At 40.3% G+C, this 492,886-nt stretch overlaps 16 protein-coding genes and 2 long non-coding RNA genes across 29 annotated transcripts; 9 read left to right on the top strand and 9 right to left on the bottom strand.

Moving 5' to 3' along the window:
- Positions 1-210,572: 210,572 nt before the first annotated feature.
- Positions 210,573-221,505, bottom strand: kras (v-Ki-ras2 Kirsten rat sarcoma viral oncogene homolog). Its single transcript, XM_063479932.1, has 5 exons — positions 221,264-221,505; positions 218,985-219,102; positions 218,080-218,258; positions 217,345-217,504; positions 210,573-213,060 (listed from the first exon to the last, which is right to left on the bottom strand). Exons 2-5 carry the CDS (start codon positions 219,093-219,095, stop codon positions 212,944-212,946), a joined length of 567 nt encoding a protein of 188 aa, XP_063336002.1. The 5' UTR covers positions 219,096-219,102; positions 221,264-221,505; the 3' UTR covers positions 210,573-212,943.
- A 3,266-nt stretch (positions 221,506-224,771) lies between these two features.
- Positions 224,772-237,022, top strand: LOC134631521 (ras association domain-containing protein 8). Of its 2 annotated transcripts, none has more exons than XM_063479930.1 (6): positions 224,772-224,945; positions 229,887-230,086; positions 231,588-232,387; positions 232,560-232,757; positions 233,131-233,275; positions 235,129-237,022. In XM_063479930.1, exons 2-6 carry the CDS (start codon positions 229,984-229,986, stop codon positions 235,248-235,250), a joined length of 1,368 nt encoding a protein of 455 aa, XP_063336000.1. In that variant the 5' UTR covers positions 224,772-224,945; positions 229,887-229,983; the 3' UTR covers positions 235,251-237,022. The 2 variants fall into 2 exon arrangements, with proteins under 2 accessions (XP_063336000.1, XP_063335999.1); XM_063479929.1 differs by having other exon boundaries at positions 224,772-225,129.
- Positions 237,023-237,925: 903 nt separating this feature from the next.
- Positions 237,926-242,243, bottom strand: bhlhe41 (basic helix-loop-helix family, member e41). 2 transcript variants are annotated; one of them, XM_063479926.1, is made up of 5 exons: positions 241,583-242,243; positions 241,422-241,488; positions 241,151-241,261; positions 240,935-241,046; positions 237,926-240,596 (listed from the first exon to the last, which is right to left on the bottom strand). In XM_063479926.1, the coding sequence occupies exons 1-5, from the start codon at positions 241,642-241,644 to the stop codon at positions 239,653-239,655; spliced, it is 1,296 nt and encodes a 431-aa protein (XP_063335996.1). In that variant the 5' UTR covers positions 241,645-242,243; the 3' UTR covers positions 237,926-239,652. The 2 variants fall into 2 exon arrangements, with proteins under 2 accessions (XP_063335996.1, XP_063335997.1); XM_063479927.1 differs by having other exon boundaries at positions 241,151-241,258; positions 241,583-242,238.
- A 444-nt stretch (positions 242,244-242,687) lies between these two features.
- On the top strand, positions 242,688-249,026 carry sspn (sarcospan (Kras oncogene-associated gene)). Its single transcript, XM_063479928.1, has 3 exons — positions 242,688-243,519; positions 245,034-245,120; positions 248,124-249,026. Exons 1-3 carry the CDS (start codon positions 243,292-243,294, stop codon positions 248,481-248,483), a joined length of 675 nt encoding a protein of 224 aa, XP_063335998.1. The 5' UTR covers positions 242,688-243,291; the 3' UTR covers positions 248,484-249,026.
- Positions 249,027-255,035: 6,009 nt separating this feature from the next.
- Positions 255,036-315,636, bottom strand: itpr2 (inositol 1,4,5-trisphosphate receptor, type 2). The gene is made up of 57 exons (XM_063479925.1): positions 315,330-315,636; positions 310,931-311,001; positions 310,575-310,693; positions 309,522-309,608; positions 308,332-308,490; positions 307,468-307,566; positions 307,235-307,318; positions 306,923-307,069; positions 305,997-306,092; positions 305,642-305,695; positions 302,516-302,667; positions 301,916-302,015; positions 301,676-301,836; positions 301,443-301,584; positions 301,130-301,288; positions 300,324-300,496; positions 299,980-300,099; positions 299,569-299,754; positions 299,234-299,485; positions 299,004-299,151; positions 298,744-298,894; positions 295,950-296,137; positions 295,731-295,854; positions 295,565-295,622; positions 295,229-295,406; positions 294,785-294,952; positions 294,257-294,343; positions 294,037-294,162; positions 293,791-293,913; positions 293,432-293,632; positions 292,821-293,072; positions 292,530-292,655; positions 292,287-292,415; positions 291,927-292,047; positions 291,142-291,323; positions 290,690-290,832; positions 290,060-290,168; positions 279,183-279,303; positions 278,586-278,773; positions 278,320-278,500; positions 277,293-277,546; positions 277,003-277,203; positions 275,905-276,015; positions 275,497-275,592; positions 275,294-275,413; positions 273,021-273,155; positions 272,731-272,923; positions 272,390-272,515; positions 270,364-270,539; positions 270,100-270,264; positions 269,837-270,020; positions 267,972-268,058; positions 267,024-267,145; positions 266,744-266,909; positions 266,491-266,651; positions 257,636-257,797; positions 255,036-255,968 (listed from the first exon to the last, which is right to left on the bottom strand). The coding sequence occupies exons 1-57, from the start codon at positions 315,419-315,421 to the stop codon at positions 255,888-255,890; spliced, it is 8,097 nt and encodes a 2,698-aa protein (XP_063335995.1). The 5' UTR covers positions 315,422-315,636; the 3' UTR covers positions 255,036-255,887.
- Positions 315,637-318,229: 2,593 nt separating this feature from the next.
- Positions 318,230-332,293, top strand: plekhg7 (pleckstrin homology domain containing, family G (with RhoGef domain) member 7). Of its 5 annotated transcripts, none has more exons than XM_063479922.1 (17): positions 318,230-318,475; positions 319,013-319,795; positions 320,483-320,505; positions 322,758-322,876; positions 324,058-324,098; positions 324,466-324,567; positions 324,968-325,117; positions 325,380-325,475; positions 325,791-325,889; positions 327,183-327,296; positions 327,696-327,870; positions 328,870-328,985; positions 330,703-330,790; positions 330,885-330,964; positions 331,085-331,229; positions 331,431-331,528; positions 332,004-332,293. In XM_063479922.1, the coding sequence occupies exons 2-17, from the start codon at positions 319,124-319,126 to the stop codon at positions 332,112-332,114; spliced, it is 2,229 nt and encodes a 742-aa protein (XP_063335992.1). In that variant the 5' UTR covers positions 318,230-318,475; positions 319,013-319,123; the 3' UTR covers positions 332,115-332,293. The 5 variants fall into 5 exon arrangements, with proteins under 5 accessions (XP_063335992.1, XP_063335991.1, XP_065327464.1 ...); XM_063479921.1 differs by having other exon boundaries at positions 319,010-319,795; XM_065471392.1 differs by having other exon boundaries at positions 318,230-318,484.
- Positions 332,294-333,711: 1,418 nt separating this feature from the next.
- On the bottom strand, positions 333,712-352,021 carry eea1 (early endosome antigen 1). 2 transcript variants are annotated; one of them, XM_063479919.1, is made up of 30 exons: positions 351,846-352,021; positions 348,830-348,907; positions 348,594-348,706; positions 348,423-348,477; positions 348,271-348,336; positions 348,130-348,160; positions 347,951-348,055; positions 347,626-347,747; positions 346,050-346,205; positions 345,383-345,397; positions 345,017-345,133; positions 343,505-343,843; positions 342,935-343,084; positions 342,457-342,576; positions 341,975-342,178; positions 341,575-341,775; positions 341,320-341,433; positions 340,951-341,106; positions 340,697-340,836; positions 340,273-340,603; positions 340,098-340,199; positions 339,816-340,010; positions 339,460-339,642; positions 339,129-339,314; positions 338,923-339,054; positions 338,503-338,688; positions 338,178-338,416; positions 336,530-336,650; positions 336,315-336,413; positions 333,712-336,225 (listed from the first exon to the last, which is right to left on the bottom strand). In XM_063479919.1, the coding sequence occupies exons 1-30, from the start codon at positions 351,867-351,869 to the stop codon at positions 336,103-336,105; spliced, it is 4,203 nt and encodes a 1,400-aa protein (XP_063335989.1). In that variant the 5' UTR covers positions 351,870-352,021; the 3' UTR covers positions 333,712-336,102. The 2 variants fall into 2 exon arrangements, with proteins under 2 accessions (XP_063335989.1, XP_063335990.1); XM_063479920.1 differs by lacking the exon at positions 345,383-345,397.
- Positions 352,022-352,139: 118 nt separating this feature from the next.
- Positions 352,140-365,064, bottom strand: nudt4a (nudix (nucleoside diphosphate linked moiety X)-type motif 4a). The gene is made up of 5 exons (XM_063481184.1): positions 364,720-365,064; positions 361,050-361,160; positions 359,211-359,255; positions 358,868-358,955; positions 352,140-353,901 (listed from the first exon to the last, which is right to left on the bottom strand). The coding sequence occupies exons 1-5, from the start codon at positions 364,816-364,818 to the stop codon at positions 353,675-353,677; spliced, it is 570 nt and encodes a 189-aa protein (XP_063337254.1). The 5' UTR covers positions 364,819-365,064; the 3' UTR covers positions 352,140-353,674.
- A 2,875-nt stretch (positions 365,065-367,939) lies between these two features.
- Positions 367,940-375,140, bottom strand: ube2na (ubiquitin-conjugating enzyme E2Na). The gene is made up of 4 exons (XM_063479917.1): positions 375,028-375,140; positions 370,249-370,495; positions 369,902-370,042; positions 367,940-369,199 (listed from the first exon to the last, which is right to left on the bottom strand). The coding sequence occupies exons 1-4, from the start codon at positions 375,055-375,057 to the stop codon at positions 369,153-369,155; spliced, it is 465 nt and encodes a 154-aa protein (XP_063335987.1). The 5' UTR covers positions 375,058-375,140; the 3' UTR covers positions 367,940-369,152.
- Positions 375,141-377,132: 1,992 nt separating this feature from the next.
- On the top strand, positions 377,133-379,623 carry c1qtnf13 (C1q and TNF related 13). The gene is made up of 2 exons (XM_063480406.1): positions 377,133-377,163; positions 378,572-379,623. Exons 1-2 carry the CDS (start codon positions 377,133-377,135, stop codon positions 379,621-379,623), a joined length of 1,083 nt encoding a protein of 360 aa, XP_063336476.1.
- A 1,400-nt stretch (positions 379,624-381,023) lies between these two features.
- Positions 381,024-391,909, bottom strand: nr1h4 (nuclear receptor subfamily 1, group H, member 4). Of its 2 annotated transcripts, none has more exons than XM_063481182.1 (9): positions 391,813-391,909; positions 388,838-389,215; positions 385,267-385,407; positions 384,210-384,352; positions 384,001-384,099; positions 383,651-383,750; positions 383,353-383,499; positions 381,393-381,506; positions 381,024-381,262 (listed from the first exon to the last, which is right to left on the bottom strand). In XM_063481182.1, exons 1-9 carry the CDS (start codon positions 391,907-391,909, stop codon positions 381,024-381,026), a joined length of 1,458 nt encoding a protein of 485 aa, XP_063337252.1. The 2 variants fall into 2 exon arrangements, with proteins under 2 accessions (XP_063337252.1, XP_063337253.1); XM_063481183.1 differs by lacking the exon at positions 391,813-391,909 and adding an exon at positions 390,339-390,369.
- Positions 391,910-395,444: 3,535 nt separating this feature from the next.
- On the bottom strand, positions 395,445-406,801 carry slc17a8 (solute carrier family 17 member 8). The gene is made up of 12 exons (XM_063481181.1): positions 406,292-406,801; positions 404,206-404,461; positions 403,764-403,882; positions 402,173-402,287; positions 401,106-401,193; positions 400,361-400,447; positions 399,166-399,308; positions 398,791-398,940; positions 398,564-398,696; positions 397,620-397,730; positions 397,115-397,242; positions 395,445-396,735 (listed from the first exon to the last, which is right to left on the bottom strand). Exons 1-12 carry the CDS (start codon positions 406,387-406,389, stop codon positions 396,406-396,408), a joined length of 1,758 nt encoding a protein of 585 aa, XP_063337251.1. The 5' UTR covers positions 406,390-406,801; the 3' UTR covers positions 395,445-396,405.
- Positions 406,802-411,672: 4,871 nt separating this feature from the next.
- bmal2 (basic helix-loop-helix ARNT like 2) lies at positions 411,673-430,943 on the top strand. Of its 2 annotated transcripts, XM_063479914.1 has the most exons (17): positions 411,673-411,974; positions 420,282-420,411; positions 420,506-420,559; positions 421,396-421,437; positions 421,600-421,757; positions 422,074-422,153; positions 422,584-422,676; positions 423,979-424,096; positions 424,168-424,317; positions 424,421-424,664; positions 425,084-425,190; positions 426,227-426,377; positions 426,485-426,555; positions 426,661-426,772; positions 426,898-426,988; positions 427,456-427,555; positions 427,678-430,943. In XM_063479914.1, the coding sequence occupies exons 1-17, from the start codon at positions 411,917-411,919 to the stop codon at positions 427,833-427,835; spliced, it is 1,917 nt and encodes a 638-aa protein (XP_063335984.1). In that variant the 5' UTR covers positions 411,673-411,916; the 3' UTR covers positions 427,836-430,943. The 2 variants fall into 2 exon arrangements, with proteins under 2 accessions (XP_063335984.1, XP_063335985.1); XM_063479915.1 differs by lacking the exon at positions 422,584-422,676.
- Positions 430,944-430,956: 13 nt separating this feature from the next.
- On the top strand, positions 430,957-436,216 carry si:ch211-245j22.3 (uncharacterized protein LOC563798 homolog). Its single transcript, XM_063479916.1, has 5 exons — positions 430,957-431,283; positions 432,437-432,569; positions 434,283-434,432; positions 434,520-434,625; positions 435,150-436,216. Exons 1-5 carry the CDS (start codon positions 431,033-431,035, stop codon positions 435,290-435,292), a joined length of 783 nt encoding a protein of 260 aa, XP_063335986.1. The 5' UTR covers positions 430,957-431,032; the 3' UTR covers positions 435,293-436,216.
- Positions 436,217-436,405: 189 nt separating this feature from the next.
- On the top strand, positions 436,406-460,716 carry ppfibp1b (PPFIA binding protein 1b). Its single transcript, XM_063479913.1, has 26 exons — positions 436,406-436,594; positions 442,326-442,407; positions 443,848-444,053; positions 444,826-444,915; positions 445,827-445,940; positions 446,292-446,423; positions 447,209-447,301; positions 449,874-449,966; positions 450,633-450,750; positions 452,301-452,362; positions 452,455-452,539; positions 452,817-452,956; positions 453,393-453,490; positions 454,335-454,395; positions 454,608-454,782; positions 455,853-455,994; positions 456,073-456,204; positions 456,401-456,551; positions 456,680-456,791; positions 456,912-457,000; positions 458,149-458,271; positions 458,378-458,503; positions 458,586-458,774; positions 459,356-459,520; positions 459,618-459,683; positions 459,768-460,716. Exons 2-26 carry the CDS (start codon positions 442,344-442,346, stop codon positions 459,849-459,851), a joined length of 2,910 nt encoding a protein of 969 aa, XP_063335983.1. The 5' UTR covers positions 436,406-436,594; positions 442,326-442,343; the 3' UTR covers positions 459,852-460,716.
- A 1,315-nt stretch (positions 460,717-462,031) lies between these two features.
- Positions 462,032-466,545, top strand: endouc (endonuclease, polyU-specific C). The gene is made up of 8 exons (XM_063479912.1): positions 462,032-462,134; positions 462,261-462,317; positions 462,416-462,515; positions 462,598-462,709; positions 462,800-462,921; positions 465,602-465,714; positions 465,859-466,009; positions 466,093-466,545. The coding sequence occupies exons 1-8, from the start codon at positions 462,124-462,126 to the stop codon at positions 466,366-466,368; spliced, it is 942 nt and encodes a 313-aa protein (XP_063335982.1). The 5' UTR covers positions 462,032-462,123; the 3' UTR covers positions 466,369-466,545.
- Positions 466,546-480,071: 13,526 nt separating this feature from the next.
- Positions 480,072-483,726, top strand: LOC134631508 (uncharacterized). The gene is made up of 3 exons (XR_010094409.1): positions 480,072-480,243; positions 482,976-483,442; positions 483,537-483,726. It is a non-coding gene; the product is annotated as an uncharacterized LOC134631508 (long non-coding RNA).
- LOC134631509 (uncharacterized) lies at positions 483,374-487,140 on the bottom strand. Of its 3 annotated transcripts, XR_010573717.1 has the most exons (4): positions 486,807-487,140; positions 486,319-486,434; positions 485,693-485,809; positions 483,374-483,477 (listed from the first exon to the last, which is right to left on the bottom strand). It is a non-coding gene; the product is annotated as an uncharacterized LOC134631509 (long non-coding RNA). The 3 variants fall into 3 exon arrangements; XR_010573716.1 differs by lacking the exon at positions 483,374-483,477 and having other exon boundaries at positions 483,893-485,809; XR_010094410.1 differs by lacking the exon at positions 483,374-483,477 and having other exon boundaries at positions 483,893-485,809; positions 486,851-487,140.
- Positions 487,141-492,886: the final 5,746 nt, after the last annotated feature.

Below are 492,886 nucleotides of genomic sequence, written 5' to 3'. Positions count from 1 at the left end.
AATGGTTACCATAACTATGGGCTCTCTCGTGGGCTGCCTCTAAGATAACCTGCTGACAACTGAAGCAAATGATAGATGGAGAGATGAGATTGTCTGGAAAGGGAATGCGTGTTTAGAGAGGAGGAGAGGAGTGATAGGCAGAGACCTTCTTTCTCAGCAGCTCTGTGTTCTCCTGCAGAGACAGTGGGTCTGCTGGCATCTGCAAGTGCCAGCTTCTGCTCTTCGTCTACGTCATCCACAGGAAGGCGTCCCTTAGGATGTTCAGCGATGAGTGAAGCTCCTTTTTGGATCAAAAATTTCTAAACCTTGTGTGTTAATGACAAATGCAGATGTAAATCTGTCTCACATTCACTCTACTCCAAAAGGTCACAGGTAAGGCTTTTAGAAACATCTCAGTCCTTTGAATTAGTTTCTGTTACACATAAACAGAGAAAAAATATTTTTATAGATGAAATTCTGGGGATTCTGGGTGGATGTATCACTGTGTTGGACCAGAGTCAGGAGCATGGCTGCTGTTATATGCATCATAAAACAGCACGTGCTGCTAAATGTCAGTTTTTATTGGTTGAAGGTCTGAAAATTGAAGCTTTATTCATTATTTAAACACACTATATAAAAAGAGAAGTTGCAACTTCTAAATACCACATCTGAATGTTACAGCAGAAATTAAGACTCATCAAATCAGGCTATATTTTTTTAATCTTCTGTTGTTTAATTTTGATGGGGCAATCCAAATTGGAGCATTAGTTTCCTGTTCTTAGCGGACAGGTGTGCCATCCAGGATGATCTTCTGCTGGAGCCCATCTGCTTCAAGGTTCAACATATTGTGCGTTCAGAGATGCACTTGTGCATATTTTGATTGTAACTATTTAAGTTACCTTCCCATCAGCTCAATGTGTTGTGACCTGAAATTTTCCCACACAACATATTTAAAGAGGTTGTTCCAAAAACATTGATGTCAGAGGGCAGAGGAGAATGGAGTCAGCAATTTCTGAAATGCTCCGACCAGACCATCTGATACCAAAAACCATGAGATGGTCAACATCACTTTTTTCATTTTTTAAAATCTCCACTCTGTTGCTTAGCTTGAACTTCAGCAGATCATCTCGATCATGTCTACAAGCATAAATGCATTGTTTTGTTGCATTCGTTTAGAATATGTAAACAGTATACAGAAAGTAATTTAGAAAGAAATACACAAAAATAAAGCAAAATACACAACAATATAGCTTCACATTTGCTGATTTAGTTTACATATACAAAGTGGGAAGAAGTGCAAACTTATCAGTTATTATTTATCCAGCTTTCTTATTGATATAAACCTCAATAACAACAACATAAATATTTATTAGTGCAAAGAATTTAGACACTATGTGAAATACAAAATACAGTTGTGTATAGTTTTCACAATTCCATAACTTTACATCCATATATCAAAGACAAATACCTCCAATTTTGGAATGCTGATTGCAAAATCTGAGTAAACACAGAATTACAACTAAATAAACCTTGTGAAGTGACAGCAATGCTAACCACCTATATAGTCACCCTATATCTCCTCAAAGCACCCTCTGACTTCTATATGGTGTCTGTTCCTCATGTGTATCATATATGATCAGTCCTATACGCTATTTTACTGTTTCACTCTCTCGAGATCCCCATGATCATTCAAAGACCAGTATGTAGAGTTTGAGACACCAGAACTTCCAAAAGTCTGACTTCTGTCACCACTGTCTCATAAAGATACACACAGATACAGCATGTACAGTTTCACACTTTCAAGATTGCACAAAAAGTGTTTTTTTGTTTTTTACCAAATTTCCCCTTGTGGGACAATTAAAGGATTATTCTATTCTATTCTAAAACCACAATTTTCCTTGACTCAAGTAACCCACACAGGTGCGTCTAAAATTAATATTTTTGGGTCACTCAAGAACAATCAATCAAATTTCAGGCACCAGAATGACATTTCTGATGTTGTCAAAAGCCAAAAAGAGTCAAATCTGACCAGAACAGTTTGTAAGGGTTAAAATGGCCACGAGAAGTTCACGTGCCGTTGGTAAATCACACACAGAGAGAGAAAAGAAAAGAATAGAAAAAAGCCCGCAAGGATTAAGAACCATGTAAAGATTGTTCAGTTTCAAAGAGTGGATGGTATTTTATTGAGACAGCATAGGGAACTCCCTGAATCGTGAAAAATAGTCAAACCTTTCAGGAGAAGTGGGTGCCGCAGAGTCCAGCCGAAGCTGCCTGAATGGGAGGTCCTCCTTTAGTTTGGGGACCAGATGTGTGAGAGAGGAGGGGTACAGAGGCAACCAGACAATAGCTACAAAATACTTCCTAGTTTCTCTAAACAAACTGCATAAGTTGGCAGCTCAGACCTTCGACTGAATGCACGCATCTGATATCAGCTTCAGAGGTAAGTTAGATAATTCCTCGGCCGTTTGTATTGATTACTGAAATGCGCATTACGTCGTTGCCCTGAAGGTGAACCGAGGACGTGATGACGTGAGGGGGTAACTGCTTTTGACAGACCCAGGGTGTATGATGTCTGAGCTGCTTTTCTGCTGTTCTCTTTATGGTAATTGCTTCTACTTGACCGCCTACATTCACTCAAAAGCAGTCATTCCAAAAACGAGCGCAAATGTTGTGGCGCGTCATAGCACTTTCGCAGTGTCTAGTCATCAGATACAGACTATTAACGTCTAGGAGTGCGCAGCAGGTGCGCCATGTCACCTAAAAACAGACAAACAAAGCTGTAATGAGCTTTAAGAGCAGTGATTTAAAAGCGTTAAAGTGGAGGCAGTTTCGTTGTACTGTCAGTAATCAACTACATATACACAACTGATAAGTTTTTTTGTTTTGTTTTTAAATACTCGCATAAAAGAGATCATATTTAAAGTGATATTAGCATTGTTTTATGTGTATTTTTGTGCTGTTAGTATGGGTGAGCTGGTTGTTAGAAATCATCAGAGTTGACTCAGAAGCTTTGCCTATTTTATGAGCTACAGTGCCATAACCATCAAACCTTTCTTGCATATATTAAACGTCTCAGCCGAATTAATTTATTCTGTAAGGTCTGTGGTTCGTTTGAGCAAGTTACTTTAACATTTTTATTAGCATTGAATGCCATCATAGTAAAATTTCATTATGTTAGTTATGGAGGGCCTACTGTTTAACTTAAGCTGAGGGGAACTTAATAAGATCAACATTGCCTCACTCCACGTAACAAGATTTATGGAAAGACTTTCATTCAGCAAACTATTTTTATGGATTAATATGAATAGCCTAGGCTGTTTTATTATATTTGCAGCCAGTACAGTGAAAAATCTGGAACGCTGAATCTAATGCTGTGACTCTGGCAGATTGTGTAAATATGCATCAGGATAAGAAAATTTACACTTTGTGAGTTTTAACATGCCAGAATAATCATCTGTTTCCAGAGACATTAGGGACTGAGAGAGGTTGTCTAGTTTGGAAAAAGCCCAACTCTGATTCCATGGGAGAACGACTGCTTGTTTGTTAACACCAGAAAGCCCTCTCATGTGATGAAAGGGAAAACTGAATGTACGCTTTTCATTGAACACAAATGTAAGTACTCTGAGATGACCCGTTTGATTTCCCTTCTCTTCTCTTTGTTATGGTTACAAATATGATTATGCCAGAGATGGCATGCAGTACATGGATTTGTCTGGAGCCATAATTGGCTGATGTCTCAGAGCATGATTTTCTTGGGTTCGACTGATTCAAAAGGTCAGGCCAGGAAAACAGGGACTCAGAGGTTTCGGGGACAGTTGAACACCCATCTCTGATCCTTCATCCCACCATCTCTGGTTAAAATCACCCATCAACCCACCACAAGTCCTATAATGTCACTCTGTATGTGTGAGTGTATGTGGCAGGCTCGCATGAATTTACAGTGTGTTAGTGTGTATCCAGGGGTGAAAGTGTTTATGAGGCTTAATAAATTGAGCTACTTGCCTCCTATCCGAGCATTAACGTCGACCAGAAACGTTCCTTTTGTTATTCTGGGGACGTGCTACAAGCTTCAAGTCCAAGGCCAAGTCATTTGTTAGCTTACTTGATCTCAGTTTGCACAAAACAGCTTGCCACCAAAGTCACTAAAAGTTGAGATAAAGGAAAGCCTTGTTCAGTATTTGAACATATTCCAAGCTAGACTGCGCATAGAGATTTCACATTCAAAGATAATGCAGAAATGGAGCGATCAACAGAATCTGCATGTGCAATTCAGCATGTGTTACTTAAGTGTGAGGGGGAGACGAGACAGAGAGGATCTTGGGATAAAAGATTAAGACAGATATGAGTTTTGGGAAAGAGTTTCACAAGCAGACAGGGAAAAGGAAGAGAACAGCTACACTACAGCATGTTTTCTATATAAGAAAAATAGTACAATAAGGCATCTTACCATAAAAAAGCCTACATGTTTACAAGTAATGGCAGATGTTTTCAAAACAGCTGGCAGATGTTTAGTATAGACATCATCTTGTAATAACTAATGAGCATTACAATTTACGAAGTTCTTACAAGAAGTTATGGTCAGCTACTTAATAGGGGGAGAAAGGGGGAGTAAGAGTTTTAACTTAGACGTAATTATATTTTTCAGATTGGGCTCACCGTAAAAATGTGTCTGTGTTTTAGGTGGAAATAGAGTGTCTGTGTGGGTTCTTCAGACCATCCAGGTCACGTTAGTCTAGAGCTCGAAGAGAGGACAACTGGATTTATTTAGGAGATTATTTGAGAGTGTTCTAAGGAGTGAGATATTTATTAACGGAGAGAGGCCTGGCCCTCATTTTACAAGTGATCGTGTTTCTTTAAAAGGCTGTTGCATCATGGGCTGTTACTGCATCATGTGTCCATGATGTAAGTGACCCAACAGGCACAATACCAGGGCCCTTGAATTACTTCACTTAGGTGGAATGCATGTTATTAGTTTAATGAAAAATAAATATTTTTGACAATATCTAGTTAATATACCATTACAGCTGTGGACAATATTCAAAAATATTCAATATTCAAAATATTCTGTCTTGGCAAGAAAAGCTTTGAAGTTTGGTTAATTTCCATGAGAATTATATTAGCTATCCTACTATTATAAAGTAGCCAAATGTTGTGTATTCACTAACAGAGACTTGTGAGTTCTGCGGTATCTTAACTATTCCTAGGACTGCACTCTTTGCGACATAGACCTCAGATGTTATTTCTGCAATCTGCTGGAACCATTCTCTCAACTCTCTCAACAGTCTAGACTTCACTTTTCACATATTTTCCAGTTGTTCTTTCATCCTCTTGTACTTGTCCGTCGTCTTGTGCTGCTTCTTTTTGATGGTACTATGAGGTACAATTGTCATATATTCGGCTTCTTGTCAACCACCACTATATTTAGATGGCTAGCCAACAGCTGTTTTTTCCCACACGCTCTTAGCTCTGCTGCTCTTGGTCACTTCTGCATGGGTCTGTTTCCCAGTGGGACTTTGAAGATCCTTATGCATTCACGGCAAGGATGTTTCTGTACTCTATCTGTTATGGTCCATCTAAGGGTGGCCAGACCACAACATGATCCATCCTCGTCAGACCTCAAGCAGCCACATCACACAACTGGTACAATTCTACAATGATTTATTTACAATATGTTATTTCGTTAGCTGGTTATAACTTCAGGGTACCAAAACAACAAACAAAATGAGCCTATCTCAAGGATTTATCAAACTTACCTAATCAAAATACACAAAGAAAAGAAAGCTATAATGAAAATAAAAGGCAGTCCACCCCTACGAACTCTTTGTTGGGATGAGCCGAGGATGAATGAATGACAGTCCATGGCAGCTTCAACATATATGTCATCTCCAGCTAGATAACCAATCCATCTTCTGGATCCACCAATCACAGAGAGGCACCTGCACACTGAGATTTACATGCTAAACAATAACCCTATGACATCAGTCGTAGCACCTCCTTTCACAAGAATTAACATTCCTCTAAATGTGTAATTCAAAGAGAAAGTTCCAAAGATCTAGACGAGGCATCAGCCAACACATTATCCTTACTATTTTTGTAGTTGATCTACAAGTTAAAATCACACAGCAATAAAGGCCAGCGCATAAGTCTTTGGTTAGAGTTGCGCATTTGGAAAAGAAACACTAATGGATTCTGATCGGTAAATGCTTGTACAGGCAGCACACTCAATCCAACGTGAACTTCAAAGTTCTGTAAAGCAAATAACAAGGCAAGAGCTTTGTGATCTATACCTTGTTTATTTTCTTGCAAGAGAACAGCTCCTGCACCAAACGAACTGGCATCAACTTCCAGTTCAAAGAGGTGCTAAACGTTTCTCACGGAGAGGCACCTGCACACTGAGATTTGCATACTAAACAATAACCCTACAACTTCAGTCATAACACAGGCATAGACATGCATCTCAGAATGTTTTCTCACATTACTTTGGTCCATATCCCCTGATAAGTTTGTAAACTTGTAGCTTTTCACAAAGTATGATTTGTTTACCACCAAAGATCTAAAACGCATCACTACAAATCATGTGAGAATGTTCAGTTTGCCTATTGGCCAAAGTTGTCTTGGGTGAGGGCAAGGTTTTGTGTTCTGGATTAGTGGATAACACTGGAGAATTTACTTCCAATATTCGTATTTATCTGGGCAATTTTGTTCTTTTTATGTCTAATTGCTACAGTTTGTGTCTTACTTTCCTGCATGCCAAAGCATGCCTGGCTTGCAAACTTGCAAACCTCTTTCGATTGGAACTGGATTGAGACTGCCTTCTCCAACGGGTTCCAAAGGGTGTATTTACGGTGTTTTACATCTGCATAAATGAACTGCATCAAGTGGGAAATTGAAGCAGAGTTTAATTTAAATGTACTAAACAACTCAGGTGTGAAAACACCCTGAGTGTTCATGGCTTTGGTTGGTTTACAGTTGGGAACCTTTTCACACCAAGTGACTGTTCCTCAGAAAGACCTACTAAATTTGATGTTTTTTCAGCTTTTATTAATTTTTTTCTCAAGATTTATTCTTATAACATTGTTTATTGGGAAAATTTTTAACTCTAAGTCATTTCCAAAATCTGGTTTTCTTCACTTATTGGTCATGATTAGTACACACTGTTCATCTCTAATCAACCTCTGCTCTGCTTCCTGTCAGATTACGTTGCTCTATTAATTTTCCCTAACAACCTCCAGAAGGTGTGTGGCAAAATTGAAAAGAAAACTAGAAACAGATCCTTATTAAATCACTCACAGTCAAGTATATCACATGCTCGGTTTTATCTGAGGAACAGTGGAAAGCGGATGTGATGTGAACTTCTTTGCTCAGACTGTTTGTTGGCTAAAGTGTTGGTGTTCAGGTCCAATCGGGGGGTTTGTGCATTCTTGATGATTATGATGGAAGTGGAGGGGCAGGGCAGAGGGGGGTAGCTTTCCAACTCTGACAGTTATGTATGCAATCAGTGCTGAACAAGAACCTTTTCATTTTAGGGATGCGCCCTGCCTGAATAGCTCAGCACAGCCGAAGAGAATTAGGTGAATGCTGTTGCACCCAGCTGTGCCTTGGATCAGCAATAGTTTAGTGCAATTACAAAGTAAGAGACAAGATCAGGAAACACCCAAAGGCTGTGCTGTCACTGCTGAGCAACGTGATGAAGTGAGTGTGGATGGTAGTGGACCCCAGAAGACTGAGGGATGAATCAAATGTTAACAAGGAGGATTAAAAAAAGAAAACCAAAAACTTCTGATCTTGCTTTAAAGAACACTTCACATTACATCAGTCATTTCTTGCAAGGACAAAAGGTGGCACGAGGTCAGTGCACAATGACATGCATAATAATGTTTGATCTTCACTGATAATGTTATGATCATCAAAGATTAATGTAGTAACAATAACATTTTGCAGTGTATGATACAATTAGCACTGAAGTTGTTGGTTTGTGTGTTGGATGGTCATTTGTTATGAAAGTGATTCTCCAGCATCTGGTTCAGCTCTTCATGATCATGTGATCTGTGGGTAAAATAGTTTGGTGCAAGCACACGCACCGACACATCTGTTTTATTCATGTTGCGGGACATTACATTGACTTATATTCATTTCCTGGCGTCTTCCCCTATCCACAGCCCAAATGACTAGTTGCCTGACTTTAACCTAAACCTAACTTTACTCCAAGTTTGTCTACCATAATTTAATGATTATTGGGACTAGCTAGACTCTTATGAGAAAAACACAATTGCACATTCTCACAGGTTATGTGCTTCCTCCCCCCCCCCCCCCCGACCTTTCTAACTTCCAGTAAGGGTTCATCTAAGATAATCAGTCATCAATATGTAGGTCCTCTAAGCTAATCTTCATATGCTAAATCAGTATTAAATTAGCCAAATTTAATGCACCACATAGAGCCTAGTGTATTTGTAGATCCTTATCCTGCCTTCTTCATCTCTACTTCCCAATAATGCTTTGCACACATGCACAAAAACCTCAGTGATTAACAGCTTGCTGTTAAAGTTATGATAGATACACCCTGCGGTGAAATCAGGAGGGGATAAATTACACTTTCAGGATGTAATTGCTGAAGTCGTTCATTACAATTAGGTCACAAAGCGGTTATTGATGTTGTGTTGAGATCAATTTGCTGTCAGAGATAGCAGATGTGAATTAGAGGAATGAATGAGAAGTGAGCATTAGTGAACTGGCTCTCTCTTTGTCTTTGAAACATTCCAGCGACAATGCAGCGAGTGCTACCTGAAGAAATATTGACAGAAACATGACAGTGGATTCCTGAGAATGTGTGCTAGCTGTACTGTCTGTGTATTGAGTGCCTGACAGGGGTGCCAGTTTATATTACTCTCCTGTGTCTTTTTACATTATGTTTTATTTTAATATAAAATAATTGCATTATTTGTGAGCTATGTCTTTTGGCTTTCTGTTAGTCAAGTGTGGGATATTGATCTGGGCGGTTAAATAGCACAGGGAGTTGTTAATCAGTTTCAGCTGCTTTGGTGTTATTGAAATTAACAACAGGTACACTTCAGGGACAACAATGAGACAATTGTCAGTGCAGCCTTTCAGCTTTAACGAAACTGTTGCAATAAATATTTTGGAATTACAGTCATTTTTCTGCACAACCTCCCAATGTTAGAGGCTCAAAAGTAATAATGTAATATAATTTTAAATAAATAAAAACCTGAAGCCTAAAAAACCACCAGCATTTGAGGATTATGCTTTTCTAGCGCTTTACTGCATTCAACTTCAGTTGCTGCTCATTTGTGGATCTCTTTGTCTTCAGTTCTGTCCTCAGTACCTGAAAAGCTCTTTTCTTCTGAGATGAGGTGACTGACTTGGCATTGAAGAACATCTAGTTTCTTTGACTTGAGAAACTAGTATGCTTTAAGTCATTATTCATTTGCATTCTTTTAACAGCATTTGTTTAAATCTGACTAAAGAGTATAGCCTGATCTTGATGCTTCTATTAGCAGTCACATCACCAAAGGACATTACTGCCCAATCCCCACTGGTATCCCTAACACTTCGCCCACCGTGTTTGACAGAAAATGTGATATGCGTTGGATCATGAGCTCTTTCTTTCCTTCCCCGTACATTCTACATACAAGTTAATTTTCAGTCCAAATACATTTGGTTTGTTTTGCACATTTTTGTAAATCCTCTGTGTTTGTATTCATGAATGCTTCTCTTAGTTGTACAATTTGACAGTGATATGCCTACCTCCTTAAATGTCTTCTTGGCTTAGTTAGATTGTGATGTTAATTTTCTTAACCAAGGAAAGAATTCTGTGGCTTCTGTGGAGTCCCAGGCATTTTGGTGTTGCTGAGCTGGCCAGTGCAGTCCTTCATGTTCAATATCTCTATGGACCACATATTGAGATTTCCAGAGAACAGCTACCGGGTACAAGTTAAGTGCCTGAATCAAATCCAAATATTTTCCCTGGTAAATTTCTCCTGAAATGCCTTGAAACTGACAGTTCATTGTCCAGTTAATTTTGAGCCTCTTGAAAATTTGATACTATGTAAAATCATTTCTGTAATGAAAACATTTGCTACACCCCTTGAATCAAAGGTGAAAATCTGCTCTTCCACCACTTCTTTATTATTGATTATTGAAACACCCAAAACACATCTGTTTTTTGTACACAGGAAAATTTGAAAACTTTGTGTCATTGCTCAGCAAATTATGGACCTAACAGTAATTATGTGATATAAATGAAGTAAATTGAACGGAGAGTCAGTGACTGTTTTTCTAAACTCTTACACTGTGTCCTGCACCCAAATTTAATATGCTGTTTTGCATACTTGCTTCTAAAACTGTGGGCTTAAGGATTTCTGATGATTGTTTCTATTTTATTGTTTATTATTTGAAGTTGGCAGGTTTGGTTTGGTTGGTTTGGAAGCACATGCATTATGTATTTTATTAGACATTTTGCAGTTTTGCGGAAAATGCAGTAACCGACAGTAATATCAAACAGATTATAGTGCAAACAATGGTGTCATTCTAAAACGAAATCAAAAAATGGGTCTGCTGGATTCTTCACATAGACTCAGAGCAGTCCATGTGATCATAATGGTTTATTAGATTCTAAAAAGCAGCATTTTATATTTGTTCGTCTTATTCATTAATCTATATTTTGTTTATAAATTTAGCCACATTACATCATTGTAGAACTGAATTACTGTGTAAACAGTAGTTCTGGATTATATTTAATATTACTGTACAACAGAGGTATTCCAATATATATGTTATGATAAGACATTTGATCTAGGTCATTATTGACTAGGACCTCCACTCTGGGGCTTAAAACCAGAAGTCACTGCTTGTGCTGAGTGATTGCATTTTGGTTAGACATCAGATCTTGGTCATTATTGTTTCAGTTCTGACAGAACTGTTACTGTGTGTGTGTGTGTGTGTGTGTGTGTGTGTGTGTGTGTGTGTGTGTGTGTGTGTGTGTGTGTGTGTGTGTGTGTTAGTTCACTATATCAATTCTGCTCTCTCTGCTATGCATGCTTTCACATTTTAGGCCCACACAGGGCTATAGCATCTGCTGTTGTGTTAGGGGCTCAGATGTCTCGAGGAGCTTAGATGGCCTTAGAGTTCCCTGGAATCAGATGAAGATGATGAGGAAGATGATGAGGGGGTTGGGACTGTGAAGGGGGAATAGAGGAACATGCTGGGCAGATTTAGGAGATTTTCGAAGACACATCCATGGGCTTGTTCAGTACTGCTGACAGAAATTTGGACCATGTATGTATAGATCTACCGTAAAAACTGAAACTGAACAAAGAAAAAAAAACATATATGAAAAGCCAACCAGCTGCAGAGGATTTTTTAAACTAAGGGATGTTTTGTGTCAACTTAGGTTAGCAACATTAAGTTTGTCCAATTTGGTACTCAGATCTGCTCATGTTCTCATACGAGTGAGCGTGCTGGGACAGAAATTCAAGTTTGGATCTGGTGATCCCAGGGTGCATAACTGACCATCATTACCACATGTAAGGACAGTGGATCCATATTTTAACACACAAATGCAAAATATAACTTTATAAAATTAGTGCAGTGCAATGGCTCACCATCGTTTCTGACATAAAATAGGTGATTTTTACACTTGCCCTGTGTATAAGTGAGCAAATACATTTAGTTCCCTCACTAAAATGTGATTTGTTCCTAATTACTCCAAGCACCATGGTGCAGGGCCATGTCAGCTTACATTCTTTACACCGAATTGTTGCTTTAATTTCTTGGATCATTTCATCAACATCTTGGCAAGACTGGTGCACTTGGCAGTTCTCAGCAGAGTTGGAATGAGTACTTCCAATCCTTGAGAACTAACACCTACGCATACACAGTGGCCTTAGTTACCTTGGATAATTTACGAACGGTTATCTGAAGTGTTTTCAACTTAAGATTTTTGGTTGATTGCACTACATTTTCATAAATGTTGTTCTGAAATATTTCAAATGTAAAACAATTGTTAGATTAACATGTTTGATGTTAGGCTTTCTATAGCGCTTCCAGCCAAAGTACATACATCTCTATGCACGCATTTTCTATGTTCTCTGAAGGCATTGCAGGTCTGTACTTTCTTCTGCATTTGTGTTTAGCTTCTGGGAAGAATGGATTATTCATTGGTTAGGATCTATTTAATGGCAAGAAGCTCAGGGTCAATTCAGAAAAGCGATTCATTGATAATTCTTTAAGACAGGATATGCTTCATATCCATAATAAACACGGGAGTTTTGGCTGTTCCCAACCAAACTCCCAGGTGGAGTGTACATCTGCCTAAATGATCTGTGTCAGGAAAAGCACAGAAGAAGTGGCAAAAACAGCTGTGGGTGTTCTTGAACACACGAAAACCACAAGTTTCCACTGAAAAAGGGGTTGCAGTGTGATCAAATGACAGACAAACAGTTTATTTAGCTCATCTTTCTGGCTAGCTCTCGTGATGATGGTGGGAAGCCAGAGGCGTCAGCGGTGAAGGAAATCCGTAACTTTAGAGAGAAAAAGGAAGATGAGACCTCGGCCTGCCTAAGCCAACTGGGCATTTGACTTTATCTTTTCGTAGTTATTTCTACTCTGAGTGATAGTAAACAACAAAAAAAGTTAGTATTTTGGCAGGTTAAACAGTTAATCCTGGGAAAATCCTACGTTTTTGACTGGGATCTTGAAGGAGCTGCTGAGAGAATGACTCCATTCCCAGATAACAATGCTTAGCAACCATCTAGCCAGCTAAGATGAGCATGTGAACACTATCACCAAAGTATGAAGCCAATATGTGATTTCTAGGGCGTGAAACAAACACGCTAGAGCGCTGTCTTTCTGCCTCTATGATTCATTGTAACCTGAGAGACATGTTTGCAACGATTTGATAAGAACAGATTACATCCTCATGTGTAACCAGTGTTTGTGCCAGTCATTTCTGTCTGTTACTGATACATCTCAGTGTTTGGCCTAGAAAAGTTACACTGTGTACTTCGTGGTCCTTGAAAAACACGTGGGCTTATAGTTAACAGCTTTCCAGTATTACACACTAAGCACAGTCAGCCCACCTTGATTCAATTCTTGTGCATAAAACAGCATAATCCTTTTTTTCCCCAGTGTAATATCAAAACTATACTGTGGCAGTACAGTTGTCTTGTCATTATGAATTTTGTCATAATGACAGTAAGTGTGACTCGAGGGCCTGTCTGGGAAACTCATATTTGCGGAGAAGAACCCATTTACTTCAGCCACTATTTAGATGGAAAAAACACAGAAAGACCACAGAAACATGTTTATGCATGGAAACAAACAGAGACTGATTGTTTCTGTGCACAAACATGTTGTGAGCAGTCAAGCTAATGATCATACATGACTCTGAACGTACAAAACACTGCCGACGCTTTCTATCTGTCACACACTGTTCCCAGTAAATTTTATCAGCAGCCATTGTTCTTTGGTATTGGTTGTAAGGTCAGTAAACTTCTGAAACCCCGCAACAAACACTCTGTTTAGCATGCCTTTGTTGTTTCCTCTTCATCACCTGTTAGTGATCTGCTTTATGTATCTCACGTGTCTCTGAGGCTAATCAGCCCTGGCTATTAGCCCAGAGAACCATATGGTGCTCTAACCAATGTTTGCTAGCCTGCATACAAACCCCTTGTACATTAGACCTAGATGCACGCTGTGGCTTTTTTCTGTGTACATATTGCATAGATTGTATAAGTGTCTCAACTACTGTACTCTAATTGATCTCAATGACTTCCACATGCAACTGTGCTCTACAAGTCTAACTTTCGCCACAGGGTTGAGAAACGGATATACCCGTGACTTCTGTCATGAAAAAGAGAATCACGACTGGGTAGTGTTGTTGTTACTAAGTGGCTAGTCCACAGAGAGGATCCATCTCCATAACTAGCACGTGATATTGCTTAGGAGGAAATTATATGTTTACAGTACTCGGTAGTGGTATGGTCTGTGCCATATAGACTTCTGGCTTTATCCTTGACTTTTCAACCATAAAATTTGTCGTATTTATTTCTGAAAAAAAGTGCAGGTCATGCTCGTGTTGCACTTTAACAAAACAGTGCTTAATATGGTTTAAGTCCCTCTCGAAAGTGGGGTACAGTGATCATAGTTCCAGTCTGGCAACAAGCTTTGAAAATCAAGTTTTGAAAGTAAAAGTTTTTGGGGTGTTTTTTTTTTTCTAGTTCTTGTTTTGCATCTTTTTTCAAACACCACCAGATATAAATTACAGATTGTCACTATCCAGCTGGGCTGAGTTCAGCTGGAAATAGGACCGCGTGCCAAGCTGTTCTCTAAAATGACTCATTGTCAGCATTTCCACTTTGTGCTGGAGGCTACCAGGAAAACATACTTTCAATGTTCCTCAACCCTAAGCTGATTTTAAATTAGCTAGCATGTTCTCACAAGCAACTGTGTCTGTGCTGTTCTGGCAGGCCTCTATATCTCAGACTCGTGTTTTATTTAGTTAAGTTTTGCCGAATATTTATTTATTTATTTAAAGCAAGCTGTAAAATGCCGGCATCCATTGTCGTACATCTTTTTATTGCTCTGCTGGGTATGTTATTGTCCTGAAGTAAATTTGTGAATAAATGAAAACAGTAATTGGAGACGTTTATAAAAACACATGTTCCTGTGGGCACAGACTCAGGATAAACAGTAAAGCCACTGTGTTTTCACTGACTCCTTGAACGTTTTGTGGAGCTGTTGTGCTTGATTGACAGAGTACCATTGTTACCATTGCTTTATGCGCCATTCCAAAATCATTCCTATCTTTTGCTTTTATGTTGCTGTTGAACCTAGAGAAATCATATTCCATTAGCTGTTGCTGTGCATGCAGCACACATGAACCTCTTTTGTGTCTTACCAAAAAATATGTGATCCCAGTGTTTGACATTCCGTTTTTACCGCTGCACTGTTTGGGCTGGGCCGCTCTGTTGTCATTCTTCTGATTGATTAGTATTGTTTGCACTGTTTAGTTTGCCAGGGCTGTTTTTTTCCTTTTCAACAGCTGAAGCAATCCTACTGTTTCATTGTTGGCTTTCTAAGAGAGTTGGAAAACAATGTTGTGACTCTGAAGAGTCACCTTTATTTGGCTCCAGTAAGCATGAGGCTGGCAGGTCAAACATATGGCCCGTGGACAAAAGCTGGCCTGCCAAGTGTCCAATTAGGGCTGCTGGATAGCTTTGAAATCTTTTCTTGTATTTTGAATTGAAAGGCATTGTGTTGCAAATTAAGAATGGATCACAACATGAGAATGGTTGTTCAGATTGGTAATTTCAACTTTGCCAGAGGTTTGAATCATTGTCGGTTTTATAGCAGTGTTACTGACTAAGACATTAGCCATGGCCTGTCTTAGCAAACTCAAGGAAGGTGGCTATGCCAACAGGCTATGCCAACACATTTCTTTGATTTACGACTGCTGTATTTCTTTGTAATGTCAGTCGACTGATTGAATGTGGAAAAAGTGAGACACATTGTTGAAAACACACTAATTCCTCTTCAACATATGTTTTGTAAATGTTTGGCTCATCAAAAGTGAATGTCTTAAACATTTACTTTTACTTCTGTATGTTGAAAGACAGAGTGGGAAATTTGCAGGTGTTTTTTATTTGTTTGCTTGTTTGTTTGTTTCTTAATTACTTTTTTTAATGGCTTTACTTATGCAGCCCACATGTGCTCGGAGAGTTTACATGTACTAAAAGGAGTCTGACTTCTGTGCACTAAGCATTTATTTTTCCTGATTTTGTTGGCAACATCCTGTTGTGCGTATTTGTCTTTCATCAAGATCGATGTGTGCCTTTGCTCTTTTGCATGTTCTTTGTGATATATCAGACTTTTTTGGTTCTGATCTGAATCTTATTTTACATAACTCTGTGTATGTAACACACTGTTCCTCTGGTCTCTCACAGGAGGGTGTGACCAAGCAACAGAGAGCTCAAAGAGGTACATCTCCAACAGGAACTCAAACAGTTAAGTGAGAAATTACTTTTGCTGCTGCACGGTGGAACGGTGGTTAGCACTGTTACTGCACAGCAAAAATGAGTTCAATTCCCCATCAGGCCGGGGCCTTTCTGTGTGGAGTTTGCATGTTCTCCCTGTGTTTGCATGGGTTCTACCCGGGTACTCCGGCTTCCTCCCACAGTCCAAAGACATGCAGTTAGTGAGGATAGGTGAATTGATCAGTCTAAATTGGCCATAGGTGTGAATGTGAGCGTGAATGGCTGTCTGTCTCTGTGTGTTAGCCCTGCGACAGACTGGCGACCTGTCCAGGGTGTACCCCGCCTCTCGCCCTATGGCAGCTGGGATAGGCTCCAGTGACCCTGAAAAGGATAAGCGGAAGTGAATGGATGGATGGATGAATTAATAGCCAATTACTGTTTTGTAATGCATGTATACCAACTGTATGTGATTGTATGTATCTTTAGTGCCAAATGCCATGTATGTGACCTTCTAATGTTACACAGTATAACATACAGATTCAATTAATGTAAGTATTGTATAATGTATTCAATTTGTCTGTCTTTCATGATCATCTGTGGTAAAAAAAAAAAAAAGCAAACAAACACATTAATATCCTTATGTAAAGGTAAACATTTAATTGCAAAAAGTTTTAGGCCTTTTACCAGAAATACAAGGTCACAATTTTCAGTGTAGCAGATTTATTTTATAAGTGTGGAAAAAAAGCATTCACATAGCATAATATTAAAGGGTGACAAATTTTGCAAATGTTTGTTCTACTTTGTGGAAGATTGTGGCTGTCTTTGACTTAACCCCACTGGATTCCTTCATTGTCAGGCTAAAAATGCCTGATCAAAACTGCTGGATGTACTGTAAGAACTGTCAGTGCTAGCAACACACAGTGTTGACAATTGTATGAAACAGGCTTATTTTTAAAGCTTAGTTTTGCATAACATGATCCAGAACATTCCAGCTGCTTCAAAATGCAACATACATCTACAATGGGAAGGTGTTAAGACTATTATCAGCTCTTTCCCTGAAGTGTCAGTGAGTTCAAACATTGTATATCTTAAGGTTCAGTAGTTAAAAGTCCAGATTTAAGCTACAGTTGTGCTATATATAAGTTCTTTGAGTTGAGGGGTATTAGAAGAGTTAGTACATGCTGAAAAATACTGTGTTCTGCATTTTTTGGTTGCGCTCTTGTCTTGAATGCAGTTCGTGAATGCAAGTCTACTTTTCCAGTGTCACTGGAAAATTATTCGGTTTTGTCAGCAGGAAGCTTCACACAGTGTCGGCGCACATGTTCTCCAGCTCTCCTGAGCACTCTGTGGAGCAGAGAGTGGTGAAATGTGGAACCACTGGAGCAGAGCATTCCTGGTCATGCACTGGCCTGTGAAGCCAGCTCCAGCCACTAGGAGGCAGTGATATAATAGTGATGATTGCTGAAGTTGTTCATATATATATATATATATATTGTCTTAGTAAATTTCTAGGTTCTTAGCTCTCAAATATGATGACATACTGATGGTATATTGCTTATTTTGGTAAGTATCTGAAATGTGGTATTGGTGACTGATCTTTTGTTGAACTTACCTTTGAATGTGATTACCCCAATCAGTCTAATCACCCCAAGCAATCTGATTCTATACTGTAAATTTCTAGCAAGGAGCAGTTGGGTAATCCAGAGGATGTACCACTGAATACATAACTGATCTAATTAAAATGGAAGAAATCCAACAAAGAGGAACACTTGGTGTGAGATGTGCTTTGTCATTAACCACCTCTGGGCCTCAACACAGTTTATAGAACACATTATTAACAACAGCCCCCAGCTCAGTATAAAGCATCTTGAGAAAATATTTTCCTCACAAGTTATCAAGATTTAGAAAAAAAGATGTGTGTGCAAAAGCATGAACTGTTCTTCCCTGAAGCGAATTAAGGAATTGCTTAATGTCTGTAATTCAGTGCAGAAATCTTTTTAACAGTGATGCAAAAACACAGAAAATACCTTCCATTATGTATTGTACTTTCCCTCCCAGTCAACAGGGCAACTTTTTAAGACAAGAAAAACCCCACAGATGCTTATTTGAATAACTCAACCATACTTTTTCAATTAAAAAAAGACTTTATTCCTCTCTTAAAAATTAAAGGGAATGGTGATAAATAGGAGCAGTCTGAAGGTGTTTTAAAAAATACACAATTTTTTAAAATTTAATTTCTCTTGCTGTGTTCATCACGTGTCTGTGCTCCAAGCTTTTTGCAGTACCTTTGTACCCCCGAGCCAACAGAATTGCATCTAATTTAGGGCATTACTCTATAAAACATAGTGAATCATAAAAAGCTGCAGGTTGGGTGCAGGATGTAGTTCAGCTGCATTCAGAAAACCCCACAATATGGCACTAAAACACTACTCATGTGAAACAATAAGAAAATAATGTTTCACTTTTTTGACTTGTGTCTTTGCTTTTTGCTAATGCACACCCTGACTCATTTACTCTACCTCACCTGATCACAACCGCTCACAAAGCTTCTGATGTTACAACTTTTGTCCAGTAAATTTTTACTTTGATTCTGTGTGCTGAGGTTTAGTTAAAGCTGTGCACATTGCTAAGCATGTTAGTGACAGCATTATCAGCCAGGAGATGGACCTTTTAAAGGCTGCAGGGTGGCATCTGAAGGGACTTTGGAGGTGAGTTTCACCTCTTTTTCAGTGGATCAAAATCACGATTTAAACACCATATTACAAATGCTGGAGGCTGTTCCTTTCTCGCACTTGACATCCACTGACTGATTGTCTCTATTTGTCTGAGTGTACATGTAATTTTTGTGTGTTAGGTGAGCATGACAGAGCTGTTGCAAAGGTTTGTTAAAGCCGGCAAGAGCATATCTTTTTGAGTCTGTCTGAAGGTGGCTGTTTGACCTGCGCCCTGCCAGGTCTCAGGCTCCTTTCCTGGTAAGAGGATACAGTAATGTTTCTCTCTGCTGGGTGCTGATGAAATGTATTATATGTAATGTATAATGCGATCGTGGCTCAAGAGTTGGGAGTTCACCTTGTAATCGGAAGGTTGCCGGTTCGAGCCCTGGCTTGGACAGTCTCGGTCGTTGTGTCCTTGGGCAAGACACTTCACCCATTGCCTACTGGTGGTGGTCAGAGGGCCCGGTGGCGCCAGTGTCCGGCAGCCTCGCCTCTGTCAGTGCGCCCCAGGGCGGCTGTGGCTACAATGTAGCTTGCCATCACCAGTGTGTGAATGGGTGGATGACTGGATGTGTAAAGCGCTTTGGGGTCCTTAGGGACTAGTAAAGCGCTATACAAATACAGGCCATTTACCATTTACCATTTTAAACAGATTGATGTGACCTCTAAATCCAAACAGGTTCAAATGTTCATCAGGAGAAAAGCACACCGCGCACACGTTACCTTACGTTAGGCTGTTAGCGGACCTAATTTTAGATCCAATGTGCGAAAAGAAAATAACTAACCAATGGATGAGTAAAGCCCTGCTTGGCATAACACCTTGGTATTTTCTCAGATTTGTCGTGCTAATGCGTTCAGCATCGTGTCTTTTGTGTGGAGATTAGCTCTGCCCTGCTTATTTTGGGCGAGGCTGAACATGTTGTTTGGACAGGTCTGCGTTGTACTTTAGCCACGATGAACCTCTGCCAGTATCAGCTCTCATTCACTGACAGACTGTGGAAACTATATTACGCTGTGACTGATGCATATCTCTTTCCATGTGCGCGTGTGTGCATTTGTTTATAGATATATTGTTAAGTTCAAATACTGTTTGTAATATTATGATTCATCACTGGATGAGCTTGTCTGTGCAGATGTGTTATTGTAAACAGTTTGCATTAGTTACACAGAAAAATATCCTTCCAGAGATTAAATACCATCTGTGGTGAATGCACTGCATGCCCTTGTAGGTCAGTGGAACGGTGCACAGAAATGGCAGGTGTTTGGAGAGCTTGTATCAAAATATTTCCCCATAGCTGTGTTTGCGTGTGCCTGCTGTCTGTTGTCTTTCTCTGGTTGTCTCTTTGTGCATGTGTGGACCACCCAAAGCCTTTGAGGTCATAACAATAACAGGTCCACTTCCTTCCAATGATATTGCGGGGCTCGTACAAGGGCTAGACACTATCAGTTCACATCGCAGCACCAGCAGCCCGACTGTTTGGTGGTCTTGTCAAAGCTGTGTAGAAGTTATTCCCACTGTCAGTGTTTTTTTTTATCTACATTTGCAGATTCCTGAATATACAGTCACAGACTTGTATTTAGTTCGAGGAAGTCTGGGGATCTTGAAAAGCACCAACATAGCTCAGTGTGCTAATTGCCTCAGCGTGAGATGTGTCAGCCTGATGTTGCAATTAGCTTCTTTTTTTTTTAAGCCTCTTTTGCAAGTCTTCTCTTACTGTTTACGAATGTTTCTCTACTTTTCTTTTTTTGCCCCTTGACTTCCGTGTAAACAAATTCCTCTGGTTAGACAGCATTTTCATTTTTGCGATTCTTCATTCTGTCATTCTTTCTCCTCCCGGTGAGCGAAAATACACTGTGGTAATTAATATGATAATATGAGCAGCGGTTTAATTTTTTCCAGCCATCACTGCAAGCCATGTTAAATTGAGGGCTATGTGAGGTTTCAGCTGGAAACACTGAGGAAAGGCCTAGTACAGTATGTCTCTGTCAGTCTTTGGCCAGTTAAAGAGGGGAAATAATATTTGTTTTTTTGGCAAGAAGAAAACTTTGCCCAGAGTCTCAGCTATTCTTATTTGCCCAGATAACTGTGTGAAATTTTAGACTTGCACACCTCAGTGCGGTGTTGCTTACTGTGGATCGGCACGCATTTTAAACAGTGTTTCAGTTCAGTCTCAAAGACAATTGTGCTTTGTCTCACTTTTTCTCACCGAGCTGCAAAATCAACCCAGACACGTGCGGCGCACATTGTTTTGGAACCTCAGAATCTATATGGTAGCTTTACTGTGATTTATTATACCGCCGTGTTTAGCTTCATAATCAAGTCTGCTAATGTGTTTAATCAAAAGGAAATTCCTTCACTGAGCTTTTAAAAGTATAAAACACTTATAGGCTGTTTATATGCAAGAAGATGATTTATGGTGTTATATGACAGTGGAGCGATCGTTGTGGTTAAACAAGGGTGCAGCGTACTGCTCAGATGCCCAGGGCTGCCAGTCCCCCAGTCTGTCTAGACGGTTTAAACACTAGGCTTTATAGACCTGCTGCCTGGCAATCACTGATGATTCTTTTTGTGGGATATGAGAGACTGGGTCAGTTAAAATGATTGACAGCTAGTGGCTTTCTTTGTGTGTATTTGATGGGAGAATGCTGTGCATGATCTGAAGCAGTGGCTTCATCATTTGGTGGGTGACATAAAGCCTTTGAGGAGAATAGGAGGGCTCCACCTGCACGAGCTGTTATGAAATGATCAACACAAATACTCCTCATAAATGTCATGTGGATGCCATTTATCCCTGCTGAGAAGAAGTACCTTTCCCACAGCCAACAATAATATCCATAATACAGCTGGGGAGTCACGTTGGTTTCAAGGCAGATGGCAAAGGCCCTGCCTCTCTCTCTGTGCTGTAAACTCGCCTCTGTCAGTGCGCCCCAGGGTGGCTGTGGCTACAATGTAGCTTGCCATCACCAGTGTGTGAATGTGTGTGTGAATGGGTGGATGACTGGATATGTAAAGCGCTTTGGGGTCCTTAGGGACTAGTAAAGCGCTATACAAATACAGGCCATTTACCATAAACTGTGGATGGTGATGGTAATTATTCTTGTTGTTATCAATGCTTTTGGAGTTGCTGTAACCTCAGATTGGGGCCAGTTTCCCTAGAGTGTATTAAAACCCCTTCACAACACTGGCGCTGGATAACATGTATCCATGTTGTGATTATTACACAGCCTGAATTACTCACACAAATGCTGATTTCACTATCAGTGTTAATTTCCCTCAAAGGTTCTGAACAAACCTGTAGTTTGTGAATACAGTTGTATTGTACTTGGAAGCTCATTTTTATGTGGCTCAAGTTGATATTAATTATCATTAAAATGATCTCTTATCCCACGCAAGATCATATTTTCTGTGTGCTTGTGCATTTTTTGACTGTTGTACATTGGTTGTTTCTCTGTCTGGATTAACTAAGGTTGTAAAAGCAGCTCAATGTACAACCTGTTCTTTGGATCCTCTACCAGCCTGGGCTATAAAGGAACTGTGGTCAGTATTAGGACCCTACATTCTGTTTCTTTTAAATACTTCATTGATGACCGGAGTCTTCCCTGAATGTTTTAAATCCGCTGTGGTAGTTCCAATCTTGAAAAAGCCTGGACTGGATGTTGACATGGTCGCAAACTATAGACCCATCTCACATCTGTCTTTTTTATCTAAAGTCTTTGAAAAAGTGGTTTTTAAGCAGCTCACTGAGCATTTGTCAACAAGCAATCTGTTTGAACCATTTCAGTCTGCTTTTAGACCAAATCACTCCACAGAAACAGGTTTAGTCAAAGTGGTAAATGATCTGCTGGTAAATGCAGACAACGATCGCACTTCAGTCTTATTACTGCTGGATCTGAGTGCTGCGTTTGACACTGTGGATCACTGCATTTTATTGGATAGGCTTGAACATTTTATTGGAATTACAGGAAATGTTTTATCATGGCTGAGATCATACCTGTCTGGGAGGTCTCAGACTGTTAGTTTTAAAAATGATCTCTCTGAGACTTGTGCAGTGAGGCATGGGGTACCTCAGGGCTCCGTACTTGGACCATTGCTGTTTTCTATGTACCTGCTGCCTCTTGGTGTTCTTTTACGTTCTTTTAATGTAACCTTTCATTGTTACGCTGATGACCTGCAGCTTTATGTTCCTTTAACCATTGGAAATTGTGCTGTAGTCTACAAACTAGAATCTTGTTTATCTGCAATTAAGGGCTGGTTATCGGATAATTTCTTGCTTCTAAATACTGATAAGACAGAGTTGATGGTCATTGGGCCACACAAATTTCAGCACTTGTCCCAAAATTTCATCTTGAAAATTGATGACAGTGTCATAAAGTGCAGGGACAAGGTAAAAAACTTGGTCGTGTGGTTTGACATGGTGCTCTCCTTCGAGTCTCATGTAAAAGAGATAACAAAGAACATTGCCAGAATCAGACAAGTATTGTCAAGCGACACTGCAGAGGTTCTTGTCCATGCATTTGTGTCTTCACGTATTGATTATTGTAATGCTCTTCTTTCTGGGCTACCAAAGAAAAGTTTTAGAGGTCTACAGATGGTGCAAAATGCAGCTGCTCGCATTTTACCAAGAACTGGGAAATTTGAGCACATTTGCCCTGTACTGAGATCTCTTCATTGGCTACCTTGTCAGGTTCGAGCAGATTTTAAGGTCCTGCTGCTCACCTACAAGGCTTTAAACGCACTGGCACCTTCATACCTTTCCAACCTTTTACACCTTTATGTTCCATCCCGTGCTTTACGATCTCAGGACTCTGGCCTTCTAAAAGTTCCTAGAGCCAGAAAAAAGACAATTGGAGAGCGTGCTTTTTCTTTTCGTGCCCCGTTTCTGTGGAACAACCTCCCTCAAGATATTAGGCAGGCATGCTCTGTGGAGGTTTTTAAAACTAAGTTGAAGACACATTTGTTCAACCTATCCTACAGATCTTAATTCTATGGCTTTTAGTTTTTTAATTTTTACTGTTTTTAACTTGTATTGTGTCTTTTACCTGTTTTGCTATGTATCACTTTTATTTTATTTATCTTTTAAGTTTCAAATAGTTGTACAGCACTTTGTTTGAAAGCGCTTTATAAATAAAGTTATTATTATTATTATTATTATTATTGGCTTGTTGCATACGGGGAAGATAATGATTGACAAAAAATTGCTTTAGACAGACTTAGGAAGTGAAATACAAAAGAGTTTGCCCAGTTTGTGATGAACGGCACTATTTGTATCCGTCTTGAGAGAGGGTTTTAATTGCCAGTGAATGGAATCTGTCTGTGTCTGATTAAAGCAAGATGCTGAAGCACAAGATGGCTGTTTGCAATGTGGTGTCTATTTTGAATTATCTTTATGCACAGCTACTTCTGTTGAATACTCAAACTGCTCTTTGTCCCAGCTGTTGGCATAAAGCGATACATCTTTAAAATACAGCAACTTTTATCGACTCCACTGGATGCGTTCGTGTGCTGTTTGAAAAACATGCAATAATGCATTTCAGTGTTTAGATAGGGGAAAAAAGATCAATCAGTTTTAAAGTATTAGTAAGCAAATTAAACAAATCATGGCTAGAGGGTTTATATGCCAAGAAAATTCTTTGATTAATCAACAGCACAAAGCCAAGACTGTGCCATATTGAATGACTGTCTGAGCAATAGTTCTGAGATCAGTGCCAGAGATTAGCCACGCTGCCAGAAGGCACCCAAAACAGTTCTGCAACTGCTAGGATGTAAACTGCCTATGTCTCTCTGCAGTCATGCCTCCAAGAAACCGAGTCATTCACCGTCTGTGCGGAAAGACCTATCAGAGTTCAGGATCAGTTTCAGAAAAATCTCCTTTCCTGTATCCTTTTCCCGGGTGCTTTGAGTGCCAACCTCACTCTCAGTTAGACAGATGGGAAGAGGAAGTGAGAGCTGAATGAGCAAAGCAGTGTGTGTAAAGAGGATGCGGGCCATTGCTGTATTTTGGTTTATTAGTGTAAAGCTGGAACAGATGAGACAATAGTGTGATTTTTCATCAGCTTGCAGGTTAATTGCACACTGCTTTGCTTTCATTAAAAGGCTGTAGGGCTCAGAGTTGGCAGCCTCTACAGGTTTTCGACGTTGCTTGGCATAAATAGTAAAACCACATGTTTGTCTCAAGTTAATGGAGATTAACCTGACAGTTGTATTCACAAGGACAGTGAACACTTGAGGATTCACATACCTCCACAATAACAGCTGTGCTAATCCAACTGCACCCAGTCTGCCAGTTTTTATTTGTTTGGGGTTTTAAAATATTTTTTCTTATGTTAGATTGTCCTGATGAAACTCAAGGAAAAAAAGACTGAGTAATATGTCTTGCGTCCACAAGGGGGTAGACAATCGGCACACATGGTGTTTTCTTCCTTGCCATAGACTTGCTTGGATCAATTTTAACCAAGTGACCGGGGACACACAAAATCTTATCTGACGGTATTTAAGCTGGCTCTTGTTGTGTTCTGCTTTCATTCCCGCCTCAGCTCTGACAGAAAAGCAAGATTCACACACAAAATGTACCCATTTTCATTCCAAACTGCACTTCATCTTAACACAGTGTGAAAGAAAAGACTTAAAACTCATGAGGATCCAGCAGTTAACTGTAAGGACCTCGTTATTACCTCATCACCGCCAAGTTGTTGTTTGTTGTTCCCTCAGTAGCTTCACTTCTAAGCTGTTATGTTATGGACAGACAGGCTGTGATTCATATATCTGGAAAAAGAAAAGAGAGTGACAAATGTGCCAGAATAACATTGGAAAATTAAATTCCAGTGAAAAAAGGTCAAGCTTGCAGCGCCACAATCAACAGAAGAAAGTGCAGTTAGGATTATGCTGGAATTTCACAATGTCATACATCAAGAGTTGTGACTTTTTTTTCTTGATCTAATTACTTTTGTCTGTGCATGCACAGTGTTTTCATCAGTCATCATGGCCATCATCAAAAACTTTAACATCTTTTTTTGTTAGTTTAAACCCATAAATTGTGTTCTGCTTCGGCTGGTTACCGCATTATATGAGCACAAACTGTGGAGTGATTTGGTGATACTGATAAATAATGTGAAGTAAACATCCTAAGCTGATGAATGAGCTTTAATAGCGGGGGATATTTATGTAATTTTGCAATAAGATTTATGCTTGTATACTGCCAGGATGCGTTTTCTAATCAGTTTGTGTTTAATGTCCCACTTAATGGAAACATGTGCACACAGATGCATGCACACAAAAGTGGAAAAGATTTAATGGGCCCCATTTATAAACTGTTGCAAAAGCTGAGAACAGATGTTAAAAAACCTTGGATTATCTTGTCTGACTCGCTGTTTTCACATTAGCATGATGGTGCATTTTCCAAGAAATTAGCAAAACAAACTGTGCTTCAAACACCTTCACATGTTATATTTAATGTCACATATCATGTGCTATTGCTCAAGGCAGCATTGTGTCAAACACTATTTAGCTAAAGGTATTTGGTAGTTCTGATTGGTGACAAAATATACTGAAAAGTCACCATATTTGTAGTCAGGAGCCCTTTTTTTCCCCTGGAATGCTGTTAAGGGGGTGTCAGCTGTTGCTAAATTTAGTGACAGTGTTGCTAAGTTAATAACAATGAGGTGAAGTGAAAGAGGAATGGCCTATAAAAATACTTAAGACTGGGATTTTGACTCCATCTCAGGCCACACTATTCACGTAAACCACCAGACTGCCAATTTTGTAACCCTATTTGTTAGTATGTGGCAGACAAGTTATAAATTTGGCCCCTGTGTTCATCTGGAAGGGAAGTTATCCAGATCCTGATCCCGTACTTGTGTCTCTTGGGTTTTTTGCAGCATTTAGCAAAGGGCATTTAAATTTTTCATTCTTTCCCACACTCCACCTTTCCTTTTTTTTCAGAACATTAATTTTTCTGGATGATGAATAGAGAAGATTGCTGTGGACACCAAAGAAATACACACATAGGTATGGGAGATTGGACATGGGAATCAGATTACTACTGTGAGCAGGAAAGATGTTGAGAGTCTGAGTTGAGATTTAAGCATTTGAAAAGAACAATATCAAAATAATTGAATATTCAGGTTCAGCTCTGATCAGTGCAATCAAACATTCATATATCCTATTAATTTCTCTCCTGCCAACCAGTGTCACTCAAAAAAGAGGTGATCTTCTTTGACCTGTTTCTCATGACATCATGGTATTAGGTTTCATATGAATCAGGTGCTCACTTTTAAATACAGACTGTGGACTTTTTGGTACCAGACCACTAGATTTGGTGATTTCATATTCTCAAGGAAAATGTTGTAGCTGTTGAAAGATACATACCAGTGCATCATACTTGTCTGAGTTTGCATTATCACAGAAAAGATATGCTGGTATGTTTGTAATAGGCCCAATCCATCTTCATCTGTGTTTGAACTTGCTGAACTCCGTTTTCAGATTCAAGCTCCACTGATTCACACGTCAGAAGCCCTGGACGTGTGCCATTTCTAATTCAGTCAGGTTTTCCATTCATGGTCCCCATTATAAGCTGCTTTTATAACGAGATCTCAGTTAGGTAGAAAAACAATCATTTTTCGTGTTCTTTCTTGGACCTCCTATGACCTGTTAAAAACCATGAGTCGTGGGATGTATATTTTTAGAGATTGAGGCTGTGACGCACTCATTTGTCCATCACTATCTTTTGTTTCTCTGTCTGTCCCAGATAAACACAAATTATTTGACATGTCGATTTCTATGCATAAGCGTATATATAAGCAATGTGTAAATGTATTCGTTTTTCAGCGATAGCTGAGGTTAAACAGTCAGCACATTTGCAACAGCTGCGAAGGTTACCAGTGAATAGTGGGTGTTGGTTGACCTTGACCGGGTGTGTAAAACTCTGATGTTATTTGAGAGCCAAAGGCAAGCAGAGATATGAGGGAGTGGAGTTTAAAAGAAGACAGAAAGAGACTGACAGGGCAGACGTGACCATTGGTGATCACTGACCATCTGCAGACAAAATCTTGCAGAGAATGCAAGTTACCTACTGTGTTTGTTTTGGAGTGGTAAAGGAACAATCACTTCTCTATTCTCCTACAGATGGAATTTGGAGTCAGGCTGGTGGCTCAGGAAGATCCAGTCATTCCATTGTTATCTAGAAGAAGGTTGGTGATTTAGTTGTCCTTGAAGACACAAGGGGGACTGAGTGCACCTGGACAAAAGTGAGTGAGTCCTTAGCTACAGTGGCCGGCTGCCTTTTTCAAATATTCCTGGACCAATATGACAGTGAGTTACGTAAGAGGTAGAGTTAGCCACAAGGGATCAATATCTACCAGTGTGAAAATATTCATGCCATAATGCTGAGACTGGTTGGGTGAGTGAGTGCAGTATGTTTGTCATCTGTCAGAATTTGGAATAATAATCGACTTCACTGGAGCAAATATGTGGAGCACTTTCATGCCAAAAGGGCCTTTTTACATTGAGCAGAGTTAGGAGAGTGGAAAGAAGGGGATTGGGGGGGGGACCAAAACAGATGGAGGAGAATTCACGTGTTTTCATGTGTAACCATTTAGAATTAGGAGTGGAGTTTAAAGGAGTGGAGTCTAAAGACTTGGGCAGCCTCTCCTGTCTCTGCTGCAGTCCCGTCGAGTGAGTTTGGGGTAAATATCTCCGCGCACGGGTGTTAAGTAATGAAGCAATGGAAAATGTCATTTAACTCAGCATCGCTTGCCTTCATTCTCCAGCTGGCGTAAATGCTGATGCATATAAATGTCCGTGTATGCAATTAAACTGAAATGCCATTTCACTTTGATTTATCCGTTTTGTCCTTTCCTTTAGTCTGGGGCACGACTTGTGCTCAGACTGACTGTCAGTTTGACTGCAGAGCGACAGGGTTGGTAAGGAAAGTGTGTTTTGGGAAAAACAGAGGAGGGAAGTGATGAGGGAAACGTCTAAACTGGAAGTGGGTCCCCTATTCTGTCACAGATGTGGGTTTGGCTGGACAGTGAAATCTAGTCTTACACTCTGACATCATCTGTTCAGGAAAATAAATGACAACAACCACAGAATGTCTTTTTATTATAATTGAATCAGATACACAGACCATCAATAATTTTGACTTACTCTCTATTGATCACAGAGTTGTGTCAGTAATATCCCCCCCACCCCCCACCCCTTTTTTTTTTACATGGATGAGGAGGTTTAACATATGTGTACATTAGTGGGGTAATATGTAATGTCCACCTGTAAGAGGAAGTAGTGAACACAACTCAAGAACTCCACCCAGAAACCTTGGTATATATGTGACTGAGCCAATGTGATCTGGATTACTGTCAGCATAGGCTTTGTCACTGTGGTCTGGTGAAATTCAGGCTTCTTGGCTATTTCAAGTGTGAATAAATCATACTGAACAGAGAGGTGTTCTTAGGGCCCATTCACTGAGAAAGCAGTGATTTTTGTTAAAGCACACATACAAATACATATTTATAGTTGTTTTCTTGCCCTCTTGAAGTGATTGTGACCAGTGATCCAAAGTCGCAAGCCCGAGCTAGTTCAATTTCATCTAATTTCTCATTGGTGAATCTTTTTCTCTCTATATTTGCACAGCTGCTACCCCATGGATACAATTACTATATCCATATATTCATGAAAGTCTGTTTTATCTCTGGTATCCATAGTTGGTTAAGCTGACATCTACTACACTAACAGCCTGTGGCAAAATCATTGGTTGAGTGGAAAATAAGGACTTGTAGTATCAAAGTAAGGGTGTGTTTTCATTTATTTTGGATGCTTTTCAATTCCATCTGTCACAAATTAAACACGTATCTGTTAGAGAGCTGCTGCATCCATTCCAGCTTTTATTAAGAAGTAGTGTTTTGACACAGAGGGAAGAAAATCAGTCCAAAATTCAAATAGGGATGATATTAGTAATGTGGTAAGAGGTAACAGTAAAATTGGATACAATGGAAAAAAGAGATTAATTAATTAGTTATTTTGCAGAAATCTTGAATTGGCCTCATTTCTTTATATTTTGCTAGGTAAATAGGGAATAGGTGTAGTGATTTATTGAAACATGTGCAATGGAAATACAGTATATAAGGCAAAACAAAACTCCCCAAAAACCCCAGAGCTCAAACAGTTCTAACACACTTGATTTTCCACATTTAGTTTGACCACCTTTATTCTTCAACACAGCCTGAACTCTCTTGGGCAGTTTTCTTGTAATTTCTTTAAGTAGTCTTCATAATGCTGAGGTCCGAGCTTTGGGGAGGCCAATCCATGACTGATAGTGCTCCACTTGTGTGTTTTTCTTTCCAGGTAGGCTTTAACTGCATTGGTTGTGGGCTTGGGATCATTGTTGCACCAAAAATGAAGCCGTTGTCAGTCAGGTGCTTTCCTGATAGTGGATCGATATCTTTTTCTGTGTTCATAAATCATCCATTTTGATAAGACCCCCTCCCCTAACACCATTGGCTGAAATGCTGCCCCAAACCATGACAGAGCCTCTGCCATGTTTTACAGATGGCTGTAGACTCACAGTGTTGTGCTGCTCTCCTGATCTCCTAACATATTAATGACAACTTGAACTGAAAATCATTTCACTCCATAAGACATTTGTCCAGTTCTTGAGTAATCTGGCATATATCAACCTTTTCTCCCCATTTCCCTTTGTCTTAAAAGTGGCTCCTTGACAGCCGTCCTTCCGCTGAGACCATTTCTGCTGAGGTTTCAACTGAATTTAAAGGATCAAGGGCCAAATGCGTCTCTCAGGTCCTGTGTCAGGTCTTTGCTAGACTCCCCCCCTGTTTCTTAAGGACACGACTTTCCCATACTGTTTATCTGCTGTAAAGACTTCTTAGGCCTGAAACTTCTTTTGTCCACTGCACATCATGCCAAGATATGTTTCCAGCTAATAACTCTGGGAATCATCTTGTTGATTCAGAAATACCTTTTTATGCAAGTAAAGCAATGTCTCTTTGGCTTTTTGCGTATTGATCTCAATAACTGGGATCAAATTTTGTGTCTATATGGCAGACATAAAGATACAATTTATAATTGATTCTGTTTGTTAAAAGCAAGTGAAAAAAAACATTCTCCTTAAAATGGTCAGATACAAGAACTGGATCAGAAACGGGTGGAAAAATATGCCCAAAGAAAAAAGTTGAAAAATCTTTAGAAAAGTTGGAGAACTAGTCAACAAGAGCAGTTTAAAAAATTACAAGAAAGTCTGGCTCCTTGGAAGAAAAATATAAAGAAATGAGTGGCTTGAGACGTTTGCACAGTGTTTTATTTTTACTGAAGTCATTTGATTCTGCAAATCTGCAAAAAGACACATTATAGTTGGACAGAACAGTAGCCTGTTAATGCCATAAACAACACTCTTAGAAAGGTTTGAAGTGTCTCCTCCTTTTGTTTGAAATTGTCACTGAAACTGTTTCTGTAACCTGTCTCTAATCCTCCGGATCAAATGCAGTGTATGTTTATTGGATATACTTTATCATACATGCCGGTAAAATGTTTTCATGGCTTCAAATATACTATACATCCTCTTTGGAGTGTGTTACTCATAAGTGTGTGAGACATATGTGCTTATGTGTATGTAGTTAGGTGTCTGCACGCAAGAGTGATGATGGGCTTTCGGTGACATATCTAACCAGACCTTACATTAGGGCCTCAGGTGTCATCAGAGGTACATCTTTCAGTCAAGCTGAAGTGTCATTCTTTGAAGACTATGACAAGCAGTGCAGTAACGTAGATCTTTTTCCGTGTTGTTATTACAGTTTTGTTTGGAGTATAGAAGCTCAGCACATGGAAGCTATTACCCTGAGGGCTTAGGAGTGCTTTTCCATAGAGAAAAGCGGGGGGATGGAGACCATCTACGCATTATGCCCAGGGCTCATTTTTCCCCGAAGCCCCCCGTCTTCTCCGTAGCAGAGGGGAAGGCCTAGTTTCCTTTCGAGGCTTACCATAATCAGTGTGAAACCTGCCCACAAGAAATTCTCTTAAAAGAAAATGGCACTATAGGATCTATGACAAGATGTGGTGTAGAATTATTTGACAAATGCCGTGTATCAGAAGGTAGTCCGTTGTATTATTACCACTAAAGTAATTTCATTCCTAAGAGTGAAGTCAGTTGGTGTCTGTCACTTCCTGTTCACACCACCTTTCCATCCCTTGAAGGACATAGCAGTTAAATCAATTTCCAGCTTTGCCATGATGAAACATCAGCCATCTCTTGCCTCCCAATTAAGAACCAGCTGTCCAGCTGTCCTGCTGGAATTGCTGGTCCAGAATGAGCAAGACTGTGAAGGAGCGGCGAGTAATAGGAAGCCCATCTGGACTCCATCAGCACTAGGTAAACAGAGCCAGATCCAACATGGAGCAGTAGAGCCAGGCCTTGGCTCCCACCCACTATCACAAAAGACTCGAGCAATGCCTCAAGATACAAATGATACACACATTGTCATTAACTCGAACCGTGTGCAAAAATGCAAATGTGTTCAAAACTGATTGCACACACTCTTGGCCTTGTGACATGTTGGTGTTGGTCCTTTACTTCTGTGGTGGAGAGCAGAGACTTCATAAATCTTTTCCAAGGCTGCGTCTAGCGTTCTTTTGTGTTTCATTAAAATACCTTTGCTACCCCCCATACGGTAGCAGGTGCATTTTCTAGTCTACCAAAAAAAGTCATTTTCAGTACTTAAAACAGGAGAAATAGACACAAATTGAAGGATAGAGCTTATATTTCTTTCAAAGTTTATTTTCATAAACTTACTAAAGTTTATAAAAAAAAATATGAGGCTTGAGTAAGGAAGGGATTTATTATTTGGATTTTTTTAAACTCTGGGCTATCATAAAAGAGAAGGATTCTCTCACATGAACTCTGAATACCCTGTGCATACGTACATCTTGACAGGTGATTTAATGCCGCTATCTTGGAATTTCTGTGTTGGGTGTCTCCACCTGGAACTGTATGCAGCTTGCATTAAGCTGCCCGCTTATGTAAAAAAGGACGCTGCAGAAGAATGAAGTAAAACAGCAAGTTTCCACATGTGTTTGGATTTTAGCTCTCTTTTTCTTCAAGACTGTCGTCACAAAAACAACAGTGTTTTAACTCCAGTACTCCTCACTCATCTCCCAGCAGCCAGTAAGCACTCTGTATTTTTATTTCTGCATACATATATTAAGAGTCATCCAGGGTTACTTCATGCTCCAGCATCAACATTATTACTGTTGTGGGCCTAACCTGGCCTTGTTGTCACACACTGTTAGTGCAGATTGTTCCACTTGCAGTCTGTGAACTCTACACTTCAGTCCTTTACTATTTTATGGACTTGAGATGTGTTTCTGTCTTTCAAATAGAGAGATTAACTGTCCCGTCCTTGCGCTTGCTGCACATTTGATCTTTCGTTTCTATGTGTTGATCAGCATTGGAAAGAGTATTTGTGGCCATAAAGAAACGAACTGCTCTGTGTCCTTTTTTCTGGAGAGATTTATTGTAATAATCAGATTGTATGCGGTCATGGCCGGGGCAGCTACATATGGAAGTGCGCAATGGTAATAATGATAATAGGCCTCCTTTATAAACACTGACATTTGGCATGGTCTCCCATTAAAATGAATAGGAACCCCAGCGGCCCATGTTGCAGACATCATCAGCACCCCACAGTTGCAGAGGGAGGATGGTTTTTGAAATGTAGACTTTTTTTTTTGTGGGGGGGGACGCATTTCCATTGAGAGTCTACTTCAGCAATTGGAAACAGTTTGTTCTTAGTGGCAGCCTGAAGCCTGGCTGCCCTCTGTTTGTTCTTCTGCTATATATAAACCTTGGTTAGCCTGTTACTCCTTCATATTAATATGTACCTACATAGCTCAACACTAGCTTTATACTGCTTGGCTGTATTGTACTGCACAACTGTCTTTGTGTTTGTTTCTGACTGGGTTCAGTGTTTACACTACACAGTTCTGCAAAACTCCAGCTAATGTTCAATGACAACTGTTTTTCTCATTTTTGTTATCTTTGTTTTTGTTTGTTTTTTACATAAAACTTGGTTTTAAGACTTATTCTCTGACCTACACCCTTTCACCCTTTCGCCCCACTATATAAAGGGTTCACACTGGTGTATAAGTGATTTATAAGATTTGTAGGGTTCCTGTTGCTGATTGTCCCTGCTTGTTTTGTCTTAACCACAGAAGGAGAGATGGACAGTGTGCTAAGTAAAAGCTATATTCCAGACCTGCGTCATCTTTAATTTGAATACAGGTTTTCAGATTATGGATGGAATTCCAAAAGAGTGCTGACAATTTAGATTAGGACAAGATGAAAGGTGAAAAGTGGAACAGACAAGGAAACGGAGACGGTGAGTGTGAGACAGATGCTCTCTATATGTGTATATGTGTGCATCTATCCTTTGGTGTGTTTTTAATTTTTCACCGCTGTGAGGATTTCATTACATTTTAGCAGGGAGAGCATTATGTCCGTTATGAACACCATGTGTCTGTCTTCCCTGTGTACATGGGAAACTTTTATTAGATCTTGCCTGTAGAAAACGAAGACTACATCACACATAGACCTAGCTTTGCTTGAAATTGACCTGAACAGAGTCCACCGCTATAACTGCTCACAAGCATGTGAAATGTCTCTCCTGTGGTGGGCCAGTCTATAGAAGCCTATACCTGCTGCAAACTATACATGCACCACTTGATGTTTTTGGTTTGGTGGGGTTGATTATTGTTTTTTATTAAGAGCAGATGCACTGGCTGAGATTTGGTTTGGCTGAGCTTAAAGGGAGCTTCAGAAGGAAGCATTTTGGACACAGCACAGTATGTTTCACATGAGGTTTGCACCTTCATTTAACCCTACCTTAAAATGAGCAATTTTATGCTCCTTTAGTCCAACAGTACCTAAAAGATGTCAGCGCAAAAAAACACATGGAAAAAGGATAATGTTTTGCTGATGATTTCACCAGTTTTAAAAGAATTAATCTTAGAAGCAGGTTCCTCCTTGTGCATGTATAATGCGATAAGTGTTTGAATCCCAGCCCATAATTTGAGCATGTTAGTAATCTTAAATGCCCCACAAGTCTCCGTCCCTCACCACATTCCTGTGCCACCCAGACTCCAAATTACTGTAAACTAAACCAGAGCCACACCGTAGCAACAGAAGGGTGTCAATTTGGACAGGAAAGAATTTATTTTAACGTGACTAGAGTTTCTCTGGCTCGGCTTCCTGGTGGGGATGTGGAGAGGGTCTGTCTCTGGTTACTCTGTCCCTTGACATAAATGCCACATGCTCCCTAAACAATAGTCAATTCATCCATCTCACTGTCTGTCTGTGAATACAGCCAGACCACGCTGCCAGGAATGAAAAACACCTCAACTGTCCCCTAAGTGAGAATAATTTTGGAGAATCACAGTTGTCTAAACTGCAAGAAAAAAAGGTAGTTTAGACCAGATTCATGACAAATACTTTATAAAATATACTGACTTCCAGTAAGTTGCATGCATAAACCAAAAACAGTGGTACTGGATTGCTAATAAGTATTGGTTAATATCCCGAGTTGAGGTACTGGAACTGAGGTGAAAAAAAAAGTTCTGTTTCTGTGTACGCGGTGTGACCTTGGTGGACTGATTCTTATCAGTCTCACGTTTCTGTGTAGCAGAAATATCTATGAAGCCAAGCAATGGAGCTCTGGCGCGAAATGTCATGGCCTTCAAACGGGGAAAGAAGCGAGGTTTGTTGTTTCTTTTCCACAGTCCACCAGCATGAAACACGTAAGCAGACTGTGAAGTTGTTTTTTTCTTTGGTAGCATAGAGAAGTAATTGATTCACAGCATCTTGCTTGCACGCATACTGTAGGACCTGTAGATTCTGGGGCAGCTGGCTCAGGTCACACTCTAGAATAATAAACCTACAGTGGTTTGATGTGCGTGTGCATGTGGACCCTACTGGACAGTTACCCTTTTTCTCCATTCTTGCCTCCCCCACTTTCTTCTACTTAGCACAGGCCAAAGAGTGGAGGTGATGATGGGCCCCCAAGTTACTCAGTAGGCCTCTCTTATTGGTCCCACTCTCAATGCGTGTCTGTTCCCTGACATCTTCATCTTTCATCACCACCCCATCAATCCTGTGCCTATGTGACCATCCCCGCAGAGACAGGGCTACACTTTGTCCCAAAATCCACCCCATTTCCCCTCTAGTCCCCCTGCCCCATAGCTCCTCCTGCTGTGCATGGGGCGTGACAGCTACCTGACAGTAGAGGCCCCTAAATGACAGAAATTGCAGTCACAGCCCCCTTCTATACCCCAGTGCATCAAAACAGCAGTGCTAGAAACATCAGCATGCCGATATACCCAAATACCACATGTGTGTCCAAGAGTGAGAGACCAGCCCCCACTCTGTATATTCATAAAGGAGTCCTTCTGTCTTGCTTTTATCCACATGTTAATGTTCCCCTTAGCCAGTAAACGCCTACAGGATCAAGGCTCCCTCAGGGAATAGAGGTGGATGTTATCATAGCATTCCAGCCCATGTGAAAGTATGCCAATTAGCAGAGCTGGAGAATGTTATTCTGCTAATCTATTGCAGTATCCCCCTTTCCAAACAGCAGGTGGGGCCTAAATAAGTTCCTATCTATCACTGAAATTGCCCACTGATGCTGAAAATTGATATTTTATGTTTCAGTTTCTCCTAGATTTATGAGACACTAAGAAAAAGCACAAGTTCTTCAGTAGGTGGCCTGTAACCAATCCTGTTGGAGTCGTATAAAAAGTATAACTCAACAACATTTCCAGTCCTGCCGTAACTTTTGCCAGTGTTCCTCAGTGATATTGGTTCTTGCAATGAAATGATGCCAGTCAGCAGATACTATGCTCTGATATAGTTATATAGTTATATAGTATGTAGTATATAGATATAGTTAGAACAGTTAATTTCTCTAGTCGGCCACGCTGCTCTCATTTTCAGCCTATAGTGTATGCGTGTTAACTTTATCTATTGTCCAGCACTCTCTCGTACATTGCAACACATTTCTTTGGCGTTTGCACCAAAGAGTAAACTGAAACGCTCAATCTTGTTGTATATTTCACGCTTAAGTACATTTTAAAAGCTGTGATTTTTCTTATCTGACACTCTTCTATGATAACAACACATTCATAAGTCTTAAATACTTGAATTGAAGGCAGCTCAGATGAGAGGTTAAACGAGAACTTAAAACAAATAATCTTGAAAAGAAACCCATTTGTCTTCAGCGGAAGTGATTAAGACGACTGAGATCTGGATGGCTGAGAATCTGCACATCCCTAGTAACTTTCACCAAATGGCCTAAAAGGCTGAAAATCATCCAGGAAAATACAGTAAAACAAATGCTACATCAGCGCTAGTTGATTTTTATATTTTCCATACTATTTCATGCAATCATATCTATATTTTATACCTACATATCCTTTTTCGGTGGTCAGGATTCTCTGAAGCATATGCTAGTTAACTTGAGTTGATTGGTGAGGTTCTGAAGTTAACCCTTACATGCATGTCTACATCTTTGGTCTGTGCATGAGAGGAAATCATGATAGACATGATAAAAACACACAAGTGCACATTATCACCAGAAGACACAAGGTAAAGCCCATTCAATGCTTGTCTTCAAAGCAACTATGTGTTTTTTTTCCTCCACAGACAGTTCAGTTCAGTATGTGCTCTGGACCAATCCTCAACCACATGTCCTAACCTCAAACACTGTGCTGTAACTCAAAAGCATTGTTTGAGACACGAGGCACACTCTTAAGATTGGCTCGTGATCCAGCCTGACCACTACACCGAATGCCTTAAACTCCCTCGGAGATACAGAACACGACTCTGTCCAATTCCAGCACACACTCTTGCTACAGTAAATAACCACTTGAGTACTTTTGCAGTGTACTTTGACTCTTACCGGAGCTATTCTCCTCCTCCACTTTCCATTGAAAACTCCTACTGTAGGCAGAATAAAAACATGCATTCCCCTCTCATAGGGTTTTAATGTGTTATTGTGGACAAACCTTCTAATAAATTTAACTTCTTGGCAGAACCAATTGCATCTAAAAATGAACCTCCACTTTTAGTGTGCTTGTTTTTCATTTTTTAGTGCCTGACAAACAGTCCTGACTTGGTGGGGGTTAGTCATTATGTCCAGTAGCCAAGGGAAGGCTGGAAAGTGTTAGAGGCAGATGATGGGTGCTTGCACCTTTGGGTTTAAGTAGTGATCAGTGATGATAGAAAGTGCTGTTGACAAACATGAATATGATGCTGCTTTGCTCTAGCAGTTTGGACTGCAAAAGGACTCATTTTGTGAGATCAAATATTAATTATTTTAGTAATGAATAAATATTAGAATGATCTCATACACTTTTATGCCTACAACTTAGTCAAAACACATCCAGTAGTACTGATTTTACATATGTGTGCTTCAGTCTTATGTAGGCAAACAGTAGTGTTGGACGTGTCTGGTTTTTCATTCATTCTGCCCCCAGATCCTATGGGACCTGTGGTTTAGTGTAGGTTCCTGGACGTGCTAGTTCTGCTAGTGGAGGGATATATGATAGGATGGGTTGTGGTGTCGCTGTTGATGGTGTTTGTGTTTCCAAGCTGACTGCTGTGATGTTTTTGTTCCTGCATAAGTGTGACTTGACCTCAGGCTGTCAAGGCTAGTGGTTTCAAGTGGCATGTCGGTTTGGATTACAGTACGGTTTTGATTTAAGACATTGACGTATCCTGTATTCACTGTAAACATAAACAGTACAACATCAAACTGGATTTCACTACCCTTGCACCCTGTAGGAGTGAAGCTGCTATTTATTAACTGTAGATTAGATTAGTAATTTGTTCTGACTCACGTCTTTGACTTATCATCTGGATTGCAGTTGAATGATGGAAGCTCGAATAATTGAATCTAGAAGCATGCTGTTGGAAAAACACAGTTAAAAACATGTCAGAAACTCACTTGTTGCTTGTATCCTTATGTGAACTTCATGGCGTAAATCCACAGTCATGATCATCATCCAGAGACAGATGCTGATCTCATTTTCCCATAAACCTTCTGTCAAGATTGTAGTCTGTAGAGAGATTGTTTAATGAGCTATGTCAAAGGCAAAATAACATTTGTAAAAAAAATTATTTTAGCCTGAGAGTGAATAATAAGCTCTTTATCGTGATTAACATGAATTACTTGGTGAAACAACTAAAATGTGGTCTTTCTACAAAACACGTAGTTTTTATAAAGATTTTCTTATCTACCAGAAACTTTTTTTTCAATGTGTTTGCAATTATATTTCTATGCTTTAAAGAAATACTTGAACTATTGCTGTGCAATGAAGCAGTGTTAAACATTTGCGGGTCACCACTAGGTCTTGGAACGGTGTTTTTAATGCAGGTGGAACTGCAGGATCTGATGAATAATAACAATAAAAAGCTGGAATCTAACCTAATTAGAAACAGGAATAACAATAATTCATACTGATTTAGTCATTATTGCAGCAAGTTACAGAACTGGATTTATCCAGTTGGATTTTTTTTTCCGACTTAGAGCTAACTTAAAGAGCATTTGGTTGTTACCTTGGCTTTTTTCCCCTTCAGGCTGATACACTTCACAGGTATTTGTGACAATGATCTAAAAGGGACAATATTTATGTCCTGAGCTATAAAGTCTAGGTAATATTTCAGGCTATGCGCACACAGTAATACCTTAAGTAAAACCTTAGCTTATTGAGTTAACATTGATGGCATTTCTCCTGCTTTTGTTGTTACTTTTGTAACACAAAGTCCTAAAACTGTTGCTAGGATGACACTTCTGGGCTTTGAGTGTAAAGAGAGAATAGATGGATAGCATTAAAAGCAAAGAGCATCTGGGTGTGCCAGAAAAAAATGTGGAGTTAATTAAAAAACTTTCTCAGTGAACTACGGTCTGCTTTTCATTTTCAGTTTAAATCCACTATCTGTCACCTTACTGTCTTGATATAAACCTGTTAGTAAAACCAACTGTCACAGTTGTGCCCTGGATGTACAGACAACTACCACTCATTACCTTTGGATCCTAAGCAAGAACCATTTGCTTCTCTCCATAAAAGCTGGTAAACACCGCCATCATTTCCTTCCCTGTAAATATTAATTCTCTACATGTGTGGTCTAAGGCTGGGAAACACATCAATAATCTTTTGTTTGTAGCTATGTCTAAGTAGCAGAAGGCTCGTGTCACGTGACTCTCGGCTGCAGAGACAGTTGATAAGAAAATGAACATGATGTGAGATCTGCTAACTTGTTGATATGAATTTTTGTGAAAATGCATTTGTCTCCGTTCTGCAGCTTAGAGACAGAAATTCTCTCATTGTTTAGAAAAGTCATCAACCAACTCTTGTGTTTCAGCTCTGTAGTCGTATAGAGAGCACAGACATCTGAAAAGATCCTTGATACTGAGATTTTCACCACGTGCAGAAATGTGGTATACTCACACAATGCCAGAAGAGTTGGAATTTGAGATAGACTGGAAACCTCCTTCCATATAAACAGCGCATGGCTCCACTAGATGTGTGAAAACATTCAGTTGACCATCCAAGGCAGTATTTGATCTATAAAAAGCCTGGCAATAACTACAGACAAATGAGAGAAGAAAGGCAGTGATTGAGTAGAAAGATTGCAAAAGGGTCTGAAAATACCAGAATTAGAATTTACAAAGAAGCCCGCAGCCAAGAAACCAAGAACTACTATTACCTTCTCAACACTCGTGAGTTCGGGTCTCATGTCAGCACTGCAAAATTGGTCTACACCAACAACCAAATCGAAGAAATGCCTTGGTGTTTGTGGTTCTCACTGTTTGTAATGGAAGATGACATCACAGAAAATGTAACCTTATGTAACCTTGATTCTTGTTTTTTGTTAACCCCAGTCCCCACTTGAAACATTTTCTGCCATTATCGTTCTGGTAAAGATTAACATTAACCAAGATAGTGAATCTATGTTGACTGAAATAACATTAATGCAGCTTTTGTTGACATATTATATACTTTTGACAGAGAACTGAATGACAAGATGTAAAAAGATGCCATGTTTTCCATAAAAAAATTGGGAGCGATATAACTTTGAAAGGGTTACTGTGTATTTCAGTTACGATATTACATTCCACGTACACATAACATACACATAACATTAATATTACTTGTCTTTGCACTTCTTAGTCAGTGTTTCTGCATGATGTGATTACCCTGATATTCACTCATATTCACCCACAATTTTCATCTTCAGTCTGACATTGTGCCAACTCTGTTTCCACTAAGGAGCGGATTCACTTTTTCTTATGAATCACTGAAGACCAGACTGCATTATGTTCATGTAAACATACTGATTGTGCTGGGGTTTTAAAAGTAGAGCAGAGTGAAGGGAAACCAGCCCAGCATTTAGTGGCAAAAACTTCAGTGAATCAAAAACAAACAAGCACCTTGGACTGTTTTGAGGCCTCAGCATTAGTGTTTTGGCCACCACAGTTTTGGTGTCTTTGGAGCCAGAGGTGACCATATTTAGATGGGAGGTATAAAAGCAGGTAGGAGTGTCATGAGCCAAAGTTGGTGAGTAAGGTTTTGGACTCTAAAGCACAATCTAACAGCTGACAGTGTACCTTTCAACCTATCCACAGTATTCTCAAAGAAGCTATTTTGTTGGGAGCGTAGAGGCCAGTAGAAACCAGAGCTATTGTGAGGTTGCATGGCAGGAGGGGAATTGACTGAGCAGACTTCCTCGGAGAGATCGGACTGGTGGAGGGTTTTATGGCAGATAAAAGCTTCCTCATATTCCTTCACAGAGAATGTAGAACAGCTTGGAATCCCGGGGAAGACTTTCATAGGAGGCAGGTAGGACTCCAGTTTAGAAGAAACTTCAAAGACAGAAAAGAAGAAGTATTATGCATATTTATTAGCATAAACAGTTAAACACACTTTGAGCTAAAGTGAGCCTGATTACCACACTCAGTGAAGACAGTCTGGCATAGAGTTGTGGCTCATGATGGTCCTGAGAAGGCTCCACTACCAGGCAGAGCTGCCCAAACCAGTTGGAAGGCAACAGTTATCAGCCAAGTTATCAGCCATGAAAGGCAACTTTGGTTAACATATACTATACATTTGCTAACTATGTAGAACTATGTTATTAGTATAAAATCCTAGAAATTCTCTCACCAAAACTGAAGCACAGATGACTTGGCTGGTCAGAAAATCCCACGGCAGTTTTAATGGGAGTCTGTGGGGTGTGAATTGGAGCCAGAAGCATGTGGATAATGCACTTTCTGGCAGTGGCCACATGATTCACCACTCATTTTCATCCCTTCAAGGCTGTTTCTGTTTATCGGAATCGAAATGTTAGTACATGGTGTGTGTTTTAAATCTTCTCACAATATGACGCCTCTGAAACTGTCTAGGGAATTTCATGATCATACGTTACATACCATGTAAACAAAGAAGTTAGAGGGAAGTTTTCTCCTTCATGTTACGTCAGTCCCACACAAATGATGATTGTATTGGAAAATTATTATTTGTTTCACAAAAAATAAGCCGCAGTGCAAAAGCAGTCTGTGAAAAAGTCAATCCTTACTGTTTCCGTAGGAATCAAGAACATAAATTGATAATCAAGTGTACTTGATTAACTGATCATCAGCACATTTGACCACCTCTATAAAAGCACAGGTTTTTGCAATTCAGGTGCCTGTTAACTCAATGCCAAGGAGGAAAGACATCGTCAGCGAACATAAAAAAGCAGTTGTTTTCTCCTCATCTGTTTGGGAAAGGTTTTAAGGTCATTTCCAAACAATTTGATATCCATCATCGTGCAGAGAGAAAGATTATTCACAAGTGGAATATATTCAAGTCAACCATGAACTCCAAAATATTTTAGAGTCCAATGTAAGGCCATCTGTCTGACAGCTAAAGCTCGGCTGAAACTGGGTCATGAAACAGGACAATGATCACAGCAGCAAATCTGCAACGGAAAGGCTGAAAGAAAAGAATCTAAAGGTGATTCTGCGAGCTAATGGGACCGAGGTGTGCTTAGTTTTTAATAGGACTACTTTTTGTTAAAGAAATAATGGTGCTCAGTAATATGTCATGTATTTGTCAATGATCCTCTTTGGTTTCATTTACATAATTTTAAGACTAGATCATTTTTACCCCTCAGCAATAAAAGGCTGATTTTGACATTTTGGTCACCCCACTGTGGGGGTGGCCAGGTGGGTGGGCAGGTGGCGTGGATACCCAAGTTTGTGAACTTGATAAGTCAAGAAAGATATCGCCTATGATTTTCAAACTAATACCATAAGTATATCAATTAAAAATCTCAGAGTTTGAATTTCAGTGACCTTAACCTCAAGGTAAAGGTCAGAGGTCAAGTTTTATGGAAATTTTATGAATGAGAAGAATTCAAGAAGGAAGTTACATAGGATTTTCACATTTATATGATAGGTGCATCTACTAGGAGGCTGAAGGGTAGCACTGGTTGCCCCCAGTATTTTTTAATCACATCCTAAAAACATGAGAATTAACAGAGGGTATCCTTTATTTTTACCATAATATAGGCCATTATTTTGGTTCCTTTCAGAGATCTTTAAAACCTTCCCAGAGTGCCAGTGAAATGAGAAATGTGCTGTTGATGGTGGCAGCCAGTTGCATGTAGAGCTAAAAGCTTGTTGACACATATGGTTTATTTCTCTGTGGCGATGGATTGTAAATCAATTTGCCCGTGTCATGCTTGTGTGGTATGCTCATTATCATTTACTTTTGTTTGCATCCAACTGCTGCACATATCATGGAGATGCTTATCAGTGTGACACTGACTCATTCCTCTTAGCAACCTGTGGTTTATGTTAGTGAGAATGGCAGCACTGGTGTCAGGGTGTGGGTTGAGAAGTCAAGCAGAGAAGACTGGCTGGTGTGTGGATGTATGGTTGTGATAAAATTCTGAAACCGGGAGCACAACACTTGTCCATTTTGGCAGGAGAAATGTGACACTGGAGAGGGAGAGTAGCAACAGCAGCGCAACAGCCAACCATTCTGCCAATCACGATGTCTCACTCACTCCTGGAAACAAGTCTTTTCCATTCTTTATTAGATTTGATTTATAGTTCTTGCAACGTATTGAACAACACAGGTTCATGACATTGTACATGCTTTGGCACCGGGAGGAAAGAGACAGAGCACTTAAGGGGGCTAACCAAATAAAAGTGCTGCAAACAGGATGAAGGCAGCAAAAAGGCTGTACCGACCTCATGCTTTTATTACTGTGCCAGAAAACTGTCTCGATCCAACGAGAGACCATTTCTCATTCAATTACGTGTTCCATGTGTGCGTTCCAAAGCTTCATCCACAGCGGGCTGCGAGCAAGCCCAGTCTTTCACACACATCCTCATCTCCAACACTCAGTCCTGTTGCCTGTCAAAACAGGATTGCAAAGGGTTTGTCCGGCACGTGTGTGCATCCATGTTCTGCTGCATCTGTACAATGTACGTGTGATCAGTGTATTGAAAGTGTGTTTCTCAAAACATACAGTTAAGCACGTGCCCGTTCTTTGGCCTCTCTACATCTGACTGCTCTGACTATTAACTACAGATTTCCCGACGCCGTAAATCAGTGGAATGTGTGCAGGTGTTTGTGGCACATGTCCCAATGCAATTGTAAAAAAAAAAGTATAAAGTTTGTCTGGAATAAGCAAAAATCAAGCACAGAAGTTTATTAACAGCTAGCTTTAAAGTTCAGAATCATAGTAAATCTGGAATAAAAGGGTTTCACAGGTTTTGTGGCTCTAATTTACTTTATTTTTCTTAAGGGCATATGTAAGTGCAGGTAAACACATGTACCGTTGTGATCTGGAAAGCCAATTTGATTGTCATGGCATGCCTGCACCAAACAGCAATGTGTTTGGATACAGATGTCTGCCTGTAGACAGATTTACTATTGCAGTGGATTAACCAAATTGCAGTGGTGGAAATATATTCAGCCTTCTTTAGGCAATTTAATAACTAAGAATCATGGTAATGTCAAACACAACTGTGAGGTTATAACACTTTTGACATTTGTTTTCCAAATAGTAAAAATCAGCTCAAGTCCATTTAGGTCTATAGCACACACCCAGGATCATACAAGATAAGAGTCCTGGAGCAGAGGGACATCTCTGACATCGATATTACACGGTCATTCTTGGATTAAATAAAGAGTAAACAGTAACTGAGACAGCCTGAATTCACAGGAGAACTGTAGCAAGTTCTCCAGGATGGTTGGAATGACCTACTTGCTAACGATACTGTGCAAGTGCACTTAGGGAAACTAGAGATGATGCAAAGCAGTCACATCAAGTATTACTTTGATTTTGCATTGGGGGGTTTTTCTGTTCACTACAATTTGTTTGCCATTAATCGCTAAATCAGAGCTAAAATTGTTTTTGACTGCATCACTTTACTAACGGGCCATAAATCTCTTGCACTGGAGGAGTCAAAACTTGCTCTGAGGTGTTTGAAATTGTTGATGCTGCTGATTTGTTTGTACGGCTACTGACTGTAAAGTAGATTGGCTCACAGGAGCAAGAGAGATTTACCCCGCTGATGCTTTTATTGCCAGACCTCTTCTGAGTCTCTATAATTTACACATTAATATTGCACTTGGAAAAAAACATATGAATCTTTGTTGCAAAGTACTTTCTATGCACTTTGCACAGGTTAACACCATTTGTCCTCATGCACATGAAACTCCTTTTGAGACAAGATATATGACATAGTTTGATCTGGGCAGGAAAATGAGCCCAGGAGGACTGAAGCTTTATCACTCACAAATGATACCACTGATTTTAACAGTCTTGTGTGTAGACCAGTATTCACAGTATTCTTCACAGTAAATCTCAGCTCATTGTGCATGTGTATCAGTAATGGATGAGGTTAATCGTACTTTATAGCTGCTGAAATCGCTGCAGAGTTCTGTGAATGGCCCGAGGTTGACCTACTGTATTTTATTGGTAGTCGATGTCTACATCTGCATAACATATTTTCTTTTTGTGTTCCCCAGGTTGCAGTTTTGATCTTTGTTGAAGACTCAAGACCACACAGGTAAATGAAATAAAGCAGATATAGGCTTATACATCTATATTCAACCTCTGTCATGATGTAGTTATCATTTCTTCAATCTTCTCCTGTCCACTAACACAATGTGTTCATTCAAACCTGTGATTTTAAGCTCTTATTTATTATTTACTTACATACATGCAAGGTGGCTTCACTTTGTTAGCTATGACACATGTTTTGCTTTCAAGAGCTAGCACTATATATTTATGCATGGATATAAGCTTTTCTTGTCTGTGTGGTGCACAAATGATAAGTGAGCAGTCAGTGGTCTGGTTTTAGTGCAGCTCAATCAGGCCTGTAAACAGAGCAGGGCGTGCTGCAGCAGGCTAATAAAACAGAGACTATCCCACTTTCTGACACTTTGATCCACATTGCAGGCCCTGCTGGACTTCAGCTTGCTTCAGTGTCTCAGACTTCTTCACTGACCGCACCTATCCACTTCACCCTCAAAGCTAATTATGGTTATGCTCTACAAACTTTATTCCTGCTTTCTGCAAGACAGAGCGAGACATTAACCAGAATAATATTGAGGTTTAATCTACTACTCAAGGCTTGTGTGTTTTGATATGTGGCTGTTTGTGAGCATGCATACACAGTGTGACTCAGGGCAGGCGTGCTTGCCTAAGCGAGCGTGTATAGTGAAAGGGTCTTGTTTAGAAAAGTGAGTGAGCCCTGGAGGCTTGTCAGTTCCCATGTCTTTGTATTAGAGCAGTTCGTAAGGCCTTTCTGCTTTCCTAGGAAAACGGGCATGTGTGCAGGCAGGCCGGGTGAGGTGAGGTGCAGGCAGCTGGTACTTCTGGACCTCTCTGTCTTGTAATGAGTCAGAAGAGATATCTGCAGAATAGGATAAATCAAAATGAGAAGTTGTTTTTGGTTTGGTCTCCACTTTAACTGTGTGCAGTGTGATATCTTCTCAAAGTTAAGTCAAGTTACATCTAGCAGAGAATATCAGGCGCAGCCATGGTATAATGTAATGATGGGAAGTAGAGAAGGAGAAACGGAGAAAAGAGGAAGAGAGAACAGAACAGACAGATAGAGAGAGGCTTAAGCACCTACTGATATGGAAGTTGCACTAAATCTGGCATGAAAGTTTTAGGCATTTGGACTGAGCCTGAGGAGAAGGATGTGAGGAGGATGTGAGGAGGGAGGGTAGGTGTGGGAGCAAGAGAGATGAGAAAGAGGTGTGGAGACAAGTCTGGGTCTGAGTGGAAACTTGAATGGAGGGGAAACTGGGCTGGAGGCCACTCAGCAGATCCACCTGAACCCTGCCAGAGCAATCAGCTATCAGAAGTTTAGAGAGGGAACCATTTACCCCCCTAAGTAAATTCACTAGGGGTTTTTAGGGATTTGGCTTGCTTTTTGGGCTCTAATGCAGGGATATTTTGGTAAGTGAAGTCCTCTTGTTTTGAAGAGATGGTTCCAGAGCCTGTCTGCTTTTTAATGGGATCACAGCAGACACCCCAGGAACCACCGCCAGGTGAAGCGATTCCGCTATCTACTTCCAGCTGTGTAAACACACACACAAACATACACACAGACAGACACACACACACGCAAACTCTCCCACCCAGGCACAGTCAGAGACATGTCCTGTCAGTTCTAATAAAATGCTTGCTGGCTCCCATAGAGGGAAACGCTCATAATCCCATTTTCTTTCAATGAAAAACAAAGCAGATTCTTTTGCTTTTGAGAAAGTGTTTGGCCTTGTTAAAAACAATGAGTTGCTTGAAAGATGCAAACAAATTTAACAAGAGCTAGTGGTGTCTGTTCTCAAGCTGGGAATGTTCAAGGGAGCGTGACATTGTCCTTCCCCTCTCTCTTTTTCTCTCTTTCTTCGATATATAATTTTATTTAGTGTTTCCTGTAAACGTTAATTTGTTTTCTGGGCTGTTTTCCTTCCCTCTAGGCTTTCAACCTTGTTTGCGGTTGATGAGGTGATATAGAAAACTCGCATCTTTCTTGTTTTTTTTTTCTTTCTTGAAATAATGGCACCAATGTGTATCCCTGGGAAGTGTATGCATCTGTTTGGGATGTTCGCTCTTGGTGATTGTAGGATTCTGTTTTACTTGGTCAGTATGACCTTTTGCACAGGTTTGTGCAATGAGGGAAGGAGGAAGCAGTGGCCAGGCAGTAGCTTTGCTGTTAAAGGCATTTAGACTTTAGAGCTCCATTGTTTATGTAACTAAGAGAAAGTCAAGACTCCCTTATGGCCCTTTTGAAAAGCAGATGCCGGAGATTTTTGCTGCTACATTTTATGGCTTATTTGCTACCAAGGAGATTCTGAGATATCTTAGGGGAGCACGTCTTTTCTCACATTTCTTCTGTCAGGCAAGAGCTGTGGAAGTCCTGAGTCTAAGGAGGGGTTTTAGCTGTTAGTCTGGCAATACTTATGCACACTTTATTTTGTTATATTCTTTTAATATCTTATTCTGTCCAGCAACTCCACCTTTTGTGAAATGTTTTTACCCTTTATCACCCTCACCTCTAAGATGGTTGATGCATAAAGGCCCTTTCGTCAGATTCAAACCTCCAACCGATTAAACACTAAAACATTCTCCAAACAGATTTTCCAGGACCGATGGTGATTGCTTCAATAAGTCATTTAGTTTCCTATTCAGCCTTGAGGATTTATTTTTCATTAAACAAGGAAAATATTCTTCTTGGTTGAGATAGTTCCATGGGCTAGAACCAATCACCACTCTAATATTAGTGGTACACCTACAAACATACACGCACGCACAATCCATCACTGACAGCACTCTTGGTCTCTCAGCTGCCATGTTGATCCTCTGGAGCACAGCAGAAATGGTCATAAGCTCAGAGGAGCCATTGTATTGACAGAACTTTCATAACCACATAGTGTTACATAAGGCCCATGTCACAGATCTTGCACAGTGTGTGAGCATATTTTGTGTGTTATGTGCTCAGCCATGTGTTACATTTTAGCTGGAAGGTGCGATGTTTTAAATTATGACTAATCCACCATGCCTTGGAGCTACATAAAGAAGGTCCAACTGAAGATGTCTAACAGAATCCTATGCCAGAAAAGGCAAACTAGTCTGAATAAGACCACAGTTTTTCCTGATGTGTTTTTCCTGATGTGTGCCTAAAGTGTGACTAACCCTGTGGTGTTAAGGTTTGTTTTCTGCAGCATGGGTAAGCTTTCATTAATAAGGAGACAGACATTTTTGCATTTGTGGAGAATTTATTCCTAAGAGAAACTGGTTTGCACAATGGCATAATCTTTGGAAAACAAAGCAATTTTCTTGAATACCATCACGTCTAAATGCACAAACAATTACAAACGCTATGCACTGGAGAGGTCACGGGAACACATTTGTCTCCACAACATGGTCTAAAAGAATTTGATTTAGTTTTCCCTCTAGATGCTGCGTATTATGTGGTGGAAAATGACATTTCGTTTTCTAGAAAACTTCATCGCTATTCAGTGTTGATGAATTCTGACTTCAGTGTTATTGTGGTACCCACAATCCTTTGTCAGGAGTGTGCATTTTGGACTGCAAAAGTCCACGTGTTTGCTGAGAGCCCAGCGTTATTGAAACTCCTGCCTCATCTGTTTGCTCAGCTGGATGACTCAGAGGTCTGCTGGGGGTCAGTCAGCTGCTGCCCCTCTGGATGTGCCACCAAGCTTTCAAACTTTCACTACTGTTGTGGCGTCTGCTCGGTCCACATATGTGAATTACTGTTGAGGTTTGTGTGAATATAAACGGGTTACGTCATACATAGATCACTTTCATCTGTTTTATGTATGGCAGCAGAGAGACCTAATATGTTGCACAGCACATGATATAGCTTAGTGTTAATGTGGTGTTGATACGTATGTGCATATTTATAGACTAGTGTTCTGACTTGTAGGGTTTTATGTTGGGCAGGGTACGTATTGGTGTTGAGCCAAATGTTTCTGTAACACTACTGAAAGCTGGCATTTGTCTGATGTTTTCCTTGTATAGTTTGAGTTTGTGCTCCAGATTTATATAAAAAGTTTGAGAGTATTCTGTTGGATTTGCATTCAACATTCAATCAAAGTCAAATATTAAAATAAACAGCTGATGCTGATACGTTACAAAAGTAGTTCAACAAATCAATTGGCTGACAGATACATGATTTGTTAACCAGACTTAATGAGAATAAATAATTTCTTCAAATCTCTTCAAAGACTAACTGTTTATTCTAAATATTCTGGTAAATGTCAAAGAATACTAATCCATAGTTTTATGAACTTATTAGTTGTGCACTGTATGCATAAGGCACAGATGTTTCTGTTTAAATATGCTTCACACACGATGTATGCACATGATTTTAAAAGTGAACAAGTTATGTGTGATTTTTCCCTATTGTCATCCAAAAGTCTGTTTGATCTAACTGCTTACACCTCCTCCGGTGGCATTCGGGACTTCCACGATTGGGTGATTGGTGATCGATTGGCTAAGTGGCCCACTAGATTAGGATTGTTAGAGGCAGCTGAGTGATATATTGTGTGTGTAAAAGTAAAGGGCGTTAAGTGGAACACAAGCCAACAGCAGTAAAGACCGCAGTATATCTGGCAAGACGTGTCTTTTCTGCAGCATATCCATCCTTAGTCTAAGTTGAAGTATGTGTGTGTTTGCATGAGTGTGCATAGTCCCAATTCCCCAAGCGGGGTCTTACCTTACAGGGCAACCCCATGACCTGATTTATGTTTAGATTTTATTCCTTCTGTTATGCTGGATGCTTTTAACAGGAACTGTAAACCATTAAATCACCCAGTGAAATGCATGTCATATGAGGCTTTTATTATAGGTCATACATTGAAAGCTATACATTATTGGCTATTCAAAGTCCCCATGCTTTGAATGGCTTAAGGAGGGATTCTCAAAGAGAGAACCAAGCATGAACCGATGCATGTGCTTATTTATTTAAGTTTGTTTGTTTTAGAGCACACATATCCAACTATAAGAGTGTGAAAGAGGGAAAAAGTGGTAGCTTAATTTGGAGAGATAGTCCGTTGCCTCGGTAATAGAGACTAATGTGGAATTAGGCAAGCATGCATTCATCTGGAATGCTTCAGCAGCAGCAATCAGCATGGAAAACACAATGATATGGAATTTCCCTGTCAAGCTTTCATTCATGTTCTTTTACACTGATTCTAATGTGGAAAAATGTGGAAGGGAAGCTTACTTGGGGAATATGAGGATTTAGACCTGGAAAATTATCTAACTTATCAAATATGATTGTTCTATAATGAGTTCACATTAACCTTAATATCCTCAGCAGTTTTAGGACATGCTAAATGCTTTCCATTGCATGCACAAAATAACCCACACACTGTTTCCCAACAAAATTCAGTAGAAGCCTCCAAACTTTCATAAAACAACAATGAAAGTGTAATGTATGTGTAATGTTTCCAGTGTGCTTTCCTGTGTTGATGCACACTTGCACTTTATGTACTCCTGTGTTGAAAGTTCACGAAAAGAAACCTTGTTATGGCATTCACTTCCTCTAGTTCAGTGGTCCTCAAAGTAGGATCCAGGTACACCTATGGATGTCTCAGTTCTTGCTTGTAGTTCTTGTGTTCCTTAACCTGCACAGCTACTGCAGCTTTCTTTAGCATTAAGATATAAAACTGTAGCCAGAGTTCCCTAAACGCCACCATGGCCTCAGTCACGATGGGCTGCTGCTAGCTAAACTGGAAATCATATCACACATGAACAAAAGTTAAGTACTAAGACAACATAAGACTATAAAATTAACACCTTATACTTGAATATGAAGAGCCCCATGAGTTTTTGCTCTTGCCGCCCCCTGCCTTTTTTGCTACATTATCTGTGTGACATGAATTGTGGCACAATGATCGTTTCATGTTGAGTTTTTCGTTTCCAGTATTGACTAGAGCCAAAATTTTTGTTGGAAAATAAAATTTGATTAATTGACCAGCCCTGTGCTGTATAGTCAAATGAGTATGTGTACAAGATGGGGATTGCCTCTGCTTTCACTTAAACAGCAGTCACTGATCATTTCCTTGGCTAAGTGAGTGAAGGCTGAAGCATTGGGAGAAGAAGAAAAATGAAAGGTCTATTTGTGTTTTTCTAGGAATCAGAGTTCTGGAAGGAACTTGTACACGTCCATTTACCCCTCCTGGACTGACCCTTCTGACTCTGAACTGTACCCCCCTTCATTGGGGCACTTTCACTGGTCAACCACTATGTGGCCCCATGCTGGAACTTACTGGACGGCTTTATAAATGGACGTCTCTTCTCCAGCTTTCCATAACTTTGATGATTTTCATATCTGCTTCCTCTTCTTTCTGTCATTTTGCTTCCTCTGCTTTATTCCAGTTTCTTACTACCCATTGCTTCATCACCCTCTTCTCCACCCTCTACCTCTTTGTGGGAAATACTCATACAGTATTGGGCCATCTATCAAACGGGCCATTAAAAAGACATACAGAGACAGAGTGCACCTCTAACAGTAAAGCAATGAATCACTTAGTTTCTCATTACCGTGGGTTATTGTCAATAGAACTGTGGAAAAAGAAAATGTTATATGGACAACAGTCCAATGCTGTGAACGAACTCTTTATGCATACATTATTAAAGCAGCTCATAAATGCCTATGTGTTTTATTACTTTATTTTCCTAGGGTGTTTTCAATTTAGTTTGATCAAACTGTAACATGTCTGATTGATATTTGGATGTAGATTATACTTTTAGACAGCAAAAATGCTGCCAGGTACACATGCAGTAAAACATTTAACATGTAAATCATACACCTTGAGCAATAAAAAGACCCATGTACTATAGTAAAAATTACCATTATATTATTTAGTTTTACACAGCTTACATAAAACAGCTACACCACCCAAAAGCCTTTGACAGCTGAGCAGAACTCAGGCACAAGCCATTTATAAATCTATAGTGATGAATCTTTGATTGATAAATTTGGGAAACACCTTTGCCACAGCTATAGTATTATTATTATTATTATTATTATTAGTTGTAGTAGTAGTAGTAGTAGTAGTAGTATTACAGAAGACCACAGGTTCGAATTCCCTATCTGGCCACCTTTAGAGTTTGCATGTTCTCTCCGGGTACTCCAGTTTTCCCCGAATGGATGTCTGTCTACGACAAATTAGCAACCTGTCCAGTGAGCCCTGCTTCTCGGCTCATGACAGCTCAAGATGGATAACAGTTTGTTCAATGACCTCTCCACCACGGCTTCAGATGTGTCCACTTTGCAGCCAATCAGAGACCCAGACTTCCTGATAAATGTATTCATTCCGTTGGTGTCATCAGCTATGCTGCTCTCCCAGGAGACCACAACAAAGGTCACTGCACTTGCACAACAGAGTGATAAAACAGATCTCCAAAACACAAAACACAGCCTGCTCAACTCCATGTGTTCCAGTTCAGCCTGTTGTTGATGGGGATGCCCAGGTACTTGCATTCCTCCATCATATCAACATACCCTGTCCCAAGAAAGACTTAGTCCATGCAGCTATCCTCAGTGGTCATCAACCATCTCACTGCTCTTATTCATATACAGAAGCAGATGATTTTTCCCAGACCACTGCACAAATCATCCAATAAGACAGAGTCGTAGCAAATCTCACATACTCTGGACAGACAGACAGACTGATAAAAACAGAATATAAAACACAATAAACAGTAGGCAATCAAAAGAAAAAGGGGCAAACAAAACAAGATCCATTCACAGTGCAAGAGTTGTTACTACATTTAACTAAACTGAAATAAGCTGTTACTAGAAACTAGGTTAAGGAGAAGAAAGTAAATGTAGATGTGCATGTGCATTGAGCTAATAAAGGCTGTATCAAGAGTCTTGATTGTGGTTTGCAGAGAGTTATGCTTAAAACTCAGTGTCTCTCCTGCTTTCTGTGATGCATTGAAGGGCCTTATAGCCTAGGGTACAATAGAGTTCCTCAGTCAGTGGTCCAGGACAATGACAGTAGTCTGTTGCTAAACATGCTCTTCTGCCTCAGGAATACTTTGTGCATAGGGGGTCTTGTTGTTATCCATGATTGAAAGCATTTTATCGAGGGTTCTTTTCTCTGCCACTGATGTAAGGGGGTCCAGCTCCATGCCAACCACAGAGCATGCTCTCTTAACTAGTCAGTCCATCCCTTTTCTTAATGCCGCCTCACCAGCAAACCACTGTGTAGAAGAGAACACTGGCAGCAACTGACTGGTAGAACATCAGCAGGCATTTACTGCAGATTTAAATGAACTCAGTCTTCTTGTGAAGTACATCCTGCTCTGTCCCTTCCTATAAAGTACACCTGTATTAGCTGACCGGTCCAGTTTGTTTTTCCTGACATTTCTCCTTCAATAGCAGTGGCTGAATTGCCTTAAACACACAAAAGAAATCAAAGAAGGTGCACATCACCATGCAGCCTACTGTCTACATGGGAATAGACAGCTATAATCATCTACATGCTGTCTGCAGCATGTAGATGATTATATCACCTGCTCCCAGTTTTTGTTGATATGTGGATTCCAGGAGTTCAAGATATTTTTTTTAACCTACGGCCTCTAATGGGCCAAGATTCAGTTCTTTAGCAACCTTATCATAAGTAATGTGAAGGCAACTAGTCATTAGCTGTTAAGCTCTGATGGTGTCAACTTCTTTTATACAGGAAACCGACAGGATGTTTTCCTCAACGCCGATATCTCCTCAACGCCAAGTTGTAGATGTGACACAGGCATAGACACAGACAATTAACTAGTCTGTGTCTTGCAGAATTTCCATACAGCAGGCCAAGACAATTAGAATACTGTTCAAAAGGTGGTAATGTTCTGTAAAATCACCAGTCATAACCTTAAAAGCACTAAAATGTTGGATTAGCAGGCATGCTACAGTGGAGTGCGTGATGTCACGCAGTCCCTCTGCATCAGCTGATGGTCGAATGCAAACCGTAACAACAATAACAGAGCAGAATTCCCTTGGAAAGTGACCTGGACACAGTACAACAGTTATTCGACATGTCCAGGATTGCGCTACTTTTGGTTCAAAGCAGTCTGTGCAGCGTGAGTGCAGTCATGTTTCCAAAAAGCACATAACACTCTACCACCATACTCACATTATTTTTTCAATTCAGTTCAATTTATATAGCGCCAAATCACAACAACAGTCGCCTCAAGGCGCTTTATATTGTACAGTAGATCGTGCAATAATAGATACAGAGAAAAACCCAGCAATCATATGACCCCCTTTTGTGACCATAGTATTTATTTTGTTTTGATCTTATTCAGTGCTCTAAGCCTGTACATCCTAATGTTCTAAAATCTTGTGTTCTACGTCCTGATAGCTGGAAAGGACAGTTTATATTTCCTCATTTTAGCTCTTTCCCTCGCTCCAGCTCTGCAGCTCCATCAGCTCCATAGGTTTTCCGAGGATAACAGGAGTCGTTCCATTCTGTAGCACTGGTGTATTTAGCGGCATCAGTTGGTCCTGTGTGTAAACAATGCATTGGCAAAAAGAAAAGGGTGTATAGAGTAAAAAAGTTATTAGTGATTTGCAATATTTGAGTATTGTAAGTGATGAGGACAGGAGTAAAAAACAATAAATCACTGCCAGTTTTATCCCTATCCATTTCCTGCACTAGATCTTGCTTATGACATTGGTATGACTTGAACTGTTATGTCAATATAATAATACACCAAAAGAGATTTATTTTTGAAGCTATTTCCTACCTTCCTTTCACTTTTTACTCATCTCTTCTGCCATGTTGACTGAAATTGAATAGCAATGGAAAACAAACAGTGTTGGTGCGGGTGGGAATCTGTCTTTGGGGATTAAAGTGTTACGTTTTTGCTCCAAGTGTCACTACACTGACTGCTTCAGTGCATAATGCCTTTATTTATTTTATTTTATTTTATTTTTTATGTATCCTATATTTAAAGTGACAGTAATTTCTTTATAACCCCATACTGGACTCAGACCTTCCAGGATATAGCTGTTTGCACCCATACTCATCTGTGTCATAACTGAATGCACATGGTTTTAAGATTTGTAGCTTGGACTTCCCAATATAATTATCTGTGATGTTCCTTACAAAAACCTTTCTAAATTTGATTAGAAGTACATGCTTACATTTCCATGGGTACATTTCTAATTTGGAATTATTTCAGACAAATAGAAGTTTAAACAAACAGGGCTTGAATTGTTGCCACAGCTAACTAGCATCATACTTTTATACTCAGAATTACAGAAAGTTGAAAAAAACAAAACAAAAGAAAGAATAATTTCTGCAACAAGTGCAATCACCTTTAACCATTCCTGACATTTTAGCTAGGTCTCAGATGCTTATGCTTTACTTGAAACTGGGTGACCTCAAGCACTGCTTCGCTTGTGGATCACTGTAGATTATGCTTTTTGCTTCGAGATTTAAACACAAGCACCAGCCAATCACATGGAATTTACACAACTGTTCCAGGGCAGTTACTAGCCAATCAGATTGCATGAAAACTGTCACTGCTGTGATCCTAACTAGTGAAATTCCACAATGCAGTTGGTTAGTGTTGCTATGGCGATAACCCCTATGAATGATAACTTCCCCAGAATATCATTCAGTCAGTATTTGTGATGTTTGTCGCCACGTGTTTGATATCACATCACATGATTTGTGCTTTATGCTTTAACTGTGAATATTACATACATACTTTTCTGGGTGCCACTACTGGGAGGTGTGTAGCGCTTTGTTTTTGTTCTCACTAATGGTTGGATTCACAGACCTAATGAATGAGGTGCAAGTTTTTTTACATGGTATTTGATTGTATTAAGCTACTAGAAATTGTGGCTACTACCGTGTTTGCCAAGGTTAGAGCAATAAGGATTATGACATTATGTCTTAATGTAATGACGTCATTACTCAGTGGTCACAAGGGATCTGTTTTCTTGGAGTACTAAGGTGGGTGGAACACTTTGTAAATAGTACATCTCTGCCCTGTTTCATTGCAGTACTGTTTGGGGAAAGTCCAACTATTGAGCTGATAAGAAGTGGTCAAGGTTCCCTCTAATTTTTCATGTGTCTGAGCGAACACACAAACTCCCTGAGCGGTCCCTTGGACCACTGTGAGCAACAGCAGACGTGTGCACTGTGGTCATGCCAGCATCGAATCCATCCAAGTTACATGGTTTATTAAAATAATCAAATTACAGCATTTACATTTATGTTAGACTACTTTTAATTAACTGCTTTAGCCCACTTACAATGAAAATTTACAAAAATCTTGTTCATGACCTGTGTAGTATGTTAACACTATTGGAAGTAAAAATAACTTGAACTCCAATTTTGAAAACACAACTTTCTTTTCTTTTTTTTTTAAATAAAGCTCTGACTTGTATTATGAGTATGAGTCTGTGGTCTGGGAGAGAGTCCTGTAACTCTCTGTCTGCAAAATACAGTAAATAATGACCAATGTTGGGCAATTAATTATATAGTTACTTCTTCAAAAAAGTAACTGAATTATGCAAACAGCAAAGTTTTTTGCAGCTGTTTACCTAAAAATGCAGCCAAGGCGTTTTTTTAAATAAACATTTCAAACTATTTACAGAACAATCAGCTGTTCTGCATCAAATTTGATGCCACACAAATTATTTGTGCCACTCCAAAAAAGAATTTCTGTCCACTATGAGATAAAGGAGAACATCACAAGCCTGATACCTGCAGGCCTGACAACAGGAGATGTATCACTCCTGTAACACCTCATTGTTCTGACACACACAACAAAACTATTGACTACACTACACACTAACTACACAAGATTTGCACTAAATGTCGCAAATCTCTCACATCTCAAAACACCGCCGTCACTCCTAAAACTTCCCCCTTTCCTGAACAACTAAATGCCATGTTGCCATACCATTTTTTCATTGGTCGACATGGTACTTTTTTCGACGAATAGGAAAGGGTGGGTTTTTTTGGTTTTGTTTTTGCTCACAGGCGGAGAGTGCTTTCGAGCGTTTTCCTTATAAAACGCTGTTTTTACCGTTTCTTCCCGCAGTAAATATAAACAACGATAGTATTCAGGAAGAAAACCAAACATTGCATATATTTTTATCATAACTCTGGTTTTACGTGGCCTATCAACACAATTTAAAAACTGGTATAAAGTCCACACTTTTTCTGTCAATTGTTCCATCTGTCCTGCTCACATCTCCAATGGTTGTACACGTTGTCATTAACGTGGCTTCACTCCACATCAGCCACGCCGCTTTGCTAGCTAAAACACCGGTGTCGGCACATAAGGACGCTGTCATAGCCTGTCAACGACGTTGATTAGCTGCGTATATACGAATGTGAATCGCATCATTGGCTGGACTATGGGATAAGGTGGCATCGTTCTAATCCCATATGGGAGCAGCCAGTCACTTACTGACTAACACTGCAAAACAGAATCAGAGCTTAACAGAATTAAAGTTTTAATTTTAATTTTAATTCAGGTTGGATTTTTTTTGTGCGCAACACAGATTTTCTGTGAGCAGAGACCGTGCCAGCAGTGCGCAATTGAGCACGCGCGCAGCTTAGAGGGAACATTGGAAGTGGTATATCTTTGATTGTATTATCTTGTTTGGGCTCTTGCGTGGGACCTGAAGTCTTTGTTAACTTGAGCTGTTTTTAAGTTTCCACTTCCATGCTTTGTTGGCCAGTTAGTCTTTTGCATGCGCATTGTCAAAAACAGACATCTAGATGTTTATGTGACATTTTGTCTGGATCCCATTGGCACATTTCAGTGTTTTCGGTTTCTCTGCCACAGTAAAACCACCCAGTGTCCTTCTACAGCTCTTCCTCTACTGTAGGTATGGAAGGACTGATGTTAGTAATTTAATTGCTGGATCCTGTCCTGTAAGCCCATATGGTTTCACTGGGATGGATGATGACTATTAATCGTGCTCTGTTGCCTGTGAAAAATGAATGTGAAACTATTGTGTTACAACAGGGTTTGGTGGGCAAAATGTCTTAAACACTTTGTTTGAATGACAGTGTCAACAGGTGATATTCTGGATGTTTTTGTGGAGAAATACTAACAGAATTTCTTCACAGTCCTAGCAAAGCAAAGTTTGAATTGCACTTGTTTTACTTGCAAACAGCCAAATTAACAGATGAATTAACTATTTAAAGTAAGTGCGGTCATCATTTTAATCGCAACTAACATCATCTGTGCCTGATTCCAGTATGCCTCTCAGACTTTCTGTGAACAAAACTGGAATTCTGTTATAGATTCTTGGTTCTGGCGCTATGGTATTTCATTGGCTTAGATGACCCATTTGCTTTACTGTGATTGGTCCACAGTCTAAGAAGCATGACTTAAAGCTTCCCAAGAGCCATTACCCATTCCTCTGCTTGGTTGTTAGGGCCCTGTGCATGTTCTGTGTGACTGTATTAGTTTAAAGACATGCCATCAACCTCACCCCTTTCCTTCACATGTGAATTTTGTTACTGCTTCTGCTTCCTGACTAAAAGCATTGGCTTTTGGCACTTTTGGGAACAACTGGCAAATCAGTTTCAGGATTTAAGTTGCCCATTTGAGACTATCTCATCTATTTCGTGACCAAAGAAGTTTGTAATAAGCCAAAGTAAAGCCACATCAATGATGTCTTGTTACCTCATTTCTCCTCAACAGCTCTTTACGTCCAACCTGCCACATTTTCCTCCCAACATTGTGTGTTTAGATAACTTGACCGTTTTTTTTGTGCTTCTCTTTAGTAGTTTCACAGGACAAACACGTGATTAAAAACAGCAGGAAGAAACAGTTTGGTTTCTGCGATTTGATTGGATGTTAGTACATAATCGAAGGCTTAATCACTCACCCGTACAGACTACCTGTTTTCCTTTACATGCTCACAAGTGTTTCACTTTTAACACATTTACTGCTCATCGTTTGCCTCCTGCAGACATTCTTATTGCAGGGCTTGCTGACTACTGTATAGAGGTTGGAAAGGTCTTTAAAGTCTCTTTCCCCTGAGGTCATGCTTTTAGGTTGTGAGAAGTAGCAGTCCCTCTTCCCAGCAGAGCCGTAGTACACGCTAACTGTAGTGAGGTCACCACAGTAAAACAACACAGAAAGTTTCCTAAGGTCGTAAAGGCTGGCCGCTGAGTGTTTGGAGCTGTAGGGGAATACGTCCTGGATAATTGGTGGGATAATTTCCATAGCGGCAGCTGAGGTCAGGCATGGGCCTCCTTCCCCACTGTCCACAAAGCGCACATACAGTCAGAGCCCCTCATTTGTCCTTCCTCCCATCATCATAAAATTCTCTTTAATATAGTTTTTTCTTTGCTTTCTCGGTTTGCCTCAGCTTTTGGCCATACGTACTGTCCTCTGTCCCCTTGTCCTAAAAAGACTCTTAACCATAACCTAATGACCGCTATATACACAGAAGGTAAACATACCAATACAGAAAGCAATTTTAAAAAAGCTAAATGCAGGAAGACCAGAAGACAGATGTAGAGATGATGTGATAATGTACTATAAATCATCGTTGTACCTTTAAGTATGCCTAAACACTGATCAGAAAGAATAGCCAATGATTGGATAGTCAAAATTTGCAAAAGAAGCTTTGATGTTATCATGTGGTTACACAACTAATGGCGTTATGCTTTTCTGTGAGGCTGCACAATGCACTTTCCAGGATGACAAGTTTCTTTAAGTAGAGAAGAAGAGTCATTTGTGCTGATTAACAGTAATCTTCGCTATTGTTCTGAATATCAGTCGGGTAAAAGGAATCAGTGATTGTTTTCTCAGTTAGAAATAACTGATGTGATCACACTAGGCTTAATATTCACTTGATTTTTTGTTTCTGTTTTTCTTTTACCATCAGTGTCTGAGGGAAATACTTGGCGCTCTGTTGTTTTTGTCATTTATCTTTATTTCCTCTTAATAGAAACTTTTCCTTGGCATTTTCCTGTCTTCTTCACCTTCCTTTGTTCTTAAATCAGCAGCCCCGATCTCTGCTGTCCACCTGTGTTATGCACTGCTGGGTGGACCTCTGTTATCATCATCTCTTTTTATTTATCACCTTTCTAGTTGTGCTAGTCATTCAGTGTGCGCTCCAACTTTCTCCGTCTGGGCCAGCCAGCACAGCGTGTTGGAGACTTGCTCAGTGGGTGGGAGGCAGTTGCATGCGAGGCACACTCTGGGCCGCGTGCTGTGGGCTTTGCTCCCCTTTAAACCTCTGTAGCGTCTCTCTTCACTCACTCCATTTTTCTTTTTTCCTCCCCTTTTTCTCCAAGTTCCTGCAGTGAGGGAAAATCTTACGGTGTGGTTTATTTATTCTGGTTTGGTGTTGGTTCTCACATGTCCTTGGCAGGATTTCATACCTCCATGACAGTAGCCTGGGTTGTGAGAGATTATCATGTGCACATGGGTGTCCCTCTAGCTGTTTGCATTAATGCCTCTGCAATAGTACTTGCCTAGAGGATAGAAAACTTATGGGTATTCATTTATGTGTGCAATACAACCTTTCATTGTTAATGTTGGAGCCAAGTGTTTGACTGCCAGTGCATTTCCTTGCCACGGTGCTTTGGTCTCCAGCATCTAGAGACTCATCTTTCCTCCCTCTCCCTCATGTGTCTGTCTGTCTTGTTTATGTTCCTCCTCAGAGAGAAACCACGATGACCTTGTAGGAACGAGTGCAAGGTCTACAATTCAACTGGTGATTTGAGGGAATGAATGAGGGGGTTTAAAATAAGGGGAGGGCTTGGGGAAAGGAGGTGGTTAAGTGAAAGGCGGATTGGGAGCTAAGCTCTTTCCATTTGACTCTTTCCACTAATCCCAAATTGCAGCCACTGGAAGATGGTGACCTCTTCCTAACATATGTTTACAATTAATCTAGCTGTGGTGAGAGCCTGTTTTCACCAGGAGAGAATGATAAGACTAAGGAGCAACTGGTCCTTATTTGCGTAACCAATTAGCTGGAAACACATCATCTGATTTTTATCACGCTTTTTTCTGGTGAGCAACATATCATTTGAGACTATTATTTAATATAGAATATTTATTGTCGTGATTGTAGATGTACTGGAGGCCTCTGAGGACAAACCAAGATGAAGAACAGTTTTCAGTTGAGATAAACTTAAATGTATTATTGGTAAATAGAAGTGGTTGAGTCTTTACTCTTCTTTCCAGCCACAGCTGCAGATTAGATATCCCATTTCATGTCCACAAATATGCACTGTTGTTAATTAAAGGCCAAGCAATTTGTTGCTAGGGTCAGCAAAAGCTTTGGCATGTTGGGCCCGTTCTGAAGCTGATGGCGTTCTCGTTGCCCTTTGCTCCTATTGTTGCTAACAAGGAATAAATCCAAGGATTTATGCTATTCTCTAACATTTTCCTTTCCCCTATATTGTTTTTTTTCCTTCTGTTTCTGCTTCTTTGCTGCCTCTTTGAGCTCTGTGACTTTTGCTGCGAGCAGGAGAAAGTTGCAGGGGACCCAGGGCGCGTTGACATCCAGCTTCCATTGTGATGTACGAGATGGATAGAGAGGGGGAGAGAGATGCGAACTCCCTTCCAGTGTTTGGGAGGCACATAAAACATACTACAGAAGGGCCATAAAAAGAGCCAACATTAGTGTCCAAATTTAAAACATGTCCCAGGTCTCAGCTGTCGCTCGCAATAGGATTTCTTGCCCCCCTACCCCCACCCAACACCCCTTCTCTTCTCCAGAGCTTTGGCAGGGAGAAAGAATAGCACAACAAAGGAGAGGGGAACTGGCAGGCTGCACGTTCCCAACATACAGACTTTATTAGTCTGAAACATCAGCGTTGTTTTTTTCCCCCACGACGGTTAAAGATTGAACAGCATAATGAATAAGTGCAGAGAATATAAGATTCAGGGGGTGACAGACAATGAAAAAGCAGAGAGGGGAATGTGATTACTTTATTGCATAAATCTGGTATCTTATAAAGGGTTGGCTTTTGCAAATTGCAAATACACAAATGCTGCATTCAAACTCAGCTCAGCTATTATGTATTCATGCTGATGTTTTTGGTTAAACCAATTGGGTTTTTGAGGCATTTATCTCTGAGATTTCAGCTGCCCCCAAGCACCACTGAATTTGAATTTCATTTGTGGCTCTCAGACTTTCACAAAATGACTTTGAAAACCTCAACAGCAACTCTCATTTCGCTTCTCTTGTTTCTGAAACAAAACCACATTTTTTTTTATCTAATTTAACGTGATCGATTGATCGCAGATGTTCTAAACGGCGGACGAAGATCAACATTATTCGGTCGTCTTTTAATTTGACTTTCGACATGGTAAACCTGCATTAGGTGTTCCACGGGACACACAGGCGTGAAGATTAGTGAAAATAGGCCTCTGTACACCTAGAGGCCCATTTTATCCATTAAAAGTAAAGCTATGTTAATAATTGACAAGTCTAATCAAAAATAGTCTTTTACAGCGTGTCTGATTGTCGCAGATTAAAAAAAACCCACTTGCTAGCTTTAGTGTATATGGCCAGACACTAGGTGAACTGGCCTTTTATTGGCCAGTTCACCCATGGCTAAAACTATACTGTAGGCATGACATGAGTAAGGTGACACTCTTATTTTCACATGCTTTTAATCTGTGGTGGTTTCCTGCATCCCCAGGTTTATATATGTTGCGTGTTCCTGTAAATGAAAGCACGTGTTAATAGAGGACCTTTGTAGCATTGCCACCATTAACATTAATGATGCATAATGATGTTGAGAACATATTAAAGCTATATTTTCACAAGCTCAACATTCAACACCTCAAGCGTGGTACATTTAAATCGCATTCCTGATCATCAAACCCCACATTCAGTCTTGCTCTATGCTGTGAAAGAGCCATATAGACACTCAAAGGCCAGCAGTGCAGGGAGCTTCAAGTAGCAATCCAAATACACAGTAGTATTCTCAAACACCATGGGACTGCCAAATACAACACTCGTATTTATTTATGTATTTATCTGGATTTCCTGTATACTTGTGGAGATGCTGGACGTAGTGGGATTTGCTATCTGAAGCCCATTTGACAAACTTTGGCAAACACTGGCCAGGCTCTGCCATGTTGCATAATAGCACTGGGTTATTTTTCCTTGGGGCTCATATAATGATGCCGCTGTCCCCGTCCCTGAGACATCTATATCCTCACACTCCTACAAGGTTGCTGTGCCTGACAGGTTCCCTGTGCTACTTCCACCAGAAATGTTGCATAAAGTGTGTGAATATATAGTTACTTCATGCACAACTGTCTAGTAACCCTACATTCCTGGTGTGGAGTGGTTAATTTTCCTTCATGGTATTCCTCTTCACAGAGGAAATATAATTGGGTAATCAATTTGTTTACTGTAGTTCATCAAACCGAGAACTTTAAAGACACAGTTCTTGACTGAAGGACAAAACAATATTAGCAGTGTAACGATGTAAAACTGCAACACAGATTTTGATTATAATTAAAAAAAACTTAGGCGCCACGTTCTTGGCAAGGCTCCGGGTCAGCATTTTCTGTGTCTGAGTTCTTCTATCACAAGTACTCCAGTACTCAGTAATCTTAACAACTGTTGCATGTGTGCCATAGTCACTACACATTTGATTGAAGTGGCATGAGAATTATTAAGAAGATGAATGAAATTTAAAATAGTCATGTCAGTGATTGATGCTTGCTTTCAGGATCCTCTGCCAGAAAGGTTCCTTTTATATTTTTTTTTTCAGTTTTCGTTTGTACTCGTTTGGCGAGGGTTAGCCAACAGATTTAGGAAAATATCATGGATTGTCTGGCATAAAGCCTTGCAGCCAGACTTCTCCCATGTCCTTCGGCCATTCATACGGTGAACTCTAATCTCATTGGTGATTGAAAGTAATAGCATAACTCATCTTTTTAAACTTGCTTTTGCTTGATTTTTGTTTTTATGTTTTTAGCTTCTGTGAAGCACTTTATGATTTTATCTTGAAAGGTGCTATATAAATAAAATTTTACTTTTAATTTTTAGCATTTCTTTGAGGTATGTTTGGCTGATTAGGAAATCTTTGTAATGCACCTATATAAGATGCGCGTAGTAGATATTGTAACTGCAAAATTTTCATTTTCAGCATATTAGTTTGCTAAAGTTAATGCTTATGTCAAAGCACTATTGCACCAAAGTACAGCATCGCAGTGTTAGCACTTGCTGGCTTTGCTGTATCCGTGGATACAACGCAGCAGACTTTCTGAGTAATCACAACTGTGAAACCAAACACATTAATTATTCCTCCATCTAGTACCGGTAAGCTATGCCAAATAACAAAGCACAATAATACAGCCCTGAAACTGGCACAGCTGAATAGACAGACTGCCAGTACAAATATTATTCTCACCTGTGCTTTTTCTGTGATGATATGTTTAAATGTTTCCTGTCAGAAAAACCTCAAAATAAACATGGAGCAGCGATACTAATATGCAAATTCTTCTTCTATTAAACACGTATACTCGTTGTCACATGCTCTCATAATTTTTATTTGGCAGTTAGATATGGATTAAATTGAGCAATAAATGATTTTTGTTTATGTTTTTCTTTTTTTTTAATAAAATTTTTGAATTGAGTTTTAAACATGTGAAAGCTTTTCGCTTTCATTTATACACAGAGCTGTTTAATGAACTTTCAGAGGTCACTGTCGTCCCTCTTGGTTTGAAATTCCCAGTATATAATCACTTGATTGGCACACATGCTCTCTTTAAAAGTTAAGCTTTGACAGGCTTCAGGCTTGACAGACTTAATATTTATTGGGATCTACTGAAGATTTAAACTGGGATGTCTAAATGAAGAAGGTCTGGTGACTGTCATCTAGCATAGGAAGCCAAAAGTATTTGTTAGTACTACTTTGTTAATATGTTTTCTTTCCTTGTGTGCATTGAAGATGATGGGAATAGAGTACATTTTCACTTAAATTAGCTATATTTGTAACATTCAGACCTTTAAATGCTGTTATTCTGACAGTGCTTTCTCAGTGACCTTGCGACAGCTTTGTCAGTACAGACCCATGCTGTCTTTTTGGATCTTTGTCTTGCATATCTCAACCAAGTATTGTCTCACTGATGCTGGCAGAACGCTCTGGAGTGTTGGACAGATGCTTGGAGGGTAAAAAAATACCATTTTATTTTCATAGAAATGAAAATCTGATTTTTATAATATTAACAAAAGTCAGATTTTGTCAAAAAGCTCTTTCAAACCAACATTTTTCAAAACTGGAAAGTAAACACTGACCAACTAAAAAGCTGGAACTGGAAGTGCATTTGCCCATGGTTGCAGCTTCTGTGCCAGGTGTGTTTTACTACAGCAAATATGCTGCTGGAGTAATTTTGACATCATTAGCTGAGTAACCTTCTGCACAGCCAAAACAGACAGCAAGATGGAATGCACAAAGCAACAGTGTGGTAGCAAAACCTTGTGCCGAAAATCCTCCTAAGCCTGCAGTTGCTTTCAGGTATTTAACACAGCTGAGTCTAAATATCTAAATAAACATTTTGACACATCCAAGATTCTGCTGTGGCTTAAATAGAGTCATTATTATAGATTCATAAAGTCCTTATGCCAAAATCCACTTCATACCATGCTGCTTTTTTGTTTTCAGTTCATCCAGTTGAGGAGTCTGGGGGAGCAAGAAGCTATCCCAGCTGTGAGTCCCTTGCTAAGAGACAGGTTACTGGTTTGATTCTAGCCGAAAACGCAAATCCCCTTCGGGGTTCGATGAGCAAGAGCATCCAGTGTAATACTCTACCAAATCAAACATGCACAGTTACGTGCTGTGACAACTCCTTATGAAAAGGGAGTAGCTGAAAGTAGCTTTCACTAGTACTGTAACTCAAAGTGTCAATCCTGTGTGAACAGATTTAGAAACATTACAAACTGCACAGTATATTTAGCCTTCAGCAGCTTTCTTGGAATTTTTTATTTTTCCTATTAATTAAATCTGATTCTGCAACTGGACAAACTGTAGGCTACTTACTCAAACAGTTTCTGAGACACTGCTGCCTGGCAAAATTTAGTCTGCATTTAATGTAACTACACAATCATTCTCACTCTTCATACACTATTTGTCAGTAGCAAACATAACTAACTGTAACTCTTTCTCCACTCACAATTAATGATCGGTCACGGCTCGGTTTATTTTTTTTCCTCTGGGTGGTGCCTTCATGCAGTGATTTGTGTTTTTTTTACACAGCCTCAGCTGAAACACTGTTTGGGACGTTTATACACTACTACCACATCATAGCAATGCATCTAATGAATAGCACAAAATTTGAATTGAATTTGGACCGCTGCCTCTTCGCTCTTCTGGGGACTCTTGACGTGATTCGAGCATGCATCAAGTTTTTAAAATGTTCATTTTCAGGTCTTTGCTGTGAAGAAACTGCTTTTTATTTTTCAGTTGGTGTCTGTATATCTCTTTAAAGTTGATGTAAAATGTTACTGTTTTTGTTTTGTTAGCTTTATCGGTTATTCTGATAAAATTTGCCCAAACTACTCTTTGACTGTATATGTAAGCCTTGTATATCTACATTGTACAGTAACATTTAGCCAAACTGCCTATTGCTTTCAATGGCTTTAGAGCATAATCGTTTGGCATTACTTATGCCAGCAAGTAGAAAGAAATATAGAGTTTTTAAATGTTGGAAATCCTCTGATCCACTGCTTATATAGACATAAGCATTACATATTTACAGTGTTACCTTTTTTTCTCTTTGTTCACAGGACATTTTCCCTCCACATTTCTTTGTACTCTAAGAATCTGGCCAGTGTGCTTCACGTGTGCACACATGGCTGAACAGTAGCTTGTTTGTGTTGCTGAATAATCCTTAATCAACAATCCAAACCAAACCATAGTCTCTCATTATCCCAGGGAGCATGCCAGCTTGGCATACTGTGAGCCCTGTCTGTCTGTTTTTAACAGGAACCTAGTGAGACAGTAGAGGCCCTGACGGCAACTGTACAGTACATGTGTGTGTGTGTGCCTATACTGACACAAACATGCAGTGTGCACATGGACAAACACAGAGATAAATCTGCATGAACAGGATGCACGTGGGTTGAACTACACAACAGCGCAGGCCAGAACATGCGCATGTGCTTGTGCTGTCATAGCAAGTAAAAGTCTTCAAGAGCAAACAAATACTACAGTGCACATGGACATACACACACATGCATACATATGCACTCCATGGACCATTTGAATATAATAGTGGGGTATTGTGACAGAGATGAATAATGTACAGAGGGATTATTAGCCGCAGACTTAATACTGCAAAAAGCCATCTTTCTTTCATTAGGCAGTAAAGGAGCTGCAACATGGCCCCTAAAGGCATTAATTAGACTGAAAGCAGGGTCTGTGTGGGCCCTACAGTAGGCACCACACATGGCATTGAGTACCACACGGCTGCATGTCCTCATTATCGGGGCTTTCCTCTTCAGAGCTTTCATCACTCCCCATCATTCAATCCAAAGAGGTAATCCTCAGCTTGGTTAAGCCACTAACCAATAAAAATTTGTTTTTATAAAGTAGTCTCAGTTAAAGACGTCTCAGTTTTTCTGTGGGTCTTTTCTCATGTCTCTCCTTGTCATTCTTGCTGCAATGCCCTGGACATTTTCTTCTATTATACACACACACACACACACACACACACACACACACACACACACACACACACACACACACACACACACACACACACACAAACACCCACCACCCACACAGACGAATTACTTGAGTGACACGCTTCACAGCTCTGACTTCCTGCCACCCAGTGGGAGGAGCTGTCCATTACTGTGACAGACTTGACTTTTTAAAAATATTATTTCATATCAGGCCAGAGAGGTTAGAGAGAGACAGATGCTGTCAGGGAGTGATGGATGAGCCTCTTTTAAAAGGCCATCAGGGAAATAATAGACAACCCAGTGAGCCTTGAAAGCAGCGAGCTAAGCCAGAACAATCTACACTCCCCCTCTCATCTCCGCAACTGTCAGATTGAAAAATGTCAGCAATTAGAAAGTATGGTAATGTAAAGGTAGTTTCACGTTAGATCTGCTGCATACTGAAGTAGCTGTGGCAGTTGAAGTGGTCAGAGAGAGCAGCGGCAGGAGGGAAGGTTAGAGTATGGACAGATGGCCTCGGGGTTGAGTCCAAATGGGAGAAGACGGATTATGTAAACTGCCTTCCCCGTGTCACAGAAAGGTTAAGCAAGCTGTTAGCTTTTGTTTACATCCTTAATATTAATATATCTCTTTGTCGAGTATTGGGAAAGTAAGAATTCTGCCAGTATTGTTTTTACAGCCGGCACGAAGACGATTGTTGATAACAGATTAGGAGTGTCTGCTTCCAATGCAATATTTATAATTTGTGTTTTTCTCTCTGGCATCACTCAAAGGAAGAGGGAAAGGCTTTGGATGGGTAATACGATGTCATGGTTCAGTCCATGATGTCATTATGGATATATCTCCTGATTGTGTGTTTGTGCACTCTAATTGACTCTATGCTTCTTCATTTGGTTTTTCATAAACAATGAATTTAACACACATGCTCTTTTCTTATTTATACAAAACTAAATATGAGATAATGCTTTTTTCCCCCCCACTGTAAGATTAAAACCATGTATGCATAAACATAACAATACTGTGCACAACCCACATTGTTAAAGACTTGTATTCCAGTGGTTAACTTTCCAGTGGAGGCAACCATGGTGAAAGTCCAACAGAATAGGAGACCACGGAGACTAAGAGGCAGGACTTTAAATTACTTATTTGATTAAGGAACTTTGACTTGGTGTTTCGTCTGACGCCAGACCTGGGACTTGTAATGGAGAATGAGTCAGAGCTGAAGAGAAAGAACATGAAGAAGAAATGGATGGAGTGAGACTGAGGGAGAGATCGGGGGTTTCTTAGTCAACACAAACCCTGTCAGACAGACAGGCCATATAGTTCTGCTTTTTATGTACTCATAGTTCATAGTTTTAGGTCTGAGGCTATAATTTCTTTTAGTTCATTTTCATGAATAAAAATGGCTGAGTGTGCGTGTGTCTGGTTGAGGTTAGTGTTTCTCAACACAAACACAGTGACAGAAAAACCATAGACCAACCATACATCTCTGGTTTGTATTTACTCATTACCCACGGTCGAAGTTCTGGCCCACAAGTTAATTTCGATAAATGGCCTGTTGATTGTGTAGAAAGCAGAAGGCCAGCGAGGAACAGCAAGTACGATCTGTCCTCATTTTTGGTTTTGATGAGATGATTCAAGCACTTAAGGAAAGTCCAGAATTCAGCACAACCATTGCTATTAAAGAGTGACATCAGTGTGGTAAAACCATAACTCAATGGTTTCGAAAACATCTAGCTGAATCTGCGGGTGCTTTTCTAGTGGTTATAAAAGAGAGACAAATAGCAGAGCTCCGTCATCCACACACTCTCAGAGGAAAGCACCATTACAGAGGTTCAGTAGCACTCGATGTTTATTTTCAATCTTTCTGAAAGTTGCTCCAAAGTGGAAACTGTGCTGCTCAAACAGGGTACAGAAAATATACTGCACTGGTAAAGATGCAGAAATGCCAGAGGACACAGATCCTTGTCTGTAAAGATAATCACTAATGGATCTGCATTAACTGTGTACGCGGGGACGGGGTATAATTTAGCATGTGCTCTCTTGCCAAGGATGTGTCGCGGACTGTGTTAGTGGTTGGGATTGTGTCTGTTTGTGGGCGTAAGAGTGTTTTTTAACAGTAGTGTGATCTTTGATCTAAATGCTGGCAGATTTGATTTAAAGTGCCCATAAGTCACACTTTTCTCACTTGCTAAAGGTTTTCAACACTCTAACTTAAAACCTCGTTACCATAGGTTTTGGGGCAGTATAGTAGGCAAATTTGTGATGACGTTTAAACATAAATTGCTGTAAAAGCAGTTCTATTTCTCACCGTGGGCATTTGTGGCATATATAGCTCAAGGGGTAGCAGTGTTTATGTCCACAGGCAGCAGTAGAAAGTAATCAGATCTCTTCTCTGGGTTTAGAAGGAGAAACAGAAGGAAAGGTTTCAGATGGATGCTGTGGTGTCTCGTGCCTTGCCAGTTGCCTCGACCACTGGCATGTCTGTCTTTGTCCCTTTGCCCGGAACAACCATGTTAGTTTTATTCATCTCTCCAAATGAACAGTTGGCACCACTGATTCGGGGGAATTAGAAGGGGAAAACATAGGGGCGCCTGGTGTGGGGTGCTGGGTTTTTTCCCCTTCATCTTAATTTTCCTCCAGGACCACAGCTGATTGCACTCTCACTGATGATGGTTAGTAAGAGGGAAAGAACTATATCCTCTAGAGCCTGTTGGCCAGGTTGGATTCCTTCCCTGTGGCATCAAGACTCACTGAGCTCTGTCCTTTAGCATCCCATATTCATCTTACATCCTTTCTTGGGTCCTAATCCATGTCTCCACAAGGGGCTTGGAAAAGACTTCAGTAGTTTTTATTGATCTGCAATTGTGTTTTCAACTGTCCACAAAGCCAGTAGTTGACAGTTAAGGAATGCAACTAATATTCTTTTGGAAAGATTTATAGAGGCTCTTTTGTTACGTATGCGAATGAGCCAAATCAGTTGTTTTCTTTTTTCTATCCCCAAATCCCTCCTCTTCCCCCAAGGCTGTCTTTTGACTCTTGCTTGTCTCATCTCCTTGTATAATATGAACTGCTTGATATCGACTTTCAGCAATAACTTTGACTCGTCTTCCAAGTTTCTCAACTGTGTGCGTCTGTGTTTTATAAGAGCACCAACATCATACTTCTGTCTCCTGCAATTTAATCCAGAAATTAGAACCTGTTCAATTTTGGTACTGGGGTCCAGCTTCACAGTGGAACTAATTTTAAAAGTGTGCAGTAAACCAAACCAGATTCAGCATTGCCCCTTTTTTTTATCCCCTTTATGCTTATACTTGTCTGGCTTTTTTTCCTCTCACGAAAACTGCTTTTCGTATATGTAAACTCTGTGACAACAGTACAACGCTCACTCGACAGTTTCACACAACTCGAACAGCCACGTGGAAGTCTAAACACGGCCACAAGTGGCTGGCCTACATCTGTATTTGCGTTCATATTTTATTCTGTTCTAACACACATGGCCTGTCGATGTGTTTTGTCCCCGGCCTCCTACAGTTGCATATCAAGAGCTGTAATAAACGTGACTGTTTCATATAGAAAGAAAATTCAGAACTTGCCCATTGAGGGTTTCTGCTTGCCACTTTGAGGTGTTGTACTTGTGTATGCAGATATATACCATTCTGCTGTGTGGCATTTATGAGAAAGTTTACTACAACAACAATCAAGGAACGTTGTTAGCACCCACTTAGTTTGGTAAAAGCACTTGGACCTGCTCTTTTTCCTCTCAGCACTTCCAAAGATCTTTTTATGAAAGAAGGAAGGGCTTTTATTGCCTTTTTTCAAATAAACTTTCATCATACACAAGCACATGGAATAATTCCTTATACAGTTGTGGTAAAAAGAAAGTACAACCTATTTAAATTAAGGTTTTCTGTATCAGCAAGTAATAAAAGTAACCTGGTCCTCAGCAGGCCTTAAAATGAGGTCTGTAGAGCCTGACATGAACTATACCTGCAAGGACCAGATTAGTTTTATTATGTCTGGATATGTAAAACCTTAGAAATTAAGGACGTTGTGCTTTCTTTTTGTCGTAATTGTATGCAATGTAGTGCTGCAGTAATCGATAACTTGCCAGGTGGATTTATATTTTTGCAAGAATATTTTGTGCCTAACACATTTTTATAGACAACGTGACAAGAAAACAGAAATATTTTAGAAATCTGTCAAGAACTTGTGGCAAAAACAAACTAAATTCCTGTTTTTACAAAGTGGATTTCTCTGAGAAGTCAGAAATTAATTAAGCATAGCATTCAACCAGTAAAAGTTTTTTATTCAGGAATGCAAGTAAACAACTGTTGGCATCTTAATCAAAAAATACTAATGTGCTTTATTATTTTTTCTGCTTCTGATTCATGCACTGTCAATCAATAAATATTATATGTTAATATTAAAAATATCATTTTATGCATACTAGAGGATTACCCTTGACCAATACAAACCTTGTAACCTTGTACTAGTTATATATGTAAACGTATATATAGTGGAATATTTTAGTAACCCTTTGACCATGTCTGTCAAAGATGCCAAACGTCTGCTAAAAACTGCTTTTCCTGTCGGAAATGAAAACACAGGAAAATGTTTATGGGTCTTGGTTGAAGAACAGAATAATGGATTTTGGCTCGAGAGCACCATACTGCCAGCGACCGCGCTCTCCCAGCCTACGCGTTCGCGTCTCTTTAGTCATAGTTCACTTATATTAAAAACAATCGTGGCGATGAGTAGTGTAAAGAGAATAGTGATGAAATCAGTCAATGTATTATAAACATAAATGTTTGCCAGGACTAGATGTAATACAGAGTGCTTGTTTGAAGAGGAGAATTTCAAGTTTAATCGGGAGATCTACCATAAATCTAGCCAACCCTGAAGTAATATATCTATGATAAACCAGCTTGTCTTACAATATATTTTGTCGCGGTTATGAATGTAAAGCTTCTCTTAAGTTTCTGGGAGGTCATCCAGCTCATGCTGAGAAGCTGTAGCACTAAAGAGGGCACTGTGGTGGACGCTGTAAAGTATAATAGAGGGTGGCTCGCTACTTCAGCTGCTACATTTGTTCTCTTTAACCAGAGAACCGAAGTAATGGACAATATTTATCTTTGCTCTTGGCCTCATAGTCAGAGTTATTATTAAAAGTGAGGAACTCCGGTTACTAGTTCTTCTGGGACATTGAAGGAAGGAAATTATGATGAAAGTAGTCCAGAGCTGGCCGCAGATTGTACACTTTAATAAGTGGACAAGTCCAGTGGATGTATCAAAATGAATTGCTGTAAGGAGGTATTTCCTTGAAATGGACAGACTGGTTAGCGTGAGTGATGTGGGGGCCTTAAAGGGCCCAACAAGCTTCTCCACTCTGCTGTATCTTAGGATTGTTAAATCCTGCAGTTATCTTGCTTTTTTCCATGTACTCAACAGGCTCAGTTGGCTGCAAGTTGAAACCACAGCTGTACAGTCCTCATTAAGAAGCAGGGGTTTATTCCCACATTAATATTTTGAAATCCCCTCCAGTTCTTTCCTGTTTTCTCTTTCAGCTCTTTTACGAAAAGGCTGAAAATAGAGATTATTATCAAATTCAGCAAAACTGTTACTTAAACTATGCCAAAAATAGGCAACAGAGCTCTGCAGTTTTCTTCTGTGTTCATATAGATGGATAAATAATACATGACCTTAACAGTAAACACTAAGCTGTCTTTTACTTTGTCCTCCTCCATTTCCTCCTTTTTCTTTTTTTTGCTAAGTATGTATTGCTGCCTGTCTCTTCTTCTTCAAGCCTTGGTAGAAAGTGATTAGACAGCGTCAGGCATCACTGGTTATTTTTGTCTCTAAGGCTCCTTATTTCTCAGCAGATGACTGTGCATGGCACTCTAGAGCCTGCGGCACAAAGGAAAAGCTTTATCACTGTTTTTGTTTAAACCCATTTGGCTTGACTGATTAAAGCATGTTGCCTCACAGATGTGTGCACGGGTTCGTGTGCGTGTGTGTCTGTGCGTGTATGAGGAAAAAAAGGTGGGTAAGGGTGATATAGAGAATGGCTGAATCTACAGTGCTTCTAAATGAGTATTTGTGCCCTTGAGTGTACACATATGTCTCAGTGGATGTTTGTGTGTGTAGCTGTATCCGCATATTGGCCCCTGGGCAGCCTGAGTGCGGACATGATTGATGACTTGTGCGCTGTAGTGAAAGTCTTTTCAATGAAAGCAAAATGGGGTTTGGACTTTATGACTTCATCAGATCTGCTCAGTTCAATGTGAGGTTAATGAAATGTGGCAAGCTCTTCTCTTACAGCTTAGACCATGCATTTTATTCTACAATGAGGCCTCTGCTCAACCGTGTCAGCGCACTTAGCTGCCATCATTGTGACTGAACAGACACTGGGTGATCTGCTGTAAATCAGCTCATTGTAGTGACATTAGGAGTGTGTGCTCATGAATGATGTACATGCAGAACATTTTGGAGCTGTCAGCTTTGTGTTAGATCTGTTTGCACTGAATACCACAGTGCTTCCAGATAGTGATGGAATAGGTATGTAGTAATTTTACTATTAAATGAGTCATTGGGAGTTTTTAAAATATTTTTTTGAAAGAAACTTTTTAAAACTTTTTAAAGTTTGTCTGCAGTGAAACTGTATCTCTTGGACACACTTTCTCATTTGATGTTTTTTCTTTATTTTTACTACTTTCTACATTGCAGATACGTACTGAAGACATCAAATATATGAAGCAAGATATATGGAATTATGTAGAAAGAAAAGATGATAAATAACTCTAAATATGTTTAATATTTTAGCTGCCCTTTGCTTTGTTGAGAGTGCTGCAAGCCCTTGGCCTTATCTCAATGATTTTCATGATGTAGTCACCTAAAATGGTTTTCACTTCACAGGTGTGCCTTGTCAGGGCTCATTTGTGGAATTTCTTGCCTTCTTAATGGAGTTAATGTCCATTCCTTGGAAAACCAAGGAAGTTTTTAAAACTTCCTTGGTCTAATGACCAAGGAATGGACATTAGACCAGTGGAAATCTGTGCTTTGGTCTGATGGGTCCAAATTTGAGATCTTTGTGCGACACAGAAAAGGTGAACGGATGGTCTCTACATGCATGGTTCCCGCCGTTAAGCATGGAGGAGGAGGTGTGGGGGTGATATGCTGGTGACACCATTGGAGATTCATTCAAAATTGAAGGCACACTGATACAGCATGGCTACCACAGCATCCTGCAGTGACACGCCATCCCATCAAATACACCTCTAGGGTGTGTAAGGGCCAAGAAGGAGAGTGATGGAATGCTGAGCCAGATAGCCTGGCCGCCACAGTCACCTGACGTAAACCCAATCAAAATGGTTTGGGATGAAATGGACCGCAGATTGAAGGCAAAAGGGCCAACAAGTGCTCAGCATCTGTGTGAACCATTTCAGGTGACTACCTCATGAAGCTCATTGAGAAAATACCAAGAGTGTGCAAAGCAGTAATCAAAGCAAAGGGTGGCTATTTTGAAGAATCTAAAATATAAAACATGTTTTGTGTGTTATTTCACACTGTTTTGATTACTACACAATTCCATATGTGTTCATTTATAGTTTTGATCCCTTCCCTACAATGTAAACAGTCATGAAGAGTGTGTGTGTGTGTGTGTGTGTGTGTGTGTGTGTGTGTGTGTGTGTGTGTGTGTGTGTGTGTGTGTGTGTGTGTGTGTGTGTGTGTGCATCAGCGCAGCGTAAATGTGTTGTTTAAGTAAATGTGTTGTTTAAGTCTGCTAGCATTGGCTTTCTTTATACAAAGAATGTAAGTGTCAGAGGATAGACTTTAAAGTTCTGATGCTGGTCTATAAAGCTCTGAATGGTTTAGGACCAAAATACATCAGTGACCTCCTGACCCAGTATGAACCTTCCAGATCCCTCAGGTCATCTGGATCCGGTTTTTTATCAGTTCCCAGAGTCAGAACCAAACACGGAGAAGCTGCATTCAGCTTTTATGCTCCATATATCTGGAACAAACTCCCAGAAAGCCTCAGATCAGCTGAAACACTCAGTTTATTTAAATCCAGGTTGAAGACTCACCTGTTCTCAGCTGCTTTTGAATAAAGCACCAAATCCACACTTTTTAAGCTTAAATTTCAAAACTTACATTTTAACTACTGACTTTATCTACTGTTCTGATTTTATCTACTGTTTTGATTTTTGATTTTAAATACTGTTTTGTTTGTTTGTTTGTTTGTTTGTTTGTTTGTTTGTTTGTTTGCTTGTCTTAATCAATTTTAAATCATGCTTTTTATTTGTTTTTGCTTTTAATGTCTCTGTAAAGCACTTTGAATCACCTTGTTGTTGAATTGTGCTATATAAATAAACTTGCCTTGCCTTGCCTTGCCTAAGTAAATCCTCACATTTGGTAAACATGGAAAAATAATGAAATGCATTCATTATTTTTCCATTAAAATAACTACAACCCCAATTCCAAAAAAGTTGGGATGTGTGTAAAATGTGGGTAAAAACAAAGTGCAATAATTTGCTCATAATCTCATAAGCCCTTATTTTATTCACAACAGAAAACATATCAAGTGCGTAAAATGAGACATTTGTGTATTACATGAAAAATACTAGCTCATTTTGAATTTGAGGAAAATTAAAAAAAATGGGATGAGGCAACAAAAGGCTGGAAAAGTAAGTGGTATTAAAAAGAAACAACTGGAGGAACATTTAGCAGCTAATTAGATAACATGATTCGGCACAGTTCATGGTGACATCAACAAATGCAGATTAAAGCTCTATTATACAAATATATCTGGACTCCAGGTCATCTACTAATTGGAAGGTCTGCTTCATTCTGCATACCAAATATCTTTGAGCAAGATAGTAACCCCAAGTTGCTCGCTGATCGGGTGTATGAGCGTTTGAGCATAGAAAAAAAGTTCTGGGGTGTATGAGGAATGTTGTGTAAAGTTCTTTGAGTGCTCAGAGTAGAAAAGCACTATATAAGAACCAGTCTGGTCAGGGCCAAAGTAGAAAGCTGTTCTGGGGTCAGACGAATGAAAATGTGAATTTTGTTTTGAAAAACATGGACATTGGATCCCCCGCACTGAAGAGGAGCGGGAACCTTTGGCTTGCTATCAGCTCTTTGTTCAGAAGCCTGAATCTCTGATGGTATGGGGTAAGTGCCTATGGAATTAGCAGTATGCACATCTGTCCAATTGTTTCTGTTATCGAGACTCGATGGATAGGGCTTGCTCTGGGGCATCCTGTGGATAATGGAGCAGATTTGGATTTGGGAAGCTTAGATGACTTTGTGCCTTATTTATTATGTTTACTGAGTCATTTCTGAGCATGATCTGTTGTGTGCCAATGTGCATTGCCTGTTCAAGGCCATAGGCAAGTACTTGGTCTACAGCACTGTTTAGGCAGGTGGTAAATGTTAAAGTAACAGCCTCACACCAGTAAGGTTTCTCTGCAAAACATTGCACTCCAATGAAATGGTCAGTGTTATTTACTCTTAATGATTTTAATGTTGTGACTAAATTACGTAAGCCAAATATTGTTTCTTTTGATTTTAGTAATAGCATCTGTATCGAGCACTGACATTTTTAACTTAGTTTGAAAGCCCTGCAAAGCTATAACAGAGACATGTGTTTCTCAGTGTTTCTTGGAGAGAAACACAAGGGCACACTGCTGTCTTTTTATTCTATCAGCTTGTTGGTTCTAGTCATTGTCAGTACTGCCACGTGTAAATTAAATCCTTATTTGTTAGAATAGAATAGAATAGAATAGGAGCAGGCATAGAACGTCCTGAGGACAACCTGGAAACCAAACCTTCACTGGTCAGTAACCTCCAGTATTTCTCTGCTCTAACTTTTTCTTGCATATAATTAATCAGCCAATCATGTGGCCTTAGGTGCTACCTTTTAGCTTTTTATCTAATGCAATTCTTTCCAGCATTTTTTTCTACCATTCATATGTAAAAACTTTGTTCTCACATGGCAACTAACACTTTCCCATCCAATCGTTTTTTCCAGCAAGCAGTTTTTTCTCATGTAAAAAAGGTTAATAATAACCTGTTTGTCTCTTTTTATCTTGTAATTTTATGTGATGGAAACAATTATTATCACACATTAACAGAACCTTTTTAATCTTTAGATGTTGGTTACCAGCTGTTAAACACTATATTTCATAAATTGTGTTTACAGTGAGGTTTTAATTGTGTGCATTCATAAAATATTAGCATGCATGCACGTTTGCATGCTCTCTCAGGTGTCTTAATATGTGGTAATGCTTTTTTCACCTATCAGGATAAGAGTAAAAAAAGCCAGTCAGGTGTGAATAACATCACCCTCCCACCTGCTCCAAACCTGCTGGGACATGGGCTTGTGGAACGCACAGGAAGCCAGGTGAACCTCAGGGGTCTTCATTGCATATTTAGATCTTCCTGAATGCTCAGGTGAGCACAGTGCTCTGCTTGATGACTGTTGGCCTCATCTCAAACGGTTTCAGTTACTGAGCTCTTGGATTAGCATGATGTTGTATTTGCATTTTTGGGCAAGTCAGTGTAATTAATCAAATGCTAATGCTGGAAGAGTGAAGAAAAGGAAGCTTAATATTCTTAGACGGAGTCCAAGAAAAAAAGAAATTGGCAGTTAGCAGCTTCTCGCTTCACTGTTGAATGTACATAGTGGTATTGTGAAACTGTGGTTTTGAACGGTGTCTGTGTATTACACAGCATACATCTGTGTATGTGTGATACCAGAGCCTGGGCTTGACAGGGGATGTAGACGAAGGCTGGTCTGTGTTATTCCAAGAATTATCAATGGCTGCCGCTGTGCCGGTCTGTGCTATTCATCACAGCTGTAAGAAACATACAGCCTCAAAATGTTTGAGATGGATGTAGCCACCGCAGTGTCACTCATTGCTTTGTGGACTATGTGTTAAAACCTTCAGCGGTGCATTGCGGCCATTGCCAGTTTGTGTGGATTTTTTTAAAGGTGCATGCTTGTTATTTATTGAAATTAATTGGTTTCTGGCCAGCAGTGCCCTAAAGCACCACACAGTATAGCTAAGAAGACACTGAACATATTTAGATGTGAGAGTAAAGCTTGGAAGTTATCAGCTAACACCAGAGATGGGCAGATAAGTTTGTTACCAAGGTGCACCTGCAATTCACTGTGATATTAAGTCTGATGTTATTTTTGGCTACAACAGAGCTAAAACAGGCTTAGTGGACAAACATTTGACTCTTTTGTATGAACATTGACAAAAGAGGTGCAGTTGCTTTGAAGGGGGAAATTAGCCGTAGAGACCAAAACTGTTTTTTGAACACTTGTTTATGTCTGCTGTAAACTTGGACAGTTTAACAAGGGAGTCTGTGGAGTCAATCCATTCAGGGAACTGTAGTTTCTGGCACTTTGCTCTAAAACAGTACATCACCATATTTCATATGCTTATGTGTTGCAGTATGTGGGTGTTTGCACTTGCCCAAAGATCTTTTAGGCTCACAAAGAGAAATAAAAAGTCAGGAATGACTCCAGTGATGGAGAAGAGGGATTACAAGCTGATCTAAAACAGAGCAAAGAAGAATTCAAGATAAGTCCCTCCAGGAGACTGAGAGAAAATCACAGCCAGGCCAGCAGGCGTATCCTCTGTCACTGTCTGCAGTGGGTGACCCTGCTTCATTTACGTTTAACTGTATGTGCGTTGGCCCCAAAATAGGTTCTCTGTTTGAGATTGACCACAATGAGGAGACTGTATGTGTCTAAAGGGTGTGAAAACATTCCTGTTATCACTATGGAAAACTCTCCCTGCTGTCATCAGATGGGGGAAATATTATGAGTCTGTCTGCTGGCGAGCGTGTGTTACTCTGGGACAATCCTGTTATGTTTATTTTCTGAAACGGTAGACGTTTAGCTTCCACATCACACAGCCCAGGATCCCTTAGCCATAGCGTCGGCCTCACTACTGTTTCCACGTGTGGATTATTTTGGGGAAGGTGAAGGGCGTGTGTGTGTGTTTTTTAAGGGTGTGTATGACACGCAGGAGAAGGACTTTCAAGATCAAGTGACGATCAGAAAATTATGAATATATTTAAAATAACATGGAAACCACAATATGGAAACCACAATGTTAAAATTGACAAGTTGGCCGTTATTTATTTAGTCCTAACCAAGCGATGAATCTATCACTATAAAGACTTTATATTCTTTTCTTTGCAGGCGCCACATTAATTTTATAAAGAAGTCATTAGCAAGTCAGCTGTGTTTATCTTTTACAGCTTATAATAGACAGACAACTTTTCATTTTCCATTATGTACCTCTAGACTTTTAGCCAAAAATTCCTTTTCAGAAATCTAGGTTTTAAACTAAGCAATCAACAAGAAATTCCATAGCATACATATGGGGGATCTTTACATATGATGTAGTAATACTGATCTGGAAACATAGTGTACTGATTTTAAAGATTAGGTCTTTGATTTTAAGTAATTTATTTGCTTATCTGCTGCCTCAAAATTTTCCTTCCTTCAGTTAGGCTCAATTTGCAAGATCAAAGCGAAAGTTTTTGGAGTTTGTCCAGCCTCCAGTATTTAGAAGATTAATCGTAGACAGAAGGGGAATATACTTTGCAAGCATTTTCCTGAAGAAAAGGAAAGATAGTGGAAAATCAAATGTCAAAAACACAACTTCTTTTGGTTACTGTCCCTGCTTTGTTGATGTTGGGCTTTGTGGGAAGGGATGGCGTCATCACCAGGCAGTGGTGCTGCTCTCTGGCCCTAACATATGGGTGATCTATCTGGTCCCATCAAAACAAAATGACAGTTGCCTTTCCTGTGCACACATGGAAAGCATTGGGTCACACTCAAAGGCAACATGCACACACTTGCAGGAACGTGCATGTAGAACAGAGAGAAAAAGGTAAACGGAGCTTCCAGATGACTATCCACCTCGGAATCTCAGGTTACAGCACAGGAACAAATTTTCCAAAGCAGTATTTTCATCTTAGTTTTTCCTCTTTATGACTTCTTTGCTATTTGGCAAAATATCACGTGTTTCCATTAGGCTACAGAGTTACTATAGGTCAGTTTTCTTTTCTAAGAAGAGAGGCTTTCAAACTTTGAGTGGAGCTTTTGCGCCTCAGATATTACTGAGACCTTTAAAAGGCCTTAAGCACATATACCCAACTCCTTTAGACTCTAAGTTTACCATAGTGTACAACACGTTTTTTTTATAAGCATGCATCACAGTTCATATATGGAAATTAAAATAGTTTCACACTTGATACTTTTCTGTACTTTGAGAAAAATGCAGATGGATATGAAAGTCCAATGTCGTACCTCACAAGATTCTTAGGAGACATGAGCTTTATTAAACAGTCACATTTACCCTAAAAGTACTTTCTATTTCTCTCTCTGTCATGTGGGCTCTGATGCAGACTTTGCAGTGTGCACAGCTATTGTAAGAAAAGTCAAAACAACTAATGATTTGAGAATTTATCAACATGTTTCTGAATATTTAGTTAAATTTAAGAAAAAAAAAACAGGTCAGAGAGGGTTACGTTTGATTGGATGTGGAGACCTTTGTCTTTCGTGGTGTTGGTGCTGTAGATCCTGAACCTTTATGACTGTGCTGAAAGGTCTGCTGGTGAGAGGGTGTGCAGATGGATGGTGGTCAACAGAGGCTACTGGGCAGATGACAGCAGGCCCTCCTGTGGGAAGCAAAGACTAATAATAAGCGCTACAGATCAGAAGGCCTTTGAAGAGATGGAGCATGACCCAGCTATGTAAGCTGTTGGCAGTGGGTGACAAATCCCACGAAAAGCACTATAGGCAGTGGTGGTAATGGAGAACAGTATATATGCTCATATTTAATTTAAATTCCATTTTCCTTCTATATACAGCATATTTAAGGGATTTTTTTTGTCTTGGTATGTTCAAACTTTGCTTCCACTTGCAGACATTCTGTTCATCTGAGCTTTTCTTTCCTGCTATGACTTGCTGTGTGAAGCTATGTGTGTGTGTAGCACTCACAATTTCTCAAGCATGCACTCACCATAACCCCGACAAATAAACACACATATCATCCCTGTTACCTCAAGCCTCAAGCCATGGCTTCATCACACTCAAATTCACTTGGACTGTCCTTTGAAGCAGAAGAAAAACTTTTGCTTTTTCTCCTCTTAATGTGACACTCCGGGGACAAAGAATTGAATCACTGGAACTTCTGGAAGGTGCAGGTAGCCAAAGAGTGGGTGTGGTAGGTTATTATTTCAGTCCAAACTCCAGTTGTCATTCCTCTTCGCCCTTTGTTAAGCTTTCTGTTCTTTATTTTCTTTAAATATAAGTCCTGCAAAACACCTGATTGCAAAGAAATTCTGAATTTTAGTAGCCAGGAGTCTGGCAATGCATCCAACCCCATCTGCATGTAATTGTTCCACTATCCAGAGTTGGTTCAGTTGCCTGTCTCCAAACCAAGCACCCATCCATGTGATCACAGCCAGCATCTTAACAGTAGCCATGTGTCCTTAAGTGCACTCTGTGGTTGTCGAATTGCACTCAAACTGTATATGCACACTCTGTGAAAGCCTTGAGTCATTATTCTAGATTCATCAGAAGTCGTTAACAAGCTGGCTATTGGCCATTGGCCATAAAAATGCTAAGGGTGCTCAAGAGGACCACTTGTATTAAAATTCATTTGCAGTGCAACCATTTTGCCTTGTTTACACTGGTGCAACAAATCCATAATGGATTTATATCAACTTTTAATATTTCTCTTTTATTATCAGGGAGGTTTTACTCCTAAGATGATCTTTTTATTATTTTGCTTATCATTGTGTAGTTGCCTTACAGCAGTAGTAGGACATGAAGAATGTTATCTTTGTGAAAATGTTTCAGTCTTACAATCTAGTTGATGCACGGATCTCTCAATTGAAGGTTTTTTTGATACTGGGGTCCACAAAAAAGGAAGACTTTAGTTCTAATCTTATGCAATTTCTTAAAATCAGAAAGCACCACAATTAATGGATGAAAATAATAGGTTTGAGTGTTGTCTTTCCCCAGTCTCTGGCAGTCGTTATGTACAGATGTAACAGATTAGAAGGTTGACACCAGATGATCATTTCCCTGACTTTTAACAGCCTCCTTTACATGCCTGCCTTAAGAAATTGTTTGTTTATCTATTGTAATTGGCTTTAACTTTTGCTGCCAAGTGTGAGAAAAGACTCTGTAAGTTGGAAACTTATAGCTTCGTCTGTCAAACTGCGACTTGTGCTTTAGAGTTTTTTGGATGTTTTGCCTGTGGCTGAACTATTTAAAAGGTCCAGTTCCTTTTAGAGGGGAAACAATGAAGCTATAAAATTCTGCAAACGCAAAGTATTGAAAAAAAAAAAAACAGCAAAAATAAACCTTGAGGTGGAATGAATATTAAAACAAATATGCTTTTCACCACATGCTTTTGCTTTACAAAATTTTGGTTTACTTTTTTCAGAATCATTGTAATCATTTGAAGCGATTTCCATATCTAATTTGTGTTTGAAAACAAAATTCCAAGTGTTCCTGAAACGAGAGTTAAGAAATTTTAAATAAAAGTGTAAATAGGCTGGAAAAATGATAATAATAATAATAAGATTAAAGGTACCAGAATCTGAAAGCCATCTTTCTCTAAGATGGGAAAACTGCCCATGCCACCAGCTCACAAAGCATGTGCTTCATTTCTGCTAAATGATTCCTGACTTTTTGCCTTTAACTCCGAGGTAAAGGTCCTCTCTTTAACACCAAACAACCTACTGAGTACCCAAGCCTTTTCTCTGTTTAAAAATGCTCTATGAATCTGACCTGTGATTGGCCAAAGCCTCTCATCACAGGGCCCAGATAAGGTGTAGGAGCCTCATTTCCTCCCACACAAAAAAGCAGATTTGCACAAAGCAACCTTTAGATATGTAAGATATATTTATTTTTCCAACTGATCCCTGTTCAAGAACCTTCACATTCTTCTTTTTGATACTGTGCATGTACTATGTAGTGTGCTATACTCTCTCTGTACATGCACGCACACACACACTTTCTGCTGTGTAAATATTCATGTTCATTCCCGTAAATTCACATGTTATTTATGCTTTCTCTTTCCATTAATTTCACTTCAACTTCTGGCAATTAGCACCTTATAATGTCAATGCAATTTTATCACCTAGTAGAAAATATCCAGGGCTCAGAATTCAGAACCATATAGGAACCTAACCAATTGGAAAATAACCATGCCAAAAAAGAAAAGAAAAGAAAGAAAGCACTGGATATCAAATGGAAATACAGACTGTCTTGTTTTCCCTTTTCGTGGCTCTCTTTTCTTGTATTTCTCTTTTACTCCATTGGTTTTAAGTTATTTCATTTTTGAACATGCTTCTGGCAGTGGCTTGCTTTCTGTCTGGAACAGATGTTGGGCTTGGATTGGAGAGACATTGCAGCAGTATGAATATTTTCACTGGTCCTACCTCAACTGACTCTTCATCCAGTGGTTTCCCGTTATGTGATATGGGCTAAAAGGACAAAAGTGCTTTTAAGCCCATCTTGTGCGGAATTGCAGATAAGGCAATGTCTGGATAGAACTGTGTGTAAATCCGGTCTAAATCACAGTGCATAGTATGGTCAGAAGGCAATGGTCAGTTGATTCCAGATAATCACTGCATTATTTGGAGAGCAGATGTTCCTGTTCTAACAAGTAAATCTCATCTGTTCCCTTAAAACAACACATATGCAAAATATAAAAAACTCTTAAACTAGCAGTTACATAAATTTGTTCAAAATCACTGCGCAATTAAGAAATGACAATTTGAACTCTTCCTTAACTGGTAAGAGTTTGAGTTTTTGCACACAGCCAAAAATTAGTCTAGTGAGGTTTTGTACATGTTATAACTTAACAAGTCCTTTAAATATTTTTGTTTATGTATGGATTATGGAATGAACACATCTATAAGCTGCACATGGGCACAGTTTTATGCCAGTTTATCTCTGCAGCACTATTTTTTGAAAATCCATTTAACTCTACACTGGCAACAGTTAAATCAGTCAGACAACTTGCATGAAACACACGACATGGAAGCTCCTTCGCATTATGCCCTAATGAGACTGTTACCCATAACACCCATCTCTGAAAATGTCTGTGAAGGCATCTCCACGTTTTCAGACAATAAACATGTGAATTTACTTGAAGAGCATCATTGTTTCCTTATAATAAAACAGGCTAATTAATATACATAAAATATATCATATAGCTAAGACTTGTGGATGCTGACATGTGATTTCTGAGCTCCATCAATCTTCTGAACTAATGCCAAGCATATTAAACGCTCTCTGAAACTATAACAGTAAAATGACTGTAGACTATATGATCGACCGTTCTCTATTTTTGTCTTTGTAATTTTTCTATACTCACTATACCGTTTGTATAAGTTATCAAGCAGCATCCACCACACTTTGACTGCACTCAGAAAGACCACAGACTATACAGTGTACTATATGTGGTTTACAGAGTTATGATTGTTGCCTTTTTACTGTAAACTGCAGACTGAAAATCAAAACTTCTGAGGCCCCTCTTGACAAGATGAGCATTAGAGAGTGCGCTAATCAGCTTTGATCTTAATGAAAAATACCAGTCTTCGTAGGAGAAAACTGGGTAGTCTGGGTTGCTGGGGGAGTGGTTAATGTGCTGAGTGATGGATAGATGGTTAGGCACTGAGTTTAGTCTAGCTATAAGAGCCTTGAACTTCCTTTTGGAGATTAATAAGCACCAGATAAGGCTGATAGTCATCTGCAGCCACGCTCACATCACTTAGCCAGGCAGGCCTGATCAGCTGCCAAAGCATACAGAGTGATACATTCCTTAATCTGAATGCATCTGGCAGGAAAGAATGAGAGCAAGTGAGAGAGAGAGAGAGAGAGACATTTGCAGGGGACATATTATTGATTTTTTTTTTGAACAACAACTCTTTTCTTCCTCCTCCACATCCCTTTTTTTTAGACTAAAAGGTTTAAAAGTAGAGACATATACTGTTATATATTGACTGTGTATTTGTTTTTTTCCACATACAGATAAATAAACCAAATAATTATCCCAGAAACCTGAAATGTGTGTGGGAGGAAAGATTGGATTTTAATCACTGGTATTAGTGTGGCTATTAATGAAACTGAGTTGATCAAAGTTACCCTCTGAGATCACAAGCATGCTTATACACTGTACATTCTGCACTAATCATTAATCCAATTATGTGACAAGTAAACACCTGTCAGTATGTGTACACACTCTGCACAACTTACATTCATTTTATTGCTCCAAGCCTAACTGCTACCAGTTGCACAGCCTTGACCTGTACTCTTTAAACTAAACCAGACCTTACCTCACCCTCATCAAACAAAAATTCTTCACCGTATCACCGTGAAGACTGTGTAAAGAGATTTAGGTCCCCACAACATGAGAAATGCCTGTACCTCACACACAGACACACAATGCTGAAATAGTTAGGGATGGTCTGTGGTGCTGCCCGTGATGTGGCTCGCAGTGAGTCTGCTCTCTGCTGGACAGATCTGCTATGAAGTGTAGTGCATGGAGCAGGTAGTGGCTCTCTCTGCTGTCTCCCTCTTTTTTTTCCTCTCTAAGAGACTGGAAAAAGTCAAATAAAGAAACAGTCAAGGCTTTTCCTTCCAAGTTTCACTGGGGATTTCTGAGTCCAAAGCACTTTTTGTTCATGGAGAACATGTGATGTGGGGTGCTGTTGATATCAAACAGCAGAATGAACTTTTTGCCTCAGTACATTTTATTCTGAACGCAGAGTGTATATTTACATTTTTTCCAACATCTGTGTTGCATGTTGTCTTTTCAGTTCTAAAAATTACATTGCAGTTAATTTCATGTGATATTAAGTCGTACAGCAGCTACAAGAACTTATCGTATACTTAATCCCCTCTATCTTGGATGTCTTTTTTTGCAGACAGTTGAAGCAGTATATGTAACTTAATACTGGAATAGGTCACTATTGATGCCTTGGACTATTTTTTATGCCGAACTGATCTTCCTTGTTTTGATGCATGCTCAATCATTCAGGTAAATAAATCCGAAAAGGTTGATTCTGTTCATCTGAACGTAGCGTTTTCAGTGGGAAAACGTTTCGTCGCTCATCCAAGTGACTTCTTCAGTCTCCAATCTAAATGATCTTCCTTGTTCCAGCTTTGGATTAAGAACGTATTTTAAAAATGCTCACCTAAGCAGTATTTTTAGGGCAGGCAGGCACACATGGTCATGAGAATATTGCACTTTACGTAGTTGGCTTTTGCAAACCTATAAATAAAGTATGAATAAGTAGTTGGTTTATAAACTGTGTTTCAATTTTATTGCTTTTGAACTACATCTGCTAACTCTGTCTTCAACTTTAACTCCTCACAGGGCCATGACCACACAAAGTGTCTGTCTGTCTAAAGTGTGTCTCAAAGAGTTAAACAACAAGGAGAATGGTGGGAAAGTGGATTATCACTGATTGGAATAAACCGCCACTTTCATCTGTCGTTCTTTCAGTCTGGGCCATAATAAAGTTTCCAACCACACAAGTTTTTGATGCTTTGTTCACGGTGAACTTGGAAGCTGGGGACCGTATAAGCTTAACATTGGGTATTAGATTCACATAAAACAATACAAGTTGGAACCCTAGAAGCTTTTTTTTTCTAGTGGATACGGTTGGCAGGCGGACAGTACACAGCCAGGAGGGCTTTAAAAGTGTGCGTTTAACAATACAGCCTTAGACACTCTCCAGAAAGGTTTTCATTAGTCTGCTTTGGAAAAATGTGGCAAATCGTTTTCAGCAAATTTGCTGGGGAAGAATGTCAGCGATTATGTTAAGTGCATTGGAAACTATCACATTATTACAGTCATAGATGGGCTACTATCTGTTTTTCTTTAAAATATATTTCATGGTTTTGGAAACTGGAAAGGGAAAATTGAGGAACATTGCAGGTCTTTGTTACTATACCACCGTTGCTTTTCTTTTCGAATGTGTTGCTAAATTTAGCAAAAATTACCAGTGTCATCTTAGAGATTTAAATCCTGCATCTGCAAGTAGTTTACGTGAAATAAACACAATGGTTCCTGCTTGATGAGCAACCAATAAACATACAGCACATTTACATTAGAGTACTTTTCTCCTGGAGTGTAAAAAATAATGGCAAAGTGTCTCTATCTCACACAGCAGGGGACTGAGTTTACAAGGGCAAATTGGCCTTGCTAATGGCCACATTGTATATTTTACTATTAATGTTGAGGATGTGGGCTTCTCAGGCAGAGATAAGACCACCTCAGAGGATGACACTGCTCTGAATTTCTGTGAGAGAAATTTCATCCTAAGCATGCTGAATGAATGAACTTATTGCTGTAGATTACAAGTTCCATTTTGGGTATCTTTATGCACTAAAGAGTTTTGAGACATTCAGAGCAGAAAAGGCTGCAATGAAGTTCTTGTATGTGACCAAATCTGACCAAAAGAATGAGGAAATTGATTAAAACTGATGAAAAAGTTGATTAATCTTTTTTGTCTGACTTCCAAAGTCATTTCAAAACACTATTGCAAAACTCAGGTTTATGATGCAAGTTAACGAGCAACAACAACGAGTGTTGTTGCTGCTCGTTAACTCAAATAATGGTGTGGAGAAGCCTTGCTTGGGTGTAGGCGCAAAAACGGTTAGTCAAAGTGAAAGGGTTGTGTCTGGAACCCTGGATTTCCAAAACTGTAACACGTTCTACTTCGTTACCTATTTCCTGTTAAAACTGCAGTAACATGGGCAGCTGTAAAAACAAAGAAGGATTTAAGTAGGTATAGCAGGGAGGGTAGATTTAATTTTTCCCAGTTTAAACTTTACCTTCTGATGATTCATTTAAATGTTTTCCTCTTCTGGCATGGCTGCTTCCTTGGTACTAACGTGGAGGAAAAACCTGTGTGGCTACAGATTAAGCACATTTCCTATAGGCACACATCTTTCCATGCAGTAAGGAATATCCCAGTGAGGAGTAAAAAAGACTTACACAGAAATAATCATATACTTCAAGACTCCTTAAAGTCTGAAAAGTCTGATCTAGTGTGTTCTCTACACTCACCATCCACTTCATTAGGTACACTCGTTCAACTGCCTGTTAACTCTGCACTCACGTGACAGCAACCCAGTGCATTTAGACATAGTTAAGATGATCTGCAGAAGTTCAAACTGAGAATCAGAATGGGGAAGAAAGGTGATTCAAGTTACTTTGAACATGGCTGGTCTGGGTATTTCAGAAATTGTGGCTTTATCTCTCTGATGCATTCATCAGAGTGTGGATATGTGAAGCAATCAAGCATTGAAAAGCGAATGGATGTGAATGGGTGAATGAGCCATGTTGTATGTAGTGTGCTATATAAGGATCAGGCTATTTACCATCTACAACCAGTCCAGACTGCTTCAAGCTGACAGGAAGGTATCAGTAACTCAAATAACCACTTATTGCAACCAAGGTATGCATCTCTGAATGCACATGTCAACAGATGGGCTACAGCAGCAGCAGAAGACCACACCAAGTGTTTACTACAGGCAGTTAAGCTTTAGAAACTGAGGCTGAAGAAAAAACTAGGTTCAATCCAGTATTTCCAAGGTGTACCTAATAAACTGTCTACTGAGTGTATGTGAAAAGAAATTTGAAATTAGATTCACCTTGCAGGATATCTGATTAACAATCCCAGTCTGATTGAAACATTGACGAGAACCTCTAACTGTCTAACAAATCAACAACATAATCTATTCTGAATATTTGTAATTTATTTAATAATGTCATTTCTTCTGTTTGTGAACTTCTGCCATTATTCTTTTTTTTTCTAAATAATAAACAGATGTTTATCAAACAAAAACTGATAAGGAAAACTACAAAGGAGATAGCTGCTGTTTAATTCTTTGATGAGAAAAACATTAAATAAAAAACTGCATAGGACAGAAATGCATACAAGCTGCACTTTGACTCAGAAATATTCCGTCAATTTATGGGGAAGCTCCTTTGTATCATACTCAGGAAGACTTTGAACCATTAATGTCACATTCACATCATTCATCATTTATGTCTGTGGTGCTGTGTACATTCTTCATATAACACAGGCTGGGATCCAGACATGTGGGGGGCTCAGTGGGTTCAGTGATGGGTTAGGAACAGACAAAAGATAATGAGTTTGCATCACAGTAGCAATCTACGACTTTGTTTTGGCTTATAGATACCTCAGAAAGAATCCCCCACATTTTATTTATTATCATTATGATATCTTAAAGAAAGGAATTTTGTGTACTGGGACTGGGATAACTGGGAAAGGAGTGTTTGGCGAAAAAAGGAATAAGACTTAATAAGATAAGGCAGGAAAAACAGGGCCTAAAACTTTATGGAAAAAAGAGAGAGTGAAAGAGAGAAAACAAAGAAGAAAATGGTAATTAAAGTCAATATCCACATAATGAGACACTTAATGTAGACATTCAGCAGGAGTTGTAGAAAAAAAAATGGCTAAAACCTCAATTATAATGACGCACGCACGGACAGCTGCAGCACCACAAACACACAGTTGTGCTTATTATCCGTTTGGAGTCTGCTTGGAGAACACGTTCCATACATGCGCAGTGTCTCAGAAAGAGCAGAGTACAAGTAACAAAAGTCCTCTTCAGATTCATTTACAGATTAACCTTTCTTTGGATGGGTGAGAATCCTTTACATAACCAATGCAGACTAGTTGATTTGCACATTTATGTGACTTGAAAGCTGCTTCCCATGTTGAGTATGGCCAATGAGAGCGTGTGATGCATGTGAGGGTGGGCTGGAAGCGATTTAGCTAGAAAATAAATGAGTGTATATGCCTAAAACAAACAAACAAGGGATTAATGAAGCACACCAGAGCTCAGTGACCCTCAGTGATTAGTGAGTGAATGACTTGGTGAATAAGGAATTCAGATAGGCTAGTTTAGCTTAGAGAAAAGGATTGTGTGACCCACTGGCCATGACATGACTGAAACCGCCATGTCTGAAGGACATCATTGGCTGTCCTGGGAGGTTTCATGAAAGATCATTTCAGTCTTGCAAACATATTTTCTCCGCTAAGGTTTGTGCAAGTGTAAGAATGTGGAGGCATTAGTATCGAGTGGAACAGAGTGGACAGAAGCTTGGGAGGGGCAGAGAGGAATTCAGGGCTGCAGGACAGAGCTGAGGTGCTCCACTTTGTAGACAGGTGGACAGGTGGAAACAGAGCCCTTATTGTTTATGGATTAATCAGGCATGCAGGTGTACCGCCCAGCGCTCGCCTCACCACAGCAGCACAGCTGCTTCTTGACTTCTTGCCTTCTTTCCCAGCCGTCATTCCCCTCATGCAGCCTTATTTCTGCAGTTTAGAGTGCCTGCAGTCATGGCTAGCAATATTAAGTGTACTTTAATATTGGTGGATTAAAAAGTAAAAGTCAGTGTTATTGGAAAATATGCTCCAGCATGAGGTATCAATTGAGTATGAGGTGTAGCATTGACTCATACGGTCATGGAAATTAATGGACTGGTGCTGAGTGCATAACAGTTCTCAATTTTGCACACGTTAATATGTAGTGAACTTTTTTGCAATGAAATAAAACAGTCACAAAAGGAAGGAAATGAGCACACTTTGCTTTGCTTCAAAAAGGTAAAACGTCTGGGAAAAATAAGTTTAAAAAAACTAAACCAAAGCAGTTAATGCAGAGAGAAGGCCAAGATGAGGGTGTCGTGTGCGAGTTAGATGTAGTTGTAGATATGTTTCAGTTTATGCAGCCTGGCAAGTCAGGTCCAGGTTGATAAATCTGTCAACAGTGCGGCCTGGTTGCACAGATCCAGGTTACTGTAGGACTTGACTCTGCTGCTCTACAGCTGTCTTGGATTTAATCCAGAAACTCATACTATATCCTGGATAAGCTCCAAGCCTCTGGTCCGCCGTTATCCAGCCACAGCGCACACCCCTGCCACCAGCCGGACATCCTTTTGGCACTGAGCCTCCCAGCTATAGTCTCACTCTGTGGATGGTTTGGCTTCAACGCAGTCCAGTAATCATCCTGTCTTTGCCATTTGATGATGTTAAAGTAACATTTCCATAGAATTCAAAGTAATAATAATAATTCACTGAGCTTCAGGAGCTATATCCCCCCTATTAGAAATTTTTACTAAACCTAAACCTGCTTCTGCACAATAGAGATTTTATTAAGGATGACCAAAGGAAGCCCTGTGAGTGTGAGTAGAAAAGACAATGTAATTGTAATATAATTCATCTCCCCTTCTTTTGTGGTTTTCTCAAAAACATTTTGCTGTAGTCTTTTCCATGGCCTTGACACCATCTTTAGAGCCAAGGCAAGATCGTGTCTTGGGGACTTTGGCTCTGAGTTTTGGGATCTGTCTGTTAGAGTCTGGTCACATTCTTATTTAACCTGTGGTGAGATTCTGGACCTATTACTATCCAAATGGCCACGAGGTCACTCTGTGGTCCAATTCATTGTGTTTTGGTGGTTTGCCGACCTTGGTCCTCGCGTGGAGATTTGAAGGCAGTGCTGTTTGTCTGGCTTTTGCTCCGTGCTTGCTTTCAATCTGTAGACTGTGTTTTGGAACAGTTAATGCTTTGTGGCAATTTGCATTTTATTTTGTTCCTGAGCCCAAACAACTGTAATGCAATGGAGGTTTAATGCTCACAGCCCATCAGTTTTGAGCTGTGTCTAAGTAGATGTTAGAGAGACAGACCACGGCTCATTAATAGTTTAAAAAAGGCCTCGTGTTTAGAGTATTATCTCAGAGTAGAGACAGCTCTGTAAGAGGGTGTGAAACGTAGGGCGACAGGGAACGCTTAACATGTTCAACCTAATTTAACACCAATCATTCCAACTCTCTCAACCCTCCTACACCTCACTTATTAAAGCTTTCACTGAACGTCAAACAGTATTCTCAAAATTGTTTATAATCATTCATTGTCCTCTGTTTCTTTACTAATACAATTCTAAACAGTATTATATCCTCAGTCTCCTCTTCAGTCTCAACAGTTGATGGTATTTGTCCTTACCAGCAGTTTTGTTTTTAAATGTGATGTAAAATATTACATAAATAAAATCTGTTACCTGACTAGCAAGCAAACCTACTTTGTCTACCTCAAATGCTGAAAGGAGGATATCCAGATTTAATTAACTGTATGAATTATGTTGGCATATTTCATATTTGTTTAGCATTATATGTTGTGCATTTGTAATGAGATGACATGTTTTTATATGTAGTCCAGTTGCTTTCTTGTAATCTGCGACCAAAGGTTTATTTGTATGACCGATATTGTGGTTAAAAAGTATCCAGTAACACAACTTACAGTAACAGTGTTTTCCTTTTTATTTTTTCTCTTCAATCACTACCTGATCATGTGTTCTCTCTCAGCCTTTGTATTTAGTTTCACAAAAATCTTTAAGTGATTAAGAGATGCAGAATTCTTAGTAGTTAGTGTGGTGTTGTCAGTTTCTCTGTATATATGTGCGTGTGTGTGGGTGTGTGTGTGTGTGTGTGTGTATGTGTGTATGAGTGACAGGCCAGACAGAATTATAGTGTTGTAAAATCGGTGGATTGCTTAGTCAGAACAAATCTTGTCAGAAACATCTAATCCTCTCGGTAACACCAGTTCTGTCATATGAAAGAAACCACTGTAATAAATCTTTGAAAATCAAACACACTGTTGACTTATGCATAAGACATATGCAGCCACACAGGAAATATTATCTGAGCACGCTTTTCTTGGAATATCATTTGCTGTGGACAAATTGCTTGTTATTTTAAGGATTAGCCTGCCTCAAACACAAAAATGCCGTCGCACACATCGTAGAATAACACATAAACATCCCACGTCCCTAATTACTAAATATAAAGTAATACTCAGGGATTATCTCTGAACTCTTTCACAAACCAATACCTACGGGGCTTTTCAGAGTGACTTGTTGGGTCACACTGGAATTGAATGAAATCAGTAAATAAACTTTTCTAAGCCACATTGCTTGTTTATTTATTGCTGTAAAGTATTAAGATGTCAGCATGAAATGCAGGGCAGCTGTGTAGTATTGTAGAATGTGCCTAATCATTTGTGAACGGCTGTTTGTATTAATTCACTGATTGTGAACAATATTTAAACCACACCTTTGACCACTATGCTGCCTTTAACTTGTTTTGTACATTAACTACTTTTCCAATGCCATTAACTTCAAAACAGCAGTGGCTAAGGCAAAGAGTGATGAGAGGCAGTAATTCAACGGGCGACTGAAAATGGGTTAGGAAAAGACAGAGCTGGTGAGCAAGAGAAACAAAGGCACTGGTGAGGGAAAGTAAGTGAATGTCAGCACAACCAAATCAGATGCTGGGCCCTCACCCATGACCTTGGCCCAGTTAGAGTCACAGTTCTGAAAACAGTAGTGGAGAAATGAGAGATGGTCTGTCCTAAAACCACCACAATGATATCAGTATGATTTACCTTGTTTCTCTTTCTGTTCTGCGTAAATATTCCAGAAACTGTTTAACACTCTGTTAACTGTCCTCCAGTTTAATCGGGACATAACACAAATGCACACTTTACACTTTTGTTTATCTTGCAGAAAATTAGTTTTATTTATATTTAAATGAGTAAAGCTACATGTAGCATATTTTAACACTAGCCTTTTTCTGTTAAATAACAGTACTTACTTTGGCTCTGTACTCACCCTGAGTTGGGTTATTTTTATGTGTGAGCTTTGTTGTTGCTCCCTATTTATCTCCACTGTGGTTTGGGTTGAAGTATTTATTGATGTGGTGTGTTTCTCATAGTGTGTTTTCAGATTTAAACCTGTCAGACAGTAATATGTTTCTGTTGATATTTCTAGAAAGCCTTTGTTGTTCTTTATGCATAGCTATCCAACTTGGTAAGCTTTTGTGACCATTTTAAATGTCCACCTTGTGGCTGTCAACTTGTTTTCATGCTACAGGGTTTTAAATTCACAGTGAAATATGTGCTTTTTATACATGTCTCCTAATTTTATATTCTAATGTCATTATGTTCTCAAATTTTGTAGGTGAGTCACTACAGTAGCAGATTTTGCTGACAAGCATTGTTCAAAGCAGCAGAACTTTTTCCTCACTTGTGTACATTAGGAACAAGTTACACTCAGGCCAATTACATGACAAGTCAATGAATTTAGGCATGTAGGCATGGTCAAGATGACCTGCAGAAGATCAAGTAGCAGAATAGGGAAGAAAGGGGATTTAAGTGACTTTAAACATGGTATGGTTGTTGGTGCCAGCACAATGCTGCACAAACATCTCTAGGGTTTATAGAGAATGGCTTGAAGCAAATAAAATATCCTCTGAGCAGCAGTTCGGTTGTTCTCTCAGTGAAGATGCCTCGTTGTCGTGAGCAGTCATAGAAGAATGATCAGACTGTTGAGATGATAGGAAGGTATCGATAACTCAAATAACTGTTGTTGCAACCAAGATATGCAGAAGAGCATCTCTAAATGCTCAACACATTGATCCTTGAAGCTGGTGAGCTACACCAGGAGAAGCGAGAAGCTCTCACCAGCTGCCACTCCTGTCAGCTAAGAACAGGAAACCAAGGCTGCAATTTCACAGGTCACCAGCATTATACTACAGAAGACTGGAAAAACGTTGTCTGGTCTGGTGAGTCTTGATTTTTGCTGAAACAGCCAGATAGTAGGGTCAGAATTGGTTGTCAACAATATGAAAGCTTGGACACATCCTGATAATACTCAACAGTGCAGGCTGCTGCTGCTGCTGCTGGTGTAATGGTGTTGGGGGATATTTTCTTGTCATATTTAAGCATCATTTAAACACCAAAGTCTGCCTGACTATGTCCATCTCTTCATATCCACAGTCTACCCATCTTTTGATGGCTGCTTCAAGTATGATAATTTGTCACTTTGCAAGGCTCATTTTTTCTTTGAATATGACGATGAATTCACTGTGTACTCAGATGTCCTCCAAATCAAGCTCTCGTCTTAATGCTCTTTAAAACTAGACCGTTTATTCTTACAATCCACTACAAGAGCAGCTATGGTTTAAAAATACTAACAGTAAAATGTCTTGCGTAAATCTCTTGGATGCCAGTTAAAAACTGTATCATAAGATTGCATGATATTTCTTGCAACAGCCAACAGACAGTGTTGCCAGTGGTGGCGATGTTGGGCATTAAAAATCTAGACAGTACCAGATTTTTGGCACCTTCATGCTTGAAATCAGCATCTGTATAAAATAGGTATTTATTTTTAACCCTAACCCTTTGTGCTGAGCTAACCAGATATGACTTTGCTATAATATTTCTCAGTCTCAACTATTACTTTAAGTCCATGTTGAGTTCTGACTGCTGTCATTGATGCTGCTTACAGCTGAAAAAGATACACATGCCGTCTGTTATACGTTTGTCTCCTCAGTTACTTTAAATTCTAAATGAAAATAGCTTAATTTCAGCCTCTAGGACTTTGTGGCAATTCTTCAAATTGTTCAAGCAATAACCATCTGTGCATCAATGCTTGAATGCATTTCCACCTGGATTTTAATGCTGTTACATGCTGTCTGATTCTATTCCATCAAACAATGTGACAGTACCAATTGCAAATTGTGTAAACATCTATTTTATGCATACAGTAAATATTGTAAATAACAGTAAATTGTTCAGATAAACATTTTTTTCTCCAGATTTTAATCGTAAAGGCCATTTTGCATCTTTCTAAATGTTTTGATGCTCTCCCACGTAATGTTTAAGTAAATAAAGGAATCGTTTTCACAGTGATTATTGTGATAGTATCATTCATACTAATGCAAGGAATTCATTAACAGACAAGGAGTCCTTTGAGAAACTTTGAAATGGCTTTTTTTTGGTACTGCAAAGCTGAAATAAACAGTTAAACTAAAGCACCAATACTTATTTGTTGCTTTGTCTACTTCCAAGTGCATCTCTAAAACAGAACTTTCAAAAGTCTGTTTTTAGTTGAAACTTATCACTTGTTTTCAATATTACGTACTTGAAGCGGGGTCTAGTGTTTCTAAAAATTGCTATTTTCCTTTATGCGCCACACAGAGTTCTTGATTGGAACCCTGGGGTCCAGAAACTCTTTTGAGGCTCGGGGGCAATTTTACTTGTAAATGTGCTGTTTTGGCATATTGAATGGACAGAAAAACATATTTTCCCAAAAAAGACGCTAAAACGTTTACAGGCCACAGCATAACCCTGTAGCGCTGTGCATTTTTTCAGGAGATTTAGGGCTCAATAGTATTGTGGCTGTAATAAAAAGTAAAATTCCATGCGGGGAAAAACAATGGGGGAAAATATTTTTGGTATCCATGACACTTCCCACTTACAATTATTTCAAAGCAAGGTTAATAAAATAAGATTGTCGCTGCAAAATTAGTTGAGATTGCTTAATTACAGATTCTTTCAGCCATGACATTATATTTCTTTTTTCTTTTGTTGTTGTTGTTGTTAATATAACAGATAAGTTATGCTGCCGTTATAGATTTATTTTTCACTTGAAAATGTGGTACTGTTAAATTTTAGATGGTTCATTTTGGCTTTCCTGCAAGGTGTCGAGCCTTAAAGGTTCTTAAAATTGCTTTCAGATGTTTTACATCTGCATATCATCTCCAGCCTTCATAAAGCTTTTACTTGCATGCTTGCTATAATCTATTTCTCAGCTCTTTGGAAGCTAAAGGTCATCTGTCACTCCTGGTCTTCCACACTCACTGAGCAAAAACTTCCAATTTATGGCTTGAATTTGAACTCCTTATTTGAGCCCTTGGAGAGGTATATTCTAAGTTGTGTGCAGAGATCAGGTTACAGGCTTTATTGCCTAGGTAAAGAAAACACACTGAAGAATGTTTTCGTCCTGAATGATTGTCAGCTCTTACAGCACAATGAAGACAAAACAGGAAGGCCCCTGGTGGCTTTTTATTAGCAGGAATCACTAACAGTGCTAGAAACCATCTCTTATAAAACATACTGCATAACCCTGTTTGAGCTTCTGTTCTGATTGGCTGGCGTCTTGTCATCACCATTGCCTGTGGTTTAACACTCTTATGAATAGGGCCCCATGCTTCTGTTAATCACATGGCAGCAAGATAGCTTCTGATTATCAGGGTTGTGAGAGTCTGAGGTGATCTACTGTATGCTGTTATCCATTTTCTATGCAAACCATTGCAGTGCACCAGTTGTGGCATCACTTCATGGTGTGTTGCAGTTGTTTGTTTTGGCAGAGATTTTGGCGGGTTAATTCCTCTATGCAGGATGTGGCCTGTTTATGATTGTTTGGCATTAAAATCCATTCACTCGCTTGACAGGCAAAAAAAGACAGTAAGCCTTGTTTCTGGGTGCATGTGACACATGAAAATCCTAAACAAGGCAGAATGTGGGCAGCTGTCCCACACCACTGTCGTATAGACGTGATCTATGGCACATCTTGCCACTGATGAGGAGGTAATGACAACATTACCACATACTCAGGCTCAACAATGGGATATTAGCAGATGGTTGTGTTCAAGTTGCCACTATGTCTTCCGGTTTTTCTCCATTTCATCATGGTTGAGACATCCAACCATTCATTTTCTTAACTTCTCATCCAACTCTGGGTTCTGGGGGGTTGTTACTGAGTGAGACGCATGGGGCACACTGGTGCACGCTGGACAGTTTGTAAGTCTATCGTGGCCCAAGACAATTGAGGCAAAGATAATTATTAGACTGGGAGCGATGTTTAAATGATTCTCTGCTGCGACTTCAGCTACGTTTTCATGAACTTGTGTTAATAAGTATGGTAACATCTGTTGAACACTGGCAGACCTTGTTAAATGGAAACATGGAATTAATTATGAAATATCAATCACATGATATATTTTTGCTTTAATTACCGTCAGATGTTTAAATTCGTCAGTGAGCTATAGCGCTTATACTGCTCAGCTGTCACTGGTAAATGACATGAAGATCATCATCTCTGAATAGAGAGAGATTTAAATGGCATTAGCTGCATTTAATCTAATTTGCAGTTATTTGTTGAAGTTAAACTCTGGGTATGTGGAAAGAAAATATTTGAAGTGATAACAGGTAGCCTGCTGTCTCTGCTCATTTTTCATCTCGATTTCACTGCAGGTAGAGCCAAGACACACTTGAGCCCATGTGACTAACTGAATAAGAAATCCACCCAGAGCTGAATGCACCACCAGAGTTCTTGCACTCCTGGAAAACTATGAAAAATAACCAAATTCATTTCCATTCTGTGTTTGGATGCAATTTTGAACAAACTTTTTTTTTTTTTAAATAGTCCACGCCTCTAAGATGAAAGTATTGTTTGCATGTAGTTTTTTTTTTTTTTTTTTAAATCTTGATTTCTTGTAAACAGAGGTAAAATATTACATACAACCAACACATCATCAAGGCCCTCCTACTAATGCAAACTTGCCAGAGGGCTATGCGTAGGTGGTGAAACTCCGTGTCAGGATGGAAGAGGTCGTGCTTGTTATTTTTGAGAGCAGTGGCCCCAGTGGTACTGAGACTGATGTCTTTTGTAAAGTACAGATAGGTCTTTCTGCTTTTACAATCCCAAACACCAAGAGTGCAGTTGTCAGCTCAACTTTTCCTGAGCTGAAGCTCTCTGAGGCCTTGCGAGGAAGGCCTCACAAGCTGCACAAGTTTAAAATGAGGGGATGGTTTGCTTATTCAGAAAATTACAATTATTTATCTCTCTGCATGAGGTTGTGGTGCAGGTATAATTGTGTGCAGATGCACTATTAAACAAAGAGGTCTTGCAAAAAAAACAAAAACAACCCCCCCCCCCCCCCCCCCCCCCAAAAAAAAATCAAAGTCAGACAAATAGACAAAAGTGGAAGCAATCTAAAATCATTAACATAATGATAAAGTACAAAGCATCACAACCTCTCTGCAGGAGAAGGTGGTGTTTTTCTCCGTTTGAGTAGAGTTGCAATTGATTCTTTAGGCAATGCTCGAATGAAGAAAATCTTTTAACTGTGTGCAGAGATGCACTTTTTCATATTTTAGGAAACTCTGTATGTCATTACAGAGCAACAAAGTCAGTGCGTCTTGCAAGGTAGTCAGCTGTTTAACTGCTGAGTGTCATATGATTTGGAGATAAAGAAATGTAAATCTTCCATCCATCACCCAACCACAGGGCGAGAGGCAAGTTACATCTTAGATGGGTTGCCAGTTTATCAAAGAGCTAGCACAGAGAGACAGACAACCATCCATGCTGAGCTTAATAGCTACGGCCAATTAATAACAACCAATATTTGCAATATGTATGTCTTTGAAGGCATAGTGCCCAGGAAATTTCACACAGGGAGACTACAGCTGACAAGTAACATTCAAAATGTGAAGGAACTGTGATACAGTGTTACCACTGCATCTAAATTAAAATTTTAAATGTTTTTTTTTGTTTTGTTTTTTATAGGGTTTTATTTGTATGTAACCATTATCACACCAACATACTGACTTGCTGTTGATGAAAAAGCAAAAATGTTATTAGTAGTTACCATTCACTTTTTTCTATGTGAAGGTTTAGGCCTTAAAGTGTTATAGCCTATTTGTGATTGTTTGGCATTAAAATCCATTCACTTGCTTGACAGGCCAAAAAAAAGCCAGTAAGCCTTGTTCCTGTGTGCACGTGTCACATGAAAATCCTAAACAAGGCAGAATGTGGGCAGCTGTCCAACACCACTGTTGTATAGACACGATCCATAGCACAGCTTGTCACTGATGTGGAGGTAATGGCAACATTACTATGCACTCAGCGTCAACAGTAGGATGTTAGCACATGAAACCATGTGTTATAGTGTTATAGTGAATCATCATGCACAGTAATAGGACCTGAAGCCCTGAAGTAGCTAAATGTCAAAATGACCTTGATACAGCATAATAAATTCATCACAACCTACTTCTATCTTACTTCTAGTATTTTTGCAGCAGAAAATTACATCTTGCACAAAGCATTTTGCAGCTGCAGAAATCAAATAGATATGGCACGTCTAATCTAGTACTGTCATAAAAATGTCTAAAGGTGTGACAGCTAGCAACTTGAATTGCAGATTATGTTACATAAATGTTGCAGTTTGTTTTTGATTTTTTGTTTTTTTTTATCAGGGGTGAAATGTAAAATCTGAATCTATTGAATAAAATGAAGCAGGTGCTTTACTGAAACAGTCAGACAAGTAAAGCTGTAACGCTTTTTACTTTTAGTTGCAGGAGGAAATTTGACAGTCTATCATTGTTAGTTAGTTTCCACATTACAGCCAATCAACTGTCAAGCTGTTTTCTTAAGTTTGATGTACATTGTACATTGATGACAATGGTCGAATCGCTTATAACAACAGTTAAGATACCACGGGAAATTAATCTCACCAGATTCACTATCAAAAAGACTGGCTTATCTTGTCATATGCTGGCACAGTGCTCAGTGAGAATGAATGTATTTAACAACCTATAAATCATCTCAATTATGACTTGGCATGATGCACAGTAGCAGTACACCATAAACAGCATAAAGTCTGCTCTTATTTGCTTAAACACACTGATTGATGAACTGATTCAGTGATCTTTGAGTATTTTCTCGATCTGTTCCTCATCCTTAATTTCTTACCACACATATTTACTTCAGTGCTTCATAACAAATTTGGCAGACCCTAACAACACAGATAAGATCATGCAGCTTCTGCCACAGCTCCTAAGGGAGCTTGATAGTGTAACCAGAGGCAGTGATGCTATCAGGTGCTGCGGTTAAAAAGACTCTCTGCTTTGGCAGAGGTTGACAGGATATGTGGTGCGCCTTCATGCAGCATGTCCGGTATCTCTTTTACACTCACACCTGCTTATGATCTATTTTAACACCCTTGGTTTGATAAATGAACAGGCGCACCTGCGTATGCACTCTCAGCCTTATCTGAACACACACACACACACACACACACACACACACACACACACACTCAATAATTCCCCGAGACCTGGTTGATTACAGTGCGCTGAGTGTGGCAGAGATAGTAGTTGTTGGTTTTTGTCCTGCTTTGAGGTAGCAGCTTCACTGGAATTGTGGGTGGGCTTGCAAGATTGTCATGCTTGGCAGATGGTAATTTTGGGTTGAGTCTGCGGTTAGTATTGGGGTAAGGATATAAGTTATGGCTGGTGCTGGTTTGACTAGGCGGAGTCAGCAGCAGGGAACAGTAGCTTTGTCCCTCTCTCTGACTGTAATGCCGATAAGCTTTGCCATTTCCTCCACTTGTCTTTCTTTCTGTCTCCATGTTTTAGTTTGTCTTCTGATTTTCTGTGGAGGAAAAGGGAAAATGAGGAGGAAGTAGAGCAAAAAAAAGAAGAAGATACTAAAAACAGAGAGTGAGACAGGGGGATAGACAGGAGGAAACAGGACAGGGCAGGAAAGAGGGAGGCACTGTTTGAAGTCAAACAAAATTCGTCCGTATCCTCAGGAAGTCACTGCTGCCAAAGACGGATAAACACGGGACTGTTTCTTGTGGTTATGATTACATGTGTATTGTGTATGTGTGTGTGTGTGTGTGTGTGTGTTCACATACTGTCTTTCTCTTTGATAATGCCACTATTTCTTGAAACAAAGCCCATATTTTAGCATGCAGCCGTGGTTCAGTTTGGCTTTTCCTTCCTTTCAAAGTCGCATCGTGCCCTCTGCTTAGCCCTCCCCTTAACCCTCGGGGTAATAAATTAAGCTGTCTAAAGGTCTGCATTCACTGCTTGTCTGCTCAAGGCCCAGAGGGATGTTTTTTTCCCCCTTTCCCTGGGTCCTATGAGGACTTGATTGAGTGCTAACAAGGAACACTTTTATGGATTTCAGATAACATCACAGTGCCTTACTAATAGTGGTTCGCGGTCTCCGGGGTCATATTAGCTTGAATCATTTGAGATGTGGTCTGAGGTCTTTGTGAATGTGACGGTGAGACTAGGTTAGAATAAAGGTAGTGTTAATTTAAGGCCAAGGGTAAATGCCAGGTGTATAGTTTCAGGTTAGGATTTAGAGCTACAGAGTGTGAAGAGTGTCCTCAAAAGTATAGAAATGTGTGTTGTGTGCGCTAAATGGTAAAATGGGGTCAGAAAGTTCAAATCTTTCCTGTTCTGTGCATCGTAACAAGACAGATGAGCTTAAATGAAAATGAATGCTTGCGGTTTGAGATGTGATTGCATCTGTGTATATATAAATTCTTTTGGTGGGACACCGAGGGCATGCAAAGCGGTATTAGCTCTGCTGTAATGACACAGAGTGATGGAAATACCACAGCCACCTTGACAAAACTCGCCCGGCATAACGGCTCGGGGCACAGTGCGCTCAGAGATTACACATTAGTGCGAGTGTGGTTGCGGGGTGTGTATGTACTCCCACCTTAGTCTACAATCGTCTAGACTCTCTAACAGCCCTGTTGTGGAACAGCTAATCAACGCAGCTGATGAAGCAGTGCGAATAAGAGAGAGCAGTGAGGGTAAAGATCACACGGCATATTTAAAAGAGACAAAAAGAAAATTACTGAAAGAGAGAGACGTAGGATCTTTCTTGAAATGATCTTCGACTTTCGTGTAGATATTCAAATAGGGGTTTGTGTGGTTTGGGTTTGATGTCAGTGGTGAGACCAGCAGGATGGCTGGCCAACAGGATGTGACTTTTAAACAACCAGCAAAAATATTTTCCAACTTAATTAAAGGGCTCTGGCCCTCTCAGAAGATAGCAAAATGATTATGCCCCATAGGCCAACTGCCACTCAATAGAGACTCTCCTCCCTCTTGTTCTGAAAAGTCCTTTGTTTTCTGGGAGCTGTCAGTCGTACTTTATGCAGGTTTCTGAGGGATTTCCAACCTTGGACCTCATGCCTGAGAGGCTTAATAAGAGAAAAATAATTTCTGAAACCACATCTGATATATGAATGCACATCTGTTTAATAGCACAAGTACGGATACTATATCTTTAATTTTATTTTATTTATTTGTCTCTCTGTGTCTCTGTTTGGACTATAAAAGCTATCAGTGGCTTGACCTTTCCCTGCACATGCTGTTCCAGCACTGCCCATTGTGACTCAAACCCTTGGAGTGGACGGCCGATCGTGTCCTGTGTTTTGCAATTATGCAGTCCAGCCAAATGCTCATTCATAGAAAAGGACCTTTTGTGACCCACTTGTTGGTTAGCATTTTTTAAACTTCTATTTATGGGCAGACATTTTCTTTGGCACTGGAGGGCGATAATGTTTTTGGTGTGTATATTTTTTGCTCAGGAAAGAGGTTTTCATTCTCAAGTGCCCTTTGAGATCCATCTGTTTTGTTAGTTGTCTGACAGACAGAAGATCTCTGCCTGATTCTCAGCTTAGGATAGTTCAGCTGTATTGGAGTCTGAAGCAGTCACACACATCTGTTTAGATACATGGATGTCTGCTTTTGTCTTGGGGAATGGTTAGTACAGAGATAGATGGTTAATAACATCGAGGGACTGACCAGTGAAAAAAAGACAAGATTAGTATTTCTGTTCTGGTCTGTGCCTGGCTGGAGTTGCTGTGCAGTCTGGCTTTTACTCTCTGTTTATGATTTTGGCTGTGTGGGTTGTGTGTTTGTGTCTGGATAACAGCAGGACCCAGAGGCTTGAGCGTGATAGAGAGGTTAACCAAAGTATAGCCAGAGGGATAGAGTCTGGGTTTGTGGAGTAAAGTGTTATGATGGTTTGTGTTATCTGAACTGACAACCCAAAAGCTCATGAGATGCAACCAGTGCCCTCGGGGGGCTGAGAGATGTGTGTGCCGCGAGGCCTGTTTGCCTTATGTATATGACATGGGGAAGTGTCAGGGACAGTTAAAAGGTGTTGGGGGAACATGAAAACACAGAAAACCTTAGTCAAGCACCCTCCTGGAACTTCTTAGACCCCCATCTGTTTCTGTTCTGCACACCAGCAAACAGAAACAGACATGCAGTGGCGTAAAAATGCGTAAAAGGCAACTGCATTAAATTGTCTGTGAGATGAAGCTTTCCAGAGAGAGTAATGAAAGAAATTGAGAATGGCACCAATAGCCCATGCAAATGATTCTACCGGTCTATAGTGGGTGCTAATGCAACCTACAGGTCATCATTAGGCTGTTGTGATGGGAAACCTGAAGGCAATTAAAAGTCTACAGTTCTCCAGACAGTGGTGAGTCACTGGTGATTGAGTTGAAGCTTAACAGTAACCAGTCCTTGTGACTCAAACATATTTGGCTTCGAGTGAGATTTTGTTAATAGTGTGATAGAGTTGTTTGGAAGGTCTGCACAGTTTGTGGTACTTTCTTCCTTTTGATACGTCCCTTTGTGGCATTTTTTGTGATTCAGCATTGCTCATGGTGATGACAAGTGGACATTTGTTTTTTATGCTGATTTGACTGGGAAAGGCACTGACTACACTGGGTTTGCTTTCTGCTCACAATAAGAGAACCAAGCTGGCATGGTAAATATGAAGCAGGGACATCTGTTGTGGTTGTTTATTTACATTGCAAGGAAGTGACAAACTACTTTATCCTTTCCTCTGTTGACTTTACTAGTTTATTTGTTCAATCAATACTTTTATACCATCCCTGCTTCTTTGAACCACTATTTGCTTTTTATTTTTTCCACTCTCATTTGCCATTTTATTGCCAGATGGAACTTGAATGCTGAATATATACTATATGGAAACTGTGCAGAGTCAGACAGTCTGTCGAGAGATTACAACAGCTGTATCACGCAATTAATAAAAATATCATAAGGTTTAATGAATCAGTTCTCATCGGAGATGAGTCAAACGCCTGATATCTTTTAATTAGATGAAAGCCATGTAATGTCTGAATCAGCAGCAGGTTGACTGTACAATACTGAGGTGAAGGTGTTTGAAGGTGTAGTGTTCACAGTGGGTAGTGTGTCTGTCTGCATCCTTTATGACTCTGATTCATTACCAAATCATAACAGAAAGTGAGTGAAGATTTTCCACAGGCAGTCATTACTGTGGGTACCATTATATGTTTGAGTTAAAATCTACTGGAAAATACACATCACCTTTCTTTATAAGTTATATTAGCACACTGATACCATAATCACTACTCATGAGCCACTCATGAGTACACCTTGCTAGTACTTGGTTGGACCCTGTTTTGTTTTCAGGACAAAACAGGTGAGTTCTTCATTTCATAGATTCAACAAAGTGTTGTATACATTTCTGCACATTTGCACATCCATCATGCAAGCTAAATCCCTAAGGAGCTCAATTTGATTGAGATCTGGTGTCTGTGGAGGCCATTTGAGTACTGAGAAATTACTGTCATATTCAAGAAATCTGTTTGAGATGATTTAAGCTTTGTGACATGCAACAAATGCGCTTTTGCAAACAAGGTTTGGACATAGTAAGCAAGAATATTCAGGTAGGCTATGGCATTTTAAAAAGCTCAGTTGCTACAAAGCAGCCTAAATTGTGCCTAGAAATTATACCCCACACCTGGCAGATGCCCTGTTGGTCACGGCAGATGGCGCCCCTCCCTGAGCCTGATTCTGCGGTAGTTTTCTTCCTGTTAAAAAGGAGTTTTTCCTTCCCTCTGTCACCAAAGTGCTTGCTCATAAGGGGTTGTATGATTGTTGGGTTTTTCTCTGTATGTATTATTGTAGGATCTACCTCCGAAATGTTCTCAGTTTTTGTTTAACAGTAATGCAAGAAATATGGTTCCCGTCAGCTTGGCTTTATGGGCCTTTGGGCTGCCTGAACTGCAGTTGTAGACATATGAAAAGGTATTTCTTTCCTTCATCTGAGGGCCGCACCTGCGCTTCCCTGCCTTGGGTGGCATTGTTTGGTGTTGGGAGAAAATCTGTTACGGCCTCTCTCTTTCTCATTTCCTTCTCTTTCCCTTGGGGAAACCTTTTGCTCTGTCCTGGGATGGTGAGGGGACAGGTCTGGGTGATCTTGTGCACTGAGCGTGTGCCCCGGCACCCTGGTTATGCTGGCTAGTGTCCTTCCTGTGCTTTGGATCTGTTTCTTGGCTTGTGCAGTGCTGTGGCCTCCTCTTGTTGGGTGTCTGTGCTGCCTGGATAGGACTGGGATGTGCTGTCTGTGTCTTTGGTTCTGGTGCAGACCTTCCTACTTGAAAAAAATGACAAACGAAATGTAAGAAATATGTGGATTATATATATGGATTCCTTAATTTTATTTTTAGTTACCTAAATCAGTTGTTCTTACCCTAGATGTTAGAAGTCCTAAAGAAATAGAAAAAGAAAACCTGGGGAATGAAGGATTAAAGCAAACATCAATCACAGACATGCAGTATGGTGTCACAAGTTCATAAGGAGGTCATACACCAGTAAGGTTAGCAGTCCAGTTTTTAAAGACCCTGATACACTCAGAAACAGTCATGGATGTGGACACACATGCGGTTCTGTTTATGCTACATTGTGTGCCTCCGCAGTGCACTTGTGCAGTCATAAATCGTTGGCTGCACATGGACATCTGTGCCTAACTAACATGAACATGAAATTTAGTATAATTTTACATTTACCCTGGCCCTCTTATTACAGTTGCTTTACCTACTGTAATCAAAGCTTGGTTCCAAACCTCAGATTTTCTGCCCACATACCACATATTTTCAGCAAATTCACATTACTTGATTTGACCCCGGCTAGAAAATCAGTCAACCAGTCGGTGCTTGGTTTGTGAGCATTATTGTCATTCATAACAAATACCAACAAGGAAATGGGAACAAGCCAGGGTGTGACTGGGATATATATTTGGGATATAGCCTACGTGACAAATTATGGTATGTGCAGATAATTTTGAGTTATCACAGAGGAGAAAAACATGGGTGGACAAATAACATAATGGATCCATTCTGGTGTCTCAGTTATTTATGACAGTTTGCTGGCTTACAGAGATTCAGAATCCTGACACTCCTAAATCAAGTGTGGCCATTATTAATATATTTTCTACACCTGTGCTTTTCTTGCTGTGACATGCCAGAATGTCTGATGCATTAAGTCACATAATCCTGTTGTGGCGGAAAAACATGTTTGCATAGTGTCTCTATAAAACATTATGTTTGAGTGTCATATATCATGCTCTTTTATGATGTGATTGTGTTTCCTCACAGAGTAAAAGGCAAATAGTGTGTTTCAACTCTACTTGAGAACTTAAAGTGCTTTATACAGCATGTCTCATTCACACAAGCACGTTCTACAGCAAAGTGCTTTTTATCTAACAATCACACTAGACGCGTGGATATATGCAAATTATCTTTGTGTGATATAAACTAGGTCAAAATGAAATATGTGCAGTTGTTAAAAATACAGATTTGTTTTTTAACATCTCTTTTTTAAACCATGGCCTCTAAGTCCCCTGGCTCTCACATTGACTGTTTGGATTGAATATAGCAGTATTTGGCCTTCATAATACAGCAACACTCCAGTAGAGCTTCCCCCTCCTGAATTCACTGGTAAATGTTTACCTTCACACTCCAACATGCTGGGGTGGTCCCAGAGCGCAAGGTTAATGGGCATAAATTGCAAGCGCCCAGCTGTGTGTATATTCAGATGTAAACACAAAAACACAGAAGTGCAGGGATGTGGTAGCACATTCATGTGTCCAGCACTGGTAATGTGCAGAAAACAATAATGACAATAGTAATGTGGCAGAAATCCAAAATTATATTTAAAATAGCTGAGTGCTGTGTTACCTTCTACAGTGAAGATGGTCATAATTCAAATAGAACTGCTGTTTTGTGATGCAGTATGTGGCACAGATGTTCATGAACTCCCCCTAGACGTGTTCAAATCCATTTATTATGGCTTACTGTGTATGAATGTTTGGATAGTATTTCTGAGAATGTGCCTGAGTCTAATTCTCAGAATAAATCTTTTTTTTTTATTCACTCTTTTATTGTACTTGTAAATTTATTTATTTTTACAAACTGCTCTCTTTTTTATATGATATAGTCAAGCACTTGTAAAAAGGGGTACCTTTTAAGTTTGATCACTCACTACAAGCCTTTTTAGGGTCTGCTTGGGTCGTCTTACCCAAAGACAGTTAACTGGGTCACACCTTCAATTAGTCTATGATCCTTAGTCTATATGTGGTATTTATCTAATTCAAAAAACAGCATTAATAAACTTCTGAATGTTATTACAATAGAAGAGAAACTCTAGCCTCAAATATTCCACATTGTGATCTTGCTAAGCATGCATTTTTGACACGTTTTAATAGGCAATTGATTATGAGGATCATTTCATATTTACTTTAAGCTCATCTTGCATTCATTGAATGACCAGCGAGAGCTGGTGGACCTGTTTAATTTTCAACATAAAGTAAAGGTAATTAAGTTAGTAAAATTTTTTTCATAAAATGTGCTAGCCACTGTTGCAAAACCTTTAGTCTCCTTTAGTTCTTTTCTTTTGTGCTAAGGACCCTTGACAAGGTAATATGCAACTGAATTAGCAACAGTGTTGCAGTCGCGATTAAAAGTTTAAGACCACTTGAAAAATGGCCCAAAAAAAACCCCATAATTTGCATGGTTGGATCTTAACAAGGTTCCAAGTAGAGCTTTAACATGCAACAAGAAAAAATGGGAGTGAGACAAAACATTTTTTTCAGAATCAGAATCAGAATACTTTATTGATCCCTAGGGGAAATTATTTTTTGTTACAGTGCTCCATTACAAACAAACATTAACAAAGACAGACAGTAAACTAACTAAGAATAGCACAATATATACAGGCATATATATATATACATAAAGTCACTTATTAATAAATAGCTAAAAAAGAAACATGTGTAGCTGTTGCAGTAAACAGTGTGTTAAGTGGATGAGTTGTACAGGGAGATGGCCACAGGCAGGAATGATTTCCTGTGTCGTTCAGTAGTGCTTTTCGGTACTCTCAGTCTCTCACTGAACGTGCTCCTGTGACTGACCAGCATGTCATGGAGTGGGTGGGAGGTGTTATCCAACATTGTCTTTATCTTGGACAACATCCGCCTCTCCGACACCACCTTGAGGGAGTCCAGCTCCATCCCCACAACATTACTGGCCTTACAGATCAGTTTATTACCCAGTCCGTGCGTGTAGGAGATGTGCCGCGGTCCCGTTCCTTGATAAAAGTAATAGTTCCATGGCCACCAGAAGAACAAAAACTCTCTCAATCCACATGGTTGAGTAAAGGATAATAAACGGATGAAAATACAAGTCAGAAAAAAAAGAATACGTAAGAAAACAGAGCTAAACTAAGAGAAAAAACAGGAGCGACTGTAACAGGCTGCACGCTGGTTGGCGCATGCGCACTAGATTTGAGCATGCAATTTATTGAAAACAATGCTTAAACTGCAACAGGCTGCTTTACAGCTTATCAAAAGTTTAGGACCACACCTCCAAAAAATCCTGTTCCATGAACTCAGTAATGAGTAACTCCACTGTTATTGTTCATCACTTCAAAAATTCGTTGTGGCATGCTTGATGCAAGTGCTTCCATGAGGTAAGTGGAAATGTTTCTCCAAGTGGTGAACAGGGCCACACGAAGGGCAACTTCCCTTGTTATCCATCCCCAAAGGTTCTCAATTGGATTTAGATCAGGGGAACATACAGGATGGTCCAAAAGAGTGATGCTATTCTCCTGGAAGAAGTCCCTTGTCCTTGTGTATTGTGTATTGTAGTGTTGTCCTGTTGAAAAACTTAGTCATTACCACACAGACGGGGCCCTCAGTCATGATGGATGCTCTCTGCAACACCTGGATATAGCCAGCGACCGTTTGATGCACCTGCACCTCCTGGAGCTCCATTGTTCCACTGAAGGAAAAAGCCCCCCAGACCATTATGGCGCCCCCTCCACTGTAGAGTACTGAAAACATCTCAGGTGGGATATTCTTGTCATCCCAGTAACATTGGAAACCATCAGGACCATCAAGGTTACAATTTTTTTTTATCAGAGAATAAAAATTTCTTCTACCTTTCAAATTCCTGTGTTTGGTGCTCTCTTGCAAAATCCAAACAGTCAGTTCTGTGTCAGATGAGGCCTTTGAAGACGTTTTTTGTTTTTAAAGCCCTTCAGGCTCAGATGCTGTCTGATGGTTATGCAGGTGGCACCAATCACGACCTTAATTTGGGTTGAGGATCGCCCAGTGTCTTGACAGACAGCCAATTGGATCATCTGGCTCAGTGCGGTGAATTTTTTTGGGATCTTCCACTTGACTGTTTTGTTCCGTAACCCTGAAGATCATTTAAGAAATTCCAAATGACTGTCTTACTGCGTCCCACCTCAGCAGCGATAGCACTGCGAGAGTCCCTGCTTATGCAATAACCCGATCACATTCAAAAACGGAAAGTTTTTTTGCCTTTGCCATCAGAACATCATGACAGTGTGACTACCTGACAGAAAATGACAATGAATTCACATTTTTGTACAGATTTGGCCTTTTAAAGACATGTGGTCCTAAACTTTTGATCAGCTGTAAGACAGCCTGTTTCGGTTTAAGCTTTGTTTTCAGTAAATTGCATGCTAAAAAATGTTTTGTCTCACTCCCATTTCTTTTTGTTGCATCTTAAAGCTCTACTTGGAACCTTCTTAAGATCCAACCATCAAAAATGGTTGAATAATGCATGAAAAATAAGAATTTTTTTGCCATTTTACAAGTGGCCTTAAACTTTTGATTTGGACTGTATGTGACTACTTAGAAGACTTAATCAGGAGCCTTACAGCAGCATTCTGAACAACCTGTAGAGGTCCAGCATAATCTTTGGTAAGATGAGTAAATAATGATTTAAATTTATCCAGGTGTTATGAAATAAAGGCATGAATAATAATTTCCATTTAACAGTGTGGAACTCAACTTGCAATAAAGTGATAAAAGCAAGAGTGAAGCAGAGCGCAGTTGCAGAAGAGCAAAGTGGGAGTTGAGTAAAAAATTACTTCAAGGTTAATAGAATCTACATACCTATACAAGGACTTAGTAACTTAGAAACATCTTGGGGCTTAAAAAAGATATACTATTTAATGTCATCTGCATAGCAGTGATAACAAATGTCTTTAAACTGTCTCAAAATGTGCTAAACATGGAGCAAATGTACCAGAAACAGAAATTGCAGACAGACTGAACGACATTTTTCAATAAAGATGCAGGTAACATGTCAAGAAGGCATGTGGATACTTTCATTGAGTCAACTAATTTGATCAGTTCATGTAAAGAAACTGGTTAAAAAAAAGAATAATAATTACCTTTTAAAATAACAGGCTAACTGAAGGACATTTTTTTTCTACACAGAAAATTTGCAACATTTTCTGAATCTTCTTTTGAAAAAAATGGCACAGCAAGTGAATGGTGTTAAATAACACCTTAGGATTATCTGTGCTCTTTGAAACCAGTTTTGAAAAATAGTTACTCATCTCATCTTTGGCTGAAATGGTAAAAGAAACTAAAAGGTCCTTTAAATGAAGGAGACGAACGTGTAAACGTGTTGAGCTCCACGCACACTGAACAAAATGCTTTAAACAACCAATACTTTTTATTTATCTAAGGGAAGGAATGTTTATGTGTCAGCATATTCATGTCTGCTTTTTCTCAATATGTGAGCGCCTGCTCTTTGAATGTTTGGTCTTAGTAAGCACCCTGCATTGTTGGATGATCAACTCTGTGTTTTATGGGGGGGGGGGGGGGGGGGATACAGCTTTGTGAGTCATCTTTACAAAAAAAAGCATGGTTTCCCAAACTTAGTCAGCAATCACAGACAAGAAAAAGAACATATTATTCTCTGTGGGGTTGCTGAGAGAACCCACACCCACCAATGAAATGTGAATTATATTATCTGTATAAATAGACACATACGCGCACACATAGCTGGAAAAAAAAAATACACAACAGACGTGAGTACATTACTCACAGTTGTCTCTTTGTTCTTTGAGTCTTTTTCTTTTATTCTTGTCAGGTTGATGCCACATGTGCGCTGGCGTAGCTTTGAACCTGTGTAGGATTAAGCGTGTCTGTCTGGCTGGAGTCATCTGAAAGCAGGGCATAGCGCTGCTGGGGCATCTGACTTTTTCTGCTTTTCAGTCAGAACACGGTTTTTCCATATATTAATGTAATGAACACAGTATTATCAGCTTTTCAGTAACATTTCCACATCATGAACATTTTTGTGTAAATATGTGATAACTGGTAAAGAAAATTCAACTGTGGAGTTGAGTAGATTATTCCCTATGAAGTAACCATTATTGTTAAAATATTTAGTATGCTGGATATGGATGAAAAAGGTATGTCGGTTTCATCCAGGCTTCTATATCTTATAATCTTCCTGTCTTTAACCATGTTGCCAGGTTTAGACAAACATGCTGAAAAATATAGCTCCCTCTAAGCATCTTTGTTTAATTCTTTCCAGAAGGTGAAAGAAGGCCTTCCTTGGTAAATCTTTCATGATTTTAGAAGAAATAAACAGTAAACACTGTGAAGAAGTAAACAAAACTGTAATAAAAGTGCTGTAGAGGAAGCTTTAATTAAGCACTGGTTGTTATTTTTTTTATTTCCAATTGAAAGTGGAAAGCTGCTCTGATATCAAAGGCAATCACAATGGAAAACAAAAAAATAAATAAAAATAGAAATACCCTCATTCTTTTCCAAGACCACAGATTGGCATTTTATGAACTGTATTTACACTCCACTCTCTCTTTTGTTTATAGGTGGTGGTGTCTCTTGAAGCCTGACAGCATATGATGCCAGTAAGTGCTACCACATACCTTGTTTGATGACTCAAGAAGAAAATGTGTGCTCTGGATATGCTCAGTGGTAGTAGTGTGACACAAACCCCATTTTTTTCACGAGATTCTGCAGCGTTTGATATAAAAATTTCTCCCATGGGTAAATTTTGACTTTTCGTCTTTTCGTCTACCTCTCCCACATGTTAACGCCCATCTTTGACCACAGCCAATAGGGGATAATGCATGGTTGATGCTTTGCCCCTCCCTGTGAGATGTAAATCTTGTTTTTCTCTGCTGACCACCACGATCCCAGGAAAAGACAACAGTCTTCCAAATGACACGGTTGTAGACTTCCGATTACAGCCCTGTCACTTACTCTACCAATGTGTAAACACATGATGGAGAGACACAGAGCAAAAGAGACAGAGAGAGGGACACAGGGAGACAGAGAAAGAGATGTGCTGCTGCACGTGGACTGCTTTTTGTTTGAATGTAGATGGTTAGAAGAGCTGGATGCCTTTACTTAAGCTGTCTCACTGCACGAGACTGGTTTCTCAGAGCTTGAGTGGATTATTAAACAATAGGCATAGCTCATTCATTTTAGCCAGATGCCATCAAATTTTCTTTTCATTTGTCCCCTTGGTAAAAGCAGGAACACTTCAGTCTGCACATTTTCATCCATGCAACGGGAGTTTTATGTGATAGATATATATTTCTGAATCATATCCATACAAATTATTATTACAGTAGTTTCAGCCACAAATCGTCTTTGTGATCCTGTGGCCTGTGAGAAGACAGTCCTAGCTTTGGCTTCATCTTGGCCTTCTGACCAAAAGTGTGATAATTTTAGACTCTAGTCTCTCACATGGTCTGGAGCAAGGACGACATTTGGAAATAAACTTGGAATTTAGCTTAATTGCAGTTTACAGATTTAGGAGGGGCAGCGTTCTCTTCTTTATTTTCTTGCATAAATAGAGAGTGACTGCAGGCCAAAGACATGAGGTTTCAAAGCCACAAAAAGAGGTTAAAGAACGTCAGAGGCAGTGAGGACAGCCTGGCTTCCAAACGCTCCCTATAGCCATGCTCTGCTCGTAATGTGAGATCCTTCTCACCAGTCACCAAATGCATCAGATTTAATATTCCACCCAGGCTATTATGTCCCTCTAGTAAAACTCAAATGTTAGTTTTAAAGCTCTTCATGGACAGCCAAGTTACAGTGTTTGCTTTTTTCAGATGCTAATTTTTATTGTAGGAGGTTTTAGAAGGTAAAGAAGCACAGAGAAGGGACTTTTCCCCATTTTTGCTCCATTTCATTTCCATACAGCAAATGACTCATCCGCTGAGCTCCTCAAACTTTGACAGCTTCTCTGCAAATACTGTTTGCACGTAGAGGTCTATTTGTTTATCAAAGCCTCATTACTCACATATGATATCGCTCATTATGTATTGAGTTGTTTCTTAAGTCTCTTTTTTATCTGCTTCTTTCCATTTCGCAATATTAACTCCCTTAACCAAGACATATATTTTTTGTGTTTGGTCATGTCTGTGTAATGCAGTAGAAATAAACATAATTAAACCTTTAACCCTATGCTGAATAGCATTACAGCATGCTAGAAGTTGTAGATTAAAACATAATTTATGTATTTTTTTATATTACCTGAAAAAACAGTTTCAGTCTGGTATGAATCTATTGTGCTTTGGCTTGTTTATATGAAAAGTACTAGATACACATTAATCTAACACTAAAAATGCACAGTGCAGTTATAGGTGTTTACACCATTGCATCTTTGCAGAGCAATAGCAGTCACTTCAGAGAGATGCTAGATCACCCTCAAGAACACAGAAACTGACATGGGAGATGCATCAATGGAGAAAAGTGGGTGTAGATGGACGTGGATAATGAAGAGGCTCACTGGGAAGAGTTTGTCAGAATCAACTTCTTGAAATAGGATAAGTGTGAGCTTTTGAATACTCCCTAAAGTATATACTCGTGACGGTATCTGATTTTGAGGCTGAGTAATTCAGGCAGTGAGTGTGGGCTGCCAAAGGAAAATGTGTTTAGTTTAGAGGAGCTGGAGAAAAGGGTGGAAGGATGGAAGCAGCCATTCAATAGGAATGAAAAATTATATTTCAGTATAGTCTTAGGAGCTTGGAAAGAAAAGCGTCCGGACTTCTTTAATTTTCTTGAAGACGTTTCACCTCTCATCTGAGAAGCTTCTTCAGTTCTAAGAGCAACTGGTGAAGAGTCCCAGATTTTAAGCCCTACCTAATCATACGAGCCAAGGTGTGAAAACGGGTGTGGGTCACAATCAGCCAAGGTTTCGGGTGAACCCACTGTGAACCCCCCCCCCCCCCCCTTCGGGCGACACTCCCATAGGGCTTAAACGGACCTATTTCAATATAACTTTCACTGGTGGCAGTGACATGTCAGCTGATTATGGTGTCTCGTTGTCAAAGTTCATTGGACTTGTGATTTGAGCTTAAATTAGGGACTCTGAAGTCATATTGCAAAAGTGCATTTCTAAATTAGTTCTTTCAGCTGTGCTGAAAGTACAGTACAATTTCTTACTTGTTGATGTTGGCATTTAAAAATATCTTCAGTTTGTCTTCGTCCTCTAGTTATTTTATGGATGATCTATAACAAACAAAAAAACAGAGATACATGGCATCATGGTGCAATGGTTAACACTTTCACATAACAGTAAGAGGGTCCTTGTTTGAATCTCTCCGGGCCTGTCGCTGTGCAGTTTGCATGTTTTAAATACATTTACATTAAGGTAAATTACTGATGTTATAATTTGTGTCAGTGCATGTTTTGTGAGCAATGAAGGATGGTGGAATAGAAATCAGTTTTAGCGTGGAAGCAGAGATTCACTTCCTCTCTAATATCTCAAGTAGATTTTAAACAAAGCATTGATGAAATGGTCGAAAATTGAGCATAGTAAACTTCTGTAAGCTAAATCAATGCCTAATTACAACAATAAAAAGTGTTAACCCAGTGAGGTCGTATTTTGCAAGTGTAATTCAGCCTTTAGCTGAATGCTAACATATGCTATTGCTCTCACAATGGCAGTGGAAACAGGCTGATGTTTTCCAGGTCCTAAATGAGCCTGTTAGCGTTCCAGCATTTGTCAATTGGCACTAAATACAAAGTAGAGCTGAAGCTGATGTCTTTTGTTATGTGGGTGTTTGGTCAAAGAATGCTTGTACATGACAGTTCATTTAGTAGCTGTTTGTTGGTAGCAGGCCAGTGGAGAGACATTGCCTTCCTGACAGTTTTACAGCTTTTGTGGCTAAAAATAATGTCATTAATTAACAAGGATATATGTTATAGTGTTAAAGGTGTTAACAGGGACCATTGCTGGCTCATTTAATTTGGACATTTTTCGATTGCACTCAGTGTAAATATTTTGTCAGTCTTGTGTTAAAAGTAGCTCTTAATTAAGCAGCAATCCATTCAGATTCATGCATTTGGATCACTGAGATCTACCACGACGAAAATCATTTGCTTCTCTCCATTATTATGCTTTTGTGCCACAATTTGCTTGCAAACTAATCCTCAGCTCTTCTTATTTCTGACATATGTACCTAAACTCTTAGCATGAGAAGCTGTCAATCAACTGTTTCATCTGCAGTAGTGCCATGCAGAGGGAGGCTTTTCGTGATTGGAGAACACCTTGCAAGGATTGATGTAAGCAGGTTTTGATATCTGGTCTCTTTAATCTCTAACCCTCCCCTTCTTTAAACCATGTTTGATGATTGGCAGATGAGAGGGATTTGTGGGGTCGCCTGGCGTACAGACCTGAGGCATAAAACCCAGTTTCATGTACAGGCATGTGAGCTGATACTCCAATCTAGTGTTCACTGGTGACAGACAAGCAGTTTGTTAATGTAGAAAGGGTGAGGTTTTTGACTCTGGAGAACATAAGAATTCATCAGTAATCAATGGGTTTTCCCTCAACCATGGCACCGATATGAATAATATGAATACTTAATAAAACCCTTAATCTTAGGCGTTTTAAAGACTTTTTTCTTTGTTTTGTTTAGTTTAGTTTAAAGAAGATTTCTGCTTTAAACCCTTGAAATTCAACACAGACCGATCACAAAGACCTAACTAAGTAATGACTTCACTCTGCTAACTCTGAATGTAGTGGTTTAAGGTCTTGGAAATGGTGGATGAATGTAGGTCTTTCTTAAAGGTGTCTGCTATCTAAATATTCTAAACCTGACACACATGTTCCACTCCACAAATATATTACTTTGCATTTTTAAGATTTGACAATCCGCTGACAAATGCAGGTTTCAACAGAGCACAAGTGTGTTATTCATCCCAGCTGATCTTCTTTAAGCCCTACTTAGGTAGATAACAGACAAAAAATGTTACTTCTACTTTTGCTGAGATGCAGCCTAAATGCAAACATGCAAGCTCATTACTGAGGTTTTCTGGGTGAAAAAAAACAAAGCAAAAAGAAAAAACCTTTTAAAAAGCATCAAAAATAAACTCACTGAATGTAAATATTTTAAAATCTCAAAAAGCAAAACTAATAAATCAGTTTTTGTAATTGTGTTTAAACCCAGCTATAGGCCTGCTGAAGAATTTTTATGCCTCTCCAAACCAAAGTGTTTGAAATGTTTCCACTGCATTTCTCAAGTTAACTCATGCATAGTCTTACACGAAGCGCTTAACCTTTAGCTGTAAATTTAAATATGAAAATTATGTCTGCAAAATTACAACCTTTATGCAGCTTTGATTTTATGAACTGCAAGATGACCACGGTGAGTAGTGCAACAATGAGAGCTGAGTTCTCATGAGCTGAATGTAGCTTTGAATTCAAAGTCTAGTATATTTGAAAAGGGGACATAATGACTACCTAGAAAAATGCGGCATTTTGTATAAATATTTGAGTCAAAGTCACACATCCTATGCTATATAAAGTTCTCAAGATGAAAGACCTGCTTAAAGTCACTATACATTGGAAACTGACTGTAGCTTTCTAACTATGCTCAAAGGAATTGTCACTGTAGTGAGGTTGTACAAAAATTAAATTTTGTTTTTTTTTTGTTGTTTCCACCATACAAAGCATATTAGCTCCACAATGAAAGTAAGTAACTTGGATAAGTTGAAATGCCTAGATAAACACTTTTTTCTGATCCCTGTAAAAAGTGACATGTGAGTTTGACCTAGTGTAACTTCCATCACAGTTTTAACCAGTGTTCATTCAAAGATGAAACCAGCACATTGCTGAAGTTTAAAGGTCAGCATTTCAAAACATCATGAGTCCCTATACATATATTACTTGGGAGACTACACCGGGCTTGGCTGCATTGAGTTTCAGCTCCAACGAGGTTCCCAGAGTTCATTGAACTAAAAAAAACATAAAATCTTAGTCTTGTAACTTACTTTTCTTAAAATTTACTGTGTAAATTGACCTGAAACGCATTTTCAAATAATCACCAGCTGACTATTTCAACTGAGGCAACAGGTCACAAAAACACAAGTCGCTATCCTAATGAGAACGAACATGCAATCTTTCATTTAGTTTTTACATATGAACACAAAAGTGACAAAACAAAGCAAAAATGAAAACCTGATGGGAGAGACTTCAAACTGATCCCCACAATGATTCTACTGTAGAAACATGTACAGGTAGGGCTACAGGGCTATAATGCTTCAAGCCTGACAGCTTACTTTTCTACTCACTGCTTTGCTTTTGTTACTCATTGAAGTTCAGGGTATGGCTGCAGGCCTGGAGTCTGCATGCACTCAACTTTCTTTGTTAGCTTTGTTTTACTATACAGTTGTTTCTGTCCTGGACACGGTTTGGCATTTTACCACTGGGTTCATGTCAGTTTGTGCATTAAAAATATAATTAATGTCCATATCCACTCCTCAAAAGCTGTAGACCACTACACTATTTTCCTCCTCCCAGCACAAGAATAGATATCAGCTGACTGCTGGATGAAACACACAGGAAAAAAAAACATGTTTACTATTTCTATCTGTGCAGAGAGCTGAAGAATTTTGTAGCCCAAGTAACGACATAGTTGTAACTTTAATTTAAATAATGTATTTAGTACAATATTGTGCTACTTTGTAATGTGGTCGGCTCTGTTGTAGACTATCGACCTGTCCAGACTACACCTTGCCTTTCACCCAGTGACAGCTGGGATAGGTGTCAGCCCTCCTCCCCAACCTGAATTGGGCAAACACAAGAAAGTGGGCTGATGGATGGATGGTTGTTTTTGTTCTGTGGCTTCCCAGATTACATATGCATTCATAGCAGTGTCTAAAATAGATTTATTATCTTTAGCCCTCAAGCCTAGAAGACTTTTACTGGCATCAAGTTTAAGAATTAATTTATGTTTTGTCTTTGAGAGTCAACCAAGTGACACTTTACTTGTGAGTCAGTAAGGTTTTGAGATTTTGTCATCTTAAAAATATCAGTTTTTTTCATAACCAATGCATTATGACTACATTTCTCTTGTTTCCTATGTAAACTCCATATATACCACTTGCAGTGTCAATTTTCATCGGGTTTTTTTTTTTCTGTCATCCATCTTCTTGTATGACAGGATATCAGCAATACCATCAGTGTCAAGCTAGGACTTGTTGAGGTCTTCCCTAAACTACACTTTGTCACTCCATATTCCTTAGAGAAGTGAGCTCATAACCCATTTATACATTCTCAGTAAGAGAGGTCAATTGTACTATCGACACAGTAGAATTTTAATATAGCAGAGTTTAAATTTTAATAAAGGACTCATCAGGGTCTAAACAAATAATCAGATATCATGTTCCTCCTGTGAATGAAATGAAATGAAATGAAAATGTGGTCAAACTGTTCAGTTTTGTGAGCCTGTGTAACTTGTAGTATTGGATTCTGGTTCTCTGACAGCAGGAACACCTGATGTGGTCTTCTGCTGCTGTAGCCCATCTGCTTCAAGTTTTGTTGTATTGTCTGTTCAGAGATGCTCTTCTGTATACCTTAATTGTAGCGAGTGATTATTTGAGTTATTATTTCAGCTGGAAGTAGTCTGATCATTTGCTTTAGACTTTAGGCAAAGCATTTCAGCAAGGCATAGTTATTTAGAGAACTGCAGATATTTTGTCGTTTTTAGGTGGTTTAAACTTCACCAGGTCATCGTGCCTAAAGGCATTAAATTTGTGATTGGCTAATTATATATTTGTGTTGGCAAGCAATTAAACAGGTGTGCTTAAGTGGCTGGTTTAGGTACAGTATAAACACTTGAAAAAAATGATGTTTTTTTCTAATAAAAGGCTATACAAATGAAAAAACAAACCATGATAAACTAAAATGACTGAACAACACTACAATGTGGTGTTTATGAGAATTTCTGTTGCTTCAATCTAAGGCGACTTAAGGAATTTTTTCTTAATCTTAAGCCAGTAATCTAAGTCCAACTGAAGAAAAACGTCCTTTTGGTTTTATGATGCATCAAAAAAATGTTATATAGCAACACTTACGGCAAATAAGATTATTCGCTAAAAAAAATGTACTTTTCATCTCCTATCATTATGGGACTAAAACACTGTGATGGCAGTAGGTTATGCATATTTTCTGACACCTTGTCAGTAATATGTCTGTGTAGGTTTCTCAGTCATCCAGGTCGTGGTCATCTAAGTGGCTTGGAAAAAAAGCAACTGGACTTTTTGAAGTTTCGTGAAGACGTTTCTTCTTGGATGTTTCGTCTTCATCAAACTTCAAAAAGTCCAGTTGCTTTCTTTCCAAGCCACTTAGTCCTTATATTTATATGAATGATTAAAATGACCTGTATAAAAAAAGAGCTGCTTCACACAAATAAACCCAAATTTCAATCATTTCTGTATCGTCATATGTTCACTGAATTGTGCCTTCACCAGAGCTCTTATTATATAATCCTAAATGGTTCTGCGGAACCTCTGCTCATCTGTAATATGTTCACAGTGCATGCCAATGGGCCTTTGATCTGCCTCCCCTTCTGGGCCTCCTCTAAAGGAGGACCCTCCTTAAGCTCATGCAGCCTGGATATATCTAGTTGGATATCCTCCAGGTGTGATGAAGAGTGGGCCTCGTTATGTTACTGCATCTGTATGTCAATATGTCACTTCAGGTAAGCTATGGCACTCGTATGGCCCTCTGTTGTTCAGCTGAAAGCATCCATGAGCACTGGTGCACTGCAGGTCCAGTACTATCTACCTCTGTAGGCCCCCAGTCCTAAGGAATGCCAATGACTGCCAGCTCCAGACAGCTTTTAAGATTTTAACTGATGTATTTCACTACAAAGGCAGATATCTGTGCCATATGCTAAACTGTGGAAAGTGCATGCTCAGACATCTAAGCCTACTATTATTAGGGTTTGGATATTTGCCTAAAGCATATCTTAATGATGATGACATGTGTAAGATGTATTTAGCTTTGTTGATAGATGGTTGCACAAAGTATCTGTCAAGTGATATAAGGAAGAAGATGTTTATATGGTGAGAGTTTTTGCACTGTAGCACAGATTTTAAAAATATGCAGTGACTTATCTCACATATCGCCATTTCACTATATATATGTGTGAAAATGTCTTTGGAGTGTGTGATCCAGGGGGTAAAGGACAGTAAAATATTGTGTTGACTTTACTCTGTTATGCTCTTGTCGTGCGTCTCAGTGAGAGGAGGTTGGCTTGACTCTCTTGTTTTGGATAATTGTACGCTGCCGAGGTCTGTGGTCCCCTTCTCTGTCTCCCTGTGGCCTAGGCTGCAAGAGCCATATTTAGGTTGCATGTCCTCTTCATCCTATCCTGTCTCATCCTCATCCTGTCTAACACACCCCCAGAGCGCAGCAGGGGGCAGATAAGAGACAACAAGTCATCCAAAGGCGAAACTGTAGGTACATTTGGAAACTCTCCTGGGTTATTACAAGATTTGTGCTGACATCACAGGAGTGTTCAGAATTTTTATTTTGAATGTTTTTTTGTTTTTTTTTGTGAACGTCAAGTTGTTTGGCTGCATAAATGTTTTTAGGGAATTTATGTAACCAAAAATATTTCAAACCATGCTTTACTTGTACTAGTGGTATTTTATTTTTGCAGGTTGTGCTTGGCCTTTCTTCTTTTAGATGGTGCAACTTGAGTGCAACATACGGCCTCTTCTCATATTTGCTTAAAATTACCATTAATTACACCCCTTCTTAAAGAGTTAATGTAGGTCTCACATGTCCCCAGAAAGTCTGTCAAGTTTCACTTCAAAATATAGCACAAATTGTTCATTCTAGCATGCCTGTATATCCCTGGTTTTAGCCCTTTTCCAAATGGGCTGTTTCATTTTCTGTACCTTTAAATAAAATTAGCTGCTGCTGCCAGTGTGCTTTGCCGGAAGAGCAGTGTTCCTTTTATGTTGTTGCCATGAATACGCCAGCAAAAACAAGGGGAAAAAATGACCCCAGATTATAGTATAGGAGTAACCCTTAAAGAGCTGTTGGCTAGCAACAAAACCTTTAAGTGTTATAGTTTATATTTATTATATTTATATTTATTTTTCACAAGCATACCGTGAGGAAATACTAAAAAAAAAGTATAGCTCAGGATAGCACTACAGGAGACATATAAACTCAGAAACCTAGTTTTGGTATGAAATTTGTCTTAGTTTCCACAATGTGGTAGTGACTGTTTGACATTACAAATTTATGGATGTCCTGAAGGTTCATTTAATGGCAGGTTTTCAAAATACAGGCTGTGTGAATAAACATTACTATATCAGTATCAGTGTCTACAATGTTGTAACTTTAGTGGTGATTATAAACTTTCGTGGATGTCCACAAAAGACAACAGTGGTGGATGATCGCAGAATCATTTCCATGGGGAAGAGAAACCCCTTCACAACATCCAACCATGTTAACAAAACTCTCCAGGAGGCAGGCGTATCGATATCCAAGTTTACCATAAAGAGAAGACTTCTTGAAAGGAAATACAACTGGTTCACTGCAAGCCACTCATAAGCCTCAAGAATTGAAAGGCTAGATTGGACTTTGCTAAAAAAAAAAAAAAAACAATTAAAAAAATGAAAAAGCCAGCAGAGTTTAGGAAAAAAACATTCTTTGGCCATCGTTCTACTGGAACGATGGAATGAAAAAGTATGGAGAAGGTATGGAACAGTTCATGATCTAAAGCATACCACATTATCTGTAAAACATAGCTGAGGCAGTGTGATGGGCGTGCATGGCTGCCAGTAGCACTGGGACAGTAGTGTTTATTGATGTTGTGACAAAGGACTGAAGCAGGTGAATGAATTCGGAGCTGTTCAGAGACACACTGTCTGCTCAAATCCAGCTAAACACAGTCAAATTGATTGGGCAGCATTTCATAATACAGATGGACAATGACCCAAAACATACAGCTAAAGCAACCCACAAGTTTATTAAAGAACAGAAGTAAAATTCTTGAATGGCCAAGTGAGTCACCTGATCTTCCCGATTAAGCACGTGTTTCACTTGTTGAAGACTAAACTTTGGACAGAAAGGCTCACAAACAAACAGCAACTGAAAGCTATTGCAGTAAAAGGCCTGGCAGATAAAAAGGAGGTAAACCAGCATCTGTTGATGTCCATGAATTCAAGACTTCAGGCTGTCATTGCCAGCAAAGTGTTTTCAACCAAGTATTAGAAATGAACACCTTATTTTCATTTATTTAATCACTTTTGAGACCTTGAAATGAAGGGATTGTGTTAAAAAATTCTTTACTTCCTCAAATTTTGATGCAATTCTTTTGTTCAACCAACTGAATTAAAGCTGAAAGTCTAAACTTTCAGCTTTAATTCAGTCAACTGCATCTGAGTTGTGGTAATGTAGAAATTTAGATAATTTAGAAAAAAAGTTGTCTCTCTCCAAATATTGATGCACTTAACTATATAAATTATACATTGTTTTACTAATTGTGTCTCAGCTGATAAAAGACAATAAGAATTAAATACAGAGTCTTCAGGAGAGAGTAATGATGCGCTGATTCAGTCTTTCCGGTTCCAAAACAATACTGAAAGCTTAGCTTTGAGCATCCGTTGATACCAAGTGTCAGTACCAGGTATATGATATCAGAGCACTTGGTATTGACAATAACTGCTAATCATCGAGTGCTCTATGCAATCAAAACATGCAATTATTGTTTTTATTAAATGGTCCTCCTTAGTCTTTGCAATCAGAGAACAAAGAAAATAATCATTCTAACTGACAATTATCAAGCATGTTTTACATAAAACAGTCAGTGTTCCCTTTTTAAAATAAAGGTTAGGAAAGGGGTTGGAGTTTGGGTTATTACCTGTTAGACCTCAGAGTGTTAAATTTATGAGCTTTGTTACTCATTGTGAGAAGGAGGCTTATAATTGTGATAATCTCCTTATATATGTTCACTAGTCTCCTTCTCAGAGTCATCCGGTTAATTTATTCTTTCTCTGCTTTCAGTCTCAATGTGCTCTTCGCATGTGGCATGTGCAGTGAAACTAACAAGACAAGTAAAGTGAGACAGCATTAATGTAACTGAAGGAAACATGCAATAAAAGCTTACAAATGTAGAAAGTAAAGTAAGCTTTTACACCAATCACAATGAGAGTGATAGCTGAGAAGAGAGGGAAACACCATCAGCTGATTTCAGCCATGTCAGCTCACTTGGATTCTTGCCACAGATACCTTATCATTTTTGTAGGCATAATAAAGATTCATTATCATAAACATTGTCGTATATATCCCAAATTTTAATAGCGAACATGATTAATGTATTGTCTTTCATCCGGTTGTTTCTTATTTAGCAGTGTGCGCTGAAGATTCATTGAAGCTGGATCTGTCTGTGCCTTTGATGAAAAGCTTGAGGATATGTAGTATATCTTTCCAGAAGAACAACATTTTAGCTTAAGGGGAGTGACTGCTTGGAGAAGGAGCTCGTAATATTTATTATTTATTGTTTGCATTCTTTTCTTGAATAAGTTTCCCTTTATACCAGTAGTGATGGAAAGTCAAACTGTTGTTAGTATGACTGAAAAAAAAATAAAAATAAATATATATATATATATATCTATATATATATATATATCTATATATATATATATATATATATATGTGTGTGTGTGTGTGTGTGTGTGTGTGTGTGTGTACCCTTATGGAGCTGATAGTGGGGTCATATATTTCTCTCAATCCTATACCTGCATCAGCTCGCATACCTGTGTCCTGCGGCAAATAAAAGTAGGAGCAGGTGTTATAGCACACAAAGCCACATGGAAGAACTTTTGATTTCTCTGGCTCAGTCTCTCTTTTTCTTTTCGTTCACTCACACATATGCACCCCTACGCAAACACTTCTCCACCTTCTCTTTGCCTTTCAGTTTAATCATCCAGTGAAGAATGTATGACTGCTGGGCTTGGATTCCAGTCATTATCAACTGAAGTCACCCATGTAGCCAGATGCATTTTTTTTTTTTTTTTTTGCTAGACAGCTACTTTTCAGTGTGCTCTACCTATAGACAACCTACAGGGACTTGTTGTAATTCATCATTCTGTCCAGTTCTTCTTTTCCTTTCTCTGAGCTACTGAGCCTGGTTTTACAGAGTTTTACTGGAATATGCTTATCTGATAGTGCTATAGCTTTAAGAAACTTTTATCAATAAAAGTACCTGTCTGTCATTTTTGATAATAATAAGACTTAGAAGAATAACAAAAGAGGTGTTTTTAAAAATAATGGGAGAGATCCTACCAAATAAGTACACGATCTACATACAGTGAAAAATTGAAGAGTCTGATATTATGTAGGGATTTGGTGAAAATTCCTCTGCAAATGATCCAGAAATGTTATAAAAAAAAATTTAAATCTCTGTCTCAAACTTGCCTTTTTCATTTATTAATTGATTTCACTTCACTTACACATTTAGAGGAATCTGTTGCCTTCCTGTGCTGTTATACGGTAAACCTTCACTGATGATGACTAACCATTTCTGGTCATTGTGAAGGTTTCCAAACCTCAAGTCTGTGAAATAAAAACCCTCTGTTTTCCTTGTGTTCCAATCATCCGTTATATTCCATTTTTGCCTCCTGTAGATGACCGTAAGCTCTTTTCTTAACTGGAATTGTAATGCAGAATTTCCAGTATTTGTCTCTGTGAACAGATTCTGTCATACTGTTGCGTAAATCTGGGATTCCAGTATGCAGTAAATCATAATTAAGATATTGCGATAATGCAAAATCTCAGGTTAGGGCTCAATCCTAATCTAGGATAATGTTTTTGATAGCTATAACATTACCTCATACATATGTTTCTCAAGATACTGATAACTATGTCAGACTAGCTTTTCAGGGTCAATCAAATTTTGAAAATTTGGCGAAGAGACGCATGAGAATACAAGTTGAACAGCAGCCACCCCAGGAAGTTTACTTGGCTCAGTGGATAGAAATGTAAGTTTATCTATTGGTATAATATTTCTAATATCTTGCAAAATTGATAATAGACCACTAAATTTGGAAAAGGGTAAAATATTCATACTTATGGTTTCCTGAACGAGTGCTCTAGTAATGCCATTGACATTATCAGTTATTATCAAATTTGAACAGACAATGGTTCTCCTAACTTCCTGGTAATTCCCTGACATTTAGTCAAGAGCCACCTAGAAGATGGTAATTGTGGATGACAATGTACCAGTAGTTTATTTTAAACATTTAGAAACCGTGATGACCTCTGTGCTGAATACACTAGCAGATGTTAAGATCCCAGTAACATGGCTAAACAGTGATGAAAACACTAATGCTAAATAATCCCTTAATTATCACATTTAGGTTAGACCCTGGAGAGCTGTCCAGGGTGTAACCTGGCTCTCGCCTTACGATAGCTGGGCTAGGCTCCAGCCCGCCCCTGACCCTGACAAGGATAAGCGGAAGATGATGGATGGATGGATTCATGGATGGATGGATGGATGGATGGATTTGGAGCACGTTGGCCAGAGAATCAGGAATATCACTGACGACACATACCATCCACCCTATTATTAGGTACACTTGTTTTACTGATGTTCTGGGATTTTCTCGCATAACCATCTCTAGTTTATATAGAATGGTATGAAAAAGAGAAACTATGCAGTGAGCAGCAGTTTACTTAACTAAAATCTTGTTGATGCAGGAGATCAGAGGAGAATGGGCAGACTGCTGAGAGCTGATATGGAGGCAACAGAAAGTCAAATAACCAATTGTTAGAATCAAAGGTATGCAGAAGAGATTCTCCAAATGAACAATACAGTATGTCAGCTGAGAAAAGGAAACTGAGTTTATAATTCCCACAGGCTCACCAAAACTGGACAAAAAAAAAAGATTAGAAAATTATTTCCTGGTTGGATGAGAGTCCATTTCTGCTCTAACTTTTGGATGGTACAGTCCGAATTTGGTGAAAACCCAACATGAAAGCATGGATCCATCATGGCTTGTAGGTTGCTGCTGGTGGTGTAATGGTGTGGGGGATATTTTATGGGCATACTTTGGGCCCTTCATATCAATTTACCATTGTTTAAACATCTTTACAATATAAAATAAGACATAATGATTAAAGTAGTGTACATGGTAAAAACTAGACAACAGCAATCCTGCAGAGGTGAATGTTAAGCTTCATTTAAAATGTATCAACAGTGTCCACAGATCTCAAGTGCATTAGAAGCCTGTTCCACAGCTTGGAAGCCACAGTCTCAAAACCACAATCCTCTGAGATACCGCCAGCAAACACTGATCAGCTGATGACCTATGAACTGATGACCTGTAAACATATAAACCAAATATAACAAAAAAAGATATTTATTTGTCAATAATAAAAATATTGCCCTGTAAATAAAATCTCTGCAGAATTTGTATCAGTGGCAAAGACATTTAAAACAAGACGTGCTGGTTGAACATCTGTATACAGATACAGAACAGAAACCTGTGTGTAAAAAATCAGCACACAAAGTTCCCACGCTCAGTTTGATGACAAAGTTAAACAATCACACAAAACCACAGAGAATGGCAAATGCAGGCACAAACTGTACATGCAGGCATTTGGGATAGTGACCTAAATATGTGAACAGTTGTTAGGTCTTTACACATTTTGGGCCACTGGCATAATTTGACCCTTCTGCTGAAACCGTTCAATGAGAGAAAGAGAAATGGGAATGTTGTAAAACCAGACAAACAGGAACTGGGGGAGTGAGGGATGACCAGCAGAGAAGGAAGCTGTTCCAGATTCTCAACGATTACATAGTGACTCATAGGTCAAGGCTTGTAAATAGGATTTTTTTCATGATTGGAGAGCTGACTCACACGCTACTTTGATTTTAAGTAGTGCTCCCTGGGAGTGGGGGGGAAGAGTGAAGCATGGGATCGTAAAGCAGTTATCTTTGGAGTCAGGGGAGGTTTGTGGGGATGTGGCTGATGATCATTGTGGTGTATCCCAATTGAGCAGCTGAAGCTGGAGCCAAGCTGGTATTTGGGATCATGATGATGACTCAGAATCGTAATGCGGTTGTTGAAAATCTCTCATCTGCTGCACGGCTGGGTTATATTGTGAAAGCTGTTGTCAGCACTGCTCTGGCTTATCTCTTGATCAGGTTACAAGATGACTGGAGAGCTGGAGTGAATATACGCTCCTCCTTTTGACCCTTTCACTTTAGATTGTTATGGTTACATCACAGACCACAACAAAGAGAAGAGACGGACTGCCACCGTTATAATAATTAACAAACAATATCATGAGAATAGGCTAAAATGAATGAAAAGAAGCAAAATGAGGTATGAGTGTTCGTGCATATATGTGGCACATGTTTTAGATGAAAAACAGAACGATAATACAGAGAGTAAGATGGTGCTGAGTGCATGGTGAGGAGCACGTATAGGCTCGCTGGTCCACGTGTAGACAGGCAGAGGTTAACCGGTAGATAATAACCTTGTTGGACACCAGCCAGGTGCTCTGGATTACAGCCAATCATACTTGGCTCCACCTAGAGGAAACCCTGCAGCACATACAAAACACACAGCCCCGGGTCAAAAAGGTTCTCGTGAATTTGAGACAGCCCATTAATGGATTCTTGCTGAAGTGTGTCAGTCAATTTAGATTTTAGCTACATCTCCTTTCTTTCTCCCAGTAGGTCCCAGTAATTCTGTTATTAAAGTTGCATGCCTGCCTCTCAAAAAGCACTATGCATTCCTCAAATTTTGGAAAGATGATGTTAGGGTCATTAAAGCTGTAAAGCGCATGTGCATCTGTGCGAGTGTCTTGCAGGTATAGAAGGCATATTATTCACTGTCACATGCAGTCACCAACCAATCATAAACATTTAAACATTTCCTATCAAATGCCTTCAGCCAAGCATAGATTTATACATTCAGTTTAACAGTTCTGAAACCAGATGACAGTTGAAACAGTATGGAAAGCAAACTCCAACTGGATTCCATCTTTTGACTTAGAGTAAGCTCTGTACTGCACACATATATGTACACACACACTATAGTAATAGCAGGTGTGTTTCCTTCATCACACAGCTGCACACCAGAGTAAGTGCGAGGTAAAGCACACGCTGTGAGTGTAGTGCGTGAGTGTGAGAGCAGGAGGTAGACGGAGAAAGAATTCAGACAAATTTAGATAAACAGTGACAGGCAACAGCAGGGAGAAGAAGAACTTGTGAGTGGCAGAAGTAGAAAGAGAAAGGAAGCAGGATTTTTTTTTTTGAAAGAGCAAGCGATTTGCTGATTGGCAGGACCTCAAGAGGGAAAAGTAGTTTTTAGGAAAACTTTTAAAAACTGCTAGGAAAAAGGAACGGAACAAAAAGGAGCTCAGTAAAAAGAAATCGGTGGAAACAGTGCAGTGGTGAGAAAGTTTAAAACATTTTGGTGGAGTAAAGTGTTCTGATCTTTTCTCTCCTGAGGGCGTTTTTTTTGGAAGCCTTTCTCATCAGTCTGGGCAGGACTCATTTGTCCCTCTAACCTTCCCATCCCTCCTCTTTTTTTCCCTCTGCCTTAGTTCACCGTGACTAGCGCCACGCAATGACTGCAGGTTGAGGAGTAAGTGAGGGAAAGGGAGAGCAAGATCAAGGAGAGGAGAGACTGACACACACCTCACACATTGGAGTTTGGAGTCACTGTGCAGCCCAGAAAGGTGAGTGGAGGAGAGAATGTCTTACCTAATGTTGAGCTTTCCCAGTGTGTGTCTGCATGTGTGTGCATGTGTTTTCGTGTGTCTATATGTAAACACAGGTATCATTATGGTAGAACTGGGACTGTGAAAGCCATGTCATGCAGTGGACTGGGTGGAATTTTCTTTGAATCCACCTTAGCCTCAGAGAAGACACTTATTTATATTTGAGTATGTAAACCACTCTTGTGTTCGTCATCAGACTTTGAAGTGGCTGTGACACCTTTTTCCTCCCCTAGATTAGAGTTTGGTGTGTGTGTGAATCACCAGGTGAAGCAGGTCAAAAGACAATTGAGGAAAGTCGCTGCAGCGGGGTGCACGTGTGCTGCGAGTGCCTTTGTTTTGTTTTGATTCAGTTTGAACTTTGGTTTATGAAAGATCAAACAAAAACTTGTTCTGCTTCAGCAGTGGACACCTAGTAAAAGAGTCAAGACCTCATCTGGTCACAATATGGTTTGCATGAACATTTTGCTGTCACATAATAAAAGAAATTAAGCATTTATTTTTTTAAAGTTTTGTATGTTTACAGGACATCAGCTGTTATGTTAGCAATGAGAAGCAGAAAACAGCTGCAACAGACTAATATTATAAGAGTCTGTTTAGACTTTGTAAGTGTGCGTTATCTTTTTTGAACACCAAAAAGTAGCAGAGAAGAAGCTACAGCTATACCTGTTTGCTGTAATACTGTTTACACATTGCTTCTACATGCTCCACATTTAGACTTAAGTATTTCTTTTTTCTTCTGCCTCTCATTCACCTTCTGATTGATTCATCTCTGTGTTGTGGTTATCTTGATTTGCTTTCAGCCCACCGGTGACAGCTCAGAGCTAAGAGCTTCCAGGGTGTGGCGAGGAACCTAATGGTGGGGTTAAGGTAGAGCAGAGAGAGAGGTCACAGGAATGTTTGGGATTTTTTTTTCCCGCTGCACTACTTCCACAGTGAATATACCCAGCCCCCAACTTACATGCCTCCAACCAACCTGTGTTTCCTTGGCTTGCACTGAGCCCTCCACTTCCCCTCCCTTTCATCCCCACACCCACTTTATCCTCCCCTGCTCCGCAAGTGGAACCTGCTCAGTCATGCCAGTCTACCTCCCTGTGCCAGCCTAACTACCACACTCATTTAAAAGGTGGAAAACTCATCCTCACTGCTGCCAGGTGTGGCATTCCCCCTGTAAGTGTAATGCTGTATTTTGCCAGGTGTGCCATCATGATGTCTGAGTGAAGGAGACAGTTATACTTTGGGTCCTGGCCGGCGAACGCTTTGTTTCAGCGGTGAACAACATAACTCCAACAATGCTGATCCAATATTTTGTTGCGATATGTGTACTTATTACATATTTGCTGTCCACTGCTGTCAGCGCTGTCAATTATTGCTTTAGGTTACTTTGCTCCACTTCCAAGGGAAATTGTGTGTCTATGTGTGTGTTCTGTTAGACAGACTGAGCAGCAGCAAGGCTATAAACTTTGCAATTATGAGTTCATAAAATGTGCTATGTGTTCTGTGCATGCAAGTGTGTTTTCTAATGCTTCTGAAGTCTGTTTATTTCTTGTTGCTACCTTACTCCAAAGCATCCATAAGATTTTATATACCACACAGATTTTATATACCTTTAACAGTGACTCGAAAAGAAGGTACAAATGCAGTGATCAGTAGACAATGTACCAGATTTGTCCATCAGCAATCAGAGTCATGTTCACGATATAGAGGGACAAAGCAGGTATTCCTTTAAAAGCTTTATAAGAGGATTGATTGATTTATGAGGTCGTAGGCGGGAGTGAGGTCAGGAATCCAGGTGTACGGGGATGCACATGCATAATCTGCTGAGAACAACAGAATGGACGAGTGATGTTTGACATGAAGTTGGTGTGCCCTGAAAATGTTGGCAGAGTGAAACAAGAAGATAAAGGTGTCATTGATAGTCAAGGGAATAAAACCCCAGGCAGTTAGCAAAAGGAGTGGTGCAGATGGAAGGAGGAGGGTGTGTCAGAGGTGGGAGACAGCACTGAAGAGTGACAGTCCAGCTGTATGACAGGCCTGCTGCCTTGAGCTCTTGAAAGACCCAGAAAATGCTGCAAGAATAGAAACCATATCAGTGCTGCGGACCTTTTACCTCAGATTACTTCTCCCCCTTTTGTCCCTCCCCTTAAGATACCCTTTCCATCCTTTGTCCTCTAGCATTGTTATGTTTTTCATTAGCCATTTTCAACCTCTGAAGCTGGGCATGTTTCTGAGGCAGTCTTATGTCCTTGTTTCAGATCTTTGCTGGGGTCTCTTTGACCTCTGCATATAGCACTGCCTTCTTTTTTACTTTCTTTTATCTTGTAAATTTGGCTTAGTATCAAAGCTAATCCAGTGACCGCATAATGCAGTGTGTTATTAAATCACATATAGCAGTCTCTGGAGCAGTCTTTTTTTCAAACTGCCAGTCTAAATCGGATTTGTTTTTCATTTGAAAGGCAGCTCAATTTAAAGAAAATATTTGGCATGTACCAGCCTCTTGCATTTGTATGTACATGTACAGATGTATGCACAGAGCAAGGCACACAGTGCATTCTCACTAGCTGGAAAAGCTAACACATGCAAGCCCTCACTTGCTCCCTTGCATTTATTAATTCAGGCAAGGATATCTCAATATGCCCTTAGAGATTAATTAAATAAAACCTCAACCAAAAAAAAACAAACAAGTAAAACACTTTTTTGTATTGTCACAATATTTTAACGTGATGCATGCAAGGCGCTGACAAGCTGATGCATTGTCATACACTACTTTGAAATATGAGCAGCCAAAGTCTTAGAAATATTGTATTTTTTATGACTAAATCATTCCGAATTGAACTAACATTATGTATATAGACCTATATAAGTGCGGGCTTATAAAAATACTTCTGTTTCACAGTATAAATTGCTGCGTTTTAGCTTCCATTATATGATGCTGCCATTGAATGTTCGTATATTCGTCTCTGACAGGCAGCACTGCATCAAGCCCTGGTGGACCAGTAAACCTCCAAGAAAAGAGAAACAAATGGGTTTAAAGCACACAGACATAGCTGTCATACTGCCAAATCATCAGTAAACACCACAAAGTCTCATGTAGGCAGTGCCTTAGCATTTCCTTCCAGATAAGTGTCTCATCTGCTCAGCTAGAGCAAAATACCTGGAGCTGTTTCCATTGGTCCATTCAACAAGCATTTATATAAACTGTTTACTACCTTCATTTTTTACTTGCTGTTAATGGCAACCCCAGCTTTTATCAGTTAACATTTAGTCTTAAATGAGCTATAGTTTACCAAAGTGTCTGAGGAATGTTGTTTTTTTTTCTACCCAGCATGACTTTCTTTCCATTTTCTCTCATGTGCTTTTTATCACGTTGTCATAAATCTCCCCCGGTAATCTTCGTTTGAAGGTGTTTAATGTGTATTTGCTTACATTTAGAGTATATTTCACTGGAACTATAATGATACGCAGTTTTATTTAGTCATTTTATGTGCTGGTTACTTTGCATGGAATGATTTAAGAGAGAAAGCTTTCTTTTTTTAATATATTATTTTCAGTTTTTAGCACACTTTGGTTAGATGGTTACATTTAGGCAAAAAAAAAGTAGCTGGGTAGGTTTAGGAAAAGATCATGGTTTGGGTTAAAATGCATCCTAAAATACACACTGCCTGCCTGGCAGAAAGTTGTGGGAGCAAACCTCTCCCGTTTGCTTTGCAGGGTTGGTTTATGTGTTCAGACCATGTCCATTTGAGTTTCAATCATAAATATGTTTATTTTTCTTCCAGATGCTTAGATTATGAATGATAGTACAGTTTCAACGCCACTGAATAATTCCATTTTTAACAAATACAGAAAAATGTGTCTTTAACTAAAGTGTGCTGTTATGGAAACATTTTCAGGTATGCAGGCACCTCAGCCTTTAGGCCTGAGGCACTGACATATCAGCTGTGCCCTGCAACCCAGGACTTTCTCAGAACTTTAGCAAAGAACCAAAAGCGTGGGTGTGGAGATAATAATCCCCTGACAACTGCCATGATTTTAGCTCTGTTTCCAGACACGTAACTTAATGAACCAAATTCCTGCCTAATGCCTCATCATTACAATTCCTACAGTATAGCTTTTTTGTTGTTGTGTTGTTTGTTTGAAAAAGTACAGCCCTCACCCAGTTCACTGGGAACAACAGAGTAAGATATACCATAGGATCCAGATTGTATATGTCACCTCACCTGATTGGTAAGCAAATATGCTGAGATGATAAAAAGAGGGCTGGCAAGGATGCTAACGGTGTAAATACAGAGGGAAAGGAAAGGACACACACACACATATTTATATATATATATATATAGAGAGAGAGAGAGATACACACACACACACACATTTACGCAGAACAGATTCAACATCACGTGTTATCACACTGACAGGCACATGTCCATACGTCAGAGTATGACCCTGTGTGGGAAAAATTGTTCACCACATTTGACAGGCTCAAAATTCACATGAAAAAAATCTCCCTTTCTGAGCACGTTTCATTTACATTTTTAAAAATGCTTCTACATGTGTAAGGTTTCTTCTTAGTACTGTGGTCACACTTGGAGTATGCTTACCAAGCAGAAACACAGCATGAGAGGAAAAATCAACAAATTTTAAATCCTGGACGTCACTTTCTCTTTGGAGTTATCAAAGACACACGATGATCCACATGAACACTTTGTTCTCCTCTTATGCTCCATTTCTAAAAATGACGCAGAAGACTGGGACCGAAAAAGGGCACAGAGTGGAATGACATTGGTGTCCTCGAGGATTAATATGACTCGCATTTCCTTCCATGTTTATATGAGTACATGTGTAACTGTGTGGGTGTGTGGATTTGTGGTTGCACGTTTGTGGCTGCATCTGTGTGTCTCAATAGTAAAAGTCTTTAACTCCTTGTGGTTGCAGCTCTGTGGTGTCACAGAATAGATGAAGACACAAACACAAACAGATGACTCAGAACACCTTGAGGTGATTCCCAATAGCAGGGAATCGAATGTGTCAAGAAAACCACACAGCTGTACATTCTCAGACTCTGAGAGTGGGATGTAGATTAACCGAGTGGAATACTTGAATCTGTAGACGGGGGCTGTGCGCTTGTCTGATTACTTTTGTGTGTTTATCTGTGTCTGCGCATGGATATGGGTCACCCAACTCATACTGCCTCAAGGTGTGTGGGAAGGAAGACTCATTTTGGCTACACTTTTAAAAGTCCATGTAAATATTTTCTGGAAAGCCCCCATGGTTTAGCACTTTAAGGCTGCGTGAATGGCTCTGTTTACTACATGCCCTTTATGGCTGATTGTGCCACATGTGAAAATCCACAGTATACTGTACGTCACTTGATATTTACTTCCCAGTCTGTACATGGGGCATGTGCTGTGCTTCATGGTAGCACTGCCATGGATATGTGGGTATGTAAAGGTGATCTGATTGACAGAATACTATTTGAACACACTCACAAAGACAGCAGTGTTATGTAGCTCCCCTTCCACAGATCTAGCTGCCTGGAAACCCTTCGGCAACTCCTCAGTGGTTAAAACCTCCGTTTGGGGTTCTCAAAGTTTTGGTTTTGATAGTAGTGAATTCTTCATTTAAGATTGCACTGGGCCAAAAATGCATTGCTTACACCTGTACAGTGTTAGAATAGTGTTCTGTGTCTTTTACCGTAAGATATGCATTTGTGCCTGATTTCTGTGTTTGGCATTCAGTGTGACAGCTAAAGAGCTGATGTGATGGGTTAGATAAGGGAGCAAAATAGGCAGAGTGTCATCACAGGCTGAGTGGGATTTTTTTTATGTGTGCTGTCACTGCTTGGTATCAATTTGTCTCCTAAAGTGAATGTCAAACATGGTTGGCGGTTGCTGAATACATGCTGTAAATTTAGAAATTACACCACAGTTGCACTATTATTGTGATTTTGTCTGGTATTCTAATGAGCGTTAGTATCTCCCACAGCTTAAGGCAGCTTTAGAGCAACAAGGTCCACAGTGGCCACAAAATAACTTAAAAATACAAAAAGAAAGAAAAAGAAATACTGCCTCCCAAAAAGAAGAAAGAAAAAGGGTCACAGGAATTTCTGGACAAATTAGCACAAGTTAAAGGTAAAACCCTTTGGACTTTACCTTTAACAATGCATTTTGGCATGATTTGTTAAATGGACTGGTACTGATGCAGTGCTTTTGCTTTTCTAGTTTTAATGAGCACTCAAAGCACTCAAATCATAAACGCATTTACCTGTAATACTCATGCATATTTAATGTTTAACTGTCCAAGGACAGTGAAACAGGCAGGCATTGCTCAGGGATTGAACTGATGCTCAGATCAGTAGATGATCTATTTCACCTCCTGAGCCACAGTGGTTTGGGACCCATTGTCTCTCTATTAAAATATTTCTAACTTGATGGGAATTACAAGATGACGATGGTCCATCCATAGGACACAAGGGGTCACTGATGGAAATAAGAGTTTGACACAGGAAATCCGAATTAAAAGGACTGATAGACATATTGTATGTATTGAATTCAAAAGTTAATGTTATTTTTAAAATATACTGGCTGATGGTAAGAGGAGGCTAAAATAAGTTCTGCAGGCTGGAGCTGATTAATGGATATTTATTTGAGGTATTTGAAGAGACCAGTTCTTTGTCTTAATAGAGGATAAGATAGAATAGCTTAGCATTTTAGCATCTTGGAAATTTCATTTCTAAGATACTAAAATGGAAATGATATTTCTAAAAACACAACTGCACAAGCTTCCTTGATGTACTGCTCAAAACTTTGTATCAGACCAACAGAGAAAAAGCAGATAGGGATGTGCTGGGAGACCGACTAAGCGGTGATGTGCTGAGGGAGGAAAGAGGAGCAGGATGCCACCATCTGTTAGCCACATGCACGCCCCACAGCAGTAACATAAATCTCAACCACACTCAGCAATGCAAAGCTACATTCTGCCAGGCTAAACTTGCGCTCGCTAGCTGCATCAAGAGAAGTGTGCAACTCAGGCGTCATATAGATCTAGGATGTAGATTCATTATACTGTAATAAAAGTTAAGCTGAAACACCATGGGTGGACTAAGACACTAAATTGATCTGGAAAAAGGTTTAGAAATATACTGGAAACCCTATCTCCAGTTGGGAACTAAAATATTGATGGGATGCTGTAAACCTGCTCAACGAGTTGCCAGCTTTGTAGAGAATTAAGTAAGACTTAGTAGAGCAGTTGCACATTCTTTTTGAATATGCTACTGCCGTAGTGGACCCATAAATTACAGCTCCTAACTATTGGCTAGAAATTCGTAGGAAAAATACTGTGGCTAAGAAATGGTTGATTTAAAAGTTGTTTATAAAGGAAACGTTCTTCTGTTCTTCTCGTGTGGTCCCTTGGCCCTCCACTACACTAGGAATAGTAGATGTGCAAATACACAGGGCACTCTCACACAAACACACAGTTACAGGTCACCGGGGTTAATGGCAAGCCCAAGCAGGGCAATGTGTGGATGAGTTGGGCGTTACTTTGTATTTCAAATGAGCTGGAACTCACAAAGTTGATTCTTCCCACCATCTTCGTTTATGACAGTGTGTCCTCTACTACAGTGGCAGTTTCATCTTCAGTGACACAGTTAGATCTCTGCATCAGCCATATAACAGTCTACATGTGTTGGTGTATGAAATTTGAAAGAGGTTGGATGCTGATGTCTTAGTTACAGGTGAAATAGCTAGGGTAAAAAATGGAAATAGAAGGTAAAAACACTTCACATCTGTCTACTGGTTCCTATTTTTTGATAATTGGTAGTTGGGTTTTTTTTCTAAATCACTTTTTAACCAGGAAGGAAAACCGATGGGTTTTTGTTTTGGGATTTCCCAGAGAAAACCTGCTCAACACTAGGACAACATATAAGCTGTACACAGAAGGTCTGAACACGGGAACAAATTTGCAGCCAAGGCTAGAGTAAAAAGTAAAAGGAGTAAAAAAACTCTTCTCTCTTATTCCACTCTCTTGTCTTCTACCTCATCAATTTTACTTTAAGATAATAGGGGCCAAATAATGTGCCCCTAGTGTGTCTATAACTATAAAGATCTCTCGTCATGTCTCAAATGACATTTAAGTACTACAATCACATGTCACTCAAATGAAGTTTATGGAAAAAATGGTTTCTAATTTTAAGTGGAATTTTATTCTGTAAAATATCTCATACATGTGTGTGTATTTAAGGTTTTGTACTATGTTAAATGAACTATATGAAGCGAAGGAAACCTGCTCTTAAAAACAAATAATTTCCGTCTTTCGCATAGAGACACATTCTTTTGGCTTTTTTGGTCTGATTTCATGGAACTTTAGATCGATTGAAATCATCACTGGTGAAGAAATGATATAATAACATAGTGGCCAGAGATGAGTCACCACTAATTTCACGTTCCCTTTCAAACCCACTGTTCAATTGTACTGTTCAAGAGCTGCGGGCGAGCTGAGCCCAGCCAATATGAGGGCCCAGTCCTGACATCACACTCACGCAGTGTGACAGATGGATGGGGGAGAACGCTCCAGAAAAAACATTTAAAAAACAGCAGCAGAAGCAGAAGTTTGACTCTTCTTATATCATTCGCTGAGCCGTGATCAGCAGAATCGGTAAGAAGGTGGCATTCTGTCCAGAGGTCTTGCTTACTAGGCAGGAACACAGTGACACTCTACGGTTACTTTAGGATAAGAAAACCATAACATAATCACAGTCCTACAGAGCACCATTGCTGTATGTCCTTCATCTGTCCTTCATCGGCATGCGTCTTCTATTAGGCTACAGAAGCCACAGCCAAAGTGGCAGCTTGCCTTATCCTCTGCATATGAAGCAAATGAGGCAATGTCATTCAGAAAATAATTGAAAACTATGGGGAACACTGCTCAGGGACTGTTGGTCTGATGTATTGTTCCAGTAACTTGGGGAGACTGTTGATTAATTTCCAGTATTCCAACTACATTAACAAAATAGCCAGCTGATGAAAGCGTAGCCATGCAAGGCTGCTCACCATTCAGCTGGCTATGCTCCATGTTTTATGCTTAATCCATGTTTTAGCTCTTTGCTGCTTACTTTAATCATCTTTTCTACATGTTGCACAAAAGTTATAAATAGAATTCTTTATAAATTGTGGAGAGATAAATGGTTTTCTTTGGCATCAGGATGGGCTGATGTAACCCGTCACATGCTCAGTCAGTTGATGCAGGACAGTGACAGCTGTGACTTCCTGAATCTCAACTACTGACTCTGTTGCCAAGCCAGACTAATGGCATCTGGAGCAGTGTGTTTCCAAAGCAGTGTGACGCTGATAACATTAGGTTCTTTTTAAACCAAGAGTCATTAGGTGTATTATGTTGAAAACGCTGTTTGAAGTTGTATGGAGCATCGTTAAACATGTACTGTCCAACCAATTTAATCTGCTCCAGAGTTCCTGCCTAGTAGCATCGGATTGCTACTGAGGGATTTCTTTGTTATTTAACATCACTTGGTGACATAAAAAAGATAAATAGAGTGTGTAAATGCAAAAGTGTGTAAATCTATTTGGTCTGTACATAAAATTAAACTAACCATGGGAGAATGAAAGGAACAACACAAAGCAAACTTTTCTCTCTGCCATATCAAATAAGCTGTTCATTAGGCATTTCAAAAAAATGATCAAAAGAAAGTTAATGAAAGACATACAAATGTCATAGTAGAACTGGCTATCCCTTGTGTCTGTCTCACAAAAAGCATAAAACTTGTTCATCTTCCTTCACTCTGTCTTTTTTTTTTTTCTTCTACTTCTTCCTTTCATCTTCAGCCAGACGCTTTTGGACATGTAAGATGTAAAAAAAAAATGCAGGAAGGAGAAGAAGAAAGAAAGGACAGTTCTAAAGGAATATGGCTCGTATTAATCTGGAAATATTGCTTTACCTCATCTGAACTAAATTACCGGTCTGAACTCGCTGTCCTCAGAGAGTAGGCAGATTTCCACCGGCAGCCCAGATGGGCAAGGAGTGGTCGACAGATCTGTCACCATGACCACAGTGAGCGCATGAACCCCTGGTCTGTCAAGCTCTGTTGCTGTCCTTTTATACAGCGGATCAAAAGTGTTTCTTTGTTATTGTTGGGCTTGGATTTTATACTCAGGGGCAGCATCTCTGGAGGAGAATCCAGAAGTTCTTAGACTCTTTCTCTCTCTCTTTCTTTGTCCTGTTTCCTGCTATCTTTGTGGCTTTGTGAATGCGTATTCTTAAGAAACCAAAATTCCTATAGGTAAGGACATGAAGGTCCTGACACATGATCTATTATTCTAAAACTATTAAAGACACAATGAAAGTATGGTGTTGTTCAAGCTTACCAAGGCTTGTGGTTTCTACTGGTAAGGAACAATGCCAGGTTGGAATGACCAGCAGCCTCTCTCACTGCCATTATGAGGGATATAAAGCTGTGTTTTGACACACTAGGAGTGAGTACTAGGCCATTAGCCTGCTCTTACCCATAACCGAGCATAAATTGGAGATAGAGAGGACCCTCGGAAAGGGTGACGGTCAAGTGATACCTGTATGACACATCAAAGACCAGTGGCAGTCAAGCAGCACTTGTTTCTACAATTGCACTGTGGTAAGAGAGCACTCTGTTTTTAGTGGAATGGTTTAGAATTGTGAAAAGGGGCTGAAATGATGCCCTCAAATGACAGATATTGTTGCATCACTCCACTGTTCTCACCTGTGTAAGAATACTCAAGAGAGACTTTCCTTTCATGTGTACCTGTCTGACAGACGGGGCAGCAAAGGAGGAAAATCGACCTGTTTTTGCTCCTACATCGACTCCAGTTTTCACTGTTAAAAAAAATTTACAAGACAGAAGTATGCTGTGATTTATCTCCAACGATAATTTTTCGTGAAAGAAATCATAAATTACCTTGCAGATGCCCCAGACAGCAGTTTCTAATAGAAACCAGCAGGAATGTTGCTGTCTGTGTGTGACATGCAAAAAAGGTGCTTTTAGCGTTTTGGTTACAGCTGCACAAACATAATGAGCATGATGGGGCGACTTAATGAGCAACTGATGCAGCTGATCAATTATAAAAATGAATAATATCATTGAAATGGGTAATAGAACTGTAATACTTATATTAATTATTACTGAAGTTATTATTTCTATGTCGGTTATTAGGTCTAGGTCTATGTTTCGTATTAAAAAATAAATATGAATATAGCAAATTACATTTGTTATTATTAATGTCTTCATCAAGAGTCATTAGCTCTGATTCCAACGGTGATGATGATATTTTCCCACATAAAACATGTTTTACACTACATGCATAGCCAGAGTTAAACAGAATCAAATTACAAGTGTTTGAAAGCTGTAAAGATTCTCATTATTCATTATGTTTTGTATGATCTCCAGATGTGATATGGAAATAGGAGTGTTGTTGTAGATCTGTTGAGGACGGAATGTTTGGACAGGTTTTTGACATAATCTTCAAAATACTAAAGTTGAAATGTGATTTCAGACAGAAAGCAGGGCTTGCATGACACATGAGAATTATTGCTGTTAGTGTGGTAAAACTGTTTTCAAAACCCAAATACATGTTAGGGGTACAGGAAGAGCGAAAAAAGCCAGCTTTCACAGTTCATGTACTCATGTCTATGTACTCATAGACGCAGTAACTATTTATGGATGTGGTTCATTCAGAGGGACCAGATCACAACATCGATTCATGTCTTTTAGTACAAGACTTTCACAATTATGACATATCAATTAATAGAACAGATGAATGGAGGAGTGGTATAGAAGCTAGGTTGTGACTGTCTGAAGTACTGCATTTGATGTGAGCTGATCAGAACATGGACAGTAGGACTATAAAACCCATCTGACAGTAGTTCTGTCCTCAGATGAAGTTGATAGATTTATTCGTCTCTTTGTTGAGAGGTCCCTCCACTCATCTTAGTGAAAAAATCAACACATACAAATCACTGCTAACACATGTCATTGCAGTTTGACATGTCAAAATATATCATAGCTCAAATTTACCATTGCTGCTGTTTGTCAGCTGATCTGAGAGCTTTATTTTTATTTTTTCTCATCAAATTGGCTCCTGCCACACAGAGACCGAAGATTTTTGCACACCCCTTCTTTATCCAAGTCATTGGTTCCAATCAGTAGCTCCTATGTTTGTATATTCACCTGGCTTGCCTACAGGTGACCTCTGACCTCAGGAAACACAACTCCGTGGGAGAGAGAAATGTTCCGGTGACAGGCCCACTCGTGGGCGGCAGAGTGGTTTTATACTCAGACTGGCATTATCTGCATCTCCTGCTCTGCTCAAAAGGACAGGGCCACTAAATATACCCTGTAAGGCCTTCCCAGGCTCCTCTGGGCTGGGGAGATGCAGCCACCGCTTGGGCCGAAGGCCAATGACATGGCTGCCGACCTCCACTGAAAGTATTTTTAAGGTCAATTACAGGGTACAGTGCCTTTAGATGGCCGACTGGTGCTGAGGAGGCCTCATATTAAAGGTTTATGTGGAGAAGGACCAGAGAACTTTGCCTTTGCTCACCCCAGCTCCCATTGTTACCACACACCCACTGAGACAGTGCACCCTGAAAGATTGCTATGGTGATATATGTCATATATGCAAGTGTTTTGAGTATGTTTATGTGAGTGTTTTCTCTTGCAAAGTGTTTCAAAGATGGATCGTTATTAAGTATATATTATGATGAGTCTGTCAGTGGCTCATCATTCTGGAATGTGTTTTTACTGATAATGTATTTTTGTAAAAATGTTTATTTATGCATCTGTCAGTGTTATCTGGAAATTCTTGTAAATCCCGGTGTCATTTAAGGTTATGTTGTGGTTATTGGAATTTTAACTGAAAAAGATGAAACTCTAGCCTTCTAAACTGTAAACACTTTTCTTGCATTAAAAGCTTCCTCCGTGCTAGTGTTCCTAGGTAAATGTAAAAGTAATTTTTTTAAGTCTGTATTGGCAACAACAGTCACATGTCCAAATAGCCACTAATTAAGTTATTCCACAAAGTGAAAAAAAACTTTCTGGATTAACTGAACGCTTCAGTCAAATAAAACGGAGTTTTGTTTCTCTCTTAATGGCCATTATAAAAAAAGGATGAACTATTACAACAACCATCAGTATTTAAGTATTGTTTTAACTCAGACTTGCAGCTTTTCTTTATGACCAGAGTACTGATTGTGACAGCTTATAGTGGCAATTAGAAAATCATTTGAGACAATCTTTATAATGCACATTGACAGATACAGACAGATAATAAACAGAGCTTGGTCCTCATTAGGCTTATCTTAATACTCCCTCACACATACACTCACACAAGCCCCATTCTCTTTACATAGGCCACACACGCAGACCGCCACAGCTGACCGACACTTGATATAAATGAGCATCCAGCAAGATGCATTTGGTTTTTTTCATGATTCATTCCAACACGACTACACTATGCCATAAATACAGGCCTGTCAAAATGTGTTCTACCCCACAGAGAGGGGAGTGGTGTGAGGTACAGTAGACACCATTCACTCTGTGTTTGGAAGGGGCAGAAAGACGGTTGGAGTTGGTGGCTTTGGTCTCCCTGAAGAGTAAGGTATTGATGGGACAAAAGTGAGGAGAAGGATTGAAAGGCCCATTTGTGAGGGTCGGTCATCTCTGTGTTTGCTGTGCTGTGGCTCTGGTGCAATTCAATGGGTGCTCTATCCACCCGACCTATTTCAATCCCAACTCTTTAGTCAAAAAAAATAAAGACACTGCAACTCAAAAAGGTCACACTTATATTCATTTTATCATAAAACATAATCACTTTATCATTTTAAATCAATTGCCCTTCAATTAAGTTCAATAAATTCTTTCTAGAAAGTCAAAGTATAGTTTATATCTTTGTGAACATGATCATAAAATTGTTTGGGTTTTGTTCTGAAATGTAAAAAAACTGCTTTAATTACAATTAATAAAAGACCTTTTCAAATTAAAAAAAAAGCAGTTATGTTTTTGTGCAGAACTGGACTGGAGTTCACGTGCGGTCACAGTCCCGCAGTTATGCTTATAGATTTATGAAATGCAATCAAGGCGGGTCAGCCCACTGTTTTAGTGGTCTTATCGTAAACATACCATGGGCTGTGTGAGAAGTGCTGAAATTGTCACAGCATACCACCATATCGGTTTAAATTGCAACAGCAATCAAGGCTATAAGAGACTGAATAAACACTATTCCATTCCACCCCGTACTGGGGTGTACGGATACACAGATTTTTAATTTGGGGAAAAATGGTGCTTTAACAGAGTCGTTCTTATTATTAGCAAGCGTCTGGATTTGAATTACCCATATAAAACAGAAAAGTGAATCAGTGTATTGTATAGGTTGTATAATCTGCTGTGCAGAGACTTCAGTCACATTTCAAATCTGAATATTTTGCTTTTATTGAAACATCTGCAAAAATAGATGAAAATACAGTATATAAGGCAAAACAGAGTTTGCACAGTTCTAACAAATTTGAAAGTCAGTATTTGGTATGACCACCTTTATTCTTCGACACAGCCTGAAGACTCTTAGGCAAGTTTTATTGCTTCTTCTTTTGATGTCGGCAGCCTTTTTTCGGTTCTCTGTCAAGATGATCCCATACTGCTTCAGTAATGTTGAAGTCTGGGCTCTGAGGAGGCCAATCCATGATTGAGAGTGTTCAATTATGTGTTTTTCTATCCAGGTTTGTTTTTACTGAACTGGTAGTGTGTTTGGAAGGGGCAGAAAGACGTTTGGGATCATTGTTGTGATAGAAAATAAAGCCATCACCAGTCAGATGTTTTCCAGATGGTACTAAATGGTAGATCAATCAAGAAAAATAGATATTTTTGCATTCATATTTTTCACAGATTTTCACAAAACCTCCAATACTTCTGGCTGAAATGAACCATGACAAAGCCTCCACTCTATTTTACAGACAGATACATACATACATACATTTAATGTTGTACCTCTCTCCTGAACTCCTCTGTGCATATTGACAGTGATATAAACTACAAATGTAAAATTTGGATTCATTATCCTTGTAAAATCTGTTGCCATTGATTTTCAGTTTTTGTGTAATTTGGCATACAGCCACTCAGCCTTTTCTCTCTGTTTCCCTTCCCGAAGAATGGCTTCTTTACAGTCACTCTTCCACTGAGACCATTTCTGACGAGGCTTCAATGAATAGTTGTTAGATCTGTTGAAGGGCCTGATCCTTTGTTGGATTTTTTCCTGTTTCTTAAGGACATGACTTTCAAATACATTCATCTTCTGTTGATAGTTTTAAGCCTACCACTTCTTCTTTGTCTTCTGCTTGGCCAGCTTCCTCATTTTTAAGGTCACATTGCACAGCATGCCAAGATATGCCAAGTTTTCTGCTAACAGCTCTTCGGGAATTACCTTGTTGGTGTGAAATACTATTTTATGCCTGTAAAACTACGTTTTCTTTGGCATTTTTCATAGATTAAGCGAAAGACATGGGAACTATTAACTGTTTCTTAAGAGCACTTTAAACAATTACCAGAAAGTCTGGCTTTTTGGAAACAAAATATCAAGAAATGAAGGGTGACACATGGCTTTTGCACAGTACTGTACACTGAGAGTATTTTCCATCCATCCATCTTCTTCCGCTGAGTATTAAGCAGAAGAAGAAGCAGAGTATTTTCCATGTGGTACATAAATTGAAATTGTTTTAGTTAAAAATAAATATGATTGTAATTTTTAGAATCTTCTGGTAACTAAGTTTTGAAGTAGTTTTGAAATTATTCTGTGCTGTTTCTTTCAAGGACGTATTTGACTTAGAATTAAGTTTATAAATAGTGATTATGTCTACTTTTGCTCTTTCAAGAACACACTTTCTTCAGCTTTCCCTCTTTTACCTGCGGTGCACCTTTTGACGTTGTCTTCCTGGGAACATCATCACTCCTGATCGACATGATGGGGCGAGTACACATCGCCAAACTGCTAAGTCTACGCTGGCTGGGGTGCCCCATGTTTGCCCTGGGGGAGAGCATCTGCTCTTGTCTGCTGGGCTCTCTCGGTCAGAAATGGCACACCATGGTGTGATGGACTCTACCGGTCACTGTTCATCGGCATTGTAGGTGTGAAATTCCCAGGAATCCCCAGTATGGCTGCTTCAGAGTCCAGTAGTTGAATCAGAGAGAGGATGGGAATGGATGTGTTAGACCTTTTGGTCAGACATCATCACCGTGTCTAACTTGAAACCCACAGTCTAATATTTCTGGGGCCCATTCTTGCCTCAGGACATAAACTTACAAAGCACTCATTGAACTAGTCTTGGGTTTGTAAAATATTTTCTTTCCTGGTTGTTAAGTTTTAATGTAATTGATTTTATAGGACATTTCAGGTGTCTGACAGTCAGTGACTCATGGAATATACTCACCACATGTAGTCAGCGCCTACACTCAGTGCCCTTAATTGACAGTTACAGGAGCGTTGTTGGTGGTGGTGATGGGGAGGCCTTTCATTGGGCCTCTGGGTGTGTCACCAACATGACCTGGAATAACCCTGTTACTTTAAAACCTTACTGCAACTGTGGCAAAATCGGGTTGCAGAAATAATTTTAAAACTTGGAACCAAAGCAGTGTTCTTGCTATTACTTCACTGAGATGCTGGAGTCCAGTGACGCTGTCTTAGCTTTTACAGTATACAAAGCCCTCAAGGGTTCATCTCTTCTTTAGCTGTTAAGGTACTTCGATGTCAAGTTACCACATGTTAACTGAGTACACCAAAGCAGTGGCACACAGCCAGGGAGCAAGATCTCATTCAACATTAATCTTGCCATGGTTAAACCACTCCATCCTCTAAAAGGCAGAAAAGAAAAGCTACACTGTATATTTAGGGGAGGTGAATTTACACATTTTCCCCCAATCTATGTTTAGTTTTAGGGAACTATTTTTAGTAACTTTATTACAGTCAGTCAATAAATCTGTGCATGCAGAATTACTGCTAAACGGTCAAAAGTTTTATTAGTTTTTTGACCCAGGTGTTGCTCCATTCAGGAAAGCTAGAATTTTTTGTGGTCACTGTTAAAAAACTCTAATAAGCATCAGCATTGTTTTCTCTGGGGTTTTTTTTAGTGACACACAGAAAGAAGGACCATTTAGAGACCCCAGGCAGTTGGCAGAAAGAGGATTTGTGTACTAGCGGAGAGTTTAAATTGAATTCCCCGTGTGGGCAGCTGGTGGTCTGATATGCACAGACTAGAGGGCTAGGTTTGAGCAGGCTCCACTCTTTTATATACATTCATCTTACAAAGCAGTTCTCATTGAAGTGACGTTCAATTTGGCATGGCTGTTGGTACCAGGTGGCTGATCTGAACATTTCAGAAATTGCTGATCTACTGGGATTTTCCTGCACAGCCGTCTCCAAAAATGCCTCGCTGATGTCAGTGGACAATGCCAAGCAGGGGCATAATTTCCAGGGGGGTTAGGGGGTTATGACCCCCCACCCCCCAATAATCAGACCCAGCCAATATAACCCCCCCAATAAAATTTTTGTATATCTTGCATAAATAGGCTGTTGATTTTCTTTACTCATTTCAGTTATTACCAGCAAAATAGTTGCATGTTTAATCATCTGGGAATTTACCCATATTTATTTATTTATTTAGACAGAGATCTTGACCCCCCAATGTTCAGCACAAAGCTACGCCCATGATGCCAAGACTGCTATGAGCCAACAGGATGGCAACAACAACTCAAATAATTACTTGTTAGAATCATTGTATGCAGAAGAGCAGCTCTTAATACAATTACAAGTCTCTTAATATATGCTATAGGTGGACTACAGCAGCAGAAGACAACACCAAGTGCCACTCCTGTCAGCTGGGAACAGGAAACTGATGTAACAATAGACGATTGGAAGCCTTCAGATCAGGCTTATCATTGTCTGATCTGACGAGTCTTGATTTTAACATTTTGCTGGTAGCATTGCAATTTGTCCGTTTCAATAGTGTGGTGGATATTTTCTTTGCACTTTTTGGGCTCCTTAGTACCAATTGAGAATCATTTTAACTCCAGAGTCTAACTTAACATTGTTGGCGACCATGTCCTTACTGTTTCCATCTTCTGATGGCTGCTTCCAGCAGGATAATGCACCATGTCACAAAGCTCAAATCATCTCAGTGAGTTCACTGTACTCACAGAGTTTCCACACTCACTCAATCCAAGAGAGCACCTTTGGGATGTAGTGGAACGCAAGATTCACATCATGGATGTGCAGCTGACAAATGTGCAGCAGCTATGTGATGCTATCATGTCAATATAGACCAAAATCTCTGAAGAAATGAGACAGTTCCAAAATCAAAAGAGAGTCCAGCCCAATACTAGCAAAGTATACCTAATAAACTGGCAGGTGAACATTATCATTCATTGAATTTACACAATCCTCTCTTCTTAAATTGGGCAAAAAGCAACAGAAATTATGTTGTTTATTTTTAGTCTAATGGGTTGTAGGCCATGTCTGACCTGTACTAGATTAAATAAGTGATTTAAATCAGTGAGATGGGATTTACAATTTGCTGTACCAATCATGAAAACAAAGGGCACAGAGGTTTGTCCTCTCTAAAACAAAAAAGAGGGAAGAATGTGAGAGTTGTTGTTACTGCTAAACTTTGCCGCGCTGCACTGTACTGTATTTACACCACAGCTCTGTAGAGCCCCTAGTGGCTAGGTAGGATGTTGAGTGTATTCACGTTCCTAAATACCAATTTTAGATCAATCATATCTCTTTTTTTTAACTTTCTCCCTCTTTCTTTCTATTTCTATTTCTCTATATCTTTCATTTTATTGTATGGGATTTTGGGTTTTTGTTTTGTTTTGGCTGCAAAGTCTGATGGCAGCCTGTCATGACACATCTAATTTTCCTTATCGCATGACCACTTTGTGCTATTTTTATCAATTTACCATCTTTAGGGTAATGACCATACCTGATTATATTGCAGACAGTAAACAAACAGCAGCTTTCAGATGTTGGATTAGTCTTTTCTTTATCACCAAAGCCTCCGATTAAAGACATAAAACACCACAGAAAGGCTGTCCATGTCACTGGTTTTGGAGGATTAGTGTTTCTTAGCAATGAAGTACACAAAAATGACTTTGTCTCTTCTTTCTCTGTCATTGCTCTACCAAACCATTTTCAGCTGTCTCAATCCCCAGTCTCGTGTCTGAGTTTTCACAGCCTACAATGAAGGCAGCCCATAACTTTAAGTACTGTTTTGTGGACCTGTGTAAATTTGACACCATTATGCCACTGAGAGGGTCTGTGTAGGTGTTAATGTTAGCATGGGAGATTGCCAGAGATCTGTATAATGCCTGCTTTCCTCATCATGTGCTGCCAAAAAGTTCTCCTTTACTCTTACATTATGCTGACATTTTGGTCCTTCTGCTCTGCTCCAAGATCTTTAGACTGTCTTTTTGTTGTTGTTGCAGTATTCATATTTGTCCCAGCTGCTCTTTTGCTTATCCCTCTTCCTGTTCCTGTTCAAGGAGCTAGCACTGTATCCTAGAGCGCTGTCCTCTTATTTAAACTCAATGCCTTCTTTTTCTGCAAAGGTAACTCAAACTGAGGCCCACAGATTTGCCAGTAGTGGTGGATGTAGAGATGTCCTGTGATGATGTCTTTTTCTTTTTTTTTTTAATAATTTTTGGCATCAAGGTTTAACTTTCATGCTGTGATCTTGAAGTTGGCATGCAGCAGCTGACCTTCCACAGAAACCTAACTAGAAGTGATTTAAAGTATAATGTGTTTTTTTGTTTGTTTGTTTGTTTCTGAAGTCTCTATTACCAGTTGACTTGAACCTTAATTTTAACCTTAATTTGTTTTAGTGTACTTTTCTTTCACTTTACAGCCCCCTTTTTCTGCCACTGCCCAGTTTAAACTGGCAGACTTGGCAGAGCAAGGTTTGTGTGTGGTGGCACTGGGGGCAGGGTGCAGAGCTTGCCTGGGCTGACTGTACCCAGCCCCTCATAATTACGGACAGTAAACAGCTAGTGCTTTTAGGTCTGATTTTCCCTGTCTCATGGGGAGAGAGTTCACTTTGGCATGAGAAAAAAAGGCAGAGAGGATGAGAAAAGGGGAAAAGACATTCTGAAGGTGGACAAAAACCGTCATCCTTATTCTTGGTGATAAATATGGAAGCAGTTTGCAAAGAGTTATAAACACACAGACAGGCATTGTGCCCACCCCCAGAACTTAACACACACACACACACACACATAGTCATAGTCCTTCCTGAGCAGCAGTCGTTTGATGTGATCTTATAGTAAGTCTTAATTAAAACTTCCAACACCCCCTGGTTAAATATGTGTTTGGTCTTTTTCCTTCACTCCCTGAAACTGTCAAACTGATCACCTATTTTATGTCTCTCTGTGTGTCTGTGTTTTTCTTTCCGTCTGCCTGCCTGTCTATGTCCTTCCCCTGTCTCTTTCCACTATTTCTAAAGCGAAGCCCTTCTGTCCTACACCCAATACTTGGTCTAAATTTACTTTTGGTCTTCCTTCTTTTCTTCCTTCATTTTAATTTCCTAGACATTTAACACGGTCACTGGCAAACTCTCACACTTTATCTCTCCCTATTGCATTTTGAGGTTTCACTGGCAGAAGTTGAACCGATTTTGCGACATTATATTTCATTCAAAAGGTCCAAACTAAGCAAATAACTTTCTGTGTATTCAAATCATTTGCTGTATGACATCTCTGTTTCTCCATCTTCTATCTTATTGCTCTTTTTCTCTGTCCGTGCACTGCACGGCACTAGCAGGCGGTGGGACTGGAGGTTTTCTTTGGCAGCCTGCTCCCCCTCTCTTGGCTGAGACAGGGCCTGTGCTACTGGCTGGGAGTGTGGAAGGGAAGCAGGGAGGTAGTGAAGGCAGAGGGGAGGGAGAGAACGGGCTTGGGAGGAGAGAGGCTGGAGGGGTAGAGGCGTGGTCTCAGCCTGTAATGAAGTCTTCTCTTTTCATCCTCAGAAGGCAGAGTGTGAGCGAACGGGCCCGGGGTCTGCGCAGCTCCACAGCCTTCTCTGCCTCTAAAGTGTGCTGAGCGCTGCTCCGCTCTGCGCTGCCTGTGCCTGTCTCAGTTCCCGTCTGCCACAGCTGAGAGATACAAAGATACCAAGACTGAAAGAGACCGCTACAAACATGAAGCTTTTCCTTGCATCGGCTCCACAGCGCTACTCTTGAGGTAAGACTTCCTTCTTTATGTGCTGCTCCTGACCGTGCCTCACTATGTGCTCTGCTTTACTGTCCGTCAGTCTCTGTTGATTGTTGTGGTGGGGGCTGGGAGGTGGGGGTGTAAGGGGGCCTGTCCAGGTTAAGTCACTCCCACTTTCATTATGCATGTGTACGTGTGTGCACGTGTTTGCCCATACAGTATGACCAGTTGTAGGTAGCTGTGTTTTGGCTCATGTGAGAATGCACCTCTGAATATGCAGCATGTGTGTGTTTGTGACTTTGCACAAATGAATGCAGTCAGCGTCAGCAGTGAAAGGTTTATGTTAATGGTGACAAATGGGTTGTAGCCATGCAAAGAATGTGGCTGAAGCACACATGAAGGAAACAGGATGAAGTGGCATGCATTATTAGAAAAAAAAACTTTGGAAAAGTAAGGTGAAAGTGACTATTCTGTAACAATGTTTTGGTTTTTTCAAAAATTGCTTTGTTTGTCAGATGAACTTAATATCACTCTTTTTACTGCCCTGCTGGGCTAGTGTTAATGTAATATAGAGCCATAAAGTCATTTTAAATGAGCTGCTAAATAGGGTGGTGTTACTGCACCTGAGTGTTTGGCCACATGTGGATATTTATTTATTTGCGCTGTTTATTGCTGTTGAATGCAAAAGGCTAGTGGGGCTCATCTCTGTAAATAAAAAGGACAGCAGGCACTCATCTGCAGCCCAGTGACACCAGGCTTTGAAGTGATTTCAGTGGATCTGTCCTCCTCCCCGCTGGGCATTTCAGATCCGGCCTGCAACTCTCTTACTTTCATCCACATTCCCTTGGAAATCCATCCATCTGTATTCTTTCACACACCTCCTTCCTGATCCCATTCACCCCATGAGTTCTTGCACCCTGAAACCCCTCTGCGAGGCCTTCACCTCCTATCAACACCTCCTGTATTTTCATAGACAGTATTCCTACAGTTTTTATTCTCCATCTCATCTGACGTGCTTCCAGGGAACGGGTCTTTCCGATACCTCTCCCAGAAAAGAAAAAAAACCTAAGTGACTTTCCATTAGTTTTTGCTAGGCCATGAGAATTATGGTTTCCCAAATGAATGGTGTACAGGAGCCTAGCTTAATTGAAAAAACACAAGCATGGTCTGCCATGAGGAGACGGTCCTTGTGTCACTGTTGAACTGTGCGAATGTACTTTCCAGAGCTGGCGAGGGGGAGAGAAAGAGAGAGAAAATACAAAAAAGAGCATGAGAAGGAGTACAGACAGAAGGCTGGGGCAAACAGATTTATTAAATAATAGTGTGGAGAATGAAAAGAACTGATTGAAAACATTGGTGGTGTTACACAATGCCGATCGAGCAGCAAATAAAGATGAATCAGCAGAGGGCATCAAATTATATAAAAATTCTTCTCAAGAGAGCCAGAAGAGGAAAAAAACAGTTCAGTGTGAGTGAACTTCCAGTTTGGCTTCAGAAAGGATAGTTTGGATAAAGTGAGATTTTAGTGGCAAAAAATGACATAAGACGCCCATGTTGAGGCAGTTTGCTAGCACTTTAGCCCCAAGGACAACAATAGAACACAATAGAACTGCACAGTTCTGCAAGTTTGACTTGTAAAGCACTCCAACACACACTATCAATATCTGCCTTGCCTCCTGCATTCTCTCCATCTTATTTCTCTTCTTCCCTTCCACTCCCCCACTCCCTTCACTGTGTTTGTGTGAGATACTTGTGAGGCAGCCCCATATTGTGATGATTGAGGCCCTGTCATTGGTTCAGATGGCACATTTGTCAGACACATGTTTGCCAGCAACTGCTGTTGCTAGGGTGCGCGGCGCTGCTGTGGAAAGCATCTCTTGTTGACTTCCTCACTGGGTGGTTCATGTGTTTGTCAGGTCACCGTAACCCCTGACACCATCACCACCTCCTGCTTTTCGTACTGCCTGTTAATGTAACTCTAGACTCTCAAAGAGATTACCGCCACATTCATGCATCACTGCTGACATAAGGAAACATAAAAGATCAACATTTGCAACTGCAAGAGGATAACAAAAAGTATTTGTTGTAAGAATCGTCCACAAGAATCCTCTGATGAAAACACATGCAGGCAGCCTTCACTGGAGAATGTGTAAAAAAAAAAAAAAGATAACCCCAGGACTTACTACTGATTTACTACTCCAGAGGTGGCACATACCTATTATTTGTGATAAGTGCACTTTTTTTCAATTTATCCTCACTGACAATTATTAATCAGAATCCATCAACCAGATACAGATGACTTATTGACATACCCAGTCTAAGGATTACATGTAGTTCTGTGTCTAAGGGGCATGACAATGGTTTAAAGGTTGGTTTATTATCAGCTCAGCAGGTACGTAATACAGTGGAGAATATTCCATTAATTTCTATGTTGAGTGATGTCATCATGACTTTCTGATTTTTCTGGCTCAGTGCTGGCAGGACTGAGATGACTTTCATTATGATTTGATTGTTTAATCTGCTCTGTCCTTCCTCTGTGGGATTAGAATAGAATAGAAATATAGAATAGAAATATTCCGTATTGTCAGTAATTAGGGAAATTCAAGTGTTCTCGCAGCAAAAGTGACAGGCAGATGGAGCATGGAGATTCAAAAAAACAATTTACAACATAATAAAAAAAATACTGTGTAGTTATTAAGTTATTCAAAATGTAAAAGATTATTAAAAACAGAAAATGGAAAAACTGTGCCAATAACAGTGGGGATATAAACAGCTATAATATGAACAACATTTTGCGTTTGTTGGGAGCAGTGATGCCTATAAAGTCTAGCAGTTGCTGGGAGGCAGGACCTGCGATAACGCTCCTTTCTGCACCTAGGATGCAGCAGTCTGGCACTCAAGGAGCTCTCCAGTTCTGCAACAGCTTCATGCATGGGGTGGGAAACATTGTCCAAGAGTGATGTTATTTTTGCCAAAGTTCTTCTGTTTCCTTCCACCTGCACTGGGTCGAGAGGGCATCCTAAAACAGCGCTGGCCTTCATGATGAGCTTATCTAAACGCTTTCTCTCAACTGTAGATAAGCTACTGTTCCAACAGACAACATCATAGAAGATGGCTGACATCACCGCAGAGTGAATAAAGGTCTTCAGAAGCGCCCCCTGCACTCCAAAAGATCTCCTCAGCAGGTAGAGTCTGCTCTGACCCTGTAAAGAGCATCAGTGTTGTGACTCCATTTATTGTTCAAGTGAACATCCGGGTACTTATAAGAGTCTACTATCTTAATGTCAGTTCCCTGGATGTTCACTGGTGTCGGTGTGGTGGGTCTGCACCTGCGGAAATCCTACACCAGCTCATCGGTTTCCCACATTGATCAGAAGATGGTCCCGCTGGCAGCAGTCCACAAAGTCATGAATTCACTATCTGTACTCTGAGTCATCCTCACCTGTTATGAGGCCAACTATGCCAACCAGAGCTATCAGTGAGGTAGTCCACTAACCACTGGGACAGCTCCAGCTTCTACCTCAGAAGTCCAGGTTCGATGGTGTTCAAAGCACTGGAGATCCTCACAGTGCTTCCAGGCTTCTCCAGCTGGGTCAGAGCTCGGTGCAGGACGTAGATGATGGGATCATCCACTCTGATTCTAGGCTGGTAAGCAAACTACACCAGATCCAATGAAGACTGAAGGAGGGGGCAAATATGTTTGAGGACCAGTCTCTTGAGGGTCTTAATCAGATGTGAGGTCAGGGCTACCAGCCTGTGGCTGCTGAGGTCCTCCGGATGCATGGTCTTTGGTACTGGTACCACATAGGATGTCTTCCACAGCTGTGGTACTTTCCCCAGCTTCAGACTCATGTTGAACATGTATTCCATGATGCCAAACAGTTGGTCAGCGCGGCACCTCAGGAGGCTGGAGCTGATTCCACCTGGACCATCAGCCTTTTGCATCTTGATCTCTCGCAGCTCGTTCCTCGAAGTGTTGAAAGGGACAGGATGGTGTTGGAGGAAGGGGGCGTGGGATGGAGTCTTTTGAAGCAGAGGTGGTGGATGATGGCTGAGGGCTGAGAAGTCATGGGAAGAAAGCTGGCACTGGTTGAAGAGCAGAGATGATGGGGCTGGGGGAGGGCCGAGTGTTTGGTCAAACTTGTTAAAGAACTGCTTCAGGTCATTCACCCACCCTAAATCTCCGGTTTGTGACCTGAGATTCAACATGAATCACCAACAAACACAAAGTGGTCAGAACAGTATCAGCAGGATGACTGGAAGCAGTGTATGCAGTGTATGACTGCACAAGGAGACAACCTTGAAGGGTGTAGATTTGATTGGAATTCTTTGTAAATAATGTATTTTGAGGACATAATGAGTTTATTTTGTGACCATAATCTGTGCGTTAATTACTGTTGTCAAGGACAAAATCCAGATTTTTCTCAGCATTAATTTTTAGATGTAGACTAGTTTCTACTTGCTTAAATATTCCATTTACCTTTATCTTGTTCTCACTGGTGAATGATCAAAGAAACACAGTTTTAGTAAAAGAGTATTTCTTTAATTATTACTTACTACACCCATAATAATTTTCAACCATAACTGGAATTACCATACTGTTATATGTTGAATTACCTCCCTCCATCTTTTACTGGACACTGTTGCCTCCTGAGTGTGAGCAGAAACCATCTACAGTTGGCGAAAACATAAGAAGAGAAATGATGCGCTTGCGCTTGGTAATACCTTAAAGGAAAGAGCTTTGAATTCATGATAAATTATTGCTTTCATCACAGACTTCTCATGGTGCTCCCAGTCATTAAAACTCAAAAAACCTCAAAGTTAGATGAGAGTATTTTTAAATTTCTAGGCCCATATAATTTTCAGCTAAATTTGAATATATAATTGAAGAGATGGCCTCATGATTAAAAATTGTTATGTGTTTGTCGGCTGATCGCTAACATAAATAGAGACCAGTGTGATTTAAGACACTGGCACTATAAACAGCAGACTTCATATTACAAAAATATTGTGCAGTAATTTTTACTTTTATTGTTCCTTTTCCGGCATCCTCTGTACCGCTCTCAGTTTATTTATTCCATTGTTTAAGTTGTGTAGTAAGTGACATGAATAGTATCAGGAGACTCTTAGAATTGAACTTCTTGACCTCATTCACCTCATATCCTTTCCTCAGCTTGCTTTTACTGTACCTCTCAAACTTTTCAGTCAGGCATTACTGGCTTTACTTTAAAGAGTCTTTATAATGAAGTACTTCATTTAGTAATTAGCTCATTTATGCGACCCTCTGTCAGGTGCCTTCTCCAGCTGGTGGCGTTCTTACTGGTGAACTAGTCTGTCCGTGCCTAGAATCAGGCCTGTAAATAGGATTTGGAGGCAGATGCTTTATAAATTGCAGTGCAGATGTAAAACACATGACTTTGGGGAGCAGCAAGTCCCTCAGGTTCTATCATTTTGTCTCTTTCTCCTACCTACTTCTACTCCTCTTATTCTTTGATTTCTCTGTCCTCTTATTCAACTACTGCACATTCACCATATTTTCCATCTTATTGTATGTCTGTATTTATCAGATCACACCTTCATTCTGAAGGTCTCCTTAACCTCCTACACAAATCCAAGTTAATATATAGATATGCTATGTGTTCTAAAGTGTGCATGTGCCTATATGTGTCTGTGTGTTACGGTGCGCATTTTATGCATTCTTGACTGTAAGTCCAAATTTCTGTGTCAGACTGTAGGTGGTGTACTGTGTGTCTGCTGACAAATAACCTCTGGATCAGCCGTCATGTGTTTATTAGACACTCTATCCAACAGGCAGAAAATTGGCCTGAATTTTTGCCTTGCACCTCTGCTCCTTCTGCTGCGTGAAGGCAGACCCAGCAGCTCTGATTGCTTCTGACACTGACAACAAGACCTAGCTTCCTGAGAAGACTTTCTGCAGAGCTCCTCTTGTATCTGCACAGAAAAGTCAAAGGTGATCAAATCAAATAAGATGTTTTTTCTCTAACGCTATCCGGAACTTAGAGGTCAGACAGCAAGTTACGTATGGATTGGCAGGTTTATGTTTACTTTCAGTGTGCTGAAATATGTCTTTATCCCATTTTTTTACCCTGACACTTGAACCTGCTGCATCATTCCTTTGGAGTGAAGGGCAGATGTGTCATTTGTAAATTATGCTATAGCTACCTTGGCCTGCAGCTTGATAACTTCAGGATCACTTTCCCTTTTCAATCCCCTCTCCGCTACATTCCTGTTGGTCTCTGCTTACTTCTACGTTTCGCTCCAGATGTGGCATTGTTTGGACACATTTGTTTTGGGCTGGGGCCGGTAGACCTGCTCACAGTCTGATGTCATGCTCTATTTAAAGGGAAAGCCATGAGAACTGGGTGGAAAGGCGCACGCTGTGGTTTCACTTCAAAGCTTCTTTCTTGGACTACTGATGACTGTCATCCGTGGCACAGCAATCTGTGTCATGGACAGATGACCACATTCATTTTAACTGTTGACAGATATGTGATTTTAAAAAGGTTCATAGAGGAGGCAGGATTTTGCACAAAAATCAGGAAGTTTAACTTTTACCTCATGGCCTATGAGTTTTACTGAAGTTTTCTCAGTTTCACAGTTCTTTAAAATAACCTGCCACTCCTACAAAGAAACAATACGGGGTCTTATTTAAAGATTAGGCTCAGGCTGTTTATGGTATAACTGAGAGAAACCTGATACTATAGTTGGATGAGATGAAAGGATGATGCCCTCAATTGAACCAACAAACATGACAGGTTTTTATGGGTCAGGGGAGTCACATGCTGCTTAAACTTTCATGCCTCTCTAATTAGCTCTGTCAGTCAATGAACCTGGCACCTCATGCCATTAAAGAATGGGATAATGAATCCTGTCTGTCTCTCAGTGTGTGTGTGTGTGTGTGTGTGTGTGTGTGTGTGTGTGTGTGTGTGTGTGTGTGTGTGTGTGTGTGTGTGTGTGTGTGTGTATAGGGTATTCTGTACCACATTAAATATAAAATATCTCACTGTGTTCCAGCTATATGGGGGTTAGGATAAGGGCATCTTTTCCTCGATGACTGAGCTTATTGTGTCTCTTATTTAAACTGTGAACATAGTGGAAAGCCGCTTTACTGTCAGATTCCCCATGGGAGCTCTGCCTTCAGCACTATTTGGCCTTCAAACACATATATATTTGCCAGGTCCTCTCTAGTGTTTCTGCTTCAAAGAGCCAAAAGTTCTAGCCCTGCTAAATATTTCCGGTTCAAACGGGCATGTTTGCTAGATGTTCATCCCTCTCTGTCCCTTCTCCTTTCTCTGTGGTGTTTGCTTAAGGAGTTCACAGTGGCCTTACAGGAGTTGAAATCTGAAATGACTGAGGTGAAGTGCTATTAGGCAATTTAGTAATGCTCACACACATACTTGCAGAATAAGGGAAAGTAGCACTGAGATAATATTGTCATCACACAGGCTCCCTTTGAATTTGCGTCAGTTTGGGATGCCCACATCCTGACAATGCTTAAGTGTTGTATTCACACACTCAGGCACAAATATTTAAAAGGTTAGGTTAGAAGGTGACACAGCCTGCTGAATGTTTTTAAATGCATTATTGCCCATTTGTGCATTGTGTTTTATTCCCAGATTGTTTAAAGAGAAAGATGCTGGCAACGGAAAGTGAGTTTTTCCACTTTTGCAGCGTACATATAATTCAAGAGTTGTATTTTCAGAGTAGTTATATATAAATGCAGATGTTTTTGACACCGAAATGTGTTTCTCTGTGGGTCTCGCTCGCTTTCGGCTTAAAGTTCACTACAGTGCATTGCCACTGTGGTCAACATCAAAGGCCTGGATATAGACATGTTTACACACTTTCATGCACAGACACGCAAACAGACCTTTGGATCATTTATATTTACTTACATATGAGAACATAAACAATAAAGATGAAATCAGGAAAACTCTTCAGCTCATGCATCCTTTCCAAAAGCACACTCACAAAGTCACACGCTCACACACACAAACAGTCTGCCTGGCTGCGGTCCAGTGCTGCGCCCAGTGTTTCCTCCAAACACAGAGGCCAGATATTACACATAATGAATGGATAACAGTTCAACCCTGGGGTCATGAGGTCAAGCACGTCTAAATGATCAGTGCTTCCGCTCCAGATTCTGTTTATGACTATGTGTATACACACCATACAGCCTGTCAGACAATTATATACACCCCACACCCAGCGTCAAGCTCAGACAGCTGGCACAGCCAAACATTCACCGTCTGTTTTAGGGAGGGGGAGGGTGGTGTGTGTGTGTTTGTGTGGGGGTGTGTGGAATTACTCATGTTATCAGGACATAAATCTGTTTACCCACCGCTTGCCTCCTTTTGGGGAAAAAAGCAAGAGTCCATAACATAAATCAGAACAGAATGAAGGACTGGGTTTACGGTTTGGTTAAACTTAGGTTTAGTTTCAAGTTAGAGTTAGGGTAAGGCAAGTAGTGATTATGGTGAGAGTTAGGGAAAGTTTCCAAAAAATGAATGAATGTAATATTTTCTTGTGCAATAGATACGCAAGAATCTGTGTGCCCGTTTGTGAACTCATTCAACTTATTAATCTGCTACTAACACAAAGATTAAATAGAAGGCTAAGGCTGCGAGGAAATTCTGTTAGTGCCGGAAAAAAAGTCTTCTTCATCTTAGTCAGAGACAGTCTTTATTGCTGCCCTTGACTGTCTATGTTTCCTCACATTTGTCCCATTTTCTTTCACATATTAGTCTATCCTAGTGTGCACATTGCAGGAAACACAGATAATAAATCCCAGCGTATACCGTGATAATGTGGGGAAAAGATGTAATTTGTTCACACAAAATTCACAAGTCCTACATGCTCACTTTTCAAGGATGATAAACTCACTTTTTATAGGGCTAAAGCAGGTGTTTGGGTGGGACAAATGGGAGGTACTGATGGATAAGGTGACAGGGTGGAGTAATAACAAACTTCAGTATAAATTAGAGTTAAACATTGTCATTTGATGGGAGTGTCAGACTGGTTGAAACATAGTTTCATTTTCATCCTTGTTTTTTTTTTTAAATTTACTTACTTGTGTTTCTATCCCAGATTCTCACAGTTCTTTTTATATTTGAAAAAGTTGGACATCTAAAGAGAACAAATTAGCTCATTGATGTAACTGGATTACTCTTCGCCTGCGGACAGTGTTATTTCATAAATAAATGTTTCACTGATCTTTGAAACAGGAAATTATCCAGTGGGAAAAGTCCAGTTTAAGCATGAAAGCAGCTTTGCATCCTTTCACAGCGGTTTTATTTTATGTAGTATCTTTTGCTCTGTACCCGTTTGGAAGTAGGGACAAAATCTTCATCATCACCGCTCATTGACACAGCCTGTGTGTATGTACGTATCCATTTGTTTATCTTTTTCCGTCTGTGTTTGTATATATGCAGCCATGTATACGTACACCTACACATTTTTGTTCAAATGCCCTTTTGTGGTATGTCATGCCTATCTGTGGGTTATACCTCTGCATTAGAAAGTTCATGCCTGACTCTTCAGCCTCAGCACCATAGTGTATATCTTATTTCTGTGTTTGCATGCAGCCTTAAACTGCCGAGGAGAAAAAAGGGGTTTGTTATGTGAACCATGTGTGGCTACCGATGCACATCTGAAAGGTTAAAGCAGCAGGGAACTCAAAAAGTGTGGCTACATCTGCCAACTTATTTTACTCTGTATCTGATGTCAGACATGAGACTGTCAGTCTGTGAGATGCTATCAGCTCCGAGGCATCCAGCGAGGCCTAAAATGACCATTGATACCAGAGATAGGTATGATTTTGGTCTGTGTAAGTCCTCTAGGCCCTCCTTGAGGCCAGGATAACAACTGAATCCTTGGCTGAAACAAAAACTGTGATGTACATCATTTCTTACTACAAAGTCACATTTTGCTCCATGGGGTTTTGAGGAATAACTTTCAGAAGCTTCCGTCTTTATCCAGATTTAGGAAGTGGGAACAACTGCTTCCTGTAAGACATGGTGGGATTATGAGTAAATGCAACAGACACACAAAGTGTCCTGTGGAGGAAGATGTATTAACAGACTTAATGGTGAGATTGCAATGTCAGGTTTGAGTTTGGTGTGTCTGTAGTTACAGGGAGGCTTTCTTGATATCATATGTAAGATGTGGAGCAGATCATCAGCTTTCTTCTTTACCTTACATACCTTATGCCTCTCAGCTTAAATCTCAGCGATGTTAGAATGATCATTGCTTTGTCCAGCAGGTACTTTTATTTCCAGAGCTTAAACACATCTAAGGATCTGTCTGTGTGTGCACCTTGGAGAGGGGCTAAGGTATCCCCCGTACTGTCTTACAGCACTACTACTATCTTCTTCACTGTCCCTACTTTTGAACTAATCTCTCTCTGGCTTCTTTCACCCCTGCCACTCTATGTGTCCTGGTTCTAGACACAAACTCAGACCTACAGTTTCTGGTCCTCCAGAGAAAGTTACAGATGTTTGGGAAAACCACCTCAGTCCACCTCTTCTAAATCCTCATGGCTCTGTTAGATGCTACAGTGCCACTGTTGTCTAAGCCCCTCCTACAACTTGAATGACAGACTCATAGGCGAGCAGAGCAGAGGTATTACTATCAGGTTTCCCTCTAACTACAGCAAAGACTGAGTCTGAGCCTGCTCTGCCACAGGGATCTTATATTCCCAGAGGCACTCACGTGCCTTCTGCTTATGAAATTACACGCTTGGCCTTAGCTATTCTATTTCACAGAAGAAATTCACTTTTATTGCTGACATTTTGTTTTCCATGACTTTACTAGAGAATGAAAGAGATGAAAAGAAGGATAAGAAGAAGTGGGGGTGGTAGTGTTTAGGAAAAGCCAACATCTATTTCCGTTGGGGAGCTGCTTTGCTTAGTTGAACCGCATGGTTTGGATAAGAGTAAGATATTCCGCATAAATATTTTTACGTGTGATTGACAATTAGCCCAAATGTGCTCGTAGTTGAGCTCACGATGCTTGAGAAGAAGCCATTTGAAGTACTTTGATGTAGCTCAACGCTCTGTGATCATTTTCTCTTTTGGTTCGTCTTTATTACTTTCCCTCCTCATTTCCAATCTTCCTTTGCATCAGGTAGATAACACCCTTTGCTCTTTTTTAAGCTCTGTTGTGAGAATATCAGAAAAGTTCAGAAAGTTTCAGGTGGAGAAAGCACATGCACAAAAAGAGCTCCAAACACAGCGTTCAGTTAGAAACTTTTAATCTCTGTTTATCTAGGCTGTTGATTTATAACTGAGTTCCCAGGGCTTATTGGTCAAGCTGTGATGCAGAGGATTATAAACCCTTCAACAGTACTGCTCTCTGTTAGTTATTATTCAATATCTAACACAGAGCTTCAAGTCATGATGGACCTTGAGTGAATTTTAATGAAAGATTTCCTGCTTGGTCCCTGCCAGGCCAACTACCACGCAATATCACCCGCTCCTTAAGAACTCACTTCTTCAAATTAAGGGTGAGGGAAAGGCTGCACTTCTAAAAACAGAATATTTTCAAAGGAATGAGGCCACTTTCAGGAAAGTTACAAGAGCTGTATCCGACTTTAGACCTCGGTATGGGTCAGTGAGTGTAGGAGCAGTAAAACCCAGAAGGCCGTGTCTCCCCCTTTTACTTCACCAGCTCAGGCCAGAGATGAGGTGATCCACACGGTTGGTATGTGTGTGTATGTGTTTGCTCGCAGCGACAGGAGGAAAAAGTCAGACTCTGGTCTCGGTCCAAGACAGGAAAACGCTGAAGTAAGCTCACCCGTCACCTCCCAAAGTCCACTGGCCTAATTATTCCTAATGCAGTTGTGTGATTTATTCTTTTAGCACCCTTTTAACAGGGTGTAGATGTGTGTGTGTGTGTGTGTGTGTGTGTGTGTGTGTGTGTGTGTGTGTGTGTGTGTGTGTGTGTGTGTGTGTGTGTGTGTGTGTGTGTGTGTCTAATGTGGTAGTCTCGCTGAAAAAAGGTCATGTGAGGAGAACTGCTCTAAGGATGCAATGATGTATCAGATGTGTGTTTTTTGACAGATTTCTTTTCCTGCCATTGCTTGATTTGTGTCAGGAGCTGAGACTCACTCATTTTATGCTGTACAGAGTGTTCAGAACAGCCCCCACAGAGAGCAGAGGAAAGAGTTCAGTCTGACGAATGATGTCAGTGTTTGGAGAGGATGAGTGTGATGGTGGTGGTGGTGGTGGTGTGTGTGTGTGTGTGTGGGGGGGGGGGGGGGGGGGGTTATATGGGTCTGGGAAAATAAGACTTTGTGTGGGGGAGGTAACACGAGATCCCCCACAGAGATGCTAAACTCCTTTACAGACTGAAAGAGAGAGAAGAGGACTCTTTACAAGGATGAAGAAAAACGTTCCCCTTTTAATCTGTTTGCAATCTAAAAATAACCTCCCCTCTCTGTCTACTGCCCACTGGGGCAGGCTTGTTAAAGTGTCTGTCTCCGAAGGGAAAGAGTCAAGTGCTACAGAGGACCAAACAAAAAAGAAGCTAGTAAAAGGGATGAGAAAAGAGGGAGGGTTTAAAATGGAAAATGGAGCAAAAGTAGGAGGGCAGAGGCAGGGTAACAGCAAAAATATGCAAAGAAGGAAGAGTGCTGGGAAAGATTTAGGACAGATGGATCCTCGAGAGAGTGAGAAAAGGTTCATGAAGCTTTAAAGACTGCTAAGTGAATCATCAGATTTCTATCTTGTCAACTGTTCCTTCTCACCACGCCAGTCAGCTAGCCAGACTGAGTGTAAAGCAGTTACACACCAACAGTATGTGGCCCCAAAGTTTTTCTGACTGTTGGTGCAGCAATAAAAGCACCTAATGCTTGGAAATGTGAAATAACAGAAAAACTTTTCCTTGGCCCAATGGCATGGCACTTCTCTGAGGGGTTCAGTGCACATGCACTGAATCGCACATTCCAGATAGTCACCCATTCTTCAAATGCTTCCCTAGTTTTCAGTCTGACTCACAACTTGCTACTGTACCAGTGTGGCCAGCCACCCAGCCTGATGTGTCATCCCCATCTGTTACTGTTCTTTTTCCCCTGACTTCCAGGAAAATGAATGGAACAGGACAGTATTTGTTTTCAGTGGGATTTGGTAATTTGTACCAACAACGTATTAGAAGAAACGAACAAAGAGGAAAAGAAGTTCTAAAAATGCAAGACACTGTCTCCAGGACATGCTGAGCTTCTCTCGGAAACTAAAACAATCTCTGAAAGGTGGAGAAGAGACTCAAAGAATGTGGAGAAAAGTCTACTTGGTGGATTCATCAAATTGTGACTCTGCTATACTCAGAGGCTCCTTCTTTCTGACCTGCACTACAGAGCTGGCTCTCAACTTGCTCACCTCTAACATTCCACCTTAAACAGCGGCAGATAAAAGCATCTCGTCATCTCTTCTCTGACCTCAGTTCCCTTTCATTTTATAATCACACTCACACTGTGGTTAGCAGAAATATTATTCAGATACTCTCAGATGACATAAAGAGCAGACTGTTGCCTGCCAAGTACGCAACTGATATGCTACAATTACTCAGCATAGCTGATAAACAACATATGGACGCTTCACTTTCAGACAAGATCACACAAAAATACTAAAGCTACATACCTTATCAGTGGTGCCTTTTTTACTACTGTGATGTCATTTTCCCATTTAAATCAGGGGGAACTAACCTCCCTGCCACCATTACTTTTTCCTTTTTTAACAATGGAACATCAGCTGGGCGTCTGTGGAGAGATTGCAACACTGAGGTTATTCTAGGCTGCTGGAGCTGCAGCAGTCTGGGGGAAAGAAATCAGCACAGAAATATCTGAGCCCCTGACCAAACCAGCTAAACACCATTCATAAATTCCTCCAAGATTGCAGCCAAGAGCCTAAGACCTGACGATGTGTGGACTGCCTGACCTGCTATTTGCTCTCTCTACTGGTTTGAAGCAGACTACCTTGCCATAGAAAGAAAGGTATTCTAATGTTAGATAAGAGCATGTCCTCAGACACATTTTCTGTCTACTGCTAGTTTTCCCTATCCTTCAAAACATAACAGCAGAGATTTGCGTATTTGTTTTTTGAGGTCAGTCGAAGCTTTTAACATTTCAGATCCTCTCAAAACTTTACGAGACTATATTTCATTTTAATTTCCCTGTCCTCGGTCTGCATGCACGATAGCAAGGTGGATAAGAGATGCCGGGAACCTACTCTCTAGAGAAAAATCACCAATCACATGAGACTATCTTCATTTGTTATTCTTTCCTGGAAGTGTTGCAAATGGTACTCCTCCACATAGTTTTCAGTACATGAACTCTGAAAGTGTCTTTCTGTAAAAACAAAAAAGAAGTTAAGGTACGCATTTTGCAGTAGTAAAAAAAAGGACATGAAAGGGGCTTCCTTGTATTTATGTTATGTTTGAGATGGTTGTGAATCACAGTTAACCAGATCATTTTTAATGTAACTCTTTATCCTCAGTAAGTGGATAATAAGAAAGCAGGATCAAAGTCGTCTTCTGTAATCACAGTTTACATTTGAACAACTCTTATTTATTTAGCATTTGTAGATATTTAAATATTTATACTTGCTAAATTATTTCTCCTATTTTTGACTAAATCTTTGACCAAAATCTGGGTGTGTTGTAGTGGCGAAAGGTCCTCACATGGCCCCTAAAGACCCAGTAGCCCTAGATTAATGGCTTTCCTGCTACCCAAGAGATGTAGACTGTGCCAAAACAAATGGTTGGGCACGCGATTTTGGCATGACAAATTGAAGTGAGGTCAAAAGGGCAAAAGACAGACCACAGCCCAGACCGACAGTTTTTCTAGTGGGGCTGCAATGAGACCATAATGCTAAGCTGAGAGGTCACCAGCGCAGGGTTACAGGTTGTAGCTTGTCCCTGTCTCAGCCTTTTAATGGACTGTGACAGAGCTTCCGATCCCAGCAGCCTGGGCAAATGTTATATTCATCAGAGCAGCTCCTGGGTGCAGCACTAGCACTTTTTGTGGATACAGAGTTTGACACATAAATTAGAGCGTGCTATCCTTACCTCAGCTTGTGCAACCAGAAAGGTATTCATCTGATGTGCATCATTCTGGAAGCGAAGACAAAAAGAAGTTGGCAAACTGTGCTGTAATGCTCACAGTAGTCATTTCACTTGAGTTATTTATTGTAAGTTTATAAGATGTCAGAAATGTGAAATGCTATTGTAGTATGCAGTCAACCATATAAACAGCAAAAGAAATAAACACCAGTTCTGAGTTAAAACAAACGTCATCTCTCACTTTAAGGTATGTTACTTCCTTAAGTGAGCTCATTTCAGATTTTGGAGACCATTCTTAGCACCGGCGCAGACGTTTGTCCACGATTGTTCAGTGTTTACTTAATGTTTTCCAAGTGTTGATTTGGTGACAGTCTGATATGGGATTGTGGTTTCAACTCTTGCGTTTTGAAGTAAATTGGCTAAATCAAAGTAGAAAAACATAGGCTGTAAATCATTACTCGTTCACTGATAAAATGTTTTTTTGAAATGCACGGAGCATTATGTTCACACATAACTCAGGATGTGAATGCTCACATATGGCTGAAGGTCAAGAGGGGATTGTTGGTGTTTGGGTGACTGTGAGAACCTTAGTCTTGAATACTCTGGGTTTCTTATATTTCTTTGTGACCAAAGAGTAAAGCATTCAAGCAGATCTAGTTGTGCAGCAGCTGTAAAAATAGGAAGGAGAGGCAAAGTATAATTCATGAGATAACGGGCACGACTACTGCGACTTGCATATACTATTTTGCACAGTGTTCAGATTTACGTTTTTTTCCTTTATTCATCTAGATTGTTATTGCAACTAAATTGCTCTTGCCGTTTGGTACAGAAAAGTTCAAAAATGTATTTAAAAAAACTGAGTGGAAACGTCTCTTTCAGAAAATCATTACTGAGATACTGAAAAAAAGCTCAAACCTTGTTTTGAGTGGCGCTACTTTCTCTCTTTCAGACCTTATCCATCAACCACTGCTGCTATGCAGAAAGAAGTTTTTACTCATGCCCCTGACAGCAAGACAGGATGTGACCTGTAACAATGCGCCCTATAGATAAGCTCTTAGGTTTTCAAGCTTCATGCCTTTCTTCTGGTAGACGAAAAATTACCCACAGCAATGTTTGTAGATGAACTAATTCAATATTATTTATTATGTCCAAAGCCCAGATAAAATAGCACTACTGGCCAGAGGATGACATTTGTGTACTTCTGTTTAGAGTGAACCTTCCCTTAAGCTGTGACTTAAAACATGGAAATAAAATGTTTTCATCATGAATAATCCCCTTTTAGAAATTTTGATAGTGGCATTGTGTACAAGAGTAAGTATATTCTCCATGGTACCCAAGGGTATTGTAAGTCTCACTTTCACTTTTAGCCATTTGAGGCCCCATAATCTGTCAGATTTGGAATAAGTCACACTCACTATACTCACCTATATTAAAACCCGAGAACATATAACAACGATTTTATGTAAGCCCTCTATTAATTGCTAAGACATGGGCTGAGAAAAATATTCTTAGGTACACAGAATATTCTCTGGTTTGCTCTTTGGCTTGCTCGGCCGCCAGCGTTCCACACAGGTATGTCAGACAGGTGGGGTATGGTTGATGCACAGAAGCTGCTTTCTCTATCATCCTCCTGCACTGGTCTCCAGTGAGCCTGAGCACATTTGATGGGAACAAAGTGAGTGCTGCCAGGCGCTTTGGCCTCCTTTTCAGCACTGGAAACGCATTGGGGAGTATACAAAAACATTTAGTGTGGTTTCAGTTGATTAAGTTTGTTGATCAGCAGGAGATTAATCGTGTAAAAACTGGTTTATTTCTTCATCATACACTCCTATGCTTCAGTGAGAGCTCAGCCAGAAATACCAATGTTTTTAATAGGCTCTAAGCGTACTATCTCATCTGTGAAGATGTTGAGCAATTGAGCACAATCTTCGAGTCAGTGGTGATGTTGTGCAGGATCTCTGCAGAGTGAGACCCTGCAGTGATCCTGCTGAATCAGTGGGCATATAGCCTTAGGATCACTGTGACATCCAGCACAGAAAGATCAATACTGATGCTGTGTGGTGTTGAGACAGCAGGGACTGGATCAGTGCTGGTTCTGTTCCAGCCAGCATGGGTCAGTGCTGCACACTCTCTGTGGTGGAGTTGTGGATGTATGAATGGCTTCTTGCAGTGGCTGTACAGAACGTCATTATTCTCACCCTCATCTGAGGCTGACATCCGAGGGGGAAGCCCAGGAAGCCGGCAAGTTAAATGTTTTTCTGTCCCCCTGGTAGGAATGGACGTATCGGGTGCTGTTTTAATGTGTGTAAAGTATAAACACACGGCAGTGTCCAACGACCCAAGGTAAAAACGACAAGGACATTAGAGAAAACAGACTGTGTCTCAGCAATATGCAGGGGGGAAACCAAAAACATTCAATCCAGTGACAGCCTCATCATTAATGCTGGGTTTGTTTGTCCTAAGAGTTACTTGCCCACTTTGCCATTTCCCCAAGAATCTTAAATAGCCCTACCTTATTGGCCCTCATAGGGTTGTGTAAATATTCCAACTCAGGTGAAGACTACTATTCCCAAGTTCCTGTTCTCTCCACTGCTGCCAGGTCTAGATGGGACAAAGTACGCATTCCTGGAATAGCAGCACGACTCCAGTAACCAAACTGATTTGCTCCCCCTAGCCTCAGACAGAGATTTATTTATTTATTTGTTTGTTTATTTTACCCTCCACCTTTAACTGTGACTGCCGGGTTTCCCGTGCAGTGACTCAATTACAAGGCTCATTAACCATTAAACATCTATATAACCTTTTTTTCTATGTTCAAATACATCTTTTTGTCAATGAACCTTGCGGCTTACTTTACCTTCTGATGTAACTGGATGCATGTTAGAGAGACAGACACCATACAAAGGCTTAACACCAGCGCGTTTCACCTCACCAGTCTCGGGGCAGCACTGGCACAGCTTGTCTGTCAAGCCCCAGTGAAAAAAGGGAATGAGCAGTTGGTTTATCTCAATGCCTCTGAGAGGGGAATATTTGTGAATTTTAAAATAAAGCTATCCTAAGGTTGGTTGGGGAGAGAGGGGAGGAGTCTTGGGGAGAGGATGAATAGGGTCCTGTACTCAGCCCCTGGGTGGACTGAACCCCTCTGTTTGAGCTTTTTTCGGCCTTGGCACACAGGATTCCCTGTGAGGAGTTGGTCGGAAGCAGGAAGTGGTCGTGTAAGTCGATCTGCAGATGCAGCACAGAGCTCCTTTTCAACAGCAGACCCCTTGGTCCTATTCTACACAGCGACGCATCAGGTAGTCCTCCTGCTGCACCCGCAGCAAGACACATGCCACACAAGACCACTGGACAGAGAAAGTGCAAAAGATAAGAGGAAAAGCTAGGAAAGAGGACAGAGAGACAAGGAACAAAATTGGGAATGATGCCGAAACAGTGCAGACTTCCGCTATTTAAGTCATTGATCAGATAGGAAAAGCTGTTTACCAGCTGTGGTTTAGCACTGCTGAAGTCTCTGCCAAAATCTGACACGGCTGGACAACAGTCCAAACTGTTATCCATGAAATCTTCTTTTGACAGGCAAGGAAGGGTAAAGTAGCCAGTGCTGATACTAAAGTCAGGAAAGAAAGAGTAAGCTACAGGTGCACTGCAGCTTAACATTTCCACAGCATATTGTGGTCGAACTGTTTGTTGCAGATAAGTGACTTTATTATTTTAACGGCTCTGAATTCGATTCTGAGTGCAGTTTGCAGTCCTCTCTACTTGAGATCCCTTCGTCCTCCACATATCTCTTCTCCATCCTTTTTGTGACTTTTCTGATTTCCAAGAAAGAACAACTGCTCCAATTGTGAATTTGAGAACTATGCTACTTCTTATTTCAGATCCTGTAAATGCTCCCCAGATCCCTCCCCCCACCCCAATCCATGTGGACTTTGTTTATAGATAGTTTTATCAGCAACATATAAAAAAGATCTCACTCACAAAGGTGGCACATTGACAAGTTAATTAGAATGGAATGCAGGGCACTCCAACAAGTGTGTCACGTTCTCCTTCATTTTGCCTTAATTGTCTTGGCTTTTCCAAACCATTACTATAAAGTGGTTTTGAGCAGGATGTATACCACCTTGTCTCTCAGCACTAAACAAGCAGGCGCAGTAAAAGGATAAAGTTAGAATCCTGCTAAAATTTCACTAAATGACAGCTCAAACTGAGCTTCTATTGCTATGAATGAGGCTATTGTTTAAATAGGATTCGTTGTTATTGTTTCCAAGTGCTACTTTAGGTGCAGCTGAACTGCTGTAGTGGACCAAAGTGTTGAGTCTCCAAAATAGAAACAAATTTTTAATGATGTTTGTTCGGGCAAGAGAGCTTTTGTGTGTGTGTGTGTGTGTGTGTGTGTGTGTGTGTGTGTGTGTGTGTGTGTGTGTGTGTGTGTGTGTGTGTGTGTGTGTGTGTGTGTGAGGCTGCCACAGTTCAGTAGTAGTTTGACTGCATTTTAGTGATGTAAAATGCATTACTGAAACAGAGTTTCCAGTTTGCACTATTGTGACATAGAGTAAAGGGTGATGAATTGGTCCAGTCATGTCTCTGGCAGATCGTTTAACTTCAGTAAGCCTTTGAAGAACTGCCGTGACCAAGGAAATCCTTGACATCTGAGACACAACACAAAGAAACATAGACACAAACACAATCCAGCTTATGGTCCTAACATATGTCCAATAAAACCAAACAGAAGGGAAGCAAACTTTATCACCATCAAGATCCTGCTGTTTTGTCATTGTATATTTTTGAATACCATGTCATGCATTAACACAGGCTACTTAGGAAAGTCATAATTAGGTCATTTGGACATTTCCTTGGGCTATTTAAAGAGACACAGGCAGAGTGAATTTGGAAAATGCTGGTACTGACTCACGCACACTAGACCTGGAATTCCCTCTTTGCCATTTGCCAGGGGCCTACTGATTTTGGCATTGGTGCAAATTGGACGGAAGAATAAAAAAGGGAGAGAAAAACATTAAGCTGTGTTTTTTCTTTGCTACCCTTTCCACTCATCTCCTCACATAAATGCTAGAATTCTGCTGGAGACACAAAATACTTATTGTCACCCTAATACACTCAACTCCAAACAACCTAAGCTCATGATCTTATTCTCTGAGTTAGCCATGTTGCTTTTAGCATTAAGGTCTAAGGAGCTTGGAAAGAAAAGCGTCTGGACTTCTTTAAGTTGCTTGAAGACGTTTCACTTATCATCCGAGAAGCTTCTTCACAGACATTTTAGCATTAAGCTGTGACTGTCAGTCATGCAGCCACTCCAGTAACATTCGTCCTAAATCTTCCACAAATGTTTTTGTTTCCTCTCAGGACCAACCCCCACCTGCCCCTCAGTTCCTGTAGCCTAATGCTAAACTGAAGAGATTTTCTTTCATGTGGGTGTGGGATGGAGACAGAAAGAAAGTGTTAAGACAGACAGCACAAGAGAGAATGAAGGAAAGAAGAGGCACAATGGTTCATCTGGGAATGATGTTTGAAGCAAGAAAACAGAAGTTTACTGGTCATGGTTTTTTTTTTTTTTTCTCTGTTCTTGTCTCTGTCCCAACCTAATGGTAGAATACTGAGCTCTTTCTCTCAGCATATGGCACATCAGATGCTGCCAAATCTAAAAGGAGTGAATTACTTTCCATTACAAACCCGCTCTCCTTTTGATTTAAATCTCTGTGACAAGATCAAGTCAGAATTAAATCTGACTTTGATTCAGCCGCTGGTGCCGTAAAGTAATATTACATCTACTACTCTATAAAAACCCAAACATGTGCATGTCAGTCATACAACTTATACTCACATTATACATAAACAGACTTGTCTGGATAAATACAGCACACATATACAATTTTACTCCTCTGAATGTGTGAATGCACTTTCATGCATTCACGTAAAACCTGAACCATTTTCCTAATTGCTATCATGAAGTGAGACCAAATGTTCACAAAAAGAGTTTTTGTATATCTGCCAGCTGTGAAGCCTCACAGAAAAACTGTATTTCATGAAAATGTGCTTGTTTTATGTGGCACTGACATGTATTGCATTTAAATGGCCCCCTTTCCCAAAGTTTCACAGTCACATGCCAGGACTCGACTGTCCCCTTGTCTGGAGATACGTGCACACTAACTCCTGTCTAAGCCTTACTGAGCAAAAGTTGTACCTGAAGGTGAAAGTTCATGAGTATAGCCTGCAGGTAAACAGGAGTCTAAAAGACTTTCGCCTGATTGTCTTTAATGGATTTCTGCCACTCCCAACCTCTTCTAATGAAAGCATCTGTCCACAAAAGGCTGTAGTATGCAGGCTTATCTTGCTGACTGAAAGAGAAACAAATCTAACTAGAATCTCAAAATTATTTAATATTGCCTGTTCTTCCATACTTAGTTCAACACACAACATGCTTTAAATACCCAGTGATGTTAGGTTTGCATTTACTCTTTTTACAGGGGGATATAGAATTTCTTCACTGCTTAAAACATTAGTGTGAGGCACAGACTTTATGCCAGTTGTAAAAATCATTTTAGAGCTTTTGTTACCGTGTAGAAATAGCAGCATGTGCATGGCTGAATAAGTATTTTGCCATTTAGGCATGACGTATGACGACAAAGAAGCTTGTGTCAAAATTTTGTGGCTACCGCTCGGCTTGTTTCTGCACGCTTGTGTTAGGTGAGGTTGTTCATTTGCTCATGGGAGGTAGAGTGATGGGTCACTAACAAAGGGCTGATTCCCCAGAGGCCAAAGAGGTTGTTACGCCTCTTTTGCAGGCCCAGTCTCATCTCTGGACTTTCACCTATGTGCTACTGGCCCCAGAGTCTCACTGCCTCTGGCTTCTTTAAGGCACAGGATATGCAAATAGTAATGGAGCAAAACATGTAGCTCATAAATAGATGGACACTTTTATTGTAACACGGTACCATGGATTTATGGGAATCTGATAACTAATGGCTGCAGAAATTATTTAATGAAAGAGAAACTGCAGACAAAGTTTACATAAATACCGAGTATGTACCGTATAAACCTACATGCCGTTTCAGTCCTTGAGTATGTGTGTACAATAATTTACCTCAAGGTTTGTAAAGATCAAAGTTTATTTTCATGTAGAGGATGAAAAAGACATGTATCTAATTATTAAATAAAACCTGTTTCATTTATTTAAAAAAAAAAAACTTCACATACTTTAACATCAAAGTAAAGATTAACAGATGGTCTTTTTTTATCTGGCACATCTGAATTTGTCAGGATTGTTATGATTTCTTTGTAATGTGTGACTGAAACAGCTGAAGCCAAAGCTTCTATGTTTCACCCTTCACCTTTTGCATCTAATGTATCCAGATTCAGTAATTGTTCTACCATGACCACTTTATAACGGGACTTTTCTCAGATACCTTTCAGCCAGTGTTTAATGAGTTTAGGTGGTCTTTTGTGGTATGTGGCTTGGTGAAGAAAACATGAAGTGTCTTTTACCTTATAAATACCTAGATATGTGCAGTAATTAATAGTTAGTTATTGTACTGGAGTTCTTGGTGTGTCTTATAGTATTAACTGTCATCTGGTTAAATTTCCCCCGAGTACAGCCCTGGACCTAATTGAAACAATTACAAATGAGGCTAAATGAGAATGTGAACTGATGATTTTTTTAGAGGCAACCAAATACTTTTGCCCAGGCAGAAGAAAGGACAAGCAAATATTGATACGGTAAAGAAGGAAGACTTTCTCCATTAAAAACAAGAAGGAGCCAGGAAATTTTACCTCCATCGCCCTTTTCATTAATATCCTCTTCTACTCACTCATGTTTTACATGTCTGTCACACACACCTTTTTCTGTCACAGCCACACAAGTAATATTCCACAGACAAGCAGAAATACTGGAAACTGTGTCAAAAAGAAGAAATAATAACCTTGAAATGCTCTAAAACAAAGATTCCATCATGTTGATGGAATGCTGTGGTTAGCAATATGGAAACAGACTGACTCCAGAATTCAGTGGTTAGCAAAAAAATAAATAAAAGAAAAAACTCGTCTGTGAAAGAGGAAAAACTTGGGAGGGGGTAAGGACAGCCTCTGGAATTACACACCAAAACCTCTGAGACGTGCACACGCATGCACACTAACAGGTTCACATACACACACACACCTTCTATCTTACCCACTGAGCAGTTAACCACAGTGGGTGAAGGGTGGGGTTAGGGTGGTGGCGAGCAGGGAGGCACAAATTTAACAAACCTCCTTTAGTGCTTTGCTCGCTGCTTCATTTGAAGTGCTCAGATGTGCTCCTCTTTCAGATACTCTGAAGACTTCTTGCAAAATGTCACCAGTATGGCAGAAGACAGATGACTCATTAATTATCCTCTGTAAATCGTACACTGAGAAACTAAGGTTATGAACTACTGACAGGCCACTGCTGTTCGCACACCCACATCCATTGCTTCTGTTTTAATAACTGCGGTGGCAGGATTGAGAAAGCGCATCACTGTCATATCTCTCCTCCTAGCCTGCCGTTAAATAGACATAAGTGCAGAGATCTTAAAGGCAAATTGCTTGCATAATGGATGTCTCCAGAATTACAGGGGAGGAGGCAGGCACGCTGACAGAGGTTTTGGCGGGGAGCCCCAACAAGGGCCCGGGGCCAGCCGCTCTCACCATGCATTCTCTTCACTGGACCGGTCATGCTGGGAAAGGTGTGAGGAGGGCAGTCAGACAGCCCCCCACCCCCCAGCATCCCTCTCATTACACAGCCTACTGGGCTACGCAACACACTGAACAACCCATCCCTTTTGCACACTTTTCCTTCTACTTAATGGAATTCCCCGTTACCCCATAAATGCCTCTCCATTCCATCACCTCTTACCTCTCATCATCTCTCGTCTTCATCTGTCTTCTCTCCCTCAGTAATCTTCTAGACCACTGCATGTTGATGTTTCAGTGCACAAGCATCTGGAAAAGATGAACAAGCAGCTGATGGCAGTTATTGATTTCCATTATTATAAAGGAAGCCATTCTTTGTAGGAGTGGATTACTCACCCTGCTGTTGCTTTTCTCTTGGCATTAAGGATTTTTTGTTTCTCTGGAGAGTCATTGTCTTCCTGAGCCACCTTTTTTTTGTAGTGTCTTATGCAAATGTTGAATTGCTGCATTGTTAAGATCACCCATTTTGGTAGCTCTGGTCTGCTTTTACCATTTCTGTGAGCCACCTTTGGGTACTCTCCTATTACAGAACGCACATCAACAGAGGTGTTGAGTGGCTCATAAAAAAAGAGATGCTGAGCCTGTAGTCTTTTATGTTAACTGATTTTGAGAGATACGGCGCTTAGAGGTTTTGGCCTCTAAATGGCAAAAGCAGCTATGTGAGACTGATGTGATGAGTCGACAAAGATTTTGACAGCGCTACTAGCAAATATTCACTTAAACCAACACCACATACATCCTGTACTAAAATGACAGGAAAGGGGCTTTCAGGAAATTGAGCTTTCATTCAAGCACCTTTTAACCATTCCTTCCTTCATTCCTGTGAGAAACCAGTACAGACCCTTGTGAAAGTAATGGGGGAAAACAGTGTAGCCACTTTTGTTACAGTTATGTGCACGCACACACACAAACACGCATGGACTTATACCACAAGCACACCAGTTCTTAGGCACTCAGCAGTCTCAAGCTGAGAGTCAGGGTGGTGTTGTGGTGAAGCCATATGGGGCGCCACTGCCTGAAAGACTTGGTGATTTGACAGGAGGCCTGAAGAACACACACTCACATGGACACATACACACACAGCCTTAATTGACTTATAAAACTGCACTAAAATGCACTTTTATGGAATAAATTTTAGACCAGTCACACAGGATTTGATATGAACTTGTGCCCAGCTTGCAATTCTGTCACCACCACATTGTCTTTATACACAGTCCAACAGCAATTCATGCTATTTCATGAAAAAACTGAGTAAGCAGTGCAAAAACACCACCAATTTGCCAGATTAATATGCAAGCAGTCTCTGTATGAAATAATTCTTGTTTATGAGAAGGGAAAGAAATGCTGTGCAGCCCAGGGCTGTAGGGGAAGTGTCCAAGGCATTTTTAGACTATAATTGACCCTTTACTCTTTGTAAACTGACAGCTCAGGCTTTGGTGCTACTTCTGTAAGGTTCCTGTGATCCTCATACTGCTCTTTTTGTTGTTGGAGGCGTTCATTCACAGCCACAAACCGCAACAGCCAGTCTAGGCAAATACAATTGGGGCTATGATGTATGATCGTGACTGTTGACTCAGCAGTGCTGGATCAAGCGCTGCCTGATGGAGACACGGGCAAGGCCGTTCACCCCAGTTTCCCCAACCGGTGGCAGAGATACCTGCAGACACTTTGGCTTTCAGATTCTGTGGAGCTGTAAAGGGGATGTGATTTTTCACAACCAGGTCAAAACCTAGCCAGGTCTCAGCTTCAGGTCTCCCTTCCAACCTGTTAAATACCTCTGGGAGGTTTACCACAGGATGAGACAAGGAAACGAGCAGCACAGGGAGATCTTGTCAGAAAAAATTGAGGGTCATATCTCACTGTGTGTCATGCGGTATCTGAAAGCATTGACTGCTGCTTTGTGGATGGAAACATAATGGCCTTCAAGGCTCAAAGCTGTAGGCCAACACATCTTATCTCATATCAGCTCATCTCCTCGTCTCTGTGGCTTTGAGAGGGCTTGAATTTATACAGTGAAAAAAAATTGTCCACCTTTAGGGACCTATCTGGCTGTGACCTCACTTACACTACAATACAGTCAGCATACCATGCACTTGCTAACTTATTACCATTAATAAGGCAACAAGACATACTCCTACAGAAACAGGATTGTATTTATGTTTCATCGTGATTAGATGTGGTTTGGTTCTTTTGCCAGGGTGCACAAAGAATTCATTTGTGAGCCATCTGTCATCGTCTTCCAGATAGTCAGCACTAATGTTGTGCTGTCAAACAGTCTTATCATAGGCTCGGTGCTCAGGTGATCAGATACGATCTCTATGAAAGGAATTTGGACGTTTTGCAAAAAAAAACTAAAGTAGGGTTGTTGTTGTTTTAAATCTGCCTGAATTATACCTCTAACTGAATATGGCTATAAATAAAAGAGTACATAAATCATAATTACCATACCAACATGCTAAAGGATGTTTTAGTAAAAATATTGATTCCACAGGATGGATTCAAGATGGAAACAAAATCAGGTGCTGATGACAAAATGACCCAGAGAGTTCCAAAAAAATAATCTCCTGAGAGACTGATGAGGGTGCACATACTTACTCTGTCTGTTTGTCCTTCACATCTGACAGTGTTATATACAGTTTTCTGGCTCCATTATAGTCACTGCCTAAAAGAGAGGCTCGATTCAGTGGTACTTACAGTTTTTCATTTTAGTATGCAGTTTTCACTCATTCCTCACAGGCTAAAACTTTCCTCAGTAAACCACAAGTGCTTTGCTCAAGGACACTTCAGCACAGTGGATGGTAGCCAAAACAGATGCTTTAACCAGAATGGTAGTCTCGGCAAACACAGGCTACTTCCAGCACCGGTATAGTCAGTGGAGGCAGACAGAAGGTGTGTTGGAAGTTTGGTTACTGGGCCTAGAAATTACATTTTGGTGCTAACTGCAAGTTTCATTTGGTCTGACCTCAATCAACCAGGAGCATTGCCGGGCCAAAGTAAACCAGGACCCGAGAGCACTGTCTGGGATGCCTGGAGAAAGGCAACAAACGTCAGTGTGGCCTCACTTCTCACTGTCTAAGGGCTGGCTGACTAATCCTCGATATTCCTCCATGATCTAAACCTGAAGCCCTCTGTAGCAAAAGAACACTGTGGCATTGTGTCCCTTCTCTTAAGGAGTCTGTGATTCATTTACTGGCAATGCACTTTGGATACATGTACTGAATTTTTCTCATCCTCAGAACTACGTTCAACTTCATCATTCCAAGACGAAACTGCTTTCTTTGTATGACTGTTGAATATGACACAACAACTATTTACTGCTGTCAAGTGGGAATCAAGCACTCAAAAAAACTCTATGTGGTTGTTTGAAATGTGTCTGTTGTTGAAAAAAAGGAACTTAGACTAAGTAATATCTCAAGGACTAGTATGAAATGGCAGAATTTTGGAATTCCCTATTTATCACACAGTGTATAGTGACAGTACTGCTGTTTGATGCTACAATACTGCTCTCTGCTGGCAGGAACAGGGAACAAGTATATCATATGAAGTAGCTTTGTGTGAAACTGTAGGGTTTTTTTTTTTTGTTGCTTTATTTGTTTCATTTGGAAGTTCCTGACATTTCTATTTTCAATACTAACACCTAGGCCAAAAAGTGTTTTTGGATACACAAGTTTTTTTGAATGCTGTTCAATGTTTCGCTTGCATGTTTAATTAGTATTGCTTGCTTTTATCTAACAAAAAACATTTAATTTCTAAGAGTTTTTAATTGTTTTCATCAGATAGTTTAAGGTTGCCATCTGATCCTCTTTGCTCTTTATTCCTTCCAGGTCTGATTTGCTTTGGTGCCAGATCTGCAATTGACAATGAGGGTGAAGAGATGAGCTTGCAGCGAGAAGCCCGGTCCCTGCAGTTCCTGCCACTGGACATTTAGTGATTATTACTACACACAAGACGATGTCCCTGTCTCCCAGATAGCACTTCTGAGGACCAGGCCTTCACAGCACACATCGTGCACCATGGCAGGAGAGACTCAGCGAATGCATGCAGTCAAAGAGCTGGACACTGAGTCCAAACTGCAGGATGAGGGCACGACGCTGGAGCAGACGAGTGAAAAAACCTCAAAGGAATCTTCAGAGCACTTTTCAAGCACAGGCACTGAGGCCAGAGCCAGTAGCAGAGGGCCCAAAGCTGAAAAAATAGAGAAGAAAAGGGACTGTCCTCAGCAGCGTGAGGCTGTCATACGACCACAGCAAGCAGGGAAGATTGACTTCAGATCATTGCAGAACAGATCAAAGTTCGCCACTGACAGGACTTGGTCGAGTGGCAAAGGCAGTCCCCAGTCTCCAAGTGGAAAGAGCCGCAGCCGAGAGAAAGGGAAGCGGTCAGTAAAGACAGAGCGAGGCAACCCACAGCAGCTGTACAGACCAGGCATTACAAATCCACGCACTGTTGGTATTGCATATCCACAGCAAAAGGTTTTGCCACCCAAGAAGTTGGAAACCAGTCGTGGCCCAGTTTCGGGCAGCTACAGATTCCACGTTCCCAGTATACCAGAGAGAGAGGCCGAACTGCAACAAGAAGAGCTTAGCTACAGCCGCTGTTTCCAAGAGACTTCCTCTAACCTCACCTCCCAAAGCTTTACCTCACAGACACTGGGCTCCTCAAGTGGAACATCATCTCACCCACATCCACCCCTGTCACAACAGCAGCAGCCTGCATCCATGGAGAGCAACAGTGCACAGCCTGGCGGCCAACTGATTCTGACTGACTTTCATCTGAGTGGCTCTAATGCATGGGCATCTCCTGAAAGGACTTTCAATGGTGCTAACTTTGGGGTTTCATCGCAGAAATCCACTGCCCTATCAGAAGCAAATAAGGCAAACACATTTGTGCCTGGCCCATTTCAGTATGGATATAATTTAATGGAAGAATCAACCTCTGACTCTTTTCCCTGTGAACAGGACCCACAATCCCAAGACTTCACAAACGGCTCTTTAGGTTCTGTTCATGTGACCCACAACTCGTTTTCTTTCGCACCTGCAGAAGGGCAAAATATTGCTCAGAACAACACTCAGTTCAATAATGAACAGCAACCAGAGGATCGAAGCACTTATCCTCACACTCCGCAGTCACAGTTTATGCAAGGGGTGGCATCATCCATCCAGTGTCCAAGGAACCTGAGTGAGGACTCAGCCAGCAGCGACAGCTCTGGCTCCAGCTCACAGCAGTCGGAGCAAGGAAAGACTGGGCTGGCCGAGAGCACAGATGCAATTGGACAGGCAGACAGTAGGGATGCAGCCATCACCTCGGGGAGTAAGAGAAACTGTCACCCCAAAGACACAGCTGCCAACCAAAGAACACTCATTCAAGGAAGTATGCATGCAAGAAACATTTCACAAGGCCCAGGCTCACCAATGCACTTTCCCACCAAAACATATAACAGCATTCCAGTCAATAACATTCGCTCGAGCACAATGGCTTTTGATAAAAACATCAACAGTAATGTTCTAAGTAGGATACCACACTCATGGGAGGGGCCTAATAAGGCATATTCACAAGAAGATCCAAACACAATTCAGTACACTGATATAAATGACAAGTTTCAGTTTCAGAACCAGCCAGCGATTGACCAAAGGCCAAATTCATCTAAAAATAACAGAATGCCCTGGCAGCAGATACGACCCACCCCTGCCATGCCAAACCAAAGTAGAATTGAGTTATCTAGACAAATAAGCAATCAAAAATTGGCTTACATAGTTTCCCCCTCTGACTGGCAGGATGACATAAAATCACATAAACCCAGCTCGTTGAAAACTCCTGGCTCATTTCAGAACAGCAGAACTGGTGATGGCTTTTCAAACCAAAGACAGGAGATTGTTAAAAAAAACAGTAACACAGTCTCAACTTTTAAAGTAGAAACAAGCCACTCACAAGTATGTGAGTCGAAAAATAAGGTAGTATTCTTTGGACTCAATCATTCTCTTCCAGCAGCACCATCAAGAAACTATAGCTTTCCACCATTACAGGTGCCGCCTATGGGACTGATGATGGTATCGCCTTATGAATCCCCTTTGCCATCCCCAGTTCATAATCCTGCATCTAGCAGTACCTGCTCCTCCCACTCCCCGGCATCCACGAGCCCTGTTAACATCAGCTCAGAGGACACGCAGATATCTAAGCCAGCACCCTCTCACCCATTCTATCACCAACCACAAGGCAAAACCCAGTTACCCTCAGATCACCTGAGCCCTCACTCCCACCAGTTTCATTCCGACGCTCCGCGAAACCTTCCTTTTGTACCAGACAGACCCAAAGACGACATGATGAGCTACCTGCAAAGCAGTACTCATGTAAAGACAGCTATGGATGGAAGCAAAGCTTATGTGGATAGTTTTGGCGTGGAGCACCAACAGCCTCCCCCGCCATACTCTGCACATCAGCTGTTAGCCAGCTCATTAGCCACAGCAAATCTTGACCAGTTGGATGTGCTCCTGACATGCAAACAGTGTGATCAAAATTTCAACAACCTGGCCTCGTTTTTAGGCCATAAGCAATACTGTGCTCATCACACGTTTGCACAAAATGACCTCAAAGAAACGGCAAAGATTGAGGACAGTAGAAAATACCATTCAGAACCAGCAAAAGCAGTGTCATCCGTGTCAAACGTTTCACTCTCAAGGTGTCCGTCTGATCTTCACTTGTCTTTGTTGGGCCTCAATAAAAATGGCGACCTGATATGTGACAGTGAAATGAAAGGAGACAATAAAGACGATTCAATGAAACTGTTCTCCAGTTCAGTCAACCTCCCAGAGCTGGAAATGGATGCCAAGTTAGACAGTCTAATCACAGAAGCTTTGAACGGACTGGGATATCAGTCAGACAATGCCGAAATAGACAGCAGCTTTATTGATGCATTTGCTGACGATGACCTCACCACTGTCAAAACATCGTCAAACAAACAATCTCTGAAAATGAAAGAATCCCTGGTCTTTGAGAGCAAAAATAAACAAGCAGTTGATGATGTGTCTTTCACACAGGAAAAGTATTTTTATGACTCTGATGTAGAGAACCCTGAGAAAATCTCTCTGAATCTGGAACAAGATGAGAAAATTAACATAAAAAAAGAAGTCTCTCATAAAAATTCAAGAATTGCCTCCAGGGAGAAGACGTGGGAACAAGGCAGCAAAGTGAAAGAGGCAAAAACTCTGTGCAAGAGCGAGGACGAAAACACGGGGACACAGAGGTTACTCCTATCCAGCAAGTTTTCGGAACGCTGCGGCGTTAAGAGCTTTCAGGACAACTCCGCACTTCGAGGGTCGGCACCCTCACAGGCCTCCACCTCTCCGACTTCAAGAACTGCAGTGAAAGAGAGCAAGAGGAAAAACACTGGAGGGGGCACCTGGAGCAAAGAACTGATTCACAAAATAGTTCAACAGAAAAATAAGCTCCATAAACTCCATGTCAAAGGTACTAAAAACCTTCAGTTTTCCTTGGTGATGGAGAGACTAACTCCTACGGTGCAGAACACTGCCTTTGGAGAATACGACTATGTCTCAGACTCAGATGATGAATGTGAGCCCGTAAAGATAGCAAGCCAAGGCCGACTGAATCAGAGTAGTCGCTGTAAATACACATACACTAAAGAGTGCAAGTGGCGAGCGAAGAGCGAGAGGGACCAGGCAGCATGGAGGCATGAGTCGAAGGAGTGCTTTGAGATGAAAAAAAGTGAAGAGGTTTCTCTCTCGCCCGACAAGCACGGCTCTCACCAGAGGCTCAGGAGGCGGGGTAGCAGATCGTCCACAAGCAGTGAACTCAGCACATCTGTGAGTGTTTCAAGTGATAGTATCAACAGCCCCAAAAGCACTGATCGCACTGACTCAGACTGTGAGAAGAAGACAGACAAAAACAAAGAGTCTCCAGAGCAGAAAACCCATGAAAGGTCTTCCCCTCAGAAGTTATTTAAAGAGTCCAGCACACTTGCACTGACTTTCACGAAATCTGTCAAGAAGTATAACAACAACAAAGCCATTCATTCTGATATCAAAGACAATACAGAGGATCCAAAGAAATGTCACTCAAATCCTGAAGCTGCTGATCTAGCGGCATCCTCACAAAAAGCAAAAGACACAGTAAAGCACTTGGAAAAAAGCAACACGTCTCATGCAAAATCAAGAGAGAAACCCGTGTCTCACAAAAAAGAACCCAGTACAACGGTTACTTCAGACAGAAATTCCCTACAGAGAGCAGACAATCTTTGCCCTAAAGACGAACCAACACAATGTGGCGGCACAGATAACAAGACACTACCATTTAATTCACAGTCCCCCGCTACCAAAGAAACTGATTTCAATATTGACAGAAAAACAAAGGGCAAAAGAAGAGAGGGCTCCCTGGCTGCACAGCCAGAGTTATCAGACACTCCCACGTTTGAAAAACAGAGCGACAGTGTCTGTGCGGTGAAAGAGGCTATCACTTTAGCCAATGACCTAGTCACGCACAAACCTGGGTCTCTTTGCAGCTCTTTGATGGATGAAGTGTGCCTGTCTCCAACTGAAAGCCAAAGCCCGCTGATACAAAAAGACACACTCCACCTCATGTCTTACCCCCTGGACCAGGAGCAAGGACTCATTAAATCTCCGCTTTCATTTGACACCTCATCAATGTTTGGGGACCTCACAGGCTTTGACGGTGGCCTTTACTCGGAGATGCCGATACAAAAAGAGGGTTTCCATTCAATAGAAAACGCATCGGAGAAAAAGGACGAGTTTGTGTCATCTTTCTCTCCTTTTCTGGAGCAAAGAGACTGGAATCTCATTGTTAGCCCCGTTCTACCAGATGAGATATCCCAGTACAAAAGCAACTCGGAGAAATCAAATGAAAAGAAGCCAGATTATAATCACGTTCCTTTGTCTCTGCCAGAAAAAATAACTGACTACAGTGCAAATCTCAACAGCTGTGCATCAGAGGATGAGCTGGAGATAAAGAGAATAGTGAACGAGCTCGAGAACCAGCTGCAGACAACAAAGTTGGAAAGGCCACCGATACTAGATCAGCACGTCCCCAAACAGCTGCAAATGAGCAAATTTTCACCTTTACGTCTGGGTGATGAGTCAGAGAGTGAGTGCCCCACTTTGGATGCTAAATGCTCTGTACCGACGATAGATGTACATGTTTCGATGCCTTCAGAGCCTTTCACTGAACAAGGACTCTCATGGCATGGCACATTCCAATTTGAGCTACTGGGTGAACATCACAGTCCCCACACTGCAATTCACAATGAATCAGGGGCTCTTGAAATATTTTCAGACAAAGAGGGCCATGCACCAAATTTAATCTCTGCATCCTCACGTATTGAACACCCACAGCTCCACCTTGATCAAAAAACGGAGGAAAGAAGTGCTGAAGAAGACACTCCTGTGGAAACAAAGGAAGAGATTTTGGAGCAGAAGAGATATACAGAAAATCTCATGAAAAGTCTGGAGGTGATTTCACACTCTATATTCAAGAAAGAACCCCTTATATCAGTAGACAAAACGCCAAATGTCAACTCTCCCCAAAGTCAACAACATGTAGAAACTGAATGTCAGGCAACAGATGCAGTTAAAAGAGAAGATCATGAGGAAAAGGAAGCAATTATGAAAAAAGAGAATATATTATCACCTCCAAATATCAATGAGAGGAAGGATGAAATTGAATTCATCCTGAATGAGTCAGAGTCATCTCTCTCCAGCAAGGCTGACCCCAGAGTCAATGGCAGCCAGCCAAATTCATCGCAGCCAAGTGAGCCCACAGAAAACAAGGATTACAAGGCACAGAGTAAAGTCGCATCAGAGCAGGATATCTCCAAGAGTAGCACTTTAACCGAGACTGCTCACTGCTCAAGTGTGGTGACACATGAGCCACGTGTGGATGAGGAATCTTGCGGGAACTGTAATGCAGAGGACAATGTCGATCAGCTGTTTAAAAACAGTAGTGTCAGCCGAGAGTATTCACACACGGGTGAGGAAGCGGAGGCGGTGAAGGGAATTACGGGTCACTCTGGTGTTCATCTGTTATCACCAGCTCAGGCTGAGCCCAGTCCAGATATTAGTGAGAAAATGGCAGATGTGACGAAGGCAGCAGCGGAGCGACAGCCAGCTGGTAGCCATGGTAATCGTGAAGACAACAGTTCATCGCATGCTGACGAATTAAAAGTGGAGCGCTCAGACAGTAAAACTGTTAAAATAACTGTTGAAACATCAAACCGAGATCATTTAATAGGCCTTTCGACACAGCCGTACGGTGAAACTGATATGTCCGTAGAGATTGTCACCACAGACAAGCCCTGCAGTCCGTTACTGGTGGAAACCAATACAGAAAGCTCTAGATGCTGCTCGCCCTTCCATGACACCCAATCCATAGAGGGACAAAGCAATCTGTTGATCATTTCACAGTCTGATGGCATCATTAACGGTGATTCCTGCAAAATGACTCCATTTAATGACTCATTAAAAACTGAGACAGGTCTCATCTTTGAGTCTGCTCAGAAACGAGAAGAGATTTTAAATGTTCAGGACATCAAAGAGCAGCTTCCCATTGATTTCATGGCAAGTCAGCATAACTCACCGTGCAGAGATGAAGTGGAAGAAAGTCACTGCGTCTTTTTAACAACTGCTCCATCAGTCAGTCCTCTATTATCAAGCTCTAATCAAATGCCTATGCGGAAATGTAACACAGAAGAGGATTCGTGTAAGTCAAACAATACATGCGACAATAAATTTATTGATCAAGACTCCATTCAAAACACAAAACCCCCAAGAAGCAAAGACAAAAACAAAAATTCAAACAGTGAGGAGCTAAACACAACCGTGGAGATGGAGTACTCTTTAATAAGTCCGCCTCACCTGCACTTGGGAGTGATAGAGTGTAAAATCCCCAGATCTGAAACCACCATCTCCTCTCCACTTCCAGCAACCGTTATGGCAGAACCACCAGTGGTGTCAGAGAGCCTTGGAAAAAGAGATTTAATGTACGACTTCAAGCTCAGCCCACTCAACTATAACAGCATCTCAGATGAACCTCCACAACTAAACCAGTACGATTACATACCAGTCTCACCAGCCAGTCAGCCTAAAGAGAATGCAGATACCGTGCTGAGACCCAGTGATGACTCTGAATCATGTGATCTGAGTATAAACCCTGCACTGATTTTTAGCAAAACTGAAGCAGACACAGGAGCATCACTGAATTCCAACCCTGCAGCTAAGCTATATTCATCCGATGAACCACTGGTGCTACAGCAGAGTATGAAATTCACATGTTTTTCACTGGGGCTCCCAGCTCAAAGCAAGAGAACAGACTCTACAGCTGGTAATGTAAAGACAAACCTGGAGGTTTGCCATGAGGTGCTCAAGCCTGTTGAGAATTTGCATATGCATGCAGACCTTCTGAGCAAGGCTGAAACAGAGACTTTAGATTCTCACAAAGCTTCTGTTGAGGACAGTAAACTTCTCAAAAAAACCTTTTCAGATGGTCCGCCCACTCCTAAGCCACTCATCATCTGTGAAAGTGAACAAATGCTGATTCCATCAGACCCTTCAGAGAAGCGACCAACAACAGACACTGGCCAGTGTTCAACAACGCAAATACACAAAGATGCGACACAAAAAAAGACACAGAGCAGCGCTCAGCAGGGCAAAGTGCTCTGCGAAATTTGCTTCATGTGTTTCAGGACTGTGCCAGGGTTAAAGAGGCATAAAGCAATGAAGCATTTGGTCAAAGCTGAAAAACACACTGGCCCACAGAGTGCACCATCAAGCCATCAGGGGAGTGCGCTCATTTATGAAGCATCACAAACTACAGAGAAAAAACATAAAGATGATTCACAGACCTGTTACCCAACAAAAATAGATGGCCTGCCTGAGATAAGTAGTACTCTCATATCTAAAGCAGCAGAGACCGAATCCATCCTGGAGGAAATGGCAAGTGAGACAAGTGCAGTGGCAGTAGATGAAATAGGCTATCAAAGCCCAATGCTGTCAGTAAAAGCAAAGAAGAACAACAAAGCTAGAAAGAACAAGAACAGTGAGGTAAACAGAAAGCCTAACCATCTCTCTGATGAGCTTCTGAATGTATTAAAAACAGATATACTTCAAGCTATAACTCCCGAATTCAAAAGCAGTGCAGAGCGCAGCCAATCTTCTGAGGAACAGGAGAAAATCAGTGAAAGAACTGAGGAATTCCCTCACTGTGCTGCTTCAGAGCCTGCTTTTGACAACACAGCCCGATCTCCAACAAAAGAGAAAAATGTACTTAATGAAACTGTGGAGATCAATCAAATTGCTGATGCAGAAGAAACAAAATGTACGAGTATCACAGAGATGGCAAATTTGGAAGTGTGTACGGATAATAATGTGGAAAGTACTATAACTGTAGAAAAGGAGGTTATCAGAGAATGTGATGAAACCAGAAGGACTCTGCGCCCTGTGGAAGACATGTGTGAACTGAAAGGATCAGAAGATAGCCTTGCCCAGGAGATTCTTAGAAACGTGGCAGGCGAAATAAAATGTGAGAAAAACAGTAGCCCTTCAGACAAAGTACATCCTCTCTCCTGTTTGAACTCCACAGCTCTCAGCCCTCCAAGTATAAGTCCTGATCTGAAGGCCCTATTTGACGATGACACCACATTCTCACAGCTCTTCCCCAGAGATGATGAGGCAAAAAGGAAGAAGTGCCCAAGGGTGTACAGCAAAAGAAACAAAAGGCAGAAGCTATCGCCCCATTTAAATGTGACTGCTGACTTCCTTCCTCCTGAAACATTCATGCAAAGTAAAGATCAATTCGCAGAAAACCAGGCTGAACAGACTTTTAATGACAATCACGCAAAGCACTGTGAATATGAGACAATTTCTCTTGATGATGCCATCATGTTGAATATGTGCCACAACAGCACAATAAAGGCAGATGTCACACCGCTGGCAGATGTTAAACAGAGGGATCAGGAGGATGCTGTTCATGACAATATTAAAGAGCTCTGCAGCAGCCTCTTGAAACCACTCGAAAGCACAATTGATAAATCTTCAATTGAATGGAGCGGCCCCGCTGCCTTCACCAGCTTTGATACCAGCTCATCTGTGACCTCTGACCCCAAATCTTGTAAACCAGAAGTAGCATCCACCCCGTACACTGTGGAGCCAGAGGGCGTTCAAACCTTCCACAGCATTGACATCCAAAACATGAACACCACGTTTCAGCTTCCAGAAATCCAGTTCTTTGATTCTAATAAAGATATCTCAGTAGCTCCTCCAGCAATCGCAACTGTTGATGTGGAGAATAGAGATGATGAAAAGTCCAACAAAGTGGCAGAGCGGCGAGGCAGGAAACGGCAAGATGGCGGAATGAAAGTCAAAGATAAACAATACAAGTGCAAAGTGTGTTTCACTTGGTTCCTTACCCTGGGCGAGCTGAACTTTCACAAACTCTCCCACAACCCCTCTCCACCTCCAACCTGCTACATGTGTGTCCAGCGTAAATTCAGCTCCAGGGAACAACTGAGAGACCATTTGAGGGAGAAGCATGCAAAGAACAAGACAGGTATCTGGACCTGTGGAATGTGTTTGAAGGAGATATCAGATGTGTGGATGTACAATGAACACTTACGGGAGCATGCCACACAGTTTGCCAGGAGGGGTCAGACTCAAGGATCCATGCTAGGCATTTCGGGCAGCTTCATGCAAGAGACAGCAGTGAAGAACTTTATCTCCTCAATAATGCAGCATCGCCCCAGCAAGGTGAGCAGAGAGGCCAGCAAAGTTAATAAAGAACAGGAAAAAGCTGTTTCTGCAGACAGCACAATGGGAGAGGGTGCTGAGGCAAAGCTTCACAAATCTAAAAGCGCCAGTGGAGCTGGTGGGAAGAACGCCTTAACCCCACTTGAAGTCCTCCACAAAACAGAGACACCTAAAAGCGTGGAGATGCATCCCAACTGCAAAGACCCCTCAAGAGACTGCCACCACTGCGGAAAACAATTCCCCAAACCATTCAAACTCCAGAGACATTTAGTGGTTCACAATTTGGAAAGGATTTTCCTGTGCCACAAATGCCCCGTCTCTTATCAGGAGGCCCAGGAGCTTAAAGATCATCTGAAGAGAGCTCACGAGGAGGTGGACGAGCTGGATTCGAAGCACACCACCCTCTACACCTGTGAGCTCTGCGCTGATGTCATGCATGTGATTAAAAAATCCTTCATCTGCAGCACCTGTAACTACACCTTCTCCAAGAAAGAGCAGTTTGATCGTCACATGGAAAAGCACCTGTCAGGGGGAAACAAAATTTTCAAATTCCGAGGCGTCTTGAGACCCGTCAGAGTGTCTGCATCCAAAGAAGATGAATGTGTTTCGCCTACGAGTAAAAAGAGGAGAATTCTCCCTGACAGTCTGCAAGAAAACAGCTCAGACAGTGGCATTGCTAGTGTAAGCTCACTGCACTTAAATCAGAACTCTGACACACAGTCTTCCAAACCCCCTGTGTCCATGGCAGACGACTCCACACAGACCATCACAAATGAATACCACAGTGACACAAACAATACAAGTGTGAAGACTGAGGACATTGCTGAGGACTACTCTGAACTGCTTGTAGAGTTGGAAAAATGCATTCATATGGATTCTTCTGAGTCTGCTACACCCAAGAAGGAGGAAATTGACCCGACTCCCTCGCCTCATCTTGATAAAGAGGGTAATGAAATATCAATTCCTGAAGCATGCGACGTGAAAGAGGAGAATGAGTCGGTCCACATTAGAGCAGAAACAACCTGTTGGTCAGCATCTAAAGAGAGTAGTGGTGCGGTGGAGGAGATTGTTAAAGCTAAGGAAGGTTCTGTTCAAGGTGACGCTACAGAAACGGAAGAAAAAACTGTTTCACCTCCTCCTAGTGACAACTCTGTAGTCAGCTTAATAGAAAATCAAATCAGTTTAAAGACACTTGAGTCTGCAAAGGATGAATCAGCTGTCGATGTGATGGACCAGCAGGGGGTTGAGGAGCAGTGGCATCAGATGTCCAACTCTTCTAGTAATAGCAGCAAACAACAGATCTTATCTCATGGTGCTGAGCAGGAAAATGACAGTCAGAATACAGAGAAGGCTGCCCTTGAGAAGTCAATTGACAACTCCAAAAGTAGTCCAAAGACCACAGAGTCAACACCAGGCCTTCACTCCAAGGTTTCCCCCAATGCCTCAGCTTCAAATGAGGATAAGGAACCGCTGAGACGACAGAAGAAGAGAAAGGACACGAAATCCCCTCATAGCCTGCAAAGGGTTTCCTCTCCAGTCACACAAGAAAATTTTGGCGTTGATTCTAGACCCAAGAAGAAATTTTGCCCCAGCAAGTGTGCAAATCCATCTCTGCAGAGAAAGTCAGATGGACTGAATGAGTACCCTGTGCTGTCCTCAGTACGGGATGATGTTGTTAGCAACAAAATAATTTCCAAGTGCAAGACTGTAAGTTTGGGCTTGCAGTCGAAACGAAGTCTGCTTGATAGCTGTACGCAAAAGAAGGCTGAGTTCGTGAGCCCTCAGAACGGGGACTATAAAACCAAAAAGGGACCTCTGGGGAGATCTTTGCATTCTCCCATATCGAAAGTGTCTTCAGTTCCCATGAACAATTCTTTGAAATCTCGACCAAAGATAGGGGTAAGGGCGATGGAGACCCATTCCTACCGGACAGCCGAGTCACAGAACCACCTCCTTAGCCAGCTGTTTGGCCAAAAACTCACTAGCTTTAAGATTCCTTTAAGGAAGGACACATCAGAATCTATTAACTAAGGGGGGGTGTGAGGGATCTGTGAATAATAGACTGTAAATGTTCACAGGTATAAATGTTTAAGACAATTCATTATGGTGAATGAGATTGCACAGCTCTTTTCTGTGAAATGCTATCTTTAAATACTTACATAGTCACTTTATTTCTTCTTTGTACATGTGTTTTTATTACATAAATGTGAGGATGAATGGCAGATATGAATATTGGGTCAAAAAATAAATATGCTAGTTGGAGAAATCATTGAACTTTTTTTAAGAGAATATATTTCATTTACCTAAAGGAGAGAAAAAAGAATACTTGAAAATACAGTAAAATATTTTGTTTTTAGAAATGCATGTTCATGTTGCATTCATAAAATGATTTTTTTTTAATGTTTTCTACTAAAGGACCAAATGACATCAGAACTGACATGGACTATTGTCTGTGCACCTTTCATAAATACTTCCTACATAGTCATCATTTTGTATTTTTTTGTTTTTACCTTACTGTACTGCATTGACATTCATCGTATTAGCCTTTGTATAAACATTACGTGGTGCTACATTGTGTTTTTTTATTGTAATGTGAATGCCAATGTCCTCGGAAGGGAACATGAGATCTGTAGCAGTTGCAGTTACAAACGTACATCAGACTGTTTTTACTGGCTCTCTGTATTTTATTAATACTGTGTAAACCATCCAAGTAAATCACAAGTAGGCTGACAGAAAACAAAATTAGGAAAAGCTTCCATTGTATAAACTCAGGTGCATACAAGGACATCAAAGTCCCAAGACCTGTATTTGGAGTTCTTCCCATGCACTGAAAATACCACACACAAATTACAAACTCAATCATCTGTGTCTGTAACTCCAAGTGTTTAATTCTTAATAGTATTTACTAGGACAACAAAGGTGCTTTATCTTGTTTATACTGTATGTATCTTACATTGTATTATATTGTAGGTAGATGAATGTGTGGTGTAAAAGTTTTATTTTAAAAATGTGCAAAATGAATACGAATGAGAAGAAAGGGAAATGCAGTGTCTCTTGCAAGTTGTAAAGTGGCTCACCAAGTGCCTGTTTTATAGTTGGTTATTAAAGATCTGTACAGGTGTCTCCTTGCTCTTTTCTTCTTTTGTTCATGACATGTTTTGCAAATGTTCCTACTTCCATCCCTGCGGACTGCAGCTGTCACCGCATGCTTCAAACACTAGAAGCAGTGGAAGGTGCGTGTGACTGGAGGCAAAAACAGGTGCACACACAACAAACTCTGACGCCATATTTTTGTCTTCAAATCAGCACTTCGCTGAGCTCACTTTTCATCAGAGAGACGAGCATAAATGTATCTTTACTACAGGGAAATATTCAGCAAGAAGACAGTTGCATTTATCCAACCATATGTTGTTGGTCTCCGTGAGCACTGGCAAGCAGGCAGCGAGGAGCTCCTGCTTGTGTCATGCTTCCGTCATGCTGCTCTACCACCACGTGTAAAATGGCTTCTGTTCCTACATGAACACTTTTCATCATCACATAGGAATAAAAAGCCATATTACACAGTGGCATACACACAGAGAATACAAGGAGGGGGGTCCTCGCATTTTTCCCTGTATTACCTGAGGGAAAAAAGCAAGAAGAAAAGAGGATAGTCAGAAAAATCAAGTCTTTCTTTGGTTGAAGCTCAGGATTTGGTTCTTGAGGAAAAAAATAAATAAAAGATTAAAAAACAGTATTCAATAATAACAGTTGGCTGACTGAAGTGGATGTCTGCATTACATGACAACATCATCAGCACACTGTAAAGGACGGTTTGAACTATTAGTCTGTGTTGATGATATAAGCAGATTTCTGCATATGTGGCTCCTTTTTCTTCAAAATCAAAGATCTCAATTGTGGTACGAACACACTGCTGTTTTCTGTAAACACTGTAAGCAGCCATCGGCCCATGTGTTGATTCAGAGGGAGTGTGGAGGAAACAGAGCCACCGTGTCGTTGAAATAACTTCTCCAATTATATTTGTGTGAATACTGGTTTGGCAGCAGACGCAAACACCGTATTTTTGGACTCACTGATGACAACTGAAAATAAAGCAGGCATAACTGGGAGGGAATTATAGGCCTTGGTCCCTGTCAGCCTCTCTATTCTGCTCCAGCAGAAGCAGCAATCCAGACACATGAACGTGTGCCGGCACGTGTGCTATATCCTGACCTTTGTTACAGTACTGTAAAAGTCAAAATAAGCACGTTAAAGATAGAAAATCAAGGTTGTTTCCTTGAAGCAGTCGAGGAGATGTCATGAAGGCTGAGTGCTGAAATGAAAATTCTTACAAAAGTCAAGCAGTGTTCAGAAGCATCCCAGTTATATCATCCTGCGTATAGAACCTAGAGTCTAATGCTTGTGAGGTTTTTCCAATACCCCTAAACATTTTAGATACACATTGCATAATCAGAAATGGTCTAATGTTACCAGTGATGCAAAATGAAGGATTTGGCATTTTAATTATTTCTGGACCTAGGTATTAGCAGGTTTTGGTTGTGAAGTAATGAAACCCATCATAAATGTCACTGCATCAGTGGATAGTCATTTTTTATCCTTCAGTCAATAATTAATAAGACTCTAGTTTGCCTTTTCAGTGTCAAAAAGTGAAGACTGTCTCCCCTGATGTTTAATCCTCAGCTGTCTATCTATGTATTTAAAACCCAATCGTCAATCTTTCGCTCAGCATTTGTTAAATACTTCCAGATAACCCACAGAATAACTTGCTGTTTAATATTTAATTATGTATAGCAATGACTCGGTTGGATTATTAAAGCAGCTCACTGCAGCATAAAATATTTTGTGGTTTTTGTAGAGTTGCTTTTTTCTTATTCTAAACAATAATTAAATTCCCACCCATTAGTAGATCCACAACAAAAAATAAATGAAAAACCTTCGTGGGAGGATGGATGACCATCTGTTGATGCGTGTGTGTGTGTGTGTGTGTGTGTGTGTGTGTGTGTGTGTGTGTAGTAAAAGAATGCCACTGACTCATTGGCAGACATATCAAGATTAATTAAAAAAGAAAAGAGTTGCTGAGGATCACAATGTGCTTTGTTTTAGCCTCACAGATTAATCATTTAAAATGCTTAAATATTGAAAGACCTTGTTTGTCACAATAACTATAGGGTGTGTGGTTCATGAAGACTTTTTACAGTATTCAAAAATAACACAGTTCTCAGCGTAACTGTTATGAAGTGAAATCTAGTTACAGATCTAATTAATGCATGATCTGGACTGGGAGTAAATTTATTGCACTGCAGGAATCCTTGCAACTCAGGGACTCAGGCATGAGTGTGGTGCTTGAAGGCTGCATCACTGATGACTTCAGTGACGTCTAAGCCATCAAATTGTGTCAGTGAAATGCCTGTGCGGTGATTAACATGTCAAACAGAGCAATTATAATAGAAGCCAAATTACAGTTACATGTTGCTTTGTACGTATATACAAAGTTTGCCATTTAAGTGTTTACATTTCAGATTTATTATCCTTCTGAGCTCCACTGGTAATTTATAGGCTAATTAGTGGTTGATGTTTTGTCCTTGACTGCATCTGGATTTTACCTGAATCTCATGCTGAGCTTGGTTTCTCTGCATCAGCGAGTCTCCTTCAACGCCCCCCCCCCCCCCAAACAGTCTTGTTGTTGTTGATTAAGACAGAATTAGAGACCTCAGCAGATTCTGTCACAGTTTAGCCCACAAAGTGTCACACATAGCGAGTATGAGCCCCACACACCCTACTGCCATGCATCCTTTTATCATCTGATCTATAAGTAAATTCTCCAGAGGCACAGTCATGCAGGAGCATGACAGGGACGCTTTGCACTTTGAAGTAGAGTGACATTATCAGTAAGTACGGTCTTGAAATAGCATCTCCTCTCACTCCATATCTGAGTCTCCCACCCCTGCCTCATCTGATCTCCGACTTTCTTTCCTCCATTTTTTTCTCTGCCGCCACCCTCATTTTCCTGCTCTTCCTTTTCTCTCGCTTTTCTGCTCTCTTCATCATCAATTTCCAATTCAGTGTCTCACCCCCCCCCCCTCTCTCCTTCCTCATTTTTGCCTCTGCCTCTCCCCATTTTCTCCTTTCACCCTTTATCTTAGTCATTCACCTGATTTTTCATACATTCCTCTGTTTTTTACATTTCACCCCATCTCTTTGCAGCTTCCACATTTTTTTCCATCTATCCCTGCTGCCTGCACACCTTTCCACCCACTCTTCTTCCTTGTTTTTTCCTTCCTTTCTATCTCCCTCTCATTCTATCCCACTATCTTGCCTCACCCTTTGCTCCCTCCTCCCTTAGGTTAGTGTTGGCAGCCTCGCGGGGAGGTCATGAGATCAGGGGCAGATAGAGATGGGCTACTGGTCAGCAGTAATGACACACAGGCTGAGGGGCCACTCAGGTCGCCTGTGTTGGGAATTTTCACTTTCAGCCATCACAGAGAGATAAATGGATAGATGGATAGGCAGGAATTCGCTGCATGAAAGGGAGGGAATGACTGAGTATCCCTCCCGGCACACACAGGAGGGAGATCGTGATGAATTTCCATGGGGATTGTATCCAAAATCATTTTTGTTCAGCAGGAAGAAGGTGTACAAATGACTCAATGCAGGCACTTTGCCTTGACGTAAACAAAAAGGGAAGAGAAATCTTTGAAGTCAAATGATCAGTCAGATTTTTCCTGACAGACATCAAAACAATCTCTATCCCCTTTCTTTTTTTAAACAGGAGCGAGAAATCTATGCAAGGAATCTCCCACAACACTGGAACCTGAAATAGAAGTCAAATGAACTAGGGCAGCAATAACATCAACATGAATTATGGAGCAAATGAGCAGATAAAAATATATCTCAGTGGGTAAAAGGTAATATAGGAAAATGAAACATTAAAGTGATGCCAGGCACACTTCAGATTTCCTAATTAATGGCCTCTCACCATGAAGTCCTGGCTGCTTACTGCCAACAGAGGCTTTATCAACTCAAACATTTGTCATTGCAGTCAGAGCCAGAGAGGAAACGGGCTGCACACAATAGCTAAAAGTACCTGTTTGATGTTCCAGGTTTACAGAAATAAATGGGGTTGCACTGTAGGGGCTATGCAAACAAATGAAAGCCTGTCGATGTGTGTCTGCAGCCACTGGAAAGCTGCAGCCAACAGCAGGTGTCTCCAGAGCAGCTGGCCTCAGCAAACAAACATGTTTAAAGAAAGTTTAATGCAGACAGACATCATAATGAGTTTAGTTGAATTTTATATAATTTTCTCATTTCTATTTATACCTCTTTTATACTGATTCATTCTTTAAGCTGTTGACAGACTTGAGAAAAATCCAGCAGATAATCAGTGCTGGGTCAGAGTTAAACAACAAGAAATAAATACCTGCGTCGTGATATATACACCGCACAACATTTCAAAATTGCAATTGGCTTATGAAGATGGATTTTCCGATTCTGATTATGGAGAAGCTTACAGTAAGAGCAACCCATTGTTGCATACAAGGCTGGACCTGACGGCCAGTAGGGTTTCCTCACGTACCTCCAAGACATTCTTCACCCTCGTTCCCTTTCTCCTGTGCTAAAACCTTCATCCCTTCCCCCCTCCTCTACCTCCACAGCGTGCTCTCCCAGCTTTGCCCCTGCTGTTTCTGTGGATATCACAGAGAATCTGAAGGATCTATCCTGACATTTGATGTGGCACAAAATTGGATTTCCACTGTGATTCTCTCCCCAAGCGCCTCGTGGAGTGTAATCCACGCTGTGACTAATTGAGTGACATGCCAACAGCCTGAGAGTGTAAATGGATGGTTGCTGGTGATATGTGTCTGTGACCTGTTCTTTTTTTCTTTTTTTTCCCAAAGGCCGGTGAGTTCATTAGACAGAAAACAGAAATAACAAACACAACCTCTAGTGGTGCTGAATTCTCCAACACAAAGACACATTTTGTGCTTTGTCAGTGTCATCTTGTGTCGTTGCCTATTGAATGTGACCCTGCATTGTTGTCTGGCTGCCTGTGACATTTATAACTAATATCTGCCACAAAAGATCAATTTTCCTTGAATAATAAACAACATACTCTATAAACTGGCTTAACTTGTGTGATGGGTAGCAATGACATTCGCCTTGTGGATCAGAGAAGCTGTAATCTAAAGCGGGAGACAGAGGTGTCAGTGACAGATGTTACAGGATGACTCACCACTGCTATGTCACCTGTTTGACCACCAGCATCCCAGAAGGCATTGCTTTAACCTGGCAAATCCCTGATGCAGACAGAGGAAGAGCTCTATAACAATGACGCAACAGACAAAAGAGCATTCCCCCCGCCCCGTGTAGATAAGTTATCTTTGCACAAAATCCCTACACTCTAATCTCAAATCTCTGTCATGCCCTCTGCTCTGGGGATCCTGCATCTGATTTGGATTTGAATAATTGAAGCCGCTTTTCTCCTCCGAAGACTGGATACAGCAGTTTCCTCTTCATTAAAAACTTTCCACTAATGCGCGCGGGTGCGTGTGTGTGTGTGAGTGCACCCCTTATACGAGCACTCTCCTTCCACACCCCCGCTAAAATATACACACCCACACAAATTCACACGGGATTAGACCGGGATGGAGAAGTGTACACTGAGTGCGCACACTCGTTCGCTGTGACACGTTGTGAAAACATGATAATTACTTTGAACAAGTGAGTTGCTGGCAGCAATCTAAAGCATAATGGCAGGCAGCACGCAACAAAAGACACTAATGAATGAACTCATAGATGGACGCTAATGTGGCATACGTACCTGCATGAGGATCATCCACCAGACTCTCCCTGCTTTTCTTCTCAGTTCTCACCCCCTTCCTCCCTCTTTGTGGATGTTGTTATGGCTGGTAGTCTTGTACTGGAGGACAGAGTCTTCACCCTTTCGAGTCGGGGACCGGGGCTCAGCTGCAGAGACTGACATCATCCCTTTCAGAGAGGAGGTTTTCCCCTCCCGCTATCTGCACCCTCTGTGTGTGTGTGTGTGTGTGCGTGTGTGTGTGTGTGTATGTGTGTTTCATGGCTCTCCCTATCCCTCTCTCTCTCTCTCTCTCACACACACACACACACACACCCTAACTCAGCCGCTCACTCTGTACAGTAGTATACTCCTCCTATCTCTCCCTCCCCATGCTCCTCTTTTTTTTATCTTTTCTCATCTATTTTTTACTTCCTAAAATTGCTGCTATTTTTCAAAGCCACCACAGGTGAGTAACACAAAACTGTACAGTAACATGTGCTCAAGTAAGACCATACCAGTAACAACACCTTGGACTTGTGCTGCATATTGCTCCTCGTAGGTGTGTGAATCTGCCATCACAGAAGGAACTCATCCACAAGGAGTTTTACATTAGAGATTTTATTAATAGATGTGATTGCCTGCAGGTCTTTCACAGTTAGCTTCGCCTCTTCCTCTATCACCCCCTGCATCTGCTTTCCATTCCTGTTATAGACCGAGGGCTGAAGGTGTACATCAAGGCTGAAGCTTAATGGGCAGCCCACTTTCACCTATCCAATTCTTTCACATCAGCAGAAAATGAAAATGGAAAGGAGCTAAGCACAGGAAGCCTTTTTGAGTCTATTGAGATGGATGCCTGCTGTGGTGCCTGTGATGGTGGAGATCGGTGTTGCTGTCCATGGTGCTGATTACTCCTGAAGGAGACATCACTAAGGACAGCAGTGACCCTGCAGACCCACAGAAAATAGCCTTCAACGGAGCAAGGAGGAAAAACCTCTTTCAGCCACTGCAGAAACCTTAATAAATGCACATGCACGGACTCACACACGCAGACACACACAGATAAGAGTGCATGTGTACACAGCAACAAACACACACACACACACACATAGAGACTTAAATCTACCTCCCAGCCTCCTCCTCTGTCTCCCGCGGGCATTTCTCTGCGTCTCAACTCATTTAGGCTTACATTCATCATTGTAAGGTAACTGTGGCAGGTGGGATTAAAATGGATTAGCCCTATTAAAGAAATGTGTGGTGCATATTACACCCCAAGCCACACACACATATTGTCCTCAGAGCCACATGCATTTAACTGCAGGCACAGCGCTGGGCTCAGACATGCAGAAGAGTATACTGAAAATACATGAACGTGTGGAGTATACGAACCTGCACAGTCTGGTAAAGGTAAAAAAAAAAAAACCAAGAGGGATAAAGATAAAAGGGCTGGCAAAGCAACTTGATGAGGACATTCACAGGAAGGAGAGGTATAGCTGCTGTGTATATTGTTGCTTTTCTGCCACTCACACAGTGGACTCCTTTTTGTTGTCTTAACTCTCGTCTCAAGAGGTAGCTTTTAGAATCTCGCCTCCTTGTTTCCATAGTGACACTTTCCCTCCTTTGTGCGAGAGAGTATGTGTGTGTATTTCAGAGACACACAGAGAGGAGAAAGACAGGCGTAGGGAGGGAGAGCGGAGGGGGATGACAGCAAGATAACTTGGTTCACTTACATTTATTCACAACAAAAAAGTCCACACAGCCAGTTTTGTACATCAGGGAGAGTTTCCTTTGTTGATGTTTCATCGGCCAACTTTTGACTAGTTGCTTTGCAACGGCTCAACCAAAATATAACTGTTGTTACTTTACGTGTGATACCAACAATAGCACACGCTGATTCCTCAGAATCTTTCTATGGGGATTTTTAAGGCATTACTTAATGTGCTAAATGCTCCATGTGGAGGGCTGCCAGTTCTTTTAAAAATACACCAAAAAAACTACTAAAATTAAACCAGTTTCTCTCCTATTTTCTTGCTGAAATAGCCCCCCACAGTCTTTTTGTTCTGCGTAACATTTCACCTTTCAGATATTTTAAAAACCACATTTATACTCAGATATGGTGTTCCATCAGTTCTGGAGATAAGTCTAACGATATGCTCAATCATCACAGATGCATACACAGAAAAACAGTAAACAGAATCAGAGTTCTTTTTTTTTTTTGAAAGTGTGTCTTTTATTTTCTACTCATAGTGCCATTTAGTTATATCAAAGGTAGGTTACTGAAAAGCTTCATTGAAATTAACTCAGAAGGAATAATGACAAACATTCAGAATGACCTTGAAGGATACAACTATTACCTGGATAAAATACTACCTAATCTAAATCTGTGGCGCGTTGCGTATAATAAATTATTAATTATGGATATTAAATGGCTAAATCTATCACTTTCAAAACAGCCTGGGTTGGTATGGGAGATTGATGGCAGGAAAACAGATGTGTGTATGTGTATGTGTAGATATATAGATATATAAATTTAAATCTTCTCTTGTGGCTCCAGAAATCTGCACAAAAAAAGACTTAGCCAAGGAGCAAATCCCTTCTCCCCATGCCCTCCAGCATCTCAGCCAACTGCGTTCCACATCAGTGAATCTGATTCAGGAGCGAGGACACTGGAAGCTCGGCTGAGACGCAGGGTTGACTACACATAAGGGGATTGTCTAAACTGAGACGTCTGCCATCTTGAGCTGTCATAACTCTTGTGTATAAACAAGGATACATGTGACAAACTTAATGCAATGATGGAAGAGGTAAATGGATCATATAAGCAAGGCTCAACTACTTATCAGCTTCTTAGCCATTTCCCATTCTGAGAATGCAGCACGAGGTTTGAAAGTGTGGCTGCAAACTTTTCGAGAACTGGCATTCACACAATATCTCCACAATTTTAACCACTGTAGATGCTCTCTAAAGTTTCTGAATGCTCAATGATTACTAACATGGCAGTAGAGCATCATATAAGTGCAATGGCAGGGTGGTATTACATAAACTGAAGCCGTTCCCCATGAGTGGCTGGAGGTAAGTGGTGGTTCTTGACATCCATTCTGGTTTTGTATAAGAGAGAAGGGAAAAACCAAAAGAGCGGAAAGGAAAATGCAGAAAGTGGTGCGATGACAGCGGTGTTGACTGATGCCTGAGTGGCTCTGAACTGATCCCAGCAGCAGGTTGAAGTCGTCATAAGCCCAGTATTGCTCAGCTGCTCCATCAACCCGCAGTTATCTCCATAAAAAGAAGGTCTATCACCCTGACAGCGAGGCTGAGGCGAAGGTGCACCACTCGATCCTTCACCATTTCAAATTACTGTAACCTACCTGCCAGCCACTTTCCACAGTAGGCAGAAGTGGGGCCGCGTTACCTTGTAAGGATTTGTTATCACTGAGATATTGAAGCTGTTCGTCCATGTGATTTTTAATCTGTGTGCGCAAGCAAGAGAGTGCATGTGTGTGTGACTCTCAGCAAGTGGCGCATGGCCGTAGATGACTGTGTAGTCTTCTCTTCACTTTTCTATTTTGTCTTGAATCAATCCCCAGAGTGTAACAATACCTATTTCTCTCTGTATAATTGGACTGGATGACAGGCACATCTGAAGTCAGCGGATGAAAGCCTCTCCTGACAATGAGAGAGTGTCTGGCCTGTGACATGACTTGAATGAGAAAGAGATAACACTGCCACACACACACACACATGCATGCGCACACGCACACAAACACATTGTAGCTGATAAGCAAAGCAGGTCAAAAACTTTTACTCATTTGTCACACGAACGTGATCACTGGACAGCTAGTGATCACAAAGAAAAGGCAGATAAGGGATGAAACGATATCATTTGTGTCATGATCTCTAATTTGCCTTACAATAAATCTCTCCCTGCATAAGCAAAAGATAAGTTGCAGATTGAATTTATTGCAGTGCTCTCCAAATATTTGCTAGGAGATTCTGCATTCTGCTTGCTCTGCATAACGCTACTTTGACATACTGTAAGTTTGAATAGCTGCCAGTGAAACAAATTATTATTCACTTCCCCCTGTATTCTGGCTTGCCTATTTATATCTGCGTGTGAGGGTGTGAATGTAATATCCTGCATCCTGATGCATACAAACCCACACGCATGCACACAAGGATCTCTCACACACGCACACACACACACATAGACACACACACATGCTAACAGAGTGTGAACAAAACACCGAATGCATCTCAATAAAGCACTCAAGGAGGTATTTGTAAAACCAGATCATGCCCCTAAAAAGCACAAAATGTCTCTTTCTTAGTCTATTTGCTGTTCGCTTTGTCACCACGGAAACCACCATTGCCCAAACATCCCTACGCTGATGGACACTTACATTAAGTGTCTTCCCATCTCTCCCTCTGTTAGGCCCTTTCCTTTCCTCCCCTCTCTCCCCTGCCACCACTTACCACCATGTGGTCAAGCAAGTAAACAGCTCTGAAAAACTTTGTTACCCCCAAAACCAGTTTCTTGCTCAAGTACTGGATCGTATATTAAATGAAGGGGGAAAAAAACCCTCCATCTCAAAAAGCCAAGGAAAAAAAACCATTTTTTTTCTCCCACATAAATTAAAGGTGCCAAGGTAAAGATCAATAGCCTTACAAGAAGGGAAATATTTCCCTGGACAAGAAATTTATGTATCTCGCACAGGCTGGCTATTATACTCTCTAATGATGCCATCTGTGCCACATCATACACTATTTCAACCATCTATGTATATAGATATATACGGAATAGGCACTGGAGTGTATAATAGTGGCCATAAATCAATATGTCACAGTGTACAAAAGTGATTGGTTTTCTTTGTGTCCTTTAAATCCCCTTCACAAACTGAAAACACAGTCTCATGGACTGAGCATTCCTCTCCCCAAAGTGTAAAAAGCAACACTAATTCAGCAATGATTTATTCTCATGAGAATGTTTTCCAGCAAAAGTGCAAACTGCAAACAAAACAAATTCCTAATCATGGGACATTTTAACAACATAAAGAGAGAGGAAATCTTTCTTTTTCAAGCCTAATCTTGTGCATTATCATTTTGCCAATTTGTCAATTTGTGAAGAAGCAGTGACACATCTCTCGCGCCGCATGTAGCAGACTGGCGCATTTCCATGGGCACGTGGACAATTTGATTCAACTAAAGCTTATTACGTTAAATTTATGTTGAGCCTGACTGTCACGGAAGAGTTGGTTAAACTCTTTGGAAAGTTTTGAGGCTCCAGTTTGTTTTGAACCACATTCAAGTGAACCATAGCAAAATAATATGTGCTTTTAAAAAAATTTGTGTGTGTGTTAAATGCATTTATCTTAAAAAATACATATAAATCCATTTAATTTACTTAATTGTGCACCAATCAATAACAATAACATTTGGTCAGAAACCTTGGTAAAAAGGAACTCAACTGTCTTAGGAAATTATAAAATACCTACAATCAACAGTTTACAAAAAATAAGAAGAGCTGCATAGCTCAGATTGCTCTCAACAATCTAAGCTAGTTGCCTTTTCAGCGAGGCAACTTGAAGTCCAAAAAATACTTTTTGGGGGCTTATATGCTTACCATATAACATCTAGCAAGAATTCCCAGATTTTGCTTTATTTGTTTGTTTGTTTGTGCCTATAATCCATATTTTTACCATATTTTTTTTTTTAGATGATTGTGGAATAGGAGACAAATTCCTGGCTGTGATGAATCTCAAGGAATTAGAACCTGCTCAGCAGTTCTCTTCTCGTTTTATTTGTCTTTCTGCATATTTTTAAATGTAATTTATTTTTGTTTGCTTTTCTAGGCTGCAGTGTTAATGTTCTGATTCAGTCTCACAACATTCACCGCTTTCATTAAGACTCAGCTAGAAGCCGTATTCAGCAATTCGAAAATCCCACAGTATGAGTCAAATGAAAGAGAGACAAAGTTGGTGGACATAATGGAGCATTTACCAGCTAAAAGAAGACGGATTGTTGGAGACCAGAATAAAACTGCAATGATAATCAATGGTGAACTTTCACTCATTGAATAGATACAAGCATGATTAGAGTGATGCAAGTGTAGCCATATGAATACAGCTTAATTACTTCTCACCACATGTTAATCAATTTTCTGGCCACCTGTTTTGCTGTCAACAAGTTGCCAGAGACAGTTAATATCTCCTTTAAGTCTTCAGGGTGGATGGTACTGAGATATAGGCATTGTTGATTTAGACTTTTGACTTTAAAAGTATTTAGTCCGTGTTTTATACTGCATATATGAGAAAGTTTGTACATTTTCCTTAATGGTGGGAGCAGTGGGAATGATTTAACGATTCTCCCACTGTGTAGTACATCCATTATGATATGCCTCTCTGACACTCTGGTCAGCAGCAGCAGCAGGTGGCATGATGTGGCTAAAGTGTAAGTGGCTTTCACAGTGCAAGATAGCCTGTCAGTCAGAGGCCCTAAGGGAAACAGCTTCACACCATGCAGAATGGCCTTTCCACACTCTCTGTCTTTCTGTCTAGCTCTGTGTGTGTGTGTGTGTGTGTGTGTGTGTGTGTGTGTGTGTGTGTGTGTGTGTGTGTGTGTGTGTGTGTGTGTGTGTGTACGGGTTCGTACTATCCTGGTGGGGACCAAAATCTGACTTTTACTATCCTGGTGGGGACTTTCTGCACCGTGGGGACCAAAATCCAGGTCCCCTCGGGGTTGAAAGCAATTTTCACACTCAAAATGCGGTTTTACTGTCAGGGTTACAATTAGGTTATGGTTAGGTTTAGGGTAAGGGTCAGGGTTAGGCATTCATTTTTAATGGTTAGGGTTAGGGTAAGGGGCTAGGGAAAGCATTATGTCAATGGGATGTCCCCACGAGGATAGCAAACCAGACATGTGTGTGTGTGTGTGTGTGTGTGTGTGTGAGACTGAAGTTGACATAGAAGCTCATCTCTTTTGTTTTGTGTGTCTGTGTTAAAGTCAGAGGCAGAGGATGTTAGTGGGTGGGTGTAAATCTCTGTCCAGCAGCATGTTGGGATGGGTGTTTGGGGACTAGTTGGAGAGCTGGCTCACAGGAGCTTAGATTGATGAAGTGATGGTGATGGATGGTAGTAATAAAGGCCTGGATGTCCTGTCTGTTGCCAGTGATGAAGCTGGTATGAATCACCCGTCTGGGGCTGCTGAACATGACGCTGCTCAATCCCCACGCCCTCCACCCTGCCACCCTTCTCGCCTCTGTCCTTCTATCCCTTTATCTTTCTGCCTTGTGCCTTTGCCGTCATTACATGGAGAATATGCTTTGTGCACTTCTAGCAGCAAACATTCAACATCGTGCCATTATAGCATCAATTGGTACTGATGCATACTCTAAGATATTATGAGGCTTGTTTATCCATCTTGAAACACAGCATGCCCACAGTTCAAAGCATTGTACGCTGTTCATTAATTTTGTGTCCAAACATCACTTGTTGACTGATTGCGATGCATGCAAGAAAAAAATCCAATCAACTCAGTCAGCCACTCCTCATGAATAGGGTCATTTGAATATAGAGGGGCATCTGAAATTGCAGTGTTTGTGTCAACATAACAAGTTAATGATCTCAGATGATAATTGGTAGTTGGATGCTGAAGCGCTGTGCTGTGGCCCATGAGGTTCAGTGCCAAGGACCTTCTGTGATAAAAGAAGCAGCATGAGGGCTTTCAAAGTGGCACGATGCTGTAGGCAACACAATTCATCACCGCTCCATGAATATTCATCCAGCTCTCCGCTTCCTCCTGAGCTGCTGAAAACACGTCTGTATTAAGTCTCTTCTATGTGCTGCAGTGTGAAGACACCTAAACCTTCTGGCCTCTCATTACCAAACTGTGCTCTTGCAGCCCCGCATTCAGCTGCCTACCAGGGAGGGAAGCCACGCTTCATTAAAATAAAAAAGAAAATTCTCTTACTCGCCGCACTAACAAGGCAGAGGGTTGGACGGTCAGATGATTGTGAATTCACCCTTCCTCGCACGCTCGCGGGGGTCAGGAGTAGTGATTGCCACCCAGCTTTCTCCTCCACATGGCAAGCGGGTAGATGAAATTGCCAGCTTTGGGCTGTGTGGTTTGCTCGTGGACCCAGTCTGAAGCTTGATGTTAGCAATTTAAGAACATTTGCTGTGTCTTTTTCCAGCCCAACCTTCTCGCTGACGAGAGCCGAGAGAATCGTGGATTGGTTTCTGGGGCATCTTTTCGGCACTTTATCGGACCTGCAGGCTTCTCAGTGCTGTCCCCAGATTACAGTTTAGGAAGACGGTGCTTGACTGACAGGCCTTGGCCTTGACAGTCCCTGGGGGGAAGGGGAGGGGGATTTGTGATGGCTGAACTGACTCGTACTTCTCTTACAATTTTCTCCAGGCTGGTTTCAGACTGTCAGGCTGAGAGAAAGCTCTCTCTGCATAATTCATTAGATCTCCTCTCTTTTTCACTCTTGGCTGGTATGTGGCAGGCACCGTAGCCCCATTGTTTAGGAAGACAGAGTAATGGAGCTTGTCACAATATGGTAACATAGTTTATTGTTCACAGCAACAGTTTGAAAACAACTTAACTTCCTTTGAAACAAGCTATTTGGCATATCCAATGCAGAATAATTACAAAGGAAAACCGAGCAATCAAATAGGCTATTCAAACAAAAACAGCTTAAGCCGCTTGTTTATTTTTCATTTATAATTGGTTAAGAGCATAAAAAGAATTCATAAATGATAATTACAACTTTAGTGTCACAAACAGTTTTGGCTAATAGACTGTAATACAGAGCAGGATATATCTATACAGGTTGCCTCGACACCAACCATTGTTTTGCAGCCAATTACCCCAGCATTGTCGGCATATGACACATACACAGGCCTGTCCTTTTGAAGCTTGTATACTGTCTCTGGGCATGATCTAGCTGGCATTTATTTCTTGAAAATCTGCAAGGGAAAATATCTCATCTTTGATGCTACATGACATCCCCCTTCACAGAATATGACTAAACAAGCACGTTTTCCAACACACAATCCTGCGTGTTGAAGCCAGAGGACAACTTCTGTCACTGTAGCAGTAAATAAGGGCTGGTAGGAAGGGACTTTCTATAAAACTATGCAAATGCAGCAGCATGCTGACGTCTAAAACTCCTTGCGTGGATGTGGTATGTCAAAATCACAAGGCATACACTGCCAATGACAGAAATGTTTAAACAGGGCCGTGGCTAATTTGGAAATTATGATTACAGCATTTAAGGTGGGGGTAAATAAAGCTGAATTTATCTGTACTTGATTTGTATCATTAATTTTTAAACACGTGCTCAAAACAGTACCCAGCCAGTAAGATTTAAAAACAGCTTTCTGCACTGTTTTCTACATGGAGTTAAAACCAATGGTAAGGACAAATATGAAAGGAGAGTGTCGGTCTCTGCTACAATAAGGAGGGATAATCTTTCACAATAACTAGATCAGGAAATTCTGTAACTGTCGCAGGTACATTCCATAAATCCCGGAGAAGACCAGCCCGTCTGGCACCAACAGTTATGTCACTTTTAGAGTCACTTAAATCACCTTTGCTCCCCATTCTGATGCTCAGTTTGAACTTCAGCAGATCGTCTTGGCAATGTCTTCATGCCTTTGAGTTGCTGCCATGTGTCGATTAGATATTTGCATTAACAAGCAGGTGAACAGGTGTGCCTAACAAAGCAACCAGTGAGTGATTATTACTTTCAAAGTACTGTAGTTGTCTTTCAAAGTGGACTTGAGTGCTATATAAAGCAGTGCAATGCTTGTATAAGATAAGCAAGGACAAGGAATTCCTGTGAGTCCCAAGACCAGGTTTCAGACTTCTCCAAACATGTTTCGGATCATTTTTCTCTACTTTTGGGTCTTTGTGATGTCACTGAGACAGCCAATCAGAAGATAGCTGGCTTAAAAGGAAAGGAGATAAAACAGACTGCACTAAGGTACAGTAATGAAAATACTCTAGTTAAAGAGAACAAATGTAGAGTACAAAATGACCATAACAGCCGCATGTTTTCTACATTATTATCCATTAGTCTCTGTATGTATATATTTCAATAACCCTGAGTGTTGCTTTGATTGAAAGAAAGATCAGAATGTAACTGAAAGATGTTCAGCATTTTGCTTTTGAGAGAAAAACACGCGAATTGAACAAAAACATGCCACGGGCGAAGCTCCAAAGACATGCAAAAAGTGAAAGCCAAAAATTTGCACATTAATATAAAAGAGAACAGTTTCTTTCAAGTTTAAAGCCTGGTATTAGTATTCTGATACTACACTGAAAAACACCCTTGGTTTCTCATTCAAAGTTAAGGATTACCTCTGGAGCGGTTTTCTGTGTCAGTACTGAACAGCTGTAAATAAGATTTGGATGCTTTTAAAAAATACATTTAAATCTAGTCAGAATTAGAGGGGTGGAGCATAAAAGTACAAATGAAAAAGAATAAATGAAACGCTAATGATGACTGAAAGAAACAGATCTGATGTAAGGTCACATGTGGACACAGGAAAATATTTTTAAAGTAGACCGACTGCTCTCTTTGATTAATAGCTCTGCATGTTTTAACATCACTATATCAGAGTTCATCACAACTCTCAGCTTTTCACTGTATAAAAACTTGGATCTGTATGTAACAATATGAATACTATAAACATGTAACTTAAGAACCATAAGAGACAATGGATGTTGTCCCATTCAGTAAAATAGCAAATGTATTCACCATTCAATGCTAATTCTTAATACTTAGATTTAGCAAATTTAATGAGCTAAAATTGGTTTTAACCAACTGTTTGGACTTTGCAAATGTAATTACAGTTAAAATTAGATTCCTGTCAAGGTGCCTGCACTGAACCGGTTTCATTCAGATGAAATAACATTAAGAGCTCATTATGTTAAACCTGGAGAATAAGATCAAGCTATTTCAAAGAAAGGATACAAGACAAATGTGATCGTGTGTATATTTAAAGCTGAGCTTTCTTATCAAATCAGGTCTCTGGACTGAGTCCCAAATAAAACCTCAAGTGTGGAGCTTTTGTTTTGTTAGAACTGTGCATCATGGCCTAATGAAACTGTAATGGCACGTTTTTGTTTTTTGTTTATACATATTAAAATATATCAACTTACTTCATGCACGCAATGAACCTGATGACAGGTACATGAGGTTAATTCTTGTCATAAATGCCTGTCCATGTTTTTCAAAATGAATAAGAGTAAATATTTGTGCTGTGACTTGAGTATATTTAGTGCTTTTATATTCTTCTTTCAAATGTACCAGGTAAAACACGGCTGACTCTATAACAAGTGTGAGCAGATGGAGAAATGCCCCTTCACAGAGCTGCTTCTTGTCATCTGTAATACTTTTCAAACTGAGTGAACAGTGCCATCTACTGGGAAGACTGGCGAAGTCTTCAAATATCAGAAGAACAAAATGAGAATGAACACGCATCCTATTTTTAATCACTGCAAATTTGTGTCAATACTACAATTACGTTCCCCTGTTCTCCAGCAGTTTGTTGTGCTGTGATGGAAAAAAAAAACAAAAAACGAATCAGTTCATTCAAATTGAGGAGGAAAAACGTTATGAAGGAAACAGAAAAAAATAGTTGGGTTCCTCTTTACTTTGTTCTTTATTACACATTAAATAGGAGTGGTGAGATTTATGGCAAAATAGACTCATTTGAGATTAGATCACCACTCTACACTGCCCACCACAGGTATGATGTAAAGTGGTCATTCATTCACTTCCCTAAACCTGGACCCCAGTCACACTCGCTGTTCACATACAGAGAGCGGAGCGAAACTCCGTTAAAGCAACATTCATGTAGACACAAATGAAATGAAGCACAGTTTACAAAATATGCACCTCTCATTATCACAACTATACAAAGGTTGTTAAAATACGATCCAGGTATAAATGATACATTTCAGAAATCAGCTGTTGGCACCCATTAAAAGAAAGAGGAACATTTCAAACATTACAGTAAAACTACTTGTGAAACAGTATTGTGGACAGGAGGGTTCCATAATTAAAAATTGCATCAACAGTTATCATCTACTTCATGAAAGAAAAAAAAAGAAGAGGTAATAATAAACTGGGTCAAAATCCATTAATCCTGAAAGCAAAACGTCACTTCTGGTGATGCACATCACTTTTTGTGGGAATAACAATGCTCCCCTAGAAGAGCATTTTGTGTATCTCTAGAGCACATGTGGGAGAAAAATAAATGTCGTTTCGGCTCTTCCAACCTATATATGTAGCACCTAATGCAAAGATAAAAGGCAAATTTAAAAAACCCAGATGAGCAGTTTGTAAATACAATGGAAAATGGTGAAATTGGGGTTGACCCCAGAAGGAAGCTGGACTTTTTATTATTTTTGTAATAAAGTCAGACGATTTCATCTAAGAACCAATTTTATGGCAATTATTGCCTCATTTAAAAACATCCGTTCCAGTTGCATCGCCACACTAAACACATTTTATGAGAGAAAAAAAGAAATTATTTTGCTGGACAATCATTTTTGTTGAAAGGCAGGCCAACAAACAAGTTCAACACTCCAGCAAAAGAGTCCAAGGAGGAGGAGAGAGAAGGGGGAGGGAAAAAAAAAAAAAAAAAAACCCTCTTCGAAAAGCTAAACAAAATCTGAAAATTTATTTGGACAACATTTTGAACAACCTCTGTGACTCCACACCAAGACAAATATTCTTGACAGCTTCGTAAAGGATTCGTTCTGCTTTCTAGCTGCTCACAAGCAAAGAAGTTAGTGCGCAAGACACCTCCGTGGCCTCTTATGTTCTGCTGCTGGACAAACCTTAAATTATGCAGTGAACCTAAACATTACGGTCAAATACAAAGTCCACAAGGAGGAGGACAGCTGTTAACAGCTGTTTTTGAGCATACATTGATGAAATGATTATTGTCAGGATGAATCAAAACAATCCTACAGTCAAATCTTAGCCTAAAGAAAAGCAGGAAACTTTTAACCGAAGTCAAAAAAGGCAACACAAAATGACCCACATAATGTGGCTGCTAGTCCCATCTTATTAAGACAAAAATGGGTTTAAAAAATATATATCTTGCTTAGAATTTCTGCTTTTTAAAAAATGGCAGATTTATTTCTCACAAAACCAAACAAAAGCAAAAAACTACTTTCAAAAAACCTGAAAAACTAGACTTTATGTCCAACCGAGTCAGAGTTCTTTATCGCTGGCTTCGTTTAATCCATCGACCAGAGGCAGTTTACCCATGTCTTCTAGGACATAATTCATGCAAAAAGGAAAAAAAAAAAAAAAAATCTCTCTCACCTCATGGCAAGAACACACAGTACTAAGAAAAGACAAATTACAAATTAATTAATAACTAATGAAGGTGTTAAAACATTCAGAGATGAGTAGGAGTTTGCATGCATACTTATCAGTGACATAGCTAAGTCATACCTAGAGGTCGTTAGAGACGGGGACAAAACACAGGGGCTGGGATTGGATCTCATCTGGCTGACTGTTGGTCCTTTCTTCATATCCATTTTGTCTACGTGAGCGGGATGAAAATTCATTCTTTGGCATCCCATATTTTTAAAAAGGTCATTAGAGAACATGACCTTTCAAGCAAAGAGAAAATTAACTCAAAGTTTAATGAATAATTTGTTAAACACAATTCGCAATGCAATTGGCTCCCAGCTCTGTAAAATGCTCCAAATCAGCATTATCATTTAAAAAATAAAAATTCATCAGGCTCTTGAACCCATATTGTGGGCAACTGGCACTAAACTGAAAATGAAGCTTATTGGTGTCCAAAGAAGCAAATAAGGGAAAGAAAAAAAAAAAAAAAAAAAAGGAAAAAGAAAAGGCAGAAAATTCAGTTCAGGTTTAGTATTGTGTGGGTATGGAGAAATAGGCTAATAATTTAGTGTAATGTACAAAATGTATTACTTGAACTGTTCAACATAGTTGCATTTTTTTTGTCTTAAAAGGGAATCATTATTCACATAATTGTACACTTTGTCTTGGACTTCTTTTTCTTCTTTTTGCCCTCCTTGCTCATCTTCTCCTTATGCTTCCGGATTTCTCGCACTAACGTGTAAAAGGCATCGTCAACGCCCTGGAAAACAAGCAGAGAGTGTGCACCGTTAGAGTTAAGAAGCTTTGTTCATGACTGCACTGTGTAAACTTGTCTACTAAAAGTGAATCAAAATCTCCAAATAAAAAGTCTGTCCATTTTAAATACATTGTTTTCTGATTAAGCGTACATTCTTTAAATGAGACACAATTCGGGGGATCAATCCGATTCGAACCATTTAGGACATGCTGAATAAAATGTGTGTTTCAGTATAAAAGTCAGTGGTGCTTCCACTGACATCAAAGACAGTGGCTGCAGTTACATGAGCTTCATTTCTCAATGTCATCAGCACAGTCTGGCACCAGTACAGGATTTAAAATGTATGTACCTGAAGTATTCATAAAATATAGTTCCAGTGGAAAAGATGCACCGCTGGGAAAAGTGCTCTCACAAGCAATGAATAAACAAATTTAAATTACCCCTTTAAAACTCTTTTCTTTTTTTTTTTAAATAAATGCGCCAATTTATTCTGACAGAGGTATTTAAATTAGGCTTTTATTCTCTCACAAAGATCCTATTCAGATTATTGGTGGGTAACAGGCTCCATGGAAATGCAGCAAGTGTCGTTTTAATGGCACACTGACGTAAATGTGTGAGTGGATGAACATTTTGAACGGTGTATAAATGTGACAATAATCTGTAAGGAGCAGTAGAGTAAGGAGCCTGAGGCCAATTTAAGGTTTTGACAGAGACAGCAGGAAAACAAAGAGTAAAGAAGAAGGGATTTATATCAGCAGGAAAAATTGCCTTAAAACCACACGCACACAATTTGTTGACGACACATCTCTGCCATTTTCTCAAAGCGCATCCTTCGCAGAAACACATTACAGCAAATGATTCAGTCCAATGTTTGCAGTAACATCCTCTAATCACACATGATGGCTAAACCAGCCCAAAAACCCCATTGTTCATGCTGATTTCAGCCCATTAAGACACTTTCACACTGGTAGTCTGAATCTAGGAACGGTTAGCCTGGAAATCTGACTGTGTGAACACAAGTGCAGACCCCTTTCCAGGTTGACTAAAAGGAAAAGGTCTGGCTGCCAAAGTGCAGAAAGAAGGTTTCTTTCATTATAGGAAAATGTATTTCAGTAGTAGTGTTTGGATTAAAACAGGACAGAAAACAGACTCCCAGCTTTACAGTCGGAAAACAAACCCAAACCTGGTGCCGTGTTAGTTTTTATGCTCGAGTTGAGCAATAAGGTAGGCACTTGTTTGTTTGGTTTTTTTGTAACATTTCTCACTCTATGCAGACTGTTACTTCAGTCGTGCTTTTTCTACTTACAGCGTTCAATTTTTCTGACATCTCTCAATAAGCACAGTCATCATTCATAACGGAAATAAGGGGAGAAAAAAAAAATCCCCACCCCTATGAGGAAGGCATAATGCAAATGTCCACCAGTGTGAAAGTAGACTAGCTTGCATAGATCAAAGTTCTTTAGGCTCAGTAAACCAATCCAGTGTGAAAACAAACTCAATAAAATCAACCATGATACACAGAAACACTGAAAGGAGAGGAATCATCAGCTGCCTCAGCCTCATGTTAGACTCACACCACAGCCCCAGTAGAAACCAGCAGGTTAGCTTTGAGAACATGTGAAGCACCAGCTCCTCACTGAGTGTCTTCTTCCATTTCCTTCACCACAATTCCCACTAACAACACACACGCAGAGCTGGTGGGTGTGCGGCTGCATACACTTACCCCTTCACATCACAACACACTTTTTAAGCTTGACACAGCGCGGAGTCTTTTCTTCCTTGCTGATCTTATTGACCCGGTACAGCCTGATCTCCCGTACCAGAGTGTAAAAGGCATCTTCCACTCTCTGCAGTATGAAACACAACTTTCCTCAATGTTGAGGAATACACAGGAGGAGGGGGGAGGACATACTATTTGGATGCATTTGTTACAAACTACAAATTCGAAGGAGTAAAGCAAACTGGCGGTGCAGGTCTACTTGCAAAGTTTGCCCTGCCTAATCCTCTGCATAACACTTGATTTCAAAATCTTGGGATATGGATGAGTATAAATGTTGATTTTTTTTTTCCCCCCCTCCATATCTTTAAAAAGATAATTTGAATGTTTTTAAGGAGAGGAAATAAATATTAAGTCATTCAGAAAACAAATACTTGGATTCAGTATGTTGCCTGACATGACTACTATTAAGCCATGATGCACTGTAGTCTCCTTACTTTTCCACCCAAATTGAAACTGACAAAAGCAGTGTATTCAGCTACATCAGTCCAAAACAAGTGCAACGCATTGAGCATATGTATACAGTTGTAGTCAGAAGTTTTAATTCACTTATCATGGGCATGAATGTCCTGATAATTTTGGGCCATTAATTTTTTCTTTCAACTGATTGTACAGCATACATCTTTAAGCTTGAACTTGGAGTTCATTTTAGTTTTCTCTAATCCACACAGGCTCAAATACAAAGACACACCCCCACTAACATTTGGCTAAATATCCCTTAGTGAGTTGCACCTCAACCAGACACCAGCCATCAACAAGCTTCTGGCATAGTTCTGGCTGGATTGCTGACCACCCTTCTTGGCAGAATTTGTTGAGTTTGTGTAAACTTCTGACCACAACTGTAAACAGACAGTGGAGAGGTGTAATATGGTGCAGGAGTGGTTCAGAATTTTGATTACCCGTGTGGCTGTCTTGTTTTCACCTTCTGAGTACATGTATGCAAGTGTTCTGTGATGGTAAATAAGATCCCTGAGACATCTACTGTAGTGAGGACTAAGACAAGGCGGCTCTCTTTGCTTTAGCTTGTGGTTTTATATCTGCTTGTGGAGAGATTGTTATGAATATGATACCTTTACAACTATGTAAGATGCAGTTAAACTTTACAGGTGTGACCTGGACATGAAACATAGGGGCGCGGTACAAAGGCAGGTGTGGTCAGGGAATGCATTGCTGGATGGAGGCCAGTTGAGTTTTGCCCTAATAAAAATGTCACAATATGAATATATTTGCATTACCAAAAAAAAAAAAAAAAAAAAAAGAGCAAAGCTCAAGCCACCAGATTTTAATTTATCCCCTTTGGCCTCTGCACCACAGCCAATTTTAGATGATTCAGTGAAAGTCTCATTTTTAGCAGATGCATTTGGGAATCTCAAATGGAGTTACCATTACTTCCAGCAGAACAAGCTTAAATGCTTCTCTAGAACTTTATTTTTTAAGATGAAAGGGGGGGGGGGGCAAATGCGGCAAGCAGGGTAGGTCGTGAGCGAGGACTGTGTTGGTGTGTCCAAAACCTCCTTAGTTATTCATGTAACGTGTGCAAGTTCCAAAACTGTATTACGTTTTAAAAACTGACACCTTCCAAGCTTGCAGTGGGCAAGTGGTAACACAGTATTTGTTTGGTATCATTTTAAAATTGTATATTGTGCACATTGTGCGTTTCCAGAGAAGATTAAATTATTTAAGAGTTGAGCAGCCATGAGTGGCTTCAAATAAATGTAATAGTTCCGGGTCTAATAGAATCAGCACTGTGTGGACACTGAACTTCCCTGCACCAAAAGGAACTATGATTCACCCCAGATCAGAGAACACTAAAATGCGCTTACAGATCACTCCAATAGCCAGTCTGCTACCTAAAGCCATGCCCACAACACACACCACTGATATCACAGCAAATCTTCCAAAACCCCAGACACAGCAACCAGTAAGCAGAATCATTAACCCTCTGATTAATTTCCGACACTTTGCCCTTTCATGCAGAGTCCCTGACACCGATTTGCTGATTATTTATAAAGCAGGATCCTTTGCAGTTGGGCCTAATAATGATTTAATTCACATATCCGTGACAAAGCAGCATGCAATGATTACATTGTCACCCATTAAATTTAAATTAACCAAAAAAGATTTAAAGATGCACAGCGTGTTACCTGAGACAATTTCAAGCAAGATCATCATTTAAAAAAAAAAAAAAAGGACCAACAGAGATAGCAACACAAATCAATAATCCCTCATGATTCAATCACATTCTTGTGATCCATTTCCCAAAATCATCCAGCTGTGTTACCAAAATTACCATCAGCTTACCTTTTCTGAAAAAAACAAAATTTGATACGAAAGGGACATTTATGGAAATGACAAAACGACCAATAACCCTGAGACCACATGCACCTCCACACCATTTAACATGCTCTCCAAACCTCCAGTGCAATCCCACAACAGTTTAGTGACAGAGTTGACAAATGAGCCGCTTTGAGTCTTGAGGACAACACCCAGTCTGTTGTTGGGAGTCTCACCTGTCTGGTTTTGGCTGAGGTCTCAATAAAGGGAATGCCGTAGCTACGTGCTAAGTCCTGAGCCTGCTTTGTGTCCACTGTCCGGGACGGGAGGTCACACTTGTTCCCCACCAGCACCATGGGGACGTCCTCAGAGTCCTTCACCCGCTTAATCTGTTCTCTACACATTCACAGCCAGAACAGAATTGCAGTTTTAGTTTCATTTTACTTGTGTAGTACTCCATTGGCTACGTAACACAATGTTAGAAAACACTGTACAAACAAACCACACTGAACACACATAACACTTGTAGTGTACAGAATGACTTTCTATAAACTACAAGTGTTGCTGTAGTTTTCAGAAACAAGAACATTAATGACTTAAGCTCAGCACCTTACAGAACACTGATACACACATATTCTGCTGTAGTTGTCATTCCTACAGTGTTTTTTTTCCTAAATAAATTACATTTTGGGTTTGTTTTTTGTTTTTTTATATTTTAATAGAAGATCCCATATATTTACAATATTTTAGTATATCATTAGTTAGGGTGTTTTTTTGGCTACAGTATATATATATATATATATATATATATATATATATATATATATATATATATATATATATATATAATAAAAATACATTTTTATATATACACTTTAGCGACTTCAAAATACAGCATGTTATTTCTTAGTTTTAAGTAAACTACTACATACTGGGTCCAAAGACATGAGGCCATTTCTCCCCTAGCTCACCTATAGTGGTGAATATCTTCAAAGGACTTGGTGTTGTTGATGGCAAAGACACAGAGGAAACCCTCCCCTGTCCTCATGTATTGATCCCTCATGGCGCTGTACTCCTCCTGACCTGCTGTGTCCAGGATGTCCAGTAGACATGTCTCTCCGTCAATGACTACCTGCTTTCTGTAAGAGTCCTGGAAGCAAAACACATCAGAATCCTGGAATTTAGTGGTTTTAAGAGATGTAATACAAAAGTAATACAATGAGATGATAGCTTATTTAATAATTTTTAAATAGATTTTAAGTTACTCTAAATGTGTTGGCTGAGTGTGATTTACCCATGATATCGCATTTTTAATCTAATAATTACGATACTTAAAGTTATGAGATGATTTTAATAAAAGACACCACAGGGCATCTTCTGTTCATTACACTAGTAGGGCACTTCATTTTTCAGCAGACCTCATATTACAATGAGCTCATTTCTACCGTGTCGACGTACTCCAGCTTTTTATTACGCTGATAACTACACTCAATCCCATCTAACACAAATAATTACCTTTGCTCCAGTGAACAGCCATACCTTTGGATGCTATCTTCTATTCAATCTATATCAATGGTCTAACCTCCAGCAACAAATCAATAATTGATTGAAATCATGATGGGACTTAGTTTGATCACTGGCCTTTTGAGAGCTCGGGCAGGAAGACATCCATTGAAAGTTCTAGAAAGCCTGTTTGGAGTCTCTCTTTAAAGCTTAAACCAGTAAAACCTGTTGTAACTCATTTTTTTGAATATATACATACACACACACACACATATATATAAAAAAACAGGACTTACAACTTGTGCTGCCCCCTTTCATATGTTGACATATACACAAAGACACAGGAACAGAAATATTCTATATTTTTCTTTACCTCAATGGTGGGGTCATATTCATCCACGAAGTGATTCTGGATGAGCTGAATGGTAAGTGCGCTTTTGCCAACGCCACCAGCTCCCACCACAACCAGTTTATATTCTGTCATGATTCACCTGTAAGTTAAAAAAAAAAACAAAAATACAAACTCATTATATGATTATCTTCAGTGAAAGTCAAATGGAAAGTATTAGTTTATCTGGTGCACAATCAATGCCTCGTGCATTTTCCACTTAAAACTATTTTACAATCTAATCGCATTCACACCTTGTCATTTCTGTACAACAACCCGTTTGTTTACTGGAAATCTGCACACTCAGGACTGGCAGAATGAGAAGATATTAATATATGAACACCACTTCCAGTGAGTAACTCCACTTGCCCTCAGCTATTCTTTTAATAACACACCTGAATCACTGGGAAATTAGATTTCACACCAAGTTTAGTTTGCTTTTCACAGAGAAAATGCCCATTTTAGTATTAACCAAGAGGCTTGTAGAAGAAGCTTGCCACAAACACAATAGATGGTTAATCTGCATGTGTTTGTATGCAAATGGAGGTTATAAACAGAAAAAACCCAAATGGATTCACAAAAAGCTGCTATATAATCAAATATTCTTTAAATAATCAATTGAAATTGCTGCCTCTGAAAATTGTCAGAAACATCAAACGTGAAATAAAATGCATAAAGATGAGATTATGCGTATATATAATTAAATGTCTAAATTCAGTAGTGTTTTCTGAGTGACAGCTCCACAACAGACGCCAACCCCAGGCAGAAATCCATGACATTACATTAAGGCTCCAAAATTGACAGGCAACTGGGAGGGTCTCTGCTGTCTGTCTGCTGTGTGGAGCGGAACACATCAATAGTAGTTGCTGGTCTTTTCAGAGGCTACAGCACAGACAGCTCGGCCGAGCCTGCAGTCAGGGAGGAGTGCCACTAAATATTATTGCTATGTCTAGAATGCTACGCATTTGCCCAACTACTAATAAACTGGTTTGTGCTCACAACACTTTTCTTTACAAAATTGTCCCCTATTATTTCATCTACACACTAAGTGATTTACACATGTCATTGACGCTATCTGTAAAGAAACAGCCTCATCTTTAACCTGAACAGATAAGACCAATGCCAGTGTCAATGGCGATTCCTCTGTGTGTGCCACATGGCTTTCACGTCTCTATGTTTATGCTGTCACTTTGCAGCATACTAGTCAGTGAAAGTGGAAAATGAATGAATACAGCAAGCTGTCAAGCAAAAAACAACAATTTAAAAATAAGGAATGTAGCTCTTGTACTCCAGTAAGAAAATATAATTTGCGTTTTAAGGACTGAGATTTTTTTATTTTATTTATTTTTTTAATACAGTGAAAAATATCTGCTTCAAACTGTGGCAAAGTTTTGAAGCTGTGGAAGGTCGATGGAAACCTTATTTCCTTAAGATAGGAGTGTGCCACTCGTGGCTGTAGCTTGCCTTAAACTGAACCCATTAATGGCATGCAGTGCATCCACCTTTATGTTGACATTCCTGAAATCAAGGCCATTCCCAATAGAGGAAGAAGAAAAAAAACCCACTGAACTGAATATCACTGCGGGAGAAAAAAAAAATCACCTATTACACAAGAAGACTTGTCGATATTTATTAGCAAACATATCGTTATGCTAGTTTGGAACGGTTAGCCGGCTACGTGATTTAGCTTTTCAATGAAAGACCACCTATCCTATCATGCTTCAACAGGTAGAAACAGTAGCATACTTAGAAGTCAACAGGGATTTTGATTTAAATTCACCGCTTTGCGGCTACAGGGTTACCAGAAAGGCTGTGTGAAACCGTCTGAGCACCAGGCTGCTGTGCTGCTAGCAAGCTTAGCACTGGAGCTCGCCAACAGCCTCGAAAGTAAACTCACCATGAGACCACATCAGCTAACTTAACGTATTATAAAAATGTAATTCATTAAAAGGAGCACTGGCTGCACCGCGTACCCCGACACACTCGTTATCATTCATTCAAAGGGGAAGGGTGCCAGATTTTGAAGCCGCCATTGATAAGCTAGCTCACAGGTCTGCGTTGCAGGGCCAGACGGTAGGTTAACAATTGGGCGTAGTTAAGTTCAAAAAACCGAAAACGAATAATACCACTATAGCGGTGTTGCTTAGTGTTTAGATAGCGGGCACGGTGACCGACTAACTACATTAGTGAAAACAATGTTTCGACAAGCATTTAAAATAAGAAAGGGGGGCCCAACATGTAATAATCTCCTCCATTCGTTTTACCTTTTACTGAGTGGAGTTCCGCGTCCGAAGTAGCGACCGAGTCAAGCTGATATTCCTCTCGTTTCACACGATCTCTGCATTTCCTATTTCTCACCAAAACTCCCGCATTTAAGTTGATCTGTCGTCGGTTCACAAGCAAGAGAGAACATGCGAAAAAGTGAGCAAATTAATCGATTGAACTTTCCATTTGATCCAGCGCCCCGGCCTAGCTGCTCCGTCTGGCCTGGTTTACGCGTATATGGGCGGATACCAGGCGTACTTTTACCCATAAACCATAGCAGGATTTCAACCGGTCTGGGGCATTTATCTCTCGATGTGTGTATGTGTCGCAATATGAGTTGTAATACACTGTACTTTGTCATTTGTGTGCGCATTGCGGCTCTTTTACACAGCTTTCATTTATGACTGTAGATTTATATAAGCACTGATTATTCTACTATTAGTGGAAATGTTACCTGTTTTTTTAATTCACATATGTATGTTTTTAAAATTATTATTATTATGTTTTAATCAGACTGAGAGGTTCATATCAATACTTTAATAATTGAAATGATTAATGATTTCATTGATATACCCGCAAAGGTCACAATTTGTAGGACTTGTGCTCTGACTGCTGCTGCCTGCAGTCAACAAAGCCTAGGGGGCACTCCACGAGCCTATTTATAGGCTCTAAATATAACTGGAATGTGCAGGAGGGACGTCATTCCCAGGCAGGAAAATGATTTGGCAATCCCTTGTCAGTTTTCCTACGTGTTCACAAGGGTTCCTCCTGCGCACTGCATGTGCAGGCGTTCGTAACAAAAGACGGACACAAAACCCAAACTTATGTTTAAGGATAAAAGGAAAGAACAGCATATAGCATGTTTTTGTTTGTTTCTTGTTTTGTTTTGTTTGTTTTTTTCTCTTTTAGTCATGAGGATTATTGCCCATTGTATCAGAAAGGTTGTTTTAGTGGATTCTGTCTGGGACCTTATACTAAAAACATTAAACAAATAACATGCAGCAAACATAATACGTTCTTGTACCGTAAAATAATATGACGTTGTTTTTAAAACGCAATGCATTGCTTTCACATTGTACAACAGACACGCTAGAGGGCACTATTGAGCTCTCAATTCCATGTGCTGCTGGATTTAGAGATCATCTGTGAAACAAAAGTGTAAATTGAGAATATCTGAATCACTTTTTCAATTTTGAATCACTTTTTCATTACTTTAAAAGATGACAGGTCAGAGAGGTACAGGTAAGAGGTAACTTTACAGCTGAAATAGACTATAATCAAATGCTCAAACGTATTAAGGTCGCATCATTCATTATACTGTGAGCAAATAACAGTAATTATCATAATCTGTGCCTGGAATTTTACATTAGTGTCAGAGAAAATGCTGCATTGTATCTACATCTCAAAAAAATATACAGTGTGGAAAACTAAGGAAGTAGTTAAAAGAGGGAACTTAAGAGTTCCCTCTTTTCAAAGTCGTACACGGTTCAAATGTTAATTGAACAAAGAAGAAAAAAAACCAAACCCTCCTATCTACCAACGAAACTCTAACTATAGTTAACTTTCGTATCACCATTGAACTACACATATCAAAGGCACTGTTATTTGCAGACATGAAAGCAAATTTTGGACAAAAAGTAATTTCCACAGTGACAGGCATGTTCCAGCCACATGTTCATCAGTAAAATCACGTCCATAAGTTTTTGGACAAAGATACAATTTTTTTAATTTTGGTGGACAATTGTCATATTACCTCTAAGCCTCAGAAAATGAAATGCTTTAATTCTTCAATAGTTAATGTCTTTTTTTTCTTCTTTTTTTTTTTTTTTTTTTGCTAAGCTAAAAATCTGTACTCAAGTCACATCTCGATTGTTTGATTTAGATTCTACAGTGGTGTCACACAGGGGCAAAACTACAAAAACCAATGTGTCACTCTCCAAGTATTTAACTGCACATTAAAGAAGCTTCTGTGCTATGACACATTTTACTCATTGTTTGAACATTTTGAGGAAAACTCAATTTGAGCACTCAAAGCACTTTTTACTTAAGTCTCGTTCACACCTCACTTTTATATATGACTAAGGAGTTCTTGTCTAACAGTCACACACACACAGTCCAACTGATACAAGGATATCTCAACACATGGACTAGAAGAGCCGGGGATCAACCAAGCAACCTTCTGATTGGTAGATGGTCCGCTCTACCACCTGAACTACCGCTGACCCCCACATGTAGTGTCTCATTTCTAAGAACAAAATCATCAACCCTTCCAGGACTGGATTAAAAAAAATAACAACAAAAAGTATTCCATAACTTTTTAGATCAGTATCCTATATGTTGGTCCTACAGTCAAAGTACCCTAGTACCCAAGTGCATATCAGAATTTTAGCACCTAGCCATTGATCATAGGGTTGCCTTGTGCAGCTGGTGATATATCCAATGAAGAGACAGCTAATGTAGAATAAAAAGCTTGTGTACAATAATCCAAGAATATAAGGTGACTAAATATATATTTTAAAGATCACAATATATGTTGAAAATGATCTAACAGACCTTATATATATATATATATATATATATATATATATATATATATATATATATATATACATATATATATATATCAGACATTATAGGATGTCTTAACAGGAAACCACAAGTGTAACCAGTAACACTAATGAAACTGTATTTGATTTAGGTATAACTTACTGACACACTCCACTCCGCTGTACTTTAGTTTTGAAAGCAATTTGGCGAAGATCAAATTGGTTATTACAAAAGCGATTATGCACATCAGTAAAATAAAAATGTATAGATTTATACCAAACCTCTGATGAAGTAATGTAAACCTCACCAGACGTGTTGGTTAAGAGCACTTAAACCACTGATTGCACCACTTCTCTGTCCTTAGAGTTAAGAATTTAAGAGGAAAGTCTGTTTTGTCACAAGAGGGCACTAAGCCTCCGTTTATACGTGGTCTCACTGCTGTAGGCTCATCTTCATCATTTGCATCAGTTTGAATGCATCTACATGCTGTGTATTTGCAAGAAACTGGGGGAATGTAAATGCAGCCTACAAATTCATTCACGTGATTTCTAATATGAATATTTGACAGTGTAAATGATGTTGTTTGAAAAAAAAAAGTGTTCAGAGCACCAATTTGACCTTTTTTCAGTTAGATGATACAATGTCGATTTATCAGCTCTTTATGTGAGCTTGCCTTTATGGTGTCTCAACAGTACTGGAAGTGAAACACGATGGTGTTTAAATGTCTATTTTTCACTCTTTTGGTGCAGTCTAACTGTAGTTCAAAGCTTTTTCGCTCTCTCACGGGCAGATTTTCAGTCACAGCCTGCGCGACATCCCCCCTTATCCCAGTATTTCCTTATGTAAGAAAACCCTGCATGGTATCTTTCTTCTTCTTTTAAAAAGTCTGCGGATCTGTAAAAGTTGGCTGGAAGTCATCCTCCCCCTCACAGTGTATTGCAGCTTTAAAACAGTCCACAATGCCTTGCGGTGCGTCCCAGTTCCAATGCGATGTATTTACCAGCAGGAGTAAAGAAACGGGGGAGAGGGGCTTTTTCCGCAGCTTATTGGTGAGACCGCAAAAGACTGTGTGCCTAGAGAGGACTGACACAAACTTTCGGACCGCGGATTGAAGCGTCAGTTCATCTGTTTTCGGTGGGTTTCCTTAGCCTCTGTTTTTTTTCTGTTTTCGAAACGTGACTTTGTCGCAGTTCGTTGGTAGTGATTTACTGGGCAATGCTGAAAAAGGAGGACGAATTTTGCGGAATTCTCTCCTCTACCTGTGTTTTCCCTCTAAACTTCAGTCCGGGCAGGAAGGACTAACTTTAATCCAGCAAAGGTAAGACCGTTACGCAACGTTGATTATTCGCAGATTGCGCCGCAGCTGAGCCCGCTGTAGTTGCGTGTAAGGCGGAGATAACGGAAACATTTCTGTAGTAGAATTTAGTTGGGCTGCTCGGGACCCACTACAGCCCACTATCGCCATTTCTCCGGCTTCCTCCCACTCAACACCAACTACAGCTCGAGCTACACAAGCAGCTAGAAGGTGCTTGTTTTTGTCTCATGAGGTGTTTCAGCTCACAATGCTCCTTGCGTTCTTTCATGTGAATTTTAGAAATATTGTCAGTTACAATCATGTGATGTGCTCTCAGTCTATGTTAGCCCGTGTTGTGTTGGCTTGCCACGGGTTTTTCCACAGTATCTGATAAGCTGCAGCATCTTCTGCAAATATGTCAAGCTCTTATGGTCTCAAAAGTATGTATGCATGTTTAATAATTTAATAATCTGCATATAGAGCCACTTGGCTTATTCTGTCTAAAGCTCCAGTGCTTTAACCACTTTGACACACACACACACCAAGTGCAGCAGAACCAACCTGTAGAGTTGTTGCACTTGCACAATGTCTTATTCTCTGCAGCCTTGGAGCATTACTTGGGTTTGGTAGCGGAATCGAGTCATTTGGTGGTCTTTTCTGCATTCTGTAAAGAACCATGAAGACCAGGCTGAAAACAACCACCTACAGACTGGAAAAAATATATATAATTGGCACATTTTTTCGTGGCTGCCACTTCAGTTGCTCCTGTAAAAACCATTTGAGTTCTATAAACGCATACGCAAGAGTTTGACTCACAGCTGCAGCTTTGCAAACCACAGTAACATGTAAAAGAAATTGGCCAAAGGCCTCTGGTTGCCCCGCTGAGCCGCCGCTGTGCTGCCCTGCTGCAGGAGCCTGCTGCTTGGCCCTCTGGCTCTTTAAAGCTGGCTAGTGAGCAGAGAATATGGCAAGGGAACAAAGGCGGCATTATTGCTGGCTGAACGTGCTGTCCAGATGTTCCAGATTCTGCCAGCACTGACCTCCCAAATGGGGGAGGTTGCTTCAGCGCTTAATAGTTTAATATCAACCAGACAGAAAAAAAGAGAGAGGAGTAGCTCCAGGGCAAGGGGCCACTGGAGACATCCCAAGAGCTGTGGGTGCTGGGTGTAGCCTAACTGGATGGGGGTTTAATCCCAAACTCTCCTATCTTCAGAGCGAAAACACAAATTCTGAGGAAGTGCTGGAAACATTTTTGTCCTTATTTTTGGGTTTACTTTGGTGGCTTGGGACATTTACTTAAGGCACACACATTTAAAAAGCTTCACATGTAATAAGTATGTTGAATGCAATCCATTATCTTCTGCTACATTTTCAGCGGATTTAGTATTGGTGCAGTAAATGGACAACAACCATCAATTGGGAATCCTCAGTTTGAGCCTTGCAAACGCAATTTTTCTGACCTTGTCATTATTATTATTGTAGGTTCATGTTATTTAGGTGCCATTACCTACTGTTGTATTTTCCATAACCACCAGTATCACGATGCAAAGGACCCCATAGCTTTCTTATCTCTTAGTCACGGCCTATTGGATTCTCACAGCCCAGGAATGCATACCCTGTATGTTATCAGTTTCCACTCTCTAGGATCAAGGCCTTTCTCTGGTCCTTACCATGCTCTGTGATGTTTACAGTTGCACAGGACATTGTACACACTCTAGGCTGGCATATCTGTGATCAGGAACTTCTTTATCTGGTCATCAGTGCAAGATGGATAACTTTTAGCCACAATTGTTCCATGATGTCAGCATGTCTTACATTAATTAAAAACTTTTGCCTCACAAGTGATTGAAGGCCAGGGATTATACTTGTTTATGTAGTTGTAGCACTTGACTAAAAGGGAAGCAGTAGATTACTCCAGTTTGTTCCAACCCAGTCGCCTCCACAATAAAACCATCATCTGTCTCTGGCTGCTCACAGAGATCTATTTCACAACAGGTCTGTTACCAATTACAGCAGAGTATAAATTGCTACTAATTACATGCTACTCTGCAGGGTGTGCAATTTGAATTAAAGTTTGGTAAGTAATAGGCTGGAAGGTTTAGAGAAGACTTTTGTTGCTCCAGCCTGTAAGAAGGATCCTATTGTATTTAGTTAACAGCAGTGTGGGGGAGTTTTAAATCTCAGAAGGCTTCTGCTATAAATCTTTATTAATAAAGACTCTTGAATACGAATTCCAATAATATTGCATTGCCTGAACCTCTGCTAGTAGGATTGTTTACCACCTTGTTGAACAATGGTTAGCAAATATAGACAGGAACTAGAATTTTATAAGAAAAATCTTATTTTATAGTCTTGGGTTTTGTTTTGTTTTTGCTGCTTTACAGGCCTTTTCCTTGGTGAAGCACACTGGCTTTGATGTCCCTTTGTTCAGCATACTGATAAAATGCACAATACATCTGCCAGATCGCGATGCCTGACAGATTGTAAATCCAAGACGCAGTTCCGTATTTAAGCTCTAACATTGAAACTCCTACAGTATTTCTGTATGCTGTATGTTACTGAAATGTGTTGGTTGTGCTGAAACACCCACAGGAGCATATGGTAGCTTGTTTACAACAGCAGCCAGTAGAAGCCTTTTCCCTGCCAGCTTGGTGTGCTCCTGTAGGTCTGGAGAAGTGTCATCAGCAGCCGGCCAGGCAGGCTGCTCATTTCTGCTCGTACACCTCACTACTCAAAGAAGACTTCGTCATGAGTCAGTGGTACTTAACCAATAACAGACCAAAACAAATTTGAGCAGTCGCTAAAGTCATTTGGGGTTGACGTTTTTTCTGCAGCTGATCATGGCTCAAATGCACTTAAGTAGAATTTGCAGAAATTCGAGTGTTTCTCTGTCTTGTGAAATGCTTCTCTGGCAAAACACAAGCTGCCCAAATCAGCAGGCGGGCATCTCCCCAGGCTGTGGCTTTGACTGGCCAGAGGAATGGAGCTTGCAGGGCTCAGGATGGCACTCTGCCCCGCACCGCTGTGCCTGTATCATCAGTTGGGTTTTCTGGGTTAATGGTAATGAATACAAATGTTGCAAGCCTGGACTAAACCAAGTGACATTTGTAAATTCCCCTCTGAGTCTTATAGAGCTTTTGCAAAGAAGAGGCCCTGAATCAGCCAGCAGATATTTCTAATGCCAGTGAAATTCAAAGTGTTCCATGCAGTGGTCTTTTTAAAATCCCTCTCAGCCAGATGCCATTAGTCTGGAAGTGTTGCTATAGTTTTTTTCTTTTTTTCTTCCAATCAGAATGGCTGATCACCTCTGACTGCTCCACTATGACTGCTTTGCATCAAGACCTAATCAGTGCCTGTTACTGTTTCTACACCCCCCTGGAAAAAGGTCTTTTGGGTGATGGCAGAAAAATCTAAGCGTCTGCATGTGTTGGCCGTTATTCATGTTCCTCTACGTCCTTCAAGCATTTAATCCCATTTAGGTTCCGTTTTAAAAGAAAGATAATAGCACTTTCCAAGCATAATGTGCCAAGAATAGACTGAAACTAGATGACACTAGTGCACATACATACATAACACACACTGCATGAAACTACCTAGGGTTTTTGCTTTTCTGCTTTTTGTATTGCAGATGGGTACAAAATCCTTCAGTCAGTATTATGAAAATCGGAGGATTAAAAGTTTTTTGTTGTTTTTTTTAATCCAACACTTTGGCTGTTTTAAATTTCTAAAAACAATCATTTTAAAAATGTCAACTTAAATTTCTGATAGGCTTTGTGGACCATCTTTTAAAACAGTAAATATTATTAAGAAATCTACTTCTGTTTCTCTATTCTTGCATACCGTACCTTGTAGAACTGCACAACGTCTTGACCATATTAAGAAAAGCAATTGGCGATGGTGACTTTGTGGTTGTGGACAGGGGATATGTGGGGCGTACGGGAGGTTTAACAGCGGGGCGGGGGTTGAACAAAAGAACCTTTTGACACAGTAGTGTAGGTGCATTGAAGGTTAGATTCATGGAGAGTGATACAGGTCTGCAGAGAAAGTATGCATTCATTCGGTTGCTGTGCTTGAAGTGCGTGTCGACGGATGCCTCCATGTAGATTCTTGTTTCATGTGCGGTGTTTTGTCACTGGTTATTTACATCTTTGTAAGTAACCAGCTTTCATAGGCATAGCCACATAGCTGTTGGTATAAATCAGTCAATGTTAATATTAAACAAACTTCACGAGGATACATCTTTTCTTGTATTTTGCTGTATTGTTCCACAGTGGAGAATATGGGATTCTGTCAATACGATATACATGCCACGGCCATTTTACAGAACCGTGAGCACACATCCAAAACGAATCTCTACTCCCCTGTGTTATGATTCTTTCTTTCCTTTGTTTTAAATTACATTTACATTCCTTCTCTGTTTCTGTCCACCCTGCATAACTAAGTTAATCTTTCTTTCGTCGCAGCTGTACAAAAGCAGGAACTGGCCTTGGGAATGTCTCCTGGCACTCTTTTCCTGCACCCCCAACAGACATGTACCTATTCATAGAGAAGAACAAAACAACAGCGTTATGGCCAGCTGGCCCCGGCATGCCAGCCTCTTTGAGTCACACTCACTGGATTATTTCTTACCTTAACCTACTGCGAAAATAGCGCCACTCTACCTCCACATTATTATTTTTCCCTTCTCAACTGGGTTCTTGTTAACAAGTAGGAACTATACACCTTTGGCCTTGAGTACATGCAGACTAAAGACTTCCTGTTTCCCCTTGTTCTCTCCACAGCGAATTAATCAGAGGGGCTTCCGCTGCCCTGCCATTGCCACCTTCAGTAATGTTGGGGCCAGCACGCAGCACCCGGCCCCCTTGCTTCTGACCCAGCATGGAGCTCAAGGTATGGGTGGATGGAGTCCAGAGGGTTGTCTGTGGGGTCACTGAGGCAACCACCTGCCAGGAAGTGGTGATTGCTCTGGCACAGGCCATAGGTAAATAATCCCTATTTTATGAAAGCTACAATAAGCACACCTAAAGAAGGTCATTCAAAATTCAAGAACTGCCTTGCGTCTCTTGATTCACGTAGTGTAAATGTATTAGTATTGTTATGCATCAGTAAGTAACTGATTTCTGCACAAAAATGTCATCATGAAAACATGAAAGGTTACACCTGCTGTAAAAAGACACTGATAATTGGCTAATAATAATACATTATTTTTCTTATACATGTTGGCCCAATGGTTGAATAGTTTACAATTATTTTTTTAATACCACAAACACTGAACAGACAGTAACTTTCATCAAGTGTATTTTTATGCGTTAGCCAACCCACAAAGCTTTAATCTTGGTTTAAATCCCCTAAATGCCAAGTAAGTCCTAATGAAGTGAAAAAACAGACTCTCCTGCCTACATGCTAAGTCCCTGCAGAGATGTAGTGGGTCATAGGCTTCATTGGTACTTCCTTAGATCTCAACACCCTACTCTCTCTTTCCATATGGCTCCTGCAAGAACAGGGGCACTTGAGCATACTGTATTGACATCACTTTCCACAAAGCCCAGGGTAGGAGGAGGAGGGGGAGGAGGAAGGAAAGTCTGACTCATCCCTCAGTCTCCTGCCAAACTGAGAAGCAGCACTTCTGAGCCCCCTCCTTTGCTTTTTAACGCCATGTTAAGTGATCAGACATCAGTATTGATCTGGTACTCAAACCTTTTCTGTCTGCACTCTACTACTAAGTGTTGTGTCTACGTTTTCCCTAAACACCAGAAAGCAGTTTCTTTGTTATAATCATTGAATGAAATGTACTGTGAAAGGATTGCTCATTGAGCTAAAATCGCTTAATAACACCCCAACAATGCAGATCTGTGCAGCTCACATCCTGTTTAGTCTGAATGTTCTGTATTCCAGACAGTATTTTTACAGTATGCTCAGACTGTACTCTACAGTGTGAGACTCAATGCTCTTACTGCAGTTATAAAAACCACTATAAGGTGTTTCAGAAACCATGTAAATAAGCTGGGTGAAATTGTTAACTGTTATTGTTTATGCAGCCAGAAAAATCATTCCAATGAGGTCATCATTCTAATCTGTGTGTGCTAATGGTTTAAAGGTTGGAAAGATTGTATACACCAATCAATTAAAACCACTTGCATAATATTTGTAGGTCTCCCTTGTCCTGCCAGAATATGGTGTGAAAGTGGGACTCTTGGCACTGGTTTGCTGGTGGCAGGTCTTTAGGTTCATAAGGTAGTTTTTCCAGCATTTCCCACAGATACCTGATCGGAATGGGATCTCTGGAGTTTGAATGCTAGACGCACATCATTCAGACTTTGTCGTCTCAACATCCAGTTGAATATTAGGACCCAAGTTTTCTTAGTTAATGTTTGGTGTATGTTGATCACATCACGACTGCATTTCTATGACTTTGTTTTAGAGATTTTTCCTAGCAGCAGGTGTCATGTAAATGTAAATGTGCTATACTGTGTTGTTTTCAGGTCGCACTGGAAGATACACTCTAGTAGAAAAATGGCGCGACACTGAGCGTCACTTAGCCCCTCACGAAAGCCCCGTGGCTTCCCTGAACACTTGGGGCCAGTATGCTGGTGATGTCCAGCTGATCCTGCACCGCACAGGCCCTTCACTGACTGAAAGACCCCCCTCAGAAGGGCCCCCTCTCAGGGGGCCAGAACGCGGTCTGCATCGACAAAGCCTCCCTCCGCTTGCAAAGCTTCGTCATCCCAATGATCGCTCCCTTCGCCGTCGTGAACCCCGCCGCAAGTCTCTTACATTCACTGGTGCACCCAGAAGCCTTAGGGAGATACTGAGCGGAGGCCGGATTGGTGAAGCTGAAGCCAAACGAAGGCTTCTTCTAGGAAATGGAGGAAGTCTTCACCATGCTGGACCCACTATCGGGACCACGTCCCCCAGCCTTTGGGCCTGCCGCATGGAAGATCTGGTCAGGCTGGTCGGTCTGCAGAGAGAGACTCTCAATGTGTTGGAAAAAAAGCTTGAGGCCTATGAAGCTGAACTTCAAGTCTGGGCTGAAGGACGAGGGGGGCGAGGTGAAGGGTGCGCTGGGAACCCAGGTGTAGGTGGGGGGTTAATAGAGGAGATCCTGAGGTTGGAGAAGTACCTGAGGAAGAATGAGGTGGAGATGGAGGAAGAGGAGTTTTGGGCCACTGAGCTACAAATTGAGCTTGAAAGTGAGAGACAGCTGGAGGAAAGGCTGCAGGAGCTTCGTGGGCGTCTGCAGAGCTGTGAACTAGAGATTGAGGAGAAACTGGCAATGGTGCAGGTGTGTTGTATGTGGGAGCTTTTTTTGTTAGATTGGATTTGTGGGGGGGAAATAAGTGTTTATCATTGTTTCAAAGGTTTTACAGACTTTCTAGTCATCTTTTGTGTATTGTAGCATGTGGTTCCTTCCTTTTCCTGAGTAGTTTAGTTTCTTTTTTTTCTTCCACCTTCAGGGTGTAGAGGCAGGCCTGGAAGAAGAGAAACTGCAGAGAGAGCGGCAGGAGACCCAGTGGGTCAGTGAGGCTGAGGCTCGGGCTCAGGTCCTTAGGATTAAATCAGACTTGAAGGCCCAAGAAAGACAGGCTGTCCAGCTGGAGAGCAGTTGCAAAGCTGTGGACAGGTCGCTTGGACAGAGTAGCAAGAAATTGCAGGTGAGAGATTTGAATGCAGTGTGCAAACTTTCTATGAAAACACTGCTGCAGGATGATGTAATTATAACACAACTCTATCAGCAAGCTCTTCTTTAGCACTGTTCCTCTAAGCTGTGAGGAACAGTGCTAGAGGAGTGCTGAGTATTACTTACTCAATTTAGAATCAATAGGAAACACTGATAACAAACCAAACAAGTGCTGTTGTTCTATAAGACATGTGATGGTTTTTGTTGTTGTTGTTTTTTTTAATTAGTCAAACATTTTGAGCATTTGTCTGAACTTTTCATGGAAAAAGAAGCTGTCTGAAGCTGCTGGTAATGCTTTGCAGTCTTCTGAAAAATAATTTCTCCCGCTGCTGCGTTTTTTATTGAAGGACATGCAGCACGAGCTGGAGCAGCTGACCAAGGAGCTGAGGCAGGTTAACCTGCAGCAGTTCATCAAGCAGACTGGCACCAAGGTCACTGTACTGCCAGCTGAACCTGCTGAGGAAGGAAGTACCTACAACAGCCCTGGTATAGGTAATGAAATTTTCTTCCAAACATTGAATAAGTAGCTGTTTCGGGTCTTCTGAGGAGTTTTCTTTGGAGTAAAATATGTAACTACAACTCCGTATTGCAATTGCATCCAATGTGGATGCTTTTGTAGCCGAAGTGTGGAGTCTGTAACAGTGGTTTCATAAGCAAGCGCTTTGAACTAATGGTATGTCAGATTGCAGCGTGGTTTTTCACATGCTTAACATGTGATCTTTTTTTTTCTTTCTTTTTTAATGAAGTAAGAAAGCTGAGATTGAGTTTGCCTGTGCATTAATACAGTCAGTCTGTTCCATCGAGGTGCTCATTATTCTGCTGCCTCGTGTCTTAACAGCATGCTGAGTGAAAATGACTCTGCTGTGTGTTTAAGTGTTTGTTTTCTTTGAGCTTAATCTCATTGTAAACTGTAGGGATTGTATTCACCTTGGACCAGCAGGTAGAGACTAACTGCTGAGGGCCAAGACTTGGTTTTAGGGATTCAAATTAGATTAGGTAGAAAAAAGTATGTCTCTCCCTCACCTTGTCCCATCAACTGACTCGTTAAACTGGGAAGGCAAAGGCTCAAGGCAAGGGTGCTAGGGAGCTCAGTATGCCCATGTATGTTCATAGGGAGCAAGAGTGAGTTTTCTTTATTATGTAGGATAAAAGCTTATGTGTATGTTTGTGTGAGAGAAAGAGAGAGAGATTATCCTGCTGAAAACTGTGGTAGGTAAAGGGCTCAGACCTAGTTTATTACCCCCTTCAGTGGCAGTTTTAATCTCCACATCAGTCTGGATAAAGGGAGACCTAGTATCAGTTGTTTGCTACGTTTATTTATTCTTGACTCCTTCACATCTTCAGAAGTTTCTGTGGTGGGTCATTGGACCAAAGCCATCTCATCCTACAAGAAACCGTCAGACAGGTGACACATAAATTAAGAGTACTCAGTGAGAAAGTAATGCAACAAAGGAAATGAACCATCATCCAACTAGTTGTTAAAAACTTTACAATACCAACCCAAAGTTGGATATAACTCTTAAGTTTTGCAATTCAGCCTTTGTAAAAACATTAAAAAAAACAACCTCAGAACCAAATGTATAAATGCAAAGGCATAAATATGATAATAATTAAGCCTTTATTCTCATGCATAGGAATGATTTTGGTACTCCACATTCACACCTCCTTAAAAACTGAGCATTTATTTTTAAGTAAATAAAAACCTGAATTTCCTTTTATTAAGACTGAATATTGAATCGCTTTATTTAAATGAAGTCATTCATCTGAATGAATTCCATTTACTGTGCATATAGTGAAGCTGGTTATATAGTTTGGTTATACTGATGGTGTAATAATGTATGCCACATTGGATTTGTGCTAATTGAATTGAACTGTTTACACCATTGGATCTCTTAGATGCACTTCATGGTAATAGTTTTTCATTATGAGAAGTAATAACGGAGGGTTGATGATGATCTTCTTGTAACCTTCAGTGCAGAGTGTAAATCAACAAAGGCTTTAGTTCCTGGCCATTAAAATTAACTGCACTGGCTGATTCTTTGCATGGCCCAGTCCTGCCCCCTGGTGCCCGTTTAGCAAAATTACACTGCATTACATCATCAGCATGTGTATGTTTTTAACTAATGGTTGTCATTTGGAAATCTCACCATTAAAATGTGCATTTATTCATAAGCTTTGAGGCATTAGTTGATCATAAATCAAGTTTTAAATTTAAAAAAATGCTAAATGTTAGTCTTTGATGCCACTTGCCACAGTCCAATGCTTTTATTATTAGAATTTTGAAATGCACTTGATAATTAGAGTATTGTTTCTCATTTTGGTGATATTTTTATATTTGTTGTCAGATTTAGTGCCCCTGTCTGGCTCGTTAAAGCGCCCTGTGTCGACCCACCCGATGCCCAATCATTTCCGGGCCCTTCACAGTCCTCTCAGCTCTGGTCTGAACCCAGAAGGGATCTATGTGTGAGACGGTTCTGCTGTGAAAGCAACACATCTTGCCCCCATGCCAACAGTCAGTTTCACCCCAGAACAGTTTTGTAAGTTGATATTTTAGTACAGAATGCCTCCGTAGCACACTACTATGCACTGTTTTTGTTTGTTTTTTTCTCAATTAAGGCAACCTTTACTTTGAAGATGTAATCTTTGACTAAAAGGCATGGAGCACTTGGTAGGAAGGAGAGATGGTTAGAAGCTATGGCATGAAAAAAAATGATAACAGAACCAATAAATTACCATGTAAACATCTGGCCTTTTGTTATAAACATATCCACCTGATGTACTCTCACTTCAGTACCTGCTGAATGATGTTTATTGTTTTCTGCATAGCATGGTGAATCAAAACTATTGCCTTTGGAATTTTGGGTATGTGAACCTATGAACCTTATGTCTTTAAAATCAGCTGATTCTTAAATAAGTGAAGGATCTACTTAGAGTAAAATTGTGAACAATCCATCATTTTGCATATCAGAATCTATTCCTGCGATCTTTGTTCAAATTAAAACTATGCACAAATGCTTTCCTTACTGTAGATTGTTGCATTCTGTATGCACCAAAATGATGGCTTATTGTAAATATGTTTTCTTACTTTTCATCTTTATTTAGTGGATTAGTATATTTTATCACCAAGCGGTGCATTTACAGTCATACCAATGCTGTCCCTCATTCCTGCAGTAATATCTGCACACTGAAATGGTGTTATTGATCCTTTTACACTGATTTTGTTTTTTGTTTTGTTTTTTTCTTCATTTTGTGTCCTCACACTATATTTTTGCCAAATGTGTTATGCTTGTTTTTCTTGATTATCATGTGGCCAAAGATAGGCAGGTCTTGATGCATGATTATGTTGTCCATATATGAATGTGCACAGCAACCACACTCCATTTAATCTGTTAGTTAGATTTGAAAATGGAGGCATGTAGTAATAGGGTGGATGGTTCCAGCTAAGCTAGTGTGTCTATTAGAGTTTGTTTGTAACTATGCGCATCAAAATAGCCAAGGTATGAAGCCCTTATTAAGTAGTAAATCGTGTGTGTGACTGTGTGTGACTGTGTGTGACTGTGTGTGACTGTGTGTGACTGTGTGTGACTGTGTGTGTGCACCCGAACACAAACGTGTGAACTCCTTGGGTTGTAGTCCAGCTGCTAATTACATCAAAGTGCCTTATATCAATTTCACAGTGGGTGTATTCAAATAATGTACAGTAAATCTTTAGTGGGGCCATTTAAGGAATGAGCATAGCCAGTTTAGACCAAATGTGAGTAGATATTAGTGAGAGAAGCTAAAACGGCACAGCAGCAAAGAGTATATAGTATTTTTTTCTATAGTTGTTGTTTTGTTTTGTTTTGTTTTGTTTTTTTGGGGGGGGTTTTTTGTGTCCCTGTGGAAGGAAATTACATTAGTTTTAATGCTTTTTTCCCCCTTTGGTGTATTATTGTCACCATAACAGTAGTGCTGTAAAATGAAGTAAACATTAGTTTAGATTTATTACTTGTCATGCAGCACATTTATACTGTAGTTTGGATCAGTACTGTCTCATAGTTATGGTCGTTGTTTACAGCTGCATATCTTCTAGAAAAGCATAAGATGTCGACTGTACATAACCTGTTTTTTGTTGTTGTTGTTTTTTTTTTCTTTTTCTCTGCCTTAATATACTGCAAAGTGTTAACAGATGTATGGCTGTAACAGGCTGCTGATATGACATGGATTGCATGGTTCAATAAACCATCTGACAAAATTAAATGTGTCGCTGGTGCTTGATGTAAGTGTTAAAAACAGCCCATGGGTGTAAATGAAAAGGATTCTGTACTACGTTGTATAGTGTTTCCGCTTTTCACCAGTAGGGGGAGACATTTACTTTGTAATTGAGGCAAACATGGTGGGAAATGCTCAGGAGTTGGGTATGTTTACATGCAAAAGAATGCAGTGAGGAAAAAGAATAATGTTAGAATATGAAAATGAGCTGTTTAAAAAAGTATGTTTTTGGTGAAACTTCATTTCACCAATCTAAACTTTGAATCTAAACTTTCAAGGGTTTTTCTTTTTTGTACCATAATTAAGACTTTTTTTGAATTTTGTTGTTGTTGGATTTGTAGTGTGGGTCTTATTCCATCAATAATGAAACGTGCATAATGAACTTGTTTATACCGTTACCAAGATTGCTTTAAAAAAAAAAAAAAAAAGGTGAGAAACTGGAATATCATGTTAATATTAAAATGATATTGCGACAAGCCAATTAACGGCAACCACAAAGACTGGTTTTAACCTTGTTTAAAGCTTTTGACAGGTTGGAATGAGGGCCCCTTGTTTTTCATCAGCCTGTACAGACAGACTATAATCTCACTTCATCACCCCTTTTATCACATGACTTTTGTTTAAAGCCTTGGCTTACTGTACATTCCTCTGCTGTGACCTGTCAGCTGATGTGTACCATTATATTCCACCCATTGAACTTCTTATAAAATTTTATTATTCATTAATCCCATTATACTAATGCTGTCCAATATTTTGTATTGTTTCTCGTGACCTATATGTTACACGTTGTAGGTACTTGTTGCTTATTAATAGACAATGACCGAAGCTGCATTTTATTGCACGTAAGACTGTGAAGACATGAAAAACTGGTGTAGAATAAGAAGAAATCTGCAATGTTCAGATTTTGATATTTATTTTACAACTCATCAGCAATAATTTAGAACAGCATATGTGTAAAGCATTAACGAAATGTGCAACAGTTGCTCAGTTAAGTCTTTAAAAAAAATCCATAGACTTCTACAACATTGACAAAGACATGTATACTTCTTGATATATTCACAAAAACCTATTTACAAACACACATGCCACTTTATAGAACAGCTGATAACAGATCTGAGGCAAAAACCCAGCTGAGGAAAACTACAAAAGCAATGTCATGTAGGCGAAATACAATGAGAAATCTGAAAAAGCAGAACAGCACTATACTTGCAGGAATTTTTTATAAAAAAGAGGCCAGGATAAAGTTCTTAAAATGACCAGACTTTCTTTCCCAGTTTAGTCCATTAAAAAAAAACTATGGTTTTACATGATGATAGCACAGTATCCCAGATGATGACCTGATGTGTAGTTGGGTTCAGGGTTTTCGAACTTGATTGTGATTTTAACCCCCGAAAGAGCTAGGAATCAGTGTGTTTTTTGTAAAATCTGGCAACTTTGTTAACTCCCACTTTACTGCATGGAATCATCACAAAATATCCAATATCTCTTTTCATTGATGGAACAAAATCTTTTTTTTTTTTTTAATTTCAAGACAACACAATAGAAAGGTTCAAAGAGAACTATAATGATTTACTTTAATGATGAGGTGACTTTTCAGGGTGGAGTGGGTAAAAGCAGAAAAAGTGCACTTAAAAGAGTAACTCAAAGAGCAACGTCATTCTACATACAAACTTTAACAGCTGGGAAAATACAGGTACATTCAATATCAAAGATCTTTAAGGTGCTATCCTACAATGTTTCCTGGAGGTACAGAAGGTCACTGCATCTCTGTGCAGAAATGCTTCAGTCAGGGGATGTACAATATGCTGGTCAAGCAAATCCTTATGAATGAAGGCTTTGTCTCTCCATTAATGGTTTTATTACATCTGTTTCTTTCTTCTTTTTATTTCTTTTTTTGCCACAAGGATACAGAAAGCAACGGAAACCAGAGTAACTTTAGTGGGAGTGAAATGAAGGAATTTATGCATAACACCTCTCCCGTGAATGTATTACAAATGCTTTATTAAAACATGAGACTTTTATATGTGTTGTGTATGATGGAGATGCTGTCTGTGTATGTTCTGAAAGGGGGATGCGTTTCAGTTCTCAGGAGGTACAGTAATGTGCCTCCCAGCTTACCCATGCAAAGTTGGGGATAGATGCACTTCCAGGACCACCCATTTTATAGGCCCCATTTAGTGCACATTTACATGGTAATGAATCTTTCAGGTAATAATATTTACAGTCAGAGTCAGCCAAGTTATTAATAATCTTAGCAGAGGTCAGTTGCAACTTCATACATCCAAAGAGACTCATTGACTGGAATATTGCGCACTGCTGCAGTACTCAAAGTTTTGGCACCAATGCTGCCATGTCAAAATAGTTTATCAAAGAGGATAAAAAAAACTAACTCCAGCACAACACGGCCGTGTAGTGTCAATCATTGTCGATAATCATTCAGATTGTTTAATCTAGCATAAGTGCAAAAGGCACGCGCCGTCACAACTGTCCTCTCTTTCGCCAAGATATTGTACACGAGCAACTCTCCTGTGAAACCCCGTTTAAAACTAGCCTAATTATTTAAAAAAATGAAGATACATAAACTCTTCGAGAATGCGCAGAGAGGTAACACGGACTAATTAGCTCCTCTGACACCCAGAAAACTGGTCGTGTGAGCTACTCTTGCTCTCCTGGGACGCGTCGCCTACGTCACCCTCTCCGTCGTCACTAGCGGGACTCTCCTCGCGCTCCTCAGGTGAGCCCGCGTCAGCCTCGAGTGACCCGTCGGTGTCTAGAGAGGGTGAGTCCTTGGACTGAGAAGCGGCTCCAAAGTGCGCAGACAGGCCGGGGAACGCGGCAGCAGCGGCCGCCGCCGCAGCCGCTGAGGCGTGAGCGGGATATAGCCAAGGGAAAGGGGAAGCAAGGGCGGCCGCCGCAGGGTACATGTACTTTTCAATGTTGTTCTTGTCGAAAAAAGGCATGTAAGAAGCAGCGGCTGAGGGGTTAATGAAGTAGAAAGGCATGCAAATCGGTGTCTGCTGTCCCACACTGCTTATTCCCATCAGAGAGTTCATAAACGCCACGTCGGGCCTGGTGAGGTCTGCGCCCCCTGCTCCGTTCCCAGGCCAGCTCATCTTTGGTTTTTTGGCAGCCCGCTCATCTCCGAATTCTTGCTTGATTTTCACTGCCTTTGGTCCCTGCGCCTTATTGCGCTCACATTCTTTATCTTTGCAGTCGCTCTTTTCTGCCTCGCCCCCGTATCCACTGTCCGTGTCTGTGTCATTCTCGTTGAGCTCTCCACCCTGGGTCCTCTGGATGACGGGGACACAGTTGGCTTGGCTGTCAGATTTCTGACCATCCTGTGCGTCCCCGGCGGGCAGCTGGTGTTGTAGTGGCTGCGCGCCGGGCTGGAACTGCGCCAGTACCTTGTGAAGGTGGTTGATCAGCTGCGCGCACCTCTGCTCCCGTGCCGTCCAGTTCTCAAACTGACTCAGGTACTGCAGGACCTCTTTGGCACAGGCCTGGAATCCGGAGTGGAACGCATCCAGATCAGCGTGAATGGAAGATTTCATCGATCGGTCTCCTGCGAAGTAAGGAGTTTGAAGAGTAACAGATCATTATTCTGTAAGATGTAGCTCATCATAACTAGTGACGAGACGAGGCTAGCGACTCAGACAAAGTGAACAGATGCGGTATTAATAGGAAGAATCTTGAAATACACAATAAAGCATCCAAGCTGAGTCTACTCTAGCTCCTCTTTCTTCAATTCCCGTGCTCGTTCTGCTATTTTAAACACGGAGATTAATAAAGTTTCCCAAAATCCGGTCAGTTAAATGATAAAAATCCATATCCATTTAATTATTGTCAAGAAGTGCAGTTTATGTACTTTATGTATATGAGGATTGAGTTCGTTCATCTTACCATTCTGCAAAGCAATAATCTTCTGGTGCTGCTGCTCAGTGACAGCAGTCAGCGCGTTTAAGTGTTTCAGCGTTAACTCCAGGACGACTGCCTTCTCCAAGTGCCCGAGCGTCTGTGGAGAAAATCAGAGGTTGTGTTTGGCTGTTTACGAGGTCCCTGTCATGTAAAGCCACGTCCTGAGCACGTATAAAACTTTTCATGATTTCGTGATCTCACCGACAGCTTGAGATGTTCGGGTAACAAATCCTTCAGCTGCCCTATACATTCGTTGATTCTGTCTCTCCGCTTCTTCTCTATCAACCGGTGTGGTAACTTGTATGCGTCCTGCTGACAAAATACGCGTGTTTAATTAATCAGAACAGGAACACGCTAGTAACACTATAACACTAGTTATAGTGTGTTTCATATCATTTATGGTATTTTTAAGGAACAACTGTGAAAACAAGCTACATATTAGAATAATAATATTAAAAAAAAACGCGCGCACCTTCCCACCATCCTCTCGTTTTATTCCTCTTTTGGATTTACACATGTAGAGCGAGGGGTAATCCACCCTACGGACACGGGGAAAGTGTCAGATTATTCACCAGGTCGTCATGACAGTTTATTAGGCATACTTTGACAGAGTTTGCCAAAAGCGATACTCACCCCAAGAAATCCGCGTGCTCCATGAACTGCCTGTCCTGTAAATGCGGTATTCGTTCATCCATCTCTCCTCTGCTGGTTCTTTGCTTCTTCTGAGCTTCTTTTGGGAATGTTTGTTATTCCAACGACCCACGCGCGGACGGCTGAGGCAGATAACGCACAGTGCGTGTCCTCCAGTGGAGCTGCGCGTCAGACTGATGTCTATAGTTCCCTGAGCTGCCACTTTGCAAAGCCGTCGGCTCTGTGGTTAGAGCGCACGCGCGCCTCCGGTTGGGAACAGCTTCCGACTCACGTGTAGGCTGCACCAGCACAAAGTCCGGTAATTAGACCTTGTCTGTAATATTGCAGCTATCGACGCTGCTTCTATGGCGACTTAGTCCAGGCCATTTTGACCAGGCTGCTGAAACGTGATTCGTGCGCAAAATGCAAAGGAGCAGACGCAGGCGCGTGGAGCGAGGCAGAATAATGATCCACAGAAGCAGCGGTTTTGCATCTAGTTTTATGGGCTACAAAACTTCACAGCTCGTGTTTGCTGTGCAAGAGCTGAGCTGCCGGAGCGAGACACAGATTTCTAAACTGATCACGAACAGTCGCACTTCTGGAAAGAAGCCTCCGCGAGATAAAAACAAGAACTGGTCACGTAACGTGACCGAGCCTGAACAGCAGACAGGTTATTGTGGCGTAAACACGGAGCGTAAACATGGGGGTGTGAGCTTTTTAACGTCCACAAAATGTGTGCGCTCATGCGTTTTCATGCACCCTGCACGCTCTGTGTACGTTGTTGTGCGACAGGATAACCTTAGTTGTACATCAATTCCCCAAAGCTGCGTTGTCAGTAACCATGGCACCGGCCCAGCTGTGTGCTGAAACACGTGCGTCGCAGTTCTTTTATTAGTCTCGGGATAAAGTTTTGTGACTTGTTAGCCCGACGTGCTGAAAATGATGAGTGATCACAGTCCCCCTCAAACACCTCGGTTTCTCGTAGGCCGGTTAGTTTTCTGTATTGACCGCGATAAACACGTGAAGCGTGAGGATAAAAAGGAAAAAAAAACTTTTATATATAAATGTGTTACTGCATAGTTATAGTTTAACCACATAAAGTTCATCTGTTACTGACACCTGCTCCTCCCTTGCGAACGTTAAAATGATCCAAAAACACTCAAATCTGCGCCACTGTAATGCCCTCACATGCCTTGTGATCACATTACTCGTTCCTGTAAGTCATGTGACACGTTCTGGCTGGCAGCATATGGTTGTCTTGTGTAACTGCTGACAAAGAATGAAACAGTCACTTGGCTCTTTAATGAAGTGTCACCTCCTCTGTGCTGGCTGTTCATTAACTCATACCTGCTGATCCCTCTCTGTACTTTCCCTTTCTTGTTTTTAATGTGACTACACGAGAAATCATCTTATTGTCGTAAGTTGGAATCCCCCTTTGTGTCTTCCTGCCTCCCATCCCTCCTCTTCCTTCCCTCCTCAGTATGCTGCCTGCTCTATATGTGGCACTGGAGCCGCGTTAGGATTCCAGTCCAAATGTTTTCCATATTAGTTCAGAGCCTTCTCTGATTCCAAATAGCAGCCATAGCTGTGTTTATGGTGAGAGAGGGCAGGGAGGGGAAGGGAAGAGAGGGAGACCGCAGGCGGGCTCATACACCCCAAAGAGTAAAAGTCGTGTAGAGACACAGGAAAAGAAAGTGAAGGCAGAAAGAGAAATGAGACAGGCACAGAAAGATTCCTCAGACAAGAAGGAGGGCAAGAAGAAGAGAGAAGAGAGCCCAACACCAGACGATGGCCATAAGTGCAGAGTCTGTCGTTTCCCTCTGCTCATCGCTCTGCTCCAGCTGCTGTTGGGGGTGGCTGTCACAGCCGTGGCCTTCCTTATGCTGGCTATCAGTCCCTCACTTTTGGCCAGGGAGACTCCACACTGGGCTGGGATCATTGTAAGCTGCATACTTTACGCTCTATCATCAGCCACTACACTCATTTGTTTGCATGGAACCTCCGGTTTCTGATACTTCTGCATGAGCCTCAGCAACACACCTGTGTTGTACATCTTTAGCACACTGTATGTCAACACCGGCCCCCACCAGCCTGTCTCTGCCAGACAGGCACCGTAGCCATGGGAAATCACTAATATTGTCATGTGGTAACAAATCTCCATCTGTCATATTCACCTGAATGCATACACCTGCATTTCCATTATTTCTCAGTCACATGCATCAGCCTGCACCTTCTGTTGTTCACACTGCATGTCCAAGAAATCTTAAACATCTGGACAGATGAGATGAGTCATCCAATAACAGCATGCCGCATTCCAAACTAACCCGCGAACACCCACACAGTGTCAGAAGACCTCATTATTATTTGCAAATATGATGTACATCTTTTTGAATACCTCCGCATCCTTGCCATCCGGTCTCCCCCACATATACACGCACACATCACATATAGTTTCACACAAAAGTAAACTTTTATGATGCAAACAACAAATGAAAGATAAGTTGCATGTTTCATTTAGGTTAAGACGAGAAGTGGAATTTCAAGAGAAATTAACAAAAAGATCACGAAAGCACTGAAAGTAGGTTAATGTTGAAGTGTAACTAACTGGGAGCATCAGTTAAACTGTAAACCATAAAACGCACTTTGAGGTTTCAGTTCACAAAGGTGAACTTTGTTAAGAGTAACATGTAAAAAGTGGATAAACTGTAAGTTGAAGTGTAACAAATGCACACACTTTAACTTGTATAACCAATGAGGCACAAAGTGTTCATCTTTCCTTGTGAAATGTGTAATAAAAGGGGGGGGGGGCAAATTTACTTATTATTATAGTTTGGGCTAAGACTTCAGGTCACATTTCAGTGATATATATTTTTAAAAAATGTGTTTTTTGTGTCTGGGCTCTACCCCAGCCTATCACAGATGCCATCTGCCTTCGAAAACATCCCTGGACATCAAGATCCCGAGTTAGATCCTCACGAGATTCAGCCAAGTGAAAAACACTGAGGTCATCAAGAACTTTCCAGAGAATCCTGAGTGCTTAAGAACCTGGGAAAAACATTTAAATAAGATGCCTCACGTTAGTCACAAGACTCCAATTGCACTGAAGACACAGAGATAGAGTGTGAGTGTGTTTGTGTGCAAGAAAGAGAGAGGAGGGGAGTGAAAGGGAAAGACAGAGTAATGTAATCAGATGGCAGCTTACTGCTGAATCATGTAATAACAGGAAACACCTCTGAAAACCTGGGGGAAAGTATTTCTTTTTCTTATTCATGGTCTAAACTGTATGTAAAGATACGATCTACAAGTCATTCATATATGCTATATATATGGATGAAATGGATCTTTGTGTCGCGTTAAAAAATCATGTTGTCACAAATCATGTTGATATTTTTAATGCCTTGATGACTGAGTCTATCCAAATAATGCTAAACCCTTTTTTTCTGTTGTGTTTCAGCTGTGTTTAGTTTCCATCCTGGGCTTTGTCCTGTACTGTATCACCTATGTCCCTGATGAGAGAACGTCGAAGCAATTCATTGTCAAGGTGAGCTTAGAGAAAACCTGATGACTCAAAAAAGTTTGCTTATTAATGCAAGAACAAGTGTCTGAAATTGTCCAACGATTTGTAGAATCAGTCAAACGTATGACCAGGCTTAGTGTTCAGACAGAAAACCTCTGCAGAAAACATTATTTTACTCCCTGTTAAAGTACAAAGCTGGTCTCGGGGAACTGCAACTGTCAGAAGCATAGAGAGAAAAGCATTTAACAGCATTCCTGTTTAAAAGTGCTCTGCAGGAATCCGTGTGAGCGGAGGAGTGCTTTCATTAATGCGACTTGATTGTACAGCTTAATTAGCCACACAATGTATGCAGCTGGAATTTCAAAGCAATTAAAATCAGCCGATCATTGTTTCCTGGGAAGGGGCATCCTTTTTTTTGTCTGGGTCTTCTGTGCATACCAGGTTCAAATATGTAAATGATGTAAAGACAGCATTTCAGCATACTTCAGCAGTATTTTATATTAGGAAATGCAGCTAATTTGCAGAAAGGCTTGTTAAAAAAAATCAAAAAACAATGCTAGCATGTCTATTTTGTGTAGCTTTAAATGTCATCGATGTACCTCAGTCACCAGAAAGACAGATTCTGATCATTTGCATTTTCAAGTTCACAAACTAGTGATATTAGCCGATCCCTAAATGAGACAGTATTGAACTTGTATAGTGCTGTGAAAAAGTGTTTGGCCTCTTGATACAATGAGTCTTTCACATCGCTGTGGAGGAATTTTGGTCCACTCTTCTTTGTAGAATTGTTTTAATTCAGCCACCTTGAAAGGTTTTCGTTCATGAATAGTCTTTTTAAGGTCATGCCAAAACATCTCAATTGGATTTGAGTCCAGACTTTGACTAGGACACTTCAAAACCTTCCTTTTGTTTTGAGACATTCAGAAGTGGACTTGCTGGTGGGTTTTGGATCATCGTCCTGCTGCCCAACTCAAGCATGCTCGAGCTTCAGAGCACAAATTGATGAACATTTAAAAATTTCTGCTGGAGAGAAATTTTTTTGATTCCATCAATTACAGTAAGTTACTCAGTTCATAAAGCAGCAAATAGCCCCAGACCATTAACCCACCATTGGTTATGATGTTCTTTTTCTGAATTGCTGTGTTAGTTTTATGCCTGATGTATCGTGACATAAACCTTCTAGAAAGTTCACCTTTTGTCTCGCCAGTCCACAGAATATTTTCCCAAAGGTCTTGGGGATCATTAACATGTTTTTTGGCAAATGTGAGACGAGTCTTTGTGTTCTTTTGGTCAGCTTGAACTCTCCCATGGATGCCATTTTTGCCCAGTCTCTTTCTTAGTGTTGAATCATGAACACTGACTTTAACTGAGACACATGAGGCCTGCAGGTCTTAAAATGTTGTTCTGGGTTCTTTTTTGGCCTTCTGGAAAAGTTGTGTTGGTCTCGGATGATAATGGCTCTCATTGTGGTTCACTGGACTCCCAAAGCCTGGGAAATGGTTTTGTAACCCTTTCCAGAGTGATAGATGTCAATGACTGTGTTTCTCAGCTGTTTCTTTATATCATGTGTTTTTTGATATCTTTTAGCTTACTAAACTTTGTCAGTCAGGTTCTGTTTGTGCTTCTTGATTGATTCAAAGGTCTGTTGTAATCAGGCCTGGGTGGGGCTGGTGAACACAATTCATTAATCATAGTTAATTCAAGATTTTACAATGGGGGCAATTACTTTTTCAAACAGCATCAGGTAGGTTTGGATAGCTTTTTTTCCTTAATAAGATAAGCAATCATTTAAAAACTTTGTTTTTGTTTACTCAGGTTATCTTTGTCTGATATTAAAATTTGCTTGATTATCTGAAACATGTAAGTGTGACAGTTATATAAAAAAAAAAGATCAGGAAATGGGCAAATATTTTTTCACAGCACAGTATGTCCCTATGTCATGTGTCATTTCTTGTAGGTTTTTTTTAGCCAAAAGTTGTGTTGAAGCAGAACCTCCTTTTCTGGCCTTCAAACAGCCCTCAAACCAAAACAAATGTGTTTTAATTTGTTAATTTACTTTGTCAGTGAATACGCGACTACACTGTCTCTCTTTCTGAAGAATCTGTGGCCTTGCAGTGAGCTTGTTTATTAATTCCAGTTGCCCTTGGTTCAAAGAGAGAGCAAAGGGAGAGGGAGCCGTTCTCACATTAAGTGTTACTGTGTTGTTAGATAGGGACTCATATGACCACTTTATTTCTCATTAACTGTGTAAAGACACTCGTGACTATGAGTTTTGAAGTGCTCTGCAAAAGTGGACAGCACATAGACTCTTAACAACGACGACGACAACAGCATCCTCACTTTCAACTTTGGGCTTTCCGATCACCTGTTTAGTGAAGCCCACACTGTTCAGCAGAGTGCTTGTTGATGCACTTGCTTTACATGCATCTCCCCTGTAATCATCCATACTCTCCATCTCACAGCTGTTCCAAAATTAACATAAATGCAGTTTCAAATCAAGCACCACTCATCACTTGCATAACTCTATAAGCAGCATGTAACTGAAAGCAAAATACACCAGCGAATGAGGGCTCCTTTTATATAAGCGGTGGATTAAGATGAAGGTTTAGTGTTATTGCAATCGTGCAGTTGCATAAACAGCACAAAGTCTCTGTCACATTTTGAAACTGTATTTTTAGACGCTCTCTGCAAGGATTCTCACACAGGACATGCACTAAAGGTTAGAGGTGGCTGTAGCTGCAGGGCACTGGAATATATGTGATATCTCCCCTTCGTGCTAAGAGCTGGACCAGTACTCTTAGGGTCGGAGTATTCTGGGTAATCTCTTTGAACTTAATTTGCCATAGGCACTGAGCCAGCACGTCTGTTTCTAAGCTACAGTTTTGGCACTGTGGGGTAATCATGAGACAACAGGCTAAAGCGGGAGCCGGATTAGAATATAAAAACACATTGAATAAAAGATAGAAAATGTTTTCTGATGAAAGCTTTCATAGTGTCTGGTCTCATGCTAGCTTTCTGCCCCTACAGCTCCTGTATTTTGTCCTGTGCATGATTGGCCTGGTCATCTCTGTGCTGGTCATGGCGTTTGCTGCCCACCATTACGAGCAAACCAGCAGCTTCATCTGTGAGCAGGAGGTAGAAGCCTGCGTCTGCATACTCGATAAAGAAGATCTACTAGCTCGCACCTTCACTTACGAGGGAGTCAGTGACTGCGAGGTGATCACCGGTACACTCACACTTTACTTCCTGATCCAGATCTTCCTCAATCTGGCCCAAGCGCTCATCTGTGCCGTTGGTGCCTTCATCATGTGGAAGCACCGCTATCAGGTCTTCTTTGCTGGTCTTCAGATTGGCTCTCCCTCAACCCAGCAGTGGCAGAAAGTTTAATTGATGATGGCAAAGCTCCCGAGGTGCCTCTGGTCAGTCAGCTCAAGAGGGAGGTTGACTTAACTCTGGCGGACTGGAATATTTGCCTTTTTATGTGCCTTGGCTTGTTTTCTGTCAGCATTTCTGTCAGCCAATCATGTGGCAGCAGCTCAATGTATTTATGCTGGAAGTTGTACCAGCTTTGTAACAGCTTTTTGTATTTTATATAAGTAAAGTTCTACTTCCAGTTTCCAATTTTTTTTCCAACTTGAAAAGAAATTGTAAAGTCAAAAGCAGCTTATTGTGTTTCATATTTTTGTTAGTTATGTTTTCATCTCATTCACAGAAATTTCATAACCACGACACCTAAAACACATCGAATCGCGGTGTTCTTGTGTGATGATTTTCAATTACAGAATGAAACTGCCTCAAGAATTAAAAAAGCAGTGTTCACACATTAGCAAATATTAGTAAGATGAATCTTAAACCTTAAAATGAATGCTTTATTTATTGATTACTGTAACATCATAAAATCCCCTTTTATTAAAGCCTTGTTTTATATTATGTGCATTTTGAGGTTCGTTTTCAGGTTTTAAAAATTTAAAAAAATCTTTTTTGATGAAAATCATTTAGTTTATTAATTTTGCCACTAAACATATGCAGCTCGCTAAATTCAGACTTCACTCCCCTGATAAAAAAAACGTTATCAAAGTCCTTTTCAGCTGGTACAAGTAAACGCCACACAGTTCTGAGTGCAGTAGCATAACCTGAGCAGGCTACACTTCATAAGACTGGTTTCAGACTGAACTGGGCTGTGGTGGAAGGTGGCCAGCAGCCAGCATGAGTCAAACAGCCTGTAGGAGTGGAACTGCTGCAGCCACAAAGAGAGGAGGGGTGAGACGGGGTGAGGAAAGGGGGGACTCAGACCGGCAGCTGGACTGAAGTGACCTACGGTGAATCATTTCACAGTGTTTGAGCTGTGTTAGGAATGGGGAAAAAAATAAATGGTGATTTTTATTTTTAAATGAAATACATTTCTGTGTTATTTATTACTACTCTAGCAATATTTACCTGCAATCTCAACATGCTAAGCAGGAAACGTAAGCATGAGTCAGTTTCCATATGAATTAAATGTATGCCCAGAGGAAGAGTGTAACTAGTGCTGAATCAAATACACCCTACATTGTTTTGTCAGTGATAAAAGGTTAACTGACTGAAGTCTTAAATTTTATGAATTAATTTCATGTGGATAAAAAATGCCAGTAGTTACTCTTTCAAGACTGTCTTAACATATTTGGGCACAAATAGAAACCTTTTTGTCAGCTGTATGCAGTTGCAGTTTCCTTTTTTTGTAATTACATACACAGGTACCAGGCACTTTAGGTAAAGTGTTGAGCTGCCTATTAACACAAAAGTCTAATCAGCTAATCACATGGCAACAATTCCACCGGTGTTGGTGTAATGGTGTGGGGGACATTTTTTGGCACACTTTGATTCGCTTAGTACCAGCTGAGCATCATTAAAATGCTGCAGCTTACCTGAGTATTGTTGCTGCCTATGTCCATCCCTTTATGACCACAATGTACCCATCTGCTAATGACTGCTTTTAGCAAGATAATGCACCATGTCACCATATCGTCATCTCAAACTGGTTTCTTGAACATGACAGTGAATTCACTGTACTCAAATGGCTTCCACAGTCACTAGATCTTAATCCAATAGAGCAGACAAATCTGCAGCTGTGTAACACTATCATGTCGATATGGACCAATAACTCTGAGTCATGTTCCTAGCACTTTGTTGAAGCTATGCCATGAACATTTAAGGTAGTTCTGAAGGCAAAAGGGGTCAAATCTAGTACTTGCACAGTGAACCTAATAGTGTCTAGTGAGTGTATATAGATATCAAATGGAGACTGAACATTGCATTCAGAATAATTACTTGGTCTTTACATTAAAACATGTATTATTATTGCTGAAAACAGAGTAGAGTAAGCTTTACCTATGCTACCTGCAAGTTACTAGAGATGGACCGATCCGATATTAAGTATCGGTATCGGTCCGATACTGACCTAAATTACTGGATCGGATATCGGCGAGAAATTAAAAAATGTAATCCGATCCATTAAATATCAAAAAAGCACCTCACAAAACTTGCGACACGACGTAACTCGGCTTGTAACCGTAGCACGTGGAAGCAGTGTGCTCACGTGATAGAGCGGCTGTGTTTATTTGTAGCCTCGCTAGCAATCCAGCATTTCATCTCCGAGGAAGTTATCCCAGAGAGAAGTAAAGCAAGTGTGTAAGTTCATCTCTGAATGTTTGTAAAGCATTCCCACGTTAAGCTTAACAACCGATATATGGAGCCTCTTCTCTCTCCCTCTCTTGCTGCTACTTCAATCGTGAAACTGCTTAATGATCAGCTGATCGGCTTTTCTGTCGGGAGTCCGTCTCTCTTCTTTGTTTTTGGCCCACTTTGCACCAGAAAGAGGAAACCAGCGGCTGAACAACAGCAGCACGTTTAACCTTGATAAGCTGTTGTGAGAATTTATTTAATATTACTTTCTAGACCAGGATCCTTTTCTACGTAGCTGACGGCTGGTAACTGTGCAGGGGCGGATCTAGCAAAGTTTAGCCAGGGGGGCCGATAGGGCATTAACAGGGAAAAGGGGGCACAAAGACATACTTATCTTTCTTATTCTCATTTAAAATGTCTAGCTTTTAATAAATAATTATCTGAATCTTACACCCAAAGTTTTAATCTGATGTAAAATGTATAGAAGTCCATTACTGTATATAGTAACTGTTAAGTCTAATATACCCTAGTAAGCTACAGTACTTTTTCCTTTGGGAAAGTACCATCTGTGCAGTCTGCAATTCTGTAGAAGAAAGATTTTGAATATATTTAATTATTCTTGAAAAATAATTTATTTCTGTGCATTTTTTTCACACTGCATCAAATTAAAGTTGATTACGTCGATTAAGCATCATGAGGTGGAGGGTGGGGGTGGTTCCCTTTTTTTTTTTTTGCTGGGAGTTTGCAACCCTATTAGTTAGGTTGCTTAATATTTCTGCTAAGTACTCTTTAAAATACCAGAATAGGGAGGATGGAGTAGGTTTAAGTTTATTAGATTGATCAGTACTGCTGAACTATGAAATATTTTGGGTGCAGTGTATTTTTTACATACAGGTATAACAGAATAGCTTTAGTGTTGTTGTTTATTTAAACTTGAGTATGAACTTATACAAAATGCAGCAAGATATTAAAAAAAACAGTTTTATTGATTAAAAAACACACTATATCGGATTAATATCGGTATCGGCAGATATCCAAATTTATGATATCGGTATCGGTATCGGACATAAAAAAGTGGTATCGTGCCATCTCTACAAGTTACACCAATCTATACATCCATTCACAAGCCACAGCAGATCCAGGCAGAAGGGCAGCCTATCATGATAATGTAAAACGTAAAAGCAGGCATTGAAACTTGTTGTTCGTTAACAAAATATGTAGTTCTCGAAAGTAAAGATGGACTGCAAATGCACAAATAATATCAAACTGTATGTGACCATAGTGAAGACAAAAATGTTTCTGTTAAGGTTTGGTTACAATATGCTTTGATCATAATTTACATGTGACTGCTCACAGTGACTAATTTAATTTGTGGCTTTCCTCAAAGGCTATGGTACAACTTAAAAAATATTAACTCAGTTGTGTCATTTATTGTAGGAATGATTTATTCCTTCTGTTTAATGATTTATTCACACATATTGCACGATACACCACTGTGTGTGTGTGTGTGTGTGTGTGTGTGTGTGTGTGTGTGTGTGTGTGTGTGTGACGGCAAACAATATTCTCCATGTGCTTGTTTTTTGTGATATGATGTCAATGCATCATGTGACCAGAAACAACTCAACTTCACTGCCATACAAAGGAAGTCACATGCCAGTCGTCATGAGGGCATGTTTATTTATAAAAATGAGTGCGATGAGGGACCTTCCACCCACCTCTTTGGAAGGTAACAACTTTCTGTGTGGTCAGTTTGTCTTTCCAGGCAAAACAAAACAAAAAAAGCATCGTCTGATATCTGACTCTGGTGGCCACTGACGCTGCTGTGAGTCTTTAGAGAAAACTGCAGAAGACAGAAGATCAATATGTGTATTGACACGAAGGAAAGCGATGCACACTGCATCTCTAAAATAGACTGAACAACATCAAGTGTTTTTGATCATTTTATATGCAGATGCTCTTTATATCCAGCTAAATATGGCTTGATTAATTCTGTGCATTGGTGTCAAAATGCCTTCCAGGCACAGAGGTGTCTCAGATGTTGCCTTATATTTACTGATCTGGGTGTTTTCCTACTTGCGCTAGTGAATACACAAAAGCTAAGCATGTGACTTGAAGATGATCCAAATGTGTCTGAGGTTGTGTTCATAAAGTAAACAAACCACTTCTCATGTGCATTAAAAGGGCTTTGGTAATCACCAAGGATGAAGTTAAGCAGACTGTAGAGTCTAGGCTATTAGCCATTAATAGTAAATGGACATCAAAGTTAAATGGTTTCTCTCCAGGGTCAAAGCATAAATATTAGCTGATCAAATTTAGGAAGTGATGCAAGGTGAAGCGGTGGTGTTACAATATAGCATTAAGAGTTTTGCCAGACAGCAGTGATGGTCCTGATATTAGCCTCTCTCTCCTTTCCATTTCTGAGTGCAATACATTCCAGTGAAGCTGCACTTAAACCTTCTTGTCTGCGCAGTGACAGCTGCTCGCCATTATGGCACTGCGTGAACTAATTTTAATGGCTGTCACAGGCAGCAGGAGCAAATGCAGGCCTGCCAGCGTAAACACTGAACTGAAGCCAAGAAGGATGGGCTTCTCTGCAGAGGGTAAATGGCAAGACAGGATAAGAGACCAGTTTACTTTCTGAGACTTGTTAATCATTTCAAATTTCATACACAAGCACAGACAGACGCACAGACGGGTTTGAGTTCACCACCTCCTCAAGTGATGACTGTGGAATTACCAGTGGGGATTTCCATGTGTGGAAACAAAGCTCAATGTAGCTAATGCTTCAGTTCATTAATGCCGTTAATATTTTTCTTCTTAAAACCATCACCGTTTAGCTTTTGACGGGGTTAGTTTTTACACCAACATTTTCCACATTACTTTTAACTATTTTTACATATGGATCTGTATGAACCCACCAGCTGTCTTTTTTCCACATGGTTTCAGTTGCAATATTCAAATCCAATCTCAGGTGTTACAGCTTAATTTGTTGTGAAAACTAATGAATAATTGTAGTTAATTACTGATAGTTAATTACTGCTCTAGAAATCCTGTACAATCTTTTATTTTTGTAGTTTAAAAACTCTTTTTTAAGTACTGAATTAAACTTAAATAAATCTAATTAGATGGATCTGATTATTTGAAACTATTCATTAACCGATATGATGGATTGAAATGACAAGGCTATCTAATTAAACATTTGGTATCTCTGATTGCTAGACAGCTAAGCATACAGATTCAACACCGCCCACCCATTGAATTCAGCTATTGTACATTTTGAAACTATAGACACTTAAATCCACTTTTCAGGGAAATGGTGGCAAACTTTATAAGGTCAGGCAGCCATTCATCTCACACATGAAGAGCTGCAGACTTAATAAACTACTTGATAAAAATCTGAATATGATTCTGTATTGAATGCCATTTTCCATCATATTTATTCATGGATACTTATATTATACATAGTCAATGTTTCATTTAATGTGGACAACATCTTAACTTTCCACTGACTGTCTGCGTATGGTAAACTTAAAGGCAAAGCAAGTAAAACAGCTTGATACAGACAGACGATAAACCAAGGGGCCGCACTATACTTATATATAAGCAAAATTAATAAAGACTATTTTGTAATTTGAATCACGCATAGCTACTCAAGTACAGTACAAGAATAAAAACAATGGGCTTGAAATGTACATAACTAGTCCCCTTTAAATACAAGGGGTGTGGCAAAGCTGGAAGAAGTAAATTTGTCATAACAGTCATGAAACTGAGCCGAAATATGAGCTCATCTAAAGGAAGACGTGACATCCTGCGTCCCCCTCATGGACGAGCACAAGTAAGTTAAGACTGGTGTAGAGGGGCTCACAGTGAGTACTCATCCATTCCCAACAAGAAGATTTGAACTGAACTTTACTAGAGAGTTGAAACATTTTTCTACACACTGCCTTTCAGCTAACAGTGTCTCAGGACATTGAGTGACGGAGCACGCCACAGTCTGGTGTTCATCTGTGCAACTTTAAAATAACTGCAGACTTCTCAACTGCACTTCACGAGGGACTAGTGAAAATTATTTACACTATAAGACACTTTATAAAACAGTAGGAGATGGATGTTAGAGCAGATACAATAAATTACAGTATTAGCTTACATCTCTATAAACACAAGGATGTTCATAACGTAACAAAAAACTGTGAGCTTACCATCTTCAGTCAAGATGTATCAATATATGATTTAAGACCATCAAGAAAGTTTTGCACAGGAAATAAGTTTATTCACATTTTTATATATATGACATAGAAATCTGTAAAAGGCAACTGAAGTGGTGCAGTGAATGCGTATTTAAACAGAACACAAAGCATTCAAATAATAATAATAATAATAATAACAATAATAATACCTCAAACCAACCTGTTACTGTTTGCAGTTAAAGGTTTTTACCCTTTTTTTTTTTTTTTTTAAAAGTGCACTTTCAGCAATTGCAATGTTCCATTTGTAAAAGTTAACGAGTAAGGCAGCATGAGTCTTTTTTTTTTCCCAAAATGCAAAAATACTCCTCCACAATTTTCTCATAAATACCAACAAAAATCTAAAAAGGTAAAATTCTTGATCTTAGTGTGCACACTCTTCCTCTGGAAGCCTGCAAGCCAATCATTGACCTCTGTGGGGCTGGCTGATCAGCACTATGACAGTGGTGGAGCAGAGGCCAAGACAGCTGTCCACAGGCTTGACAGCACTTAACCATTAACCTACCTTAACATTTCCCTCAGCCTCTGTCTGGCACGCTATCACTACATTGGAAGGTGTGTGCTGTGCCTGGTCAATCATTGACAGACCAGTTTTTCTGTACACAAGGGCCCGTAGAGCGTGCCCCTTATGGCTGAGTGGGCACAAAAGGCACACTGTCTCCAAATAAGGCCGTGTTTGTGTCACTTTGTGTCACAGAAAAGGCACTATGTCTAAAATTAAGCATCAACACTTGCTGGTCCCTTGCAAATTTTGACATCAGTAATTGTAGGTGTACATTTGAGTACAAATGTTGTTCTCAAGGCTGCAGTTCATGTGTCTGCGTTTCTCTCTGGCTTTATAGTGAGCCAATAGTCGAGTGACCTGCCACTGTGAACCTTGCAGCGCTCAGTGAGTTGGAATGTGATGATTGGGCTGAGGAGGACCCAGGAATCCGAGCCTCTGTTTGTTCTTCCTCTGTTCTGTCATCTGTTGAGGAGAAGGGGAGAAAAACAAAAGCTGTAAGGTTTGTATATTCTGTATGTAGCACACACAGAAACCTGGTTTCTTGCCATTAATGTACTAGTACAGTTATATATGTATATATATGTATATATATGTATATATATATATATGTATATATATGTATATATATATATATGTATATATATGTATATATATATATATATATATATATATATATATATAAACTTGCAGTACATTTAGATTTTTCCTCCAAGAGTGAACAAACTGTTTTAGTTTAGCCAAAAATCATTGAATTTGTCATTTCAGAAGTTACACAGTTATTCTACAACATTCTTCTATCAATTTTAAATCGCCTGAGATGGAATCTTCTGCACGGCTGCATGAAAATAACCTTGTTCAACACTGCCGTTATGACTGGAAACTAAAATGTCCCTTGGAAACTTAATTAGAGGACACCGTCATGTGTGGGAGTGTGCAGAACTGTGACCTGCACAGTGGATGTATAAGAGTAAGTGCGTGTGTGTAAATGAACCAGAAATGCTGGTTCACATTTACAGTGGTTTCCAGTGTTGACGTCACAAATGGGGTCCATGGGTTCTGTGAGCCGTAAGCTGTATATGCAAAATAAAGGGGGCGAAAAAAAGCAGGCTGTGCAGAAAGCCACACTGCTAAGTAGCGACACACATAAACCTACACAGAGTCTCAGCTGTGATAGTGTGCAGAGGTCAGCAAAAGGTTGTAATGAAGGAGAAGCTGCAGGAGAACTTTCCTCCCAGTGAGAAACAGTCTTGAGTTCATATCTGGTGTGAGACCTGCAGACCTCCCTTGTGACTGCAGAGCTGTGGTTGGGCCTCACCTAACCCTCCATAAACACACTCACCTCCTGTGGCGTAAACGACACTTTCTGTTTACCATATAGGTGGAGTAGTATTCATGCTAACCCCATGACTCCTTATTAGTCAGAATAGAACCGGCAAACTTAGATTAGAATAGGTCCGCCTGCAGCTGACGCAAAACAGATTCAAAGATAATGCCTTGCCATCTTTGTTCAACCGCACTGTAATAAAAGACATATTGAGCTGTTACTGGGGGTTACATGAGAGATCCCAGCTCACAGGGAGATGTTACCAACTTTACTGCTTGCAGAGGTCGACAGTAGCTGTTCTCTTTTTTTTTGTTTTTGTTTTTATTTTTTTAGTGGAGTGTTATTCTGCCCCAGTAGGAGCTGTTTTCACACATTAGGCAGAAGTGGAACAAGGACAGGCCTGTGACTGGAATCACATGCAGAGGAGGCAGGTGATGAGAGTGATCAGTCACACTGCAGCAGCGGTGCTAGTCATCCAAACAGCCAGAGGCTCACTGGCGGCTCTCAGTCGTGTCGACTGCTGACGTGATAGTCACCTGTCGTGCTGCGTTCAGTAGCAGAATCCATCTGCATGAATAAACTGAGAGCATAGGGACTCTGCTAAAGCTATATCTTTGACGTGACCTCCTCCCCTGTTGGTGATACGAGGAGTCATGTGACGTGGACTTCACAGCACATGCGTGGCAGTCAGCTACCGAACAAGACGCAGTTTTACTTTGTGCTATTAAGCAGTTACAAATAGCACAATGCTCAGAAGAGACCTTTTCCACAAGAGCATGAAAAATGGCCTGAAGTAGCATTCTACCTGTTCTTTGAGCTCAGCCAGCTGGCCTGAGAGCTGAGCCACCAGATTGGCAGTGTTCTCCAGTTTCTCCTGCAGAGACCGCATCTCATTCTGCTCGTTGTCTCCCTCGCTGCTCACCAGAGACATGGCTCTCATACGAGGGAACCAGTCCAAGTTCTTCTCCTGGAGGAAAGGGGGAGAGAGATGGGATGTATGAGAAACGGAGAGAAAGGTGAAAAGAATAAACGCCTGAAATAAAGCTGACTCAATAGGTCAGAGAGATGGAAGCAACAGTATGTTGGCACACACGCAAGATTTGCATACACACGTCAGGAGCATTACAGTGCTGAAGCCAGACTGCAGGAGGAGAGTAAACACAGAGGTAGTGGTAAGTGAAGACAGGCGTGGAGGTTTAATATTAATCATTTAATCAGAATGGAAGCTGCTCTCCGTTTTGCACCTGACAGTGTAAATTTTTCTAAGCACCATTGCTGTCTCTTGGATACAGCAGATAGCAATAATACACTAAATGAACAGTAACTGGCATTTCAATTCTCACCCACTCCATAAGCACACTGTTGATGCACACAGGAGATGAGTCACTGTCGTCTATCAAGAACACAACTGGGAGTATAGTGTTACTTATGCGCTCGCGCGCGCGTGTGTGGTCACATGCAAAACGTGGATGTTTATTTTCTGTTTTTCTAACAGCGCAGCAGCAGCAGAGCAAACACTCTGCAGCAACGGTATAAGAAAACATTGAGCATGCAAACCTATAGAATTATGTAAAGCGTGACTGTGTTTGTCTCTGCTCTGTGTGGGTGTGTGTGCTGTTCATTTGCTACTGCATGGATATGTACACAGCAAGGTGTGAGCGAGCGTGTGTGTTTTACAACACGCGTGGCTCTTGTGCAACGCTGAAAGTGAGATAGGTTTCACAGCGACAGACTGCCATCGGCTTATCTTATGTAATATTCTTTAGCCAGTTCTTCTGATAAAAATTACTTAAAAGGTGATGAGAGTGGGATTTGACTGGCACCACATTAAGTCCGGTAGGAGGAGTGAGGTATTCTCCTTATATAAGAATAGACCGCAGGGATAGAAAGACCGATCATAGTGCGAGACGCTGAGGACAAAGAAGAGGGCATGCCGTCTCAGGGTGGACGGGATGTGGAGTGTGTCGGTTATTTGTTTGCATTTCCTCATGTGATGTTTAACCATTCTGCTAGGTGAAACATTCATATCGTGAGTTTACTGCTTTGTCCATTCCTCATCAATAATACTAATGGAAACTCTCAGAAAAAGTTCATATCAGTTTTATATATGCTCGCAGTGTCAGATTTTTAACATTCAAACTCTGAAAAACTGTTGTGAATTTGACAGTGGGCTACAAAATACAAATTTCTACTATACAGACTGGAATCATAATAATAGCACTGGGAATACATGAGAAACTCCAGGAACCGAGTAAATTAGAGTTACTTTGTTACCCAAATCATAGATGAATGAAGTAATTTCAGTTTAACATGCACATGCACTCACCAGAGACTATTAGTTTTACCTTGCTAGTACCATGATTGGTATGACAGCATCACACAGTTGGTGCAGATTTGTTGGCCACTCATCCATGATGAGAATTTTACCACATCCCAAAAGGTGCTCTATTGGATTCAGATCTGGCAACTGTGAAAGCCATCCAAGTACAGCAGACTAATTGTCGTGATGAAGAAACCAAAGCTTTTGTGAACTTTGGCCCCAATTTTCTGTTCCAATTCTGACAGGAGTGGCACCCGGTGTGGTCTTCAGCTGTTGTAGCCTTTCTGCTTCAAGGTTCAGGCTCAGAGATGCTCTTCTGCATACCTTGGTTTTGTTGATGGGTTATTTGAGTTACCGGTACCTTCCTATCAGCTCAAAGCAATCTACCATTCTCCTCTAATCTGGCAATAATAAGGCATTTTCAACTAAAGAACAACCAATCTTAGCATATTACTTTACAGATGGTTTTGTGGGAAAATCCCAATAGATCATTATTTTGTGAAATACTCAGACCAGCCTGTTTGAACATGGAATTATTTTTGGTGCCAAAGTCCCTAAAATCACCTTTCTTCCCCATTCTGATGCTCAGTTTGAACTTCAGCAGGTTGTCTTGGCCATGTCTGCATGTCTAATTGCTCACTGGATATTTAGCAAGCAGCTGAAAAGGTGGAGCTAACAAAGTGGCCACTGAGTGTGTACACACACACACACACACACACACACACACACACACACACAGTAAGTAAAAGCATAATATATCCACTTTAAGAGATGCACCAAACAAGCTGTTGAACAAACAAGAACAATTGTACCTACTGAAGTGGCCAGTGATGTTATAAATTTTCATTTAAACTCAGCATTTTGCTAGGCTTTAGCTCACGCCAACATGAAGTATTAAAATTGTCACATTTAACTGATGTTATTATATAAAATCAAAACGACAGCGCCTCATCTGAGGGTTAGAAACAGAGAAAAGGGCCTGGTGAAGAATGGAACTGGAGAAAACTGATCAAGTACACATATTACTAAACCTTGTTTTAAACCCAGTTTGAGTCTCTTTCACTGAAGTAGATTTGTGATTAGGTGCCATTTAGTTGTGTTATCACATAAGCAGACCCTCTTCACAGAATGTCAGCTTTTATTTTAAATGAGAGGCGACAGCCACTTTGAGTAACATCACTTATCTGAATCATTGTTAGCAGGTCAGTTTAAGTTGTCAGGTTACAGTTTGCTCTATTGGCCATTTTGCAGATGTACATCTGAGTCAAATCACTCTGTAAATAAAAGGGTCCTTTCACTCCTTTACTGTACTTTGTTTTCTATTCCTATTTTTTCTTTTAATCAGAATAGTATGTTCACTACTCAATACTGTAAAGTATGAATTAAGTCATTCTATAAGAGCTTGACTGAAGATCTTTTCTAATTTAGGCTTCTGGCATCACAGGAGACATAAAATTAAAAAAGAAAAAAAAACAGCAAAAGCTGTGAGAGCTCAGAGACAAAGCTCCAACATCTGAGGACCATCTAAAGCTCACTCTTAACAGCCGGATTAAAAAAACCCTCAAAAATGTGAACATAATATCATTTTGTATGTGAAGTCCCTCATGATGGCTGAAGCATTGTTTAATTAAAGAGATAAAGTTAAACAGTGACTGTATAGAATCTAAATCCCACCAATGTCTTGTTGCTCTTTATTAGACTGTACAGTAATCCACTGTGGGCTATGCTGCACTGTCTCAATGAGTCAGGCTTTAGTGTCGCTTCATTGATCAATTTAAACACATAACTGAGCGTGAATTTACAGACATTCATGTGCTTCTCACTCTGCTGTCGTCACCAGACCAGTGTGTGTTTATTTCACCCCGTACGGGTACATACTATACTGCAATCTGTAATATACTCCAGAAAAGTCAGGCTACTGATATAAAAGTGTGGGAACAACCTTAGATGTCACCAATGGCAAACACTGTATAATCAAATATCATCAACGCTAAAAGGTTCCAACCACTGTCTCATTGTTTTTTTTTTCCTTTTTAAAAACCCAGGCTTAAATCATAGGTTTTAATCATGAACAATAATGCTATCCATGTAATTCTACAGGATTCATCAAACTTCCTGACATATCTGAAGGTATTAGACATGCTGTAAGCATGGAAACAGACATTTCTATACATACAGTACAATAAAAGGACATATTCATTAAAACAGTGCAGCCTACTGGGTAAAATTAGTAGTTGAGAGTAGCTGGTTAGCTAAAACCATCTTTCTAAAAATTTATTTTTAATTTAAAATATCTGTGCAGTCTTGCTTTACTTGCTTTGCTTTAATTATCAATTAAGTATGCAGCACATAATTATTAAAGTGCTATGAAATATGTTTTTTGTATTATGTGTCACAACTCCATGGATTCTCTACCCTACATGCTTGACTTTGATCAGTGAGGTTAAAATAATGGAGTTCAGCCTGAATGATGTAGCTGCACAACACGTCCTTGTGATCAGCAGCCACAGAAGAGTGTGAAAGTATACAATGACACAGCACACAACAGTGCACCAGACAAGCATACACATATCACAAGTATCTGACACACACACACACACACACACACACGTTCTTGACTGGGACATAAAAAAAAATTTTTAAATTTTTTTTAAAAAAAGCACAGCAGTACTCCATCTCATTAAGCAAATTCTAACCTCTATCCTCACTTTACATCACAAATGCCGGCCCTTCGTTTGCTTCTTTTATTAAAGGCAATGCGTTGCATGTGTGTTATATCAGAAATGAAGGGTTCATGATGTGACAGTGACTGTGTACGTGTGTGTGTGTGTGTGTGTGTGTACACGTGTGTGTGAGTGTGTGTGCGTGCGCGTGTGAGAGAGAGAGAGAGAGAGAGAGGGAGACAGAGAAAAAAAAGGGACAGGGGAGCACGTGCCAGGCAGGGCTGAGCTATTAGCAGGCCACTTGAGATGGGTTATGTAACGCTGTGGCTGCTGCAGTACTTGCTGGGCCTGTAGTCGCTGTCATAATTTTACACACAAACACCCGCACACTGATTCACATCCACATGCACAACACCGTCAGAACAGTCACAGTGTAACAAGATCCTACTTTTTTTTGTGTGTGTGCTTTGCACCACATCACTTTATCCTACCAGATGAAATCATTAGTCAGGAGCTGTTTGTGTGTGCCTGCATGCATGTGTGTTTGAGGTCATCAGGTTACAGCTCTGTTCCATCACTGGGAGGGCAGTTTAGTTCGTACAGCAGCTGCTGCCAGTTTTACCCTAAAACTGTAGTGAAGTAGCGGAGAATAGAGTTTAAAAAAAAAAAAAGATCCAATCAGTGAACTGGCACCAGCAGTATTTCTACCTGAACATCACATCAAGCACAACTCTATGTTGGGATGTGGAGAACACAAACGGTGCAAGCTGCTGCAGACATCTGCATCATGGACTAGCACTTCTCTCCAATTCAGCTGCTCTTTTACAGCTTACGTCAAAACAGCGACGCTTTCTCTTATCAAGACTAAGTTACTATGTGTGAGCAAGTGAGCAATTTAATACAACACTTTAAGATGACGGGGCAGAGAAGAGACAGACTTGTTTAAAAAACAAAAAAGCAACAACGAAAAAAAAAACCCAGGAACCCTAATCAAGGCAGTGCAGTCTGAAACATGAGTCCCATTATGGCCTAGCAGAGCAGTTTATTGCATTTTTTGATTAGACCCTTACTGTCTGGTAAATGCTCACACAACTTGTGCATCTTCTGTTCAAAAAAATAAATCCAACATAAGATGAGTTAAAAAGCTGAAGTTAAGGTAAAGTAAGCAAACAACTAATACCCTAAACATATACCAAACTTAAACTTAATGAATATCAGAAGCTGAATGCATCAGACAGAAAAACTATTTCTGGAGATTTTAAAAACACGTAAAACTCTGCTTTCAGTTCCCTGTGCAACCTGCACATAGGTGAAACCTGCACCACCTGCACTCTGACTGCAGCACAACCTCTTTATATTTATTCTGACATGGTGGTAGGATTTTATATGAAAGATTGCAGTAAAGCACACAAGCGCTGCACAAACAAACTGTACGCAACAGGCTGTTTGTTTAGTTATCCACGTGTGTGCGCATGTGAGTGTGTGGGTTCTGCAACACTTAAGAGGTGTTAATATGTAAAACCCAAAAGAAGTTAGAAGTTCATTTTAAAAAAAAAAAAGGTGATTCTTTGCAAATCAATTTATTCACAATAATATTAATAATAGCTCATTCTGAATTTTATGGCAGCAACACGTCTCAAAGTTCGCATAGGGGCAACGAGATGCTGGACTAGAAAGTGGTACTAAGTAGAAAGAGGTGGAGGAACATGCAGCTGAATTTCTCAGAAGTAAAGATGGGTAAAGGTTCACCTATGTGCAAAAAACTGCATCTAAAAACTGTGGAACAGTTTCAGAATAATGTTCCTGAATGTAAAATTGCAAAGATTTTGAACATCTCATGACCTACAATCAAAGGTTTTTTCAAAATCTCTGTGTAAACGTCTGGATTCCTGTGATCTTTAGGCCCTCTGGTGTCAGTGCACTGAAAACAGGCCTAAACTCTGTCAAGGAAATCACCATACAGCCTCAGAAATACTTTAGTTCATGGTGTCATCCACAAATGCAGGTTAAAGAAAAAAGAAGAAGCCAAATGCAAACATGATCCAGAAATTCTGTTGCCTTCTCTGCGCCAAAGCTCATTTAAAATCGTCTGACGTAAAGTGGAAAACTGTGTTCTGTGATCGGACAGATCGATATTTGAAATTCTTTTTAAAGAGAGCAGGACCATCTGATGGTACGGGGGTGCATTAGTACCTATGGAATTGGCAGCTTGCACATCTGCAAAGGCACCATCAATACTGAAAGGCATCCAGCATACAGTTTTAAGAGGAACAAATGCAGATGATGTTGTTGTCAGAAAAAGCCTTACATATTTTTGCATATTTCAGCAATAAAACATACTGTAGCTATTGAAACAGCATGGCTTCGTAGTAGAAGAGCCAGGTGCTGGACTGGCCTGCCTGCCTTGAAAACATTTGGTGTGTCATGAAAAGAAAAATACGACAGACGGCCCAGGACTGTTGAGCCGTTAGAATCCAGTATCAGACAGGAATGGGACAGCGTTCCTCTCCGAAAATTCCAGCACCCAGTCTCCTCAGTTCCTAAATCTTCACAGGCTCTTGTTAAAAGAAAAAGGTTGCTGTGTGTGTGCAAATTCAAAATTGGCTCGTGTTTCTTCAAATGGTGCATTTTCTTAGCCTAAACATTTGATGTGTTTTCCATTTTCTGTTGAGAATAAATTAAGGGTTTCTGAGATTTTGGGTTTTTTTTAAGTACAATTTACACAGTGTCCTCACTTTTTTTTTTTTTTTTAAATTGGGTTTGTAAATTCCTGACTCATCATTGCATCATCACCCAGCAATACCTTGGCCTGGCATCAGAGAACCGACCTGTTGGAAGACCTGCTGATGCATATTAATTCAACGTCTATCACCTGTTTGTTATGCAAATTGTTCATTATAATGCCACCATTCTTATGCCCATCACGGCTGAATGTTAATCACAAAATGTGCCATTGTGCTCCAAGGCTTCATTTGAATCCATTAACCTAACAGCAACACCTTTAGTTGCCCTTACATCCTTCAACTTCTTGTCTGTGTGTCAGTGCGGCAAGTTGGTACATTGATGATAATAGGCCTGGACTGGGTTTAATTACTATTTAACCACACTGTGTCCCTGCAGGTTAGGAGCTCAGTATAGTGAGGACTACCTGAGTGTAGAACCCCATCTCTCTCCAGCAGCGAGGGGAAAGGAGAATAAATTGGGATGCCTGGCACAGGCCTAGAGGCTCAGTCTCATTTTTTGATCACTCGTCTGCTGTAGAGGATCACGCTTCTATAGCACACTGTGCAAGTCTGCTAACTAAAGAGGCTGTGCATCTTTAAGGCTCTAACACGAAGACATCTGTATGCTCATCTGCTTGGTGCAGCTTGCCAACAAAATATGAATTAGGGGGTGAAATGAATGTGTTTGTTTGTCCATATGTTCCTGGAATAATAAGGAGGCTTGGGTGTGTTTATGTACCACCTTAAAAATAGTGCAGTCTCAAATTCCTAAATCTTTACACTGCTGTATGTCTCTTAAACGTGATCTGTATAAAGAGAATTAAGCTATTTTGATCAGACAACAGCTTGTGAGATGTACCTGTTAAAGTGGATCTATTACGCTTTGACTTAGTGTATACGCACACACACACAATAAGTGGCCACTTTGTTAGGTACATCCAAAAAATGGCTGATTAACAAGCAGCCAATCACATGGCAGCAATTCAGTACATTCAAGCATGTAGATGTGTTCAAGACAACACGTTCAAACTGAATATCAGAAAGAGGAAGAAAGCTGATATAAGTGACTGAGCATGGCATGGTTATTGGTGCCATACAGATTGGTCTGAGTATTTCAGAGAAAGCTGCTCACACTCACACACAGAAAAAAAAAAAAACATGGATCCATCCTGCCTTATATCATCCATTCAGGCTTCCGGTGGTGGTGTAATGGTGTGAGGATGTTTTCTTGGCACACTTTGAACCCTTTAGTACCAACTAAGAATGGTTTAAACACTAATGTAACCCTAAACACCAAAGCCTAACCGAGTACAGTTGTTGACCATGACCATCCCTTTATGATCCACAGTAAATGTGTGATGCTATCATGTCAATATGGACCAAAATCTCTAAGCAATGTCTCCAGCATCCTTTTGAATGTATGCAATGAAGAATCAAGGCAGTTCTGAAGGCAATAGGGGGTCCAACACAGTACTAGCAAAGTGTAATTAATTGTGCGTGTTCATATTAAAGCTGGCCAAAGTTTCAGATAAGGTTAGCATATGAGGACGAGTAGAAATGATCCCTCTGAGCTGCTCTGTTTTTTCTACTCGTCACTGTAAAAGATCAGAAAGAGTGTGTTCGCTTAGCATCGTCATCTCAGACACAGAGCTCCGGCTGTGAGCACAGCAGCCCCAACTGCTTGCTGCTCAAACCTTCTTTTTACGAGAAGCTTTCAGTCAAGCTTTTTAAGCTCACTTAAAAAGTTTGTTTTACAAAGTCGGTGAACTGACACGCTGCACCAAAGCCCAGCATAATATAAATAAGAATAATAAATGTTTAGTAGATTCTGAGAATAAAAATATGGATGTGTAAATGAGCATAATGGGTCACACTTAAAGAACATAAATCTGCATTACAAAGATACACTGTAACCATTTCCTGTGTATAGTGTGTATATATTTGGCCTACTTACTGCAATCATTTTGTTTACGTAGCTCTCAGGGCCAGTGTACTCGGTTGGATCCTTCACTCTCACCAGAACCATGAAGTAAAGGTAGTGCCACATGTTGTGTTCAGACTTGATATGCTCCTCAAAGGACACCGTTTTGTTATCAAATTTGTCTCTTTCCAACCCTGCAAGACATTAGCTCTGTTATGAATTCTACCTTAGACCATTTTGTCTATCATAGGAAGGCTAGCTATACCACAAAGCTGTCTGTACACACCACAGATGAAACAACTGGTTTTGAGGATTTCCTCCTTCCTCTGTTTCTCACTCCTCAGGTCTGCAAAGGTGTCAATGATAACACCAAAGATGAGGTTGAGAACGATGATGATGACAACAAAGAAAAACAGAAGGTCGTAAACCACTCGAGCTGCAAATAGTGGCTCCTGGAAACATGGAAGAAACGCAGAGTTTTATTTCAGGTTTTCCTTCAGACAGAACACACAATGAGAAAATGCCATTTTTCTGTATTCCCTGTATTCTTTTTAGGCTTGTCCTACCTCTTTGGAGGGTCTCCTGAGAATATCTCCCACACCACCTCCATTACGCAGGCCCTGGTTCAATACAGTGATTATACACATGAGCAGAGTGTCGCACACCCGCTCGGTCCCATCATCTTCATCTAACAAGATGAAAACACAGAGGAAAAACGTGATGGAAGAAATGGAGAGAGAGAGAGAGAGACACAGAAAACCTATAAAAAGGGAGATTTTATCAAGAGGAGCTTTGGTGTGTAATCGGATAAATGTGCACCTTTAAATTTGTGTTACATCTGGTATGAAATTACACAAGATTGGACTGACACGCAATACTGTTGTTCTTTAAAAGTTCTTCTTAAAAGGTGCTTCCCTTTTCCATCATTACATTCTGCTCATTTGATAGGTTGTTTTTATTAATCTCACAGTAAGAATATTTGATTTTTATATTAGTCTTAATTTTATTAAACTGAGCTAGAAGAGTTGAAGAAGATTTTAGTTCATGAAATGAAAACAACATTCAAAAACAATTTGACCTAATTCAGATAAAAGTGTGACTCAGCTGACGCTGACAAGTGACTGATAATAAAACACCTCCAACTCCTACTGTAAATGAATAAAGCCACGCACAGCATGACTGCTGAGGAGAAAGAAGAGGTGAAGGATGTGGCTGAGATCACGTGTGTGCCCTTATGGCGCAGGTGATCCGTGGAGACGAAGGAGAACAAACAGGAGTAGGAGTCACCCCCTGCCTCATCAAGTTTCTTTGTGTGCACAAACTCAGTGTGTGTGCATGCGTGCGTGCTTATGTCTCAGTATGTGTGTTAGTAACCTTTCAGGAAGTGATTACTGCTGGAAAGGTCACATACACGCCCACCACCCCAGTCAAAACACAAAATCTTAAAACTTATCCACTCAGTGACTTCCACGATGGGTAGGACATATTCAGTTTAATTTAACCCCAAAACCTACCAGGAACAGATGTGGGTGTAGAAGCAGGGCATCTCTCACTCAAACATGAGCCTGCAACCTCGCTGTTACTCAATAAATCCCTTTTTCCTAAAAGAACAACAAAAACATGGGAAGTTTGCGTCAGTGACAACAGCACTAAAAATTTCCATATGAAAGGCGACGATTAAATTATACTGCATTAAACCTTCTTCCCGCTAATTCTCATCAGCGCTGGTAGAAATCAGCAAGAAAGATATAGTCAGACATTATGTAAACTGAGGCAGCAGCTGCTGGGTGGGCGGTGAAGTGTTGCTGAAAAAACCTGAGCAAATCATTTGCACATCGGCAAAGCCCCGAGCAGCAGAGGAGCCGCACCGCCTGAGCGTGATCTGCTTGGGCAGACAGGCAGAAGAAAGAACTGTGCATCTGGACCAGAGTGTCACCAAAAGAGCTTTTTACCATGAAAGTCTGGAGAACTGAGGGCAGGGCTGGGTGACAGGAGGTTTAGGAAGGAGAAGAAGACGACGACTTGGTGGGACAGGGGAGCGGGGGGGGTTTGAGGAGGGGTGCAGGGGTCGCAGCTCTAAGTTGGTAGGAGAGTGTAAAGGGTGCTCCCCAGCTCTGATGAAGCTCCCTCATGCCGTATCTCCACTCAGCCTTCAGCTAACATACAGAGAGGCGTGAGCCCAGCTGGTTACATAACCCACCACTGCTCGGCTGTGTCTGCTGTGCTCTATTCAGTAAAACACAGGATGGCGCGGCCACCAGGTTATGCAACAGGTGCACATGTGCTAGCAGGATGTCTTCCTGACCGTGGGTGCTGGAGCTCATTAACACTACCCACACTCTCCACAGTGTTTTCAAAACATGTGTCTGGGTATATAAATATATATATATATATATGGCTATGTTCGACAATTTCTATGGGGAGATTATACACAAGAAAATGCTGATTTGAACATTGTAATTAAGAAATTATAGATCAGATCAAAAGTGAAGGGAAAAAATGAACTCGCTGGATCAACCAGCATCCAGCAACTCCAAAATGTGAACAACTTTGTATGGCCATTAACTGCCTACACATCATACCACAGGACCAGAAGAGGTGTGAAGTCTGAAACTCATCAATTTACATTACGTTCTACGATTTACACAAATTCAGAAAACGGAAACACAGCTCACTAACAATTCACAGATGTTCACGGCTGGAAAAGATTAAAAAAGAAGAGCAAACTTGTTTCAGGTCAACTAAGGCTAACTTTCACAAAAGATAACAGAAAAACATACTGAGAGAGAGCGCAAAGCACAACTACAATCCAGTCTGGAGAATGAACAAAACTTATGATCCTTACACAGTATAGACTTGAAATGAAGTTAAGAGAGATAATACATATCCCCAGATAGGGGCGTTGCAATTACTGCACATACTACTAGAAGATTTGATCTTTTTTACATTGTAGAAATTATTATTTATTTATTTGTTTAAACATGGATCCATCAGTGCATTTTTAAAGGTTTTTAAGTATGACACATTCATTGGAAAGGCCAGGTATAAGTACTATGACTAAAATAGATGTGGCATTCTTGCGACTGATTTCTGTTGCATCAAATTTCTTGCAGTTACATCTGAAGATGTTGAACACCACCCATGTCTCACTCAGTGTTTTTTCTGTTTTCCTCATAAAAGTGGAAGTGAAACTCTCAATATTTGGTGTAGTTTTTTTTTTTTTAAATATCACACTAGACTGGTGATAAACATAAGCAGTGTTTTTGAAGCATTATTTTCAAATGGCAATATCAAAGGATAGCTTAAAGCCCAAGGGATTTACGACAGGGAGAAGACCACAGTAATGACTTGGTGTACTTTAAAAGTTAAAGTTTCTGACCTGGTGAAGGAAGGCGGTCCACCTCCATGCGGAAGTCGTCTTTGAGGAAGAGGAAGCCGATGATGGAGAAAAAGTAAACGAGAAAAACGGCCAGAACCGCTGTCAAAAAAATGGAGCGGCCATTTCTCGTCACACTCTTTATCACATTGAGCAGCGTCTCCTCTCGGATCACCAGGTCGAACAGCTGCAAAAGGAGATCGTCATTTGTGAGCCATCAGCAAACATTCGGAGAACACGGTCACAAATCAAACGAGCTCCCTTACCAAAAAGCTGTAGAAGAACTCATGAACAAAGAGGCCCAGGACGCAGATGATGGCATACCACAAATGGTAGATAAAGAGCATGTCCATCACGACTGCTTTGTAGCCTCGAGTGAACGTCCCCTGGTTCCCCACAAAACTTACAAGAAACACCAACTTGTTGAAAAGCTGAAAATGGAATAAAAACAAAACTCAGGGACAAAAAAACTTGTGTGTGAAGAGGCAAGAACAGACACATTCTTCAAAAACAAGCCTTTGTTCACTTACATTGACAGCACCGAGCAAAAGCAGCGCAGGGCCGAGGCCCATTGTGTAGATGGCACGGAGAATAAGGGAGACCAGGAAGAACCCGATGCCTATTGGTTTAGGTAAGACGGGAAGCAGTGCGGTGAAGACTCCCAATGCCACCCACAGTAAGATATTCCAGAATGGGGATAATGTGCCTGTGTGGAAGAATAAACAATCGAACAAGGCACAAAACATCAATGCTTTAAAGCACAACATCCCTCTAATGAATTATTTATCTGAGCTAAGAGCTTAACTTAGGAAAGAGTCAAAGGAAACACTTTAAAATGTCAAACAGCCATCCATGGGGACAGCATCAGTCAAAACAACCAACTCTTCTGCAGCTCACTGAGTAAATCAGCAGAGTGATGCTCATGGGTCTTTTGGAAACTGCAAAGTGCTGACAATTTATTGAGGAAGTATTTATCAGAAAGCCATCTTTAACACTTCTGTACGCCACAGGAACCACGTGTACAGTAGGTTTACATTTCAGCGAATTACACCAAAGCAAACCAGCAAATACAGCAAGTTCTAGTAACATTTCGCAAAACCTAAAATCGGGTAATCTAACATTGCACGTAAAGAAATGGATTTTAAAGAGTAAAATAGGATGATTATTGGGTGATTTAACTTCATCTGATTAATTAGGTCTCAGGCTGACGCCAGGCTGAGGGCAATGACATGAAGTCGTATCAACATACCAATAAAAACGATTAAAGTCCAAGTTGTCCCACCTCAAAACGATATCATGATGACGTGTGAAGGATTTCCTTTAAGCACATTTTGTACACACCTACTGCTTCTTATCCGATTAGATACTGTATGTTAGATAAATCACCAGTGTTCGTGGGACTCTGAGTGACCAAGGTGTTTAAATAAATGCAGCATCACGTGTCACAGAACACGCATTTTCAGTCATAAAAAGAAAGCAATAATCATTAATAATTAACATTCCAAAAAAAAGAGAATTGTTATAGACTTACTTTACTTGAAAATTAATACATTCAAAGTGTTCTTCCATAGGTTTTAAAAATGATTAAAACTGCATGATAAAACAGCTGTAAATAGATGATGCAGTATACCTGCACTTAAAAGCAGACAAATGCATAAAAAGTCAATTATTTCTGAATTATTTAACACTATGTCTGCTGCTAAGCTGGGCTAAAGACCTCCTGATTTTCAAAAAACATCACCCTTTCCTCAAAATCTGTAAGAAATTACGCCTAGTGAAAACAGTCACTTTGGAGAAGAATAGACAGTGAAGTGGGCTCTTGGCCTCTTTTTAAAAGATCTGCCTGTTGCTCATTGCGTTGTAGCTGATGGTTGGTGGTTGACACTCCAGGCAGTGGTTGCACAGGTTTTCCTCATGTCACATGTCTCATGCTGTATTCACCTCATTTGCCCGTCTCAAAAATTGAAATTAGTTTAAATAAATGCCCCTTTGCCAACAGTTGCTTTAAAATTTACCACATTTCTTTCTTTCTTTTCATCACATAGCCACTAGTCTCTTTAACTCTCTGTGTGTACGCCTCTTTATTTTGCATGCTTGACTCCCTTAGAAAAATAATAAAATCCCCTCATTATTTTAGTTGGATAATACTAATGAGTGTGTCTGCATTTGAATTAAAGAGATACAGCATAATTTAGCTGATATTAAGGGCTTTTATTCTTCACATACATTTTCTCTAGTACATTTATGAGATGTTATTTCAGCACCAGGAGCTGTCCATACTATGCCCTATACAGATTTTGCACAACGCACAAAATAATTCTGTCTGCCTCATATGGTAAGTTCATCTCTACTTTAATATTGGCAGATGTATTGCAGATTAAATAGTTAATCCATGTCCAGTAGGAGCCATTTGAAGACCACTGCCTTAAAACATTGGTTTGCTTAGTGCGACAGCCAGTGGCCTTCCTATGAGCCGGGTTGTGACATTAGCAAAAGGTTTACAAAAATGGCTTGAAATTACAAATTACAATTTGAAAAATATGCAGAAATTCTTACCCTCATCTTCATCGTCACCAAAAGGGTAGAATACAGCCACAGCAATGTTGAGCAGGAGGGCCAGGTAGAAGGAGATGCTCCCCCAAAGAGAGATGTGACGTGAGAACCAGAACAGAGCCTTATTTTCTGTGCAAACACAACAGGGAGCATAAGTACAGGCACACGAATTCAGCACACACCACATCACTGCAAGCCCTTCAGTTTACTGTGAAAATAACATAACCAGACTTGCTGGATGGAATCGTGATTTGTCGTCCTGAAGCCTGTTCCTGCTGCCACCACCACCACCACAATCATTATTATTTTCCAAGAACTGGATGCCGAATGTAAGGAAGACTTACTGCGGATCTTCTTCTGCCACCTCATCTCATTGTAGAGGTTGTCAAACTGGTGGAAGAAGTCATTAACCTTGCTGCCTTGGTCATCTCTCTCAGTGGTGGTGAACACACGCATCTTTGACTCTTCAGTTAGGTACTCACAGATGTTAGGAACTGGAAACACTATCTGCTCCATGCTGCGGTCATTACGCACAATCTGATAACAAAGATTAAAGGTTTGGCTTACAGTTTTATAGTTTGACGAAAGATTTAAGAGATTTTAGGATAAATGACAAATTGATGATGCGATTTACCTCTATCTGAGCTGTGTGCTTCGCATAGTAACGGAGGGCATCATCCTTTTCTTTATCGTGGTCCATGCCTGACCCCAGACCTAACCCTGACCCAGGGGTGAGGCTCTGCTGCAAGATTTTGTTGTGCCTGGCCAACTAGGAATGAAGAAATATGATAAATATGAAGATATGATTTTGCTGCACTACACTGGATGATACTGTAACCAGTAGTGAACCAAAACTAAACAAATATGGTTTACAAAATCTCCTCATGAGCGTTAATGTCATGGTCATTTTTATGGATTTTACAAGATATGACTGTGACTTTGGAAAACAAGAACTGGGTGCTGCTTTAACCTTGATTGAAATTTGAAATAGCCCATATGGACAAGAAATATTCCTTCTGGAGAAAAGTTTTATGGTCAGCCGAGACAAAGGTAGTGCCATGATGGCAAGAGGTATGTTTCGCGGAGTAAAGGTGAGGCTTTCAGACTAAGAACACTCAACTGCCAAGCATGGTGGTGGTAGCATTGTGCTCTGGGAAGTTTTGCTGTCAGTAGTACTGGTACACTGCACAAAGTGGATGGAATAATGAAGGAAGTTCTTTCACCTCACATTAAATTAACATCTAAATGGTTGAAAATTGGACAAAATTGGGTTTTCCATCAGAGCAATGATCCCAAACACACATCAAAACTGGTTTTGGGATGGATAGACCAGGCTAACATCAAGCTTCTGGAATGGCCTTCCCAACTCCATGAACTCCTCTCTATTGGAGGATTTTGGAGCAGGTCTAAAACCCAGGTGTGTGACAACCAATTTAAATAAATTCTGCCAAGAAGAGTGACCAAATATCTAGCCAGAATTATGCCACAAAATTGTTGATCACTATCAAAGGTGTGTGTGTGGTCGAGATGCAACTTATTAAGAGATATTTAATCAAATATTGGTGTGAGTGTATACATATATTTGATCACTGTTTATATATTTTTGAAAGTCCAAAATAAATTCAATCTTGTGCACCCAAATCTTGTTTTCTAAAGCCATTAAAGATGTAAAGTATACAATGATTCCACCCTGGAAAAAGCCCTAAATTGTTGTGAAATTCATACCCATGATGAGCCCACAACAACTGTAAGTAATGTCTATATACCATTCAAATTCAAGCTTTATGGCCTTGTTTTTTGTAATAGAGCTAAAGCTGCCATCTCCCATTAAAGGAATTGAATTATTTCAGTTTTAAAGTGATCCAGATCCAAACCAAAATGTAACAGTTTCTTTCTTTGCCCACACTCTGCAGAGGTAGTTTTTATGTATCCTTGCTGATAAAAAGACATTGAAAAGGACACCCGTGGCACAAGAATTAACAGATGAGTAAGAAATAGGTTCTGGCCTTTTTCCTTTCCTGTGTTGTTTTCCTGTTTTGTGTACACTGAGGTCAACTAAAAATTCAACTTCAGTCAACAAATGAGATTTCCTTAATTTTTTTCTGCTCTTTTTTTTTAGGTGAGGAAAATTTAACATGGTTTGTTGGAGTCAAATATTGTGGAAAATATTCTGAGTTCTGAATACTTGCTGGGGTTTTTATTTATTTATTATATTTTAAACATCTATTTTACTCCTTTAAAATAGGCAGTTGTAGAGAGATTAAGAACCATTTAGTTTGTGCATTCTATCTATTGTTTATTTTATTTTATCAATTTAATTTGTTTATTTAAATAATCAGAAAATATATTTAAAAGCTGATGCACACATTTGTGCATGCCTGTTTTAAGCTGAAAGGTAATTTCTTTTAAAAGTCAAACATAAAAAAAAATGTAAAAAAAATAAACATGCACACTTCCTTGTCATGATGAAACTCGTCTGCTCTGCAGACCAAAATATCCTGTCTGACACTTTGCTCTAAAGAGACAGAAGTGAAAACCCACAAGACTTGGCTTGCTCTCAACAACTTACAAACAGCGTAGACAAAGACTGAGACACGTCAGGTACAGTACTCCTGCCTCATTCCCTCATTCCTCATCCCTGGACAAAGCAAACCATGTGTATTTAGTTGTGCAGGGACTACCTGCCTCAGTGAAAACGCCTAAAGCCTATCTGTCAGTAGAGCCAATGTCACATCACAAAAACTCATTTCAGAAAACTGTTAGAGCAGTTCATTCAGAGAAGCACTCTTCCATCACTTGGCACTCCTGCACTGCATTGGCCCAGTGGTCATTAGACTAAAGCATCACTGCATTTCCTCTGTTTGTCTGACCACTTTAGACTAACACAAGTTTAATCTTTTCTTTTACCTGGTGGGCCAGGATGTAAATGTTGTGTCCGACATCTTTCGGTTTGATCTCGTCTCCCATGCCGTCATCGTCGTCTTCACTCTGCAAACCCTGTTTGTAGGCATCCTTCATGACATCCACCTGAAGCAAAAGTGTTTTAGAAGTCACAGTTTTTACATTACACATGTCAGATGTAGTTTGTGTACATGCATGACCACACTCACCAATTCAGTGGGTCTCATCTTGTAGAGAATCTTCTCTGCGTTCTCACTGTCATGGCAGCTCTCCATGATAGCTAACAGGAGCTTGGAGGCATTGTTCTATGATACATGTTTCAAAATAATCAGCTTTTATATTTTGATCAGTTACACAAAGCTGAATAATTGAAGGGGAAAAAAACAACAATACTTGATGCAGTTTTTTCAGAGTGCTGTGATTCGACTAAAGGGTTGTACTACTAAAGACATCTGCAGTCAGACAGCCAGTAAACATGGGCTGTATTTGCCCTGTTGCCTTTTTCATCATTGCACAATTGTTATCTATATTTAATTAATACTATGCAGCAATGTAAGTATATAATAGGGTAATGGAAATGTGTCGCCTGCCAGACCTCTCATACAACTACTGCTCACCTTGAGTTGCAGCACCAGGTCCAGGCGATCCTTACCCAGGGGGTTGATGGCGTTGACAATCAGTGCTATAATAATATCAATTCCATTTGACTCATGTTTAGCTATACAGCTCTGGAAAAGAAAAAAAATGGACATGCTGTAGTCAGTGTTGGCTACATTACAAAAAGAATTCATTAATATAATTCATCAGAAGAAAGTGTCTGTGCTTTACAGGTTAAATCCAAATAAAAGATAGTTTAAGACGGCTTACTACACCACAGCTCATGATTAAAACAGCAGTGTGATCACAAAGGGACCAGGTCCACTGTAGACAGACATTTATGCTCATATTCACACCAACAGTAGATTTAGAATCACCAGATTTCCTCCTCCTTCTAATTAGAAACCAACACAGACACAGGGGTAACATCCAAACTCCATACAGAAAGGCCCCAGCTGGTCAGCTGGTTCGAAACCAGAAACTTCCTGTTTCTCGTTACAGTGCGTGCGCGCGCGCGTGCGTGTGCGTGTGTGTGTGTGTGTGTGTGTGTGTGTGTGTGTGTGTGTGTGTGTGTGTGTGTGTGTGTATGTGTTCTACTGTAACGTCCTAAAGTATCTAAAGGAAAAATCCCCTGTGGGTATGACATTAATGGTCCATTATGCACCAGTACAAACTTTTGTGCCACTCCAATGCTATATTCCCTCCTAGCTCACTTTCCTCACCAGATTTAAAGGGTTCCTATTTTGAAATACCATAGAGATGCAAAGCACATGACAGATCCACAACGAGACTTCCTTGAAGGCATAACTGGAAAAAAATTAGAGCTTTTTTTTTCTTTTATAGTGGCAGTGTTGCAGAACATTGCATAATGCATTTGGTGTTTTGCTAGCCTGCAAATGTGCAAAAAATGATGTGCATCGCACTTATCTCAACTTGACTGGACTTGAACACATGAAATAACAAAAGCTTTTCGCTGCAGGTTTAACAATACTGTATGATGCTTCACATTTAGGAAAATATATTCACAATATTAGGCTCTATTAAATAAATATGTTGACAACTTGACTATCCAATAAATCGAGCATTTTCTCTCAACTAACCAGTCACCCTCCTCCTACCTGGTTTTCATGGCAGGGCCCCTGGCAATACTCTGTAATGGTTTCCAACGTTTGGAGAATCAGATCCACATTAAACTCATTTATATAAAGTCCCAGCAGCCCTAGGCCTCCAGTGGTGCTCCCACAAATGCAGTCCAAGAACTGAAGAGTCTCACACACCAGATTGTAGTTAGTCTTGTTGTTCTGACTGCGCAGAAAGTTCTGGATTCAGAGCAGGAAAAAAAAAAAGTCAATCAGCGGTCATTTTAATGACTGGACTTCAAAGGGCAAAGTTCACAGAGCACCAGTACCTGCAGCTTTGAATTGTGGTTCTCACAGAGCAGCTGTAGGTAACGCAGGATTGGTTTCATGATAGACACAGCCGGGCTCATCTGAGTGTCTTCCAATGCCTCCTCAGTACCGATTATCTCATTGTTTTGGCCGAGGCCTTCAAGGTCAGGGTCCAGCTCTTTTCTGAAGGCTGAGAAGGCCTTTGAGGTCACTGAGGAGGCTTCTTTTAGCTGCCCTCGCATGTCGTCCCTCATGTGAAGCCCAGAATCTTTCCCTACAAAGAAAGGATTTATTTTAAAAAAAACAAAAACAAAACAAAAAAAAACACACACACACACACACACACACACACACACACACACACACACACACACACACACACACAACATGATTCACTGTTTAACTGCAGGGCAGGAGCAAATTGCTTCCATTCATAAGTGTGGCAATTGTATTCAAGAGAAATTGATATATGTGTATATATATATTTACAGACGTTCACTGACAAGCAGGCAACAATTTAGTGGGTTTCTGTAGCATAAAAACACCCAAACTTGATACAATGGCCTTTTGATAGGATTGCAATGTGGGCTGTCACATGCTTCAGACATGTGACTGCTTGAACTGGGAACAACAGTTTCAACAGAAGTCAGCAGAGCTACAAAAATCATTGTGGATTTATCCACTACAACTGTTTTAAACTAAACTAAACTTCTAGACCTCAAACACTGTAAAAGCATTACTTTTTTCCAGTCTGTGGCTTTTTAACTCGCTCTTTCTATGGAAATGCCTGGATGTGCTGAGGACGTGAGCCTCATGACTCAGTATTGCACTTTTAAATCCTCATCGCTAGGTACCTCTGACATTATAACAGAGGTGATTCACTTCGAATGAACTTTGCTTACTTACTTTCAGCCTCCCTTTGACATTTTGACACAGTGGTTAGCTACATTTTGAGCTCACAAACGTTATCTGGACATTATGTGGTGTTTTTGCTCTAATAAGTCAATAATGTAAAAAAATTAAAAATGCACCATCACTGAACGGTACCTTTTTTAACCCTGATACTACTGACATCACTGTCATCGTCCCTTTTTCTGCAGCTGACTTCAAACATGTTGACCGACACGGTGGCTCGAATCTCCTGCTGGGCCAAACGCATGCGGTCGTAGAAAACCTTGAAGAACTTCTCGGACTTTTTCTGCTTGTTCAGTTGGCTGTAGAATGAGTTCTAGTTGGGAGCAAAAAATGGCCATGAGTATACTTCTAAAACATGTGGAGGAGAAGTACAGGATTCGTGTATCTGTGAAGCCGACCTGTATCTGTGTGTTTCCACCCCTGAGAAGGGCAATGCCCAGCTCGATGCTCTCCTTAAACAGTCGATCATTCTTGGTGTTGACGATGAGTTCAATTACCATCTCTGTTGCCCCAACATTGTCCAAAAGACACTGAATATCCGAAACACTGGTGGCTGGCTTGTCAGCGTCTACCATGGGAGAACCTCCTGCAATGATGTAGAAATTTAAATTCCAGCTTCTGCTTCTCATGCTCTTTCTGAGTTAGTCTCATGTATGTTGCCTGGTTATTTTTGTGCTGCTGCTCTCCCTGCCTCTGGCTTTCCATGCATGCACATACCATATATAAATAATTGCAGATAGAAATAATCTCTTTTTGAGAAATTGAACAGGAAAAACTTTACAAATGTTTGATTATTTGTTATGCTCATCTATTATATTCCACACCTGCCTGGACCGAATATTTATGGGATGCATTATAAACCTCTTATGTCTGCCAACAATTGTCAAACAGCATACTGCCTAAGAAACAGAGCACTGTCATTTTAGTTCCTGTTGTTTCCTCGGCTGTGAGTAGTTATTGCAGCATCTACTCGGTTTATTTGGGGTTCTCGGTACCTCCAGGTGACTGCTTGACAAAGCCACCAGATGAGCTGTTTCCACTCCCGAGCTCTGACTTGGAGAGAAGCTTTTGATTTCCAAAGTAGCGTGTGAGGAGAATCTTTCTCAAGTCGTTTCCCTGTGGAGACAGAAATCATAATGCTAAATCCATTTAAAAGTCTGACAGAGTATGAGCTTTAAACTAGGAAATTCACACATATTTAATAGATTTTGATAAAGCTTTTTTCCCCTTTACAGAAAGGGAAAGAGGAATAACTATAAAAATGATCAAAATGAAGGACAAATCTTAAGAAAGGAACATTTGTGGTAAGGTGCATTCATTGGCATGAAATCCATCCAATCATCTCTCAGAGGGCTGAGCAGATTTCATCTCATTTCACCTAATAGGAATCATCGCCATCATCCCATGACACATTTCTGCCTTGATAGAAGCAGTGGTTTGCAGGATGACAATGCTCTTATCAACAAAGAAATTGGAGCTTGAGAGAGCATGACGGTTACAATGTTGTCCAATATCTTGATCCTATCTGAGCATTTATGAGAGATTCCGAGATAGCAGCCAGGGTGTGTTTGGAGAAAAGCAACCATAAATGATGAGAGATGTTACTTTTATTTTTAGTTAATATTAGTCGGCAATGAAAGTCTCCAAACAGTTCAATTTTTAAACTGACATGATGAACCGCTTATCTTAAAAGGTTATACAGAATGTGGTCATCTCCGTGTCTGCGACATTTGACGCAGATGAGCAGAAATGAGATTAAAAGATTCACGGCGACAAACGCCCTTCAGTGGTTGTGTAATCAAAGTGTGTGATTGGCAGGTGGATGACTTGCATTGTACATTTCACCACCTATTTTTAAAGAACAACAGGGAGAGCGATGAATGGATGAAAAGAAGGAAATAAGAAGGGAAGATAAAGTATGCATGAACACTACATGTGGTCAGCATCTGTTTCTATGGTAATCCAACAACGCATCAAGGCCTTGTTTGATGACACCTTACCACTGGTATTGATCAAAAGACTTCAAGAAGAGATGGGTAAGGGGTGGAGTTAAAATGAATGGGCTGTAAGCAGCCACGTATGGTTTCCATGGAAACGTGTTAGCAGGCTAGCAGAAAGGCAGGTGCCTGTCAAAATAACAGCTGAATACACTTGATGTGTTACACTTTGCTTGTGCCAGGTTAGACCCCCCTTTTGCCATCAGAACTCCTAATTTTTCATGCTATAGATTCAGCAGGGTGCTGGAAACATTGTCATCATGATGCAACTCTCCCGTTCCTCCAAGTCCCAAAGGTGCTCCATGTGATTGAGATCCGGTGACTTTGGAGACTATTTGTGTACAGTGAACTAATTGTCATGTTCAAGAAACCAGTCTGAGATGATCCGAGCTCTGTGGCATGCCACATTATTCTGCTGTGAGAAGCCATCAGAAGATTGGTGCACTGTGGTCATTAAGGGATAGACATGGCTAGAAACAGTACTCGGGTAGGCTGTGGTGTTAAACAAATTGTTCCTAGAGCCTAGAGTGTGCAAAGAAAATATCCTATACTACTAGACCACCACCACAAGTCTTAACTGCTGATACGAGGCAAGATGGACCCATGCTTTCATGTTATTTATGCCAAATTCTGACCCTGCTGTCAAAAAAAGCATACTATGTTTAGCCTATCTTCTATCATCAGATTTTAGTTAACCTGTGCAAATTGTAGCCTCAGTTTCCTGTTTTTAGCTGACAGGAGTGGCACCCAGTGTGGTCTTCTGTGGCTGTAGCCCAACTGCTTCGATGTGTTTGATGTGTTTTGCGTTGTGTATAGGTTGGTTGTAGGGACACAATTTTGGCTTCCCACATTTAAACACAGACAGTCTTGAAAATGTGATATTTAAATTGAACGCAAAGCAAAAACAAATGAGGCACTCCCCCACCTGACTAAATCACCGCTGAACCACATCCAATCACAACTGTTCACTGCATTACAAAGCCTGAAGCTTCCTGGACTAGTCTAGACCGATAACACAATGTAAAAAGACAGATATATTAAAAAAAATCTAATGACTGACACAGTAGAAGGTGAAGAGCTTATCACTCAAAGCGGATTTAGGGTTAGTGACATTGATCAAGAAGAGATTATATACAAAGAGTGTTGTAGGGTTGTCTCTGTGCCACAGAGCAACACAACTAACATAACCAGCGGCCTGAAAACATACCACCAAATAATTAGTATATTTAATGCATGAAGGACAAGAGAAGCAATGCAGTGGTTGCTAACATGAATTGCTCAACATCAACTCAGACATTCATAAAAGTGAGGCTGTATGGCACACCACTTTGCTAACAAAGATGTACTGAAATCACTAACACAAAGCGTTCACTAAACATTTTTACTATTGAAGGCTTCAGGAATACATTTGGGGTTTTTTCAAGATGTAAAAACCTGCAAAATGTTGCAGGAGAAAAAGAGATAGATCTCACAACAGTAAATTACTATGCTACATCACTCATGCAGGTCCAACAAATTTAGTTTTCTTCCAAGCGATGCACTGAATTTACACAAATGAGGATACATTTTCTTTTGATGCAAAGATTTGCAAATGAACAGGAATGTAGCACAACTTGGATGCGAAAACAGTGTTATGTTTAAGTGACAGAGCAAAAAAATTTTTGCTCTGTCAGTTTTTTGTCAGTTAATTTTGACAATAATCGCGCAGCCCTACTTGATTGTAATAAATCCGTATTTGTTGCCTTCCTATCAACTTGAAGCAGTCTGACCATTCTCCTCTGACCTCTGGCATCAGCAGAACAGTCTCTGTAATCGCTCTGGGTGGTTGTGCAGAAAAAGTCACCTATATCGCCATTTCTCTCCATTCTGATGCTCAGTTTATAATAATAATAATAATAATACATTTTATTTATAGGCGCCTGTTGAAGACCCTCAAGGTCACCTTACATTAGTACAACAAAATAAAAACATAAGATAAAGTATGTAAGTATAAAAGCTAAGTAAGGTAAAAATAGACTAAGACGGAGTCGTGATGAAGAATATGCAATTCTGAATAGATGGGTTTTAAGACACAATTTAAAAGTAGAGAGAGAGTTTGTAGTCCAGAGATCCGGTGGAAGTGCAAAGACTTCCAAAGACTCCGGTCAGAAGGATGAAAGGTTGAACATCGGGCAGGTTGCCATCAGGTCGCTGCCACATGACTGGCTGATGAGATGTTTGCATTACCAAGCAGCTGAACAGGTGTACCTAATAGTTTTGAATATATGTGATAATTTTTAGGCTGTAATTATGCAACTTTTAGGCTATAAAATAACTAAAAGCTGAAATTGTTAATTAGGTGTTAACATTAATTAATTCAAAGTTTAAGTAAAAGTTCTGACTCATGCTTCAATAATGTGAATATTTGGTGCGTGCTCTGTTTGAACGATTAGTAACAATCAATTTCTTTCTTTAACTGTCCTTTTAGTTTACTTATATTGTAAATCTTGTTTTATATTTGGTACTTTTAATTCTTTTTATGTAGCTTTTATAACATGTTGAATCATCTATGAAGCACTTTGAACTGCATCAACCTTCATGAAAGGTCCTATACAAAGAAGGATTGATTTATTCATTGACTGGCATTGTTGGTTAGACAAGTCACCTCACCTCACCTACAACCCTATAGACATTTAATGGAAATTTTTCCCATTCCATTTGTCCTAATACTTGCATGAAAATAAACACATTTCCTTTATTATACATTTCAGAATTTTGCAGTTTGTGACTGACGCACCAGCAGTTCAGCAATTATCTGGTCTCTTTGTTCCTTTGCAAGTTTCCCTGCTGTGATTGTCACACCTCCTTTAAAGCTGACACATACAGCTAATTAGTATTCAGATGTATATGACTCATTTGTGTAGCTGCCATTGTAAGTTGTAAGTAGTTGCTTCTTATAATAAATTGTGGGTGCATTTGGATGTGTTAAATGTAATGTGGTTCATCCAAAATGAAACTGAATTATCAAGCAGAAATAATGGGATTTTTTTTTTTTTTTTTTTAAAAAGCTCCAAACTGCAACCTTAAAAAAGAAAAAGTCTAATTATATGATAGCAAGGCATCAGGCAAATGAGGTACCTCTATGTCTCATCACAAAGGCTGGCCAGATACAGTTCAGCTAAGCATCCTCAAACTAAGTGTACCGAAGAGCAAAGATGTGGATGAGCACGTGTAGCTGATGCTCCCTGTGTCAGTAAACACTCTATCTCATCTGCAGTCAGCAGAGACACTTGTCTGCCTGCACTGTCTGGCTGAGCTGTCTCACAGAAACACAGACACACACCCACATAGACACACGCACGCACACACACACACACACACACACACACACACACACACACACACACACACACACACACGTGCACGCACACACTTCTTGAACTGAAGGTGAGGATCCATTGAGCCAGTGTCTCATTTCCACACACCACTACACAGACACAATCCCAACCTCAGCACTACACTCTATAAGGCAATGCATCCCAGTGCATGCTCCCTTGCAAACTAAAACATGTTTGACTTATCATTTCCCCTTTTCTGACACAGGAAGTACCACTAAAAGAAACGCTCTTGCAGGGAGAAGTTGAAAGGTGGGGGTGGTGACAGGTTTTTGGGGGAATTTTTTTGTCTCCCTTCTGGGTGATGCAGTGTGCTGGCTAGGTCTGCAGAGAGAAAGGAGAGGATAGAGGAGGCAGGATGGCAGTAGAGAAGAGTCAGCCCTGCCTGACTCATCTGCTTGTTGCTGCATTGACAAGAAAAACTGTAGTCAGGTGATGTAAGAGCCGAGAGAGAGCAAGAGAGAGAGAGAGCAAGAGAGAGAGAGAGAGCGAGAGAGAGAGAGAGAACTGACAAAAGTAAGAGGAGGGTGGCAGGAGGAGGAGGAGAGGAACAAACAAAACCTAGCAATGAGCAGACAGTCGTGGTGTTTTAAAATGTGCACCGGCACGCCACACTGCGGCTCTGGTGTCCAAGCTGAGGATGAGCTGCCGATCCCCACCTCCGGCTTCACTCCCCCCCACCACCCTCCAGACCTCTCGCAGCTCTGCTGTCTACAGATTCCTGTAACTCCGGTGAGAAGCATGGATAAAAAGACACAGCCTGTTCTGTGCTTCTTTAGGTGGTCTGAAAACTCATGCAGGCATCGGAGGGCAGTAGCAGCTGTAAACCAGGACATACACTGCCTGGATGGAGAAGTTAGAGCTGCTGAGCTCTGATAAGGTCAACTGCAGCAGCGTGTCAGGCTGTGCAGGAGGACAATGTTCCCCAAACAAGGTTGAGATGAGAGGTGTGGAAGACTAACAGTTTTACTTTTCTGCATTGCTTTTTCCTCCACAGAGGAATCCGAGTCTGTCTTTTATGAACAGAATGAAGCACACAGTTTTCCCACAGGCTATGAGAGACCAACAACTTCACCATCACAAAGCTTATGTTACTTCAGTCAATACACTGATCAGTACAGTGTCAAACTGAAAATCTACCTTCTGTTATACAAAAACTCAAAGGGAAATTCGATCTTATCATGTACAGTTTAAAAGCACGCGCTGCATGTAATCTAATAAAAATTTCTGTTGTCTCTAAGGCGAGCTTGGAGCTGAAGGAGAAATGAAAAGCTTAAAGTGGGAACCTGTCATAATAAAATCCATATCAATATGTTTTATAAAGTGTTTTCTCCAAGATATTTATTCTTTTTTAAAAAGAAAAGAAATTAAAATGCATTTCATTCTTTCACATTTTTCTGCTGTTCTACCACAAACACAACATGAGCCCAGATTAAAAACAAAACACGAGGGAACATAGGCTGGTGTGCAACTGCCACCCATAACTGAGATCACTGGGTTCATCATTCTTTGGTGAAATTGTGGCTGGATGAGCTCAGGATTACCTAAAACTCTTGCCATTAGTCAAGTCCATTAGGGTGAACCATGTCTGCATATTTGCATTTCATCCCAACTCTTTTACCTGATGCTGAATATGACATGTTCAGAAGTAGCTGTGGAGCGCTGTGTGCAAGGCCAAGGGGTTACAAATGGTATCTGAAATCTGGAATCCTGCAAGACACACGCGCATCAAGTGGTGCCATTTATGTTTTCAAGCTGCAGTTCCACAGCACATGAAATGCTTTTACCCAACAAACAAGCACATCAGCAAAACAAATTAAGCCCACATGTGAGAGCAATTGGTGAGAATGATTCAGGGAAATACAAGCGTAAACAAGTAAACAAGCATTCAGTAACAGGTCTGCTTTAGGGAAGGCCTGACTTTTAACCAGCGGGTTTACGGTGGAAGTGTTATGTGTTATTCACTAATATCATTATGTACTGATTGAGTTTATTAAGAAGACTATGATGCTGAAGATAAGCTGACTGGCAAACAAGGCTCGTCTGTTTTGCCTGCCTTGCTGGAGCTCGGGCAATTTAGTCGACATAAAAATGCAAGCATGGGGAAAACATAATAATTTTTGAGAGCTTATGTTTCAGCCATGTGGCTTCTGAAAAATTACATCAGCAAAAAATTAAAAAATGAAACATAAAAATATAAAAATAAGATTACATTTGGTAGAATCACTCATGGTTCTCAGAAAGCATGGGGCCATCTGATTTTTGTGATCCACGGACTTTGAGTCAAGCAATTGCAGCGGATCAAACTTTTCCCTTATTCCCTCGAGACGTTGACGTTTATTTTTGAGAGGGGGGTAAGGAATATTGCATTTATTCCAATCAAATACGGTTCAGGTGCTTAGATCCTTCTAAGGATAAATGGTTAATAAAGCTTAGTGAGACTTTGATTTTTTTTGTCCACCCTGTAATAAAAGGCTTTAACAGAGGTGTGAGCACATGTGAGATACCATGACATAAGAAATGAATCAAAAACTGAAGCAGATACTGAACGCTGACTGAAACACAACAGTGTTCTTCACCAGACTTTTGTTTGTCTTGAGTATTATATCATCACTGGATGGTTTGTGTCATGTTGTCCACCAGCTATGAGCAATAAACGCAAACACAATTTCAAATTCATGTCATTCCGGCTCTTTTCTTGTCATGTGCCTCTCAGAGTACAAGTGACCTAAGAACACACTATGAACTTGTGAAACTCTGTTTACACTGAAAACCATTAAGATTCATAGAAACACTTAGATACCATACGTAGGTAACTCAAAACCTCAAAATTCCTGCATGCTAAAAATAAAGACAATCTCTTTTTAGAAAATCTCAAAGGTAAATAATCTCATTGCACTCATAATACATTTGTTATTTTGCTCGTGTCAAGGTAACTCAGTGATTTGACTCAAGAAAGTAATTTTTCAGCCAGAGCTAAACAAGAAAGGAGTCCGACAAATGAACGTGATGGTCTAGTTTCAAGCATCTTCAACTTGCAGATTTTATAAAGCTACACAGGGTTAAAAATAATTATCCACCCATGTTCAAGGTTTTATAAGAGCAACTGGAGCAACTGAAACATTTTTGCTCAACCCACAGGAAGATTATTTCTAACTTCAAATAAGTATAATTCAGTGTTTTATATTCTCCTAGTAGGATATCTTCTTGCAGTACAAGTGAAACTTTCTCTCTGTCTCTCTCGTCTACTGCTTGGAACTAAAAGAGTTCAGCGGGCATCGTGCTCCAGTTCTGGAGGCATCTCTACACGGTGTACACAGACCTCCAGCGGCCAGTCACGGCCAGACTAGACAAAACAACGTGTTCTAATCCCTCATCGCCATGGAAACCAAAGCATAATGCTCCCCTAACAGACACCTGGCTGATGGATTGAGGGAAGCAAGGGCAAGAGGAACTGAGAAGAACCTCCTCAGCACAAGTTCACGCAGCAAAATAAACACTTTTTTTGTATTAGATAAGTTAAACTTCACAAATCAAAACTATTTTGGTTAGACCTCTGCAATCTCCAACTTTCTGACTCAACTCAGCATGCTGTCTCAGCCAGAGTCCAGCCAAAGGTCAACCTTTACAATGTACGCATGAGCTCACGCAGCTCTCTGCCTGCCTGACCCTCTCCACCTAGAAAACCTAAAGGCATGGTCCATCATGATTCCCATCAGACAGACAAACAAGGAAAGGCCTGCAGGATGAGCTCACGCAGGGCAAGCCAGCATGACACTGCATGCCTGGGAGTGTGTGTGAGTCCTTGCATCTACGTGTGTGTTTGTGTGTGATGCGCTTAGCATCGAGAGGGTGGTAATCTGTAAATCTGCTTTGCCTTGGGCAGGTGGTGTGAAACTTGGCAAGCAAGACAGAATGAGAGACAGACAGACATCGTGTGAATGACAGATGAGTGTGATAGAGAGGGGAAAAAGAAACCACGTGAGAGTGGTTTAGATTACATAATTAGCTGTTTTTTTATTCCTATGTCACTTGTTTACATACTTATGCATACGTCTATATCAGTTTAAAAAATATCTTAAATACAGGCTAGTAAAAGTTTAATCACAGGCTGCTGACATTTGTAACTGCAAGGATTTAAAAAAATATCTTATTGCTAACAAATCCCTGAAACCAGCAACCAGCTGATCCTATTATGAAGTATTCTCTGTGTAGCCAAAGGCGTTTACATCCTTCTCTTTCAACAGCCTCCCATTGTTGGCGAAAAAAAACTATTAAAAAACACATGAGCGTTTCCTTGCGTTGTAAATACTGGCTGGCATCAAATGTGTGCCATTAAAATCTACAGTGCTCAGCTGTTTTGGAGAATTGCTTCACTTCATTAAAGAAAAGAAAAGCGCAGATCATTAGGTTTTCTATTTATTTATTTTTATAAGTAGTCCTGACTGATATCCACCTTAGAAAAGAAAAGAAAGCTAAATAAATCGCTAAACTTTTTACCCCGAACAATACAACCCAGACTTCCTGAGGGCAAGTGAGAGCACAAACATTTAAAGTGGCCTTTTACTGACAGCCAAAACAAGTGACATGCAGCAGTCAGAGCCAACACATCTCTGTGCAGTTACTGCAGATCTTGCCCTGTCTGAACAAGGCAAACACCTGAGCAGGGCCTGGGTGGGAGCAGGCGTGAGCGAGACAAAAAAAATAAAATTATAATACTCAGGCGGGCAGACAGACTGCCACAGACTAAGATAAAGCGTAGAGGGAGCAAAGAAGGAAGACAGAGGCAGCAAGCGGACAGGAGAGTGAGAGTAAGCAGGGAGGGAGGGAGAACGTGATGGTCCACGTGACGCTGGCTCAGCCACTGCAGGCTGTTACGTAAGCGCACCCCCTGCCCTGTCTCCTCATGGACTGAGCAGACTCTGCTTCTCTCCAATCCCTATCCCTGCAGCCGCTGCCCACTTTTTTTTCTCTTTCACTCACATGGCTCCTCACATGGCTGCTTCCCTCGCTCCCTCAATGACTCTCCCTCCATCTCTTTCGCTCACTCTCCTCCACCCACTCATTGCACCCCAGGGGAGCCACCAACCTCTGCTGCCTTTGCTGTCACTCTGTCTCTCTCCTTCTGTTTTTGTCTGTCTGCTTGCCTCCCTCTCTCTCTCTCATTATTTCCATCAATCGTTTTTCTCTCTCTCTCACTCTCTCTCGTGCAGTAAGGCTGCAGCTCCACACTCAGGGCTACGCGGATATGACAAAGAGAGGCCGCAAATACATGCTCGAGCACACTCATGCACACCTACACAAACTGACATTTCACATATCGTTACCGCACTGTCTGGCTTCTCGAAGCCGCTTTTGAAAAAAGTGACTGTTTTTCTACTTTGAATTCCTCTTATCTTGTTCCACACAACTGTTGAATCATTTGCCTTTCAAATAAAATAAAAAAAGCGCACCAAAAAAACAAAAACAAAAAAAAACACATAGCTTGGCTGACTGACACACAATACAAACACAAATAGGGAAAAGCAAAACTCTGACTCCTCAAGCAGCTGGAAGTCAAACAAGTTACCGTGTACTATATTGAGCAACGTAGTCCTGACAGTATTAGTAATACCATTATACTGAAATAGAAGGTAAAAGAACATACATTTGTTCTGCTTTAATAAGCTGTGCCTTAAGTGGACTAATAATAATCACATGCATGCATGAAACATGCAAACGTGCTTTCCTACCACTTTTCTTTAAAACAGGACAAACGGAGCTGCAAACTGAGCAAAGCAGTGGACGATTAAAACAGGCCATGTCATGTTTTTGTGCGAACTGATAAAAGGTCTTTACGGGAACGGCGCATCCTGTGTGAACTTCACACTGGCACCCTCTCTCGCCACACAGCTGGAGCAAGAAGTAATTACAGGCTTGATGTTTTTGTACTTTGGCCCTCACCTTCCACCCCTGTCAGTGTGAACAAACATGCGCGCTCTCGCACACGTAGCCACCTCTTTGAGTCTCCTCTACACAAATTTGCGTGTCATCCTACCAACTCTAGTCATTCACTTCCCGGGCCTCTGGCTGAGAGGGAGGTGCAGCAGGACAGGGGCTCCTGTACCCCCAACTCGCTGCAGTATTGATTTGTTTGTTCAGTGCGTGCCCCCACCACCACCTCCTCCTCCTCTTTCCTTTACTTCCTCCTTCCTTTTCTCCCTCTCAGTGTGAGTGTGTCCTCAAGTGACTCCCTGCCTTATGTAACACAGAAAGGCCCACAGCATACTGATGAAGGGGAGTCTGGGCTCTGGGCTGACAGACCTGAGAGAAAACAAGGACTACGCTGCACTGCTATAGGAGCACAGCATTGCCAACACATGAAGTTGAGGATAAATCCAAAGCAAACTTTTGGATGTTCTCACTCACGTAATGTAATTTGTATGCAAAGGTGAATGTGACACCCTAAAACCACTTCACTTGGTGAACTTGTTAAAGTCACCTAAAGTGTCATGTACTCACAGATTGCTCAAAGCTTTCCTTCTTTTCCAGCATCTCTCTGAGCGTCTCCAGGATCTTCAGACACAATTTATCCTCTTTGTCCATCAGCTTCTTGGTGTGTTTGATTAGTCTGGAAGAGCGATAAGAGTTGCTGCGTCATTTTGGTTTCTGGTTAATGCACTCGCTTGCTCACAAAACAAGGCCACGCTTTAATGATCACCGCAGGTGAAATCTCCCTCTCTGTTCCCAGAGGGTGTCATAGAGAAGAAATAGTGAGAGCACTCTCAGAGGTTTGATCATGTGTCTGAGTATTTTTTACAAAATGTATTTGTCAATTCATGCAGGGCACTGCCACAAATACTGACTTTTTTGCTACCATGCTCTCATTCGTTTCATTTAAAGCTGAATGTGGCTCTATGCAATGTCGTTCATTTATAATTTAGAGTGTATTTTGCAAGTTTATTCTTTTTTTACATTTCCAGAGTCTACACAGCTGATAAAAAGATGAAAAAAAACATTGTCAAAAACTGCACATAACTCCAAATACTAACTTAGTCATGCTGCTAGTTTTCCCAATGGTCAGACAAACACTTTAAAATGTGGCCTGCGGGCTGTCTTTGTTCTAAAGACAGTTTATAGAAAGCTGCTTACTTGGACATAAAAGCTCCACCCTCACAGCGTAAACGAGCAGGCTCTGGAAACAGCAGTTCTGGGCTGTGTAGAACATCCACCAGCACAGAAAACTCTGCCTGAACCTTTGGACTGAACTGCTCCTCCAGGTGGGACACAACCCCCTGCACAACACAACAGACGCATTAAAAATGCTGCAGCAGAGACTGTAGTGCTGATGAGCATGCATGTTCATACATTACGTAATTTCAAGGGATGGCAATGTTAGTTTGTCAGGCCACTACTGTGACTATTGAAACTTTCTATATACCCAGAGGATAAATTCTAACAGCTTAGCACAGTCGTCAGATCAAAATGTTCATTTGCCTAATATTCCTTCTTGAGCATGTTGCACATTATCATAGACTCAAAGCACTGCAGTGTCAGAGCTGCTAGCATAGATGTAGACTCCCAGTGTTAGAATAAAGGTTCACCTGCAGCTTCTCTATGATGTTCTTATAGTCAGGCCCACCCAGTGGCTCCTTGCGAGGTCGTGTACGTGCAGAGATCCTCCAATCTTTAGCTGCCCGCTGCACCATATTACTATGGAACTTGAGAGACAAAGTGTTGACCTGGCTGTCCAGATCAACAGGGATGGCTATGGACCGTGCCTTAGCTGAAGGAAGAACACGTAGAACATGTAGGAGATGTCATCGTGAGCTTAACTTTACAGACATGCGAAAAGGGAGGCTTTCACAGGACTCTATGCAGCCCTATGGAAAACTAAGCACACACTAAGTACTGCTTGCAAACGTCAATGGAGTGAAGCAACACTGTAAAAAAAAGAGCGGGGCAAAATTCTTCCACAATGATGTCAGAGATTGTTAAAGTCATACAGAAACTAGTTACTTCAAGGTATAGCTGCTAAAAGCGGATCCTCAAGCTACTGAGTCACAGGGTGTACTTAGTTTTTTATAGGACTGCGTGGAGGTGTAGTGAAAGATCTCTTTTTCAAATATGTTTCAACCTCAAATGCAACCAAAGCCTAACTTTGGCTGATCCAGCAAAGGACAATGGAACTGTGCTGCACACGATTATGTCATATAATAAGTAAAATAAAGGACAATTTGAAAGGAAGATTACAGCAATAAATATTGGTAAAAATTCAGACCAGCATATGCACTGTAAGATATGGATTAAAACTTTTTAAATATACAGTGAATGTGAAGTAATGAAACCATCTCCTATCGAGGCTGAAGAGCAAAGTTGCATCACTCACCCACGTCGGACAGTGTTTTGATACAACTCTCAATATTAGCCTTCTGAGCTGAGCTGAGCCATGTGCAGTTGTAAATCCGGAAGGCTGACTGGAGGAGCTTGATGAAGATAGACTGGTTTGTCTATATATTAAATAAAAGAAGAAGAAGAAGAAGAAATAGCAGGATGCTTTAACTTAAAAAGGCATAACCACAGAGAAATACAGAGGAACAATCAGATGGCATGAATTGAAAATTGAATTTCTCTGAGGTCATTACTGCATTACTGCTAAAAAAAAATAACTCAATCTTTATTAAATATGTTCACCATAAAGTTATCCAAATCCATGACATTTGCATGCTTGTCAGGGGTGAAGAGATACCTGTAGGTTAGAGTGATTAACAGAGAACTGAGAGCTGAAGAAACCCTTGACAATGGCCATCACCGTCTCCGTCACATACTTCTCCAGGGCTAGATCTGCATGGCTACGCTCCGTTGTAGTGTTGCACACCTAAATTACAAAAATCATGTAGAGGAATGTGTCTATTATCATTTCCTATGCAATAGTCTTGACACATACACGGGCTGATAAGGAAAGAAAAAGAGGTGAATGAACCTGACTTACACTGGCCATGTCCACCAGGAAGTTATCAAAGAGCTTCCAGATATGGGAGGAGGTGTAGATCTCCTTCATTTCGACCTCTGTGTCCACATAGCAGTGATTCACAAAGTTCACATAAGCAGTTTTGACCTTAGGGCGAGAAATTAGAAAAAGCAATACCCAATTAGGTTTTGAAGGCACACAGCACTGAAATATAACCAAAAATGTCTTTACAGAAGGATGGTGATATTATTTATCTTTACCCTACACCTCAATGTTTATTCTTATTGTGTAGTAAAACTATCTGGTCACTACCTCTGGTATGCAATTCACATCAGTGACAACTTTAACAATGTCATCCAGTGGCAGCAGGGAATTGCATTTCAGCTCAGTGTAGACGTTCTTTCCCTCAGTACAGGCAGCCAGCAGCTCCACGAGTGTGTTATGATACGCCAGAGTTCCATACTCATCGCCCCGCTCCCGCTCAGAGCCCATCATTTGCAACAACACCTGGAAAGACGAGCGGTCGTTGTAGAACACCAGCACGTCCTCACCAGCGTTCACCAGCTGGACACGCAAACAGAGAACCCAAGAAAAAGAAAAGTTTAAGGAAGAGATTCACACACCGTCATTCATTGAAAAGTAAGCATCAAAGCATAAAAGAGCCTTTCAATTTATAATTGATTCTTTGTGTAGTGCGCAAGTATTCTCATCTTCTCAAGTTCAGTGAAAACCAAACATGAAATGTTATGATTAGTAATAAGAATCTGTCACATGTTAAATTCTTAAATAACCAGTTAGATGAGTGGCTGCAGTTATTAAGAAAAATACATGATAACTGATTTGGAGAACTTCCACATGAGTGTTTCCTGTTTATAAGATAATTTTTTCCATTTTCACACAAAAAACAAACAATAAAAACAAACCTCTGTCATGACTTTGTCCTGACATTTCTTTACATATTTTGTATCAGCCTTCACAATGGTTTGCAAAAACTTGAGGTACTGAACATGTCTTCCGTGCGTTTCGATGCAGTGGACAAAATGATGGACCACCCGCTCACTGATCTCATTGCACAGCTGGTAGTTGTTCATAAAGATGTGGCGCATCGTCTCAGCTTCCAGCAGCTGGAGAAAAGCAGGAGTTGTGAAGACGATAACATTCACTTAAACGGCACACTGAATCATTCATCAAAAGAAAGCATACGGCTGTCGCACTACTAGAAAGAGGACACCCAAAGGCATGTCAGCATGAGAAAAAGTGGAGCATAGTCATGTCTACACACCCCTGGAGTGAGGAAGAGGTTCAGCTGTTTATGTAGGAGAACTTGATTCTGATGGTTTCCTTTGCAAAAGTTTTGGAGAAATGTATGTGCCAGGGTCATGATGTCATTCATCTTGTCATCACTCTGTGAGAACATGGCGCCGGGGAAATAAAAGATGATTAGAGAATCAGGGAGACATCCAGTAACTATGTTGCACACAGACTGAAGCAGAAAATCATTGAACTGGCTGTTGTGTACACGGCTTACCTTCTCATAAGGGATCTGCAGCAGGTCCAGCACCACTGTATGAGCTCCCATGTTCTTCAGCAGCCTCTGCTGCTGCACGCGACTCTTCTTGTTGCCGTAACACAGCTTACTGAGCCGCAGCAGGATCTATAGATGAGACGCACAAATTTTTTTCTCAGATGCACAAGAGCCCAACAGACATTTTACAGGAACACACTTGAGATAAGGATGTGCAGCGCACCTCTTTTACTATGTTATAGTTGTTTGCCTTGTTACCGTCAATCTGAGGTTTACTTTCCCCATCCTGCACTGGGCTCAGAGCAGCCTCCTGAGAGAGACATGAGACATGTGAAAACAGTTGTGCTCAATGTCCACTTTAAAACAGGTCTGTTTTTAATATGAAACAATCTTATCCCATCTCAGTGAGTTATTAAAGTGTGTTCAAAGACTTCCAGCACTCATGGAGATGCTCTAAAAATAACAATAAAAATAAAAATTTGTGACACACAAGCACCTAAATGCATTTCCCTGTGAAGTCAGACGTTTTGTACTAATTAAGCTAACAAAACAGTTGGACTTTTTCATTAGCTGTGAAGAAAAAACAACAATCATCAAAGCCATTTACAGTGCAGAAGAATTACTGATGGCCCATTTAACACAAACAGTAATTTCTGAGAGAGCTGAAAATGTCATATCCAATTCTGAAATGTAAAATGTTACTTTTAGATTTTGCTTCTAGATGCTTTACTTTTAAATAGGAGCACAGCACCTCAGTGTTTGGCTCTTTGGCCATCTTGGCAGCAAGTTCTTCACCGGTGTAGACTACACTCTTCTCCACCCACAGCTCTGACTTCTCAACAGTCAGACGCAGCTGGTCCAGATCCGACTTGATCTGCTTGTAGTTCTCTACATCCTGCTCTGACACGAGCAGCTGGACCTAAGACACACACGCGCACAATGAAGAGTAAAGTCAGTCAGGGATATTCCTAAAATATGTTTAACCAAAAGAAATTCCTATCTTCTAATAAGTCTCTGTGCACCACTTTGGAGTCAAACTGGCTCTGAGGCAGTTTTTCCATCTGAGGAATCTCTTAGTGATGCATTTTAGAGCTGTTGGCTCTTTAGAGAACACTCCTCCTCCAAACTGATTACATCAACCAGTACTGAAAAAAATAATCACTTAACTCAGAAAGTGCAACTGCTTTGTTGTTACCTGTTTGAAGGCCTCCAGCACCTCAGATCTCTGACTGAAGTGTTTAAAGAGGAGCTGCAGAGAGCCAGACACCAGTGGGGGGTAATCTTGCATGATGAGATAGATCAGAACCCTCAAAAATGTCCGGCCATCCTCACCGTCCAGCTCCACCGCGCTCCACTCAGAGCTGAAGTCAGAGCTGTGCATATTTAAATTTTAATTTTCTTTATCTGAATGTTTGAAAGCATATTAAAAAACACTGGCATATATTTCCTGTCCATCTCTACTGTCAATCTAAAAGGCATAAATGCCCCAACAAATCACGCGGAGTCAATAAATAGGCACATGTTCACCTACCTTTCTACAAACATGCTCTCTGCTTTTTGTATAATCTCATCTATGTCAGGTTCACAAGCTGAAGACAAAATAAAATGAAAGAAAAAGTGACGTGAGCAGACTGCAGTAATTAACACAGGATAATGTAATAAAATAACTTTTCTGCATTTGCACGGTAAAGTCTCACGTGTTATTGGAGGCATATCGGCCAAAGACATCGAGCTGTCAGTTAAGGCCCTGTCCCCAAACGCTTTCTTGTAGATTGACAGTAAGTATGTGATCCTGTAATCCAACCTCACACTCAGGATGAACTGTCAGGAAAACACAAAGTTCACAAAAAAGTGTCAAGCACTGAAAAAAAACTGCTGCAGTGATGGTAAGCAGAACATCCAGAAGTGGCACTGACTTGCAGGATCTCGATGATCTTTAGTTTTGTGTCCATCACCATCAAATCCTCATTTTCAGGCAGGAAGAGCACCTTCCCATAGCGCAGAGAAGGAGGAGAGTCAGGGAGGATGTGTGGCACACCTCGACTCATCACCATCTGAGTCATCATTTCACCAACGCCGTGGATTGTTCGCAGGACATTGTTGCCTAAAGAAAATAAGAATTATACATGTCTCATTATGTGTTTGTGTGTGTCAAGCCTATTGAAGTTAGATTACGTTCATTAAAAGCTAGGAAGGTCAAGAGAAACAAAATGCTACACAGCTATGAAAAAGTATTTGCCCTCTTCTTGATTTCTTAGTGTTTTTTTTGCATATTTGTCACATTTCACATCATAAAACTTTTTTTAAGCTATCCAAACCTACCTGCCCCATGTGAAAAAGTAATGAATAATAAATGAATTACTTTTTCACATATAGACATATTAATGACAAATCATCAGTGTTGGGAAGGTTACTTTTAAAATGTATTCCATTACAGAATACCGGATACATGCCCCAAAATGTATTCTGTAACGTATTCCGTTACGTTACTCAATGAGAGTAACGTATTCTGAATGCTTTGGATTACTTAATATATTATCGTGCTGTTTACAACTACGTGAATGTACTATTGCTGTGATTTATTACTGTTACTGAAGGTCCGCGGCTCCGAACCGTAGTAAAGGGACCTCTGACTAATACGGTGGGTTCCGTGTCGGGCTCGTAGCCGAAAACTAGCTTTACTTTGTTATCTGCGTCAACTTTGCTTGCCAGAGACAGAGAGAGGCGTTGAAAGGCTGCTCCAACGGAACTTATTTTTTCCGGAGGAAAACACGAACACAGCGTACAGTTGAGTCTTAATAGCTTACTTACAAATGGGCTCGTCAGGCACTCTTCTTGGCTGCAGTGGTTATTATTATATTTACATGCTTCCAGCTCCCGTTTTTGCTCCGTGACAGCTCGGACTTTTCCTTTCTCTCCCTCGCTCACAGACACATAACGTGTATAGTAGTCCATTCTCGCTGCAGCACGGACTACACTGCCCATGAGGCTACATTCTTTAGGGCCATGCCTGTAGCATTCTGCCTTTTAGCTTAGCACAACAACAACAACAAAAAAGCGCTCTCTCACCCAGGAAACACGCAGAGAGAGAGAGCGTCACCCTGTAACCATGGCAACCACATAGCTGTCAAACAAACCCAAACAGTCCTGACCCACGACTAGGGATGGGTATCGTTTAGGTTTTATCCGATACCGGTGCCAAACCGGTACTTTTGAAACGGTGCCGGTGCTTAAACGGTGCTCAAACCGGTGCTTAAAGAATGGAGAACACAAAATTGGTCCAAAAACCTCTCATGTTCAGCTGTTTTTTGTAAAAAGATAACAATGTTAGCCTTTTCTGCAGTTATAGGGCATATATGGTATCACTCTTGGCTGGAAGCGGTGCTTAAACAATGGAAAAAACACAAAATTGGTCCAAAAACCTCTCATGTTTAACTGTTTTCCACTTTTTCTTTTGGTCATTTTAGCCTTTTTGGCCAGGGTGAAAGGAGCATCTGCCATCAAACAAGAAGACAGTCGCATGTAACTATGACGGTGTTTGCTAGTTTACCTTACATGCATTAATGTAATAATGTGGTTAGCCTACTCAAGTAAATTACACACAAACAACATTAAACTACTCACGCAGACAAGAACGGCTGCTGCTGCCATCATCATCCGTCATCATTTCTGCTACGCTGACAGGGCTAGGGGCCAGGACTCTACTCTTCGGGTTTTTGGGAGATGTTGCTAACTCCAGGTCCGATAACAGGCACCACACCCGCAGTAGATGTGCTCGGTGTGAGGTCTCGCAGCAAGCTATCAAATACGGTGCATTTCTCGGCTTTAAAAAAAACGCTATGCGTCGCCAGGTGTTTCATCAGATTCGAGGTGTTACCTCCTTTGGCTGTACTTCGCAGCAAAAGATGCAAACTCAGCAGCCTGCAACAAGTGCTTTAAGGTGATACTGTCAGACTTTTGACCGCTTGGCCTTGGGCATTTTTAATCTGTAGCGCTGCTCTAAAAGAACGTACGTACCTGGGCCCGCCTACTATCCTCGGAAACGTAAAATGATTGGCTAGAACTGGCTCAGGAAAAAAAAAAAGCACCGAAATAAAGAACCGAAATGTGCGTTGCTTTTCGGTCTGGTTACTACCGTTTATGTCAGAACCGGTGCCCATCCCTACCCGCGACAATATGAAACAGGAAAGTACCGCCGTATAATCCATTTATTTCAACAAAGTAACTGTATTCTGAATACCACCTTTTTAAACGGTAACTGTAACGGAATACAGTTACTCATATTTTGTATTCTAAATACGTAACGGCGGTACATGTATTCCGTTACTCCCCAACACTGCAAATCATGAATCATGAATTAACTGTGATAAACAACATTTTTGGAAAAGATGATTTAAATATTGAGATGCTTTGGCATGACCTTAAACAGGCTGTTCATTCTAATTCTGTAAAGTAGAGTGGGTTAAAATTCCTCCACGTGGATGTGAAAGATTCATTGGCAGGTATCGCAAACACTTGATTGCAGCTCTCAACATTTTACATTTAGAAACTTGACTGATGCTTAGCTCTTGTCTGGCATTTCAGAGGACAAATCATTTAATTTATCAATATTATAGTTGATTTTTTAAATTTAGATAAAAAAAAAAAATTCAAAGACACACATACTTTGTGTGTCACACATTACTATTACAAACACATAACTGCACTAACCGCCAGCCTCTGGGCCTTTGCTGAGCTTGTTCAAGGGGCTGGCCGGGTACTGGACAAAATCCAAGATGGACAGCAGAGTGCGTGTGAGGCGCAGCAACTCACTAAAGCTATAAAAACCAAAGTAAACCAGATTTCGAGCCAGGTTCACCACCTGAAAGAGAAATCAAACATGATCCATCATTAAAACAACCCAATAAAACCAGTAAATGGAAAAAAAAAAAAACATGCCAAAGTTATGTCTGAAGTTTTGTTTATCCTACCTCCAATGTGAGTTCATTCTTAGCTTTTTCCTCAAAAGGATGAGCCTGGTTTAGCACATCCTTAAGATATTCTTCCACAAACTCCATAGTTGGAGCAAACTTCTTCTTCATTTCCTCCGTTGAGCTGTCAGTTGACTCATACTCAAACCTGTTGAAGCCATTAAAATCTACATGTAGTCACTCACAAATTATACTTGTAAACACACATAACCCAACATGTAGATGCTCACTCATTAATGTTGATCTTGGAGGGGATCTCGGTCCAGAGGCGGGCATAGCGCACAGGAACCACGGACTCCTGTGGGTCACGATCCACATGCATATGCAACATGAGGCGGCAAAAGGAGGCTCTGAGGTTGTAGGGCAGGCAGTCGTCATACATGCACCGCAGGAGCAGATCCACAGATAGCTGACTGGAGATCTGGTTGATGGCTAGGTACTGTCGGTCCAGACACATTTTAGCAAACAGGTTTAACTGGTATCTGTGGAGTAGAAGAAGAAATTGTCATAAAAAGGGGAAAATGGTTTCTGTGCACACATTTGTGGAACTGAATGTTAAAGAGACCTGTAGTAGGTAATGATCTCGGCATCACACTTGTGGCTGGCCTTAGCATCCTGGGCCATGTGGCGGATGGATTTGCCATGAGGCTCCTTGTTACTGTCGATCCAATAGAGCCAAACCTCCTCCTCCTCCCCCTCTTCTTGCATCAGAGAGGACTCCAGGTTGCTGGTTTCTATGTTTGAGATTAGTCTTGGAAGGATAAAGGAGCGAGTGAGACATTAAGTAGTAGCTAGAAAAACTGCTCACTTTATACACTGCTGCTGCTGAAAATATACGTTTCACAAGAGGTAGATGCTCTGGAGGAAATGGCAGTCTCGCACGCTGTGCAAAGGCATTACATATTGGAAAAAAATATATTTTTTTTTAAATGGTTCGGGACATTTTAAAATATAACAATCACCAGGTGTGACTCACTTGGTCTGGATGAGGATATCTGCATTGGAAGGATTCAGCATGAATTTACAGATAAGCTCTTGTGTGATGGGGATGGCCGTCTTGTTGGACACACAAAGATCAGACAAATAGTCCAGAAATCTGTGCAAAGCAGAGCAGACATGAAATGCCGAGGTTTGTTCAAATATACATTTACATTTAAGATTAAGCAGTATATATAAAAATAGAAGAAATAAAAGATATCAAGTAAGTAAGCAGCAGCTGGAAGATAGATTTGAACTAATTTAACACTTTTCCAGCATTTTTTCCCTCCATGTAATTGTTCCCTGGGGTTGTCTAATATTTGGGAGGTCTGCTTGACCGACCTGGGTTCTCTGTTGCGCCTCAGCAGGTTGACAAAGGTCTCAATCTCTCTGGCTGTAATGTGTTTTTCCAGCAGCTTGCGGTTGTTGTGCACCAGTGCAGTGATCGTGTCTTCAGCCAGAATCTCATACCCGATCTGAGACTGCATGATTGTGAATTTTTTGGCTATATATTCCTGAATGAGGAAACAAACATGCGTTTATCAGCACTCGTAATGCAGAAGGTGGTGGAATAAAAGTGTGTGTGTATATATATGTGTGTGGGTGAGACTCACCAAAGGATTGGGGGTTTTGTTAGGTCATCTACAGACTATTATTTTATTAAAATAAATAATAATAAATAAAAAACTGGATTTGCAATAAAATTAAAGAAGGGAAAGTTACATTTTGCTGTTTTGATCATCATAGCACTATTGTTGACTGAATGTTGCCATGCATTTGCGATTTTTCTTTTTGAGACCTACTACCTCGATTGGGACCATTAACACATCAGTTGGGGTCCCCAATAGATTTTTTTCAGACCATCTGGCAGAATCTATACTGGTTTCAGTCAAAAGCCACCTCTATCCTTAGCTACCTCACATCTTATTGACACTGTTAATGACCCTGATGACAACTCAATGAAAACTCAATATCAGCTTGTATGGAGGCCAGGGAACAACTTTCCTGGCCTGAAAAAAATAAAAAAATAAATCAACAAAGTGCCAGAGACTTTGTTGCTAAATGATTTTATGATTTTCCCCGCACTGGTTAGCTGATCAAACCCAAAAACAGCAACTTATATACAGCATGATGGACTGACAACATACCTGGTTCTTGCGATAGTCCTGTTGGGAGTGGCGTAGGATCCTGTAGCAGAGGCTGAACATATACTTGTAGTGAGCATAGCGCTGGTCTCCCAGTTCCTCCAACCTTAGCATTGGCCCGTCGCCACTATCTGTAAATGGAGCCTTCAGGATGCCAAATATCTAGACGAGCAAAAACCACAATGCACTGATAAAGAACTGAACATAAAATGTTTTTATTGTAATTTAGTTGTATCATTCGTTGCAGTAGACTTTTGCACCGGGGCCTTTTTTAATACTTAGTACCAATCAGCACCTGTGTTTACATATTCCTGACCTGGGCAAGGATGTTTTGTTCCCGCATGAGTTTCTGCCGCTCCCGGTTGGGCGTGGATGTGACCACAGACAGAACGTCCTCTCCGTTGTTGGGCACCACACACACAAAGTAAACCAGGTCCTCCAAAAGCTTAGTCACAAACCTGAAATATGCATGAATGAAATATTACATCAGAACATAAAGTACGCACATCATCTGGTGTTACGTGTGTCACGGTGCTTGCTTTTCTGTACCTCCTCTCATTTTGAGTAATACTGGCGTTGAGAAACTTCTTCACAGTGGACTCCAAGACTTTGTTTGCATCATTAGCAAAGTCCAAGTCTCTGACCTCTGATAGGGGAACAGACACAATGGCGAACGCTTCTTTGTCCTCTTTAGTAGAACAGGTGCCAATCTATTGTGACAGCCAAAAAAATATGTTAAGTAATCTATCCAGGGTTAGTGCGAGTGTGTGAGTGTGGCCATATTCAGACCTTGAGCATAACTGGACGCTCCTCATCTGCATCAATGGGGACGTTGGTGCTGGTCACCCAGGTGTTGGTGCACAGGTGTCTAAGTCTTACATAGGAGTTTCTGAGGAAGGACAATTTATTCACAGCATGAATGTCAGTTAATTATTTATCTGTGGTAAAATAATTAAAAATGATCCATCCAGTAAGGTCAATTAACCTACATCCATTCTTAAATTGTTATTTTTAGCAGCAGCAAGACTTTAGGATACTGAAAGTCACAAATTCCCATTACGAAGCTAAAATTTCTGTTTTTTAACAGCTATTCCAACTTTTACTCCAATGGCTTGTGATTGATTTTTTTACAAGTTACAGACATTAACCTAGAATGTGTTCCACTTATTGTGAACTGGAATAACCTTTAATAACGCTGTTTTACTCCATCCCCCATGAGTCACTATAATTATTACTAACAATAAAATTTAAGTAATCTCAAGAAAAATGGTCAGAAGTTAGAATTAGAAATGGAAGATTTTCTGACATGAGCTACTGTGAGCCTCCTGTGGACAAAGTTAAAGCTGTAACCTATTTTCTTTAGCGTTGCCTCGCGTGGGAATAACTGACCTGGGCACGAGACAATCGGCACGCTGCAGAGTGGTGGCATCCAGCTCAAACAGAGATGAAATGTCATTCCCATGAGGAACAGAAACCAAGGTGAAAGCAATCCTCTCTGCTGCTTGATTCTTCTTCTTCGAGTACACAATATCTGTCTCATTCTGAAGCGTACACACGCACATACACACACACAATAACAAAGGAAGTAAACATTTGTGTGTGCAGTTTAAAAGCTTATATGGCACAGGCAAGTTACTCGTCAGTCAGAGTCTGTTTCAACTATTAGACTCAGCACAGCAAGCGCAGAGTCGATGCTGGTTTAACTTGAGAAAAAAAGAATCTCTCTGCAGAGCTCGGCTACGCATATGGGTCAATTAAAGGAAGTCGTACAGAGTGCAACTCATTAATACACAGGTTAACGAGGTTATTGTGCAAATTATCCTCCTGAACCATTGTATCAAAATGCTTATTTTTGTTGCTCAAACGTCTAAAAGTCAAAAGAAATTGACTGAAAACTTTTAAACTTTTAGTGAGTCAAATTGTTCAAGTTTTTTTGGTTTGCTTGTTTTTTGGGTTAATGCTAGTTCCAGCTTCTCAAGTGGATTCATGATTGCTTTTAAATACAGCATGTAATATTGCATATATACAGTGGAGCTGCACAGGAAAGAAAAACAGTTTTTTTAGGACATTATACACAAAGTAATTAACAGGCTAACAGGCTCTGGATGGGACTGGTAACTCTCAAGTGTATTGAGTGACTTCATGTATGTAAATCACGATGTTCTCCAAAAGTTGATTTTGTTCATCTGGACGTAGCGTTTTGTGGGAGAAACGTTTCGCCACTCATGCAAGTGACTTCTTCAGTCTCAGCTGACTGCAGGTTTCCCCAATCTTATAAACAGTACATTTGCATAATGACTGAAACCAGCCCACTGAAGGAACAATGGGCTGGGAGGTCAGTTCCTTAATCTGAAGAAGTCACTTGGATGAGTGACGAAACGTTTCTCCCACAAAACGCTACGTCCAGATGAACAGAATCAACTTTTGGAGATTTACTTACCTGGATGATTGAGCATGCATCAAATCAGGATGTTATTTTTATCTTGCTTTCCTTCACTTTCCTATTTTTTCAACACTTCACTACCATTCAAAGTCATTATCTTTTACTACTACTTCTTTCAGTTGCTCCTTTTTTAGGGGTCGCCACAGTGGATCATTTGCCTCCATATCACAACATCTCTAGCATCCTCCTCTGTTACACCAACCCTCTGCATGTCCTCCTTCACTACACCCATGAACCCCCTCTTTTCCTCTTGCCTGGCAGCTCCATATTCATCTCAGCGTCACCTCTGTAACCAGACCCGTCCCTCCAAAATACTAATTTCTAATCCTCTTACTCCTGTTCATCACCAGAGAAAAAAATCTTAGCATTTTTAAGTCTACTACCTCATGCTCAGCCTCCTGTCTTTTTGTTAGTGTCACATCTCTAAGTCATATATCATAGCAGGTCTCACTATATGTTGTAAACCTTCACTTTCACTCTTGCTGCTATCCTTCTGTCACAAATCTCCCTGTACACTTATTTCCACCTTTTCACCCTCCTCCGCACTCTCTTCTTCCCCTCTCTTGTTTACTGTAATTCCAGGAATTTAAACTAATCCACCTTCACTACTTCCACTCCTCAAATCTTTATCATTCCCTTATCTTCCCCCATCTCATTCACACCCATGTGTTTCATTCCTCTTCTCTCCAGTGCATACCTCCACCTGCTTCCTACTCCGACTGCAGCTCACGTCCTCTGCAAACATAGTTCACTGGGAACTTAAACTAAATGAAAACCTAAAGTGCGAGTGCAAAAAGGTAGTCTGGTTTTGTGAAAATAGCGATGAGAAAAAACAAATCAATGACAGTAATTCAGATTATTTCAATAAAAAACTCTTTTTTTCTGTAGCTGCACTCAAAAAACTTCGGATTACAAGATTAAACAGAATGTTTGATTCAAGCGTTTCGTTGACTCTACAATTTTTCCACCCATGTAAAAACTTTTGATTGATCTGATAAACAGTTTAGCACTGAAGGCAGTAAAAACATTTTGTTCTCCTCATGTGCAATCTAGCAAATCTACCAACATCCCAAGGCAATAATTCAAATTGTACTCGCATACCCAATGGAAAAAAGATCCAGTACATCCGGCTGCACAGTAAATATTCAGCCACGCTGAAATAAAATTGTAAGTATGGAAAGTATTGGCTCTGCACTGACATACCTAGTGTCAAGTTGTTGTGTTTTTCCGTGCATACACCTAAATAAGACCTAATGTTGATTAATTGAGTACAAATTACACCGAAAACACAAAGAGCTGGGACTTCTCGGTGTGTTGTGTCAGACACTGCAGTACGTAGGCTCCTAAAGAGCGCAGATACTGCAGATAATGGTGAGGGTTAATTTCTCCCACTGTTCTCTGCATGTCAATGGGAAGCTCCCCGGAGCTGCCTCCATGCCTCAGCTTCTCCATCCTCCCACTCTCCTCCTCCCCTCCTCCACCTCCCCCTCCGCTCTGCTAGTGACTCACCCCACCAGCTTAGCACAGCCGAGTGGAGCAGAGCAGACAGCACGTCTGCCTCCCCTCCATCCCCTCTCGCAGGGCACCCCCACACACCCAGACGTTATGTAAGGAGCCCCCTGTGTGTCTGAAATTCAGCATGTGCATGAGAAAGTGTGCGAGACTGAGAGAGTTGGTGTGCATGCTCCTTGCATTGCCAGAATACAAATGTGCAAGCTCGCTAAGAGCTGAAAGAAATGTCTAGATATAGATTTGGAGTTTGGCAGAGTTTGTGTGTGTGCGAGAGAGAAAGAGAGAAAGGAACTGGTGGTATTGCATAACCAAATAATGGGGAGACAGAGAAGTTTGAAGTTACAATGCATTTACCTTAAAAACACAGTTTGAAGTTTCTCTCGTGTTAATTAACTCGTCTTATTTCAGTTGAATTTAGAAAAAAGAACAAGAATTAAACGTGCTCTAAAATTCATTAATACTGACAGTGCCTTAGTATTAAGAATATATAAGCAAAATTAAAGTAACCCACAGTCTGATGTCAAGGGGGTGTGATAATACATGTAAATCAGCTTGTTTACCTGATTCACATCTCCTTTGGTCTCCACAGTTTTGGGTATGAATTCAGGGTTTACCTGCAGAGAGAAGATGACCCATCAGTGGCCTCAGATCTAGAAAGCTCTGATGACAGAGTCATTATCATCATCAACACCTAATACAATCTTATTTAACAGCAATGCACGGGTGATAGTGGGCATAACAATGGGAACACTGCCACCTACAGCACATCATCTAAAATCCTCTTCAGCTGTGCTCACTCAAAACTGAAAAGCAGGTGCACTCAGTTTGAACAATAAACACCATATGATTATTAATGTCAGCTGATTTTTAAAAGCAGGTTAAAAAAAAAAGAGAGAGAGAATCACTGAAACACACCTCAGCTGCCAGGTAATTTCCAGTCGCCAGGTGTTTGAAGCGGAAGAGACTGTTCCACTGTCCAGCTCCGCTCCGACAGGGGTCATAGTGCACAACCTGACATAAGGACACAAAATAAGAAGCTTTATTTTTTTTTATCAGAGATTAGCATGTTTTCAACAGTATCACTCCAAAGAATGTATTTCAGTGTCCAGCAGTTGAGAGGAGCTTTAATTATCTTGCTCACAGCAAACATTAGAGCACTGCACATATATTTAGACATATATCTGCACATTTAAAAAAGAAAAAAAAAAGACAGCTGGTGTAAAAGCACTGAGATTAATTTGCTGAATGTAACACCATGCGGTTACATGACCTGGAAGATTATGAACTAAAAGTCAAACTGGCATAAATGCCTTGATTTTAAAGCTTTTGGTACGCCAACATCATTTTGCACCGCAGTATCAGAATGAGTCAGAGTCAGCGTCATCTCTTACACACTGGCAAGAACACAAGAATATTCTGTTTTCCACAGACTGTTGCAACAACATGTCAGACACTGATACAGTAAGAGAAGTACATCCTGGCACAAACAGAGGGACAACAGGAACTTCAGCTTACTGCAAGCTGATAAAGAGGAACATGCAGCACAACAGACGGGTTTATACAGAACTAAAGACGAGCACACATCTTACATAAAGGGGAAATAATGTCATAAAGTCATGATTAAATGATCTTTTTTCATGGCAATTTTAATATCTGCTTATCCAAATTGTGCTGAGCACAGTTTACAAGTCAGGTTTTTACTCTGTTAAAGCCGTGCCTGGCAGTTACTTAGAAGGAGATTCACATTTTATCCAAAAACTGCCCCCTGACCGCCAAGTTACCCCGGGGCTGAATTCACCAAACATACTACGGTCACATCTTCAGTCTGTTCTATGCTTTACCTCAATCTCCCACAGAGCCTTGGAGCTGGTAGCAGAGGTGGCAGACTGCCGCAGTGTGGTCCTGAGAAAAACGTACTGATGATGATTGTACTCGTCACAGGTTAGAAACTTCTCCTGCTCAGCATGAAACAACCTCACAACGTCTCCCTGACAGAGGACAGCAAACAAAAACATGAGTGCTACATAAAGAAAACTGCATGTTACACATTTTAAGACACAAATAATGCATGTGGTTCCATTAAAAATAATGGATAACAAGAATATAAAGAAAGAGGGGAGGAGACGGGGGAGAAAAAAAAAAAAAAAGCATACTCCTTTTAGGACATCGTCCCTGTAGTCACTAAACTTCATGAACAAGGTGACTTTCCAGCTGGTGTTGCAGTTAACAGCATTGACCTAGGGCATGCACACAAGTAGAAGACAATCGCATAATTAAGAGTCATGTGCAGTCTGCTGAAATCACTATGATGATATAGTAATAATGTGCAAGCCTCCTTTTAATACCCCGGTGCTGATGAAAAACAATCCAAGAGCACTAGTCTCACCTCTTTGCAGCCAAGGTTATCCAAAAGCTCAATGTTACTGGCGTGAAGTGGCTGTCCGGCGTTCACTGGCATCAGCACCACTTTGTCTCCAACCACCACCTTGAAACCAATAGAACAGTCAAATTACAAAAAGAGACCCTGTTTTGTCAATTTCTTGCAGTTTTCCAATAGCTTAACAGGAAAGTAAGAATGCATCCATGCAAAGGGTTTTTCAAACATCCCCATTTCTTTTTTTTCTGGTCAAGGGTGCAGCAGCAAAACAGGCTGGGCTTCACTTGAGAGAGTGGTCGAGCCGTTCACAGCAAACAGATTTATTCATACCATGGCCAAGGGATGTGAATGCAGCATTCAAAAGACACGAGGACTTAAAAGTGCACTTCCTTTTGCTTACTTAATACATGCTTTCTAGTCCATAAAATAGAAAGCTGTAACACACTCTACACGGTCAACTGTTTCTCCTCTTAAGCATCCACACACAAGCACACTGTGGTATCAGAAACAGGTGGCCTGTGCTGTTCTGGAGTATTCAACAATATTTCAGCAGTGGCAAACAGTAGATAAAAAGCAAACCAGCTGACTAGATTTTTAATCTCAACCTGACAGTCTACATGCATTCGAAATGGTGTTGCATCCATGCTTTTCCACAGTATTTTGTGTCAGACCTAACACACGTACACACATCATGCACAATCAGAAGCAATACCTTTAACCATAGGATGCTAAAGCCAAAGGAGAAGGACAAAATCAGAAATGTTACTTGAACAGGACAAACAATGAACTGACAGTCTAGACAGAGGGAATGTCAAGTTTTTGTACAGTACTTCATGTCTACAAAGAGCTGATGCCAAAGAGAGAGAAACCTACATTGTCTCCTTCGCTGCGGAGCTTCCAGAAGGGCTGAATATAGAACCAGGAGCCCTCATTTCCAGCCGGGTCCAAAGAAACCCGCATGGCATTCTTCTCAAGCAAAGCAGGGAGTCGCTTATTCACCGTCAGGTACTTATTACTCTTTATGTGCAGGAGCTGAGACAGAAAAATTAGGCAGTTTAGACACTGGCAGAGCAGTGGAGGAGGATGTATTCAGACCATTTATCTATCATTGTTAGGGGGAAAAAAATGAGTGTGAAGAAAAAAGTCGTGCTTTGAAAATGTTCCCAAGTAAATGTAGGCAGGGATATGCAGTCAAATGGTCTCAAGGTTTGCATCATAGTTACACAGAGAAAATGCTTCTTATGTTCAACCAGCAGGTGACTAAAACAACATAAACACAACATAAAAAATGTATGTAAAAATTATTCATATGATTCAGGAGAAAAAAAACCCAGAAAATGCTAAAACCATGAAATATTTAACATTTTTTCTCAACAAATCTAAGTTAGAATCGGAATAATCATCTGGCAAAATGTGTATACTGCAATTGCAATTTCTGATGATGCTTCAGAGAACAGTGCTGCTTTAGGTCTGCCATCACGTCTTTTTGTCCTCCACCCTGCACACCACGCTGATATTAGATTCAACTAAAGAAAAGTGGACAAATGATGTGTTTTTGAGAGCCTGCAAGTAACAACGTGCCTTCATAGGTCTCTGTGTGCTAACAATAAGCAAAAACATTCCTCTGAAAATGCTCAGGTACAAGGACTGGACTGAATGAGCCATCCGCTCATTTGTAGAATACACGAGCTACTCCACTATGTTATTTAATTTGACTTCATTTGGAGACATTTCCTGAATTCACTGAACAAACGAGGTTCTAAATTAGCCTGTGCTTTGAGTCAATACAGACAAATTGCTTATCCATAAGGCGAGTTAACTAAGGTAAGGGAACAATGGCCGGTACCTTTCACAACAGCAGTTAAATGTGTGGTTTCCCAATCCAACCACACAGGCAAGAGTTCAGCAATGAGTGAAATCAAATACCAGCATTGTTTTTTTAGAAACCTGCCTGAGGTGTCAGGGGTTAGATGACAGTAACACAAGCTGGGTAAACAATAAAACAAAAGGTAGGCTCAGCACAGAACAGAGTGTAACACCATAGTTTAAGAGATTATCTCTACCTGGATAACACTGCTGTACTTGACAACTTCTCCAAGAAGTTTCTTGTTCTCTGAATCGTTCTGCTTCTGCTCCAGTTCTGCTGCATGCTGCGTAACGAAGCAGACGATTGTTAAAAAGGTATTACATACACATCCTTCCTCATTCCACATTTTGTTTACAAACAGAAAGGTTGTTCACACAAGATCAACGACCAGCCCACCCTACCATTTTTTAAAAATATGCTGGATGGTCATAATAAACTGAAGTATGCTCTCTTAACCTCTCTGCTCTGCTTCGTGTGTCACTGGTCAAGCAGAGGAGACCCCCGCGGTGAATCAGGGAGCAACGGAAAGAAAATAGTTCAACTGACAGCAAAACACAGTAGAGGCTCTCACGCTGAGGTCTAAAGAAAAATTGTATTTTACAGTTAAATTAGTAAAGTGATGTTAAACTCAATAATGATGTTGGCTTACTCATAACACATTGCGTCTTATCCTCACGTTGACAAATAAAGCTTAATAATTTAACACTCGGAGTCCAGATATCTGTACTAGATGGAAAAACTGGATTGGTGCATCCCTGATTTAAACTGTAATTAGGCATAAATTCATGCATAATTGCTTCCTGATTGTCATTTGAGCTCATGTGCCCAACGACGGTTCAGAGTACCCGGTCTTCTCGGCGTCCCTGGTTTGAGTTCTTGAAGGTACCCCTGCTGAGGGACTTCATTGCTTACATGGGCAACAACAGTGTGACCTAGAGGGCTATGACTGGGAGGGGCGGCCTGTCCACTATAAACCCAATCAGTGTTTTCTGCTACAAACAGTCTTTCCACAGCAAACTCCATGTTCAAGAATAACGGGGTTTATAAGTGCACTTGGTACAAGGACATCCTAGGTCACACTCTGGTCAGGTTTTGTAATCATATCATTACATCTGTGGCCATGTTTCTTCTGTCTGTTCTCTGCTAATAGCCCCATTACAAACAGAAAGAAAACAACTGCATACAAGTTAAAAAGTTCTGTAGAACTTTTAAGGCTTTGAAATGCTCATAAAGTTAAAAATCCTCATACCTGTAACTTTTTAAAGAGTTCTCCTTGTGTGTTGTTGTTTCCTTGTTTTCCTTGTTTTGCCTTCCAGAACTGTTTCTGGGCTGAGTATCTGTTCATGGGACATACCTTGAAGAGGCAATCTGCAGAAGAGAAAAAAAAAGAAAAAAAAAAGCAGTGAGGCTCACAGGACTCACCTGAGCCAGATAAAATGACACTCAAGCGTCTACATGTAGAGCTTGAAGCCTTGGAGTCATTTCAACACATCAAAGCTTATTTGTAACCCATAATGCAGTCTCAGAAAAGTCCAAGTACACGTGTGTGTGCGCATGTGTGTGTGTATGACCAGAAACCAGTGTGACCAGTAAAATCCTACACACCTCTGAACTTTTTGGGTGGGTTGTTCAGGTCTCCAGCTTCAGGCTGGACAACACACCTATCATCGACAAGCCTGCAGAGAAGGACAAACATGAAATTGCATCAACATGATTACTATAGGTGTGTTATTACAGACTTAACCTCCTTTGGGAGCATTTTATTAAGCAGTAAACCACTCACATGTCCTTGCAAATAGAGATTTGCACGGCATGAACTGTCGCCTGATGGTATATCACACTCACATGCAAATACATAAGGCAGAATCTCAAACTACAAATAATACCATGATTTGAATAGACAGTTTATAGCACTCCATGGGAAGAAAAGCTTTACTGTCTCTCTTCTCCATCACATCCATTTAATCCAAGGCAGTCCCAGTATCTGGATGTGTTTCTGGGTGGGGTTCATCCACATTGGCAGTGCTTTGATCTCTGCTTTCCTGACCAACATAGGTAATGTGGTGTTGTGTTGAGATAAAAGAACTAGAATAAACTGACGTCAAAGTTTCTATGACTTTTACATGGGTCCGATTAAAACTGTAAAATAAATAGTGTCAGGATAATTTAAAATAAAGCTGTGAGACTGCACATTGAATTGGTCACGGAAGATCAGGCCTCCCTGTGAAGTCTTTTGTAGCTCATAAAGTGCACACTGAGCCACTTCCACCTGGGGAAACCATGTGGGTTCTGTTCAGAGTGGATGAGGGGGCTTTCAATAGGTGTCATCCAGTTAACTGTCTTGTTCCCCAATATCCTCGCCTTTTATTTGCCACACGCTAGACATGTTTCACTGAAAAGGTTAAGGGACACAGCAGGTCAGCAAAACTCGCCTTTCTGACACATCTGACGAGCACAGAGTTAAAGCTATGAAGTTGATGATGGCTGATAACTAAGGAAACAGAACCCAGTTCAGGTTGGAAAAAAAAGTATTAAGGAAAGAACAATTATAAGAATGCACATTCATCAACAGCCATTTAAAGTTATCTGATGCCATGAAGTGTATTCATTATGTACTATGGTGTCCTAAACTGGTTTAAATTGGTCCAGAAGCAGATCTTTGGCAGGCAAAAGCAGTGATCCCTTTTATTAAAAGTGTCCTTCTGCACACATCGTCTTTAAACTAAATTTGGGCAACCTTTGTTAGCAGCCAGCACAGAGAGAGCTGAGGCTGAAGGTGCTTGTAAAAACCTTAATGGCTAAGAGCCCATTATGGAATCGGTGGGAAAAAAAGCAAGCAGCGACAGAAAAAGAGCATCATTAAATAATGAAGGCTTATAACATTTCAGTGATTGTGGAGTTACAGGTTTTTCTTTTATGACTAAAATGCAACTTTAAGTTCCAGCTGTGAATTTCTTTGCCTCTTGTTGTGTACATAAGGAAGAAGACTCTGATATCTGATCTTACCAAACTATTGAACTAGTTACTTTATCTAAATCCGTATCCTGCCCATTGTTTGTTTTTATTTATAGTGCCTTAAAACTATAAAGTGAAATTCCATTTCTTGCTGGGCAAAGGCACCAGAACATTGTGCAGAAGCAAAACTGAGACATGTGGAGAAAAAGGCCCTTTTGAGGCGAGAAGAATTCATGTAAAGTAAGCCTGTAAGGGAAATTATCACACTACCAAAGATGGTTTTCTTGCAGTATTTGTAGCATACATACAGCTTTCACTTTCCCGAAGAGAAATGCTACAATTTTTTCTGCAGGCAATGACACCAGCTAATGAATTTCTAAAGACTCCATAATCATCCCATTCCATTTATCCCCTCTGCACCACATTTTGAGTTGCACAAGTGCATCCATTCATTCCGTCCGGTGGGGAGAAACATAATGCAATGCACAATTCCTCCAATTCATACAAAGCTGGCAGCTCTGCTTAAGAGAGCTGAGCCATTTCCCTTTTTAAGTCATGGCAGTCAATCAGTCAATCTACAGGCTGTGTATTGATACAGAGTTGAAGGAAGCAAAGTTACATCTAAATGAGAAACAACAGAGCCCAACAGGAAGCATTATCACAGGGCTAACTGGCTAAAGAGAAGGGCTCTCTGGGAAAGCTCATAAATAAGGAGGGCCGCAGAGAGCTGGGCGTTAGTACAAACAGAAAGACTCTGACAGTGCCTGACACTCTGTAACCAAGTTAAACATGAACCAAAGATAAATCTAGCAGGCTGGACACAGAGGAGCTAATTATAGCTATTGCCTGTGTTTAGTCGACTGAGAAAATAACACAGACAAAAAAAAGAAATAGAGAGCATGTAATGCAAGGCAGCAAGTCTATGTAACCGCTGTTAAATGTTTTAAAGAACAGCGACGGGCAACAGAACAATGACTCATCTGCAAGAAAAGTGGATGCATGTGAACAATTTCAACACGAATGCATGTTTCAACTTGCTGAAATGAGTCACACACATACTAATTAAACAGACTCTTCCAATGAATTTACTTTTGGTAAAAAGGTATGAATGTAAAAATGTTTTGGGTTTTTTGTATTGCATCTATGCATCAGTTTCTACTGTTAGCTGCAACAAACTGGACTGATTGTTACGACACAGTAAAATATGGGGAATCTGCCAGTTAAACCGCAAGACTTAAAAGGTCAGGTTAGTGATGTCACTTGGAGGTTAGCCAGCTTTTGCAAGTTTGCAATGAAAGGTGTGGAACTCACAGATTTGATGTTATTTTATGCAAACATGGACACGGTTGGGTAGATGAGGTTTAATTGCATTGACAAGGGTTGCAGCTCTGGGAGGATCTTGGAGGCTCTTTGCTTTACTTGCTGCTTCTCTCTGGGCCTGAGTGAGCTCTGGCACAGCAGAGTCCTTGATAAAATTCTCAGGGCACCAGTCAAACTACGTGAGCTATTGAAAAACTGATAAGAATTTAATTATTTTCCCTTTGCAACAATAGCAGGCGTGAACAATCGCTGCCGTGCACTTTTGCTTTTTGAAATTTACAGCCTCTGTGTACCATGTAGGGTGCCGTCGCTTCGATTTGCATTACCACACGCCTTTACAGTTATGGGAGCTTTTCATTTAAAAGTAAAATATCGCAGCTTGGTTCACACCAGCAGATGATAAGTCAAGAAACAGCATTGCATTCAAGGGTTACACACAGTTCGGCCTCTATTTGCTCCAAAACTCTACAGATTATCTGAGCATCTGATGTGAGGTACCTGTTGGCAGGAACGATTTAAAGCAGGACAAAGGAGAGAGAACAAGAGTGGGGGAAAAGGAGAGAACGTGGGTGGGGCAGAGCCATTCCTCAGGGCCAGTCAGTGTTTCCACACTCGTTCAGCAGGCTCAGAGACCAGAGTGTAACCCGGAACCACCGAGGCATTTCACCTTGCACTGAAGCTCTCAGCTCATGAGAGGCGACAACCAAACAAACTGTGTGTGCAGCTTCTTCTTTTTCTGCACTGCTTTGCAAAGAAAAGCTGTTTTATTTTCACCAAGTAAAACTGATAAGTAATCTACTAAATGCAAGTGCTACAACATAGGAAGGAGTCAAAACCAATGATTTCCTCATTTTTAAAATAAATAAATAAATTCCTGAATATCATTAAAATGACACAGTAAACACCATCTATGAGCAGCTCCACAAACTTCACAGATCATTTCACTGAATTAACAATAAATGACAAGAGCAAACGGGGATCAGTGAAAAGGTTTTAAATATCTAATATGACTTTAGAACGTTTTTCTTCTTTTTAGCCCCCACACTCACCTTGCAGCCTCTCATGTTTATCTTGCAATCCACCAGATTCGTTTTCAATCTGTACATGGACTGCAAAGAGATGACTTCAAAGCATGTACAACATATAGAGCACACTTATTCCTTCACCTAAACAGGAAGAGTCTAGTCCTTTATTTAAGTGAACACTATAAATATTTGAACATCATCCAAATAAGAGGTAGCCTAGAGCTTCACTCGGTGTCAATTTATCTTGTTAGACGTGGTCTATTTACCATGAGGAGTAGCATTCAGGGTCACTGGACATTTCTTATCTTAACGTCAAATGAATGAACAACTACTCTTCCCTCAATCTGGTCACCCTGACACCTCCTCGTGCCTCTCTCTGGGCCCCTGAACCATATTTTGGTGACCACAGTAACAAGAATCCGCTCGCAGCCTCTCGCGAAGCGTACCTGGGCAACACGCTGGTTTGCATTCCTGTTAGATTTGCGTAAACGTGTAGAATTTCCTGAGAAGGAGCAGTTTACGCGCCGATGGGCCTTGACCGCAGGTCGCACTTTAGGTTTTCACTTGTTGGATTTGCATAAAACATAAAGATGAAGAAGTTCATGCCAGATGTAAAGTGAAAGCAGTTTTTAAGCGTGCATACGGGAAGGTTAAGCCGTGGACTCTTGAGTCATTAGAAAGTGAGATAGAAAGGAGGAACGTACCCCAAAGTACTGATGAAGCCATTCACCGAGCCTTCCGCGTATAGAGACACAATGTCTCCAATGTGAAGAAAACTGGATCTGTGCTCTGGCATTTTCACCGAAGATATGTTTCACACTCGTTCTTGGTTTTCCATTTATGAACAAATCCACACGTTACAGCGCCTCCAGTTTGGCATCAGCCATCAGATTCGCCGTCATTCTTCCAGATCTGCCGCTCGGCAAAGTCGATCGAGTAAGGTGAAAGCGCAAGAGGAAAAACAAGCAGGCGAGTTTGAGAAAAGCGCTGTGTTTTTGCACTTAATCAACTTCTTCCTGTATGTCAGAGAGACCCGCAGTCTTCACATCCACTCTTCAGGGGGAGGAGACTGCCGCTGTCACGGCTGTGAGCAAATTCCGTTCAATGACAAGTTTTTTTGTTTTTACTCAGAGCAGGCGCACTGAAAAACACAAGTCATTAAATGGCGTTTTACAAGGAAATGCACTTGCATAAGTGTGCGGAAAGACACCTGTAAACATGTATCATAGCAGACACGGGGGAAAGTAATTCAAATATATTAAAATTATAAACTGGGCACAAGCCATGAGTATGGTTGCGCAGCTGGACAAAAGATCCCACATTATAAATCACAAACTATCAGACTGTCGGATCTACCCGTCATCTCTGTTATCTTGATCAAAACTATTCATTTCTGTGTAAATATTCATATTGGTCTCAACACAGTGCAAACTTCTGACTGCTCAGCACTGTAATGGACAAACATGGTACTGCACTCTTTTGTAACCTATAAAATGTTTGTGTGATTTCACAAAACTTCACAGTTTGACTGTGTTGAAGTATCTGCTCCTTCACTCATAAAGACTCGCATCTTCAGCAGCTTCTTGTTTTTACACATTTTTTTTCAAATAAGCTTATAAAAGCCAAACGACAGTGTCCTTTATTGTCATTGTACATGTACAACAAAATTGTGGTTACGTATAACTTTTGGTGCTAAAAGCAGCAAAAACTGCATTTATAAAAAGAGTGGGGGAGTAGAAATTACGACCCAGCTACTCCAAAAAATGCTACTGTGAGCTATTTTTTTTTCTATCGAGCTACACTGGTATCAGTCAGCAGAAAAACCATCCAGAGTGACAGATGGTAAAAAAAAAAAAAAAAAAAGTTTCTCCTCTTAATTGAGCTTTTATGTTCACTAACAAACAAAAGAAGAGTTTCTTTTGTTTGTATGTAGACAGAAGAAAGGAAAAAAGGTCTGCAGATATTTTGAGAACCTGGTATGAAACTTGCTCATTTGTTTCTTCATTGTGACTGCGAGCTTCACAAGGTCAGAGCCATCTAAAAGATCACATCAGAAGATTTCAGACATTTCTGCAGCTGTTCTCTCTAAAACAAGCCAACTGTCACTAAACTGATTTAGATGGATCAACTGCACTGTAGATGAGTGAGGATATAGGCATGTAATTATGGGGTAAAGTTCACTTTTAAAGCAGTTGTTCCCAAATTTTAAAAAACACTTTCTGGCTTGTGTCTTTTTACTTGTTATCAGTTCTATTGATTAGATGTTTCTCCTCCAAACTTTGAGGATAAAAATGTAAAATTACAAAATATGTAACCAAAAAAAGACAAATATATATTTTTAAGAATCATATAAACTTGTGCTTGATGTTCCTTTTTGTTCACCCTTTCTTATGCCATAACTATTTACATTTGGTTAAGAACCACTGAACTAAACCACCATGGTGCTGTTAAAACATGGTTATGTATCAGTACTAATAACGTAATAACATACACAATTATGTCATTCACAACTCAAAAAGGATACATTACACTCGATCCATCCAGCTGTCCTAGAGTTAGAGTTAGAACTAATCCGTGCTTTTATTTTATTGAGAGTAACTTCTTACAATGACTAAAATTATTATGACCATAGTGTTAAATTACATTTAATCAATACTGAATGTACGATCATTATGGCACATGAATGTGAAATTGCTTAAAAATGAAAGTGTCATTTGCCCATTTTATTGGGAAAGTTAAATCAGCAGCAGGAAATCAGCTGCAGTGGAAGAGTGGCAGGAGCTCACGAGGAAGAAAAGTTGTGGCGGTTTCATGCACTACCCATTCTTTTACACCAGGGGGCGCGCAAGACCCAATCTTAAAGAGTTCCTCCGGAAACGTCACTCATGCAGCTCAGATGATTCGCCCTGCATCGCCCAGTAGTGTTCACTTCATTGAACCAACAGGTGATTCAGCTGTTCCCCTCACTTTCTCTGTGTTAAATATAAACACCACCGACTGCTGTTTCATACTGGTTTCAATAACTGGTTCCTCGTGGTGTTTCAGTGCAATTCAAAGCTAACTAATAACTAAAATAATAATGGTAATAACACAAAAAAATTATGAAGATTATTTCTGAAACTAGAAGAAATGAGTGGGTTGCATAATGTTAGGCTCTTCTTAATTTGATGCTGGCACACAGGCAGTGACAGGCTAACAGCCTAAACTGAATAAACATAATTGGGAGCAGCACTTTATGCTGACAAATTTTTATTCCACCGACTGGGGGGGAAAAAATCCTGGACTTGTTTTTATCAAAACCAGTGGTTTTAAAAAATCTAGCATCAGAAAAAACAAACTAAATTATATTTTAAATATTACACTATTTTAAATATACATAGACCTAAAACTAGTGTCTCTAATGGAAATTAATATGATATTAATTTCTGATACTTGCTTACAATAATACATCCACAGTTGTGGTCTATATCCTTACACTTACCAAAAAGTTGAGGCATCTGAATGAACTGCGCATGTTACAGAGGTAGGTGGCAATAATTTAACACGAGGTGTACTAGTGAGGCAAACGCTGACCGGGTGGCTTCGTGTAACTTGTGTGTGACATACTGGGCTGGAGAGAGAGAGCGCAGAGCAGAGCAGTCGCACCTTTCACAGCTCTGAACAATGAAACGCTCCACTCCCTCCTTCACTTCTCTCTACACGGACCAGCAGTAGGAGCTCCACTCTGGAGGAACAAATAAGAAATAACTTAATATTCGGCCTTGTATCCAGACATCCAGCAGGACTCCCCTCGGTCAGCCTTCACCGCGAGCTGTCGGTCCGAGTGGTCGCGAGGCACCGGAGGATGAAAGTAAACCAGGCTTGTTAATTTTTTCCCTCTTTCGACGCATGTGCGGTCTCACTCTTCACGTTAACGCGTTTATTTATTAAGATAAATCGTTGATGTGGTTAAATCGATACTTTTTTGTCTTTATTCCCTTAACCTTTGTCCGCTCGTGGACGTGCCGAGTTAACTGCTCTTTCGGCTCTGAGTAAACAGTGAAAGGCAGTGTTGTAGTACATTAGGACAACGGAATAGTAAAAAGGAGAAAGGCTACATCAATATGCAAAAGCAGGAGCAGATGGTAACCTGAGTCAGTAGCGGTAGTGCAAGGTGCATGGCCTCTTTAGCGCCACATTGCCAAGACCTCTATTGCCACACTGTGCTGTGACTCTGCTGTTGGATATGTGAGCTACTCCATCTGTATCGTAAACTATATAAACACACGATGTATTTTCAGGGCTTCTTTAGTGCCAGCTGACCTTTTAAAACTAATTTTTGGATATAGGCTTGTGCCTGGTTTCATTTGCTTTTTTCTAATGACTAACTCGCATCTTTTCCCAGCAGAATCAGGAGAAGTAAAGCGATGTGAACAGTGACTGGAATGCAGGATTATCATCTGAGCTCGAGTGGAAGGAGAAAAAAAATCAGACTATAAGATTACACCTTTCCTGATCTATGCAGCCCTACAATGCCTTTGAGGTTACAATGTCTTCTCTAAAGCACGTCATTCTGCAGGATAAGGACACGGACAATGAACAGAAGCTGGACTGGAGCTACATTGAATGGGCTGAAAATGAAGTTGTCACAACAGGTGTGGCGGATGCTGAGACGCAAACGGACTCGCCATCTTTTCAGCACAAAGAGAGCCAGACCAGTAACCCAGTCATAATGCACATAGATCTCAAACGGACACACTCCAAAATGAGACATTTGTCTTTGGTAAACCCAGACAACTCGGCTCCACCTTTCTTTCAGTTTGACCGCCAGGCTCCTGGACGTATCTCCACATCTCCCACCTTGAGGAGGATGAGGAGCACCCGACGTCCTCAGATAGATTTTAGAGAGCCTCACAGGATGGGGAGCACCCAGGAAGAGCCATCATCTGCAAGCACGGGATCCCCCATAAGTCCCCTGTCACCAGGACACCGAGTAAATTCACCTCTTGCAGCGAGCCCACTCTCTGACGGGGAGGCCGATCATCAGCCAGTGTCATCCTCAGGCCAACAGCAAAGCAGATCGCATAGATCAAAGACTTTTGACAACAGTATCACTTCTGTGGAACAAGAATGTCACAGTGCTCATCCTTTTCTCATTAAAGACAATGGATTTCCTGAGGATGAAGTTCAGGTGAGCTTTTACCACGTATTTGTAAATTTAGTGTTTGCATATTTACTCAGGAAAAAGACGATTTTTCATAACCTTCACACCAACCTCTTCCCCATCACCACACATAAATTTCCTGTAATCTAATGCAGATTTTTTTTCTTTTTTGGCAAAGTCTAAAAATTAAATGGTTACACATTCCTTCCTTGAGGAAAACCTTCATTCCCTCAATCGGCCTTGCCTCCCGCAGTGGTCACTCACAATGCAAGCTTTTGACAGCAAATGAATCAGCAGTTACATGCACTGACAGCTCTGACCAAGCCCACTGCCTGGAGAGCCCTGGGAAGTGCTCTCCTCGGGCCCCTATTCACCGCAGTCAGCAGTCACCTAATAATGGAGGGGTCAGTGAGCGATGGAAAAAGATAATGGGGAGATCTATTCATCAGCTCACGGTATTCAAGCGAGCCGATCCTCAATAGAGCACCGGCATTCTCCTCCAATATCAGAGGCTTTTGAATGCAAGCGACCACTTAAAATACTGATTCAAATTTGAATGTCTTTGAAAGTGATATAGTGGTGTTGTTAGCGGCAGGAGGTCTGTGAACCCTCTGCTTGGTCCTGACTGTGGAGCGAGACAGTGTCGATGTGGCGTGTAGTATAACTGCTGATTTGGAAAGATGAGGTCACTAACAAAGTTCTTTTTTCTTACAGGAGAAGGAACCCTGCCATGATAGGTAAGTGTACCTTGGACTGTTTTGCATGTTGTCTGTGTTACCCTGTCGTAAAACTCTTCCTGGAACGGATACAGCTGTCACATATGGTTTCTTTTTTTGTTTTTGTCCTTCTGTTTCACCCGCTCACAAAAACAACCCAAAATCCGAGCTACAACAGGTCAGAGTGCCTCTGAGTTGTGTGCTCTCTTGGTGCTTGAGAGCAAGCGAGGATGATTGGACCTTTGCTTTGAGGATCCCTATTGTGCACTCATTGTCACTCGTGTCTTTGTTAATGCTTCATAAGCTTGGTGGGTTAAGTTTTGAGAGTCCTATGGTTATGTATGGGCTAGACAAACGCTCATTAAGGCTGTTTTCCCTTACTGCCGCCCACACCCCTCCTAATAGGCGTCCAGGCTCTTCCCCTCACCGGATAATTAGGCAGCTATTGTCCCTGTAATTACACCCTGGCACTGTGCCTCTTACAGTGACCGGGCCTTTGCGAGCCTTGGTTGGGACAGTCTTGTTTGGGAGCATCATTATTTCTCTTGTTATGCATGAACAAAGCAGCCATTTTTACAAGTGCTCTCTGTAGCAGAGAGGCGGACAAAGAGAAAGCTTTCTGAGCTGCCACAAACCAACAGGATGTCATTGTGAGGATGCTGTGGAATGAACTGCAAGGCGACACTGGCCTGGTATGAAGAGGTAATCGTACCTTTCGTGCCACATGTCCCCTACATTGCTCAGGTGCTACTGCCGACTGTTATCTGTCTCTCTGTTCAGCATCTTTACATTGATCTGGATGTGGGTGTCGTATCAGTTTACCAGGAAGAAAAAGGCCCATCCAGTGAGAGCGAAGAACAGTTGGTGCTTTCACAGTTGAACAAAAGTGTCCTAGAGGAAAAACGTACCAGGTTACCCCCGCTCAGTTGTAGACTGACTTATCCTCCAAGTGTACGAGTTGGCCCTGCAGCCATGTGGCCTACGTGTGCACTCGAATTAGTCTCGTAGGGTACTTTTGCAACTGTGCAGGCACAGCAGCAAGAATGCAGGTCCTGTGTGAGGGGATGTGTTTTGCCGTGAGGGGAAGAACACTTCCTCCTTCAATCTAATGAAGAAGTTTTACATAAATTGTTCCTGCATTTTCTTCCCCTTGCTTTTACTTCTGCTCCACTGTATTGTATTGTCAATCTAAACAGGGGCATTAGCCCTCATCTGTCAGTCACACTTCCTTATGGTTTTTAGCCACATTGTGTGTTGCTGTTATCTGCCCTTAATCTGTTACTTTCATTACTACTGATTCCTGCTTAAATTGTCCTTTTTGAAGTCAAAGGCACTAAAATATTTAAAAGCCAAACCGCAGAGTGTTGACGTGGGTCACTGATCGCTTGTCGATCAGTGTCAGCGTGTTCAAAGTGAGCCTTAGCTTTAGCAGAACCAGCTCGTCTGGCTACTTTGTGTCCTTTTTTATGGCTGTATGCAGTCATGTTTAATGACTGCAGTTGTCTATTTAGCATTGGGACGGTTTAATGTCATGCTGTCACCAATCAAGTTCTTCCTTTTGGGCTTTTACAACAAATGAAAACATTTCCATGGCCGTGCCCTTTCTAGATATTTAGCCTGCGTATTCCAGGGTCAGCTTCCATTGCTTATGAAGATTTATCACTGGGCTTTTAGTTTTTAATTTCAACATGTGAACGTCCATTTTTGCTTTCAGCAGTAATCCCAGAAGTGCAGCAGCAGCAGAGGATAAGTCAAAACACTTGAGAACAGTGGCCGTTTAAGCCCTGCCTGAGGCTGAGAGGCAGGCCTGTGTTTTTCCAGCCACAGCCATGCCTCAGTTACTAACTATGAAAAGCAGACCAAGCGGATTATAACTGGCACATATTGACAGCTTGCCTCCTTCCACACAAATAGGGCGATCCATTAACAAGCATCTATCCACGGATAATCAGACACATAACACTTATCCTATGTTAATCGCCGGGTTGCTGCACAATGCGGATGGTATTTCAGTGGTATCCCAACAATGTAAAACCACAAGTAGGAATTCTGTAATTTCCTGTTGCTTGTATGATTTCCATTCTTTTAGAATATAATACACTTACAATGGAGTAATAATCATTCAACTGTAAATTTCTGATGTCTGATGAGCTTTTCTTCTTAGTATGAAGAACTAGTTTTTGGTTTCTTTGGTTGTTTTGTCTTTTCTTTGTTTGCGTATTTGGATTTTTTTCCATCTTAAATTGTCCACCTGTCCGCTTTTGTGTCCTCAGGCTTTATCAGAGGAGACGGAGCTCCGTTGTCGTGAGTTTGCCCGGCTTGGATGTTTCTCCAGGAGATCTTTTCGTGTCCAATGGAGCAGCTGACTTACTAAATGACTCAAACTTCACAGGTACCTCTGTCAGTCCCAGCAGATTGCAGTCTGCCCTCTGTTTAGGTGATGCTTGCTCATGAACTAGTATGTGTCTGTTATTGAGTCAATATGTCTATTGTTGTAATGCTTCACAGCAAAATGAACTTCCTGCTTCCTGCTTGGTTGTATCGTGTCCTTTCTTGTTGTTATGGTGATCGACTCAAATGTGTGCACAACAGTTAGATTTTTTTTTCAGTTTACTTACTGAATTTCCATGAACTTTTTATTTTTAGACGTGGGACTCACCAGGCACGCCACCATACAATATCATCGCAATTTTTAGGCATGCGATATCCTGAGTATCTGCTAATTACATCCGTGCCTGTTTTATCCAGTAACACAAAGATAAAGTTATCTCACTTCACTTATGTCTTTTGGCTGCAAAATGAGGTTGCTAAGCATACCAACACCATCAATAAAACCTCCCATAAATGTTACCCTAATGCCGAGTCAATCTGCTAATCACTTTGATATCAATTAAGTTTGCTCGGCTAACGCTATGTCAGATGATGGTGCATGAGATGAGCCTTCCTGTTTATAGTATTCTCAGACTATTTAAATTTATGACTAAATTATATTTATTTGGTATTCCTGTTTAGATGCAAGTAAAAATACTACGAAAATACTGCAAAATGTTTTTCCCCTACCATTATTGATTACTGAAATACTTGAAAGCTACTTTGACTAAATGTTTAATTTAGTACTTTAATAAAAGTTTGTTTTTTAGCTGAATTTCAAACCTCAAACTAAGTTCATTAATGACTATAATTACTTTTTTATAATGAAGTTAATGGTTTTATAGCGTTAAATTTATTCAAAGTCAAGATTATTGTAAGTTACATCTTATTTTATTATTACATCTTTACTAAAAGTGTGGTTTATAACTTTATCTACACACCTATAAAACAGACAGACTAGAGATAATCTGTAGAAAGTGCTATATAGAGTTATGAATAGACATCAGTCTAGTGTTGTTGTGTCATAAAGGGAGCATTATTTGTATTTCTAGAATTTAAAAAAGCAAAAGGACAGAATTTGTGGTGGTCACTTTACAAAAAATAAAAGATTTTTTTGACATTTTCAGTAAGCTGTGATTGGCACTGTCATGTGCGTATAACTTAAAATGCTCACGCTTCTTTTCACTGTCACAACTTTTACAGATACCAAGAAGTCAAAGTGGCCTTTTTCGAGGCGTAGTACGGTAAGTGCATTTGTATTTCTGCTAGTCATCGATGTGTGTGACTGGTGCCAGTGGCGTGCTTGTAATTTGTTTTGATGTACTTTGTTTTAGGAGTGAGCAGTTGGTTTGGACATTGTTCTCTGACCCACTTCCCAAAGCAGATTAGTGTGTTTCCTCTTATCCCTTTTGGCCCACACAGCTTTTTGTAATTGGTCAACACTTGAAATGCAGAACTTGAGCCAAACTTGTTAATTTAGTTTTTGAAACTGCTGGGTTGTTATGTGAACAGATATTAACAACAATTAGGCACACACCCTTTTTTCTTGGCTAGTGCACAGCCCTAAAAATCTGCCTAATGTGTTGCCTAATTTTTTTTTTTTCCTTTCAGAGTAAAGGCAAGCCGCAGACATGCACGGTTTCAGATATTGAGAAATATCTCTCTACTACACAGATTCAAGACTGGAGAAACTCGGAGCTTCAGAGATATAAGGCAAGAAATGAGCTCTATTAGCTGCTGTTTGTTTTGTAAATCATCGTGTTGGTTCTGTACGTTCAGTGACTTTGTGATCCAGGCTTAGCGATCCAGATTCCCAAGTCAAATACAACTCAGTGTTTGCCAGATGACTCAGAAATGAGAAGATGACAGTTACATGGAAGCTCCTACAATGTTTGAATGACACAGACTGTGTAAGCACCAGAATTTCTAGGCAGTGACTACACAAGTCAACCTGTATATGTACACAAACAAACACTGATGTACTCCTGAATCTATAATAGTGGCATTTGGAAATTTACAGCCATAAAATAAACATGTTTGCTGAGATTTCTGTGGAGGATGCAGCCTTTACTTTCAGTTATAGCTTCTTGTCTTTTTGTGTATCTGTGAGCAGGACTACTCTCTGGCTGAGTTCCTGCAAGACCAGTCTTCCCAGGTCAGTGCTTCCTCTGACCCTCAGGGCTTCAAGAGACAAGAGACCATCTGGGAGCTCTTCACCAGCGAGTGTGTTTACTTCATGGATCAACTCATGGTTCTCAAAGAGGTGACTCTTTCCCTACAGAGCCTCACAATGCACACATACACACAATCACAGAAACACACACAGGATCACAAATAAATAGACCAAACCCAAATGAAACTGAACACCTGCTTCTTTGTATTCTTCTCACTGAATTCCCGCCTTTGGAGTTCGTGTAAAAGTCTCTTTGGATTTTCCCGTCTTTCCAGCACTGGATTTGAAATTTAATGCTGGCATGAGAGAGACCTTGAACCTATTCTCTTTCTGCTTTGTTTGTGCCTCTCAGGTGTTTTCGGCTACGCTCACAAACCTGCAGTTGACAAACTGCCTGACTGATATTGACTCATGGAGGCTGTTTGCGAATCTCAATGAGCTTTGCCTGGTGAGAAATGATGCAAATCATTTGCATGAGGAGTTTATGTAAATAATTTTTAACAACAGTTGCTTTCATATCCTTAAAACAACATGGTTTTGTGTCACATCAACATAAGGTTACTATGAAAGAGCTAATGATGAGTCGTTACAGCTGTATTATTTTAAAATGCTAGCTTTTTATTTAAATCTTATTTAATGGTCAGCAAAAAATAATGTGGTGTAAAAAACCTTTGTTAACAATTATCTTAACATAATACCTCGGTGATATTATAAAAATGTCACATGGCCCTGTGGTGACATTTAACACTGTTTTCTGCTCCAGGTGAGCTCAGGTTTCCTAAAGAGCCTCCTCCGCGTTATCAAGAACATGTTGGAGATTACTGAGGGTGGCAGTCCCACCCTGCTGGATCTGCTGGGGAAGGCAAGTTTGATTCACATTTGGACTCTGTGACAGCAGTGTTCACTAGTCCACTGATAAGACAATCAAAATAGATAGAAAAAGTATGAATGATATGCTCATCTGGATTAATTATTATATAATCCTCAAAGTATTTTCATAAACAGCTTTTTTTTTTCAAAGACTTGAAAAATAGCTGCATAGTTTGAATTTATTAACCTTAAGCTCTTATTTGGGAAGCATTCTTATTTTCTTCTAGCTATTAAGGATCAGCTGGACTTGATATAATGTGCAGAAAAGCCAAAATGTAATATTCTCGTACAGTTGAGGTCAAACATTTAAGTACACTGATCATTTTTTGGTAATTTTGGGCTTTTATGATTTCTTTGGACTGTTCATTTTCCAGGGTAGGCTGATTGTATAGCATATATCTTTAATGACTTCAAAAACAAGAACTGGGTACATAAATTGGACTTTATTTTGGATTTTCTCTAATCCACACAGGATTAAAAATACACATACAGATATTTAATCGCTCGTCAGGGTGGAATTAGAGTTCATTTAAATTGCTTGGTTTGTTGGCACATACCTGGCCTTTAAGCATAGCCACATGAGAGGAATTTGTTTAGAATGTTCAAGAACAACTTAGGAACCACCGAGGCTCCAGCCTGCTATGAACTGGTAACTGCACAAGCGTTTTACATCACCATGGACTGAGAGAAGCTCCTGCTCTAAAATTGACACCTTCAAGCTTGACTAGATTTCTAGCTGCCCACATGGACAAACCACATTCCACACAGTCTTATAGTCCAATAATCAAGCATGCCCGGGAAAGTGTCCCCTTAATTCAGATGTTTTTATGAGAACACAAATACACAGCTGACTTTACTTTTTTAGAAAAGAGGACGGCCATCACGATGCTCTTACTGACCAAATTTAGCACGCTTGCATTTAAACTGTACTTTGAAATCTAAGTATGTGCTTTGTTATTATCTGTTCCATCTTCCTTTCTCTCATGACAAGAGCGTGTTGAAAATATGGCATCTTCAAAGCTCGCTGAGAAGGGAAAAGGTTACCTAACTCTAGTTAAAATTACATAAAATTATTAAAAGTTTAACAGAAACATCACAGGACAATCTTAGACGCATGTATGCCATTACAAACACACACTGGACCTTTTTGTGTGTGCATGTGTGCATGTGTGCATGCGGCATCCTCTTTGTGCTTTTTTACGATATGTTTATCTGCAGCTTAACAGCTGATGCGACCCAGCAGCCTGTATCCCAGTGTTTGTCTAACACTACTGTCTGCTGGCAGGCTTTCCAGGAGAGCATATGCCACTGCCTGCAGACGTATTGCCTCAACTACTCCACGGCTCTTCTGTATCTGGACAGTCTGAAGCCCAGAGAGGACTTTGGGACTTACGTGAAGGTACAGGAGAGGTCTTACTGGTGTGTGTCTGTGTGTGTGTGAGCGTGCCAGTCAGCACAGTGGGAAGGACGCTGTGTACCATGACAATGCAGCAGGTGTTGTGTGCCAATGTGAGAGAGGACTCACAGGAGCATTGGTGCCCAAATAGCAAACAATCAGCTCAGTGTCACAGCGGCCTGCCAATGGGAGGAATGTCACCGTTTGTACCTTGTGTAACTTTCCCTGTCATCATGCTGGCGTGCTTGCTGGGACTGTCATTGTGTTTTGGTCTTACACGTAATTTCTTCTCACAGGCATTTCACTGCCCATCTTCTCCCTCCTTCCCTAGTCCTTTCAAACATTTGACCTCACTCGTTCTGTCACTGTACCCATTCTTTGTCCCTCCTTTTTTCTCCTCAGTGGTGTGAGAGGAGCGAGCAGTGCCGAAGGCTTCACCTGCGTGACCTGCTGGTGGCACCGCTGCAGAGGCTAACTCGATACCCGCTGCTGTTGCGGAATATCGCAAAAAGATGTCAGAAGGAGGACGAAACCCGAGGGCTGGAACTTATAGCAGAACAAGTGGACAAATCGATATGTGAGCACTGAATTCGAAAATTCCCTTCTGTTATCAAAATGCTCTCCTTTTGATACAGATTTCGGCTGACCTCATTAGGAGACTCTGCTTGGCTAAATAAGCTTTTACTGTTTCAGTCCTGCTAAATTAAAGCACTCTGCACAGGTCTTGTCACCTTGCAAAATGAATGTTTTGAGTCAGGCGTCTGAGTAATGTTAATCAGCTGATCATGACTCATGTGTTTCTTCAGCACGCCTCTTGAGGTGTTTGCCTCCTGGTGGTTTACCAACATATCTAGATAGAAGGGCTTTTTAAGTGGACGTAAGTCTGTCAACATAAACAGGCCAGCTAGTATCAGTGCCTGTCAGCACACAGGTTGCATGCTTTGGATATCAGCCAGGAGGCCTTGACCATTTATTTTTCACTGCAAGCCTCTGCTTGCAGACCTGTTTTGGCGGTTTATTATATAACTGGAAGGACAGGCTGTGGGAAATGTTCTGCAGCCGTTCAACTCAATGTCATGTTGCCGTGTTGAACAAATAACCGTACCAAACGAAACAGCTCGGGGTTCAGAAATCTTTAATTAAACCCTGTCCCATAACCATTAAAAAGGTGTGTTTTACCACACCTTTTAAAAGGTTATGATTGTGTAAAGCGTAGGTGACAATGAGTATTGTAATCACAGCTAGGATGTGTAGACCAAAGTCCTCTGTGGGTGTGGGGGATATTTACTGTAAAAGCAGAGACAGCTGAAATCTCTCACGATATGGTCACGCCCACGTATGGCATCATTGTATAGCATTGTAAATGAAGGTAATCAAGTTCATTATCCACTTTGGTACATTATAAAAATGCATATTTTACGTAGGTGTATGTTACGTAAAATAAAAGGTATAGGAAATGTAGCAGGAGTTTTGTGTGACGTGTCAGACATGAATGAAGTTGCCAGTGATCAATTTGAGTCTGAGGACCCGTTTTTGTCCTTAATGACATTCAGTCGCCTGTCTTCTCTGTTTACAGGTGATTTAGAAGGAAAGGTCAAATGGCTGGATAACTACCAGAAAGTGAAACAGTTGAGAGATGCCCTGGTTTGGCTGCCTGTATGGGAGAGGGACAAGCGTGCTTTCATCCCTGAGGTCTGTCCTGTGTTTGTGTATATATTGCTATTTGGGTGTGTTTGTGTCTTCAGGAACTGTGTTGAAAGAGCAAAGTGTCACACAGATGTGCCAACACTTTATCCTCCAGTGCCTGATTATCATCAAATAAACTGATCAAATTATCAGAAAATCAGATCTGAAAAGCACTGAATAGCAGTATTTAGAGTTTTACAGTTAACCAAAGTTTTTTACAGTGCACTGTGTCATTTGCTAGTAGTTCAGTGTCACATCTTTAAATATTAGCTTCAATTTGAATGGGAGGATGACAGCAGCACTATTCTTCTTCTTCTTCTTCTTTTTACAAGACAGTGTTTCTTCCCTGTCATTGTAGGTGGATTAACACTTCTGTTTGAATTCTCTTCATCTGTAGTTATTTTATCTTCACTTTCTCTCCTCTCTGCCGTACATGTGGCAAGGGAACGGGCTTTGCATACAGAGTGAAACAGAAAGAGTAGCAAACACTTGGTGTAAGTGAGAGCAGTGAAAAGAAGACAGTTAATTTTCTTTTTTTGGATAGCTTGATTTCATAGCACTTATACTAAGATAATAAGTCTGTCATCCAGGTGCAGAGCACACTGTGAAACAGAAAGACTCAGACACCAGAGGAGAGAAACTTGCATGTGTGTAAATGCACTTATTTTTTTCCCTTTTGTTTTAATGGGACCAGTCCACCCAACAGTTGTATGGGGAAAGAGCTTCTGCTGTGAAACCACCTCCCAGTTTGTATTTGGAAGACAGATACCTTCTAAAGTGATTAAAACATTCCTTTTTGATAAAACTTATAGTTGCTGCTCGATCAGGTGACCCTGAAACACCTTTTAGTTTTGCTGCTACAGACTTCTGGGAGATTTCCTGTCATACACTGTGACGCGTTCTCACAAATTTGTGTTTTGTCCTGTCAGTTTTTTCTCTTCTCTTTCTCCTCACCGTGAACCAGTTCCTTGATAGCTGCCCCTCTGTGAGCCTGGTTCTGATCCGGAGGTTTCTTCTTGTTAACAGAAAGCTTTTCCTAAGTGCCTGCTCGTAGGGGGACTGTATAATTGTTGTAGTCTTTGCTTTTACATTGTAAGTTATATAGTAAAGTATAAATTGCCTTGAGGAGGACTATTGTGATATGGTGCTATATAAACAAACCTGAACTGAAGTGAACACAGATAGCAGTGGTAGAGAGCTGCGATGTGTAAGTCATACATGTAAATGACTTGTTGCATATAAGTATTGTGAGCATTTAACTATCGTCAGTGCTGACAATACTTATTTGCATCCGTGGTACTGGTAGTGTCAGCATGTAACCGTAGTTAAATGTGACCACAGTTTTGAACATTTAGTTCTTTCCACCATTGTCATCTGTTTATGTGAACATGTTTGTGATTGTGTGCTACCTGTTTGCAGCAGCTACCTCTAGCTCTCACATAGACAGCTCATCTGGATTTGAAATACCGAAGATGCATCTTAAATTAGACACGAGTGACTTGCTCTTTCGCTATCATGCGCATACCTATTTATTAATCCAATGGTATGCAGTTAAGACGTGCTATGCTTAAAGTGATATGTACATGTTACTAGTAGAGGGCCAGGGTGTTCATTCAGAAGCCAACATGCTGAGTTGCTGTCAGATTAATGGAAAGACCGATGTGTCTGAAAAGCGCTAAAAGGTGAAAATGTTTTCTAATGTGACTCGCTGCTTTTCTTTCAGAATCTGAAACATCTTCTGAAGGCTGTCACACTGGATAATCTGATTTCTCACAGGAGTCTGCTGCACGAAGGGAAACTCGTCCTCACAGGTGTGTCAGCTGGCATAAATCCAACACATTTCACACGCTTCCTGCTTCGAATTGACTAAAAACTTTACGCCGTCTTTCTGTGGTTAATTCCCAGAGAACGCAAAGCTCATAGAGGTCTATATGTTCCTCTTTGATGAATTCTTGCTGATTACAAAGATAAAGAGAAACAAGAAGGTGGGTCACTCTTTAACCTTTCCTCACTCTAACCTAGGCTAGTGATAGATATTTAGTGCAAGGATGCCTTAACTACATATCCCTCATAACTTCATATAAATGTCCTGACATCCTGTGCAGAGGTCCATAGGTCCAGAGCAGAATCCTCTGAAAAACCTGGAGCTGGATCAGATGCTGAAGGAGGGATGCACCTTCACGGTTCTCGACCAGCCAATCTCTCTGGATCGACTCCAACTTAGAAACATCGATCAACTTAATGCCTCCTGTAAGTAAAATTGTTAAGATTCAACTAATTGAGTTTTCTAGCTCTAAACCCATTTTTAATAGAACACATGTTTGTAGCACATCGTAGCAAAGCAGTCAACAGAATCAAAATATCCTTCTAGGTCACGTCTCTCTGTTTATGTTTGCATACCATGTGGTGCATTGGTGTTATTAAATGAAAGCATTTGTACTTTCTTGACAGCATCGGGGTTGCCTCATTCTTTCATAGTAATGCACCAGAACCGCTACCAACAGTGTATTGGTGCATTCATCCTGCAAGCTGCGTCAGAGGCTGTCAAGGTAGATCAATTCAACTGTGAATACCTGAAATGTTTCCAAAGAGAGCATGCAGGACACAGATCACATTATGTTCAGAAGGACAATGTGTCATAAGTTTATCCAAACATTTCTGCCTTGTGCAAAACATCAGTGCAAGATGTGAACTCTACAGAGCCCTAAAAGTGAAGCTAAAATAATTAAAATGATTTCTAAATTCAGTTTGTATGCATGTCTGTTCAGATTTATTTATAGTAAAAATTCATAGCTAGACATTTAATCTTTTTAAAGGTTTCTGTTATTTTGGTTTAGATGAACAATGTATAGGAAAATAAAAATACATTTCTGTATTGTTTAATCTTACTTGTGTGAAGCTGTTTAGGACAGCTTACAGCAACAAACATTGCAAAGAAATAATAAGCTATACAATTTATAATATTATCAGTTATTCAAACTGGTAAATCTGATATTTCTCTTTTAAACATTTTTTCCCCACCAGAGAGTATGGATGTCAAAGATAGAGGGCGCAGTGACGGCGCTGCTGAAGCAGGACTCTCAGCAGGCGCGAGTAAAGAGCTCCTCACTGTGGCTGGAGTCTTCACAGATATGACCCATCAAGCAGAACTAGAAGCCATGTGAAAAAGTTTCTACTGTTAATGTGCACTTCACTGCCCCCTGATGTCTTGTAAATGACTGCACTAGCACTAGGATGATTTTGTAAACTGTTTGCCTGTGAAGGCAGCTGCTACAGTAGTGTAAAATAAACATCTCATTATGTAGTAAAACGTTGGGTTTAGCGTTCCACACATCATTTCATGCAGTTTTTAAATTGTCTGTGAGCTATTGATCACTTCTGATGTTTCATAGTGCTTCATACAGTACTGTGCAAAAGTCTTCAGCCACCCCTAATTATTTAATATTTTAAAAATAGGATATAGGTGCATTCTAAAGAGCTTGAAAGTTTAGTATGACCACTGCAGCTTGATCTCTTAGGCACGCTTTTTGTAACTTCTTACAGTCCTTCAGGAACAGTTCTCCAGGCTTCTTGAAGGACATTCAAGGCTCTTCTTGGGATGTTTCTCACTTTTGTTTCATTTTCTGTGCAGACGATCCCACACTGCTTTCGTAATGTTGAGGTCCAGGTTTGTTTTTATATCCAGGTATGGTTTTACTGCATTGACAGTATGTATCATTGTCATGCTGAAAAATGAAGCCGTTGCCAATTAGATGCTTTCCAGGTGTTATTGCATAGCGGGTGGTGGTGATGGTATTTTCCTGCATTTATAATACATTTACGATTAATTTTGACAAGATCTCAGACACCACTGGCTGAAGTGCAGCCTCCACCGTGGTTTACAGATGGGTGTGGACCTTCACTGCTGCTCCTCTCTCCTGACCTCCTTTATACGTATTGATGACAATTTGAAACTAAAAGAAAATTTGGATTCAAGACCCGTTACCACTCATTTTCAGTCAAGTTCCTGTCTAATTTGAGACACCTCAGCTTTTTCTATCTGTTTGCCTTCCTTAATAATGGCTTCTTGACAGCCACCCTTCACCTGAGACCAGTGCCAGATCCAGTATTTGCTGGATTTTCCATCTGCCCCTCTTTTGTCCTCCACTAATCCACTCATTTTTTTAAGGACATACTGCACAGCATCCAAGATAGCATTGCAAGTAGTCTGCTAGCTATAGATACTACAATGGTTCAGGTCTTTTTATGGTTGAATGATTCATAGCACACTCTTAAGTTGCTTAACAAAAAAAAAAAAAAAAAAATTGTCTGAATTGTCAGGTTCAAGGACAGGACTGAAAATTAGTGAAAAAGCAACCTGTATCCAAAGGAAAACTTTGAAAGACCTTCAGAAAGCCTGGAAGAGGAAAAATATTAATAATATTAGCAAAATATAAAGAAATGAGGGGTGGTTTCAGACTTTCTGTATTTTATCACTGCATGGATTCGATATTTGAGACAGCATGGAAGAATTCAGAATTCATTTAAAAAACTACTTGATTAATCAGTGTAGTGGGAAATGTTCACTGAATGAACATCGGGTTCAGATGTGATTCGCTCTTTCAGTCATTTGCTGTTTATCAAAATGTTGGTGCTGCGTGCATTTCTCAAACTTCAGCGCTTTTAGAGGCTTCGAGAATCATTCCTGCAAAGCGACAAAAACATGACACAGTAAGATACAAACATACTGCAGGTTTTATTTTACGTTTGCCATGACAATTAGAAAAATCATCTGGTGCATGTGAACATAAATCACTTCCCTCATCCAGCTTCAGTGAGCCAAAGTCACGTCGACGCTGCTAAAGGCGAGCGGTGACGTGCAGGATGTTTGCGTGAAAACACACTTTCACAACCGCCAAATATGATGACTAAACAATGGAGAAACATGTGAGCCACAGGCCAGTAAAGTCATCATGCATGATAAGTGAGAGCAACTCAAAGCAAGCCACAATTCAGTGTCTTCACGTCTGTGGTGCCGTTTGGTAAAAATGAGTAAGACACCGATGAATCCACACACAGTTTCACCGTTATCATGTTTCTACACCCACGAGTGTTATATAGATTTTATTTTTCTCTTTCATTACAAACATTTACAAAGATGACAGCCTTAGTAATGAGCAGTTGAGTACAGCGGTGCTAGAAATGCCGAAGCCTGTATAAAGTCGGTGGTCCTACGTTTGTAGCTGAGCTCTCATACGGACAAGCCCAGAATACGATAAGGTGCAAATCATCTCTGTAGAGTTTCGGGTCTGTACACTATAATAGATCAGTCACAAAATCCCTCATCGAATGCAGGCAGAGATACAACATTTGTGATGTCTATCATTTAGAAATAGTGCTTTTCCTGGGCCAATCTGAGGTAGACATAACAAAACCACTGTGAAGCAAAAAGACTGGTGTTTTCGAAAGATGGCAACTGAGACAGACATTCTTTTGTAATGAGCATACAAGCATAAGAGCTAACGTAGTAAGTCTGAAGCAAGCTGCTTGTTACATCGTGACCTTCTCCACTCTACTGACAACTGCACAAGAGATCTTACCAGGAGCGATCAACAATTATAAATTAAACAAAGCAGGAATCAACTTTGACATTGTTCTCAGCAGCAGGCACGTTGGACAGAGAGCCGTCAGCAACCGCTGCTCCTGAAAGCAGCACCGAAGCCCCCCGAGCAACATGCCGGAGAGAAGCTGAGATTCTGAGCAGCCGACATTCATACAGTGCATTTCAGCATACACAGCAGGCCTAACACTAAAATACACACTCTGTTACAGCAACTTCACACACACACACGCCTCCACGGTTATTGCTTGAAAGCAGAACACGCATACAAAAACACACACAACTCCAGCCAGTAGGTCAGTGCTGCTGAGTGGAGACAAGCAGCAAGGAACAAAAAAAATTAACATGCAGGCACCTTTAAGTCTGCAGAAAGCACCACGATTTGAAGAAAATAACACGTTAAGAGAAATGTGGCACAGGACACAACAAAACAAAAACACGACTTCACATAAAAAAAGCCTCTCAGATTGCCACATATGCCGTTTTCAAGATAAAAATATGCAACCCCGTGACTTAAAAATGACGACACGTCGAAAAATACTGATAAATGAAACAAAGTCAGGGCTTAGACCTCGGCTGTATTCCTGCTGCACACATTCTTTGGTCATGAATACATTAAATCCAACGAACTCACAAACGCTCTGCCGCACAAAGGAAACACGCAGTAACTGATCCGAAGGTCTGTACAGAAACACGCTGGTGCACGAGTCTTTTGACGGAGGGTTTTTCTGTTTTTTAAGATTAAAAATCCCTAGAAGGATGTTTAATCATTTCCACTGCACAGTGTTGCAGACAACTTTTTTTTATAGATTGCTGAAATCCTGAACCCGACAGGGTTTCACAGCCTCGTTTTGCCACCAACTAATTGTGTGCGTGTCTGTTTTTACACTTTGAGAGGTGACGTATAAAAAAATGCAAGATCGCTTAAGTTTTTAAGAGTTTTCTTGCAACAAAAATTAGAACTCACATATCTTTGTGATGAGCCTGCTGCAGAGCTTTGTAGCGATAAAAAGCAAATACTAGTTAACTGCATTTACCTTTGCAGGGCAGATTACAACATCACTTTTACAATACTCACTTTTGCAGTGTCTTAACAAATATGATGCCAAACATTTCACAACGTATGCCTTATAACTACTAGTGGGATACGAACTTAAAAGAAATGGTAGGTGTTTTGATTTTCACTGTCTCCGCTCTCTGGCAGTCCACAGGAGTAGCAAAGGCACAAAAACAGATACAGACAATCCCAACCAGTCCTACCCCGACCCATCGCACGGCTCCGGTGTTTCCCTTTCCTCGTTTCCCTCCACACCAGAGTCAGAGGTCACGTTCAGGTGGGAGTCTTTGCACAGCGTCTGTCCTTTATAGTGCACATTAAAAATGACAAAGACATGCCTTCTTCTGCCCATTGGAATAGAAAGGGTAGGGTAGGGAGGAAGGGAAGGGTAGGGTAGGGATGGGGGGAGGTAGGAGTGGGCGGGTAAGTAGGGTTAAAGAAATGAGAGGGGGGAAAACAAAAGAAAATCAGCCTTGGAGCTCCTCGAAGCACGTCTCACACACGCGTACTGGCTTTTTAGAGGATGGAGTGAGGGCGTTCCTTGACGAACACTCGGCACAGAAGATGTTTCCACAATGTCTGCAGTGGTGCTGGACATTCAGAGAGAAGAAGAGAGGCTCAGGGTAAGGAACGACGCAAACGTGCTCTCTTATGGGTTAAAAACAAAAATCATACCCACCTTCCTGACTGTGACGGTGAAGCCTTTCCCACAGGCCATGCAGTTCTGAACTTCGTGATCCTCAGCCCACTTTCTGGTCAGACTCTGTGACTGCTTGATCTAAAGGGATCAACAGAAGCTGGCACAATCAGACAACGTCTAACTTTATCGCTATGATAAAGAGCCTTGTTTTTCATCATCTCATTATTTTAGAGTTTCTGAGTTTTGGTGCTGACCTGAAGCGACTGGTTCTCTCTGCCGAGCTCCTGCATGGCAGCCGTCGTGTCATCCAGTTTCCTCCTTAGCTCCACCACTTTGGCCTGGAGCTTCTCGATCTCACCTTCACCCTTCACGCACCTGAAACACAACCGTAGAGCCCCAGTGACGTCATCTTATTTAATGGTTTAAGCTTCAAAATGCATTTCCTAAATCGGTAAGAGGATTTCATTTGTTAGGAGGTGTGACAGTTTTTTATAACTACATCATCACATGAATATAAAACGCTTTTAAACATCATTTAAAGTTTTCTACTATAAACTAAGTTTAGCATTCAGTTCCTGATGGGCCCCATTACATGTTTTCATTTGTAAGTCATCAGTGAAGCTCGTGATGGTCACATCCACAGCCACGCAGCTGATCTGCTACCTGTCTGCTGCTCCAGCCTGTGGGTGGCTTCGGAGTGGAAATGGTTTAAGTGCAGAGGCCAACCAAATCGAATTAACCATCTGCTGTGACGCCATGAGAAGGATTGTTTTTTTATTTACACTTATTTCTTAAAATAGCCTATTTTCATGGTTATGTTTCTTGGATATTATCTGCATCTTTTGGGGGGCATAATAAAACCTGCATTTTAGAAAGTGTACCTGTGCCTGTACATCCTTGGTTGTTTGGCTCCTGACAGCTACTGAATTTTACTTGGAAATGAGGCGTATCAGCTTTTCATAGTGTGGAGTTTTATTCAGTCCAGCTCAACAATCTTTCTGTTGTTATAACCGCATTTTCACCCTGAAACTGATCTGTAGGCAATTTAACAAACACAAGCTCTCGGTTTATTAAAAAAAGGGATTTAAGGGATTTGGTAAATTTGGTGTGTATCCACTTCAGGGTTGTCAGCCATGCAATTCTTCCCTGAATGTCCTGTTACGACCACAGGTACATTTGCTATTTCACAATAAACCTCAGACTTCGACATTCACATTCTCCACTCAGAGCGATTTAAAAATGTGGCGATCTTTGCTCATTATCTGCCCCGGGTTTGCCTCCACCGCTACTTCCCATTCTTTCCCAAAATAAATTTTAAGTTAAAGGGTTGAGTTTTGACACACACGGCTCAATGCAAATGTGAAAACACAAGTTATCAAAGCAGGACTTCAAAGGACTGATCCAAACGAAGCAGAACACAAACGTGTGGCAGCTGGAGGAGGCAAATTTATACAAACCGCAACTGAAACTTCTTTTCACGTCTCAAATAACTGAAGCAACTGAACTTTTAAATAAATGTAGGACAGACACAATAAGTAACTTAACATAGTGTGTCTGTCATACATTATAGAAAGTGGATATATAGTTAGACCTGCACCTGCTGGCTGATATTTATTTTGTTCATTATTTTTTTCCTTTTAGAGAATTTCCCACTTATTTTTGATTTGCTATGCATAAAAAAAACTTGTGGACAAAGAGTTTATAAAGCACTGAGGATGGTAACATATAGACAGTATTTTCTTTTTTTTCTTGGAACTGAAAATCTGACCAATAAAAAACTGTGAATATTTCTAAAAGCAGTGAATTTTCAAGGCACGCAAGGATATTTCATACCTTTTCAAGGTTTATAGCATCTCTGCTAAGCAAAGTGTCAAAGGTCAAAGGGAAGTAATATCAATTCACCTTTCCAAAAGAGCTCGTCGCTCGTCCTGGTTGTTCTGCACAGTGGCCTCCAGCACAGCGATTTCTCCTCTCAGCTCATCCGTCTGTTTCTCGAGTTCGCCAACTCTCCGCTGGCTGCCCTGCCATTCCCTCTTCAACGTGGCCACGTTTTCATTCAGGGCTGTCACCTGCAAACCCATCTTAGCTTCTGCCTCCTCCCCACGTTTCACCTGCTCTTGCCATCTCTTCTTCTCTGCTGCCTTTTGATGGAAGAATTGACCGTGTCAGAGAAAGGAATCAGAAGGGAAGCGCCTAATACTGTATTTCTTGGGATTTGGGAGCCTACCAGCTGATCCTGAGCATCCCTGATTTGGGCTAGGAGCTGCTCCTCCCTCTCACTCCTGCTGTCCTTGGTGGTCTGGTGCTCCTTCTGCTCCTGCTTGAGAGCACCCTGTGCTGCCTCCACCTGAGCCTGCAGCTCAAGTTTCTGCTGGATCAACAGCTGTTTGGCTTCCTGCAATTCGCCGAGCTCCTGAGAAGACACAGTTATGGGCATCGATAGACAAATTGGTCAAGTTTCTGGGACAAAAGAAGCAATAACTCATCTGTGATCTCTTCACAGCTATGATGTCAAATTGCTGGCTAGAATGCAGCCTTGCTGCATCCCTGACACACCAACATGAGAAATATCAGTATGAGATATATCAATATCTAATATCTTAAATCTTAAGACAAGCACTGCTGCTTGTTAAGCAACGTGACTGACCTTCTCGCTCTTCTCTGTTAGTGTTTTTAACTCTGAAGTCAGTCTGCTGTTGTTCTTCTCCAGGACACTCTTTGCTTTGTTCAGCTCCTCCACATTGCTCTTCTCCTTGTCCAGCTCCTCCTTAACTTGACCCTGAATCAGTTGGCACGGTTTAGATTAAATGAACTGATAACTGTGAACATTTAGGTGTTAATAGTTTCCCAGACCTTTTGCTTCTGCAACTCCTTCAGGGTTTGCTCCTTCTGTTGGAGCTTCTCGTCCCGTTTGGCAAGCTCCTGCTCCAGCGAACTACGGGCTGATTTCAAGTCCTGGATCTGGGACTCTAAGCCTGACTGATGGGTTCGATTAGCAGCCAGCTCCTCCTGAGCCATGCTCAGTTTCTGCTCTGATGCCTGCACACAGAAGAAGTTTGAAAGTCACTTAGAATCAGTCATCATTTCTGCAAAATCCGTTAATATCATTTCTAAATTTCAATCTGAGACTGAGAATCACCTGAAGCTGCACTGTAACAGCCTCGTCTAGCTTGCATTAATGTACCTTGAGATCCTGACGGAGGGCAGAAACCTCAGAGTCTTTTCCATACACGTCAGATTGAAGCTTACTGATGTTTTCCTTGCTTTGCTCCAAGGCCTTCTGCAGCTCTGCTGTCCGGCTCTTCTCAGAGGTCAGCTCCTGGCCGAGCCCTGACACCTGTGCCCTCAGCTTATTTTCTTCTTGTGCCTGGAGATAACAGTTAAAGTAACAGATTCATATACAGACTGTGATGGATTGTCCACTGTTACAAAGCTCAACTCATTGAGAATGACTTGTTTCAGTATAGAAACACTGACCACAATGTTAATGAGGGGATGTACAATGCTTGTCTCTTTTCTTAGTTTAAAGACAGCACTTACTTTCTTGACACCAGCTTCCTTTAGCTCTGTCACTTGGCCATTCAGTTTCTTAATCTCTTCTTCCAAAGATCCCTGGGTCATCTTCAGTTGCGTCCGCAGCTTTTCCAGCTCATTCTCCTTTTCCCTCAGTGTCTCCTGAGTCTTTGTGTGCTGCTGTTCTAATGAGGTCAGCAGCACTTTCAGCTGTTTCTCTGACTGACAGTTTCAGAAACAACAGATGTTTATGTGTTGGATTTTAAAGTCTATAACATTTGATATTGCATTTTCTTTTTAGACGCTTACCTCTCTCATCTGCTCCAGCTGTTCTTTGGATTCCTTCATTGCCTTTGTGACGAACTCATTATTTTTCAGAAGCTCCTGTCTTGCTTTTTCATTAGACTTATCCTGGGGAGAGATGGATTCATGTGAGTAATTGTTTCCTAAAAATTCTCACAGGCTGCAGATTAACCAAACCTACCTTCTCCTCTATAGCTGATTTATGGTTCTTCCTCTCAGTGTCCAGTTGACTCTGACTCTCTTTCAGTGCCTTGTTAGCCTTTCCGAGACTCTCCTGAGTAGCTGCAAACTCCTTTTGTTGAGCCTTTTTTTCCTCTTGGGCCTTTTGTAACTCTGCTGCCAGACTCTGAGCTTTTTTATCCAGCTCTGCATGCTGAGACTTTCCCTCCTGGGTCACCTTTTCCAGGTTTGCCTTTAAAGTAGCAATACCCTGCTCGGATTGTGCTAGCTTCTGTTGGACATCACTCAAGGTACCTGCCTTTTTCTTTAATTCCTCCTGCAGACTTGTAGCACTTGGCAGAGGAAACACAGGAGGTTATTCAATAAAACACAGAAAAATCAGTAAAATACAGTTACTCTGAAAACTAAAAAGCACAATCTCTCACCCTGCTTTCTCAGTCTCCAGCGAGCGTTGTAGCTCCTTGGCTTTCTTTTTAACTTCCGAACTTTCCTTCTGCAGCTGCTGCAGTTCCTGCTGCGCCTGATCCCGTGCAGCCTGCATCTCCCCTACCTGTGACTCCAATTTCTATTAGAATAAAGCACCACGTTAACTTATAAAAGAAATACATGGATGTACTTTCTAGGTGTTACATCATTCAGATCAAAAATAAATCTCTTAAATTGAGAACTCAACGCAGACCTTGCCGAGTCCCTCCAGCTGCTCTATCCGCTGCTCTGAGGCCAGTAGCTTGTCTTTGCATTCCTTCAGACTGCTTTCCAGTTGTGTGCACTGCTCTTGTCTCTCTTTGAGCCTTTGGCCATGATCCTCCAGGTTCTTCTGAACCTTATTCAGCTCCTACAAGGGACAGCAAGGCAGAGTGAAGGACAGCAGCAATAAAAAGTTGAGCAGAGGTGGAACAGACGAAAAAAAGCACAAAGTCAAATGAAACTGTGAAAACTGTGTTTCACTGTTTCGGTCTTCAAAGGAAAGAAATATGACACATTACAAAGGAAGCAGTGGGGCGCTTTAGCCAAGTTTTAACATCAGTGGTACAGAGAGGAAGCTAACCTGCTGCTTGTCCTGTAGTGCATGTTGGGCAGACTCCAGGCTATTCTCGAGGTTTGCTTTCTGTGCAGCCTTAGCTGCCTCTGCAGAGAGCAACAGCTCTGTCTTTGCCTTCAGCTGCAGAAAAACCATCTGTTATTCTCACTATTTAAACTAAAGACACAACATAGTGTGCTTGGATCAGTTAAGCTGCACGTGTGCAACACACCTATATCAATATCAACACATTACAGTCAGACACGTTTATCAGAGGCTTACCTGAGTATCCAACTGGGCCACTTTCTCCTTGCTCTCCGTGAGCTGGGTGGTGAGTTCAGTGACTGAAGTCTCCAGGGTATGAGCTCGGTCCTGGGCCGAGCGGAGCAGAGTCTTCTGCTCCTGGACCTGCTTGTGTAGATTATCTTGTGCTTGCTTGTTGCTCTCTGATTGGTTCTTGAGCTTGTCTGTCAACTGTGTTACCTTTAAATCCCACAAATGAAAAAAAGTTATAAACTCGGGGAATGACTAAGAGCTCAATGCTGGTCTATCTATATGATACTATGTTTTTTTTCCTTCTATACAACAGTAACGGACATGAGGTGAGGCAATCTAGAAGAGTGTGTGTGTGTGTGTGTGTGTGTGTGTGTGTGTGTGTGTGTGTGTGTGTGTGTGTGCCCACTTGTTCTTGTAGTGCATGGTTTTTCTCTTTAAGCTGGTTAAGGACAGCTGTCTCTCCTTCCCCAGCCTGGATTTTGGCACACAGGTCCTCTCTCTCAGCTTCCAGCTGGCTCACTGTGTCTTTACTCTTCTGAAGCAGAGCTTCCAGGTTCTGTATCTTCTGGTCTTTATCTCCGATTTGACGCAACACCTGCTCCAGGTCATTCTAAATGACAAGACAAACAAGACTTTTGGTATTTTGTTCATTTTTTTTAAACTGTAAATCCTTTATCTCATTGGGGTTGTGATGTGATACACATGGAAAAATGTTGACTTGAGCTGAATCTTTCCGTAAATAAAATCTTATTCCATCATGATGAAATTAAATGTGATTTCAGTTAAAAACTCAAATTAATAAATCTTAAACACAGCTGTCTTTTTATGCTTTGTGCTTACTGACGATATAATAAATGTCTGCGGTGAGAATTTACAGAGGAGCCTTACCTGCGCCTCGCGGAGTTTGCCGTTGGTGTTTTGCTGCAGTGCCTGCAGCTCCTGGTGCTGCTGCTTGGCTTTCTCCAGCTGGTGCTGCAGGTCTGTGCTCTTACTGGCACTCTCCTTCAACTGAGGCAAAAACAAATGAGCATCATTACTAATTTTATTGCTTTCACACTCTTTTTTGCCTATACACCTAACATCAGGTAAATTTGTTAACCATTTGTTAACCAATCCTCTAAATTATACACCACCTTTCAAACTCTTTCATCAAGATTTGTGTGTGGGCTTTTTTCTTTTGTTTTTTTTTAGGTATTTTGTCCTGTCCATCACTGATTCCTTCCTGAATTTTAGTCAAATAAACAAATCAAAAGTATATTTGACTATTTTTCAATGCACAAAAATCTATCTACAGATATTCTGATGTTCGCTCTTTCCCATTCCCAATTTCCCTGCAAGAATCATTAAAGCTCCAGCAGATGCCCACCTGTTCCTCTGCACGGGAGAGTTTGAGCTGCAGGTCGGCTGCTTGTTGCTCGCGGTCCTTGAGTTTCTCCCCCGACAGCTGCCTCTGCTCTTTCAATCGACCTTGCACCTCACCCAGCTGCCTCTCTGCCTCCAACAGTTTGGCATGCAGCTAGAAAAGCGCAGAGACGACAGTAAAGAGTAAAGTAGATAACAAAGGCTGACAAAGTCCAAGAGCAAGAAATACCAGATATTTAAGATGTGGAAAATCAACTCTACTGCGTTCATTTTTTATTCATGTTTTTTGCTGCACTTTAAACCAATATTATGGTTTAAGTCTGTTTTTTTCAGCCTCCCAGCCAAAATATTTGACACGATATTATGTGTGTAACTGAAATGTAAGTAGTAAATTATATTCAGTGTATTTTTTTATACTAATTTGCGACAACGTTCATCTAAAAGCACTTCATGTTTTGAAGAGACATTTTAGACAATATATGCAAAAGCACATTTTCAAGAGCCTCTGATGTTTTGTTCTCCAACTCTTTCTAACAACAGAAGTATTTGTGACTTCTTTGCCTGCCTGACTCACCTGACTGATCTCAGTCTGCTGCTGAGCACCTTGGCTTTCCTTTTCTTCCCGCTGCTGTTCCAGCTGTTTCCTCTCAACCTTTAACTCTGCATGCTTCACCTCTAACTCTGTAATCTCACTCTTCAACTTTGCCACCTCCTCAGCCCTCTCTGAGACCTCCATCTGGGCTTTGTGCAGGGACGCCTCAGCCCCTGTGGCCCGAGCCTGCAGCTCTTGCACTTCTAATTCCCTTTCCCTCAGGCTTTCTTGGACTTCCTTCTTGGAAGCTTTCTCAGCCCCTAGATGCTCCTCCAGATCTTGATACTCCTTCTCCTTGCGTGCAAGCTTTTCAGACAGGCTCTGCAAGTATAACAGAAGACAACATCAGTCAGTTATGCGATGTATGCCAAGACATTTGGCCTTTATGGTGGTGAAGTTTTTCCATAAATTGAACAAAACTTGTGAATGACAAAACAATAGCAAGCAAAAATGACTGCCTTGTGTTACTTCTTGGCAGTGAGCAGGGTCTATTGAAAAAGACTGATAATGTTACAGCCGCTAATTAAGTCACAGCGGAACATGAACCATTTGTCTTTTCTAAATTAAAACCGTTAGCGTGATAGGAGTTGCACCACGTCATGAACACACCCCGCCCCGCACGGCCTCATGTGATATGAGCAATGGAAAAGAACAATGGCCTGTCAAGAGTCAAGAATAAAGTGAGGTATGCCATTCCTAGAGGATGGTTTACAACACAGAGCTGCACAGCACTTGCTCCGGCTGCAAACTTGGCAACAGGGCGACAAAGAAAATAATGTTGTTAATAGTGAAGCATGCCGCTAACTAGTAAGAGTGACAGGGGATCTGGATTTCACAGACATCCAAGAACCCTCGTTAGATTTTTGACCCCCACTCTGCCTTTATGCATTTCCTTCCTTCTCCGTGTTTTTGCTTTTCTCCTCTCGCTCACCTCCTCCTGTCTCTCACCATCTGCTCAACCTTTTTTTTTGCCCCTTTTTATTCTCATGAGATAAATATCTGTATCAGGTCTCGGGTGTCCTGTTGTTAGGAGAAGCACAGGGCAGGGGCAACGTGCTGGAGATCCACTTCTCTAATCCCCTTCTTACCAGAAGGCTGGAGGACTGCTGTTGAGAATTTAATCTCTGGCTACGTTTCCCCAGTTCCCGTTGCAGCAGTGCTGTTACCTGTGACTGCATTTCACCCCTAGTGATAGAGCCTGCAGTGCAGCGCTGGTTTAATTATAGTGCCACGTGTAAGTTTTGCCAACATATCTGGGTTGTCAAAGACAGTTGGTGACAGCAGGGTATTGTGATGAGACCTGATGCTGAGCAACAGAGGAAGGTTTACAGCAGCTGCTGAGACTGAGTAATGTTACTGTGGGAAAAAGTAAATCCTACACATTCTTGCAGTGCAACAGATGTAAAGGTGGACACGTTTGCACCTGTACTTATTCGTCCAGAATAGCTACAATAGCTGTAGCTGTTTGGTTCTGGTGTGGTGAGTGTGTGTTACCTGACTTTGCTGCTGCAAGTTATTCAAATTGCTCTGCAACTCATGGATCTGTTGCGTGTAGACGGCTGCTTCCTGAGGACCCTTCTCCAGCTCTGCCTTCAGTTGGGATATGGTCATCTGCAGTCCAGTAAAAAAGACACGTTAGACTCTTTCTCAAAAACAAATGTATATTGAAGAAACAGAAGCAGCACTGTAAAGGACTGGCATAAAATAAAACACAGACTAGTAATGAACAGGCTTCACTTCCACAAAAGCTAATAAGTAAATAAAATAAATTCACAGACTAATAAAAGTAAAGAAACCTCAGACAAAAACGAAACAAAGCTCCAAAGAAATGAAACTAAATTTGGGGGCCAACTTGTTTACCTCCAGTTTACGAATCTTGAGTATTGTGAGTGTTGCGGAGGGGTGCAGTGTGTGAGAAGCAGAAGGAAGAAAGGGAAAAAAACAGAGGGACAAAAGTGAGTCACGAAACAACAGCAAGCAGCAGCACAGAGCTGCTGAGCTGAGAGAATAAAAATCGGAATATTTCACACAAACATGTGTTTAATATACTAAAACGACAGCAAGTTGGAGACAGCTGAAAAATTCCTAACAGCGCTCCTCGTCAACTATATCTGACAGCTATTATATAATTAAAACCCAGACCTCTAAATATTCTCAAAATCTGCTTTTTTCAGTGTGTAAAAAATATGAGTAGGTCTTTAAGATCATTTGCAGAAGGAGAGGTTGAGGGCCCGCGGCTGCCTGATGGAGCTCTAAAAATAGTCCCCTCCTTCTGGGAGAAAAATGCAGGAAATAGGGCTGAATTATTCACCATGCATTAATTAAAGGCTGAATTAGGCACAAAGCCCAAAGAACATCTGAATTTTTTCATAACTTATTTCAAAACTGTTTCTTGTCTTTGGTGAACTGTGAAAAGTAAGTCAAATTAAACTTTTTCAAATATTTACACAGACAATGAAAACAATCGTTTTTATGTGATTGTGACAGTCAAGAGCGTCAAACACAACAGGTGTTTGGGCTTTCTAACCTCTGAGGTAGTGTAATTAGCCTGCAGTTGCTCGTAATGGTTTTTGAGGCGCTCTGACTCTTCCTCCCTCTCACGGGTCATGTTGTCCATCAGCGTTTGCACCTGGACCAGCTCCTTCTGCAGAACCTCGACATCCTCAACGCCCGGTCGCTGCAGCTGGGGGGCAGAGAAAAAAAACACTATGTTTTAAAAAAAAAGAAAAAAGAAAAAAAGGACTGGGTCGCAACAAGTCCAGCAAAAGACAAAAGCTATATGAAATCCACCAGGCGTGCACACTTTAAAATGCTTTTGAACAGCACCAGCATGATGTTCTGACTTCAGTAAATCCAAGAATCTACAGTTCAGTGGTTTTAGGATTAAATCTACTGTTAGTTCCATTAGTGGATAGCTGATTTTAAATCAAACTGTCAATATGTGACTGAAGTGCAGCCATACATGCACATGCCATACCACTGTGCCCACCATGTTTGAGAGCAAATGTTTGCTTCACATCGTGACCTGTATCGCCCATCCTCCAAACTTTTCTCTTCCCATCATTCAGTTTTCATCAGGCCGAAGATTTGTTTGGATTTTTTTAAGAGCAGTCTACTCCAGTCTTCCTGGTCCTGAGCGTAACCAGTGGTTTGCACCTTGTTGTAAACATTCTGCGTTTACACTCATGAAGGCATCACTTGATTGTAGACTGTGACAATGATACGCCTACCTCCTCGAGAATGTTTTGACTTGGTTAGATGTTGCCAAGTTTTTGGGTTTTTTTAAACTAAGAATGAATTTGCGATCATCAGCTTTAGCTATATTCTGTGGTCTTTCAGGCACTTTGAGCTGGCTAGTGTGTTTCTTCTTAAGAATGTACCAGATTGTTGATTTGGTCACTTTTAAAAGTTTTACTCTCTCTCTAATGTTTTTATCTGGGTTTTTAAACCTAATTATAGCCTCCCTCACTTGCGCCAAAATCTCTATGGACCTGATATTGAGAGTTCAAATGAAAAGCTATCAAAGCTAAGATCAATGCCTGAAATCAACTCGAGATTCTTTACTTGCTTAGTTTGTCATGGAATAATCAGAGAACCATGAAGCTGGTTATCAATCAATTTTCCAATTGTTTTGATCTGTCATTTCTAAACAGGTAATGCAAATTTTTCATTAAGCCCTTTAAATTAAAGCTGTAAGTCTCACTTATATCACATATTGATAGTTTGATTTAAAATCCACCGAAATGATGTAGAGACACAAAAAAAAGGACCTAACTGCATTTTTGGGTGACGCTTCCATAAACCACTTGGAACAGTTAACAACCATTCAGGCCAGACGGCACAGGACAATGAGCATAATTGTACGTTTGAACCACACGACTCTATTGCCGAGGCCAGTTTACTTATTTTGGTGATAAAACATTTTTAAGATTCCATTTTTTTCAACACGTCTTTGACAAATGTGTGGACAGGGCCTGTGTTGATCCTTCAGGAACACAGCTCAGAGTCAAACTGAAATCACTGTGGAGGTCAAACTCTAAAGAAAACATTTGCTCGAGAGAACAGAATAAATAACAAAAGATACTTGGAGCGTGTTGTTGTACCAGCTCTGTTTGGAGTCGCTCGTTCTCCTCCTTCGCTTCCTGCAGTTGTTCGTTCAACTTGGCTAACCTCTGGTCAGCAGCCTCCCTGAGGCTTTTCTCCTCATCGTAACGGGACTTCAAATCTGTTGGATTCAGTGATGGAAAAAATAAAAACAAACAAAAAAAATGTAATCAGATTTATCCCAGAAAATACTCATTTCTTGAGGCTGGGTTGAAAAACGAAAAAATTCTGAATAAAGACAAATGGATTTGTAAAAGAAAAATAAATAAATGACGATGCAGACCCACAGACACAGGCCTCCCAGTTGTCCGGCCGAACACTAACCTACTATCTCTGTGGCCAGCTGGGCAGCCTTCTGCTCAAACAGGTCTTTCATCTGTTTGATGTTGAACTTCTCTGTCTCAGCTTCATTCAGCTTCCTTTCAAGTACTGAAAAACAGCATGACATATTAGCGACTGATGATCTGCTGTCTAGTTACACGTGCACTTTAAGGATCCCCTACCTGAATCATCTGCGCTCATCTGCCCATCGTTCTGCGGACGTGAGCGAATGAGAGAAACACTGCATTAGCATCATGTTTTATATTCACAAAGTCACCTCTTCATTAAAACATGTTTTTTAAAAAAAATCTTGAAACATTTACCTGCTTCAGGTGTCCTTGGACTTTGTCTAACTCCTTTTTTAGCTCACCAGAGAACCATCTTTCCTCCTAACCATGAAAAACACACTCATAAATCAAGTTTGCAGAATCATTTACACCACTCGCTAACAGGTACAGTTTAAACGCAGCTATACCTTGAGAGAAGCGTGCAGGTCCTGGACCTCCTGCCGCAGCATTGTGAGGTCTTCCCTAAAAGAGAAAAAAATTACCATGTTGATAAAAAAAACAAACAAACACTGAATTAAACACTGCCACAAACGTACTGAGGTCAGTCTCTATGCTTTAATCATAAATGCTAATCTCACCTAGTGGGGGCCACGTGAGCAGGGAGGTCTCCGGTATCATGGAACAGCTCATAGTGCTTGAACAGCTCCTCTGCAGAGTTGTGAGACTTCATGCACTGAGGACAGATGAAGCCCTGCACACAGAAGCATGTCATCATTGAAAACTGCTTCAGTTAAAAAAACATAAAACAGCAAAAACTAAAAAAAAAAAACAAAAGTAGAAGTTCTCAGTTAAAAGCAAAGTGCATCCACATTACCTCAGATGTCTGATCGTGGTTAAGGTCGGTGCTGGGCTGCTCTGACTCTGCATTCTGGGACCCTCCCTTCCCGGGAGTCTGGTGAACAGAAAATAAGACTTTTATGTTGAAGCTCAATACCTCAACATGTCAAAATTAAAAGTCCATAACTTATAATATTATGATCTATTGAAATCACATTGTTATAAGCATTAACAACACCATTTGTTTTAAGATTTAAAATATAACTGAGATGACTCGTGTTTCTCTTCATCTGTAATATTTATAGTAGTTAATAATCTCTGACAAAGGCACATATCTGTCTATGTAAAGTCTGACATATTAAAGAACCTAAAGTCACATTTACCCATACATTCATTCAGTAAGTTCTTCTATGCACTTCTAAGCGAATTATCTTCATCACTTCCACAGCCAAGCTAACATTCATGTCTTTTGAGTGTAGGAGGAACATGCAAACTCCACATAGAAAGGTCCCAGCCAACCAGGAGATTCAAACCCTGAATTATCTTACTGTGTAACAGTGCTTACCAGTGCATAACCTGACCGTGTGGAACTAAAACACCCTACAGAGCCTGGATCTAGGATTGTGTTAAGGCACAGATCTGGAGCTTCGACACTTCTTCAAGGGAAGATTTTTAGAACGCCAAGAGTCATTCTAGCCCTAACTGCTAAGGCCAAACTAAGCTATCGAGCACCTGGGCTTCATGATAAAGAGGCAAGACAGAAGCCTTTCTAGCAAGAGACACATGACAGCTGCCTGGAGTTACGAAAAGAAAGGACCTCGACTGTGAGAAACAACATCCACTAACCAAGCAGGAACTATTTGATCTCAATGCTAAGTGTCATGTCAGGAGCACACTTTGTAATCTGGCTAGGAAATATTTTTTAAAATTTCCCCAAGACTGATTTTCCTTGTACAGTCCCTATCAGTGCTTCCAGCATTTCACATGTATGATGCTGTGGTGCTGGTGTGGCTATGCTTCAGTCACAGATTTGGTTTTAAAAGCAGCAATGATTTAAATAGACTATCTGCCTTTCCTGTGTTATTGCATATCAATAACTATTTGACATATGTGTTTACAAATTTTCTGTGACTTCATGAAATGTGCAAGGCTTTAGCCCACTGGCCTGAAAAACAAACACATTAGCTAGGTGTTCCGCAGGTTTTCCATTCACAAAAAGGATTTATTGGTGCGGGTGACATGAATGAAAGAGGTCAAAATTAGTGTTTGTGCAAGTTGGGCATTCAGCAAAGACTGACCTAAGTTTGTTTAAAGGCTGACAAAACACTTAAGGGTTGGGTTGCATTACGGAGCAACCTTTGACTCTAGTTCAACAAACAGTGTGTGTGTGTGTGTGTGTGTGTTATGTAATATTACTAGCCTCAAAAATATATACATACATTAAAAAATATACAAAATTTTTTTATACTACAGGCCTTCTTCAATAATAGCAACTGCATTACAAGTGGGATTATTATTGTACATTGTTTTGAAATGGACTGGAAATACAATATTTGTCATCTTTTAAACTGCTGTTAAAACCTGTTGAAATCTCTTTAAGGTCAAGGGTGGTGGTGCAACTGTGACATGACAAAGTTATAAAATGAACTGCAATCAGTATCTTGTAGCCTGATAAGTATTTGAACCTATAAAATTACCTGAGTGTCTAATCACTCTGTAAATAAGGTGGTTCAAAAGCAACTTCTCTTATATAAAAAGGGGTGAGATGTGAACTGTCTTCTCTAAACAGAGTATGTCTCCCTTTAGTCCTATTAATCCATAATAATAGCCACAAGGTGGTGACGGTTACAAAGCCGCTACTTCTTATTTTGGCTGCTCCCTTTAGGACTTGCCATAGGGGATCATCTACCTTCATCTTATCCTATCCATACTATCCACCTCTGTTGCACCAACCCTCTGCATGTACTCAACATATCCAAACTATATCAGCCTTTCCTCTCTAACTTTGTCTCCAAACCACTCAACCTGGCCTTTTTGTCAGTCCCGCTGTCTCTTATTACCATCTTATAATAGGACTTTTCAGTCTTCCTGCCATGCTTCTGTCCCAAATCAGCCCTGACACTTATCTCCACCTCTCTGTTCACGATCTCCAGGTATGTTTAACCTCTTCTGCCTTCACAATTTCCCGTCCTTGCAGCTTCGCTGTTAATAATTACAAGGCTACAGATAATGTGTAAAAACACAGAACAACACAGTACCAAGTGCTTTAAAAATGGACCGACCTAAATAAAAACGGAATGGGTAAAGATTTTTCTTATTAAATCGTGATCTAACTAATGTATACAAACTAACGCGAGGAGTGATGCCTTGTGGTAAATGTAGTCTTCTAAGAAGCTAGCCAAGTAGCTGACCTCTGCTCTTTACTCTCACAATTAACTTTAAAGACAAGCAGCCAGTTTAATTAACCCTGCCAGCATGAACAGTTTGGGTGTTTACTTGGTTAAAACACGTGTTTCTACGTTGTGGTGAGCCAGATGACAACACTTCCCAACACTAGTAGGTAGCTAACGTCACTGTTAGCATGTGACGAGAAGACGATGAATTAACCTACCTACTCCTGTAACATAGCTAGCTAACGAAAAGTACGAATAGAAACTGTGTCAGTGACTAAACATATCAGCTTTTAAAGCTCTCCCATAATGGAATAACCCTTAAGAGGTATAAAATTTAAGTATATTATAATCCACAGACTAGTTTCATTCCTGTCCACTTTAGCATGCTCGTTTTATCCAAGTTAGCATTTAATGGTTAGCTGTGTCAGCCCAACGCAAGGAGCGCTCGATGTATTCACTCCGACCTGCAGGAACTTTTTCAGCCTACCAGTCCTCACTAGCTAAACGTAAACCCGCCCATCAGCGATGCGTTTTGTATCAAAACATTCGTCTCCACCACGAAACCAGACATAGACAGGCCTGCGTCTTCTGAGGAAAACGTCTCCAGTTGCCTAAACAAAAATCGATCCCGATGATTGCTTTGTCCCCCGGATAGCTTACCATTTGCAGTATCCGTCTGAGCATAGCCTCGATTGTGTTTTGTCCCGTCAAGAAATCCTGTCAGTTTTCAAAATGCCAAGTTTACGTCTGTGAACGGCGAACACCTGACCGGACTCAGGGAACAGCAGCGACGGATGGGCGGGTCATGGAGAGGATGGCTCAGCACCAGGAGGATACACAACCTGGTGATATTCAGGATTACATACAAGAGCCGTCATGCTCTGGAGCACTCAATAAAAATGTGTCACAATAGTAATTATCTTTAAACTGTGTTTATTTAAATATTTTGAACACAACAGAATATCCCAGTCACACATGGATAATGAGGAAAGATGTTAGATGGGCTTTCCTGCCAATGGTAGCCTAGGAAGTTAAATTATGACCATATTTGAGCTTTTTTTCCCTAGGTGTTAAAGGACTTCCATGCACAATACAACGCTTTGAAGCAAATACCATCAAAAATAATCACATAAAGAAACGGATTTCCACGAGCCACAGTTTATTTCTCCAAAAATAAACGACTCTCAGTTTGATTTTTAACTGTGCACGTTTGGGGGTTTGCTTCAGTTTTTTTCCTTCTTTGCATACATACTTAATTTTCCATTTCTATGCTTTGTGCTTGTGGTTGGACTGTACCATTGCCACCAGGGGGAGTAGTCTACAGCCTGGTATTAATGGTATAGTCCAAACACTAAGCCCAAACTAATCACAGGGAGAAAAAAGATGAAAAACTTACTTTTAAAAATATATATAAATATATGATTATGTTCTGAAGCAAAAGCCTAAATGTGGACAATTAAAAAGCAATAAATAAAAACAATAATATTAACTTGTGAAGAAACTGGATTAAAGTTTAAAGCAAAGCATCAAATAGAATCAGGCGACCATAATTCCTGTCATACTTTTCAGTCCATGTTTCCCAGCGGAACATAAATTCAGTCACTGTGCACCCTCCGTCGTAAAAGCAAACCCACATTTTTCTTAATGTCCTATGGAGCCCAGCTTCCAAAAACTGGGTTGTTTTGACAGCATGTATAAGGCTTGATTTGTTCTGTTCATTTACTTTGTGTTTATGAAGGCACTTAATGGGAGACTTTGTGCAGCATTTGTCAGACTCTTCTAAGGCATCTCTGCAGATACACTATATAAAACATTTGCTATAATGCACTAGATTATAGTTTTTCTGAGGATATGTGCCATTTCATGTTTGATTCAGTTCACTATATAGAAGTTTTTCTCTAATTTACTCAGTTTTCACTCACATTGACAGCATTCAAATATATACACACATGATTTAAGGCTTGTTCAGTGTCACTAGTGCTTAGAGATGATACTGTGTGCGCTGAGGAAGTAATAACAATGCTGTCCACACTTGTTGCAGACTTTACCTCATCTCTTTTAACAGAATTCCTCACAAACTTCCCAAGGTAGCAGTTTGTAAAGTCCATCCATAGACTTGCAGCTACTCTTTTTCAAACATCTTGCAGAGGCACATTGTTTGGCACTGAGTCACTGTGGGAATAAGGCTTCCTCCAGGAGCCAACACTTCCCCATACCGCCTCCAGGAAATCACCAGCACACAGTGTGTGCCGCCAGTCAAATATACAACATCTAAGACTAAACAGGCCTTTATATTGCATAATCAGTGCACTGCAGTCTGCCTAAAGTTGAAAAGGAAATGCTTTACAGGAATTAAAAAAAATAATACATTAAAAAAAGGTCTTAAATACATTTGAAAAACATTTTCAGTGTCACTTCAAATCAGTCTCAAGAAGTTCAGCTGAAAATTCATTTCCTCTCAGAAGACCTGCTCTCTGCCATTATGGCTCCTATCTGCTGACTAGGTCTGAGCAGTGTGTGGAGCAAACAGCATAGTGGGGTGCGTCATCATCTGTCATGTGGGAGCTCAGGCCATTGCCGTTAGCTGGGCCACACATGGGAGTGCAGGTGGGATTACAGGTGCCCTTAAGTCTGTGTAGGTACTCTGCATGGACAGGCTTGTGGCTCTGTAGCACCCTTATGGCTTCATCGACCTTGAACCACTTCCTCTTCCTTCCTGTGAAGAGATTCAAGTAAAGTTGAATTGTTTGCATGTGGCTCACACGATCAGTGTTGTGCTTAATGACACTTCAATACAATGTGTGGGAAATTGTTTTAAGTCCGTAACACGTCCATCCTGATAGAGGCATAACTGCTAATATGATATTGATAAATATTCTTAAAAGATCACAATAAGGTCTTGATTAAGGTAATCTAAACAAGGAACAAGAAACAAAACATTTCTCAGCATATGATTGCAACATTTCAGATATTAGGTCACAGGAAACCATAAGCTCGTCCATCCCTTCTGCTCATTTCTCAGTTGGCACATCCTTGATTCCTTTCCTCATCTCCTTGCATCTTGGTCCCTCCCACCAGAAATGTGATCACAGGAGGAGAGGAAGAAAGATGAGGAGAGAGGAGATGAGGCAACGGGCTGTTAACAAAATGACACATCTTTGTTTCACAACTGTCATTTTAAGGCAGTTGATATCATGTTATGATCTTGGCGAGCTATATACTTTTAAAAAAATATTAAAGAACACTCTGAAAACACATCAGAGAAAAAAAATCATGCCGCACATCTATACTGATATGGACTGGGTAATGTGTTAGGAATGAAAGCATGCCATATCGTTTGATGGAAATGAAAATTATCAACGTACAGAGGGCTCAATTCAAGACACCCCCACATCAAAGTGGGGGTGTCATTTCTATTTTCCCGAAATGTCACTGCAGCAACTCAAAATAGAACTCCGTAATTTGTATGGCCCCCACATGCTTGTATGCATGCCTGACAATGTGTGCACAGCAGATGGTGTCCTGGGGGATCTTCTCACAAGTTGGACCAGCACATCAGCTCCTGCACAGTCTGAGATGCAACCTGCCAGCATCGGATGGACTGAAACATAATGTCCCAGAAGTGTTCGAGTGGATTTAGGTCAGACAAGCATGGGGCCCAGTCACATGTATCAGTTCCTTCGTCCACCAGGAACTGCCTGCATACTCTTACTATTGCACCATGAGGAACCCTGACCCGCTAGAGTCCGAGTCCAGGCATCACCGCATGCTGCCGGTAGTGACACTGACCCTAGCCAATGGAGGGAAAGAATGTGGATCATTCCTGTTTTGTTAGTTGTCTCATTGTTGCCCCTCTAGTTTACCTCTAGTTATTAATTTCAATAACACCAAATCAGCAGAGTGGCTGAAGCTCAGGTGGTAGAGCACCTACTGATCGGAAGGTTCGTGGTTCGATCCCTGGCTCCTTCAAGTCTGCATGCCAAGTATCCTTGGGCAAGATACTAACCTCAAGTTGCTCTCCGATGCATCCATCGGAGTATGAATGTGTCTGAATGTAGTTAGAAAGCACTAAGTATAGAGAAAGTGCTTGTGAGAATGGATGTGTATGGGTGAATGTGGCATGTTGTATAGAGCGCTTTGAAGAATCCATTTACTTAACTGACCAGATCAATACCCCAGAAGTTTAACTGGTAGCAGGTAAAAACTCTTCAGAGAAAGATACACAATGACACACCGGTGAATCCTAGATAATTGCTCCTCAGACAAACCTCCTCTCTTCCGTGTCCTTCAGATGCATTTAAGCAACTAAAACATTTCTTAGCGTGATACAGTGAAAATAACTTGCACAGTGGAGAAGATGAGGCACAAATCAGAAAGAAAAAAAAGATAAAAGGCCCATAATGAAGCTCTTGATTTGAGCACTATGGGTCGTACACAGGAAATCAGCGTAACAAACAAATCCAAAAAAGGCACAAGGCAGAAAACAGGAAAGGGCAAAGTATCCAAAATACAAACAAGGCAGAGTTAGCAGGAACTAGCTGTGGCAAAGATTAAGGAAAGGAGCGTGCATACTGCAAAGACTCAGTGTTTAGATGATTAGGGTCAGGTAGTGCTCAAAATGCATGAGATTGAAAATGGAGGAGACTCAGACTGAACCCAGTCCATAGGTGCAAACATAGAAATATAATACTATTTTTAAACTGAGCAAAGACTTCTTGAACAAATTTTGGATACTAATATCCACAAAGCAAACCACACTGTGTGTTAATTGTATTTAAAATGCTCCAAAGGGCACGCCACCATTAAGCAAACATTGTATAATTTGTCACAGAGAGCCTAAATAAGTGCTGAGTGAGACTGCTGAATGAAAGGATAACTAAAGGATCATTTTATACACCACGCACAAAAATAAACTGTGCATGTCATGGCACCAGTGGGTGTCGGTGTGGACATGGGCATACTTCAGACAGCCCTAAACCCTTCCTAAAAAAAGTATCTTCCATAAAAATGATCTGTCCAGCAAAGCGACAGCTGGAAATTATTTATACTTTATTCAAACTCATCTCCTCCCATTCAATTCCAGCACTTTGCTAAAGGAATTTGCCATGCTCTGTGATAACTGGAGCCTGGTGTGATAATGAGGAGGAGGATGATGCCTTCACTTCATGTTGGCACCCTGAAGAGCGCCACCACTACCAGCATTTAAGGAGGCGAGGGAGTCAATTCAACCTGTAGTAGTAAACCCTTTCTGTTCAGTCGCAACCCTCGTGTAGGGCAAAAGAGGACAAGTAAGGGGGGTGCTGTGGTGAGTGATGATAACTGGAAAACAGCTGGGCACAGCAAACACTCCTCCCCCTTATGAACAGGCTGAACTCTTACTTCTGTGGGTGAAGGGAGTAAACGGCCACAACCACATTTTCCAGTCCAGTTAGAAATAGTTTACAAGTTACTCAATCCCGGGAAAAGTATTCCATTTAAAATATCAGACAGTGAAAACAACCATGAAAACATATCTAAACATATACATCCACCTTATATGCGTTACAGTTTAGAAAAACATTCTATGTTAACTTAAAGTCAACATAGATTTTGGCGACGTGTAACGAACCGCTTGCTATATTAGAGATCTCCATTCGAGCATACTTAATGTCTGACCTACATGTAATCACAACATACACCTACCAGCAGCTTTATCAGTCACACCAGGCTAGTACCAGGCTGGACCCCCTTTGTCTTCAGAACTGCCTAAACCCTTTGTGGCATTGATTCAAACGACGCTCAGTTGGTATCAAGGGGTAAACGTGATGAGGAAATATCTCCCACACATTTACACCACCAGCAGGAGCCTGAACTGCTGACACAAGGTAGAATGGATCAGTGCTTTCATGGTGTTCATGTCAAATTTTGACCCTGCTGCCCGCAGAAATTAAGACTCATTAGACCAGATGTTTTTCCAATCTCATGTTGTCTACTTTTGGTGAACCTGAGTGAATTGTAGCCTTTTCTGTTCTTAGCTGACTGGCTGAGTGCCACTTTTTAGCTGTAAAGTCTAGAGATGGCTGTGTGGAACAATCCCAGCAGATCAGCAGCTTCTGAAATACTCAGATCCACCTGACATCAACAACCACAATACATTCAAATCACTTTAAAAAAAAAAGAAAGAAAGAAAAAAAAATCACGTTAGCTCCCCATTCTGATGCTCGGTTTGAACTTCAGCAGGTCATCCTGACCATGCCCACGTGCCTAAATGCACTTGGTTGCTGCCATCTGATTGGTTGATTAGATGAGCATTAATGAGCAGTTGAACAGGTATGCTAATATAAATCAATTTAAACCAGTTTATTTACAATTCAGGCTGAATTTGTGAAAAAATAAAAATAAAATCTACAGCTAAATGAAGTGTTGAACTGCCCTGCGGAAAGTTATGAGCACAGTTGCATGTCATTTTATTTTGACAGTCAGCCAACACAGGATGGAGGAAAAGGCAAAAAGACAATACAGCCATTGTGAAAGAGATAATCTGGGAAACTGCTACTCAGCTCATGAATCTGTTATTCATGTTTTCCATAAAACAGACACATGGGCAGACATGTTCAATTGTCCAATTGTTCTGTTAAGAATTTTAGATCAGGGGTGTCAAACCTAATGCCCGGGAGCCAGAATCGGCTGGGTAAGGATTTCAATCCAGCCCACTTGATGGTTTTGGAAAATGTGAAGGATGGCTTAAACTGTGGACTATTATCTGCTTTTTAATAAGTTTTACTTTATTTCCTACTGAAAAAGACCTGCTCCCATGCCATTCATATTACACCAAAGTAAAAGATAATTAATCGAAAAGTTCCTGTTTTTATCTACAATAGAAATTTCTGGGGTTTTTTTTTTTTACAATGGGTCCACAGTAACAGAAACATTTCTTCATCTCAGTTCTTTCTAAATGACGAACTTTTGAAATTGCACTTCTTTTTTAGTATTAAGACATCTGAGGGATTTAATGTGTAGTTAAACTTCCTTAAGTGGATTGGAAGTGGGGGTTTCAGTCTTCCGCCCCATTCAAGATCAAAGCTGTATGTGGCCCTCGGTGTAAAATGAGTTTGCCATCCCTGATTTAGATCAAATGAATCAGTGGAGCTGTTACACATTCCTCGTTGTGTTTTGTTCCTCTTCATTCTGCTTATGAAGTCATCTTATGTGTGCCACCTTCAAAGGCAGTAGATTATCTGAAGACTAATGCTATATATGAGTTTATAATCCCTTTCACATTTATGCGAATCAAAATTTGTAACCTAAGCACTTAGTTGAGGCATGTTTAATGTGAGCAAGTGATTCCGGTAAAAAAAAAAAAAAAAACCTTGCCAATGTATGATCCTAAGCCAAGATCTTGAACGAATAGACTGAAAGCCCCGAAACTCAACCCTGAAACAGAACATGTAATGCAAAAAGTTGCTAAAACCTTTTGTTTGCTTTTGTTTTGGGTTTTTATTAATAAATCACAGGATCTCAAAAAACATGCATATGAGGGATGCCCGTAAAAAGGAAAACACACACACACAAAAAAAAAACCCTCAAACATCTTGTTACCACAGGAATATTTTTCACTCTTTTCCCCTTGTAACTTAGTTTTGTGACCCTTGGCTGCTAGAATAAGATACTATAATAAGACAAAGAGGGACACAGAGGCATACCAATGTTCACAGAGTCTTCCCAGTCTTCCAGCATCTCCGTCACCACGAGGGTGTAGACATAAGTCCTGTGCTTTCTGTCTTGATTGTGCTGCAAAGGTTTACATGAAGAGAAAATGAATTTATGTTTTTCTGACAAACCACCAACGCAGTGCGTGCAAAGCCTTCATTAAAAAAGGCAAAAACTGTGATTAGCCGTACCATTTCTTTTATAGAAACTCCATGAACTAAACAAGTTGATTGTCTGACCACAGACATACAAAAACGCTAGGTGCGGCAGTAGGATGATTTTATACAGCACTATGTATCGTGACATGATTACAAATTACAATTTTTCATAACATACCTCGAAAATCCCAAGCAGTCTGCCGAGCTTTCCCTTTACACCAGCCTGCACAGATAAATCAGAGTCATGCAATATTATTAAAAGTGATTGTCCACAAGTCATAATCTAAAATATTCAGATGAAACTGTCCTTTCAACACACTGTGCAGCGAGATCACTTGGATTCGCGTCATATATGATCCCAGGTAGACATAAACATAGTCTAAATGACAGAAACACGAGACAGGGGGCTTAGTTCAAGTATAGTACACAGTTAGGACACAGCTATCATTTACAGTATCAAACCATAACAGACATCTCGGTCATTGCTGTAATGTCTTCCAGACTTCTTTAAAAAAAAGCACATTAAAATGCACACAACGGCCTACAAGGCTTTACAAATTTATGCACAAATAAAAATTAACAAATGAGGTTCAATCCGCTTTGAATCGCCTTTATCCTGATCCGCGTCAGCTCCGTGAGGCGCAGGATGTGGGCAACTGGAACCCCTTCCTAAATGTCACTGCCGTACTTCAAAGCTGTCAGCACACTGCTATCCATGTCAGAAGTTCACAGCTCACTTTGCTGTGAACAATCTGGCCAGCCACCAGCAGCCTCCTTTCTTAAACCACAGCATGATAAGCTGGCTATCCATGCATCACTGTCACATATTTCTACTTCTGATCTGGATTTTTGGCTGGTAGAACAACAGGAGCGACTTGTACTGTGAACAGCGATGACACTTCTGACAAAGATTTACTGATTTCACTGTCAGTTTAATGTGTCTGTCCTTTGAGCACATGATGCATACATTGCAATCAGAATATATGATACTGACATGGAAATTAGGCCCCCAGTATTCAAAGTCATGAAATGTCATGATTTTTTTTTATCTTCCACTTAAATAATGAGATAATTCCTCGGAAAACCAATAAACATTATCAGCTGACAACTGATAAAATTCCCTATCCTTATTATTTTTTAACACTATGATAACTTTGTGTCACTTCCAATATTAATGGAGCCAAAAATGGTTACTAATCTCAAGGAAACTTTGGAATGCTGCTGTTTATATTGTGCTCTGCATGGAAAATAACACTGTCTCTGTGAGAGGTGATTATGCAAAAGTCTGGAGCCACCTCTCAGTTCTTTACATTTTGATTTCCAAGTCCTAAAAAGTGGTTTTGACCAATAGTTCTCCAGGCTTTATTCGAAGGATTTTTTGTTTGTTTGTTTGGACATTAGTTGCTTTTTCACTCATTTTAAGTCAGCTTCTTGTACCTCATCATTTTCATATGAAAGTTTTTGGTTTGTTAAGGCAAACCTGTGAATAATTCAAGCATAGAAAAGGCAAATAACAGGCAACTTAGCAAAGATCCCATTTTTAATTGTATCTTTAGCCACTTCGTGTCCATTCGCAAAAACAAAATCATTTGTACGCATTTCTTTAGTTTATGAAAAATGATAGCACAGCTTGAAAAATACAAAACAGCCTTTTTACACTAATAAATAGAGAAAACTGGACAAGTTTACACCTAAAAAAAATGTATCTACAGCAGTTAGTGGCAATCTGTTTAACATGGTAGATTCAGATTCACCATGTAATACATGACATGAAAATGAACCCAAACACACTGCCAGTGCAGTAAAATCATACCTGGATATGAAAACAAACAATGAAATACCATCAGTCATGGATTTGCCCCCTCAGAGCCCGGACTTCAACATTATTAAAGCAGTGTAAGATCATCTTGACAGAGAACGGTATAAAAGGCAGTCAACATCCAAGATGAGCTTTAAATGTCCTTCAACAAAAACACATATTCCCTTTATGGGTTTAATTAATGAACAATCAATTCACCTCTTCATACACCTCCCTGACAGCAGCTCCACAGGGCTCCTCATCAGGCTCCATTCCCCCTCCTGGCACGATCCACTGGTCTGGATGGCGACTGCTGCTCACCAACAGCACCTGCCAAGGAGAGAGAGCCCTCCGTCAGGCCTCTGCTACTGAGGTTGGGGTGCAAAAAGCACAGCAACAGCATGCCCGAGTTCAGCGTCCGTCAGCACGGACACGGTGGCCAAACGAACTGCTCGTCATTCAGCAGACGCATATCGAACATCTCGCATATCATTCCGGTCATTCACTTCATTTACTTAATGCAACATGAGCGCTGTGCGGATGATGCTTCTCTGCGTGTCACACTCTTTGGCACATAATTAAAATAGATGAATGAGATCAACTAATGTAATGATTCATGTATCGGCCTGTTTATAGTTGTCATTGCTTTTAATGAAAGATAATTCATAATCTGGAGTCTATTTACAGTACGGCCAGGTTTAGGTTTTGAGTAGTACCAACATCAAATGTTATAGTTAATCCCACTGCGTTTGAAGAAGTACGAATCAACGTTCTAACCCAAAGAAATATCCTAAAGCTGCACACTATTTTTAACTGCCGTCCAGCCAATGCAGTTTGGTGTTTTGATGACGCAGTTACTTGACCTTAAACCCAATCCGGCATCACTGACCCACATTGAGTTCATGTAGGACTGCCTTCTGAAACCTTAACACAGGGCAGCCAACTCACTCTCCAGTCATGGCTAACACTCACGTGTGTTAAAAACCCCAGTCGAATCAACCCTTTCCGCATTAAACGCAGCTGTCACAGCAGAGGTTTCCCCACTGGTAAGATCTTTCTGCTAACGCTCAAAAATGGAAGCAACTTTGTGAAGCGCCTAATGATAACATCTTCATACCATCAAAGCTGATCTCTTTGGGTAATAAATGCTTAATATCATTTATCATCCAATATACATGGGTGATATATACCCAGTGTTATATGAGTGTAACACTTTCTCACTCTGCTCCTTTATTTACAAACTCTCTAGAAACCATGTGATTTATTTTTAACAGTGCAACTCTGTCCATATCTATGAGTGAATAAAATACTAAGTTATTAAGGTAAAAGTCACTTCAATGTCTGAGTTCATACTCTTCCACAGCAGACACATCTCTCTACGCATTTACTCTGCTCAGTGAGCTAATTCATTTAGCCATGCCAATGTGTTGCCAAAATCTTAGTTAAAATCAAATGTATGTGTTTACCCCACATCATGGCTTCTGCTTTCTATGGCTACTCACATTAAGCCACAAAGAGGAAGGCCAGTTATTTTAGCTGGTTCTGTATTCCAAGTGACACACCTCATACCTATTAAACTAATCCGTGCAGGGTCCAGGGGTCTGTAGAAACACCGCAAGTTGCCTCAGTGACACAAATCCACACAACGTACACATGCATGCGCAATTTCACACAAACGCCATGTGAAGCACGTAGGCACTTGTACAGACACAGCTACTCGCACACAGACAACAGGCTTTCCAAAAACCACCAGATCAGCAGTTACCTCTCTGTATCAAAACAAAGAGCTTAGGAGAGGAGGTTAATGACCCCGACAGGCACCAAACACGATCGGGGGAAAGTGAGGAAGCGTTTGGAGTGGGCAGAACCCCGACAGCTTTACAGTCTGATCCCACTCCGGCCAAACTCTACGGGCTGAACTTCAAAACAAGCTAAATTTAAAGGTAACCTTTGTCTCAGTAAATGCCTTAATTAAGGATTCACTGCTTCTAAAATACTTATATTGGTGTCTAAAAATAACAATTTATCAGCAAATAATAAGAAGAATACATTTCATCTATAGGCACCTTTTCAAGTAGGAAGCAGAAACTTAAAATTAATGTGATTTAAAGGGAAGCCAGTGAAACAGTTGAAAGACAGGAGTGATATGTTCTGTGGAAAGGGTTCAGGTAATGACAAGAGGAGCAGTATTTTGGACCAGCTGAACTCTAGAGGGAAGTCTGTGTGGATACAGTTACAATAATCAATACCAGATGCAACCGGTCAAAATAAAAACATTGACAGACCTTCAGAAAGCCTGGAGAACTTTTTCTCAAGACAAGGCAGGCTTTGTGGAATATAATATAAGGAAATCAGTTCCGGATCAAGACTTTTCCACAGAAATGTGTGGTTACATGGCTGTGGACATTTAAAAATAAATAAATAAATAAATATATAACGTATCAATATGTTGTGAAACCATACATCAGGTGCCACTGAGTGCGGGGGGCTATCCCCGGACAGATAACTGGTGCATCTCCCCTTTTCTCTCCACTGTACCTCTATCCAATAAAAATATATATACAAATTTCAATTTAAAAGTTAACTCCATTCTGTGAGAGTGATAAGCTGCTTCTGCTCAGCTCTGCTGTTTCATTAAAGCGATGGTTGGGGCTTTAAGTCAGTCACTTAAAACAGATTATTATGGATTTCCAACTCTTGTTTGGTTTTTATATGTACCCATTTTCAGTGTTACTCAACTATAAAAGCAGGAAACTAACTAGGCATATAATTCTTTTCTTTCTCTCTTTGCCAGTCATATTTTTCAAGTAACCTATATTTGAAAACAGCAAAATAAAACTGGAAATTCTGTAGTGTGCCACCCCAATATTTTTGGTGACCTCCATACGGCCACCCCTATGAAAAAAATTCTGGAGGCGCCCCTAGTAGGGGCCCAGGCACAAGGAGCAGGAAAGGAAATCTGTCAGGGAATAGCAAGTGGCTGTACCTTGTTTCTATAAATTGCAACTGATGGGTCACTTGGAGTTTAGCACACTGTAACAGCCACTCAGCCCCCTACTCATCCTATCACATGTGGCCCAGAGCTAGTCTGCGTCACTAGGCAGACACATTTAGACCCAGCACAAAACAACGGTAATATTAACAAACTTAAAAGTTACTTATCCAAACTGGAGCATCACTGAATAATAATTTGTGTTTCAGTCAATGTCTGTGCTTGTTATATGAGATACATCAGAACCTACGTACATGTGCTGTATACTTACACATTTCCACGAATGACAAAATGATAGGCGACTGATTACATGTAACAAGTTAAAACCTCATATTCAGCTCTCTAATTTAAAGACAAACATTTCTTTCACGTGAGTAAAATGGCTGAGAACATTTGCTTTATGGTTGCATCATCATTTGAATCAAAAAGTAGAACCAACTGGTCTCAGGAGGTATCTCCGCAAAAGTAGATTTAGTAAAACCGCATCAGCTGATGTGTTGGAAAACAAACTCTGCACTACTTTATTTATGACAGGAGGCGTTTATAGGCCCATAGCTGTGAAATATATGCAGAGACTGCTCTGCGTTAGAGATAACGGGGATGATTTTATGAGTAATCTGGATGTCCTCCTTGGCAAGAACGTGAAAAACGATGATCTCCTGTTGAGTGCCAGCTGCAGCCACACACCCTGTAACAGGTCAAATATTTGCCCCCCTCCAACCTTCACCTCTGCCCAACACCTCAATTAAAGACGAGCCACGTGAACGCGCTCCCCACACACTGATAAAGCAGGCTGCTGTACTGTCAGGCACAGCGGTTAATTTGGGACTGTGTCAAAAATAGAGCGTGTTAATAAAAGCCCTCTCCTCCTACAAATGGTTTAACTTCACAGCTTACCTCGTCCTCTGTTTCGTTTTTAAAACACAGACACGCCGCTCTCCTCTTGAACCCTTCGACGTCGTACGTCCTGGTCTGGTTGGGCTTAAACTTCATCATATAGAGGCCTTTTTTTTTCCGGAGGCAGGGAAGTGTTGGGAAATCGGGCTTCAACCAGTCGCTGATTAAAGTGCTTTCAGTAATATCCAACAATATCGCAGCTTGGCTTCTTCAGACACTTCCAGACAAACCATGCAGCTGGTCCATTCATTCCTGCGCTCCGAGCGCGCGTCAGGCTGCATCTGGTGTTGTGCTGTACCTGTCCTGCTGCTTTAGTGCCGCTGTCAACACGCAGACTGGCTCACATCACGCTGTGGTGGCTGAGCTGCGACCAGCTGACCTGAGAGCTGCGCAGCAACAAGCCCGTCAGTCCCCACCTTACATCCGTGTTTATCACTGCCGCGAGCGACGCACAGGCCAAACAGAAACGAGTCTCCTTTGTGGAAGAGAAAAGGTGACTGAGCTGCGAGATGGAGTTGCTGTTAAAAATCTCCAAATCCAGCCAGGATGGACTTGAAGAGCGTGTTAATGCCCACGATAATAAGTGCACTGACTCATTTTTAAATGCAGAAAACAGAAGGATCTAAACATTTCATGTCACAAATAACACAGAAAAGGTCAATTATTTTTTAAAGGCGAAAAGGCACACAGATGATTTTATTAATTCTGATTTATTTATTTATTTATTTATTGCACGAGCGCGTGAGTAAAACGCTTACCTGTTGCGTCTTGATTCTTGAGATAGTCAAATTTTCACTTTGAGCCATGGGGCTTCAGGAATAAACGAACAAAACTAAAAAATGTAGGCGTGCGTAAAACTTTCAAAGCTCGGGGTGCCCTCTAGTGGAAGTAGGCAGTCCTTATTTACCTGTACCTCATTTGTGGAAGCAATGTGTTTAAAAAAAACAAGGGTGGTGTGTCTGTATTATTAGTGACTGTTCAAATCAGAACCAATGATAACTGGCAGCCGTTCCTGTTTGAAAGCGCTTAAGCTAAACAAATAGTCTTGATTATTATGAATGAGCCTAACATACATCCAAAGTTGCACTGACTCACACAAGGATTAAAAAGGTTTGTGAAAAGTTAAGAACTGAACCATGTTTTGCAAACACGGGTATTAAAATATCAGGAGTACAGTGTGCCAGCTGAAGTTTTCCAGGTCAGAGGAAACAACTGGCAAGACAGAGATCCAAGCCAGATCCATGTGGCAAGTGGCAATCACTGAAGATTTTAGGCACCATGATTTTCTGTAGTTTGAAATTACTGCTTCTAACCCTGACTGGGATTCTGAATAATGCCAGTCACAGCTATAAGAACGTCACGAATTTGATTTTGTGTGGACTAAACTAGCAAATAAATGTTAATATTAAGATCATCTTGCAGTGAACTGAAGTAGAGTAGCACAGTTTTAAAAATCAATATTAATGCATTTTAAGGTCTTTTTGTGCAATATATTTTCCCACAACTGCAAGCTGAGCATACAATTTTTTCTGATTTTCTTTGGACATTGGCTGCTATGTAACTCCTTTTCAGTCCAGTTCTTGTACCTGGCCACTTTCAGAAGAATGTTTTTGTTTCTTGAGCCACATAACACTAAGCTATCATTATTCAAGCATTTTAAGATTTAGAAAAAAAAATCCAGCAAAGACCTGAAATAGAACTGGACAGATCCAATTTGACCTTTGGTTGATCCATTAATGTTTACTGAAATGGTCTTAGTGGAAAGGTGGCGGTCAACAAATCTTTCTTAAGGAAGAGAAAAAGGGAGAAAAGGCTGAGGCATCCCAAATTACACAGGACCGTAAATAAGTGGCAACAGGTTTGACGGAGGGATGAATCCTAATGTGAAATTTTGGGTTCAAACTGTCTTCAGTGTGTTCAGAGGTGGTGATGAGAAAGGTACAACAGTGCTTACAGCTTTCTGCAAGACACAACAGAGGTTCCGTCATGGTTTGGAGCTCCATTTCAGTCTAGTGGTGTTCAGGATCTTGTCAAAATGATGGAATCATGAATGCAGATTTTTATCCATGCAATACCATCCGGAAAGATCTGCCATGATTGGCAGCAGCTTAATTTTTGCCATGACAATGATCCAAAACATACTGCCAATACAGTAAAAGCATACATGACAAAAAACCTACATGGAACATCTTCAGTCGTGGTTTGGCTTGCCGGACTTCAACATTACTGAAGTAGTGTGGGATCATCTTAACGGAGACAAGAACAAAAAACAGCCAGCATCCAAAGAAAAGCTCTGCGTGTCCTTCAAGAAGCCTGGAGAACTATTCCTGAAGACTACTTAAAGAAAATACAAGAAAGGTTCCTGAGAGAGTTCAGGCTGTGTTGAAGAATAAAGGTGGTCAGATCAAATATTCACTGTCAAGCTTTTTAGAATCGTACAAACTCAGTTTTTGCCTTATGTACTGTATTTACATGTACACTTGCATTATTCAATAAATTTGCCACTTTCCTAGCAAACTAAAAAGAAATGAGAGAAGGCCCAAGACATGTGCACAGTACTGTAGAGTACTGAAAAAAAAAGATTGCCGTCATGCATTGAAAGCAGTTCCAATACTATTATAGTAATATCTGGTAAATATGAATGCCATTCTAGTGACAAATATCTAATACCAGCTCAAAAAAAACAAAAAAGTGGTGGCTAATAAAACATGCTCTTAAGTTTGCAGTTTTTCATTTCACTTGGACTCCAGTTACTTTTTCGTCGTATAAATACTTAACATCCCAAAGTGTTATTATGGTTCCAGTCCTTTTATTACAGATTGGAAGAGGAAAAGTACAAAAACACCCTGGATTGTTTTTGTTGACCTAAGCAGTACGCAACATGCCGCTAAAGATAATGAAAGGCTGCATTTTGCAGATATATAAAGCAGTTACTGTCTTTGTGTTAGTCAGCACATTGCTGGTTTGCCTGCCTCCATTTGTGTTTGCACATTTCTATAAATAACTGCATTGTTTTCCCATTTTCCTAAAATGTAAAGAGGAAGTTGGGTCTGTAATCTGTCTCTCCCTGTTTGCCCTGTAATGGCTTTTCGCCTTATGATAGATATATAGGGTTAGACTCCACCCCCGTCCCCCTTGAACGGTGAACTGTGTGTGTACAAATTACAAACCAACTTGTACACAATGTACCACATGTCCTATAAAGAATCACAGTCAGGTATTTATTAATCAACAGAATTTATTTACAGAACATAAAAGTTTGTAGTTGGACTGTTTCATAGCATTCTGAGAGCAGGAAAACATTTCACCTTCAGATTAACAAAGAATGAATTTACACAAAGTGAAATGAATACAGACTTTACAGCCAAAGCCCAATCACAAGAGTCAAAGCCTTCATTGTACTTTTGGAGTGTGATCTCCTCCACAATGCAGCATCTCGTCTCACACACCAATCACAACACCCCAGTTCCCGCTTTCATCAACTGACTGTTCAAATGTAACCGCACTGCTTTTTGAAATAAATGCCAGTGAGAGCAGGTAAACCACAGAGTTTTGCAGAATTAAACTGATGACGTAAGGGGCCGAAAAGCAAGAGTAGTTAGTATGCTAATAGCAAGAAAAGATTCACATGTAAAAGACAAGATATGGTAACAACACATACTGTATGTGCTAAAACTAAAGAAAGGTCCACAATGTCCACTGAACCCACCACACACACTCTCATGCCATCCACAAAAGTACTGTACATCCAAGTCCACACTGAGAGTGGCTGGAAAAGTTAATGTGACAGTGGCAGGCTCAGTTTGGTTCTCAGTCATCTCAGTTTATATTTAACAAATCCAGATTGACTCGAAGAAGCAGCACAGCGATGATTGTTTATGCGTCCTACTGGGCAAACCTACACAGGACTAAACCTTCTCCAGGCGAGCGCCTACAAAAACAGTGGGCTAGTAGAGTTAGCTGCTTTTAATGAACAGCAACACGATAAAACAAAGTTAAAAGAAACATAAAAAGCATATCATGTTATCCACATCTAAGCCAGTCTCTAACTCAGCTTATTCCCCTGCTCCAAAATTGTGCCCCCTCCCCCCGAAAAAAACAAACAAACGTGTGATGCAAGACACCTTTTCCCCCCAGTGGACAAAGAAAGCTAGATGAGTAGATCTAAAACCTCTGCCCATGCATTTGAATAGTAGTGAGTCAGGACAAAGACAGCTCGTAATTTCTAGTGTGCATTTAAATCACCAAATGTCAGCAGTATATATATATTTTGTGTGTGTACTTTTAGTGTGTATACATATATAAGAAAATCTGACATGTATATACACTAAAAGATGGTGTCCTTTAAATGCAAATAAAGCAGGAGGTGGTCTTGGCAGCACATGAGTTGTGTTCATACAATTTGCTTCCACTTCTGTCTCCAAGAGGCTGCTTTACACTTCGTTTTTGTTTCCAGCATAAAGCCTGGTCCATGTCTTGGCTGCAAAGTAAAATAATAAATACATCAATTTTAAAGGAAACCATAACTTAAAAGAAAAATATTCCATATTAATTGTGTGTGATATAAGTGACTTGTTTATATACAGAGATGAAGTGGCACGACTATGGGTAATGCTCCTACATTATCATCATGCCATAATTTTAGTCAAGGATCAACATCACAACTGACCAATCACATTGTTGTGATGTCATAACACTGCAATGTGGGGAGGGGGAAAGAAAAAAAAAGGTCAGTTTATATAAAACTCTCTTCGATAACAAATGGTAAGCATTTCAAGTGTTCTCTTTAATAATTTCGAGACTATAATAACTTTAGCATCAAATTAGGATTGATGCCTACTGGTGGTGGTCAGAGGGCCCGGTGGCGCCAGTGTCCGGTAGCCTCGCCTCTGTCAGTGCGCCCCAGGGCAGCTGTGGCTACAATGTAGCTTGCCATCACCAGTATGTGAATGGGTGAATGACTGAATGTAGTGTAAAGCGCTTTGGGGTCCTTAGGGACTAGGTAAAGCGCTATACAAATACAGGTCATTTGCCACAGTTTTTAAAAGCATTTGCTAACTTCTTTATCACTGGTTAGTTGCAATGTTGATTGTGGACCAAGATTATCATAACAACTTAGGAGCATCATACTGGCTAACGTGGTAAATCTCGTCTTTACACCACGCCAGATCATGGCTCTCACCGGTTTCTATGGCTTCAGCTTCACTGGTCTTCCACTTCTCTGCAACATCATTTGCTAGGGGATCGTCAGGGTTGGGTGCACTTAGTAAAGCCTGGATTGAGAGCAGCACTGTACGAATCTGCAGAGCTGGTGACCATTTATCTATTAAAAAAAATAAATAAATAAATAAAAATAAAGACAAGTGTAGTCAAATAAAAATACATACAGGCAAAACACATGAAAAGTGACCAATGATCCTGTTTAGGAAGAGACTTTTAATAAGAGACAATATATTCTTTGTCTCTGATATGATGGTGAAAGACATGATTAATATTCTCACAGATTTTTAAGCTACAATACTGGCTTACCTTTCAAAATGTCAAGACATATTCTTCCCAACTTGTCAACGTTTGGATGATAAATTTTGGTCATGAAACGTACTTTAGGAGCTGCCATGGGATATTCCTCTGGTAAAAAGAGTTCAAGTCTAAATGTGCCTCCTTCGAAAGGTGAGTCCTGAGGTCCAGCGATGACCACGTGAAAGTAGCGGGCATTGGCTTCATCTGGCTCTGCCTTGATGCCTGGGACAGGCTCTGCAAGCAAGCGCTGAGTTTCCTGGAAAAATAAAGAAAGCAGAAACAAAGGAAGGAGAAAGAATTATATAAATTAGAATACCAAGTCCATAAATCAGGTCGTTTCGGGGAACTGCTTTTGAATGTTGTATTAGAGACATCTGATAATACCGGGCAATCACAGGTATGATGGTTTCAGATAATATGGTTCCAGATTTGTGCCAACAGGAATTTTGTTAAAAACCTAAATATAACATAAAATAAGACGTTACACATTCCTTACATGGTCTGGCCAGTAGAGTGACTGGAGGTCCATTTATTATGCTTCTACAGTCTGCAGCATTTGTAGCTGAATAAAGGCAATGTGCAGTCTTCATATACAGGTGCAAAGTAGTTTATAAAATACATCACTGGAAGTCGATAATAGTAATATATAGTTCAATATTCTTAAGAATAAGTGACACTAATAATTTATCTTTTCATATCAGCTCATATATTGATTCTGGGTCATTAACGGCGTTTCCGATGATATCTCGTAGAGCTATACCAATAAATGTAATTAGCAAAAGAATAGTAATTTAAAAAAAGTTTTGCTGATATTCATAGATCATAAATCAGAATGTGTTTAATTGTTGCAAGCATAGTAGGGCAGTGGGAAATAAATCCCCCTGTCCTCTCCTGTTATCCACTGTGGGTGCAGAGTTGCACCATACGCAGCCCTGCAGTCTCTAAACACATCCAAAAGAAGGTTGAAGGCAACAGATATCCTTAAAAATAATTCCCCAAAGCATGAAATCTTTCCAAAGATCTTCACAAAAAAACAAGACATGTGAGAAACAGTGCAATAATGGGCGCTGTGTGTTTTATGCACTTGAGTTAAAGCGTTTCATGGTGATCACAATCAGGGTCCTTAAACATCAGAGAGCCTAAATCTCCATCAGAGATAATGACTATCACAGCAGTGGTGTTCAACTTTCTGTGTTAGGTCAGACTTTCTGCTTTAGTCTACGCATACTTGCATAAAAGATGTTGTCTGGCACATCATTTTATTTTTCTTCCATATAAAACTGACCAATCACGTCCTGCCCAAATTTCTAATCTGTGTTCTATTCACAGCAGTGTAAAACAAACTTGGCCACAGGTTAGGAATAAGTATCAAAGCATTCACGCATTTTCTGCTTCACCAAGTGAAAACAAATTCTTGTGACAATGAAACGCAGTTTACAATGGGTTTTCCTTGGCTGGCAAAGACACATGCATAAAACCTATTCCTCCAGTTGATAATGAATATCACACATGCTGTCAATAAGAGCATCGGTGAAAACATGGTGCTTAGACAGATTTGAAATCAAAACTCTGAACATAGCCCACTCCAAATCAGGCCACAAAAAGCTGTGTGTCATTATCCTAACAATGGTGGTTGTAGGCAGAAGTCTGTTGGTGGACTTCATACTCACTTCAGCAGTGGGAATCTAAAAACTCTTCTGTGAGGGTCTTTTCGTGGCAACCCCGCTATGAGTGTATCAGACACCGCAGCAAGTCTACTCCCAGCTGAAGGTCAAAGCCAGGTAACCCACTAAAACACATACCTTTACAGTGACAGAGGAGCAGGTATCCGATATGGTTTGTGGTATGCATGAGGAGGTACAAGTGACAGACTAGCAATACCCCTGAAGAGAAAACTACATTCAGGCTATTAAACAGCACTCTCTGAAGGTCTGTGAAAAACTAAGCACACCCCCATGATTCAATAGTTTGTGGAACGCCCTTTAGCTATTACTTAAAGTAATTTAACGTTCTTTAAGTAGTAATTTAACGTTCTTTTCTGTATGACTTCATTCATCAGTCTCTCACATTATTTTGGAGGAATTCTGGCTCACTCTTCTTTAATACATTGCTTCAGTTCATTGGGGTTTCCAGACTTTCACTTATCCACAGCTCTCTTAAAATCCCACCACAGTATTTCAGTCAGGCTAAGGTCTGGACTTTGACTTTATGTTTTTTTCCTCAAACATTCTGCTATAGATTTGCTGCTGTGATCATTGTCCTGTTGCATGACCTAATTTTCACCAAGCTTTTACTTTTGGACAGATGGCCTCATATTTCACTCTAAAATACATTGATATACAGAGGAGTGCATGGTCCACTCAATGACAGCAAGGTGCCCAAGTCCTGTGACTTCAAAACAAGGCAAAATCATCACCCTACCACCACCGTGCTTGACATTTGGCATGAGGTGTTTGTGCTGATATGTTGTGTTCACTTTGGTCTCCTCTGTCCAAAGGACCCCCCCCCCCCCACCCCACAAGTCTTAGTCTTAGTTTAAAAAAAAAAAAAGGGGGGGGGGGATTTAACAGCTCCTAACAATGTACTCTGCAAAATGTGCAAGAAAACTGTTCCTACAGAAGGTGTAAACAGGCTACAAAAGATAAGACACCAGCAGCTGGTGATGTGTGACCCCTACTTAAATGACACAACCAAACACTGCTGAAGCACTCAATATGACAGGAAGAGCAAATGCAAATTTGCGATCTGATTGCATGGTATAAAGGCAGGTTTTTAAGCAGCTGGTTAGCAAGCTCAACACAAAATACATCTCAATTTCCTTGAGATATCGTGATATAGTAAATACATATTTCCTTGAGTTATCATGATTTAACTTTAAAGGGTTTGGCTTACATGCAACTTTGCAAACCTAAGTGGCGCTGCCTTGTTCTTTTTAGGAGGAGACTTTCTTCGCAAAGGAGACTTTGCAGTTTCTTTGAGCATTGCACAATCCGAGCTTGAGGGAAATTTGCTGGGACGCCCACTCCTGGGAGATTGTGCCTAAATGCCCCAAAGTGACAAAACCTGCCAATCAATTAATTATGTGCATTTGATTATCAGCACCTGGCTGCTATCTTCCTTCTTGATTCCCAATGAAGCAGTAAGGATGAACTTGGTTTTCACAGGACTCAAGTATTTAAGTAAGTTGAAGTAAGTTGAAGTAAGTATTTAAGTAAGTTGAACAAAACTGTTTCGTTATTTTCTCAGTTTTAAAAATGATAGTCTCTTCTTTTGCGGTTTGAACTGCACAACTGACTCCAACAAAACAAACTTTACAGTATTCAAAATATAATTGAATAAATGTTCCAACAACCACCACACTTGTTTTTGACACTCATTTCCTCCATGCAACTGGGAGTGAGATTCCTGAAATGTTTCAGATAACCCACAGACAAAACCATGCAGTGAAAACACAGACAGTAGAGGGGTTTCCAGTCCCAGTCACACGCTCTCAGGGCTCAAGGGCTCGTCCCATCAAATACTGTTCCCAGCCCTTCCACCTCTTCCCACCAAGTCTGGGCTGTGGCCTGCTTCCTCACACACCTGGACACTACACGTTTTCAAACAAAGGTTTTTCCTGCATAGATGAAGGCTGGAAGCCACCAAATCAATTGTACTGTATTTGTTTTAACATTCACTCAATTATTTTTGCACACATTTCTGTATAATAAGGTAACGAACGTGGATAGTCAACCACAAAAGGTCCCCTTTTTATTGATGTGTGTGCTAAGAAAAAGCTTGTGTCTGCAACTACAGATCTAGAAGGAAACAAAAGTGAGGAATCAACTACATTTTGAAAGCTTGGTTGAGAAAATGCACACTCAGGAAAACACAGAAAAATGGGAAAATAACACATTACCCTTCTAAGAAGGCAAACGAGTGAAAATGTATTTTAATCAATGAACTGTGACCCTAAATGTAACATAACAAATACAACAAGCAGTCACACTCGCTCTAAAAACATGGACCCCCCCCCCAAAAAAAAAAAAAATCGTCAGGTTGCGTGTAACGCAAGTGTGGATTTTTGATTTGGGCTGGCGTACAGAAAAGGAAACTCTAAAGGCCTTAAATATGCCAACCTAACAACAGTTTTACAAATCATTAAGCTCGTTAAGTAAATTAGCAAGTCATAATGTTATCATTAACAGAAAGTCATCGGCCTTGTTGAAGTAACCCACAGTGGGAGCGATTTCATTCATCCAATTTCTTGTGCAGTTTTTAAACACGTTTTGATTACCTTACTAACCTTTAACTCCCAATGATTGCCAAAAATAAAAATAAATAACGAAAATAAAACGGGTGTGTGATTTTAAGTTATTGCAGTATACAGTAAAGGCACGAGGCTTGCAGTGTCGGGCTTTATTAAAATACAAGCAATGCTAAACAACTAGCCGGTGTTAGCATTTTAGCTAGCCAGCCTTTCTGTCAGCACTACAAGCAACTTGAGAACACCAGAAAAATATATTTAGATAAGTATATTTAGAAAAGGTAAGGACTTTTATCCACCATCGTTACAGCACGGTGGTGTATTTTTAACCCGCCGTGTCTCGGCGTATGTGGGTGCAGAAACGAAGCGGAAGTTACTTTAACTAACTACCCGTTAGCCAGCGAGATGCTAATGTTAGCACACAAAACTGCTCGCCGGGCGCACCACCAGAGCGTTTAGGAGTTTGTGGCTGTGATTGCGGCGTTTTTGCCGTTATTACAAAAGGCATGCTGTTGTTTGAGGCGTGATTTTGTTCTTTTTACCTTAATGATCCTGCGGGGCAGTCCTGCCATCTTGTCTTAAATGCGGGCTTTTTAGCTCTCAGTGCCTTCTTTCTGTCGTTGGCATTGACAGCAAACACACGTCTTCCGGGTTCTCTGCGTCACGGTGATAGTGAACGGAGGGACGTGAACGTGACTGACACAGCAGCTGCTTGTCTAACACACTCATGATGCAAACATGTTTCTCGAATGGTTAAAAAATATTATTCCAAGTAAAGGTAACGTCTTCTTGAAGTAAGCCCTAATGGAAAACGATAAATATGGGTAACATGGACTGGCCTGTACGTTTCATTTTTAATTGCATAACATGAAAAAAAGAAGAAGCAGTGAACAGTTACAGGCAAGTTGAATTTTTTTTCAACTAAGAAAAAACAGATTTATGAGATTTATGTGACAGGAGTGATATATATATAGTGATATATATTTATGCATCCAAAATTGAGCTTGACCAATATCTGCAGCTGCTCACATGGACAAGCCAAATGGCTTCCAGAGAAAAGTTTTATGTTCAGACAAAATAAACAATTAGCTATTTGGCCACAATGACACAAGGTAATGCCTTTAAGCTGAAGGAGACTGTACTAACTATCTAGCATGGTGGTGGTAGCACCATTTCCTAAGGCTGTTCTGCTGTCATTAGTTCTGGTACATTGCACAAAGTAGATGGAATAATAAAAAAGGGGGATTAACTTCAAATTCTTCAGTGATTCTTGACAGTGATCTGAAATGCACATCAAAAGTGGTTTTGGAATGGATAACGCATACTAACATTAAACTTCTCTAATGGCCATCCCAAAGCCCCAAACTTAACCCTACTTAAAAATTTGTGGGCTGCATTTAAAAGCTGTGTCCATTCCAGAAAACCAACCAATTAAAATGAACTCTACCAATTCTGCCAAGAAGAGTGTTCAGATATTCATCCAGGGTTAAATGTTGGTGCAATATTTAACCCAATATCACTGCGCTTGTATGCATATGTTTTCTACTTTGTACACCTAACATACAGTGCAATAGTATAGCATCAACTTCATTTCATAAGAGGAGTAGACATTAAAGCTGTTAATATATATATGAAAGTATAAATATTTATATATAAAAGTGTATATGTATATATATATATATATATATATATATATATATATATATATATATATATATATATATATATATATATATATATATATATATATATATATATGAACCCAACTCATCTACTGTGCACATGCAGGGCTATTTCTGATTAACAACAGATCACAATGAAACCCATTGAAACTATATGTAATTGAAAGAGCAAAGACCTTTCAGCAACACCTAATTAAAACCAGGCAGTAGAAACTGTCAAAGAAAACATCTTACATAAATGCCAACACATAAGAGCCATATCCTGATTTGTTATAGCTTTTTCAAAGGTCAGCACCAAAAGGACTTTGACATCTTACTTTGACCCAGAAATCAGTTCGGACTAATAAAAATGAGAAATAAAAATTACTTTATCAAACTCATAAATAATAATCATCATGTAATAAAGTGAGTAGTGACCAACTGGCTTGTTATCAGCACCACAGTTCAAAAGTCAGCATGCATGGGAGGGGACAGAAGCAGATTAGTGCGTGTGTCTCAAGAAGGAAGTCACCTGGATTTTCAAATGTATACCATGTGCCTCTACTAGGAGGCTGAGGGGTAGCACTGGCAGCATCAGTATTTTTTGCACTGCAGAAGCTGTAGTAGAATAGTTGCTATTAACATCAACATGGCCATTTTTTTGGTCATTTGGCAACACATTTTTTTCTACATGTGCTTCCCAGCTGTGCTTGTTGTTGTTCAGAGGTTACCACAGTGCCTGATATCATCTTTCCCAGTGTTAGACAATTCAACGCATTTCTTAGACTGAACATCTCCAGGGTCCAGTAAACCTGCAGAGTCCTGTTGAATTTTGGGATATTTTTTGTCTCATGGATGAATAGGAAGAATATATTGGAGGGGGTTTGGAGCTCCTCCTCCTCCTCTCATATCCGAATGGACAAAACCTTTTCCCCTTTGGGTGTCAGGCCTGTAATGTGGACATTAGCAGTGCAACAACTTTCACCATGCGGTTTCTGCCCCATCGTAGCTCCACAGGTGCGTTTTTATGTCTCTTACGGATAGATTATGTTTTAATGCAAGCACTGTGTTTGAATGAGTGTGAGGGGTTTTTTTTATTATGCCATTTGTCATAAATGTATTTCTGTGACTTAGTTTATGTATTTTGTATGTATTTACACTCTGTGTTACTGCTATATAAATGTAAGTACTTACTTTAAAGAATGCAACAAATGCAAGATTGTTTTAAAAGGTTAAAATTAGGTTTTGAAAACTTAATTTCAACTGGATAGCAAGAGTTTTTGGATTTAGTTAAGACAGCTCGTGCTCAGAGTTACATATTTAACTATCATCAGACAGATCTGACCTTGTAGTATTTAAAATGTATTTTTTATGCATGTACGTACACAGTATTACATTTTGTGAAGGATTAGAAATTTTAGGATCATAAATTTCTGTCTGTGTAGGTTTGTGCTCACAAATGTGTGTGACGGTAAAATTTAATAAGTTATGCTTGTAAAAAAATATTTTTTTATATTCATGATAATATGGTAATGGTAGCTGATTTATGTCAACCTGTGCACTTATAAACTAATGTTTCCTAAATTGTTTTGCTCTCATATCTTTTAGCATTTTGTTCTGCTCCACCTCCACAGCCATTTGAAATTTTCCATTGTTCAGCACACAGAGGAACAGATGAACCAGCACCTAATGCAGCCCTTCTGTCAGTGCACAGAGAGAACAGACAATACCAGCCATATTACAGGGGCTGCTGCTCACACCGAGGGCTTAATTCAAGTAGAAAGATTTATGTTAACAGAGAGCAGCCATACTTCCCAGGCCTAAATAAAGTGTACTTCACTTTGCTGCCAGCCTTTTAGTTTTAAGTGACCTTTAAAGCTTTACCTGATGGATATGTGCTGTGAGCAGTTCAGTTAAACACTGATTTTTAGTCTAGGTATCTTAGAGAAGCACTCATAGAGCCCTTAGAAGACTTAAAGAAAGTGATTTGGATTTAAAATGTAACCAAAATTTCCTTCACCACCTCTCTGAGTTTTATGCAAATTTGACTTGACAGTTTTGGCATAATTGTTCTGACAGACAGCACTTATCACATACATTAATCACGGGAGAGGAATTAGACAGTGTCAGAGATATTGAACTGTTTTCGGTACAATATTTCCCCCTGTGTTTCCCAGTCCCTGACTCAATCTTGTTCAATTTCTGACAGAGTTAGGTAAGAAGATGAACACTTGAAAGTGCGTGTGTGTGTGGGTGGGTGGGGGGTTAAATATGAAGCTACAACTTGGTTAGTATGATATCTTAAAGGTGAAAATCGTTGGTTCCCTCCAACAGAAACAATATATAACAGGTATATATGTACCTGTGCTTTGAGTGACTGATATCTCATTATGTAATTTCACAGGTATTTCTGTCTTGTTTTCAGATCAGTGGAGCACACACTGCTACGTGCTATGTTTGTTCCTCCTCATCAACTGCTTTGGACCAGCTTCTCCCCTTTATGCTCCTCCCGCGCCAACAGGTCTCCTCTCTGCTTTCTCTGCCACGCAAACCAGTAGCGTGGTGGGAGGCAAGCAGAAGGCAGTGACCTTCAACAGGCTCGTGGTCAACATTGGAGGGGATTTCAATCCAGACACTGGCCATTTCCGCTGTCGCATCCCGGGGGCTTACTATTTCTCCTTCTCTGTGGGGAAATTTCCCAAAAAAATGCTTTCTGTCATTCTGGTGAAGAACGGAGAGGAGGTGCAGGCTATAGCTTATGACGACTTCCGCAAGAAAGGGAGAAAAGTTCAGAGCCAAAGTCTCATGATCGGTTTGAAGAAAATGGACATAGTGTGGTTGCGTTTGCAGCCTAGCCCCCAGTATGCTTTGTACAGCAACGCTGGGCCTTACATCACCTTCTCAGGTTACCTGGTCTATCCTGATGCCATGGCAACCAGCTACATCAGCAACCACTTGTCTACACCTGCTCTACCCTACCCAAACTGTCCACCTCAGGTCAGAGGCCAGAGAGAGCAGCCACGGTCTGCCTTCTCAGTAGCACGGACATCAACCCTCATGGGTTACAGCAGCTGGACACAAGAAAAGCCACCAATCACCTTTGATGTAGAATATGTCAACATAGGGGGCCATTTCAACAAAACCTCTGGCCGCTTCACCTGCCACTTCCCAGGGGTGTACTTCTTCGCCTTCACTGTGGGGAAACACCCTCGTAGGGCTGTTTCAGTGAAGCTGATGACCGGGAAGGGCGAGGTGCAGGCAATGGTGTTTGATGATGACACATCAAAGAGAAGGGAAATGCAGAGTCAGAGTTTGTTGCTGTCTCTCAGCAGGGGCGACAGTGTGTGGCTGTACAGTCAACAGGATGAGCGCTTTGCTGTTTACAGCAACCAGGGCAGGTACACCACGTTCTCAGGCTTCCTGGTTTATCCAGATACAGAAACACCTGCCACCAGCCGGGACAGAGGACACCTATAAATGTCTTAAGGTTGTAGCTGGTTTTTGTTCCCAGCCTGCAGTTTATCTCCACGTCAATGAGTCAGGTAGAATTTTTAATCTGTGGTCAGCATAGCTTAACAGATTCCGCTCTCTCTCTTTCTTTTTGTAACATTTTAACATTTTATTAAACAATGTTATTCCAAAAGGTAACATTTGTTGCCACCAGATGGTGCTATGATACAGCTAAGTGCAATTTTCTCTTAGAAAATCTGTGATACAGTTTGGGTTTAGGTGCACAGATACAACTATCTGAGAATTTTCAGTTTAAAAAAGTGAACATTGCATGACAAAAAAACCCTTTGTAAATGATGTAAAGTTTATTCAAATTTATGTACTACAAAAATTAGACTTAGAGTTGCACCATGTTAAAGTTATTTAACTTTTATTTGTAGAAAGATCTGATTAAATGATTTGTGTGCAATGATAAATAAATTTCCTTAAATGAGTTTTACATATGTTCTTTTTTTCTTCTAAATCAAACAAATGCTGGTTTGTGGATGATAATGAACCTAAAGGGTAGACACTGTAATTAAGGATTTTTATAACATATCATAACACAGGACTCAACATCTGATAAATCTCTTTCCAAACATGAATCCCTAAATGTTGCCATTTCTACTTTAGCTCTTAAAGCTTCTGATTCACAGTGCCATTACCACCAGGAAGAGAAAAAGAGCCAAACATTTATCTTAAATAATCTTTATTGGCTATTAGAAAATTGGTTAAAACATGCAAAAAAAAATCCCTGTCACGGCCCTCTAACTTTGTTTGGCCAGATGGCTACCTACAGGCATAAATAAGGAATAAAAAGTCAATGTTTCTGGAAGATGTAAAAATGAAAGATTGTACAAATATGATCAAGCAGAAAAGGTGACAATGTTTTTGTTTTTTTTGGTTTTGCTTACTCTTTATTGAATAACTGCATCCCAGATGTTGTGACTAACTATTATGAAAACTATTTCCAGGTAAACCTTTTTTTTCTTGAAAATATTTATTCAGGCAGATCGTAGGATTCACCCATTATCACACTTAATCTAAGCCTTCCACTTCTTAGGAGCACCACCATGGCTTTCCAGTGTTTGTACTTGTTTGACTAATCAATGTTTTGCATGATATACACAGTTAAAAAAAAAGGTTTGCCAAATCCCAATATTTGAACAGGAGCCTCTTTGTGCTGTGAATGGTTAAAAATAATAGAGTAATCCATGAGAAAGGCACAAGCAGCATTCTAAAGCAATCACTACATGACTAAATCCAATGTCATGGCTTCACAACAGAGGCTGGGAAAGGACTGTAAGTTTGAGCTATGATGTTGTCTTGTAAGTTAATGTCCACATTATCACCCCTGTGTTACCGCCTTCTTCTCTCGTCCTGGCCCGTCACTGCACATCCCAGATCTCACAGAGCAGCGGGGTAAATTTGTGGTCGTTCGTTCTCCAGGATGTGAGCATCTCCGCGTGGAAGTGGTTGAGCGTTCTCAGCTCTGTCAGACGGCCCAGGAGACGAGCAAAGTACTGCGGTTCCTGCGGATGCTGCAGGGCGCACAGCTTCCTCAGCACATCCAGCATGGGCTCCTGAAGTCTCTCAACAGCCTGCTGATCTTTGACATAAGGCCGATCTGGAGAGGAATAGAGTGGATAGTGATCATCATCTTCACAGAAATCAAAATTTGAATCAAATATTACTTTAGGAAACAACAAAATACCTCCAAATCAATGCCGTTAACGCTATTTTTTGGGGGTGCTCACCTGGTGTCAGGATGGTTACGGCAGTAAGGAGAGCCTGTTCCTCCTGTGCCATGTGGAGTTCGCAGATGCTTTTGTAAAAGTTGAACATGGGTGTAATGAAGTCCTGTGATATACCTGCAGAAAAAGAAAGCAACATATATTTATTTTCTAATAAAATAGAAAGTTTTATATATAAAGTCAGTGAATAGTAAATAAACAAGTCCTCAAATTAAGAAGCCATGTCTTAAGCTTTGGTTTAATTACTTAAAGTAGAGTAATTCAATTTCTGTTCTTGTTGTTCATGTTGTGGAAGAGCCAATAAACATGTTTATGCTGACTGGAAGTGCTCTAAACACAGTAAACTGACCTTCCCAAATTAATATCTTTAAGTCTTTGATCTGCAGCTCTACGCAGACAATGTTAGTCTGTACACTAACTCGATGGATAATAAAGGATTGTTGATGCTGCTGAAAGCTGGCAAGGTTTTATAGTTTTAAGATGCACAGAGAGGGCCTGTTTTATGTAACAGCCTGTACTTTGACCAGGATAATCTATAATGTTGTATTATACTATTCATTTTATTTATTTAAAAGATGCTGTAAAGTTTTTCATGTAAAATACATTCAGCTTTAAGCTTTTACAGCTAATATGATCAAAGACTGGAGTCTCTCAAAGTTAAATCAAAAACACATATACAGGGTCTGTGGTGGATGTGCTCTGCTGCATTGTGGTGAGAAGAGTGGGGAGGAGGTGGATGAAGGTGTGAGAGAAGCGAGGCTAAGGAGAGAGCGAAGAAAGAGTTTTTATGAGTGAACTGTATTAATTATGTAAAGCCATCAGCAATTACGACACAATTATTTGCAGTTAATCATAGCTCTTATCCTTATCCTAGCCCTGCGTCAGATTGGTGACCTGTCCACAGTGTGCCCCGCCTCTTGCCCTATGGTAGCTGGGATAGGCTCCAGCCCCCCCCCCCCCCCCCCCCCCCCCCCCCCTCCTGCAACCCTGATAAGGATAACCAAAAGAGAATGGATGGATGTAAAAAGTAGAATACTGCCAGTACAGTGCAGCACAGTCATACCAGGCTCATTCACCTCTAAATCATAATTTCTAAAACCTTTTCTGCCTTTCTCTGGTTCTAAGCAGCGATTAAATAATAAACATATTTCATATACATATTTCAAACTACTCTCTATATTATTTAAAAGTTTTTGTTTAGTATGCTCTTGCACGGTGGCAGCACTTCCTGATATTAAAGCTCTTCAGCTAGCAGAGGGTGCCTGTCTGCTCGGGCACATCATCGAGCTTTCAGAAATGCCAGCGGGGCTCAGAGGGAGAGAAGTGGACAATAGCACTTCTGATGTTTTGATAAGAAACAATGGCCTCCTCAGACAGCTTTGATCACTTATTCTCGCAGACTGGCCTTTACTGTGAATATCTCTTATAGGCACTATTCACACCAGAGCAGCACTGAGGGACCCAGTGACGCGCACACACGCCTACCATCACTGCTGCTGTCTGTCTAACTGTCCAGCCTGGTTGACATAATGACACCCCACATTAATATAAATGATTTTTTCTTTTAAAGGAGACAACACAGGGGACATATAAGCAAAAATCTATAGGTTTGGATTAAAACAGCAGAAGAAACTCATGCGTTGTAATAAATTAATCCCAGAAAAGCCACTCTCCTTTAATCTGCAAGCATGGATGCACATGTAGCGCCAAACAGAGTGAAACAATAGCCAGTGAAGGTGTGTGCTCGTGCGTAATCTATACCCAGCCAGAGATCAACAGGTCAGCATACGTAACCGACACAGATCAAATATTCATCAAGGACCTGAAAGACTTAGCTGCTTGGCTGCAGAAGACCAAGGCTGCTGAAGGTCATGAAGCAAGAGCTGCACACATAAAAACCTGCATCTGCTATAACTGCTGAATATAAGCACCGACACATTTATAGATGCTGCTGTAGACTCACCACTCTTCCGTATCCTCTCCTCTAAAAGTTGCGCGTATCCAGTGGGCATCTTTTTACTGAAAACCTGAGCTGAGCGCAGATATGTGGCTTCCACAGCTGAACCCTTCAGCAGAGCAATCTGATCTTCGTGATCCAGAGACAGAAACCCTATGACAGACATAACACTTGTCATTACAACAGGCAAGATACTGTGTTTTTACTTTATGTACTCTCCCAGCACCTGTCATGCCTCTGTCCATGACCTTAAGATATCACTGCAGTGTGCTCCACAGGATTGGTAAAAAGAAAAAAAAATTACCTGGAATACTTTTTGTAAACTCCACCAAAACTTGAACTTGACTTGTTGCCACTTCTGTCAGTAGGAGAAAGTTTTCGTCTGCACTGTACTGTTCTTGTAGCTTGAAGAAAAAACAGCGGGAAAAACAGATCAGAGGGAAGAGGGCGCAAACAGCAAAAACTCCACAAAGCAAACTAATAAAACAGTCTCAGCGGCATGTAGTCATGCAAACATTATTTCACCCAACAAGCTGGTGCTGCTTGTCTGATGTCTGTGCATACAGGTTTTATTTTCTTAGCTGTATTCCACGCAGCCAGTTTTCATCAGCACTGTTCGCTTGGTTATTTAATATCAATATTTCTGTTTCGTACCAGCTTTTTAGCAAAATCTTGAGGAATCTGATGTTTGTTGTAAGCATCCACGATGAGTTTCATGAGTGCCTGCTGCTCTTTGGTGAGTTCAACTTTTTCCTGGATTTAAAGAGAAAATCAAAAACAGCCCATCATTAAGCGGTGACGTCTTCTGTGCCTGTTTGAGAGCATCAGCGAGCTCTGAGGACATCTGCAGATGTTGAGGTTACCTTTGACAGTCTGGTGGTGGAGGTGACCTGCTTGTTGTCGACATTCTCTGGCCCCTCCGTCTCATCCCCAGTCGACTGTCCTGGGGAGGCCTTGGTGTTCTTCCGCAGCCTTTTAGATTTACACTGGATCTCTGTCAGCAGGCCTGTCAGTAGCGATGAAGGATTCACTTTGCGTGTTAAATACCTTGCAGGTTTTTAATGCAGCGGCGGTGCGGAATGTTTATTTTCATCTATGATGCCTTTGATCAAACTAATTACTATCTATGTGCAACAAGCAGGCAGATTTCTTTTGCAACTCTTGCTGTTTACTATTTTAACATCACATCATAATGCATATATGTGAACTGCACTCTACTAAACGTGATTCCTTTTCTACCTTATTCCTTCCCAAAAACACTGCAACTGCCACTACTTTAGATTTCTCTGATCAATTGCATAATAAGTTTACACTTAAGATAGTGCTGAGAAGAGAAGCGTTCTCAGTTACCATCTGTCTTCTCACATTTTGATCAAAAATCTAACTCACTAGGCTCCTGTTGAGGCAGCAGATAGAGAGAGTTGTGAATGCCTTCCACCCTGCATTATTCATCACAGCTGCTCTGTACTATTTATGAGCAACAGGAGTCCAGCCTCTCATCCTTCTCTTTTCAGCTGACAGCTCCATAATAGACCCCAATAATCCTCCAATACCCAGTTTCAGAAAAGTGGGTGCTCCTATTTACAGATTTTGCCTTCAGTTTGAGGTAAGCTCAGCATTTGAAACTATAGAGACAACTGAGAAACATCAACTTAAGGTAAAAATCACTTTAGCAAATGTGTCATGTTCTTATTTTTTTAAATGCAGCTTAAACAGATAAACAGATGTTTGTACTGTGTGATATATACTGACATGTAATCCCCCATTAAAATTCAACAGCCCATGTCAGAATGGAAAATGTACACTTATATTTAGCAGTCTCTCTTAATCATAATAAGTAGATGTTACTGTGGGAACACGTTAACACTCTTAAAAAAAAAAAATCCCTGTTTCGGCATCCTCTAATGCAGCGATACTCACATTCTGCCAGCATGCCCATCTCCTTGCACTTTCTCAGCCGGCACTCCTGGCATTTCCGGCGCATGTACATGTCCATCTCACAGTTTCCACCACTCTTGCATTTGTACACAGCGTTTTTCGTGATGCTCCGTCTGAAGAAACCTGAACGTGGTAAAAATAAAAATAAAAATGTATTAACAACACGGGACGCCGATATGTTATGATCTTTGATGTGCACATGAGTGTTTGCCAGTTAATTACTGGATTTTTAGGGCATTTGACACAACGTTCCTAAACCCCCAACCTCACCCTGAAAGGTTGTGGTGAATCAGTGCACCTCTCTAAGCCTGGTTCTGCTGGAGAGCTTTTTTCTTCCTGTTAAAAAGGAAGTTTTTCCTTCCCACTGTCACCAAGTGCTTGCTCATAGGGAGTCATGTAATTGTTGGGGTTTTTTTTAATATCGTTATCATCATTATAATATAAAGCTCCTTGAGGTGATGGATGTTGTAAATTTGCACTATATCAGTTGAACTGAATGTTCAGAATCTACCTTTATACTACATAAGCCCCAAAAAGAGCTGATTAAACAATGATCATTCCTTAAAGTTATTTTGTGTTATCTTATTCCTTTACAGTGTCATATAGACTGTGAACATTTAGCAACTGACAGAAAGAAAGGAGAGGCTAGATAAAGGCAAAAAATGTATTTTAACTAAGAGCTATTAAAAATCTTCCATCCTCTATGGAAGCTCGTTTCAATCACTGGGGAAAAAAATCATCCATGACTCAAAATTTCAGGTAATTATCTCATAAATTAGAGTTTGTTCAGGATTTTGACATACCTAACTCAAAATCTTGATTAACCCAAAAGTTCAACTTAGTTCTGACTGGCATTTTTTTTTTCCACTGGTAGAAACAAAGCTTCCATAATCTGCATCGATTAGTTGTGTGAGTTATTAATCTCTGGCTCTCTTCCACAGTGCGTCTTTTGTCCTGTCTCCCTCCCCTTATCCCCAGTCAGTCTTGTCAGATGGCTGTCCCTCCCTGAGCCTGGTTCTCCCGGACGTTTCTTGCTGTTAAAAGGAAAATTTTCCTTCCCACTGTCACCAAGTTCTTGCTCAGAGGAGGTCTTCTGATTGTCAGAGTTTTCTCTGTATTGCCCCATATGGAAAAGATATATATAAATCTTGTAAAGTTTGTATCTGTCTTGTGTGAAACTTGTATGAAAAGCATACAAGGATGAAAACAGATATAAGATCCCTTGAAAAATTATATAATGAAACTTGTATGTTTTGGATACTTACTAAAACAATATATGAAAGTAATGAGAAAGTGGCCAATTTCATGAGTAAATCATATAAGTTTTTACTATTTCTTTTCCATACGGGGCAATTTAAAGCACTTTATTGTTGTAGTGATTTGGCGCTATACAAGTAGAACGCAACTGAACTGAGATGAACTGAAGTGAATGGAGAGACGAATGCTGTGGCGTTTGTTACTCTGGCAAAAATGAAAAAAATAAAAGTTATGTTACAGCTTCTGTATCAGGTCGTGACAGAACACATAAATATTTTTAATAAGGGTGCATTAAGTTATGTTATTTAAAAAAAGAACTCATTACAGATAATAAGTGGCACATTTTATATGTGGAAAAATAACCCTGTTAAATACAACTCAGGAATTTCTGCACTGCAATATTTGAGTTTTTTCTTTAATATTTGAGTGACACATATATTCTTATAGCATTAAAAAGCTAATTTCTGCTAATATATGGTATGAAGTTATCAGTGCCATAATGTGTGTGTCATTACTTTTGCTTATGCTGAATACTTTTGTTTTGTCTTTTGTGGCATTGGTACTTAGAAAATAAATAAAGGATCAGCTCCAGATTCCAGCTTTCTATAAATGATAGTGTTACTATACTCGGAAAAAACTTGAGTTACTGCTTCACTAGCTGTTCTAATTTAGTTGTATATTGAACCCAACTGGCTTTAATCCAAACAACACACTAATAAGTTATACCTGGACTACTGACATGCACTCACACACACGCTCAGAATAACCGTGGAACAGCAGACATTCTGACATCATTAAGCACAATGGCATGCAGTAGAGTAACTGAGCTCAGGTTGCTCGTGCATTGTACAGCCGAAAGCTGAGAAGGAACCCAATCTGGTGGCAGTACCAGGTAGACCTGAGCCTATTCTCAGTCAAATGGCAGGACAGGTCAGCAGCCACACTCCTGGCATTGTCCCACTTCACAGTGTGGAATTACACTTATATCGTTTCACCCTGTTGTTTGGCAGGATCCACACCAAATCAACAGTGTCATAAAGACATGGTGACAGCAGACTGGTGGCCTTCAGCAGTTCATCCCCAAGTTAATGATTTGTAAAAGGGACAAAAAGGGTTGTAAAGTCCTTGCTCTTACTGTAAGATTGCCTAATTTTATGGTTTTTGTTACCTTAAAATCAGCTTCAAACCCTTCGGTGTATGATTGCATAGTTTACCTCCTGTCCCTGAAGGGTTATTAAATACAGAATAAATGGTATTTTGTTCTCAGTGTACAGCAGCTGTAAAGGATAACAGATTACAAAAACAGTTTTTACAGGAACTGAGTAAGATATCAGGTCAAGCATTGGAGCTGCTTACACGGGCATTTCAAACTGTTGAAGACCTCTGGAATTAACAAGATTGTAAAAGCACATGTTTTCTCTTCTCCATTTGTTTGAACTGTAGATTTAAACACATCGTCATCATGGTTAGACCCCTTAAAGTCAACAGCTAAACACAATAACATGATGTTGGAATTTGGGGCAAATGTCATTCAGTTGCACACTAGACACACAGTCAGTCTTAGATGAAAACACTGTAAAAGCTTTAGCATTTTTTTTAAAGTGGAGATATTCTTGTTCGTGTTGCTGTTCTTATGTTTAACACCCCTGCACTAAAGCATTGTGAAGCCACTGCAGAAGTACCTTTACTTCTTTCTAATTGCTAGCAGGGGCAACTCCTCAAGGTACAATAAGAAATATGACTGTATTGAAAAGCTGGTAATTTTGTCATTAGTTTATGGTCTCAATTTCAATAGAAGATTAATCAACCACAATATGCTTTAGGATAAGCCAACCTTTTCATTACCAGGTTGCTCCCATATGAGTATGCAGATTCCATCAGTTCCCACCCCTTACTCATGACATCCAGTTTGAGTCACCGGGGCCATGACACTGAAATTGCTCTGCTTGGGCCTTTGTAACAGGACATCGCGGACCAACGGATGATGTCACCCTGGTTACGTATTATTTTTTAGGATGTCTGTGCTTTCACTAAAGTAAAGGATTTTATTGCTTCTTTCTCCACTGTATATCGTGACTAGTATTCAACCCTGTTTTTATTTGATCACAGTTTTCCATTTCCCATGAGGCCCACCCATGTCATCCTTGATAAGTCACCACATTTAGAAAATCCCTAAATTGCTAGTGTCTTTTAGCTCCACCAACTGCTCTTATCATTACACTGTAAAGAAGACAGGCTATTTAGAGTAACAGTTACAGTTAAGGATCACACTGCTGTTTCCTGTTCTACGTCTCACCTTTACATCCCTCACAAGTGAGAGCATTATAGTGGTATCCAGAGGCCTTGTCTCCACATACAACACACAGTTCCTCCCCTTTAACCCTTCCAGCTTGTGACAGGTGCCGGCTTCTCTTGCACACAGCCGGCACAACAGAGGAGCCCTCCTCCATCTCCGCCTCATAGCTGCCCTCGAGGGGTCCTTTCCTCAGTTCATATATCCCTGTGTGTGAGTACCATTCGTCTCCATTATACTGTGGGTAGTAGTTCTGAGTGGAATAGTATGGAGTGGAAGACACTGTTGGCTCCATGAATTGGTACTGCATGCTGGGATAGCTGGTGAAGGGTAAGATGTCGGGATCCTGCAGGAGAGGGCTGCCTTGATCTGTGAGGATATCTAAGAGAAGAAGAGAAATGATATGTAGCTTCATCTTAGTCAAATGTAATCAGAGACACAGTACAGTTGTTGCAGTTTTAATATGAACAAGTTACTTGAATAATAAAGTTCCTTGAAAAGCTAAAGTGTCAAAGTATTAAAATATTAAAAGAAAAGCTTTGCAACGGTTGACTCCTGCCTTTAAACTAGCTTTATTAAAGGCAAGGTAAATCCAAAACATACAATCACCACAATGGTAAAAGAAAAGTTCCAACCATAGAGAATTAGTCGACTCTTACATGACAGTAACACCGGGACGACCAACAGATTACATGACAAAAGATAAACACAGACACGGAGGACAATCAGGGGACGTGGAAACAGCCAGAGACCAAGACACAGGTGAACAGACTGAGATAATCAGCCAGGAGAGGGAAGTAGAAGCAGACACATGATACAAGAGGCAACTATTGTAAAAAGATAAAATAAAACAGGAAGTAGGAACAACACCTAAGGAGAGAAACACAGACGCATAAATAAATTTGACATAGATGATCTGGCACGGGAGAGTAAACAGAAAATACTGAGGCAACAACGTAATTAAATAACTTAGGGAGTGGATGAAGAACTGAAGGCTCAAAATACAAAAGTATATACATCAAGATAAAAATACAAGCTAAAATCCAAGAGAAGAATATCAAATAAACTATCATATAGAAATCCAAAAATCAAAACTCTGCTTCCAAGAATTGTGAACCGTGACAGTTAAACAAAGTTGAAGGTTTAACTACTTTCTCATAACATACTGTACATATACTATAAACCCATAAATGATTAACAACCTGCTTACACAGAGCACATTGTGGCCTTTAGAATTAGATTTAATAGCAAAACGAACAAAATTACACATTTGCAAGTGATATTCAGTCGAAGAATGTTAACAGGATCGTACTTTTGGTTCATTATTACATACTGATGAGTTTTATAACCTTCATATACAACTTATCAGGGATGACTACTGCCAAGACAACACAATGCAATCATCTCTTGACTAAACTGACTGTGAAATGTTCAATTTTGCTTTTAAAGCCATCAGACCACCTAATACTAACACAATATCAGTATAATATAATGTAACACTGACCTCTTGAAGACTTAGTCTGGACCATGGCCATTTCTGTGAGCCCAAACACACAGATTATTTTGAAACTTTGCTCTCTGATCCACACTGTCCGGCTGTGCTCTGTTGTTCAAGTCTATCTTTCCTTTTATTAACCAAAACAGTCATCTTCAATTTCTTCCTTTCGATCGGCGTGCTTTTCCCTAAGGATCTGAGTACAGTACCTACTGTAGCAACTTGGCACTTGCTTGAGTAATCCCAGGAAGAGCAAAGGTTGCCACAGCTACTTATTAACCACATAGTCACATTTCTTCACACTGCTACAAGTAGCCGGCTGATATCAGAAGTCATTTCCAGATGTGGACATAGGTACAAGCTGACTGCTACTGTTCAGTGAGCTTGAATTTGTGGACAGGTCAGATCCGGCTCATGCAATTGCTCGGAGGAATGTGAGCATCCATAAATGCTTTACAGGTGCTGGATGAGAGTCACCTATTGTTAGTTGATATTTTCATTCAAAATTAAGATCTGATTTCTGAAGTAGGCGATAGCAGGTGTGCAGAGTGTACTTTTTACCTTATAAAAATAATTTTGTTCAGCTGGTTAGTGGAAGATTGGCATTCTGTTGCCACTCACTCAGAGTTGTTACACATCCTTAGTCACTGGCAGATAACTGACTAATGTGACAGAAAAATGTCACAAAGTAGCCTCAAACTATTAAATGTATCTGTTTGTTTACAGGTCACTGTGAATTAGTAATAAATCATCAATAAATTATATCTTTGCAAAAGGTTTAATATTCAGCTCTTGCTGAAACCCTGACTAGTGGCTGAGAGCCCACATAGTGATAGCTATTTGCTAAGCTTCTCCTTGGTTAAATCAGTTCACTGATACTCTTGGTTGTGTTTGTACTGTCTGTGCTCATGGCTCCTTCATCTGTACATAAAAACCTGTACAGAAACTTCTGTTCTAAAAATGTGCTAAAGAGTAGGGTGAAGGTTAAGGCTAAGATTGGGTTTTTATGGTGCATGCATGACTCATCTATTAATGTGTATTTACTCCAACGTTGTCTTTACTACAACTTTGCTGGTTGATATCCTACTATTTCTCTTGTTACTTAGCACTAATTAGCAGGGATCCCCGTCTTTAAACTGCACTCAATGATTCTGTCAATGCAGCCTGCCAATTAACCTTTCTACTGTTAGAACTGGAATTCAGCACCGCACTCCTCTCATACAAACTTGATCACTTGTAGCTCCTAAAATCAAACCTGCAACAATTTCAAGCTTCAAAATAGCTCACAGACCCATGCATGGGTGATGCCAGGGTGGCTACAGCCATCTTTTATATATGGTTTCTTGTTTTATTGTTCTAAACACTAGTACAAGTTAAATGCAGAGATGATTTCCCCATGCTTGTACTGATTATAATTGCAAAGAAATTAGTATGGGAATGTTCTCACTTGCTCAGTTTTGATGTTGTCTTTCTGTAAACTTACCATAAAAGTGGGAACTCTCTAAGATGGAGAATTCATCGTTGGGTGGGAGCTGCAGTGGTCCCACCACATTGATGTCGGGGCCCATCCACTCATTCATTCAGGAGCGTTGTCTGTCACCGCCTCAGAAAACACAGGTTGGACTGGGCTGGAAACCAGTCACGCGCTTTGAATTTGGTGATTTCTGTAAAAGGCATGAAAAAGTGATTTGTCAACCGCGATGAGGCAACGCAAGTCCCTTAGACGTCTGCACCCCACTGGAATTAAACATCATCTTGGGAGTCTCCACATCAGTGCACCTGACAGGTCTCTCCCACGCTGGGAAGAGATGTTCGGTACTTCCCTACAGAGAGGTGGAGGATGAAGGTCAGGTGACCAGACTGCCGCAGGAAGACCAAGTCATGGAAAGAGGTCTGTTCTTTCTTTCTGTTATTGCCTGTCCCGTTACAGATTCATGTAAGACTGTGTCATTAGTATGACAAGATCATTGTCTCTGTTAATTTGATTTCACTGAACATATCATATGGAGGTCTCACCTGTTAGCAAACAGCACTGCTTATTAAATCTTATATTAAAATCTGGACAGCTGAGGAGATTGAAAGCATCTCGTACAATGTCTTAATACTAGTTCTCAAATGTGTCAGAGGCCTTTCTGCTGCTAGGGACAAAATATGTTCCCATGTGAGACATGACTTTTATAGACCTCACCAGCCACATTTTTAATTAACTAGGTGTAATTTCCCTTGAGTCTAAAGCTACCCACAAGAATTCAGAAACCTGCTGCCCACACTCCAACCAAATCTTCACACAATGCCACACCACAGCCTTAATAATAAGTCACCAGTAAATTAGAAATATGTTCATTCTCAATCTCACAATTCTTACCTTCTCTTTGGCAGCTGAGGTTGAGTTCCTTCTTGCTGAATTTTTCCTTCCTGTGACTTTTTCTTTTCTTTTTCTTTTTCTTTTTTTTTTGGTTTGGGAGGGGGGGATATCCACGCTGTGAGCTACAACTCCATCAATACTTTCTAATGAACATTAAGCTGCTGGTGCCTGGACATCAGTGAGACCATGTGTGACTAAGTTGGGGTCAGGGAGAAATGGATGGTGGTTATTAATTAACCCTCCTCCCTATCCAAGCCAAATCCCTCTTTATCTGAATAAGACAACAGGCTACAGCATGAATTCCCACCCACATACACAAACATCACACACATGGAGCCATATCCAGTCATTAGCATGACACAAAAATTGGTATGAGTGGGAGCCGGCTGAGTATAAGCGATGCCTGTTAATATCATCTAACAGTTTACTTGTAATAATAATGAAAGCCGGGGAGAGCTGTGGATTTTGTGGGATATGTTTGTTTTCCTTTACAATATTTTCATGAGTGCAAAAAGAAATTGAGGTATAATGGAAAACTTCTGAAAGCAAATGTGTGGCAATGTGTCTGTGAAGGTTCTCAGTCATCCAGGTCATCGTAGTCAAATGGCAATAGCTCCTATCTGTCCTTGAACTGATTCTACCCATATTATCATGTCATTGGAGCATGCAGTACCAGTCTACACCAGATTTGTTTGTTTTGGCACTCCGCAGACCCCAGGGTACCTGCCTTATTGTCTGTGTACATTCTAAGACGAGCATGCACACTGGAAAATTTTCTTCTCTTTATAATTCTTAGTTTTCCCCAAAACAAGTTTAATCATTGATGGGTTGTTGCTCCATCCAAAGAGGCCCTTCTGAGTCAACAGACAGTCTCTTTGAAATAAACAGAACCTTTGCCATTGGCTGCTGACTGTTTGTGGACTATCTGCTCTGTGTTTAAGAGCATGTGAAGAATGAGCCAGCAGCTATGACTGTAAATGGATGGAAATAACTCCAATAAACATAAGTTGCATATGTCTGTAATATTCAGAGCTCTTATAAGTATGGGCAATGTTACTTTAAAATGATTAGAGTTTATAATATGCCAATCTCCAACAGATATTAGACTTTGTCATTCCTTATGGTGTTTTGTTTTTTATTCCAGATGTACTGTGTCATTATGGCTGGCATGCAATAATGTAACAGAGGCACACCTTGGTGTCATAAGTGACATAACAGGCCGCATATTCACCAGAGCTTTGGATCCCTGCACAACTGACCAGCAACAAAGTCCACAGTCCTTGAAAGGTCTTATCACCATGTGAAAGGTAATAATCATTGGACTTTTTGAAGGCAAATCACACATAGCATTAATTAAGTGTTATAAAAGGGGGAATAGCTCATACAAGAGAGGCTAACATGCTGGCAATGAACATCCTGTCCAGCAATTATGTTTGGGGGTGTAAATAAAGCAGGCGGAGAGATAAGACAAAGGATGTTTACAGTGAGATGGAACGCAGACCCATCTTAGGGATACTCAGAAATGTCTCATTTGAGCAAGCTGACATAAGCGAGCACCATAAGGAACAGTATTCTGTCAAATAATGAGAATCAAAAATACAGAGACAGCACACTTTGCTAATGATAATAATTAAAGAATAATTAGTCAAGGAGCTGGGTAGACACAAATTGAACTAAACCTAATGATATAGAGTTAACATGAAGTTAAAAGAGGCAAAAATATGTTTGGGTATTATCTACTATCAGCACTTCCAAGTAGTCTGTTGACTTTGGTGATTACATCACTTTCCCTCGAGTGCCACTGCCAGTTGTGTTGTGATTAAAATATTTTTAGCTTCAAGTCCCTCTCTGGTTAATTTGTGATTCATTACATTTTTAAAGTTTTTTCTTTTTTTAAAGGTTTTTAAAAAAAGAAAAAACAAACAATGTTAAAATGCCTAGATTTATTAAAAACAAACATACTGACAGTATGTTTTGTTTTGTTTTAATTTAATCTGAAACTAAACTTCAGCAAATTCAAGTAGCTAAATTTGATTCCTTGTCTGTGTTTGCAGTGTTAGTGTGTTTTAATGCAATTATTTGAGAAAGGGAAAGAGTTTCCATGACATCAAATGACTAAGGGTAGAAAAACTGCTGGCATTTCCGGGCAGGCAATTGAAACTGTCTTCATTCTTATAACTATCTTATAATAATGATGAATATTGTTGATTTACCTACTATATTTAGCACCTTGGGGTGTCTGTTGTTGTGAGTTGACACTATATAAATTGGACTAAATTTAACTGAATTAAATTGACCTGATAGTAAATAAATTAGAGAGTTACCTAGGGAATCCGGAATGACTGCCAGCTTCCAGCGTGTAGGAAAGGTTAGCTTGTAGTAATTAGCAGGTACCACTACAGCTAGGTAGCATTAACTGATAACTTAGCTCTCCACCCTTTTGTGTAAACACATACTTCTGGTCACAGCCAAGCTAAAGGTTTGAAAAGTTGTCTACAAGCCAATGGGTGATCTCATATTAGCTATGCCCATTTCTTTTTATATATACAATGTACTGTCAACATTTAGCTAGCTTGGCTAATCATCCTTATAGACTCTATTTCCAGTATGTTTAAAATCTGCAGCTAGGTTGTTCAACATTTTTATGTTTAGTATGAATGCATGCAAGTATCATGAAATGTTAAAGAAATTCATGCTATTTCTGCATATACAGTAATCTCAACACTGAATAGAAATGTAGTTTATTGCATGTCAGGTCTGTTTGTGTGTGAATGACGTGTATTCTCTCAAACAATAAGATAATCATTTACTATACAAAACAGGGTTTTTTTTCTCTTTTAGGAGTAATAATTATGAACAGCAAATTTTCCATATAGTTTTAGGATTAAAGTGAATTCTTACTGCACATTGTTAGAAACAAACTTGGGTCTCCATTTATCAAACACTGAGAAACTGCGAAAAGCCAAAACATCAGAAGAACAATGTCACGAAACTGAACTCACCACCTATTTTGTCCCATTATGAGCTCAGAGCTCCATAAATAATGAAGCTGATATATTAGTGCATCACAAACAGATGGTGAACTAAAACTGGTTCAGACAAAGAGAGTGAATAAAGCGGTGACAGGGTGCAGTCATTCAGCAACAGCAAATACATACAAGCAACAAAAACAGTAAGACTCAGTACATTAACTATGATCTTCTGTCAAACCCATCGATACATTCTGGCAGTGCGCCTCTTTTCACATTGCATAGCTGACACAAAACCCTTCACACATCAAAGTAAGCTACATAAGCTGAGTCATGGTTTGCACAGATGGATTTGCTTGAAAAGGATTGGGACAGGGTGCAGGAGGGGTAGAAGCTGATATGTGTATTTAATGTTCCTTTAACACAGCACTAGTTGATTGATGGATTTTGACCTGTGGTTTACTAAGCTTATTACTTTACAATACATGTCATGACAGAGTCACTTTATCAGCAGATATTTATTGATGGTTCATTTTGTATCAGCTGGTTTGTGATTTAAAAAAAAGTTTTAGTTTAGCAGTTTGCAAATTTCTTTTTAAATGAATCTTCATATATCACAGTTGAATGGATGTGCTGACCAAGGATGAAAAAAAGAGGATGGTGTCTTGAGGTACATATGATGCTGCTGCTTCTGACACAGATCAGTTTTGTAAAATTTAAGTCCTTTGTCCCTCGTGCTGTCTCACTGGTACCGCTCCTGGTAGTCCCCGTTCTCATAATGCTCCTCCTCCTCTTGCATGGTAACTCCTCTCTTCTTTTTCCAGCCCTGTTTTCGACCGGACGAATTGTCTGTTGTTCCGTAACTCTTTTTGGGAGCCACCATGTTCTCGCTAGTGAGCTCTGACTCCTCAGCCAGCTCGTCCTCATCAATAATGCCGCATTTATCCTCACTTGTGCTCTCGGGGTTGGCCCATTCCTGCTGCTCTCCTGAAGCGAAGATAGCGTAAAAGATGACCCCTGAGTAATGCACCATGGCCGCAATAACAAAGACATTCTGCCACTCCAGACGAGTCTGTAGGGAGATGAAGAGAGTCAATGAATTTTCTGTCAGAGGAAGAATTACTGATAGTTCACTGATGCACCACTGAGGTAATGCTGTAAATCAGCTCCCTTACTCATGGCACTGAAAGTCCTACAGTTGCAATGTGTATAATAAATTTAACATTGCCATAAATTTTTAACAGTATCCTTTGATAGGTGCAAGATTACATATAGCAATTCAATGAGCCACAAAACACTCATTCCTCATATCATTTATATACGAAATGGGAAAAAACATGTCAGTGCGTCCTGTAATGTTCTGTGTATATATTTTAGAAAAGGAGACAAAGAAAAGGCGGAGGCAACAATGTCAAGTAAAAACAAACTATATTTGATAGGAGGAAAAATACCTTGTGTTTAGTCATAGCGCCAACAATTAGCGGGCACACCATTCCAGACAGCGTTCCCACCCCATTGGAAATACCCATCAGGATGCTGGCGTAGCGAGGAGCAATATCCAGATGATTGACATTGAAACCTGACACACAGTGCACACAGTGTAAACATAATTATAACACAAATTTTCATTTTTATGGCATTTGAATACTTTGTGTGCCTAAACCTCCTTTAAACTCAAATTATTGGTCAAAAAACACAAATCTTTAAACCTTTATTTTGACCCCAGCCATAAATCTCTAAGGTTTTCCAACTGTATCGTGCATGCTTGTTTTGTTTTACTGCTATTAAATTGACCATATCTGTTAACAGATATGATCACAAGGTAAAAACAATACCAGCTTTCCTGCTGTGGCTGGTAAAGATGTAATAACTTTTTGAAAGGTCTTTCAGAATCTAGAAAAAGCAATATAAAACACAAGTCAAATAAAAATCTGCAAAACACTAAAAGTCAAATACCTGAGATGGCAAATCCACTAAAGCCTACAGCCAACACAAGGAAGGAGATGGCGACCCCTCGAGTGTGAGAAAACCCGACCACCAACAGTAGAGTAGCCTCCATACCGAACCCTGTGAGAAAAAGTTCTTTATTAATTAATCACATTATATACTAGACAACACCAGGTCTTTGTAAGAAATGTATCCCCAGCTTCCCAACCTACTGACCTAATGGAAAAAATGAGAATGCTAGAGGGAATGCCAGTGTCACCATTAAGTAGGAATACTGGAAAATATAGAAACATGTTCGGCATAGGGTGGTCTAAAGGGTATGTTAGTGTTGCTTTCTTAAATCAAAATGAAAGAAACTAGTAATTAAATGCTTTTTCATACTATTTTTCCCCCCAGTAATTTACTCACACTGTTGCAGTGTTATAGGCTAACAATTTTAAAAGTTGGATCAGTCCTGGATCTAGCGTGCACAATTTTTTATTTGTAATATAATTATTTTATATTGATATTATTTGCAGTGCTTAACAAGACCACCACCCAACATACGGTTTATGCCACAGGTGACCAAAATTAACGCGAGTATATTATATTTTAGACGTATATATAAATATATTTTTGCCCCTGAAAAAAACCTAAATAAATTGCACAATACATTTTTAAGCAATGTTTTGTTTTGTTTTTAAATGGCAGCAAATATGGCGCAAATTAAAAGTCATATATGAAAATAAATTTTTTAAACAATTGTTTTTTTTTAAAAAAAATTTGAATTTGAATTTTCTGGCAATTTTTTTAAAGATTTCAGGCTTTACAGGGTTCAAAAAACTGTAGGAATGACCAAACAGTAAATCATCACAGAAAATGACTTTCTTCTATGTTATTTTTGTATTTAGTACAAAATGCCAAAGTCAGACAGTTGGGATTAACAGAAAAACGATATGTTTACACTGATGTACCTCCACAGTTCATGAGTTTCCGCACGTTAGTGGTAGACATGATTTTGTTGCTGCGTAAGAAGTCAGCCAGCTGCCCTCCAATAGGAACAACGATTGTCATCACCATGTGGGGGACAGCAGACAGGATCCCCACCTGTACGTAATTAAGGTTAGAATATTTTGAACCTAAGAAATGTTGGGTCTTTGTGGACATTTCCTGTAACTGTGGTTGTTATTGTGAGGCCAACCTTGCTGATGGGGAATCCAAATACTTCCTCAAAATACGCTGGCTGGCTGATGAGAAGCAGATAGAAGGTCCAGCTCCGGCAGAAGTTGGCCACAATGATCGCATAGACAGGCATGGAGGTGAAGAAGCGACGCCACGGAGTTTTGAATTTCTATAATCGGAGAAGAGGAGTCAGTGTGTGCTGTTTATGGACGGTTAGCTCACTAAATTTTTGGACACTGATACAGTTTTTGTAGTTTCTCCTCTGTACACCACCACGTTGGATTTTAAATCAAACAAGATGTGATCAAAATTCAGAGTTTCAGCTTTAATTTATAGCGTTCAGCCATTCTGTTGTGTGTGCATGTGTGTGTCACTATAGATGCAGTAGACACACCTCGGTTACACTCAGTTTGTGCATTGTTTCACCGATGGTGGACTCTATGTACGTCCTCTCTTCGTCTGTGATTGTAGGATGGTCAGCAGGACTTCCATAAGCTAGCAGGAGCCACAGCGTGTACCATAATATCCCAAAAACACCTTTTCACAAAACAACAGTGGCAACAGGTGAATTCACTCATTCGTACACATGTACCCTTAGAGAAGCTTATCTTGGCAGTCAAAGACTTTGTAAAGTATGAAAGAGTAGCCTGAGGGCAGGACAGATTAATTACTCCAAGTCCAGACCTCATTTGGACCACAAGAATTTCTCATTATTAAAAAATGAAACAAGTGTGAGTCATATAGCCCAGACAGGAAAATGTTAATTTACATCAATAAATCATGAGATGGTATCACATCAGAACCAGAGTAGCTCTTTTATTAAAACACGTTTGCCAAAGTGTGAATTTGATGTGAGTGCTAATCATTCCAATCAAACTCAAAAGCGGAGCAGATAAGGCTTATTGTGCAAAGCATAAAAACGCCAGAGAACAGCGTGACAGTCGAGGATGATTAAAGCCACTTTTCATGACACTAAGCTGTGCTTTTAACAACTCCTTTACAGTCTATCCAGCCATTCATTTAATTCATATAGACCTAATAATGTCTAACTAACAGCATATTACTATTTTCACACCTTTCATCTGCTCTAATAATCTACCTATAAATATTGGTAACCATTTAATAATGAAGACCTTTTCTAATTTTCATTTGAGTTTGCAGTGAATCATGTTCATACATTGTTAACTAATAGATTTTTAGATTTTAGATTCTGTTCGATATAAAGTAACAATCTGGCAGCTCCAAAGTCTGATTTTTACAATTTTTAGAAAGAGTGAGTAGTTCTCTCAGATCACTGCTGATTGCTTTCCTCCTTGCCGTTATGTTAAAACACACACCTGAATGCTCCAGACCAGCACAGTGCCAAAACATCAGTTAATCGAGCGCTGGCAGCTACTTACCCACTCATTAGTTTTTTGTTTTTCACACACTGTTTCTGTAGTGCTACATGATGGGGGTTTTTTATGCGTAAATACCTTAAAACTTAGAACTGACAGAGGAGGTACTTTCTTTTTCTTCAAGACTGAAGCATTTCTTATTTTTTACTGAATAGATATTTCACTCTTACATTGATCAAACATCAGCCTTACCATAAACATAGAAGACCGAAGACCAGCCGACGTACTGAACGAGCACTCCGGCTAAAGGCATGGCGATCACTGCTCCTGCATAGGATCCTGGGAACAATGGATGTTAGATGTCATTGCCAGTGTATTATCATTCCAGCTGTGATATTCAAATATGATTATTTGATGTTGCTTCTTGGACATTTTTTCCCTTACGCAATCTTAAACAAGGCCTAACCTAAATCGTTATGTTGCTGCAATGACTCTAACGCAACAAAACTACCCTGTACAATGAAGATGTGTCAACAAAAACATCAAAGAAACACATTAGTTTCATTGAATAAATGCTGTCAAAATCAGTCATTAACACTGCCATTACAGAGAGGGTGTTTTAGTGCATTTTCTATTATCTGACAGATTCATGAACGCTGTTGTTTTGAATAGAGCCGGGAGCGTGAGAGTGCTTTTGGACAGTGAGCAAGGTGACACTTCATTTAGGTGAATAGAGGGAGAAGCTCCTTCAGATTACGCAGATGAGCTGTGCTCATTTGCAGACAATGTCAAGAGTGTTTTGATGCATGGGTTGTCATGGTACCAATTTAAAGTGCAACATGGTTATTTAATTTCAGCAGACACAACAAGGGGACCGGATCTGCGAAACAAAAAAATGAGCTCTCTCACGTCCATTTGCTGGCCGATTGTGTGACACATGTAGCACAAATAGAATCCGCAGACAGTTTTCACAAGAAGAATCAGAGGCATCACCCACCACAGAATGAAGTTGTTGCCAGTCGACTTCGTTCAAGAGGAGGCGCCCATTTGGACCACATCCCATGACATGCTGGGTAGGTAACACCCTAGCAGGGACATGGCGTGGGAGTTGGGAAAGATCAAAGACTGATAAGGTGGAAATGCTTCAGAGCAATAGTTTGACATTTTGGGTAACATTCTCTGTTTTCTTGCAGTGAGTTTGATCATTTGATTGATAATCTTCTTTAAATATGTACGGTAAATAAAAAGTCAGAAACTGGTTAAATGCTTAGTGTAGTTCCTCTAAAGATGACAGATGGTAGATTTTAACTTGGGCTAGTGCAACAATCAAGAGTATTAGGGTCGTTGAAGTAATATTTTGGGGTTATTTTTTTCTCAGAATTCTTACTTTTGTCCGATAACTGGGATAAAAGTCAGATTTCTGATGTTTTTCGCAAAAAAAAGTCATAAGTTATTTTCTTTTTTTTACCCCATTGGCTCAAATCTTCTTCTGTATAGAACAGAAAGCTCCACAGTTGAAAAATAAACCCAAGGTAGAAAACTCTACCCACACACTCACATATGTAAAGCTCACAGTTGTCATTTAGTCGTTTAACTGGACCTCTCAATTCTATTTTTGTGTTGGTGCCAGTTGGAGCATTTCTAACTGAGTCATTTGGAGTACATTTTGCTAACAAAGCCAAAAAGTCCAGAGGTTAAATTACAGTATTCAATGTTATTTTACTGAGCACCATATATCTGTGTGATACACCCATTAGAGCCTATGGCTAGACCAATGCTATCCTATCTTGCAAGTGTTTGCTTATGACTTGGCCTTCCACCCCCCCCCCCAATTTAAACATGCCCACTTCTAGTGCCAGCAAAGCCAGATAGTTCAGCCTCAATGCTGACGAGTAAAAACGCAAAGAGTTTGCACCTCACATAAACATCTGGTACATTTTGTTTTCTCCATACTGAAAAAAGCAAGCTGCGACAAAACAAATATTCAAATTTTTACAAATGTCAAACTATTTTTGTCAGATTACTCATTGTTTTCCCTCACATTTGGTCCCCCCCTCTTCTTACCTCCACTAAGCCCTGAAGGATGCGAACAAACATGACGCAGCCGTAGTGCACTCTGGCTGCGGATGGGATGAACATATTGAGCAGTGATGTCAGGAAAATGGCAGCTCCGAACACCCTGCAGAAAAACTGGAATGTCATCATTTTGTACCATTGGTGAAAAGCAGTAAGTCTGGATAACTTAATCTTCATAATAATCAAACACACTTTCCAGGAATTGTACTTTTTCGATACAACCAGCAAGGCTTTGGATAAGTTTAGAATAAAGATGTGAAGCAGAGAATGAGCCAGGTTGCTTGGAAAATCAGTTTAAAATGAGAAATACATTTCACAGGCAAGTCATTTATGAAATCTTTTGGGCAAAAAAATGTATTGTTTCTTTTAATTTCTCCAAACTTTAACCCTGTATTTTCATAGAGTCTGCTTTTAATATATAAGAGAAAACCGTGGATCCAATTAAGGTCCACAAGGTCTGTGAAGCATAAAAACAAAACAAAGACTTGCAACCCAGTGTTTGCAAAGCTGCTGCAGATGCCTGGTATTGGCAGGCAGTATGTCTCCACACTAACTGGCGGTCAAAGCATCTCAGTCGGCCTTATAATGAGACATATCTCGCACCTCTGTCTTTCACTGCCTCAGATAAAGACATCCCATTCAATCCACAAGTTTCTGCTTTATCGCCACAGTGCCGCTTATAGCTCCCCCTCTCTTTTCTCCTTCGCCCCCCCCTTCTCTGTTTCCAAAACAGTGTGTAAGTGACACTTGTAATATTCCAGCGGCTGGTGTTTCAGAAAGAAATCAGAGGCAGGATCTTTCATTATTAACTCTGTCAGTGGCGTGTCCTCTTTTCCTGTGAAGCTTTTATTACAGGACTGCTATCTGCTCCATGAACACCGCTCACCACACCGTACAGCGTTAACCCTTTAACCACACGGACTGAGGAGGATCCTGAATAAAAATACTGGATTTTTTGGATTTTTTCTTTGTGATCCTGTCTTAAAGGGGACCTGTTATGCTCACTTGGAATTCTATATTTTTATTCTTGGACTCTCCTAGCATAATTTTGTATGATTTGTGATTGTTTACAATAATACTTATTTACTTTATCGGCCTGGGGCAGTTCCTAAGTGCATCCAGTCTATTAAATAAGCTCGTCACTTAAAGCCACATTTCTTCTGATTGGCTGTCCTTCATAAACAGCAGTGCACCTGAGAGGACTGTATTAGGCACATCCTCTGTCCCTGACATCACAGAGTGCCAAACAATAGAAAAAACAACCTGAAAAGGAGCATTTAGAGCAGTCTAAGTAGTTTTTCATTCAAAAGGATTTCTTCTATACACAATAAAGGTATAATAAATACCTTTAACATAAATAATTAGGGCTGCAGCAAGTTCATCTTCATTATAAACAGCATAGTTTTCCCCCATAATGCACTGTTATTTTTGGTACTCTTTAATTCACAAGTGCTCCAAAGTAGTATAATGAAACTGCTTGTTCTCTAAAATGACCAAAAGTGTAAAATCGAGTAATGATGTGAAGCAGGGACTGCAATGTTACTGTGAAACCAGAGACTAGTCATGAAGTGTATTCGACCTGTTGGCGGACAGCTTGTTGGAGATGAAACCACCGGGGATTTGAGTGACGATGTAGCCCCAGAAGAAGGAGCCGTGGATCAGCCCCACCGTCTCTGGGTCCCAGTTAAACTGAGCTTTCTGCAAAGAGGGGAAAATGCAACAGAGAGGTTTTACAAATGAAAGACACATCACTATCATTTTCTTAAAATTCAGTGGTGAACTCATAAACAATAATGCACGCGTACTCCATTCAAGAGATAAAGGGTCTTTCTGCGGTCTTGATCAATTTTCAGATGTGTTGATATGTTTCAGTTTGGTGCTTTGGAGTTTTTTCAATTATTATTGCTTCAGAGACGCTGGCAATATCACAGACAAGCCCATAAAGGCGTGATTCAAATTGGTAAACAGCAGTTTTGTCAACGTTGTTAGGAGTTTAATGGAGAGATACGGAGATCTTCTACCTGAAGCACCGGGGTCCCATTTATATAGACGGTGTTGTTGTTAACCATCTCCACGATGGCCACACCAAGATTGCATCGAATGCCGAAGGAGATGCAGAAACCCAGGCCGCTGAGGATGGCGATGATATAACGCTTAGGCAGGCCGCCACAGCTGCAGTCCAGCAGTGGCGCGGGGCGTGGCGTTGATGCCACCGGTCTCCCATCCTCTGTCAGCTCAATATTCCCCTCTTCTTCCACATTACTGCCATCTATTTTCCTGCAGAGCAAAAATCAGTCAGAAGTTGTGTGTTCAAAATATCATCTTCAAAAATATATTTCTTTATCTCCACATTCTTCTTATAATTTTAGTGTCTCGTGGACTCGACACGATGGGAATCTTTTAAAGTTTAATTCGTTTGAGACGAGATTACACAGAATGCGGCTTTGTGTGTGGATTTTCTTGGGAACTCATGTGATGACAAAAGTGGATCAGTAACAAAGCCACATCCTGCAGAGGAAAAAGGAGAAGAAAGCCAGCAAACTGCTTTTTTCAAATGTATCCCCCTCTGCTTGTTCCGCCACCCAGGATCCACCTTTTCAGCGCCCCCTCCTCTCATCTGCCTGCAGAAGATTTATTATTTAGTGCAGTTCTCCTCCAGCGAGAAACAACCAAGATTGTACGAATGTATGAGGCTGGAGATCTAAATGTACTCACAAACTATAGGCCTATTTCACCACTCTCTCAATGCTCTAAGATACATTAAAAAAAATCTTAAAGGATTATATAAATTTATCACAAATAACAATGACAATATTAATTTAGACCTAACAGAACTACAACATGCACTAATAGAGACCGCTGCTAGAGTAACTGAATATAAGGAATATGCCATTTGGGTATTTAGAGAGTCCGTTGAGACCATTGATCATAAATTACTATTATTTTTTAATAAATTTAAATAGATACAATCTATCTATCCTCACTGCCATCTGTGTTTATGATTGAGGAGCTACAGTGATGACAGCTGGTGTGTACAGTCACTGAGGAATATCTCAAGGAATAACATTTTTTAAAGTGTTCTAAGTTTTGCCATATTGAAATATAATGAATTAGATGTGTTGTTTGCAACACTGCAAAACTGCATTTGAAGTCCTGAAATTAAAATGTTGCAAAAGCAAAAGGAAGTCATTATCAGGAAAACATGAAAGTACTCAAAAAATGTCCCCTCTGATTCATTCTACTTATAAATATTATATGAGCACGTTATTGTAACCATGCATTTATTTCAAAACTGAATTTTGGTGTTGCAGGTGGTTTTGGGTGGAGCTCAATTATATGACCAACTAAAACTAATTCTTATTATCTGTTTTATAATATGGATTAATATGTTCAATATTATTCACCAAATGGAGTCGTTAACCAAACATTACTGCCATATATGGACTTCCACTTTTTAAAACTGTGTGGAGCCTGTCGTGTATATCTTTTATGTTTTTTTGCTTGTTTTTTTTTTTTTTTTAATTAAGACATCACTCAAACTAATTCAGATGTTTATCTCATTGTCACAGACTTAGATAATTCTGTGTATTGTTGTGTGTATTGTCTAGAAATTTAAAATCTTTTTTTAAAAAAGTGAAGAATTTCCTTTTTCCACAAGTTCATAATATCTGTCACTTTGACACACAAAAAAGACTTTAAAGGAAATGTATGTAAATTTTCCTAAAATGCCTTTAATCTTCCTTATTCATGAAGATTCCTCCATCATACACAGACACACAGAGTCCTCTGTGAAATATGTATCAGATATGAAATATGCATTAATATCTTAAAATAAAATCTGTGATTACATCATCGACATTGCTTGGGAAGCAAAAGAATAAAATATTTATTTATCGTCAGAATCTGGGGAGAACACGCCAGGCTTAATGTGCTCGCTGACAGTGTTGCATCCCTTTTACTGCAGATGCTTTATTCTTCTTATTTGAGCATTTTCACAAAGTCTCCACGGTTTCTTTATGCATGCAGTGCAGATTGCAGCTTATAAAGCATGCACAGACACACACTTCATACCTTCTTCCCACCACTTGCCATTCAAACTCCACTCACCTTTGCAGTTTTCCCAGAGAGTCTCCCACTGTGTTCTTCACCTCTTCCTTCCCTGGTTTAAACACCTGCTCCTTCAACCCTGCTAAACCAAAAGGCATTGTTGTTCTCCGGGGTTTTTTCTCCTCACCTTTTATCCCAAAATAGAGTCTTGATACCTCAAGAGGTACTGTTTGTTCTGAGCACGGACACAAAAATCCACTAAAAGCTGTTCCTCATTCCTTGAGTTTGTGGCACTGAGGATTGGCTCCACCTTTCAGTGGTACCAGGAGTCCCTCAGAGGTAAGAAGGAGTTTTGGTATGGGATACTAAAGTATTCATCAGTTACCAAAGTACCGTTTGGTCAGAGCATCTGGAACTTGTTTCATCTCTGAGAGATCCATCCAGGACTGACCAGAGAGGCAGGAAGCAAATGAAAGGGTAGAATCCAGTTTTTAGTTTCTAGGCATTGTGGTCTCCTTTTTGTCTGCAGCTGAACTGAATGAGCTGCTTAGATCTCCTCTCCATCTCATAACCTATCCATTCCTGATGAGGAGGGGCAGGTGCAGCTGGTTTTCAAAACCCAGCCCCTCGCTTTTACACATCATCATCTTCATCATCACCTCCCTGCGCCACCCCTTGAAGCTACTTGGGTTCATCTGATAGTAGGCCAGTGGACAAACGATTAAATATGAATGAGCTTGACATGTTGCACTGAGGAGAGACAGGAGTAACTGGACTGGTGTGGTGTAAAGTGGGAACAGCTGAAACCTAAGACAGAGCCATTGAGGATTGGGTTTTGTATCCTGTTCTCTGCCAGTTTTGTGCCTAAATTTTATGCATTTATGAAGAAGTAAAGGAAATAAGAACTGCTGCAACAATGCTGGTGCCAGCAACAGTACCATATCTCTAACCCATTGGACACTAATGGGCATTTCTGTGAAATACTTACTGTGCGAGTGTGAGAGTGAATTTTCTTCTTTGCACGCCATTAAATATGCAGCATTTTAAAAACAAATACATTGAGATTTTAAAATTTAAACAGCAGACTGGTGGGTGTTGGCCTGAGCCCAGAGAGTCTGTCATAACTCCTGAAAAGTGACTGAACAGGGTAGTTCTGGCACTCATGCCATTTATTTACTGCATACATAGAGTAAGAGCTCAGCCCCCAGTGAAATTCTTTCAACAAATAATGTTCCTTTTACTAGAAATGTCGCAGCTCCTAGTTTCAGATTTTTTATGTTTTTATTATCATTTTATGATGCAATTTTAGGTTGATTGATGATATAATAATCCTTATTAGTCTCACTACATTTTTTGTTTTGTTTTGTTACAACTCGATCTAAAGAAATAATAATAATAAAGAAACAAGATATGCATAATAGATGGGGTGACTACAACAGAATATTCCAAACATAATATCTGTAAAAATATCTAAACTCTCAGATAAAAGTGGATACTGTAGATTCATCTTGGAAGTAAGAAAGAAATTTCTGAATATGAAGGCGTCTCTTCATTTCTAAACAAGTAATTCCTGCCACCTAGTGGCCAGAATGGGGAACTGACGTGAGACAAAAGTAACGTATATGTTTACACCGATGAGTTGAATGTGAGATCAATATTATACATAATTTTCCTCAGGGATTGCTGAATTTACATCTCAATATGCTTATGTTCACATAAAAGCAAAAAAGTTTTTAGTCCTGTCGCTGCAACACTGAAAAACATCGCAGATTCCTGGATGCTTGCAACTGATTTTAGTCCAAATTTCTAAATCTGACAAGTCCATTACTTGTCAGAAACAAACTACTAGTCAGTGGCTGATGATTAAATTCCATTTGTGAAGGAAGTTATTTAAAATCAGCATCCTCTGTCACATCTGACCTCTGGCAGGAATGCAGCTGGACCTCCTGCAGTTCACTTACTGTCCTGAAATTAGGAGGGATGATGCATTCATTTACCTCCTGTACAGATTCCAGAATCCTGGAAGCACTGTAAAGGTGGTATTTTTTGACTTTTCCATTTTCTTCAGCAAAATTCAACTGGCACTGCTGAGGGACAAGCTGGAAGGAGCAGGAGTTGACCGTGATCTTACTGCATGAGCAATTGACTATACATCATCAAGAGACCACAGTATGTGAGGCTTCAGAATCGTGTGTCTGAAGTGGTGGTATGTAGCACGGGGGGCCCTCAGGTGATGGTGCTCTCTTCCTTCCTCTTTACACTCTTTACACTGGACCATGTATGTATAAGTCCACCTAAAGTTCGATGATACAGCCATTGTTGGATTTGTATCTCAGGGTAACAATGTGGAGAACAGGAGGGTCATCACTGAATGACCAAGTATAGTGTTTTGGCAGTAAACTATTTTTATTGTTTTCTTGTTTTTTAATTTCCAATATATCTCTAATTGACCTGTCCCTTGTGCTGCTCCAACAAGTGAATTTCCCACTGAGGGAGTAATAAAGTCTATGTCTACAGCCAGCACAGTGCCGATAAGTAACAAGAAGAACAAGAAGACTGACAATGGAATGTCATATTTTTATTACTTCACCACTATCTAATGCAAGTCTTTAATCGCATATTTTATTTCAGTTGTGAATTGTTTTTTGCCATGAACCAACATAAGGCCAATGGACAGGACGTGGTTCAGGATGGTTTACAGTTAAGTGAGAGAAACACCTGAGCTTAGAAGTGACATCTCATTTACTGATGACTCCTCCACACCTGGATCACCTGTCAATATGCTTGGAAATCTTTTGCCATGTCATCATCATTTCAAAGAATAATAAGCAAGCTTCTACCTCAATCTTGTTTTTATGGATTTTAAATGTTTTGACAAATGTGAAGCTAGAGACACCAGCAACCATATTGAAATGTCTTCAGAGGCCATTGCAGGTGACATAGAGGGAAACGTAAAACTGCTGGCTAAGGATAAACATAATTTCTGTAAAATAATAATTCACATTGGCAGCAATGATACCCAGAGGTCACTAAAATTAATTAAACCGGTGTGTAACTTTGCCAAAAACAATGTCAGACTCTGTAGTTTTCTCTGGTCCCCTCCTCAAACTGACCAGGAGTGACATGTTTAGCCGCATATTCTCCTTAAATTGCTGGCTGTCTGAGTGGTGTCCAATAAAATGATGTGGGCTTTATAGATAATTGGGAAAATTTCTGGAGGGAACCTGGTCTTGTTAAGAGACACAGCATCCATCCCACTTTAGATGGCGCAGCAGTCATTTCTAAAAATCATGACCAGAGATAAAGGAGGCGCTGCAGGCCCAGGAACTGGACTAATGTCCTCCAGCATGTCCACGTTGCCGCAACAGCAGCGGGCGAGCGCCCCCAGATATCCAGACTACCCAGAAGCAGAGTTGTAGACTTACACGCCAGACATGTTTATGTAAATGGAGAGTCCTCCTCAAACATTAAGTTTCATTATGCAGTTCCATAGAGTTCTGTGCTAGGACCAATTCTGTTTGCTTCCCTTAGACAGTATCATTATAAGGTATAGCATAAATTTTCACTGCTAAGTAGATGACACCCAACTGTATCTATGCCGTGACAGGACATGCAGGAGCGACAACCTCCAGCTCGTGCTGAGCAGGTCCTGATGGTGCGCAGACCTGTGGCTGAGATGTGACTAGCTGGGGCTGCAGAGGTCTTACAGCAGGCTCAGAGAATGGATGTCCCTCAGTTTCAGGGGAAACGGGACCCACTGGCTTGGTCTCAGAAGCTGGTGTGGAGGCCGCAGGTGGCTGAATTGGCTCTCCCAAGCCCCTAGCGAAGAAGTATTGCTATCAGCAATACTTGGTATCAGCAATACTAGCCCTGTATTTATTTGGTATCGGATTGATACCAAAATGAGCAGTGACTGTTTACCTCCTGTTCTTCTCCAAAATCGACCACAATGCAGCCCTGGGCATCGTGGGAACAGTTCTTTGATTGCTTTGCTAATCCAACCAGAGGTAGACCTTTGTCTAAACACCTGCTGTCTCACTGGATTATAGAGCCTTACTCACTGGCATATAGCACCAAGGGTCTTCAGCCAAGACACATAGGATGTAATATACCATACTATACGTGTTGTACCTTGTTTCTTTTCTTCAGGAAACCTAAGTTATAGACATAACTGACATAATAGCTGGCTGTTTCTGATAACGATTGAAGCGAAATTCTCTGGTATTTCATAATCTGCTCCAATCTATATTAATGTAAATTGTGGAGGAAAATGTTTTTTTGTATATTTAATTGGGGGTGTGGAAACTGTCTCTGCTTGCCTTTCTGTAAAACCACTGGTTTATGCATCATCGCTCCCACTGCAATTTATGGACACATAAAAAAATAAAAAATCTATGTGTGTCTTACTGTATATAGTAATCATTTGTACACAGTATAGTATTTTGGACGATTTATACACTATTTTTTCCCTTTTTTCCCAATGTTTATCTCTAATTCACTTTCTTTTCCTGTCCCATGTGCTGATGTAACAAGTGAATTTCCCTGATGTGGGAGTAATAAAGTCTTATGTCTATGTTTACAGCCAGAATGGGTCCAATAAATAACAAGAGTATTGATCAATTGATCCAAGTATGTTATATTTTATTTTATTTGTTAATTGTTTTCTGAACTAATGTAAAGACAAAGGAAAGGATGTGGTGGATGTAGCGCAGGAGGTAGAGCAGGTCACTCACTAATCAGAAGGTTGGTCACTGGCTATCCCAGTCTGCATGCCAGGTATCCTTGTGCAAGATACTAACCCCATATTTATCTCAGATGCACCCATATGAGTGTGAATGCCTAGATAGAAAGCACTTAAAGCATAGAAGAAAGTGCTTGTGTGAATGGTGGTATGTTGTTTAAAGCACTTTGAATGCAATAATAATAATTATTGTAATAATAAATATGAAGTATTATTAATAAGAGGAACTATCGGGGTAATGGCTAAATCTCATTATCTCATTAAATTAGGTAACTAAACATGCTTTACAACCAACTTTGAGAAAAGTTTGAGATTTTGATATTGCTAGGATCCTCAAGCATTGTCTCAAAAACTTTTTCCTTTTGTTTTTCTGTGTCACTCTGACAGGCATGCACGGCTGCTTTGAGACTTTTGATCTCTTTTGGGGGGCTCTATCAGACGTTCTAGCTGAGCCATTTTATTAATAAGCTTTTCTTTATGCTCATTTGCTATTAAGATTTCTTTTCCGACCCCCTCCCTTAAACTTGGAATTTTAACTAATTAACTGTCCCAGGATTTGTCCCAGGATAAATAAGTGATTTTAATTATTATTTTTATTATTATTTGGTTATTGGGATAACCAATCAGCCATTTTGACGGGAGGTCGGTGAAGCTACAGCGGTGATTCTGGTTGTGAACCGGTAGGAGGAGACTGTGCTCTGTCTTCCGTGTTTCCCTACTATGTCCTAATTGCACTTCGCTCTAGTACCTTTGTGCACGTTTCGATGCCCTCCCTCTGCTTTTAAATCTTCATTAGCGATAAACAAGCGGGTTTTAGAATTTTTTTGCTCGTTTTGTGCCCCCCCTCGCAGCGTCTTCACTAACAAACACTATCTGGTAGGAGTCGACTGCTTCATCCATGCATTGGAGTCCCGGGCCCCAGCGTACCGGCTCCGGCTCCAGCCATGTCGGCCAGGAATGCAACGGCTACCGGCGGTGACAGAGCGGTAGGCGAACCGGCAGGTAATTCAGACATGTTAAAGCTATTATCACTTTGAATAATAGGGGTGAAATTCAAATGTCTCCGCGGCACTGACATTTAGGAGAAATAGAAAAAAGAAGCGATGTTTTTCCGGCAGTTTTTTGTTGCTCGTTGACTGTAACTTTGCGCTATTCCAAAAACTAGGTCAGTAGATCAGTAGACCAAGCTCGCCCTCTAACGCTACGCCATTTATGTAAGACAACACGACGCTGTTAAGCGATACCACACTGTGAATTGCGCTAAATATCCGCCTTGTGTATTTATCAGTAAAGGATAAGGGTTTTTATATGTAAATTGTGTGTTTTAATGCCTGTTAATGCTAACTCGAAAGATTAAACCACGTAAATGTTAGCTTAGCAGCGGCACCGAGGCGAGGCCGGGGCTACACACTCGGCTAAGATGAGTCTGTTAGAGGAGGTGCTGTCATAGCCAAGGACAGATCGTTCTTGCGGATATTTCTGACGCTTATGTGCTGTTTTCTGATGAAAGTGGTGTTTAATCAGCGTCAGTGCTTGCTGCTATTTAGGCCCAACTAAGGTCGGTGCCTCTATCCGTTGACTCAGCTCGGCCATTTGTCTTACATTAGCTTGGATGAAGCAGACATTTCTGTAAGTTCACTTTAAAGCTCCGCGGTCTCTTTACACAGTGTAAAATATACTCGGAGCCCTTTAATTAGTTGATTTTAGTACAAACTAAAGACCAGTGCCCATATAAATAAACATAACTGTATATAATGTAATTTGGTGAGTCAAAGCCAACATTTGTAAAGAATATCTTCGCTCAAATTCAGAGTTCGTAAATGGTAGTTTATAAATTCCTATAATAAGAACTGAAGTCATATATATAAATATATGTGTGTGTGTGTGTGTGTGTGTATATATATATATATACATACATACATACTGCTGAGGGTTACTGCACACAGACAGAGAAGTCCTTCCATCTATCAGCCTATATATATATATATATATATACACGCACATGTATGTATGTTTTTACCATAAATAACCCTCTTTCAAATTCATTTTCCATTAAGTGAGGGTCTCATATTCAAAGATTCATACTCTGAAACTAAAGCTATTGATTATATAGTGGTAGAAAGTAATTTATGTGTGTGTGTGTGTGTGTGTGTGTGTGTAATAAAAGAGATGATATCCTCCTCTGCTCTGCTGTATTGAAAGCTCCCAGTAACTGAGTACTGCATGCCACATAACTACTGCCATTTTGAATCCAGCACATGCGCCATATAAACAGTTAACTGTCCAGTAAAGGCATATAATCGAATTGAAAACTGCCCATGGGGCCCTTATCCAGCAAGAGTGAGTGAGCTCAAACTGAACTTGTTGCTGCTGGCCTAGGTTCAATTTTTGTTCACACTGCTCAATTTGAGACAACTTTTAGGATGTAAACTGTGCTGGTGTTCAGGTTGTAGTAATACATATACAAAATAATATTGAGCGCAATGTGTTTTTTGTTTTTGTTTTTTTACTGTAAATACTTTGCAAAAGGTGGTCTGAAACACAGCAGTTACATTTATTTACATGTGCCTTTTGCAAATATTTGACACTCATGATCATACTATAATGATAGTAGCTTGTGTGTGTGTGTATGTATGTTACCTATCATCTTCTTCTGGACAAGTGGACCAATGTTGATAAAGCTTGAGATCAACATTACCTAGGTCACCGTGAGTGCCATACTCTATAGTGCGTATACAAATCCCACAATTGTATATATTTTTACATTTATTAGTTCAGTTGAGCACTGAATGGAATGGGATGTCATAGAACCTTAATAATCTGCTATATTTAATCTGAATAAGGTGTCCCCCCCCCTCAACAAAAAAAAAAGTCAGTGATCACTGCCGACCTCTCTTGGTTTTTATTACCACTATAAGCACGTTTTAAAGCTCAGTTTTTAAAACCTTACGATGTAACTACTGCCCAGCCCATGCAGCAGTATATTAATGACTAACCTTGTATTGTGGATGGATTACACAGGTCTGCAAAAATGATCTCCAATTTCCCTCCATCACGTACAGTTTTTTGTTTGGTTGTTTTTGCAAAACGTGGTTTTTTTTGACTCAAGTATAGAATACCAGATTTCAGTTTAAAAAGGGAAATTGTATGCTTAATTCAACTAAAAATGTGAGTTTTGCAAGAAAACCTGACAAGATGGAGTTTTTAAAATATTTTTCTTGGCTTCAGTGAGTAAGAGTCTATAAGAAACAATCAAAAAAATCGTATGCAGTTTTTTGGTTGCAGACTTGTGTTATCTCAGTTGTTTTCCTGACTGAAGCTTTGTCCGTTTACAGTATCCTGCCATACAAGTGTAATTATGTTTGGCAGTCTAATTAAAAGAACACCTTCAAAGTAATCTTATAAATGTAAATCGACTAGTTCTTATTAGGGCTGGGCTATATCATACCGTTCACGGTAATACTGGTGTAATTTTGGGCTACGATAGGAAAATGAAATATCGCGATAGAATATGGGTAAAACGCGCATGCGCAGTGCCTATGTTTACATACGCACATGGCGGCGACGCAGAATGAGAAGAGCAAAAGTGGATCGTTAAATGAAACGGATGAACCAGAATTGGTTTGTATAAAGCTGCAACTTCAGTGGTGTGGAACTGGTTTAGCTTTCGTCCGTCAGATACACAACAAAGCACTATTTTTGGTAGAGCATGCTAGCGGGCCGTCGTTATTACCGTGTTGTTTGGAAAATACAGCACACTTAAAATCAATCCTTTGATTTTTCTGAAAATCGACAGCGCCCCTTATAATCCCGTGTGCCTTATGTATGAATTCTGGTTGTGTTTACTGACCTCGAAACGATTTTATGTGGTACACGGCGCTCGAAAATCTCTCAAATGTTTTAGTACGACTTTGCTAAGCTACGAACCCGCACCGCTTGACAGATTGTCGGAGCATTACGGCTATCGTAGGCAGGAGCCTCGCGGAGTGATACGTACTGTGCTTCAACATAATATTACCGTATTGTGTGTGTATAACCTCTTTTTAAGTTTTGTGGATATTCTACATGGTTATGCTGAGGATATGTCGGCCAATTTCCACTGGAAATGCCTTTTGGTTAAACTGTCAGCAAGGAATTTGTACTGTTACATTTTTATATAACTTTGATGCACATAAAAAACAGCTGTTTGTTTAAGTGAAAATACATTGATGGGGTTTTTTGCACTAATAAAGTTGTGGAGTTGTAAAGTATTTTGTCTAGTGTCAATTATATCGTCAGTTATATCGTTATCGCAAATTTTCAAATGTATATCGTGATAAATATTTTTGGTCATATCGCCCTGCTCTAGTTCTTATATAGCGCTTTTTACTCAGTTTGAGCACTCAAAGCACTTTACACAACAGGACTCATTCACCAATTCACAATCTTTCATACAAGCACTTTATCTCTATGCTTTTTCTTTATAAGTGAAACATTTCTACACACTCACACTCTGGTGAATGCACTGGAGAGCCACTTGCAGTTCAGTATCTTGCCCAAGGATACTTTGTTATGCAGGGATCTAGCTACTAGCCTTCCGATTAGTAGACCTGGTCTACCGCCTCAACTATAGCCAGTCTAACATTCAACATGAAAAATTAAATTAGTCAATAAGCACATTGAGATGCCAGAGTAGGTAACTTCCTCAAGGACTTATAAAGTGCTGTGAAAAAATGTCTGCCTACTTCCTGATTTCTTAGGCTGATTGCATTTTTAATATTCAACATAGTAGAAAAGTCAAAAAACAGAACAGAACCTGTCTAACAAAGTGAAGTAGGCTAAAAGATCTCAAAAGCAACAAATCATGCCGAAATCTAAAGAAATGTCTGAGAAGCAAAGTTACTGACATCAAGCAGTTTTGCAAGACTTTGAGAGTCCAACAACAGTTTATTCATTTTGTAATTTGGAACATTGGTGAACTGTTCCAGAAGTGGCTGGCCCACGAAAATTACTCCCAAGAGCAAATCGACAACTCATCCAGGTCACAGCATAACCCAGAGTAGCACCTAAAGAACTGCATACCTCACTCATCTCAGTTAAGGTCAGCGTTCACAATTCAACAATAAGAAAGGGGCTGGGCAAGACAGTGAACAGAAACACACCTGCCAGTCCGCCTCTTAATCGCTCAAACAAGCAAAGTGAAGGTTTTGGAGTAGCCGTGTCATGCTTTGGCATGTCTTTAAACAGTGTGGAGGATTTTCCTAGCATGAACAATCTGGCTGAATTAAAACGGCTCTGCAAGAAAGAATGGCCCAAAATTCCTGATTGTCAAATGTCTCATTGTCAGTCATCACAGTCACTTGAATGCAGTTATTGCTGCCAAAGGTGGCACAACCAGTTTTTTGGTTTAGGGAGCAATTTACACAGGGCGAGGTAAGTTTGGATAACTCTTTTTCCATTTTAATAAGTAAAATCATCATTTAAAAACTGCATTTTGACTCTGGGTATTTTTATGTAGCATTAAATTAGTTTGTGGCATATATGCAAAAACAAAAATTAAGAATAGGGAAAATACTTTTATCACAGCATTGCATATAAGCAAGTGTAAATAAGAACGTTTACTAGTCTACATTTAGCATCTTAATAAAAGAAGGCATGAAGGAATATGAGTAGCAATTAATTTTTTATCAAGTGCAATATAGCGCTGACCTGAGAACAGTAAAATTAATTGGCTGAAGAAAACATGCTCATACCATTTACTCTCTTAACCACGTGTTTCTTCAGAATTAAAATCAGGTCTGTTAAGTGGACTTCACCAATCTTGGTGCAGCTTTTAACAATGCCGTTACGTCTGCCCCTGTCTTTTGGGACAACCCATCAAACCAACATGTGAAAGAAAATGTTAAATTCCATACAATATTTTATATTAAAATAATCAAATATTGGAGATCAGCTTCTGCATCAAGAGTTGTCCACCATGTTGGATGTGATGCAGTTAGTGGTTGGTAGGGAAGTGTGTATTCACCGACTAGTTGACAGTGGTCCCTGGAGGTTTCTGACAACCACTCTCTAGGTCTGTGTGACTGGTGCTTTTATTTAATCCTACAAGGTCGCCATGGTCTGTATAAATGATACAAACAGGGACACATCTCAAGTTGTTACTCGGATATGATTCACGGTTGGGAGTAGTTCAAAATGCCACAGTTTACTAACTAAACTTTATCTGCTGGGCAAATAAAGCAAAATCCAATAATCCTATATTGAAATAAATATCACTTCATTGTTTTATAAGTTTCTTCTCTATGTAACATGTACATCTATGCTTTCCTTTGCACAGTCATCATGCAGTTAACTGCGTGCCTTATAAATGTTTGACCAGAAGTTGGGCCTTATCATTTAAGCTGTTGAGCTGGTAATGACTAAAGAATGCAAACTTACTGGGCAGGTCCGGGGTGTATGTGTGAGCAGGGTGGAACAGAGTATCCTATGACCTATTTTGATCAGACTGTTTGCCTTTATGTTCCACTCTTGCACATCTGTTCCCATTTCTGTGTTTTTGTTGTTGTTCTATAAATGAACACATTCACCATTTAATGTTCAGTGGCAGCTGATAACTTAACTTTAAATAAGTATAACTTATTTAAAGTTAATGAGAAACAAGTCATTTCTCATGTTGTTGCCATTGTGTGAGCACAGGGTGTGGGGTGAGTTGGGTGCAGCAGATGCTCATTCAGGTGTTGAGTGAATGAGCAAATTAATGGGCACGTGACCTTAAGAGAGGGATTGTGGGAGTTGACAGGGGGATGTTTGTATGGCCTGATGTCCATTCAAGTACTTGCCTTCTCTGTAATCCAACAGAACCTGATGAGGAGAGCGGGATTAAAAGTTAAGCTTCAGCCAACCTGTTAACAACTCTTTGGGTCACAGACAGTGTGAAACTGTTAAAATTAGGTGCCATGGATATCAGCCACATTTTGGCTATTTCTTGCCATTGTATCAATTTCTCACACGCGTACAAACTTGAGTGCCTCTGTGTACATCAGTCATGGCAGCTCATGTTATACCACAATAGATTATACAGTGTACAGGTGTAGAGCTATTAGTTGGTGGTGTCTGAACAGCTCTACTAAAGCAGTTTGTGCATTATAAGTCTCTATTAGCACACCCTGGCCTCAGTTCAAATACATCCCTGTGGGATCTATGATCAGCATGCTGTTTTCTCTCTGAAGGCTGGTTAATGGCCAAGTCTTTGAGCTGTAGGAACATAATGAGCTGGATTCATTAACATCTGAAGGTTCACGGGCAAATATTATTGGAAACCCACTTCACCTTTAAGGAGATGGCCTTACCAATAGGATCCAGTAATTTGAAAACTGTGAGGCTTTTTTTTCCCCTCTTTAGCTTCAGTTTTGTTATTTTGAGCTAATGTTCAAGGTGCTTGTGGTAATTTCCAGCTCCGTATTTGTATTCCTGTAATTCACTAGAATAGCTTTGCATGATTCACAGTTCAAAATTATTCTCAGACACTTGATTCAGTGACCAACTGAAGCTAGTTGTTTTAGCTCCATTATTCTACTTTAAAGCCAACCTTCTGCTGATTCTCTGCCTCTTGTAAATGTAACGTTTGAACAGCAGGTGGTTGGGGCTGGCTATTTTTTGAAATTCTGCTTTTACTGGCATCATTTAAAGCCATCAGTAGCAGGGAAAATGGCTGAAACTGAGTGTTTTGCATAGTCTGAAACACGAGCTTTTGGCTCAATAAAAGTGGCTCTAAAAATAAATCCTCTCCAATAAAAATGCAACTTCTTATGTTCGAGATAACAAAGATTACCACAAGTCAAGTTAGAGCAGCTACACTTGAACAACCCTTTTTCTATGGCATTGTCCATTGTTGTGGGGGCACCTGGCTAAGTGAAGGGACACAAAGTTTGAAATCTTGAAATCTACTGAGAATGCAATATCGGAGTCAAAATATATCATTTTTTTCCTTCATGTTCTGCAGACCTAGCTTTAGAACCTTTTAGCCATATCCCATCAAATAAAGCATCATTCATTCACACATTCTTTTAAATTGCCTTTATATTTTGCCCCTGGTTGTCCACTATAGAGCAGGGCGAAATGACCAAAAATATTTATCACGATATACATTTGAAAATTTGCGATAACGATATAACTGACGATATAATTGACACTAGACAAAATACTTTACAACTCCACAACTTTATTAGTGCAAAAATCCCCATCAATGTATTTTCCCTTAAACAAGCAGCTGTTTTTTATGTGCATTAAAGTTATATAAAAATGTAACAGTACAAATTCCTTGCTGACAGTTTAACCAAAAGGCATTTCCAGTGGAAATTGGCCGACATATCCTCAGCATAACCATGTAGAATATCCACAAAACTTAAAAAGAGGTTATACACACACAATACGGTAATATTATGTTGAAGCACAGTACGTATCACTCCGCGAGGCTCCTGCCTACGATAGCCGTAATGCTCCGACAATCTGTCAAGCGGTGCGGGTTCATAGGTTAGCAAAGTCGTACTAAAACATTTGAGAGATTTTCGAGCGCCGTGTACCACATAAAATCGTTTCGAGGTCAGTAAACACAACCAGAATTCGTACATAAGGCACACGGGATTATAAGGGGCACTGTCGATTTTCAGAAAAATCAAAGGATTGATTTTAAGTGTGCTGTATTTTCCAAACAACACGGTAATAACGACGGCCCGCTAGCATGCTCTACCAAAAATAGTGCTTTGTTGTGTATCTGACGGACGAAAGCTAAACCAGTTCCACACCACTGAAGTTGCAGCTTTTTACAAACCAATTCTGGTTCATCCGTTTCATTTAACGATCCACTTTCGCTCTTCTCATTCTGCGTCGCCGCCATGTGCGTATGTAAACATAGGCACTGCGCATGCGCGTTTTACCCATATTCTATCGCGATATTTCATTTTCCTGTCGTTGCCCAAAATTACACCAGTATTACCGTGAACGGTATGATATAGCCCAGCCCTAGTCCACTAACCCACTTCCATAGCACTGGGCCCACCTGACAATTTGAGAACCAGTTATTACGTTCCAAATAAATCACACAATGTATCTGTATGTGTAACTTCTGTATCAAGTATTTAAAATTGTTTTTAAAGCCGGAAGATAGTATTGCATATGCATATATTTGGCATCTTTATTATATATTAGCTCAGCATAAACAGGTGGAGCAATCTGTTGCAGTAGTGCGTGGTCTCTTATATTGTATTTGAAAATTATATCAATTTCTCATGTTTTATGACCAGGTGCACTTCTCTGTGTGTTGCATTTCAGATGATGTGCTGGTTGAGGAAGAACAAAGTACTTCTGTGTCTCTGCCCAGCCTGATGACCCCACCCTCAGCTGCTGGTATGTCCCTGAGCATGGAGTTAACCCGAAAGCGCAAGGGCAGCGTGGACAACCAGTACGTATGGGAGTGCTTGCTTCAGGAAAATCTAAATCTTAAGACCCACACTAATATTTGTTGTTAATACAGGCACTGCTGTTTTTCTTTCTAGGGATTCAAAATGTGTTTCAGTCCCTGATGTAGATATGGAAGATGACCAAAACAGGTACAGTTTAACTGATAAATGACACAATATGATGCAGAGGAATGCTACATGAAGCTTTAGACCTACTTTTTAGAGACGGTAGTATTTAAACCTCAGTTTCAAGCCTAGAAAATTAGCATTCCCCAACTAGTTGTGAGCATTTGTTAGCAGTCGCTATGAAATTGTGTTGATGAGCCCTGGTCAGTGACCTCTGATAACCACAGGTCATTTTGGGAAAAGTGTGTATTCCCCAGCTGGATGGCAAGTGGTAGCTTGCTGCCGCTAGAAGAAATTCATCTCAAAGAGGTATACCATTCTGTACCAAGGACCTCCTTGCGATTGCTTTGATCGCTTGCAAATTGCTGCAGTCACCAGGACTTTGCATGGAAGATGCTGACTTGTCTGCAAACACTTGCTGATTACTCACTACTCAATACGGTACTGAAAGTGTGAAAATCCAAACTGGAAATGGAGATAGTTTACCTTCAAAGTTTCAGTACAGATGGGTGGTTAGGTAGTGAGCATTTGCAGTTGGCAAATCAGTTGCCATTTCTTTGCAACTGTTTTCACTCTTCACTGACCAACAGACTCAAGCAACCACTCGCCACCTGGTTAGGAAATACTCTGCAGCATTCTGCTAGTGATCAGAGGTTGGTTGGGGGTCACTGGCTGGTTTCTAAGCCTGTGTAACTGAGGCCTTAGTATGTTACTTGCTGGTGTATTGCTTTTCATGGAATTTGTTGAGAAGAAATTTTCTGAAGTCCTAAAGGATTTTCTTCAGGTGCTAACACCTCTTTATACCTTTTTTGTATGCTTTTAATCAGCATTAAACCATTTCAGATTTGTTTTACTTGCAGGTCAGATGGAGAGGACCAACATGTCAAAGTTAAATGCTTCAGGTAGAGTATGACTTAACTGATAAAACTTTCCTATTGTAACATTTCTGGTAATTTTAAAATGCCAATTGGTTAAGTTTTGCAATATACTGCAAGTCTGTAAAGGCAAAGCAGAAAAGTTGTTTCTAATTTTGTGGCATTATTTCTGAATTCATGTGTCTGCAGGGAGCCACATAGCCAAATTGAGAAGAGGAGACGGGACAAAATGAACAATCTGATTGACAAGCTCTCAGCCATGATCCCCACCTGTAACCCCATGTCTCGTAAGCTGGACAAACTCACTGTGCTTCGAATGGCAGTACAGCACCTCAAGTCTCTCAAAGGTACCAACTCAATGTTTTGTTTTGTTTTTTTTAATTTGTTCAATTAATCTATTCTGACTCTGTTGTTACTGGTGGTAACTGCCAGTTATTTAGGTTATTGGTATTGTGCTGGAATGTTACTTATATCCCTGAGCTGTGAAAGGCTGATGGGGGATTGTCAACACAATAACTGAAGAAAGATGTCGTCAAGGATTTTCAAATTTATACCATAGGTGCATCTACTAGGAAGCTGAGCAGCACTGGCAGTCGTCAGTATTCTTTATAATTATCATTATTTTTATTTGTGTAACTTTGTGTAATATCTGTATATTTTCAGGTTCAGCAAGTTCTTTTTCTGAAGCCAACTATAAACCATCATTCCTTCCTGATGAGGAGCTCAAACACCTTGTTCTCAAGGTAAACGCAGAAGTGACAAATCTAACGGTTTCTCTGGTATGAAGTGTAACCTGCAAGTCCCTTTGGGGATGTTTTAACCTTTCCTTAAAAAGCAGAACAACACTCTGTACAGTCCACATATGCTGCAGATTATTATTTTGTTATTTTTTCAAATAACAATGCCAAGCTTCTCATCTTTTTGTTTTGTTTTTGGTTTTTTTTTGGTTTTTTATTCATGTAATTTTATTATAAAGAAAAGTCTGAACATGGCTCGAAGTTTTTGTCTTTGCAGACACACAACAGTGTAACAAAGTAGTTAAAATGTTGCCAATAAACTACATTACTACTGTAAAAAAAATATTTTTTTAAATAACAAACTCTTGCTATTTTTTTCTAGAACATTTCATCACTTTGGCTCCCCTTTTCTCCCCTTTGTTTCCTTATCGTGCAGGCTGCAGATGGGTTCCTGTTTGTAGTGGGCTGTGATCGTGGGAAAATAGTTTTTGTCTCAGAGTCTGTCACGAAGATATTAAATTATAGCCGGGTAAAACTTTTACATTTGTTACTGTTTCTGCAGTGTCTTTTGTTATGAAAACCTGGGACACACCAGATGGCTTTTGTTATCTTGTAACTAATGTAAATAGATTTGAATCCACAACCATCAGGTGACTCTGTAGTGAGATGTTTGAGTGCACAGCATTTGTTATGTATTGTAGTATTCAATAGAAATGGAAATGTCATCTAAATCTATCTTTATGTTGGTCCTAATAGTTAGTGCACAATAGTCTGTTGCAGGACAAGTGATTACTGGAAAGATGCCATACACTCACCAGCCACTTCATTGGGTACACCATGCTAGTACCTCAGATGGATCTCTTTGTGCATTTACAACTGACTTAATTCTATATGGCACTGATTCAACAAGGTGCTGGAAACATTCCTCAGAGGTTTTGATCCATATTGATACAACATAATCACACAGTTTTTGCAGCTTTACTGGCTGCATATCCATGATGCTAATCCCCCGTTCGACCACATCCCAGTGGTGCTTTTATTGGATTGAGATCTGGTGATTGTTGAGGCCACTGAGTGAAATTATTGTCATGATTTGAGATTTGTGACACAGTGTTCTCATGTATCCAAGAAAATGTCCCTCACACCATTACACCACCAGCTGCAGTCTCAACTGTTGACACAAGGCAGGATGGATCCATGTTTTCACGTTGTTTATGCCAGTTTCTAATCCTACCATCCAAATGTTGCAGGAGAAATAGACTCCTCAGAGCACTGGATATTTTCTCTCTTTTGGACCATAGCTTTGTAAACCATAGAAATGGCAGTTTCTGGTGAGCCCATCTGGCACCAACAACCTTCCAACATTCAGTTTCTTAAATCACCTTTTCTTCCATTTTGATGCTCAGTTTGAACTTCAGCGTGCTTTCTTGACCATTCCTAAATGCATCAAGTTGCTGCTGATTGATTAGCTGATGAGTTTTTAATGACCAGTTGAACAGCTGTACTTAACAAAGTGGCTTTTGAGTGTATTCGTGTGCTTGTTGATAGACTATAAAATAATGATTAAAATAACACTATAGTCCTAAGCTGTCATTTAAGCCATCTGTGCTTCACACAGTGTCTGGTGTGCTCCAAGGGTCACAGTTAACCATCAGTGTTTTTTTGTTTTTTTTGTTTGTTTTTTGTTTGTTTTTTTTGGGGGGGGGGGGCGGTGTTTCATCATAAGGAGTAATTGCCTTAGGCCTTAGAGTGGCTTTGACATTTTTTTTTTATATATACGCCATAGGAGCCTTGCTTAGGTCAGTTTGATGAGCTGTTTGTTTTCCTCTAGGCGGAGCTGATTGGGCAGAGCCTGTTTGATTACATACACCCAAAGGACATGGGAAAAGTGAAGGAGCAGCTGTCCGCTTCTGAATTATATCCTCGTGAACGGCTAATAGATGCTAAAAGTAAAGCAAATATTCTTGTCTCTGTTTTTGTGTGTAAGAGATTACGGTTAACGTTTCTCTCGTGTCTTTAGCCGGTCTGCAGGTTCAGGCTGACCTTCCAATCGGTGCAGCACGGTTGTGTTCGGGTGCTCGTCGTTCATTCTTCTGTCGCATGAAGTATAACAAAATTTCTATCAAAGTGGAAGAGAAGGAATCCCAGGGAAATGTCTCCAAAAAGAAAGGTGGAGATGTTACACAGTTTGGTCTAAATTTTAAAAAAAAAAGCTTTTTAATGAGTATGTTAATTGTGTTCTGCTTTTGATTTGTGTCTGCATCTGCTTTTAGAGTCGCAGAAGTACTGCACAGTCCACTGTACAGGCTACATGCGCAGCTGGCCGACCAGTCAGCTGGGAGCAGAAGGGGAGGGTGAAGTGGACAAGCAGGAAAGCTCCCACTTCAGCTGTCTAGTGGCGGTGGGACGCGTCCACAACCACTCATCTCCCCAGGTTAATGGAGAAGTCCGAGTTAAACCCACAGAGTTCATCACGCGCTATGCCATGGATGGCAAGTTCACCTTTGTTGATCAAAGGTAAAACTGGGGTTTATTGTCAAAGTGTGGCAGTTGTGGTGATTTTTACTTTTAAAATAACTATCGATTTTTAATTTGGCCTAATGTTTAAAAGTCCCAGAGAGTCCAGCGCACATTATTAATGTGCAACTGATTAGCATTTGTTATAAAGCTAATTGGTTAGCTTATTGGGGTTTTTTTTTTCCTTGTTTGTAGTTCATGTCATAAATAATAGTGCTCATCAACAACTAGCTTGTGTATCTATAGCAACATAACAAAAGTGGTAGGTAAAACATTCAGTTAACAGATTAAAAATGTTTCTGCTCTTGCTCTGTCTGAAATGTTTATGTTGTATGAATTTTTCCATTTTAAAGGAAATCTTAGTTGATGTAATAGGATATTTGGATCTCTCTTAATTATATTTCAATTTTCTTTGACAGAGCGACGACCATTCTAGGTTATCTTCCCCAAGAATTGCTCGGGACATCGTGCTACGAATACTTCCATCAAGATGACTTACCCCATTTAGCAGACAGACATCGAAAAGGTGCAGTTTTTATTTATGTATGGGTTTTTTTTTTCTTCTCTATTTTGGATATGTTTAAAGCCATTTCCATGTTTAACAAATGGTTTCATTCTTAGGTTTAATATAGGTCAGATAAATACCTAATTAACACAGAACTGCCAGGAATGTGGGTGTTTTGTTTGTTTTATTTTTAACTCCATCCTGCAGAAACTGCAGTAAAATTTTAAGTTTTGTTTAATTTACAAATGATTTTAAATCAAAATTATTACAATTAATTAACAAACAAATACTAAGTAATATATCTCCATTCATCCATTCTCCTCCACTTATCCAATTCATGGTTTTGGGGGGAGGGGTGGGGAGTCAAACACATTATATTAAATTAATTACTGTAAAACTGACAGTTTAGCACACCATCCACACTGCTCCACCTCAGGCTGCAGCGCTTCATCTCCTCAAGCATGAAACCCATTTGATGTGGCGGCTCTGCTCTGAATTTCTACTCTAGTTTTTACTCTGTTTTCCATGTGTTCACTCCGACCTGTTGTACCCCAGTATTACATTTCATTGATGCAGAAAGCGTCAGTCCTTTATGTAACTATATATAAATCCATTTTACAAAAAGCCATGAAATGAGCCAATGGTTTTAGTATAAGTCAGGCTTGACCAATTTTAGGCCTCGAGGGCCGGTGCCCTGCAGGTTTTAGATCTCACCCTGGGTCTACACACCTGAATCAGATGATTTGTCCATTACCAGGCCTCTGGAGAAGTTCAAGACATGTTGAAGAGGTAATTTAGCCATTTTAAACGAGCTGTGATGGATCAAGGACACATCTAAAACCTGCAGGACACCGGCCCTTGAGGCCTGATTTTGGACACCACTGGTTTATGTTATATGATTTTAAAAGCAAGGGGATCAATATGTCCCTGTTGGCGGTTCTAATGTTAAAGGTCTGTATTTTGTGATCACTGATGTACTTTTAGGTTACAGCGTTATCTAAAGATTTTGTTTTCTAGTGTTTCTCTGACTTGTCCTCTTGCTGTTTTTCTTCCACAGTGCTGCGGAGTAAAGAAAAAATAGAGACGAACTGCTACAAATTCAAAACAAAATACGGCTCTTTTGTCACTCTGCAAAGTCAGTGGTTTAGTTTTGTAAATCCATGGACCAAAGAACTAGAATATATAGTATCAACTAACACAGTCATCTCGTGAGTATATGGTTCAGTGGATTTGTACATTTGCTTATGTATCTGTGAGTGCGTCTGTATATATGTGTGTTAATTTGAATTTTTCTCTTTGCTCATCCTATGACCAGATATGATCCCAGTCGAGCAGGTCGGTCAGGAAATAAATCTGAACAGTCGAGCAATCCCAAGGCTTCTGAAGGTCTTTATAAAATTATTCTATCAACACATTATTTGGTTGTAGGGGGCCTCCCCCCCCCCTTTCACTTATTTAACTCTTCTGCTCTGTCTTATTTTTCCCTGTTAGACTGTAAAAAGTCCCCTCCTATTATACCTGGCATTTCTAGCACACCTGGGACTATGATATATGCCGGAAGCATAGGAACCCAGATTGCCAATGAGCTGCTGGATTTCAACCGGTATGTACTGGATATAATTACTTTAAAAACACACAAGTCCAGCATCTGCATCTATGCTCTGGTTACTTGGTGTTGTTGTAGATGAAGGATACTGCTGTTTTAAGTTCTGTGTGGGTTTCCTTTAGGACGAACTCATCACCTTCCAGTGGTAACGTCAGTCCCTTCAGTCTGCCGCAGGACAAGTCCCCACAAATTCACAATCAAATCAGCAACAGCGTGAGTCATGCCGGCTGTTTATCCAATCAATCCAATCAACTTCATGCATCCTTGATGTATGAAGGAGCATTTCCACAGGTCCTTCCTCCCTGCAGCTGTCAGACTGTACAATCAAAACTGCTCCCAACAAACATAGAGGTTTACCTCAGCGCTGTAACTTGCACTATTTTACCAACCGATTCACACTATAACCAGGGTTTGCCTCTTATCTGTATTTTATTTTATTTTATTTAATAACGGTACAGTACTCTGTTTTTGGTAACCATTGTCCTTGATGTAAATATGTAAAAATTGTGTATGTTTCTGTTCTGTGTCTTGTGTACTGTTTGTTTGTATATGTGTCTTTCTTGCACCCAAATTTCCCCTTGTGGGGCAATTAAATGATTATCACATAAAACATTTTTAGAAGCTGAACTATGTCTAAGATGTGATGTCAGGGTTATAGTGTGCTCCCTTTTGGTCTTCAGGTCCCAAATGGAGAAACATCAGACATGGAAATACCAGGAAAGTCCAGCTCGGAGAGTGAGCCTCAAGGAGCTGCATTCTCAGGAGGAGAGACGCTTATGGGTACTTCCACTCATCCTGTCTATAAACTTTGTTATAATAAACTGAGTCACTTGCTGTATTTATTTCTTCCCTATTGTAAGCTGGTCACTTTTCCTTTTTGTTTTCACTCCACCTTACCCCAGGAGAAAATTCCCAGTTGGATTTGGAGAGCGTGGTTGGACCAGGCCTGAATAGCCTCAGCAGTGATGAAGCAGCTATGGCAGTGATCTGGAGCCTTTTGGAGACGGACACAAACTTGGGAGAAGCTGTGGACTTTGAAGAGATGCACTGGTCCTTATAGAATCTGCATTACAGTGTGACACACAGCACGCTGGAAAACACCCGGATCCTCATTTTGATGATGGCAGAAACTGCTTGAAGCTTACTCAAAGGAGCAGCATTCTGTTTTTGTTTTATTTTTTTTGTTTTGTTTTGTTAAAATTTAATATATTAGTTACTCTTCTCCACATAAGCTGTCTAGTATTTGGGTGGCTGCTCAAACAGGAGCAGAATCGGCGACATTAAGGGACACCTGCTTTCCCTCTTCAGAAAGAGGATGTGCCTCTTAAACGTTGCAGCTGCCCGCCCACTCACCTTGAAACGCTGTTCCTCTCCTCCCTGCTTTCTTAAATCTGCCGTCAGCCTCAGAAAGGTTGAAGAAGCCGTGAACGCACAGAAGAGTGATATGATGTACATCATGATGGCTCTGGATCCTTGCTTCTATTTCTCTCCACCTACATTTAAACAAAGGTTGGGAGTGGTGACGCAAAAAACAATTGCACTGAATTGATTTCTTTTTTTTTTAAAGTTGTAATTTCATTAGGTACTGTATGCTTGACTAAAATGCAAGGAGGACACCCTAAAAAACTGGCCAAGCTTTGCAACCCTTCCCTCAGGATCCAAAACCGTGGGTTTAAAGCTTACCGCGGCAGACCACACTTCCATAACCTCTACTCTCTTTGAGAGTCACCTAAAGACGTGGCGCTCTGAGATTTTCTCTTGTCAGTATCTGAACATTTTTCTCACAAACGGTGTAGTAACCTCTTCTCTTGTATGCTGACATATGTCGCTGTATATATGTGGGGTCGATATGATTGCAAACACCATGTCTTCAGGCCACATGTGTCTTAAAGGGATAGGTTGCATAAAAAGCCTCATAATTTACTAGTTCCAGCTTCAAAAAAATTTTAGTTGATGAGCTGCCAGTTTTGATGGCTGGTCATTTATGAGCACTACAGTACGACTTCATGCAAATCAGAACGGCACTTTAGAGGTGCTGATATTGAGGGTTGGTAGCGATGGCTGAAGAGCGAACCCATTTCACATCTGTGACACTTTCTCAGTACGTGTTTGAGACTGATGTGAGTCAGGGAGTTATCCACTTTTAAGATTTTACACACTTCCCTGCATACTGTACAAGTAGTATGTGGTGTCATGAATCAGTACTTGTTCACCTCTGAATCTTTGTTCTTATTGTTGTCTCTATAGTTGTGCAGGTAAGCCATACCTTCAACCGTTTCTTCTTTTTATGCACTGACAGTCTGAGAACATGTTTATGTGCTTGTTATGTGGCAGACAGGGTTGAAATGGATATGTTTGTTAAGGGATTGTGCTATGCAGAAGTGTCATTCCAAACTTTTTTCCCCCTCCCCTTTATTTCCTCTTGTGTAATAGCCACGTGCATGACTCCTGAGTGTAGAACATTTGCAGAGCTGTGGTGTGACATTTGTGAGAACTCGAATGGTCCACGGAGCAGTATGGATCCCATTGCCATTTACCTCATGTAGAGTTTAGGATTGGCCATGCTTTCAGTTGCACATTCTAGCTTTTTACTAAAGTAATGAAACCTCTGATAGCCATGATTTGATGATCTATTTGTCCATCCACTGCTGAGCGTGGCCATGAGTGGCTCTTAGTTATGGAGTTACCAAAGTGTTGTCGTATGCTAAATTAAAGGGTGTCGGCTTGAGATCCTGGTGAGACCAGATAATGTAGAAATTTACTTATAGGTCCATTATAACAAAGTTATTGCATTTGGCTGTTTTTTTTTTGTTGTTGTTGTTTTTGTTTTGTTTTTTGTTTTTATAAGAAATTTAACAACTTGAGTATATACATCCCCTGTTATAAGTTACTTAAAAATAAATCCTCTATGTCTAAACATTTAGTGATTACACATTCTTTTAACTGAAATCTTTAACTTTAAGGAGATTTTTTTTTTTAAATTAAAACATGAACTACTGAAATCCAGCAAAATCATTTGGTTTGTGGCACATGGATTTTTATACCCTGTGTTTGTGTGTGTGTGAGATATACAAGTTGTCCACATATACTAGTGTTCACTGAGTTTTTGGGGTCAAAAAGGCTGCATGTCTATGTGTTATCTTCACATAATCGTTATAATGAAACGGTGCAGTCTTAAAAAAAGTTCCTGTTTGCTTCTTGGGAATACTTTTTTTTCCCCCTCATTTCTTGAAGGCCACGTCAAGATTTTTCAACAAGAACTCTTATTTCGAGGCTGGAAAAGCTTGTTGTGGATCATGCAGAAAATTGTCTGTTATATCTAATGCTTGAATTTTTAAGGAGCCAGTTGATGGAGCAGCTGAACTCTCAAGAGGACCCCTCCTTACTTGTGTCCGGTCTGAAGTGCCTTTGGACACAAAATGAACCTCCACTGCTTTTTGGAAACAGTCTCCGACGTGGCGCCTCTGCAGACTTTAAAAGGAGGGCTGAAACGTATCACTGAATAAACTTGATGAAACGGGGAATGCTGTGCACATCAGAGATGAAACTGGAGCTGCACGTAGTTGCATCAGTGCTCTCTTTGTAACTGAACATGTAGAGCTATGAAGCTGTGCCATAGATGCAGACTGGTCCTTTTGAAAGGCAAAAAGTCAGTATTTTTTTCATCCTGTGTATTGTGTTCAGTCATTGCATTCTTGTGACTGCCACTTTCCCAGAAAACTAAGGAATCGGCTCACATCAGCTTATGTGGTTTATTAGTGATGAACCTTTTTAAAGAGGTGTATGTTTTGCTTCTGTCTGTTCAGAATAAAGTAGTTTTTGTAAGGTAGGGAATGTTTTATTTCATGTCCGTGTCTGTGTGTAGCTGCATGTTGCTTTGGTTTTACTGATTTAATTTTTAAAAACAATTGCATTATTTGAAACGGAAAGTCGAGACTTGAGTGCCAGTTGCTCCACCAGAGGCAGGACCTGAACTCTTGGGGTTATATTTTCCAGGCTATTTGCCAGTTTGCTACTGCCGCTGTCCACACTGGTTTCTGCCACAAGTTTAGTCATGTTCGATATTTGGGCTCCAGACGATGTTGTCTGGTGGATTATTGCTGCTATTATCAACATGTCTGGGCCGTCTTCCCAGGTTGTGAATAAATATTAGTTTACTGAAACTTCAGCTGAAACTTTGGTTGATTATTTATTTTTAAATGATTTTTTGGCTCTGATAGAAACACCCTTCAGTCTGCAGTTGCATGGCCCTTGGTGATGTGGACTGTCTTGAGTAATTACATTGTTCTCCCCCCCCCTCATGTGAGGAGATTAGCTCAGAGTAATTTGTCAGATGTGATAAGGCAGTGCTTGGAGCAACTAAGAAAGCATAGCGTAAGCTGGGATTTCTGCAAAATAAAGTTGGTGGTGAGTGCGGAGCTGCTTTGTCTTTACAGTATGGGCCAAGCCGCTGTCCGGACTTGTGGAAGAAGCAAGTCATATGTTACAGAGCTGTATGAATGGTTCAGGTAAGCTTTTGAATTTGTCTTAAATTTTTACAGGAAGTTGAAAACGGATGCAGATTTTCTTTAGCCTTAAATTGATTATTACGTTCATGCCCAGAACGGAACAGACATGGCATGGTGGTGCAGTGGTTAGTACTGCAGACTCAAAGCAAGTTGGTTCTTTGTTTGAACCTGCTAGCTGGGTGGAGCCTTTCTGTGTGGAGGTTGCATGGTTTCCCTGTTCCTGCATGGGTTCTTTTTAGGTAATCCAGCTTTCTCTCACAGTCCCAAGATGTCCTTGTTAGGTGAAGTCCTGAAACCAGATTGACTATGGGCGTAAATATAAGCTGAGTGATTGCCTCTGTGTTGCCCTGAGTTAGACTGGGTGACCTGTCCATGTTTTATCCAGCTGCTCAACACGGGTGAAAATGAATGAAATTTATAGAACAACTTAAAGAGATTTTTTGTTCAAAACAATCCTTGCACATCTATTATCCTGTACTTCAATTCATTCTCTGACTGAAACGAGCGGTTTTGCCTCCTGAGCCAACTTTGTTTTGATTGGCTGCCCCTCCAAACAACAGGTATAAACAGCAGCTGAATGGGAGCTTTTGACCACATTAGGAAATCTGCTCTCACTGACATCATCCAGAGCCAAGAGTATTACAAAAATCTGAAATTTAGTTTTTAGAGCAATCTGGCGCTCATTGTAATTACTTGCACATATGCTAATTTCATTGTTAAATAATGTTTGAGCATATTTAAAATAAGCATCCATCAGTGCGAGAGTGTACTTGAATTTGGGATCAATACATTTATTTTTACTCTTATTGATTTTAGCATTGTAGGAATTGCCAGTGTATTTAGCCAGATTGTAGGGAAATCTGCAAAACTAACAGCATCAGCAACAAAGTAAAGTATTATCTCCTGTGGACTGATCAGCTTCACTCTGCCATGATGTCATTTGGCCTAATTATCTTGGCACTTGTGCCACACTCTGTAAATAAGCTTTCAAACACATGTAATCCACACAGGTTGGGGATGGGTTGACCTTAATTCCACTGATTCTCAATTTAAGACACATTTTCTCTCAAATCAGACCCCTCTCTCAAACTACCCTTGTTTTCCAACTCCTTTCGTGTATAAAAACACAAACTGTTGTTTTTATCTGTGGCAGAAAGTTTGTTATCGAGTGTCCAAGTGGGCTAATCGCTCTTCACGAGTTTCAAAGGCATTTCTGTGATGGAACTGTGGGCAGTGAGTCAGCAGAGTATGCAGAACAGATTTTCCGCACGCTCGACAGCAATGGGGTAAGCATGACTCTATAGAGTAGGTCTATACAGTACAGGAGTCTTGAAAAAGTATTGAGTCACCACTCACTACTTTATATTTTTGCCTCCATGAAATCCAGAATTGCAAAGTTTTAACCTCCTAAAACCTGAACTCTTTCATGGCATGCATTTTTAATTTCTTTTTGCTATTTGGGCTGATTGGGACCTGATGAATGTAAAAACAATGAATTACATGATTTTTTTTTTTAACCTAATTTGTGTTTGTGAGAAAAATGAGATCCACATATGAGGACATTGGCTTTAAATTTCAATAGAACAGTGGCAGTATAATGTCCTTGTAAGTGGATATCAGGCCCTTGTAGAGCAAAATGTAGTATTCTGGTCTAAACAACCCAAAATGTGATATCCACATATGTGGACGCCGGGTCCTAGGAGGTTAAAGTAAACCTGAGTAATAATTATCCAGGTCTTCCAAAAAAGTATTCATAGAAAAACACACTTTTTTCACTCTTTGTGCCTGAAATATTTTAGAGGAATTATTTTTTCACTTAACACTGAATCATTCAGGCAATAAAGGGGCACCTAATTCAAGGGATGAACCAGTGTTGTCTTCACATAAGTTTAGCGAATAGCCCATTTAAAATTGTATCTGTAGGAAGCCTGGGAGCCAGTCTCAAGAGTACATAATTTGTTCCAATATCTTTAGATTCAAAAAGATTCAAGATTCAAAGCGTTTATTGTCATTTAATCTATGAAAAGTGCCAAAAATTAGATATTTTGACAGGCATAAATTAGTGGTAGTTTTGCTCAGAGATGCATCTGGGCCTTCAGTTGATCCATCTATCAGATTATCATGCTGAAGCTTAACCTCCTAGGACCTGGCGTCCACAAATGTGGACATCACATTTTGGGTTATTTAGACATAAATACTCACTTCTGCTCTACAAGGGCCTGATATCCACTTACGAGGACATTATACTGCTACTGTTCTATCAAAATTTTAAACGAATATCCTCATATGTGGCTCTCCTTTTTTCTAGAAACAAAAATTAGGTAAAAAAAAATAAAATCTGGTAATTCTTTGGGACCTGATGAATGTAAAAACAATCAGCCCAAATATCAAAGAGAAATTAAAAATGCATGCCGTGGAAGAGTTCAGGTCTTTGGAGGTTAAAGAGAAATGGTCTCGGTGGAAGGGTGTCTGTGAAGAAACCATTCATATAGAAGGGAAACGGGAAGAAAAGGCTGAGGAATGAAAATTACACAAGATCTGGACTGAAAATCAGCTAAAACAGGTCTGGTAGTGAGATGAATCCAAATGTGAAATGTTTAAATGATTGTCAGAATGTAGGGGTCATGTCAGGGGATGGGTACAACAGTGAGTGTGTAGAGCCATTTTCTAAAACGCAATGGAGGCTCTGTAGGGGGCGGCCAGTGGTGGTGGGGATCTTGTTAAAATTGATTAAAGAGTGCAAAAAGTACAATCAAATTTTGATCCATCATACAATACCATCTGGAAAGAAACTAATTAGCAACAGCTTCGTTTCTCAGCATGATGGTGATCCCAAACACACTGCCAGTGAATTAAAGGTGAATGTGAATGCCAGTGAATGTCCTTCAGAAATAGTTCTCCAGGCATACTGAAGACAACTAAAAGAAAGGACATGCTTTCATAGTCATGCATCACAAAACTGAAACAAAACATTAACTGTGTGGTGCTTTTTTTTTCAGGATGGGGTGGTTGACTTCAGAGAGTATGTCATGGCCATCAGCATGCTTATTGAAGGTTCAGCTGTTGAGAAACTGCGCTGGTCATTCAAGCTCTATGACAAAGACCGAGACGGAGCCATCACAAAGGAGGAAATGCTGGAGATCATGCAGGTGTGCAGGCTCTGTGTTGTGGTATATAAAACAGAAGATGTGCCAGATGTTGCAGTTCGACTGATGTGCGTTTCTTTGTTCGGACAGGCTGTTTATAAGATGAACGTGGCTGCTGGTTTAACCAAACCCAACCCACTTACAGCTGAAGAATGCACCAGCAGGATATTTGTGAGATTAGATAAAGACAATAACGGTGAGGAAAGGTGGCGACTTTTCCCTCCTTTTTGCGTGTAATCATACTGCAATGTTATTTCTATGTGTATCAAAGTTGATCATATATGTTTCTATAGAAAAGGTAAATAATCCAATTTAAAAATAAATAAATAAATCCACTAAAATGTGGTTTGTTTTTAAAAGTATCTTTAGTAACAACTTTAAACAATAAAAACATCCTTGAAGCCTAATAAGGCATCTAATTGAAGACAAAACTGTAGCATGTTTGATGCTGATTAAAAATAACAAAATGCAAATGGGTTGCTCAACCCACAAAATAAGTAAGAGGCAAAAATGTTAATCTAAAAGATATGATTTGCTCTTTTCCATTTTGATATAATTAAAGACAACAAATACTCTGGATAATATACAGAGGCATATTTTACTGACGGTGGTTCCCTAAATTTAGCCCCAAAACTTTCCATTCCCTAGTATCAACCCTCACAGACAGATTATTAACAGTCAGTCCAGTGGTTTTTGTCTAATCGGTGCCTGTCCTTGCAGCAATCATCAGTCTGGAAGAGTTCATAGAGGGAGCGCTGGATGACAATTGGATCAGAGAGATGCTGGAATGTGACCCGAGCACCGTGAAGGTGGGGAGGCCGCTGAAGAGGGACACCGCTTTGGAAAACCCACGGTTAATTTGAAGTGGTTCACTATTTAGGCACACTGGACCAGCCCGTGTTTGGGCTAAAAATTCAAGGAATCAAATTCTATCTTCATCTATTGGATAACTTTGTCGTAGCTGCTTTAGAGTGCTGTAAAATTTGGAGCTTATTTTATCAAGCTTCCACAAGATGAAATGCTGTGTTTTTGTTTTTATGTATTGCTCTGTTCTGGGTTATTAATGTTCCTCAAACATACCAGATTTTAGAAAAAGTATGAATTTACATATGTAAATCCATAATGTACACATGACACATGTGAGTGAAAAAAGAAAAAAAAAAGAACTGTTATTATTAAATTCTGCACTTGTGGCCAGATTAACTTGCACAAAGTAATGGACCCTAATAACATTATAAGAATGACATCTCCACTAATGAGGCCTCACCAATGGGTATTCATGCTACATCAAAGTAATTGGGTAATAGACTAATAAAAATTAAAGAAAAGTTACTATTTTTTCACTACTACATTATTTATTTATTTTTACAGTAGATATATAGTGTTAAAACATTTTCTGTGGAAAAAAAACATCATTTTTAAACATGTATTTTTGAAATTACAGGACAGTCAATGACCAATGTAATTTTTAAAAAATGTAATTTTTACACATCTATTTCTTAAAATTTACGCTCGGAGAATCATGCTATTATTATTTTATTTTATTCTATTTTATTTATGTATTTATTTATTTTTATTTTTTTCGTCACTGACGCTTTTACACCACTTGGTGTCGCCTGTACTTCTTTAAAGCTCACTAGCCACAAAAGTAAGGCCTCCAAGAATTTAAGGAATACGTCTCTTCCCTGATCCAGCAAAACATGGGAAATTTCACTTTTGCGTTACTTAGCTCGACGGACCGCTGTGTGTGAAAGCCGCTGTTGGTTGTGACTATTCCTACATCAAGATGACAATAAAAATGTTTGTTTTGTTTTTTTCAAACAGTTTCTGGTTTCTCTGAATCATTTCCCGTACCGGAGATGACTGAATCTCCCGCAGAAAACTCACAACTCCTATGTTAGGCACGTAACAGTGAACGCACCAGGACTCCTATTTAAATTCCAGGCCAATCCAAGCCTGTAGCAGGGGTGGGATTTTTCAGCCATGACATGCAAAGTTTTCCAGCGACCCTGTCACTTCGACATCATGGCGTAGCGATGTGCACGGACGGCAGGGTCGTACTGGTGGGCACGGAGAAGTTCAGAACACAGCTTTTGTGGATTTTTCTCAGAAAAAACGAGAAGACGAAACTACGGAAGCGCTGAGATTCTTCGAGAAGAGTTTGGGTACGCGTCCGTCTTGAGGCTACAGCTGTGATTTATTGTTGTAGTCTGCTAAAGTTACCGTTTAGTCCGAACAAGCTGCTGCCGTTGAGGCTCGCGCAGATGCGCGCGCATGCCTCACAACGCGACCGTTTTATGGTCACTTTTCTAACTTTTTATAACCAGCAGGTCCCTGAGCTGTTAGGTTTTGTCTGGTTAGTGAAATCTGACTCGTATTTAAAGTTAACACCGTAAGAAACGAATGACGCAAAGTGTCCTAAATACCCGACTGTAGACAAAACGTTAATGTTTCAGCTTTACGTTAAATATGTAACAGAAGCTAACTGGAAGAAGTCTGTTTATGACCTGCCACATATCTAATCTCTGCACTGTGCCATTGTTTTCCATCGCCTGAGGCTGCTCTTACCCTTTTTCCCCCTCTGTTTTTATCTGTTTCTAAAGTAACATTCATTTGCCTTGCCCTAGGTGCTGAATTAGTGGGATTTAGCTTTAGTATAGTGATCGTGAACTGCCCCCGAATGTGAAGTAGACTCTCTGGAGTTCATCTAAGATGTGAAACTTAATCAGTTGTTGTGTTATAGTTTGGCCTTTTTGTTTCTTAAAAAAAGCTCTTGAAAGCAGCACACTTGTCTGGAAACCAGATGTTGCCAACAGTAATTTTGGGTGCTTTTCCTTGAATTCATTGATTTACTAACTTAATCCCCTTTTTAATGCTAATTGAAATCAGTTTAGGGCTTCGCTCTTTGTTATTCACACACTCCCAGGGGTCACTTTTCAGCATCTTCCTGTCTTCACCGCATTGCAGCCAAAAAAGGAAATGCAAGGAGTTTATATTAAGGAAAATTCCCCAAAAAACAAGCCTACTGTTGTTCACAGCAGCATAACCAATCTTCTGTATGGCGTGTATTTTATTCAGTGTTGCATTTCATTGCATGTGCATGAAGATGAAGGACTTAGTCAAGTTAAGACACAAGTTGTGCATTTGTGAGTAATATGAAAAGAATGTGTGATTCCATCCAACACAAATGAACTTCTGCCACGACTGTGCACATACATGCAGGCAGGAAAAGACTTGGAAGCCCTTCTCACATGAAACGCTTTATCTTAAAAACTACATTTCCACCTTTTGGAAGCTGTGTTTACATTGCTACATCACTAATTGCTTGAATACCATTAAGGTTTTTCATGATTTTATTTCCAGCCAGTCTAAAGATAGAGGAAAATTCCCTGTCCACTTTTCAAACCTCTTGCCGGGAGGTATAAAAGTAAAGATGGGCATCCAGCCTATTCAGCCATGTTGGAAATAGCTGCAGGTTATTCCTGCAGGTAGCTGATGAATACTCTAAATGTGTCCACACATACACCAAATCCCTGCAGGCACAGGAGTTTACTGCCTATGGCTAAGTAAAGTAACCTCAATAAAAGCCCGCTTTTATTCAGGAAAAACATTGGGAATATAAGTTTTTTTTTTTTTTTTTGCCTCTTGTATATGATAAATATCTTAGATACTCTTCTGATTTCTAAATTAAAAGCAGTGAGTTGATTCCTTATTTTGTGCTAAATATACTGTTTTCTGTCTGTGGTAGAAAAGGAGTTTGGCTTTTGTCATAGAAAAACTGCGTAAAGGTGAAGAATGAGTCAAGGCCTGCATGAGTCAAAACATATAAAGTGTTATTATGTGGGCCTATGCTGGCATGTCCACGGAAATTGCCACGTAATTTGGATAAAAACAGACTAAGTAAAACAAACTGTGGTGTGATTTTTGGCCTGGTTTGTCTTTTCTAGTCTTTTCTAACATGACAGCTATTCATCTCAGTACAGACTGCTATCAGTTTTTACAGGCACATGCAACTATCTGTGAAAGAAAATGAGCCAGAGGCTTCTGTTTTGTTGTGTGCTGCTGCTGCATGTGCTGAAGCATAGTTCGCTGGGCACGTGTAACTCAGGAATTAAGATACACTCTTTATTTTCTTTCTATACCACGAGTACTGGAGCTCTTAGGGGAGCACCCAGTGAAGTAGGGATATGTTGCCTAAAGGGACCTGAGCTGCAGGATTTGAAAAGCAATTATAGTGGTCCACTCTCCCTCCTGTATTCATTGTTCTCTGCATGTCTCTGTGAATTACATGGCTGTTTTCACCAAGGGGCAAGGCTGCTTTTGCATGTCTCTTTCAGTTTACTTTTGAGGCTCTTTAGTCTGAAAAGAGTATGCAGGCAGGTGTCAACTGTAGCATTGCAATGCCGTTTTTTTTTTTCCCCCATCCCAGCCTTTGTGTGCTTATGCAGCTCAGTCAAAACAAACCACTATGATGAACAATAGAGCTCTCTGTTTGTCTTATGGCTGGTGTAAGTGGTGCTTATAGACAGGCAGACAGAGGGACTCTGTTTGAGAGCGATGCTTGCTCACTGGGATTTTTGAGATGTCTCCTTTGATATCAGCCTTGGACAGATGCCTTACATACATCATAAAATAAAAGTGCTTTATAAATCTAGATTTAAAAGGCTTTGTTACAGTTTGTCATATATAGTATGTACCTGTCTCTTTCAAATGTGGAAAATTATGACATTTAATGAACACTTATTTTGTAATTCAAAACAATCACTTGTCCCAGACCTTTAAAAAAACGGCACAGACTGTTACCTTGGCTGCTTTCTAGACAACCATCTTATGTTTACACATAACTAAAGCAACATGGAGGCTTCCTGGGACTTGAGGAAAGAGTGCATGTCCCTGTAATTAGGAATTTTTTTTGCTGTGTCCATCCTACATCCAGGATGAAGCTGTGGAAGTGCTCAGAAGGCTGTTTGCACTTATTAGCAGGTTTCAGAGCAGCATGTCTGGTCTTGGGCTGGTGTTTGAAGTATGTTTGCTAAAGGCCATGTGCTAACCTTACCCATATTTGCTTTTCTGCTGTGATAGAAAAGCTGACTCAGGCTTTTGAAGGGGATGCCCTGTAGGTCTGGATTCCAGTTTTGTCTCATCATGATCCAAACTCTGTGCTGGCTGCTGTGAAATGCTGAGATATCTCCACAATAAAAGCCTTCCCTCAGTCTGTTTGTAGTTTATGCATTTCAAGCAGTGCTGGCAGGATGTGCTTTTTTTTTTTTCTTTCTTTTCTCAAAGTTGCACAAACCTCACCAATAGCACATGCCCATAAAACTGTAATGAGCCTGGAATCAAACAGCAGACCAGCAGCCAGGTAAACATTTCAGTATCATAAAATAATTCCATCTATATTTGCTTTAACCCAGAGAACTTCATAAAAGGTCAAAGACCGAACCAAGCTGCTACAGTACACAAACAGTCAGATTAGACAATGACTTTATTTTTTTTAATTAATTTTTTTACTACCAGTTTGCAGGTAATTTTTATTGGTTCTTTGCAAAACTCTTTAAAACTGGCATCAGCTGAATGATTGATGTTCATCAGTCCACTCGGTCCTTTGTTGGTTATCATATCCCTGAGATGAGGATTCAAACGTCAGAAACTGTTAAGGGAGCACTCAGCACTGGCAGTAGATATGGGCAGATGTTGTCCCATTGTTTCCGGTTTCACATCATGACGCTAACAGCATTCACATTATCAGCAGACTCTTAACATCTGAGATTTTACTTTTCTGTTTTTAATAACTAAAATATTGAAAAGCTGTTCTAATTTACTAATTTCTAAACTGCTTATCTGCCTGCAAAAGCAAAGTGAGTGAAATCCAACTTTGTCAAAGTGTTAATTGAGCAGCTTAACCATGCACTAAGCAGCATACTGTGCTTGCAAGGATGTTAACCAAGGATGTTTCTTAGTTCTAGCTTCTAAATTATAATTATTATAATTGACTTTTGAATTTGTGCTGCTTATTAGCAAACCGAATTCTTATATAAACTAGCATGATTTGTATAATTAATCAATTAGTCAGTTTAGTTTAGTTTAGATTTTAGCTGACAACCATTCAAAGGTCATCCCTTGCAGGGTTCCTAAAGGGGTTGCAATTGCTTTTTAGGGGTGTCTACACGCACAGGCATGAAATATTTATGGATATATGTGCAGAATATTTGTATACCAGCCCTCGTCCTTCCATGGAAACATTGTAAAATGCTCGAATTCTGCCCTGCCTTTTCTAAATGTCAGGTCTTTTGCAAAATGTGTAGTAAGCAGCTACTGTTGTTACTGAGAGAAGCCTTTTTACACACATTCAGGATTTTACTGTTGGAAACCACCCAGCACCAGTGGCATGCTGGGTACTCCTCTCCTCTGTCTGCTGTGTGTTGTGTCGAGTCTTGTGTTTTAGTACATGCTTCTTTTACACATAATGGAAACTGTGACCACAGAAATGCTTAAATAACAGTGCTCAGTCTGTGGGTGGTTTCCATAAAGTCTGAAAATGGTGGAACGTCCCAGTGCTGGGCACGCCCAGGATTGAAGGTAGCTGACTACAGGAAGAGGTGTCAGTGGGTATTTGTGTGCATATGAACATCTCTATTTGCATGCTTAAACATGTACAAATATACAGCAGGGTCTTTTGAACATCAGAAGAGAAAGGGACTGCTGTGTTGTTTGGGCAAATCTCCAAGGTTGGGACACGAAAATGCATCTTTATTTAAATGCATCTTTATTTCAATCCCAATCCAATCCAAAACTGTCCTGTTGATAGGACATTCAGAATACCAGTGTTTTAGATATTGGTTTAATTTAATATTATAAGTGTGGCATTCATTCGTTTTAGAAAATATACATGAGAACTCTTCAGCACTGAGTTAAAGAACAGGAAGTTAAAGGAACTCAACAAAGCACCTGATTTGTTTGTTTGTTTTGTTTTGTTTTTTAAGCTGCCAGAGATGCCGTGCTATCATATAACCATGCAAAAACTGACTTATTTTTATACAGTCAAACCCTACTCAGAATTATGGTGTTTTACCAGCTGTTAAAGACTCGAAATTCATGGCTCAAAGAAACCCAACAGTATTGCAGCTGAATTAATGTTTAATGATACACAAAATTACTTCTTAAAAAAAGCAGAGAAGGCCTTGATCCAAGCAGGCAGTGTGTTATCAGATTTAGCCGCCTCCTCATAACACAACACGTGTGTAAAAGTGATTTGGCTGCAGTTTTTAAAAAAAAAAAAAATATATATATATATATATTTTTTTTTTCTTTTTTTTAAGTTGTGAACAATGAATGTGGTTAGCTGTGACAGAAACAACTGGCACATCAAAATATTCATAACATCAGATCAAAATCAAAATTCTTAGCAAAACACAATTTTTTTTATCTTCCAGCACCATGGTGGATCCGTGCGTTAGGTTTCTGCCACTTTGCTGCCATCCATAAGTTAAAATTTGTAATCATTATCCCAATTGGGTATCTCACAATTTTGATTTGCCTCTGCTAATCAGGAAATTTTATTTTGTTTCGTTTTGTTTTTTGTGGCTTAAACAAGTTTTTAAAAAATTATGCCTGGTTAAAGCTGTAACATTCAAAGATCATCCTGTTCAAGAGTGAACTGGAAATACATAACAATAACAGTTTATTTTATGTTCATGAGCAAATGAGCAGGCATGTTTTAAAAAAAATAAATAAAATAAATCTGTAACCTGTAAGTTGAAATGTGAACTGAACTGTAGTTTAAAAAAATAGTTTCTTCTTTTGCTAATATTGTTTCTCTTAAATTTTTGTTTAAAACATTAACATTAACTGTGTTTTGGGGCTAACCCTTTAACCTGGTTTTATTGGTCTTTATAGGTTTGTCAGTGACTGAAGATGATGTCTGATGCCAGCGACATGTTGGCTGCTGCTCTTGAGCAGATGGATGGAATTATAGCAGGTAAACCTCTCCCATTAAAAACCATCAGCGCAATATTTTACCATGACTTTTAGTACTCGTGAAAGCCTAAAGCAACAAAGTCTCTGCAGGTCTTCCAGGTTGAGTCAACATTGATAAGCCCTTATCTGGTGTCTTGTTATGGCTTGTTGCACAGCTGACATTCAAGCTGTCATGTGATATCTTGTGCTCCATCTAGCCTTTATTCTTTGCTCTTTGAGTCTGTGTAACTCTAAACCAGTGGTTCTTAAACTTTTTCTACCCCTTTTAAAATCTGGGAAAAGTTAATGCCCCACCCTGTGTATTTGTCAGTCTTTAACAATAAAAGAATCCAAGTGAAAAAGGTCACTCTGATAGCATCATTAAACTTCTTTTCTTTTTACCTATGTAAATCTCATCCAGTCACCTATATGCATTACATTTCTCTCCATATCCCTTCCCCCGCAGTGGGTCTATGCCCAAATGTCTGTTCACCTGTTCAGAGTAATGTTACAATGCTGGTATTTGTATATCATCTTTATTGTGTGTAAATTGACCTTCTTTTTTTTCTATAGTGCGGTGTTATAATTTTTAGAAATGTGATACCTATAGTGTGCACAAGTGTATTTCCAAAAGGTGGTGTCTAAATTCTGAATAAAAACAAATCTCAGGAAGTCATTTGAATGCTATCACTAATTTAACACAAATGACTCGGCATGACATCGTTTGACATGAACTGGTGAAAAGTCAAGAGAGAAAAAAGTTCTTTAGTCTGATCAATCAGTATTGATGTGATGGGGTGTATTAGTGCTTGTGACATGCAAATCTGTAAAGATGCTGTTGATGCTGCAGCTTAATTGTAATGTATTCTGCCATCCAGACAATGTCTTTAAGATCTTTGATTATGTTAGCAAGATTATGCCAAACCAGATTCTACTTTAATTAAAGTAGCAAAGGTCTATAAGAAGGGTCCAGAAAATCTGGCAAAGGGAGCCCAACCTGTTGTAAGTAAGAATGGGAACATTTTTGATTTTGCCAGCCTTTTGTGTCCTCATCAGAAGGCTTAAAATGTTGCTAGAGAAAGAGACGATGCAACACAGTGGTAAACATGCCTGTTCCAACCTTTATGAAATACACTTTTTTTTAACATACACTTCTTCTTTTAATGACAGTTATTCAGTTTCAACATTTTTATAAATTGTGTATTCAGTGTTGGCTTTAAATAATTTGATTACATTTTACACAGCATCCCAACATTTTGGAAAATTATATTGTGTTCTTCAATTACTGTTAGTGCCTGAGCCGCAAAATGATTGATGTCCTCTGTAATCTAGCAGATGAGAACTTTTACTCACTAAAGCTTGTTAACAAACATCACATGCAGCATAAGATGACACTGCAGTCTGTCTCTGGACTGATTTTTATCCTCATATTTATTCCTGTTGTGATTTTTTTTTGTCTCAGGTTCCAAAGCTATAGACTACTCCAATGGTTTGTTTGACTGCCAGTCGCCTACGTCACCTTTTATGGGTAGTTTGCGAGCGCTTCACCTTTTGGAAGACCTGAGAAGTGTCCTAGAGTTGATGGACTCGGAGGAAAGGGAGAGTCTACGATGCCAGATCCCTGACTCCACAGCTGACAGCCTTGTGGAATGGCTCCACGGTCACATGGTAAGACCCTTACTTGTGGATGTTAGAAATATCAATTGGATTCATGGAAAGAGATAAAGTTTATTAACAGGTCTTTAGAAATTAAAGCAAACCGACCTCTTTTTGCTCTTCTGCCATCCAGAAGAGTGTAGCCTCAGGGAAAACCGTTGTAGCGCTCGTGTTGCATTTTCTGTTTTTGAAATCAGTGCAAGTTGTGTAATCATGGAAGGAGTTTCTCCTGTGATGGCTGGGCACGAAGTCCTTCAAACAAACTGTAGCACAGCTGGTTTGATTCTGATTGTTGCGCGTGCCAAATTAAAGCTGTATTAATACAGAATAGTGTGGGCAAACAGTTTTGTATCCAAGTCCACAAATGGCTTGTTTGCTAAGCGAAAACACAGAACAATTGTCCTGTTCTGCTGAGTTCCCATGGAATCCAAGATGGATTAGCTGTGTTGGTGTCACAGTTGATGTGCAGCAAGAAACGCGCAGACTTCTTGGGAATCAGAGCAGTGACTGGCTGCAGGCCAGTGAGAGTTTTTGTGTAATGCTGTAACCTACTCTGTGTACAGCAGTCTGAATGTGAGCCTCTCCATTTCAACCATGTAAGGTTTTATTTGTGCAGGGTGAAGTGGTGTAGCTGCTCAGGCACTTTGATGTGAAGAATTTCAGCTGAGAACATTAGTAGACATTAAAGACTTGAAGTTTTGTCTTTAAAGCGGAGGAATACATTATCATACCCTTGCAAATGGCTCAGTAGAGTTCTTCTAATAATTTATTTTTCTCTCCCCAGTCTAATGGACACATTTCATTGAGTGGAGGTGACCACTACCAGGAGAGGCTTTCACGACTAGAAAGTGATAAGGAGTCTCTTGTGCTTCAGGTACCTGCCTAGCAGTAATTCCATAATTTTACCATCTCCTCCATCTATTTTCTGTAAAACTCCTGTGAAGCTCATCAATGTTACTTCTCCCTCTCATCGACCAGTCAAAAACAAGAAGGGGCAGGACTTGCGTTATCAACACTGTAAACAATGGCGGGGGAGAAAACCTTTTTTGTAACCTAGCAACATCAAGCATTGAAACAAGTGCTCAAAAAATTAGGTCAGGGGTTTGACACACAAAAAAACCTACTGATAAATATTGTTTTACTTAAGAAAATACTCCTAGTACTTAAAATCAACACGGAGTTAAAAGGTGAAAATGGAGCGCAGCCTGACGTCCTTAATAAACTCAATAAATCTGCTGCAGCTCTGAAAATTTCAAGAAACTGTGAATTTCTGAATAATGGTTCACATAATGCTTTATTATTTAATTCATTTTTGTTTGTTGATTTTTAATGAATTTCCCGTGGGTGGCAAATGGTTACTAATGTAATTATTAGCCAGTGTTTGTATAGGATATAGGTTGTATAGGTTTCCAGGATCTGGAAAGGAACTGAAACATTGTAAAACCTAACTGGAGGTTTCAAAGCTTGCTTGTGTTTCTGCCCTACATGCAAAAGATATGTTGCACTTGAACTGTGATCAGATTTGTTTAGTTCTCTCCCTCGCTGTTTTTAGGATCAGGGTATCTGTATATGTTGATTGCATCATTCTACAGCTGCTGCCACCCCTGACGCACTAAGAGAGATTTCTCTTCTGACTTGAAACTCTGAAAAATCTATAATAGTACAAAGAGTGGAACTGATAACTTTGGCTCATCAACATGCTGTTCTTTAATAACTTGACCTTTGGTTTGTTTAATATCAGGCTTTGCTGTCCTTTGTAAAATGTGTTACCTTGTGTTCATGCAGGTGAGTGTACTGACAGACCAGGTTGAGGCTCAGGGGGAGAAGATTCGGGATCTGGACTTGTGTTTGGATGAGCACAGGGAAAAGCTCAACGCCACAGAGGAGATGCTGCAACAGGTCTGTGTGTGTTTGTGTGTTTGTTTTACACTCTGAGGACGGGAAAGCTGTTCCCAAACCAAAGCCCCCCAGTAGTGAAAGTTGCAAATGGACATATGGTGCAGATGTGTTTGGGACTCTCAAGTGGAAGAGCTGAGTTTACGCCCTCCTGTCAAGTAAACATCTACTGTGTGCACTGCTGTGCTAAGTTTAAAAGTGGGTGTAACAGGGGCGTGTTGTTAAAACTGTTAATCATTGAGGTATTGCAGATGACTTTTTGTGTCTCCACTTTTACACAATAATGCCTGTACTACCAGTGTTGATTACACTGTTTGTTTGTTTGTTTGTTTGTTTGTTTGTTTGTTATTACAGGAGCTTCTGTGTAGAACTGCTCTGGAGACTCAGAAGCTTGAGCTTATGTCTGAAGTGTCCAACCTTAAGCTGAAGCTCAACAGTATGAAAAAAGAGAGACTTGACTTTGATGACGGATTTAGGGACAGTGAGGTGAACTAATCCTCTTTGTTTCTGAATGTTTCTTTTCTATCTCACTTAACGCACACACACACACACACACACACACACACACACACACACACACAAAGACACTCAACAATAATGAAACACTCATTTATTTTTCTCTTAAACCTGGGGGAGAGAGGATCCCGTCTTATTATCAGTCTCAAAGTCATTTTTATTTCTTGTTGTTAGTATTTGCTAAACTAGCCATTGAAGGTATACCCACATTATTGTAATATTAATTGGATTTTTTTTTGTTACTTTATTAGACAAAATTTTTATAAAGATGTTGTCAGTCATTTGTTTACTAGAGATAGGAAGATCTCTGCTTCCCAGATAGACCGAGCAGAATGTCTGGAAAGCTTTCAAACACGTCATGGTATTGTTGTAGCAGCGCGGCCATCTCTTCCACCCCGCTGGAACAAAAAGCTGCTGTCCGTGTTCCGCCTCACAGCACATAAATCACTTCTTTTCTACAAGCAGCTTCCTCTCATTTTATCACTGCTGCTGCTTGAAAGCACTGATTTGCTGCTTTCAAATGCATTTGTAGTCACTTTATAGAACTTTTTGCTGATATAAGTCCCATTTGCAAGATGGGAGCAGTAAATGAGATGTTAAAATTATTCACTTAAATTTCATTTTGGAATCTTAGAGTTAAAATTTTATCTAGAGGACAGAAAAATGTTGGGGGAAAAATTATCCTTCAGTATTTAAGGTGTGACCTGTTTTTTTTTTTTTTTTGTTTTGTTTTGTTTTGTTTTGTTTTTTTTCAGGATTTGATTCTTGAAATTAATGAGCTGCGGTACAGACTGACTGAACTGGAGACTGAAAAACTACAGTATGAAAAGAAACTTAAATTCACTAAGGTGAGTCATTCCAGAGCACTTTACTAGCTGTTTATGTATCTTAAGGACTGGTTTTGCCCTTTTTTAAACAGCCAAAATCCACCATTCTGTTTAAAGTCAATACTTAACAGCTGAAATGTTCTTTTATGCCCTTTAACAAAAAATATAATATCTGTACACCTCTTGTTACCTAGATAAAGTTATTCATGCAACCATTTCAGCTGCTATTTGTTTAGTATTATGCTGTAGTCACAGTAGGGAAAACAGTGGTTTGAGACCACAGCACAGCCAGAATTTTGGCAACTATGCAATGAGCTTGGGATCTTGTTGCCTTGAAAATGGTTCCTTTGCAGATGTGGACGAGGACTGTGATCACTCAGTCAGTTGGCATTTGCAGAGCGGCTTTGATGCATCAAAATGGTGATAATACAGTGTCAGTTTTAAACTGAAATGGGGTTGAGTTGGCATTTACAACCCTAATTCCTAAACGGTTCAGATGCTTTGTAAAATCTGAAGGGGTGGGGAGGAAACTGAATGTAATCTATTCATCAATCTATCTGTTTTCTTCCGTTTATCCGGGGCTCGGTTATACTATTGGGGCAGCAGCCTAAGCAGAGAAGCCCAGACCTCCCTCTCCCTGGCTAACTCCTCCAGCCCTTTCAGGGAAACACCAAGGTGTTCCCAGGCCAGCTGAGAGATATAATGTACAGCATGTCCTGGATCTGTCCTGGGATCTCCTCCAGGTGGAGGATGCCTGGGACGTCTCACCCAGGAGGCGCCCAGGAGAGATCCTAGTCAGATGCCCAAGCCAACTCCACTGGCTCCTTTAAACATGGAGGAGCAGCGGCTCTACTCGAAGCGTCTCCTGGATGGCTGAACTCCTCACCTTATCTCTAAGAAGAGGCCAGCCACTCAGTAAAAGCTCATTTTCTGCCCCTTGTATCTGCGATCTCATTCTTGCAGTCACTACTCAAAGTTCGTGAACATAGATGAAGGTAGGGACGTACACCGAGCGGTAAATTGAGAGCTTTGCATTCACGCTCAGCTCTCTCTTCACCACAACGGACCCGCACAGCATCCGCGTCACTGCACCCAGAGCACCAATCTATCTGTCGATCTCCCACTCAATTCTCTCCTCCCTCGTGAACAAGACCCCGAGATACTTAAACCCCTCCACTTGGGGCAGGAATTCATCCCTGACCCAGAGTGGGCATTCCACCCTTTTCCGCCTGAGGACAATGGCCTCAGATTTGGAAGTGCTGATTCTCATTCCCACTGCTTCACACTCTGCTTCAAACTGCTCTAGTGTGAGCTGGAGGCCATCATCTGATAAAGCCAGCTTAATCACATCGTCTGTGAAGAGCAGAGAGGAGATTCTGAGACCACTGAAGCGAAAAGCTTCCGCCACTTGGCTACACCTCCTATGGACTTTCTGTCCATAGGAGTTCTAACTTTTTGGAATTGTCTTGTACTTGCAATGTGTTTGTGATTAATCTGCAAAAATTGCAAATCTGTTGACATATGTGGCCAATCTGTTGCTGTCTACGTACACAGAATTTTACATCAAAAAATTTATTTATATTCAGGGTCCAGCAAGAACATCATAAATTTGAAACAGAAATTTCAAAGTTCCTCCACAAATGGTGACACACTGCTGCAGGATGGTGATTCAGCTTCTTCAAAATGACATTGGTGCTCAGCAGCCTTCCTTTTTATGTGGGATATAACCACAGTGCAACCACTGACTTGAGTCCTCTATTGCAAAAAGACTCATCATAGATGATTTGCACTCACTGGAACAGAGGGACTCTGATTGATTGCAGTGTAATGGGGTGTTATGAGTTAGATGACATATTGACAAACCTTTACCAAATTGTCTGAGAAGGACTGCAGTTATTTGGAGTCACATTGCCTTCTGCCAGGTAACTGATGCAATTGCTTTGAAGGTGGTCAGTCAGAGGCTGGGGGGTTACTAACCACTATGTTTTTTTTCCTCTCTCCTGGTCACAAAGAGTTTGTCACCCTTTTGCCTCTTAATCCAAATCCATTAACAACATCTAAGATTTTTTTCATGTTATTTAGGATTTTTTTCCTTCTCATTCAGAGATCCTCATGGCTGTTTGAATGCTGTGAATTCAGGTTTTGGTTGCAAAATGAAACGAGTTCAAATATCAAATGGACCCTTAATTGTTACAACACAGACAAGAAAATTGTTTGTTTTACAGTTTGAAAAGAGAAGTTAACCAAGAACACCAAAAGCTAAACTAAACTAGGTGAAGGCCAGCTGACTGTCAGACTGCCACCACCCTTTTATATGCTGAAGTTAGAAAAAGTGAAGGAGTGACTCTGCTTACTAGAATTTTCCAGATGATTGCTTTGGATGTTTTCTGTCTTATGCTTCTTGAACTGCATGTAGTAACTGTGTGTTGTTTGGGGGTTTTGTTGTTGTTTGCAGCGGTGCCCACTTTTAATCTGCTTTAGTGGTCATTTTCCTGGAAATTTAGATATTCAACATTTCTTGATCTCTTTTTATCTTCTCTCCTTCCCATTTCTGTTTTCTTCTTCTTTCCGTGGCTTGTCTCTTTACTGCTAGTCACTAATGGCCAAGCTTTCTAGCCTGAAAATCAAAATGGGCCAGATGCAGTATGAGAAACAGAGGAAAGAGCACAAACTCCAGGCGATGAAGGTCGGCTTTTCCCAGGATGACTGTTGTGCTTGCTGTATGATTATGGTTTTTTGACCTCTCCCTTTGGCACCTCTTCTTCTTTTTTTTTAAATTTTTGAGGCATAAAACGATTAAATCTGGTTAGATTCTGTTTTCACGCTCAAAAATGTATGTATTCTTGCAAATAATTTACTTAACCGTGCATCACTGCATTTTGCTATAATGCATGGTTAAGTCAAGTGCAATCAGAAACACCACTTCCTTAAGTCTGCATTTACTAGGCACCAATTTTAGCAAATGCTAATTTTTAAACCACAAGTATGCTTTAATTCTGGGCTTTTGTTGAGAGTTGGCAGAGTTCTTCTTTCCTGTCCCTCTCTACACTTGTCCCACTCATTTCCTTTTTCTTTTTTTTTAATCCACTCTGTTATAACATGTACAAGATATGTCTCTGTGCTTGACTCCTGCTTTGGTCATTTAAACATGTTGGTGTTTTCTTTTTGGAAATGGCTTGCATATTTAATAATATCCAAACACTTCCAGAGATCAGTGCTTATCACCCTCCTCATACTCGTTACCCTCCTGCAGCCTGTGTGCCATGTCATCCTCTGTGAACCCCTGTATTGTGGTTTGTTTGGACTGGGAGGAGGTGGCAAAATCTTCTCATTGTTGTCCCCTGGTGAACAGGAGGAGCTAGCCATACTGAGGCGGCAGCTGGAAGGCAAAGACGGAGAGATGAGGAGACTCCAGGACGAGACGGGCTTCAAGGCCATTGGCTTGAACGGTGCAGAGCCCACAGACAGAGGTGGGAAAACCAGACAGATCACACGCCTTGCTGAAGATCAGCATTCCTGATGTTTAATTGGTGCAAGTTTTTACTTTATAATTTCTTGTCCTGTTTAGTCTCTCATCCAGATGAAACTCTTAGAAAGAGGCTGAAAGAAAAACGTAAGGGGGGTTTTTATGTCTGTGATTTTATTATTGCACTCACCTCCACCCCTATTTGCATGAACGAGCATGAGCCATCTGAACTCTGCTTGTCCATTATAACCAGTTCCAGTGCTAGTACCCGACCACAGAGCGCTACATCTCAGCTGAACTTTTTTTTTTAATGGCACGAATCCTGTCACTGAGTTTTTAATGCCCGGCTACAACAGCAACAAGAACAGTTTGCCTTGTGTTTTTAGCAGGAATGAAGAATGAACTGTTTGTTGTTTCCATTCAGACTGCTTACTCCACCTTCTGACTCATGTCTTCCAACGTTAATCACCTACCTCTCTTCACCAGCAACCTGTGTGCGCGTGCGTGCGCACCCTGCTAACCTGTCCTGCTGTTGTGCTTTTCAGTATCTTTCATGTACAGCCGTCTTAATAAATGTCCACTTTCCCATCAGTTATATATATACTATACTCCACATTCATCTTTATAGAACAGTTTCATTTTTCATGCACAGCACACGCACTCTCCATGATTCTCTATATTGAAGTACAAATGACAAGTGTCCATTTTAAGAATCCTAATGACTAAAGCAAAAACACAAGCTTCCTTCATGTCTTGAGCATACCTTTTAAACATTTACAGTGCAGGTGAGGAAAAATAAGCGAGGCCCCCGAGTTTAATAACTAGTCAAACTTTTCTTGGGTAGAAGTAACCTTGAATAAACATTTGTAGCTGTAGACCAGACCAGTGTAATGTTTAACAGGCATGGGGTTTTTTTGACAGTTTATCCTTAGGACTGCTTCTGCTCAGCCAGATTCTCAAAATGTTTCAGTATGAATGAGTTTCATTCTGCAGCTTTTCTATCAGGTTCACTCCAGAAGAAGGATTTTCTTTATTTGTAGTCATCCTTGAGTAGATTTATCTCAAAGTTTTGGCCTTTTGTTTCACTGCCAACAAAAACAGTTTGAGAGATATAAGCATAATTTGCAGTGTGAACTTAAAAAGAAAAATGAGGAAACTGAACAAGTGGAGGACAAAAAAAGTTCTGTTCAGCCATCTGTTTTCTGAAGCCTCAGAAATGTTCTCAGCAAAAGGGTGGCTGTGAAGAAAGAAGGGAAACTGGTAGAAAAGGCTGAGGTATGCCAAAATACACAAGGACTGAAAGGGACCGCTAACAGAGTGTGTGTCAGTGTGTTGAAAAGTGGAAATGTTTGAGCAAAGGTTAACATGTAAAACACCCGCTCACACCAACACTGTGTACGTTTGGTTTCTAAAAAGCAGTGTGGCCGTGATGTTGCTGGACTGACAGCCTGTAATGTTGCATCCTGTATGTTAAATTTTACATATCCTCACATTTTAACACCCTCAGACTTCACACCAGGAACTCTTTCAGTAATTTTTTTCTCTCCTCTCTAGATGTGGAAGTCCAGAGGATGAAGAAGGCAGTGGAGTCTTTGATGGCAGCAAATGAAGAAAAGGTACATGTGACCAGCTAGGATTCACCTTGTATCACATCCCAGCTACCCAAAGCTGCTCCAGGAAAAAAAACTGACCTCATTTTTCTTTGCAGGATCGTAAAATTGAAGAACTGAAGCAGTCACTGTTGCGGTACAAGAAAGTTCAAGACATGGTGATGTCCGTGCAGGGAAAGAAAGGTTAGACTCAGACTCACAATCTAAAAATTTAAGTATTTTGACAAATTTACATAAAATGTGATTCACAGCATTTAAAAACTGCCATTAATGATGTGCTAAAATAATGCATTTTAAGCTTTAGCTGCCACACAGACCCTTCATCTGTCCCTGGGTTGCTTGCCTTTTCCCCTTGTTGTTTGTGTAGTTTTGTGTGTAAAAACCTTTTAACTACTTCCTACATCTTGTAAACAGGATCATGTGTTAAATAATTTGATTTTTATATTTTGGCCCATTACAGAGACAAAGACAAAGGATAATGAGTATGTTGAGAGTTCTGGTGATGGATGCGCCACAGTCCCAGCTAGCCCTCCGTCTGTGGAGTCAGAAAAACAAGAAGGCACGGATGCTGAACAACTGAGAGGGAAAAGCCCAGATGAGGTTTGTGGAGAGGGAGAGGAGATGCAGCAAAGGGCCACGGGTCGGTCTCAAACCTGGTCGGTGCGTCTCAGTCATGTGGCATGCGGTTGCCTGTTCACCCACTAAGCTAAACTGGCACCCATGGAATCACTATTTAAATAGCAGAGAACATGAGATATTTTTAATTTTACTTTTACTCTTTTTCCTCCCCTGGAGCGACTTCACATATCATTAAACTCTAAAGTGCTCAGTAAAACACTCACTCTCACAAAAACTTCACATTAATTTCACTCCTTTGGAAATGAGTGTTGAAGAGCTGGACAACCAATTAGTTGAATAACATCTTTTGTCAGATCTCTGTATGCAGATTTAGACTGTTCTCAGGCACTCTGTAGAATTTTTAAGTCACAGTTTTAATGCATTTAAATTTTCTTTTGTCTTTCTGACCCCGACTCAGATGGAAAGCCCCAGTGGACTAAGTGAAGAGCCCTCGCCTTCACCCAGCCCGTCTGATCCAGAGAGAGTGTCAGAGTCTGAACCGGCAGATGTAGAAAGGTAAAGATTTTATGTGTTATACATGACTTTGTTTTTCTTTTAACAATATTTTTAATTTACAAATGAAAAAACAAATAACCGGGGAACACTAGACACCAAAGAACCAAACAAACAGCAAATCCAAACATGGCAAACCACCAATCCTAGTGGAATCTCTTTCATATTCTTCACTGACAAACACAGTGAAATGGTGCTCATTCTGCCTGCATGTGTCTTGTATTTATATTACAATGCTGTAACTTGCCAGGAATTGCATATTTTTACATTAAAATCTCTGAGTATTGGAAGCTCCCACTGCAATTTACGCTATAAATAAAGTGTAAATTTACACTGTAAATTGTGGTAAGAGCGGTGAAGCATGCTGTTTAATGCACGTATATATTTAAATTATCCGGGGCAGTCCATGTGGCGTTGCACCACGTGTTTCACATGTCAATGAGTGCTTGTTCTCATCTCATTTCCTGTCACACTGCACTGCAAAATGAACACAATGGGAGCATTTAATAAGTATAAGACATTGTATTGTGCATTCAAGGAAGGAGAAAGGAGTGTGATTATTGTTAAGGATCGGTCATCTCCTTAGTATTATTTATTTTATTTTATTGTGAATGCATGTTTGCATGCTTGTTAGTACAGAAGAACACAAAGAAGTAACATATTAGGATCGACTAAACCATTCACTTGACAGATGCTGCTGTAGTCCTCGTAAGCAGGCTGACACATGTTTTGTCCATTTCCTGCAGACGGTGTGTCGGGAAGTATCTATGTGTGGTTAATAATGTCCTGTAGACTCGCACTGTTAAGTGAAGTGTAATTTTTAAAGTGATTTGCATTGTGCTTTCAGCAGTCAAGAGAACACAAAGACTGTGACTCAGGATCACCTGGATGGGAGCAAAACTGAGCAGGTATGGGCAGAAATGATGTTGGTTAAAAACTGAAGACTGATTTTTGTCTATCGTTGTGATTTTATTTATTTATTTTCCACTAATTTACCTCAAACTGCTTTTTCCAGCCTTACCCATTTTTTTTCTTTCACATTTGAATTGTCTTTCATTTTAGTTTTTCTGGCATTTAGTATATGTAAGTACAGAATCAAGCAATGTTTTTGTACTCTCAGAAGACAAGTGAGGAGATCGGTAGCATCAGTGAAAAGCCACCCATAAATCCTTCTGCCACCTTACCTGCCACCGTAGAGGACGATCCCTTTGGCTCGAGAAAGGCTCGGTCGTCTTTTGGAAAAGGTTTCTTCAAGATCCGCGGAGGCAAGAAGACGACCAGTAGCCCAAGCCTTGGTGAGTGCAAACGGCATGATTTGAGATCATGGATTTAGTGGAAATGTGCTTTGTTCAGCTTTTAACCCACTACGTGGTGAGAGTTTCTTCACATTTTTTTCTTCCCCCCCCAAGACACACCCATGGAGTACACTATATGGACCAAGACCATAATTTATAGCCCACAGGCTGTGGTCCCAGTTTAATTATGGAACTGTGTTTCTGGGCTGGTGTTTGTCCTTCGTCCTGTCTACGTGCTTTTTTTTTTTATTGTGTGTGCGTGTGTGTGTGTGTGTGTGTGTGTGTGTGTGTGTGTGTGTGTGTGTGTGTGTGTGTGTGTGTGTGTGTGTGTGTGTGTGTGTGTGTGTGTGTGTGTGTGTTGTACACTTGTATATCTGTGTCCATTCTCCCCAATCCCGTTATTATTTCACTCATAATTTCTGGCCTCTTGTTCTTTTCTGTTGGACCCTGTCCTGTGTGTTGTGCTCTTTGTAACACATGAAGACCGCAGCAGGAGTGCGAGTGCGCCTATGCTAGGTACAGTATAGATCACAAGTCACGGTAGAGTTGCACTAGTTGTCCAGAGAAAGCAAACTGCTGAATATTTCTGTCTGCAATTTCTGATCTCATCCATTCAGCTGACATCTTCTTTTAGTTTAATAGCTGCAGTACTTTGTCTCTGTTCTTTGTTGCACAAACTTCTGTACCTGTGTATGTTGAGTGTGCTGTAGTGTACGTAGATTTTTCCATGTTCCTGCATGTTTTTGCCTACACTCCTTTGTTTCTTTTAAAGCTTTCCCCGAGCACAAAGCTGTGCTGAGATCCAGATTATTCGATAAAATAATTTAAACGGCTCTCAAAGACCTTCCAACTAAATCTAAAACAAAGTAACAATCCTTTTCTCAGGCAGTGAACAGTGTCTGCATGCATGCCATTCTAGAGAGCGTATCGCTTTGCTCACAGTGACCTCTCAGGAGTCGTCATGTGCCTGTCTCAGTGTTTTCTGGCTCTTTGCACTGACCCTGTGCAGCAGCTCTGTCTGGCTTATCCTCATGATGCTGATGCTGATCTGCTGGCATTTGTTTGCACAGCTGAAACAGAACGACAGGGTACGGACCATCTCGATCTGGCAGGGCTGCCGCAGAGGTCGAACAACAGCGACAGCACACACACGCTCCCCACTACTCCAGAAAGCAGAAAAAAATCCAAAGGAATAAAAAAGCTCTTTGGAAAGTGAGTAGAAAACCTGTAAACATCCTCCCTCTGAGTGTCCTTTTTTTAAGTATTTAACTTTAATGTCTTATTGTTCAGGTTAAAAAGGAGCCAGTCTACCACATTTAACTTGGATGACAATCTACCAGAGGGTGAGTTCAAGCGAGGAGGAGTGCGTGCCACAGCAGGACCCAGACTGGGTTGGTCTCGCGACCTTCAAAGAGTCAACAAGTGAGTCAGTGCATTCAGCATGAATAATGAAAGTCACAATGTGGTTTCCTTGTTTTGAATCTGTGTTGTACAGTGAAATGTAGTGTTTGTTTGAATAATAAAGATGTAACAAGTGCATGTACTACAAGTAATCTACGTCCACAGGGGCGTGTCTGCATGCCTATTTCATTGTTGACTCTTCTCTTTTCTTGTTTAGTGACGTAGACGCTCCCTTTGCACGCTGGCCGAAGGATCAGGTGTGCGACTGGCTGCAGGAGCAGGGTCTTGGTCTTTATGTAAACATGGCTCGCGTGTGGATCTCCTCTGGACAGACACTGCTACAGGCCTCGCAGCTGGACCTGGAGAGGGTGCGATGAAGCAGAAGAATTTAATAAGTTTACCAACGCTGGTAGAAAAGCAAAGTATTCCTGCCTTGAACTTCCTGTGTAGTAACTGGGGAATGTTGTGTGTTTAATCCAAACTTGTGGATGTTTAGGAGCTGGGCATCAAACACCCGCTGCACAGAAAGAAGCTCCAGCTGGCTCTTCAGGCCCTCGGCTCAGAGGAGGAGGACAACAAGGGAAAGCTGGACTACAACTGGGTGACAAGTAAGTACCAGCTGCTAGTCGAAGACATGAGTCTGCTGGTCTGTTTTTTATGTTTGTGATGTTTTACTTCATGTTCTACTCAAGTTAATAATTCATGTAATTCTCTCTGCCTCTTCTCAGGATGGCTGGATGACATCGGCCTGCCTCAGTATAAGACCCAGTTTGATGAGGGAAGAGTGGACGGTCGCATGCTGCACTACATGACTGTGGTGAGTGCCGATAGGAGACATTCACTCCCCTCACAGACCCTGTGGATAAGCTGGCCTGATGACTCCAGTGTCACCTCATGTTAGTGTTACAGCACAGAGCTCCAGTGGTGATGGAAACCTCACTACAAAGCAAGTTTAATAAACCAGGAATATGTTTTTATTAGGAGGATTAAAGAAGTCTAATTTTTTTACATAGACTCTGAGCACTTACACCAGCGGATGGAGAGGTCAATAGCAACAATACTTCTTTGCATACATACATTTCTTTTCACATCACGTTATGGGAAAAAAAGACCAAGGGAGAATTTCTCTTCCAACTCTTCTGTCCTGCCTCACAGCGGACTAAACCCTTCTTACGTTCACAAACAACAGCTCGTTTCACAACATTTAACAGCCAAATAACTAAAAGCTTGAAAAGGAAAAACGTCAATACGAAATGTAGTCAACTTCTGAAAAGAACGGTGCAGACGCAAACTAAAAATGTTTGGTTTGTGCATTTTCTCACTTGGCCCTCATGGTGCTCTCTCAAGGTAAGTAAGCTTTAATACTCATCCTTAAATGTACCCTCTTCTTATGGCACATTTTTAGTCTCACTCTTTCAGCTTTAATCCTGGTGTTGAAAAAAGTGTAATTTTTGCCATTGGTAAGTCAAAAATTCAAGTTAACAACTTGAAATTTCAAGTTAGTTTCTCAATTTTCAGTTATTTTCTCAGAAGTTTGAGGAGCTTCCATAACCTTGGGATTAAGTAAAGAACATTTACAGCAAATAGCCCCTCAGTGCTCTGGGCAGTAAGACCCCCTTTACAGTCTGTGAACTGAACTTCATGGCATTTATTTTAATTATTCTCCCAGAGAACTGGTTGGTATGCTGTGCTCTTAGAAAGCTCTGGTCTGTTATTTCAAACAATGTTTCACAGGAACAGGTAAGATGTGCAGCATGAGTTAGCGCTGATGTATCAGTCAGAAGTGACCTGGCATGATAAAAATAAAGTTTCCTCTCTAACCCCAGATTCACCCTCTCAGGTATTTGTATTTCAGCACTGGCTCTCTGATCCTGTTCAAGCTCTGATGTCTTGTGTTTTTAAGGATAACAATCACAGTTTAGTCAATTTTAGAGCGAATCACTGATATCTGTCTTTGTCCAACAGGATGACCTGCTTTCCCTGAAGGTGGGCAGCGTTCTGCATCACCTCAGCATCAAGAGAGCTATTCAAGTCCTCCGACTCAACAACTATGAGCCTAACTGCCTCCGTCGCCGGCCGTCAGACGAGGTGCGTTCGCTTTAACAGCCTGTTCTGCTGCTCGGCCCACTGACTTGACATACTCATAGCTATGTGTGAACACACTGTGCTTGTGGTTTGTACTTTGTGTCTGTAGAACAACATTTCACCGGCAGAGATTTCCCAGTGGACCAACCACAGGGTGATGGAGTGGCTGAGGTCTGTGGATCTTGCTGAATATGCTCCCAACCTGAGAGGCAGCGGCGTCCATGGGGGCCTAATGGTGAGAGAGTTTTTCATTTCCCTGAAAGAGCAGACGCTGTCCTGGGTTGTGTCCACTCCTAATACACCAAATTCCCGCTCAGGTTCTGGAGCCACGGTTCAATGTGGAGACGATGGCTTTGCTGCTGAACATCCCCCCCAACAAGACTCTGCTGCGGCGCCACCTTGCCACACATTTCAACCTGCTCATTGGCTCAGAGGCCCAGCAGCTCAAACAGGAGTGTCTCGAAAACCCAGACTACACTTTGCTTACTGCAACCACTAAGGTCAAGGTAAAGCACGAGACAGATCGTCCTCTCTTACTACAAGTACTACAATTACTTCTCAGAGTTCTTACAAAGAAAATATGTTGGAAATGCTTTTTCCTACATATTCTCTTTAAATGGGTAACAAGTTGAGAGATTTGATTTTACAAAGTGATATTAAAGTTTAGTTTCTCATGGAAATTAAATGTGCTCACACACTAAAATAGAATTTAAAGGAATTTTAAGTCACTAAAACTGGCATCAACCCTGTAACCATAAAATAATTGAATAAAATTCAACATTGTAAGTTTTTGTTTGTTTGTTTTGTTTAAATCTTGCGATATCAGTTTGCATATGATTTTTAGTTCATATCCTTTTTGCTCCATCTGGCATTTTTGTGCAACATATTACTTAAAATTTTATTGTGCAATTTATTCCAGGAGGAAAAATGACACTGATGATGCAGAGGTCTCGAAAACTCACTGATCAAATATGATGACCTTTTTGTGTTTGTTTTTTTTTTTTTTCTAAATCAGAGGTTGGTATGTGTGCGTTCCTGTGCGAATGTATGTATTACTTAACTGTCCTCTCTGTCCGGTTCACACCAGCCAAAGAAACTATCATTCGGTAATTTTGGCAGTCTGAGGAAGAAAAAGCAGGAAGAGAACGAGGAGTATGTGTGTCCGATGGACGTGGAGATGCCAAAGGGTCGGAGCTTCCAAAAAGGCTTCGAGCTCCAAATCTATGAAGATGACCTCGACCGGCTAGAACAGGTGAGCTTATTCTTCAGCATTCATTAATGGTTTGCTTAATTTAAAAAAGAAAAAAAAAGTCATATTAAATTTGAAATCTAACGCTTTCTGTTCACAGATGGAGGACTCTGAGGGAACTGTGAGACAGATTGGTGCTTTCTCTGAGGGCATTCAGAATCTGACAGTGAGAACCAGGAACATATTACTCACTGATTATTGTTTCCATGGCTTCTGATAGTAAACTTAATGCTTTTCTCTCATTTACCAGAGCATGCTGAAAGATGACGAACTCTTCAAAGAGATCTCCAATTCTCCGAACCCCAGCGTAACCGACGACGACTCCAATGCATGAGGCTGTCAGCATCAGACCTGATCCTGCTGTGAATGAAACTCTGTGCCAACCCTCTCCACTTGCACACACACGTCTCAATAAAAAACCAAGAATGCTCCCACATTTTCCTCATTTTTAGTGTTACATTCAAAGAAGAGCCAAAAGTATTAGTGTCGTGTCTTTCTAGTTGATTTTTAAATGTTGAAGCCTTCAGTCCAGAGGCCACTTTCACTCCTGAATTTAGTCTTCATTACTCCCGACTGATGTCAGAGGGAACATGTAGGATAACACCACTGTTTGCCTGCCAGCTGGTTTCTGGAGATATTTTTACTGTTCTATTCGGGTACCTTCCTGTTTTAACTGAAGTGAAAACCAGCAAAAATTTAAAAAAAAAAAACATCTAGAAAATGCCTATATAGATTTAATATATGACTTTTAAATTGCCTTTTGACTGTGGCAATGCTAGAAGAAAGAGTTGGACTAGAAGGGATGTGTTGAGACTGTTTCCATTTTGAAGTTATAAAGAAAAACCCTCAAACAGCTGCTATGTTTTCTACACAACTGAACCCTGCTAAAGAAATGAGAACAGTCTTTAAATATTATCCTGTCACTTATACATTTACAAATGTGCATATACAGTATAAAGCAAGAATCTCGCTGCATGTTTTGAAACTTCAACACAGTCATATAAGAACTCATCATTGTTTTTACCAAAAAAGGATTTTAAATGGAAACCTGCAGTTAATTCTGGGGAAATGTTGTGCTGCAAGGAAACGTCGGGTTTTCTCAAAGCGATAATGCTCCCTGCAGCTCTCCACCTTCCCTGAAAAGATGTCTTTTTTGTACACTTATGCAATTAATAAATCAATAAAGTAATTTAAATACATTTGGTGTTTTCTTTGAAGAAATTAAATCTACACCTGTCACAATGTCAGATGTTTTTTTTCAAGAGTCGGGGACGCAAGAACTCTCTAATGTTGGTTGATAATGTTGACAGATAATTGGAGATGACAAAATCTGCTCTACACAACTACTCTGTAATCAGGATTTCGGTGTTTTGTTCAAGAATTAAATCCCCCACAAAGACTTTTATTTATAGAGCCTCAATTTTATTGTCACAGGGTTGTTCCCCTCTAGCACTCGGTTCTGGAGTTTACCCTTTACAGCATCCAGGCCTGACATTAATTGTTTACCGCTGTGAGGTGGCACAAAATCTGAATGCTGCTGAGTTTAGATGTGTGAACTGCTGTGGCTCTAAATGACAGAACACTCTCTAAACTTATGAGATGCGTCTTCTGTGTGTAATCAAGAGCTCGAAGTCTCGAACTCTCTTTTATTTCTGCTTTTATTTAAAAAAAATCTTTTTTTCAGTCTTTCTCAGATTTATTTCTTTTGTCTAGTCTGTCTGGCTCTCCTCTCATTTCTTCTTGTCATGTCTCCACACGTTCATACAGGCACAGTAAAGCCTTTCTACAGTTCTGCACAAAAGTCCATGTTCAGTGGTGAGATGCACCCATTGGCCCCTGTTGACACCTCTGTACTGGTGATATACATCACACCACTACAGTGTAACCTACTATAATAATGCTGTTGACATGTGGTCACTCTACAGGACATGCTCACATAGTTAACAAATATGCATGCTCATGCTCAGAGGTAAACCAGGGCAGCTACAGCTTCCTGGGCAGAGTGAGACCATTAACCTTTTCCCATAGAGCTAAATTTAATCTAGGCCGTTAACTTTTAATGTTAGCATCTTGTTGAATATTAAAGCAGAGAGGATTTCATTTCTGAGAAAACATTTTCTGCTGTTTGACAGCTCAGTACACCCCCCTTGTGTTCAAGTCATAGACCCCTGCCTTTCCCTAGATTTACATTTCACCTTACATTTGCACAGCCTACTTTACCTACTCATCGAATAATGAGTCTACCCTTCTCTTATCCCCCTTTACACTGAAACAATACGTGAAAAACCTTTTTATTGAGACTCTGGATGGGACCTGATGTGAAATTGCATCAAGTATGTGATGGTTTATAAGCTAAGTTGTATAAAAAATAAAAATTAAAACCACCTGAAGCTGCATCGCTGTATCACTTCTTTAGTAAAAGTTCATGCAAAACCATAGAGAGAGGCTGTGCCCTGAAATGAGGCGCCATCTGGTGGTTAAAAGTGGGTCTCAGTCTCAGAAAGGCCCCTGCAAGATTCTGGGTGGAGGCTGGACCTTTAGACAGGCTGTGTGTGAGTACTCTGCTGCAGTCCAGGCTGAAACAGTGGACACTTTCATTTGGCGTCATGTCTGCGAGGTTTGTATTTTTATTTACTGACTGAAGATTAGGTTGTTTACATTGTTGCACGGGCAGCTGAATACAGGTCAGAACTTTGCTGCTTTTCCCATGTACAGAAAATGTTTTCACATCTGTTATGTGCAGGTTGTTCTGTGGATTTCTGCTCCTTGCAGTGTTCCTCAGTGGACTGAATGGATCAAGGTACAGTGGTATAAAGCAAACTCTGCTGATGTTTCCTCTATTTGTGTGTGCATCTGCCAGATTTTTGCATAGCCTCAGTCTAACACTTTCTATAACAGACCAGCTGTAAACCAGGAGCTGTCAGCTATTCTCAATGAGCTGTGGAGTTTGGATGTGAATCGCATGACACCTGGGATAGACTACACGATCTCTGTTCAGGTGAGAAATCTTTTCTAGTTTATTTAGCGCCTGCTGTGTCTTGTGCTTGTACAAAGACGTGTTCTGTGTTTGAACTGCCTAGGGTAGAGCAAGCTTTGTAAGTCAGGGCAGCCTCACGGTGCAGGATCACGCCTCGCAGCCGCTCTTCTCCAACGTTAATGAGAGCAAACTGAGAAATGTAACCACTTTCTCTAGTAAGTGTGTAGTTGTGAGCACTCTGAGCTTAAACATTCAGATCGTGTTTGCAGTCATCACTGTAATAAATGGGATTTCTGGGCTCGCAGGCTTTATGACACTCCTGGACAACTATGAGCGGTCTACTGGCGTGACGGAACAAGTCACCACAGAGGAGCTCACAGAGTTGGATCTCTTCTTGGACGCCGTCTTAGAGACAAAAGTCATGAAGGTATGTGTCACAACAAGCTCTGTCGAGCAGAAAGTTTACATTTGAGCACTTCAGTTACTCCATTCTGTTGGAGAAACCTGGTAGTGTCAGTCTGAATGTCTCCTCACAGCAACAAGAGAATTTGTTTTGGTATTGCACAACTTTCTATTGTTTCCTACAGTTCATGGTTTTGAGGCTGCAGCTGAACTGTAGAGGGAGTTTTATGTTCTTCCTGTTGTACTGCTGCTCTGAACACATTACTTCAAGACATTACAGAGGCAAAATAACATCTGTGTGCAGCTGTGGAATGTCGCTCTGGCCTCAGCGGTCTCCCAGAAGGGGATTGCTGCAGGAATGTGGACATGATGTACTTTTTGTAGGTGGAAGAAAGCCACGCTTTTTAGTGAACCTTTATGTGTAGATCTCAGTGGGGACACATGAGACAAATTCCTCACAATAACCCCTCCAACAGCGCCGGGTCTTTTCTTTTGAGCAACAGCACAGCATCTCATCCTCTCCTCTCCTCTGACTCTGGGCACACTCAGGTTTGCAACCATGAAGAAGCCAGAAAGAAAATGGAGAATGACATCAGATATTAGAGGATTTCTTCTCACAAAGTTTAAATGAGAAAACAAAAAAAAGAATCTTTATTAACACCAGCTAAAGACAATATGATTCACAGAATCATCACAGAACAGAACACAGATAGGTGAGGTGCACAAAGTTTATTATCATCCCCAACCACTTGTGGCTTCCCCTCCCAGAGCCTGGTTCCTTGGGAGGTTTCTTCCCACTTAAAGTCCTTTTTTCCCTTCCAACTGTAGCCAAGTGATTGCTTACAGTGGTCGTCTTATTGTTCTGTAGGGTCTTTCCATCCATCCATCTTCTTCCGCTTATCCAGGGCTGGGTCGTGGGGGCAGCAGCCCAAGCAGAGTCAAGTCCAAGCAGACCTCCCTCTTCCCAGCCACCTCCTCCAGCTTGTTTGGGGGAACACCAAGGTATTTCGAGGCCAGCCTAGAGATATAATCTCTCCAGCGTGTCCTGGGTCTGCTATGGGGCCTCCTCCCAGTGGGACATGCCTAGAACGTCTCACCCAGGAGGCACCCAGGCATCCTTGTCAGTTGCCCTAACCACCTAAACTAGCTACTTTCAATGTGAAGGAGCAGTGGCTCTACTCTGAGCAGCGATGAGATTCTGAGACCACCCAAGTGAAATCCTTCCACCACTTTACTACGCCTAGAAATTCTGTCCATAGAAATTATTAACAGAATTGGTGACAAAGGGCAGCCCTGGCGGAGCCCATCACCCACCAGGAACGAGTCCGACTTATTGCTGGGTATGCGGACCAAGCTCTTCTAACGATTGTATAAGGATTGAATGGCCCATAGAAATGGGCTAGACACCCCATACTCCCAGAGCACCCCCCAAAGGACACCCCGAGGGACACGGTCGAATACCTTCTCCAAGTCCACAAAACACATGTAGACTGGTTGGGCAAACTCCCATGCACCCTCGAGTGTCCTCGAGAGGATAAAGAGTTGATCCAGTGTTCCACAACCAGGACGAAAACCGCATTGTTCCTCCTGTATCTGTGGTTCAACTAATGGACGGCCTCTCTTTTCCAGCACCCTCGCATAGACCTTCCCAGGAAGGAGGTCTATGCGAGGGTGATTCCCCTATAGTTGGAACACACCCTCTTAGCCAATTTCTTAAAGATGGGAACCACTACCCCGGTCTGCAATCCAGGGGTACTGTCCCTGACCTCCACGCAACATGGTAGAGGCGTGTCAACCAAGACAGGGTCTTTACATTACAATATTCAACCTCTTCAGGTGACTGGTGTTGTGATTTGTCCTATAAAAATAAAATGTATTTGAATCGAATCTTGCTCACTTTAGGGGTCGCTTCCATCTCACCCAATCTCTAAAATCTTCTTTTGTCACACCAACCCTCTGCATGTCCTCCTTCACTACATCAGTGAACTTTTTCTGCCTTCTTCCTCTTTAAATCTTCAGCATCAGTTTTTCCAACATATCCAGTATCCCTCCTCTGGACATGTCCAAATCATCTCAACCTGCTCAACCTGAGTTGTCCCCCTGATGTACTCATTTGTAATCTTCTCCATCCATGGTGGCAGTGCCACCATCTCCAAATCATACATCACAGCAGGTCTCACTGCCATCTTGTAAACCTTCCCTTTCTCTCTTGCTGCTACCCTGCTGTCACAAATCACCCTGACACTCAACTCCACCCTCACTGCACCCTGTTCTTAAACACACGAAACTTGCACCAATGGATGAACCAGATGACTGCAGGTAACATTTGGACAAAAAGTCTCATGACTCCATCTTTAGGGCTTAGTTAGATTAACTATTTAATATGTTAATTTAACAATTAAAGACATATTCATCCAAAAGATACTCTTAGAAAGTAGATTAAATATAGTGTTGACATAACATATAGAGGTATGATTCGTTTTTTAAAGAGTTAAATGTTGTAATTATATGAACAAAAGTGCTTTATTCCAAGATAGCATCAGGGTTTTAACACCTTTTACGTTTTTATAATTATTTTAAGTGTAAAAGCTCAAAATAATGACATAAATACATCTGTTCATGTTATTATCACAATAATAACATTATTGTTATTATGACAAGTCAAGTTTGGATTCGTAAATATCATCAATGATGTTTCGCCACAGCGGGCTCATCAGTACCTGGTGAGAAAAGGTCAATCCAGCTCTGACTTGAGGCTGTTCAAGAAACAGCTCAACTTGATCTGGTTCCACCTCTACCACAGGCAGAGAAACACAGGGTGAGATCTCCTCCTGCCAACCATCCCGCTTTAACTTTGTCCAGTTGTTAAATTCATCCATGAGATTCTGCAACACTATAATTTAATAATCATTTCTTTGGTAAGAAGTATGTGTGTTTCTGTTCTTAAACTGATCATCACCAGCCTGGACTCCAGTGGATTTGAACATGTGTTTGTTGGCGAGACAAAATCAGGAACAGAAATCATTGGCTTTCACAACTGGGTCCAGTTCTACCTGCAAGAGAAAAACCAACACTTGGACTACAAAGGATATAAGGCCAGGGAGCATGATTTGGTAAGAATAACAGTTCACCAGACAGAAGAGATTCATTTCCTTCGTTGGTAACATATCCATTAATGTTCATGCTTTTGTCACAGCCTGATCAAGATGACCACGTTCTCAACCTCCAGTTCAGCTGGCACGGTGTGGTGAAGCCCGTTGGCAGCGCCTTCATCGGCACCAGCCCCGAGTTTGAGATGGCCGTCTTCACCATCGTCTTCCTCATGAACACGGAGAGAAGCACCACAGTTGTGGTCAACATTGACCAGTGTCAGATGGAGCTGGTGGTGATCAGACACGGGCGCTCACTCGGGACAGCGTACCCCAAACTGCTCAGCAGCAACGGCAGACATGTCAGGCAGCACGCGCACTGATGTGATCCATCATTTTATTTACTTCTGATCAAAACTAATCTTTGTTCAGCAATACGTGGCCTCATTAATACGGAACTGACCTGCCTAATGTACTGCAAAGGACATTTACATGTATTTCAAGATCACTGTGACCTCAGTAGCTTTCAATAAAATGTTATTTTGGAGTTCAACATTTTTATTTTGCACAGTTTTCTTTAGAAAACAAGTCTTTCTAGTTATTTACATTTATTCAATGTAATATATATAGAACATAGAACTGTGGCATGACCCTTGTGGGAACAGTAAAAGCAAACAAAAGGGAGATCCCGCAAGTGATGAAAAGTAAAGAAAATCATGTGTCCTTCCTCCCTGCTTCAAAAAAGAAGGTTGTCCTGCTCCTGTCATCCATGCACAGACAACCAAGCATAGGACCCACTGAAAACCTGAAGTGATTGGATTTTAAAACCAAGCAAAGGTGGTGTTGATACTTTTGACCAGATGTGCACTCACATGGCTGTGGAAGAAAAACCAAGAAATGGCCCCTTTGCGTCTTCTATGGCATGATCATTGTTGGTGTGATGAACTCGTGGATCATTCACAATAAGAATGCAGTAAAGAGAGGTGACAACCACATGCCTTATATGCAGGCTTTGGCACCGGCACTTATGAAACCATTGGCAGAGTAGAGGCTCCCCTCTTCAAATCTGACACGTCAACTCACAGTCCTGATCTGTATCGTGCTCAACATCCCTACCCTTGTCACTCTTGCAGGTGACAAGGGTAGGACCTGCAAGGACCTGTCCAAGCCTGACTGCCCCGCAGGCTTGGACAGGAAGTGTGTCCATGCCATTATTACCCTGCGTGTACTGACAGCATGTAAGGCAGGGGTGTCAAACTCAATTGCACAAGGGGCCAAAACTCAAGGCGCACTTTAGGTCGCGGGCCAAAGAAGATAAACATTTATTGAACACACTAAAACAATGTTTTTAAACATAAATATGAATAAAAACAGATAGGAATATTATTCCAGATTAAATACACTTAAAAAATAAACTTTAAATATTTTGCTCTTCATAAAAATATATCCTGTCAAAATTATGGAAGTTAGAAATATGAACATGCTGCCAAAAACCCCAGAAAAAATAAATGAAAGCATACACAAGGTTCGAGCCGCATGTAGACGGAGCATTGCTTCAGGAATGGAACTAATAAACTGTGCGGGCCAGTGTCGTACTTTGCCTTGAGTGTATCATTACACTGCAGCTCCATCTGAATCTGCACTGGTGCAGTTCAGCAAAGTCCGCTGACTTGGTTCAACATTATTTGGCATCAGGGAAAGTGAGGCAGGTTGCACTGGTGCATTTGCAGTGATGGGAATAACGGCGTTACAAGTAACGGCGTTACTTTTTTCAGTAACGAGTAATCTAACTAATTACTATTCCAATCGTTACAACGCCGTTACAGTTACTAACAAGGAAACGCGGTCCGTTACTATTTTTCAACAAACAGACGGTTGAAGCTGTGTTCAGCTTACCGCATCTTATATCAGTTGCACGGAAGTAGCTGACTACGTAAGTAATCTGGACGTTACAGCTTTAAGCAGCTGCGCGCTCCCGCGGACGCGAAAATCACGATCACTGTCTAGCACAACACCTGGAGCTAAGGGGGTAAAACAATCGCATGAGTGCTGCTGTTTGACTGAGGAAGAATAAAGTAGTCGTGGTAAGCCAATCACATGACCACTTAAAGACAAAGCAACAAGGTGATATATACCAGTTTATAAATTATGTTGATAGGCCACGTAAAACCAGAGTCATGATAAACAAGATATACGCGGCGTTTTTTCCTCAATAGTTTCGTCACGTTTACTGTCTAAGGACAGCGCTAGCAAGCATTCTCTGCTTATGAGCAAAACAAAAAAAAAAACAGCGGAAGTTTTAGGAGTGACGGCGAGAGAGAGAGAGAGAGAGCAGAAAAAGAGAGAGCGCGAGTTTTGAGATGTGAGAGATTTGTGACGTTTAGCGTGTTTGGAGTGTGTAGTTAATGTGTTGTCTTGTGTAGTTAGTGTGTAGTGTTGTGGATAGTTTTGTGTTGTGTGTCAGAACAATGAGGCGACTGCTGTCTCCAGGTAGAAAACAGGAGTGATACACCTGCTGCTGTCAGACCTGCAGGTATCAGGCTGTGATGTTCTCCTTTATAGTGGACAGAAATATTTGGAGTGGCACAAATAATTTGTGTGGCATCTTACTGAATGCAGAACAGCTGATTGTTCTGTAAATAGTTTGAAATGGTTATTTTAAAAAAGGGTAAAAGTAATCTTGTGCATAGGATTTTAAAATTGACAATTTATATTTGCATTTAAAGTTATGAAATATGATTCATTAAAGATGTTTGTGGTTGTTACAGTTAAAAATATAACTTTTTCTACTCTGATTTTATGGTTTTTGTCTGATTTTAGATCAACTGTGTTAATACAGTATGACAAAATGAAAACATGACTGTAAATTCAGACACGTGAGGTTGTGCTGAAAAGGATGATACCAAACAAGGCAAAGTAAATAGTTTTTAAAGGTAAAATGTGGAGGGAAAATCAAAAGTAGTTAAAATGGCCAGTTATACCCTGGACCCCAGAGGGTTAAACTTTTTTTTTAAAGTAACGCAATAGTTACTTTTCAAGTAATTAATTACTTTTAGGATATTGTAACTCAGTTACTAACTCAGTTACTTTTTTGAAGAAGTAACTAGTAACTATAATTGAATTACTTTTTCAAAGTAACTTGCCCAACACTGTGCATTTGTGACAGCTTCACTTGAAATGCCTTCACCGCATCATACATGCCATGTCCATGAACTGACAGGTTTCCTTGCTGAGCTCAAAAACTCTATATAGAATTTTTTATCCCAACTCAGCCAACGGACCTCTGTATGATATGGAATGTCGGCAAACTCTGAATCTATTTCCCACATAAAAGACTGAAATTGACGGTGATTTAAACTTTTAGCTCAGATAAAATTTACGGTTTGCGTTACGGTGATCATTACATGCTCCATTTTTAGGACTTTACCACACAGCCTTTCCTGGTGTATGATGCAGTGATATGCTGTTAACTCACCGGTACAGTTCTCCACCTGCATCTTTACTCGCATCCTGCTGACTAGTCCGCTTTTTTCACCGCACAACACCGGCGCTCCATCTGTTGTAAGTCCAACAAGTTTGTCCCAGGGCAGTTTCATGTCGGTTACACTTTGACATACGTTTTAAAAAATGTCTTTTCCTGTCGTTGTCCCGTGCATCGATTTAACGTTCAATATTTCCACTCCACGGATGAAGATGGCCAGCTGTGCAATGTCCATCATGTCTGTACTTTCATCCACAGCAAGAGAGTATGCAATGAAGTTTTTGCTTCTTTCACACAACTGTGTTCTTAAATCAGTGGCCATCTCACAAACCCGATCAGCAATCGTATTTCTCTTCAGGCTCACATTTGCCAAAATCTGCCTTTTGCCTGGACACAAGACGTCGCACAGCTTCATCATGCAGCTCTTCAGAGTGGTACCGGGCTGATTTGGTTATCTCCTCTGCTACAATAAAACTTGCTTTCACAACAGCTTCACTTTGTGATTTTGCTCTGGTGAAAAAAAGTCTGCTGAAATGTCAGATTCTTCTTTAGACTTCTACTTTCTGTAGCTTTTGCTCTGCATTTAGGTTTTTCAGCTTATCTTGACGTTTTGTCTTGTAGTGCCGTCTTAACTTAAATTCCTTAATTACAGCCACATTAACTCCACTAATAAGACACATGGGTTTACCAGCAATGTCTGTAAACATATATTCAGTCTCCCTCTGGCGCTGAAAGGCTCTGTTATCAGAATCAACTTTTCTCTCCACCATTGTGAGCGGCTAGCTTCACAATAACAGAGGTTTGACTTGATTGACGCGGGAATGTTCCCGGTTAGCCGTGAGTTCAGCAAGGAGGCTGCAGCGCTGCATTATGGGATCTGTAGTTTGTATATTATTAGCGCCTCATATCGCCGGGCCATGCATAACAATAATAGTACATCCATATAAAATGATCTCGCGGGCCGGATATAAATGTACGCCGGGCCGGATGTGGCCCGCGGCCCTTGACTTTGACACATGTGCCTTAAACCTAGCTTTGGACTGCACAGGGTTCTCAGGGAGAGAATATTGAGAGACCTGTAGCTTGCTGCTGTCAACAACCTTCTACTGCGTAGCAGCATTTCTTATTTAGCTTTCTGTTTTTCTTCTTTTTTTCCACATACAGTCTACATACAATGTACATACAGGGTAATGACTGTGAATGCTTGGTGGGATGCTTCTATGCTGGTAAGGAGATGTCATTTCAGGACTTAAACCAGACTCTAAGAAATTGCTGTGTCTAATTTTGCGATGCTGCGAGTAACAAACTGGGTTCAGTTTGGAGGTTGAAGAGGAACTTTCCCTCACCAGGCCGACAGCCATCTGTGCCACAGTTTATCTCATGCAGCGCAGTGTTAATTTTAAAATGATCAAATACTTTGGACAATGTATATTCTTCAATGACAAAAAATACAAGTGTTCATTTAAGCAAATAAACAGAGTCGTAAGAGATGTTTTTCAGAAATTGTTGTCTTTATTTTGATTTGCCGCTAACAAATCTTTAAAAAAAAGAATTGTAGCTTTTGTAGTGCTTCCTACTATGTGAACCCCTCACCAGAATGTTGAAGTTTTTTAGTTCAAGCAAATTAAACCCCAACAATCAAATGATCCCCTGTGAGCAAGCACTAGGCACGGTGGAAAGGAAAAACTCCCTTTAAACAGGAAGAAACCTTTGACAGAACCAGGCTCAGGAAGGGGCAGCCATCTGTCACGACTGGTTGGGGGGTGAGAGGCAAAAGAAAAGAAAAATGAGAGCACAAGTTAGCTATATGTTGCTCATGTTGTCTAACATGAACAGCGTATGGTTTTCTGGACTGTGGATGAAAAGCAGTCCATCATTACTAGTCTTTAAAAGGGAACTAATCCATCACCAGGGTAGCAATATGGCTCAAGGAGGCCATAGACAGAGTCAAACAAGCAATCGCTGTTAAGCATTGAAAAGCCCCAGTAAGCTGCAGGTATAATAAGGCCTACTGCAGCAATACCTAAACCTATTTTAAGTAGGCGTTTAGCACCATGACGCCATGAACCACTAGTCGGAACCACGTCAGGAGGTTGTTCTGAGACAGGAGAATCGAGCTCTTCGGGTTGAAGACCAAGATTCTCCTGTGTCGGGACCACATCTAGAGATGGTTCTGAGACAGGAGAAACAAGCTCCTCGGGTTCAGGAGCAAGATTCTCCTGTGTCGGGACCACATCTAGAGATGGTTCTGAGACAGGAGAAACAAGCTCCTCGGGTTCAGGAGCAAGATTCTCCTGTGTCGGGACCACATCTAGAGATGGTTCTGAGACTGGAGAAACAAGCTCCTCAGGTTCAGGAGCAAAATCCTCCAGCTGCAGAGCCTCCAGAGATTCCACCTGTGACTGTTTTTCGACCTGAGCCTGTCTCACCCTACACTGAAGCTCAACTATCATTTCTGTCTTGTGATCTATTTCTCTATTCTGTTTTTCTATTATCTCTTCTTTTTTTGTTATTTTATGGTGAGTTTCTCCCACTTGGTGCTCAAGTCTCTCTAACGCTTCCTTGAGATCTGCGTTCTCTTTCTTTTGTTCGTTTCTCTCACTTTCAATCAGTGACAGCTGAGCAGCAATGCTGCTGTTCTGCTTGAGGAGATATTCTTCTTTTTCCATAAAGTCATGGTGCATCGTCTGAATGGTGTTAACCTGCTCCTGCATTTTGGCCTCCAGAGATTCCACCTGTGACTGTTTTTCGTCCTTAGCCTGTCTCACCCTACACTGAAGAATAGATATTTCTTTTTTCAGCTCAACTATCATTTCTGTCTTGTGATCTATTTCTCTATTCTGTTTTTCTATTATCTCTTCTTTTTTTGTTATTTTATGGTGAGTTTCTCCCACTTGGTGCTCAAGTCTCTCTAACGCTTCCTTGAGATCTGCGTTCTCTTTCTTTTGTTCGTTTCTCTCACTTTCGATCTGAGACAACTGAGCAGCAATGCTGCTGTTCTGCTCAAGGAGAGATTCTTCCATTCCCAGAAAGTCATGGTGCATCGTCTGAATGGTGTTAACCTGCTCCTGCATTCTAGCCTCCAGAGATTCCACCTGTGACTGTTTTTCGACCTGAGCCTGTCTCACCTGACATTGGAGATTGCATATTTCTTGTACCTGCTTAACTATCAGTTTCTGGTTTTGCACTATTTCCCTACTCTGTTTTTCTATTATCTCATTTTTTGTTGTTGTTTCAATATGAGCTTTTTCCACTTGGTACTCAAGAGTCTCTAAAGTTTTCTTGAGTTTTGCATTCTCTTTCTTTTGTTCGTTTCTCTCACTTTCAATCAGTGACAGCTGAGCAGCAATGCTGCTGTTCTGCTCAAGCAGAGATGCTTCCTTTTCCTGAAATTCATGGAGCATCATCCGAAGTCTTCTAACCTCTGCTTGCAAATTTTTATTCTCTGCAACAATTAGAGCTTCGAAGTCATCTGACTGTTGAGTCACTCTTTCAAGCTCAACCATGCTTTCTGTAAAATGGAAATTCTTTTCATGCACGTCTCTACACTTGTGTTCACGCTCATCTTTAAAGCGATAGTAATTTTTTTTGTAATAATTCTTTTTGCGCTTTAGGGTGCTCAACTCCAACTGGAGTTCTTGTATTTTCATTTGATGGTCCCTAGGCTCCGATATTTCTCTCTCCACTAACCCATATAGTTTGTGTGATTCCGCTGGAATCTCTCTGTCAGACTGTGAATTATTAAATGTTTGGTGTGACATTTCTTTAAATGTTTAATGCAAAGTGTCGACAAGAAAAAATGTTAGCTTAATTGTTTAAATTTAAAGATAGTCCCTTTCTGAAAGGTTTCTGGTTTGCAAAACACAACTCGCTGTCTCTGAAAATGCTCCAAGTAAAACTGTGTTTGCAAAGGTGAAGAGGGGGTATTTAAGGACTTTTGTGGCCGCACATTTGACGTCAGCGCTCTTTGATCCTTTGATCCTTTAGAACGTGATGTCACGGCAGGGGGCGTGGTCAGGATTTTAGGTCGAGGCGCCACATTTGCTTCCAGCAGGCGAAGCAAATGTTTGCTGTGTGGTCGGTCATATTATTCATACGGTACGGAGCGAGCGCTCGCAAAAGTAACTCGGGATCTCGCCCGCAAAAGATCCCGCTACTTTTTGATGGCGGTTCTGTTGAAGGGTGCGGTATGGTACGGAGCAGAAATGGAGGAGGATTTAGAACATTTCCTGCGGTCAAGAGAGGTCCCACAAGAGGATATCATACACATGCAACAACTTTCCCAGAAAGTCATGGTGCATCGTCTGAATGGTGTTAACCTGCTCCTGCATTCTAGCCTCCAGAGATTCCACCTGTGACTGTTTTTCGACCTGAGCCTGTCTCACCCTACACTGAAGCTCAACTATCATTTCTGTCTTGTGATCTATTTCTCTATTCTGTTTTTCTATTATCTCTTCTTTTTTTGTTATTTTATGGTGAGCTTCTCCCACTTGGTGCTCAAGTCTCTCTAACGCTTCCTTGAGATCTGCGTTCTCTTTCTTTTGTTCGTTTCTCTCACTGCTGTTCACAAGATCACTGGTGAATCTCTGCAGCTGGAGAATCTTGTTCCTGAAACTGAGGAGCTTGTTTCTCCAGTCTCACAACCATCTCCTGATGTGGTCCCGACACAGGAGAATCTTGGTCCTCAACCTGAAGAGCTTGATTCTCCTGTCTCAGAACCGCTAGTACTCATCATCAGTGGTGATGCAGTCAGCCTCTCTGACCAGATCATATAGACAGTGCTTGAAGCAGTTATGACCTTCTTGCCATATTGGCAGAATAAATGACCTGGAAGCTGTTGCACTGTCTGCACCTGTAAACTCCAGGACACGTTTACAAACAATTTTCGTTGTTATTTGCGCTGCAGCTGCAGGTTAGGGTGGAGTTACTTTGTGTGTGTGTGTGTGTGTGTGTGTGTGTTTACAAGTAGTTTTAAACCTTGTGATCCACAAAACAGCATAACAGTAAAAGAAGAATTGACTGCGTTACAGTCAGTGCGGGAGCGGCGGCTTTGCTCGTGCGCGATTCATTTGCAATTTGGACGCACGTGAACATCTCCTGCCCTGATAGCGGCTGGAGGAGGACTATCCTCCGCCTGTGAGCGCTTTGGCACGAGCGAGGTGCCCACGGCAGCACCCGCTGCTTGTTGAGAGTAAGTGCAACAAGCGTCAAAAGTCGTCATAAATAAGCCTCCAATAACACCAGAAAAAGTCGCCAGATTTGTCGCTAGTCGCTTTTTAGAAAAAAAACGACGCTAAGGGGGTTTGAAAACCCCCTAAATATAGCGACAAAGTCGCTAAGTTGGCAACACTGTTTGGACTGTTTTCAGGGTATTTAAAAAAAATTTCAAAACAAAACCGTGCATCTCAATGGGTATTCTCTGAGCATGCGCAGAATTACGCACAGCTGTCCTGTGATCCTTTGATCAAAGGATCAAAGAGCGCTGACGTCAAATTTGCGGCCACAAAAGTCCTTAAATACCCCCTCTTCACCTTTGCAAACACAGTTTTACTTGGAGCATTTTCAGAGACAGCGAGTTGTGTTTAGCAAACCAGAAACCTTTCAGAAAGGGACTAGTTTTAAATTTAAACAATTAAGTAAACATTTTTTCTTGTTGACACTTTGCAATAAACGTTTAAAGAAATGTCACATGAAACATTTAATAATTCACAGTCTGACAGAGAGATTCGAGAGGAATCACACAGACTGTATGGGTTGATGGAGAGAGAAATACCTGACCCTATGGAGCTTCAAATGAAAATTCAACAACTCCAGTTGGAGTTGAGCACCCTAAAGCTCAAAAAGAATTATTATAAAGATAATTTCCATCAGTCAAGAGATGAGCTTAAACACATGAAGGCTCAGGCTAAAAAAAATCAGACACAGGTGGAATCTCTGGAGGCTAAACTCCAGGAACAGGAAAAGAACATTCAAACAATGCACCATGACTTTTTGGAAAAGGCAGAATCTCTCATTGAGCAGAACAGCAGCATTGCTGCTCAGTTGTCTCAGATTGAAAGTGAGAGAAACGAGCAAAAGAAAGAGAACACAGATCTCAAGGACGCTTTAGAGAGACTTGAGCAGCAAGTGGGAGAAGCTCACCATAAAACAATAAAAAAAGAAGAGATTATAGAAAAACAATATAGGGAAATATTTCGCAAGACAGAACTCACAGTTGAGCTGAAAAGAGAAATTTGTATTCTTCAGCATCGGGTGAGACATGCACTGGATGAAAAGCAGTCACAGGTCAAATCTCTGGAGGCTAAAATGCAGGAGCAGGTTAGCACCATTCAGAGGATGCACCGTGACTTTCAAGAAAAAGAAGAATGTCTCCTTAAGGAGAACAGCAGCATTGCTGCTGAGATAAACAAATTAAAAACAGAGAACACAAATCTCAAGAAACATTTACACAATCTTGAGTATCAAGAAAAGACAGCAGAAAGTCTCACACAAAAAATATTTTGGCTTGAAGAAAAAATGAAAAAGCAGAATTTCAAAATTCTGCATAACCAAGATCTCATAGATGAACTTTATGAACATCTAAAAATGAAAAGAGAGATCATTAATAATCTTAAAGATGAGCTGAGAAGAGAGGAGGAAGAAGAAATATTAGCTGCTGTTCACAAGATCACCAGTGAACCTCTGCAGCTGGAGAATCTTGCTCCTGAACCTGAGGAGCTTGTTTCTCCTGTCTCAGAACCATCTAATGACGTGGTCCCGACACAGGAGAATCTTGCTCCTGAACCTGAGGAGCTTGTTTCTCCTGTCTCAGAACCATCTAATGACGTGGTCCCGACACAGGAGAATCTTGCTCCTGAACCTGAGGAGCTTGTTTCTCCTGTCTCAGAACCATCTAATGACGTGGTCCCGACACAGGAGAATCTTGCTCCTGAACCTGAGGAGCTTGTTTCTCCTGTCTCAGAACCATCTAATGACGTAGTCCCGACACAGGAGAATCTTGCTCCTGAACCTGAGGAGCTTGTTTCTCCAGTCTCAGAACCATCTCCTGATGTGGTCCCGACACAGGAGAATCTTGGTCCTCAACCCGAAGAGCTCGATTCTCCTGTCTCAGAACCATCTCCTGACGCGGTTCCGAGTAGTAGTGGTTCATGGCGTCATGGTGCCAAACGCCTACTTAAAATAGGTTTAGGTGTTGCTGCAGTAGGCCTTATTATACCTGCAGCTTACTGGGGCTTTTCAATGCTTAACAGCGATTGCCTGTTTGACTCTGTCTATGGCCTCCTTGAACCATATTGCTACCTTGATGATCGATTAGTCCCTTTTTAAAGACTAGTAATGATGGACTGCTTTTCATCCACAGCCCAGAAAACCATACGCTGTTCATGTTAGACAACATGAGCAACATATAGCTAACTTGTGCTCTCATTTTTCTTTTCTTTTGCCTCTCACCCCCCAACCAGTCGTGACAGATGGCTGCCCCTTCCTGAGCCTGGTTCTGTCAAAGGTTTCTTCCTGTTTAAAGGGAGTTTTTCCTTTCCACCGTGCCTAGTGCTTGCTCACAGGGGATCATTTGATTGTTGGGGTTTAATTTGCTTGAACTAAAAAACTTCAACATTCTGGTGAGGGGTTCACATAGTAGGAAGCACTACAAAAGCTACAATTCTTTTTTTTAAAGATTTGTTAGCGGCAAATCAAAATAAAGACAACAATTTTTGAAAACATCTCTTACGGCTCTGTTTATTTGCTTAAATGAACACTTGTATTTTGTTGTCATAGAAGAATATACATTGTCTTAAGTATTTAATAATTTTAAATTTAGCCCTGCGCTGCATGAGATAAACTGTGGCACAGACGGCTGTCGGCCTGGCGAGGGAAAGTTCCTCTTCAACCTCCAAACTGAACCCAGTTTGTTACTCGCAACATCGCAAAATTAGACAGCAATTTCTTAGAGTCTGGTTTAAGTCCTGAAATGACATCTCCTTACCTGTCACGGTTCTGGGTCAGTTTGACCCAGTATTTTGAGTTGTTATGTTTTGGTGTGTTTTTGCATTATGGATTGTTTTCTTATTCTCTTGTGGTGCTTTTGTTGGTTATGATGATGATGGTGATTATTAATCTATGTTTTAGTTATTCTTGTTTAGGGATTAGTTCTTAGGTTTTGTGTTCTCGTGTTTATTGCTGGTTTAGTTCAGTGTCTAGTCTGTCTCTCTCTGTCCAGTCCGTGCCTTAGTTTAGTGTGTATTTGTATTTGTATTTTTCACTCTGTTGTATATAGCATTTGTATTCTATTTTTATCCTATTGTATATTTTATTCTATTTTATTCTACTGTATATAGTATTCTATTTTTATTCTATTCTGTACAGTTGTGTACTGTATTTATTCTTATTTTATTTTATTCTAAGTGTCCTTCATAACTTTTGCACTGTCCACTTCCTGCTGTGACAAAACAAATTTCCCACGTGTGGGACTAATAAAGGTTATCTTATCTTATCTTATCTTATCTTATTGTTTCCTGTTTTATTTTGAAGGATTGTGTCTTATGTCAGTGTGTCCAGCTTCGCCCCCCTGACTCATTAGCCCCAATCTCTCCCAGCTGTGTCTCCCTCCTGTTTTCCATTCCCTGATTACTTCCCTGTGTATATTAGCCCTGTGTTTGCCCTTGCTCAGTGTCGCGTCGTACCATCGGATTATGCCTGTGTGGTTTATGCCGTGTTTGGTACCCTTGTTCAGTTTGTTTTAATTTCTCCAGCAATAAAGCTGAGGTTTTGAGTTACAATTCTGTGTTCGAGTCCTGCATTTGGATCCTCATCTCCGCCTGCCCGCACACAGAGCCCTGACATTACCAGCATAGAAGCATTCACAGTCATTACACTGTATATACACTATATGTGAAAAAAAAGAAGAAAAACAGAAAGCCAAATAAGAAATGCTTCTAAGCAGTAGAAGGTTGTTGACAGTAGCAAGCTACAGGTCTCTCAATATCTTTCAATATTGCTCTCCCTGAGAACCCTGTGCACAGCTAGGTATTCTCAGGTATTAGAATTTAACACATTTAAGTATACTGACATAAGTAAGTTGGTGGAAGTTTCAGGTGTCCTCCTGCAGCTTGCTGGAATTCTTGTCTGGATTGCCTGGCCTTAAACACTTGCTTAGTTGGCAACAAGATATCAAGTTAGTGGGGCACCTGAGACACGCTTTGTCTAACTAATTGCAGTGTTTTGCCATTCTCAGTGAGAGATGAAGGGCTGCTATAAGTGGGTTTTGATAACAATGTCCCGGGGGTACAAGCTGCAGTTTCGTCATCGATCCCACCCTTTTCAGAGAAAGTGACTTCTGTCACACTCTGTGAAGACACTGGGCTTGTCATAGGAAATATACTACTGGGCAAAAGGGCTATCATAATAGTGCAATCAGAGATAATGAACGGGATTTGATTCCACTTCTTGATTCCAGATACTATATCAATGTCCTGCAGACCATCACTCCAGGAGAGTGGTTCACCTTAGTAGTCCTCAATGACGCTTACTTCCATGTGCCAGTTCATTTTGAACACAGAAGGTTTCTGCATTTCACCTTTTGGGAAGTGTACATCAGTTTGCTATCTTCCCCTTCGGCCTGTCCCTTGCCAGTTGGATTTTTACGAGGTGACAAGGCCATCCTTGACCTCAATAATCCTGCTGAGAATAAAGATCCCTGATGATTTGCTTATCTGCATCTCCTGATTAAAGGAGACAGAAAAAGCAACAGCCAACGTCCTAGACCACCTTGTGGCCTTGGGAATGTTAATCAGTTGGGCAAAGAGCTTCCTACATCAATCATAGCAGGCCAAGCTCAACCCTCCAAGACCCAAAGGTTAAAATTTTTCACTATATAAATAAAATGGAATTGCAATTTAATTAATATGTCAATCATTTATAGTGTTTTTAAATATCCCAGTATAGTAGATACATGGATGTTAATGCACAGTAATTGTACACAGTATTGTGTCTGACATTACCTCTAAGAGGGCGCCATGGAGTCAGTAACGTGTAGAAAAATGCATAGATAACAAAACTGGAATCATATAAATACGGTTACACCAGCAAAACAATGTGAGTTAACTGTTACTGTTTAACTTTTGTGTTAACTAGATTGACATTAATGAAGTCAAGGTTAAATTTTAGTAATGGTGGTTTCAAAATATTTTCAATGCACTGATAGGTGATCCAGAAGTAGAGGAGTCATCAGTCAATAATGAAACTGGAGATGTCACTTCTAGAGCAGGACATCTGACTTAAGTCTAATGAACCACGTGCCATTCATTCTTCTTAAAATTTTATCACAGTAGTTCATCAAAGAAAACACGAGAGAGCGAGAGAGAGAGAATATGAACTTAGATTAAATAAATAACTCCAATAAGTAAGAAAGGAAAGATTCTAAAGTCTCATTGTACTGTTTTTTGCATCGCACAGTTACTTTTTGTGACGCAATTGTGAGTAACTGTGCGTCACAATACAATATTATATGACGTAATTTTTAAAAAGTAGAACGATACAGTCCTTGTGAGTTACAGAATCGGAATGCTTTTCTTGGTTCCGGTCGTACGGACGTTTTAGAGTGCAACACAAAGGAGTCACGCTTGCAAGATGTCAACACTGACGGTTGGTACAGGTTTTTGTGTGTTAGCAGTGGAGTAAACCATTGAGGTTTACGCCACTTTACACCATGGAGGTCCTGGGAGGACAGTTTAGCGACATGACTCCACAGGAGCTGGCGGCTCCTGTCAACACCGTAGCTGTGAGTATGAAGACCGGAAAGGACCGAAAGTCTAGCAGCACAAGCACAGAGATGCTAACGCTAGCGTGGAGGCTGTTAGCTCATAGAGATGCAGAGTGAAGGGGAACGTCCTTACATGTTTAATAGACATTAAAGCTTTAATATGAAAGGAACAACTTTTTATCTAGCTGTAGTGTCACTTTTCAAGAAAATCTCACATGGTCAGGTGGGAGACATTTGATGAGCTGACACTGAATGACCTTTGTACCCTTCCTCAGTTCTGCACTCAGTTCTCCAACTTTTGTTATGGTTCAGTCTGGTTTGCACTTTTCTGTGAAGGGAGTAGCAAACTCTACTCTTCTAATATAGCAAATACTTTAGTCTTATACTTTAGAGTATATTATTTGGTTTTATTTTAAGAATATACAAGAAGTAGACTGTATTGTTTTATTTACATTTACCTTTGGGGCAGAAGCTTAAGCTTTTACTCTTATATTAGTGGATCCATCTAATTTCCGACTCATTGTCCAGTTTGGGGTTGTGTTGGAGCCAGCTGTCATAGGGTGAGCTCTGCTCAGATTCCCAGATCAGCAGAGAAAACCATTCACACCTTTGACCAGTTTATTATCACTAATTAAGTTTTTGGACTGTGGGAGGAAGTCTGAGTATGCAGAGAGACCTCACACAGTTATAAGGTGAACATGCAAAAGAACAAGAACATGACACTAATCATGCGTGTTCGCTCTGCTCTTTGTGTCCAGCTCCACTCATGAAAAGAAAAGCAGAACTAATATTACACTTATATAGGGCCAATTCTACCTGAGGCACAACACGCTGTCAGAGGACGCCCCCATGATTTTTATTTACTTATTTTTACAGAGGACTGATCCTCACTGCAGGCATCACTGTTTGGTATGGGAACATCACACAGGCAGAGAGGAAGGCTCTGCAAAGAGTCATAAAGACTGCAGAGAGATCATAGGGACAAAACTTCCTTCAATGGTCTCTGTACGTACAATGCTGCCGAAAAAGAGCAGAGGGAATTATCTGGGACTCACACCATCCAGCTCACTCTCTGCTGAGACACAAAAACTGTACAATCTGAGACACAACAGAGCGGACCGGATCATTACACACAGAACAAGGTTTTTCAACAGCTTCTTCCCTGCCACAGTCAGACTGATGGCAAAACAAAACACTGGACGCTTAAAATAATACAACACTACCTCACCTCACTTCGAATGTACAATGTGATAAATCACTGTCTGTTTAATGTACAATATGCTTACTGAAACTGATTTGAGATTACCACCCTCTCTGTACAGAGTTTTCATGTAGGAAATACTATTAGTAGATTGCTCTATTTTTCGCTTTATGTCTACTTTTTACTTGCTTTATTTCCACCTCTCAAAAATGTAACTTGTAACTTACCCACAGAACTTGTGAACTGTTCAGAAAATATAACCCACAGGATTTGAGAGAAAAGGGACCAGTAAGTGCAAAATGCAAACTTATTTCAGGCATTTCAGGTTTGTTCCTGCAGCACTTTCTAGAAGCACATATGTAGCCTAGGCTTTCTTACTGTGCCCATTCTTAGATGGGTCTTTAAACCACTGTAAAACTACACTCATACATGAAGAATACAAAACTCAAACGTCATTAAAAACCTAGAAAGGATACGATGCAAGGGACAAAAAGTTAAAAGGAGGACATAAAGCAATAAACAGCAATAAACTCAAAAATAGTTTTTTGAGTTTTGATCTTCACCTTCTTGCTGAGTGTTATAAGAGCACTGCTGCCTCTCATGTTTGTGCAGGACATCTGAAGCTACAGCCAGTGTTTGGCTGGCTTATCGTAGCACAGAGGAGGCCTCTATGTGCTAGTAGTAACCCCCTCAAACCCTCAGCCTGTTGTTTGATACAAGCTGGTTTTTGTAAATAAGCTCCCTGCCTTCATATTTACAGATGTGACACATTTAAATCACCCCCCAAAAATAAACTGGTGTTCAAAATGACACCTTTTCATGCACATGTAGACTGGATGTTAACTTTCTGACTGTTTATTAAACAGAAATGTTCGCCATGCTCAAGTAAATAAAACTGATTCACAAAACTGTTAAAAAATAATAATTTTGGGGAAAGAGGACTTTTCAGTCTGTTGTCAGCCTGGTTCAGTGTAAGCGTTGTTTTCCATAAATTGCAAGCTCAAAAAGTGCTTTGTCTCACTCCCACTTCTTCTTGTCGCATGTTGAAACTCTACTTGGAACTTTGTTAAGATCTAACCATGCAAAATATTATTTTTTTGGCCATTTTTCAAGTGGTCTTAAACTTTTGACTGGGACTTTACATTAATTCTCTCTCTCTTTCAGTCACAGTCCCTCTATTTAAAATCCAACTCTTACCTGAACTCTCCTGCCTTTCTGTCTCTCTCGCTGCCTTGTAACGCACCATCCCCCTTTTGACATTAGATAATGGTAAATCAAACCTGCACTGCAGAGAGGTTGGCATTACAGGAAGTCGAGATGATAACGATAGACCAGCCTTCAAACTAAGACGCGTGATGTATAAAAGTCTTTCTACTGAGTAAAGGACAGTTTGAGTTTCCTGCTGGCACCATGCACTGTCTTCACAAGTTTCTTCTTTGTTTTACCATGTCTACAAGGCATCAGTGAGACATCAAAGACATACCTGATTTATCTTACAGCTGTAAACGGCACACTAACTTTATCATCTTCTTTTTTTTTTATTTACCAGAGTTTGCAACAGGAATTATTCATGGAACAAAAGCTCTGGAGAACTCGATACCCTACATGGGATCAGTGCAGAATAACAAGGGTCAACATGTCTGTGGAGAATTCCTCATCACTGAAGACTTTGTGCTCACTGCTGCACACTGTGACCGGTTGTGAGTTAGATTTCCTGTTCATGAAGTTCATCCTGAACATGGTAATGACATCATTGAAAGCAGCATCAGTTTCATGTGATGTATTTGTAGAATAATTATATTTTTAAAAGAGTTTTTACATGAAAATATGTTTCTATATGTGTTACTATTCTATGGCTGGATGGGGAAAATTGAAACTGATGGCGAACCTGTTGATGAGCCGATGGTGGTGGACGTGTCTGTCATTGAACCAAAGGTCTGTAAGAAACACTGGCCTGGTCTTCCTGCCGGTGTTTCCTGTGCAGGTGGATATGGAACAACCAAAGGATTCTGGCAGGTATGTTTTCTGTGATTTCAGTGGAAACTTGTGTTCTGTTGACAAATGTATAAAAAAAAAAAGAATATAATCTGACATATTAAAATCCTCACAGGGTGAGGTAATACCAGGATGCGCTGTAGAATCCTGACCACTTTGTCATGGGAATTGATCTGCTGCTGACCGCAAGGCACTGCAGCGGGTGATATAAACAGCCCAATTATTCTACCATTCCACCCTTATCTGTATTTATACATGTGTAATGACAATAAAGTGAAATCCTAATCCTAAAATGTGGATGGTGTTTTGGGTCTGCCACTTGAGGACACACAGAAATAAGCCATGCTGAACAGATTTCCACATCTTTTCATCTCATCACAAATGCCTCCAAGATACCTGAAAAGCTTCTGTTTCATTTTATATGGAGAAATAAAAGCCAATATTAAAAACAGCTTTTTGTTTAATGCTAAAAAAATCTGGTGGTTTGAAAGTTTAAAGTTTGAGATGTTAAAGTTACACAGTTAACCACTGTAAGGAACAAAAAGACACTGTTAGAAACTCTTTCTCCAAACATATCCTTCATTTGATACATTAAATTCTTACTAAGATGATGCATGAATTCTATTAATTCTATTCTACTACATCAGTCATGCGTGATAAGCACTGTTGATGATTCACCAGCAGGAACGTTTTATGCTGAAATCATGTTGAAGTCAGGACGGTGTGTGGCCACAAAATAAATGATTCATGAAGAAGCTCATTTTGGAAATGTGAGGGGGGAGAAAGTGGAGATGTGACCTCATCAGAAGATCAAATGCTATTACGGCACCCATAAGTGACGCTCATATCAGGAGCGATCAGTTTCTGGTCAGTCTCTGGTGTGCTGGAGTCAAAAGCCAGCCAGCCCTCTTAGATCCCCGTGTTAAAATGTTCAGTTTCTCAGCATCGAGCTGAAGTAAGGGTTTTGTTCTGAATCAACATTAACGTTTAAGAGATGGATGGACTAAAGAATATGGACCGTGGAAGAAAATGGAGAACAGTTAAAAAAATTATTTTATCTTAAAATATCTGAATAACTGGAGCTGCTTTTATTTGAACTCATTTATCAAAAAAGAGGAAACACATTAGCAGAGGAAAAGTCATTTTCAAAGCATTTTAAACAAGAAAAAGTCCTTGTGAAATCTGAGGTAACATACAACCATCAGAAAATTAAATTGATGACTGCTCACTATACGGCTGAATGTATCAAATGCTTCAATGATAAATAAAAAAAGACAGAATTTATGAACTCAAGGATAATCATACATATAACAATTACAGCTGTAACCATTAGTACACACATCAAGTTCAAATGATGTCCATTTCAAAGTAATTGCTGGAAAGGATATTGTCGAACTCGGTGCAAAATTCAGGATAAGAACTGTAAGTAAATGGCACTTCAAGGGTAGCTCCACAGGTATGAGCAACAGGCCTTCCGTTGAGCCCAGTTTCAACATTAAAACACACCAAAATTTTGTCAAGACAGATCACAGGAGATCCTGTGCAGAAGTGCAGGATTTTTTCAGCTTTGTTTCATCAGTGTTTTTGACATAATGCTGAAGATGGTTAAAGGTTGTCTGTTCTCCGTGAGACAGCATCAATTTTGTTGTTTCAAATAGCTGCACTACTCTTTTGCCTGTGGCCTTCTTTGTCTCATACAGAGACAAGTCACTTTCCTTGTCTGACAGTTTCAGCTGCAGACGTGCCTTGGGTGTGGAGAAGCAATCCATTATATACTTTGGCTCTTTGAGAATGGCCTTATGAGCTATTGTTTCAATGGCAGGATGCATGTTGTTCTTAGGTGGTGGGAAGTGGGAACCCATCCTTGTAAAAAGGTGAAGCAGGTCCTCTTCATCATTTTCATCCAATGTGCCTTGGAGAGCCTTCTCAACAGCTGATCGAGGGAGGGAGATCGTTGAGAAACGATGTAATCAGAATGTCTACATCAACTGATGCCTTTGACAGCCTCACAGGAAAGACACCATGATCTAGTAAGCCTTTCACCCATATCTGCCCAACTGCTTGCCTTTTAGCCTCACAAAAGTCTGGCTTCAGCCTTGGAACTCGTTCAGTTTCACCTTCATACTGTTCCAAAAATTGCTCCCAAAATGCAGTGTAAACCTTCCTTGACACCCCAGCATCATCAACAGCATTTTCATTTACAAAGTTCATCTTTAAAGACACATTCATTATGCTACTGTCCATAAATACAGCCAAAAGATCATCAACAACCTTTATCCTGCGAATTGACACACGTAGGGGGCTCTGTGGATCTCCTGAATTTGATGGGGAAAGTTGGTTGCTTGAATTTAAAGGCAAAACTTGTGCGATGAAATTCAGTCCATGTTCCTGGGTACAAGAAAAAAACATGCATGTTCCATAAGAAATGTAAATGAATTATACAGATTCCAAAATATCAATGTTCTGAATATGTTTGAAATTTATTTGTCTCATTTTAGTTGTCTCTCCATTCCCAAACCATGGTTGCACTGACAATTTATATATAACATTACCATTTTGGCCTGATGGAGCTCCTACTATGCCTCACAGAAAATTATACAAGTGTTCTTTACATGCTGATTATGAGAGGACTCACTTCTGTTCAAAACAGGTAGAGAAGACAATAGTTACACCAAAATAATGTGTCACTATGGTGTTATGTAAATAATTTCAAGACTAAATTTCCTATTTAATTTTATCTTAATTTTAAACGCCGAAATAGTCTCTCAATTGAAAATATCCTTTTAATTCAAATGGACCTACAAAGTGCCATATCCTTAGAAAATGGCATGCCAATTTGGCATCTCTTCAGTCTGTAAAGATAGGTGTTCATGGTTGCCTGAATTGATCCATCTTACCTGTGCAATCTGGGGTGCTTCCTCGTGTATGGACTGCATATGTGGTGTGGACAAGCCATTAGCTGAAGACAATGGGAGCAGGAAACCATCAATAGTAATCCATTTAGGTCGGCTTTCTGAAGGAGGAAGTACTGCATTAACTGACAGCAGACACCTTAACCCTTCAAGTTTATGAGACTCTTCTTCAATCTTTTACCTTAGCCTATTAAAAATCATAAATGTTTTTTAAAAAGTCTGCAAAGTCAATAGATTTTAAGAAATTGAAAAAAGGTACACCTCTTTATTTTCAGCCTACATGACTCACAAGAGTAAAAGGATGTACTACAGTGACGTCCACGTTACCATGGTAACGGCACAGCCAGATAACATTATGAAATTTCAAAACATATGTGCACTTAACCCGTTATGTTAATTAACCTGAACATATTTACAAGAGTTAACATTAAAGGCTTGCATATACAACAAGTGTTTTTCAACAAGTTACTCGCCTTCTCAACCCCGGTGTTTTATGCTGTCTTGTTCTTTCACTTACGGAATTTTCTTCGTACTTTGTATTGTTGCATGTGGATGATGTCCTCTTGTGGCAAAACTTTTGCGAGATCCCGAGTTACTTTTGCGAGCGCTCGCTCCGTACCGTAATATGACCGAAAAACACAGCAAACATTTGCTTCGCCTGCTAATGTGGCGCCTCGACCTAAAATCCTGACCACGCCCCCTGCCGTGACATCACGTTCTAAAGGATCAAAGGATCAAAGAGCGCTGACGTCAAATGTGCGGCCACAAAAGTCCTTAAATACCCCCTCTTCACCTTTGCAAACACAGTTTTACTTGGAGCATTTTCAGAGACAGCGAGTTGTGTTTTGCAAACCAGAAACCTTTCAGAAAGGGACTATCTTTAAATTTAAACAATTAAGCTAACATTTTTTCTTGTCGACACTTTGCATTAAACATTTAAAGAAATGTCACACCAAACATTTAATAATTCACAGTTTGACAGAGAGATTCCAGCGGAATCACACAAACTATATGGGTTAGTGGAGAGAGAAATATCGGAGCCTAGGGACCATCAAATGAAAATACAAGAACTCCAGTTGGAGTTGAGCACCCTAAAGCGCAAAAAGAATTATTACAAAAAAAATTACTATCGCTTTAAAGATGAGCGTGAACACAAGTGTAGAGACGTGCATGAAAAGAATTTCCATTTTACAGAAAGCATGGTTGAGCTTGAAAGAGTGACTCAACAGTCAGATGACTTCGAAGCTCTAATTGTTGCAGAGAATAAAAATTTGCAAGCAGAGGTTAGAAGACTTCGGATGATGCTCCATGAATTTCAGGAAAAGGAAGCATCTCTGCTTGAGCAGAACAGCAGCATTGCTGCTCAGCTGTCACTGATTGAAAGTGAGAGAAACGAACAAAAGAAAGAGAACGCAAAACTCAAGAAAACTTTAGAGACTCTTGAGTACCAAGTGGAGAAAGCTCATATTGAAACAACAACAAAAAATGAGATAATAGAAAAACAGAGTAGGGAAATAGTGCAAAACCAGAAACTGATAGTTAAGCAGGTACAAGAAATATGCAATCTCCAATGTCAGGTGAGACAGGCTCAGGTCGAAAAACAGTCACAGGTGGAATCTCTGGAGGCTAGAATGCAGGAGCAGGTTAACACCATTCAGACGATGCACCATGACTTTCTGGGAATGGAAGAATCTCTCCTTGAGCAGAACAGCAGCATTGCTGCTGAGTTGTCTCAGATCGAAAGTGAGAGAAACGAACAAAAGAAAGAGAACGCAGATCTCAAGGAAGCGTTAGAGAGACTTGAGCACGAAGTGGGAGAAACTCACCATAAAATAACAAAAAAAGAAGAGATAATAGAAAAACAGAATAGAGAAATAGATCACAAGACAGAAATGATAGTTGAGCTGAAAAAAGAAATATCTATTCTTCAGTGTAGGGTGAGACAGGCTAAGGACGAAAAACAGTCACAGGTGGAATCTCTGGAGGCCAAAATGCAGGAGCAGGTTAACACCATTCAGACGATGCACCATGACTTTATGGAAAAAGAAGAATATCTCCTCAAGCAGAACAGCAGCATTGCTGCTCAGCTGTCACTGATTGAAAGTGAGAGAAACGAACAAAAGAAAGAGAACGCAGATCTCAAGGAAGCGTTAGAGAGACTTGAGCACCAAGTGGGAGAAACTCACCATAAAATAACAAAAAAAGAAGAGATAATAGAAAAACAGAATAGAGAAATAGATCACAAGACAGAAATGATAGTTGAGCTTCAGTGTAGGGTGAGACAGGCTCAGGTCGAAAAACAGTCACAGGTGGAATCTCTGGAGGCTAGAATGCAGGAGCAGGTTAACACCATTCAGACGATGCACCATGACTTTCTGGGAATGGAAGAATCTCTCCTTGAGCAGAACAGCAGCATTGCTGCTGAGTTGTCTCAGATCGAAAGTGAGAGAAACGAACAAAAGAAAGAGAACGCAGATCTCAAGGAAGCGTTAGAGAGACTTGAGCACGAAGTGGGAGAAACTCACCATAAAATAACAAAAAAAGAAGAGATAATAGAAAAACAGAATAGAGAAATAGATCACAAGACAGAAATGATAGTTGAGCTGAAAAAAGAAATATCTATTCTTCAGTGTAGGGTGAGACAGGCTAAGGACGAAAAACAGTCACAGGTGGAATCTCTGGAGGCTCTGCAGCTGGAGGATTTTGCTCCTGAACCTGAGGAGCTTGTTTCTCCAGTCTCAGAACCATCTCTAGATGTGGTCCCGACACAGGAGAATCTTGCTCCTGAACCCGAGGAGCTTGTTTCTCCTGTCTCAGAACCATCTCTAGATGTGGTCCCGACACAGGAGAATCTTGGTCTTCAACCCGAAGAGCTCGATTCTCCTGTCTCAGAACAACCTCCTGACGTGGTTCCGACTAGTGGTTCATGGCGTCATGGTGCTAAACGCCTACTTAAAATAGGTTTAGGTATTGCTGCAGTAGGCCTTATTATACCTGCAGCTTACTGGGGCTTTTCAATGCTTAACAGCGATTGCTTGTTTGACTCTGTCTATGGCCTCGTTGAGCCATATTGCTACCCTGGTGATGGATTAGTTCCCTTTTAAAGACTAGTAATGATGGACTGCTTTTCATCCACAGCCCAGAAAACCATACGCTGTTCATGTTAGACAACATGAGCAACATATAGCTAACTTGTGCTCTCATTTTTCTTTTCTTTTGCCTCTCACCCCCCAACCAGTCGTGACAGATGGCTGCCCCTTCCTGAGCCTGGTTCTGTCAAAGGTTTCTTCCTGTTTAAAGGGAGTTTTTCCTTTCCACCGTGCCTAGTGCTTGCTCACAGGGGATCATTTGATTGTTGGGGTTTAATTTGTTAAAAAACATAACAAATTAGGTGAGGGTTTCACATAATAGAGAGCACAACAAAAACTACAAAGTTAAAAAAATTTGTTAGTGGCAAATCAAAATAAAGACAACAATTTCTGAAAAACATCTCTTACGACTCTGTTTATTTGCTTAAATGAACACTTGTATTTTTTGTCATTGAAGAATATACATTGTCCAAAGTATTTGATCATTTTAAAATTAACACTGCGCTGCATGAGATAAACTGTGGCACAGATGGCTGTCGGCCTGGTGAGGGAAAGTTCCTCTTCAACCTCCAAACTGAACCCAGTTTGTTACTCGCAGCATCGCAAAATTAGACACAGCAATTTCTTAGAGTCTGGTTTAAGTCCTGAAATGACATCTCCTTACCAGCATAGAAGCATCCCACCAAGCATTCACAGTCATTACCCTGTATGTACATTGTATGTAGACTGTATGTGGAAAAAAAGAAGAAAAACAGAAAGCTAAATAAGAAATGCTGCTACGCAGTAGAAGGTTGTTGACAGCAGCAAGCTACAGGTCTCTCAATATTCTCTCCCTGAGAACCCTGTGCAGTCCAAAGCTAGGTTTAAGGCACATGTGTCAAAGTCAAGGGCCGCGGGCCACATCCGGCCCGGCGTACATTTATATCCGGCCCGCGAGATCATTTTATATGGATGTACTATTATTGTTATGCATGGCCCGGCGATATGAGGCGCTAATAATATACAAACTACAGATCCCGTAATGCAGCGCTGCAGCCTCCTTGCTGAACTCTCGGCTAACCGGGAACATTCCCGCGTCAATCAAGTCAAACCTCTGTTATTGTGAAGCTAGCCGCTCACAATGGTGGAGAGAAAAGTTGATTCTGATAACAGAGCCATTCAGCGCCAGAGGGAGACTGAATATATGTTTACAGACATTGCTGGTAAACCCGTGTGTCTTATTAGTGGAGTTAATGTGGCTGTAATTAAGGAATTTAAGTTAAGACGGCACTACAAGACAAAACGTCAAGATAAGCTGAAAAACCTAAATGCAGAGCAAAAGCTACAGAAAGTAGAAGTCTAAAGAAGAATCTGACATTTCAGCAGACCTTTTTTCACCAGAGCAAAATCACAAAGTGAAGCTGTTGTGAAAGCAAATTTTATTGTAGCAGAGGAGATAACCAAATCAGCCCGGTACCACTCTGAAGAGCTGCATGATGAAGCTGTGCGACGTCTTGTGTCCAGGCAAAAGGCAGATTTTGGCAAATGTGAGCCTGAAGAGAAATACGATTGCTGATCGGGTTTGTGAGATGGCCACTGATTTAAGAACACAGTTGTGTGAAAGAAGCAAAAACTTTATTGCATCCTCTCTTGCTGTGGATGAAAGTACAGACATGATGGACATTGCACAGCTGGCCATCTTCATCCGTGGAGTGGAAATATTGAACGTTAAATCGATGCACGGGACAACGACAGGAAAAGACATTTTTTAAAACGTATGTCAAAGTGTAACCGACATGAAACTGCCCTGGGACAAACTTGTTGGACTTACAACAGATGGAGCGCCGGTGTTGTGCGGTGAAAAAAGCGGACTAGTCAGCAGGATGCGAGTAAAGATGCAGGTGGAGAACTGTACCGGTGAGTTAACAGCATATCACTGCATCATACACCAGGAAAGGCTGTGTGGTAAAGTCCTAAAAATGGAGCATGTAATGATCACTGTAACGCAAACAGTAAATTTTATCTGAGCTAAAAGTTTAAATCACCGTCAATTTCAGTCTTTTATGTGGGAAATAGATTCAGAGTTTGCCGACATTCCATATCATACAGAGGTCCGTTGGCTGAGTTGGGATAAAAAATTCTATATAGAGTTTTTGAGCTCAGCAAGGAAACCTGTCAGTTCATGGACATGGCATGTATGATGCAGTGAAGGCATTTCAAGTGAAGCTGTCACAAATGCACAGTGTTGGGCAAGTTACTTTGAAAAAGTAATTCAATTATAGTTACTAGTTACTTCTTCAAAAAAGTAACTGAGTTAGTAACTGAGTTACAATATCCTAAAAGTAATTAATTACTTGAAAAGTAACTATTGCGTTACTTTAAAAAAAAAGTTTAACCCTCTGGGGTCCAGGGTATAACTGGCCATTTTAACTACTTTTGATTTTCCCTCCACATTTCACCTTTAAAAACTATTTACTTTGCCTTGTTTGGTATCATCCTTTTCAGCACAACCTCACGTGTCTGAATTTACAGTCATGTTTTCATTTTGACATACTGTATTAACACAGTTGATCTAAAATCAGACAAAAACCATAAAATCAGGGTAGAAAAAGTTATATTTTTTACTGTAACAACCACAAACATCTTTAATGAATCATATTTCATAACTTTAAATGCAACTATAAATTGTCAATTTTAAAATCCTATGCACAAGATTACTTTTACCCTTTTTTAAAATAACCATTTCAAACTATTTACAGAACAATCAGCTGTTCTGCATTCAGTAAGATGCCACACAAATTATTTGTGCCACTCCAAATATTTCTGTCCACTATAAAGGAGAACATCACAGCCTGATACCTGCAGGCCTGACAGCAGCAGGTGTATCACTCCTGTTTCTACCTGGAGACAGCAGTCACCTTATTGTTCTGACACACAACACAAAACTATCCACAACACTACACACTAACTACACAAGACAACACATTAACTACACACTCCAAACACGCTAAACGTCACAAATCTCTCACATCTCAAAACTCGCGCTCTCTCTTTTTCTGCTCTCTCTCTCTCTCTCTCTCTCGCCGTCACTCCTAAAACTTCCGCTGTTTTTTTTTTTGTTTTGGTCATAAGCAGAGAATGCTTGCTAGCACTGTCCTTAGACAGTAAACGTGACGAAACTATTGAGGAAAAAACGCCGCGTATATCTTGTTTATCATGACTCTGGTTTTACGTGGCCTATCAACATAATTTATAAACTGGTATATATCACCTTGTTGCTTTGTCTTTAAGTGGTCATGTGATTGGCTTACCACGACTACTTTATTCTTCCTCAGTCAAACAGCAGCACTCATGCGATTGTTTTACCCCCTTAGCTCCAGGTGTTGTGCTAGACAGTGATCGTGATTTTCGCGTCCGCGGGAGCGCGCAGCTGCTTAAAGCTGTAGCGTCCAGATTACTTACAGCTACTTCCGTGCAACTGATAT

Source organism: Pelmatolapia mariae, linkage group LG7 (assembly GCF_036321145.2).
Source record: "Pelmatolapia mariae isolate MD_Pm_ZW linkage group LG7, Pm_UMD_F_2, whole genome shotgun sequence".
NCBI lineage: Eukaryota > Metazoa > Chordata > Actinopteri > Cichliformes > Cichlidae > Pelmatolapia > Pelmatolapia mariae.
Note: the sequence above shows the minus strand (reverse complement) of the source record. Positions and strands in the feature narration are given on the sequence as shown.

Bases quoted from the DNA above. Each gene is read 5' to 3' on its own strand.
- plekhg7 (XM_063479922.1), top strand. From the start codon at position 319,124: ATGCAGCCCTACAATGCCTTTGAGGTTACAATGTCTTCTCTAAAGCAC. The intron at 322,877-324,057 runs GTACCTCTGTCA...CAACTTTTACAG, and splicing joins AAATGACTCAAACTTCACAG to ATACCAAGAAGTCAAAGTGG. The intron at 324,568-324,967 runs GCAAGAAATGAG...ATCTGTGAGCAG, and splicing joins CGGAGCTTCAGAGATATAAG to GACTACTCTCTGGCTGAGTT.
- bhlhe41 (XM_063479926.1), bottom strand. From the start codon at position 241,644: ATGGATGAACGAATACCGCATTTACAGGACAGGCAGTTCATGGAGCAC. The intron at 241,489-241,582 runs GTGAGTATCGCT...CCGTGTCCGTAG, and splicing joins GAGCACGCGGATTTCTTGGG to GGTGGATTACCCCTCGCTCT. The intron at 241,047-241,150 runs GTGAGATCACGA...TTTTCTCCACAG, and splicing joins CCGAACATCTCAAGCTGTCG to ACGCTCGGGCACTTGGAGAA.
- kras (XM_063479932.1), bottom strand. From the start codon at position 219,095: ATGACAGAATATAAACTGGTTGTGGTGGGAGCTGGTGGCGTTGGCAAA. The intron at 217,505-218,079 runs GTGAGCTAGGGG...GTGAATGTGTAG, and splicing joins GAAGATATTCACCACTATAG to AGAACAGATTAAGCGGGTGA. The intron at 213,061-217,344 runs GTGAGACTCCCA...CTTGTTTTCCAG, and splicing joins CCTCAGCCAAAACCAGACAG to GGCGTTGACGATGCCTTTTA.
- sspn (XM_063479928.1), top strand. From the start codon at position 243,292: ATGAGACAGGCACAGAAAGATTCCTCAGACAAGAAGGAGGGCAAGAAG. The intron at 243,520-245,033 runs GTAAGCTGCATA...GTTGTGTTTCAG, and splicing joins CACACTGGGCTGGGATCATT to CTGTGTTTAGTTTCCATCCT. The intron at 245,121-248,123 runs GTGAGCTTAGAG...CTGCCCCTACAG, and splicing joins CGAAGCAATTCATTGTCAAG to CTCCTGTATTTTGTCCTGTG.
- nr1h4 (XM_063481182.1), bottom strand. From the start codon at position 391,909: ATGAATGAGTGGATGGGCCCCGACATCAATGTGGTGGGACCACTGCAG. The intron at 384,353-385,266 runs GTGAGTATCGCT...CGCTACTGACAG, and splicing joins GATGGGCATGCTGGCAGAAT to GCCTGCTGACAGAGATCCAG. The intron at 383,751-384,000 runs GTACGAAACAGA...TTTTTCTTCAAG, and splicing joins AAGATTTTGCTAAAAAGCTG to CTACAAGAACAGTACAGTGC.
- c1qtnf13 (XM_063480406.1), top strand. From the start codon at position 377,133: ATGCGGTTTCTGCCCCATCGTAGCTCCACAG. The intron at 377,164-378,571 runs GTGCGTTTTTAT...TCTTGTTTTCAG, and splicing joins GCCCCATCGTAGCTCCACAG to ATCAGTGGAGCACACACTGC.
- LOC134631521 (XM_063479930.1), top strand. From the start codon at position 229,984: ATGGAGCTCAAGGTATGGGTGGATGGAGTCCAGAGGGTTGTCTGTGGG. The intron at 232,388-232,559 runs GTGTGTTGTATG...TTCCACCTTCAG, and splicing joins AGAAACTGGCAATGGTGCAG to GGTGTAGAGGCAGGCCTGGA. The intron at 233,276-235,128 runs GTAATGAAATTT...ATTTGTTGTCAG, and splicing joins CTACAACAGCCCTGGTATAG to ATTTAGTGCCCCTGTCTGGC.
- nudt4a (XM_063481184.1), bottom strand. From the start codon at position 364,818: ATGATGAAGTTTAAGCCCAACCAGACCAGGACGTACGACGTCGAAGGG. The intron at 361,161-364,719 runs GTAAGCTGTGAA...TCTCCTTGGCAG, and splicing joins AAAACGAAACAGAGGACGAG to GTGCTGTTGGTGAGCAGCAG. The intron at 359,256-361,049 runs GTGAATTGATTG...TTATCTGTGCAG, and splicing joins TCAGGGAGGTGTATGAAGAG to GCTGGTGTAAAGGGAAAGCT.
- itpr2 (XM_063479925.1), bottom strand. From the start codon at position 315,421: ATGCCAGAGCACAGATCCAGTTTTCTTCACATTGGAGACATTGTGTCT. The intron at 295,623-295,730 runs GTGAGACTTTAC...TTTTGTCTTCAG, and splicing joins CGATATGCCTCCAATAACAC to CTTGTGAACCTGACATAGAT. The intron at 270,021-270,099 runs GTAAGGGAGCTC...CTCCTTTTGCAG, and splicing joins AGTTCTTCTACAGCTTTTTG to CTGTTCGACCTGGTGATCCG.
- eea1 (XM_063479919.1), bottom strand. From the start codon at position 351,869: ATGCTCAGACGGATACTGCAAATG. The intron at 348,478-348,593 runs GTGAGATTAGCA...TTTCTCTTTTAG, and splicing joins GCTCACGTGGCCCCCACTAG to GGAAGACCTCACAATGCTGC. The intron at 342,577-342,934 runs GTGGGCATCTGC...TTTTTGCCTCAG, and splicing joins TCTCCCGTGCAGAGGAACAG to TTGAAGGAGAGTGCCAGTAA.
- ube2na (XM_063479917.1), bottom strand. From the start codon at position 375,057: ATGGCAGGACTGCCCCGCAGGATCATTAAG. The intron at 370,496-375,027 runs GTAAAAAGAACA...TTATTTTTCCAG, and splicing joins TGCCCCGCAGGATCATTAAG to GAAACTCAGCGCTTGCTTGC. The intron at 369,200-369,901 runs GTGAGAGCCATG...TTTACTTTGCAG, and splicing joins AGCTGAAGCCATAGAAACCG to CCAAGACATGGACCAGGCTT.
- bmal2 (XM_063479914.1), top strand. From the start codon at position 411,917: ATGTCGGCCAGGAATGCAACGGCTACCGGCGGTGACAGAGCGGTAGGC. The intron at 422,154-422,583 runs GTAAACGCAGAA...CTTATCGTGCAG, and splicing joins TCAAACACCTTGTTCTCAAG to GCTGCAGATGGGTTCCTGTT. The intron at 426,556-426,660 runs GTCTTTATAAAA...TTTCCCTGTTAG, and splicing joins CAATCCCAAGGCTTCTGAAG to ACTGTAAAAAGTCCCCTCCT.
- si:ch211-245j22.3 (XM_063479916.1), top strand. From the start codon at position 431,033: ATGTGGACTGTCTTGAGTAATTACATTGTTCTCCCCCCCCCTCATGTG. The intron at 434,433-434,519 runs GTGTGCAGGCTC...TTGTTCGGACAG, and splicing joins AAATGCTGGAGATCATGCAG to GCTGTTTATAAGATGAACGT. The intron at 434,626-435,149 runs GTGAGGAAAGGT...CTGTCCTTGCAG, and splicing joins ATTAGATAAAGACAATAACG to CAATCATCAGTCTGGAAGAG.
- ppfibp1b (XM_063479913.1), top strand. From the start codon at position 442,344: ATGATGTCTGATGCCAGCGACATGTTGGCTGCTGCTCTTGAGCAGATG. The intron at 444,054-444,825 runs GTAAGACCCTTA...TTCTCTCCCCAG, and splicing joins AATGGCTCCACGGTCACATG to TCTAATGGACACATTTCATT. The intron at 455,995-456,072 runs GTGAGTAGAAAA...CTTATTGTTCAG, and splicing joins ATAAAAAAGCTCTTTGGAAA to GTTAAAAAGGAGCCAGTCTA.
- slc17a8 (XM_063481181.1), bottom strand. From the start codon at position 406,389: ATGCCTTTTGGTTTAGCAGGGTTGAAGGAGCAGGTGTTTAAACCAGGG. The intron at 398,697-398,790 runs GTTGGCCTCACA...AATTACGTACAG, and splicing joins TTGGATTCCCCATCAGCAAG to GTGGGGATCCTGTCTGCTGT. The intron at 397,731-398,563 runs GTACATCAGTGT...TTTTTCTCACAG, and splicing joins GAAACTCATGAACTGTGGAG to GGTTCGGTATGGAGGCTACT.
- endouc (XM_063479912.1), top strand. The intron at 462,922-465,601 runs GTATGTGTCACA...GTTTCGCCACAG, and splicing joins TAGAGACAAAAGTCATGAAG to CGGGCTCATCAGTACCTGGT. The intron at 466,010-466,092 runs GTAAGAATAACA...CTTTTGTCACAG, and splicing joins AGGCCAGGGAGCATGATTTG to CCTGATCAAGATGACCACGT.